The following is a 570,590-nucleotide window of genomic DNA, read 5'->3' on the forward strand; positions in this document are numbered from 1 at the left end:
CCTCTGGTTATTTACACACAAAACCATCACAATTACTGGAAGACTATTTACTTCTAAAACACATAGGATGTACAGACCTTGAGATTGCCATAAGATGGTCCTCCAAAAAGTTGTGGGTTTGGTGCTGCTTCTTTTTTACCAGCTAAGTAGAGCAATACATCTCAGTTGAAACTGTTCCCAAAGGACCTGTTTTCACTGAAGTCAATGGAAAAATTGCCATTGATTTCAGCATGGCTGGATCAAATCCAAAGTTCAGACAATTTCAAGAGGTCTCCAAGTACAGTAAAAAAAAGGGGGTTTTGAAGGCTCTTGATTCAATAGAAGATTTCATTATCTATTTAGTCTAGGCTGATTTAATTACACTTCAGCATACAACTTCATATAAGCATAAATTGAAATATCTTCATTTAAATGCTCTATTCATTAAAAAAAAAAATAATCACAAAACATACTACAGCTGCACTTACCAAGCAGGCAGGTGACAGAGAGTCTCAGTGAAAATAGCTCTTAACAATAAATAGGTTTAATTTCTTTGTTAGAAAGTACAATTTTAATTGCACAGTGTATCATGAAAGTTTTAAAAGATGGCATTAACAGTGGTATCTTTTAAATTTAAAAATATCCTAATATTTTTAACTGGATGTACCTTGTTGGCTTTTGTTTTAATTTCAGGGGAAGGGGAAATGATCAACTTTTATCGTCATTTAATGCTAACTAAATATTCCTTAGGTACTGAAGTGACTTAATGACATGAGTATGTGGTCTTATCAAAGTCCCATTATTGTTCTGACAGTATCTCATTTGTATGCAAATCCACTTGCATGCAACTTATTCTTTGGCAAATGGTGCTAGCAAGCCAGCGAGCATTGTTTTAATTATGTGTATGTCTCTGTGTAGTATATTTGTTACTGCATGGGAACATTATGCTGCTGTAACAACTACTGTACCTTATATCACGCTTATGAACAGTGGTGCAGATCATCCTGCACTTTCTAGGGTGAGTGGCAAGCATGCTTCTTGGTCACTGCCACCCAAGGGTAATCACATTATGTCAGAAATCCTTTAAAATAACATATTAATGGGGCACATTTTTGTGATTTCCCATAATGATGGCCACTGGATAGCTGTTCAGTCAGTGCCTTACCTTCTTTTACTTTGCATATTCTTGACCATTAACAAAAATTTCTCCTGTCAGATGCAGACTGCAAGGGACATCCCCATGCACTGGTATGGAAGAGGATATCTTCCCTTTAGCAGACATAGGCTACTGTCAGAGGGTAACCGGTGTCAGTGTATGTTCAGTGTGGGAGAGCAAGGGGGTGTATATGTAGATCAAACAGTAGGTGTCTACCCAAAGTCAAGGGGATTTTGCTAAGTGATTAATGGGGCCCCTTTCTGATACCCCTGAGAAAGGTTCACCAGGGGATGTGGTCCCTTGCTGTGCTTCCAGTCTCCAGGATGGGGGACAGTTCCTTTCCTCAAGGCCCTGCAGGCAAACCCATCCTTCTCTGTGCTTCATCTAGCTTGCAAGACAAAACTAACTGCTTCATGCCATGAGGCCAGCCTGATCACTTGTGATATGATCCATGCTACAGGAACAGTCTACAGGGATGAATATTGTCAGAGTTGGAAAAATTGCTTCAGAACTGCACAATTTCAGGGAAAAAAAAAAAAAAAAGGACTGCATCAATGTCCCATCTTCCCATCTTCAAGCCAGGAAAATTTTATCATCAGTCTTTGGAGCAAAAGGAAAAAGTGAATGTATCGAAGAGAAGCACAATGATGCAAAATCAGTCAGCAGAAATACAGAGGCACAGAGAAAGTGCAATGTCCTCCTCTGAATGTAGCCTCAGCTTATATGGTTAAATACATTTAATGTGGATGTGACTATAGAATAGAATAGAATTAACCAGGTTGGAAAAGACCTTCGAGATCATCAAGTCCAACCTATCACCCAACACCATCTAATCAACTAAACCATGGCACCAAGTGCCTCATCCAGTCTCTTCTCAAACACTTCCAGTGATAGTGACTCCACCACCTCCCTGGGCAGCCCATTCCAATGACAAATCGCTCTTTCTGTGAAGAACTTCTTCCTAACGTCCAGTCTAAACCTCCCCTGGTGCAGCTTGAGACTGTGTCCTCTTGTTCTGTTGGTGGTTGCCCAGGATAAGAGACCAACCCCCACCTGGCTACAACCTCCCTTCAGGTATAGTGCTACGTGTGGTGCGGCAGTTTGATCTCTTTAGGAAACCAAGGCTAAGAGAGATAGCTGGGTCATTATCTCCAGTGCTTTGCAATTGCATACATCCCTGTATACATTTATGCACATCCCTGTGCACAGGAAGCATAAAGTCTGCACACCTACAAGGTTACCTTTATCTAGAGGAACATTTTCTGGCAGCTGGGAAAAAAAGGTTGTAGTCAAACCAGGCAACAAAACTTCTGCAGTTACTAATAAACCTGACAAACTGATTTATGGCTGTTTTTCTTGCGGTGATTTGTTGACAGATTGTTCTTTATGCAAAAATTACCAAGGTTTAAATCTGTATCATATGGCCTCTAATTCAACCGACAATATGTTACCAATTAAATTCCGCTTAAGCTATCATCAACTAGCGAACCACAGACTGTGTTAAAGAGAATGACAGTCAGACAGCCAGTAAAATCATTTGTGCCATGATTCTGAAGGCTGGCCCATAAAGGAGGGACATTAAATAACTATATGAGGGAGAAAATAAGAGTTTTTTTGGTGGTGAAAATGAAACTGCTGCCAGTTTTGCATGTAATGCATCTCCTGTTGGAGAAATAGAGATGGTATTTCTCTCCTTGGTATCCCACACTGTTCTCAAATGCAGGAGGAGCAGCACAGCAGGATTAGTGGATAGCAGGAAGAGCATTAATGAAACTTTACCGTTTGCCCTTCCATTTGATCTTAAATTACTCTTTGACTCAATTTTGTCCCCTGTGCTTCAATATTGCTGTTTTCATTTGTAGGGAGAGGAAGTATTAACTGCCAGGCAAAAGACTCAATCCCATGGACAAAAGAAGGTGTTTCTAAATTAGTTTTACTTCCCCAAGTAATTTTCTTCTTCACTAAGGTGATAAAAGTGCCCAGTGCACAGAGTGACATTGAACATCATAAAGAAGAGTATAGGTCCTCCCTCCAGATACTGACCTCGGCAGCACTAAAGCACACAGCCTTGGGCAGGGTGTGATGCCTTCCTTTCCAAATTCATATAGGCAACATCACTTGGAAAAGACACATTCTTAATGTTGGCACAAGTTAAAAACTGCTACACTTCAAGCACTGAGAGAGCTAAAAAGAAAAAAAAAAAAAGAAAAAAAAAGCTTTTCTGAGCAGCCATTAACTGGGTTTGTTCCAGGAGAGGTGATAACTTCCTCCGAGCTGGAGCTCTGCAGTGTGAAGTGGGCTGAGGTTGGCTTACACGATGAAGGTGGGCTGATTTGGGTTATTTTGGCTTAAACAGAGTAGTGCCAGAACGTGGAGTTTAAACAATACAGTGGGAGCTGGTCTGTAAATGCTGTATTGTATGCAGCCTCCTCCTGTGCATTTTCTCTGCCTCCTTATCTCAGCTTTAATGTTGCAGTTGTGTATTAAGTGTATGTGCGCTCCAGAGAAAGGGTAGTAATCTTTGTTTAGAAAATAGAGGCTGTGACTGCTAACCCTAGTGAACTGAAAATGTACTCCTTTTCCCACTGTATCATCATTTCAGTCATTATTTACCCAAGAGATTTTTTAATGTTTTCTGTAGGTACTGATAACTGTGGTGTCCTAGGCAGGGATTAGGATTTGGGATCTCGTCATGAGGTGTCTCTAATGAATGCTTGAACTCCCTTTCTTTCTGTGTGTTGCAATACAAGACCATAAGCAAAAAAAAACCCACCACCCAGTGAGAAGCAACTAAAATCGTAACACTTTAAAAAACACAAATATCCCTCTTACTGAAGATTACAATGTAAATCAAGTATCTATTGTTTCCATGTCAGTATAATAATTTTAAAAGAATTTGCACAGAATAAGAGGCATCCTCTAAGGATGATAAATTAGCCATAATAAAACAGTTAGGAGAGAACATAAATAAGAAGGCATTTGAGGCAAATCATCTTCTTCCTCTGCAGTCACGAAATAAACAGTTTGGAGGATATATGTCCCTGCTTACAACATGATAGCTGGTTCCAGAGAGTTGGTTAGAGTTGCATCAAGTCCCTTCTTCAGGCTCTTCTCCACAGAAAAGGAAGGGAGCAGCAAAATCTTTGGTTCTCACTTTGCATCATGACTGTGTGATCACAACTGTAAGTGATTGCACTGACATTTTCCACCTCTCTGTCATGGGACAGCGCACTGTTCTTGCTCTACGGGATGGAAAGACGTAGGATAGAATAGCCTGCACCTTTGGTTAGAAAACTAATACAGTGGTTACATACAAAACTAGATCTATGTATCTGCAATGACTGAGATTTTCTTCAGTACTAGTGCAGGAACATTCTGGTACAACTCAGTTGAACTTGTGCTCCATCTTGAACTAAGAATCAGTCCCTGCACCATTCCATATTAACTTCTTCATGCATCAGCATTGTTAGGATGTGATGGGTTTGCCTGTTTGTTGTTTGTTGTTTGGTTTTTTTTTTTTTTTCAATCTTGTCTGGGCATCTATGTATGGCGCTGGAGAAAAAGGCAATCCTCCAACAGCAGGTGAAGCTCTTGCCACAACCTCTGCCACAGTACATCTGTCAGTGCTTTCTGCTGCTTTGCAAACCCATTCAGCTTTTTTCCAGCTTATTTTATATAGCTGGCCTGCAGACTATGTGCAAATGGAGATCTCTTCTCCTGAAGAAGACAGTCATGAAGGATGTCACACCAGGAACAAGGATAGCTTTCTCTTCTCCATTTGCTGTTTAAGAAGCTGACACTGCAATTGCCCTGAGAGCCTCAGGTGTCTACAGCCTGACCAAGTAGATGGAAAAACATGGCTTTTTCTACACTAGGCTGATGGTGATTAGTATTACAATGTAATTTGAGTACTTGGGAATACAATATTGACACCATTCACTGCGATCGCAGAGAAGTTATGTAAGCCCTTCAAAACTTCACAAAGATCTTGCTGTCTTATATAGATGCTTTTTACCCTCCTTGTTTGATTTTTCAGGCTGATAGTGAATGCATGTATTAGTTAGACACAACAAACAGCAGGATGCATGCTATCTTGCAAGATTTCCCTTCTAGCTTTACCAGGAAACAACAGAGATATCTGCTGCCTCCCAGATTTCTATACTCTGTTTCTTTCTGGGTCTGGTCCAACTTGCACTCAAGGCAGCTGGAAAATTGCCACTGATTTTCATGGATTTTGGATTTCTTCTTTTTAGGAGAAAAAAACCAAAAACATACCAGAGATGGACAATGACCTAATTACATGCATCTAAGCTGCATGTGCACATAGGAAGGATATAGGGAAAACAGAATCTGCACCGTCAAAAATGGTGGCACCCTCTAGTCCCCAGACAGTATGTCTGCCATATTTCCTAATTCGTGCAGTGATTTAGCATTACATTGGGTCCAGCTCATTGAAGCAAATTTATATGCAGGAGCACTATTTTAATCTTAGACTTAAAATAATTTTCATTAATAATAGCTTCCTTTTCCAGTCTGTCAACATATCTCCACCTCTTGGCTTTTTAAGAATGAAAGTAAACATAGAAATAAAAATATTAAATTATTACCAGGCAACCAGGACAAAGAAAACATCAGAATCCTCAAGTCTAGAGATGCAAAAAGTGGCCTAGACTTTTCATCTTCATCCTGTCTACTCAACACAAATATACCTGGATCCATTGTATTTCAGTCTTGGTAACTAAGTATTGAAATAATGAAAATGTTATCTTCTCACCTTTTTTTTTTTTAGTCTCTCAGGTGTGAGGTTTCTTTCTCAATCTGCAGTTGGTGACAAATATCACCTTTTCGACTTTGCCTGTGGCATCTGCACTGCTGGTACTATGATTTTGCTTCCTCTTTGCTGGAGACAGCTGCTCTACACAGGTAGCTCTTCTGCAGCATAGTATGACGCTATAAAAGTTGATTGCAGATGCTAAGGAGGTGGTCTAGCTGCTGACACAGAACACATATGGCTTTACCAGATTTCAGATCCAAAATGCTAACCCTCTCATTCAGGAGCAAGGAGCATGGCATTCTGGAAGATGGGGTTCAACCACCTCCTTGCTGTAGGAGAGTGAAACATAAGGGCTGTTTCACCCTCCGTGGCTCAGAAGGGAAAGTTTGCATGTCTGCACCTCCCTCATCCAACTTACAGAAAACAAACCAAAAAATCGTGTTCAGAAACCACCGTGATAGTTCAAATGGGTTTAAAATTTCCCCCAGCAGTGTGCCTTTTGGATGTCCAGAGTTTTTTAATATTAATCAGATTAAAGAAAAAAAGGAAAAAAAAAAAAAAAGGAAAAAAAAAGGCACACACTTTTCTTTTTCTAAGAATGTACTCATTAAATGGTTAAACTTGAAAAGGGGCTACTAGAAAGCATCCTGAAATACAGCGTAAATGAGTATAAAATTCGAGTTGCTTATAACTTAAAAAAAAAGAAAGAGAAAAGTGTCTTAAACCAAATGGTCTCAGTGGGGTGTTGCATGGGCAAAATGTAAAATGACACATAATGAAATAGAGTAATTTTATTTGCAAACCTGTTTGAAAGGCTGGTACAGAATGTAACGATCAAGCAGAAGCAGTCTGACATTTCTCTTGGTGTTCTTTTGCAGAATTATGTGACCCAAGAAAGGAAACATTAAGATGTTCTGATGTCACCCTATAGGACAGAGAAATACGCTTTGGTTAATGCTTACCATAATTCTATCTACTTGGCTCAGACAGTTATATTTTTATGAATCTTACGTTACTTTCTGTCACCCTCTAGGCAACAATATAGAGTTATTACAGTATAAAGGAAAATGCTTCCTGTTGAGCTTATATTTGAACAAGTCTTAACCAAGTGGAAGCTCTTAATAAAAGGGTAAATATACTAAGGAATAAACAGGTAGGGTGAATAAAAAAGAATATGGGCTTTATGCTCAGGTTGATGGAATAGACCAGTGAAACACAGAAAACTCCAAGGTAAATCTGACGTGCTAAGCTATACTAGGAATCTGAGGGAAGTAGAATCTTGTTAAGTGAATTTAGTGCTCATTAAGGGATTTGCGGTGTCAGCATTATAAAGTGAAGTCCTCTCTTGCCCTCAGAATTGGAACAGCACAGTGCAGCAATATTAATTCCATGGCAGTTCCCTTCTTGGACTATCCAATAAAATTATTACCCAGGGACCCAATTGTTCAGCACTGTTCGGTGAGTACCTCCTTACAAGGAACTGAGATGGGATCACCAGCTCTTTTAACACAGCACACAGATTGTAGCGCCCCTTGCCATGCCATGATCAAAACATAGACAACTTCTACCTTTAGTTAAAACGAAAATACTGCTCTTGTTGCTTTCTTGAAGTTGGATAGTGCTTTAAATCGCCCTGAAATACCTGCACAAAGTGTTTCCTTCTGCTTTACATCTCACTCCCATCACTCTTCCTCCTTGTTCTCAGCCTGGTTATTTTGACTAGAAGTTTATTTTGCACAGCACAGGAAAGAGAGATCTACAAATATTAGTCATACTTAGGAAAAAACACCAGCGTGTAGGTTTTCCAATTAGTTATGTGGAACACAGATCTAGTTGTACTGAAAATACTGATGAATTTGAAAAAAAACTTGCATTTGGTCTCTCTGTGTATTTTTCTCTTAGCTGAAAGCCAATGAGATACAGTTTTCATTCTACTGGAAACTCTTCAAAATGAGTATACACATATATCACAAACCTTTTTTTCCCTGTAACCCTGTGTGGCTTTTTAAGCCCAGATATTAAGACTTCCTTAGTAATACCTTATGCTTTCGTCCAGACATCATTCAAAGGAACAGTTGACTTTCTAAATTACATCATATGAAAGTAGATTTATTTTTCCTTTTCTGCAGATACAGTTTAATTTCCTTTCCCAATTTGCATGGGTGCACACTCATAAATTTTAAATATATTTAACCTCTTTTCAAAAGATCCTTTGAATTTCTCTAAGGTTTGTGCCCTTTAACTTGGATAGACACTCTTTTGTACATAAAAAAAAACCCACAACACTCAGACATCCAGAAATATTACTTTAAACACCTTGCTGCCTTTCCAAAAGGCTCTCTTATCCTCATGAAACAAAGCATTTTCCTGAATGATGCTCCAGAAATGAGAACTTTAGCTGAGAGTTGCTTGCTGGGGCTTTGCTGAGCATGCAGTTCATCCAGTATCAAAATAGCATGGGGAGGTCAGATGGGCCACACTGGACCCATCAGGAATTCTGCAAGTCCAGTGACTGATCAGTGCCCACAGTTGATAGAGAAAGGCAGATGAAACACTTCAATGAGGCAAGTCCTTTGTGACCTCCTGAGGTGTTGCCAATTGATGAAAGGATCCTACCCTAAACTGTTGGGTTTTTTTTAAGTGCCTGCTATTTCTGAATAGTCACCTTTTCATCTAGCCAGATCATTACCATTGTCATCTCTTGTTCCACACCATTAGATGCCCCTTTCAAGGAGTAATACCCCGGGAAGTCCAAATCCACACCTGCCAGATGATGCTGATGGATTGATTCCTTGACTCCAACAAACCCTTGCCATGCAAGGCAAGGTGTGGGGGGTAAAGGACCTGCTTCCCAAGCTGAGTACCTTAGCTCAGTTTTGGAAAAGAGTAGGTGCCAGGGGCTTGTATTCTGGCCAGTATCAAGCTACATGCCCAGGTAGGGTGACCTATATGGGACAGCAAGGAGCGGACAGCCCATTTCAGATGCCAGAGGATAACCTGGGTACCATGTCAGGCTACAATAGGCTGATATGGGAATGTCATGTTGGCCACATTCCCATGTCCACCCCATGTCCCACAGCACGTATTCACCCCATCTCACAGCAGCACTTAAGACACCCAGAAAGCACACACAAGCCCTTGAAGCTGTTCAGCGGGGACCATCTGCCTCCCCTCCTTGTTTTGGTTTGTGAATGTAATTCACAAAACATATATATATGTATATGTGTATGTATATGTATATAATAAATCTTTCCCAGATGTCTCAGTGCTGGCTTTTCTCAGGGTTTGCCTGCGCAGTGCAGACAGTGTCTTGAGATGGGGAACATGCACAGCACAATTCAGGCAAGGATTGCACTGTGCACCACTGCCTTTGTCTCCAGCTTGCCTCTGCCTGCTCAACGAAGGCAGCCAGGCAGCAACCTCGGTCACGCGGATGTTTCCTTTAGGGAGCTGCTGCTCTAAGAGATGCTCTGAAAGGATTCAACCTTAAAACCAGTGCAGCCACTGAGAATTATAATTACAGAATTTATTAAAGCAGTTTACAAAACAGGAATATAAGAGAAAAGGAAATATATAGTAATCACTTAACCAAATATGACACTGCTCACAAATTCAGAAATCTTTGGAGGAAAGATGAAGGAGAGGTTAAAAACCTCTCTCTTTCATATCTGAATGGCATCATGTGTCACTGGCAGTGGTGTCCAGCTTGAGTCTCTGTTTGCTGGTCCCTTGGCCACTGTGAGATGGCCCCTGACATCTGTTGGGCGTGACTGGTAGGCACAGGCAATGGGGAGCTGTCATCAGGACACCTTCTTCACTGCCCCCCCACACCCCCCATGCCTGACCCCAACCTGCAGACCACTTATTGGGCTCTGCTCTGGAGGATGGCGTGTACCTGCCGTGCTCATCGCCAGCAGGTCATGCCCTCCCCATCGCTGAGAAAGCTACCATCCAGCAAAAGAGCTTTGTTTGACCTGGGCTCCAGGGAAAGCCCACTCCCAGCATTGGGTTCAGTCCTTTTGTTTCCAGGTTAAAAACTTGACCTTCCCCTCCCCTGAGCCTGAAACGGCCCTCATTGCACTTCTGTTCAGCAATTACATTTTCTTTTAAAATCTTTCTTTGGGTCTCAGACGACAAAAGGGCTTTCATAATATAAATAGGTCTCAGAGCCTTTTGTGTGGGGGAAAAAATATAGGAAAGAGAAAAACAAGAGGAAAAAAAAATCTCTGTGGCTCTAATTGGCATAATTCTTTCAGCTCTGGCTCATAATTTAAGATGGATCAATTCTGCAGCTGACATGATAGATGTTGTCATCAATACTCAGAAGCAGCAATTTATATCTCTTTCTTTGGGGACGCAGCCGTCCACCTACCTCTGTGGGGGTCCTGTGTGTGAATCAAGAGCAATATGTGGCCAGTAGGCTAAGATTTGCCTTAGACTTCCAGCCATGCAACTTATTAAAATAATAAATATCTTCATTATCCAGAGAATCCATTATAGTTCTCTGTTTTAGGTATTGTTAACTAATAATTTGGATTAATTGCCAAGTTAAATCATTAAAAATTAAATCCATATATTTTGTTTCTTTAAAACAGCGATAGTTTGCAACCATTTGTGTAGTTTGCATGTTAAGTGGGAGGGCGATGAAATATGTTGTGTTAACTTAACTTTGACAGCATCTGTATCCATGCCATATTACGCTCCGGTCTTATCAAATCTCAGAAGATACAGCATATAAATAGACTGTGATGATATTTGCAGGAGAGAAATAATTCACAGTATTTTTGGCATCTCCTATAGTGATAGAGAAGAACCACCTAATGGATATAGCATGCAATAATGCAATAAAGGGGTATATATGAGCATAGACTCAAGAAACACACATGCTGAGTCAGAATAAAGGTTAGCCATGTGTTGGCAATTGGACATAAATACAACTTTCGTCCTAAGAAATTTTAAAGCATATTGCAATTTTAAATGAGTAGGGAAACCAAATTCAGAGCTTATTTCACTCTCCGCTGAAGCAACACTCACTATTGTGCTGCAGCTTAGGGCTGAATTTATGAAACATTATCAGGTCAAAGACATATAGATACGGGGGGAAAGTAAAGTTATTTAGAGAACAAAATTACTTGCAAATTATGTTAAAAGTGCTAAATTCTGGGCTAGGCAACTGCTCAAACTGCAAGTTACTGAGCTCAGTATGGGAAAAACAGTGAAAATGGGTAGGCTGTGATGTACAGGTGGTTAGACTAGATAATCCAGTTGGTTTGCCTTGCTGTAAATGATGAGGCTACGAAAACAATCCTACATTTAAAACTCTTTACACTTAAGCCTTTAAGTATCTAATTATAGTGGAACACTGTATTTAAATCTAAACAGAAATCCTATTATAAAGTATATTCACCAGACTACTTTAGAGACCCCTGGGACAAACAAAATATGCCCTAAAGCACTGAGGAACTGATTCTGTGATACCAACTCTGATTTAGGATCCCTTCCCCCTGTAGAGCAAGTGCCCAGCTGAAGTAGATACTACTCAGTATGGTGATGAGCTGCTGAAGAAAGACAAATATAATGCTTCTTGGCTTTTTCATCCTTTGGAAGGGATTTTTATCTGGACTTTACATAAACATTCACTGAGGAGCTGTATATGTCTTGTCCCAGCCTACACAAGCACTCATAGCAGTTGCCGGATCTGCCCTGGGAAGACTGCCTCGCTAAAAGTGTATTGCATAATGACAAATGTACGACCATTCCTGGTAGCCTTCCTTTGGAGCAATGTAGCCATCTGATTTCCAGTGGAACTGTTGATAGGTTGGACTGTTTGGACAATAGCAGGCAAGGATATACTGGTGAGAATGTGGGTTTGGGGACAGCCTTCATTTAGTCCCTGAAACCACATGGTACAGCATGCACAGTCTAAGCCTGGACCAGGTATATATGGCTGTGCAACTGCCACCAGCAACTGCTGGAGACACACTATACTGATGCTAAGGGATTTCCTACTATGATCACCTCCAGAACTCCTCTCCCTATTCTTTGAAAATATTCAGCTATGGTCTTACAAATACACTGGGGATTCCTTTTGCCTCTGGGTACATGTTTTAAAGGTAGGTTATACCAAAGAGATACTATGGCAATATTTTGCATAGAGGATGTTGACTATGAATATAGTATTTCTCACCTCCCCCTTATTTTATGTTGCATTAAAATTATCTTTACTCTTCCTCAGGCAGTTGCTATGCCACACTCAAGACGGAGTCTGAGAAGTGGGAAATGTCAACTTCTAAGATGATGTTCAGCTTTCTTGTTACATGCATTCTTTATGTAATGGATTCGAATTGGGCCTTCAGCTCTTCTTAGAAAGTCTGCTTGACTGGGCACAGTTGCTTGTTTATTCTTAATGAAGAGTTGTTAACAGAGGAAAGAGCACAATGAGGGGGCAAGTAATGTCTACATGAATCATTAAAAATATATGTACAGTGAGCAGGATTAGATAGCACACAGCATATTTTTATTTATATAACACCATGCTTTCCTAAAGAGGTAGACTTCACCCCCTACAGGAGCTGAAAGTATGTTGACAAGTCACACAGCAAGGGTTATCAGGGGAGAACCAGTGGCTGCAGGGAAGCTGCAGATTGCAACAGGCAGCATAGTTCCTCCAGGCACTGGCCTGAACTCCTTTTAAACAGTCTGTGTTAATTCACTCTACATTATGGCAACAATCATACCATGCTTGGTGACAGGTTGGACATCTTAAAGTCAAAAAAGCAGCAGGTGAGGTTACTGTTCAATGGCTGACAAAGCTGAAAGGATTTGAATGAGTGAGCGTAGAGGATTCTCCAGCCACAAAGGATGAACAACAGTGTAATGCTGAGGAGTTAGAAGGGAAGCATAGAAAAGCCACAAGCCTGTGTGGCTGGGCACATTGCTGAGGAAGCAAAATCAAGGGTGAGATGTTAACCTGTAGGTGAGGTCTCACAGACAAGGAGTTTTGAAAACGCCATCAAGTCTTGAGGAAAAAAGGCGAAACTTTCATCACTTGGCAGCTACCCAAAGCAGTTGAGATTTTCAATTGACATTAATTTCAATGCAATTAGTCTTGATGTTCTCTGCTCCGCATGAGAAAAGAATCATGGCCATGATGGGAAGGAAAAGAACACCACAATGTTAATATACATGCAAGAAATGGGGGAAAAAAGTCTTGTGTGTTAAAACATATTAAAAACATAAAACATGCTGCCGATGTTGCTATCATTATGCATTACGGTTTGAAATTTAATTCACTCAGAGCCGTTCATGCTGTTCATTTCATTTTTCTATTGATCTCAGTTTGGATGATGAATTTAGCCTACTGTGTTTCACTTCTGAATTTCTACACATTTGTGAGCTGCCACTTGTGAGCATTGCTGTCCACCTTGCCCTTTACAGATTGACCTATGGTCAGCTCCAGTGCTGACATCAAGGGGGTCTAACTCTAGCGATTTAGTTCATAAAGACAGCCTAAGGCTCTGCTGTCATATATACCATTTAAAGGGTGATTTAAGCACTTGTGCAAATCACTGTGCAAGCCAGAATTTGGGGAAAGAATCAGAGCCATACTGCAATGTGGGTTACAAAATTTCACCTTAAAATGAATGAGGCAGCACAGGCTATGGCTTAAAAAGATCAGTGTATATATGCTGGCCCTCATTCTTTCACACATGGTAATGTATCTGTTGAGAATCTTACCTCCTTTTGCAGGCTCAGCCTTCAGCCATGCTAAGTTTTACCCCAGGTGACAGAAAAGGCTGTTTTCAGGTGGGTTTATGTGTCTCTTAATGCTGGACCAAGCCTGGCATCTCAAGTGGCCTAATTTTTTTCATTTTCATCTACATTTACACAGGTTAACTAGATGTTAGACAGAGGGTGCCACAAGCCTTCCCAGTCCTGGGAAAAGCAAGAAGATAGACCTGGCAAGAGCTGGCACCCATGGGTACCTGTGGCCTGGAGATGCACCATATCCACAGGGTCTGGGGACTTCTGGCAGTAGGAGGCAGCACCACCTTGGCTGTGCAAGGGAACAGTAGCAGTTCTGGAGTGGCTTGGGATTTTCAGATGACTTGCTGAGAGCCGAGTATAAATGTATGGATTTTCAAACCTTTCCCTTGAAGTGTGCCTATGCAGCCAAAGGTGCAGCAGCAGCTTGTGCAGGGTTACCAACCCTCAATGAAATAAAACTAACTCAGGAATTAATAACATACAGCCACAAAAAGGGTTCAGAAGCTTGCATAAATAGTAGAGTCCGTGCCTGGCTGTGGGCTGCCAGGGCTGCATGCATGTTGAGATGCCCCTAGCCAGCTGCAAGCAGGGTTGGATTGGTGTCCAAGAGCAGGAATCTCCCTAGTGTGGGATTGCCCGGTGGATATTTGCATCGACACTGTCACGTGAATAGCCCACTCTTTTCATAATGGATTTTGCACATTTCTTCTCCTCTCTGCGATGACATAGCACTTCTCTGGCAGCTACTCACTGCATAGCTGAAAAGCCCAATATTCTGGAAAGTATTTAATGTGTGTTAACCTCTTTTAATGTGATTCAGCAACTACAAATTAGGAGAGCCTGCCTCCCCTGGCCAGCCAGATACACAGCCAGCCCTTCGCACAGGCTGGACAGTGCGAAGGTGGCAAGCACTGACAATTGGTACTTTTATTTTTAATCAGAGACCACTCAAAGACTTCATGCCTACCAGGGATCTTTAATCTGCTCTGCAGACCTCTATGTAGATGGAGCCTGCAAGAGCTGTGAGTTGCACAGGTGCAGCTCTTTACACAACGAAGGCAGTCTCGGTACAAAACCTCATTAATCCAGGCTTGCACGCCCAACTGCTGAGGGGCTGTCGGTCCCGAGGGCTAGGGTAGCCTGTGCTGGAACCCCGGGCGGTCGGCTCTCAGCGCTGTGGGACCGAGGTCACGGCCTGACCCACAATAAGCTCGTCCCAGTTTCTCCCCGCTGTTGTCTCCACGTCCTGGCCTTCCCGACGCGTGAGGTGCTGGCAAGCCGGTGTGCCGAGGGCCCCACGGGGCCAAGAGGAGGAGGACGCGCGTCGGGGGAGGAGGGGGAAGGCGGCGGGGGAAACAACCCCAAACCCAACTTGAGCCGGGCGAACGTCTCCGGGTGCAAGTTCCCACCAACTCTCCTCGTGCGGCAAACTGGGCCCGGGCCCGCCCCCTCCCCCAGCACCGGGCAGGCGCTGCGCGGGCACTGCGCGGGAGCGGGCGCAGCGTACGCAGGGCGGGCGCCGCCTTGTCCGCGCTGCCGGCGCGCAGAGGGGAGGGAGGAGGTGCGGGGGAGCGGGGCGGGAGCGGTGCGCGGCAGCGGCGGCCGAGTCGAGCCGCATCAAGCCGCGCCGAACCCAGCCGCTTCCAAACGACTGGTGACACAGAGGGTGTTCACTGGGGTTGCCTTTTTTTGCTTTTTTCTTTAGCTTTTTTTTTTTGGGGGGGGGGGGGGGGAGGGGGAGGAGTGGGGGGAAGGAGGTTAGGGAAGAGGGAGGAAGGTGGTGGCGGAGCGGGTCCGTGCGTGTGCGGAGAGGGAGCGGCGGCGCCGGGGGTGTTCCGCGCCCTCGCCCTGCCCGCGGTGCAGTTAAGATGCGCCCCGGACACCGTGTGGTTGCAGCGCGGCGGCGCTGATATCGCTCACCATGGACAGCTTCGACTTAGCTCTCCTTCAGGAGTGGGACCTGGACTCTCTGTGGTGAGTGGTGCCTTCGGCTCCCCCCGGGCGAGGGGAGAAGCAGCCGGCGGGTGATGCGGTTGTGCGGGGTAGCAGGATCTGCGGGGAGTACTGGAACGGGGGATGTGCAAGAGCGGAAAGGGGTGCAATAACTGGGAGATGTGTAATGACGGGGGGGAGGGGCGGGGGCGGGAGTGCAATAATTTGGGGTGAGTGTGCACTTACCTGGAGGGTTGCAGTAAATTGGGAATGCAGTAATAGTGGGTGCGCGATAAGGGGTGTGCATGCAGTGGCTCGGGAGGTGTAATAAGTGTGGCGGCGGTTGCATTGGCAAGAGGGGGTGTGCAGTACCTCGGGAGGTGTCTTCCCCTGTCACTTGCCCTCCTAGCATCGCTGGTCTTATGCCCCTTTCCTCTGGCTGCCAGGGTTGTTCCGGGAGATGAATGTGCTGTTTGGCTGAGGGGTGTCCTGAACTTCCCCCCACCCCCTAATGTCTCCCACCCCGTGGCTCACACAATAATCCGCTGTGTTCACCCGTCACTGGCACCCCGGACTGCACTCCCTGTAGTTCAACCCCCATCGCTCCTGCACGCCCCTTTCACGCACTCCCCTTAGCTCTGCAACACCGCCCTGGGCCGTCTTTATTGTCCCCCTCCGCGACGTCCCTTTCCTCTACTCTCCCTTGCTGTTTCCCCTTCCACTGCGTGCCCTTGACCTCCCCCTGCGCACCCCCGTTCCTGCCCTCCCCGGCGGCGGGTGCGGGGCTGCCAGGGAGGAGAGGAAACAATTTCTAGAAATGTCATTAGCAGCTGGAGGTGGGAAGTGCTGCCCTCCCCCCGCACCACCCTCCCCAGGCCGCTGCTTCTGCCAAGTCCCGGAGTTTGCTGCGGGAGTCACGCCGCCCCTGGGCTGCCGCCGCTCCCCGCCGCCGGCCCGGCACAGCTCGGCCCTGTGGCGGCGGGCCCCTGTTGGAGTCGGCAGAGGGACGAAAATCCGTGGCGGTCACCACCAGAGCCACCCAGTGTGTAGGGAGGGACCCCCGGGGCAACGCAGACTCCCGGGACTCCGCCGCGGTGGCACGCGTTGGGAGCCCATAGTGGGACGCGATCGCGGCGAACCTTTCCCCATTCTGCGGTGGGATGTCGCGGTGCCCGCAGCTCCGCGGGCAGGCTGTCTGTGCTTTCCACAGCGGGGTGGGCGCGGCGCAGGGAGAGCGGTGGCAGTTTGTGTCCGGCTGCTTAGGTCGGTAGTTTGGGGAGCTGAGATTACTTTTACCCGAAGTCGGTTAAGGGGATGATTTTTATTTATTTTTTTTTTTCCCCTCGGTGGTGGGGGAACACATTAGGTGATCCATAGCTTCTGTCAGCAGGGTGCGCGTTTGGCAGCGCCGGCTTATCTCTTTCGTGGCAGGTGTAACAAAATAGACCGGACCAGCTAGCTCCGTTAGCTGAGCCACTTCATACAAAAGACCCCGGGATGATAACAGCTTGCACCGCTTAATGCGGGTTCTTATAAATGCATGCATTGGTAACATCTAGTCTAATAAAACTTTTATATTGCTGTGGGAACTTTGAAGAGTGCATATAATGCAAAATTAGCTACTACCCCATAAAAGTTTTTAATTACAGTGTTTCTGCCAGTGACACAAGTTAAGGTTATGTCCTCACTTTATATCCAAACTATAACATTTATCTCTGGTCTGATTTTAAGTTTTCAGTCCATATGCACAATTTTGTGATTAAATTACATGTTTTTTTCCCCCCTATTAAACAAGAAATAGTACTTTCACACATTTTAATGCTTTTCCCTTTTCTCCTTGAATGAAGACAAACTTTGGGGGAAATATATTTTTCCAGCAAAAGCATGCTGTTGATTAGTCTGTTCTTTAAGTGCCTCTTGGAGTTAATACTGAATTTGAAAAGCTAGCAATGTAACTGTAAAACTAAGGCTTTAGGCTGTGTCTGGCAATTGCTCCTTTACATAACCTTTTCAGCATGCTTTTCAACTGTTGTTGAGCCACTTTCAAGTGATGGTAGTTGGCATAAAGCTCCTGTATGGGTCCAAAATGATGTCAACCATTTTCTAGTTAAATTACCAGATTAAAAATACCTGTGTTTGTATTACAAGTGATTTTACACTTGCATAGATCTTCTTGTTTGGTTTTCTTTATTGTTGCTGTTCAGGAGGTGGGCTCAACAGAAGAGATTCAAATAGCATCATAAAAGCCATTGCAGAGCGGCAGGCCTGAATTCATTACTAAACTCTCACCCCTGCATAGGGGTTGAACCCAAAAATGTCCAGCCTAGTGAGGCGGTAACACCTGCTTTAAGCAGAGCTCATCCCTGGGGCAGGAGTGTTGCAGGTGTTTGCTGCTCTGTGTTTGCATCCTTTTACAGTACTAAGTTTCACTGAGTGGCTTTGGCTTGGAGTATCTGAGATCATGGGCTGGAAGATCATTACGCCTTTTTCCACCCCCCACCCCCCCTTTTTTTCTTCCAAATGGCTAGGAATACTAATTTTGAAAAGTCCTATGAGCAGAGTTTAAAAAAACAAACTGCTTACACTTAGGGAAAGCTTACAGAATCTGTCATGAAGGCTGGCAGTGCCCTGATGCTGTGGCAGCTGTTGCAAAGGGCCTCAGATTGGTCTCATTGCAGGCAGGGTGTGTTTCTTACGCTGCTGTCCTGCTTGCTGATGGGGGTTATGGACATTCTCAAGGAGCATGATTTGGATACTGTACTGAGCTGACCAAAACAAAGCTGGTATGTTAATTTTAACCTCTGAAGGCTTGTCAGGATGCCATCAAAGGAGTGCAGTTGTTGCCAAGAAGGGAACTAAGTATGCCATATAGATAGGGATTACTTTGTGGCAAAGAGCAACACTTGAAGAGGCTAAATTTTCTATGCAGCAAGAATGAACGTTGTCCTTTATTCTTTTGAATGTAGTCATAATGGCAATTTGTACACTTAATTTATGACTGAAAATCCACTTTTTGCAGTGTTTGGTGAATGTTTTGCTTAAAAGTGCTGTGATTAAATATTAATGTGCTGTTCTAAAGTGCAGGTTTTTTGTTTGGTTGTTTTTGGGTTTTAATTTTATTCTTATTTGGTATGTTCTTGGAAAATCAAAAAGAGTTTCCAGATAAACAGCAGTATGCTTATAAATAGTTACTTCTATACTATTATCTCTAGTTAATATATGCTATGTCTTTTACTTTGCTATAGCATAGAAAATGTAATAATATGTGATGTTGTGGTTATAAGACAATATTTAACTAGTGACCTGCAATGGTAGAAGATTGTAAGCTTTCTTTTTTTCTTCTAAACAGCAGTTTTTCCAGGTTGCATTGATGCCAATAACACTTCTGCTTCCTAGAAAACTACTATAATTCAAATAGTGAAAGCTGAGTACAAACTCAGAACGTTTAAAGAAAACATACTGATCTGTAGCATAGACACAAGTCATGCCTATTTTTCTGGAACATGTTGAGATGATCAGGCCAATTTAAAGTGTCATTACTGCTGACACAGTTATCCCAAACACATGACACTAACGACTTTGAACCACAGCCCCATCTCCAGTTTGTCTTTCTCCATGCATTTATTTGTATGTATTTGTGTAGCTTTACTTGTCCAGACTCAGAGATGTGGATTCTTCAGTACCTTACAGCTTTGTATTTGTTTACACTAGTCAAAGAGAGAGGGAAAAATTGTTATAGGTGTTTCGTATACCCCATGTACAGCAGAAAATATTCTGTATGAGATAGAAAGCAGCAAATGAGCAGGCCAGAGGACCTAATTGGAGTGCCATGACTAGTTCTGCATTACAGGCATTTGTGTTATTTGCCTTAATTAACAAATTTAGATAAAAGTTCAACCAGCTCTTTAGCTCTGTGCTTGGGTTTAGGCACAGTGATGGCCCTGGTGAAGACCACTTAGGAAAGATTCTCCTCACATGGTTATGTAAGTAAGATACATGCATAAGCTGAGTTTTTTTCCGTTAATTGGAAACAATTAGCAGAACTATTAAAACATTTACTGTGCTGTACCAAACAAGAAACTACTTCTGAATGTAGGATATTTGTTAGTCACAAACAAACAGTGTTTATTTAGGTAGAGGAAGCAAAGAATGTAATTGATTTATTTGGGACTTATGTGATACTTCTGGATATTCTGAGTTATCATCAGTTTTGTAGGGGCTGGGTAGTCATGTGAAAAATGCACGACTGTACAGCTTCCAAGTTGAGATTGGTATCTCAAACCACAGTGTAAGGTGGCTCAGTGTGCTTTACAGACCATGTATTGAATTATTAGTTCATTTGCTATCTTTGGGTCTATTCCTGCTCTATTTGAAGTCAATGAGAGTTTTGTTTAGAAGTTAACAAAAAGTGTCCAGACATCCAGCAGTCATATAAATGAACCTTTTGTAACTTCTGGATCCTGGGTTGTCTAGCTTTTACTCACTACATTTTGTATTTGTGTAAGTCAAGCTTTTTTTCTCATGTTGTACAGTGTTTACTGGAGAGAGTTTTAGACAGCTAATTCTACACATGCTTCTTCAGTCAAAATAGAAGATCAAGATGCTTATTTTGAGATAACAGTAAGTAGCTACACTGAGGGAGAGGGGTCACTACAACCATTCTCTCAGCAGGGTAAGAAGCTGGAGCAGCTTACCTTACCCTGTTTACAGACAATATGCAGTGATAATACCTCCTACTCACAAAAAAAATGAAGATTTTCCTGTATCTCCCATCTTCTTTACTATTCTACCTGTGTCTTGAACTTTGTCTTTTACTTCTTTCCTTGTAGCTCTTGGCCTCTTTCTACTGGTAATGCTTGAAATGCCTTTTGTCTCCTTATTTCTGTCTTTGTGGTGTTTCCCATTCTGCCTTCCTCCCTCTGTCAACTCACAGCTACCACCTTTCCCGCATTGAGATCCCATCTAAAAATTTGCTCTTTCTGTGATGATTATAAGTTGTAAGCAAGCAATAACACAAATAATAACTAAAGGCTGTTCCCTTCTCCCACTTTCACAGCAGGTTCTCTCTTCTGATGCCTGGGTTTTAGCCTGGAAGCACTTTAGGTCAGAAATTACTTTCATTGTTTGTGGGTCTTTTTCTTACAGCACTGAACAATTTGTATGTACTAAATGTGATGAATAAAAAGAAGGGCAAGCTTTTCGTGGACATAATACTTTGTACATGTCAGCTGAATATTCATACTTAAAATATACATTTGTTTTGCCATGCAAGTGCTTATTTCCTGGATGTCATGTACCACCTCCTCCTCGTTTGGTTTCAGTCTCCACGTAGTCCAGAGGCTTTGGGTGAGGATCTGGCCCATCATCTCTAATTTGCAGTCCTTGGTAATTTCTAATTATTAATTTTTAAATTAATTTAAAAAAAAAAAAAAAAAACTTCAGCCCTTTTTTTTTTCCTGATAAATGGAATCACGGTACAACACTGCAACAGTGAATGTGCTTTCATCTCTTTCCCTGAGGACCGTTTGAGCACCCTTGACCTCTTGTGTGGTTAGGGGAAAGAACAGCCTTTCGGGCTTCCCTCCTAACACTCAGAGTTGTAGATTTGTGCTCCTCTCATCAGAGATTGAGGCAGAAACCTTTCTGGGTTACTGGAGGAGGATTTGGAAGAAGGGATGAGGTGCATGCAGCATTTCCCATTCTGTGTGAATATTTTAAGGAAAATGGCAGATTTCTTAAAATAACCCAACAAACAAAAAAACATACGGAAAACCCCCCACATAACCAACCAGCCAACCAAAAAAACCCACAGGAAAAAATGCTGCCTGTGGGAACATCTTGTCATCCATTTATTAGCAATAACAATATACTCAATACCATGACTCTCATTAGAGAAGGCACCTATTTAAGGTTTTTAACCTCATATAACAAACTAATCCATTTGCATCATATTTATACTAAGCAAAGCATGGCTAGAAAGAGTTGCAGCAATCACTCATGGAGTTTATTCTGAGATACCTTAAAATCTGATTATAACTTTTTTGACAATAGAAGCAATAAAGTAAAATCAATGAAAATAAAGAACAACTGATATTACAGCTCAAAACCAAAGGGGTTAGGTTCTCTGATACGGGGTCTCATCTATCAGACTGAACAAGTTGTAAATATGAAGTGACATCCTCACAAAATGAGACTTCAATACGATGGCATTTTCTGGGAAATCCCGGTAAAGTTTCTTTGCATATGGGCTACTTAGCTGTAAGGCTTATTCCAGTAGAAAATCACAAGTTCTTTATGAAAAACTGAAAGTAGGAGAATGGCAAGCTGTAACCAAGCTCCTTTGGTTTTGAACAAAATCATCTCTTCGTAACCCTGCCCTGCTGGGGAATACGAATTACCATTTCAGTGCTACTTTCGCTGGGGGCTGGATTTGCTGGCTGACTGGTCCTCGGGAGCCCGCTGGCCCCTGTTCTGGCCAAACCCACCATGTTCACATTATTACTAGTTGGGCTGCTCACTGATCTTCTGTCTTTTAAAATCAAGTGAAGGCCCCAGTTGTGGTTGCTGGTGCTGCCTGAGGCTCCAGGAAAGCAAAAATGGACACTTGTAATTTACTCTTACTTGTATTCAGGTAATAATCTGTATAATTTCTTAATAATTTGTAGGTATCTACAGATTTTTATGTGGGGAAAGGGTGAATGAACTGTAGTGACAGTTAAATGTACATGACAGCAATTATTAATACTCCATGCTAAACATTTTCTATGTCTTTTCAAAGGTGTAAAAAAACCACCAACAACCAAAAACAACAAATGGGGGGGGAAAAAAAGCACCACCCAAACCCAACAACAAAAAACCCCACCAAAAAAACCCAAACCCCAAAATCTGCAGCTTGACTTGAGTTCCTCTCTTACAGCTTTGTATCTCATAATTTCTAATATCTTAAGGCAAACAAAAAGTAGTCTTAGTGACTTAAGTTTACTGCGTTTTATCCTCTTGGGAAGATTTTAACCTGCCTGCATGTACTGAGGACTTGGATATGGTTGTAGCTTGGGAAATATGACGGTAAGAATACAATTTAAACTCGTCCTTGGAGACCCTTTATGTATTTAAAAAAAAAAAAAATTAGTTTCAATGCAGCAGTGGTGGTCTCAGCAGTCAAGACACTTTAAAACTATGCAGAAGGGACTGGAAAACTTTTCTAAGGAGCTTTTTGTTGCTATGTTTTCTTTCTTGATAAAGATGAGCCACAACTGTAAGTACTTAAAGCTGAAAACTAGAAGGCTGTATCTGACAAAGCCGCACAACTTCTTAATGTAACCCTGTCTTTCCATGTGGTTGTTTTCACGTGTTTTAGACCAAAGAAAGAGCCCTTTGTGGCTCAGCCATGTTTGGCTGAATAGCAGGAGTGGATGAATAAGAGGATGAAGACATCATCTCCTTACACTGAGTGTGTTTAGACTGCTTTGTGCTGTGATCGTGTCTTACTGTATCACTTTTGAAATCCATTAGAAATTGATGGCCTTTTTGGTCTGTGCATTGTGATGGTGCAGTGTAGGTTCCAGGATATTGTGATTGCCTGCAATGGTATGAAAAATGCAAATATGACAGGCAGCTGGATCAGGAGGAAAAAGGATTGGTTTGCATTTGCAGGGTTCACATTCAGAAGCCATCCCTGCCGTGGTCTCTCCTACCATCCATCTCCCTGTTTTTGCTGTTTTCTGTGCTTTAGTCACTGTGAAGGTTTTGAAGAGCCTGTTCTGATGTATGAGTGTGGGCAGGTATCCTAAACCACCACTGTGCAGGTTTAGCTTTTGTTCTGACATTGCAAAGTGGCATCTACCTCTAGCAGTGCACCAACAGAAAGTTGATTCTTTCTGTTAGTGATTGCTTCTGATTGATCAGGAGTGTTGATCTGTCAGGTCTGTTGATTTTAGGAGGGAATGATGTAACTTTAGTGGTTTTGTTCCCCTTTGTTCTAAACCGCAAGTGTGGTAGATTGTGGAGCCTCGGTTTGTTGACAGAGGTACTCTGAAGAAGATAGTTGTATTAATATGCACCCAATGGAAGACACTTATAAACATTTTTGTTGTTTTTGTTTCTCAAGTAGTCAAGGAGGAAACTTGTCATCAACTATTTTTAAAGGACAAAGTGATAAAAGCTAAGTGTGCATTTGTTCATTTGTGTTTTTGTTTGGCAAGGGGAACGTAACATTTTCTGCAGCATCATGATCTTGCCTTAACTAAATGTTGCCAGTTTAAAGAGTAAATTAATGTTCCAATGTGCTTTTTTTGTGGTTATGCCCCAAGACTGTCAGGAATTTTAGTACAAAAGGAGACTGGGTGCTGTTCTATTTATTCAGGCTCTCTGCAAGAAAACCACCATGATCCCAAGTGATCCGAATTAGTATCACCACATTGCCTTATGTATTTGGGTATGCCAGCTAGCTTGTGGAAGTCTACCCCCTTCACTGTATGGATAGGCCCATAAGGGCCACAGGGTTGTATGTTTCTCTTGGGTCATTGGGTCTGACTGATGCTTTCTCAGATAAAAGAACCTGTTCCTAAGAAGGAGTGAATCCCTTCAGAACCTAGTCATGCTGTACCATAAAAATGGCAAGGGTTTTGCATTTGGCCCTTTGTATTTATTCATTTATTTTTGGTTACTTTTACTGGCTATGAAAATCTGTTCTGAATCCCTACCATTAGAAGCAAAAATGTACGTACTACCAATATATGTAGCCATTTAGTATGGTCAATTCTGTAGCAGCTGAGGTGAAGTGGCATTGAGATAGCCACAACAAATGAAAGCACAGATAAATGCTCTAGCTCCTGGGCCTGCTCTGGTATTTGTAGATCCAAGCAACATGTATCTTCATGACACTCTTCAAGGCTTCACACTGTACAAGAACTTACTAGCTGGGCTGTGTGGCTGTGTGAACATGATTACATACTATGTGGTAGAAATGCAACTTTTGGTTTTTTTTTGTTCTTAGAAATATATAACTAGCAATATCTTGAACTAATTACAGCTGATGTAAAGCCCATTTAAAGAAACCCATTAGCAGAAAATGAGAACTAGAGCAGATCAGCTATTATTTAATGGCCTTGACTGTAGATCTTTTGATGCCTTAGTAGGTTTTCTAACACTCATTGCTCGTCTGTCTTGACTAAATGACTGAGAAGGTTCTTTCAAGTCATAGTCTGGTTGTAATATGAAAAAATAGCTGTTTTCATCTGAAAAAAAAATTATTATCTAGAAAGGTAAACTCTGCTGAATTCCGTACTTTATTTGTTGTTCAGATTTAAAGCATTATTTTACTGCTCAATGTCATTGTATAATGGAAGAGTAATCTCTCGTATGCTTCCTTGGAGCTATTAATTATTTACTTTCCTGAAATACAGATCATAGACAATTCTACGTGACTTCTCTTCTTACAGGCTTTTCTTGTCTCTCTCTTTATTTTTGTATGCTTTGCAAATGCCTGTAAATTTGTTTTCACTGAAAGAGGAAATAAGTAATTTAGACTATTGCAGCTGTTTCATAATTAATTAATTTCAATTTAAAACAATCAAGTAGTGCCCATCTATTGTTTTGTGTGCTTTTCTGAGGCATCAGGATTCACAATATTAAAATAAGTTAAATAAGTTCCAGATGGAAGTGAATACTTTATAGTCACAGAAAAAAAAATAATCTGGTTTTGGCAAAAGAATTCTGCCCTAATCAAAACTGAAAATATGATGCTTAAGCACACTTTTTTGAGTAATTACTTTAAGAGTTACTTAAAAGTACTGATTTGAAATGTTATATAGGGTGTTAACTTACAACTGTAGAGATAGTGATGTAGGGCTAGTCATTAATTTGTTTCCTCAAAGATTGCTGGCATCTGTTAAAATGTAACAAGGCTTAGTACATTTTCCCAGTTTTGGCGCTGTTTTCTAATGAGAAAGAGAAATATTTGCGGTGATAAATCATTCCTTTGCTAATAGTAAATAATATACTCTTCTGAGAAAAATGAAAAGTATTGAGCAGAATGTAAGAAGATCAAAATGATACACTGAGAAATTCCATATGTTCCTATAATACATATTATGGTTTGCAGAAGTTTTAATGTGGCAGTTTGCAATAAGAATAAAAAGGGTTTTTTGACCGTGAAAGACACTTATGTAAGAGGTTTATATTATACAAATGTTACTGTTATTGGTGATAGCACATTATAAAGGAACACTTTGTATTCAGAAGAGCATTTGCAAATAATGGGATAGATGGAGCAGTTTCTAGTCCTGACTTGGACAACTTTCTCTTTGAAGTCAATGGAAGTTTTGCCTGCATAAAGGTGGAAGGAATTAGCCCATTCATTATTATCTGAATTACATCAAGAGCTGACTGCTAAACAATAAAATCATGATTCATAACATAACGGCCTCACTTAATTCTTTTGTAGTCTTAATATATCTCATTATATGGTACTTCTATTCTTTCCTCTCTGTGCAGTATTCAAATTAATAACAACCACCTTTACATAACTGATGGTTAGACACATTTTGCTGCCTTAGCAAGATCAAAGGATTTTATATACTCCTTTTGGATAGATACCAAGAATAGGGTGATCAATCTCTTCTGTAACCATTAAGCACAGTGTAAATATCTCAGGCTACCCAATTGGACACAAGTGGTTTACCAGATGTTGAGAGCATCACCAGTTGTCAAGAGCTTCCCAAGTCTGTGGGACAGTCCAGAATTTATTAGGAACTGAGTTTTCATTCTGTTGATATGTGCTTGTTCAGCTGTGCCCTCTCATAAGCAGCCTGCATAATATGTGGAGATAAGGTTCAAGTGACAGATACTTCATTTCCTCTCAGGCATCCTTGGGTGGAAAGGAGGCAGGGATGGACACTGATGCTCCAGTTCCTGTTCTGTGAATAAGAATGGAGGTTATAGTAAGTGAGATATCAAAATTAGACCGGCATAGCATGAGGAGACTGAAGACAGCAGCCCAAGAAAAGGGACCCCCAAAAGGCTTTAGTATGAAGCTGAAGTTAACCCCTCACCAGGAAGCCATCTGCAGCCTTCAGGCTTTAGGAATTCTTTTTATCTGGAAATGTAATTGGAGCAAGATGTGTAACAGCTGCAAGATGTCAGGTTTGTCAAAGTAACTAGAAAAATGAATTCTGTGACACACTTGAACATAGTGAAGTAACCTATAGCTAAAAAAAGGGGGGGGGGAGGGGAATTGCCATGTGGATTAAAAAGAGGAAGGAAAATAGTTGTGGTTAATTCTGGAACGTGAATGATTTGAAATTAAACTACAGATTTCCCAGCGGAGCAAACATCCTAACTCTTTACTGCAATGGAATCAATAGTGAGACACCTCATATTCCCATCATAACAATATTTCTTTGATAGGTTGGAATGGCTAGTGCTCTGCACTGACTCCAGAGGAGGATGGCAGCTATGTTATTTTACCCTTGTGCTGTTGTTACTGTTGTTCAGGTGTGTTACCATTGGACTTTACATCTGTAGGTAGGGATCCGGATTTGCTGCACTAGGTGCTATTGAGACATGTGACAAAGAGCCTGTTGTGGGACCAAAAACTTTGCAAAGTGAAAGATAAAAGAAAGTGATAGATGTGAGCAAAACTCACCAGAATGAAAAGACAGGAGAGTTTTAAGCACCCAAATGAACAGTGGGTGCAGCAAACTGCTAGCCTGACCATGCTGTCAAATGCATGAGTGTGAGCATGATGACAATAAAAGGAACTTTAAGAAAAAACAATGAAACAATTTTGTGCATGTTTATGAGGACACCGCCTAAGCATGAGTAATAGCACAGGGATACCCTGAAGGTGCTAGTTAGAAACATGAAGAGGGAATTGCCCTAATGAGTCAAGAAAAGACTTTTTGTAATGACTTTTCATAATGATGAGTATAGACCCCAAAGGGCCTTCATGGTGAGGCAAGTGGGAACCAGTGAAGAGCTGTAAAGAAAGAGTCTCAAAATCAGTGTCCTGCCTGGGAAATGCTGTTTGCTGTGGCATCTTAGCTAGAGCTGGCTCTCATCTGTGAAGTCCCAATTGTGCAAACTGATGTATGTGTAGCAGCAGAAAAATGCCCTTGCCCACAGATCCCCATAGGTGGGTAAGCTAAGTCTCAGTAATGCATAGTTTGGAGCTATCATAATCCCAGTGAGCTGAAGTTCTGCAGGTTCCCTGATGTAGGATGATTAGAGTCCATGGTCATAAGAGATCAAAGGCAGTGTGTGCACTTGAGCAATTTCCATTATCTGCCACAAAGAAATGACACCTCCATGCACATGATCCTGGAACCTTCTGAGTTACCAGTACAATTGCGGCAGTCAGGTTGAAAGTGACAGGTTCAGCTGCAGGAACAGTGGGAAAGGCCAGTGTGTGTGAGCTGAAGGCACAAGACATTGTTCTAGGGGCAGAAAACCCAGGGCTGGGTGAATCGAATTGAATTGAATTAGCCAGGTTGGATAAGAACTTTGAGATCATCAAGTCCAACCTATCACCCAACACTATCTAATCGACTAAACCATAGCACCAAGCACCCCATCCACTCTCTTCCTAAACACCTCCAGTGATGGTGACTCCACCATCTCCCTGGGCACCCCATTCCAATGGCCAATTACACTTTCTATGAAGAACTTCTTCCTAACATCCAACCTAAATCTCCCCTGGTGCAGCTTGAGACTGTGTTCTCATATTGTGGTGCTGGTTGCCTGGGAGAAGAGACCAACCCCCACCTGGCTACAACCTCCCTGCAGGTAGTTGTAGACAGCAATAAGGTCTCCCCTGAGCCTCCTCTTCTCCAGGCTAAGCAACCCCAGCTTCTTCAGCCTCTCCTCATAGGGCTTGTGCTGCAAACCCCTCACCAGCTTTGTTGGCCTTCTCTGGACTCGTTCCAGCAAGTCAACATCTTTCCTAAACTGAGGGGCCCAGAACTGGACACAGCACTCAAGGTGTGGCCTAACCAGTGCTGAGTCCAGGGGCAGAATGACCTCCCTGCTCCTGCTGGCCACACTGTTCCTGATCCAGGCCAGGATGCCATTGGCCTTCTTGGCCACCTGGGCACACTGCAGGCTCATGTTCAGCCTACCATCAACCAGTACCCCCAGGTTCCTCTCTACCTGGCCGCTCTCCAGCCACTCTGACCCCAGCCTGTAGCACTGCATGGGGTTGTTGTGGCCAATGTGCAGAACCCGGCACTTGGATGTGTTAAATCTCATGCCCTTGGACTCTGCCCATCTGTCCAGCCTGTCAAGGTCCCTCTGCAGAGCCTCTCTACCCTCCAGCAGATCAACTCCTACCCCCAGCTTGGTGTCATCAGCAAATTTACTGATGATCGACTCAATCCCCAGCACTGATCCCTGGGGGACACCACTAGTGACTGGCTGCCAGCTGGATGTGGCACCATTCACCACGACTCTCTGGGCTTGGCTCTCCAGCCAGTTCCTATCCCAGTGCAGAGTGCTGCTGTCCAAGCCATGGGCTGACAGCTTGGCCAGGAGTTTGCTGTGGGGGACGGCGTCAAAGGCCTTGCTGAAGTCCAGGGAGACTACATCCACAGCCTTCCCCACATCCACCGGTTGGGTCACCTGATCATAGGAGATCAGGTTGGAGAGGCAGGACCTGCCCTTCCTAAATCCATGCTGGCTGGGCCTGATCCCTTGGCCATCCTGTAAGTGCTGTGTGATTGCACCCAAGATGACCTGTTCCACAATCTTGCCTGCACTGAGGTCAGGATGACAAGCCTGTAATTCCCTGGCTCATCCAACCAGCCCTTCTTGTGGATGGGCATCACATTGGCCAGCTTCCAGTCATCTGGGACCTCACCGGTGAGCTAGGACTGGAGGAAAAGGATGGAGAGTGGCTTTGCCAGCTCCTCTGCCAGCTCTCTCAGCACCCTAGGATGGATCCTGTCCAGTCCCATGGACTTGTGGGGATACAGGTGGCTAAGGAGGCAAGCCCCTTGCTCATGGTGGCCATTATGAGGAGGGATGGGACATAAACAAGTCTCTCAGAGGTGTGGGGAGAGCTCCTTGGTGTAGTACCTGGAGATGCAGGTAACCACTCTCTTGCCTCAAGTGTGTCCACAATGAGCACAGATTGAAACTCCTCAGGGCTTAGTGTATTGAGCAGATCGTCAGAGTAAGTGTGGCACCAGTGGGAACTAATTAAATACACCTATTAGGATAATGCTAGGGTGTACTATTACAGTACTGCTGCTTGGGATTAGAGCGAGTCTTGGAGCCCACACCTGGATGCCAGTCAAAGATACCTAATTCCTACTTTGAGAAATTACTTGGAAACCTACCTCTCACTGAAGGCCTTAAATAAAATTGAATTCTGTTTTTTTTGAACAAATATGTGACTGAAGTATTTTCCTTTCCTCAACTCCTATTCACATGCAAAACCAGATAATAAAATTTCAGTAGTACTTATATTCTGATTTGGTTGGTGGAAGAAAAGTCATCTGTTAACACTGAAGTAATCATAACTCATTAGGTGCTAATGTATCTGCTGTGTGGTACAGAAACAGGCTAGCCCTCTTGAAATCCTGCTAGTTTGCCCTTACCCACTCACAGTTCCCTCTGGGGGATTGAAAAGTACAAACAAGCTTTCTCACAATACATTCTAAGAGTATGCTAAAGTAGCTGTGTTTACTTTATCCCAGAATTTTGTGTCTGCTGGCAAATATGTACAGAACCAAAGTAAATACACAAGTTTTGAGTATGGTTCCTGTATTTCTTGCTGGGAAGTCTCAGAAGAAAAGGTGATTGTGGGTGCTCACAGATGCCCCATATATGTGCAGTAAATCCAACATGTTCTGAACATCATGTTGGCCTCGCTGCACCTGGTAATAAACCGTGGCTATAGATCAAGTGATCTGTACGTGCACAATAAATCTGATGCACCTGAATGCAGGCATACAGGATGGACATGCTGTGCACGAACTGTCTGTTTTCCAGGTCTTCTGGATGTCAGTTTTCCACCATGAGTGACGTGCCTCGGAGTCTCGCAAAACAGCTGACTTCCTTTTTTCATTTCAGCATTTCCAGGGCATGTCCGGGGGAGTGGAACATATGGGAAACTAAAGCTGAAGCATCATTTTTCAGTGTGCCTGTACTCCCTGAAGTCATGATACCATCCTAAAAACATAAACAATGTCACACCCATAAATACGGTATTTCTGTCGAGTTAGGAATTTTTTGCTAATTACATCTCAAATCCTTAAAAGTTTACATCTATTCTCAAATTTCTTTGAATTAAGGTTTTATGTGTGTCAGGTGAATGCCCTTACCATTTCAAATCATCAGCATCCTGAGTACTCTCTCAGTTTCCATCAAAACATTCACTTTTGTAGGAGAGCTATAGTATATTAGAATAGAATAAAATAGAATAAACCAAACCAGGTTGGAAGAGACCTTCAAGATCATCGTGTCCAACCCATCAACCAATCCAACCCACCCAAACAGCTAACCCATGGCACCAAGCACCCCGTCAAGTCTCCTTCTGAACACCTTCAATGACGGCGACTCCACCACCTCCCCGGGCAACCCATTCCAATGGGCAATCACTCTCTCTGTATAGAACTTCTTCCTAACATCCAACCTGAACCTCCCCTGGCGCAGCTTGAGACTGTGTCCTCTTGTTCTGGTACTGGGTGCCTGGGAGAAGAGACCATCATCAGCCTGTCTACAACCTCCCTTCAGGTAGTTGTAGAGAGTGATAAGGTCACCCCTAAGTCTCCTCTTCTCCAGGCTAAGCAGCCCCAGCTCCCTCAGCCTCTCCTCATAGGGCTTGTGTTCCAAACCCCTCACCAACTTTGTTGCTCTTCTCTGGACTCGTTCCAGCAAGTCAACATCCTTCCTAAACTGAGGGGCCCAGAACTGGACACAGTACTCGAGGTGTGGCCTAACCAGTGCAGTGTACAGGGGCAGAATGACCTCCCTGCTCCTGCTGGCCACACTGTTCTTCATGCAGGCCAGGATGCCATTGGCCCTCTTGGCTGCCTGGGCACACTGCAGGCTCATGTTAAGCCTACCATCAACCAGCACCCCCAGATCCCTCTCTGCCTGGCTGCTCTCTAGCCACTCTGACCCCAGCCTGTAGCACTGCATGGGGTTGTTGTGGCCAATGTGCAGAACCCGGCATTTGGATGTGTTAAATCTCATGCCGTTGGATTCTGCCCATCTGTCCAGCCTGTCCAGGTCTCTCTGCAGAGCCTCTCTACCCTCCAGCAGATCAACTCTTGCCCCCAGCTTGGTGTCGTCAGCAAATTTACTGATGATGGACTCAATGCCCTCATCCAGATGAGCTATGAATCCACGAGACCTTCCTGAGGGTGATGGAAGTCAGGCTGTCTCAGGGAGAGAGACATAGAAACCTGATAGCCCCACGCTGTGATTGCGTGTTGTCCTGCTTCCTTAGAGGATGTTCAAAAGTGGTGAACTTTAGGCCACAGTGGAGATACTAAAATGGACCAAAGTTGCTGTCTGCCTGGCACAAAATGTCTCCACGTGGTAGAAAATAGAGTGGCTGTGTGCAAATCACCTGTTGGAAATGCTGTTTTGCCACTTGCCTGCTGGAAATGCTAATGTTTTTTTTGGTTTTGTTTTTGTTGTGTTTTGGTTTGTTTTTTTTAAATTATTTTTTATCTGAGTTGGAGCAAGAGAAACTCCACTGAGAAATGGCATCAGGAAATTGCAGGAACTCTCAGAAGATCAGTGTTTTCTTTACCCCCAACTCTGCATATGTTTGAGAGGGAAGAGACCTCTCTTGGTCTAGGTGACTGATTTTGTAGAAGTGAAAGCATAGCCGCCTGTACAGTATCACAGTATCACAGTATCGCTAAGGTTGGAAGAGACCTCGAGGATCATCGAGTCCAACCTGTCACCACAGACCTCATGACTAGACCATGGCACCAAGGGCCACGCCCAATCCCCTCTTGAACACCTCCAGGGATGGTGACTCCACCACCTCCCTGGGCAGCACATTCCAATGACCAATGACTCTCTCCATGAAGAACTTTCTCTTCACCTCGAGCCTAAACTTCCTCTGGTGCAGCTTGAGACTGTGTCCTCTTGTTCTGGTGCTGGTTGCTAGAGAGGAGAGACCAACCCCTTCCTGGCTACAACCACCCTTCAGGTAGCTGTAGAGGGCAGTGAGGTCACCCCGAGCCTCCTCTTCTCCAGGCTAAACAATCCCAGCTCCCTCAGCCTCTCCTCATAGGGCTTGTGCTCAAGGCCTCTCCCCAGCCTTGTTGCCCTTCTCTGGACACGCTCGAGTGTTTCGATGTCCTTCTTAAACTGAGGGGCCCAGAACTGGACACAGGACTCAAGGTGTGGCCTAACCAGTGCAGAGTACAGGGGCAGAATGACTTCCCTGCTCCTGCTGGCCACACTATTCCTAATGCAGGCCAGGATGCCATTGGCCTTCTTGGCCACCTGGGCACACTGCTGGCTCATGTTTAGGCAGCTGTCAATCAGTACCCCCAGGTCCCTCTCTGTTTGGCAGCTCTCCAGCCCCTCTGACCCCAGCCTGTAGCTCTGCATGGGATTGCCGTGGCCAAAGTGCAGCACTCGGCACTTGGACTTGCTGAATGCCATCCCATTGGACTCTGCCCATCTGTCCAATCGGTCGAGGTCCTTCTACAGAGCCCTTCAACCCTCTAACTGACAAACATCTGCTCCTAACTTGGTGTCATCTGCAAATCTGCTGATGACTGACTCAATCCCCTCATCCAGATCATCAGTGAAGATGTTAAAGAGGATGGGGCCCAGCACTGATCCCTGGGGCATGCCACTTGTGACTGGCTGCCAGCTGGATGTGGCACCATTCACCACCACTCTCTGGGCCCAGCCCTCCAGCCAGTTCCTAACCCAGCACAGAGTGTTGCGGTCCAAGCCACGAGCTGACAACTTAGCCAGCAGTTTGCTGTGGGGGATGGTGTCAAAGGCCTTGCTGAAGTCCAGGTAGACCACATCCACAGGCCTCCCCACGTCCACCAGACGGGTCACCTGATCATAGAAGGAGATCAGGTTGGAGAGGCAGGACCTGCCCCTCCTAAATCCATGTTGGCTGGACCCAAGCCCTTGGCCATCCTTCAGGTGCACAGTTATTGCTGCCAGGATAGTCTGCTCCATCACTTTCCCTGACACTGAGGTCAGGCTGACCGGCCTGTAGTTTCCAGGTTCCTCCATCCAACCCTTCTTGTGGATGGGGACCACATTGGCCAGTTTCCAGTCACCTGGGACCTCACCGGTGAGCCAGGACTGGAGGAAAATGCTTTCTCTGCTTTCTCTGGCAAATGAGCCTTTCTTACTGTCATGATATGGGCTGCATAGGAATGAGGCTGGGCACTTTCCTGGATTGTAAATCACCACACTTGTGTTTAAATAAGGAGTATATTCAGAGCAAAGATGCTAGCATGGTTTCAATAAAGATTTAGGATACTACTAGACCCTACTGAGTTGGTAGTCTTGCATCTCCCTAGGACTTTGTTACAGTGGTTTCCTTTGCCAATTTCGGAGACTGCCTTTGAGCTCATTAGCAATTATGAACAACGTTGGGGGGAATTAATGTTTTTCTTTGTCTGGGTGACATGCTTCTTGAGTTAGCTACCTCCAGTCTGATACAGCAGGATGCCAGCAGACTTGTCACAATTTATGAAGAGGGTTTGTGGTAGTGATAGAAAATTATAATAAAAACCACATCCAACAATTAAACACCTACATTTCCTTTTAGAACCCAAACAATGGACGGCTTTTGCAGAAGAGATTTCTCAAATCAAAGCAACTCACAGTGGAGGAAATATAAATTAGGAAGGAAGCTTTGAGCAGATCTTTAATGACTCTCTGGCACAATGACATAGTTATGTGTGACACATTGATGAATATGATCTACTTGCAAAGATTCAGCTCTCAGCAATTAAGCAAAAGTACTGCAACCAACTGTGGGACATGCTTGGGTCAAGTCTTTAGTACGTGTGGTATCAGTCCTTTCCTAATACGTAAAGACTACATCTAATGCTTTTTTTTTTTTTGTGTGTGTGTGATACATTTTTTTAACACCAGAAAATTAGCGTTGATCATATTTTCACTCATCCAACAGGAGCTCACTTTATCTTAATAATGGCAAGACATAGAAAAGGATCTTTGAAAGTAACCATGGACTTGTTAAGTGGAAATAGAGGATGAGGTAGAGCCTGGATATGAGACATTCAGCAGTATTGCAGCTAGGGGGCTAGCAGCAGGAGTTTGGGGAGCTATTTTCTCTGAAGAAAATCACTGGTATCAAAACATTTCATTCCCAGGGCACAGAACCAAACAGACATTTCAGAGAAGGGTGTCAAAATTAATTTTACATAATTTTACTGACAACGTTCAATTACCATACAGTTGTTACAGGCCAGATGCATTGGAAAATGATATGAAAAACACTCTGTGTGACCATAAAAGCAAATGATTATTATTACTATTAACACTGTGGTTGTATTTACCTCAAGTGATGCTCTGTGATATTTGGCAGCAGTTGCACTGAACATCTGATAAGTAGGTCTGTAAGCAGTTCAGCTGTGATCATAGGAAACAATATCTTTGTTCTTCACCTTTGTCACATTTTTTTTCAGATGGTAATATTGATTATTTTGGGCTTAGCATCCTGAGAGTAACAACTGTTCTTCTCCTCAGCCGAAGTCTATAGGGCTGCATGATATAATATGTGAAGCCCTTCATCAGTCTTTGTTAGTTTGGGGATCTCTTTCCCACTGTGCTGTGTACACGTGCTCAAAGCTTCTTGGAGGATGTAGGGTAGGTGAACCTTTTCTTGTGGGCATGAACATCTCACAGGCTTTAAAGGGGAGGTGTGGAACCAGACTTGTCTGTGAGAGTGTATTTTCTAAGCATGACAGAAAGTCAGAAGATTGCTCATTGTACAGTACTTCCTACAGAAATGCGTGTAAACCTCAAGTCTGTAATCTAAGGTGTGTGGTTACTGAGAAAGTCAGTCGGTTAAGGCAAGAGACATACTTGTATTGCTTATGAGTACAGACTAAGGGAGCATGAAAAAATCATAGGTCTCCAGTGTAAAGAAAAAGCAAGCAACTGTGGAAGGTCAAAGTACAGCAAGTAATCCACAAAGGATGCTTGTTAGCAGGCTGTTTGGAAGCTGAATGTGGTACTAATGTACTAGCTGCTATCTATCTGAGCCACTAAAAATCACTTTCATTCTATCTGTCATTTAATATACCTAATGATTGCCACAGCAGACAGAAATTCCTCTGAGTTATTTGGAGACTGTATTTTGATTTTGCTCGTTGATCCAAGCCCTGGAAGTCTATGCCAGGAGATTAATTTAGCTGGTTGTGTGATGCCAAAGCAGATACTTACTTCAGTATTTACAGCTGTTAAGCCAGGTGTAGTGCAGTGGTTTATGTGCACAGTTTAGGCAGAGTTAATATAGCAAACCCCACAATTCAGAAAACCCACCCAACCCAACTAGATGCCCAAGATGGGCTTGTTTTCTGGCAGAAGCACACTTAGACGTTATCTCTAGATTTGCTAGTGCTGAAGCCTATGGGCAATTTGAGGGTTAGTAGACTTGTTAGCCCAGTACATAAAGACCTAGAGGAGTCCATTATATGCTATGGTCCTATGCTATCTGTACTACTTACTCCTCGCACCATTACACATTATACAGCTTTGTGATGATGGCATTTAGGGACATGAGGGTTGAAACACAGGACTCCTCCCATGATTCCTGCATTCCTAGATCCATACTGGGGTCAAGCTCCAGGAAAAATGGGGAAAAAACTTTTGGCATAATAAGTAGTTTCTTGAGCCTAAATCTGTGCATGTGATGGGGACATACTTGAATCTGGGTTTCCTTTTTTCTTATGCTGGTATTTTAATCATGATGATGCTATCAAAACAGTATGCTTGGCCGTGTCCTTTGGTTTTCTTTCCAAAAGTGTACCCCTGTTGTCTGACCAAAATGCCCAAGAAGATAGAATACAGAATACAGAATTAACCAGGTTGGATAAGACCTTTGAGATCATAGAGTCCAACCTATCACCCAAAACCACCTAATCAACTAAACCATGGCACTAAGTGCCTCATCCAGTCTCTTCTTAAATACTTCCAGTGATGGTGACTCCACCACCTCCCTAGGCAGCCCATTCCAATGGCAAATCACTCTTTCTGTGGAGAATTTCTTCCTAACATCCAGCCTAAACCTCCCCTGGTGCAGCTTGAGACTGTGTCCTCTTGTTCTGGTGCTGGCTGCCTGGGAGAAGAGACCAACCCCCTCCTGGCTACAACCTCCCTGCAGGTAGTTGTAGAGAGCACTAAGGTATCCTCTGAGCCTCCTCTTCTCCAGGCTAAGCAACCCCAGCTTCTTCAGCCTCTCCTCATAGGGCTTGTGCTGCAAACCCCTCACCAGCTTTGTTGGCCTTCTCTGGACACATTCAAGCAAGTCAACATCTTTCCTAAACTGAGGGGCCCAGAACTGGATGTAGGACTCAAGGTGTGGCCTAACCAGTGCTGAGTCCAGGGGCAGAATGACCTCCCTGCTCCTGCTGGCCACACTGTTCCTGATCCAGGCCAGGATGCCATTGGCCTTCTTGGCCACCTGGGCACACTGCTGGCTCATGTTCAGCCTACCATCAACCACATTGAATAGGTGCCAGTTATTTTTTTTGTAATGTGGTGGGTTGAAGTTTCCCCCCAGTATTGACTTTAAGGCAGACCAACTCAGTTAGAAGCAAATGAAGCTCTACAATGGAATGCAATGTATATATACAAAATTTACAGTATTTTCAATATTATACAGATATTTGCAATTAGCAAACAACACAAAAATTCCCCTGGTTAGAGACCAGGGAAGCTGTTCCACTGTCCCTCCAAACCCCTCTGTCCCAAGGGAAAGAGAGGAGTTGAGAGAGAGCAGTGGGTTAGACTTATCCCAAGGTCAGCTGGAAGCACGTTATCTTCTCCCCGATGAAGCAAAACAGCCACAATCAGAAGAGAAGAAAAAAGGAATGGGAATGGAAATGAAATGTGAAAAGTTGTTATGATACAGCTTCTCTTATCCCAGACATTTATCCAAAGAATTTGTTTAGAATAATCTTTTGTTTTCCTTGTACACCCAGTGATTTCTTTATATTTTTCTACTTTTCTGCTTGAAACCTGCAGGTAATTTTTAAAGGCATAGCCTAAAACTGCCACATACCCCCAGGCCCCTTTCTGCCTGGCTGCTCTCCAGCCACTCTGTCCTCTGTAGCACTGCATGGGGTTGTTGTGGCCAATGTGTAGAACGTGGCATCTAGATACATGGATGGGACTTGGGCTGTGAGTCCTGCTTACATAATGGAGTCTGATCTCAACAAAAGCATAATCTCTCACATTTTCCTTTGGCAGGCAAGGAGTTTGGCTCTTTGCATAACCTCTGGGTATGGTGAAGCTGGTTGTTGGGTGCTGGCTTCTTCCCATCTTCAACATGGGGAGCTTTGGCACCCAATGCAACATGGTGAAATCTGTTCTGGGATCTGGGTGCCTAACTCTGCATCCAGCTGTGCAGCTCATCCCTTTATCCAAGTCTTTTAGAAGAAGGCTTAGATCTTAATGTCATTACATGTATTAAGTGTACTATTATCCCACAAGATAAACTGAAGCCAGCTGCTTCTCACTAGTGAGGACTGGTAAATGTTACTTCAGAGGAGACGGGAATATTCATCCTAAATTTTAACTTTTCAGAGAAAACATGTTTGCCTGGAAAATATACCTAGTTTTGTCTTAATGCCAAGATGGCCTAAAAAGACAGAAGATAATCCTCATTTAATTTAGAGTATTTCTGGAGAGCCCATTACTGGTATCTGTGTGACAAATGAAGATCTGGATTGCACCTGCCAGGTATGTTCTTGGGGAAGAGGCATATGCGTCCTCATACTCTCATACAGGAACTATCCTCTATTCAGTATTTTCTGAGGAGGCATGCAATACTTCTTAGTAGTCATCAGGTCAGAGTTCTAAAAGAATATAAGTAACCGTGGGTTTGTGTATATGTGAGCAAGCAAAATACACAAGAATGTAAACTGAGTAGCCTGCTGTACAGTCTGCAGGGTGCTGGCATTGGTATGTGGAAAATTACACACATATGTGCAGTTATTTAACTAAATTTGCTTAAATAAATGTAAAATATAGCTAATGTAATGCCCATGCCAAATGCTGGTTATTTCTTTTAAGAATGAGAAGTACCACTATATGGTACAGTAGTTAAAATTAGCAACTTCTATCCAAATATTGAAGATAGCCTTTATCTGTAATTGGCAACTTCCGTCATACTCCTCAACGTGGTGCAGACTGGTGTTAGCAGTAGGAGATGATTTCCTTCCAGAAAGAAAACAGGGACAAATAAGTGTCCCGTTCTGTTCCTGTGGGCAAGAACATCTCTGTTTCTGCTGCAGTTGTTTGTTCCTCAGAACCACTCAAACCAATCAATACTTTGCAAATAGCACGCGATTTCACACCTAATGCTACATCTGTTCCTCTGCAACCACCCCTGGGCTGTTATAACAAAGTCTTCAGCTGGTTCAGATTTCTTCTACTCTAGGAGTCTTTTGTATGAGCTCCATCAACCACAAAGGCCTAGGACCTAGTGTAGAACTATATTATGGTGATGACTGTAGGGGAAAAGGAGGATGTGATTACAGGATTCCATGCGTGTGACAGAGTGGGAGAATAAGAGTAGGAAATAAGGGTTGCTTAAGGCCAGGCTGCTACATACCTGCCTCAGAGAGGCTGGCAGTCTGCCCTGCTCAAGGGAGATGCTGACAAGTTCTCACAGCTCATCTCCTGCTGCCCCTGACCAAGAACAGCATGGTTGCAGAAAGAGGTTTATTCAGGGAAAGGAGGAAGAAAATGGATTCTTCATTCCCTTCAGGTTGCTGGCCAGTATCACTGACAACCAGTGAAGACAGGGGAGTGAAGGGGGCTTCAGATTGTACACCTAATCTCTATTCTTCTTGGGGTCAAGAGCAGGAAAGGATGGCTGCTTGCAGAAGGTTAACCACTGTTCCTCTCTCTCAGCTCTTTGGTCCCAGCAAAAATGAGAGTTTCATGAGGGTGGCTGGAGCTCAGTGGAGAATCTTGCCTGTTGCTGCTGTGCTGTGAGATGTTCCTAAGCTCCCATCCCTGACATTCAGTATTTTCTCATCAGCAAGAAGCAGGTAGGGAGCTGGGCAGTGGTAGACCTTCCACTTGGAGCTCTGTGCTGTCAGAGCTGCTTACTGCAGCAACCTTATTTTTTTTGCTGGTTTTGTCTGGTCTGTCTGGGTATGAAGCAGATTAGGGAATCTGGCTGTTAGCATGTATCCTTCCTAGACCCCAGCCTGCATTCACGGATGCTGGTTATTTCTGGATCCGGCTACAGTGCAACATGTATACATTAGCCAAATCAAGTCCTTATGCTGTTCAGGAAAATTTGGCTCTGAACTGTATAGCTAAAAAAGCTATCTGTCTGAGCTACTTAGAATATTGCACAGTTTTTGCCAGCTGAATAAAACCAAAAGCATTTCTATGAACAGAAAGCTTTTGACAACAGTCTTTGAACTATGAGTGGCAAGAACCATTCCCTCAGTTTTTTACTTCTAACCCATGATTTATAACACAGCCCTCTGCTGAGGGATAAGAGCTTAGTATCTTATTGACCTTGTTTTAAATTGCATTTCATTGTATTAAACAGTATCTGCCCTTTCCTCTTTTCTCCCCCCCCCATTTTTTTTTTTCTGTGGAGTGAGGTATACTGTAATATACAAAATATTTGACTTTCATGTAGCTGTGAGGCTAGACTGGGAAACATTCAGCTGCACAGCTAAGATGGTATTTAGTGAAAATGTCCCAGAAAATTAGAATTTTACAATTACCTTATTGGTAGTTTGATTTTAATGTAGTTTTGCTGATAGCTACCTTTGTACTTAAGGATTGTAAATTAATTAGACATGCTGCTTCATCTACTCAGGAGGCAAGAGAAGAGCCAAGCTAGTAGCTATGGGAGTGCTGTACCGATTTGAGACTGAGGCTAAAATGACATGATAGAGGAAGAGGTTAGCCCTCTCCCAAGGTTGTCACTCCTGGTCACATTTTAATGTGAATTTATTGGACTGAAAGAGGTTAAAGAGGTAATTCTGCACAAGAAGAGAGAAATTTCTAACATAAAATGGAACTCATCAATAGCCTTGATGTCTGTGGGGAGTTGTCAGATTTCATAATATTAACCATGTAATTAACAGGATATATAAAGTGATGTGCTTTCAAATAATTTATATTTCAGATGCCTTTCGATGTGCTAATAATACCTCTCTTTTTTTCCTGCAGTCTCTGGGAATTGCTGCATTCCCTTTTTTCCCCCTTTTCTGTATAAAACCCCTTCACATGTATCAGAGAGTTCTAACTAGTGCTTGTTCCCAAGGGTGACTTAATGGACAACGTATGGATAAATCCACATGACAAATCCACTTTACAATGTGGCACAGCTGGCATTCTCTGCTCAGGTTCAGCTCAGAAATAAACTTATGGAAACTGCATCGATGCAGAGTGCAGGTCAGTGCATATTGCTTCATTGTGTCCTGGAAATGACCTCTCTCATGGGTGGTAGTGATGCAGTGACTTTTGCATCTCCCTTTCAGATGAGTCAAGGTGCAAGTGGTCATTCGCAGAGTGTTTTTCAAGAGAGTGTGTACTTGTTGACATGTTTGTTGCTCTTCAAAACCTCATTTCTGTCTTTAGTGATTTGGCTTTGGATACTTACAGGGTCTAACTGACAAACATGACAATTCAGTGTTACTATTTTATTTTAAAAATTAAAAAATTAATCAGTCATCTAAGTAGGAAAGCAAAAAGCTTCCTTGAGCAGTGGAATTACCAAAACTAGATCACAGTTTCATGTTTTGTAACCCAGCAACGCCACGGCCCAGACTCTTTGTCAGTAATTGCATTTGCCTCACACTCCTCTTTGTTGACCTGGGGAGAAAACAGCAGCAGCTGGGGCAGTTTCATAGCTGTGCCTGACTGAAGGGTGCTTGCATGCTGATGGATGACTAGCTGCCATCAGATGGCATGGATGAAGGACCAAGTTATTAGAACTGCATAAAAGCTGCTGATTTTTAGTAGGACTTTTTTTAAACCTCTGTCAGATTTGGTTAAAGTTGATTAGCAGGTTCAAAATAACAGCCAGGGAAGTGGGAGTAGATGATGGAAAGACACCAGTCTGATGCTTTGCTTTCCAAGGAAGCCCCCTGGTCATGCAATACATATTGATCTGTGCAATGGATCTGCATTAAAAAGAATTAATTTAAAAATCTTTCGTGTTTCAAAACTGTATTTACTTGGTAGATGGAAAAAAAAGTGCAGGTTGAGTATCTGGCATGAAGCCCAAAACACATACTTGCCGGAAATTTCCTGCTGGAGTAAATGAGGTCTTTCAGGAAAGTCAGTGGGAGAGGTAGCTGCAGTCTGTGAAGGGCAGTTGCTGTGCCTGTGCTGGACCTAGTGCAGCATCTTGCACCAGAAGAATCCTGACCTCAGCCAAAACTATGTAAAACTGCAAAAAGCTGAAGGGGAAAGGAGTGTGAAGCTTGGGCCTCAATATGAGACAAATCCACTTTTCCGATACATGTTCAGCAGAATGATGAGGGCTAAGCCAAAATCTGTACCCACAAATCCCACGTCTGAATATAAGATACTAGAACATATATCAGCTTAGAGATGTCTGAAGGGTTTCAAGGCACTTTGTCCTACTATATGTGTATATATCTATGGGAAAAAGTTCTCTTTCCGTGGTCATTTAGCATAGTAGAAACATTTTTATCTTCTATCCATAACACTTAACCACTTATAAACATAATATAATGGCATTTTAGACATTCTAACAACTGAGTGTATTTCTGTCAAATACTGTCAAAGAGTATTTTATAGTAACATTCATAGCTTATGAGAAATTGAAACATTTTCTTCTCCTATGCCCTGGCCATACTATTGTGAAAATTCACTTATAAAACCACTTAGAGCAACTGAACAATAAAATGTTTACAGTGACCCTACAAGTGCATCTTATAACAATTTAAAACTGCCCATTACAACCAATAACTTCAGTGCTGGAAACCAGTACAGCAGTTATAAAATCCCATATAACTCCGTATGGAAAGCAGTGGTTTTATCACAGCCATGAACATGCAAGTGACCTGGGGCATAAAATTACTGCTCAAAAAAAGAAAGAAGATCTGTCTCAGAAAATGCTCAGATATCCACTTATAACAATTACAACAATGATGATTTCACATCTGTTAGGCAGACAGTTTTAATCTGTAAAAGGTTAAGTATTTGACAGTTATTTGTTCTTACGTACAGCTTAGCAGCTGAAAGGTTTAACCTTTAGATGTACTTAAGCAACTACTCTTTAAAATTTATTGTGTAGAACTACCCAAATAAAAATGGTCTCATCACTTGTAACTACAGAATACAGAAAGCCTGGGTTATTTTCTCCTCTCTTCTTACCAAATTGCTCAGTTGGCTTTGCTTCTTCCTTTGTGCCTGAAAATATTTACAAGCATCCTGCTTTAATTTCAACAGGCACTGCTTCATAATTAGAGGATGGAAGAAGGATTCTGTGATTAAGCGTGTGGAATCAGTTATTTTGACTCAATAAAGGAGTCTTCTGAAGAACATGGATATTCCTGCACATTGAAGTGCCCCGAAAAGCTGGGGAGGGGGAAAGAGGAAAAGAGGGAATGCATCTTCATGTGGCCTTTGCACTTCCCTAGGAGGCAGGGGAATTATTTATGTAGAAGCAGAAGGATCTCCAGATTTCTGTAGACTTTTATTAATATTTCCTAGCTGTCGTAAAACATGGAATATTTTGAACCTCTTGCACGGAAATGAGTTAAATAAAAAACTATTCTGTGAAACTGGGATGGCTTTTGAGTATTCTTTTCAGGCTGGCTTCTACACAGCTACAGTGTATCAGTTGGAAGGGCTTTTCTCATTCATGAAAACCACTCACTTTTCCCTTCAATAGACATATCAGACTATTTCAGTCTTCCTTTCATGCTTCTCACAGTGATGAACTGCTTGTTCTCTTGAAATGGTCAGAATTTGGATCCCAAATGGGATCCAAATGGGATCCAAATGGCCTTGGTGGCATTGCAGGGACAGTTCTTATGGTAAAGAGCAACATTCCTGAATAAGGTTTGCAACACATTTGGCACAAATATGTAACTGTTTCTTCTATCAGGCACATAAATGCTCTATATCTGTGATTTTTGGGGGTATGTGGAAGGAGGTGACAAACTCTTCTTCAGGAGAATGCATCACTTCCCTTTTTTTATCCTGCATGGCATGGCATGTCATGACTGAGAGCATAGGGAAAACATGTTACTTCAGTGGTGGGTGTGCCCAAAGGGTCATGCTTACCACAGAGAGGACAGTCATGAGTGGGGTAAGTGCTCCATCTAGGAAGCAGTCATGGGCATACAGCTCACAGAGTGAAATGACACCTCAGCACACATACTGGGCAGCAGCTGTGTTGTTCTGCAAACCACCTGTTCCTCTCCTATCCTGCTACCTACACATACCTGTAGACCTCATTTTGGTCATCTGTGCTTGTCTGGCCCTTACGTGTGCAAAACCATCCATACGGAGGAAGTGGAGTGGGCTCCTTTTGTTCTAGCAGTGGCATTAACCATTGTGATTTTATGCCCCATTTACCTTGTGTCATTGTAAATGGGACTGTGGTAGGTCTGCCAGCCCCATAACACTGTCCTCCATTTCAAACCCATTAAAGTCTAATGGATATCTAGAGACTACAGGTGTGCTGTGTGCCAACTAGAATATTTAAACTAGGCACTAAAATCACCATAGAACTTGAGAATACGATTGAAAGTAATGCACTGTTTTTTCTTCAGGTGTCTGAACATTAAGACAGGTTTTTAAACAAAAATGATCAGGAAATGTGGCATAGACAGCTGAGCTGTGAGGTAGGTTGCAAACTGGCTTGACAACAGAGTTCAGAGGGTTGTCATCAGTGGCACAGGATCAACTTGGAGGCCTGTGACTAGTGATGTTCCCCAGGGACTGGTCCTGGCTCCAGTTTTGTTCAGTATCTTTATCAACGACCTGGATGAGGTGATGGAGAGTACCTTCACCAAGTTCACTGATGATACAAAACTGGGGGGGTTGGCTGACATCCCGTTGGGCTGTGTTGATGTCCAACATGACCTGGACAGGCTGGAGAGCTGAATGCAGGCAAACTTCATGAAGTTTAATAAGGACAAGTGCAGGGCCTTGCATCTAGGAAGAAATAAGAACATGCAACAGTACCGGTTAGGGGCTGCCCTGCTGGAAAGCAGCTCCATGGAGAAAGACCTTGGAGTGCTGGTGGGCAGCAAGTTCTCCATGGGACAGCAATGTGCCCTTGTGGCCAAGAAAGCCAATGGCATTCTGGGATGCATCAAGAAAAGTGTGTCCAGCAGGTCTAGGGAAGTTCTACCTCTCTACTCTGCCCTTGTGAGACCACACCTGGAATACTACATCCAGTTTTAGGCTACCCAGTTCAAGAAAGACACAGAACTGCTGGAGGGAGTCCAGCGGAGAGCCATGAGGATGATTAGGACACTTGAGCATCTCGTCTATGCAGAGAGACAGATCTCTGGAGCTATTTAGTCTTGAGAAGATTGAGAGGGGATCTCATCAATGTGTATAAATATCTGAGGGGTGGGTGTCAAGTAGAGGGGGCCAGGGTCTTTTCAGTGGTGCACAGTAATAAGAAACAACAGGTTCAGACTTGTACGTAGAAGATTTCACCTCAACATGAGGAGAAACTTCTTTACAGCAAGGCTGACAGAGCACTGGAACAGGCTGCCCAGGGAGGTTGTGGAGTCTCCTTCTCTGGAGACTTTCAAAACCCACCTGGATGCATTCCTATGTGAGCTACCCTAAGTGATCCTGCTTTGGCGGGGGAGCTGGACTCGATGATCTCTTGAGTTCCTTTCCAACCTCTAATATACTGTGATACTGTGATCTGTCATTTTTTAAATGCCAAGTGACATAGAACAGAATAGAATAAAATAGAATTAACCAGGTTGGATAAGACCTTTGAGATCATCGAGTCCAACCCATCACCCAAAACCATCTAATCAGCTAAACCTTGGCACTAAGTGCCTCATTCAGTCTCTTCTTAAATACTTCCAGTGATGGTGACTCCACCACCTCCCTGGGCAGCCCATTCCAGTGGCAAATCACTCTTTCTGTGAAGAACTTCTTCCTAACATCCAACCTAAATCTCCCCTGGCACAGCTTGAGACTGTGTCTTCTTGTTCTGGTGCTGGCTGCCTGGGAGAAGAGACCAACCCCCTCCTGGCTACAACCTCCCTGCAGGTAGTTGTAGAGAGCAATAAGGTCTCCTCTGAGCCTCCTCTTCTCCAGGCTAAGCAACCCCAGCTCCCTCAGTCTCTCCTCATAGGGCTTGTGCTGCAAACCCCTCACCAGCTTTGTTGGCCTTCTCTGGGCACATTCAAGCAAGTCAACATCTTTCCTAAACTGAGGGGCCCAGAACTGGATGTAGGACTCAAGGTGTGGCCTAACCAGTGCTGAGTCCAGGGGCAGAATGACTTCCCTGCTCCTGCTGGCCATGCTATTCCTGATGCAGGCCAGGATGCCATTGACCGTCTTGGCCCCCTGGGCATACTGCTGGCTCATGTTCAGCCTACTATCAACCAGTACCCCTAGGTCCCTTTCTGGCTGGCTGCTCTCCATCCACTCTGACCCCAGCCAGTAGCATTGCATGGGGTTATGGCCAGTGTGCAGAACCCGGCACTTAGATATATTGAATCTCATGCCATTGGACTCTGCCCACCTGTCCACAGAATAACATGCAGAAATATGCCTGCTTTCCCTGTGTTCTCAATACATATTACTGTATATTTAGCAACCTACAGAGTCCTTTCCCCCTCACAATATAATGAACTCTTTCAAAACTGTTAGCTAGTGGAGTTATGTGCTTAACTATAGGTTTCATTCCATATATAAAGCAAGAACTTCACTGAAGGTACAGAATGTCAGTGGCATGAATATTTAGTAGTTGCACTTTCAGTTTTTTTTCATCCTTCTTTCTCTCTCTGGGATTGCCCAACCTACCTTTCTGGCTCCGAAACCCATATACAGGTATCTAAATAGCAAAAAAACCCCACCCAAAACCAACAACAAAAAATATCTTCAGTTGCAATTTTAGAATTTTAAGATGAAATTGAGGAGTGCTCACCTTATTTATTGACTGAAAAATAAACAGAACAATCTTTTCTTCTTCTGAATTTCTGGTGGTGTGCAGTATATTATATTTCAAGCCAATGTAAGAGATGCTGTTAGTGGAAAGCTACATGCCATATGTACACTGGTATAAATTGAGGAGTGTTCTGCTGACTTCCATGGAATTAGACCAGTTGGTTGATGGTAGCAATGGCTATGACCTCCATCTTCATCAGAAATCATGAAATTCATACATTAGCTATAGTTGTCATGTGTGGAAGCTATTATTTAGGTTAATTGAATTAATGAAAATAAATATTTATGTTTTAAGCAAAACAGTTTATGTTCTAATAAGATAACAGCACATTTTATGCGTCCTTTTCTTTGCTGGATTTTCTTCCCTACAGATAATGATCTTTCAATCTCTGTTCTATAAATATGCATGTCATGTTCAGGTTTCTATTTAATGCATGCATGAGTAAGTAGCACTGAATTTGATTAACTTCATTAACGATAAATAATGATGAATACTATTTTAACTATTTTAGGACAAACACTTACTCACCTGGCTAATGTTACTTTCTTGAGTAATCTTCTTTCATCCTAATGGGAGTGCACACAGGGGTGAAGTTACTGAGATAGGTATGTGTATGTTCAGTCTTTTATTATGTAGCAATCTTCAGAGCTTTTACTATCTGGCAAGCAATCATTTATATCCTTTTAAAAAAATATTTATGGCTTCTTTGACTAATTGCTTCTTACATGACTTACAGCCTTTTGCATTGGTACCATTTGTTAAAACACACGCAGAAGCAGGCAAAGCAGAACAATTTTTCAACTTTTTAGTGTCATTTTTATAGACAAATAACACTTGTAAATGATGGATAATAGCCAGCAGAATGCTGTGTTGTATAAAATGAGCATGAATTATATTTGCTGGGAGATAGAAGGTTAACTTATCTATGAAGTAATTGAGGAGCTTCATGGTAAATGCAAAGTGGTGCATGCACATTATAAATAAGACTTGAACTAGCTAAAAGGAGGATTTAGGTTAATTCAGTATTTAATTTATTTTTTTGCATGCTGCCTGGTGTTTTCTTAAAAAATAACCCCCCAAAGCCCTAATGAATCCTAATGAGCCTATAGGAAGTCCAGAAGGAAAGACAGAGCAGGTGTGTTTAGTAAGATGAGACATTAACCTGTCACAGTCTTGGGGGGAGGCAGAAACTTGCGCTCCTTCAAGTCCAGTGCAAGCTTGGTCACTTCCATTTGCAGTTTTGACATGAACATTTGTTTCTTGTCTTGTAGAATACTGCTTACTTGGCCAGTATTTGAAAAAGGCATTACATTTTTTATCTCTGTGTGTGTGTGTGTTCTGCAGCTCATAGTTTACACTTATGCTGTATTTTATGGCAGAAATCAAAATAACTGCCTTTCCTTTACCCAAGTAATATATGCAGTTGGATATTACAAATGTGTGCAACTGAATAACTTTTTTATGGGAGAGTGCCTGACAGATGCCAGTTAATGTCAAGGGATACAAATGCTCAGTGCCAAGCGATGGCAGGATATACAAATCAATCTGGCTACATTTTTTTTCTGCATAAACAGTGCAAGATTGTGACCTAAGAGGACCCTGTGCAAGTGTTTAACTTGATGCACAGAAGGAGTTCCAGTGATTTAAATGGAATTATGCAAGTGTTTTAGAAGTTAAGTAGAGACTTCTCTAGTTCTTCTACTCACTCTAAAAATCCAAATATTATGGTAATTTTCTTTCTTACCAGTAAGGGGGCTGGATCAAATTTGTCAGCACTCCTTTGCAGGATATTGCTGCAGAGCAGAGGTAGTCAACCTTTGGTCTCTTTGCTGAATAGAGGCATTTCAGCTCTTCCCTTTTTTTTGCAGCTTATTACTTGCAGGCTGTTTACCTACCTCACTGCACTGACTTCTTCAGGTATGAAAATGGAGAAAGCTGTAGACCATCTAAGCTGTTCTCATCATCTACAGCTGACTTCTGTCTCAAGGGTGGTTAGCATCTTCTCTATGATATGATCAAACATGCCTCCAGCACATCCAAAACAAAGGCATCATTCTTGTGTGACGGCCATGTGACATCTCTGATAATGAGATGAGATGAGATGAGATTTCTTGCACTGGGGCATATGTATAGCCACAATAAAGCAGATGTAACCCATTGAGTTCTGTGGATGAGTCATCTGCCTGTTGTATTTGGTGGGAGAGTATCTACATAGATTTGTCCAGTGCCCACCCCAGCTGCAGGGGCAGGTACCACTTCTATAAACTCTGTCATCACAAGGCCTTCCTTGGGACTCAAACTGGGTGTTTGGGATGACCTTGGGTCTTTAATTCATGTTCTCAGAGAGTTTTCCAGTACTTTGGTAGGGCTAGCTCACCCTTGTGGGTCATTGTAAATACTCAACATTGTATTTACACATCCTGTCTTTAATTATTTTTGCAATGGTTTAGGGTGGGGATAGAAATTAAACAGTTGAGCTCTTGCCAGCATCCATTTTTCTGTCCTTTTTCAAAGGCACTCATGACACTCAGATGTAAAAGTCTGGATAATGTCCTTCCAGTTATGGCATCTGGCTTCTTGGCAGCCTCTTTGAGAAGTTGGCAGGCTTGGTGTTGCCTTTAGATCCAAAACTAGCTCTCTGGTAATTTTTTTTAAGATGCTGTCTCCTTCTGCTTGTCTGTTTTTGCTTACTTTACCTTTGATTTGGAGGAATCCATGCATTGTTAATCATTTGAGTCCCCAGCGCTTGTCCAGTTTGCCATGCTGTGGAAAAAAAAGGCTTGTTAATAGTGCTAAAATGGCACATATCTCTATTTTAAAGTAATCTTCAATTGTGTGCAAGGATCTGCTTGGATTTTCTCCTTTCTTTTCAGAGTGAATCAGGAATAAAAGTAATCTTAACTCCACTGGACTAAGGTAGCCTGAAATGTCATATTTCAGTAGTTTCTTTATTGCTACAGTAGAACGTGGTTCCTTGTTTCTGTAGTGTTAGCTCTTTGAAAGGTAATGCAATAATTCTAGTTTAAAATTTGTGTGGGGCCCATTTGAATATAGACACCTTTCTTATATTTCCCCGCTCTTTTATTTTCTTTTTTTCTGCTTGCCAATTCTTTTGGCTTTCAGGATCCCTGTGGACCCCAAATCTATCTTTTAGACTCTTGTTACTCTCAATTTTCTGTATGTTTTTCCCCTGTTGTGCATAACACACAGTTGCCTGTGTGAATTTGTGTCTGTGTGTGTAGCAGCTTTGCCTTGAGGTAGCCAGTGAGCCTGTGGAGAGCAGTGGGTTTGTGCATGCACGCACATTGTGAACCACTACCGACAGCAATAGTTGGTGCAGTTCCCCTGCATTGCAAGTGTTGGAGAAATCCACATCTTTGCTTTTGTTTGTGCTACTGTACTGCTCCTTGAGTCATTGAATCAGCTGTGGAAAAGACCTTAAGGTCATTGAGTCCAATCATAACCTAATGTCTCCCCATACACAACTGTTAGATTGTACCCCTAAACACTCATCCAAACATCCTTTAAAAAGCTCCAAGGATGGTGGTTTCACCACCTCCCTAGGCAGCCTCTTCCAGTGCCCAATGACCCTTTTGGTGAAGAAATATTGCCTAATACCTAATCTAAACCTACTCTGGTGCAACTTGAGGCCATTTCCTCTTGTCCTGTCACTTGCTACCTGGGAGAAGAGGCTGGTACCCACCTTGCTACAACTTCCTTTCAGGTAGTAGTAGAGAACAATGAGGCCTCCCTTCAGCCTCCTATTCTTTAGGCTGAGCATTCCCAGCTCCCTCACAGGACTTTTGTTCAAAGCCACTCACCAGCTTCATTGCTCTTCTCTGGACACACACCAGCACATCAATGTCCTTCATGTAGTAAGGACCCCAAAACTGCACGCAGTACGTGAGATGTGATCCCACCAGTGCACCCTTTACCCAACTGGATCTGGAGGAGGTGAATGCAGGTTTCACTCTAGTCTCAGGGAGAGAGATTTAGGTCTGTGATATTTCCTTTCCTGCCCAGAGAGAAATATTCCCATGCTGAGGTCAGTACTAATTGAAGCCTTTGCTAAACAGCAGCCGGAGTGAGCACCAGGCAGGCTCCCTGGGCAGCAGCCTTGCCTTTCAGGTGGTGTCAGATCACAGGCACAGCTTAATGGAGTCATTGCTTATCTAGCAGCCCCAACTCGAGTATGAGTGCCTTTCTGGTTTTTTGGTTTGGTGGTTTTGTGGGGGGTTTTAGTTTGATTTTTGGTTGGGTTGTTTTGTGTATTTTTTTGTTGGTGTTTGTGGTTGTGTGGTTTTTTTTTTTTTTGGTTGGTTTTTTTTGCACTGTGTCTGGGACACTGGGTTAAAATATTATTACATTTCTGCTAGGAGTAGAATGCATATATGACTATATCATATATTATCTGTCTGTGGTGGTGTGTTTCCACTGGATGTAGTACTTTTGGATAATTCCCTTCTGTGTTTGGAAAAGGCAACCACATTTCAGCTGGAGCTGATCACAGTATCACAGTATCGCCAAGGTTGGAAGAGACCTCGAGGATCATCGAGTCCAACCTGTCACCACAGACCTCATCACTAGACCATGGCACCAAGGGCCACGTCCAATCTCCTCTTGAACACCTCCAGGGACGGTGACTCCACCACCTCCCTGGGCAGCCCATTCCAATGACCAATGACTCTCTCCATGAAGAACTTTCTCCTCACCTCGAGCCTAAACTTCCCCTGGTGCAGCTTGAGACTGTGTCCCCTTGTTCTGGTGCTGGTTGCCTGGGAGAAGAGACCAACCCCTTCCTGGCTACAACCACCCTTCAGGTAGTTGTAGAGAGCAATGAGGTCACCCCTGAGCCTCCTCTTCTCCAGGCTAAGCAATCCCAGCTCCCTCAGCCTCTCCTCATGGGGCTTGTGCTCAAGGCCTCTCACCAGCCTCATTGCCCTTCTCTGGACATGTTCAAGTGTTTTGATGGCCTTCCTAAACTGAGGGGCCCAGAACTGGACACAGTACTCAAGGTGCAGCCTAACCAAAGCAGAGTACAGGGGCACAATGACCTCCCTGCTCCTGCTGGCCACACTATTCCTAATGCAGGCCAGGATGCCATTGGCCCTCTTGGCCACCTGGGCACACTGCTGGCTCATGTTTAGGCAGCTGTCAATCAGTACCCCCAGGTCCTTCTCTGTTTGGCAGCTCTCCAGCCACTCTGACCCCAGCCTGTAGCTCTGCATGGGGTTGCTGTGGCCAAAGTGCAGCACCTGGCACTTGGACTTGTTGAATGCCATCCTGTTGGACTCCACCCATATGATGTGCTGCACTGCATTAACTGAGCCTGAATAAAATTACCTGGTGGATTTGAGTGAAAAGTAGTCAAAAAGTGCTGATCTGGGCAAGCGTTTAAGAAAATACCAGACTTTTCTGGGTGTTTTTGTTTGTTTGTTTAGAGTTTTGGGGGATTGTTTTGTTTTGTGTTTGTCTGGTTTTTATCCTTATTTGTTTTTGTTGTTGGTCAAAATACATTATGGTGGAGCAAAAAGTATTAGACCAGGGTGAATATTTGATTAGAAGAGCAGTATCATTGCTCTTAGTCAATGGTTGCACATAAGAAAACTCCTTTTGGGGAATCCATATTGAATAAGCCTAAAAAGAAACAGCCCACAGGTAAAAGAAGGTGTGTGTCAGAGGGAACACATTAGAGTGAATCAATTTATTTCTTTTATTAATTAAGATTTGTCTGAAGTCTGCTGAATTTAATACCTACAGGCTCCTTTTACAAATGCACATACCTACTTTGCATGTATATATCCAAGCACTTTAAGAATTCAGATTCATTAAAATTCTATGTACCATACTAGTACATGTATTACTGTAATAAGCAAAACAATGCAATTGGCATGATTTCTGTTTCAGCTGATGATGTTTGTTCCCTGATGTTGCAAAGAGAATACCCTAATTACAGAGGCAGTACAGCATACTCTGGTCACCTTTCCCTGCTGCTGTACCAGCAAAGATAACTAAGTCCATCTCATCAGTTTCTTCTTCTAACTCCCTCTCCACCCCACATTTACAGCAATTGAAGTTTTCATAAAACAGAGATATTCAAAACCAAGACACTTGAAGAAAGCTAGAAGTTGCTCATGTATGAGCTTGATTATTTTACAAAACACTGATTTCTCTATTTTAATTATTGACTTTTTAAAAAAGGTATTGTTCAGAATTTTTTACTAATTGCATTCATTTTCAATTCCCATTTCTTTTAATGAGTTATGACTGAGGCTTGATTTGTTATCTTACATTTTATTATTAAAAATAGTTACCTATCATAAATTTCCAGTGCACTTCATATAACTTCACCTTCCCTGTGCCCTTCATGTAAATAAATGAGAAGGTGCTGTTAGGGAAAGGTCAGAGATGGGGTACATTAAGTAAGTCTTTGTTATCAGTGACCACACAAGGAGGATAAAGGCAATGACAAAATAGAGGAGGCACTAAATGTGTGAAGTCTGCATACCTTAAAACGTATTAAATCCCTACATGAACATTCTTGGTCCATCCTCAAAGTGATCTGACATCAGTACAGTTGATCCCTTTTTCTCCTGGAGGAAGGATAAGCTGATGATAATATATGTTCATCTGATTGGGAACTAACTTCATTCCCTCATCTGATTTGCCTTGACTTTCCTGAGAACCCCTGTGAAGACAAATCTTCAATTGCAGCAATATTTCTTTCCTCTTAACCTACAAAATAATTGCCTCAGCTGAGATATGTCTGTTAGCTTTTTTAAAGTGCTGAGTTTTTAATAGCAGCATTTTCTGAATTACACCAGGCTCGCTATTTATGCACTGCTTTATTTTCTGTGTTGCAGTGGATTAGGAGAAGGTGGGTTTGTGATCTTTGGCCACACAAGATACTGGCTTAATTCTCATTAGAAGTTTAGGTTTTTGTGATTCTTGTTACGCACTGTATGTTAACAAGAAATGGAACTAGGAATAAATTCCCTTTGTGGTGGAAGGTACAAAATGTGGCCTGAGCAGCCCAAAATGTGATGATCTAAATTCATGATATGTAATGCTGCTGATAAACAGAGCTGTTGCACATTGTTCCACAGGGAACAGATGCTCCTGTTTGGGAAGCTATAGCCCTGTTATAGCCACCTTGACATCCTGTGTGACATCTTTGAGTGTCATACAAGCGCTATGCCTGTGCAGTGACAGTGACATAGTATAAGTGCATTAACCTTGATGGCCAAATGAAGCAGAGTACCTTGTGATGCAGAACTCATTGGGGTTTCCCCCTAGCTTCAACAATTTTATCTTCACTTTTATTTTTCAGAGTATTTTGGTGTAAGTACTGAAATAATGTTATTTGAAGCAACAGTGTGCCTTACTACCTACCAATACAATTTAAATAATTTACATAGATGGCAAATATCAATTAGAAACATAACTCTTTTGGGTTGCCTTTTCAAAAATCTCCCTTCAGGTTTAAAACATAATACTCAGAATGAACTTCAGGGAAGTAATTTGTATTGAATGTTTATACCTCTCCTTTTTAAGCGGTGAGAGTGGATAAATAGACAACTTTCTCTGGAAAAAAACTACTTATATTTGTAAAGGGTAAAGACATTAACTCTTGTTCCCAAGAAGCTTGAATTGCACTGGGTTTGCAGATTTTTAAAGCTCTGCCTAATACATATGACTAGGTATCAGTGGATGAGTATCAGTAGTAGTTTCACATTTTGTGGATAACTGCATGAGCTGAATGCTTATCTTGTATTGATTCTGATTTTATGAATGCTAAAGATGGTTCCGCATGTCACTGGTTTAAAATCTTTGATTAAAACAGTTGGGCTTGTTTAAATAAAATGTCACTCTGGTAATCTGCAATTACTGAATAAGCATTAGCAAAAATGGGAGAAAGCAGTGAGGTCACATGCAAAGTGACACCATATGTATTTATTAGTGTCACCTATGAAATTTATGAGGCAAAGTAGTGCTGAAAGAATTTGCTGTCTTTCTAAGCAATGCTCATTTGGAGAATTGCCTAAGATAAATGGGTTTGGCTAATTGAATCATACACTTCCATAGTGTGCTACATGTAAAACTAGACTAGGAAATAAATATAATTAAAGTAAACACAGCCTTCTAATTAGTAATTGTTTCTGCTGTTTTAAGCAAATTTCAATGGCACAAAGTAGCTGTTCCAGTGTAAACCTAATAATGGAGCCTGTAATAACAGGTGTAAATTAACACAATGGAAAACATTTACAGTGTAACATTCTAAATTAAAAATGACATTAACAAGTCTGATTTTTAAAAAGCTGTATAATTAACATTTATTCAACCCCTGACAAATTAGTGTAATATCAATATGAGATGATTTTATTTATAGCTTATAGCATTTTTCATGCTTTATTTTTGTTAAACAGTAAATGGAGCAAATGTGGTTGATTTTTCTCAGAACATGTCATACAAGGACACTGACAAAGGAGAGGCAAAGAAAACCAGAAAGCAGAGATATTTACCCAAAGGCATTCTTCTTGTAAGTGATGTGCAGGAATTATTTGAATACTTAGCAATATCACCCCAGCCAGTGTTCTTGGTTATGTATGCTCAGATATAAAACATCGTGAATGGTTTAAGTTTGGAGGAATGAAAGTACAAACAGAATAATAGCTATTGTGCAATAAAATACTTTGATTCCCCCAAGTGCATCCTCAAAAAAACATAATGTACTACTAAGTGCTTAGCGTTGATGTTTGTCTCTACAAATAAATATTGCCAACAGTATTTTCTTTTTATGATGGACTGAATAGAAAGCCATGAACAGGTAACCAAAAGTATTCAAACCAGTGGAAAATTAATTTTTGACAAAAGATGCCCTAATTTTCACATTATAGAAAAATGTCTCAGCAGATCCCAAAACAGATTTTTTTTTTCCTAAACCTGTAGGAGTACAAATGTTTTCTGGTAGAGGACAGGGGGAGTTGTAATTTTTTTGCCCCAGTGTGTCTGTTGTCCTGGTTTAAGACCACCTGCTTTCACAAGCAAACCCCCCATTCCCAGATGGTAGGGAAGGTAACACAAAGAACCCCTGGACTGAGATAAAGAGAGAATGCAATGAAATTATAATACAATGCATAATTATCTTAGCTATTTCATAGAAAAGCAAAAGCAGCAGCAGAAGCCAGCCATAAAGCAACCCCTCCACCCCCCAAGCTCACAGCCAGCCCAGCAGAAAAGACCAACACCCAAACCCCATAAACTGGAAACAGCAACCAGAAACAGGAAGCCGCTCATGTTGCAGTCCAAACTACAAGCCCCGTGATGCTCTGCTTCACTCAGCATGTTCATTTGAAGTCTGGCACGACAGCAGCATGGTACTGAATACTCAACAGCAGATGTAATTGGCTAAACCCATGACACCTGTCAATAGGAAATAATAATTGTGCAATTTATTTTTTGTACAATACCTTCTGTTGTGTCATAAATTGCAGTATACAGTAGGAGAATTCAAACTCTATGACCTTCTATTCCAAAAGTGAATCTGTAGATTGCATTCACCTCATAGTTGCAAATTGTGACAGAAAGTGAAAAAGTAGTCTTTTTAGTGAGTAGTCTACAGTGAAGTTAAGCAGCAGGACTCAGCATTTGGGGCAGTTAGCTTCTTGACAGCTGTTCTTTTCAACCACAACCTGTCTCCAAAGCCTACACTGCATTTCATGTTGGTGTGAAGGGGATTTAGACCTTTTGTGCACTACAGAGTTTAAGGAATCAAAAGTACGTTTCAAATAGCAGATATGAAGTGTGGTAAGTAGCACCCTTTCTGCAGTTTTTTCCTATCAGAGATTGTTTAGTGTTCTTGATCACCAAGGCAAGATATTTTAGAAAAGCTCTATTTGCTTTCTTCATGTCTCTCATTGGCATACCCTGTGTGTCTCTCCTGAGATAGCCCTAGGCCAGCCTGACAGATGGGTTTAACCTCTATAGCACCTGTGAGTCCCTCAAGATTGTATAGCAGCTGCACAGGGACTTCCATAGGTATCCAGACCAGAAATCTATGTCCAATGCATGTTGCTCATGGGGAGAACTAGTCTTTACGTTACTAAGTGCTACTAACATGCAGGTACTTACGGAGAAAAGGCATCCCATCAAACCCGATAAGGCACAGTTGCTTGCCTGAAAGGAGTGGAATTGTTTTTTTTTTAGTGGATGAATATTTCCTACTCATTTTATGTATGAAACCTGGCTGAGAAACAATCCTATCGATAACTGGCTGCTGTCAGGGACAGGGTCAATGTGAGGACTGGCCTACCTGTTATGAAATAGTCAAGCCGTAAAGGAGACTGTGGAGTAAATAGCTGGTCTTTTCCAGTCCTTCCTTTTTATGTTAGGTAGCATTTCCAAAATAATATCTAAATCTCCTCTGCTGCAAATGAAGTTGTTTGACCCAGCAGACAAAGAATACAATTCATCATTGTCTGCTCTGCAACACATTTTCCTAGGTGGGAAGACCATTATCATGTGTCTCCCAGTCTTCTTTCTGAACCAGGCAAACCAAATTTGTCCTTTTTCATACCTCACTCCTTTATCCATCTGTCTCTTCTGGGCTACATCACCTCTTACCTATAGCAGAGGTCCCCATATCAGACACTCTACTCACTGTGCATTTTCTCAGTGCCTAGTTGTGGGTGAGTCTGGGATGAAATTTGTTGTTGGAAAGACACAAGCAGCAGGAATAGAGTGAAAGGAGCACCTGGAGGATTGGAGATGTTTTGTGTGCTGGGGTTGCTATTACGGAACCCAAATGGGATCAAGAGTCATTCAAATGGTTCTTCTGCTGCCCTAGGTCTTCCCTAAGACCAGTGTTGTTTTACATGCCTGTTGTAAGATGTGTGGCTTTGAAGCTGCATACCAGAAAGATTGGTTCTCCTTGTAAGCCTTTGTGATGAGGGACATCAAAAAGGCTGTGCAATATGATGGTTTCCACTTTGGAAGCAAGAGGCTGTTAACTCTATAAAGTGCTTTCCTTTTTGATTTTGGTGAATCAGTTAACATTTTAGGGTTACACATTTTCACAAGCATTGGAGCAAGTAGATTCATTAAGGGAGGTGAAGTTCTGAAATTTCTGTTTTGTTAAGTTTGGCACTAGGGAGATACACAGAGCAGTGTGATTCTGCTGATCTGTGTATTAGAATGAGCTATGTCATAAGATGTTAAACATAGGCTTTTAAATAGTTAGCAAACATAAATTTGAAAGTAATAAATTTAAATAATATTATCTTCAGCTTGATACTTAGGTCTATACAACTAGTTAATTCCTTTTAATTTAGTGCACTATCCTTTTCATGTTTTCTTTCCTGAAACAGTTTACTTTTCTTTCTTATGTCATTAGTATCAAATTAGGTGGGCTAGGTCTTACCATGTCAGGAACACAGGAACAGCAAAGTGTTCTTTAGAATTTCTTAAAAACTCAGAAATTTTTGACAAACCTTTGTCACTGAGTTGCTAAGGTATTATTTTAGTTCACAGCAGAACTGTGAACAGAACAGTCCTAGCACTAGAGTTGGCAGGGCTCATTAGGAGGGCTTTGAAGCCCTCATTAGGAGGGCTTTAAACTATGTCTGAAGGGGGTGGGTGAGGAAATCGGTCCCTCCCTCCAGAGGAAAGAGTAGGGCACAAATTAGGGGCAATGGAGAAGTCGGGAGCCCAGCTGAAGTGCATGTACACCAATGCATGCAGCATGGGCAATAAGCAAGAGGAGCTGGAAGTCCTGGTCCACCAGGGTGACTATGATGTAGTCGCCATCTCAGAAACTTGGTGGGACAACACGCATGATTGGAGTGCTGCACTGGGGGGCTACAGGCTCTTTAGGAGAGACAGGCAAGGGAGAAGAGGAGGAGGGGTGGCTCTGTATATTAGGGAGTCACTCTCTGCCACAGAGCTTGAGGTGGAGAAAGAAGGGATTGAGAGCCTGTGGGTTAAAATCAGAGGGCAGCCTAACAAATCTAACATCCTGGTTGGAGTCTGTTATAGACCACCCAACCAGGATGGGGAGGCTGACAAATTATTCTACAAGCAACTGGAGGATGTCTCAAGATCCTCAGATCTTGTCCTTGTGGGTGACTTCAACCTGGCTGCTATCTGCTGGGAACTTAATTCAGCAGAGAGGAGGCAGTCCAGAAGATTCCTGGAGAGAATGGAGGACTGCTTCCTGACACAGCTGTTAAGCAAGCCTACCAGGGGTCAGGCTCTGCTTGACCTGCTGTTCTCCAATAGGGAAGGGCTGGTGGGAGACGTGATCGTGGGAGGCTGCCTAGGGTGCAGTGACCACGAGATAGTGAAGTTTTCAATGTGCAGGGTGATAGGGAGGAGCACCAACAGAACCTTCACCTTGGACTTCCAGAGGGCAAACTTCAGCCTGTTTAAGAAACTTATTTGTAAAGTCCCCTGGGTATCAACCCTCAAGAACCGAGGGGTCCAGGCTGGTTGGGCCTAATTCAAAGAGGAGCTCTTGAAAGCACAGGAACTGGCAGTTCCCACGTGCCGAAAGGCAAGCCGGCGGGGAAGACAACCGGCCTGGATGAGCAAGCAGCTCCTGGAGGATTTAAGGGGGAAAAAGAGGCTGTGTCACCTTTGGAAGGAGGGGAAGGCTTCTTGAGGTATGTTTAAGGATGTTGTTAGATTATGTAGGAAAAAAATTAGAGAGGCAAAGGCCCAGCTGGAACTGAAGCTGGCCACCTCAGTCAAAGATAATAAAAAGCATTTTTACAAATACATTAACACTAAAAAGAAGGGCAGGAAGAACCTGCACTCCTTATTGGACCTGGAGGGAAGCACTGTAACTGAAGACAAGGAAAAGACTGAGGTCCTGAACACCTTCTTTGCCTCAATTTTTAACAGCAAGGCAGGAGGAGTTCAGGACGAGTGGCCTCCTGAGCTGGGCAATGGGGTCAGGGAGCAGTGTAATGCCCTGGAAATCCGTGAGGAATTAGTTCGGGACCTGCTGAGCCACTTGGACACTCACAAGTCCATGGGACTGGATGGGATCCATCCTAGGGTGCTGAGAGAGCTAGCAGATGAGCTGGCCAAGCTGCTCTCCATCATTTTCCTCCAGTCCTGTCTCACCGGTGAGGTCCCAGGTGACTGGAAACTGGCCAATGTGGTCCCCATCCACAAGAAGGGTCAGATGGAGGAACCTGGAAACTCCAGGCCAGTCAGCCTGACCTCAGTGCCAGGGAAAGTGATGGAGCAGATTATCCTGGCGGCAATAACTGCGCACCTGAAGGATGGCCAAGGGCTCAGGTCCAGCCAACATGGATTTAGGAGGGGCAGGTCCTGCTTCTCCAACTTGATCTCCTTCTATGATCAGGTGACCCGCCTGGTGGACGTGGGGAGGCCTGTGGGTGTGGTCTACCTGTACTTCAGCAAGGCCTTTGACACCGTCCTCCACAGCAAAATGCTGTCTAAGCAGTCAGCTTGTGGCTTGGACAGCAGCACTCTGTGCTGGGTTAGGAACTGGCTGGAGGGCCGAGCCCAGAGAGTGGTGGTGAATGGTGCCACATCCAGCTGGCGGCCAGTCACCAGTGGCATCCCCCAGGGATCACTGCTGGGCCCCATCCTCTTTAACATCTTCACTGATGATCTGGATGAGGGGATTGAGTCAGTCATCAGCAAATTTGCAGAGGACACCAAGTTAGGAGCAGATGTTAGTCAGTTAGAGGGTGGAAGGGCTCTGCAGAGGGACCTCGACCAACTGGGCAGATGGGCAGAATCCAATGGGATGGCATTCAACAAGTCCAAGTGCCGAGTGCTGCGCTTTGGCTATGGCAATCCCATGCAGAGCTACAGGCTGGGGTCGGAGTGGCTGGAGAGCTGCCAAACAGAGAGGGACCTGGGGGTGCTGATTGACAGCTGCCTAAACATGAGCCAGCAGTGTGCCCAGGTGGCCAAGAGGGCCAATGGCATCCTGGCCTGCATGAGGAATAGTGTGGCCAGCAGAAGCAGGGAAGTCATTGTGCCCCTGTACTCTGCTTTGGTTAGGCTGCACCTTGAGCACTGTGTCCAGTTCTGGGCCCCTCAGTTTAAGAAGGACATTGAGACACTTGAAGGTGTCCAGAGAAGGGCAACAAGGCTGGGGAGAGGCCTTGAAGACAAGCCCTATGAGGAGAGGCTGAGGGAGCTGGGATTGTCTAGCCTGGAGAAGAGGAGGCTCAGGGGTGACCTCATTGCCCTCTACAACTACCTGAAAGGTGATTGTATCCAGGAAAGGGTTGGTCTCTTCTCCCAGGCAACCAGCACCAGAACAAGAGGACACAGTCTTAAGCTGCACCAGGGGAAGTTTAGGCTCGAGGTGAGGAGAAAGTTCTTCATGGAGAGAGTCATTGGTCATTGGAATGGGCTGCCCAGGGAGGTGGTGGAGTCACCGTCCCTGGAGGTGTTCAAGAGGAGATTGGATGTGGCACTTGGTGCCATGGTCTAGTGATGAGGTCTGTGGTGACAGGTTGGACTCGATGATCCGCAAGGTCTCTTCCAACCCTAGCGATACTGCCATACTGTGATACTGTGACCATGAGTATTACAATTATTTCACAGTTTCCCAAGAAACAGTCCCGAATTTAAAACTGAAATAAACAACTAAATCACTAAGCTTTCTTTTAGCTTGTAGTAAACCCCCCTAAATTTAATATCTTTATGTAAGTCCTTTGGTTTCCATTAGCTGAAAAGAAATAATTCTCTGCCATTTCCTTTGTAACTGAGATGCTGTATGAACATTACTATTTAGGAAAGTTTTAAGGGCGGCTGAATTTAGTAGCAGTTTTCCGCTTAATGTGGCACGGTAGCAACAAAATACTCTCTTACTAATAACAGCTCTTTATTTTTTTGCACTGGGATATTCCAGTTACCAAGTGTGGATTATAGAGTGTTTTGTTTGGATTCAAATAAAGATCAAGCTCACCCACAGTGGTTTAATTTCATGGTCTCTCCCACCCTCATCTGTGCCATCCAGCAGAGCTGGGAGGGGGCAGCAAGCAGCTCTTTTGCCTTTCTGTTCAGTGCTATTTCAGGATTCTGCCAGCAAGTAACACTGATGAAGTAACACTACTGTTCACTTGTCTTGCAACCCACTCCAGGAACACCACCACTCCAACATGCAGAGGTGTACTGGCTTTTGGTGGGGAAAAGAAAAAAAAGTGCTGTTCAATCTACCACAGTCATTCTGTGTCTTTAAAGTGTTAAACACCTTCCATGAGGTTCAAATGTTATTTCTTAACAAGAATTTGTGTATCTACTATGGGTTTTTTGTCATCACTTTTGAGACTAGAGAGCCTGAGAGCATGTTAGCAGCTAAATCCAAACTGCACAGGATCATAGAATTAGCATTCTTTAACGTGCTGGATTGTTTGCAACATGAACATGACTTTCAGTGAACTTCATGGATAGTGGTCAGGACAGAGCTTGTTTTGCCTTCAAAATCTTAGCCATTCCAATCCTGTCCCCTCCCAAGAAGACTGTGAGATCACTGGTTGATAATTCCCCAATGCAAAGATACAGGACAAGTTCCTCCTGCATAGATTTTTTTTTTCTCCCATTGCAGACCATGTCTTATCTTAAGCATCACCATTTTGTTGGCTTTTCTGAGCAGGAAAATCTGCTGAATTGCCCTCAGCCCTATTTTCCTCCCTTCTTTGTTTAAATGTGTGTTTTAACTTATTTTGGTTATATTAGCTTACCCTGGTAAAGCAGGAGAAAATTAAATTATTGCATTTTTTATGCATTTTTAGGTTCTCCTAGGTTGTTCCCATGAAACCAGCTTGAGTAGGGGTGAAAGAAGGTTGAACTGAAATCCAGTGTTTTGATACATTAAAAAAAAACAGCAGAACAAAACCTGACCCGGGTATTTCCAATTTCTTAGCATAATAAAAGGCTGTCTTTGCTATGGATGATGCAAATAGAAGTGTTGTAGATATCTCCCAAACCCTGGCTTTTGGGAAAATATGTATAATTTAGATCCTTCCTCACGCCTTTACAAAAATCTATAGAATTTAGATACGTCTTACCACTTCCAGAATGAAACACTGAATAATTTTACTTGTTACGCTACACATTTAAATGATATCCTTATAATTACTGTGTCACGAATCTGTATTTAGGAATTCAGGCTTCAAATAAAGTATACAGTGAAAATAAAACATTTCTCTCTATCATAAGCTTTTGCTGTTGTTGTTAATGCTAAAATTTGTTGAGAAAAAGTAGGGTGAAACAGCTGTTAGAGAGTGAGAAGACCATATCTGATTTTGTCAGGTCACTCACTTCTTCACTTTGGACTGGAACCAGGCTCATCCTCTGCAACAGACAGCATCTGCCTCTCTGGCACCCCATCTCTGCATAGGCATTTCTGGAATGGCTTCTGCATCTATCAAAACCATTAAAGTGTTTGGATAATATTTTGTCATTTTTATGTAATTTTCTTGAGATTTGGAAATATTTAAAGAGATGTTGAATTGCTTGACAGTGAGGCACATGACAACAGTCATGCTGTATCTGTGAGTTAAACTACAGGAGCTTATTTTGGATTTTATTATATTCAGGGTTTTGTATTCCAAATATGTCACATTTTGGTTTGAATTTGAGGCATGGCCATGTCACCACCATTCTCCTTAAAGCAGAAGTAGAGTGTCAAGAGAGGCATGGACAAAAAAAGAAAAGAAAAAAAAATTTAAAAAAAGTTGTTTGTTTCATTTTTATTTATATTGACAGATAAATTGCCTCACTTTCCATTGCATGTCAGTTAAGGAAGGGAGTGCATGAGAGTGCAAAGGAGTGCATTTTACTGACGTGTAAATATATACAGAGTATTTTAGAGAAGCTAGCTAGCTAGATGTATGGTGCAATACAGTGTTAGTTTCTTGTGAAAGGAGAGTGAAACATCCTGTATATATGCATTTTTCCACTGTTTGTTGCTTGAAAGTTATATATGAACCACAGGTTTATTAGGTTCTTGAAGCTAGACATCTTACACTCCTTTTCATCCTGTGAAAGAAAGCTGTCTCTGTAGTCACTAGGTACATAGATTTAGATTGTGATGAAGTTTAGGGTATGTGTGTATATATATATGTAATGTCATTTCTAATTGTTCTACCTCAATTGATCAGAATGTGGAGCCTCATCATTCTCCATAATAAAATATTATGCTTACAGACTCTGATACAAACAATTGCGAAAATTCTTTGTATAGTAAGCTACATTTCAGCTGTTCATATAAGCAAACCCAAACATTTTAGTGGATTTATTATTTGGGTGTTTACAGTGGCTGATTATTTTTGTGTGTGTACAGCTGTCCTGTGGTTTAACTACTTTGGTTGTTCCTTTATCTGCATGTATAATTATTATGTATAGTTATTAATTTCATTCAAATTTATTTTTGTCATGTAGATAGACATGCTAACATACGTCTGTTTAAAATGTAGTTCAGCATTACTTGTATGTAGCGACGGCTACACTGTACAGTACAAAGTGCTATAATAAAGTCTCCATCTATTTATAAAATATACAAGATAAGTTAAAGCAAGGCACCTCAAAACATACTGATTCTGTTTCCTCAGGGAACAAAGTCAGTGACTGTTCATTAAAGACCCCGAGAAAAAATTTTCTGCAAATACTAATCTGATGACTTATGCGCTGACTTGTTCATAATGGTTTTTTTTTTTCACACAGGGGCTGTTTTGTGGTTTCCATAATGCTATAAATCATGGTTGAACAAATAAAAAAAGATTGCCAGCCAAAATACATTTTAGGGCAAGGGAAACAAAGTATAAAATTTACATAATTTTCTTGATTAACCTTGATGAACCTATAGTTATTATCCATTATAGTAGGAGCAAATTGGAAATGTTACTTTGTTAATAAAACACGTATAGACATTTTCATGAGTCATAGATTTGATGGTTGCTAACAGCTGACACATTCATAATGAAATACTGTACTTTGTTTTTTTGTTGAAGTACAATACTACATAAAGCTGCAGTCCTGTGCCCTCTACTTCAGTACTGTATTCCAATGCATTTTGGACATCAATTTTGAAAGTTGAAATACAGGCAAGAGTTTTCTCAACCTTTACATTTAGGTATTGAAAGTCTCTGTGTCTTTCACTCATGTTTCATACGAGTTCTTAATGGCACCAAAAACATTTAACAACTTAAATTAAAACTACTGGCCTTTGTCATCCATGGAAGTCTGTAAAGCTTACCTCCTTTTGCTGCTATGCCACAGATGTTTTCTGATAGACACTGCTGTTATCTCTGTAGTGGCAAAGTGCTCTCCGATCTGGCCTTAATGATTCAATGCAATCTCTGCTTTCGCTACTTTAAGTCAAGTCACATGAGGGTGAACTGTGTGGTGACATTTTTATACCAGTTACGGGGCTTTCAATTTTTGTGTGCTATGTGAAGTGTACCTTGTTGTACTTCTCAGTCTTGCAATTAGCTGTGGGCAGATGGATCAAAGCCCCGTTGAAAGAACAGGCTATTTAAAACACTAGAGAAAAATGGGAGCAAATAGGTGGCTTTTTTACTGAAAAAAGGCCTTATTTCAAGAAAAATATCATAGAAGTAAAGCACATTTTTTCACATTTTCCAGGAAAGCACATTTTTTCACATTTTCCAGGATACTTCTTTTAACTTCTTTTACTAAGGAAACTAACACTGAACATTTTTTATTGACTGAAAGCCAGTTTTCAGCAAACACATCAATAAGAAGCACAACAAACATTTTGAATAAATTATGAAATGCTTGCTGCAAAATGTCAAGTAGATCTTTAAAAGGCTGTATTTTTTTTTAATTGCATTTAAAACACTCAGAATATCCTTAGAAACATGTAATGGTGAATTCAGTTTATTGCAGCATTCGGTCTGTATACTCTTCATGATATGCATCAAGACTCTAGGAATCATTTGCCTATCTCTGCACATTCTCTACAGAGATGAGCCGGATGGCTAATCAAAAAAGCTGTCATTTTTTTACTGATTATGACTGTAAGGAGCCTAAAGAAGACGTTTCATGGAAAAAACCCACAAAAGCTTGGCAGATGATAACTGGAACAGTTTCCCATGCATAAGAATACCATGGAAAGCAGAAGTCATTGTGGAGGAGAACAGACAAGTGGGGCGTTGTGTCTGATGTCTTTGACAGGGAAGAAGTGTCAGAAGAAACTGGATCATATATAGGCATCACCAAGTTAGGTAAGGGTGTGTGTAGCAGCCCCAGATACTCAGCAGTGTTAGGTTAGGCAGAAAAAAGGAGATTCTTTGTTGATCACCTCAGCTGTTGCACTTTTTAATTACAAGGTAAAAGTAACTTCAACAAAATCAAATGAAAGAGCTTGACTGTGCTTTGGTTTGTACTCTTCAGTCTTGGTTTTTTTTTCCTCTCCACTTGGAAAATAAGGATGAGAATACTTCCCTTATCTGCAGCATCTGTTTCTTGACAACTAAGAACTCCATTTACTTTCTGGAGATTTTAAATGTGATTTTGTATTGTGGAGAAAAAGAAACATCCCTTCCAGTTGTAAGGTTATTAATAGTGGTGAATTTGTAACTTGGTAATTTATTTTCAAACAACATATTGTTGTAGTAGTGCAAAATTAAAAGTAGTAGTGATTAATATTCTGTTTCTTGCTTTGCTCAGTGTTGTTATTAGATCTTCATCTATCTTAGGTATTTTTGCAAGCAGTTTTCAGATTATAAAAAGAAAGTACCAACATTTAATAGCAAAAAGCAAACAGTAAAGGGTTGAATGTAGAATGACCCGTTAACAATGAATAATGAAGTATTCTGTAAGTGTCAACTGGTAGATTATTGTTACATGTTGAAGTTATTTTTCCTGAAACTAGGGGAAAGAAAAAAAAGGAATTGTGTCTGAATTTCTCTCACTGGGCAAAACTTCAGTGAGATAGGAAAATGTGCGTGGATTGTCTGTGTCAGAGCTGGAAGAGCTGCTTTTCTTCATGAAGGTTAAACTAAGTAGGGTGGGTTTTTTTAATGTTCCTCTGTTGTGATGTTTACTATTCTGACTCAACAACCTAGATCCCAGTCTCTATTGCAACCCTACCTCTTCTCCATATTTCAGTGTGTGTTTAAAGTTCAGTCAGGCTTCATGCAAAGCACTCACATTTTGTGAGTGTCAGATGTGAGCACCTGTAAGGTAACACCTGCATCCGCAAGTAGACATTCCTTGGTTTCTTCCTCTTGCCCAGCACAAGCCCTCAGAAGGCCTACGTTGAGCACTCAGGTGCTGATTTTGCAGATAAAATATGCAAAGATGCATTCATTTGGTAGATGCTGTGTCTGCTCTTGAAAATGCAGTTTCTGGTTTTGGACTTGGAATTTCTAGGCAGATAATTAAAGCAATCTCTCACCTTCCATCCTACAGCTACCACTGCATGAGTGACCGGCCCAGCTCAGCTCTCCCTGATCATATTCATGTTTGGATGGTAGTGTTTCATGGTTCATACAAATCATAAACAGGCTGTAAAAGTTGAAGCACCAATGAATCCTAGCTTTGAAACTGCTGGAAGCTAAAGTTTTAAAACTGATACTGCAAAGTGAAAAATGAAATTTAACCAGGCATTTTGGTGAAGGAAAAATAATTTATTGGGTGTAACATGAAAAGCTGTGAGAGTAAACATCAATCTCATCTCAGACACATGCCGCTGATTGATGTTTGCTCTGTGCTGCTGCCTGGAGGTAAACTCTTTGAAATAGCAAAGTAGGTACTTTATCTGTCTGTGGATAGGAGCACAGTTTGTTAAGTTACTGCTTTTTTGAGACCCTGCTACATCTTTATGTTCAATCAAAGGGAAAACAGTAAATCAGAGTAATTGCTTTACCCCATGGCATTCCTGTTTGTAAATGGGAAAAAATACTGTAAAAATCCTCAAATTAACTTCTGCTGTTCAAACTAGATTAAAAGTTTAAAGGAGTCAGAGGGTATTTTATTGATTATGCCATTTGTTTATCAAAGGCATCCTCGTTGTTGTAATCAAGCTAATAGTTCAGATGTCATAGGGGAGAATGTTTAATGCTCAAAAATGTAAATTATCATCTCTAAGAACTCCCCATAACCCAATAGCAAATAGTTCCCAAACAGGCATCATTTATACTTATCTGGGAACTAGAACCAAGAAACTGGCCAGTGAAAACCATGGACATGAATAGTGAAATAGAAAACAGGCACTGAATGACAGCTCTTTCATTTTAAGCACAACAATTCAGCAGTCAACCTGAATTATTGTAACTAAATTGTCAGAATTAAGACTATTTCCTGAAAATGTTTGGACTATTGTCTGTACAAGAACTGGGGCTGGTTAGTCCTTTTGGGGTTTAAAATATTGTGGAGATACAGGAATGATGGCTTATTTAAATTCAGAATCCAATTTCCATTTTTATTTTGGATTCATAATCGCTGTCCTGCATCAGGATTGGAATCCTCCCTCCACTTCTGTTGTATGAGTTTTTCCCTTGAATTACTCTATTTAGCTACTTTGGCATAAATATGGTAATTCAGGGGAGAATTAGACTATTAAATATTTGAGAAAATGTCCTCACTTCAACCTGAACATTTATTATATTGACTTGCGTGCCAGATTACAATTTGGGGGAAAATGTTGAGAATAATATCAGTAAAGCATTTAAAAATGTATATTCTTGAAATACTGCCTATTTTTCATGGCTTTGAAGCAGTTCCAACTTTGTTCATAAATCAGAAATGACCATGTGCTAAAAGTTCATTTTAAAGATATATGTGTCCTCACAGAAAGCTTGTTCAGTGGTCTAGTTTTATTCTTGAAACACAAGTCTATATTAGTTGTTTATGGTGTAGGTTGTGTTTTGGGGTGGTGCTTTTTGTTTGTTTGTTTGGAACACAATCAGCTCTCTACATTCCTGGGGGATAGTTAGGGACTGCACGTGACAGTTTGGGGATATGTTCATTTCCGTGATGCTGGAAGTGAGTGTTGTGTGTGACAGCGTTTTGTATTGAACCTCTTAATCTGATTACAGAAGAAGGGTCAGTTGGAGCACAAATGGAGAAGTTGTCAAAACCTAGGAAGCTCAACCCTTGCAAATGGGATCTTCATCTTCCCTAGCAAAAGCCTGGCAGAAGCCTGTGAGAATTGTGTGGTTTTGGCAATTTAAGAAATTGTTCTATGTTAGAGTGAAGCATCAACCCTGCTTTTGTTATTTAATATATCTAGACTTCAGGTTCTGAAAGGTTTGTGGAAAGTGTCATGTATAGCTGCTGTGGTGAAGGAGATCAGCCTCCTGGGTCAAAAACATTAACTACAAATAAACAAGCTACTCCTGCTAAATATGGATCAAAGTATTTATGTATGTGGGAGGGTAGAAGAAAGGGGGGGTGGGGAGTGGAGGGGTTGCATAGCCCACAATTTGGAGAATAATGAACTAAGTCTTTAGACTGGAAATTTATATTGGAGGGTCTGGAAGAGCAAGGGCAAGGATTGGAGGTTACTGCAAACCACAACCTGGTCAGCTATTGTGACCAGGTGTGTGTTCCCTGTGTGGTAGTGCCTTCCTGTGTCATGCCAGCAGGGCAGCCTGAGTCACTGCAGCCTGAATCACTGCTGCCTTCGACAGAAAATAAACTGATGGAAGGCAAGGGGAGCACCAGCAATCTCACCCTCACTTTACCTACTCATTTCTTTTGCAACCTCAAAGATGCCAGCTGTTGTGAGGATGGTGATCTTATAGAAAAATGACAGTATCCTCCCTGAATCTTCCCTTAGTAATGTGGCAATTTTGTGGTTTCTGAAAAGGTCAAGCAGCATTGCTATGCACACCATACATCTGAGAAAGTGTCTGATTACTCAGTGAAGGTACAATGCTTTAGTTTGTGGAAAACAACATCTTCATCTGAATGCAAAACTTGGACATTCCCTGAAACTGAAGGAGATGAAAATATGTCAAGTGTATTGTCTCCATGTAGTTCTTCGTGCAAATTAGACATTTTATTTCAGTTATTCCAAGCAGTGATGTCTGAGGGAAGTAAATTGAGTCAGAAATAGTGTGCTTTAAAAAAAAAAAAAAAGATGACTTTTCAACACTAAAAACTTTAGGCTTTTTATATGATTGCCTTCAGCCTAGCCTGAGATTACATAACTCTTTGGACTTCATAGGAGATTAAATCCAGTCCCAGTTTTTTCACGTAAGGTTATTGCTCTGCTCCTAGGCTGTCCCCTGAGCCACCTCTGTCTATTTCTAATTAAGACTAAAAGAAGCAGTTCCTTCTGATGTCAGGAGTAGTGTGGAGAAAGCTATGAACATTTCTGAAACCTATGAGTGTTTCTGTCAATAATGTGCAGAGGCTGATGCTGCAGCTGCCCCCTCATCAGGCATTGGTGTGCCTGTTCTCTCATCTTCAGGCTGGTCTCATGGAGAGCAATGCTTATTGTAGAATGGGTGGCCATTAAGGAAATTTTCCAAAAGCATCACAACAGATTGAAATTTATCAAACATGCCTAGTCTGAGAAGTTTGGAAATCCATTCTTACTCTGATTTTTAAAATACCTAAGAGCAAAATTATTCAAAGTATCCTAGAGGAAGCAGATAAGGTAGGGGTGCTGTGACCATGTGTGAATTGAGCCTGAGACATTGGTATTCAGACATGTTTCTCTGGTAAGTACAGTATGTCTTTTGGAAGATCTTAAGGCGGAGATAAGTAAGAGTGTGATTTTAAAGCAATGTGCTAAAACTGAGATAGTGTAATTTTTATAATACAATATTTATTCATGTAAAACTTTAGCAAGTGTTTGACTTCTTACTCATGTTTCAGTTCATGTCCTTTAGGCATGAATTTGAAACAGGCGCAGCATTTAAAAACAACAATATAACATTTAAAAACTATTTAAATTCATCCTTTCAGAGTGTGACCCATATGAAACGAACATAAATGACACTTGAGAAATGGATGGTTGTATGTTCTTTGGTTTCCAAATCTTGCAATACCAGTTCAACATTTTGACCCATACTAGCAAAACTCTTCAATCAATAAACTGTAGTGTGAGTGTGCCTACAACACATATGTATACATATATCACCCACATATGCACACATGTCCCAGTGAGGAAAAAAATCTTGACATTTATGTGAACTTGTTCTTCATGGCTTGGCTGTGGAAAAGACAAACACTGTAAGTGACTAAAATAAGGATATGTGTACATTTGGGATTGTTTTAAATTACAAATTCTAAAACAATAAGGAAGAAAACTATTAAAAAGAATAATTTTCCATTAACTGAAGTGTTTGCAATAAAGACATTACAGCAGTTGGCAGTATTCTCCTCAAACCAAAATAAATAAATACATTTGGTGACATACGTTCAAGGAAATGTGATTGCTGCAATGTTCATGCAAATAAGAAGCAGCCTCACAAATGCTAGAGATGTTGCCATCTGGTATTATTGAAGGAATACAACTCTCAACTTGTAGCTCTTCCTGTCTTAACTGCTTATAGATGGCATATTAGTCATTTTTGCCACTTGCATAATCATTCTAAATTATTGCATGGTGTGCATTGCATTGCCAATAGTGAACTTCTCATTTGAGGAAGGGGCTCAGTGATCAGACAACTTGTATGTCTTCATCACATATGTCTTGATCAAATAAAGGGATAAAAATGCCCTTCCACTTCAGGAATATGACACTAGTGCATTTTTAAATTTGTATGAAGAAAAATGTTGTGCTTGTTTACTTCCTAGAAACTGGCTAGAGATCAGTTTTGTAATTAATCTCAGGGGAGCTGCCCATCTCTATGTGACTGTAGCTAGAGTTCAAATGCAAAGGGTCTCAAAAAGTCAAGAGGTTCTACTTGGGGAAACATGGCTGAGGATGAAGTTAACTGGATCACTGCAGCTCCAAAAAACTGCTATTCGGTGTGGCAGAAAGTCTTCATTAGACACAGAGCTCATTGTTAGAAAGTCTTTTACCCTGAATTAAATGATGGGAGTTTGTTCAGATAGCATTATATAGTGACTGAGGAACGTTGCTCACATAGCAGTGAGTGATAGCTGCTCTGCCTGTGGCCTCAGTAGCATGTGCAGCAGGTGATCTCCACTCACAGGGACTCTATGAGAAGGTCTCTGCTATCCTCTTTTTCCTGGACAAAGGCATTTTTCATTCTGAAAACTCCACCCCTACAATTGCACTGCTTTTCAAAGGGAGAGTGTTGGTGTGAGTATCATGGATTGCTCATGAGAAATCCAGGATAAAACTCAAAAAAGCTCAACTACCTCTAAGTGGTTGACAGGTGGGTGGAGATTGTCTCCAACCTGCTGTACTGAAACCTTGTGTTCACAGTAAACCCCAGTGTTTGAGAGCTCTGCTCAGCATTTGGCATCTATTCTCAGATGTCCCCAAACCCATCGGGAGGGTACTTTCCAGTCCAGTTTGCATTAGTGATATTAACAAGTGAAGAAGATTTTGTGTTCCTTTGGTGACTGCTAAGGCATTGTTTTAAAATACTAGTTGCATCTAACATATCCTATGTATTTTTGGCGCTCTCAGGCCTTGGATTAGAATCATGTAGTGGTGGGCCTTTTAACTGCCTTGCCTGAGGCATGCTAGGTAATGTCACATGGGTAGCCAATGCAGCATACGTTTTGCTAACTGGGAAGCTGGTTAGCAAGACAAACTTTTTCATATTAACACATGGTACACTTACATGACATTAATACATATTTCTACTTTAGAGATTTTCAGTGCCAGAAGAAAGGCATTAGCTGAGCTAAGCAAAATAAGCAATCAGTGTACTCATCAGATTGTCCCAAAATAACATGTGAACCTTATTAGACACATTGGTTTTCTTTGTGAGGAGAATAAAACATGGCAGACTGAAATGTGCAAACCTGTGTTGTTCTGTGGAAACGCAGGGAAAGGATTCTTTGGTTTACTTTGTCATACATCAAACTAGAATTCTTGGGGGGGATGATAATTTTTATTAGCCAGATTAGATAATTTTCTATAAATTAATACCATTGTGTAATGCAGTGATTTTGGTCTCACTCCAGATGCACTCTATCAGCCACATATACACTATCATGCCAGTATTCATTTATGCGTGCTCTGAAGTTGTGATAGTGTCAAATCCATCAGAAAGAGGAATTGTTTCAGTAGTAGTTTCATGACTTGGCTGATTAACAGAGATCAGAAGCAGTAGTCTAACTATGGAAACCACTACAGCATGTAGTTTTAACAGCTCTTTAGGGAGATAGTTAATGAAAGAATCACTACAGAAACACAGCCATGTGGAAAAAAAGGAGCATTCTCATACAACACTCAGAGGATATGTCATAAGTGGAAATATGTTCATAATTTCTATTTACTCATAGCTGTAATTACCATCTGCCTTAACAGTACTTTCAGTCTTTGTCAAAGTTGCTTAGATATTTCCTTTGTCACATCTCAAGCAGAGAAGTTTTGCACAGACTAGATCTTGCCCTGTGATTTCTTCTTTATTCTTCTCTAAGAATTTAATTATCTATTCTCTGTGTGAAGAAAGCACCAGCATTCCCAGAGACCTGAGCTCTCCAGCCTGCTTGGACTGGCATTCATCTGATTCATGTTTTTTGCTTATTTTTACCATCTGTCTGAAAAACAGAGTTCTTCACTTTTAAATTCGTATTGGCTTGTATGTTGCCTGCTAATTTTTAACTCTTAAAAAGCTATTCCTCTTTTTTGCTGCAGTGTCTATGAACCAGATAGAAACGTGCTGCGAAGGAAAGAATGGGAAAGGAGAAATCAAGAGGCCCAGCAGGAGGATGGCACATTTAACACAAGTTACTCCCTCTTCAGTGAACCGTACAAGGTAGATGCTTCCCAGCTGGGTGGCTATTTATTTATTTATTTATTCCACAGTACAGAAATGCAGCCTGAGGAAGTCATTACTCAGATTTCAGCACCCTCCAACAAGTGTTAGCTTCACAAAATTCACAGAGAACATTTATGGTTCATTGCGAGTCAGATTTTTATCTGTCTGTCTATCTATCTACCTGATCTATATGTCTGTCAATCGAACCTTCTTATAATGTTCACTGCACACAATAATGAAATAAACTAGAGTTTTCTTAACAATATTTAGGATAGAATTAAAACTAGGAGGTGAAGATGCCCTGTTGTTGCATCACTTAGAAGAAAACAGTTGTGTTCACATGTGCGAAGGTCAAGCAATACAGTGAACATTATGCCCTGGCCAAGGTTAATGCAATGAAATATCTCTTTTTTAAATTTTTTTTTTTCTTGTCTGCTAGACAAGTTTTGCCCTCACCAAAGGCAGAAGTAGCTTAGGAATTTCAAATCCCTGTTTTATTCCTCATGGTAACAGTGGTGTGGTGAGGCACAGCTGTTTCTCCCCACTCCCTGTTAGAAGACTCAAGCAGGATCTTCTGCACTTTGCAGAAGCCTACAAACCAAACCCTTTGGAATAAAACTAGAGAGTGGTATCCTAGGGGAGTCACTCCTTTCCCTCAGCTAACCCAGTAACTTTGTGCATCACAACATTGTCATGTGTTGTCTTCTGTGCCTTTCTGGTAATGTCCAAGTTACTGCTACAACCACTGTGTTGTGAGATGTTCCCTCCATGCAGCATCACTTGTCCTTGATGCTTTGGATGCTTTAGTACCTCTTTCCAGGTGTCTGTGGTGGGTTGAAGTTTCCCCCGGCATTAACTCAGCCAGACTAACTTAGTTAGAAGCAAATGAAGCTGTATTTACAAGCAAAAAATCTACATTCTACAAGGGAATGCAATGAATATGTACAAAATATACAATATTTACAATATTATACAAATATTTACAATTAGCAAAATAACAAGAAACCCCCCCGGTCCAAAAGACCAGGGAAGCTGCTCTGCTGCCCCCCCAAACCTCCCCCCACCCCCTGTACCAGAGAGATAGAGAAGAGCTGGAAGAAAGCAGTGTTAGTCTTATCTCAAAGGCCAGTCAGAAACACCGTTATCTCCTGGGCAAAGCAAAATGGCCAATTTGGATATGGAGGTTTTAAGTTCCTCCTTCAGCTCTTTCATGCAATTCCTTATCTCACCAGACAGAGTTTCAGTAACTGAAACCAAAGAAACACATGTGAAACTATCCTCCAGTTGTCCCATTTGGTCAGTGAAATGGCCAACAGTAGGAGGCATTCCCCCATAATTTCTTGCCACAATTCTGCTTGCCAGAATAGTAGCATAATTAGGAGGAGCAAGTTTGATGAACTTTTTGCCAAGACCTGTTCTCACAGGAATTTATTCAGGATTCAGAGTACCATGGTTTCCATACCTCACCTCTCTCAAATGCTTAATTCCTTCATCCATGGTGTTCCAAGGCTTAGGATTCCATGGAAGGTCATCTCTGCATGGGTACCTCATAAGAGCTGCCAGTAAAAGGCATGTCCACAAAGAAACCTTACCAAGACACCTGCCCAGATGGTTATCTATGCCACTATCTTTTGAGAGGCTTCCAAGCTGAGATGATGACTTGTCTCCCACTACTAAAGCTGGTGTGCCTGTATTGAAACACCTGCCAAGTCAGGCTAGAATTGGCTTATTCTCTCCTCTAATGTATGCCTGATTTCCTGTCTGGGGCCGTTTGCTGTTTGGATGTCATTGTCTTCTTCATCAGACTCCTCCTCTTGAGGCTGCTGTCCCCATAATCCTGCTGCTACTCTCCTAAGGATCTCTTTAAATTCAGAAGCACCTCCACTAGCTCCTGACCTACCAAAACCTGTATCCTGTCCTGCATCTCCTCTATCAAGTGATGGTCTCAGTAATTCAGCTATATCTTTAAGGCAACTTTCTCTCCATTCTCGGTAGGATCCTTGTTAACAGCAGAAGGTCCCTCACCAGCAGAGGGATCTTCCTGTTCCCATCATTCTTGCTGTTCTCTGCCTTGCACCTGCCCCTTTTGTCCAAAGCTGCAATTTAACTGGGGCTATGTTTGAATTTACAGCAGGCTTAGCAGGAGCGTAGGAGGTTTGCAAGGAAGCAGCATTGGCAGGCAGGCTTTGAGACCCAGGGGCTGCTGCAGAGCTCCCCCCAGGTCCTGCTGCTGCAGGAGGAAGTGATTTTGCCTCTCTAATAACTGCCGGTGAAGCTGTGGCTGCCATTTTAGCTGCTGGTGCTGATGCTGTGACCACCATCTTAGCTGCTGGTGCCATTTTTGTGGGCTGCGTCTGCCCCACTGCTGCTGGCTGAATGCCAGAAATGCCGGTGGTTTCATTGAGAGATGCTTTACCAATAACTCCTCCCTTCCTATTTGCAGACATTTGCCCTGTCCCTCCTGTTTCTCCTGTCTGTCTTGTCTCTGTCCTTCTTCATCACTAGAAATCTCTGGGTTTGAGTTAGAGCTATGTCTCCTACACCTATGCCTACTCTGTCTAAATATAGAACACCTATTTATTGCACATCTCTCCCAGTACAGTGCAATTAACAAGAACACAACTATTATCACCAACAGCAGATTCACACATAGCAAATAAATCACTTTGGAATCCCAGCTGCTCACATAGGTCTCACCTACAGGAATGCTGAATTCTTATATGTCTGCTGGCAACGTGGTATTTTTGTATTTTTGTAATGTGGTGGGTTGAAGTTTCCCCCCAGCATTAACTTTTAAGCCAGACCAACTCAGTTAGAAGCAAATGAGACTGTATTTACATGCAAAAACTACTCTCTGCAATGGAATAAAATGAATATATACAAAATAGACAATATTTACAATATTACACGGATATTTACAATTAGCAAACAACATGAAAACCCCCTTGGTCCCAACAACCAGGGAAGCTGCTCCACTGCCCCCCAAACCTCCTCCCTCTTCCTGTACCAGAGAGAAGGAGACTGAGAGAAAGGAGCTCTAGTCTTACCTCAAGGTCAGCCAGAAGCGTTGTTATCTCCCAGGTGAAGCAGACAGCCAAGGTCACAAGAGAAAAGAAAAGGAATGGGAATGGAAGTGAAATGTGAAGAATTGTTATGATACAGCTCATTTTACCACAGACATTTATCCAATGAATTTGTTTAGAATAATCTTTTGTTTTCTTTTTTACACCCAGTAGTGATTTATTTATATTTTTCTACTTTCCTGCTCAAAATCTGCAGCTAAATTTTAAAGGCATAGCCTAAAACTGGCACAGAATCCCATTTAGAACCTGGCTTGTGTGCCTGACTTCGATGCTTCTGTGTTTCTTCACATGCTCCAGGGTCAGCTTTCAGCCTGCTGTTTTTCCAGAGTTCCAGACTTGTTTATTTCTAGTTTCTAATAAAAAAAGAAAGATCTTCTACTTTCAAATTATGTCCCTTGATAGAATACAGTTTTCTCTGCCTTGAAGCTGACCTCCAGCTGCCCAAATTTCAGATTCATTACAAAGGCATTTAGAAACCATGGGAAATGTCTCAAACTCCTCAGGGCTCTACTTTAAAAAGTATTCTGTGAGACCAATCAAGGGCTAATTCATGGAAAAAAAAGTCTGAAAAGCTTGTCAGCTGAGTCTTGGCACTTGGTAGGGCTCTGCTGCAACAGAGACTTAATAAAAGTCATAAAAAGGACCTGTCCTTTTTCAGAGGTTTTGATGTTGTTTTGTCCATTGTACCTGAAGTTGTTAATATTCGAGCTCAAAGCACTTAGAAAAAAATGGTATAACTGGAATATTTAGTGCATTTCTGTTATTACCTGTGTTCTAATATACCTCCTGCCATAGCACAGGCTTCCTGTATCATGAACCCACCAGTAGTTTGTGAGCTATGAAGTCTTGAAGGCACTTATGCAACCGCAGTATTATTCCATCAACTTTAATAGGAGTCAATGAAAATTCATTGCTGTCTTTAGAAGTACAGAAGCTACTGGTTTGGTGTCCTATAGGGAGATCAGAATAATAGCTCCATCCACATTTCTTAGCTTTGAACACAATGTTCCTGTTTTGGACAAGTGTGTAAAGAGGGTGCTGCAGAAATGCATCCCATAGCTGGCTTTGCTAAGGGAATGTGGAGCAAGCTAAAGTCCAGGACAGTAGTATAATTCACCCATAGCTTGATTGGTGTGGCCATCACAAATTCTTGGGATGACACCCAACACCCAGGTGTTTCCAGAAGGGAATGAAGTTAAGCAGACATTCACTGCAAGCTCTGATTAAATTCAATATTCCTCATCACAGCTTGAGAAACATGAACTGAAGCCAAAGAATTTGACTGGAAATCTATTGTATCTTATGTCCTTTCCCACCTTGACTTGTATCACTACTCCTGTAACATCGCATTTTCTGAGAAGTTCTGACTCTTCATGTTGCCCCTTATCCTGTTCAAAGTATCCATAGCAACCCTTTATGAAGGATTATAGGAAATCCAGTATCTTACGTAAAATGGCTTTTACAGGGGGTGAAAAGTAGGAAACTCATTCTGGATAAATCCTGGATAGAATGTCTTACCTCATTAACCATATCAGTATTTTTATTGAAGAAAAATCTGATGGCCTTCCATACAACTGTAAGATTTGATTTTGTAAGTGGTGTACCTTGCAGTCTTCACGTGAACGGATTCATCTTGCATTGCAGAAGAATATCAGAGCACTCTAAGTTAGAAAAATTTGCACAGAATCCTTTTCCTGCATACTCCTTCTGTGATCATACTTTTCCCATGTGAATGATTAAATAAGGCCAACAATATTTCAATAATAGGATAAACTCTTACGTCTAAGGCTCATTACAAGTTACCTCAGATGCCATCTTGTTCCCAAGAGAGTGTAGGTGAACTGTTCTGGATGAGATCAGCTCAACACAGAATCTTCTCACCTGAAGTTGTCCCCAGTGGGACAGAAGGAACAAACACCATGAACCAGTTGTTAGCATGTGCCATGGTACAGGTCAGTTTGCTGCAATTTTTTCTTGCAGTTATCTGGGATATTTTAATACAGCATGTCTCTGTGTGGTCTTCATGTCACATCCATATAGAAGACAATCTGCTGACTTTCCTGAACTACTAATAGTCTGCAGATAATTTGCAATTAGGCTTTTATTTCCTTCCCATCTGAATAGCAGCCATCAGGAAGAATGGGTCACCTGTTAAAGAAGTTGGACTTCTTAGGGGCAAAACTTAACACATAAATTCTCCTGCATTCATGAACCTAGAGGCAGCTGAATGGAGAGCTACCCTACTACTCTTTGTGCTACAGGAGACTGATGTCAGGTGCCCCATTCCATTTGGTGGTCCACATTGCCGTGCTCCTGTCAGGGAAGGAAACCTCATATGCATGCTGGCTGAGTCAGACTGGTTGCAGGCCCAAGGGCAGATCTGTCTCTGTAGAGGGAAGCTGGAAAAATGCCTCTCTACAAGGCATCTCTGCAAGGTGGAGGATACACCAGAAGCATAGAAGAGATCCACTGGATAGAAGGAAAATGTTATGTGCCTTTCAGGAAGTAATTCTGCTGGTTAAGGAGATGTCTTAGTGTAGAAGCCATTTAATTGACCTCAGGAGACATTATCTTCAACTTTCTTTCTTTTTAGATGTATATGATACTTCCAATTTTAAAAGCCTCATTAATAATTTCTACTTCAGTGTGATTCCTGTGAAGCAAAGGAATTTTAAACCCACTTGCTGTCTGTGAATGAATGCTTTATATTTATTTCTATAGCAGGTTACTGTCTTGGTGACTACAACAGAGGCACATGCAGGGAGAAGGTCAGGCTGTAGTGGTTGAACAAACATTGAAACAAACACATACCAGAAAGCTAGCTGTAATGTATTTTATAAAAATTTCAAAGTGGTGTCCTTGAAATTTGAAAGGGACAAGTTTCTAGCAAGACAAGACTACTTCTGTCTGACTTAGGAATTCTTCCAATTGAAGTTGAAAGCTAACGTGTGACAGTCACTGCACTCATTTATGGGAGACTTTTCCTTGGATTCAGTTTTTTTAGCAGGAAATCTTAAGAAAAATCTGAACTGGGGGAGTTTCCTATACATTTTTTGTTTGAATAACTTAATTTTACTCAAAGGCTTAAAAGCAAAAATACCCTGAATTTTCCAGAGTAACTGGTGTTGCTGCTTCATCTTTTGTATTTTTTAAGGCGGACTTCTCCCTTTCCTTGACTCCCTTCTTTATCCTTCTTTCTGTTTTCCTCTAAAACCAGTCTTGTGATGAAAGCTTGGCCTTCTGAAGCCAATAGGAGTTCTTCCATCCAGACCCCATGTCTGGAAGAGAGAAAGAAGAACACTCATTACTGTCTTCCTCTGAAAACATAAAGCAAAGAACATCACATGCCTGAATCTTGGCAGGGTTCAGAAAAATCTCTGCTGCATAAATGCTAATGATACATCCTTTTGCTTACAGTAGCTTTTTAAAGCAAGTTTTCAATCTTTTTGAGTATGCTTTATTTGCTTCTTTTATTTCTATATGGGGCTTCTGCCTTTTCAGTCAGAAGTAAATGGATGATTTTAAAGGCAATGATTAATCTTAAAGGGGACTGAGGGTGTCTGTGTTCCCCATGCTGCACACAGTAAGCACTGAGCATGTGAAGAATTTGGGGGGAGGAGGATGGTGTTCTGGTCACCTTTTTCCTTCCTTCCCTCCCACCCCCACCTTCAAAGAGGAGAGTGCACTGGAGCAAGCATCCTGTCAGTGTATTTTCTAAGCAGGGGCATAATCATCTGTAGTATTTCCATTGTCCCATGAGCTGTATTCAAAACACCTCACAAATTTGATTGGCTTAGACTGGGAGGTTCATTCAATGCTTACACTGGATGTTGTGTGGCTTCTCAGTTGCTGTAGAAAAACTTAGGCAGGCAGATAAGGAAAATGGGAATGCAGTGTTTTTACTCAGGGCTATACAGGGTGTGCACTGGGTTATAGGAAAAGTTTTATCATGGTCAGATTTAATCCAAACCATTCCGTGTAGTTGCAATAATAAATTTTGTAGTTTCCAGGTAATATACTTTAACTACTGCATGATACCAGTGATAGATTTATTTTTTTATATACTCTAAGGCCCTTTATAGCTTTTCCAGTTCAGGGTAGATTTAAGATGTTGACAAGTGTCTTCAGAGACAATAAGGATTTTTCGATTTCATCGCTCAACACTGTTGCTGAATAAGGCAGTGCTACTTCAGTAAGGATTACAGCATGAGCATGCAGGGAACTTTTTTCCTTACACTGACCATTGCAGAACACACCATTTTTGTTTTGCAGACTAACAAGGGTGATGAGCTCTCGAATCGCATCCAGAATACGCTGGGCAACTATGATGAAATGAAAGACTTGTTAACTGACCGATCAAACCAGAGCCACCTTGTTGGGGTTCCAAAACCTGCTATTCCTCAGACATCTCTCCTCAAGGCTGATGAACATCTCATTGCAGACTCGAGGACACCTCCTCCTGTTTCCAGCACCACTTCTTCTACACCAACTCCACCTGCCCAACAGAGCAAAAGCGCCACAATGGGTTGGCAGAAGGCTGGACACAATGTGGCTTTGGAGGGCCAGCAGAGAGCAAGCAAGCATGGGCACCGGTCACTGGAGTCACACAAGGGTGACTTCAAACTGGCAAGCCAGAAATCCAATCTGGAGAAACTAAAACGCTATGCATCGAGTCCCTCCTCCTCCAACACTGCCCAGCCAAGCTCACTGAGGGCTACACTAGGTGACAATGTCAACAGAGTGCAGCAGCCAGCAAAGCTCAACTGTAGCTCAGAAGGAGGAGCTCCAGCACAAGAGAGGCCAGCAAAGCACGCTGGTGGGCACTGTGTTCAAAACTTCCCATCCTCGCTTGCTTCGAAGCCCAGTCTGGTTCAGCAGAAACCAACAGCCTATGTAAGGCCAATGGACGGTCAAGACCAGGCTCCTGATGAGTCTCCAAAGCTGAAGTTGCCAGTAGAGACGACCAAGTCGTATAGGGGAGTGCCTTCTAACAAGCTTAATTCAGCCAGGACGAAGTCAAAGATAGCCAAGTTCAGCATTCCTAAGCAAGAAGAGGTAAGTTTTTTTATGCCTTCTCAACATGAATGGATGATGGTGTCTTAGAAGTGAAAATTGCATCTGTCTCATTTTTAATGTTACTTTGTGCCTTTTTTTTTTTTTTTAATAACATTGATACAGCATATTGTAAATATCAACCTCACAGTAATGTAAATATATCTCAATAGTGAAATGCTTACTATCTTCAGGACTACATCTCCTACTATGGCACTGACTATGTATTATTTCACTGACTTTTTTTTTCTCCATATTGTCCACATATAAAGTCTGGATATTTTTAAACTGAATTTTTTTGCTAGGCTTGGCTGTTACTTCTAACTGTTCATACTTAGTAGACTTTTTTAGTCTTTGGCAGAGATGGAGTGTTCGTGATCAGAAGTAGTTCTGCCATCCTCAGTGATGTCAAAGTAGTTCACTAAATAAATTACTTAAACAATAGGAGACCTCTGGAATAGATGAGAGTATGTCAATAAGACTCTTCTTATAGTTCATCATACCTGTTTCTGTTTCAAACTGTTTTCAATGAAGATGGAGATTTTCTTCCTAAAGAAACACCATTGAAAGAACCCATCCATGCTACATGTATGAGAACATGTCTGAAAAACCTTCTGAACAGCATTTCTGTTATCATCAGGAGACAAGAAATATTTCTACTTGGACTTCATTTATTTTTGTTTGTTTCACATTCTCTTTATGCCTCTAGGACACCTGGCGTTTTTACTTAGTCTGTGATTTTCTGTTTGAGCCGTCTGGATGGAAAGGAAATGATTGGTTTTAGTAGAATAAGGGAAGATTTTTTTGCTTGAGTATTTAGAGGCCTGTATGTCAATACAAAAAGGGTCACTTCATCCTCTTGTGCAAATTGGTAGAGCTCTTACGACCTGAACATTTTATAGTATTTGTAGGCTTAAACAGCTTTGTCTGGCTGAATCACTGGAAGTTACTCAAATCAGACATGGTGATTCTTTATTGTTATTTGGCATCTGTGGTATGTCTTAAGATGATTTTATTCTTAATATTTTTGTTTCTGGTATTGTTAAAGGAAAGGAAAAATCTAATTTTTGGTGGAGTTTTCTGGCCTCTTAATGCTTGTTTTTCAGAAATGAAGTTGACTGTTGTATTCCCTCTTTGATTTGGTTTGGGAAAGAAATCTCTCTGGAAGCAATTACTTCTCTCAGCTCTTTTAGACATTATACCCATGTGGTTTTTCTCTGTGTTAAAATTCCATCAATTCCAAACAACACAGAGGTGATATGTTCTTCCTGAAAAAGAGTTGGTTTTAGGCTCTTAAGTCAGCTTTGATAAGCAAATTTAGCATTCACAAACTGCTGTAATTGTGTGGATAGATCAGGTAATGGCAGATACTAATATCCATTTAGCTATTATTACCTCTTTTAGACTTGTGCTTCTATCTGCAAGTGGAAAGCATTGTTAGAATTAAAGATGCCTGTGGCAGTTGTCTGGATCTTTCAAATTTTCCCCTTTACGTGTATGCAATACTCTAAGGACTAGTTTGGAAGGGGATTTTGATAGGCAATCATTTGTTTGTCTGAAATTCAGGTTTTACCATTTGCATTCCAAATTCGCTTACCTCAGGAAAGAAAGCTTTCTTTTGTTATACGTAATCCATACCAATGGATAAGGGTAAATGTATACTGCAGATTCTAGACTTGTAGAAGCATTTGAGATTCCTTTAAACTAACATTCTTAATTACTGATGGCAATGCAGGCTGTGGTAGGAGAGAGTAGACTGCAGGGTAGCTGCTAAGGCATTCACTGAACTCAGAAGAAACTACGTACTGTAGATGTCGAGGTTTGAAACTTGAACTAATGAAACATAGTGTTTAGATGTCATATTCGAGGGTTGAAAGTCCTGGTGATAAAATTGCTCAGCTTTTTTCCTTTATCCTGACATTTCCTTTGTTCTAACATTTTCCATCCCAAGTGGCACAAGATAAAATTGGTAACCCACTGGTATTGCTACAGGGAGTACTGACCAAGACTGACAGATTTTTCAGTCAGCATTGCCTAATCTAGCCTCCCTTTAATTTCGGGCATAATTCTTTTTGTTACAAAGATTTTTTCCATTCTTGTTATTTGTATCATACATCTCCTAGTGCAGTTTTGTAAGAATTTCCATGCATTTTTAAAATTCCTTCTTTCAAACTCATGAAACGTCTTTTTTGCATCAATGTCAGAAGTTTTAAGCTGATCTTAGCACAGAATGTGTCATGCTCCTGTGGACATTTGCAGGCAAAATGAGGCACCTCATGTTCAGTGAGGGGCTGAAGGTAATGCCCAGGAATGACTTTGTATCTAGTGACCATAGGATGGCCAGAGGACTGGAGTTGCCATATAGGATGATGACAACAAGGGAAAACAAGCTGACAAGTAAGTTGGAACAAGCTAGGCTGGGAAGCTGTATGGAAACAGAAATGAGAGTGGCAGAAAGAGCAGTCTTAAAAATACAAGAAGCAGAATCTGGGGACAGGGTATCTGGAGTACAGGTGGTGGAATGAAGCTTGGTGTCTGCTAAAACAAAAGATGTGTGGCTAACATGGGCTAGGTAAGGCAGTTAGCGTGGTCTGAGGTTTTATTGCAGGCAATGCTGTGAAGCTCATGGTTACTTTTTTATCCACCAGGACCCTTAGATCCTTCTCTGCAGAGCTGATTTACACACAGTCAGACCTCAGCCTGTACTGCTGATGGGGTTATACCTCCTCACATTCAGGATTTTCCATTTCCTGAAGTACTTGAGGTTTCTGTCATCCCATTTCTCTAGTCTGTTGAGATCCCTCTGGTGACACCATGACCCTGTGGTGTATCACCCCCTCCTCCCAGTACTGTATCCTCTCCAAACTTGCTGAGGGTGCATTCTGGCTGTTAATGAAAATGTTAAACAGTATTAGCTCTGATGTTGGCTGTGGCAATATTCCACTAATGACTGGCAGCCAAACAGGACTTTGTGCCACTGATCATCACTCCCTAAACCACTTTTAGAGCCTTTATTTTTTGTCTGCAGGACTAATTTTGCAATTACATATTTTTTCCTACTTCCAGCTCTTAAAATGTGTTTGTACTGATACCATGGTCCAAACTGTCTGCTTTTCAATTTGGTCTAAAGAAGTTCTGCATCTGCATAATTCAACTGAGAACTGAAGTGCAGGAGGCTGTGAGGGAAAAAAGATGCAAGGAGGGGAAGAAAGATTTGAGTGCAGGGTATAGACATGAGATAAAAGATGAGATTCAAAGGAGGAAAAATTGGGGGGCAAAGGACACAGGTGAAGCTGCCCAGCATGACAAAGTAGAGAGGTGAATGGTAAGAAATGACCGTTTCCCTAGCTCCTGCAGAATGGATTTTCTTTTAATGGGCATGTGGTGATGAGTGCTTGGTGTGACATTTCAGTTTTGTTTTGAGTATCATGTGGCTAAAGGCAGCTTCAAGTTCTGCAAAGAAAACCAGGAAACAAAAATATATTGTTAAAAGTATTGTGATTTGCAACTCCACTGACTAATGCCTTTGAGTCCTCTGCTTCCATGCACTTGCATTTAGCTTACAGAACTTTCCAGAATCTGTCAGTGTATCTAAATACCTACGTGCTGTCATTTTTTACCAGTTTGAAGGAACCATCAGTGGATAAATAAACACATCATGAAACAAAGTTAAGCCTCCCTGTAAGAACTGAAGAATAAGAAGCAATGTCATGCAAAGTTTGTGATTCTTCAGTGGTATACAAAATCCTCCACTCTGTGCCCCTTGAGGTTTTCAGACAAACAGGGCAGAGTTGTCAGCAGTACAATTATTATTCACTGGAAATAAAATCATTTGAATACAAATTATAGATCATTACTTTTCAATTAATGAAAAAGGTTGTTTTTAATGTAGTTCAATACTTCATTTAATATTTTTAATCAGTATTAAAAAGCCCTTTAATATCTCAACATAGACTGAATCTTACAATTTTTTTAAATTGTTTTAATGAGAATAACTTGGAAAGACCTGTGTGTAGAAAGGTAGCAGCTACTCATTTGGGAATTTAATCTTTAGGAGTCAGGTTCATCAGTGTTAATTAGAATCCATACCCAACCTCCCGGTCCTTCCAAAATTACCATAATGCTCCTTAGAAATTATAACTGATCATCTCAAGCACTGCTGTTTCACATTTTGAACTACTGTCAGTAAAAAAACAAACTACTGTTCTGGACAGGAGGAAAAATAATAAATGTAATACCAGGGTACAAAGGAAAAGAGGCAGGAATATCAAGTGCCTCTCTTTTCTGAAATTTTTGTTATGGTTGAGACAATAAGAAAAACCTAAGATGGCAGACCCCATTCTTTATATCTGATTATTTTTTTTTAAATTCCACCTTACAGTCTGCATACTGCTTTGTTATTACATTGAAGAATCCTTATCTATTGTCCTTTGCTTCTCTAAGAGTTATGGAGCAAGCAAATAGAGGTTATATTCAAGAATGACTAGCAATCTAATGGTGAAGTGGATAGGTTTGATTCTATTAAATTTGGGATCATGCTGATGTGAAATGTAGATCAGGTCACCATGAGGATAAATTCTTATTCTGTTTGTAAGTATACAACTTCTTCTGAAGCAGAAGCAATGCACAATAGAGTAAATGTTGATTTTTTTTTTTACATTTTTGCCCTGGCCTTAGTCAGGCAAATTCCTGTGTGCCTGTCTAAGATACTCTGCAGTCATTTTCATTTGAGTGGCTATGTATAGCTGTCAGCATTTGGCACATGCGCTAGCAAGTGTTCCTTAAATCTAATAGCTTTCTCTCACCTATCAATTCTGTCCCTATATGTTATTGGAAAGCCAAAAAAACCCCACAGGTCTTTCCTCCCCATATTCTCATCCTCTGAAAAAAACCCTCACAAATATGGACTTAGTGTCAGTAATTTATTCAAACCCAGACATTTTTAAGGAGAGCTTTGGTGCATAGCATGGTCTATTCCAGTTTAAAATTGAAAGTGGAAGTTCAGATGTGAAAGAACAAATGCAGGTACATTTCACTTGACAACAGAAACTCCAGTGTAAACTAAATTGGGAAGATTGTCATGATTGATGCTTCATTCCCCTGGAGAATGCCATGTATCTGGATATACAGGAAAGTAGAGGGGAGACAGTGTCTCACAAGAAAGGAAAAGGTTTTAGATGAGATCTGAGTAAGTGCTTTTGTCCAGAGGCACAATACCACCTTTCCCTTGATCCAACAGACCTTGTTGAATTGTTGCAGGACTGAGTTGAATCTAGGTTTTAATTTGCTTCCTGAATGTTCAGCTCTGTCACAGAAAGGCGGGAATTAAAACAGAAGAGCAGTTGAAAATGCTTTTAGATAAAACACGGGGGAGAGGATGAACACATTAGTAAAAAGGGTCCAGAGTTCTTCTGGCACTGTTCTAAGATGGTCCCAAAGAGACTGAAGTTCAGAATTAAGTGTGTTGATACTCTACCATTTATCATCTTCATTGAAGAATTGCAGTGCTTAAGAAGCTAGTTAGCAATTACAGCACTCTTGCAATGTAAGTACTGTAAGTATGAGCTAGTTGTAGATGTTTTCTTTCCCAGATGTTCATGGGAATGAGTTAGCAAGCTACATTTACAGGACACAGCTCAATTCATCCCTGTAGTGGTACCACTGACCTTCCCCACAAATCAAGCATGTTTTCCCACATTAAACAGGAAGGACTGGACAACAAGAGCAGTATGGTGCAAAGATCCCCATTAATCATAGGTTATTCAGGACCTTCGAGAGTATCTGTGGGAAGGCTGTGCATAACTTCCTGGTTTTATGTAGGAGAGTTCAACAGACTAGGACTGCAAAGAAAGAGAGTATTAAATGGATAGTGTGGTGTTTGAAATGGTCTGAACAAGCACAGCAGAGACCATGATGCACAAAGATGGATTTTCAGTACAGTTTTCAAATTGTGACACAGCCTCTGCTTTTCTTGGATTCTGCAGTTGCTGAGGTACACAGCAAAGCCGTGCAGGCAGTTCCACTGAACACAGTGGGTCTAATCCCTCTCATTATTCTTGCATGGCAGCTCTTACAAAAAGAAAACACTATTTACACTATTTTTACTTGACTGTTCTACTGTTTCTACCCTCAGTGAAACAAGTTTCTTTTCCCTTTAGAAATAAATATAAGAAACTTTTCCTCAGAAAGCACCAGCCAAGATTTCCATAGGCTTTCTGAAATAAGGGATTTCTTTGCATAGAGTCTAAAGTTTTCTGTGTGGATTGATTACCGTATAATACGTGCTATGTGTTTGTTGCTATGGTGAATTGCTTGTTGTTCATCATTGGTTTTCACTGGTAGGATGGCTATCATCAGAGAAAAATCTGTTGAAACTGAATGTAAACTTATGCTTCTTAGCGGAATTCCCTAATGCATGCACCTAACTTTTTGCAAGTTATCCTCAAGGTTCTTTTTCTTTCAAGTTATTGAAAAGTTACTGGGATCAGTTCATTGTGGTCTCTCGTAAGTCAGATCAGATCCTCCCTTTGATAAAACTAGTCTTTCCATCTTTTCAGAAGTTGAAAAAGGAACCACTTGTGTGACAGGGAGAGCTCAGTGAAAGTAAGAATACAATTAATTGTGAGAAAATTATATTCTGCTCTTTTTTCCCCCTCCTAATCAAGTGGATGGTTTAGTTTATGAATCAGCTTTGGAGCTGATACGAAAGTGTGTGCATAAAAATGTCCACAACCCTGCATAATTGCTTCTTTAGTTCCTTTTGGAAAGCACTAAAGTTATTGATGAAGGAAATAACATTTTAGAACTACAAAACCAGTTTTTAATTGCACATTTAGTCTGATTTTTTAATCCCTTGTAGTGCTTGTGACGATGATGATAACTGGATGTAGTAAAAAGCCTCCCTACCGGAAACAAAGTAACCTAATCAACCTTCTTTGTGAAATGCATTTCAGAGGATACATGACATTGCTATCATTTTTCCACTTTTAGCCCCATTAATATGTATTGCTCCCAGGCCTTTAAGGATATATAGCAGTTGGAGAAAGTGGCCATTTTCTGGATGTGGCTGCAGGAGCTGTGCACTGTGGCACAGCACTCCTGCAAGTACAAGGAGCTGTCCTCAGTGCAAGGTTTTGGCTGAACATCTCCTCCCCATCTGCTTCACAGCTCCTTAAATAAAGGAGTGCTTAGAAGGGGTTAGGGTAGAAACAGAGAGTAAGGCTTGTTGTAGATTTCAGATTACCAGTGAAATACTTAGATACACTCTGCTTCTCAGACCTCACATTGTGCAACACTAGGGTGTTGTGTCAGTGAAGTCCAAGCCCTCACTGCTCCTGCAGAGCACTTACTAATGCCAGCTCACATTCTCCTTTCCAGTAATTGTAGCAGGGTAGAGCACTTCTGCCTACTTTCTGTCTTCAGAGCATAGGATATAAACCTGATTTATATATTTTTTTAAATATCCATGAAAAATATTTTATAGCTTTGTTCTGTAGTTTCCCCAGTCTTTCATGCCACAGAGTGACATGAAACTGTCAGTGCTGAACATACTCACGGGGTCAGTTGTGACTGATGAGCAAGAGTACCAAAGGAAAATACAGTGAGCTTCACAGATCACTGTTAATTCCAGCTAAATAAATAATGTGTATGTGCCACTTGATGTATAAGGTTAGAGAGGTCAGACCTCCAGTAATTGTTGTAAATGCATGCAACCAGGCTAGAAGCAGTTAAAATCTTTATTGCTGGTCACATACATGCTTACAGTAAATGAAGACAAATATACCCTTAAATATCTGCATGTAACATACTATATTCATCCTGCACATTGTAAAGCTGTCATTTCATGTCATTTCTGAGTATGGAAGAACTATCCCTGTGGTATCACAAAATAGTTTCCTAGAAGAGTAATTAACAGAAGGTGCTTGCTTTATTTTGTTTTTTTTTTCAATTCAGAAAAGATAAATAACACAGGCATCTGATTTCCTGTCACTCTTGCTTAACTTTCTATGAAAATAGATAGCTTCCAAGTTAAAGCAGGTACCGGACTGCCTGGAGAGAAATTTGTAAAGAATTATGTACATTACATATTCAAGCAGTTTCAAATCTCTTAATTGTATTTTATATATAACAATTGCATGTTCTGAAATATGGTCCCCCTTTCACTTCATGAGTTAAAACCAGCATGCTGTAAAGACTGAGGTTGCTTCTTAAACGGTTTAGGATAAGCATTTGCTTTCCCAAAGTCCCTCATACATGCCCCACACTCTTCCCTCCCCACCATTATGTTTCTCTAAATGATACAGACTCAGTGTGAGCTTTCAAGCCAGTGAGTCATAGGGTCAGGAGTATTGAGATCCAGGATTTTCTCTTGAATCTCAAATTTGCTATTCATATTCCCCTGCAAGTGGCTGTAAGGGAAGCTTGTGTAGCTAAAAAGGCAAAAACCCATGAGTATTCTCATTACCTTTTATCACCAACACATGTTAAAGGATAGATAGGATTTAAAACACTTTTTGCTTTGTAACAATTTTGAAACAAGATGTTGAAGGTGATGAGATTTTTTTCTTGCATGTGATAGAGATTATTACTATTCAGATGCCACTATTGTTAATCAAATGTTGTGTTTATTTTAAGGTAGCTATACAATTGCATTCAGCTGCAGAAACAGGTTTCTTTTTTGTCACTGCTACAAATTCTAGACCTGAAAGAGAAAAGGGAAAGACAGCTGTGAGATTATTGATCACAAACATAGTCAAAATCAAGATAGATACCAAGTATATAGAATGCCCATGAGTTGGCAATTTTGTGTTATTTTCTGAGAGGCCTCCTCAGGTTTTAATTATAATCTCAGGGACATCTGATACAAGAAAACATTATCAGAGACATCTAATACAAGAAAACATATTAGTTAGTTAATTTCTGATTTCGCAGATGTAGCAGTCCAGAGCGCAAGTATGCAGTCTAGGAAAAAAGGCATGGAATGGAGGACCGAGCACAATGTGAGAGGGAAAGTTTGAAAAATACTATAAGCAGATAATGCAGGTCTGTCTTGTGCCAAATTGTAAGTGTTTAGCATGCAGGAAAACTTAAACATACATAAATAGAACATAAAAAAGAGCTGGGCTCCATCAGAGTGGAGGAATATGAGAAAAGAATTATATGGGAGCCTAAAGAGCAAAGAACAAAATTATGCTTTGAGAAACTCACCAAAAATGAGGGGTTAGTCATGGCCTAAATTTGTATCCCCATGGGGAGACCAAGTGCAATGTGAGATGGACAGTTTGAAAAATACCATAAGCAGCAGTTGTAATTTATGATAAAATCTGCATGCAAGAGCTTTCAGTAGCTTAAAGATGGCTGAGCAGGCCCCAAAACTTCAGATTATTGTTGAAGTGTGTTGAAGCTTTTGGGATCACCCTTCTGTCTTGAGCAGCTCCTGTTTCCAGATAGGAACGGACATGTCCAGAGGACAAAGAAGTGAAGAGCATGATTGCAGTTATTTCTAAAGTATCTTGTCTTCCCCCACAGGGAGAAAAATTTAGATGGGGGCCATCACCTTCTTCACAGATGCGATATTTTCACTCATGTTTGTCAATAGCCTCTATACAGATCTGGTCTTTCTTCCCTGCCCTCACTCAGAGGACTTATAGCTTCTGATAATACATGGTTTCTTTCTCATCAATAAACATTGTGTCTTTTACTACTGTAATATCTTCTATTCAGGAGTTTCGGAGCTTTTCATAAACATTAATGACAACTCTGAAAAGAACGTATTAAATCTAGTTACAGAGGAGTTAGCTGAGGTGCAGGCAGGTGGGTACACTGTTCTCAACGGCAGTGCCAATGGCTACCCAACAAACAAAGCATGCTCCCCTTGGCCCTGTTAACCTGCAGTCTGGGCAGAGGGACCAGCTGGAAAATGGTGCAGGAGGCTAGGGCAAAAGACAGGATGCACCTTGTCCTGCCACCAGACCAAGACTGAACACGCTTGTGGCTGGCTGCAGGCCCAGATCAAGCAGAACCAGGGTGAATCAGTGTCAGAAGTGAATGCAAGACTGAAGAGACAGAACTCCCTATTCTGTGTTCTGGTGTTTGCACCACAGCTTGCCATTTAGCAGAGCAGCACATGAAACACATCTGTGACTTTGTGCTGGAAATGGAAGTTAACACAGAACCATAAGTAAGGGCTTTTTTGCTAAACTATGAATTAATGTTTCTCACTACATTTCTTCCTATTACTTAGGTCACTTGAGGCAGAGACAGTTCCTGAATGATTATGTCACTTACAGTTTACCACTTCCATCTGAGTTACTCCACGTGCATTCCATGGCATAACCATTGCATTCCATAGTGGCAAGATCAGAGCTTGACAAGGATTAATTTTTTTTTTTCTATATTGTATGAAGTTCCTTTGGTCAAGAAGATATTGCTTGAGGAAAGATGGTCTTTTTTCTCGTCTGTCTTTGTTTTGTTCCAGAAATGGAGATGTAAAACTTTTGGTTGTTTTTTGACATTGTTATTACTTTGAAGAAAGTCAGCAACAGTAATGCAGAATAACAATTGGTGGCAGAAAATGGCATTTAAATTCAGAAATGCTGTGCTGCATTAATCTGTTAACTTCAGGACATATCTTTATAGTATCAAAGGAGCTTCTTGACCAGTCTGCACTGCTTCAGTAATTTTTTTCTCTCTTGTAATTAAACTTTCTAGCTCCTTGTTCAGAATCAGGTTCCTCACCAACTCTTCAGTGAATAAATCTATGTGATTGATTTCCTGACAGTTGTACATTAGGAATTATGGCATATCCCTGCACATAACTTACAGAACTATCTCAATACACAGAGACCATAAAACATGCTGAATGGGGATTTCTCAGATATGCTAATTGCTGCTATATAAAAAGCACGGGATGAAAAACTGACACAAAGGAAGATCAACTAAAAAGTACCTGCCACAAATCTTTGAAGGTTCATGGAGGCACGAATTCTGCTGCTACCACTTCATGGCAGAGCTCTGCTGAGTGAAGCCTTTGTAGCTTAGCGAGCTCACGTATGGAGTGCTGGCAGCTGTCTGCAAGCCAGCACAGCAGCCAGGCAGGGGCTGAGACAGGACCATGGACCCCTGGCAGCTGTGGGGTCAGCAGTAACTAGCATAGGCTCAATTCCCACCTTCTCAGCTCATCACTGCCTGAGCGCAGTGCCCAGGCTGGGTTCTTGAATGCCCTAAAATAGATCCAAATGAAGGCCTCCTTTATTTCTCTTGAAATGGACTGGATTGCATTTCCCCCTCCTATCTCATCTATGAGCTTGGCTCTGAGAACAAAACCACTGTTTCCCTTAGACTGAATATTTATCTATTTAGAGCATAGGCTGGTCTGCCAGGGGAGTTTTAAGCTGGATATTAAAAAAAAAAATCTTCAACAAAGGGTGCTGAGCACTGGAACAGGATACCCAGGGAAGTGTTGAAATCAGCATTCTTGGATCTATTTAAAAGATGTGAAGATGTGGCACTTAGAGACATAGTTCAGTGGTGGACTTGCCAGTGTCGTTAACTGTTGGACTTGATGATCTTAAAGGTCTGTTTCAAGATAAACAGATCTATGGGTCTATGATCTACTACCTCTTCTGTGAAGCTTAGGTTTTCACTTTAGTGAGTGGAAGATGTCCAGGTAAATGATCCTTCAAATTTTTTTGCAAAATTCATATTAAATGGAGCCCCATGCCAAACTTTGCAAATGAGCTCTGTATTTATAGAGCACGGCAAATGCATTTACCATATAGAGAAGGAGACACAGTTCAGCAAATGCGTTTCAACCAGGTGTGAGCTATGATCTTGCAGCTGTTTTAAGTGATACCTTTTATTCCCTGATTACAGGTAGGTACTTTTGCACCCACTGGAATGGGACTAGATCACTGAACTCATTTTAAATAGACCGTTAAACATCACTGCTTAGTACTGATACTTAGCCATAGCACTTGAACCTTTTGCCTTAGGTTGACCTGGCAGACAGAAATCAAATGTGCTGTGCCCCAGCATCTAATAGCTACTTCTACCAGTACACCTATACACTTTTTTTATTAAACAACTATCTATGAAATGCCTGTCCTACTGAGCATAATAATGGATGGATGAAACCAAATAGTTGCTATTCAATAATTTGAATATAGAATACTTCTTAAAAATAAGTAGGCAAATCAAACCATACAGAAATTAAATATGCCTTTGCAGGCCCTGTGAGAAATCGAGCTAATGAACTGAAGAATATCAGTTTGTAGACAGGCAACAAAGTCTGCTTAACTTAAATAAACAAATTCAACTATTTGCTTCCTTATTATAAAATTGTGGATTTGGATGTAATCACATAATATGAACAAAATAACTTCAATACAGCCTGCGTGGTTTGAAACACCAATCAAAACAAATTAGCTTTAAAAAGGCAAATTGTAATGCTAATAATATTTTTAAAAAATCTTCTGTGTGTGTGTCTATCTTTTAAATGTGATGATGTCACCTTGTGAGCTGTTAAACTGTTATCAATGAGCAGGTTGTGCATTTTCTAATGATTATTGTGGAGTTGAAAAAGACTCTATAATGTTCCTTTGGTTTGTTCATCATTTCTGTTTGATAATTGTTCTAAAAATCAATGACAGCTACTGAGTACAGAAATTTGATTGAACCAAGTATAAATATAGGCAGCAATTTAGGCTGTTCCTACTCAATAGGAAAATGTCTTTGGATAATAAGTGGATTCCTATCTAAATTCATGAGTTTTTTATGACATTTTGGGTTAAGCTTGAAATAGATTAATCTTTTTCTGATAAAGTTGTGTAAGCTGTGATTTCTCCGGTGGCCACATTTAATTGGATATTAAATAAAGTGCTTATCTTTACACCAAGAGGTTTTATAGGCTGGATTTATTTATTTTTTTTTTTCTCTCAATCTGTATTTCACAGATTAAGTAACAAGTAGTAGGGACACAAAAAAATTATCGATTGAACCATGATAGACTCAGATTAAAAATCAGACTATCCTGATTCACGGATTCACGACTGCAACTGAGGGTTAAATGGACAGGATAGAAGGAAACTGCAGTATGGTACTGAAAGCTGTGAGGACAGGTCAGCTCTGTGTATTCTTCCTTTCCCATATATTCTTCAGCAAGTGTACAGAAGGATGATTTTCTGTTGAGTTTGACAAGCTTAAATTCCCGATAATGCTTTTGAAAAGCTGAGGATTCATTATGCAAGGTGCTGTACAAGCACCCAGCAAGAGGCATCCTGTGATAGAGCCTATCGGTCCTGGAAAAGCAGAGGAAAGGTTAACAGAAGCCTGGAAAGTAAATTAACCTATCATACCTGAAGAAAGGAGATAGGGACGAACCTGAGAGAGGAGCCCAAATGGAAAAACACAGATGGTATTTGGAAGGAGAAGTCTTAATAGGGTGAGCAATGTCCACACTTGGAAGGAAGAGGAGAGGATGGAGAAGGTGAAGCTGAAAAGCACAACACAGCTGGTACAGGAGATGTTTACCTCATATTCTGCTATCCAGAGAAGGTAGACCAACAAAAGAGCTGCAAAGGGGCAGAAGGTAGTTAAAACTCTTTGTGTTTACATTAGTGATAATGAAGGACACTCTTTGGAGCTGAAAGGCCACTTCTGTCCCAGAAACAGGCAGGATGTTGAAGAAATCCAGCTGGATGGCTCAGATGCATGTGTGAGATTGATGGAAAGAAATACAGTAGCTGTGCAGAATAAGGCAGGAGGAGAATCACCAGTGTGAGCTGGAGGCCTTACAGGGGGAGGAAATAAATGAAGACTTTTCTGTTGAGTAAGCTGTGCTAAACCAAATTATGTGGAGCTCACACTAATTGCTGTTTTTTCCCCACTAGTATGACATATTTTGAATGGGAGAACAAACTGATTCTTCCCTACATAATCAAACCTACTTCTGACTTTCTGTGCATGGAGTTGGCTGCCCTCTGGTAGCATTCTGTTGTTTTCCTATTCATACATGGGAGCAGAGAATTGAAGTAGCTCTCTGCAGCCAGCTCAGGAGCTTCGTAACCCTTTCTTGGTGAATTTATTTTTGAAGAAGTGCAGTGTGGATTGTTTTGGGTTTCTTTCCCTTAAATCAAATTTACCCATTGTACAAAGTATGTGATTGTTTCAGAGCTAATGTCAGACTTGGAAATTGTAATTGCTCACTGAAGGCAGCTAGCTTCCTACAGTGAGTCAGCACAGGCTGGTAGTGCTACAGGTGCCATTGCTGCACAGGCTTTGGTGACTCCCAGCTGCTGGCATCGTTTGGCTGAGATTCAAGATACAAGGTGTTGAAAATCCCAAGTGTGTTAGCAAAAGACAAAAATGGAAAGTAGTTCCACCAAATAATGGGGACATGCATAATGGCCTTGTGCTAATTTTGGTCTGGGGTCATTGGGCCCTCATTTTTTTTTTGCACAGCTGAAATAGCTGTGTCCAGATGATAAACATGTTGACAATTATCATCTCCATCCTCCAGAGACCACACAAAGCTAAGCATTTTCCTTTTCCTTTCTTCTCATTTTCTTTTATTCCTGGCTTGTCATGGCTTTTGACATTGGCATGAGTCTGTTTTCTAGAGGAATTTCCTTTGCCTTCTTGGCTTTTGGTAATGTGAGCATTTTGTTAAGATTTTTTTTCTTTGAAGCTGTATTTTCTTGTTAAGACTTTTTAGGATGATGTTCTCTTTGCTGCATCTCACAGAAGTCAGTTAGTACAATAAGCATTTCCAATAAAACGCCATGAAAGGGATGACAAGCTTTAGAGATCATGTTGGTTTTGGAGTCCAAAAGCTGGATCAGGGGGCTGCAACAGTCCACAGCCACATACACTGATTTCTGTGGTGAGGAAGTCTGAACAGGGAAGACTGGTGGCAGCCACAGCCTGCCCTCAGAGACAAACTGGGATGCATTCTTGTGCCCAGCCAGGAATTCTCAGTGATGTCTGAAACCTCTGCTGCTAGCAAGCCAGTGGCAGCACTCCCTATGCATTCAAGGAGCTGGTAAACTATTATGTGAGCAGCTTGGAGACTCTACGGCTTAACAGGGCTGTCTCTGTTCTAAAACGGTGCAAAACCATAGAGTACTTGGGTAAGCAGATAGCATGCCCTCAGAGGCAGGGTTTCCAAGGGGCCTGTTTGTGTGTTGACCTAATTTCTCCGCTAATAAGTAGACTTGTGGCAGATGTCTATAAATGCATCTGGTCTGTCAGTGTGGCAGTGCTGAGATTGAAAAGGCCACTCTAGACTAGCTCAAAATCTGTGTTGCATTTGTGCATACCATCGACCAAGGCCGCTACAGGTATAAATTTGCCTCATGCCACAAAGACTGGAGATTTACCTCTTTACTTCCTAGCCTCTTATGAGACGCAAATAAGTCAACCCAAATAAGTTCCCAATGTCCATGCACCCTAACAGTAGTTTAATCTCTGATTTAACAGACGGTCTTTGTAAAATTCATGTACACAGATACAGCATTTCTAAATTGCCAACACAACAGCAGAAGCTTAAGTGCAATTTTTATTCCAATAAAGATGTGATGAAATTATGCCTAATGGTCTGCCAACTGCACTTTTATATGCACTTGCAATGGTCCCATTGACTTCCAACTGCTGTTGTCAAGGTATTTCAGTACTACTGAGCTAAGGATCATTACCTTGTGCTATTACAATACATTAAACTAATGCTACCATTTTTCCATTATAATAGCAGTACCTGGCGACTGAAGGCTACCTCCAACCCTATAACTTGCAATCAAGTATTTGTTTCAGGTTTCAAAATGCATATGAATGATGAGGCTTGACAAAAGCTTCCAGATTTAACTAACTCATGCCTCCACCCTCATCTTTTTAGTACTTTGCATACAGGCAAAGCAAAGTTGGCATTGATAGACAGTTTAGAGACACTAATATTTTTAAGAACACAAGGATTTTAGTTTGTAGGTAAGTTGAGTAAAACTATGTTTGAACTGAGCTTCACTGACTTTCCTGCAAACAGCATTGCAATGATAGATCTAGACTGTGTGTATCCCAGCTCCCAAAGTTTGTGTTCTCCAAAAGCAAAATGATTCCCTGACTGCTGTTGATGCAGCATGCACTTGGGAATACTCATACAGGTGTCCTGGAACTGAGCTCAGTTATCTGCTATCTGATAGTAAAACCAACCCACCAATTTTTTCCTGAATCCTGTTTGTTGTTATATAAATCAAAATACTGTACTTAAGTGTATGGGTAGATGGCTTTGTGGAGGTTAGTGGTTCCTAAGAAATTAATAATTTAAAATATATAAAGGCAAGCAAATTCACTGATTTTATAGCCTTTTTTGCACTTTCTGATCATTTGCTGCTTCTTAGCTTTTTATTTTCATTGCATGAAAAAAAGAAAGCAGTAATGAAAAGCACAACTACAAAAGAAATGAACAGTTGGCTGATACTACTTTATGATAAAGTGGACCATAGACTAGATGAGGAAAAAAACCAACAAAAAAACCCCACAACCAGGACAACCAACCAAAAAAACAACAGAAGCAGCCGTGACCCTGAGTTCCCTTGGAAACCTCTGCAAACTAATACTGCAAATGTACCCACAACATCTGCCAGACAAACTGGAATGAGGACTTGACATTTGATGTGCACAAAAAAGGGCTTCTTGCTGTTTCTCCTATGTCACTTGCACAACTAAGCTCAGAGGTGTGCAAAACTATAGCTGATTCATATAGCAGGTACTTTTGGTATTGTTTTGATAGCACCAAAATACTAGAGTTAACTGGTTTATTGTTATGTGTTGATTGCTATTAAGATAGGAAACACCTGTCACCATATCCAAAGTTGTCTACACCCCTTTGCTTTTAAGAACCAGCCTTTAAAAGGTACCATTGAAGATGAAAATATTGTTATGAAAGAATAAATAATGACATTATGCCAGATCTGGAAAACTGTTTTTCAAGACATCAGGCCAACAAGTTTCATTGAAAAGATATTTTTATGGTTCAGACACAGGACTCATTCTACAAGGCTGAAGAATTTTGCTTGTGGAACAGATTTAGCCTTGATTGAGGAAGTCCTAATTTGGCCTCCTTTTTTGATGCATTCAAAGTTACTGATACAGAATCACCTGCTTTTGCACCTGTGCATTAGATCTGATGCCCTCTTATTTTAAGTCATAGATTGTCAGCATGTAATGTCTAGTAGGCTGCAAACCAGTATTAAGCATTATAGGTGTGTTTAAACATAGCATTACCTCGATAGTGTGGTATCTCTCATGTCCCTTGCTGAACAAACATGTAAAATAAGAAAGAAAAGGATTGGCTGGTGCAGGATCAGTGTAGTCCTGTGCAAGAGAAAATGGAGTTGCAGTGCTAGTTAGCTTCAGGAAATCTAGGCTCTGGCTTTGGTACTGGTAACTTTTAGTGTGTGTCCCCACTGCCTGTGGAAGGCATGGCCAGCTCTCCATACTTCCAGAGAACAGCAATAGAAAATGGTCAGCATCTGTCCTTGGGACTGCACAAATCACCTCATCAGTTTTCCACACAGGATGAGAGTGGTAGAGGCAGCTGGAAGGTTAAAGGTGGTATCTTGTATTATCTGGAGGCCCTTAACTGCACAGCACAAGCAAACTGTATGTGGAAAAAAAGGAGTCAGCACCACACTGCTTTCCTGGCTGTTTAGTCCCCTCAGCAGTCCCCTCACTATTAATAGAGATTTCATTTGAATTCTTTGCACTGGTTTCCCATTAAAATCTTGACATTTACCATGCAGATAGTTACATACTTCTGTGAAGTAGAACTGATGATGCAGTGGCATTCATTATTTGCCTTTCAAAGGTGTTCGCTCTCTAGAAACTGGTTCTTGAACTATCACCTTTTGCAAGCAGGCAAAGATGTGTATGCAAATACCTACCCTAACACTTTGCAAGTCCCAAGCCCTCTATGTAAAGGTCCATATCACTAAAATGTTCAAATTTAAAATCCAACTGCCTGTAATATACAGTTTATCAGCTTCTGAAATGAGTACCAGTAGAGGAGGGCTGAGGATGTGGAGGTTTGAGTACCTATAGTAAAAGCTGGCTTCAAGGCTTCTTTGAGCAGACATGCATCTATCTGAAAAATAACTGAGCTCCAATGCAATAATCTAGTTCTACACAATACTTAAAACAATTTTACATAAAGATTCAAATTGAACAGATGCATTCTCTAGGGAAAAATATAGTGGCATGACTGAATGGCTTAAAATACATCTAAGGTGAAAAATTTCTTCAAATTATCAACAGATCTGAAGATTTGCTATTTAAACAGTCTATGGGCCTTGATAATCACATTCTTTCTTTAATTATCGCAGAATTGCAGGCACAAAACAATTCCAGAGTACTGGTCTGAGAGTTTGCATAAAACCATATAGGTTATTTAACTATGAAATAGCCTTATCTCTTAAAGATGATGTGTCTTGGGATTGAGAAAAGAATCTAGAGCATCTTTCTGTGTTGTAAGAGTGGCTCTAAAGACATTGTTTGCAACTTCTGATGGACATGTTGCAGTTGTAAGGGTTCAGTCACTGTTGCATTAATAGTCCCACACTACTTTCACAGGGCATGATTCTATACCCTTTTTACTTTAAAAACTTTGCATTTTTTCTCTACTAGATGCTAAGTGACCTTTTAAAATGTGGATAAATAAGGGGGCAATAATTTTAGTGCTTGTCATGATTAAAAGAAATTGCTTTCACATTTTCCCCTTTTTTTGTCTTCTCTTTAAAACATTTACAAAGAGAAGTGCTAAAGGACAGTTCAGAAAGTGATTTGAAATTTTATTTTCTTTGAATTTGTATTGGACATGATAACAAATTTTGGTATTGTATTGCACAACTGAAATATAGACTTGTTAGGTATTAATATTGCATCATATTTCATGTACTGACTGAATTATTTTGATAAGCAAAGACAGAGGATTGGCATGCAAACTGCCCCCATTGTTTCATATTAAAAAGTGAATATTTAAGAGCTGAAAATGCAAATTTGTTTCAGTTACATGGCACACATTTTTCAGTATGCAAATGTGCCACATCTGTGTATTTGTTTTGCCGCAGACACAACCAGCAAGAGTTTAGTGATGAAATCTGTTCTTAATTATGATAGCAGCTGTTGGAGCAGTAGCCATTTTTTTCCTCCTGATGTGAAGTTGCCGGATTTACTCATTTTTGTCTGCATTTGTCAGGGCTGCCAGTGCAGAGAGAGAACTCTTTGTGAGGGGTTGTAATTTGTTTTCTGTGCGAGAGCCAGTGAAAATTGACTAAATCTGCCCAGCGGGGTAGTTTTATCTTTTCTTTTCCTGCATTGCAAGCTGTTGTACCTCTGCTCCAGCACAAGAGACTTATAAAACTACCAAACAAATGAGGGAGCTGTTAAGTGTTCCAGCAAGTATCTTAAGCAGCAGTTCATGTAAACGAACTATGCCTTAATGAAGAAGGTGAAAAAGTCTGACATCATAGCTGTGGGACAGATGGCATTAATATAATGTATTGATAAAGACATTGGAAGCTTATTTTTCCTTCCTCAATTATTTCATTCCCATATATGAGCCCAGAAGATAACTGAAGTTTGTAAATGCTAGGGAGTGTAATACTCTATTTCCTCAATATTTTGATAATAGGAAGAAGGAGTGGGAAGATTATAAAAGAATGATAAAAACCCTTTCTTTTTGAATACATGCTCTCTTACAGTTATTCGTTAATGAGGCAGTGCTGTTACAAATCAACACACAAAATGACCAAGAATGCCTCATAGCATAATGAAAAATTGGCCAAAAATTGCAGTGCAAATGAAAACAGAATAAAGAGAAGACATAAGCTGTTGATACTAAAACTTATGTGCTAAGAGCCTACTGAGTGAAACATTTATACTCTCCCTACAATCACAGGCTAATAGTCTGTTCCACACTGGATTGTTTCCACACCAGTATTTTATGTCTTGGTTTGGGTGGGGGTTTTTTGTTGTTGTGGTGGTGGTTCTTTTGTTTGGGGGGGGGGGTTGTTTTTGTTTGTTTGTTTGTTTCATTTTGTTTTTTGATCTAGGCAACATTAAATTCAAAATTTCAGCCCTGCTTCTTATTCAGTTAACTTTTTAATGCCTTATCTTGCATCACTGAAACCATGCAAACTTGTCCTCAAATGCAGTGAGAGTAGGTATAGGGCTTGAAAGAATATTCACAATCTGTTGTTCTTTACTAAGAGAAGCAATTTGCTTTTGCTTCCACGAGTAGAAAGAGTTCATTGTATTGCTTAACTCTTTACTCAGGAGAAATGAGAGAGTGCATGTAAACCTTACTTACAAACAGGGTATCTCAAATTTAAGTTATCTGAAGTAGCAAATATGTAAATATGAAGTGAGTTGACTGATGGATTGTTTCTCAAAAGAATATTAAATATCATGGGGGTGGTCATACTGGGAATTGATGTATTGGCATGGGTAGCATGGGATAGTTGTCTGGGAGTACTTATTTACTTAAAAAGGGGAAAAAATAAAAGAAAGGGGGGAAAAACAGTCCATGTCCTTGCTACTGGAATATAAGAAGGATTTTTTTAACTTCTTTACTATGTGACATGCATGTTTCCTTGTCATGTGCTTGTTTTCATGAGAAGGAGAGTTGAGAGGGCAGCAAGATTGATAATGAAGTTACCGGCCAATTGAAGAAGATCTGGATATTCCACTGAAGTTACATTTAAAATGTTTCTTCTCTGACTTTTTTTTAACTATTTAGTCTGGTTGGACTGACTGTTAGACACTTCTAACACAGACATGATCACGTGAACTGATGACTTAAGGCTTTTATTGCACTTAGTTGAAATAAATGGGCTGGGTTTAGGTGTAATTAATCTGACCTTCCCAAATGTCTATTTAGAATAAGATAAATCCTTAAAAACGTGCAACCTGCTCCATCAACCAGCTAGGGAACATAGAGCAGTTAGCTTACATGTAGAAGTCCACGATTAGTCAAATAAATTGCTTGCTTTCCATGCCTGTCTTCTATTGATGCCATGCCAATCATGTTACATACCTAAATAACTACTGTAGTTTTGAGCAGTGGCCACTGAGCCTATAGGTGTGAATTGTATATTATTCACTTAGTGGATTTTCTTCACCCACATCACTCCCCCGACTCCCCCCTCCCCCCAAAAAAAAAAAAAAGGTCACAATTTACAAGAGGTTATAAGTTTTAGCAAGTTGTCTTCACACTGCAGTATCATCATTACAGTAATATACAGAAATGTTGGTCTGTAGCATTATGTCACTGAAATTTGCTGACACATAAAACTGGAAATGGGATACAGTGAATTATGACTTACAACTTCAGCATATGTTACATAGGGTACATTAGTAGAAGAGGTATATGTGATACACAGTGGAATCACACTGTAATAATACTTCAAGTAACCACATTTGAATGTGACAAAATTTTCTTAAAAGGCTTCTTCATGGGGATGCTGTCTGCTCCAACTTCTTATTCCTTTGCCTTAGGATGTAAGAAAACATTTACTTTTGTGTTGGCAAATGTTTTCAAATATACTCCTTATAAAACCAAAGGTCTAATACTGTATTTGGGTCAATGCATGGAATTGTGTAATGTTTCAACCTAGCAGGCAACTAAGTACCACACACCCCTCTCACTTCCTCCCCGCCCCTGCCCCGTCAGTTGGAGGGGGAAAAGAATCAGAAAAAAGAAAATCAAATTTGTGGGGTGAGATAAAGACAGTTTAACAGGACAGAAAAGGAAAAAGAAAATAAATATCAGAATATACAAAACAAGTGATGAATAGAATTGGTCCCCACTCACTGACTGATGCCCAGCCAGTCTCCAATCAGTGGCTGCCAGACAGCTTTCTCCCTAGTTTATATGCTGGGCATGATATCACAGTATCAAAGTATCACCAAGGTTGGAAGAGATCTCAAAGATCATCGAGTCCAACCTGTCACCACAGACCTCATGACTAGACCATGGCACCAAGTGCCACATCCAATCTCCTCTTGAACACCTCCAGGGATGGTGACTCCACCACTGCCCCGGGCAGCCCATTCCAATGACCAATGACTCTCTCAGTGAAGAACTTTCTCCTCACCTCGAGCCTAAACTTTCCCTGGCGCAGCTTGAGACTGTGTCCTCTTGTTCTGGTGCTGGTTGCTAGAGAGAAGAGACCAACCCCTTCCTGGCTACAACCACCCTTCAGGTAGTTGTAGAGAGCAATGAGGTCACCCCTGAGCCTCCTCTTCTCCAGGCTAGACAATCCCAGCTCCCTCAGCCTCCCCTCATAGGGCATGTGCTCAAGGCCTCTCCCCAGCCTTGTTGCCCTTCTCTGGACACGTTCAAGTGTCTCAATGTCCTTCCTAAACTGAGGGGCCCAGAACTGATACAGTACTCAAGGTATAGCCTAACCAATGCAGAGTACAGGGGCAGAATGACTTCCCTGCTCCTGCTGGCCACACTATTCCTCATGCAGGCCAGGATGCCATTGGCCTTCTTAGCCACCTGGGCACACTGCTGGCTCATGTTTAGGCAGCTGTCAACCAGCACCCCCAGGTCCCTCTCTGTTTGGCAGCTCTCCAGCCACTCTGACCCCATATGGTATGGAATATCTCCTCAGCCATTTAGGGTCAACTCTCCTGGCTCTGTCTCCTCCCAGCTTTTTGTGGCCTCCCAGCCTAGTTGCTGGCATGGCAGTATGAGAAGCTGAAAAGTGCTTGACTTCTGCTTAGCAAATCCAAAACACAGTACTGACCCAGATACTGGGACAAAAATTAGCTGTGTCTCAGCTGAAACCTGGATAGGTTGTAAAGCACTTGAGGCAGAAAAATCTTTGATCCCCCTAGATGACTTGGTGTGAAAATAGGAGAAATATGGTCTTCCCATTTAGGCAGAGAAAAGATTTAAAGACATATTATAATGTCACTTCCTGCTGTCCAGTAACTTACTATCAATCAAGATAAGGGAAAAAACATGCCCTATATTCAACACTCAAAACCTGAATACATCTTGAAATACATCTTGTCAGGAATTTGGAGAGGAAACCATGCCCAGATATGCTGATCTGAAGTAGCAGCTTGGTAACAGATCCCCAGGGCTAGGGATTAAAAAAAGTGAGATATTTACTGCACTTCCTGCTTCTCCACCTCACTGCTCCGTGTACCAGCAAATACAACACACTTAAGGATAAAAGAGACACAGCCCTGTGTCCCTGAAGGAGGTGCATGCCAGAATACCATAGGACTCACCTCCAGTGCCCTACTCCATGTGGAATGTACTCCTTCCTATGATGTTAGTTATCTTATAAATTCTGTTGCCATTGCAAGATGTTTGTGGGGATTTTTTCATTCCCTTGGATAATAATGAGCTTTTTTCTCCCAGATGATTTGGACATGACTTTTGGAGCTACAGTTCAAAAGATAACAGACCATAAGAGAGTGCATAATGCATGAAATCTACATTGATGTAGCTTTAAAATTCAGAATACCAGGTTTGCTCTCAGTCCTTTCTAGGAACAGTATGTTATCTCTTATGTAGACAAAGGCAAGAGAAGTCCTGGCTCCACTGAAGCTCATGAGCTTCAAGGTTTTCCTAAAAAAGTTTGGCATATTTTTGGTAGAGCTAGGTTAATTTTTGTGAATAACAGTCAGCATGGCTTCGCCAAGGGCAAATCCTGCCTGACCAACCTGGTGGCCTTCTATGAGCAGGTGACAACATTAATAGATGAGGGGCGAGCAACTGATGTCGTTTACCTGGACCTGAGCAAAGCCTTTGACACTGTCCCGCACCACATCCTGGTCTCCAGGCTGGTGACACATGGGTTTGATGGGTGGACCACTAGATGGATAAGGAGCTGGCTTGACAGCCACACCCAAAGAGTGGCTGTCAATGGCTCCATGTCCCAGTGGAGGCCAGGGACAAGCGGAGTCCCTCAGGGATCAGTCCTGGGACCTGTCTTGTTCAACATCTTTGTGGGGGACATGGACAGTGGCATTGAGTGCACCCTCAGCAAGTTTGCTGATGACACCAAGCTGTGTGGTGCAGCAGACACGCTGGAGGGAAGGGAGGCCATCCAGAGGGACCTTGACAGGCTGGAGAGGTGGGCACAAGCCAACCTCATGAGGTTCAACAAGAGCAAGTCCTGCATCTGGGTCGAGGCAATCCCAGGCACAAATCCAGGCTGGGCAGTGACTGGCTGGAAAGCAGCCCTGAGGAGAGAGACTTGGGGGTGCTGGTGGAGGAGAAGCTCAACATGAGCTCTCAGTGTGCACTTGCAGCCCGCAAAGCCAATCAGATCCTGGGCTGCATCAGGAGAAGTGTGGCCAGCAGGTCGAGGGAGGTGATCCTCCCCCTCTACTCAGCTCTGGTGAGACCCCACCTGGAGTACTGTGTCCAGTTCTGGAGCCCCTATTACAAGAGGGATGTGGAGGTGCTAGAAGGTGTCCAGAGAAGGGCCACGAGGATGATCAGAGGGCTGGAGCACCTCTCCTATGAGGACAGACTGAAGGAGTTGGGGCTGTTCAGTCTGCAGAAGAGAAGGCTCCGAGGTGACCTAATTGTGGCCTTTCAGTATCTGAAGGGGGCCTACAGGAAGGCTGGGGAAGGACTTCTCAGGATCTCAGGTAGTGATAGGACTAGGGGGAATGGAATGAAGCTGGAGGTGGGGACATTCAGGCTGGACGTGAGGAGGAAGTTCTTCACCATGAGAGTGGTGAAGCCCTGGAATAGGTTGTCCAGGGAGGTGGTTGAGGCTCTGTCCCTGGAGGTGTTTAAGCCCAGGCTGGATGAGGCTCTGGCCAGCCTGATGTAGTGTGGGGTGTCCCTGCCCATGGCAGGGGGGTTGGAACTAGATGATCCTTGTGGTCCCTTCCAACCCTGACTGATACTATGATACTATGAATAAGTTCTGTGAAGCATCTGGTGAAGAGATGAACAAAACTCACCACTTTAGCTGGAGAAAAGGGAAAAGGGGAACCATTGAAATAGATAATTCAAAAATTTCAAAGGCAAACTTTCCAGATTGTTAATGTGAAAGATTTTCCTTGTTTCACAATTGTCCTTCATGTCTTACTGTTTCAAGGGATAAAATTATCGTAGAGCATTTGGTTTCAAATGAAATAGGTGGTTTTGTCTGATGTAGCACAATTAATTTATTATTCCTTCTTTTCTTTTTGAAGAAACAACAAAAAAAAACTATTCAACTCAAGCAAGGACAGTTTTCCTTACAAATTTCACATCACCTGCCAGCTCAGAAAATCCATTATTTTCACATTTTCCATTCATGGTAAAGTCTTAGGAGCTATTTTGGCCTGTCACTTGATGGTCATATTGCATAAAATAGCTTAAATATTTATGAACTTATCAAATTCTGACACAAGTAGCTTGACTATCAGATTTGTTTTCTGAAGTAAACTTTACAGATATAACTCTGTATAATGAAGAAAGTCTTGCTTAAACTGATGCCAGAAACATTTTATTATAAAACATATGGTCCAAAGCAGAGGAGGGGGAAACCCAGGAGGTATCTTTTTGTCCTTCCTATCGTGGGTCACTGTAGACTGAACTCTACTAAATGTTTAATTCATGGCTAAGAAATATGTGACTTTTAGTAGGTTTCCCTGCTGGATTACAGCTCTCTGTGATTTAATTGCAAATTTAATTTAATTTAAATTGAAAAGTGGTTTTTCATTTGTGAAGTATTCCCATCAGAAATCTAGGATATCTTGCAGAATTAAACTCTGTATCATTGTTAAACTCTTCAGCTTGACTATTTCCCTTCTATGTTCTCCCAAAGTCCTAAGTCTCTGTGTTTGAAGTTTGCATTATGTGTATTTGATGAGACATACCCTTCTTTAATTTGTCCATTTTCTTCTAAAGAAAAAGTGACAACGATAATAAATAATGAACAAAGAAGTTAAAAAGTTAGTATTTTCTTGAGTGTTTGCTGTGAAAGCATTGCAATAAGCACAGAATTATAGGTGTTTTGTATAAAGAACAAGCCTGAATCAGAGGGGCTGCCTTCTCCTATCCAGGTGGAGCCATCACCACTTCTTGAGACCAGTAATCTTAAACACTTCATCAGGCAGAGGACACCTGAAGCTTTAGCTGTTGAACACAGAATCACAAAATATATCTGGTTGGACCTCAAAGATCATCCTCAGCCTAGCGTTGAAGGATCAACACTAAACCATGTCCCTAAGCACCAGGGCCACACGCTGCTTGAACACCCCAAGGGACAGTGACTCCACCACTGCCCTGGGCAGAGCATTCCAATATTTGATAACCCTTTCTGTGAAGAAGTATTTCCTAATATCCAACCTAAACCTCCCCTGGCACAGTTTGCAAACATTTCCTCTAGTCCTGTTGCCATCAAGGAGGAGAGGCTGCCCCCCTCCTTGCTCCAACCTCCCTTCAGGTAGTTGTAGAGTGAAAAGAGATATAAGCTGCAGGAGAAAAGTATATATACCTTTGGTCACAATTCAGTAAGCCCTATGTTAAGCTTTAGGGAAAAAAACAATGTTTAATCATCATTTATAAAAAGCAACTTCTACGTCGTGTGGCGGTATCCTATACAATAAATATAGTAAATCAAGTCCTAACATTTTGACTGCACAAACTGCATCCATCACTGCATTTTATGAATTGTTAAGGGAGTGATGGAAAGACAATGAATTAAAAATAAAATAAAATAAAATAAAATAAAATAAAATAAAATAAAATAAAATAAAATAAAATAAAATAAAATAAAATAAAATAAAATAAACCAAAAGTACTACATTGCTGACTGTCCACATTCCCACTCAGATGGTTCTTTCTGGTTTTACTGGTGGTCTGTAGGTGTTGACCTGCTGTTCTGTCAATCTGTATGAGGGAAATGAGTGCACATGCAGTAGGTTTGCAGATGACACTAAATTGGCTAGGAGTGTTGATCTGCTTGAGGGTAGGGTTTTCAGTGGGCTGAGGTCAGTTGTAAGAGATTTAAAAAAGCCACAATCCCATGCAACCTGATAGGCTTGGAGGAGAGTGGATGAAAGTTGTCCAGTGAAAAGGACCTGGGGGTGCTGAGAGTGTGCTGAGGTGGCCAAGGAGGTTTCCAACTGAAACATCCAGTAACCACTGATTATGTGAACATAACTTTTTGAGGGTTTTGCAAAGAGCAGGAAATGCTGAGAGGGTTCATGGTTGGGGCGTTGCTACTTTTTGTGGTAATTTGGAAGCTCTTGCTGTTTCTTTAGTTACTTGTAACCTGGAGACAATTTCTGAGAATCTAGCACAGCCCGAGACTTTCTTTTCTCCACTGAAGCAGCATGGGCCATGGAGTGTCACAGCTGGAGTGGGGAGGAGCTCAGAGAGCTGATGAGTGCCAGGGCTCAAAACCTACCAGACCCCACATACTTGAGGATCTAGTTTTGAAAGTCCTGGTGCAGACTTTAAAAATACAATCCATAGAGTCATTCTCCTAAGCACAGTGTACTGGAAAAAAAAAACAAACAAGACAAAACCAAAAGTGGGAAGTAGGTGGATCAATACGAACTACATATGGCCTTATTTTTATTTATGATAAGGCCCCTTTAGCTTTCTTTTTATCTCTATTATAAAGGAGCCCTAAAATTAGTCTAGAAATGGCAATTTAAATTCCATTATGTTCACTGTAAAGAGATTCACTGTCAGGATGAAGGAGGAGAGGCATGGTTTAGTGATAATGAGAATCAGGTCCATTATTCCTAAGAAATTCATTTTGTTTGAGTGAGAGAAGGGGAACTTCTAGGTCATTTCGGTAGTTATTTTATTCTGTAAAGAATAAATAAAGGAGACTGTACCACTGGCAAATTTGATCTATATTGCCTCATGCACAAATCAGATTGCTCAAATGAACCTTGATGGCTGCAGAGAAACGCAAGAGAGACTGACAGGGCATACTTGATTTGCAGAAAATAAGTCTTTGCTTTGCAGCTGATTGATTTACTCACTTCTGTAGATCTGAAAGATGTGTTTTACTGGTGGGTTTGCACATAACTACCCCTACACTTACGTAAGCTTTTTTTACTGTGTGCATTTGACAGACAATATTCTATGTGGATATCTGTAGACTTCGGGAAATACTGTGCTTTGTTCCTCAGTGTGCTCGTCTAAACCACTACGACTATAGCTACCTCAAGACAGGAACACTTATTGTCACTGATAAAAATCGCTCACCATGTTTACCATTTTTCAAGGGCTATTTCTTTGTTCAGAAAACAGCAGTAAACTACATTTACTCATTTTTGTTCATGGCTTAAAGATGGCTTAAGGGATTTAACTGAAACAACTTACCAGATGAGGCCAAAAGTGAACTTTGTTAACCCAAATGATAAATATTTAGAAAAGCTGCAAGCTCACATAAGCAAGAAATTTTTGTAGTGACTGTTTCGGATTAGATGCACCTAGATGACCATTAGGAAATCTGGTGTTAAAAAATTAATTTTCTTCTCCCATTCATGACTTACTGGGGAAAAGTAATGGAATTTTTACTTTGCTTATTGTATATACATGATCACTTATTAAAAAATGTAGTATCTGTATGCAGTAGCCAAGTCCAATGTGATTATAACACTAGCATAATATATTTCTGTTATCATGTCTTCTTGCTTTGCAAATAATAGCATGTAGGTCTAAAAAAACCCAGGTATACCTTTCTGAGTTGTCTGCTCTTTGCTTACTTTAAATTTCATTATGAGTGTTAATGCAATCAGTTGGTGAACATAGAAAGGAAAACTTGTATTAATAGTTGGTAGATTGGTCTCTCAATTTCCCTGGAGGATTTTATCTTCCAGCTACAGTAGTGTGATGAGGTATATGACTCGGTTTTCTTTTAATTAATGTTTTAGGCCTCTCATCCCAGACAGTTTGGATGGAGACAGTGTGATCCTATTGCACTGCTGTGTTAGAAATGTTAAATAACACCATTGTTTCTCTGCTTGGAAAGACTTAATAATGAGTTCACAGGTGTTAAATTAGAATGATTTCAATTTATTGTATAAAGTCAGGTACCAATTAATCTCTCTGCTGTTTAGGGCAAATCTAAATGTATTCAGGTAACAATTTTGAAGTCCTGTACTAAATTGCTGCTTTATTCCAGGGCACTGCAGCCCCATATCTAACAGGTTTTGGGGTTTTGTTTCTAAAGGAGGACTAGCCTTTTCTATAGGCATTACTATATGCCACAGTAAATTTTACTAACTGTTTCTCTCACTGTAATACATCCTTTCACCCCAAATCACTGTTAAGATTAAATTCCTTTTGGAATAATATTTAAATGCAATGCAGAAATGGTAACTTCTGGCAGTAATGAATGTTTCTGCTGATTTGTGTGTCTCTCACATTCTGATTACAGGACTTGACACGAGGCTCTTGTTAAGAAAATGTCTCATTAATACGCCACTTCTAGAAGGTCAGAATCCTCAGCAGACATCCCCTCCCATTCACCAGATCACAGCACAGAGTCCCTGCCATGGCCATTTAAAAATTAAATGGAACCAAGCAACCTAATTAAAATAATATCTGCAGAAGCTCTGTGTGCCACCAAAGACCCATACATGAAGTAATCATTTTCTGTGAAAGGTTTCATAAATGGAAAATAAAAGAATCATCTGTTTTCAAAGAAAAGTAAAAAAAAAAAATCCAAAGGAGGGAACAAAATGTTTATTTGCAATTAAGAACATTTAAGACCAGTCCCAGTCAAAAATGCACTTAGGACAGAGAGAAGACTGAATGTCTGAGTGTGTGGGTTTGCAATATATATTACCCCAGGTAATGTTTTCAAAAAATGTTGAGTACTATAAAATTGTCAAAGGCTATCTAGAAAACTTGACAAGATCCAAACCCATGAATATCCAAACCCATGAATATACACATAAACAAAGACCAAAAAAAAAAGTTGCAGATAAAATTCACCCCTCCCTGAGCTGAGCTGTGAGAAGGCCTTTTAAACAGGATTTTAAACCTGTGTAATCCCCATACAAGACTACATAAGACTTCTGCTAGATTCAAGCAAGGGTAAAATCATCCGGTCTGAATTAATAGTATTAGCAGCACTTCAGCAGAGAGGGGTGGGGGAACTGATCCTTTCAGAGCTTGTTTTAAGAAAGCTTGTGCTCAGTGAATAAGTAGCTTCTGTTAATAAGACATCTGTAAAAATCCCTCCTTTATCTGTGTTCAAATTCAGTTAATAGCAATGTAGTGATAAGCTGTAAAACAGAGGAGAGGGCTTACTTTTGAGAGCTGCTCATGTAGATGATGACAAGAAATGATAGAAGTTCTGCCAGGGATGAGTACAGGTGGAGGATGCTGAGAGGAGCAGGTTTAACTTCACTGAGCAATCGATCAATCATCTGAAGGTCAGAGGAACTTGAGAGTCTTAGAAAAATATACAAGGTATGTCAATAAACTTGAGGGTGTTGAAAACTGTACATCTTTCTTTGGGTCACTTTCTGGGCAGGCATTGGCTTGATGTGATTTTTTTCGCAGCATGTGTAAGACTGTATTTTGGTAATGATAGTAAGGCCAGGTATGTCAGTCATTACCACTTCTGAATAATGGTGCAAATATACTGATACGCTGTGACAGCAAGTGCAGGTGCTTTATTGACTTCTTATGCGGCAGCACTTGTTCTGTTCCGTGCAACTAATGAGATTAGCTTGGCCTTTTTGATGAGTGATTATTCCACTGGCAGAAGGAGGCCTGGAAATCTCAAATAATTCCTTAAAAGCACAACAGAAATCCCCATACCAAGTCAGGGCCTTTTTACCAAGTCAGGGCCTGAAGTACTAAACTCCAGAGAGACCTTATAACTATGTTTCAATATCTGAAGGGGACCTACAGAAAGGGTGAGGAGGAACAGTTCAGAAGGGCTTGTAGCAAGAGGATGAGGGGCAATGTTTTTAAACTGGAGCAGGATAGATTTAGATTGGACATAAGGAAAAGTTCTTTACAATGAGAGTGGTAAAATACTGGAACAGGTTTCCCAGGGATGAGGTTGAGGCCCCAGCCCTGGAGGCATTCAAGATCAGACCATGTGGCCCCCATGCAGTCTCATCTAGTTTGAGGTGTCTGTGCGCACTGCAGGTGGGTCTGGACAAGATGACCTTTGAGGGTCCCTTCAAACCTGATACAATCTGTGAATCTGTGAACTTCTGTATATGGTCAAAGATAGAACTGAGTGAAGCTATGAGTTTCCAGTTTCCAGTCAGTTTTGGATGCTTCAAAAGTTTGTTGTGCTCCTATTCAGAACTGATTTTTTTAAATCCCTGATAACATAGATATTCCCTTGGCATGTTCCAGTTCCTCTAATTGGAATACAGGCAACTCCCAAAGTCCCTGGCCCATCTGGAGGTTAGTAGTGATTGCTCCCAGCTGGAACACCTCTGCTATGAGGACAGGCTGAGAGGGTTGGGGTTGTTCAGCCTGGAGAAGAGAAGGCTCTGAGGAGACGTTTCTGTACTTAAAGGGAGCCTGTAAGAAAGATGGGGACAATATTTTTAAGCATGGCCCTATTGTGACAGGACAAAGAGAAATGGTTTTCCACTAAAAGATGATAGATTTAGACTAGATAGAAGGAAGACATTTTTTGTACAGTGAGGGTGGTGAAACACTGGAATAGGTTTCCCAGAGAGGTGGTAGAAGCCCATCTCTGGAAACATTGAGGATCAGGTTGGAGGGAACTCTGAGCAACCTGGTCATCTAGTTAAAAGATGTCCCTGCTCACTGCAGGTGTTGGACTAGATGATCTTTAAGGGTCACTTACAGCACAAACCATTCTGTGATTCTATGATCTTCCCAGCAGCATCATTCCCCACCCTGGAGAGCTTTGAGGGAACCACATGGTCAAGCAGGAAACTAGCCCAGCTTCAGGCAAGCCTGACGACCCCCACTCAGGAGATGCGTGTCTAAGGTTCACAGTGTTTTTCAAAAGTAATATACTGCTGTGAGACAGACTGCACTACTGCAAAAACATGGTCCCTCTTCACATAGCTCCAGAGCTGCAGCTGAAGCTCAAAATGTACATTATTAATTCAAATGGCCTTGTTCCAGCTGCTAGGTATAAAACTGGCTTCATAGATATTATCAAATATGGATGTACCTTTAGCAGCTTTCTCTTAAGTGAGCTAATCTCATTTGAAGCATACTTATGTCTGTCCCAGGTACCTGTGATTGAAAGACAATTTCACTGAAAGTCTTAATGCATATTATTTTGAATAGTATTTCCCCAAAATGTTGCATTTTATAGATGAGCCTAAGATTCATCAATACCCTTCAGATCATCTGTTTCCTTTCCTGATCTTTTCCATAGTACAGTGTAATTTCTCTCCAGTTGCTTTCCTTCCTTTCCTTTCTTCATGGAATCAAGATAAACCCCACATATCATACATTGGCTTGTCTTGCAAAGTCAAGCATTTTGGGAGGATCATTATCTGAAAAGTTCCATGCCAGGAAAGGCAAAAGTGAGCTTTGCATATATGCAGCATATGTTATACATTTCTATTATTTAAAGTAAACCTGTGAAAGAATAATGTAAATACATAGCAAGAATTTTAAAAAGTTCAGCACTGCCCTCAATTACCAATGACTCAAATGTGAGTGGAGGTAGGTTAAATGCAAGAAGAGTGCTCTTGAAAATCTCACACACATTGTGGGGGATTTTTAAGAAAAGGCTAGGCTGCAGATGGGAAAATGGCAACCATGTTCTGGTCTCTGTCAAATGATGTTTGCTGTCACTGAAAGCAGGGAAAGTAGCAGAAACAGGATATTTAGGGGATGCAGCAAAAATACCTTCTTCCCATTAGGACTTTGATAAATAGTGTTCTGCTGTTTCTCTTGCAGGACATCCAGGAGCAGTAAAATGACACACACACTCACTTTTGTTTATATGACAAGTCTTCCATTTGGAAAAACTGCTGAATGAAATGCCACATGTATAGCATTGCAGGAGATCACATTTCTCTTCAGTCTGGAAAATGTTTATTGGGCTGAAATTACATAATGGTGCATGTGCAAGTGTGCACTCGCATGTGTGCAAATAGCCAGATGCTGCTGGGGACAGCCACACACACCGGGGAGCTGTGCTGAGAAAGTGATGCTCAGGCCTTTGCCAGAGTTGTCTGCTAACACCTCTTGCAACGAGGCAGTGGGGACAGCATGTCCCCAGCCTCACCACCCTGCTTCTGCAGGATGGGTGACTAGACTGCTGCTGACCAACCTCAGTGGCACTGCTGCCTGACAGAGCAAATGCTGGCAGACTCACCAGGTGCCATCTGTGCCAAACAGTGTAAGGGGCTGAGTACAGCTTCTCTGTAACTAATTTCATATGTGTAAAAGGATATGTCTGCTTTGGGATTTTGGAGTCCCCATTCCTGCTTTGTGTCATCCCACAGTCAGTTGGTTGTGGCCTCTGAGCTTCTTGCAGCTCCAGAACAGTTTGCATGTGTCTCCCAATGTGGGGTACCTTCCATATTCCCCTAAGGCAGTGCAGGCAAGAGGGAATGGAGGGGTTACTTTGTGGGTTACTCCACCACAGTCAGGTGGAGGGCAGAGAGTTCAGTCACCACAGTTCTACCTGCATGGGGGCCAAGCTTTCGTGACAGCTTCCTGAAGTGGGTGTTACTTGACTGGCAGGTTGGTGAGTGTTCTGTAGGTGGCCTGGAGAGGCAGGGAGGTTGAGAGTGCCCTCACAGCTTAATGAGCATTTCACTAAGCTCCTGCATTTCACTTAGGAGCTGGTTTCAACTTTGGCACATCGCACCTCAGAAGCACTGGCAAAAGGACGTGATCTTTCTTGCAAGCACGTGTCCTTCATCTGGGAAGCATGCTCAACAGCTTATGCTTCCTCCTGATTACTCTGCCAGGGTCCCTCCTTCACACAGATTGTCTTTGTGATTATCTCATTTCTCATGCCATCTCTTCCACTGCCTGTGAACAATTGATTCCAGAGGCTGAGAGTCCTTGCCTGGCAGCTTTCTTTCTCAAAGGTTCACATCTTTGCATAGGGGAAGACAGAGACCATTTCAATTTTGGATCTCAGGAGAGTCTCTTGTCTCTCCACATAGGCTTCATGTTTCTCGGGTGTTGGTGCTAGCAGTGTCCTCCTCCTTGTCCTCGTGGAGAGGTCATTGTGCTCCATGGTGATGCTTGTGAATTAGGCAAAGTTATCTGCAGTTTCCATTTTGCAGCCTTCTGTTTTAATGTCTTCGCTGTTTAGTATTTTTCTCTACTAGAGGTCTGTGCTGTGTTGTAACCATGTGACTGTGGTAAAGTCCTCTAGGCTTAGCCCTGGGGTGTTTTTTGTATCGGTCTAGTCATTATCAGGCACAGGTGCATGCGTACATTTTTCTTTATTTCTGCTTATGCATATATCTTGCATCAGGTGAAGTAGGAGATGTGTTACCTTCTTTTGCCCAGGGAATGAGCACAGGATGTTGCCTATGTAAGTTTTGGAAGCTGACCTTTCAAACCATCTCAGCAGTATCTGAGAGGACATATTTGAGCATACTCATTATGCCTGTGCTTTCTATCTCACAGAAGCTTAAATTCCTGCAGCTGGATTGTTTACGTGGGGCAAAGGTATGTTACAGTATCACAGTATCACCAAGGTTGGAAGAGACCTCAAAGATCATCGAGTCCAACCTGTCACCACAGACCCCATGACTAGACCATGGCACCAAGTGCCACGTCCAATCCCCTCTTGAACACCTCCAGGGATGTTGGGTCGGTGAAGGGGAAAAGTCATTCTAAGCAATTTCTTTCTGTAGTGTACATACTCTACAAAAGATCAGAAAGGCAGTGATTTTTATATTCCAAGAGCTTCAACTCTCCCATGACATTGGTTTTGTCTGGTCCAGGATTACCAGTGACATCAGCTCTTTTTTTCATCAATCCATATCCAACATGATGATGCACGTTTTTGGGCGGTGAGCATGAGGCAGCATTTGGTGGATGCACGACACACCATGTATCCCTCCTGTGCCTTCTCTCAAAACCAATGGAAAGAGTTTAGGCCTATGGCAAAGAACTAAATGTTTTTGAAATTTTCTCCTTGGAAACACTTCAGACTCAACTCTAGATTCTAGCTCTTTGCTTGACCTCATGGTAGTCATCTAGGTTTAAGCTGGGTAGTTTAGTCTCCCTTCTTTGCTACAGGAAGTTGTCTCCCTTCCACACCCAAAGCATTTTTCTATCAAACCTCCACATCCCATCCTACCAGTCTCTGCACCTCTGTGGAGGCCAAATGCAACCTCTGAAGTCCAGAAATCACCTGCAGTGACTCTGCCCTCTTGACCCCAAGAAATGCTGAAGGTGGAGAATGAAGGCCTCAGCTATCAAGCTTGAAACTGGCCAGCAGTCAGAAGAGAAGCAGAATCAGAACTGTTTATTATAATGGTGTCATCTGACATGAAGAAAGGAGACGACTGATTGTGGATGTAGCATGAGTGATTTTTTTTTTTAAGTGTGTTCTTATATTGTGTTACTTGGTACCTCACCTCTTGTTTGTGTTCCTCCCTTCAGTCTTAAAGAGTCTTAAGTCCAGGTAGCGTTTGCTTTTTGTTTGGGAACCACCTGGCATATTGGAAGTGTTTTTGGCAGTGTGATGTAAACAAATGGGAGAGCAAAATTACTGATTGCCCTAAAGAACATCATGGTCTGGGTCAAATTTGTCTCTTCTTACATCCACATAAGACAAGGGAGTGGAAGCTGCTTGGATTTGCGGGGAGGCGGAAATTTGATTTTTCTGGGCTCAGATTTAGATTGGAAAGAAAAGCACAAGAACTCTGCTCCTTATTACGCTGTAAATCAAATTAACGTTACATGTCTTTCAAGTTTAATGTTCTCTGAATTACTGCCTTCATGTTTACACTGTTAAAAGTCTAATGCATTAGTAAGAAGCAGTCACCTCAGCTTTGCTCTGCATTAGCAAAAAGCAAAGGGAAAAAAAACAACGATGCTCCCTCCCAAGAAGAACTGTCAGGGATTACTGCATGTGCACGTTGTGACAAACTGAACAGCCTCCAGGGCCCTTATCTCTGCTGCTGCTCCCTTCATGTTTTATCCATTAAATGAACACGATGATGGTATTTCTTATTTCTTGCCATCGCTTTTACTCCACTGGCGAAATTTAATATGCAGTCATCTTGGGTCAGTATAAGCAGCAATGCCAATGTAAATGAGTTTTAAGAAATAATTTTATTGTTAATCATGGAATTAAAAGAACTTCCTTATTCAAATGGAAAGAACTCCCTTGTTCACTGTGTGTGTTTTAAAGAAAAGGACTTGAGTTCAGCAGGTTTAAAGACAGGTATGCAAGACTTTTCTCACATTACCAGATTTTTATTGTGGCCCTAGTTTTGTGACAAGTATATACATTTTAATCTTACTTCAATAACACATTTACATTAATCATGCAGAGATATCAGCTGTTAATATAGTACTACTGTGATCTGTATCTATTTTTAAGAGGTCACTCAAAACAAAAAAATTCTTCTGAAGAAGTTGGTTTATTGCAGCTGTATTGGGATTGCATTCAATAATGGAGCTGCTTGGGAGATGCGTTTCCCACCTTCTCTGTTGTATGTCACTTCTCATTTGCATTTTTAAAACATTTTTATTGTACTCTGTGGAGTTTTCCTCACTTCTCTTAAGAATTTAACATAGCTAAAAGTGTATTTGTCTCCATTTTTTCTAGGAAAAGAATAACAACTGCTACTGAGAAGACAGAGAATTTCTAATTGTTGGGTTTTATTCATAAAACTAATTACAAAATTGCATATTGCCTGGCATGATAGTCTTTGAGCTGTGGCCTTGGTTGGTTGTGGCAGGATGAGAGGGCATAGATGCTTGGCTTCCCAGATGGGATTTGTATTAGCAGGAAAATTCTGGGTTTGGCAGGACTATCATAGTGTCCTGCTGGTTGCCTTCCTCGGTGTTACACAGATGGCTCTCTTCTTCAAAGACTGACTTCATCTCTTGTGCTTCTGATGTAGAAAACACATCAGACACAGCAAGAAGTTCCCAGATCCTGAGGTGGATTTCCCCTGAAAACAATTTAGCTTGCTGCCTTTATCTTCAATAAATCTTGGCAGCCAGACCACAATCCATTGCCAGTCACATCTTTCTTTGTATGAAAGTTATCCTTAAGCTAAAGGGAGCCATTTGATCCTTTCAAAACTGCAAGCTATCTTGGGTGAGGTCCTGCTTTTCAAATACCGTGCTGCCACTGCAAATAGTTCTTTTGCCCTTGTCATTACCAACATCATCCATTGTTCTTTTTTCCCCCAGTGAACTTGATCTCCCATATCTAAATCCAGTCTTACATGTAAATAAATAAAAGAAAATTCTCTTTGTTTGGTTGTGTATGACAATGTATTACAAAACCCAAGTGTTACGTGATAGATAAACATCTGGGAATGATACAGATGTGCATTTAATATGAGACTTGCTTTTTGAATGTATTTTGAATGAGGAAAGGCTGCAGTGACCACAATTCTGTAGAAACTGAACTTTGTTCCAAAATTATTTGAATCCTAGAGACGAAACTGATTGTAAAAACAATTGTCTCATTTTGCCAGATTCTGTGACTTTGTCATGTTTTATTGTATGTGGATATTAATGAGGAAATCTTGCCCATAGGTAGGGCTAGTTTTGTTGGGTTCTGTTGCCTAACTCAGGTGTACCTTCTCAGGGCAGAGCACTCCTACCTCCCCTGTTGGTGTCCATCTCTCCGAGGCATGAAACACCTTTATATCTTTGGTGTCCAACCAAAAGGTCATGGAGTCAGAGCCCTATACTCTGGGTACCAGAGTGAGCCTGTTGTGTCATCCAGAGCTTAACTCTTCTCTCTATCCACAGCTCTGTGCTGTGAACATCTACCAGTTCACATCCAGTGGGGATGAAATGTTCTCACATGTGGATATTTCTAAAGCCATTTGAAATGTAAGGACACAGCAAAGTGTACTCAAGGGGTGGGCAGATATGACACAGGATCTGTGGTACCCAGGCTCATCTGGAATGACAGAAGCTGAGGGGACTTCAGAGTCCTCAGATACCACGCTGATGGTAAAATCAATCTAGTGCTAACTGGCCCAAGAATTGCAGCTGGCAGCAGATCTTTTTTTTTTAAGGTAGAAGTGAAATATATTCAAGAGGAAAATATGTGAACTACATGAACTGAAGTCATCTAACATTAAATTCTCAAAATTTCACATTTTTCAGACTAATTTTATTTTATCACTCTATCTTCTCTCCATCAACAAAACAAGCATTATACTTCCTACAGCTCATGCTTTAATACAGGACTTGGAGATGCACAATGTATTTGTAATGTTAAAAATTCTTTTCAAAATTAAGAATGAAAGCCTAATTTAAGTTAAAACTGGGCCCTTCTGAGTTGAAGTAGCTGAGGGTTGGCTCCACAGGGCAGCTTGTAATTGTTCTTGTCTCTAATTAGTTGGCAAAAGACCTTTAAAAAGCCAAGTCCATATCTAGTAGGAATGAAAGCTAGAAAAAAATATTTTAAAAAACATGTTATTGGTTATTTTTTTTTAACCAAAGAGTATAATCTTTCTTCAAAGCTCTTTGATGGACTCATTCTTTTCGGGCCGAATGAGCCCAAACCTGAAAAATACTTTAGGCATTATATATTAGCAGTTTAAATATTTTTGCTTAAACAGTTTGAGTAACAATGCTGAGACAATGGAACATACCTGGAATTTGGGATCTTTAATCACTGTTCTTTATACAGAAATGTTCCTTGAACTGGCAGTCACACATGTTGATGGGAAAGAACTGCAGAATTAAGTCCTTTTATTTTAAAGCAAGAAATAACACTCCAGAAGCATGACTAGCAATATTCTACTAAAAATAGTTTTTTTCTTTTAATTTTTAGCTGATTAATTAAGAGAAATATTTATAGCATAGGAGCAGCTCAGCCTGCTGCATGCCCAGATAGCACAGCATGACATGGAAAATTTGAGTAGGACAGTTGGAATGAAAAGGATTTTTATTCACTTTCTTGACATTCTAATGATATGATACAGTATGATATGATACTATATGATACAATATAATACAATATGCGTGATTTAGCACTGAGGCCAATAAACACAACTAAGCTCAGGATCCATTTAGCCCCTTTAGCTGATTCTTGGGGTGGCATATTTTCCAATGAATGAATAAATGTCCTGAAAGCGGAGCTGGTTGGTAGATAGAAGTTTCATTGGTGAATTGTAGTAATTTGAACACACGATGATAGTATCTCATAGTAATAACAATTTCTCAGATGACAGTGTCATTCTTTCACAATTTCAAATGACTTGACTTTGCTATATATATTTTTCATGTAGCACAAGTGAAGGTACCATATGCCAAATATGTTTCGTGTCATGATATCCCCACCAACCCACAATGAAGCGTTACATCTGCCTTAAAAATTCGACTCTTTTTCAGTAGTCATTTTATGTAAGAATGCCAACGTTTTGTCAAAGTGAGTGAAGTCACTAACTTACCAAGCTGTTGCCAACACACTAGCAGTAGAGAAAAAGTAGCACCTAAGAAATATGTGAAATGTATTCTTCTTTCTCTTTCTAAAATTTTCAACATTTCTGATTTCCTTGATTAAGGATGGGCTCAGGAAAATGAGCCTTTGTGCTCTGCGTTTTGGCTGTTTACATGCCAACTCTCATATTCTGTTTGGACAAAACTTTTCCAAGTAAATAGAATACATGAAATTAAATGAGAAAGATGAGAGATAAAGAGCCAGATAACTAGTAAATTTTGGCCACAGCCAAAGCCAAGGAGAAGAGAAGGCAATGCAAAAGGAGTGAATAAAGATTCTCAGAGTGTGAACGCCCAGAAATGCTGTCTTCAATGTGCAGTTGTCACTTATCTTTGCAAAACAGACTCATGCAGTCTTTGTTATTGTTGCCCCTTCTGATTATGCCTTGCCTTTGGCACTGCACCTAACTGAAGACTATTTTCCATGTAAATGCTCAAGTTTGTTGGAGTTTTTGTGTTTGTTTGGGGTTTTTTCCATGAAGGCAAACTAGGAGAAATACTTATCCTGCACCTTAAAAGTAAATGTTAAAAGAAAAAAACATAAAGCTGGTTTTCTGGGACATCTATTTTAGTGCTCTGCTTTGAATCAGGAGTCAAGCTCTTGGTCATTGCCACTTACCAGACCTTGGTTCACCTCACAGAGCAGTGTTAGAGTGTGCAAATTAGATTCCAATGAAAGCAAACCAAAAATTCATTCCAGAAATACACCTAATGCATTCCAGACACTAATGGACACTCTAAGGAGCAGCCTAAGCACTAGTCTGTATTGAAAGACCCTGAAAGACAAGCGGGGAGGTCCTCAACATGAACTGTTTCAGTCTAAAGCTCCACTTGAGCCCCACTTGCCAATGAAATACTTGTCTTTTCTAGGGCTGTTTTTAACTTACTGTGATCTTAGTTCAACCACTCTGCATCTCTCCACCAGTTCTGCCTGTACTGAGGCTAGTTCCTTCTTTCACTGTTAAAAATCACCAGTGCATGAGGAAGTTAAGTGAGGTAGCTTCACACTATCTGAAGATCTCAGTACTGCTGCTTTCATCTGCCAGCTCTGGCTGTCTCATGCTCAAAAGATTTTTAGGAAGAAAATTTGTTGGAAGAAGGATGACTTGTTGGGACACACACAGAAGCATTTTAATGACTGCTCCAGACAGTTTTACTTCAAATTTACTTCAAGCAGCAGTGTATGTTTGGTTTGATTTTTAAATGGTAGTGTTTACTTCTTATAATACCAAGACTGCCTTATAGTAGATAATTTTGGGCCAAATCTGTCCAGTGCTTATACTTTTAAATAGTCATAAAAGAATTTTAACAGTTGCCTATAAATTTAATTGCTTCATAGCAATTATTATGTCTGCACTACAGAATAGTATATGCTTTTTATTACCCTTAGGTCCCTTTTTAATAGGAATGCTGTGCTTTGTACAAGTCAATTATTTTTGATAGTTAGAGTAATTAATGTTTAATTATATTTTATTAGCCTCATTTTGTTCAACTACCTTGGAACCAGTCCAAGCATTTCTAAATGCTATACTTTGTGTGTGAATGTATGCACACATCTGCATGCTCTTCCTATGTCCATATATGTGACCAGTGAGTGCATTATTCTCACAGAAGGGAAAATAATGAGGCTCATCTCAGAAGACTATGGAAACATCACAGAATCATAGAATCAGCCAGGTTGGTAGAGACCTCTAAGATCATCCAGTCCAATCTATCACCCAGCCCTATCCAATCAACTAGATCATGGCACTGAGTGCCTCATCCAGTCTTTTCTTGAAGATGTCCAAGGACGGTGACTCCACCACCTCCCTGGACAGCCCATTCCAATGGCAAATCACTCTCTCTTTGAAGAACTTCTTCCTAATATCCAGCCTGAACCTCCCCTGGCCCAACTTGAGACTGTTCCCCCTCATTCTGTTGCTGGTTGCCTCGGAGAACAGACTGACTGCCACCTGGCTACAACCTCCCTTCAGGTAGTTGTAGACAGCAATGAGGTCTCTCCTGAGCCTCCTCTTCTCCAGGCTAAATGACCCCAGCTCCCTCAGCCGCTCCTCATAGGGCTTGTGTTCCATATGTGTTGTCCTCTTTCCCATGGTTATCAATGATATTCCACATGCTCATCTCACAACTGCAAGCAGCTCTCAGTTTTCTCCTACATAGACACGTATCTGATGTCTCCTCATAGATATTTCTGATGACTTTAGAACTATTTTCAATGGCTTTCCATAGACACATGTAGGAGTGACTGTTTTGCTCATGTTCCTTTATTTTCACTTTCTCTTCTTTGTTTGCTTTCTGCCTCCTTTTCCTTTTATTTCTCTTTTCCCTGTGAATGAATTTTGCTGCTCTTTATTTGTGATCCCTCTTCCTTCATTTTTCTTTCTTTTCTCTAATCTTTTATTGGTCTCTCCCTTTCTTCCCAGCTTCAAAGGCAGTGGGAAACTTCTGTCCTCTTCTGAAGTCTCTTCTACTTCTCACACTCCACCAGATGTACACCCTGCCTCAGAAGCCACACAGCTCTAGCATTTTATATTTTGTTTCCCTTTGTCTGGGGTGGTGCTTTCTGTCCCACTTTCTCTTTCCATAAAGTTTTGTCTCTCTGCCATCTCTTCCCTTTTCCTGAATATGACAATTGTATTATTATTTTTTCAAAAGTGCATCCTTTTAAATTTTTGAATTCTGAATCTTTGAATTCTTTGCATGTGTATAAATTTTCCTGGGAAATGAGGATAGTATCACTGAATTGATATCAACTGTAATAATTTATTGGAATTTTGTTCTTAAAAGAAGATATCACCATTTGAATTGTGGTGATCACACAAGATTTTCCAACAATTTTAGGAGACTTGTGACCTTACAAATTATTCTCAGTTCCCAGAGAGAGCTCCACAGTTAAGGAAAATCTGTTGGCTACATGCCTGTTACTATCTGCTCTCTTTCGTGTCTGTTTTTCCCTAGTTTCCATAGCTGATCTTTCTCCATCAGTGCAGCAGCTTTGAATGGTTGTGTTCCAAGTAAATATTTTTGTTACAGAAGTGTCCAAAGTCTTTAACCAATCTTAGAGCTTCATAACTTAGGTGTTGTACGTTAGTAGAGAAGAAACTCCTTCAGCTGGAGACCTCCTGCTTAAATGGCTGGAAGTTTTGCCATGTGCTGCTTTCAAAGCTAACCTTTCTAGGGCATTTACCTATACCATAGTGCGTGAAAAAACAGCTGCTTGTGACTTCTTGAGGCTGTGATTCCACTGCCAGGTGTTTTCTGTTTTCTTTGGTGATGATTAAGTTCACCACAGCGAATTTTGCACATAAATCAGAGATGTGAATCACCAGTGAAGTCGGGGAAGAGGTCTGAATTGTCTCACTCATTGATTTCTCTTCATTGACAAAACCATGGTAAAGCAGTGTTGACATGTCAGATTTTGGGGGATGGATATTTTGCATGTTGAAGGACAGCCAGTATTTCCTACCAGTATCTGCCTGCTGCCCCTTCCTGCTTCCTTCTATTTTGCTGTGAATATTTGCAATGCAAATGTCAACTTGGTCAGACACCCCAGTCCAGCAGGAAGGATGTTGCTGACAGGTTAGCTATTCAATATGATTCTTCTCTCACTGGTTTAATAATGCTCATTGGCCATTAGTTATGAAGAACACATTGGGAATAAATGAAATGGTTATATACTGACCACATGTACAAGAACATGTTAGAACTGCTGAAAGGAAAGCTCCTCCACACAGCATGTTAGATAGAGGAATGGAAACTGAAGAAAACAATCTCTTCTGAGAGATTAGGAAAAGATAAATCAAAATTTATTTGCAGCTATATATAAAGTATTGTCAAATACCAAAAAACCCAAAACAAACCAACCAACCAAAAAACCCAAACAGACAAACCCCACCAACAACCAAAACAACAACCAAACAAACCCCAGCAGCAGGCATCTGAAAATCAGGTCACATCTCAGAAAGACATCCAGGAGAAACTGCAGATGGACTATAGGACTCACTGAGGTGCTCTTAGAGGTGGACAGAGAGCAGTCCTGATGTCCTACAGATACTGCAGTAGGATGATGGTACATGTTCACTTTGAGACTTTTTGAAGATTTCTGTTATGGAGAGATCCTTGCCTCCCTCCAGGGAGAATGTTTTTTTCTAGTGCACCTTATCAAATCAGGCCAGGTATTTGCCAAATATATTAAAGTTGGGATTTTGCCCCAGTAAAGCAGAGTGAGGCCTTGGGAGAGTACCTATCTTCTGCTACAAAGGCTTACAATTTTTTTACCCAAGTCCATTTTGCCCTAAGGAGCCTTTCCAAAAACACTTAAGTGAACCCAATATGTTCCCATTAAAATCTTGAACAAATCAGCATTTTTCATTGCTTAACATCAGAAGTTTACCAACCAGCTTTAATCGCCAAATCTAATTGCCAAATGCCAATAAGCTTTTGTAGGAGGACTAAAAGCAAGTGTCACTCATCCACCCTGTTACGGGTTGGAAGACACATCCTCTTTTGCCTCCCACCGGGGCAGAAAAATTATGAGACGCACACAAATGGATTGCAGAAGTGATGGAAAGTTTAAATGGAAAAGCAGTGAATGTTTTACAGAGCCACAAGCACAGTGACAAAAGCGATCCCAAAGCATACAGAGTCCCTTTTAGCATACCCAGAAATCTCCCGCACTCCCCTTCTCCCTACACCCAAAACCCTCAGGGCTCTTTCTTTCCCCCCTCCACTGTTAGGCTAATCTCAGCTGGCCAGATCTGAGATTGCCCTTCACCATTCTCCTCCTGGCATTAGGCCTAGCCAGGCCCAAAAGGCCTTGAGATAACTCCCCTTCCAGATAGAGATAGGGAGAATCTCCCACAGGAGCAGCAAGGGAAGAAAGAGGAAGTGTGAGACCTTGCTGATAGATTTATAGGGAGCAGGACGTTATGGGTATGAAATACGCAGCTTCCTGTGTCCACCCACTGGGCTGGACCCTCAGGACACTGGAGGTGTATCTTATGTGGCAGCAGCAGAGGTCACCCACCTCAAACTGCCACACACCCTTAACCCTTTGCCCATACAAGGGCTGCAGAAAGCATTTCTGGTCCATTCTACCAAAAGCAACCGTGATGGCAGCCTGCTCAGGGATGTTCACCACCACAATGGGATGTGCAACGAGGTACTCAAGGGGATTCTTCAGGCACATAATACTATTTAGGAATTATTCAGCTGACTGAAATGGCCCCTTCCCTCACATCACTGCTGTAATGCTCACAGGCGCAACATTAAACAAACTCTTACCATGCATCTAATTAAATGGGGGCTGAGCACTGTATCCCTCAGTGTTTTAATGCAGAGTGTGGATTCTTCCATGGGTTACTCACATCAAGCCTGAGATGGCTGTTTTATAATGAGATTACAAGACCTGGTAATAGCTCCCTAGTCATTATCTCTATGCCAAGACATTTGTAACTGTAAGGGGTATTACAAATAGGAGAGTGCACTCCAAAACCTTCTAATTATTAGATGAGAAGCAGCTTTAAATCTTGAATGGATTTACTACTTCTCCCAAAGAAATCTCTGCCTTCCAGAACTGACGAAGAGAAATAGCTGAAGAAGGCCCAAATGTGATTGTGTGCAGTCACTTTTGCTTCAGTCCCAGGCATCTGGTAGTAGGCTTGAACATAAGCAGCATCAATTAGATGAGCTGATACAGCACACAAAGAAATGTGCTAAAGAATACATGGGAATTTTATAACTTGTATTTCCCAGCAGAAGACTTAAGGGAAAAAAAATACCAAAAAACTGAAAACAGTGATGCTTCCAGTGCAGTTGGTACTAATTTAAGAAGGCAAAGGCAAATTTGAAGAGATCACTAATTAGAAGAGATAGCACTTAAAAATAGTGAAGATACTAAGCACTGTGCAAACTATTTCTTAATCTCAGTAATAAATGTAGACTGTAAAATATTAACAAAGATAATGACTAACAGATTAGAATTTATTATGCGAGACTTGACTCACCATAACCAAGAGGGATTCATTAGAAATAGATTACAATGTACAGTAATAATAACAGACAATTATTGAACATAATAAATCTATGTAAAGAGAGGGATGAGTTGATGTCTGCCTTTTCCATTAGCAGAAGAAAAACTTCATCTGATCGTGTAAACTGGAGTCACTCTGTTCTTACTGTCCTCAGATTTTCCAGTGAGAACAAACAGGTCTGTGTGAAAGAAGAGACCCTGAATAAGCAGAAATGGACTCGTCTCCAGGAAAAATTGTATAAAGAGGCATAAGATCAAAGTGCCCCTCTCCACTTTCCTTATAATTTTTTTTTCTGTATTAAAGTCTAGCCTTACTAAGGTAACAACCACAAATAAATGAATTGGGCAGGGATAAAATAGATTGTAAAAATAGTGCATGGTAAATAGTATGTTAATATTTCTATCACAACCAAGATATGCTATTAGTGTGTATTCTATTTGTTTTAATAGTTTCATAGTTTCATAGTTTCATTCAGGGTTGGAAGGGACCACACGGATCATCTAGTTCCAACCCCCCTGCCATGGGCAGGGACACCCCACACTAGACCAGGCTGGACAGAGTCTCATCCAGCCTGCTCTTAAACACCCCCAGGGACGGGGCCTCGACCACCTCCCTGGACAACCCATTCCAGGGTCTCACCACTCTCATGGTGAAGAACCTCCTCCTCACATCCAGCCTGAATCTCCCCGCTTCCAGCTTCATTCCATTCCCCCTAGTCCTGTCACTACCTGAGATCCTGAGAAGTCCTTCCCCAGCCTTCCTGTAGGCCCCCTTCAGATACTGGAAGGCCACAATTAGGTCACCTCAGAGCATTCTCTTCTGCAGACTGAACAGCCCCAACTCCTTCAGTCTGTCCTCATAGGAGAGGTGCTCCAGCCCTCTGATCATCCTTGTGGCCCTTCTCTGGACACGCTCCAGCACCTCCACATCCCTCTTGTAATAGGGGCTCCAGAACTGGACACAGTACTCCAGGTGGGGTCTCACCAGAGCTGAGTAGAGGGGGAGGATCACCTCCCTCGACCTGCTAGCCACACTGCTCCTGATGCAGCCCAGGATCTGATTGGCTTTGCAGGCTGCAAGTGCACATTGAGAGCTCATGTTGAGCTATTTGATTGCCTCGACCCAGATGCAGGACCCTGCACTTGCTCTTATTGAACTTCATGAGGTTGGCTTGTGCCCACCTCTCCAGCCTGTCAAGGTCCCTCTGGATGGCCTCCCTTCCCTGCACCACACAGCTTGGTGTCATCAGCAAACTTGCTGAGGGTGCACTCAATGCCACTGTCCATGTCACTGACAAAGATGTTGAATAAGACAGGTCCCAGGACTGATCCCTGAGGGACTCCGCTTGTCACTGGCCTCCACTGGGACATGGAGCCATTGACAGCCACTCTTTAGGTGCAGCCATCAAGCCAGTTCCTTATCCATCTAGTGGTCCACCCATCAAACCCATGTGTCACCAGCCTGGAGACCAGGATGTGGTGCGGGACAGTGTCGAAGGCTTTGCTCAGGTCCAGTTCAGTTAGATAGTAAGCAAGGAGATTGTTTGTGGTTTTTAACACAGCTTTAATTAATATTCAGAGCATGTTGTGGCATTATATTGCTAATATTTAAAATTTGATCTTATTCTAAGTGTTTTATTAAAAAATTTACTCCAGTGGAAACTTCTTTTGTAATACTTCAGTATGTCAGAAATAAATTCTTTTTAATGTGTGGTAAGTTCTCTTCAATTCAACCTCCAGGGAATATCTGCTTTGTAAACTGTTCAAACAGTAAACAGTTCTTTCTAAGTTCTCTCATATTTCTTCTGTTTTTCCTCTTACCTTTTCGTTCTGACCATTCAGCACAAGAGCTAATCTCTGAATGATCCAGCAATCATGTTAGGCCATTTATCATAACTTGTAATAGCCTTTTCTGGATCTTTTCCAGATACACTGTTGGGAGCCAGCGTGCAGGACTTACTCATGACTTTCATGGATCTTAGAATCCGTCATCCTTTACAGCCAGCTTAGGGGTTTACAGATGGGTGAATGCTGTCATCTTCTGCAGGAGAGGGCAGTCCCGGTTCCACTGGCTGGTGACAGATAGTATTGTTCGTGTTATCTCTGTTATTACTGACAATAACTGTAGTAATAAACATCTTGTTAAGAGTTACTTATTTAGACAAATGTCTTTCCTTTTGCTTTTTCACTAAATATGCATGCTTTCAAAAATGGCTGGGTTTGGGGGTGGGGCTTTTCTGCTTTTAGAAGTTAAATGCTTTCATTTTAATGAGGCAGTCCAGAGCAGCTGGCAGATACTCACTGTTCTTCAGAATGACTGACCTTAAGCAGGATGGAACATTCATAAATTTAAGATTAAAAACTCTTGTCTTTGAAAACAAGACTCTTGGTGCTATCCTGTGAATTTTAGATCTAAATCTAACTTTCTGATCTCTGCAGCAAAATACAAGTAAAAGCTGAAGAAAGCTAATAAATCACTCTCTGATCTGAACTGAGCTCCATTAGAAATAGAAATTTGTTGCTTATAATGTACACGTCTTGGCTCTCATTAAAGCCTTGTAGAAATGATACACTATACTTGAAAACCATAGACTGGAAAATAAATACATTTGAGCTGCATTGCTGGGCCAGTGCTCTGTATCCCAGTGGTAAACTTAGCCTATTAATGGCTAATGCTTTAAAGAAACACAAAAGCCCTAAGGCTAGACTTGTATTGCATTGTAGCTGCATAGCAGCTGCAAATATTAATCAAAGCTTTTGAACTTGTGAAGTAGCACATTGTCCTTGATCATCTGTAACTGAGTCTAGGCCAACTTTTTGCATGGTTTGAGTAATTACTCCTGCCTGAAAATGCCAGGTATTTTCTGAAACAGCTTTATTCTCTACATTACTCCTCAAATAAAAGAGACATTGTCAAAAGGACAAACAGCAGTATAAGGTACTGGATGCTGGGGCCCTGATTCTGTAAATATCAATGTACATGCTCATCTGCTCCATTGAAGTGACTTTGTGTCCTCTCCTTCTACACCTTTGCAGTGAGTGAAAAGCTTTAACAGTGGACTTCTCTTTCTGACTCTTCCCTCTCTGCTTCCCTTGTCTTCCTCCTCCTTTTCCTATGCAGTCTGCATTCAAGGCTCCTTGGATACCATACTTCCTCTTGACTTAATCAGCAGAGCCAAGAGCAGCCATTGGCTCAGATCTGAGCTTAAGGGAGCAAATTTTTCAGTCTTCCAGCTAGCTGACACATATGTTACATAGAGTTCAGAGGACCAGCACACAGAACCTGCTATAGGAGAGGTTCCCTTGTTTTGTCCATGCTCCTGTATTCTTTTACATGGCACAGCTTCATTGAAATCCTAACAAGCAGGAGCAGTTATGGATATGGCAATCCCTCACTTCCAGAGCTTCCTCAAGGAAGCTGCCATGTGTGTCGTAAGTGACTGCAAGACTTGTGAATTAAAAGTACAGTAACATGGAGAACTTGAGTTGCGTCACTGTGAAAAGCAATAGCTCTAGTGATGTGAAGTGAGTCACCTTGGAGTGGCAAGCAGCTGATTGAAGGCTGCAGTACATTCCTTGGGAAAGTAAGTGCTCAAGCACTTGCTTTTCAATCTCTTATTTGAGGAATAAGGGGGGAAAAGTATTGTTGTTCCCTTTTCAGACTCCAGGAGGGATGTCAGTCAATCTGACCTATATCAGTTTTGAAGGACAAGCTCTCCCACCCTGATCTGTTTGGGCAGACAGCTGGCCCATAATTCTTGCAACCCTCAAACTTCTTATTCTGAGTGTGGGAGCTGTTTGGCTTGAGTCTTTTACTACCTGGTTTTGTCATAAATTGCTGTATTTAAAGCTGGCTTATGAGACTAAATTGTTGGTGGTATTGCACTATGTATTCAGGTAACTATAATGCATTTCCTTTTAATTTTGGTACTGCTTGTCTTCATCTGTGTACAGCCTCACAACTTAAAAATCTGCAATGCAGGGTATGTGTACTCGAAGTGAGAGCATCCTGTGGCCATGTCCTCTGTAGTGTCACGATGAAAAATTGGACAGTAAAAATGATACACAAATTGAAGTTAATTAAAATCTATCTATTAGTAAAAAGGGGCAAATAATAAACCTCAAACCCACCACAATCATTATAAAGAAAATGCAAGTGGGATCCCCAAACAACTCAGGGCAGACCTTATTGCTGTCTGCAACTACCTGAAGGGAGGTTGTAGCCAGGTGGGGGCTGGTCTCTTCTTCCAGGAAACCAGCAGCAGAACAAGAGGACCCAGTCTCAAGCTGCACCAGGGGAGGTTTAGGCTGGATGTTAGGAAGAAATTCTTCATAGAAAGAGTGATTGTCCATTGGAATGTGCTGCCCAGGGAGGTGGTGGAGTCACCATCACTGGAAGTGTTTAGGAAGAGACTGGATGGGGTGCTTGGTGCCATGGTTTAGCTGATTAGATAGTGTTGGGTGATAGGTTGGACTCGATGATCTCAAAGGTCTCTTCCAACCTGGTTAATTCTAATTCTGTTATATACTGTATGAGTGACTTGCAAATTTGCCTTTAAAGAGGAGGGGAAATGAAGCTAATTTTTTAGTTATAAATTAATAATAAGAAGCAATGTAAATGAATAAGTAAACATAACAACACATGGTTGTACTCATTTCCAGATTTGTTTGAACAGATTAGGGAGGAGAGTAAAACCTATTTCACAACTCAGAGAATGTGAACAAATGGTTTTTCAGAGCTGTAAAATTAAATTTCAGTGATTCCTTCTTGCATTCAACCACTAGCATCAGGTTTGAGAGTAAATATAATTATAAGAATTAATAAAATTAGCTAGGGATCACACCATCTCGCTGAAGCTTTAACAGAGCAGAAATATCCTCAAGCTGGTATAAATCAGCATGGCCCCATTGATGTCAAAGGCTCTGCAGCAAACTGCACTGGCTGGGGAAGCAGTCTTCTGAGGCTAAGAGTAGTTTTCCCCACTCCAAACCTGCTTTTTTAAGAATGTTAGAGAGAACAGAAAAATGCCTCATATCCTTGTGACAATTGCTTGTTACTGTCAGAGAAAATATTGCACTCTGTGTGCCTCAGCACAGGCTGCCGGAACAGAGAGACACCTTCATTTGTGAGAATTATATCTGAGCACTTTGGACATTATTCAGTTTTACTGGGCTGTATTTACTTTAACTGGTTTTATTTATTTTCTTTCTATGCAAGAATTTACGGCATGCACATAGTACATTTTCTCTTCTTTAGGATTGGATTTGCTTTATCAACTGATTTCACTCAAGTTGGTGTTTTTTTTTTTTACTTATAACTGAGCTGCTACGTTTTACATATACAAACTGAAATGTAGGCATTTCCTTTGTGGGCAAGACAGCTGTCCCTCTGCTTCATCGTTCTGCCTCTGGCCTCAAGGCAAGTCACTGAGTTACAAAATAGCCTGCCTGGAGCTGGCACTGCCTCCCCACTCTCTTAGTTTCTAGTGACTTTATACACTGCAATGTGGGGCTTTATGCTTCTCATTAAAAAAACTCTTTGTCAGCTAAGATACCAGAACATGTTCTCATTACCTATATAAAAATCTGGTTGCTCTTTAATCCTGCTAAGCGCCAGGCTTTTCTCATTACTTTGTGACAGTGAATGCCACAGTTTAATTATGTTTCACATGGAAAATGCAAAATCTAAGCACTGGATGATGCTTAAGAGTCTAAGCAAAAGATGTTGCTCAACTGGGCATTAACAGGTTTTCTCCGGTCAAGACACAACTGTTGGGACCTCAGAGCTGACAAGTTCTCACACAGACCATAGTTAGACAGAAATAACTAAATACTGTATTTCATAGAAGGGCATGTCATTGCCTTATGTCAAAACTGTTCAGCTGACACTTCACAGGACACGTTTTGTTTGCCTGCCAGCACAGCATTACAAAGGCAAAGTCCTTAATTTCACTTTTCATAGACACAGTGACATATAGACTATGATTTTTTTTTTTTTTCTGAGTAGCATTTTGTTCTGAAATATGAGCAAGACTGTAAGGATACACAGTTTCAATCTCTCCTAAATTGTTATTGGTTTATTCCTCACATGATCATGGGTCAGTGTCGTAGGGTTGGACAAGACTAGCGCAATATTTTCATGTCATTAGTTTCATAACCAGCTGATCTTGCCTTGGTTGTGAGAATGGAAGGATCTCAATAGAGGTGACCTTTTACCTGTGCCTTGTGAGATGTGCCCTTGTACCTGAAACTGAGTAAAACTGAATGCAGATTTGTCCTGATACTTTGTCATCTTCACAGCATGGTGACTCTCTCTTGAGTATATTTAGCATGTGTACAGAGATTGGAGTAAATAAACTAATGAAAGCACATGTTCCATAGAACAAATATGACCCAGATGTAAAAAAAAAAAGGTATAAAAATACCATTACAATGAGGTCAGTGTTAAAGCAGAACAGAAAATAAAAAGGATAAAACCTTTAAGATGACCTAGATGACATAAAATCCATACAATTACTTGGAACAGTTGGGGTTAAAAAAAAAAAAATCACCATGCAAAATCAAAGTTAAGTGCATTACAGAATTATAGTCCTTTAGCCCACACAGTATTTCTCTGTATTGGTTTTGCTTCTAATCATGTGAATGAGAATAAATACTATTTTTCTTTTGATAAAAAAGAAAAATAGTATCTTAGTATTGCCTTAAATTTATAAAGTTAAATTTATAAAGATCCCCAACTGACAGGGGAACTGAAATGCAATATCATATTTCAGAATGCCATACTTCATATTTCTGATTACATTGTTAATTTATTTGAAACAAAAACTTCTTAAAGCTCTGTCTTTTCTATATTCAATATAATTTTAACATTTTGGGAGCTCAAGAAATAAAAATACCCAGCTAAAGCTGATCCCTTGTCTAGTCTTGGTAACTGAAGTGAAGCCCAGAGAAAATCTGTTTGCTCAAACTAATGACATTTATTGCTGTGTCCTGGTGGAGAGACCATCCTCTTTTGCCAAGGACAGACTGGTTGCACAGCAGAGATTTTGCTGTATTCCCAGCAGAGTTGTTTAAAATTAGTCTACCTAGGCACCTTGTCTAAGAGGTCTCTCAAATATAGCTCTCTTGCCCTGAAGCTAACACTGACCACCAGGAGGGAGGAAGATTTCCTCCCCTGCTGCAGAAGGGCTTTGGCAGGGCAGGGAGAGGCTGTGAGGTGTATTGGTCCCTATTAGGGACATAGGTCTCCTTTCCCAAGCAATGGTCTCAAGCTGGTTTTTGAGCAAGTGTAATTTTTCAAAAGTTCATTCCCCCCTCCGTTATAGGCCTTGAGAACTATTGATATTTAGCAGCATTTCAGCAAAAACAATGTTTACAAGATTACATCCCTTCTCTGTTTTCTCTTGTTTTCCAATACTTCCAGCTCACTCCTCTAAATTGCCAACCTGTGCTCTATGAGTGTCTCAAGTTTTGTTTTAACCAGTATTAATACAGACAGGCTGCCAGCAGCTTCATTGTGTAAATACTCCATTAGTTCCCTAAGGGAGCCATCTTGCTTTGAGCTACTTAGTGCTTGGTCTACTGGATGGCAGCTGTAAAGGAGGCTGGTGTCCCTGAGGTATAAGTTTAAACAAAACCCCACAGCTCTTCTTGTCTTCATTTTTCCTCTCCTACCTTAATGAACGCAGAGTGCTTTTGTTGTTGGCTGGGAAATGGATCCCTTAAATTAAAAAAAAGGCAGTTTCTATCACTGGTGGCTATAAGGCTGAGGTTGCCTAGGAGAGGGCTGCGGAAACAGTCATTATAGATAATGGACCTTAGTTTGTGTATCAGAGGTGTACAGCATCAGCAGGCTTAGGCCATATCATGCCTTCTCAGCATCTCCTCCAATCTAATGGAAAAGCAGAAGCAGTTGTCAATATTGCCAAGAAAATACATTGAAAAGGCAAACTGAAGAGAAAAACACAGACAGACAGTACTACTGGACTGGAGCAGCACACCAACAGTAGGTACATGCAGCCTAGCGCTACATTTCATGTCACACTGTTGTTCAAGCTCTCCGTTGCCTGCAGCAAATAAACTCTCAAAGCCATAATAGTGGAGAAAGTGACAGGATGAATTAAAGAGCTGCAACAGAAAGCCATAATGGAAGCAAAGAAACGCTCACTGGGCAGCAGAAAGGACATCTGGTAAGGCTACATCTCACATCTAATGACAAAAAAAGTGGCCAGGACCTCTCTGAAGTGTGTAGCATTATTGTCGTAAAGTAGCATCCATGAAGTATTACATGGGAAATCCTTGTGGCCATCATCCGCTTGGGATAGTCTCTGTGAGCATTTCCATATGGTTGCTGTTAAAGAGAAACCATGCACTGGCTCTGAGATGACCGCTAGTAGAGCAGAAATCTACAGAACAGAAGTGCTGGGACATTCAATAGATGCTTCAGAAAGACTGGAGTTCATTAAAGGATAGAGTTAATATTAGCATCTCTGTGTCAGTATGTTTTTTGAAGGTCCATTCTGTCCCAAACACAGATGCTTGCCTTCTACCATACCTGTAGCGTCAGTTCACAGAGCTGAATTTGGGAATAAGTCATCTTGAATGCAATCACACAGCACTTACAGGATGGCCAAGGGATCAGGCCCAGCCAGCATGGAGTCAGGAAGGGCAGATCCTGCCTGACCAACCTGATCTCCTTCTACAAGCAGGTGACCTGCCTGGTGGATGTGGGCAGGCCTGTGGATGTAGTCTACCTGGACTTCAGCAAGGCCTTTGACACTGTCCCCCACAGCAAACTGCTGTCTAAGCTGTCAGCTCGTGGCTTGGACAGCAACACTCTGTGCTGGATTAGGAACTGGCTGGAGGGCCAAGCCCAGAGAGTGGTGGTGAATGGTGCCACATCCAGCTGGCGGCCAGTCACCAGTGGTGTGCCCCATGCTCACACATTCCAGAAAGTCTTTCCTAAACTGAGGGGCCCAGAACCGTACACAGGACTCAAGGTGCGGCCTAACCAAAGCAGAGTACAGGGGTAAAATGACCTCCCTGCTCCTGCTGGCCACACTATTCCTGATCCAGGCCAGGATGCTATTGGCCTTCTTGGCCACCTGGGCACACTGCTGGCTCATATTCAGGCGGCTGTCGATCAGCATCCCCAGGTCCCTCTCTGTTTGGCAGCTCTCCAGCCACTCTGACCCCAGCCTGTAGCACTGCATGGGGTTGCTGTGACCAAAGTGCAGCACCCAGCACTTGGACTTGTTAAATGTCATCCTGTTGGACTCTGCCCATCTGTCCAGCCCGTCAAGGTTCCTCTGCAGAGACCCTCTAACAGACCAACCCCTGCTCCCAACTTGGTGTCATCTGTAAATTTACTGATGACTGACTCAACCCCCTCATCCAGATCATCAATGAAGATTTTGAACAGGATGGGGCCCAGCACTGATCCCTGGGGGACTCCACTAGTGACTGGCTGCCAGCTGGATGTGGCACCATTCACCACTCTCTGGGCTCGGCCCTCCAGCCAGTTCCTAACCCAGCACAGAGTGCTGCTGTCCAAGCCACGAGCTGACAGCTTGGCCTGGAGTTTGCTGTGGGGAACAGTGTCAAAGGCCTTGCTGAAGTCCAGGTAGATCACATCCACAGGCCTCCCCACGTCCACCAGACGGGTCACCTGATCATAGAAGGAGATCAGGTTGGAGAGGCAGGACCTTCCTTCCTGGGCACATAAATATTAAATCCAGGGAGGTTTATAGTGGGATGGTATCAACCTCCATGAACACACACTTTTAGAATAGAATAGAATAAACCAGTTTGGAAGAGACCTTCAAGATCATCGCTTCCAACCTATCACCCAACACCACCTAATCAACTAACCCATGTAACCAAGCACCCTGTCAAGTCTCCTCCTGAACACCTCCAGTGACAGCGACTCCACCACCTCCCCGGGCAGTCCATTCCAATGGGCAATCACTCTCTCCGTGTAAAACTTCCTCCTGACCTCCAGCCTGAACCTCCCCTGGCGCAGCCTGAGACTGTGTCCTCTTGTTTTCCTGGAGTCAAGAGGATCCTGTGCATGTGGGTGCCTTCAAGTGTGATCTGAGGTGTTTTTTATATGCATAACATCTTACAATTATTTTTTTGATTGTCAGAGAAGCCAGCATTAACTCCTGCTGGTGATTAACAGACCTCTCTGGAGTGTATCAGTGCCTTCCCTCTTCCCACCCCTATACCAGTTGTAATGCTTCAGGGCTACTTTTAACCCATTGTAGTGAATTAAAGGAAATTGATTCAGGAAATAACTGGGCTGTTTTGCTTAAGACTCAGAAGATTCCATTCCACTATCAGTCAGCAGCAATAGGAAAACTTCAAGAAAAAGAAGAGCCTTGAGTAAGTTATGTGCACTTTGCTTCAGTTCTCTAGCCCAATAAAAAAGTGTTTAAGAATTACCTGAAACTGAAAAGATCTTTTTTTCATGAGAATGAAAAATTAGAGAAATTGTTTCTAATTGATCGAAGCATTCTGCTCCAACTCAAAGGTAGAGTGCTGCTGTAGAACATGTTTCTGCTGAAAGCAAAGGGAATGTCAAATTAGACTGATAGAATAAGGTAAGGAAGAGATACCACAGATACTTTTACCTAAAAGTCCATGAAAAGGTGTGATGGCCTGGGCTGAAATCCCTGCTTGCAGCCAATCCAGTTAATGCCTGGATTTGAACCTGGTTTTCATACATATGGTATGCTAAAAGTGGGCTAATGGTAAACAGATTGCTATCAACAATTGAACAACAATTGACTGAAACAGTTTAGTGAGTGTATAAGTTATTCTGCGAAGGACAACATTGAATTTTTCAGTGCAATCAAATATTTATATCCTAGAACTTTAATGTCTCAAGAATGTGACGCTTCACAGATCAGTTGCTGAATTTCCATGCAGAAGCAGCATGAATAGTCATGACCTGTTGTGCATTTTGATCCAAGTATGATGTTCCTGATAATAAGCTATAGAAAGTAAGCCTGGGTTTTTATTCTTATGGTGCAAAAAGTGTGCTTCTTAAGGTGATGAAAAATATTACACCTCCATTTCTATTGCTCTTCACTAACTTCCAGATCTGAACCAAGCAATAGTTAAATGGTTCTGTCCAGCAGCAGGACCTGGCCCTGTGGTCTCAGAGGCAGACCATAAAACTGATGGGGAATTTCAACCACTGATATAAGAATTTTGCAATATAACAAGGAAATCATTAACTAAATCTAGTATTGAATTAATTCAGTACTAGCCAGTACTGGTTTACTACATTTAATCTGGAGTTGCAGTGATGACACTGTATTTTAGGATGGCCTCTTGTGTTGCCTTTTAATACCAACTATTCATTAAATTGCATTTTAGAGAGAGATTATCTTTCATTCCTGCCTTTAAATATTTTACTGTAATTATTTCAAAGTTTTAAGGGTCAACAGATGAGGGGCAGCCCTCAAAATCATTCACAGGTTGCTATGCATTCATCATACTTTTAGCTGAAAAATACATCAGTGGGAATACTGCGAATGTACCTAGAGACCACTTACCATGACTGTGAGAGTCACCAGTGGTCACTGGAGCAGCAATTAGGAAGGAATTACACCAACAACAAGGCCAACATAGATAACATATTTAGAAGAGAGTTTATTACATCTTCTGTCCTTTTCAAAGTGATGAACTAACATAGATCCCTTTTATAATCAAGTAACAAAAGCTGTTTTAAAACACTGTGACACCTGAGGTTTGAATGTGGTTCAGAATCTCTATGTGATACCAAATATGGTAAATGAGTTACTTTGATGTTGTCATCGAAAATATTTGGAGGAAGACTCCACAGGTCATGAAATTAGTTTTAGATTAGTTTTTAGATTCACTGTCTGATGGGGAGAAGATGAAACTGAAAAGGTGATCCTCTAATTACTTTTTATTTTGCTTGTAAATAATGATTTTGCCCCCACCAATAAACCAATTTGAAAAATTAGATTTAAAAGTAAAAATTAAATCATGGATTTCTCAGCTGAAGGTACAACTAATACAGGCATATGCTGTGCTATTTCATGCATTCATTTTAATTTTTATCTTTTTAAATTTGCTCCTCAAATGCTTTAAAGATTCTGACATTTGGCAAGACAGTATAGAAGAGTTGTTCCCATTTTTTTCCCATTTTTAATGGTAAATTAAGTCTTGCCTTCAACTGAAACACAAAGGTTTTTCTTATGAGAACTACAGAGAGTAATTCATCTTTGACAACGTGAAAAAGATCTGGTAGATGTAAGCATTACTTAAATGACTAGACCTCTCCAAGAAATCTTAGGTTATGGGAGGTGCTGGGGGTACTTGGTCCAGGAATTGGGAAAGCTCCTCTGTGCAGTCATGAGTGGACAGAGTGTGGGCAGTGTTGATGCAGCACCACACAGGGGGCTCTGCTGGCCAACACCATTTGGTCATCTTTGAAACATAGTCAGCTCTAGTGCTCACAAGCTGCTCCAAGCTTTCTCTGCAGAGTTTCCTGACAAATGTGTCAAGTGCAGGGTAGTTTCTAACCAGATGTGAACCAGTTGTTCTAGACAGCGATGAAGCAGTACCATCGGAACTAGTAGCAGGGAAACATCACTGACTTGCATTTAGGTGTATTAAGAATGCGTGTCTGTGTCCATAAGCTTTATAAGGTTTTAATTTCAAAATGTGAAAATCACGAAAATTTACATCAAAATAAGTCCAAGTGAACCATACTGACTTCGGAAGTAAGGAAAATAAAATGTACACCGGAATTGTTCTCAAGCCATCAGCACAATGTTGATGAGCTCACTGGACCAAGGGCATCCTCTGTGTCCTTAAAGAGGCAAATGATTTTAAATTGTCAAAATGTAAACAAAGAACACTTTATGTGGTAAACACAAAGTAGAATAAATTTTTTTAAATAATAGGAGAGAAGTACTGGATTGAACAAGCAGTAAATTATTTATTCCCTTTGGACAACTAAACTACTGTGAAAGAGAAAAGCTTTTATAAGAATTGATTGTGTACTAGCACATTATGACTGGAGCAATACCACACCATACTAGTTCTTCAGAGTTTTTATTTCTGTAATATTTTTATGTAATAGCCAAAATAATAAATAAACCCTGGAAATTTCTTTGTACTCTTTGTGTGGTTGGATAATGCAGCACCCTTGTCAGGAAAGGAACTCTGCAGTCTGTCATTTATTCTTACTATTGGCTAATATAGTATCTGATGTGGAGGTGTTAATTCACAAGAAATCTAGGCAGCAAATAACATGAAAGGCTTTTAATCCCCATTAAGAATAATAACAGTGTCATGAGAAATGTGAGGACTCTGTTCCATTACAGGTATTATAGGGAATGCACCGTCCCAAGAATCTCTGGCAAACGTCACTTCAACCTGTGCATTTATGACCCTTTGCACAACATTTGTCATCATGAAGATAACCTCTTGAAGGTTTCTCTACTTAGCTCCTCTCTCTCCATCTTTCTAATACCTAGCCTGCACCACAATGTGTTTGATCCTTACCACCAAAGGTGGATGTAGGGCAGGAGAGAATTGTGTTTGCACATATCCAGTGCAAATACTGGGAGGATTACAGCCTCCAGCTGTAGGGATAGGACAGCATCTGCATGGAGGAACAGGCTACCGCCTTCTGCTTGGTTTTGTTGTGGTGTCTGACTGCTCAGGAAGAGCACCTGCATTTGAGCCTAGTAGTTTAAACATCACAGTTTGATTGTCAATTGGTATGCAAACGCTAACCCTAAATCAAAATCTATAAAATGACAGTCATAAACTACGGGGTACAGATTTCACCGCTGACCTCTTAGTGATATCGTGGCCAATTAAAATTGTTAAGGTGTGCCTACTACGCTATGTGAAATCTGAAGTTCAGATCTACCTCCAGTATGTGACTTGCAAATGATACTGCCCTGAATGCTATATTTGAATAAGAGACTGAAAATATCTGTAATCTCAGTGTAATTAAGGAAAGTAGTTAGCATAGGACACTTGAATGCATAGTAAAATATCACTATGAGCATTTTTTCATAAAGTACTCTTTCAAGCAGTAAATTTTATAAAGCATTTATAGAAAATGACCTTTCATTTTTTAGAGATCAATCATTTATTTTTTCTCAGTCTATCACCCAGTTAGATTTATTCTGTGATCTTACATATCTAGAACAATGGTTTCTTGATGCATTTTAATTGTTGTGTATTCCTGTATACAACTTAGTTTCTAACAGTTTAAAACTTCAGCCTGTTATAAACTTTTGCCTCACTGGACAGAACCTGGAAAACATACAGATTCTAGATTGTTAGAACAAAGGAGTTATATACTGTATTTTAAACAAAATCAGTAAGCTTAACTATAAATCAGAAGACTTGCTGAAACAACTAATAATGTATTTTCATGTGGCAAGACCGGGTGTGTCTTTGCTAATAACTTGTAGTAATTCAAATTAGGAAGAAGCATTTATGAGCTGTATTTGGCATAATATATAAAAATTAGCTAAATGTAGAACTATTAATCTGCACTTTTGCAGGCAAACACTTTTCCACAGGTCACAGCGGTTTGCACCCTGTGTATTTCATAACACCAGGTTGTTAGGTTGTTAATAAATGGCAAGTTAAATTTTATAGACTAATCACTTCCACTAATCAAAGTTTACTCCTCTTTAATAGGGAGAACACAGCATTTTTTAATACTTGGCACGTTACATTTCTAGTAGCTGTTACTTTATAACATGGCTTTCAAATTTAGTAGCAATATAATACATTTAGATAACACAATACATGGAAGAGCTCATGTGTCTGGGAGTAAGGTCCAGAAGCCTTACCAAAAGTAGCTGCCTCAAAATTCTACAAATAGGGCTGTATTTTTGGGCTGTTGTCCTATGCACAGCTAGTGTCTTTAACTCTCTAACTCTGAACTGTAGGTAGGTGCACCTGCTTATGCCAAACTCACTTGCCTGAGCCACTACAGATACTGGAGAGCTCCTTCTCCAAGGCAAAGCAGCCTGAGGTGCTCCCAGTTACCATCTTTCCCCTTCATACACTTCTGCAGCAGCAGGTCAGTGGTGAGAGTGCTCACATGGAAAAGGGAAAGCCCATTTTCTAATCTCTTCTTGACCTGGCAGGTTGTCAAATATGTGTTATGTGTCAGCTAGATGCTTGCAGCATCTGCCAGCTACCGCCCCTTCCTTTAGGGTAGATGGCTCTGAATCTGTCCTCACTGTTTTTTTCTCCTTAAGAGTGACTCTTCAGACTGCTTAACCTTAGCAGAGTACCCTTGCTGTGGAAGCACCCATACTCCTGAAGGTCATGCCCTGAAGGTTTGCTAAAAGAAGGCTTCTCATGGTGAGACTGGCAGGTGGGGAATAGCAGGCTGGGAAGCCTGTTGCAAGGTTTTGGTTTGGGCAGTGGAGTATGCCACATGTCCAGAGCCTGGATGGGAAGGTACCTGAACCACTTCAATGCAATCGTGGTGCCAACACTGGGTGATACAGGTATCCCAGTAATAGATTAAGCCATCATTTTCCCACATAGGGAACAAACTTTTTTTTTTACAAGGAAAGGGGCATGGAAATGCCTGTGATGGTGGGGGAAGAAAACAAGGAGCACAGCAGGCCAATTTCTGTCATTTTGGCACATCCAGGAGTGAAAAGGATGAATTGTGTGCAGGGACTGCGAATTTTTGTGTGCAAACAGATCCCTCTAAAGACCCCAGGACTGAGGTGCCTATGGCTGCATGAACTGGATTTAAATGACAGACTGCTTTTAGTGGTTTGTTGAGGGTTTGGGTTCTCTGTTTTTGATAAAGGAACCTTCTTGGATCATTTAGTTGTGTCAGCTGTATTTGTATATTCTAATTTGCCCAGTTATTGTGCTTTGTTTTGGTCTATTACACTTTGTTAAGTTATGCATTTATCGTTTTTTTCATCCTACTGCTAATAATCTTAATGCTATGCTCAGAAAATCATCATATAATTGGATTTAAACTAAAAAATGTTTTTCTGGTTTGTGGACTTCACAGTAATGAGTCTGCTTGTATCTAATATAGCCTAAAAAAGGTAAGCAAGGAAAGAAAATTCAGGCTCTTGGTACTTGTTACTGCAAGGGAGGAAAATAACCCCAAAATCCCAGCCTCAAACTGTTTTAAATTAATTTACTTGAGGAAAATAAAGGCACAATTAGTGCCCAAAACATCCAACATAAGGGCTATAAAATCATCATTATCAAGGGCACATGAAGGAGGATGAACCTCAACAGATCTTCCAGAAGTGGTTGATTTGGAATATAAAATTAATTAGCCATTATACAGGAGAGAAACAAGAAGGACTAGAAAAAGCTACATCAAGTTAGGATTATGCCATGCTGCCCACGACGTAATTATTCAGGCACCTTAGTCAGGTAGGAAGGAGCATATTCAGGGAGTTATAGGCAGAGCAGAATTTGCAGAGAAGGTGCTTGTACCAGATATGGCATGACTTATGGCAGGATGGGTCATGCAGCTGACCAGTGAAGACCTTCTCCATTTGGTGAAGAGGTGACCGTCCTTCTCACCAGCTGCTGATTCACTTCTGCGTGTCATTGTATATCATATAATGGACTGCAGAAAGACTCAAATGTCAAAACTGAAAATTGTGTTGACAGGAGATTCACAAATGCATGGTGATTGTGATGGGTTGAGGCAGACCCCCTCCCCACCACAGGCAGAAATAACGACTCAGACAAACTGATTGCAAAAGTGGTGGAAAGCTTAAATGGAAAGCAGTGAATGTTTACAGAGAGCCAGAAGCACAGTGACAAAAGAGATCCCAAAACATCTCATCCTCACCTGAGGGTACACCCAAGACCCCCAGGGCTCCTTCTTTCCACACACACCCCCCCCTCCCCCACCCCCACCCCCCACTGCTAGGCTAGTCTCAGCTGGCCAGATCTGAGCCTGCCCATCCCCTCGGCCTTGGGCCTAGCCAGGCCCAAGGCTGGGAGACATCTCCCCCAAGTTACTGAGTGGCGGAGAGGGAAGAAAGAGGAAGTGCCAGACCCTGCGGTGGATCTTATAGTGGCACAGGGAATTATGGTAGGAAATACCTGCTTTCCTGTGTCCACCCACTGGGCTGGACTTTTGGACACAGGAAGTACCCCCTCATATGAACACAGCAGAGGGCACCCAGCCCAAACTGCTACAGTGATAAAGGAGGCTACACCAGGCCCCTGAATTCCAGTTGCCAAATCACAGTTCCTATTAAAATCCTTATCTGCCCCACTTTCTTGTGTCATTGTTGACTGTCTAAGCCTGAGTGTCCCCCATACGAGTGTCCATTTCAAGGACCCTTGGAAATAAAACGCCTCTCAGGGCACCAGACACAGGTGATATAGGAAGGAAAGATGGCAAATGGCATGTGTGTCAAATCTGGCCCATGTTGAGGGCTCAGGTTTTGAGCCCTCCTCAGTCTGGGTGGGGTATGTTTCTGCAAGCACCAACTGATGGTCAATATACCACCCGGGTTCACTGGTCCCATGTGGTTCATAAAGAAAGTGATATGTTTGGAAGTATTTGAAGGTAGCAGGGGACAATAGGAGATTCATGACCATGAACATGTTTGTGCTGTCTAATGTGTTTGGAAGTAGCTGGAGGGACAATCTATCTGAAGTGTACATCTTGTGCTGGAATAGAGCCTTTTAGGTCCCTAATGCATGACTATTAGGTTATAGTAACAGACAGGACAAGGAAATAAAAAATAGGAAGATAAGAGATTAGTGTAGTTTTTAAAAAATATCTATTATTATTCAAAACTGTATAACTGTCATTGCTGAAGACAAACTGCATTATAAAATACAGCATAATATTATCTCAATTAGGGAATCATGGCTTCCAGAGGCATAAATACCATCATTTTGGCATTTCAACTACAGCATCAGTACACAGCTCTGCTTGTTCCATGGAATGTGGAAAAGCTAAATCAAAATTTCTGGACAACTTCTGAATCAGCAATTTTTGTAATAACTAAAGGTTAGACCTACCTGAAAGCCTGTTTTGGAGGGAATTTGAAGGATGAAATAAGAAGGTCAAAAGAGAGCAAGGAAAGGAAAAGAAAAGGAATTAAAAGAGACCAAAGACCTTAGAGAGGTGAAGTAGACAATAAGATGGAAACCTGATTTTCAGATGTACAAATCAATTAGGTTGATCTGTCCAATTGCTAAAAAGGTAGAGAAAACACCAACTTAAGACAGCAAAAAATGAATTGACTGTTAGATTGATGATGATGGAATGAAATAATTTCTGCTTCTTCTTACCCACAGTCTTTGTATATGATTTCTGTTAATAACAGGACTGTTTTAGTGAAGGGCTCAATGGCCCTTCATTTTAAAAGTCTCTGTCTATCATTTGTAATACACATGAAGCCAAAATACCTCAGACTTACAGTATTATGTTGGGATACTAGCTTACTTAAAGCTTCATTTTTTCCAAGGTCTCTAATTTGTTATTTGTGATATTTTTTAGTGAATACCAAATAGAATACAATCTGAGATGAGCAAACAGGGTTAACGCATGATTATTATCCAGTTAACTCAAATTGACTTGCACACAGAGTGTTCAGCTGATCTGACTCATGAACTGCCACCCTTCCTGTTCATGGAGAGAAGAACTGAGTGCTTTTTGAACAGCTTAAATGCCTGAGCAAAATACTACCATTTTAGCGGCATCTGCTCAATTGATGTAAATGATCTGGGATACTCAGATACATCAATAAAGTTCATTTCCTGTCTTCTTTGTCCACCTTTTAAAGAGAGCCAGAGGAGCCTCAGCTAGAGGAGTGGCAGAGTTTCTAAGCTCCACAACAACACATGTTATTGGTCTGCAACTGGTGCCTGCAGATAGAGTGCTGCAGGTTTACAAGTGAGATCTAAAGACTCAGTGCCAAGTCAGGAACCTGTGTGGCTGGCAAGGCAGACAGCTTGCAGTTTGCAAATGGTTTGGGCACGCATTCTTCGGGGAATGGGGGGGGAAGATAAACAAGCTGTGATACTCAGGAGATTTTTGAGCCTTGTTTTACATAGCAATGCTTATTATTTGTTAGACAAAGCAAACTTCTGCTTAGGCTTCTGAAGCTTCTTCCTTTTGTGTGCAATGTTGTCACTAATGATCCCAGTAAAGTTTCCTTTGCCATCAAAGACTTAACAAATAATCTTAAACCAGGTATTTTAACACTGTTTTGCATACTTTCAGCCAAATTTATTCACTACAATCACTAAAAATATATATTTAATATGTGAGTGCCTTGCAATGTCCCACAGATGTGGTGGGCCTGGGAATAGCAGTGGTCAGCAAATTGGTAAGCCAGATCATCCTACATAGTGCTGTGGACTGATTTTTCTTAACTCTCTGAAGTTTTCGCCCAAATCTTGCCACGCAATGAACCAACTCATTCCTCCTTTTCCACTGTGGTTTGTGAAGATGGAATTAATTTGATCAGATGTAAATTTTCAATGTCAACATCTGAGATAATTGTCTAGACTCCTCACTGTCACAGGAGACAAATGAGGACTCATTGATCTCCGTTCATTTAAGGCAGACAGCTAAAACAGGTCAGTTGAGTGACATGTTCTCAGTGCACATTTCTCTCTGGTGACTCTCTTGTGAATCAAGATGATATGAGTGTGGATGCTTCAATGTAAGCGAGTCTTCACCACCTGCAAGTGACATTCTGCAGGAGGAAAATAATTCCCCTTTCCAAGGAGGAAAGAATGAATCACAGGTATAAGGGACTGCAGCCCTTACTGAACCAAACAAGGTTTTGATTATTAATTTCCTGCTGTATTTCTTATATACACCTTGGCTCCTGAAGCAGCATGCATTTCAGAATAATTTTACATGCTGGGCTTCTGTTGGACTGATTTGGATTTGAGGAAGAAGCAGTTTTCCTTTTCTTGCCTTGAAATATTTAACTGTGGTTTATTCAGCTAGAGTTTGTTGTGTGTCTGTTGCCCAAATGTTCATATGCAAAGCACAGTAATCCTTGAAGTCATGGCACTGAATTTCATTGTTGTTTAAAGACCCTTTAGCAGATTCTTAGAATCAGCTTGGGACCAAGAAACAGTACTCTGAATATTCACATTTTAACACAAGTTGTTGTTCAGCAGAATAACGTCTGCTGTTTCCTTGCTGTGCTGGGTTTTCCAGCACAGAATCAGTAACAGTTAAGTTTTATCTGGAAGTTTGTGCTGATAACATGATTCTCTGGAGTGGGAAGGGAGAGTTTATCTGAATGGCCAGGAGCAATGAAGAGCTTTTCAGTTTCTGGAGGTATTATGAAAATGTTAAGCAGCCTTTGTGTGGCTACTAAAGAAAAGAAAAACAGCACCAGCCATATCAAAGACAGAAAGGGTAAAAATAAACCATACCTCTGGGTGGCCAGCTGAGTGATTTAAGGGCAGATTCCATTCTGGCTAAATAGCTTGGACACTTGCCACAGGTTTTGCGGTCTGTGTATACAAGAGCAAAATTCTACCTCGTGCTGTTCTGCTGGTAACCAGGGCCAGATCCTTCTTGACCTACTTTTTATCATTTGGTCAAGTCAGCCCTCCCAATTAATTGATTTCCTGCTATTTGGGATCTAAAATATCAAGCTGGTAGCATAGATGGTGTTCATGATGATAATGCTGCTAGACAGTGTTAAGAGGGAAGATTTAGGGATTTTGGGGTTTTTTAACTGATGCAGCTAACTGGGTTAATTTGTTCATTAGAAGTGCATTTAAATTGGGTTAACCATATGTTCATTATGCTTTTCATAATACTTTAATACTGGCAGGAGTGAAACCTCCCAAAGAACAATTTCCTTACACTTCTAAACATGATGTGCTTTAATATTCTTTCACTGCAGAAAGTAAATGTATAAAGCAAACTCATTTATCAGATGAAAAGAATTTAAACACTGAAATGTGATTACTTTTCTGATGGCAGTTGAATAGATGCTATATTTCCAGGTATGATGGAGCACAAAACAGATTCATTATGTTTATTGTTCACCATTACAATAAAGATAACATTTTTTTTAGGATCTGATCCTTCAAGTGTTTGTAGACCTGCCTAATTTTGCAGATGACTTCAAAGCAACTGATCCTAAGGGCATGTTTTCAGGATTGAGACTTTAATGCCTGGACTCTTAAATAATACATCACTTAAAGTGTTAGAAAGCGGATGAGTTAATTATTTAGATTGTTTATTGCAGTCTTTAACACAGTTGCCAACAAGTAGAACTGATAAGTAAGAAGAGACACAACCTGTAGAGATTTTTAAATACAGAGCAGAACAGAAAGCATCATGTTACCACTTGCATGGATTCCTAGAAGTAACAGAGAAACTGAGCTTGCGAATCAGAAATTGTGAATGAATTCCGCAGATTTGTCAAACTACATGATTTAAAAATAACTGACGGGAATAGCATATGTCAAAACAACCCAGGCAAGGCAGCTTCAATGCCCCTGCTCCTTCTTTTGTGGAAGTCAGCATAGACTTGCTAGCGACCTTGCTGGGGAGCCTCAGCAAGTGGCAATCTCCCTGGAGACTGCCCGCACCCTTACCCACTACAGTGTCCCTCTGCCACCATCACAGGGCACATCTGCGGAGCTCTGTCCAGCAGCGTCTCTTTTCTCCCCTAGTAACATAATTCCAATCTTCTTTTGAGTCAGTTGCCTTCCCTGTCCTTTATGTTTTTTCTTAGAAACATGCTGCTGCTTCAAAGCTTTGCAACAACAAGCATTTGACAATCTGTTGGTGTTAAGCCAGGTTTATATCAAAGCACAGCAGTGAAGTCATATCTCATATCGTGGCTGTGGGACTGATTTTTTTTTTCTTTCGGAGGTGTGGCTGATTTGCCATCTTTCCCAAACATATGTATGATCTTCAAAGAACAGCATTACAGAAAGGCAGGAGTTGTATTGTTGTCCAGTCTGTGAGACAAAACAGCATCCCAGGCCACAGGAAGTGTGCACTGTGTCACATATGATCCAGCTGGCAGCAAAAAAAAATTGGGAAGATAAATTAATTTATACCAGAAATACACTTATAATAAATACCTATTCTGGTACCTGAAAAAATGTTTATGTGTCATACTTAAATATTTTAAATATTGTTGCTGGAACATGATAAATATTGTAGCTCTACTGTTTGTTTCCAGTTGCTGTTGCAAAATTATTGGTTTGCTGAAGCAAATAGATAACCATTTGGCAGCTGTTACTGGCAGGACAGACAGTAAAACACACATATGCTCTGCACAGCATTTGTGTCTCCTTTTCTGTCTTCTGACTATAAATGAAATAAAGTAGTGGTAGGTATTTCCGAGTGGTGTTAAATTGTTCATTGTTAATCTCTAAACTAGATAAATATGTAAGGATTGCCTGTAGCTGGTTTGGTGCTTTTTTATCATCCAGCCCTGGCTGATTCAGCAAGCTGAATTCTACATATGGTCAAATTCAAACACATAAACAGTTTTCTTGTAGAGTATTTCACCAACAAGGGAGGGGGTCACAATGGGTGCCTGGAATGGACCTAAAGCTGGCTGAGTATCATCTTCTGTTCCTGAGTTCTCCAGTGGAGTTCATGTGCAGGAGCAAATGTGTAGCTTTGTCATTACAGGGAAACTTCACTTGACAGTCATCTCTACTCCATGAGTTGAGGTTGCCTGCATGTGTGTCAAGTTTGTCACTCAGTAGCCTTCTCTATAACTTAGGGTTTCTAGCCTCACTTTTCAAAGCCAGAATTAAAATGTAAAGCTCCCTGATGTACAACTTCCAGGATCTTCTTCTCTCAGGTCTCTGTGGCTCTAGATGGTCATCAAAAGAGCTGAGTGGGTGTATGGAGTCCTTATGTTGTCAGAAGAAATTTGGATCTCAGCTCTCACTGGCATGACCTGTCTGTGGCATGACTACATGAGACTGTAGGATACATATGGACTACCTTACTTTAACCTTAGACTACAGGGCTGGAAGGAGCCAGATAGGCCACAAAGGCTTTCTCACAAGAGCATCTCAACTGAGACATCAGATCAGAGTTTACTTCAGGGAAATTAAAAAGCATACTCCTGAACTGCGTCAGTGGATTTCCCTTGATAGACATTTACATGCTAAACCAGAAGGAAACCTGCTTGTTTGTTAAGTTCTGTCAGCTTTTGTTAGCTCCCGTTTTCTTCATGCACTCCAGTTTCTTTCCACCTAACACTCCCTTTTTTCCCATCAGCAGCTTTTATTTTTCTAGCTGTGCTTTTGTAGTGCTGTAGATTTTCAAAAGCTTCTGTGTTTCACCTCTTCCTTTCATGAGAAAGCACCTCTGCCTCTCGCTGTGGACTTCTGTTGCTGTTCATGTTGAAGTTTTCATAAAGTTGCCTCTCCTTGTTCTCTCTCTCCCTGTCTCCCAGTCTCTCCCCTGTAGCTGCAGTACCTTAGATAGGAGCTCTTAGAATGCTCACTCATCAGGGAGAGCAGGGCGCTGCCCTGCAAGTTTTAGTATACTACTTGAGTAGAAATTAAGACCTTGTTTGTTCTGAGCAACCTCTGCTTTTCTACTGGCAAAAGGGGGTAATCTTTTCAGCAGCTCTCCCTTGGGTTTTGTAAGAGCCTGAGGAGGAGACATTAACCCAGACTTTAAGAAAAAAAGGCAAGAAGATCTTTGTTCTGGGCTTGTCAATGATGTCTTCATTCAAACTCATGCAACCATTTAAAACTGCTGAAATTTTAAAACCTTCTATTTTTTTTTGTTTGATTTTGTTTGTTTGTGGTGTTTTGTTTGGTGGTGGCTTATTTGTTTTTTGCTCATTTGGTTTTTTGTTTGTTTTTAATTCAGTGCTTCTCAAACAATTACCTACTGATCTCTCACTTCAGTGAATTTAGGTTATTTTTCATATCAGTGATATGTTGCATAAGATTCATTTCCCTTTGCTTGCAGTGTTTAAAATTTGTGCTTCAAAGTCTACCTAGACTCCTTTTATAATTGAAAGACCCAAACAAGTAGCCCTAAAGGGTGATTCATCTGTTCTTAGGCACATACCTTGAAAGATGGACCACTCTCAGAGTCTGCTTTTTCCCATTGACTGTGAACAGAGCAGAGTGACTATCCAGGAGCTGAGGTGTCTGGTTTCTAAATATGTTAATTCAGATGGATAACATCCACCTAGGTATCATGTAAAAAGGGCTATACACCTCCTCTGTCATTTTACCTCGGTGTCATTGCTTTTTGCGTGTTGATTTACATATGCAGGTTTACAAAGTGGACTCATAGTTTCTCGCAAGGACAGCACTTTCTTATGTCTTACATGAACCTCATATTTGTCTTAATATTCTCTTACCACTTTAAATTCACATTATGATCACATTGTGGCAGGCTCTGCATGACTTTTTGCACTGTAATCTTTATAATAATCATTGTGACTTCTTGAAGGAGCTATTATTCTGCTCACAATTAATGCTACAAAAAGTCACTTCAGAGCATTTCCATTACTTATCTCATCAACTTGAATAAATCATTTGTTACCAAATGTTTTATTTTTTAAATAGTAGAATGCATCAGTGCAACTGTGATTCAGATTCATTGCAAATAGAAAAATAAAAGCTCTTCTTCCTTTTCCCATCACACGAGTATTTCCTATCTTGTGGAATATTATACTTTACATATTGTAACACTCATCCTAATTCACTGAGCCACATTCAGAACTGTAAACTCTGCACTGTGAATCAATGGTGAAAAGGCGTATTTTGTCCTCCTTGTTAGTACTCAAAGCAGCATAAATATAATCTTATTTTGCAGCTCAGTGCTGGCAGACTAGATATTTTTACACTGTTCTCAAAATCTTCCTATCAATAGTATTTCTTTCATGATAACATTTATTTATCAAAGTTTATGCTGCTTTGACTTTTTATAAAATAACAGCAAAAATAAATGGATCGATTGACCCCAAGAGCAATTTATTTATCCCTTTAGTCACACTTGAGTGGTAAAATCAATACTCTTCTGAAATATCTGATATTACAGTAGTTCCAGTAAATACTGACATTCCTGAGCTATGTGAAGGGGGAACAAAAATGTATCATCAGCTTAGATTTTTAGTACCTTTATTGATTATTTTTTTTTCTGGGGATGCTTGACTTTTTATTTATCTATTGCTAACCAAGTGACCTTTGTTTCAAAATATATCCCCAAAAGCACGACCAAAAGACCTTAAGTTTACACCATTTAAAAGTAAATGGTGAAAAACACACATCTAACACTGTCAGTGTCAGGGATCTTGACAGAAGAGTCTATCAGGTTTAAAATGATGCATAGCACATCACTGTGTGTGTTCTTTTTTGTACTATCTCTGTATTTGAAACAGCATCATGTAATTTTTATTTTTTAAAAAAAATACAGTTATTGTTGACACCCACTTTTTGCCATAGCAAAAAAAAAGAAAGGGTTGCTAGCAATTGTTTTGATACAAGGATACAAATGACCTGGAAGAAAATGAAACAAATCTACACAATGGGTTATATACCTCCTCCAATAAACAGATCTAACTTTTAACTTTTGCAAACATTAACAGGAATCATGCATGCACATGGAATAAAGTTTTCTCTCTCTTGTCCCTGGAAGCTTTGAACATCTGAAAACTCTATGAGAAAATTAAGATTCAAGGGAGTCCCTGAGGGCAACATGGAGTTTCCAGTTTGGGGAAATTTTACTGAAGCTGCATTTGGACAGATTATAGCAGTGAATTACTTATCTTCTCAGTCAGGCTAAACTGAGAGGAGCCCACTGTTTCAAACTTTGGAAGACAAGAAGTCCTAAATCAGTCTAGTGTTTGGGACAGAGATGATCTGGAAAGCGTAAGTTCAACAGTCATCAAGAAGTGCAGGTTCATCCTGGGTAGATATGGCAGGACAGGAGACCGGAGGAAAAAAAATGTAGAAACTGGCAAAAACCAAGCAGTAGTTTGAAGTTTGAAAAGCTAGCTGTTTCATGCCAGTTCTTTTTCTACCTGGGATAAATGTGCTCATTTCTGAGATACCTGAATGAATGTTCATGTTATTTAACCCACAGTTACATGCAAATCTTGAACACTCTTCACCAAACTTCACCAGAAAAATAACTGGTAATCAGGGCTCTTACTTGGTTGCCATGCCTTCAGCTGTCACTTTGTTCAGTCCCTGTCTTAAACAAGCTTCTTCTGGCTTCTATTGGCATTGCTCATGCATAAACACAATCTGCCATCAGCAAGGTTCCTTCATGGAAATGCACTTCTTTCCAATGCTCCTAATAACAATAAGAAAAGAAAAGGAATAATAATAAAAAAAAGGCTCAGTGGTCCTGTACATCCTTAGGATATAGACCAAAAGGTGTGAAAACTCAGCACAAGCTCTAGCCAGCAGTTGATAGGTCTACAGTAAAGCATAGGTCCTCTGTGACAGATTTTTTTTCATTCACTTCTAGTTGTATCCCATGATAATCATGAAATCATGCAGAGTGAATTATCTCACTATACATTTCCTCTTTCTAAAGACCTGTCAAAAGCTTATTTTTTTCCAGAGAAAAGGAATTCCATAGCTTCATTGCATCTGTGTAGACCGGAAAATCACTTTCCTTCAAAGGACAGTATCATTAAAATATATTTTCAAAATTTCTATGAAAACCAGGAAAGTTTTAAGCAAAAGTGCTATCCAGATGAAAGCTAAAATGCATGCATGGTTTTAAAGCTAGTCATTGTGTAAACTTCACGTAGACTGTGGGTTAATTACAAGCTTCACTTTTTTACATAATCAAAGATGCATAACATTAAACCCAAAACAAATTCACAAACCTATTTCAAGATATGTAGCTAGGACTCACATACCGATGGATGGTCTGAAAGCACATAACTTTCCAGAAATTTCAGAAACATTGAGACAGTCAATGTAATGTACTAAAGCAGCTTTCAAGAGGATAGTGTACTTGAGCCTAAGCTACAAATATTTCCATGCTGAATCTAATATTGAGAAAAAAACTTCCAGAGGGCAAAAGAGAGGAAATAGATTAAAAAGCATTCAGAATGGCTGCTAGATGATGGAGCTTTGCTCTCCAAATGTTGCATTATTCTTTTTCCCAGAGGCCATTCCTGGTGTGCTGCTTCTCTAAAGCACTGAAAAGTTCTGTCATATTTGCTTGTCCTAGATCTCTAATTGCATACATGTAGTCATAAATGTGCGAAAATCAAGTATATTTGAAAATTTTAAATAGAGTACCACCAGAATGTACCACACACATTGCATATTTGGAACAAATTTTCTGACAGGAACATTTCTCACATTTTCTCTTCTACATAAGTACTCTTTCTCAGAGTTCATGCCTGTAGACTAAGTATTTATTGCTTACTACCCCAAGGGACAAAAACAAACAAACAAACTAACTAACAAAAACCCCACAACCCAAAAGTAACAATCTATTTACCAAGAGGTTCAAAATTGGCTAAAGTTTTGAAACATGGGGCTATTTCTTAACGAACAGAATTCTCTACTTTGTTAAAACCAGCATGTCTGATCATGCAGAACCACATCACAATTAGTAACTCTAAGACTACTCAGTTTTACTTCAAAATAAACAAACCGCAAAATTATTTCAATGCCGGCTGCATGAACAGTATTCCCCTGGCAGTGTAGCCTGTCAGGTGCTGAAAAGTTGCAGCCGACCAAGTTGTTGTGTGCTCATCCTCAGTTAAATGTAGGAGATATCAATATATTAGCAGACATACAAGATGGGAGACTTAAAAATCTCTGAATGCTTTTCCATTCTACCCCATTCACTCTGTGGCAAGTGCCAGTGTATGTATTTGAGGTTTCTTGCCATATGCCAGCCCATTTCAGTGGCTTTGCCTGTATGTGTTTGCATGTGTATTCATATGCATATATGCATACAAGTACAGCTAACATAAGGTCAGTGTTCAGTGCCAGATGCTGAAAGCAGTCAGCATGGAGGAGGGGGAGGTTCATAACTTTGACTCTTTCGAACTCAAATTTAATGTGAAAATGGGTGGTTACTTGAAATGGATTTGTCAAAATAGCCAAAGGGAGTTTGATTCTCATCACTCATATTTGAATGGCTTATGGACAAGTAAATCCCTTTACTCCTTTGATAGTCCGAAACTTAAAGGATATTTTTTAGAGCTAGCAACCATACTCAATGCCACTGACATACTTCTGACAAACTGCAATTGTGAACCTTCAGTCTGATTAGTTACACAGGTACTTGTGAAATTGCTTCATACTAAAGCCTTAAAAAATGTACAGGATGTATTCCAATATTCAGAGAAATCATCACCATAAGAAATACATGTGCCAACAGGAAAAAAACAAGTCAATATGCCCCTGCCTTCATATCTAGGCAATCTGCCTATCCAAGTATTTTCTGCAAATTTAGAATAAATCTAATAGATTTAAGGGCATGCAGTTGTATCATCATTTTTAAGGCAGCCAAATTAATTCTTTCATGCAGTACTTGAACCTAATGGAGATTGACTATCCTGTTTTCCTATTGTAATGATGTGTACCGAGTTGAAAATGAAGATGTTGGAGGATAAAAAACAGTGCTGTGACTGCTATTGATTAGCTGTCTTGTTTGCTTCATTGTTCAGGCTTTGTTGGCCTCTTGGGCAGAAGGACACCCAAGTATAACATCCCTGACATTTTTCTGAAAAGATGCATGCCTTAAAAGTGACAGCTTTACTTAAAAAAATAGAGTTTTGATGTATAAATGCAGTAGTTTTAGCTGAAAGGATTCTGATGGATTAGAGTAGACAAAGAGAAAGATTTCTGAAACATACCTCAGGTCAGCCTTGTATCAAGAAGAGATTTAATAGCAAGTGTCTTACATGATGATGACACTTCTAGTGTCTGCATGTGGGAATGAGCAAGAAAAGCTGAGTTTATCTTCAAAGACAGAACAATTAGGTTATTCTGACTAATGTGCTCAGCTTTCATTAAAGGCTTTGAGTGGTCATGAATTCCAGAAGACTAGACTGCATGTGCTAAAGAAGAAAATGGCCCTTGAACTAACACATCATTTTATCCAAAATGCTGCCTGTATTTTTAAAAGCTTGTTTTTCACAGTCTTTGGGCAGTAGGCTTTTTAATACCATTTTGTTTATTCTCCTATTTTTCATGTGAAATATTTGGTACAAGAGCCGTAAAAATAAATTTGTGAAAATAATTACTTTTTACTGCATACCCCTGAATTTAGTACCCATGATTATGTATATTGCTCTGGCTCTGGCTTATACAGAAACCATTCGTAATTTACTGAACTCTCTGTCAAGGTATTTAAAGGAGTCAAGTACACCAAGTGATTTCATGCATCACCTTTAACAAAATACATGAATGTAGGCACGTGACTGTAGAAGTGGGTCACAGCCAAGATTAGAAATGCTTCTACTTTTATCAGTGGTTTGTTAAAAAGGGCCAGATTCTGCCACATAGATTTGTTCAATAAATGACCTGTAGCTCAACAGCAATGGAGGTGCTGGTGACTTGGTCTGATAATGACTCTGAGGCAAAACTATGCTTTTTACTAAACCTTGTGAACTAGTTTGCAAAAACCTGGGCATTCTGTCAGGTGGCAAGTGGAAGCCAGCCAAGAAGAATATGTACTTCAGCTAGAGGTATTGCAGCGCTGAGCTGACCCTTCACTTCCTGTGCACCTACCTTTCATCCATGCTTTGAAATGGTCCTGCCTGTCTAGCCCTGCTTCTTTCCTGACTTAGTGTGTCTTATCTTCATGCTCATGAGGTTTTCTCATTCTGCACTTATAAACTCCCCTCACAAAGATCCCTTTCCATCTGGCTGTATCATCACATTTCTTGTCTACCAGGTGAAAATTCTCTTTCTTCTTTTTATGTTCAAAGACACGGATAAGTCTTTTCCCACCCGTTTCTTCAGCCTTGTTGCCAATGGGCTGAATGCCTTGCTCTGACAGAGACAGACTCCTGTCCTTCTCCCAGCCACCGCAAACAATGGGGCATTTCTGCTGAAATGACCCAGAAGATCACTCCCCTTTCCTTATTCAGGATCTCCAAGGAATTAATCTAGCCTACAGCATCCATTGGTGATGTTCACTCATTAAAAGTAAACTCTAAAAATTTTGACAAATCTGTGCTTGTCACCAGTACACACATGGTGTCCATGCTGTGGTTTTTTTAAAGTCCAAGAGATTTTAGGGACAGAACCTGCTTCTTGCCTTCTGCTTACTTTACTTTTCCAGTTAAAAAAAGTTGAAAATGACGCTCTCAGAAGTAAAGTAGTAGCTTGATTTTGGTAAGGGCAATCTTAATGACAGTCTTAATTTCTTTCTCGTTAGATTTCTGCACTGTAATTTGGTGTTTCATTATATGGTCATGATCTGATTCTCAAGTAATGCAGCATGTATTTTTGCCTTAACTAAGAAACGTTAGATAATACTTGCAAAGAAATTTTTCCTTCTCACTCCCTCTCTTCCCTGTTCTCTCTGTACTAGTCACTTTTCAAGCCTGTACAATCTAGAAAACCCTCAAGTGAGTGGAGGAGCTATAGCTACTGCTGCCAGAGTTAGGCTCACAAATAGCTCCCATGTAGCAAGCAGCAGCAAATGAAACCAGTCAAGAAACACGATGCATGGTCTCAGGGGAGCTGAGAATGTTTTATACAGATGAGCTTAATTCTGCAACTTACTTCGTGTTTTGATCTTTTTCACTTCCATTATTACTGTCAACATTGTCATCACTGCCATCTAGATGAAACCCACAAGGCCATGGCCCCCTTGCCGACCCAATACCATCAGCATCTCATCGTGTCATTTCCTTAAAAAGGCCTGTTTGTGCCTGTGTCACTGCTGATCTTGGAGCACTGCTGAAGCCTGGAGTGATTCAATGATTGCTAACCCCTCCACAGAGCTAGTGTGTAGAAGTCCTTTGTTAGACATTTACTATCTACCCACTGAAATACTGTGGAAGCAACTGGAACTGAACCAGGGTTGACAAAGGTTTAAGAGGGAATCATAACAAACATTTCCAGCAGTCCTGGCTCACTGGAGAGGTCCCAGAGGACTGGAAGCTGGCCAACGTTGTGCCCATCCACAAGAAGGGCCGGTTGGATGAGCCAGGGAATTACAGGCCTGTCAGCCTGACCCCAGTGCCAGGCAAGATTATGGAACAGGTCATCTTGAGTGCAATCACACAGCACTTACAGGATGGCCAAGGGATAAAGCCCAGCCAGCATGGATTTAGGAAGGGCAGGTCCTGCCTGACCAACCTGATCTCCTTCTATGATCAGGTGACCCGCCTGGTGGATGTGGGGAGGCCTGTGGATGTAGTCTACCTGGACCTCAGCAAGGCCTTTGACACTATCCCCCATAGCAAACTCCAGGCCAAGCTGTCAGCCCATGGCTTGGACAGCAGCACTCTGAGCTGGGTTAGGAACTGGCTGGATGGCCGAGCCCAGAGAGTGGTGGTGAATGGTGCCACATCCAGCTGGCGGCCAGTCACTAGTGGTGTGCCCAAGGATCAGTGCTGGGACCCATGCTCTTTAACACCTTTATTGATGATCTTGATGAGGGCACTGAGTCCATCATCAGTAAATTTGCAGATGACACCAAGCTGGGGCAGGTGTTGATCTGCTGGAGGGTAGAGAGGCTTTGCAGAGAGACCTCGACAGGCTGGACAGATGGGCAGAGTCCAATGGCATGAGATTGAACACATCCAAGTGCCGGGTTCTGCACATTGGCCACAACAACCCCATGCAGAGCTACAGGCTGGGGTCAGAGTGGCTGGAGAGCAGCCAGGCAGAGAGGGACCTGGGGGTGCTGGTTGATGGTAGGCTGAACATGAGCCTGCAGTGTGCCCAGGCAGCCAAGAGGGCCAATGGCATCCTGGCCTGCATCAGGAGCAGTGTGGCCAGCAGGAGCAGGGAGGTCATTCTGCCCCTGTACACTGCACTGGTTAGGCCACACCTCGAGTCCTGTGTCCAGTTCTGGGCCCCTCAGTTTAGGAAGGATGTTGACTTGATGGAACAAGTCCAGAGAAGAGCAACAAAGTTGGTGAGGGGTTTGGAACACAAGCCCTATGAGGAGAGACTGAGGGAGTTGGGGTTGCTCAGCCTGGAGAAGAGGAGACTCAGGGGTGACCTTATCACTCTCTACAACTACCTGAAGGGAGGTTGTAGACAGGCTGAGGTTGGTCTCTTCTCCCAGGCAGCCAGTACCAGAACAAGAGGACACAGTCTCAGGCTGCACCAGGGGAGGTTCAGGCTGGATGTTAGGAAGAAGTTCTATACAGAGGGAGTGATTGCCCATTGGAATGGGCTGCCCAAGGAGGTGGTGGAGTCGCTGTCATTGGAGGTGTTCTGGAGAAGACTTGATGGGGTGCTTGGTGCCACGGGTTAGCTGTTTGGGTGGGTTGGATTGGTTGATGGGTTGGATGCGATGATCTTGAAGGTCTCTTCCAACCTGGTTTGGTTTATTCTAAATAAAGGTTTATTCTAAATAAAGGTTTATTGGTTGTCCTCCTTAATTTGGAGGAACCGATGAAAGCATCAAGCTACAGTAAGCCATCCTTGTGCTGCCCAGTGGAAAATTCCTCAGTCCGGGCATTTCGTTGCCATTGAGGGTCTCTGGCTTATCATGGAAAATGTAATGCCTCCAGGTTTCACATTACCACTGAGCCATCCAAGACATGGTGGTGGCAACTGCCACAGAAGGGTAATCTAAACCATCATTAGCCCTTCCTTGCTGTAGCTAGCCCAAGTGGCATGCAGCCAGGAGCTGGAGTCTGTTCCCTGGCTGTGGACTGTGATTTTCTTGGTGCCTGAATTAACAACAGCAAACATTATTTCAGATTTAGCAACCAGCTACTTGCAATGTACCTCCCTTCCAGAAGTGCGAGGTAAGGAGCAAAACAGTCCCTTGTTTGTCAGGACGATCCTGGGGTCCCAGAGGACAGTATTTAGTTTGGAGTATGTTTTAAATGGCTGCAGGTGCCAAGGATCAGCAGAGGTTGCAAATTGAATGTAGCACTGACAGCTAACCGTCAGGTGGCCTCTCCAGGAAGCACTGAGGCTTCAGCAATGCTGAAGAAAGTCAGAAAGACTCAAGGGCAGATCAGTTCCATCAATTTTCTCTTTTTTGGTATTTCTGTTAGATTTTAAAAATCAAATGCAAACTGACAGCAGATGAAAAAAACAAACAAACAAACCCAAAAACCCGAAACAAACCCAAGCTGCTATGCCTTGCTCTGTTAATTTCTAAGTATGCAATTACAATTGTTGTTTTTCTTTATCATGATAAAATCCATAATCTTACTGATTCCTGGATGTTAGAGAGTCAGAATAAAGAGTTTCTCTTTTCTGACTTCTCAGTTGGCCTGAAGTTCTGTTACTTCTTTGTGCTTTAATTTTGGACAACTACCTTGAGAGAATCATTTGCAGTAGTATATAGGATTCATGGGTCTGTGTTTTGACTGCAGTGTAAAGAAATGAGATGTTCAGTGTTCACAAATTTAGTCAAAATACAGGTAGTGTAGCTAGGTGTGTTTTATATGCACAGCATATGAAAGGCAGGCCTTTCATCCCAGTACCTCCTCTGTGTTTGAAGGCTAATTAAGCAAAGAATAAGCTCAGGTAACTTTTGCATCATGTGACTCTTTCCTACATGTTGAGTATGTATGAATTATCTTCAAATATATTCTCAACTTCAGCAACTTACTCTGCAAGCATGACGTCTGTCCTTAATTTGTAAATTACTGTCTTCATTTATAAACCACTATACTTGTATGCATTTATTTTAATCAATCACTGCAGTTACAACTGCTGTTCTGATTTCTGAATCAGCACTCAGAGATAAATGATAGATGGTTTATTAAGTTCTCTCAGCTCGGGTTCATGATGCTTAATTTTCTTAAGTGATAATATTTCATACCATAATCCTGATCTTTTTTTTTTTTCTTTGTTCTTTCTGCTTAGCAGTGTTTAACCTCAATTACATGTATGGGTCTCTTTTAACAGTTGCACTGTGGAGCTGTCACTGAACTTCCATAAATCACCATTTTAACTTTTTTAGGAGAAACCTTTTCAAAGGTCACCTATCACCAAAGATATTCTATCTGAAAGTTATAACACTTAACCTCGTCTTTAGTTTCTCTTAACTCAATTGCACCGATGCATCACTCTGGGTTTGCAATAAAAGAATTGGTCTGGGGCCATTTTTGGATCCCTGGCAGCAAGACACCGTACATGTACTTACCTCTTTCACAGCTGGATGGTTTCATTGTAACCCCTGGTTTCTCTCTCCAACATTTTGACCTCATAAAAGCATAATGTCACATAATGCTGGGATTTTATGTAATTTATTCTGAAGATTTTGGCTTTTAAATCTTCCATATGCAGTTTAGTAACAGCATTCTTGTCATCAGGCAAACTTAACATTTTCTTCTTCATTTTGCCCACACACAAACATATACACACAAGAAATAAACTGAAGATCATTTACAGAAGCATTGGAAAAATGGAAAGTGAAGGGAAGAGGCAGAGAAAAGATAACTGAAGACTAATTATACCAAAACCAGACATGCTTTTGCTGTTTTGTTTTTTTTTTTTTCCCCATTCCTGCTACATTTTTGTTTGGACTTGGCTCCATAGAGACCCTGTTCCTTGTCACTCTTGTTGTTGTGTATGTGCCCATGCATAAATTCAGGTCAGACATGAAACCTCTTTTCTGCATTCCTGGTAAGAATATGTAATGTCCTTATCAACAGATAATGAGAAATCTGAACTAATTTAGCTCATGACAGTGGGTTCTTCTCTTTTTTTCCCTCCTGCCATTACCAAAAATACAATGTTTGCATACTTGTTAATGTATTCAGTTCACTAAATCAGAGCTGCTTGAAATTTCTACTAATCCTGTTCCATTGAGGATTTCCCTGGACTAAGTGATGCTGAGTATAACAAAAACCACATGCATACACAGATTTCAGAGATTTTCAGGGTCAAATATAAATTAAGGGGCACAACATTTTTAAATGAGTAGGTTTTATTTTTAAAAATTACTGTACCAAAAGCACCAATGAATAAATGGTGTTTACTGAAAATATGCATTGCTTGAACTCGGCCATTAAAGTATACAAGGGCTGAGGGGTTATTTTGCAATGAAAGAATGAACCAATATATAAGGATAAAAGTGGGGAAATGGCTTAACACACAGCACAAAGATGTTTTTGAATGAATCAGTCTTTGCTATTTAATTTACATTTTGAGGGCTCATTAGGATGATGAATGACACTGCTGGAGAATAAAACATACTTCCTGAACAAAAGAAAATCTCTGTAGCCTAATAACATTTTATGCCAGCACTTACATTTGTCAGAAGTGGATGCTATTTATCCCTATGATTATTTAAAAATCATTTTTATTGTCCTTTGTGCTGTGTCCTCTTCTGGGAATTTTAATTCAGAGTTTGACACCTACTTATTAACTTCCATGAAGTATGGAGTACAAAGGCTTATACTATATAAAGAATTCTAACCAGCCATGTTTATATTGCCTGCAGCTGTATACAAATCAGCTGGATTTGGATTCATTTCTCTCAGAAATGGAGACAAATCTGAGTGGTCTAACTTTTACCCCCTCAGCAAAGTATATGTGAGTTGAGCATGGCTGACATGGGCACACCAGGAGAGAGCAATAAGTCAATAGAGCAAGGAGGAGGAATTTGTGCCATTAATGCCAGGAATTAGGAATCTCTATGAGCTGAAACTTTCTATTTCATGTATTTTCCTCCTTCCTCTGGAAGGATGAGAGTGAAATAGGAATGCTAATGTTTCAAACTTCTGGCCACTCTTTAATAACTCTTTACCAGAAAACAGACTATCTCTGGAAAAATGTCAAAATATTTTAGTAAATTATACATTATAATAATAATTGTATTTTTGCAGTTTGTTTTAGAAACCACATTGGTTTTATATCAGACATTAGAGTTTAGACCCTTAACAAACACAAACCATCATTTCATCTGCATTCCCTCTTCCACTCTTCCTGCAGAAGATCTGCTCAGCAGCAGTGATACCTGACCTTAAGGATGAAACAAGTCAAAGATGTCATTTGCTTTCCTGAGGGAATGCATCAATTGCTCACTTAGCTTTTTGTGAGAGCATGTAAAACAAGATGATATGCAGTTTTGCATTGTTCTTTACAATGAGGTGGAGAAGTTTGATCCTCTTTCTTTCCCCTTTCCAAAGCCATCCTCTACACTTTGCAAGAAGCCGAGATGACAGGAAAGCAGGTAGCAGTATGCAGAAACAACTAGTTCCTTACATCTAATTCTACAGTTTCTCACAGTTTTCCCACGGGCAAGGTAATGCTGGTTGTCTGGAACATGAATTCCCAGTTTTAATATCCTTTTGATTTCTGAAGAAATTGCTAGCCATCCAGCAGTATGTTCTATAGATCTTTGCTGTTTTATATTTTGTGGACAAACAAATTATGGGGACATTTTTGTAGCACAGTGGCCTGACTGTGTACAGGTAATTGGTGGGTAAACAGAAATGTTTGGCTAGTTTCCTCCCAAAGAGTTCCTAGAGGTATTCCTAGTAAAATGGGCTGCCCAGGGAGGTGGTGGAGTCACCGTCATTGGAGGTGTTCAGGAGGAGACTTGATGGGGTGCTTGGTGCCATGGTTTAGTTGTTTAGGTGGGTTGGATTGGTTGATGGGTTGGACACGATGATCTTGAAGGTCTCTTCCAACCTGGTTTGTTCTATTCTCTTCTATTCTGTATTTCTGGGCATCACTGCAGGCTGCTGATGGAGAACTTTTACTGAGTCCTTGTAGACCTCTTGGTGGCACCTAGTGGCTGTGAGTAACAACCCTGGAGATACTGCTCAAGTGTGCACTGTGTCCTACCTCCTGCTTTGTGAAGGACAGAGCCTGAGAAATCAGCTTAAAGTCTGCCGGCCTGATTTGGAAAAGCAGGGGTCTTGTGGACAGGCCTGTCTGTTTTCAGAATGCTCATTTTAGGATTTTAAGGGTTGGGTGTTTTTTAGGGTTTATGAGGACATTCCTTTTTCAGTTGATATTCTAGTTTTGTGAGCTACATGTTTTGTGTGGGTAGTGTTGACCAAGCTCCAAACTGCAACAAGACACAAATAATGGGTGACTTTGGGTATATGTTCACATGGCAGTCTCTGCTGCAGTTACTGCTTGCACAGACTGAGAGGTCTGATGCACAAGTGGGTACAGATGAAGAGCTTCCTCTGCTGTAGGGATCCATCAAGTGCTTACGCAGCAGCAGCAACTGCATGACTGCAAATTACCAAAAATCAGCGCTAGTTTATTTTAATATGCCAGACTGTAAACTGCAGCAATTCAGCAGCTGCTGTGCAAGCAGGGACCTCTGAGAGAGCATCGGTACAGAGAGATAAGGATGGAAATGTATGCTTGGCTTCTTGCTGTATTTTTTCTTCTTTAGCTTAGACGTACAGGCATTCTGGGTGGCAAATGAACCAATATTATGGTTTTGCAAAGGCAGTGGCTCGATTTTGTAATTGTTTTCTCAGAATGAGTAATAGCACTGTTTCCTTTTATCTTTTATATATATATATATATATATCTTTTATATATTCTTTTATATAGTGCCATCAACAAGGTAGCCTGGGCAGTGAGTAGCAGTAACTGTTCCTCTCCTATGTCTGAGACCCTAAGTGCAGACCTGCACAGGTGATTTGTGCAGATGGGCTGCTTGCCTGTACAGTCCCCAGATTAAGTGTAACAGGCACTCAGTCCACAGCTGTTGATTAGTTTCTTATCTGCAGGTATTTAAAACCCTGTTGTATTTATAGCATAAATGTATATAGAATGTAAATTAGGCAAGGATTGTTCTTTAGTGTGGATTTTTCCACCATCTCTACAGGAGATTCAGCCAAATCACAGAAAACAGTCTTCCACAGCACAGAAACAGCTCAAAGTCTTTGCCTGTAACCCAGAGTATCTTGTTTCATAGCTGTATTTCTCTGGCAGAAAAAGGATGATTTAAAAAAAACCAGAGGCATTTGCCAAAACCATTTCATTCTGTTCCTCACTAAGTACCTGTTGCTGCAAACAGTACAGGAAAATCCAAGTTTAGTGAGGCTTCTAAGTCCTCTATCTGCCCCAATATTTGCCTGGGCCGCAAATGACTTAGAGTGACATCTGCAGATAAAACATACAGGAAATGCTGCTGGATGTATGGCTGAGGAAAGGGAGCCAGAATACTGAAGGAAGCCCATAGAATGTGTGTAGACTTCTGCATCTTCCTGACTTTTCCCTGGCCTTATTACCTAATTCTCCTGCATGGCAATATGGGCACACAATCGAAAATCAGAGGCCAAGAACAGCATTGCCCTTCTCTCCTCTCCTGGAAAAAACAGCACCAGAAACTCCAAGCCTTTCCCCAGTTCATTAATTCTCAGGGAAATTACCTAGTCATCATCCCATCCATAAGCAAACAAATAAATAAAAGATACAAGGATTTGATCTGTTTAATAAGCATTCTCAGAAAACTGGAGTGCAGATTAAACATAGTAGTCTGATGACTACAAACTATTCAGTCCTATAAACAAAGCATGACAATTGATGACAATGTGGTGTCATATAAATGCAGAGCATACTTTCTCACCCTAAACAAACAGTTTGGAGTATTTCAAACCCATAACAAACAGATTTAATGCAGATCACTGTAAAACAATGTGTGTTTCTCTGTTTCTAATGCTCTATATGAAAGCCAGCCAAAAGCTTTATGTGTTTTATGCATTATATTCATTTATGCTGCCAATTCTACTTACTATTCTAGTATTCTGATTTGAAAAATCAAGATTTAATGTATTTCAAGCAACACTTGATGCATGTTCATCATGAAATTATAGGGATGGTTTATAAAGTGAATTATGAGACCTTAATATAATCCTTGAATTTCAGATAGATTTTTATCTCGGTAGTTAAAGTATTGATCACAATCTTTGTATTCTATTGGCAGCTTGTTATGCAGGGCAAATCAGCTGTCATTGTTACTAATGCTAAAAATCTTGAGTAACTCATGATAAGTTTATTACATAGGAAGCTTTGATCCTCAGCACTCAGCAAAGATATTCAAAGTTCTTATAAAAGTGTCTTAGATCTGCAATACAAATTCAGATGTCTACTGTCAAACGAGTCCTATTCAGCAAACCTGTATGCACCACCTTTGAAAGCGAAACAGCAAGATGACACCATTCATAGCTTGACTTTCGGAGAGGTCTTTGTGCTCCCCTGCCTTTCGGTATCTGACAACTCGTTCCAGCCTGTATCAAAGTTGTATAACAGAATTTGTAAAGAGCTACACAGACAGGTTTAATGTGTTGAGAACAAATAACTTCTTTGTTGATATCCACTGCCAGATGAAAGAGATGAAGGGTAATGGGCCCAGGACTACATTACCTTGACTTACACTGGGGAACAAAAGAATAAAATAAGACAGTGAAAAGCAGCAGAGAACAATAATAATAAAAAAATTAAAAAAAAAAAAAAAAAGGAAAATATTAACAAGTTTAAAGAATTCAGCATCATGAAACATGAATAAAAGCCACAAAAATAAACTCATCCAGATCATGTAACAAAAAGGAAGCATGTGGCTTCCTGGCTTTCAGGCTTTCTAACTGTACTCCTGTTCTCTGTATGTGTTGTTAGAATTTGGGGTGCCACAAGACCTTCCAGTTTTTAAAGGGACAGAGAGCTGCCTCTCCCACTTATGAAATGCAGATCTGCCGTACTTGACGCAGATGGAAATGTCTGTGAGCTGTAGCAGTATTAGATGATTTCTCTCCATGTAGTTTCCATTTACAATTAAATGAGGCAACATTTAACATTTCTTCCTGTAGAGATAAAATAACCTGGTTTTAAGTGGTGAGTTTCTTCATCTGTGAAGAAAAAAGTAAAAATAGAAATCCAATAAGCAGCTCAACGTTTTGAATAAAGGCAATGAGAGTGTTGGAAATCAAACCCAAACCAAACCTCAGGGCAACATAACCTTTCACACACCCTTCTCTTGCAGTGTAGTTCTGGTTTTGGTCCACAGCCCAGTAAAAAATAAACTTTGCTATCATTGTCTATTACTTTCATTTTATTCCCCACCTCTATATTGTGTGTTGCATGTGTGTAAATGCCGACGCATGTAGAATTGAAAATAATTTTTTGGCAGTAAGGCTGTTGGGAGAGTAGTTCTCTGTAGGCACCAGCTAGAGCTTTGCAGATTATACACCAGTCATGCCGCTGTGACACTGTGCTGTTTTCAGATGACCCGTTGCTCATTTTCTGTATTAAAAAGAAAGCTGTCGATGTGAGAGTAAAAAGTGTTTACTGCTCTGAGTAACATGGCCAATAGCCATGGCCTGTACAGTTTTGTATTTCTGGGTATTTTAAGTGGAGCTGTATTGGTCTTTAACTCAGTGCATAGATCTGGGAACTGGCAAATATCTCCTGGAAGGAAAAGCAAGATGAAAGACGCAAAATCTGGAAAAGCTGTGGGCAAACTGTCTTCCTGCTTTCACTCTCTATTTCTCTGTTGCTTGTAACAATGACAGGTCAGAAGTCAGAAAACATTATGAATTTCAGGTGCAATATACCTATTAAAAGACTGTATGAAAAATGAAAGCCCAAAGACAAAGAACTAAGATGAATTTAAACCTGAGGGACCAGGGTGATTTCCATCAAAAAATGTGAACTAGTAGTATGCAACTACTTGGGACGGTCCCAGCAACCTGGGACACTATTTATTCTTCTGCTTCTGCTCTTCTGATTGCCCAAACAGTAGGCTGCTATCACAGAGCCCTAAAGCAGGAAAGAGTTCTAGGCAGCTGCCACTTCTTGGAGCAAATGGTTCTACAGATGTAGAGGCATCCTGACTTCTGGAGGCAAGTCCTCTGCACGGCAGCACCGCAGTGCCTGGTTCCTGCCTAGATGGCCAAAGGGTTTTCTCTTCCCCAACCAAGGAGGACCCAATATAGTCCTGCAATGGCTATATGCAATGGCTATGGGAAAACAAATCTTTTGGTGGGACTTGGGAAGGAGAAAATGGGAAAATTAAAGAAGATATTTGTCTACTCTGCAACTTTATTAATTCTCATATTAAGACTACAGTTGATATGATTTAAGACTTTCTTCAGGCAACTTTTGCAAAGGATTTTAGTATGATTCATACATACATATATGTGCAGACAAAGTAGAAAAAGTGTTTTCTTTCTGGAGTTGCAAATAGATTAACCTCACTGACTTTGTCACCATATGCACATTGGTCTGCCTATGCTTCAAACCTTTTCCATCAAACATTCTTGATGATTGTTGCACTCATAACAGCAGTTACTGTGAAAGGATGACATTTATTTTGCTTTGAAGCAAGCACTGTCAAAGTCAAAACTGTCAGATGTTGGTGACATCCTTGGACTAGCAAACCAAATGTTAGTCTGCTCTCCAGATCATGAGACCTATTAAGTCTGGATCAGGTCTCAGTTTCTAAAATTGAGAAGGTGATTTTCAGCAATAGGGATTAATGATAGATTTTTTTTTTCTCTACAAAACAGTTTTTCTAGTTCTGTGTATCAGCCTATCATGAGAAACAGCCCAGTGTTACCTTCAGGAGATACAGGCTACTACTCAGTATTTGGGCTCTAGGCTGCTGCATGAAGATCCTGTCATCCTCTTTTAGCCCACTGTGAAACCCACACCTTCTTTGGTGAGGTATAGTGTAGAGCAATGTCTCTGTTACCCATCATGACAAAAATCATCCATGTTTCCTTTATCCTGTTCTCAGACTTGTTAACAGGATGGTAACCCACAGTTTTTAAAATAATTTTAGTGTTAATATCTTTCCTTTTGACTTAACAAAGATACTCTTCAGATGATTCAATATTTCATCAACATTGAATTCCTCATGCCAGACTCCATTTCTTAATCTCTCCACCACTGCCCAAAGGGTAGATTTTTCCCCATGAGCTGTTTCTAAATGGATGTAAATAGGCTTTAAGGAATGCCTGATAGATGTTTCTCTTTTCATCAAACACTCATGTATTGCAGCTTTCGTCCATCAAGGCCTTTTGAGGGAGAAATTTCTGCAGAGTTGTGTACTGTAAAATCTTCTATCTGTAAGAGGTTTAACCCTTTCTGCACAATAGTTCATAATCACATAACCTTTAGCTCAGTGGGAATGAATACCAATTATCATTTATAAACAGTTCCTCTCATTATGCACCTATTTATGGCATCTTTTATAGCTTGCTAATTACAAGCACACAAACAGAAATGTTTGGAGTTAACTAATGTAAACAGGGATGTAATTGATTTTAATGTTGAATAGTTTTTATTGATTTATTGCTAATTAACATTTTTAAAGGATCTCTTGGCAAAATAATCCATTTAATTTAGTGAATATTATACTAGCTGATGGTAAATTCATATTAAAATGTCACAAAAAGATTAACAGTTCCATAGCACTTGTTTTTCCAACTGTTGCGGCTATATGGATGTTACATATTCTCCCCAAACAAATGCAGGCAATATCATAGAATCATAGAATTGTTAGGGTTGTAAGGGACCTCAAGGATCATCTAGTTCCAACCCCCCTGCCATGGACAGGGACACCTCACACTAGAGCAGGTTGCCCAGAGACACATCCAGCCTGGCCTCAAAAACCTCCAGGGATGAGGCTTCCACCACCTCCCTGGGCAACCTGTTCCAATGTCTCATGACCCTCATGGTGAAGAACTTCTTCCTAACATCCAATCTGAATCCATCCATTTCTATTTTCTTTCCATTCCCCCTAGTCCTATCACTACCTGACACCCTAAAAAGTCCTTCACCAGGCCCTTTAAGACGCTGGGAGGCCACAATAAGGTCTTCTTGGAGCCTTCTCTTCTCCAGACTGAACAGCCCCAACTCCTTCAGTCTGTCCTCATAGAAGAGGTGCTCCAGCCCTCTGATCATCCTCGTGACCCTTCTCTGGACACGCTCCAGCACATCCATATCTTTCTTGTAATAGGGGAGCCAGAACTGGATGTAGTACTCCAGGTGGGGTCTCACCAGGGCAGAGTAGGAGGGGAGAATCACCTCCCACAACCTGCTGGCTATGCTTCTCTTGGTGCAGCCCAGGATGTGCAAGCAATTGATCTGAGTCCAGGCCCTAGCAGACAAGTGTCCACATCACTAAAAGTACCCACATTCCACTGGCCATCTGTGCAGCACGGGGGACAGGCATCTAGTGGGAAGAAAAGTTCCCAGGGCAGGATCTTTGGGGCAGGTGTTGAAGGACTGCATGAGTTGAGGGAAGATGTTCATACCTACATTAAAAAGCCTTTCCTATCGCAAAACCAAAAGACTCTGGTGTTCCTAATGGAAATTTTCCAACAAAGGCATTTCCAGGTTTTAGTATCACACATAGTATCACACACAGTATCACTTAGGTTGGAAAGGACCTCGAGGATCATCGAGTCCAACCTATCAACACAGACCCCATGACTAGACCATGGCACCAAGTGCCATGTCCAATCTCCTCTTGAATGCCTCCAGGGTCGATGACTCAACCACCTCCCTGGGCAGCACATTCCAATGATGAATGACTCGCTTGGTGAAGAACTTCCTCCTCACCTCGAGCCTAAACCTCCCCTGGCGCAGCTTGAGACTGTGTCCCCTTGTTCTGGTGCTGGTTGCCTGGGAGAAGAGACCAACCCCTTCCTGGCTACAACCACCTTTCAGGTAGTTGTAGAGGGCAATGAGGTCACCCCTGAGCCTCCTCTTCTCCAGGCTAAACAATCCCAGCTCCCTCAGCCTCTCCTCACAGGGCTTGTGTTCAAGGCCTCTCCCCAGCCTTGTTGCCCTTCTCTGGACACATTCAAGTGTCTCAACATCCTTCTTAAACTCAGGGGCCCAGAGCTGGACACAGTACTCAAGGTGCGGCCTAACCAAAGCAGAGTACAGGGGCACAATGACTTCCCTGCGCCTGCTGGCCACACTATTCCTAATGCAGGCCAGGATGCCATTGGCCCTCCTGGCCACCTGGGCCCACTGCTGGCTCATATTCAGGCAGCTGTCAATCAGCACACCCAGGTCCCTCTCTGTTTGGCAGCTCTCCAGCCACTCCGACCCCAGCCTGTAGCTCTGCATGGGGTTGCCGTGGCCAAAGTGCAGCACTCGGCACTTGGACTTGTTGAATGCCATCCCTTTGGACTCTGCCCATCTGTCCAGTCAGTCGAGGTCCCTCTGCAGAGCCTTTCCACCCTCTAACTGACTAACATCTGCCCCTAACTTTGCGTCATCTGCAAACTTGCTGATGACTGACTCGACCCCCTCATCCAGATCATCGATGAATATGTTGAAGAGGACAGGGCCCAGCACTGATCCCTGGGGGACGCCACTGGTGACTGGCCGCCAGCTGCATGTGGCACCGTTCACTACCACTCTCTGGGCTCGGCCCTCCAGCCAGTTCCTAACCCAGCACATAGTGTAATGGTCCAATCCACGGGCTGACAGCTTAGCCAGCAGTTTGCTGTGGGGGACGGTGTCAAAGGTAACAAGATGGGCTGTGGAATTCCATTCAGGGGGTTGTTAACAGCATTTTGGTGTACGCCAGTTACCTTCAGTTCTTGTGGACTTCACTGAAAGCCGAGGACACTTACACAGCACCTCCCAGGATCGAGCATGTAGCAAAGAGTAAAATTGCAAGTTGCAGTCTTCATTATTACCATCTCATTATATTTTTCAAATGGAAGCAAGAGAGTGTAATCACATCAGACCCTGTTTTTTCATTAGTGAAGAAAAACATTAATATATTGTGACATGATATTGATTTGATACAATCAATTTCTCCCAATAACAATAAAACCTTTATATTTTCTTAATAGAACAAAGCAGTTCTTCTCCATTACAACTCCCTTTTATTGTTCTGGGTCACAATGTAATTCTGGCATGTTTGGATTTTTATTTTTATTAATATAATGTGAAAGTCTGTAAAATTGTTTTACTGATCTTCCAGTAGCTTTTGTTTCCCACAAATCTTGTATTAGATGAAATCTTACCAATGCAGTTGCACTCATTGACTGTTCAGTGGCCCTTAGGGGTGGAGAGGATGGGGAAGTTTCAGAAGGGTTCTTGGTCTTTAATTGTCTTGATTTTTTTGTGATGTGGACACTGAGACTTGGTTTCAGACCATCTCATCAGTTTGAAGATGACTTCTCAACACATGGCTGGATCCAGCACTTCTAAACCCCTTCCAAATTGGACTGTAGGTGTCTAAGCCCTAATGAAGCTCTCAGTAGCCATCCAGACAGTCGACCTTCAGCATCACCTCACTGTCTGACCCCAGACTTTCCATACTTAGTTCAGGTCAGGTGCTACATGGGCAGGAGGTGCTTCAAGCCCTGGGCAGACCATGGGTTCACACTAGAGGAGTTATGTTCTAACCTCATCTCCCTGCTATTTAAAGTACAATACAGTGCATGCCTTTACTTACACATCCACAGTAAATCCATCTTCATCTAGATGCCAGCCTGACCCTCAGGATACTTTTGTGCCCCTCAGGTCTACATAGAAGGCCAGTATAGCCTAAGGCTAGTGGTACTCTGGCTTTTGGCATTATAAACTACTCTACAGTCTTCGCTCTTGGAGGCTCTGCTCTCCGAAAGCTGTTACCCTATACTCAGGATGCTGCTGAGCACACTGTCCTGCGTATCACTCATCAAGAGCAAAATGTACTCTTGCATGATTTGCATCCCCTTTCTAGTGTGCACAGCAAGTCTATCATATGATTTGGCATTTCTCTCTAGTTTTTTGACTGAGCTTTGATTAAGTTTCTTCAATTAGCCAGAACATGTTCCTAATAGAAGACTAGGGCATCATGATATTCCAGTTGCAGTGAGGCCCCCAATTAGTATAGCCAGATTCTTTCATTAAAGCAAAGCTAGATGGCTTTCATCACTTGCTCTTCATTCCTTTTTTTTTTTTCCCTTGAAATGAAATCTTTGTTAACCTTTCTCCTCTTTCTTTTTGAACCAAGAACAGTGTTGCAAGATCCCATGGTAGGAAAAATAATCCCCACAATAAATATGAAGGCTCCATTTCAAAAGAGAGTGGGCTTATTGAGGGTAGCAGTTTATTAACAGTCACTGTAAATTAGGTGAATTTAATAACTTTAATTAGTGCAACACTTTCTGACACAGTGTTTGAGGAGAATTCAGCTGTTCATCCCCATCTCCCCTTGCACATCTCTGTGCCTAAGGAAGAAACAGCAGCAATTTCAAATAGTATAAGAGAAACATCTCCCACTTCTAGCAGTGCAGAGTGCAGGAGAGAAGTAATCTGTCAGCTGACCATGGCGACTTGCACTCCAAATCAGTAGTAAGAAATAAGTGCAAAGTAAAGCTTTCAAATACCAAGAACAACAGAAAATCAGTCTCTCTCAGCAGTCTCCTAATCTCTCTTTCCTTAGTGTAACCTTACTCAGTTCAGCCCTGCTTGCCTACATCCTCAGGGAGAATCAAGGAGACTTGTCCCTTTAAGGGCTTTGCACAAGTATTACTAGCGCTGATCGATGGAATGAAGCAGCCTGCAGCCTGCTGTGGCTCCTTGAAGTCCAGCCCTCTTACATGTACATGAAAACTTTAATGGTAGGTCTCATGTCAACCATCAAGATGAAAATGCCATTCTCATTAAAGAAAAAAGAGAAAATAAATTAAAAATACCAAATTTAATTTTGTTCTGGTCAGAGGTTTTTCTTACTCTGTCCTTTTTTTTAGGGGATGTTCCAGTTTATCAGAACTAAAAATGTCTGCATCTTTGTTGATTTTGACCAAACCTATTTTCCTTCCTGTTTGAAGTAAGTATTTTCTTAAAGTAAAAAAAAATTGCCAAGTTTGGAGTCAGAGTGAAATATTTCAATATTTTGGTTTACTGACTACTTGATTTAGGCCATATCTTACTCTGTAAATACAAATTTTATTTGTGTTTCTTTAAATTTTTCATTAAAGTAGCAAACTTTCATATCTCAGCTCAACTGAAGAACATTTCTTAAAATTTAACTTTGAAGGTAATGATGCCACACAACTGCATGTTTAAAATTTACATGTAGCTGTCTGTCTGCCTCCCCTACCCCCCCCCACCCCTGCCCCCCAAATCAGGATGAAAGTACATTCCAGCAAGAGGGCATTTCCTGAGGAATCAAAAACAGGGGTTTTAACCATTCTGAAGTCTAATCTTTTAACCACCCCACCTCTCCTAAGGCCCAAAGTTGTGCTCCTTCTCTCCAGAAAGGTGTAGGTTCAGCACAGCCATCCCACAAAGACCCTTTTGAATGATCTAGCACATGTAAGGATATCAACAGCAAGTTAAGCATGGAATGCCTAAAACCTTTTTATGGGTATTTGCAAATAATCTCTTCCAAAAAAATGCCTTTGCACAGCCTGGCTGTATTTCCACAAACCCCAGAATTCACATCTCTGGTCTCAGGCACAACTTCCTTTTGCATTTCAACATTTAATTCTATGACTTGAAGGTGTTAAGGTCTCTCCAGAGAAACAATCAAAGGGAAACTTTGTTGAGTGCAATGGTTCTCCAAAGCCCAACAGTCAGAGGCCACATGTATGTATAACCAAAAAGATAAGGACTTATTTTCTCCATACTGGAAATTCCTTTGTAGCAAATTTTATAGAAAGTGGTATGTTTGTGTGTGTGTGTGTATCTCCATGCTTTCATGTCTTCCTTGGCATAGAAACATTTCTAATATGCTTTCACAAGGTCCACTGATGTGGCCTTTTTTCCTATTTTTTGTTAGTCATGGGTTTAGGTTATTGTCTGCAGTATTTACTGCCTGAGGCTTTGCTTTAGGCCCCAGGGGAAATCCTGTAGCCTCATGTTAAGCAATGCTGCACAGTGCCTGTGCAGTGCAGGGGTGGAAGCTGCCCAGGAAGCAAAGATAACACCCAAATGATGTATATGTGGCAGGTGTGGCCATGCCTCTAGTTTCAGATGACTGGCATTCAAGTGCTGACACAGTCAGCCTGGCACCTGCTGAGTGGAAATGGGTGAATATGTACCGTGGCCTTCTGGAGATGTTAATCTGGTGCCAAAAGCCAGTATCTTTTGGTGGCTTTGTAAAAACACTTATCACAGTCTAAATAATAACAGCACCAAAAGCTTACATCATAAAAATCTCTCAGGCTAAAGTGGAAATAGATGCTTGCAGAAAATTCTTCTTTCTTTCTTTCCTTCCTTAACACAAAGATTTGAAAGGAGAGACAAGTGTTATAGATAGGCAGTTCTTTTCAGAGAGGTTTCTTAATATATCTCCATGTGAAAGCTGTTGGTAAGGGGAAAGAAATAAAGTAATGCTCTGAAATAAAATTTGTACAGATGTAGCTTTTTTTGAAATTACATCCCATTTCTCAAGAATTTGATGTAGCCTTTAGTCAGCCTTGTTTCTTACAGTTCTCTGTGCTCTGCATGGTAATTAGCTGCTCGTGTTATCAGTGGTGCAGTGCTCCCGGCTATTTCTTCAGCAGCTGCTGCCGTTATCCTCAGTGGCAGCTCCTCACATCCTCCTGCCAGACTGTGCGCCAGCCGCACGTGTGTGCAGATGCTTGGCGTTCTTTAGGCTGCACTGACTAAGTAATGAAGGCAATGGGTATATAGCATCAGAGAGGGAAGAGGCTGGAGCCCACTTCTCCCTGATATCTTCCTGGGACTTGCCAGTACTTTGCTGATGGTTCACTGGAGGTTCAGTGATGCAAGTTTGTTATGACAGATCACAAAATGCACAGGGAGGCAAATGAGCTAGGCTGATCAATGTTGGAATAAATACAGTGTAGCAGCTCCTTGGCTTAGTTGGGAACAGAAGCCTCAAAACCTTTATTTTGTCTTTTGTTGTTGTTGGTGGTGGTGGTTTTGTTAAGTAATCAAAATGCTTATTGCACAAGTATACTGTAAGACACAGGCTATAGAGAGGGTGCAGGGACTACTTTGCACAGATTGCTGACGCTACTGACATCAGCCTTAAGCAGGTGCTGCGTCACACAGCCAGGACCAGAGCAACAGGGTTTGGATCAGGCAAGTCCACTGATGCAAATAGTGCATCAAGTGCTCTGTGTTATTTGTTGCAATTGCTTCTTTTTAATTTACATTTCAAGAAATGTTTACCAGTTGGGGGGTTTTAATATTTAAAATATGGCCATGAATTTAAATTCAGGTTGCCAGATTCCCAGGCATCATGGGTTTCTCTACAATGTAAGTAGAAATGTAGCAAAGAAGAGCTACAAGTGAGAACAGAGAGTTTTTTTCCTTAACAACATCTACAGACAATTTTCAGACACACTTTAGGTCCTGCAATAACCCTCCACGTTGTGTTATATGAAAAAAAGTAACATAGCTCCAGGCCACATGAAGTCGCTTGCTGTGTGCAGAGTGTGGTCTCTAAACTTCCCCACACTGATTTTGGAAAGTTTGGTATCCGCAGTAATGTGAGATCCTCACAAGTATTCAAAGCAAAAATAAAGAAATGTATATTTGGCACTCAGGAGTTGAAGGACAAAGAGGAAAATATAGACATTAAGGGTTTTTTTCAAATATTGTTTTGAGTTTTTCACATCTTTGATTTTGTGTTTCCAGCTTTTTTTTAGCCTTTTTTTTCTTTCTTTTTTTTTGATAGGCAGTGTGATGATATTGAGACAGAGCTGTGAGACATTACTGCCTGCCCAGATGTGCTAGGGGAATAGCTGAAGTTTTAGTTCTGTTGTAATGGAAAGTGTAATTTCTTGCTGATATTTGCAGACTTATTTGATTACAACTCTAGGAGGGATATTTAATTTTGTATGAGAAGCTTGTTTCTAACTCTAGTCTGGAATAGTCCATTGCCAAATTTACCTTCAATATTTTTCTCTTCAGACAAAAGTAAAAAGCAGCATTTTGCAGTATGTTCAATGTATACAGCGGAAGATAGTAGATCTTCTCAACCCTCTTTCTGGAACACAACAATGGACTAGAAAAGCAAACTTGAGGTCAGGCAGCTGATTCATTGCTCTGTGAACAAGGTGCTCATGTTGAGGGCTTTACCCTCTTCACTGTTGTTAATGGGATAACAAGTCATAAGCCATGGTTTGGGGAAGGAAATGGAGAAAATGGAAGGAAAACCACAAGGAGAGAAGGAATAAAGCCTGGTTAATATGAATTTTAAGAGTCTTAGATATCCAGAGATTGTTGTGGTGATTCTCTCTGTCTTGTTAGCTTTATTGACAACAAGCACTCTTACACTTGCACCCCTGCTCCAGTGTCAGGAAAGCCACACGTGGCATTGTGTAGCTCCCGGGGAAGAGGGCTGAGATCAGAACAGGGTGGTCTGCTTTGAAGGCTGCAGGTTCTCTTCAGCATCTGTACATTAGGTAGGAGTAATTCTCCAAAGGCTGACTTTATAGCATTCTTAGTTCCTTTCCTTCTGAAATGAATGTTGTTAACTCCTGGTGAACTGTAAAGTGGGTGGACTGTGTTACACCAAAAAGAGTTAGCATGATACATTTGTTTAACAATCAAGGACCATATCCAGCAAAGATTTAGCAGGAGTGCTGACAATAAAGCACTTATGAATTAGCATGAAGTAACACACAAAAAAAAAATTATAATGCATAAATCGTTCACTTGCATATGTGTGGCTCTTGCACTTCTGACCTTGGTTACAGCTAGTAGGCCTTGAGTGGCTGTGAATCCAGGCCTCCTCAGTCATTCAGCTCAGGCTGGAGAATGGCAATGATAGTGTGCAGGAGCAGGACTTGCCCAAACTGGCTAGTGGGATCATTTGGGTCTAGTAGACACAGAGGTATTAATTTTTGAAAGTGCCTTGTGATTTTTTGGGTACCCAAATACCGATTAGGTAGAGAAGTCCAATTTCCAGATGAGAAGAACTCAGTACTTTGAAAAATCAGACTGCCTTAATGTTTCAACAGTGGGCACCTGAAAACTCAGCACTTCCAGCTGTTTTTTGAAAATGTGATGTGAAGACAAAGCTCACCTCCCTGCTAGCTCTCTGAGGATAGGAAAATTAATCATATTGGTTTTGTTTCCATGCCCCCTTGCTGCATGGGAAGATCTCAAGCCCCAGTGTCCTGCTTCCTGAGTTAATTATGTTTTGCAAAAGGAATAAAACTTTTCTTTGAGGAATTGTCAGTGAATTTAGTATGGTGAAGTAAATCTCCAGAAAAATTGCATGAGGTAGCAGCCATCTGTATCTTGTGGAAAACTGGAGGAGGCAAGCACCCTCTCAAGCTTTGGCATCTCCATCCATGGTGATCCCTCACCTCCCAGTTATTCTGGACAGCACAAGGGGAGCTGTGGGCAGGAGGCAGGCAAGAGAGGGTGTGGCATAAGTATGGCAGTCTGGTGAATTTGTGCTGCCTCATCTTTGCTGTGAGAAGTTTGGGTCCTAAAGAACAACCAAGCTGAGCATGTAGATGAGGCACTGGCTGAATGATTCCTTTAGGGGGATGCTTTGATTTCTTCTCTCCAGAGTGGCTCTGGAGGTACTGAAAAAGTATCTCAGTTCAGCAGGACTGAATTCCTCTGTGCCCTCATTTCCACTATGTATGGGTGGGTTTATGTCAGCATTTTAGGAAATTGTAGCCCATGCCCCATGCTCAGTGTTGCCATCTCTGCAGCTCTCCCCTCGGCATCACAGCTGCCTCTACCCTGCATGTTGTCAGGCTTCACATAGGCAGTGTCACTGTAGGGCCTTTCCTGCACAAAGGATGCAGAGAGATGTTATTTATATGATACAAATAAATGCACATATTGGTTCTGTGTACATGCAATAGCTGTTGTGCTTATGCTCATATGTTGTACAGCAAAACCAGCAGGAACTGCACCCAGAAGTGGTGTAAACAAAATCCTACGAATTTATACAAATATGTTGCAATCATACATAAACATTGCAAATATTACATCTTCCTGTAGTGCTTGATGGAGAATAATTTGAATATTTTAAGCAGTGCTACTTTTCAGGTGCTGGAAACACTTGGCCTCATTTTGAAACTGTAATAGAGGTTGGAGTATATTTCACATGACAACCATGTCCTCAAACCTGCTATTTGCTATTTCTTTTTAAAACACAAACAATTTTCTCATTTTGTTTACAGGACAGTGGAACAGGAGATAACAGCTGCATTGAAGAAATATTACGGGTAGGAATTCTTAAGAACACTTATTTTTTGCAGTACCATTTTGTTTACTCTAAAAAATCAGGAGAATAACAAAAATATTGCAATTACTACTATCAAAAATATTATTCTTTTAGACTGTCATCTTTCTAGTGAAAAAAATAGGCAAAATTACTTCCTTATGAAAAATAATTGAAAAATCTGTGAAAACAACCTCCCAGAGCCTCTCGATTTCACTGCTACATTGTGCCAGTACCGCTGACCTTCATGCATGCAAAAGCAGATAATGGGATAAATTATAAACTGAAATGTACAATGATGTTTCAGGTTTACAAACCATGCAAAGTGCATGTTTCCATTAATCATGACTGTCAAAAATCTTAATTTTGAAGGGAGGTCTAGGAAGGTCATTTTCCACCTGGATTTAATTAGAATCCATTATGTAATGTCATTATTTCCATTATGTCCATTATATAATGACAGTGAGAAAAATCCATGGTTATTTCCATATTTCATTATTATATTTATTTTATCTTAGTAATTTCTAGTTTATTTTCATGGAGCAAATTAACACACATCCAGACAGCTTTTGGCTTGAATCAGTTTTGGTATTGATTATCTTCTGAGGCAGGCAAATTTATAAACAATGAAACCTTGTCATGTATTTTAGTTAGTGATTTTTTGAGTCCTTTTTCTAAACATAATTTGACAATTCACAATGCTTGTAAATCTGATATAACAGTAATTGAAACACCAAGCAAGGTAGATTGAATGGTAAAATGGCCCTATTACTGTGCATGCTTCCAGCTCTTGGATATTTGCTACCCAAATATTTTAGATTGTTTATAAACTATTGGGCTATAAATATTTGGTTTAGAGATTAGTAGTGCATTAAGGCTGTTCTTTCTAAAGGCATTTTTCCATTCTCCCTGAATATGTTAAATACAGCTTTTAATTCTTAAACCGGACAAAGAGTTTATCGAAGGGTAATGATGTATTGCTTATGACTTCACTGTCAGAGCTTTTACTCAGCTAACATTTACAAAATAGGCTTTTGTAGGACTGAATTGCATATTCAATAAGCCTTAGCTTCAGTCCCTGCTGTTTTGTTACAAATTAGCAGTAGACAGTATAATTCATGAGAGCTTTTTACATTTTTCACGATGCACTAAGTGTGTGATGGGATGTGAAGCTCATTCACCCCTTTTTTACACAGGGCTTGTAAAACAAGCAGTCAGGAGGCTGCTGGTCTTCCTCCTTAGGTTGTGCACTTTGGTTTGTATGATTATGCAAAAAAAATGTAGAAGAGACGTGGTTCCTTTCATGCAGTGGAACATAAGTATGTAAGAAACCTCAGCTGACAAGAAAAATGCACTGTATGGCTACAAATGTTAAAGTGCATCTCCAAACCAGTGAACACAGTCACTGCTCTTTCTGTTTTGTTTTTTTTCTCCTTGTGAGCATTCCTCAAGAAACATGTTTATGAAGCTTCAGAACAGCCGTGGATGGGACCTTTTATTCTTGAGCACTTATTCACAAATTCTTTGCTTAAGAAATAAATTAAACAACCAAACTTTTCATCAGTCTCTTGCTATCTGCTGAGGCTTAGTATGGATAAAATAAAGAACATGCTGTTTTCATCCTCTGGCTCTTGTCCTCACATAAATACTCAGCCATCATGGGTAACCTCTCCAATCTGCCCAGCCTCCAGGTCTACAAACTGGTTATCACTTTCTATTCTGAACTTCCTTTATGTCCCTGTGCCTCAGACTACATGTAAATCTTGCAGGTTGTTACTCCATAGCATTTCTAGCTGAAGCTCTTCACTCACAAAGATGTAAGTTTCAGGTCTACATTTTCATTACATACCTTGATTGCTGCAACATCCTTTCCTTTGACAAATGCAGTGTTACCCACCTCAGTCCATGCTGCTGTGCAGATCATTTTCTACCTTGACATCTTGCCCAAAGACATTTGTCTTTACATCTCACTACTATCATCTCCTTCTCTATCACATGAAGTACAGCTGTTTGTGTCTCATTTTAAGGCCTTAAGTCTAGCAGTAAGGTCTAACGTACCAGCTCCCACTTTAGCTTACCTGGTGATGCCAGCCTCTGTCACAGTGTTGCACAGTTTTACATCAAATAAATTCTCTCGTGCTTCCCATCAGATCTAAGAGGCTTTCCCAGTTAGCTCCATACCTACCTCTCTTAAAGCCTCCTTTTTCAGTGGTATGGTTGGGGATATATACCAGTGATTTAGTGCTTGAGTGTTGTTGTCCCACTTGTCCCTTTGTCACGTCAGATATATCCATGTGCTCTCTTTTGTCCTGAAGAGTGAACTTTCTGGATCAGGGAACTGCTGTGTAGTACAAAAGCAATGCGTAGATACTCTGGCAGTACTAATCCAGATCAGCAGTGGTTGCTGTTACTGATAATTGGTGAAAGCAACAATAGTAATAATGTTCCATTGCTACTCAGTTTTTAAGTTCCTGGCATCCAGAGTTTTCCAGTCCTCTCCATGCCCTCTTTTTGTACTGAACAGATTCATCTTGTTTCAACACAGACTTGCTGGTTTTCTGAAACAGATCATTTATAAGGAATGCCATTTCAATGTTTTTGTTGGAGGTGCTATTCACATAGTAAAGCAGAATTTTGCCTCCTTTTCAGACAGAGTGTGTGTAGCTCCTGTGGAAGTGCCCAAAGGCAATCAATGAAAAGCCACAGGAGGTTCAGTCCCTCTTTTCCCTTTAGAAAAGGTGGCAGGCACACTGCAATGTGTTTAGTATTGGAAAGGCCACTCTGCTGTACCATTCATCAGGAAAATGAAGAATGCACTTAAAATTTATCTTTTAAGAAACTTTGCACCCTGTTTTAGCTGTTTCTTGCACAACACAAAACAGAAAACCTCCTCTGTTTCTAGATAGTGTGTTCCCTGCAGAAGTCAGGCTATGGCTGTTTCCAGAGGATAGGTACTTCCACAGCATGCCCATTATTCCTGTCAAGACCAAGGACAGTAGAAAATGTGCCCTGGGTCTGCTCCATCCATTCCCCTGTGTTTCCTTCCATCAGGAAGTGAGAGAAGGCAAGTACTAGTTCGTGCATAGATCTTGTCAACTTCTGGTTTCAGGACAGAGCCAGAGCTAACATGGACTGCAAAATCAATTCAGGCATAACTTTAAAACCACCAAATCTTATTTTGCACTAACTGTGACATGTATTTTTCAGCTCTGTCCTGTCTGGTGGAATGCAGGGTGTCACAGCTTAAGTCTAGCCTTTTTTGATGCTGTTTACTGAATGTATCAGAGCTCCATGGACTTTGTAAATTGACAGATTCTTTGGCACAAAACTGCAGTTTCCAAAGAAAGCCCCCAAGAGCTAAGAGACAGAGCTGCTTCCAGTCCTGAAGGAGGTTGATTAACATGACAGTAACCCTGTGGAGATTGGAGCTGTTGTAAGGACTCCTCCTGACTTTATAATCTCTTCAGGAATCCTGAACCTCATCTAACCCCATGCACTGATTTATAGTAACTTCTTCAAAGTGTAGTGACTTCTCTGTCCAGCTGCAGGCATACACCTAGAGGATAGAGAAACTTCTAAGAAAGCCTGCAATCTAAATAACTCCACTAGAGACAAGTCACAGATGTAATGTCAAATCAGGAGAGAAAAGCTTCTTTACTCGACAGTAGCTGTAAAAGGTGATTCCTTTTAAGCTTTTGCATTGTTGGTGGAGGACATGGTAGAAAACTTTGAAGCAGAAAATAGGAGTTAACTCTACACAAACATCCTTTTTTCCACTGTGCCTAGAGCAGTTGCTACCTGAGTTCCTGAGATAACACTAAAGCTAGCCTATTCACATCCTTGATAAAACACAGGCTTGCTAAGCAAGATTAATAATTTTGACTGATTTCTATTTGATTTAACTAGTGTGTGTAGCTGCGTATTTTGTTATGACTGGTGGGGTTTGGAGTAAACATCTATTTTGCTGCAGTACCTGCAAAAGAAGGTGAGCAGGAGGAGTCCTGTGCCTCCACTAAGCTAACATTGCAACCAATATCAGATGCACTCTGAGTCTATTTGCTATGGATTTAAGGAGAAAAGAGTGTGTCAAGTGCAAGCAGTTCTTGGTTTGTAAGATAAGTGGTTGGAGATTGATCTGGCTATTCTTAGTCTCAACTGTGTTTTCTTAGAGTTGCGGTAGCTTTATGGAAAGGAAAACCACAGGCAAGCTGAACTTTTAATTATTGAAGATGTTCCTTGTGAATTCCCTGGGTTTTTTGGTGTTGACATGAGAGGTGTTGTTGAACATCCATTGAGACAGACATAGATTGAGTGTTTGGCCTGCAAACAAGGTCTGGCTGCAGGATGTGGAGGCAGTGGGAAGTTGATGGAGCAACAGGAATGCAGAGAAAGGGTTGGAGAAAAACCAAGCACAGCCAGCTGACATGGAAGAAGCCACCTCCTTTGCGATAACAAAGAGCAGTGAGGAGGCAGGATGGGGTGTGGGGTGGCAGCCAGGTAAGTTTCTTTCAGGGAAGCAAGAAAAAGCAGTTGGGGAGGCAGAGAAAGGCCTGAAGCTTTAGCTACGAATGTTGCTTCCAGTGAAGGGTAGGCTGCTTGGTGTGAGGAGCCTCCTGCCCCAGGGATAAGCACCCATTGGTGGCCATGCAAATAGGTTGTGACTCCCCATGGCCACAGGACACCAGCTTCCAAAAACATGACATTTTAAGTGTTGCAACTTTGATGAGCTATTTGTTTGAATCTCTCTACCCTGTGAAAATAATCAGTATATATGAAATACAGTACCCTTTATTTGGACCATGTTAAAACCAGAATTAAACTAGAATCTTTTTCTGTTTCCCCCCCCCCCCCCTCCTCCACTTGGGATCCCTTGGCTCATTAGCAGACTTGCTAATTCTTTAGCAGAAAGCGTTAAGGATCAATCCATCAAATATTCAAGGGTTTTTTTCCAAACCTGAAAAGCCATATGTGCTGTGAGATCAGCTGCACTCCATCAGCTGATTGAATTAAAACAAGAGCAGAGGTAAATTAAAAACTGTCTGCACAAGACAAATCCTGTGAAAACATGAAATCCTACCAAACACAGTGTCACTGTGAATAAGCCTCACAGTCAGTGGAGCACGTGTCAATACTTAGAGGGGAGAAAAATCAGTTTCTTAGAGGTAGGTTGTTAGTTCAACAACTGTGAACTGCTGCCTTGTAAATGTTAATGACTGCAAGATCCCACTGGCTGCAGTTAAGCTCCTGGTGGAGTTGGACATGTGAAGAATTACAGAACACAAATATGGTAATCAGCAATATATTTCTAAACACTCCTCTTGCTTTCCAAAGCAGAGGGAAAAACCTACAGGTGGAATGAGACCCACTTTGCTACACAGCACTAGTGCAATAGCTTCCTCTGCACTAGCAGAGTGATTTATGCATTCTCACTGCTGGAAAGAAATTGCTGGGCAACTTTGGGAGGGAGGTGAGAAGGTCACCTTCAGCGTGGCAGCTTCATGGGGAAATTTGGGTTGGGTTTTGAGACTAAGCCTGGTAGGAAAGTCCTGGAAAATTTTCAGGAGGAACACAGCAAGCTCAGATAAAAGGGGTAGTAGGGGAAAGAGAAAGTATGGAGACTTAGAAGCAGCCCTGGTTTGCTAACACTACCTTTCTTGCTTGGAATCATTGAATGCAGAAGTACTCTTAAATGTCAGAATCATATTAAAAATGTATCAGATGCATAAAATACCATTTGTATTCATTTCAGTCTTTCAGGAGAACTTTGCTTTTAATATCCTACATTTCAGAGCAATTAAACCATTATTTTGGCCAATGTATACTGTTCATTGCATTTCTTCAGTATTGCTCTTTTTGTCTTTCTTACTCAAATAAATGAAAAAGCATACCCAAGAGACTTTGGAGAATGTGTTATTTCACCCAAGGCACTAAATCCCCAGAACTTTGAGACATAGTTCAAACCATCTAATCCATCCTCCAATACTCACCTGTTAACATTGCCCTTCTTACCACATTGTGACATCCAGCTCATTTGTACAGTATCTTTCCTACATCAGCCACTGTCTGCAGTGATTTACCTAGGACAGCTTTCCTCCAGCCAGCCTGAGTACTGCTGGTGGTGTAGATGGCAGCACTGTGGAGCATCAGTAAGTTTCAGAGATGACAGTTTCTCAGTGAGAGTGAGCAGTTCATATAGTACCTTGTGCTGAAAGAACAAATTTAGCAGCAGTACCAGAGCTAATTAAAGATTTCTTTTGGCTTTGTCCACATAGGCTGCATTGACTACAGAGGAGACATACCTATGTACACCATCATCCCCTTGACTTCTCACACCTTGGGAGCTTTCAGGATATACCTGTCCCTATGCAATGCCTTGGACTTTCTCTGTGTGTCCACTGCAGCCAGGGTCTCTGTTAGTTCTTTCTCCATCCAAAAGGCTGGGAGGAGAAAGATTCAGGTGATCTGTTAATTGATGTGAGCTCATCTGAACAGCAACTGCTCCTGCTTTGGGCACCGTGCATGGTACATCCTTTTATTGCCCACATTGTCATTTTCACCTGACAATAAACCTTCACAGACAAAGCATTAAACACAGAAATGTAAACAACACTAGCCCTTAATATATTGAGTCAGAGTTAGAGAGCGCCATGTAAAATGGCACTAAAATACTATGCTAACAGTGATAACATCAATTTAATTAGTTATTTGTACATCAACAGCCCCCCTGAGTTGTCATACTTGATTTTTTTCTGCTGGCACTGTTATTGAAAATAGTGTCTCAAAGGGGTTTAAGGTTTAAAGTATGCTGTATATTTAAACCTCGAACTTAATAAATCTCAGGGTCAGTGAAAAAGGAAAAATTTTAAATAGTTCAGTGTAAGTAGGAGATCAAGCTAAAAACTTAGGAATATCAAGATGGTGGGAATAAGACTTAAAATAAATGCCACTTAGAGGTGATTTTCCTTTCAGTCTTCCAGTTCCTGATGCAGGTCATATAGGGAATTTCTGTGGCTTTAGATACACATGTGCTGGGACTTCATGTCCAAATACAGCAAAATCAGTTTTGAATCAAGTAAGGTGGTACAAAGGAAAGACACCCATCTTATTTTTAGAACACAAGTAGCCACTGTGCAAAGGCATTATGTTAGGCAAAGGCAGGCCAGTATAAAAGAGATGGTGAAACACTATTGTGCTAATGTGATGGAATTAATTTTCAAAATTGCTGTTTTGTAGTGAGTGTATACACCCTGTTATTTGACAAAGCAAGAGAGGATCCAGAATGAATTACACAGCCTTTCTGCTAGACAAAAATAATACAGTAAAATACTTACTAATTTTTCCCTCTGTTTAGAGTGTTTTAACAATCAGCATCTTCTTCCAGTACAGAGAAATGATTCCCCATTATTAATGGCAAAGGGCCAGATAGATCTTTGTTTTGTATATCCCTGCCATGGCTCTTCTGAGTCCAGCATAATTATTTATATTAATATGAAAAAGAATCCGTGCTATCAGTCCTAATGAAAGAAGAATAAAATTTGGGTAATAGTGGGTATTCGCACTGCTGGGAGCCTGAAGTCTGGTGCCTTCAGCTGCCACCTTTAGAGGCAACCTACTTTCTGTCTCACAAAGGAGGTGTGACTTGAGGTGATGGAGTCCTCCAGTAAACCTTGTGGTAACAGTGCTTTGTTCCTTAATTAAATGAACAGACTCATCAGACAACATGAGTAGATGCTGTTATATGATGTATTTTCCACACACAGTAATGTTCCTATTTCTTTGCCATCTTTCCAGAGGTGGCTGTGGAGTTGGGCAGGGAGAGAGAGAGGGCTTCCCACAGTATGTGTGTGTGTTCTGGGTTTCAGACTGCAGCTGTGGCTGCAGAGCCAGGCAGTCATTGCACCACAGTTCCTGACATGTAAGGACACAGCCCTGGCTTGCCCTGTGAGCCCGAAGAATGATAGGCCTACTGCCATCCCCACCTTAAGATATGTCTCTGAAAACCTGCATGTGGGTTTCAGTGAATGATGTTACACATGTATTTTGGCTGTGCACCTTTTCCTGTCTACTACACTCATATCTTCAGTTGACATGTTCTTTCATGTAGAAAACACCTCTGTGGTGCCTGATTTTCCACAACTGAAAGCCGTCACTAGGAACTTATCCACTGCTGTCACATTTTGGTCTGACCCAGGAAGCGTGAGCTCTCTGTTTATGTCTGAGAGAAGCAGCTTTCCTCATCTGGAAGCTGAGACAAATATTCTTTTGTTAATCTAATTTAATCATATTTAGGAGCAACACATGAGTTAGCAGTTAGCTTCACTTGGCAGAAAGACTTTAAGGAAATTGTGGGACAAAAGAGGAGTCTGCTAAAAGGAAATTAAATCACTTTCAAGAATATTCCATTGCAATGTCTATACTAATAAGTAAAATGGACTAATAACTTTTCTGTTACCCTGAGGCCAATCAGCTTAGCATGGCTTGTGTCCAGAGAGCTAAACTTTTGCAGCCACAAAGCAGAGTGGTTTCGCCCACACTGCTTCTTGGGAGAGGCTCCTGGGCATGCAGGGATTATCTCAGCAAGAGTTGACCCAGGTGACAACTGTTCTGGTATCAGAGATTTAATGATATGCACATATGTGGGCCAGAACTCAGGTACATGGTCCTATGGATGTGCTAGCAGAGGAGTGGTCTAACTCTTCTACACAATGCGCTAGGCTTCCTGCTGCCTTGTGCCAAAACTCAAAGGACCTTGGAGAATACTAGCCACACTGCAAAAAAATGTGATTGGAAGTCTCTAATGTATTTTATTCTATATATTTTGGCATCTTATTGCCATTGTAGTTTGTTGCCTTTGAAAAATAGTGAATTGGGGTTTTTCTTTAAAAATTGAAAGGTGAAAACTGTTTCTGAATGAAAGATGAGAACATGCACGGTTGTTTGTCTAAGGGATGCAAAGCACTGTTAATAGAACATTTTAAGAGAGACTGAATACTGACCAAGTTTTCACCAACCAAAATGCTTTCGTGTCTGTGCTTTATGATTTGCACTAAATGGCATTTACTGTGCATGGTGCATTGTGTCATTCTTGGAGTTATTTTGGAATTTAGTAGCGTAGGAAGTAAAATGCTATCAGGTGTGTTTTAGAACTGAGGTACTTGGAAAAGACCAAATTATGTTGTGTACAAATTATTGATGTCTCCTTAAATGACGGGATTATGACTCCATCATCCTAAAAGCACCAGTGTACAGGTCATAATGAAGATGGTGAAAAACTCTCACATTTCTGAAAGTTTAATTGTTGCCAGTAAAAATAATTTAATTAAAAATATATATTTGTTGCAATAATATTGCCTATACTTAAAGTCACCCAGACATTAAAGGGCTAACATGCAAACTTCAATTAAAAAATACGTAATTTTGTATAGAAATTGCAAATCTGTCACTTTACCCTTGGGGGGAAAAAAAGTTATTCAGAGTAATGACAATAGCATGGTGAGAGAGAAAGTGGGGTTCACACAGTAAAAACGTTTCTCTCCATCTGTGTGGGTTTTCCACAGGCTTTTTTTCATTAATATTATCAAGTTATTTGTTATTTGCTCATGAATGCTGAATAAATACTGAGTAAATTTAAGACATTATTAATTTTCCTAGCATTGCATGTATGCATATGTAATGGTTCATTATAACCCTGAGTTTTCAACATATTCCAGTGTAAATGAGACGAGCCCAATTAAAAAAATTGTAGACCCTTATCCCACTTTTGTTGACTTCAGATCCTGATGCTGAATTGAACACCAAAAGGGAAAATTATGCCTATAAAATTGAGCAAACATTTTCTTCATTTCTGGGTGGCTTTTTTTCTGTCACTGAAAATTATTTTTTTGCTAAAAATGCCAACCTTTAGAAACTTACTGAGTATTCGTGAAAAGCTGGAATAATTTAACATGGACAAAAAGAGGATAATTTTCCTTAGACACTTCGTTATTACAAACTGAATCCTAAAAAGCCAGTTGTCCTTGTGGTTTGTCAGAATAATTCTCATTATAGTCAATAGGAAGCAGGTATATATACATCAGTAGTAGAATAGACTGCTAAATATAGTTGCTACTGTGGCACCTGGTTCCCTCTCTTGTTCATCAGATGGGGAAAGTGGAAGCTGCAGCAGCCTTACAGCGTAAGAAAGGAGATGCTTGAAGAAGTAGTTTTTTCCGCTTCCAGGCACTTCAGACTTTTCCCAGGCAGAGGGACTTCAGCCTGCTGTGTTTGGGGCCATCACACAGGGCTGACATCCCTGCAACCTTCCATTAGCCTGAGCAGGCTATGGAGGTTTTCCATATGCATCCTGTTTTCTAGACTGTGTGACCACTGCAGGTTCTGCAGTCATTGCAGGGTAGGGGGAGTGGAAATGGTCACAGGTTTTCCCCATTAGCTGCAGAAGCAGCACCAGTCTCTAGACAAAACAATAAAAGATCTGCATGCTTTGCCTTTTCCAATTTTTTTTTTTTGCTGTCACTCCTCAGCTCCTTGCATCCAAAGATGTCATTTCCACCCTGTCTTCCAGGCTCATCCTGGCTTTTCCTTTCTCTCCCCTCCTGGGCAGGGCAGCAGTGTTTTTCATCCCTGGTGTCTCCCTACTCAGAGAGCTGCCCCCAGGCTCTCTTCTCCTAAACAAGCTGCCTTTATCTCTGGGCCCTTGGAGTCTCACAGGAGTCACTTAGGCTCTGTGGGGTTTATTTAAGACTCAAGATTAGTATCTGTTTGTTGGGTTTTTGTTTGTTGGGAGTTTTTTGTTTGGGGGATTTTGGTTTGGTTTGGGTTTGGTTTTTTTTGTCTGGGATTTTCATTATCCAAATTTAGACCCCTGTAGAGAGGCAAGGGTGAAAAAAAATGGCCCTTAACCTTTGATTTCCATGGGTAAGATCTATTCAGGTGCTGCTAATCTTTAGCTATCAACCTTTTTCATGGACAGGCATCAACTTCCTAGAGCATTACATGGTAAAAAACAGCCATAAGGAATTCATAAATTATACTTAGACAGATTTCCCGAATCATCAAACATTCCCTTGTGTAAAGGATGTTCCAAATAAATTACTGTTTCTGTGGTATATGTATCTTCCCGTATCTTCTCATCTAAGCTTTCAAGGATTTTTTCTTCTTTCTTTTTTTTTTTCCTTTCTTTCTGTATTTCAGAGTTCTGATTTAATACTAACCAACAGGAGTCTGCTTTTCTACCCCTTTCTCTATCCCTCTCTACTGTCAGAAACCACAGATATTGGAAAGACAGATGGAGGGCCAGACAGCTGAGACAGACTTAAAGTCTTTGGTTGGGTTGTCCCATCTCTTGAACCTGGGATACTGGGGAAGGAGCCAGCCTGCCCAGGGATTCCTATTCTTTAGGTACACTCATGTAGCCCCTGACAGCATTTCTGGCTGCAGCAGCTTTGAGGGTGTGCAAATCCAGATTGAGAATGTCCTCTCTCACATGCTTCATTTGACAAAAGATAATTCAAAAGTCATGTGGCACTGAAAAAGCCATGATGGCTAAGTTGTGTATGCACCTACTAGCAAGCTCAACACATGAAGAAGTGGGCTGATCCATGATGCATCTTGTTCTGTCTGTTCAAATGCCTGTATTTGGGCCAAGAGCCACCAAACTGGTTATCATTGCAGAATACATCCTAGGAACCGCACAGTATTTGAAGCCAGAAAGAAGTACCTAATTATGGTGGAACCATAATTATATGCTCCACTGCAATGTGTCCTCAAGTTTCCCACAAAATGTATCACTCTAACTAAATATTTAAGGCCATGCCTCACCCTATGGATGAGTTTTCCTGTAGCAATGATAGAATCAAGTCTTAAAAGTGAAAACATAGGTGTCTTTAAAATCCAAAGCAAGGATTTTAAAGCAGTTGTTTTGGCAGATGCATTTTTATGAACCAAATTAAAAGCACTCTAAGAATGCTGTAACTGAAAGTCTGTTAAAGTATGTGAAAATGGAGCATTCTGTGAGACAAAGATAAGGGGAATAAAGTGCTGAAGACAGCAGAGGTAAAAGGGAAAATGTAGCTGATTTTGCACCCAGCCATTTCTCTCCAGCTCATGTCTGTTCTCTCTGCACTGCTCTGCTGTCGTTTCTGAATCCAGATGGCTGCGGGGTCAGTCTGTCCAAGCACTGCACTACTTTTCTGCCACAAGTGCAACAAGTCAAGCTCCCACTGTGAATCACCTTCATGTTGCTGCCTGCTCTCCTTCGATGACTCCTAGTGAGAGCTGAAAGGAGCAGGCACCTAGCCCCAAGTTCAGTGTCAGAGGCATCCAGTTTGAGCATCTCTTGCGAAACAGACACAGCATTGACTGCTCAACTCTTTGTTTTAGTTCTGAGCAGGAAGGATGCATTAACCTCCTTGCAGATATAAAACGTTAAACATTTTATAAGGATCTGCAAAACTAAATACTTTTTTTTTTTTTCCAAAGAGAAAACTGTTGATCCATTTGACTCTAAAACAGTGGTAGGCAAGAGGTGCTTCTGATCTCACATCTGCCTGTGTCCTAACTGTACAATGGGGCAGAAGACCTACAATAGATCAGCCCATGGAACTTTTCTGCACCCTAGTTTCAGCCCAAAATCCCCTGAATGCATGGATTTGAGGGAGTCCCAGTGTAGCTCAGTGACTGCTTGGATCTGGATAGTGGGAGGACAGAGACCATGGAGAGCAATGTGCAGCACTACAGGTGAATTTAAAGTAAGACAGAAATCATTATGTTCCAGAACTATCCAATGTTTAAGCCATTTATCTCAAAGCACAATTAAGGTGTGAGAAAGCCCACAGAATGCACAAGTGCATTTCTCTGTAAAATTATGGAGTGTCTTCTCTTCGGAATAATGGCTGTAAATGCCTTGGTATCACAGAGAATATTTAAGGTCACATCTACCATAGCATATTTAAAGAAAGTTCAGATCTTTTGTGTCTGACTATTACATTCTGAATCTCTGTCTGGAGGCAAAGCTCCTCATTTTGATATGTAATGAATAAAATGCACAAGTGGAAGGAATCAAGATAATGAATTTGCAGGATAATTTTACTAATTATCTTGTTGCTGATCATAGAACCAAGGCGCTGCATGTCAGTCCTACTACAGCTATTAATATGCAATGCCTAAAGCTGTTCTTGTAACATTTATTACTCATCTCACTGGTTCAACACAAGTTGAGAGTTTTCTATTAAATTTGTAAACGGGAAGTTACTAACATTCTCCTTGTTATAAGCATAACATGCTAAATTACACAGGTTTACCAAAGTCTAAAGTAAATGACAACATTTAAAATAGACATTTTCTCCAGCTTGAATGTCACATGGTGAGTTGCAATAGAATTTATCTCATCCTGTAGTTATTTGAAGATAGGTATCTAACCTAAGTTATGAGTTTAATCTCCCTAGGTACTCATGGGAGAGAGGAGAGAACAAATCTGAAGATCCCTCTCTCCTCACTGACTACAGAGAGATCTCAGTCAATTTGCCGAAATGGACAATGAAGTTGTTTTATGACTGATTGTAAAAGGCTATTAATATTCAATAAGCAGAGCAATTAATAAAAATAGTAATAACTTTATTAATCATTAAAATCCCACACAAAATATTAACAAAACCTGTTTACTGGTTCTAAATATTTAGTTGTGGAACAGATACCTCACCAGTAGGAACAAGCAACAATTTAAACAATAGGTACAAAAATCCAGAAACAACAAACAGCACTTCAAGCTGTAAAGAAAAAAAAAAAAAAAAAAGGAACATCGGCAAAGAAGTTGGTGATTGCCCATGGGGGGGGGGCGGGACTCCAGAATTCCCTAGGGCACCAGACCTTCAATAGGTGCTTATAAAAATCAGATATTGTAATGACTCACTGATCCTGATACCTCATGGCACACATTAGGATTTAAGCAAAACCAAAATGGCGTCAACCACATGGAAGCTGCAGGAGCACAGTTTCACTTTCTGTTGGTGTCTGCAGCTTATTGCTGAGACAGGATTTACTCCTGAAGGCTTTGTAGCTGAAAGCTTTGTAGAAAAGAGGTTCCTCTGCTGCAATCCTTCACAGCAGTGCTTTCTCCTTTCTCCAATCAAACAAAACTGTCCTGGGGACTCAGCTCCTCCAGGGGTTCACATCTCAGCCCAGCAAGACACGTCTGTCTGCTCCTGGGCTTTTCCCCTCAGTTTAAGAAGGACATCAAGACACTTGAACATGTCCAGAGAAGGGCAACAAGGCTGGGGAGAGGCCTTGAACACAAGCCCTATGAGGAGAGGCTGAGGGAGCTGGGATTGTTTAGCCTGGAGAGAAGGAGGCTCAGGGGAGACCTCATTGCTCTCTACAACTACCTGAAGGGTGGTTGTAGCCAGGAAGGGGTTGGTCTCTTCTCTCTAGCAACCAGCATCAGAACAAGAGGACACAGTCTCAAACTGTGCCAGGGGAAGTTTAGGCTCGAGGAGAGGAGAAAGTTCTTCACTGAGAGAGTCATTGGTCATTGGAATGTGCTGCCCGGGGAGGTGGTGGAGTCCCCATCCCTGGAGAGGGATTGGATGTGGCACTTGGTGCCATGGTCTAGTCATGAGGTCTGTGGTGACAGGTTGGACTCGATGATCTTCCAACCTTGGTGATACTGTGATAAGACAGTGAGGGGTCTTTGCAGTCTTGTCTGGGTGAACTGAAACACAGTTCAGCTTCCAAGAAAGGCTTGTGATTTCTTCCAGAGCGTGGACAATTGCAAGGCAAGGCTCTGGCTCTTTGGGCTGGTACTTACAGATTTCCCAAGACAATAATGGCCAGTGACAACAAAGATTGAGAGATAAAACCCTGACACTGTAACCTATAGAAAGGGTTTTCTCCCAACGTGGCCAAAGGCACACACACCTGGCCCACTTGGACTCCAGGACATGTTCAGACAAGCCTGGGCAATGTGGCCATTAGCCTGAAAAAATAGACCTGCTGGCTCCTGCCCCATTGTCTCGTTCAGAGCATTTTTGAGGCTTTTTGTCCCTTCAGGACAATGACTAAAACTAAGAGGGATTAAATTTCATTGTTAGTAAATAGTAAACTTTTAAACAAGCAAAAAGTCAGAAATAAGTAGTAGTGCTGTGAGGTTTTGACTGGCCCACCAGTTGTTTGGTTGCCAATCCTTATTTGAAGATGGTTGGAGAATACAAGCATAGTGTCTGTACTGATCATCTGCCTCTGGGAACAGCTCAAGAACATAAATAACTCTGCATCAAAGTGAGTCATTGATGCCCAAACTACAGCAATGAGACAGACACGCTCAGGAGCCATAATGGAGTGCTCAATGTGCCCTTAGAAAAAGGAAGAAATGTGGACAGAGATGAGTCAGAATGAAAAATTGTTAGGTTAAAAATACAAGCAAGACTGTGACAGTTTAGTCTGTGCCTTTAAGCTAGGAGCTACAGTTGGTGTAAAAAGGAAAACAAAAGAAAGATAATTCTAAACTAATTTCATTGGTACATGAGTGGGATGTAGTTTTACCGTCTTACATTCTGCTCTCACTCTCCGTCTCTCTCTCTTGGAATGCATGCATGCTGCCCTTGGACAGAGAGGTCACTTACCAGCAAACGAGATAAGAAAAAACTAACTTCTTAACAAAGCTTTGAGCTAACTGAAATTCCCCAACATCCTTTTTTTCTACTCTTCTCTTTTCTTCTAATTAACAGAGGAAAAAGGGATGGGGGAGAGAGCTTGGGGGGAACCCCAGGTGTAATCCTCCTCCCAAGGAGGATTTCTGTATTGTTTCCTTTTTGTAAATTCTTGTATAATATTGTAAATACTGTATATTTTGTATATAGTCATTGCATTCCATTATTGCTTGTAAAATACAGCTTCATTTGCTTCTCCAATTGAGTTCAGCTGAGCTTTTTCTTGGTGTGGGTGGGCTAAACCATCACACTGCAACACAATACAAAATCAAACAATACTGGAGAAGTGACTAGTGGAAGGAAGCAGGTGGATCCTGACCTATCTCTTCTGCATCCCTATGGACCGGAGGAGATCAGTCTCTTCTCTTCCCAGTGCAGCACAGAGTTGTCTCCCTGTATCCCTGACAAACTGAACTGTGTGTGAAGATTTATCTGCTGTTCCCTCCCCCATGGCAAAGTTGCCTGTGATTTCTCCCATGTAGAAAAGTCTGTGGTTTGGTTCATTATGATGCAAAAGAGAAACAAAAGGGAAAAATCTGTAGACATTAGAAATATAGAATTCCATAAGGTGGCCCTAAAGGGGGGTGCTCTGGGATGTAGCATGGCAGATCTTGACCCTGTAACCTCATTTCTGAGTCATCCCAGCTGGGCTTTGAGCACACCTTCTCTCTGCCTTGCTCAGTATTTGTTCAATCAGACTTAGATCTTCAGCTTGTAGTCCTTGGCATTGCCCATGTGATAGAGAGCACTGGAATAGGTGTGTCATTTTTGCTTATAAAAGAATAAAAAACCTTAAAAAAAAATTCAGGCTCCTCCTTCATCAAACTGAGATACCACAAAGTTTTTGATAGCTAAATCCATTTGGTGCTCTATCTGTCCCCTCAAATCATTTTCCTTAATATTAGATGAAACTACAGCACAACAAAAAAACCATAATGATCAGGCACTTGCCTTAATAGAAGAGTCTTTTGAACTACTGTTATAACACAGAAAAAGGGTCAGCTATTTCAGCACAGATCTTAAAGTTAGTTGGAAATATTTGTAATATTAACAGAAGAATTAAAGCTGCTTCTCTGCCAGCTGTGCTGCAAAAAAAAAGGATGCTGCAGGTGAGGACTTCAGAAGCCCCAGAAGATTTCTGCTTTAATAAGCAAGATATCTAAAAGCACTGTTGCAGACAAGCACAGGATACCAGCATAGCCCAGACCAGAAGTGATCTGACTGCAGAGAGACATTGGAAGGCAACAGGTTCTCTCCGGACAACTAGATAAAAACTAAGACAGTTTTGAAAAACAAGCATTTATCATACTGTCTTTTCAGTTTCTGTTTTATTAAAACCATTAAAACCAGTCCTATTTGCAGGTTTTGTTCTTGTTGTATGAAATTGAGAGCACACTGTGCTATACATAAAAGCTTTAAGTAAATTCCCAGCGCATTAAAACATGCCTAACCAGAGATTAAGATGGTGAGAAGTCACTGGCTCAGTTCATAAACAGTACCGCTGTAAGCTGAAATGATTAATCGGTGTGGTACAAAAGAAAAGAGGAAATTTGTTAAAAAATAAGCAGAGGGCAGGATGCTAACTCCAGGGGCACGCTGATTGGCTCTTTAATAATGTATAATGAAGCGCGTGCCAGATCAAAAGCAAATCATATGCAGCTGGCAGAAAATGAAATGGCATTAGGCAGAATATTTGTCTAGCTATAAGGCTATTTAGGAAACTGCTGTCTATTAATGCAATGTCTAGAAAAGCTTTTCAAATTAGTTTTTGCTCATAGAAACCCCATAAATAGAACATGGTTTATGCATTTTCTATATATGCACACACACATAGGGTGATATCTGTATGTATGCATTATATAGCATAAGTACTGCAAACATTTAGTCACAACTTTGCAAAATTACCAGACAGTATTAGCAGCTCTTCAAGCTAATTAGATCCTCTTCAGATTCTTGTTTTATTACTGTGTGTAATTGTTACTTGGTCATGTTGGGATACTGTTCTTCCTGTGACACAATTTGACATTCTACAGCAGAGGGAAGAGGCCTGCCCTGATGTTGCATCCCTTTTCCTCACAGGATACATCATCGGCTTTTAAAATCTAGAAGGAAAGCACCTATCTGTTGCTCTGTTGTGCCCTCAGCTTTGAACAGGTTGTCTCAGCAGTAATCGTGGGAGCCAGGGAGTAGTTCTCACATGGGGAAGTGCTTGTCTATCAATATTTATTTTAGAGATGCCGATACGCCCACCAGTGGCTGAGGCAAGGCTTGTGCAGAAGTCTGGAGGCACATGCTTCTGCATTTGGGTGGAGTGCAGACCTGGTTTTAATCTAGTGAAAGTCTGAAGCACAACACCTGACCTGAAAACCGAGGACTGTCCCTCTCCAGTACTATTGTCTAACCCTTAGTCTGGAAATGGGGCCCTTGGTCACAGTATCACAGTATCACCAAGGTTGGAAGAGACCTCAAAGATCATCGAGTCCAACCTGTCACCACAGAGCTCATGACTAGACCATGGCACCAAGTGCCACCTCCAATCCCCTCTTGAACACCTCCAGGGATGGTGACTCCACCACCTCCCTGGGCAGCCCATTCCAATGACGAATGACTCTCTCAGTGAAGAACTTTCTCCTCACCTCGAGCCTTTGTCCTCCTTCCTAGGCAGCTAGCCTGGCTTTTCTCCTTGCCAGAGGGACATGTTCAAAAGGAAGAAGGAGGCAAGTGTTCCCTCTCAAAACTTACTATGGTCTAAAGGTCTTTGAGAGAGCAGGAGACACCCAAGGGTGACAAGATCCTGCAAACTCCCTGTTTTGAGGTGGACCTGAGCAGCAGGTCAGCTGCTAAATACTTGAAAGGCAGCATTACTCTGTGCCATTGCTTGATAAGCAGCACTGCTTTACCATCACACCACCCCATTCTTGTCACTGCACAGCAGAAACAGTCAGCTGATGCAACTGGCACACGTTGGGGAAAAACACAGCTTGTTCAGCATGGCAGACCCACGCCTTTCTGCAATTACCAACAACAGCTCAGTTCTGCCGCTGCTTCCTAAAAACGTGGCATAGCTACTGAAATAAGTGAGCACTTAAGGGAAACCCAGACCTTTTATATCTGCCACTTTTTTCCTGATTATCTTCCTGGAGGTCAGGCCTATCATTTTGACACTTAATGAATAAAATGCCCACGTTGCAGGAAATGGGATAATGAATTGTGAGAAGACATAATCAGCAATGACTAAATAATTAAGGGAATTGAAATGTAGAGTCATGTGGGAACGGATTAATAATAACATGATTTTTCCATATGCTAAAAAATTCTGTCTGTTTTTACAAAATCAGCATCACACATGCTCTGTGGCAAAAAAAAAAAAAAATTAATGTAGACTAATAGGAACTGTAATTAGATGTTCTGCTTTTAAACAGCTGAATAAAAGATGAAATCATATAGAAAGTATATTTAGATACAAGCCAGAAAGTAAACTGATTATTATTCATAGTGCTGTTAATAGGAGCTGTAATTTATGCATCTAGTGGGAATCATGTTAGGCAATTAGGAAAGGGAGTCACACTTGACTTCCCTTTATGCATTTACATATTTATATATTTTTCTATATCTTGCCAGTGTCTTCATCTTTCCAGTTACCTTTAATCCATATAACTGCCTAACATAATACTTTTTACAGTGAAATTCTCTGTCAGAGTTCTAAAGTTGGTCTTCACTTAGATTAAAGAAAACTGCACCAGCTTCTCTTTGATCATATTTGTCTACTGACACTGGACTTCTGCAGATCCCCAGTACTACATGAAGAATGGTACTTTTTAATTTCTCTCAGTACTTCACTTTCAAAAGCTTGCAACAGAAACTATCATGGCAGTTGGATGGAATTTTCCCTGCTTTTGCTCCCTTTGGTATGTGTCACCCCCTCCCTGCTTACCCAGGACCCAAGTTCAATTGCTTAGTCTCTGTAGTCTGATCCTAACAAAACCTGGGATCCTGTAATTCACCACACTCCCAGCACTGAAATCCCAGTGATCTGAATTTTGGTTCCCATTGACATGCTGTGTTTGTAGAATATACAATCAGTGCAAGAATGCTTTATGCTTATTTTGTGCAACAAACATGGTTTATTGTTTCCACCTGTAAGTGTCCTAGTATTTTATCACATGTTCATGCAGATTCTTAGCCATCCCATAAAATGTGGGTCAGCCAGAGAAGGTCATCTGAACAGATGGGTAGGCTGAGGTACAGAGAGCTGTTGTGGTTTGATCAAGGTAAAAAAGCAAGTCAATGGCAGACCAAATATTATAATTCAAAGCATGGGATCAGCAAAGAATTGTAGTTTTCATCTGCTTCATTTCCAGACATATATAACATGTACCTCAGATAATCTGCAGGTATTGCAGTTTGGAAATATTCAATACATAACTCTCAAAAAGGAGAAGCAGGGAGACTCAACCAGGAAGGGACCTCCAGGGACCAGTGGATGGGAGGGAGATTTCTCTCATAGAATCCATGCTTGGTTGCAGGGCTGTTTCACAGCTAACCTGCCACTGTGAGTACTCAGGACAACACAAGATGGTAGCCTGAACCAAGTGCATATGCCCAGATGATAAGCAAAGCCTCTTTTTTCCTCTCTGTTTAGTGCTTACCTAGGCAAAACTGTCCCATAAGACATCTGGTTACTCCCATCCGAGTCTGAGATGACTTCCCAATGAACCTTGTTAATGCTTTACCTTGTGACCCTATACATTGGATTATTTTGGCCTGGTTTTACTTGCTGGGGTTTTTCTGCTAAGGTCTTCCTCACCCCTTTGCTGGGTGTGATGCCTTAGAGGAAAAGTGCCAGACTCCCCAGAGCACAAGGCAGCCTTCCCCTACTTGCTCTGTCCCTCCTCAAACTCTCCTAGAGATGAAGGCCTGGTGTCTTGGCATGGCTGTCTGGCTGTAGGACTTGCATTTTGGCTGTGAACCATCTTTTGTAATTGGGCTGGCGAGTGTTCCCTGTGCTCTGCTCTGGCTGCTGGTGCCAGATGCCTGCCTCTTCCCCCCAACCAGGGCTGCAGATGGCCCTGCCAGCACCCAGTAGCTTGTCCTCCAACAGTCCTTTCCTTCCCCCTGTCCTGCTGAACCATCATTACAGTACTCCTTTTAGCAGATGTTAGTCATTAGCAAATCACTCTTTGGCTCACCCTACAACTCTACCACCCTCCAAGACTTTCCCATTTGGAGCCAAGAAGGAGGATGTAATCCATAAGCAATACTACATTAAGCTGCAAGTCACAGAAAAAAAGTGGTTGAGAGCAGTAAATGCATTCCAGTAACATTAGTTTTTATCAGACACAGGGCGACTTTAATTCATCCCCCTGTAAGCACTGACAGTGCATCTTCCTGCCTGGCCATCCTGGGTGTTGCATGGCCCTGGCTCATTTGTTCTCTGTCAAAGTGTGATATCCTTGGATAGATTCTACAGGCTTAAAATAGAAACATTCCTTCTTGCTGCTGCTGATGTATCATTGGGTAATCATTAAATAAATTCACTGTTTTACTGCATTAACAAAAACACATGATTGTTTAACAGACTATATTACAGAAGATGGAGGCTTTAATGGTCTCCACGGATTTTTAGTTTGTAAGAGTACATTATGAAGCTGTCTTGGTAGGGTGCTGTTTTCATATGTGAAAGAAGTTACTGGCGTTATACATCATTTTTATATCTTGTTGCTAGGCAACATATCATAGTGCAGTTATTGCAAAGGTGTCTGCTTCCTCGTTAAAAATCTTCATGTTGCTCCTTAATTCTGCAAAATTAGCTCTGTTATTGATCTTATCCTGCTTCCTTAGATATCTATCAATTAGGGTTTCATCTGTTAGTTTTTGGAGAAATAGAACAGTTTTTTTATTAACTGAATTTCAGACTGAAACCTAACACGTGCATTAGTGCTAATCTTTAGTTTCCCCCTCCACTGCAGTTTGTTTTCATGCAGGGAGCCATGTGTTTCCATTCACTTGGGATTCAAAATCAGAGAAGTAATTTCAGTGGTGATGTACTTAAGATATGGCCTATGACAACTAGGCTGAAGAAAACAGCAACAACAAAAACCAGGGGCTGAATAGGGGTGTTCTAGGAATGATCTAAAAATTTCCTTTAAAATTCATTTCTTCCTCTCAAAATAACCATGCTCCATCATAGTGCCTTTGCAAACTCCAGATGTATTATCATTTCCAAGTCTGGGTACAGTTTGGCCTCAACTTGGGTCAGGCTATGGAAGATTTGGGGCTTTACAGGACTGAGCTGACTTAATTTCCTCACTTCATTATCACCTGGAGAATGCAAATCTATTTCAGAGAAATGCAGTTGGTGATAACAGGCGTCATCTCTCACAAGTATCTTCCATGAAAACGAACAAACAAAAAACCCCACCTTTTTTTTTTTTTTTTTTTGGTCTCCTAAGTGCTGGTGTTTATTCCTTTCATTACCACTCCTCTTGAGCTTCCTTGAGTTGGAGAGCTGTCTGCCAGAGCCATATGTGCTCCTTGGAAGCAGGGGTGGCTCTGGCACATGTCCCCACGGATACCTCTGCAGGCTTACCTGGAGCCAGGGCACGCAGAGGGGTTGCCAGAACCAGGCAAGGAGGAAACCAGGAGCTTCTGCAGACCTCCGCATGCAGCAAATAGCTCTTTATTGTCCTCATTCCTCATCCCTTTGTTACTACCATATTGTAATTACTTTCCAGTCAATATAGCTACTGTTTGTTTGGGGGCAAATGGTTCTGTGATATCAGGGTTTAATTACACTCTTTTAGATAAATACTGGCATGCTAAGAGCCTTTAAAAATGCCTCTCCTTGGTACACACTAATACAACAACCACCAGTAGTATATCAATGGGATTTCATCTTGCCTCTTCCTTGGAAGATATCATTTGGCAAGTGGTATCAGGGCAGTTATTTCTAAAGGCATGTGCTCCAGAGGAGGGGAGGAGTGAAAGAAACATAAAGCAAGTTAATTCTTTTGGGGTTTTTTTAAGCTGTGGAAGAGTTATATAAAACTTTGTTATGCTCTGCAGCCTGTTTTTTTAAGGAAAAGTATGCAAATAATTAACTTGTGGTAGGACTAATTAGTTGTAAGTAAGTTGTAAATTAAAGAAAAAAAATTGCAAAGGCCAAAATATTTAATTTCACAATACATCAATGTATTTTTCCTGAAAAAAATGTCAGCAAATGATTTTGATGACATTTCAAAACTGATAGTTGCCTGTTCTCTCTTGGACAACTGCCTACATACAGATCTTACCTTTGGAACACACTGGGCTATTCCTGAGTGACAGTGTAGCTCCATTAACACCCTACCTGCTTCCTGGTAACTGCAAGGGAAGGGATAGAGTGGTCTCACATCACTCTTCCATTTCTTCTGACTATGCAATTTGCTCTAACATTTGGGTTCCTGGATCATACAACAGCTTTAGCTCTGTTCCTCCAACATAATTAGTGAAAAATTTAGCATTGTTTTGCCACTAACAATTCATCTGCTCTACACCACTGGCTGACCCTGATAATGGTGAGTGATGAATATCCATCTTGACCAGCTTGACCTATTTCTTTTCCTCTTCATCTCTGATCTCTCTGATGACACGCTGCTAAAATGGATGCAACTTACTGTAGTCCAGTAAGTGTTGCTAGTGTCCAGAGGAATCTTTCTTCCATTTCAGAGTAAAAAAGGAGTTTGAGTAATCAGCATCTCTTTTGGCATTGGTTATCCATAAAATCATATTTTGTTTGAGCAGTTTTTAAAGCTGATATCTTTGTTAAGGTTCTTCAGTCTATATTGAAACTCCTCCATGCATGACCACATCACCTTATGGGCTCAGTTATCAGTCAGAATCAGCTTAGCTGCATGATTGTTTCATTCATGGCAAATTTGTGTCATAGGTGACTGAGTTGGCTCAGTTAATCACCTGTTGTTTCTCTGTGCAAAAGACAGAAAATTCTCTCTTAACTGACATTGAGGAATTAACTGAGATGACGCCTTGGGACAACAAGAGCCCACCTGTGAGAACTGAAGAAGCTGTTACTTCTCACCCAACCAATCCAGAACAGAATGGAAGATAACCTAGAACAAAACAGAAAATGATGCCCCAACTCACCTGCCATGGTGTGTCCCATATCTACATCGTACATAATTTCACTGGTTTATAAAAAATGATCACGGCTTTCCAAATATACTATGAAACCATTCATGCTCCAATTGCTTCTGAAAGGCTACCCTTGCTGGTCAGCAGGCCAGATGTGCAGCGGGATTCCACATTAGCCTCCTCTCCCATCCACTATTGTATCTCTCTTCATGCTTATCTGCAAGTGGTCATCTCTCTGAAATTCACTGGCAGGCATGGAACTGAAAACCACCCAACTCCCACTCCAGAACAGTTCAGGTGCTGATAGGCAACCTTAACCTGGTTGTGTTACAGCCATGAAAAACTTTACCTGAGTCTCGGCGAACAAGAGGGTTTTTCCATATTTTCAAAGACTTCCAAGACAATGCTTATTTCTGGTTGGCACTGACTAGCATGGTCTGTAAAATGCTTTTCAGGGCTCTACAGGGACTTGTGAATGAAAAGATCTCCATGACTAGAAAACGCCATGTTAACAACTTCTATTTGCTATACACTTCACTTTAAAAAAGTGTACAGTGAATAAAAGCCTTACTCCAATAAATTCTTGGCTTTCCCACTGACTCTCTGGGTGATGATAATTCTTAGAAAACTTAAGTAGGCAGAATCAGGATAATTTTGTTTCTCCAGCATGATGAATCTGCCAGCCGTGTCTCTTGCCTTTCTGTGAATCATAGTTTCTGAGACTCAGAGCCAAATTTGACAGCTGATGCCAGTCAATACCTGATAGTCCAAGTCCTTTTTGGCCAACACTCATCCAGACGTCTTAGAATCAAGTATAGGACCCTCTACAAACATGAATGTAAGAAGTGTATGGACTGGATTGCTTCCCAGCAGCTCTCTGATCAGTTCAGGCAGAAAACATCTATCAGCTTTGTTGTTGAAGCCAAACAGTTCATATCAGCTCATGTCACAATGTTTTTGGTCATGCCCCCATCATTTCAGTACAAGTTTCCAGGGGAAGGAAAAAAGAAGGAATGCTGAGCCCATCTGGAGACCGTGGGAAACCCATTTTCCTGTATTGTCAAATGTGGCATTTCTTGGCCTTTGATAGTTTTGCTCCCAACTTACTTTTCATATCTTGGTTAGGATACAGAAGTGGATGATGCCTTTTTTTTCAACTTGCTTGTTAAATATGCTGTGATACTCCTAGGAAAAAAATGGAAATAGTAAATATACCTAGCAGCAGCTGGGCTGCCAAAATATTGTTACATAATCTTAGTGAGATTATTACTATTTTGCTAGTCAAACAAGCCATTTTTTCCTTCTATTGCTTCCTCTGTCTGCACATGTCTTGAGTTTCCTCTCAAGAATTTGGACTGCCAGAGCTTTGGATCAAGAATTGCTCTTTCAGTGTCCATGTGGGCTCTTTTCTGAGTGTGTCCAGACCAGGAGTCTAGACCATAACCAGACATTTATGCCTTCTATTTACAGTTATCATGTAGTTTGACATCCTAAAGTGAGCTTATTTGCAGAGGCATTGTGTTCCTAGCTGTAAGAGACCCTTGATCTTGGCATTTCAATATAGCTTGCAAAAGCCTGAAAGTAGCCTTTCCTAGAGGATGGTGGAGAGATTCAGAAACTGTTGGCTTGCCCTCATCCTTTCAAAGACAAAATTCAGCCTCATCTAAAATTGTTTCCTAAATTCTGCAGATTCTGAGAGGTCTCAGATCTTAGATCCATTTGCCAGAAGTTAGGTAGCTGTAGCTTCACTTTTCTTGAGGCATTTCTCCTCACAGGCATCTCCCCAACTTATCAGGCCATTCCAGCTTCAGGATGGAGCTCTTCACAGGCTCTTACTGTGTCTTCTGAAGCTACAGAAGTGAATCTTTAAAATCCATATACCTGGAGGGGATATAACAATTAATTTTTATTTTTTTTAAATTTTTTTTTCATTCCAGGATATTTCTGGAATGCATAGATTACAACTTCCTCCTCCAAATGGCAGAGGAACCAACGAGAAAAGGGCTGTTCACCAATGTGAGGCTCAGGGATAACCTTGGCTGCAGTGACCATGAAGCAATAGAATTTAAGATCCTCAGGGCAACTAGAAAGATGTATCCCAAGCTTGCAACCCTGCATTTTAGGCATGCAGACTTTGATCACTTCAGGGATCTGTTGGCCAAAGTATTGTGGGACAAAGCCCCAGTGAGAAGAGGGGCCCAGGACAGCTGGTCAGAATCCAAGGATCACCTTCTCTGTGCCCAGGAGTAAAGTATACCCACAAAGAGGAACGCAGGAAAGAATGCTAAGAGACCTGCCTGGATGAGCAAGGAGCTCCTGGACATGTCGTCACACATAGAGAAACTCTACAAGGAGGGAAGAAAGGACAGTTGGAATAGGGGCATATAAGGAAGCTGCCCGAGCATCAAGAGACCTGGTTAGAAAAACAAAAGCTCAGTTAGAATGAAATCTAGCCAAGGAGATCAAGGGGAACAGTAAACATTTCTATAGGTATATTAATGGTGAAAAGAAGACTAGGGAAGGTGTGGGCCACTCAGAAAGGAAACTGGTGAGCTGGTGACAAGTGACATGGTGGAAGCCTCATCCCTGGAGGTTTTGAAGGCCAGGGTGGATGTGGCTGTGAGCAACCTGATCTAGTGTGAGGTGTCCCTGCCCATGGCAGGAGGGTTGGAACTGGATGATCCTTGAGGTCCTTTACAACCCAAACAATTCTGTGATTCTATGATATATAAAAAATCACCTCACGACCCTATAGCATTCATTCTTCTGAGAGCTTTCAATGAAGACCAGACACAATGTAAGTTCAACACTGGAAATACTGTGTTTAGATTGTGTCACAACCTGCAGATATTTTCAGGGACTTTTGCATATCAATCTCTAATGCCATCTGTTTTGCTATCTACTTGTTTTTTTCCCAAAAATTTCAATTGACTCACAACAAATGAAGACAGTAAGAGGTCATTTAATGCTTGTAGGGTTAGCACACTGAGCTGATCACCCAAAATTGCTCTGGTGTCCCGTCTGAAGTGGTTAGAAGCCAATTTATTCCTGTGCAGACTTGTCCAGGTAAATGTTGTTCTGTATTTCTATTTCCTATGGGTTACTAAAGAGTATCCTAGAGATAGAGCTCATGCTTCCTAATGTTTTGTTTATTCATTTACTTCTCCAAGTTCTCAATTCCATTTGGGAAATTAGAGGCCAGTTTCTGATAAAGTGATTCCCCCTTTGTTCTTTGGGTAAGATACCTCTTCCCACGTCTGCATTTACCAGATGTTTGTTACCAAGAATGGGGTCTCTGTGGACCAGCACTTGGAGGAAAGGAGCAGCTTTCTTGACACTAAAAAACAGTTTTCCACCCAGACTCCACGACTCACCTTCCCTCCTTGCTGACTTGGAGCCCAGTGCTCTGTCATACCACACTGGTGACGTACTAAATGGTAAATTGCCTCTGTATGACAACATTACTGCTGGTGCTCCTGAAAGGGTCTGGATGGGGATAGTGCACTTGGAGCTGCTTCAGGTTTTGTCACTGTAGAGAAAAACAGTGTTTCCTGCACCAGAAACTGGGGCAAAATCTGTATGGACAGCCACTGTTCAAGAACTGGATGAGGGAACAGAGTGGACTGTCAGCAAGTTTGCTAATGACACACTGCTGGGAGCAGTGGCTGACACCCCTTCAGGCTGTGCTGCCATTCAGCAAGACCTGGACAGGCTGGAGAGTTGGGTGGGGAGAAATGTAATTAAATTCAACAAGTGTAGAGTCTTTTACATCTGGGAAAGAACAACCCCATGAACCAGTACAGGTTAGGGGCTCATCTATTGGAGAGCAGCTCTGGGGAGCAGGACCTGGGAGTCCTGGTGGACAGCAGGATGACTGTGAGCCATCTATGTGCCCTTGTGGCCAGAAAGACCAATGGCATCCTGGGGTGTATTAGAAAAGGCATAGCTGGTAGGTTGAGAGAGATTCTCCTCCCTCTCTACTTTTCCCTGGTGAGGCTGCATCTGGAATATTGTGTCCAGTTCTGCCCTCAGTTCAAGAAGGACAGGGAACTGCTTGAGACAGTCCAGTGCAGAGCCACAAAGATGATTAAGAGAATGGAACATCACCCTATTGAGGAAAGCATGAGGGAGATGAGGCTCTTCAGCTTGGAGAAGAGGAGAATGAGGGATGACCTGATTAGTATTTATCAATATGTGAAGGGCAAGTGTCAGGGGCATGGAGCCAGGCTTTTCTTGGTAATGTCCAATGATACAACAAGGGGCAATGGATGCAAGCTGAAGCAGAGGAGGTGCCAGGTACACAAAAAGCAAAATGTTTTCACTGTGAAGGTGATAGAACACTGGACCAGGCTGCCAGAGAGGTTGTAGTGTCTCCTTCATTAGAGACATTCAAAACCCACCTGGTTGCATTCCTGTGCGAGCTACTCTGGGTGATGCTGCTCTGGCAGGAATGGTGGAACAGATGATCTTTCAAGGTCCTTCTGATCCCTATCCCTCCCTCCCCCCCCCGCCCTTGTTCTTTAATTAGACATCCCAGTTATGTAGTTTAATCTAATTAAAGTAATGAAGCAATTATACAATAATTGATACATAATCAGCATGCAAAAACCTGTGTAAGTATTATTTAACCAACAGAGCAAATTTTAGGAACCTTTTTCCATCTCTTAAAAGTATACAATTTTAGCAGTTAGCTTGAGGAAGGGACTTTAGCTACTTAAGCATTTTTAAATCCTTTCTGCCACTGGTAAAATAATCTTTTTATTTTTTTCCTATTTATGGACATTCAGCTTCCATTGACTTCAATGTGAGCCATCTCTGAGCACCCATAGAAGCAGTAAAACTTAGAGCCTCTGAAAGATTCACCAAAAGTATCTCATCCAAAGATGGCAAAGAGAACAGAACAGAACAGAACAGAACAGAACAGAACAGAATAGAATAGAATAGAATAGAATAGAATAGAATAGAATAGAATAGAATAGAATAGAATAGAATAGAATAGAATAGAATTAACGAGGTTGGAAGAGACCTTTGAGATCATCGAGTCCAACCTATCATCCAACACTATCTAATCAACTAAACCATGGCACCAAGCACCCCATCCAGACTCTTTCTAAACACTTCCAGTGATGGTGACTCCACCGCCTCTCTGAGCAGCCCATTCCAATGGCCAATCCCTCTTTCCAAGAAGAACTTCTTCCTAACATAGAACTTCTTCCTAATATAAAACTTCTTCTAAACATGAAGTGCTACAAAGACATTTCAGAAATGCCTAATACTGGGTTACCAATGGATCACAGTATCCCAAATAACCTTGCAAAATATGTATATTATGTATGTTCCACACTTAAGGATGTATAAACTAAGTCTTAGCTGTGGATCCACCCAAGGTCTCATGCACTAATATGATGTTAATCTGTAGGTGGATGCGGGAGTCCTGATTCTAATGGCATGAGCAGGATCCTAGTTTTCTGTATTAGTTCATTTTTCTGCAATAGAAAGATAGAGAAATGTATGTTTCGTTGTATGAGCATGTTAGCTGTAACAAGCAAAAACCCATGTTCTGAAATGACATCAGAGACCTGGGAACTTGTCTGATAAGAAAAGGGATTTCTTCTTCTCTGTGGATAATATTTCCTTTAACCTGCTCCCCATCCCTTTACTGTTATGCAGTGAACTGTGTACCCTGTATGGGTTTTTCCCACCAGTGGTGTGGCTGAACAGTATTTTACCCTTGTTTTGGAAAGCACTGTGGAATCAAACACATCTGCATTTATATAGCACTCTGTAATTAATCCAGCATGTCTGGATGTGTGAGAAAACAGGGATGGCCTGTCCCTTTCTTAGTCTCTTTTGCATAACTCATGCTTTAAACTAGGTGCAATATCTTGTGAGATGTTATATAGTGAGTCTGCTCAAAATGCCCCAGTAGCTGTGTCAGCAGAACTATACACAAGCAGGGAAATTTCAGAGGAAAATGTGAATGTTGCCTGGTAAACAATCACTTGGGCTTTTTTTTTTGTTGTTCTTTTGCAAGATTTGCTGCTAAGGATCCAGTTCTAAGTGCTCTTACCCATGTATATGGGAGTATAATTTTGATTTGATCCATATTCTCATTAATGCCAAAATTGCTTAAAAAACCCCCTTTTTAATTAGGTTTCCAATTCAGATATGATGTTTTTGCTGTTATTTCTGAATTGTCAGTATTGATATTGCTAGTCTAAGTGTTTGTATAATCTTTTTCAGGATAGACCTAGAAAATACATTTTTAAAAAAAAATGTAGGACTAAACAGTTGCTTGTTCATAGTGATAACCATTCAGTTCTACATACAGAAGTCCCCTAGAGCCTGTACATATGGCCCACAGTTTCCAACCTTAAGAAGTCACAGGTACCTATACTGATAAGAGTCATGTAGAGAGCATCTTTGTCTTTATACATTTTTCTTCAACTCACTTGACGCTTTCATACTGAATGTAAGGGAAAAGATTTGGCAGGGTATTATACAAAGTTTTCTGTGTTGGACCTAAGGGGTGCAATTGCCTCAGAGACAGGGAAAAAAGCCATTCACCATCCTTTCTTGGGTGAAATTCTCTTGTTGATGAGCTAGAGAATACTGATAAGTCCATTCAGTAGCAGACATTTGGAGACTGAAAGAAAGCAAAGTAAATGCCACTGAAAGGTATGGGAAAATACTACTGGACAAAAACCAAACAAACACACAAACAAACAAAAAAAACCCTACCTATATATATTCACATTTATTTCACAGTTCTACTTATATTTGCTACTAACAGAAGTCTCTGTGAGGTAGCTCACAGGCAACACCATTGTGCTGATATTCTACCAGTCTTAGTCATCATTATCTTAGCACTAAACTCACCCATATTTGATGAATGAACATAAGATGAATTTGCCAACATTTTGGTAATTGTGATAGGCCAAGATCTGCTGTCTTTGGTCAAGATACAGTAACAGCCAAAGTACAGCAGATCTTGTATTCCGAACATGATTTAAAGGAAAATCTTTGAAAGAAATATAACTGCTTGACTTACCACTCTCTTACATGTTTTTAAATGAGAATGTAAAGGCCAAGGGCTTTTTTTACTATTTAATACTATTAAATTCATCATTAAATCTTTCACTGAACACTGGGTGAACTTAATGGTACCCTCAAGTACCAATGCTGATGCTTGACTGTGTTAATATTGTTGTATATACAGATACAATAAATAACACTTAGCTAGGGCAGTATTAGCAACCTTATTGGCTATATCAATACAAACAGCTGTACTAATGAGATTAAGCATCAGAAACCAATGGGAATGTGAATCAAGGCACTGGGGCTAAAATATAGATAGGCATTCAATGCATTGAAACTATCAGTAAAACCAAGCAAACTCTACTAAAGGCTTTCCTGCTAGTTGGTATTAAAGGATTAATTTGAAAGTACAGTTTTTATCTTTTCTCATCTCACATTATAATATGCTTTCTCTTAAAACTTCAGTCTGTCTTGTGCTCAGGTGTAATGAGTGTTTCTGTTTGCTGAATGGGATGCCCAGGGAGGTGGTGGAGTCACCATCACTGGAGATGTTTAGTAAGTGACTGGATGGAGCACTTGGTGCCATGGTTTAGATGGTTAGATAGTGTTGGATGATAGGTTGGACTCAATGATCTCAAAGGTCTTTTCCAACCTCATTTATTCTATTCTAGTCTAGACTAGTCTAGTCTAGTCTAGTTGGCCACAACAACCCCATGCAGTGCTACAGGCTGGGGTCAGAGTGGCTGGAGAGCAGCCAGGCAGAGAGGGACCTGGGGGTACTGGTCGATGGCAGGCTGAACATGAGCCTGCAGTGTACCCAGGCAGCCAAGAGGGCCAATGGCATCCTGGACTGCATCATGAACAGTGTGGCCAGCAGGAGCAGGGAGGTCATTTTGCCCCTGTGTACACTGCACTGGTTAGGCCACACCTCGAGTATTGTGTCCAGTTCTGGGCCCCTCAGTTGACTTGCTGGAACGAGTCCAGAGAAGGGCAACGAAGTAGGTGAGGGGCTTGGAACACAAGCCCTATGAGGAGAGACTGAGAGAGCAGGGGTTGCTTAGCCTGGAGAGGAGGAGACTCAGGGGTGACCTTATCACTCTCTACAACTACCTGAAGGGAAGTTGTAGACAGGCGGATGATGGTCTCTTCTCCCAGGCAGCCAGCACCAGAACAAGAGGACACAGTCTCAGGCTGCGCCAGGGGAGGTTCAGGTTGGATGTTAGGAAGAAGTTCTATACAGAGGGAGTGATTGCCCATTGGAATGGGCTGCCTGGGGAGGTGGTGGAGTCGCTGTCATTGGAGGTGTTCAGGAGGAGACTTGATGGGGTGCTTGGTGCCATGGGTTAGTTGTTTAGGTGGGTTGGATTGGTTGATGGGTTGGACGCGATGATCTTGAAGGTCTCTTCCAACCTGGTTTGGTTTATTCTAAATAAATAAAGGTTTTATTCTAAATAGTCTTGTCTAGTCTAGTCAAGTCTGGTCTAGTCTAATCTAATCTGGTCTAGTCTAGTCTAGTCTGTTCTGTTCTGAACAATCAGCAAAGCCTCTGACAAGCTGCTCCTGTCTGTAACCAGAGTTCTCTTTGGTTGGCATAATGCAGCACTGGGGATAGACTGCGTTTGTACCACTGGCATTTTTTATGTCTGGTATTCTGAACACAGGGTTGCTTTAACTGAGTTACCTCTAGATCGTTGTGTCACTGCTCAGAATACACTAGTTGGATGCAATTACCTTGCCCATGCAGATTATTTTAAGATGCCTGGCATATTTCCAGGATCCTATTCTTCTCACACAAAAAGCATGAAATGTTCATGATTACAGTACTCTTTTAACATTGTAGCAAGCTCCAATTGTCTCCATTTCATTTTGAGGTTGTTCCTTGTTTATACTTCTATTACTTGCAGGAAAAAAGCTCTGTATTGTCATCTTTTTTCTGATGGGATTCCGTGTATACTGAAGATTTGGAAGACATATCCACTGCTTTGTTTTACTATGAAACTATTTTAAAATAAAGAAATGTCTGAACTAAAGGACTACATTTAATCGACAGAGGTGGAATCCTGCCATAGGGAGAAAAATTGCTGAAGGATTAAGTGGGAATTAATTGATATATAGACGTTATGGGGACCTTCTTGTTGCAGTGAATGCAGTCTGATGGCTCTCATCAAGAGAAATCAAAAGAAACTAACATTTACTGCCCTAAAGCAACCTTTCATGACTTTTAGCCTTTTCAATTTCCAGGGCTAAGGCCTGATTCCCTGCTCTCTAAAACACAGATAACATAATTTGAAAATTGTAATGATATGTCTTGTTTCCTTTTTATTTATGTATTGCTTTATTATTTTTCCCCACAGGATTTCTATGAGGTTAAAAAGAAAACACAGAGAGAAAATAAATACATCCTCATTTTTTAAATGACAGCAAAAGAATGTTAATTTTGTTGCAAAGTGTATAAGTAAATTATGTGTAGTTAAGAGCTAAAAAATAAGCAAGCATTTTTAACCATCTTAGTTCCTTGTGTGTCTCTGTCACAAGGCAGCCTGTAATTTCATAATCACCTACTGTTCGCTGGCAAACATCTTGAATAATGTTTTAGAGAGTTGTAAAAACTTCTGTTAGCATCATTACTCTTAGCATTCTAGCTGTAAACCCCAGCTGTCTTTGTACTGAGATGTACTGTACAACATCAGCAGAGGATACCTAGAAATGATGAGGCCGTATGATACACTTTCTGTGAATATGGGTGTTTCTTCATTTCAAATTTAGTTGTTTCATAACCAGTCTACTTGCAAACTCTTTCAAAGATCTCTTTGTTTTCCTTTCCATTAATTTAATTTGGTTTTTAACCAAATTAGATAAATCTAAAAGTATTTGGGTTTAGTTAAAGTGGTTTAAAGCCGTTTCTTTTTTTAATAGATGCACATTTCTTCTGCAGACAATAGCTACACTAAGGAATGGGATACTAGTATGTCTTTGCTTCTTAATGAAATAAACAGTATAATGGATGAAGCCAGAACACATGCTTTAGAAGTAGTGTTAAGGCTTCAGTGTATGTTTTCATACATTCTACTAATTTTTCCAAGTCACAGAATGACATTGTCTCCCTTGGTACCATATGTGCCAGCACAGCAATTTTCTTCAGGAATTTTCTCACTCAAGATTTCTACCTTAATTCCACTTGTGTGTGTTTCAGCTCATAATTACAGCATGGTACTTACAGAGATTGCAAGGGTGCTGGGATGCTTAATTCAGGTTTGCAGAATACCTTGCAAATGAAAGCCAGAGAGTACAATAAGCACTAAATATTGTTTCAGTGCTTAAAACGGGCAGAGCTTGAGACAATGATAGTTTCGAAGAACTGACTTAATATAAACTCTAGGTAAATGTGAATTTCACAGCTAAAGAATGGCCTCCTTCATTGCTCCATGGGTGTATTTGCAGCACAATTTTAAAAGCAGTTTTAACAAGAAATGCCAGATTGCCTGGGGACATCTGGAGCAAACAAAAGGGCTTTCCCTGACTTGGACAGCTTCCCAAAGGCCACCCCATGCGTAGTGGTGAGACGGAGCAAGTGTTGTTTTGTGCTTATGGCGCTGGTTCCCAAGAACATGATAGAGAGCAGTTGCAGCAGTGGTGGGCTCCCTGCCTGTGCAGAATGCACTAAGATGGGCTCCTAGAAATACACTGCTACAAGCAAGCCTAACATTTTTCTGCATAGCAGCAAAGAACTGGTCTTAAGCCTTCTTCCCACCCTTGCCAGTCTTTTCAAAGTGCAGTTCTGGATCTGTTTTCTGAGACTACCACATTGGGAACCTGCAACCTGTGAATTGCAGAGGCTGTGATTATGCCAGTTTTGTAGGCAGGGGCAGTACCCCATGCACTCACACTCTGACTAGGGAAGTGCTTGAGTTATCATCCTTAGAGGTATTCAAAAGATGTGGTAATTAGCGACATAGTGGTGGATTTAGCAGTGCTACATTAAGGGCTGGACTCAATCCAAAAGGTCTTTTACAAACTGCAGAGCTCTGATTCTATAAGGAAGGAGCAAACTTCTGTTTTCTAAAACACAGTACATCATCTCTTCCTCATAATCACTGTTTTTGTGGTCAGTAACTAGTATTCACATGTGAATACAAATGGTTCACATGTTTTATTGTCTTGTAAAACTGTATTGAGACTGAAAAAGAAACACAAAGAACAAGAATCCCACTTTCGTGCATTTTAGTGTACATTATCAGCCAGTCTGACTAGCATTCTGACCTGTGTCACAAGCCAGGTAACTACAGCTACTCTCCCCTGTTTTGAGTCTATTATCTTGTATTTGGCTGAAGCATAACATTTAAAAATGCATCCTTTCTTCCTCTTAAGAGACAAACATTTTCATAACACTGCATCCCAGGAGTGAGCTGCCAGTTCAAGAGAAGTTGAGGGGTTTTCCTAACTTTTATTTGACTCTTTGTTCTGCTATCCATTGCCTTATGATGTAAGAAGTTAGTGGGTTCAATGTTTTTGCATTCTTGTGAACCGACAACATTTTACACGGAGACCTATTAGGAAATTTTGTATACATGGATGTCTGTTAAGCATGAACAGCTCTAATCTCTCATGAATCCTGTTAAAGGAGGTGAGTAGAGATTCTGCCTTTTTCTTTGGGATACTTTACAGTTGTCTAGAAATGAATTTTCTCAGTCATGTTAGAGGCTTTTTTCCCCCCTCTGTAAAGATGCTTGTGCAAATCAAGCACAGGAGCTCCTAACTCTAACAGACTTGATATCTGTAAATATCTGTGATGTATATTTTTGTTTCCTGCCTCACCTTCTCAGAATGTCTAGCATTTTTGATGAAATGTGGTCAAACAAGCATTGGCCTCAGCAGTTTTACTGTGCTGCTTATTTCTCTATTTTCAAATAAACAATGATAGAACAAGTTCTTTGAGCAAGAGCATGAGATATTGAGAGATTATTTTCAATTGCTTCTCCTCTGGTGATCTTTATCTCATTTCTTGGACCAGTGTCCCAGTCTAGCAGGTATGTATGGTATCCTTCATTTGTGGACACAAGTTTGTCTATGTTCAGCTGTCTGTACCTCTGTACTCTTAGCTGAACTGGTCCCTGTAAGCTTCAGCTATCACATTGTGCCGCTGTGCTGCTTCTAGAATACAAATCATCAAGATTTAACATCTTTCTGTCAAGTGAAATCTAGAAGGCACACAATGCAACCTTGAGAACAGATGGTTGAATTCATATACACTGAAGCATGCAGTGCTACACTGATTTCTTAATCTCATTCAGAATAAATTACTTGTATATGAATAGAATCCCTAAGTTGTCAGAACATCATAAACAAAATTATTTACTAATTGCAGTCAGCCACATCCATGCATGGTAGTCCAGGAAGGATTTACAGCCTGCTTTACCTTGCAGAACCTCTCTGTGCTATGGCAGGATAAAGGGAAGGAGACGTCTTGCCCTGGTGTTCAGCTCCAGTCTGAGGTCCCAGCCTGGAGTAATTTTTGCTTGTAAATTGAGCACATTTCATCTGATATAATTAAGAAACCACAAGTGCCAAACCTCTTGGAGCTACTCTTTTTAGAACCACTCTTGACAGCAATTTAATTTCTAGTACTTCAATTCTGGTTTGTTTTTTTTTTTGTTTGGTTTTTGTCATTTGTTCCCCCTCCCACTCCCCCATCCCAGTCTTTTCTTACCCTCTATATCATATTTTCACACTGATCAAGAAATTTGTTGTAGTAACACAGAACAGAGCTTTCTTTGTTCTTGTTATGGTTGGCAGCTTTCACAAGTATGTTAGCCAAAAGGTGTTCTAGTAGCACCTTAAACCTTTACCCAGAGCACAAGGTATTTACTTCACATAATATCTGCCCATAACTTGTGCACAGAGCACATAGGCACTACTGTGTTATCCATAAGTTCTTGAAGCTTGAAATAATCAATTGACTGAACAAGCTGAGATAAATTTATCAATTCATGCCCATTGGTGAATCTCCACTGTAGATGCACAAAGGAGCTTTTTGTACAAGCCCTCTGGTTCCCAGGAACTAAGTAAGGCTTCATGGTACCCCTCAGTCCTCTTAAACTAGCTTCTGGAGTGTGCAAGACTGGAACTAAGAACAAATTAAGCCAAACTGATTGCGTTCTATTTCACCTTCCCTCCAGCAGGGGTGAATGAGAACCACTAATGTACTTATCAGAATGCTGACACAATGTAAGAAACTTGCAAAATTCATCTAGTTTAAAAAAAAAAATAAAACCCGACAAATCGTGCTTTGATGATCTCCTTACATTTAGTAGTGTGGTTTTGTCTGAAATAAAGGCATTATTAGAACATTACATGCGTTTGTGGCAAAGATATTTCAGTATTGCTAAATATTTACTATGACGGTATTTTTTTGTCTTCTCCAAACCACAGACGTTTTCTTATTAAATGTGTCTGGGTTTTATCTTTGTAAAGCCTTTTTTCTCTGCTCCTTTGTCCATATTAATACAATCATTCACCAAAAACAGGGTAATACCCACCCTGACCAGTGTCCTGGTCTTTATTTTCAATAGCTTTTGAGTTAACTTCTTGAAATGTTTCCAGGGCAATTGTGAGGCCACTGCCTTTGCTTTGTTAGCAGATTGCAAAATTAACATGGTTGTTATGATCTCTGAAAATATTGACTATGTGCACTTTTTCGTTATTATCTGAAATCATGGAGAGGTCTGGACCTTGAAGTATTCTAGGTTCTATCCTCTTTCTCCTCCCCCAACTCCCAAGCGGCAGCTATTCATCTTCATTAGCCACTTCTGTTAGCTTGATGCCAACTGAGACTGGAAAACTAGCTGCATCTGTCTTGCATGGTAATTCAGGAATTAGAATCCACAGTCCTTGGGTGCAGGAGGTTAATGTACTAATAAATATTGTACCTTGATTAGCCACATCATCTTGGCTTGTCCAGGCAAGACTGATTTTCAGATGGTTTGCCATATCATATGGCCCAGCGCATTCATCTAAAATACAGCTTCTCAGATAAGGGTTGATACTCATCATTGCAACTAAGAGAAAATTTGTCCAGTTTTTGTTGGTTTTGTTGTTGTTGTTTGGGTGGGGGGTGTTTTTTGTCGGGGGGTGGTGGTGTTTCATTTGGTGGGTTGGTTGGTTGAGTTTTTCCATTTCAGTAAAATTTTTTAAGGAAACCCGCTAGGTTTTGCTCTATGATGTACCTTTAAAGAGACATGTTATTCCTTTCTTCATAGTTAGAGATAAATCTTTTTGTTTAAAACTCTGATATGGGAGAGCATGGCATGTGTTATATTCTAATTAGCACTTGCTTTTAGAATCCAAATACATTTATTTCAGGTATCCATACTTCTTCTGGACTTATAGACTCATTTTCTCCTCAAAAAAATGAATACAAATTCACAAGACTCTTCTTAAAGGATTATGATCATACAATGAAGAACCCAAATAAGTCCATTTGATAAGTAAGCAGATGTTGCCTTCTTTTGTATTTATCTGTCCTAGATTGTTGAATCTTGACTAAATGTTTCAGGATGGTTACAGTTAAAGTGGACATAACATATTCCAAACAGAAACTTACTGCACTAATGCTTGTGATTTGCTGTAGGGTGAATTGATCCACAGATCATGTTACAAATGTTCATGATTTGGAATAGTTTAGTTCTGTAGATACCAAATATCTGGAAATTTGATGCTGAACACATTCTTTAATACTTCAGTCGGCAAAACCTCTGACCTTCACCCTTTCCAAGGGCCTAATTTCTCTTTTTCGCTTTCCTTCTCCCCAGCCAACACATACACACAGACAGTCTTGTTTCTGTCAAGCAATTTCAGCTGCTGCCCTTCCATGCAGCTCTGGAGAGCCAAGCACAGCACAAATGATGCAGTCACAAGCTGCACGATTACCTTTATTTCTTTACTTAGAAACAAACAAACAAAAGTGACAAGCACTCACCTCTGGATTGTCATATATCTTTGAATATTATGCCAATGAAGCCTATGAGAAGGAATTTGTAATACAGAAAGCAAGAGGGTATTTGAAGGGTCTTGGGACTGGAGCCAAAGGGGAAATGTGGGAGAATGTGTTTTTCAGCAGATTGCTGTGGTAAAAGTGTGACTCCGTGAAATAATTTTAGCAGGAGTAGAAAAGACAAATGAGGTTCAATGCTGAACTGGCACCCAGCTCAGCTTAAATGGTGTCCTTAGAGGTATCTCAGCTCTATGACAGGGAGCTCATAGTATTTCCCTTATATCATCCTTCAGTTAGTGGGTGAAACCATGTTTGTCATATCTCAAGTTTAGAAAGCATTTTGCATTCTATGTGACATAAACATTAACTATGAATTAAAACCTGCCTAAATAAAAGGGTGGAAAGAAAGTAAAACAGTAAGCAAAGAAAGCTGGAAAACATCAAGATATTTTGTTGAGGGCTCATGGTTCTAAACAACATATTACCAAAAGGATAATAGTGAAATAAAAGATGCTCGTGTGGACAGGGTAAAAATAAGAAGTGCTCAAAGGAAACTGCAGGGCTTACAGGGAAGAAGAGTTAAGAAGATGTAGTTTGAATAAGTGACAGCATAAAGAAACAAGAGGAAACAGCTTTATCTTTCTGGTTTGCAGATACGTATTTGAGGTTTGGGTTAGAAAAGTTGCAGAAATAAGAGATGATAGAGAAATCAATTTTCAAAAAGGAAATCTGCTTTTCACATCGTTGGAAACATCATAGTGAAACACTATCAGCTTCAACATAGTCTCCAGAAGTTTCAGATTTTTGAGTGTTACTTTTCCTTCACTTCTAGGCCGAGGGTGGGGGGGTGCAGGCAGCTTAAGCCATTAGAGTGTGTTAACCTCTTAGTGTCAGACTCCTTGATTTGGGTGTTTGACACTAAAATCATATCCATGTTGTCAGCTAGTGGCAGTGTAGCTTCACTGAACTGAAAGGGATCTCTGCCAAGTGACAGCAGTGAATGAGTCACCTGTGTTTAAAAAAAACACTTTATTTTCTGAAGACAGAAGAGCAGCTGGATTTGAGGTTCTCAAAATGTGTCCTGTGATCACTTGCTAAAGGATCTTGGAAAGCTCTGCCTTAGCTTTGAGTTGCCTTGACATCCATCTAAACAAATAGGTCTAATGCTTATCTAAAATCTGCATTTTAGTGTAGATAACTCCAAAAAGAGAGCCTCTGCTGTCCCCATGTTCTAACCAGCACAGTATTTGCAAAGGAGAATAATGTTCCACCATCGTATCAATAGATCAATGGATGAAATTGAGACATTTGAAACAGCTAAAATAATTTTAAAAATCTGTTTAACAGGGTCCTTCATGAGACACTACAAACATTTCTTAAATCATCATCTGTGGAGAGACAAAATACTATGAATCAAAAACTGGCTGCATGAGCACAAGGAAAAAGGAAGATTAAGGAGTCAGTTTTCTTAGTGGCCTAATGATAAGTTCTGGTTTTGGTAGTAAATGAACTGCAAGATAATACATGTGACTAGATTTCAACTCTAGATGATAGTGGTCTCCCTACTTTTTGTTAATTACAATTCTTCTGAATCAGTTCAGCCATTCCTGGTATCATGTGCCACACAGCAAGACTGATGGCACTAGATAAATAGCTTTGCTTTAAGTCCAGAGTGAATACTCCTATTCACCTCTGCATGGTACTTTTCCTGAAAAACTACCTGCAAGGTAGGGTTAAAAGCCCCAAACAAAACACTGTCAAGCCATCATTAATCCACAAGAATGTCTTGTTACTTAATTGTTGCTGCGCAAACTGAATTTGAAGTAAGGATACAGAATACTATATGTATCTTTATTTGAAGGTTTTCCTTCCAGTAAGAAGAAAAGCCAAGTTGGCACATTGACTGAGATTAACTAGGCTTAGACTTATATAGCTTGTAAAACTGGACATTTGTGTATAACTGCTGGAAACAGTTTTACTATGGATGTAGACAAGGAGGGTTATCATACATATGTGAATGAGACATGTCATCACTACCGCCTGCAAAGATGTCAGTGTGAAACAAAACTACTGCAGCTCTCACTAGGAGAAAGCTCTGTTTTCTACAAAGGGTCTCAGAGCTATCCCTTGGTCTTATGTATCTGGCTGCAGGATGAGGAGGGCAGTCATTGTCATCTCAAACAAGCAGTCCTGCAGCTGGGCACAGGTGCTTATCTACATGTATTTTAAAAAGGTCTAGTCAGCTCCTGCTCTGATCAAGAAGTCTTTTTTTCCCTATTATTGGAGCCCAGAGTGGCTTCTCATTTAATATTGTTGTTCAGGACTTTAAGGTTAACTTAATGAAATTTAAAGAAATATCTAAACTGGTTTTAAGTTAGACCATTATCTTATAGTGACTGGAACATTTTCTGATGCCAGGTGTTGTGGATCTAATTTTTTGTTCGATTTCATTCTAAAGGTTAATCCTTGCTTTTTTTCTCTATAATTTTACAAATCTTTTCTGTCAATCAATGTTCTAACACCAATTTGAAGGTGCCAAGGATCATAATTGCGCTTAAATTTCATCAGTGCATTTGAAACATTGTTTTCAGTCCAGTGGATGCCTTATGCCAATGCTGCCAATCACAAACTCTAAAGGCAGACAACTTAGCTCAACAGAAAAGAGAAGCCGTGCATGAGAATTGATTTTAACAATAAAAGATGAGTTCTTTCTATTTTGGTAGTTGCTGTTCGAGTTTACATTTTCAAAAATTTTGCGGTATGTACTAAAAAAAAAAGATCTTGATATAATTGTACAAAACTACTAGTGCTTCTAATCAAATATATCTAGATGGAGTCTAGAATCATGAGATGTGGCACACGGGAACATACTCAGGATTTGGTTTTGCCTGACCTCACAAAATGTTGATGTTTGCTGGACCCCTGAATCCTTTCTCCTGATTTTTGTGATTCGGCTTTTGGCAGCCAGAAGGAGACTGTGCACATAGTTTAATGTTTGGGTTTGTTAATTTTTTTTTTAATTACTACATTTAAACCTTACTACTCCTTAGTAGTGAGAGCCTGTGGTTTGGCTTATAGTTGGACCTGATGATCTTAGATGTGTCCTTTCCAACCAAAACAATTCTATGATTCTACGATTCTGTGTTTTTCATGTTAGTTTTATGATTATTTTTTCTAATTTGATTTTATTTTATAGTCATCCTAGTTATAAAGAATAGTGATAAATACACCATATAATCACAACTCAAAATATTATTCTAGTACATTCACAGTCAGATATTCATGATAATGGCATGCATTAACCCTGGCAACTGTCAGTGGGCTTACTAAATCTTTTGTGTAACCATAAGGTTTACCCCAAATTTAAATTATGTAGAAAGCTTTAGTGTATACTATACTCACAGCAAAAAGGGAGAAAAGAAGCTAGTTGGGGAAAAAAAAAAAAGAACACCTCTAAGGCCATTTTTCATTGATGTGTGAATGAGAAATAATCTTGGGGAAAAAAAGAAATGGAAGAGTTTGACGTGTCAAAAAAAAAAAGGTTACCCTTATTTTTAATCAGCCCGCTGGTCCTTTCCCTGGATGAAGGCATCATTGTCAAATTCAGGCAGGAAAGGTGGGAGGGAAGAGCTCTGCTGCTGTAACATATTGGTTCCTGCATGGCATATAGCAGACTTCTCAGAAGATGTTTCCCTGAAGGTGACAGGGAGGGCCAGCCGCCATATAACCTGGAGAAACTGCTTCTTGAGCAAATGGAAATCATAGCATATTTCACAAGTAGGATAACTTCAGGTCAAAGCCACCAGACCTTCCCAGTCCGTCTGCTCCAATTCTTCAGTTGACAGAGATAACCTAAAGCTTTGCCCTTCAGAAGAAAGGGGCACGTCATTCGTTCCTATGCATACTTTTGGGCTCAGCATGACAACTCGTAGGGAAAAACACTGTTTGGGAATGGTGTTGTACTGGTGAGAACACCTTTAGTCTTTATACATAACATCCCATTTTCTAAAAAGTAAGCAAGTGGTCCTGTAAGAGAAAAGCAGATGAGAAAGCAATACCACTTTAGATCACAGCCTTAGGATTAAACATCCATGGTGCAAATCTCTTTTTCTTCAATTTGTTGTCATAAACCTTAATCTTAATTCCTTAATCTTTCAAAAACAGTACCATGTGTGCCAGGTGCTTGTAGCAAACAGCAGCCTGGTTGCTTGTCTTTTTTTTGTTGCCAGAGTTAAAAGAACTTACTTTATATTGAAGATTATTATATACTGCTATTGCTGGCACTTATCAGATAAGGAAGGCATAAGATGAACAATCTGTCTCAAAGAACTGTAAAGCAAAGAATTCTGATACTGAAACTGCAAGCCAGATGATGCACTGATTAGAGGCATGCAAGTAGATTGCAGAAGTGTAATAAATCCTGTAACTTTTTAGCCTCAAATAAAGTAAAAGAATGCCATTTTTATTAGGAAATAAACTGTTTATCAAGAAGGCTTTAAAGGTGACATTTATTACTAGTAAACTCTGTTCAAAGGGTTGATCCTTTCATTAGCAGAACAGAGACTTTCCTCTATATAAAAAAGCCTCAACTAAATCCATGCTGGGTCAGGAAGTCCTTCCATCAGCATTAACAAAGGATGGGCAAGAGACTCAACCACATATTTTTTCTAACAAGAACATTTTATTTTGTCTTTAAAAGGGAATGAGTCATGGAAATGTAACTCCAGTATTATTTTGGGACTGTTCATGGATCTCAGCATGACTCCTTGGAATATCACTGAGAAACAATTCCACTCAGCTAATGGTATCAAAACCCTGCGAAGCATCTGTCAGGCAAACACTTGATTGTGTCAGCGAGCCCCCTGCTTAGTCAGGATGTTATTTGCTCTTCAGCTCTTGAAACTTGTGGGCCAGCTCTTCAGGGTTGTCACACTCTGTGCTGCTTCTCATTCAGTTAAGTTACCGAGTACCAAGTATCTGGTTGGTGGTGCTGAACACATCAAATAACATGTCCATCCTTTAACAGCTTGCACTAGAGAGGAATATGAACCTACTCTCTTAACAGATTTCTTGACTTAAGTGTTTAGTTTACACCTTCCCAAAAGCAGCCTTGCTGTGGAGACCAACTCATTCAGGATTGAATGATAGAGGTATTGAATGTGTGTCTTCCTGCTACCTGAATCTGTGTCAAAGATGACTGCATACAAGCTGTGTCAAGCTCCGTATGTCTCTTAGCTATTAAAAAATGTTCTTCGAAACTACATAGAGGGGAGATCAGCGTGGACTGCAGCACACCTTGTGTAGGGCTTGCCACATATCTGTGTCCTGCAAGGCACAAACATGTTGCAGTTAGGACCTTATTCAATTATTTCGCAATGATAAAGGTGATTTTAGGAATTAACCACTGAGCAAGTGTTAAGCATTTATCATTCCAGTCTTGTCTACAAAATCTATTTTGTGATTAGTACATAGTGTTACTTGGTCATGAACTGAAATTTCTGTTCCCATACTACAAAAAATGTTCTTTTGTTGGTCTTACCAGCCAGAATATGTTGTATGATTAAAATGTCCTTGCAGATTGTCAGGAAAATCAAACATCTTGCACTTAAGATGCATTAACATTCAGGAAAATGAAACAGTGCTTAAGAACTACTCTCAAGAGTCTGTGACAAAAATCAATGTAGCTCATGTATTGTCTAAATTATATGTAAACTGGGCATTCCCAGAAGCTACAGTAACTTAAGTATTCCACTACCCATGCATTCTTGCTACTGATATAGTGATAGCAGTATATATAGTGTCATTGTCTCATATTCCACTGAGTTTCTAAGTACAGTTTTCTGTACAATAATGTTTTTCAGGAGATGACCCATTCTTGGCCTCCACCATTGTCAGCTATTCACACACCAGGAAAGGCAGAACAAAGCAAGTTTCCCTTCCCAAGCAAGGTAAGACATTCAATATGATGTAAAACCATGGCTCCTGCACTTCAAAATATATCCTACATGAGTCTTGACTAAGTATGTGAAGTCTCTGGGCTGATGTTGATGCTGTGCTGATAACCTCAGAATAGAATCATAGAATCATAGAATCAACCAGGTTGGAAAAGACCTCAGAGATCATCCAGTTCAACCTACTACCTAATACCTGACCCCTCATGACTAACTTAACCATGGCACCAAGTGCCACATCCAGTCCTTTTTTGAACACCTCAAGGGATGGTGACTCCACCACCTCCCTTGGCAGCACATTCCAGTGACAAATCACTCTTTCTGTGAAGAACTTTCTCCTCACCTCAAGCCTGAACTTCCCCTGGTGCAGGTTGAGACTGTGTCTTCTTGTTCTGATGCTGGTTGCCTATGAGAAGAGACCAACCCCCACCTGTCTACAACCTCCTTTCAGGTAGTTGTAGACAGCAATGAGGTCTCACCTGAGCCTCCTCTTCTCCAGGCTAAACAATCCCAGCTCCTTCAGCCTCTCCTCATAGGGCTTGTGCTCGAGACCTCTCCCCAGCCTCACTGACCTTTTCTGGACATGTTCAAGTGCCTCCACGTCCTTCTTAAATTGATGGGCCCCGAGCTGGACACAGTACTCAAGGTGTGACCTAACTGGTGATGAGTACAGGGACAGAATGACTTCCCTGCTCCTGCTGGCCACACTATTTCTGATGCACACCAGGGTGCCATTGGTCTTCTTGGCCACCTGGCCACACTGATGGCTCATGTTCAGCCTACTGTCAACCACTACTCCCAGGTCCCTTTCTGCTTGGCTGCTCTCCAGCCACTCCAACCCCAGCATGTGTGTGCCAGTATCCCCTGCCTTTTGCCTGCTTACAGCCTCTGCAGGGCTACACAGTCTTGTTTGCACATTTCCTGGCATACTGTGCGTGGGTCACAGATTCCTCCCCACAAGGCAAAACTGCAGGTGTCCCTGGTGGGATGTCGAGATGTGGCACTTCCTTCTGTAGGCATATGCTGAGGCTCCACACTGATACCTCAAGGCATCTACAGCTGCTGCAAGTCAAGAAACTCCTGCTCTCATCCTTTGTTCCTGCTTCATCTGGCTTCATGAGCTGAGATTTTTGTTGACACTACTGAGGTTTGTGAGGTTGACTTTACTAATATACTGGCCTCTGCAGCTTCGGGCTGAGGAGTGGACATATATCCCCTGCCACTCATCTAGCTTTGGGGGCAGCTTTGCTAGAGAGTCAGTCAGCCCAGTGGCATGATGACCAGATGGGCCACAGAAGTATTTCCCTGGGCAGTATTTGATGCCTGGTCCTTGAAGGCCCCTGGTCCTTGAAACCAGCTCCACTATCATCTGTCTATCCCAGGGAGGATGGAGTACAGCATGGTAATGCTCATCACTACAAGCTTGGGGAAACCACAATATTTATAGTTGGTAAGTCAGGAGGGAATGAAATCAACTATTCTATGCAAGAGCCAATAAAAATTTCACACTATATCAGCATATACTGTTTATATGTCACAAGCATATTTCCTGAATTGTTCAAGCTTGAAAGATGGTATTGACGCATTTTATAGTCTTACTCCTGCTAAAGCAAGCTCCTTCGGTAACTTTTAAGTCTGTTTTGCAAAATTTAGTACAGGGAATAATTATAAATGCAAAGTCAGGAAACCTTCAAGATTTGCCTACAGTAAAACAGCTTTTCCATGAATGAGTGTCATGATTTTGAAGCACCAGAGGTGTAAGCCAAAACAGAAAAGAAAAGAAAACTACTCATTGTCTGTTTGCTCGCTGAAGCACACAGCTAGTTGAAGGTGGTAGACAGGTTAGAGGTTTGTTACACTAGAGTAAGTCCAGTAGGAAATAGGTGGATCAACAGCTTATGAGCAGATGAAGAGCCCACATATGGATGACAAAAATGAGATGGTGCTTGCAGCTCTGCAGTGTCTGCCATAATTATCACCATGCAACGTGCTTGCATGGCACATGCGCAGACATTCATGGGCAAGGCATTCACCTATCAGCATAGCTACGTGGCCATCATGAATGCACTTCCTTATAGCTACACGTATTGTGATAAACAGAGGAACAGGAGAACCACAGACCATAGGCCAAGATATGTGAATGATGGTTGGTACTGACTTTCTCATCTTCTCTGCAGAACTGCAGAGGCATTTCAGAGCTCTACCTTTCATCTTTAAAGAGTCTTTTCTAGGTGGTTTCCTTTTCTCTTACCAAAGTAGAGTTTCTATTTTATTTAAGCTTAGGATGGTCAAGATTTCATTTAACAATCTATGAGCATGCATACATATGAGCATATATACAGTGACACTACAATTAATTGTGGTTTGGGTGGTCCACATGGGCAGAAATTAGAGTGCATTGTGTGAGATGGGGAAGAAGTACCTAATAAAATTCACCAGCATCCTGGAAAAATCCTGCATAGATCCTGTTAGGCCTGTTAGATCCATAGGCCATAGATCCTGTTAATTTTAGACACCACCTCTATACTAAAATAGCTTACAATAATTTGAAGCTAATTCTGTGGCTTACTCTGAATCTGTACAGTCACAGACTTTAGAAGACATTTGCTTTTCAGGCTCTGAAATGCAGAGAATGTTTTCCTGTTTTTTCAAACATGTTTCTGAAACATCCATAAGCTAGGTATTGCTTTTCACAAAGCACACTGTAAAATCTGTATTGGATCTTACAGAGAATGTCTCCATAACTCTTAGAAAGCTTTCCCACAGGTAAGCTATGTAGCTGTTCCAACTTCTTAAAACCTAAGGACTACATCAAACTATTGTGGGTCACACATTATTCAGATAAATAGGCCTGTCAGTTAAGTAGTGGCCAAGGCCAGCAAAGAGGCTAAGACTCTAAATTCAGGGCATCAGCTTCATCTCTTAGTTCCAAGTGATGCATGGTAGCATGAATTCATTTTCAGTCTTTATGGCAGTGTTGAGAGATCACTTTAGTTCATTTACAATGACTTTTCCAGCCAGAAAAGCAAGTAGGCTGCAATCCTTTTTAACACAAGATAGTTCCCAAATGTAAAGACACTCATCATTTTGGGAATGAGAAAAAGAGGAGCTTGTGGGACTCCTGCCCTATTGCAAGTATGAAAATCATCCTGTCTATAAAAACCGAGCATCTTCATCATTAGTTCTCATACATTCTTTTAATCTGCAACTGAAGTGATAGGCTTGAAACTTACTAATTAGACTATTAGAGTTGCAAGGGCCACACCAACTATAGCTAGAATAGTTTTGAAATCAGTCTAGTAATAAAAGGTAAATAACTGAAGTTTATGTATCACAAATACACCAGAAATACGTAGTTGAACCTGCAAGTGTGGACGTATCTCTTTATATAATTGCATGCTTGTGGATGGGAGGGCTGTATGTGCACATGCTGTAACTGTATATTAAATCAGACCTCATTAATATGGAAGGTCTGCATTAATGCACAAGAATAAAGGGGAAGTCCAGATCAGGTTTGACACATGGGAGTGGTGCAGTAGGTTTTCCAGGACAGTACTGCTGGTAGAGCACATTTAGGGAACTGTCCTTTATGTAATAGAGAGCATAAAGTTAGATTTTATCCTTAACTTCAAATTTTCTTTCTCTGGAATTAATTTGTACTGTTGAAATTACAAGGAAGGGGCAATAACAGTCTCTATTTCTTGTTTTTCAAAGCTTAAGGATAATTGAATCCATGTGTGATGTGACAGGCTGTGTGTGTTTTCCTTTCTCCTGTCTCTGTCACACTTTGTTATGTACAAATTATTAGGTATTATTGGACTGTAATTTTATTTAAAATAGCCTAATAAATAAACTTTAAATGAATAATTAAATTTTATAAAAAAGAGCTCTCTACTCTTTTGCAGGGATAACATGCGGTTATTTCTTCTGCGTGCTTTGCTCTCCTTGGTTTTTACTGTGATTTCATGTCTTGAAAGTTTGTTCAGGTGTTCAATTTCTAGGTACATGCATGTGATATTATGGGTTCAGCCATCATTTTGTTATTTGAGAATTAGTTTATGCACTCCAGGAGAACTGGTGTCTTTTCACAAAGCAATTGGGTGCTGATTCTCAGCAGAAGCTACATTATCATAGTGAAGTTATTCTTTACTTGCTTAATTAATTTACTTTTGTTTTTCCTTTTAACAAGCTGCAGCAAATGCACTAGAAAATAATCTCCAGAAGTAAAGACGTCACCTGTGGTTTTTAAGTTACATAAAGTTGCACTGTTTTCCTGCCTCACTGAGAGCATTCTCTGTTTCACTAGGAAACTTTTGTATTAGCCTTTACTATTAAGAACAATTTGTTGAGAATCGTGACATTTTAGAGATTCAGTTAAAAGGAAAAGTGAAAATGTTATGGCGCACATGTTTTGCTAATGTCAAATGTGAAGTTATGCAGAGCCAATGGCAGAGATAGAATTGTGCTAGGCAATTACAGGAGAAGGAGCATGCTTCCGGGGTTGATGAAAATGAAAAAGAGTGAGCAAGATCCTTGTTTAGCAGTTTCAAACACTCTTACAAACCTGAGGGTGTTTCCATCAAAATTACTGTATTCCCCAAAACTTTTATAGATATAGAAGTTCACTATTCAGGAAACTGAACATGCTCTAACAGCCCACTTATGGACAGCCTGGTTGTCTACTAAAATAGCTTTTAAATTCAAACATACATGTTGCCATCACCACTGCAAGCTGATTCTGACATCTTAAGACTATATTCAGTCACCAGAAAATGAACAGGTTCGAATATCCCCTCATCAGAAGGTTTCACAAAAAGCTGAGGCAATCTGTCAAAAGTAGACAATATTGAATTCATGAGAAATTACTGTCAGCATGTGAAACATGCTACAAATCTTTCCATACTCCTAGCCCTTGCCCAAAAAATGTGATGTCTCACATTTCAAGTCTGCAGGAAGACAGTGAATTTCAGACGTGTATTATAGCATAAAAATTACAGATAAAGCCATGCAGTCTGGAGAACCTTGACTCCAGAGCAAATGGTGCAGAGTGAGGGGATTTGACTAGCTGAGCCCTTGAGATCCCAGTTCTTGTGGTCCAGCCAACCTCCATTCAGAGAAGACAAGAAACTCTTGAGGTCCTGACGTTTTTCAGGCCCTCAGCTTCTGAGTGACTCAGCAGCAAAATCTTACCTCAGCCAAGTTGGAGTATTCTTGAGCTCTCTGGGGACTTGCACTTTCTTTCCTGATGAGCTGTGTATTTGGCTCATTACCCAGCTTCTGTGGACTAGGGATCTGGCCCTGCACCTCATTCCTCACCAAAAATGATTCTGTGCATTGCTCTTGGTGCCTGGCCTCTGAGAGTGGCCTCTACTGCAGTTGTAACTGCAGCACATACACAAGGTGGTGTTGCTGTGCATGTCTGGGTTATTCAAAAGCAGAGTTATATACAGGATACTTTCCCTGCTGTTATCCATAGCAAAGAGTTCTTCTTTTCCTTATTTTAAATATCTTTTTGTTGTCACTTATATTTGTATTTCCCTTCTATTTATAGTTTTCTTGTTTGTTTTTATGAGTGCAAACAAATTCTATGGGTGAAATATATGAACATTTTCACAGGAGCAAAAAAAATAGCTAATTTATTGCACCATATTCATAGATATTGTGGTTGTGATAGAAGGTTGGCCTTGTAACCTCAGGGACTCAGAACTAAAGTCTGTATTCCCATTCTCCAGTGCTGTCAATATCAACATGTGAAAAGGAAAGATCAAGAATCCAATGGTCCATGAAAAAAATATTGGTCTTCCCTCTGTCTTCTCATCTAAACTTGTAGAAGATAATAGCTGAGTTTTTGCTAATCAATAAATGAATAGAGAGCAGGACAGTTGTAATAGCTATACAAGGAATTGTACCATTAACTGTTGTTGTGAAATAAGTTTACTAGCCTTAGAATTAATGGATTTTTGAAGAAATATTTGGTTTATTCTTGTAATTGAAAATTACTTTGAAAGTGAATGAACAATTAAGGGTGCTGTTTGTATTGTTAAGGTAATGTTCAAGCAAGTATTGCAGCTAAAAATTGCCCTACAAATAACACCTTTTTCTGTTATTACTGTAGGAGTCACAACAGGGATCTACAGGACACAGCAATACAAGTAAGTACTAACTCATTTTCTGGCTGCATTGGGAAGAGATGACAAATGAGTATGAAAACCAATTGATTGATAGAGCCTCAGCAAGCAGTACTTGGTTATGGCCATATGTGGAGAACACAACTGAAGCGTGACCATCAGAATGTCATCTCTTTTGGTGGACTGGGAAGAGCAAAAAGGTTTAGTTACGTGGACATGAAAGACTGAAAGGACAGAAGAGTGGCTTTTTTAGAAAGTGAGAAAAGGGCTGACCTAGTTGCACAGCCAGATCCAGACTGCAAGAAAATTCTGCAGGAAGACTTACTATCATTTGTCTTTCACAGGCCATGGTATATTTTGTGGGTATTGCATAGTAATGAGCTACATAAATTCTGCCAAACTAACACCAAATGATGTCTGAAAGACCATATGGCTGTGGGTCTTTTTGGCTCACAGTGTGGTTAGGGGAATGATGTTTGCCTGTGTGGCTTCTGGTTGGGGCTTTTCAGTAGACTCCAATTTACAAATCATGGTGTAGATCAGCATCACTTTAATTACATTTCGTTATGGTAAAAAAGCTCAGCAGCTGTTTTGAAAGGAAAGATTGAATTGTTCTGTGAAACAAATTATTAATCCTCTCCCCTGACACCTCTGACTTTTGTTAATGTTGTCTTGCATATTAAAAATACATGATCCTGTCCATCTCTCAACATAAAATCCTCTCAACCAAAAGAATTATTTTGCTAGCTTCCTGACCTGTCGACCAACATCGAGCCCTGTTTGCAAATTACAGGGCTGTGACTGAAGATGAAAAATGCCCTGAGCTCGTAGGTATGGCTTTGAAAGTAACCGGTCACCCACTGCATGAGGGAGAAGACATCCAGAGAGACAAGGCTAGGAGGTGTAGGCTATTATAACAGTGTGGCTCTTCGCTGGGGAAAGGTCAGCATGTGGAAGACAATGTTGTGAAGAAACATGCAGTGGTGTCACTTAATTGCTGGCATAGGTTTGATATTGCTGTGAGTACCAGCACTAAGGAAATAATAGAAGCCAAAGGGGATGAGGTTCTGTCAGAAAATAATGAATACGGTAATGGGAGATGGAAGCACAAAAGGGCTATAATAGAGAGGGCTATGCAAACACGTGCAGAGTCACAAGCGTGACAAACACACCAGCTGAGATGAGGGCTTTGTAGTGACATCAGAGGCCAGAGTGTTTGGCCATCTTTGGTCATAGTTTCCTTTTGAGTATTTCCTGATGTTGACTTGCTGGAGCGTGTCCAAAGAAGGGCAACGAAGTTGGTGAGGGGTTTGGAACACAGCCCTGTGAGGAGAGGGTGAGGGAGCTGGGGAAGCTTAGCCTGGAGAAGAGGAGACTCAGGGGTGACCTCATGGCTCTCTACAGCTACCTGAAGGGAGGTTGTAGACAGGTGGATGTTGGTCTCTTCTCCCAGGCAGCCAGCATCAGAACAAGGGGATACAGTCTCAGGCTGTGCCAGGGGAGGTTTAGGTTGGATGTTAGGAGGAAGTTCTATACAGAGAGAGTGATTGCCCATTGGAATGGGCTGCCCAGGGAGGTGGTGTTCAGGTGTTCAGGAGGAGACTTGGTGGGGTGCTTGGTGCCATGGTTTAATTGATTAGGTGGGTTGGATTGGTTGATGGGTTGGACACGATGATCTTGAAGGTCTCTTCCAACCTGGCCTATTCTATTCTATTCTATTCTATTCTATTCTATTCTATTCTATTCTATTTTATTCTATTCTACTCTATTCTTTCAACACCTGAATAAAATATGATGTTCCACAGATCTAGTGAATGCTGCCTTCCTGTGGATTGGGAAATGGGTTCTGCCTCCCCATAACTTTCTACAGCTTCTTACTCTGTTTGTCTCCAACCTCACTTTACTTCCATTTCCTCCATCAGCCCTCACACACCACAGTACCTCCAGCTTCTTATCTCCTCATTCATCCTGCTCAGCAAAATTAGTATATCTTTGCAACTGGGCTGGAGTTGCACTTGTACTGGCTGACTGATGCCAACCAAACCAAACAACTGAACCCGTGCAGAAACATTTTATTCATTTATGGCAATAGTTTAAGGTCACCAGTTTTTCTAATGTAGTTTGGGGAGTTTGACTACTTCAGACACCTAGACTCATAAGAATCCCTGTCAAAGTGCTGGAAGAAGGCATCAGATAAAACAGAGAATGAGACATAGACTTTACTAGTCCTGTTTTTCAAACTCAGAGGAAATTGGGGAAAAGGGGAATTCAGATGGGTGGTCAGTTGACTTGGCTGGACACCAGGTACTCACCAAAGCCACTCTGTCATGGAAGAGAACATCATAGAATGCTCTAGGTTGGAAGGGACCTTTAAGGGTCATCTAGTTGCACCCCCAGTATATAATGAAGGGCTCATGGGTCAAGATAAGGGCAAGGAAATTACTCAACAATTACTGTCATGGGCAAAACAGACTTAGGAAGTTGCTTTTACTCCAATCAAATTGGAGTAGAATTATGAGAAATAAATCTAAATCTTACAAAAACACCTTACTCCCATCCCTCCCTTCTTCATGGATTCAACTTCATTCCCGATTTTTATACCTCTTCCCCTGTGGCAACACAGTGGGACAGAGAATGGGGGTCGTGGTCGGTTCATCACATATTGTCTCTGATGCTCCTTCCTCCTCATATTCCTCCTGTGCTCCACCAAGGGGTTCCTCCCATGAGAGGTAGTCCTCTATATGTGTGTCCTTTCCATGGGGTATAGTCCTTCAGAAACAGAATGCTCCAGTGTGGGTCCCCTGCCAGGTCACGAGCCCTGCCAGCAAACCTGCTGCATAGTAGAGTTCTCTCTCCATGGGTCCATTGGTCCACATGTCCTGCCAGGAGCCTGCTCCGGTGTGGGCTTCCCGCAGGTTCGTAGCCTCTTTCAGGCATCCACCTGCTTTTGCTGCAGATGGGCATCTGTGCCACTGTTAACCTCCATCAGCTGCTCCAGCAACTGGAGTACCTCTTCCATTCTTTCTTCACTAGCCTTGGTGTCTGTAGAGTTGTTTTTCTGACATATTCTTACTCCTCTCTCCAGATGAAGTTCCCATTGTGTAATTTTTTTTCCTTCTTCTTCAATATGTTATCACATAAGCACTACCACTGTCACTGGTGGGCTTGGCCTTGTCCAGCATCAGGTCCATCTTGGATCTGGCTGGCACTGGCTCTTTTGGGCATAGGTGAAGCTTCTAGCAGGTTCTCACAAAAGCCACCCCTGTAGCCTCACTGCTACCAAAACCTTGTCATGCAAACTCAATACACTATATGAGAAAATGCTAGCAAATGGCACTATGTGGGAAAGACATCGAATGATCCATGTACTGAGTTGTCCAAATGCACATCTTGAGAGTCTAAATCATCTGGTACTGCCCATTGCACCATGTCTTTCTTGGAGTGGATCTTGAGGCTGTCACCTGCAGTGGTCTTTCACATGGATAATATTTTCATTTTTCTCATCTTTCCCCCCCGACAAGGAAATCAAAGCATTTAAGAACTATAATTGCTGAAGTTATACTGCTTTGTCATCATAAATATTTTCTCTCCCAGTTAGTCAGAAAGGGAAACTTTACTTGGTTCAGTTGAGTGATTAACCTGAATTTCAGCTCAGAGGATAAAACTCCTCTGACCACCTACTTTTCGATGGGAAAATCCTACAGAAGTTCATTTGACATACATTTTGAAGTGAGAGAAATCTGGGCACATCTCCTCTGGTTATATCTAAAAAAGATTAGGAAGGGTGTTGTATGAGATGAGTTAGAAACTAGCAAAGAACTCCCAGCTTGGTAGCTAAGGATCTGTGGACTGATGATTTCTACCATGTGTCTGTGGAGGCATTTGTGTGCATACACACACTAACACACAGGCGCACGCACACTCACATCCATACCCATTTCAGAAGACATACACAGTGTTTAGCACCTGAAATAAAGTGTGTTAACAGCAGTCCTAAAGCCAAATGGATAGCATATACTTTGTCAGTTTCAAAAAGACTAAGAAAAACAAAGGATTAAGTAAATTTGCCCATAAGAAGAAGCCAGAGATAGGAAAGATTTATCAGTTTGGCAAATGCCAGCCTCCCACAATGGTACCTGCATGCATTTGACAGGTTACATGGAAAACGGAAAGTAAAGCTTAGTCTGGCCAAGAGTTTGAAAAAACCCAAGTTGTTCTGATAGTTAATTCCCTTTTACATATGCTTATCAAAAAATCTTGTCTGTGGCATTCAACTGTGCTTAGTTGATACACATTTTTAAAATTTCTATGATTCAGTCAAGTGAGAACAAAGTTGGTAAGAACTGATAATGCATTAATGGCCAGATTTTCTACTCTGATAGGCTGGACTGATGCAATTCTACCATCTGTACAGAATTCATCCTCCTCCTCTTCACAGAAGTATGTTAAGTGACGATTAGCATAAAAGCAGCTGCAAATGTAGGGTAATTCATTAATATCTAGTTTGGCTAAATCATAGAGATTCCCTTTTCTCTCTCCTCACAGTACTTACACTGTCTCCCTTGTTACTGCATTAACATACACTGTAGAAAGTAGAACTGATGTGAACTCTGCTGGCAAAGCACTGAGGAATCCATATGCCCTCTCACACTCAAACCAGTGTTCATAGTAATAATTAATCACTCATAAGAAGCCTAAATTACAAATACAAAATCTTTGAATATATGCCAACTGTTACTGTTGGTTTCTTGTTCCAAATTACCATAATACAGATGAGCTCCAGGGCTCCAGGCACCCTAAGGCTGACAAACATACACTAGCAACATCTTTCTAGCCCATAAGTTCATCTTCTGGATATACCTTCCGTGGTCTCTGATAAAAATTAAATGTGATGTACAAATTGTAAAGTGGATGTATTCCATACTGTGTGAATGTTTCACTTATGCCTAGATTTTAGGTGCTTTTAGCTGTCCTCCTGCAGTAAGTGCTTAGCTTCCCTAAAGCTCCACAGTGAGGCATCGGTGGTTCTGAAGTCATATGGAGTTTACATCTGCTTCCAGTAGATAGCTGTCTACAGCAAGGGAAGGACACTGGTAGCAAATCCCTGCTTTGTCTGAAGGCAGCAGCAAGTTTTCCAGAGGTTCCTCTTACAGCTGTTGCTGGCACCTCAATGTTGTATGGAATCTGATTCATAATCATAGCATCATAGAATTGTTAGGGCTGGAAGGGACCTCAAGGATCATCTAGTTCCAACCCCCCTGCCATGAGCAGGGACACCTCACACTAGATCAGGTTGGTCAGAGCCACATCCAGCCTGTCCTTAAAACCCTCCAGGGATGAGGCTTCTACCATCTCCCTGGACAACCTGTTCCAGTGTCTCACCGCCCTTACGATGAAAAACTTCTTCCTAACATCCAATCTGAATCTACCCATTTCTATTTTTGTTCCATTCCCCCTAGTCCTGTCATTACCTGACACCCTAAAAAGTCCCTCACCAGCTTTCTTCAGATACTGGAAGGCCACAGGAAGGTCTCCTCAGAGCCATCTCTCCTCCGAACTGAACAACACCAACTCTCTCAGCCTGTCTTCATTGGAGAGGTGCTCCTCAACCTTCATTTACAGTAGCTGAAGATCATATCCTTAATCTGTCAAAATTAATGTGAACCAACACATCCATTGGCAGAATTGTATCCTAATCACTGCCTTACTAGCTCCTGCTGATGCTGTTTTGCTTTGTATGATAAAATTTCTGTTTGGGGAGAAGGGGTTTGGAACAGGGGCACAGGGAAATTCTTTCCTCTATGCTCCAAGGTCCACTACACCTGGTATAACTTGTGTCCTCTATGCAGCCTCTCCTGTGGAATTTCCTTGCCTGACATTTTCAGACTATATGTGACAGTGACAAGAAAGTGACAAGTTAGGGTTGACTCATTGCTTTTAAATGATCCATAGTGCCCCACAGCCCTGTGATCACCTCAGCAGCAGCTAGCAGGTGTGGCAAGAGCGGTCAGTGTCTGCAAGGAATATTGCACTGGCGTGTCTTATCTGAGCAGTTTCTATGTTGATCCATTTCTGATGTTATTTTCTTCTTCTCTTTTAAAGGGAAAAGTGATGTAGAGCCAAAGAGTCCAGAGAAAAGTGCAACCAATACATCGTAAGTCACTTTTGTATTTAAGATTGGAGAAGGCAGATGTGTTTTTATGAGATTTGTTGGGCAAAACAGAATTTGTTTGTTTTCATTAAGATAAAGCACTTTCACTGATGCTTTTACTAAAATGGCTTTTTAGATAATGACTACACATTAATTATGCCTACAACTTTTGCATGCTAGTAAGTCAGGGATCTTTGCAAGTGAAGTGGCTCCATTTCATGCTGAATAGATAAGAGATTATTTTTGTGGGTGTGTGAGGCTGGCTTTTTCAACCTTACTTCAGCATTACCTTAATGCTGCTGGAGTTTGTCACACTTGCTAAAAAACATCATGTCACATATGCCTTTGATGTACTGATGTAATTTTAAAAGTCTCCAGTCTGCAGCTTCACCTCTGAATTACTTGAAATCCAATTACAGCTATCTCCAGTCTCTCACGATTTTGTTGATGTTTTTGAATTAACAAAAGAAGTCAAGAAATAGATAGGAACAGGCACTTGTAATATATCAGTGTCCACCTTCATTCTAGTGCAACAATGGAAGCTTTTACCATTTTTAACTCTAGCGTTCAAAGGACTGAATTGTTTTGCCAGCATAAACCAGTCTATGAAACAGATGGGATGGAAGTTAAAAAAAAATAAATTAAAAAATAGTGTCATTCTCTCAAACTGAAATAGAGAAGTGAATTCCTGTAATAACTACCAGTGAGGAGCACTTTGAATTTCTGCAAAACTATTCACCTTTTTAATCCTATTTGAGGGAGAGAAGTTCTTGTAACAGTCAGTCATGTGAATTTTAGAGTGAATCTTGCCCATATTTTATGTTTTCTGATTCCTGTTATTTAAATTCAGAGCATTCTATCAAGTAAATCTCAGAAAGTGTCACCATTTGTTACATGTCCAAAAGTAGTCACAGAAGGAGGTACAATAACAGTGATTTATTGTGGGATGTTTTGATTTCTGCTGCAAATACGCATTAAAAATATTCTGGAAATTAATCTGGAGGAAGATTTGACATGGTGTAAGGAATGGCTTGCCCAGATTGTGTTGTAGAATGTAATTACAGCATGTGAGCATATTTAGCCAAATTTATTAAATGAATTAAGCATTAGCAGCCTTATGCTTTCTGATAGCTGGGAATGGTTAAATGATGTTTCCAATAATTACCATTTTTAAATATAATATTGCAATAAAGACCAAAAGAAGAAGAGTTTTAATGCCATCTGGAGGTATTTTGGAGAAATGAACACATTTATTTTTGCTGATATTTAGCAATATGTAAAAATTAAGCCATTTTCCAAAGAGGTTTTTCTAGATAGATGGTATTTTATTTACGTCTTTTCTTTATGTCTTCTCCTACACTGGATTAAAAATCACGTAAGATCTCTAAACCCACACAGGAATATGGGTTCAGAGATATACCCCAATATGTTTATGGTTTTGGTTTGAGACCACATACTGTGTCATATGGTGTGGTGTATTAGAGTCTTGAGTATCTAGTTAGGTTTAAAAGTTCCTTACCTAATAAGATATCTTAGTACAACCTTCTGAAACTGTGCTGTCTACTAGATAAACTATATTTATAATGCTTATCTTTATTATATTTAGTGTATTATAGTGCTTAGTATATTTAGTATAATTAGAATGCTTATCTTTAAATTGTTACTATATGCTAAGGCTATCCCACAGCAGACACTGGTTCCCAGAGCAATTTTCAGAAGTAGAAATTACTGCTTACAATTGCAAAATTATTTCATTTGAGAAGCAGAGGTCCCTCTAAATTGAGAAATTGTTTGTCTGACAAAGGAGATAGGAGAAAAAGGTGGAGATGAGAGGAAGGAAACCAGCAAGTGCTGTGCCAGAAGGAGGAAGAAACAGAGAGGGATACAGCTAAGCAGGAAAAGGAATTGCAAACACCAGTTTTTCAGAAAAAGATACAAAACTGAGAATAGTGGATGAGAAAACAAAGTCAAACACTGGAAATAACAATGAAGGGAGAAAAAGCTATTAGTAAACTCAAATATATGTATTATTGAATAGAGGGCTGAACTTTGCAAAACAGATAATGTTTCTTGTAATCAGACTACAAAAAAAGACAGGAAGCATTAAAGCAGCTTTTGACTTTTGGATGGCAAAGTTGTTCACCTGAAAGCTGTATAGGTGGTATTTTATGAATGCCTTCTGTAAATATCCATAGTAGAGGTGGTAACTGTGGACTTCAAGATCTGTTTTTATTTGTTTGGAACTCAAGAATAATTCTTTAGAGGATCCTTGGGAATAACTTTGCAATATTTAACTCTTAGATATTTTTCTTCTTTATGTGAGTCTTTGTGGCAGTTTAGGCTAAGTGCCTGTCGTAGGGTTGGAAGGGTAAGGCCAAGAAGCCTCCTCCCTCCCCCCTGTAAAGTAAAGGGAAAGAAAATTGAAGGGAAAGGGAAAAAAAACCTCACAGCTGAATTAGCAAAGCAGTGGAGCTGTATATTTACAAAGCAATATAGGATATGCAGGGAAATATATACAAATTTACAATATTTACAATATATACAAAGATATACAATAAAGTAGCACAGAAATGAGAGTTCCCCCCTCTGCTGAGGGGGTTCCCCACCTCCGCTCTCCCCTCTCTCCCCCCTTTCCCCAGAGCGGGTTAGAAAGAGAGAGAAAGAGGAAAAAAAAGTTAGAACCAGTTATGTGTTAATTGGAAAGCAGTTAATACAGGCCTTTGCAGGTTTATCAGTTTCAAGGCCAAAGCCTTGGCCGAAAGCCCAGCACAGAGAGCTGCTGCTGCTCGGCGGAGGAGCGGAAGCAAGACTAAAGATAAAAGTGCCGGAGTGCCCAGGATACCCTCCTGCACTCCCAGTTCAGAAGGTGCTTCCTCCCACTCTACCAATGAAATTAGTTTAGATCCTTCTTTTCGTTTACCAACTTCCGTCCACCATATTCCCTTTCTTAAGGGGACAGTCTCAAACAGTCACAGTGCCTCCTGCTGCTGCCATACAAGATACACCTCTGGTGTCATGGGTGTCCAGCCCAGTGGGTGGACACAGGAAATAGTGTATTTCATACCCATAATGTCCTGTTCTCTATAAATCCATCAGCAAGGTCTCATACTATCTTTCTTCTCTCCCTACTCCCCTGAGAGATGCTTTCCTATCTTGTAATAGTGGGGAGTATTTCAAGGCCTCTTAGGCCTGACTATGCCCAATGCCAGGAGGAGAAAAGGGACGGGGCAGTCTCAGACCTGGCCAGCTGAGACTAGCCTAGCAGTGACGGGGGGGGGAGGGCAGGGGGAAGAAAGAGCCCTGGGGGTTTTGGGTGTACCCTCAGGTAGGGAGAAAGGAAATGTTTTGGGAGGCTTTTGGGTATGCTGTAAGGGACTCTGTGCTTTGGGTTTGTCACTATGCTTGTAGTTTCTGTAAAACGCTACTGCTTTTCCATTTAAATTTTCCATCACTTCGGCAATTCATTTGTGTGAGTCTCATTTTTCTGCCCTGGTGGAAGGCAAGGAAGGATTTGCCTGGCCTCAAACCAGGACAGGCTTCGCCCTCAAATTTGCTGCACTGTCTTCTTATGTGTTGCACAAGGAAAACTATATATGTAAAACTGCAATTATAGAAGAATTGACTTACGCATTTACTAAGCTAAGGAGCTTTAACTTGAACAGATTTCTGAAAATGGTAACTAAATCAAATGGTATTCCTGCTATATTATTATTAATAGTAATAATTGCAGTGGTGGTCTGGAGAAGTCATTGATGTCTCATCCCTGAAAGTGTTCCTGGTCAGTCTGGATGGGACTCAGTGCCAGGCAAGATCATGGAACAGGTCATCCTGAGTGCAATCACACAGCACTTACAGGATGGCCAAGGGATCAGGCCCAGCCAACACGGATCTAGGAAGGGCAGGTCCTGCCTCTCCAACCTGATCTCCTTCTACAAGCAGGTGACCTGCCTGGTGGATGTGGGGAGGCCTGTGGATGTAGTCTACCTGGACTTCAGCAAGGCCTTTGACACTGTCCCCCACAGCAAACTCCTGGCCAAGCTGTCAGCCCATGGCTTGGACAGCAGCATTCTGAGCTGGGTTAGGAACTAGCTGGAGGGCTGAGCCCAGAGAGTGGTGGTGAATGGTGCCACATCCAGCTGGCGGCCAGTCAGTAGTGGAGTCCCCCAGGGATCAGTGCTGGGCCCCATGCTCTTTAACACCTTTATTGATGATCTGGATGAGGGCATTGAATCGATCATCAGTAAATTTGTAGATGACACCAAGCTAGGGGCAGGAGTTGATCTGCTGGAGGGTAGAGAGGCTCTGCAGAGAGACCTCAACAGGCTGGACAGATGGGCAGAGTCCAAGGGCATGAGATTGAACACATCCAAGTGCCGGGTTCTGCACATTGGCCACAACAACCCCATGCAGAGCTACAGGCTAGGGTCAGAGTGGCTGGAGAGCGGCCAGGCAGAGAGGGACCTGGGGGTACTGGTTGATGGTAGGCTGAACATGAGCCTGCAGTGTGCCCAGGCAGCCAAGAGGGCCAATGGCATCCTGGCCTGCATCAAGAACGGTGTGGCCAGCAGGAGCAGGGAGGTCATTCTGCCCCTGTACACTGCACTGGTTAGGCCACACCTTGAGTCCTGTGTCCAGTTCTGGGCCCCTCAGTTTAGGAGGGACGTTGACTTGCTGGAACGAGTCCAGAGAAGGGCGACGAGGTTGGTGAGGGGCTTGGAACACAAGCCCTATGAGGAGAGGCTGAGGGAGCTGGGTTTGCTTAGCCTGGAGAAGAGGAGGCTCAGGGGTGACCTTATCACTCTCTACAACTACCTGAAGGGAGGTTGTAGACAGGCAGAGGTTGGTCTCTTCTCCCAGGCAGCCAGTACCAGAACAAGAGGACACAGTCTCAGGCTGCGCCAGGGGAGGTTCAGGCTGGAGGTCAGGAGGAAGTTTTACACAGAGAGAGTGATTGCCCATTGGAATGGACTGCCCAGGGAGGTGGTGGAGTCGCCATCACTGGAGGTGTTTAGGAGGAGACTTGACAGGGTGCTTGGTTGCATGATTTAGTTGATTAGGTGGTGTTGGGTGATAGGTTGGACGTGATGATCTTGAAGGTCTCTTCCAACCTGGTTTATTCTATTCTATTCAATTCAATTCTATGCTATTCTATTCTATTCGAGCAACCAATCTAGTGGAAGATGTCTCTTCCTATAGCAGCAGGGTTGGAACTAGATGATCTTTAAGATCCATTCCAAGCTAAAGCACTCTGTGATACTGAAATGTTACAATGAAGTAAACTAACTCATGTTGATGTGTAGGTGTGATGTCCCAGTTTTTTTTCTGCTACCTTCTGTTGACCTTTCTCAGGTTTCTTCTCTTTCCCACCTTCTCAGACAGACTTTTACCCCTGGTTCTCAGGTAGTCATGAACACAGACTTTCTCTGTTCTTTTGGGGGTGTAGCAGCTTGCACCTGTGCACAAGATGATGCAAGGACCTGCAGTGCATGTGTACAGGTGGATGTGTGAGTGCATATGCCTGCATCTGTCTACAGAAGTGCACATTCTCTTCTCCTGTGTACATGGAGATGAGCATGCCATTGCAGACCCAGATGCTCCTTTTTAGCACCCCTGCCAGAAGTTGCCAACTGAACTCCTTTAACACTTGAGAGAGGGAGCTGGCAGGGATGTGTAAGCAGAAAGGTATGTGAGGAGCATGAACACTGCTGGGGGTCCCTGTGGATAGAGAAGTCCTGCACCCTCTTGTGAGGTGTCGCTCCTTCGAGAGTGGCCTGAGGAGTCCAGTTGGCAACTCATGGCAGGGGTGTTAAAAAGGAGTGATATTGATGTAGCAGAAATGGCAAGTTCAGGCCTGAGCAGGAGAAACTGTGGATTCATTTCACTGTGAATCAGTGTTCCCTTGTGAAAATGGAACAAAGAGCAACCAAAAAAAAAAAAAAAAAAAAAAAAAATCCCAAACCACCAAAAAACCCACAAAACAAGTCATGTTGGCCTAGATAAAAATAACAAAAAGATATGAGGAAGAGCAAATTAATGTTTCTTTCTGACACGTCTTTTTTATTTTCCTCAGGTAGGTTACAAGCTGCACACTCAAGCCAAGCTTGTATGACTCAATGGCAGTTAATTCATGCCTGGTGCAGATTTACTACTTCCATCCAAACATTATTTATGCAGCTTCAAAGGACAGGTTGATTACCCTCCTGAATCAGGCAGTGAGGTACTTGTGAACCAAATATTTAGATGAAGTCTTCCCTCAAGATGTTACTCCTGCCTTGTCCACTGGGCTTCAGGTCTTCAGAAACAGATATAACCCTGTGACCTCAAGCCCTAGGGCCAAAGGTGATACCAGTAACCTTCAAGAGTATATAAATCTAGAGTGCAGGATGCATGGTGTCCTGTTCAGAGGGATTTGGGTACAGTAAATGCATCATTCTGAATAGCATTCTGCATGGTTGGATTTTTTTCCTGTATTCATCAGCTCTCTAAATAGACTTGGTATGACATAGTTGTCCAATGATAATAATATTTAACATTGGGAAACTAGAATACTTTAGATGATACACATCAATTGATGCAACATCCTAATAAAGCAGATAAATAAGGGCATTTTTTACAGTGCTAGAGACAGCTAAGATGGATATAAGAGAATGAGAATGGTACGAAAGCAGGGAGGAAGTCTGAGCAGAGCTGTGTCCTTTTGCATGGTATTCCTGTGGCCTTCACTGTCCCAGCATGCACAGTAATTGCCTGAGCTGGCACTGAAGAACTGCAATAAAAGGTACAAACAATACAAAGGTGTTAAGCTGTCTGCAGTCTTCCCCAGCTGATTCATGTTCCTTGTAATTGAATGCTTTTAAAGCCACAAGAGTTCTGGATTTGAAGAGGGTTTTTGTTGTACTCAGTACAGATAACTCTATGGGTCATCTAGTTACACCTTCACTGAGCATTTCTAAACTTTTAGAACTGTTCAGAAATACCCAGCAATGTTTCATTCTTTTGGGTTTGTGATAAAAGATTTGATTTTCAATGGTCAGAAATCGTTTGTGGATTTTGTTACAAACATCTAATTTATGTTAAAATCTTTTCTCCCCGTGGTATTACCAGCCGTAGTCTAAAAGGTCTATATTAAGGATTGGAGGAAGGATGAAGGAAGAGTGCTCTCTTCTGTTCTTTAGTATTTTCAGATACAAGATTATAGTCAGTCTTTGGCAATAATGATCCTTCCACTAAACCTTGGAATGTTGCAATTAAAACTTGCAATTTTATAAAACTTCTGTGCAAGGAAAAGTGATTCCAACCAGTGTGCATGTTTCAGGGGACCTGGCAGTGTCATAGAAACTCATCCCCAAGCTGGAGGTCTGTGATCTTCCATCCTCCCATCTGCAAAATATGACAATAATTCAAAAATGGCACAAATAACACAAAGCACTCGGCAAGACTGCTGCTCTTGGGATGACTTTCGATGTCCTATTTGTTGTGATGTTCTTCAGTATCTTTGTGTTTGCAAATTATTTCCAGTTCAGGCTACCCAAGGTTAATCATGCCTGACTGTGATTCACTGCTATGCATTTACCTCAACATTTCCAGTGCACTTACTTAAGATATCAGGGGTTGCAACTAGATATCTTGGTGCTGTCTCTTTATTATCCCTCCCACAATTGTGTTCATGCTGAGCTGCTCCAGACTTTTCCCTCCCTTTTTACAAGAGAATTAACTAAGATTGAGGGAGGCTTTTGTAATTTATGGCAGACATGCAAGTTTTGTCCTTTGCTAATGCCCTCTGAGAATCGCACCATTCTCAGTGTATGTGATTGCCTGCTTGCTTTTGCCACACAGAAATAGGTGTTGGCTCTGTTCTTTCTCTGCACTGGTCATGAGCATCACTTGGAGAATAATTATCTCAGGAGGTTCTTCATTAACAGTACTAAATTTAGCATCCTCCAAGCTGCCCATTTGCAGATATTAGTGCTAGAGGCTCTTGCCCAATCAGCAGTTGCTCATTGTTCTCATCACCCTGATACTCCTTGAGAAGGTGTCCCGGTTTGAGACCAGGCAGATCCTCTCTTGCCCTTTGAGAGGGGCAAAAGAAGGACACTCACACAAATGGATTGTAGAAGTGATGGAAAGTTTACATGTTCCAATACAGAGGTAGGTCACATGAAGCAAGAACAATAGTGACATTGCTCTGAGTACCTGTTTCCCATTTCCTTCTGTGGCAGTTTAGGCCTGGTGCCTCCTGTTGCTGCCACATAGGTTACACCTCTGGTGTCCTCCGTGTCCAGCCCAGTAGGTGGACACTCCAGCAGCAGAAGCATGCTGGGACCATAACCCAGAGGTCAATGGATCGAAATCATCCTCTGCTACCAAAATCTGTCCTGGTTTGAGGCCAGGCAGATCCTCTCTTGCCCCTTGAGAGGGGCAAAAGAAGGACACTCACACAAATGGATTGCAGAAGTGAGGGAAAGTTTAAATGGAAAAGCAATTAGTGTTGTACAGAAACTACAAGCATAATGTCAAAAGAAACCCCAATCACACAGAGTCCCCTATAGCATACCCAAAAGCCTCCCAACACTTCCCTTCTCCCACCTGAGGGTATACCCAAAGCCCCCAGAGCTCTTTCTTCCCTCTCCCCACCCCACCCCTCATCCAGCTAGGCTAGTCTCAGCTGGCCAGGTCTGAGACTGCTCCTCCCCCTTCTTCTCCTGGCATTAGGCCTAGCCAGGCCTAAGAGGCCTTGAGATAATTCCCCACCACTACCTGATAGGGAGCATCTCTCATGGGAGCAGAGAGGGGAGAAAGAAGAAGTGAAAGACTTTGCAGATAGATTTATAGGGTGCAGGTTTTTATGGGTATGAAACACGCTATTTCCTGCGTCCACCCACTGGGCTGGACCCTTGGGACACCGGAGGTGTAACCTATGTGGCAGCAACAGGAGGCACCCAGCCTAAACTGCCACACGCCACCCCTTATTTCATACCATAATTCCTGCACCCAAAATATATCCAATTAGGCATCTTCAGATGACAGGTCTAGCAAAGTCCAAGTTTTCATCTAGGCATCCTTCCAAGCAGTCTCTCATTCAAGCTCAGGTAACAGTCCATTCCAGTTCTTCTACCTCATCTGATGGAACCTCCCACTGCAGAATTCATTCTTCTGCAGTGCAAGCTCTTCATGGATTCCATGGATTTCCATCCACGTCTACTCAGCTTGGGGCCGCGGCTGGAAAGTACTGGGATTGGGAAAGGTCCGTGCAGTTTATTGAAGGCTCAGTGTGCTGTTTCCTGGAGGGGTGGAAAAGCAGTCAAAGAGCCTGATTGTTCTGTCTTGCTTGCCCTGAGGGGTGGAAACATGTTGCTGAGTAGACGTGGATGGAAATAAAGGTTTGGTTGAGAAGTTATGAGGTCACTCCTGGTGCCCAGGATGTCCATGGAATCCATGAAGAGCTTGCACTGCAGAAGAATGAATTCTGCAGTGGGAGGTTCCATCAGATGAGGTAGAAGAACTGGAATGGACTGTTACCTGAGCTTGAATGAGAGACTGCTTGGAAGGATGCCTAGATGAAAACTTGGACTTTGCTAGACCTGTCATCTGAAGATGCCTAATTGGATATATTTTGGGTGTGAAGCCCCAAAACAGATAGCTTTCGAGAATGTGAAGCAATTGAAGGAAGCACAAACCACATAGAGCAATAAATCGCTAAGGCCTGGGACACTGTGACAGAAAAAGGAGATAAGTGATAAGGGCTGACGAAGTGAGCATGATTCAGAACCAGAAAGGTCAAACTGACCCTAACAGCCTTGTCCAGTCAGTAAAACTAAGCCAGGCATACCGGGAATTGACCACCAAGAAGATCCTCAAAAGAGATGTCCCTGCCCACGCTCCACCTACACCACGCCTCTTATGAATATGTATGCAAAGATATGATTATGTATGTGATCTGATGCAATACTACGTCCAAAACTGTATAAAAGACATGCTTTTGTTACGGGAAAGGCAGAAATCCATTTAGTGATTTCTCCAACGCGTTGCTAATAAAATACCTCCTGTCTATCTGGCTTAAACTGAGTCTCTTAGGCAGTTATTCTTGCCTTTTGGGGCAAAATTCGGCATCAGGTGCAGGAATTATGGTATGAAATAAGGGGTGGCATGTGGCAGTTTAGGCTGGGTGCCTCCTGTTGCTGCCACATAGGTTACACCTCCGATGTCCCAAGGGTCCAGCCCAGTGGGTGGACGCAGGAAATAGCGTGTTTCATACCCATAAAAACCTGCACCCTATAAATCTATCTGCAAAGTCTTTCACTTCCTCTTTCTCCCCTCTCTGCTCCCATGAGAGATGCTCCCTATCAGGTAGTGGTGGGGAATTATCTCAAGGCCTCTTAGGCCTGGCTAGGCCTAATGCCAGGAGAAGAAGGGGGAGGAGCAGTCTCAGACCTGGCCAGCTGAGACTAGCCTAGCTGGGTGAGGGGTGGGGTGGGGAGAGGGAAGAAAGAGCTCTGGGGGCTTTGGGTATACCCTCAGGTGGGAGAAGGGAAGTGTTGGGAGGCTTTTGGGTATGCTATAGGGGACTCTGTGTGATTGGGGTTTCTTTTGACATTATGCTTGTAGTTTCTGTAAAACACTAATTGCTTTTCCATTTAAACTTTCCCTCATTTCTGCAATCCATTTGTGTGAGTGTCCTTCTTTTGCCCCTCTCAAGGGGCAAGAGAGGATCTGCCTGGCCTCAAACCAGGACAGATTTTGGTAGCAGAGAATGATTTCGATCCATTGACCTCTGGGTTATGGTCCCGGCATGCTTCTGCTGCTGGAGTGTCCACCTACTGGGCTGGACACGGAGGACACCAGAGGTGTAACCTATGTGGCAGCAACAGGAGGCACCAGGCCTAAACTGCCACAGAAGGAAATGGGAAACGGGTACTCAGAGCAATGTCACTATTGTTCTTACTTCATGTGACCTACCTCTGTATTGGCACAATCATTGCCTTTTGGTTTCTTTCCTTTTCTTCCTATGTTCTTTCTTGCCCCTTGTGTCTCCAATGACTCACAGCCAGTTATTCAGTAGTCAAGAAGTCCTGCTGATTTCCCCTTCTGCACATGGGAAGACTGAGGAAAAGGGGTTACAAGGTGCTTCCAGAGAACAGAAAGAAGTAGTCTCAAATACGGGAGATCAGCTTGAGTAAGTGCTGACAATGCACCTACCAGCTCTTAGACCCCAGGAAATTTGGTCTCTCACATCTGGCTGATGTGGTCTTGACCTTAAGTCTCTCAGGGAGCAGCTGCAACCTGACTGAACACTGGAGATGGAAGAGGAGCCTTCATCCCACCTCACTCCATCAAAAAAAAGCCTAATGCAAGTTATTTAAAGTTAGCCTTGACTTCCCCTCATCTAAAATAATAATTAGACTATCATTGCAACTATCTGTTGAAAAATGTCGTGTTCTCTAAAAATGGCTAAGACCCTCACTCAGAACCATAAGGGAAATGAGTAGTAGTTTCAAGTTTATAATGCCAGACTTGGGTATTAAGTGGTATATGCCCCGAGGAGTGCCAGGTGTAGGAAGATGATGGGGAGATTGGGACCTGCTGTCTGTCCCAGTTGCATGCAGACTTGGTGAGCATGGACAGCCCCTGCCCCATCACCACTCTCCCATCTTCCCCCCAGAGTTTCAGTCCTGGCTTAGGGTTCACCCGATTTAGAGTAGAAGGATTTGACTTTTGTCTTGCTGAACTGAAAGAAAGGATAGCAAAACCAAAAGGGGCAAAGCATGCAAACTGCAGAGGTAAAAAAATACTCCAGGGATACCTTTTCAATATCCTTCTGTTAGTTTGCCAAAAGAAACATGATGTGTCAAGGCAAACCAGCAAATAGCTAACAGATGGGTCTGGGGGACAATGGAATGAGAGAAATCCCTGCAACTGTGGGATTCAGTTCTGTATAAAGGGCTGCCTAAACTTCTATGGCTTTTAACCTGCTTTTAGCTTTCAGATTAAGATACCAAGACAAATTCCCAAACAGTCTTTCACAGTTCAGGTTGTGGGCATTTTAGACAGCAAGGACACCTGCAGCAGACACATTGGCCAATGATTTGGTGATGCCTCTTTTAGTAACTTCATGGGCTCTACTGAGGACTGTCAAGAGACTATCAACCTGCTCACAAGCCACAGATGACACTCCTTTGCTGAGAAATGCAACTTCTAAGGGATGGCAGACAATTTAGAATTACATCCTTTAAGTTAGTTTTTGAGATGGATTGTTTCTGAGAACATCAATGCATCAGTGTCTCTGATGTTTCTAAGAGAAATCACGCAGTCTATGAAAACAAACAAAAACCCACACGAAAAACAACAAAAACCAAACAAACCAAGGGAAAAAAAAAAAAAGGAAAAAAACCTTACTGTGATGAATGAAGACAGTGTTTTTCGGAATAATGAAGTCCTGAAAATTGTATAAGTGAAAGTCTGATGTTTATCCATGAGCCAATTCACTGCCAGAAGAAGGCTGGCTTCATTGCACTGTTCCACCTGATTGCTTGAGCCCCAGCTTTCAGGGCTAACCCCTAACACTGTCAGACTGTCACTGCTCAGGCAGTCCAGCAAGAGCTGCTTACATTTTTTAACACACTCCATGGCTCTCATATTGCCATGAAAAAGTTATTTTTTTCTGCCCTCTCCCCTGAATAATTACCTTCAGTCCATGTGTGAAGCATTTTTCTCTGTATTAAGTATATAGATCACTAAAAACTACAGTTCCACCATAACTTTCCACTTCAAGAAACAAAATTATTTCACTTGTGGGATGCATCAGAGCTGCTCTGGTATGTCACAAAGCTGATGTGAACCTTGTCTACCAATTCCTAATGTCTTTTGAGCAGGTGTTTTTGATTTTCCATGTACAATGCTGCTGATAGTTCACAAAAATTTATTGATACCAACAAAATTATCTTCTTCAAATGCTGTAAAGATGTTTTTTTGAAGAAATTTGCTTTCACAGGTCTTGTCTCAATCTGTCTTTGAGCTTTAGCAAAGTTAAGGAAGAGATATTATTTGTGATACTTTTGATATAGGCACAGCAGTTGAAGTTAAGACAAGTAAAATATCTTTAAATAACATATAAAGTCACACAATGGCTGTAACAGCAGATGAGATAGGACTTACGTGGTTGGTTTAGAAGGAAAACACCTGGAAGACCAATCTGACTTTATTTGCAGCTGTGGTTTTCCTGGGACAAAATTTAGCTTCTGTTGAGTTTGAGTCAGACAGAAAAAAGCTTTACCTGAGATGTCAATAGGAATGGGGGCAGATGAATGCTAAATAAAAGTGCTCCTGAGGTCCGAAGAAGATTTGTGATTGACTTGCATGAGGTGAGATAGGGCCTTTGTTGTCCTATTTTTAAATGCTAGCCCTCTCTTTTAACAGATATATAAAATAGCTTGAGATAACCACCCTTATCACTGGAGGATTCAGCACAGTTTTATTTATAAAGTCCACTTGATCCAGATCCTCTTGTTTTAGCACCTTCACCTTTACTATCTACCTGCATTCTGCACAGTGGAGAGAAAAATAATTAGCCATTAGAAGCTGCCCTTGTTCTAATGTCACCCTTGGCTCAAAGCTGAAGGGGAAAGTGATTTAATGCAAGAGAAACCTTCACTTCAAAACACCAACTTTTGTCCCATTTGAAAACTTAGTAGAATGTTGGGCATTATTTTTAATTTCATACCAAGTCAAAAGTGCTTCTGTAACACTGATGTTCACTTAACATCACTTGAAATAAAGCTGACCAATTAAACTGCCGAAAATGTTGTCATTCATGAGGAAATATTTTCCTGTGTTGCACCAAAAGCCTTTTTTTTTCTTTTCCTTGTGCACTGTTTTCATTGGAATTTGTCATTTGTAAGGGACTAACTGGGAATTTTAAATGTATTATGTATTAGCTCTGAATACAGTGGTTAAAGAACGGTTGCCAGGAAAATCAGGAGATGCAAATACCTGAGAAGTCTGTTTCATCAGAAATGCCACCAGGAAGGCAGGCACCATCGACCTTGCTCTGTATTTTTCCTCTGAAGAGAATGATAAATGGAAGCTCAGCGTCTCTCACACTGGAGTCTTGATGTGTGTGGTGTTTTACTGGGCTAAAATTCCTGGTTGCCGGGGTAACAAGTTTTGGAAATCCTCTCCCTGGAGGAAAGCTGCTGCAACTTGAAACCTGCCTGAGCTGATGCTCAATGGGGCACACCACTGCTGGGTGCAGAGGGCTGCTGGCTTCGCCAAGGGATTTTAGGCAGGGAAACAAAATAAAATGGGTCCAAAAGAAGAGAAAGGCAATCGGGAATGTTCAATAGTTCCAGGCTCTCATAACCTGGCTTTTTTTCCCACACCATCACCATGTCCCGTCAGCCAAAGGATAGGGAGTTACCTTGTCCTGAGGCTGAGTCTCTGGGTGATGGGAAGATGAGAGGTGTGTGGTGCCTGGAGCATGGAGAGAGGCAGAGGAGGGTGAGAAGAAAAGAAAGATACAGGATTCTGGCCAGCTGCCAAGAAAAACAGCTAACATTTTGCAAAAGAGAAATCGTAAGACTGAGGTCATAGTATGGAAAAAGTCTGTTTCACAGACTTTTGAGCCTGAATATAGGCCAAGTTGTGGGGTGGGTTTGTTTGGTTTTCTTTTTTAAATGCAAGTATCCTATTAACATTTGAACACTAAAGTTCGTCTAGGAATGGAAAGATTTTGGAATTTGCAGTGCCTTAGTTTTCATCTGTGTTGGTACACAGATATATTTTTTTAATTACAAGAAAGTGGTGTTTTGCACGAGAAGCTCCCTTCTTTTTTTTTGCCTTTAACTTGTTTTACAGCTGTGAAGACCAAATTAAGAGTATCTAAAGAAATGCCTGTTTCTTTCACATAGTGACCGATTAAAAAGAAAAAGAAACTTTTATAGCTTGGTGGGCAACTTATTATTTGCCATGCAAAATACAAAAAGATACAGAAATGTGAAACAATGATGAATTTTCCTATGGAAAAGTCCTACCGTTCAGCTGTGGATAGCTGTGATTTTTTTCAAACCTTTATAGTAGCAAGCTGACAGTTTCATGGCAAATTACTTCTCATACCTAACTAAACAAATTCTTCAAGTTTTCCTGCCTCAATCTCTGGATTTGGATTAAATATAAATGTGGATATTTTTTTAACTGGGGGAAAAAAACGCTCTGGATTTGTTAGGATGCTATTGCAAGCAAGTTTTCTGGTCTTTGATTTGCTAAGCTACAACTGGAATCTGCCTTCCTCAGGGTAAGAATATTTCCACGTTATCATTTCACTTGCAGTATTTTAAGAGGGAGAATATTGTATCTCAGTACGTATTTCAACTTTGTGCAGTCTGTTCTTTGTTTAGCATGCAGACAAACTTCATGTCCCAAAAGAGATGTGGAATATATTTACTGGCAATTTAGAATTGATGATAGATTTGACAAGCAAGCAGGGTGACACACTGAAGCTGTCAAAGCTGGAGATGAATCAGGACAAAGGTTTGGATGAAGTGTATAGTTCCTGAGATTCAAAGGGGTTATACTTACAGATCATTGCAAAACCAAGGTAATTGTATCAATGACTTACAACACTAAAAGCTAAGTTTTTCCAAGAGAAGGGAAAAAAGAAAAAGGGTTTGATTGGCCCACAGACTTTTTATGGCAAAATAATGCAAAAACAGCTGGCATTTCTGCATGCTGATTTTTATTAGTTTTGTAAGATATTTTGTTAGGATCCATTTGTACTGAGTCCCCCTTGCATGGCATAAACTGTAAGCAACTGTAAGTAGAGAGAAGGAATTTCTTGACATATTGCTTAAGAGAGACACTCCAGGAGGTGTAATAGATCAGGTATACCAAATTAGAACAGAACTGATCTGTTACCTGATAAGCATGTGAATTTACTATGTATTAAATTGTATTAGAATTCAGTGCAACGATGGGTGAAAAACCTGTACTTTTACCATCAACTTTCCTACTATCAATGCAAAGCAGACAAAACAGCACAGATAATCTCTTTATTTAATGGAGTGATACAGACAATGGATGAGTAGATTACCCTTTTGTTCTCTGATGACCAGTCCTTGATGAACATTTTTAATGGCTGACTTTTACGGGTGCAGAGGAGGCCTGCCTGAAATCCCCTAGGAAGATGAGGCAGGCAACCCAGACAGGTGACCTGTCTTGACATAGTTTAGAGTCCCAGCACAGCAGAGTGAGGAAAAGGTCCAATTGGGAACCTCAGAATGTCACAGAATGTAATCTCAAAAATTGTTTGTCATCACTCTGGTCTGTACTGTTTTTAACTGCTGGAAGTAAGAATTCACATGGCTGCTCATGCAAAATCCACATTTTCCCCATAACTTATACAACCAATGTAATACGAGACACAAATTTGAATACTTGCAATCTCTGTAAGCAACAGCAGTTTCTACAGGTTTCTGTGAAAGAAAGGATGAAGCCTTTTGCCACACACTGTTAAAAAAAACCAGGCTCTTTCTCTGTCACAGATTAAGGTTTTGATCTCACAAGTAATTATATACAAGTACGATCCTTTCCAGCAGGACTTCTTTCAGCTTTTTTGTTGTTTGAAAGACCAAGACTTCTTGTGGATACCTAGACTTGTGTTTATGCAGTGTTGCCCATCTCCAATTCAGTTAAAAAGCACTTCACCATGAGCTGCATGCTTTACTCTTCACAGAGTCTGGGTCAAAATAGGAGGCCTGCTACAGTGACTGCATGTAGAAAGACCAAGGGGAAAAAAAAGTAGATCCTGTGTTTGTCAGGGTGGAGGTCTGCTTCTTCTCCCTGTTCTCAAAGCTGCCACTTGAGCACTGACCACTCTGTTCCACAGCACTGTAATCCCAATGCAGCTCCAGTGAGCAAGTGTTCTAGCATCAAGGCTAGGAGACAAATGGTCGCTCAGAAAAGGTATCCCTTCTTCCTCTGAAGAGTGGTGCTTTCCCAGGCTTTGTATTCAAGACAAAGGAACTTCTTCTTGATCCTTTCCCATAGGTTTCCTTGCTCTTTAAGAGTGGTTTGCTGATATCACTCTTCAGCAAGCATGCTAACATAGGAAGCCGTCCAGCACCCATGGCAGCCTCCCATGATTGATGCTGAGTAGCTAGCAGTCAGGAACCGAATTTCCAGCCCTGAAGCCTGGGAGGTAGTGGAAAAGAGGGAAAGGGAAAGATTAGAGGTGTAGTAACAGAAGACTTGTCAGCCAGATAGGATTTTGTGAGTTTCATTATTACATGTAACACATAAGATGAAACAAATAGATAGATATATATAATACATAAACAGTAAGACGTGAGCATATCTTAGTTCTTTTCATGCACTTGTCATGCACTCAGAGTTTCATCCAAATAAACCTCTGGTTCTTTTCAAAGAGTATCTTAAATATGAGTTGCATTAGCTTTAAAGACTTACCAGGGACAGAACAGTCCAGGCTGACACTCCTGATTTCCAATAAGGAAGCAACTGCACAAATCTTACCCTTTAGTTCTGCAGCTCAGTTAATCAAGTATTTGATGTCCCAAGAAGCCGCTGCCTCCCAAAGCCAAGGAGCCTCCAGGTCCTATTCCCATCTTTGGCCACCAGACACAGTGACATGCAGAGACTTTCTACCCATCACACTGTGTTACACAACTATTCCACTCTTCCCAGCCCACAGAGTTGGTGAAATTAAATAGCATGAAAAATTAGGGTGGAAGCATGGCTGGGTAACGTGTGGCCTCATTTGCAGCTACAGGAGAATATCGTAGCACTAATATACGTTTGCTGCTTTGGCAGTGGGGGCTCTGTGCGTGGGGGGGTTGGTGGAGGGAGCCCAGAAGCACAAACCCTGGGACCACCTGTACACCCCCACATCCTTGCCCACTCTCCAGATATCCTCAGGCATTTCAGACCCTATGGCAGGGTGATTTCTGATTTATCTTTCCCTGTCTTGTCACCTGCTGTGCATCCCATGCCATGCACCACCTCTCTGATTTTCTTTCCTTTTTCTTTCTTACTGCACCCTCTCTGCTGCTCTTCTAACCAACCCCATCCCTGTTTTGTCAGGTTCATCACCTGCAGAGTTGTTTGTTCTTGTTTTTCACCTCTGATGGCCCTTCCCTTCTCCATGTCCCTGTGTCTTCTGAAAAACAGAAAAGAAATAAAGAAATATATGAGGCAAGGGATACACAAATATACCCACAGCAGCTTAAGTTCCTCAGTTAGTGCAAGTGCCTCATCGCTCGCTACTTTCTTCTTTATTCCTTGATTCCTCTGTCTTGTCATCTTGGCACATTGCCCCAGTCTTCCTTTGAGCTACATAGTTTTCCATTATTTCCCTTTTAATAATCACACCCAAAAAAAAAAAAAAAAGTGAGAAATTAATATGGAGAAAAGTTTTACTTAGCTACAAAACACTTTTATAACTTTCATCATGATTGACAGAAAGGTTTATTTAATCACATTGCCTTTTCTGTCAGTAGATTATTTAATGAGGGAGTTCTTTTTTTGATTGCACAGGAAATGTGGAAGCATTTGAGAATTTCTGATGTGCTATTTACTCATCCATTATGTTGGGAATAAGTTTAATTTCAATGTCAGTGGTAGAATTAATAATCATAACAGTTATCTGTCACAGTAGGATCTGTTTGGGGATTTTCTCAGCAAATCAGCATATATCCCCTTATTCTTTCACCAGAGAGGGAAGTTTTAAAAAATAAGTAAAATTTTAACATGTTTTTGTTTTGATTATCCCTTCCAGGCTGCTGCATATCAGGATCTCAGGTAGTGATAGGACTAGGGGGAATGGAATGAAGCTGGAGGTGGGGAGATTCAGGCTGGATGTGAGGAGGAGGTTCTTCTCCATGAGAGTGGTGAAACCCTGGAATGTGTTGTCCAGGGAGGTGGTCGGGGCCCTGTCCCTGGGGGTGTTTAAGAGCAGGCTGGATGAGGCTCTGTCCAGCCTGATCTAGTGTGGGGTGTCCCTGCCCATGGCAGGGGGGTTGGAACTAGATGATCCTTGTGGTCCCTTCCAACCCTGAATGAAACTATGAAACTATATTTTCAGGCTTTAATTCAGCACTGAGTCACTGATATGAAATCCTTTACTAGCATGAATTATCTCTACAGTTTTTCCCCACTTATTTCAATTCTGAGTTTCTCAAACACTTCCATCAAGGATGACTCCCCCATCAAAGTGCACCCTCCCTTCCTGGAAAAAAGCGAAACCAGAAGGAACAAACAAGCAAAAAATAAACAAAACAAACCCAAACCATACCAAACAACCCCCACACACACACACAAACAAAAACAAAAAAACCACACAGCACTCCTAGCTTTCCAGAGATAATGTAAAATCTCTTTTTTGTCATTCATATTAATTTGGGATGGCCTATTTCTATTTTTGGTGTTGCTCTTCACCATCAGATGAACAAGCTCCCCATGTGAGAGCAGGGAACTGCCTAAGCAGATGAATGGATGGGAGGGAGGTAGACAAGGCCCGAATCTGTTTTTTGTTCCTTTTAGATTTCCTTTGGTTCTGTGATTATATGCTGCCCCAGATAAGTAAATAACTGATAAATGAGTGAACCCTGCAGCTGATCCTTTTGTTAAGTACCGAGACTTTTTTATATGGCTCCAACTATTAAATTAATTGCTTTTAAAATAAAATATATAAGAAAAAATTTTTAATCCTTCACTGTTCCTTAAAATGTTTTAGTGCCTCATTAATTCTTGATTAGCCTGGTTGTTAAGAGGCCATTATAATGTGGTAATAAGGTGTAGGAAATTACTTCTAGAACTATAGTCATGTCACACAGACCTGCTATAGTTAGCACTTCATCAGGTGCTGAGACTAAGTGCCAGTGATGTAAATTAGGGGTTCCCTGCCTGGTGGTGGGGCTCGCAACGGTGGTCCTGTGTGATGGGGTGTTTTCTGAGATGATGTGAGTTCTCTGGTGCAGAAAGTGAAAAAGACCTGACAAAATATAACCCTCTCAGCAGCCTCCTGTCCTTCAAGGGCTCTCCAGTCTTGCCTTTGGCAAAGCATAGAGACTGCTATAAAACAGTGGAATAAAATCACTTGCAATTGCACACGTTTAAGTAATGTCAAATAAGCCTGAAGCTCGTGCAGATGGAAGTCCACTCTCCGCAGTATGATTTATTAAGCAGAAAGTGTCATAGGAGATTTGGGGCCAGTCCAGCACAATATTCCCAAATTAATGACCTCCTGAGGTCAAAGCTTAGTAAAGCTAATCATTATTACCCTTTTAAAAATAGGAAAATGAGCCTTGAGGGTTATTTTTATTGTGATTTGATGCAGCATTAATCAGCATTCTGAACAAGAGACATACGTGCATGTGCCAGGCTGTATATATTTATTTTTCAGTATTTATAGTGCTTTCCTGCCCCGCTAAATCTCTTTCGAGATGTAATGCTCACAGTATGCAGCTCCCATTCATTCCCTGTACAGGGAGCTAATGCAATAGGGCAGCATCATTGTCTATGAAAAACAGCAAAGATGCTAATAATTAAAACCACAAAGTCCTCTGTTGCCCATACTTTCCTCCTTATTCCTTTCTGGGTTTTGATCTTCACACAGCAGATGAAATACAGTCTTGGGAGGATGAAGAGCAGCTTGGCACCAGTGTGGCTGCTGTCACTTGGCCATTGTGCAGGGGTGACACCCTGCAGGCTGTGCCAGCACCTGCTCACCTACCTCTTGCTGTTGGGTTTCAGAGGGCATGCACACCTCATGCGTAGTGTCAGGCCAAAATTGCATGAGATCCCCATTCCTGAGAGGCTCATGTTGTACTTGAACCCCCAAAACAGGGCTATGGCCTTTCAGTTCTAAATATCCATGGTGGTTGTAAGTAGCTAGGGTGTGCTTTCACCTAGGTCCTCAACATTTTCAAGCCCCTCAGTGGTTGCCACTTGCTCTTTAGGCTGTGTGTGACTGTGTCCCTTGTCCCATGCTGGAGCACTACCCTGGCACTCCTCAGAAACAGGCCCTGAGCTGCAAGCACTGGAGAAGGGCAGCGGCTGTTCATCTGTGTTTAACCCTTAACCAGCCTAAGAGCTGAGGCTGTAGATAGCAGTCCCTGTACTTGCTGTTACAGCTGCTTCAGAAGCCAAAGTAGCCCCAGGACTGCTGCAGTGCAGGGGCACTGATCTCCCTCATCTCAAGCTTCCAGACCCCAGAGCAGCCCAAAGAGCATGGACACCCCTCCAAGCTGATTTTCACTCAGCTATTCTCACTGTGAATGAGGACACCCCCAGCACCATGCTCAGCTTTGTCTGATTTTGGATGTTCCCACTCACAGAGCCATAATGGTGCTGAGCTGCTGGCATATTCAGCCCCTGCATGGGGTGCCATGATGGCAGCAGACCCCCTCTCTGACTGACAAGTGATTAGGCACCATCACCCCAGCTGCAGTTGGCATTTCACATGAAGCCCCAATAGTTCCAAGCAGGAATGCAGAAGATGTGTATCTACTGCTGCTTCCTGTATCTGCTGAAATGTATTTCTTAATATCTTGAGAAAATGATCAGCAGCAAATTGTCATGACTTTTAACAGGATAGGGGGAAAACTCCACCAAAGCCTGAAATATTTAAAGGGTGTTTCTGAGTGCAGATTCAGACCTCATGAGAACAAATTAAAGGATCAATTATAGCCCAAACTAAAGACTGTTAGGAGTTAATAACTGCATCAGTGTAGCATTGAAGAATATCAAGAGTTAACAGTCTCAGTGTTTTTTTAATCCTACTCTAAACAAGCAATATAATAAATCCTTGTTAGGAATGAATGATCTCTCACATGAAACTTAAAATAATCAAATTTTGATTTAAAATACCAAAATAGGTCAAATGTTATGTGTTCTTTTGGAAGAAATTCAAATCGTCCGGTCCAATTTTGGTTTTTATTTGTAACGTTTTACAGATGAATAAAGGAGTTCTCTTTACATAAAACCCACTCGCCCCATTTCAGGTAGGTATGCGTATTTGCCAAAGAATTACAGGCTCCTAAATGTTGACATATTCTGCTCCAATAGCTCTACTGTGCTCTGATAGAAGAAATATTGTTGTGTATAGAAAGATACTGTTTCGACACTTCTTCACCTTCCAATCTTGTCTTTGGCCTTCCTTCATATAACTTTTACTCTTTGTGCAGGCTTCAAAGGTGAAGCAGATGCTGAACAGCATAAGATGTTGTGTTATGGCTACATCTGAGGCAATGCCGATGTGCTCCCAGTCGGGACCTAGATTTTCATTCCCTGGTTCTGGACCTGATTGGACAGTATGACTTTGGAAGAAAAAAAAGTGAATCTTTTTGCCAGAGTTTCTTCTTTCCAATCAAATGAGAATATAATGAGTTTCTTTCCTGTTGACCCTGTAGGGAAATGTATCTACACAGAACTCTCTTACTAGAAAATACTGTGATAGAATACCCCCTGATAATAAACTGCTACCTCTCTTCATAGGATGTGTCCCATTTCATACTAGTTCATGATCCTGTTAATAAGGAGAGTAAGTGTTTGTGCATTTGTGTTCAGCTAAAAGGAGCAGTTGGAGAAAATACTCATGAGAAAATTCTGGCTGCTTCTTCCCTGACACTGCTTTAAATTGTATATAAACTTCAAGACATTTACAAAAATACTTAGTGAGGGCTGTTTGCTGCATCTTTGTAACAGTGAAAACTTCTGCTGTTAGTGTGAGGATACTAGCACTCTGAAAAATAAAGATTGAGTTCTTCAAATTATTAAAGACTTTGCTGGAGGTACTTTAAAGGTTTATAGAACTTTGGAAAGTGATTTGCATATTCCAAAAGTCTTTATTGACAGTCTCCTCCATAAGCAAGTCTCTTTGCTTATTTTATGTAGTATTTTCATCAACCATCTCTGCTGTCTTCAGTGTGCTAAAAATGTTTAAGTACCTGATAAACCACATACATCTGAAGTATCTTATCAGTAAAAAAAATCATTTCCCTTGAAGGTAATTCAGTGGGCTAAATTGCTGATGAAACTGGTTTTACTAGAGTGACACTGAGGATGAAACTAAACCAATGCGGAGATCTAGGAGATCTACTTCTGATCATTAACTTTGTTACTAATAAATTGAATTCTTTAGAAGAGTCATCCCTTGTACTTAATAATTCTTAAATACAGATTGCATACTATAGACACAGTATTTGCTTGCAAAGTACTTGTATTTGTGATAAATTAACATAGTAGGGTTTATACTCAGTTATATCAAACAGATAATTTTTTAATATTAAGTCCTATATATTTATTTCCATGTTCAAAAGTACTGCTGAAATAATAATGATTGCTTTGATTGAACTCATTCTGACATCAAATAATGACAAGTTAAATGATACTTAATGCCGTTTTTTCAAAGGTGAAAGCTGTAGGTAGATCTTGTAGGAAAATACATAGAATTCAGTTCCTGGGAGCTCAGTATCAGATAATCATAAATTTCAAACATGCAACAACCGATTGACCAATACAGCAGATTTGAGCAAGAGGTCTTAATTCCAATCTGATTATGTTAAAAACAAAACAAAACAAAACAAAAACAACAAAAATCCACTGAATGAGCCCAAAATCAAAATAAAATCATGAATCAAAACAAAACTAAAGAAATAAGTCTACACCTCCAAATCCCTGAATTTCAGTTATATAACAATCTGAGAACCTATTTCATGTGGATGATAGTCTGACAGGTGACAATAAAAAAAATACTTCATAGAAAGCTTGAATAAACAGCCAATTAAGGGGGAGGCGGTGGGGGAGAGAAGAAAGAGCCGGTATATTTTGTGGATGCACCTGAAAATCACAGCAAAGCTAGTTTCAGTACGTGACAAACTGAATTCAATCAGCTTCCAGATCTGTTTAGGCAATTGATACATTATTTGCTACAATAAAATACCATAGGAGTCAAATGGAAAAAATCAAAACAAAACAAAAAAAAAAACCAACCCAAAACAACAGTTGCATTTTGTCAGATAAATATGTGTATATATACATACATATACATATATACATATATGTATATATATGCATATATATATTTTAAATTTTTTTTCCTGGCTAATTGTCTAATTGCTTCATTCAGATTATTTGATTTCTGAAAGTGCTGAGGCAGCCTTAACACAGCTATAGATACAAGTGCATTTGGAAATAATGTTTTTCAGAGATGACAATGAAAGCATAGCATTTCAGAAATATTGAAATTTATAATTTTACATAGATATTACACTTTTTTTCATTATTTATGGAAAAACGTTTCTCAAATCTAGCAATTGCCAAGCATTTTGGCCAGTTCTCATACAGTTCTTGGTTGCTGATCTATTTCACAGAATCACAGAATCACCAAGGTTGGAAGAGACTTCAAAGATCATTGAGTCCAACCTGTCACCACAGACCTCATGACTAGACCATGGCACCAAGTGCCACGTCCAATCCCCTCTTGAACACCTCCAGGGACGGTGACTCCACCACCTCCCTGGGCAGCCCATTCCAATGACAAATGACTCTCTCAGTGAAGAACTTTCTCCTCGCATTGAGCCTAAACTTCCCATGGCACAGCTTGAGACTGTGTCCCCTTGTTCTGGTGCTGGTTGCTTGAGAGAAGAGACCCCTCAACCCCCCCCCCCCCGGCTACAACCACCTTTCAGGTAGTTGTAGAGAGCAATAAGGTCTCCCCTGAGCCTCCTCTTCTCCAGGCTAAACAATCCCAGCTCCCTCAGCCTCTCCTCGTAGGGCTTGTGCTCAATGCCTCTCACCAGTCTTGTTGCCCTTCTCTGGACACGTTCAAGAGTCTCAATGTCCTTCTTAAACTGAGGGGCCCAGAACTGGACACAGGACTCAAGGTGTGGCCTAACCAATGCAGAGTACAGGGGCAGAATGACTTCCCTGCTCCTGCTGGCCACACTATTCTTGATTTGTCTGAAAAATCTCCTCAGCTCCAAAACCCTCACTCAGAATTCTTGTTAGAGTCTTATCCACACTCAAGCCTTTGTGAAAAGCAATCGTTGACATTTTTCTCAAAATACCTCAACATTTCCAAAGGTTTAGGATGGCAGAAAGCATTATCAGACATCATTTAGACTTCCAGATGATTATTTTTCTCAAGATGGTTGTGGTATTTAGAAGCTGGGTGGTAGAGTTTGCCAATCAGAATATAATTGTGTCTAATTTGTTTTTATACACTGCTACAATTAACTGAAGAAGGCTATTACTTTGGAAGTAACATTATGGCCCTGACATGTGATTTTTTAATACGACTTTTTCTCAGAAACTCCCAGCACGGTACTGCCAGCATGCCAAGCTGGTGTCCAGAAGAAAATTTAAGAGCAGTGATAAAAAGAAAGGGAGAAAGAGAAGACCTTTTTGCAAGCAGGGTTTTGTAATAGATATCCTGACATGATATGAAGGATGAGGGATGGAAAATTCATAATGGCATGTAGAAGAGCAACACACACTCTGTATGTGGAAGACTGACCTTATAATTCATAAGATAGTGTGTGTCACATGAGTTGTGAGAGTTGTTCCCTGGTGTATATTTTAAGAGAGACATTCGGAAGGGGATACAGCATGATTTACTATTTGAGGGCTAACTTATTTTTATTTTTAATTTTACTTTTTAAAACCTATATATTGCAGACCAGGTGGTGCCATGGTCTAGACATGGGTCTGTGGTGACAGGTTTGACTCAATGATCCTCGAGGTCTCTTCCAACCTTGGCGATACTGTGGTACTGTATTTCTGTATAGCATGCTCAGGATCTAATGCCAAGTGTAAAGCCCTTACTCACTATGAAGAATTAGCACCCATAGGAGATTATTTCCAAGGAAGAGGAAATTCCCATTACTTCTGGAAGGGGTTATCTCAATGTGAAACAAGCTGACTAGAAATGTTCGGTGTCTTCAGACCCCAGGGCAGCTTAGGGCCTGTGCCAGGAAGCTCATGGATAACCCAGGTGCACACCTGAACTGGAGTTGCAAAATGCAGTTTGTATTGACAGGAACCCACGTGAGCAGCCATCCCTTCAGTGCAGCTCGATGTGAAGCAAAGGAATTATCTGATCACTGCAGGTTGCACACATTTTTCTTCCCTTCAGTAGTGAAATTCACAGCCACATGCTCACCCCAAGTGCCAGTGCCTGCTTCCAGACCCCCTGTCGCTGCAGCTCCTGTGCCCCAAGCCCTGGCATGCCTGAACAGCCACTTCCCTCCCTCAGTCCATCCACAGGCAAACCTGAGAACTCCTGTATTTTGGTGGGACTGCTATCAATTTAGAGCTGTCTGCCCCACTGAGATTATCTTCTTCCAACATCTTGTGACCACAGCAAAAGTGAAGGGAAGAAAAGATAATACTATCAGCAATACACTATCTCCTAATACTTTTCTGAGTGTGCTTAATTTAATAAAAACGTTGGAAACCTCTGGTCATTGAGACAGCTCCTTTGGGAGCAGCACTACCCCTTTCTCTGAGCCAAGCACATAGGGTGCAGGTCTCCATAGCAAGCAGTGATCCATTCACCTCATGGGGCAGAATGCTGTCTGGCATTTTGGCCAAGAGTTTTGGTTTCTTTTTGTAGTCTGCCCTGGTAAATTTAAAATGAGCATATTTCCCTATGCCTGGCTTGGCTGCAAATGGAAGGAACTGAGATACCCACTCATTGGAGAGATTTAAGCTTGTTCCTGCAGAAATTTGAGCACTGGAAATTTTAACAAAAATCACAGCGGTCCCTACATATTTAATGCACAGAATTCTCTACAGCTCACTCCTCCGCATCAAGTGACGGCACATCAGCCTGGCTGTACAAGAACTTTCAAGTCTTTCAGCCCCATGTTTCTTTTTTTTTCTCCTCTTGCCACACACTGAATTATTTGACAATATATTCTGACATTGTATTATTTCAACAATAGCACAATGTCATGGTATGTAATTAGGAGCCCGGCTATAATAGTGGTAGGAAAATGATTTTGGCAATAAGCTTTTTGGTTTTTTTTTAATAAACATTTCATTACTGGAAATGTGTCATGCTACTCCCCTTTACAGTGTGTGAGCAGCAATGCCCATGAGTGAAAGGGGTGACCCCCAGGGATGGGTAGCATTGTTTGCCACCCCTCGCACTGCAGTCAGGGATTCTCCCAAAGCACTGCTCTTCCATACCGTGAGAACCTATGAGGGCACAATATACTTTAATGTCTCTATAGTGTATAAAGTGTTGATTTTACAGTGAAACTTCTTCCACTTCTGCAGGGGGAGAGCTGAATTTGTTTAGGGGGTGTCTGTGAAGCATCTAGTGTTGTGAGGAATCTATTGCACTATGGACTTGTCAATTTTCTATATATTATCCTTGCATCCATATCTTTCAGTGAAATAGGATGCACCCTTTCACAGCAGTCAGCTGGGTCCTTGTCTGTTTATTTGCTTATTTTAATATCTTTTTTTCCTCCATCTAGTGAAATAAACCCACAAATTCTGTCAGTGTGCTATGGAACCTTGTCCAAAATTATACTGTCTCCTTCCTGACAGGAGTATAATCACTTGTGTTGTCCAGAGTAGTGTTTACATAAAGGAGCAATAAATACCTGTTGAAATTTTTACTGGAGGCCTCCCAGATGGATGGCTCATTTATTATTACAGACAGGGTTTCATTTACTTAGTTATTAAAAGAAGCAGGCTGCTACAGCCCATTTATAACTATATTAAAACTAAATGAAGCTGTAAGTATTGCAGACGGGACTGAGTAAAACACATACAGTGGCTTTCCAGGAAATGGCAAGAAAAACTATTTAAAAGGAAATGCTGAAAACTTTGGGGGTCCTGGTGTGTCATTCACAACCATACTTCTACTGGCTGGAGCCCCAAAGGTTATGGAGGAGGTAGAGTTCCTATATGTTCCTGTTCTGCCAGCCAGTGCCGTGTGTATAATACTTCAGTAGCCCCTGTGTATCTGCCTGTCAGCATGTGCCATTGAGATGGGCTGAATTTTGTTCCTCCTCAACTGTAGCCTTTATTGACATTAAAAGCTCCATCTGGGGATGTCAAATAATTTTTTTTTTAACCCCAGAGCCAGAATATATGATGAGAGGGGGGTCTCATCAATGTGTATAAATATCTGAAGGGTGGGTGTCAAGTCAACGGGGCCAAGCTCTTTTCAGTGGTGCACAGTAATAAGACAAGGAACAACAAATTCAAACTTGAACATAGAAGATTTCACCTCAACATGAGGAGAAACTTCTTTACAGTGAGCTGGCTGCCCAGAGAGGTTGAGTAGTCTCTGGAGACTTTCAAAACCCACCTGGATGCATTCTTGTGCAGACTATCCTGAGTGATCCTCCTTTGGCTGGGCGTCAGACCCGATGATCTCCTGAGGTCCGTTCCAACCTCTAATATATTGTGATACTGCGATACTGTAATATCATTGAACTTCAACTCCAGTTAGAGGAGTGATGGGGCAGCTCTGTCAGCACCAGACATGCTCACTCCTGCTTTGAATAAAGATAAATTGGTCACAGGATAGGAAGCACATAGTTGCCTAGGAACTAGATCATGATTTTATTATATCCAAGCTAGACAAATAAAGGACAGTTCCAACAAGGAAAGGCTAGTGTCCCAAAGTGGAATTAATTGTTGACCAGAAATTGATGGGGGAGAAAAAAATCTAGAAACAAGGAAATTTTGGAGTTTTTAAGCAGATCTTGTTGGGTTAGCAAAAGGCTAAATTTCCATACTCAAGGTAAACCCCATCTCTGATGAAAGCTAGCTCATTCCAGTGGTGAAGTAAAAGCAGCAATTGGGAAGAAAAAGGAAAAAAAAGCACCTTGTGCAATAGAGATGAAATAATAAAATATATGTAATGTGAAAGGGGAAGTTAAAAGCCTAAGAGAAATTATAAAATACTGTAGGCGTATAAAAGGAGTGGAGGATACTAGAGGAAAGTTGAAAGATTTTCTTAAATATAAAGAGCAAGATTTTGAAAAAATTCCAGTGATAGTTTGTTATTAACTGGAAATATTAAAGCTGTTAATAATTTTATTTTATTTTTTGAGAAGCAGGTTGTCTAGTAGACAGGCAGGAAGCTACAAAGTGTTTAAAGACAATAAATTATTTAAAATCAGTTACCCTAGTTACAAGTATCTGCGAGCTTCAGATCTTCCATGGTACCTTATAGCCATGAAGGCTACTGGCTAGCAAAATCTGAGAGTCATTTGTAATGGACCTTGAAATGTGCAATAAATCCCAGGAGGCAGCTAATGCTGTACAATGTACCAAAAAGTCAAGGAAGATAGTTTAAGTTTTAAGGGCAGGTCATCTGATGTGCATCTACTGCACATAAAATTTGAAGAGACCCCAAATAGGGTTCCTTTAATACCACTAGGGAACTGAAGGATAAGAGCATAATTATTTGTGTTCAGTGTTTGAGTATCAAGGAAAGAAATATAAGTTCATTATCAACCAAAGCTGATTTCTTTCTGTGAGGAGCTGGCAATTAGGATGTGGTAGGATTCACCAATGGTAAAACTTTGTGGAAGATGACAGTTAAAGAAACAGTGAGGGTGGAGCAGGTTGTCAAACAGTCTGAAAAAATTTACTAGTTCAGCCTCACATAGACAAAGAAGGCTTGAAAGGAACCAATGCAAAGTTGTGTATACCAGAACAAGGAATGCTCTGCTGGTTGTATTTCGAAGTAGCAACTCTACCCTGGGAGGGTGCAACTCTGAGAATGCTTGAGAGATGCAGGTGAGCAGACAGCTGTAAGTCAGCACCAGCAGGATGATTCCTTGGCACAGAGACAGTGCAAGCCAGGGCATCTGGCACGCGCGGCAAGGCTCAGGGCATCACGGGGAGCACAGAGCTGCCACTTTGCTCATCACTTTGATGATACAAGACGTTTCACATTTCAGTATAGTGATACCTGAGCACAGTTTGAGAACATCTGGCTTAAACAATCTCATTTCCTTCACCTGACCAGCCAGATAGAAATAAACACCACCACACCTTTGAGTATGAACGTTACTAAATGAATGCAGTCATCTGCAAGGGAACATGGGAATACAAATTTGTGGGATGATGACTCCAGCATGGGGGAAGATGCTTGTAATACTGGGCATTAGGCAGAAAGAGGCTCTTTGTAAAGAAATAGCCAAGTGGGGGTTGGTCTTTTCTCCCCAGCAACCACCAACAGAACAAGAGGACACAGTCTTAAGCTGCACCAGGGGAGGTTTAGGCTGGATGTTAGCAAGAAGTTCTTCACAGAAAGAGTGATTGGTCATTGGAATGGGCTGCCCAGGGAGGTGGTGGAGTCACCATCACTGGAAGCGTTTAAGAAAAGACTGGATGAGGCACTTGGTGCTGTGGTTTAGTTGATTAGATAGTGTTGGGTGATAGATTGGACTTGATGATCTCGAGGGTCTTTTCCAACCTGGTTAATTCTATTCTATTCTATTCTATTCTATTCTATCCTATCCTATCCTATCCTATCCTATCCTATCCTATCCTATCCTATCCTATTCTATATAATCACAGAGTACAAAATCAGCACCTTCAGCAGGGCAAATTGACAGTGGCAGTTCTATCTCAGACAAATTAAATTCCCCAAGATTTCTGCCATGATGGCTGCCACAGAAGTCAGTTAGTGCAGTTAATGCACTCTTACTTCCTTTCATATTTGAAATTAATATTTTATAGATGGCAACATCAGCATCCCATTTTTACGATGGTTATTCCAAGTCCTTCTCACCAAACGTCCTTCTTGGGAAGTGCTGTGGTCTGTGGTGCACTTTCTTGCCACCCTGCCAAGGAGTTAGAAAATTCAGTGTATGATTCAATTGCACTTGTTTCCCCTTCCTTGAAAGGGGGAACATGTCACTGGGGCAAACATAATTACTCACTGGGGCAGCTGCTGCATAGGAAACCTCATTTCAGCTTCTGCTTGTGGAAGAGAGCAATGGGTGTATCACTCAGAGAGGACTCCCTTGCATTTCTAACAAGACCGTCAGTGTAATGGGAATTTAGCAGAGCATTTAGCCAGTTTAAATGGTTTTGGGAAGTGATGTAGACCAGAATAGAAAACTTTTCCTTCAAAGCATCTATTTTTTATTGGGATTGCTAATTCTATTTCTATAGACTGAGTCAGTTTTTCAGACATTTAAATTCTGCTCTCTGGAATTAAATCTCACATTGATATATATGCTTCATTCCAGCATTAAGTACATTATAGTACACCAGCCTGATTTTGCTGGCCTTCTCCCTAAGTTTTTAATTAGATTTGACTGTATTCTCTATAATCGTATCTTCTTACATGTTTCTGTGTAACAGAACTTGCACAAACTGTTTGTTAAGGAGTTTTTACAACTTAAGCATCATATATTCAGAATGAATTACAGATGCTGCAAGCAGTGCTTGCGGAGATCTTACAAGCCTACTGAAAGCTCCATTACAGCATTTTCTTTTCTTTTCTTTTTTCCTTTTCCTTTTCCTTTTCCTTTTTCTTTTCTTTTTTCTTTTCTTTTTCTTTTCTTTTCTTTTCTTTTCTTTTCTTTTCTTTTCTTTTTTCTTTTCTTTTCTTTTCTTTTCTTTTCTTTTCTTTTCTTTTCTTTTCTTTTCTTTTCTTTTCTTTTCTTTTCTTTTCTTTTCTTTTCTTTTCTTTTCTTTTCTCTTCTCTTTTCTTTTCTTTTCATCTGTTTTTTTTTTTTTTTAAGGAAGGAAATGCATTCATCTTTTTGCTATCAATTCTTACCAGGTATATTTTTGTTTCCATTTCTCATCTAGAAAGCAATGCAAAACAGAAGGTACATTTATTTCACTGAAATTTTAGTGAGATTAAGTACATGAGCACTTGTAGTTGAAACAATCCAGTAGCATAAGGGCACAGTCTGGATAAGAATGGCAGATTGCTACCTGGCATTCTCTCTCATTTTGCTGGAAACAAGAGTTAAAGGTCTTGTACAGTGTTGTGCCTCCAGAAAGGTTTGGGGTTGTTTTCTTACAGCGTGAAGCAATACTTTCCTTCTCTCTGTATCAGTGCATCCATTGTGACTTTAAACATCTGGAGCCAGTCTGAAACACTTTTAGTTTACTGCCACTTAGAATAATACCTATGTTTCTGGTAATAGTGAGGCTAATGTCCAGTTCTTGAAAGGTTATTATGTATTTGTGGAAAAGAAAAATAAGATATCAGTATTATACATTAAAAAAATAAGATCATTTTCTAAAAATAATCTCATTCAGATTGTGGCATAAATACATGCAGTTACCTGATTTTCATATTTCATCATAACTATTTGCTTTGTGGGGTTCCTCTTCAGCTGAAATCAAAGTATTTTTCCACTGCTGAATTTCCTTTCCTACTTAACAAGCAGAAACCACAGAAGTCATTAATAAACACAGTATTCTGACTGAGATGCTGCCTGCCATTAAAATAGAACACTATACTTGATCGGATTAACACATTCATGAGATCTTTCTCAAATTGAAAAGATGGTGACTTCTGAATTGATTTAAATTACAAGAGCAGCATACATACATTTGTGCCCCAGGCTTGCAAACCATTTGCATATTCTCTTCTAAAGCATTAGTCTTAATGACATAATTACTATCAATATTTTTCCTATTTTTTTTTTTTTTGTTCTAACTGTTAAAATTATCTTGAAGACCATATCCTGTGTGGTATCTTAGATCACCAGAGGGACACAAGGACCTCTCTTGAATATCTTCAGTGCTTCTTCTCTTGTCCTTTGATCTGCATGCCAAAAGAAAATGTCTCTTAATCACAAAACAAAACCACACAGGCATTTTTTGAAAGGTTTACATCTCAATAAGTAATTTGGGGGGATGGGGGTGGGGAGGTGGGTGGAGGGAAGAATTCATTAGGCCAAGGAATTTGGAAAGTATCAGAGGTTTAAGTAAGATTCGACATGTGATGCCTGCTCCTTCTTTCATGCGCTAGCAGACATGAAGTTTATCTCCCAGGTGGTGCCACATCTTCACCCTGGAAGAAAATTCATATTCTTTTAAGTAGGGCAGTGCTGGAAAGGTCTCCGACTGGATCCAGACTGAAATAAAAGTTGCAACTGATTCCCACCTAGCTGTCATAGGTTGCCTCCCCCAAACACCATACCGTAAGTGTATTCTTCCCCAGAAGCACTTTCTCCTCCAGCTGTTTGAAAGCCCATTATGTTTGACCTGAGCCCTGGCTCTACTCTCACACTAGAACTCGATACTACTTTGATGCTACTTCCCAAAGAGGAAACTAGATGTCTTCCTGCCATCTCCCAGACTCTGGCTGGGGCTGAAGATAATCCTTGCTTGGGATTTAACTTTCCAGCAACAATAAATCAGGAAAAAAAGACACACAGACAAAACAGTGAAACTGCAAGTCTGAACTTGACCATTCTCTTTGAGCAAAGTGTTTCCCAGGCAGCCTCTGATGGCTTCCCATCCCAAACCTCAGCTACTTCTGACCAGGAGATGCTCCTGGTCCTTCAACATGCTGGGATGGACAGGAATCCTGCAGGGTCCCTCTGCAATGGCCCACATGGTCACCCTGCCCAGCCAGCCTACTGAACCAATGCAGTGAGCAGGCCCTAGAAGAAAGAGATCAGTCTTTCAATAAGTTGTGTAGGAGATTTGGACACACAGTCACATTGGTATTGACAGCTATTGGATATTGATGCACTCTAGAACACTTACTATTTTTCATTACCTGTAAGCAGTCCCTCACCCTCTTCCTTTTCCACCATAACTGAGTGGCCCAGCATCCCTGGAGGCCACCCCTTAATTGGTTAGTGGAGAAAGAAACCAACTGGCCTGCTGAGGCATTTCTTAATATCCCAAACTCATGCACATTTCCTTTCATTATATCTCTACCTGTCACATTTTCGCAGAGAAAAAAACAAGTGCATTAATTAGAGTGCAGTGAGTGCTTCCACCCAAGCCTGCTGCCCTTCATTGCCTCTGCAACCTTGAGGAGATTTCACTAAAAATGTGTAATTAAGTTCTGCAAAGTAACTTCCTGACTATATGCACTCTTTTCAAGTGCAGGAGCCCTAAGTGGTGGTGCATGTATTTCAGAGCCACTTTGAGGGCCACTTCATTTTCCTAGCTTTTGTTTACAATGTTGTATTTACTTGTCTTTTTACATCAAAGCCAAATCCATTTCAAAAATTCTGTGAGTCTGTGGTTGATGTCAAATTACTAGCATGGATTTTGCATATTCTGGAAATATGCTATAGATAGAGTATTGAAGAGTCTCTGTTTGCACATGAGCTTGGATGTATTTGTCGGCCCATCCTTGTACTCGTTTGCCAGAATACAAAGAGAAATTACATCCCAAGCAGGAGTTGATTTAAATATGTTCTGAAGTGCTCTGCTAACACAGGGTGCATCAAAGCTCATTCTGAGCTGAATTGATGCCAAAGTGCTTTTCAGATAAAATACAAATCAATGTAATGCCTCTTGTGAGCTTAAAGTATTTTCAACTCCCTCTTCAACTCTTTTCAACTCACTCTCTTGAAGTGGGACCTGCTGGTCCTGTTATGGACTTTTTTGTTTTAACCATCATCATTGTCATGATGGAGATGGGTTGTCAAGGAGGATTGTTCTTCAAAAGCATCCACACTGAAAATCGATCTAGATTCCTTAAGACACTTACTGCATACTGGAGTTCTTCTAACACTAGTATCTCCTTCTCACCCAGCAAGTGCTTCAGCCTGGGATTTGAGAATTACTGATGTCCAAGAGCCTTACTCTCCAGGACTGCTGATGGGTGAAGCTGAAGTCCAGTGTTACACTGTGTCCTGTTTTGACTGTAGCCTCAGGTCTGAGGGCCTCACCTGACAGGGAAAGCAGTCTGGGAATGAGTGAAGACTTTTAGGCGTGGAACTTAAGTTAACAGGAAAACGGCTCCTGCCATTACTACACTGGCAAACTGTCTTAATTTGATATGTCCTTGTGACAAATACGTCACTCAGACCAGATCCCACTATAGGGAAAAAAGGTAAGCAAACAAGCAAACATGCTATGATGACCTGGTTTTTCCTATCCCCAGCATTAGGGTATTGTTTGTATACTGGTAGCCAGAAGAGGCCACAGGCATGGGGCAGGCAATGCTTTTCTTGGAGAGCAGTGCTTCTGAAATGAGAAAGGACAGGGAAAATAAAGACAGGGTAAAACACACAGGCAAGGAGAGGTTGATGGGCCAGCACTGCGGTTTCTTTTTCCTTTTGTGTAGATGGTTCCTGCACGGTGCCTCACCGTATCTCCACTCATGCCTCCACACAACCCAAAGCCTTCAAATTGTTGTAGTCACTTCTAATCATAGGCTCACAATATATATTTTTATATGTTGATACTAAAGGTCAGGACACCAATAAATACATAGAGTTACCTAGAACATTTCATTATACACTTTTGGTTTTCAAATTCCATTTAGGGGAAGAGCAAGTTGCTAAATATAGAATCATAGCATCATAGAATCACAGAATAGTCTGGGTTGGAAGGGACTTCTTAGGTCCTCTCTGCAGTCAGCAGGGGCATCCTTAAGGAGATCAGGTTGCCCAGAGCCCTGTTGAGCTTCACTTTGAATATCTCCAGGGATGCTTAACGACCATCTGACTAGCAAAAGATCACACATGAAAACTCAAGGAAGAGCAGGCAGTGATATTGTGGCTGCTCTGCTTTTCACAATAGGTGCATTTCTCCTGATTAAATAACTATGAGTGCAGATTTCACCACATTTCATTACCTAACGCCCAGTCTCAGATCTTTCTATATTCAAGCGCTATTTTCTCAGGGGTGACCTAAACAGATTTGGAAAAAAAAAAAAAAAAAAAAAAAAGCAATTATAAGATTATTTGGATCCCTCTAAGTGATGGGATCCAAAGCTAGTATGGATTTTGCAGTGTTTATAGGAAGGTTTACCTTTCTGACTTATTTTAGCTCCTATGAGCTAAATCGCATGTCAGTCATAACTGTCCCACTTGCCTACTTCTTGGTAGGGCTTGCTAATGCGGCCAGTGGCCTCACTGATAAGATGACGGGAGATTATGCTGACTCGGGAGATGGCAGGGCAAGCTTTTTCCTGCTTGTGGACACATTTCTGGACAAAACCCAGGCAAGTCTTGATGCAAGATTGTCAGGTCTGTAACTTGATGGGTGCCTTATGTGAATCACAATGAGATTTTTCTGAATTTGATATGTTGATTTATGGAGGAAAAAATCTTGGCACAAGTAGAAGGAAATGTGGGGAAAATAAGCAAGATGAGAATCTTTCAGAGATGAACTAGTAGGAGTTTTTGCTCTGCCCCCACCCCCCAATACTGTTCTTACACACCTACATTCCCCAAAAGGTGCTGCAGGGAAATAAGGAAGCAGCTGTGCTGGCAGCAACAGGCAAGGACTGTATGTATAGCAAGGAGCTGAGGAGAGGGTGGTTAGGCTCGGTTCTCTTTCAAGGCACAGCACACCATGTTGTCCATGTAAGAGTCACGATTTCCAGGCACGCTCTTGGAAGATCTAGGCACAAGTACAAGGAGGTGGTTTGAAATTGCTACATATGTCTTCTTGATATATTTACACTCCAGGGACCACCCACATCACAGGATGTGTTTGAATAGCTCAACAAGATTGCTTCTCGAGTCAAGACGAAATAACAGATTCTCTTTCCCCAGAACGCAAGAAAAATTAGCAATTTTCTGAATTATTATTATTATTATTATTATTATTATTATTATTATTATTATTATTATTATTACAACAGAGGCTTTTTTAAAAATAGGTCCCATTCTTGAAGAACTTTCAATCAGTGGCATAAATCTTTGAACCTTTTCAACTCCTTTAACTGCTTGTTACTTAATTCTAGCTTGCAAAAAACAAATGCAGAGAGGTCGAAACAAACTCCTCTTCTTTGTGACCCAATTTTACGCAAGTCAAGGAGGGGATGTGGGAAGGATGAAATCCTCACTAGAAGAGATGCATTATTTTCTGTGTTTATATGACAATGAAATTATTGCGGATACTCTTGTGCACTGACAATATATTTTCATTTTAATTGTTTCAGTCAATGTCAGTTTTACATCAAACATGTAATAAAGGAAAATTAGCCTTGGAGAAACATCAGTGAATCTTATTTTGTCCTGCACTACTGCCAGTGTAAATATCTACTTCTGTTTTGTAAGTGCAAGACCAAATGGACCAAAATTTTCCTTTCAGAGAGACTACTAACATGTCAGCATCAAAAATATTATTTTTAACATATAAAAATAATTTTTCAGTGATTGTAATAACAAGAACCACTGCAAAATCCATTAAGACTCTAGTATACACTTTACCTTAGGCAGTACTAGTAGGAAATAGATTAAGAAGTAAGTTGATAGTGACTGAATAAGAAAAAATTATCAAGTGTCACATCTACAGAGTTACCGGGATAAAATATATTTTCTTTCTATTTAAATTATTAAATATTTACAGTAGATGGGAGAAAGTATTGGATCTACAGCATTTTAGTGAGTTATAATTTATTCTACTGCTTGCTTTCCAGAATGCTAGAAGATGACCTCAAGTTAAGCAGTGACGAAGAAGAGAATGATCAGGTAAGAACCAGAGAACTAACATGTCACTTGTGGCATGTTTCATGTTGAGACTGAGCTACTGCAAATATTTTGCTAATGCTTTCTCAAAATATACATAAAGGTTATCAAAATACATGGCAGCACTGTAACTGGAGTAACAGATGTTGCTTCTCAGAGCCAGACTGTGTGCTAACTGCCGGATTGGTGGGGGCATTCTGCAGTGCTCTTGATTTATTACCTTGATGTGACCCAGAAGGTTTTTGTATCAGTCTCCTTCTGATCTGATTTTGTTTTGTTTTAAAAAGCGGCCTAAGAGAGGAGAAACAGGAAGTATGGATTAAGGATTTAGGCCAAAAACTTGCAATCATGAACTGACACTAGGGATAAGCAGCCACTGGACAGCTTACCTCTTACCTGACCAGAGCCCCACCAGCATCCCTCCAAGCCCCACCAGCCCCACCAGGCTGTCCTGTTGAGCATTTCTGGTCCTGTTTCTGGGTGGCCCTGGTCAAGGACAGCTCAGAGAAAGCCTTGGCTATGTGTTTGGTACACTCCATGATAGAGCAATGAGGGCACGTCCCTCACTTTTAATGCCCCTAGTTTATCTGAGTGGGAGCAAATTTTTCAGTCAAAGTTTTCTATATTTCGGGAGAGATGGATTTTATTGTCAGGGGAAGATGTGTTCAAATTTTTTCATGAAACATTGCTGTGTTTTGTCTAAATAATTAAATACTAGAAAAGAGCTGGATCTTGACTTTCCCATGGCCAACTGAGTCACTCATGGCCAAGCAGTGCTATAACATGCTTTCTCCTTCTCAGTACACTGGTATGGGTGAATCAATTGGAGATGAGAGGGCAGAACCAATTCTCTTTCATTTTGCACCAAAATGTATGTCCTGTGCCTTCACCATGGCATATGAGGGCAGTTTATCCAGATCTTGATATAACATGGGTTTTGAATGTGTTTATTTCAGACAAGGGTGACTGGAGCTGTCTAGAATTCTGAAATTAGGGATGTTAGACAAATAATTCTAGATATGTAAGCAGGAAGAACTTCCAGGATTTTCTGTATCTCTTGTTATTAAAGTCTGTATTTTGCAATATGTTCCAAACAGGTAAATCAATTTTTTTTAATATTTATACTAAACCATTGTTTCATCTATTTTGAGCAAAGCTTCTTCATGTTAAGAAGACTCAGCACATAGATTCAATTATTTTCATATTTATACAGTTTCTTTTTGTTTAATGTATTTCATCCTGAAACACTTCACATTTAATTATTCTTCTTGCTTGTCTAGATAGTTTAAAATACAGCACATAGATGGTGTAAAGTAAAATAAATTGAGGGGCAGAAAGAATGTCTGAAGAATAACAAAAGCATGATGAGATGTTGTGATGGTTGCAGCAAGGGGCTGAGTGGTAGGGAAGGAGAGAGCCAGTGGTCAGGGGAGATGATTTGTCCTTCAGGTTGGGTGATGGAATCCTCTGTAATAGACATCAGGGTGGAACAGAGTGGCAGAGTCAGAGAGATGAAATTCTGGTTCACTGCCTAACAAGCGATAAAGGACATATGAAAATGTTTATTGTGCAAGAGCGAAAAGAACATTAGTAGTTTTAGGCAGAGAAGGGATTGTGGAAAAGTACTGCCATTTGGACATGCACACATGGTGCCTTTGATTTAGTGCTACCACTTAAAACTATTGATACCTTCCGTGCATTTGTATTTTTCATTTTTGTGTATGCTACGCAGGCTCTTCACCCAGTAGCCAGTGCTTTATGATACTGCTGGTATAGCCTGGGTCTTTCACCTCAGTGCTCAAAGAAGCTCTCCAGAGCCAACAGTTTGCCATCTGCAAGGCAAAGAACAGAGCTGATAATTCTGTTAATCACTTCTAATCATCACAGTGTGAGCAACCTTTGGCATTTACTTTGTGATTTGGTCTCCTTTCCTAGTCACTTTTTTTTCTAACTCCTAGTGGCAAAGGCTGGCTAAAAGGAAATAGGCCAAAAAAAAAGAGTACCATAGACCTCCTATGCCAATAAATGCACAGATTACAACATGGATCTTTGTCTAAATGTCAATGGGAGAACTCATTTCCTTTTACTTCCTAATTTTGAGGCTGTTTAATCTCAGGTCTCCTTCTGAGCTTGGAAACAGGAAAGAAAGAAATCAAAGACAAAAGGATAAAACCAATACAAGAATTATTCTTAGATGTTCTTTATGTAATAAATTAGCCTTTTAGCAATCAGCCTCAATTAATTAGTCCAGTTTCTCAAAGAGATGAAGGTGAGTTGTAGAAGAACTAGGAAGCTTTTCATTCTGGTAGTTTAGGGGGAACTTTAGGGGAAAGACTTTGAAAACTTTGGAGCACATTTTTCATTTGCATCTGAAATCACCAAGCAGCGAATGGAAAGCTTTTGAAGAAGTCCAAAGGGAGGCAGGTGCTTCTGTGCTCCTAGGGCTGGCATTTGGAGGGCTGTGACTGACCCAGAGAATATGAGCCATGGATGACGAAGGCCAACTGCAAGACAGAGGTATGATTAAGAGCTTACAGGACTGCAGTGTGCAAGGCATTCCCAGCCCTTCCCTCCATGCCAGCAATTAAAGTAGTGAGATTCACAGACCCAGGAGAGGCAAAAGAGGCTGGATTTGAGCTGAGTGTGTGTGCGCCCACAGTAATTACATTATCCACACATATTAGTCTCTTAATTTTAATTACATAAATGTATTTTTCCTCTTTAATGAGCATAGTTTATCCATTTAAACTGATCATTTTAATTTTACAGGCAGTGATCATAGGATCTAATATGCAGAGGGAAATTTTCCTGTTGGCATATTTTACATCACACAAATTGAAGAAAATATACTTTTTAATCCCCAATCAATATCTGAAGAGCATGCAATTAACAGATAGCAAGGTAGTTAACATAAATCTGCAAGTTAAAGAGCCAATTCATTTTGATTTATAATACATAGAGTAATAATTTCATCATAGTCTCTCCCAGAAAGCATCTGAAGCTTTGTAGCATGAAGATGTCAAAATCGTACTTAGGATTGTTCAGAGTACTGAATTGTAGTGGTTATTGCCTTTTGGTTCCTTGAAGTGTGGCATAGTGCATGAAACAATCCCCATTATAATATCCTGTTCTTCTCCATAGAGGTCACTGGATAACTTAAATCAGTCTTGAGTGAAATATTAAAAGGAGATTGTCAGTTGTAATATGAACAATTCTCTTCCTCCCCAACCCCCCACCCTCTCTTGTCCTTTTGCAATATAAAAATTTTGTAGTAGAAAGTAGTTCCTTTAAGGGGAAAAGGATCCCTGGTATCATTTGTGCAATTCATGTCAATCAATAGCCAAATAAATTAACTGACTGGTATACGAACATGGAATAATAATCTAACATATTTTTGCAGCCCAAGTCTGCTTCCTTGTATGCATTTTTTCTGTGCAGGATCAGGTTGGTTGCTGCTGAAGTTTTGTGGCTGTGAAAATTTATTACCCACAGAGTCAATCTGCATTCTGGCTGCCAAGTCTGAATAAATAGAGTCATTGTGCTTGTCTGGAATATGTAACCAAAGTTCATCGAGTCAGCTTGACTTTCACATCCCATGGGATTCATAAAAGACAACACCCTGGTATGTGCTCTTGATTCCTGCCAAAATTTTGTAAAATTGTATAAACAGAAGTTGAAGAAGCAATCAGAACACACTCCCAGGGACACAGCTCCACACTCCAGACCCTGCTGTATCTCGAAAGGAAAGACTTTAGTACTTTAAAAAAATATATTAAAAATACCATGTGCCTATCCCTCTGTGCAGCATGTAAATGTGGAGGCTGAGACACCCTCCACACAGGGTACACAAGGAGTCAGCTAACAGTCCTCTCAGGTCCAATAATTTTGCTTATGTGCCTTGCACCAAAAGAAGCGGGAAGGCAGTATTTGCCTGCAAGTGCCTACCCTTGTTAAGAAGGGACCAGGACAGGCTGGCCTTGCAGGGTCTGAGCAATGTGAGTGAAACTAACCCCTCTGCAGGCAAGCCAAGACAAACAAAAAGCCATGTCCCTTTGCAGGACACCTTGGGGAAAGAGCAGCCTCAATGACATTCACCAGGAGCAGCTCCAGTGAAGTAAAATAAAAGTAAAATAAAAGTCTCAGCAACCTAGTCTGGCTGGCTACCCAGAGCCCCACAGGGTGATGGCAGCCCACACAGCCTAGCACCCTCCCAGGGCTGCCCTCCACCCACCACAGCCTGGGGATAGTCAGAGTGGGCTGCTGGCCCTAGGAGATTCATCAGTGCTCCAGCATCACCCTGGTCATGGCTGAGCTGGAAAATTTGATGTTAATTCAAGTTACACCCACAACTCCAGTGGGGACATATATGCCTATGTGTCCTCCCTGTCATGTATGCACTGAAATATGCCAGTGTTCAGTGCTGGAAATGCACCAGTCAAGTCTGTCCTGTCGTTGCAATAAGACAACAGTCCATCTATGTGGTAAATGGCAATCAGTGTGGCTGTGTCCCTGTATAAACAACATTAGAAAATAATTCAATTTTTTTAACTCATAAAATCATGCTTCATTTCTTTAATGATAGCCAGAAACAAGTGAGAAAGAATCTCTGCAAAGACAATCTTTTTAATAACTTGTAGGGCTTTTCACTCTCACTTCTGGATATGCACTGACAATCAACGTAAAGATAACAATTGCCCTGACATGAACAGTCATACATCCAACTTCTTCCAGAAGGAATCATTTTTAGTAGTCTGTATAAGGACTACTTCTGCATATGAAATGCATTATTCAGCCATCTGTAATGAATTTTGAAACAAACTGAAAAAGGGGCAAAGCACTTACAAGCTTTCTTACCATAAGACCTCCTCTGTTAGGATGGTGCTTTCCGAAGTCGAAGATCAGCCGAGCAGAACACAGAGTCAGGTACATCTAGAGAGAAGAGTTACGTGGAGCAAATTATGACATGCCACTGCACAGCCCTGTTCATCACTGGATCTATTTGTAGGCAGTGCTAATTGCATTCAAAAATGCCATGTTCAAATATTTTAAACACATTAAGTCCTTTTGGTTTTATGCTCCCTCTTACTCACTTCTTCATCAGTGCAATACTTGCTGCTTGATCAGAAGAGTAAATGAATCAAAAATGAGATTAAAACACTCAGTCCTGGGGGCGGGGGGGGGGAAGAAGGGGGGAAAAAAGTTAGTCTACATCTTCTCTGCAAGTGAAATTTTCTCTTAAAAAAATGTCATGATAAACTTGGGGGGGGGAGTGGGGGAAAAAGATCTCCCAGATGAGGTTTCCCACTCCACTGACCACAGGAAATTTATTTTATGAAACCTGGCCAGATGTAAATCTGACTGCAACCAGAGCTTCACAGAGCAGAGATAAGCAAAAGGGGGGAGGGAGGGGAGAGGGAGGGGGAGGGAAAAAAAGTTTGGGGTTAGGAATGTCTGGATCCTTAGGTGGTTTTGTACTTTATCCAAATGCTCTGCTCAGCCCTCTATCACTAGAACGTGTGTTTGTAGACTAGAGGAATAACCATTGTAACAGCCTTACTTGACTCAGATAAGTGCATTATTTCCTATGTATTAGAGAAGCAATCCTTCTGGTATCCAACTTAACTCAAATCTGGAGTAAGATTTAAGCCAGCTGAGACAAGGGTTTTTTTTGTAGTTTGCCTGCTCTGATTTTAAAATCTCTGTGACATCTAAATTTGCAATTTCACGAGGCATGACAAGAAGACCAAGACTGCCTCACTGAAACTATCAGATGAAACAAAATAAGAGCTCAGTCTTGTTCTGCCAAATGTGCCTCACATCACTGCCTAACTTGCAAAATCAGATTCAATGTCTGGCATAAACTGGCAGGCAGGATCAAGCTCTAAATTTGAGTGCCACCACTATGAACAACAGTGAAAAAGGTTGGAGATCAGCTTGGCTTTTGGATATGCAAATAATTGGGGGAAATTCAAACACAGCACTCCAATATTCATGGTCCTCATGCTCCTATTCATTTCCAGTATAGAGTCAGGGGAAAAAAAAATTAAAAACCCTGAAATACAAGGGCATCTTCCTTGTCTCCTCATGTGGGTGCCATGACTAAGCTAAATTGTAAGTCTAGTAAGTTTCCAAAGCCTGCCCTTTTCCACTGGTATCACCCTTCTCCAACAGTTTCTCTCTGTATGTACTGTAGTTTTCATAACCCCATCTTCTTGAAATATATAGTTAGCCTTTTTTCCCTTTGTGAACTGTACAATCATCTGTTTTGACTGGTGTGGGAAGATAATCCAAATGCAATCTGTTCAACACTGTTGGCTAATCTGGGGGGTAAAAAAGGATTAGGCCCCACATCTCCAGGCTGTCTTGACCTCACCCTTTGGCCCATGTGCTGCTCCTTCTGCTGCCAAGAGCCCTGCTTGCTGAAGCCAACCACCATGTCTAAGCCTTTGACCCACTCAAGCATGGCCACAGTGTCTGTTTGCCTTCAGGCAAATTGTTCCAGCATGCCTGTGAGAAAACAGTTAAATAACCAGCAATCACAAATAATTTTGAGCACAAATTAGTAATATAATTTGTAATATTGCAGCTATTAAAAATTGCAAGAGGAAAATATACTCCACTTGTATCTCACATGTGTGCACACACAAACACCAACTCCCAGCCTCTCTGGATGATGCCTGTTGCTCTCTACAAGGCAGAAGGCTAAAGTTACTCTGCTCTCCTTGGCCATTCAGCTTAGTCTGGGGTGGTGTCATGATGAGACTGTGTAAAGGTGATGTGATGTGAATAAATGGATGACAGCAGAAGCAGAGGAAGAAGCATCTGAGAGTATGTCAGGGAGGAAAAAAAGGCAACAGGAACATGAAAAAGGAAAGACATTTAAGGGAATAAAAAATAAATTAATGAAAATAAACGGGGGGGGGGGGGGGGGAAGTTATAAAATTATTAGAAGATATATTAGAACACAATGAAAAATAAGCAAAAAAGGCCACCAGCCAATCCATCAGAACTAGATTTTTAAGAAAAAGGGACTCAGAACCATTGCTACAATTTCTCCTGCACCTAGTATGAAACCTCTCTCCTCTGAAGTCAGTAGGAGTTTAGCCACTGGTTTCAATCAACTTAGGATGTTATCCTCAATCTTCTCTTTTATTTCGGACAACCCTAGCAGATTCTTGGGTAGAAGCAGATGTGTCATAATTGATTGACAAAGAACCTCCATGGGCAGAGTTAACACTATTTGGGGAATTTGGGCTTGTATTTCCTCTATTTTCACATTGTTATGATCATAAGGAGGTTATGAATATTCAATAGCCATAATGATTAGTGAAAATATTAATAACTTTATTAATCAACAATATCCCACAATAAATATTATTAAAACCTATTTACTGGTTCGAAATACTCGGTTGTGGAACAGTTACCTCACCAGCAGTGACATGTAACAATTTAAACAATATAAGCAAAAATCCAGAAACAACAAACAGCAATTTGAACTGTAAAGGAAAAAGGGACCATTGGCAACATGCCAGAGATTGCCCACAAAAGGGGGGGGAACTCTACAATTCTCTAGGGCAACAGACCTTCAACAGATGCTTATAAAAAATCAGATTTCATAATTACTCACTGACTGTGGTACCACGTGGCACACGTGGGGATTTAAATAAAACCAGAGTGGTGGCAACCACGTGAAAGTCGCAGGAACAGAGTTTCACTTTCTGTTGGTGTCTGCAGCTTGTTGCTGTGTGCATAGAGGGTTTATTTCTGAAGGCTTTGTAGCTGAAAGCTTTGTAGGAAAGAGGTTGCTGCCGGGACTTGCAGGGCTTGTTGGCTTTGTAGCTTTGCCTGTTTGGAGAGGTTCTTCAGCTGCAATCTTTGCAGTGGTGCTCGCTGCCTCTTCCAATAAAATGAAACTGCCCCAGGGACTCTCAGCTCCTCCTGGGTTTCATCTCTCGGCCTCATGAGACATGTCCATTCTGCTTCTGGGCTTTACAACGCTATACAGCGAGGGGTCTTGCAATCTTTTCTGGGTAAACTGAAGCACAGCTCAGATTCCAAGCAAGGCTTGTGACTTCTCCCAGAGCTTAGACAACTGCAAGGCAAAGCGCTGGCTCTTTGGGGTGCTATTTATAGATTTCCCAAGACAATGATGGCCAATGATAACAAAGATTGAGAGGTAAAACCCTGACACTTCAACCTATAGAATGAGTTCTTTCCAAACGTGGCCAAATGCACACACACCTGACCCACTAGGACTCCAGGACATGTTCAGACAAGTCTGGGCAGTGAGAGCATTTTCCTGAAAAACCAGACCTGCTGGCTCCCACCCCATTGTCTGATTCAGAGCATTTTTGAGGCTTTTTGCCTCTTCAGGACACACATATATATATGAACTTTTGGAAAAATTCTACTTTCATTTTTGAGTTTCAGACTTCAATGTAAGTCTTGTAAAGCCTGTGGCACAATCCTCATGGGTTTTTTTTCCCCTCCGATATCCTAAGCATATGCAGCACTTAAACCAAGTTACATTTTGCTGGATAAAGAAGATGACCGCTGCTTTGTTTGGCTGAGTTCTTCCTCCAGTGTCATTGAAAATTGACCATTTTATTGATGTAAAGTACCAATAGCATTTCTTCTGCTCTTCTCTACTGAAAAAGATTGAAATTAATTCATTTGTGTTAGAACCTTGCATGATTGTTGGGGCCAGACTGCAGAATGAATCTGAACAGAAAACTCAGTATTTGCAGTTATATAAAATTCTCTGTATGGTTAATACTCATGCTGATTACACAGTAATTTGGAGATCCAAATCACTTAACAAGTATTAACTACTTAACACAATGCCCCTGAGAGGTATTTAGGTAGAGCTAAGTAAGAATTATTATCTCCGTAGAGTTAACAGAGAGGCTGAGATTGAGATGTGGCTTGTTTGAAGCCACATGGCAAGCTAGATGCAAATCCAGGATTAGTGCTTGGGTCTTTCACTCACAGATGCCATGTTCAAGTCACTAGACTGTGCTGCCCCTGAAGATTAATAAGGATTAATGGTCAAAGCAGAGGAGAAAGAACAATGTATGCCAGAAATATAATAACAAAACTGCAGGGTAAAAAAATTAATAATGTGGTGTTGAAAGGTCTGGAGAAATCATGAAATCCATAAAAGGTTTTATAATTTCTTTGAAGATGTGGCTCTGATGATAACCAACTCCAAAAGAGAAAGAAAGAAAGACCCTTTTAAGACTTACAGCCTGTAAATCTTGAATAAATATCAACTGGACTGTGAAAATCACATTCACACATTTATACTGCAAGTTTACAGAGAAACACTCAAGCTGCAGTTTACAAGTGAATTTAAATCCCTCTGAAATCCACACTGGAAAGCAATCCTTGAACAAAGCCCCTAGGAATAGTGAGGAACTACAGAATAATGTGGTGAGAGAAGTAACATTGCCTGACCTAAGCTCCTCGGACTATCTTTTGTGACCACAAGACACAAGAAACTCCATAGGTGTGAGAAGGTTTCTTTTGAGCCCTGTTGAGAGTATCATTGCAATGCTGTGAAGGTCTGAAGAAGAATACTGAAAAATGAAGAGTGTTTCAGGACAAGGGAGGAGGATGCCTAACACATTTGGAAAACATGAAGTGAAAGATATTGCTGTGCTATGAGCTGAGGTTTTCCAAAGAAGGGCTGGTGGCTGGCTTGATCACAATCTATAAGCACCTCCAAAGGGAGAGTAGCTGTGAGGCTAGAAGGCAGCTCCATCTCACAGGCAAGGATATGACTTCCAGGCAAGAAGGTGCCTATAAACAGAGTTGGACTAAACTCACAGCTTAACACAGAAGATGAAAGACCATGCATGTTTTTGGATTGAGGTGGGTTCACCATAAAAGGATTATCCAAAAATGTTGCTCTAGGTCCACAACAGCTCTGAGATCTGAAGCAGAAAAAAGTTCTTCAGAGTCCTGTAGTTCATATTACAGCATGCATTCAGGTTTTACTCTTCACAAAATTTTCTTCCTGGCTTCACTAGTTTAGGGATAAGCTGCATTTAAGCTAAAACCAACAAAACAATAGGAAATTAAAACAGAATCAATGTGGAAAGTGAAGAAATATAATAATAATAATAATAATAATAATAATAATAATAATAATAATAATAATAACCAAGTTGGAAGAGACCTTTAAGAGATGATGCAGGAACTCTCTGGATTGGTGTGCAGTGGGTACATTGAGTCCTGGATGCTAAGTTGGTATTAAGCTAGGAGAGAGAAACTTAGAACAACTTATAACTATTCACACAATTACTATAATACATTGATGACTGTTGCCTCCTCTGAGTTATTTAGAATAAAACCTTTATTTAGAATAAACCAAACCAGGTTGGAAGAGACCTTCAAGATCATCGTGTCCAACCCATCAACCAATCCAACCCACCCAAACAGCTAACCCATGGCACCAAGTACCCCATCAAGTCTCCTCCTGAACACCTCCAATGACGGTGACTCCACCACCTCCTTGGGCAGCCCATTCCAATGGGCAATCACTCTTTCTGTATAGAACTTCCTAACATCCAACCTGAACCTCCCCTGGCACAGCCTGAGACTGTGTCCTCTTGTTCTGGTACTGGCTGCCTGGGAGAAGAGACCAACATCCGCCTGTCTACAACTTCCTTTCAGGTAGTTGTAGAGAGCGATAAGGTCACCCTTGAGTCTCCTCTTTTCCAGGCTGAGCAATCCCAACTCCCCCAGTCTTTCCTCATAGGGCTTGTGTTCCAAACCCCTCACCAACTTTGTTGCCCTTCTCTGGACTCGCTCCAGCAAGTCAACCTCCTTCCTAAACTGAGGGGCCCAGAACTGGACACAGTACTCAAGGTGTGGCCTAACCAGTGCAGTGTACAGGGGGAGAATGACCTCCCTGCTCCTGCTGGCCACACTGTTCATGATGCAGGCCAGGAAATGTGAAAGAACACAGATATAAAAGTATTTGTTCTGGTCTGGTTCCCAAATGGCAGTATATAGTAATTACATTTTTCATTAATCCTGGCTTGGGAAAAAATGTCTCTGCAGCTCACTAATTATAGTCCAATACAGGGTGATATCCAGAAATCTTGGTGATCGCTAGTATGAGACGGGCTGGCATACAGCTTACATAGTTCACTGCACAGTTCCAGGGCAAAACCTAGGAGCCAAAGGCAAACAAAATGCTTTGGCAACAATGTAATTTACTCATGCACTAGTAGTACTTACTGTTACACTGTCACCAAAGAAGTGGTTCAAATTCTCACCATGTGTACGTGAACCTGCACCACGTCCGTGAAGCCTCGGTATAACTAGTGTAATTCCATACATGATAACAATTAATCCACAGGACAGGAAAAATGGAAGGCAAAGTGGCTAAATCTCCCAATCATCAATTTATCATCTTTTATTTGTCAAAGTATGATGTGTGTGAGGTACAGGAAAATGCATCTGCATCCTCCAAGACACTCTTCCAAGCCCAGCAGATGCCATTGGCCCTCCTGGCTGCCTGGGCACACTGCAGGCTCATGTTCAGCCTACCATCAACCAGCACCCCCAGGTCCCTCTCTGCCTGGCTGCTCTCCAGCCACTCTGACCCCAGCCTGTAGCTCTGCATGGGGTTGTTGTGGCCAATGTGCAGAACCCGGCACTTGGATGTGTTCAATCTCATGCCATTGGATTCTGCCCATCTGTCCAGCCTGTTGAGGTCTCTCTGCAGAGCCTCTCTACCCTCCAGCAGATCAACTCCTGCCCCTAGCTTTTTGTCATCAGCAAATTTACTGATGATCGATTCAATGCCCTCATCCAGATCATCAATAAAGATGTTAAAGAGCATGGGGCCCAGCACTGATCCCTGGGGGACTCCACTAGTGACTGGCCGCCAGCTGGATGTGGCACCATTCACCACCACTCTCTGGGCTCGGCCCTCCAGCCAGTTCCTAACCCAGCTCAGAGTGCTGCTGTCCAAGCCATGGGCTGACAGCTTGGCCTGGAGTTTGCTATGGGGGATGGTGTCAAAGGCCTTGCTGAAGTCCAGGTAGACTACATCCACAGGCCTCCCCACATCCACCAGGCGGGTCACCTGCTCGTAGAAGGAGATCAGGTTGGTCAGGCAGGACCTGCCCTTCCTAAATCCATGCTGACTAGGCCTGATCCCTTGGCCATCCTGTAAGTGCTGTGTGATTGCACTCAGGATGACCTGTTCCATTATCTTGCCTGGCACTGAGGTCAGGCTGACAGGCCTTTAATTCCCTGGCTCATCCAACTGGCCCTTCTTGTGGATGGGCACCATGTTGGCCAGCTTCCAGTCCTCTGGGACATCTCCAGTGAGCCAGGACTGCTGGAAAATGATGGATAGTGACTTGGCCAGCTCCTCTGCCAGCTCTCTCAGCACGCTAGGATGAATCCCATCTGGTCCCATGGACATGTTGGGATCCAAGCTGCTGAGGAGGGTTCCAACCACCTCCTCATGGAACTGTGCTGCTCCCTGGCTCCTTCTGCCAGCTCTGCAGGCCAGCTGTCAGGGAGACATTCTGTCCTAGCAAAATTGAGGCAAAGAAGGTGTTAAGTATCTCTGCCTTTTCCTCATCCCTTGAAAAGGAAAAGGCAGAGTTCATCCCTTCTCAGCCAGAGTCACATTCCGCTGTGGGATACACTGAATGTCCCCAGTTTCTAACAAGACCTAATACATGTGACCAGGCCCCTCAGATGAGACCACCCCTCGGGTTGGTTTGTCCCCACCAGCAGCAGGGAAAACCCACACTGACTTCCCCAGCAGGTTTTTCTCAGCAATCACAGGAACTCTATCTCCATACACTGTTTGCAGCAGGTCGGACTGGGCAGGACCAGCTCGGTTCACAGATCCTCTGCTGTTCACTAACCAAGTGGCTTGAGCTAGGTGTTTTTCCCAGTTCCTAAATGTTCCACCCCCCATGGCTTTTAGGGTGGTCTTTAGCAAGCGATTGTAGCGCTTGACCTTCCCTGCAGCTGGTGCATGGTATGGGATGTGGTATATCCACTCAATGCCATGTTCCTTTGCCCAGTCCCTTATGAGATGGTTCTTGAAGTGGGTTCAAATGTCTGATTCAATCCTCCCAGGGGTGCCGTGTCTCCACAGGATATGTCTCTCTAGGCCCAAGATGGTGTTGTGAGCAGTGGCCTGAGGTACTGGGTAGGTCTCCAGCCACCCTGCACTTGCCTCCACCATGGTCAGTATGTACTGCTTGCCACTGTGAGACCAAGGAAGGGTGATGTAGTCGATCTGCCAGGCCTCTCCGTACTTATATTTCGACCATCTCCCCCCATACCACAGAGGCTTCATGCGCTTGGCCCGCTTAATGGCAGCACAGATGTCACACTCATGGATGACCTGTGAGATGGCCTCCATAGAGATGTCCACGGATCTGTCCCGAGCCCACTGGTATGTGGCATCTCTCCCTTGGTGGCCAGAAGTGTCATGGGCCCAGCGAGCTAAGAACAGCTCACCCTTGTGTTCCCAGTCCAAGTCCAGTTGGGAGATTTTAGCATCCAGATCTGCTTGGTGGCTGTGCTTGTGCTCCTCTGTGGCTCTGCTCTTGGGGATGTGTTCATCGATGTGCCGTACCTTTGTTGGCAGCCTGTCCAGGCGGGCAGTGATGTCTTGCCACAGGTCAGTGGCCCAAACAGGCTTCCCTTTTCTCTGCCACCCGTTCCTCCTCCATTCCTTCAGCCACCCCCACAAGGCATTGGCTACCACCCAGGAGTCAGTGTAGAGGTACAGCACTGGCCAGTTCTCTTGTTCTGATACATCCAGTGCCAGCTGGACAGCTTTCACCTCTGCGTACTGACCGGATTCACCTTCTCCATCCCTTGCTTCCGCCACTTGCCTTATTGGGCTCCAGACAGCTGCCTTCCATCTCCGCTTGCTTCCTACAAGCCGGCAGGACCCATCTGTAAATAGCGCATAGCCCTTCTCGTTGTCAGGGAGATCGTTATATGGGGGAGCCTCCTCAGCACGGGTCACTGTCTGCTCTGGTGGCATTCCCAAGTCAGCACCCTCTGGCCAGTTGGTGATCACTTCCACTATGCCAGGGCATCCGAGCTCGCTGAGTTATCAGGGCCATCCACTTTCTCCAGGTAGCATCTGTGGCATGATGTGGGGTTGAGCCTCTTCCTTTGAACATCCAGGTCAGGACTGGAAGCCTTGGAGCTAGAAATAGAGGTGACTCAGTCCCAATTACCTCAGAGGCAGCCCGGACGCAGCTAGGCAGCTAGGATTTCCTTCTCTGTCGCGGTGTAGTTGGCCTTGGAGCCTTTGTACGCCTTACTCCAGAAACCTAGGGACCTGCCCCTGGTTTCACCAGGAGCCTTCTGCCACAAGCTCCATGTAGGACCATTCTCACCAGCTGTAGTGTACAGCACATTCTTGATCTCTGGTCCAGTTCAAACAGGTCCCAGAGCCATAGCATGGACCACCTCTTCTTTGATCTGGTCAAACGCCACCTGCTGCTCACGTCCCCACACAAAATCATTTTTCTTCCATGTTACATGGAAGAGAGGCTTCACAATTTGACTGTACCCAGGAATATGCATTTTCCAGAAGCCCACAAGCCCCAAAAAGGACTGTGTCTCTTTCTTGTTTGTGGGCTGCACCATAGTGGCTACTCTGTTCACCACCTCCTGAGGGATGTGGTGACGGCCATCTTGCCATTGAACATGCAAGAACTGGATCTCCCTGGCAGGCTCTTTTACCTTACTTCTCTTGACGGCAAAGCCAGCCTCCAGCAGGATGTCAATTATCCTTTTACCCTTCTGGTAAACTTCCTCTGCTGTCTCACCCCATACAATGATGTCATCGATGAACTGCAGATGCTCAGGGGCTCCACCTTTCTCTAAGGCAGTCTGGATCACCTCATGGCAGATGGTTGAGCTATGGACCCAGCCGTGAGGCAACCGATTCCATTGATACTGTACTCCCCTCCAGGTGAAAGCAAACTGTGGCCGGCATTCTTCTGCAATGGGAATGGAGAAAAAGGCATTAACAATGTCAATTGTGGCATACCACTTGGCTGCCTTCGATTCCAGCTCATACTGGAGCTCCAGCATGTCCAGCACGGCAGCGCTGATCGGAGGAGTCACTTCATTCAGGCCACGGTAGTCCACATCAGTCTCCATTCCCCATTTGCCTTCCGCACTGGCCATATCGGGCTGTTGAAGGGGGAGTGAGCCTTGCTAATCACCTTCTGGCTCTCCAGTCATCAAAGCAGTTGGTGTATGGGATGCAGAGAGTCTCTGTTAGTCCTGTATTGCCTGTGATGTGCTATGCGAGAGGCAATAGGTGACTTCAAATCCTGCACCTTGTGGCTGCCCACTACAGAGGGGTCATCCAACAGCTCGGGCATGGTGGACAGCTGTTCTTTGCCTGCAGTCTCCACAGCTGCCACCCCAAACGCCCACTTGTGCCCCCTAGGGTCCTTGAAGCATCCCTCCTGCAGAAAGTCAATGCCAAGAATGCAAGGTGCATCTGGACCAGTCACTATGTCATGCTTTCCCCATTCATTCCCAGTCAGGCTTATCTCAGCCTGCAGTACAGTCAAGTCTTGTGAGCCTCCTGTGACTCCATGAACACTTATGGGCTCAGCCCCTTTGTACCTCAATGGTATCAGGGTGCATTGGGCCCCTGTGTCCACCAGAGCTTCAGGGTTTCTGAAGTGCCAGGCCATTTCACATAGACGTCCCAGTATACTCTGTTGTCCCTGGCCTCCACCTGGCTGGAGGTAAGGCACCTGTAATGCTGGCGGCAATGTCCACCCTTGTCACACGGTCCTGTGTTACTAGGGGAAGGGTCTCTTGAGCGAGAGGGACCACTCCGGGAAACTGGGGCAGCCCTTCTCCTGGATGAGTTATCCCTGTGGTGCCCACCTTGCAGTTCCCGCACCCTGTTCCAGAGGGCAGAGGTGGGTTGGCCATGCCAGGTGTCCATGTCCTCTCCATGGTCACAGAGGAACCTCCACAGAGACCCCCTTGACATCCCCCAATTGGCTTGGGGTGATCTCCTAGGGGAAGGTCACCTGTTCCTGATTGCCAAAACCTGACCCATTCTGAAGGAGAAGGGGAAAAGGAGGCATCGCTCCCCTTTTTCAGTTCAGACATGGAGGTCTTGATCTCTTTGACAATGTCTTTACCCATAGTTTCTATGGCTGAGATCAGAGGTTTCTGATTTACACTGTCCTCATATTCCCTTAAATCATTGGCAAACTCACAGACAGTTTTAGGACTTCCATCCTGTCCAGTCAAGAGTATCCCTCCTAATGTGTGAGCATATTTCTAAGGAGCACCCTGGGTAAGTTTCTTTATGAAGGGCTGTCTCATGGGCACCTCATCTGGGTCCGAAGGAAGCTGGCCATCCCCATAAATTATTTCCATCATGGCCATCTGTCTCAGATACCAAATGCCCTGTTCCATAGTTGTCCATCTAACTGGGGCCCAGGGCAGGTTATCTCTTGAGCGGTAGCGGCTCTTGCTGGCATTGAGAATCCGGGCCCAGAGAGTGTGCATTCCATCAAGTTTGGCTAACTCTTTGTCCAGACCAGCATCACAAGTCAGGGAGCCTAAAAGCTTTGCCTTCCTCTTACCCAGCTCATCCCAGCATCTCAGGGCCCAGCTTAGTATTGGCTCACCCTCTTTCCTTGCATAATCCAGATGAGTTTGCCTTAGTTCCTTTCTGGGCAGCGATGTAACAGTTATTTCCTGGTCTGACTCATCTTCATTCACCGCTGGGTTCTGTGAGGTGCTGGGGCCTGCTGAGTTTCCTTCCTCATCATCTGTGTCTGGAGATGATTTTTGACTTCTTTTCCTGCATGTGATGACCGGTGCTAGAGAGACTGCATTGGCAGGAGCATCAGGGGTCAACTGTGGAACTGCTGGTGGTAGGGCAGACCCTTGTGCCTGGGGCTCAGACTGAGATCTGGCACACTCATTACAATCCGACCCCTCCCTCTTTGTGTTTACAGAGTGCTTACAATGCCCACAGCAGACATGTCCCCAGTCATTAAAGAGTGCAAAGGAGTGTGTTATCACCCTCCAAACAGCTCTTAATGGGTTAGCTCATCCCCCACCCAACACGGTCATGGCAAATGCCCCCATAAGGATTACATTTAAGCATATGGAGCATATTGCAATGTAAAGCAATTTTCCATCACAGGCACTTTTGTCTGCACTGTTGGTTTCATAGTTTGCTTCAGGAAAATTTCCTGTGTTAGAAAAGTTACTACTGACAGTGAAATTCAATGAATTCAAGAGATACATGCCTAACTTCATTGGTAAAGCTTTTATCCAGTTATCAGCATCTCTATCATTAACCACACCACATGGTAAGTTATTAATTTATAGATGTGGGTCCAAAAGATCCAGCCAAACACCCATGCAAAGGCTTGGACCATCAGGTTCTTTAAAATTGCCATTTCTACTTCCAGTCCCTTTTTCAGAAAAAGTATTGCTTTCCCAATACAATATTAATTTCCAAGCCCCACAGTGGAGGCACCAAAATTTGTAGTGGTTTGAGCCTTAACTGCGAGTTAAAAGCGCAAATGGGGGAAAGGCTGAGAATCTCTCCCCCACTCCCCCCTCCTCCCTCCAAACAGAGAGGGGAAAAAAAAGAGGTAAGGAGCAAATCCACTAAACAATAATCTGGAGTCAGCTTGGAAGTAGAGAGGTGAAGAATTTTCTTTAAACAATATATATATAACAATAACAGGAAAGGTTCACAAGGGCAAGGAACAAGGATGGATGGGAGGGGGACAGAAAAGAATAATGCAAAACCAATCTTTCTCTGAGGAGGCACGGAGGCAGCAGGGAGAAGGATCAGGTCCGGCCACGTGGCTGAGGAGCAGGAGGGCAGCTGCAGTAGCTCTCATCTAGCAGAGGCAGGAGCCAAAAGGAGATCCAACAGCTATGATGTCCTGCTTTTTATACTCTAGCTGGGCAGGGAGGGGGGAGTGGAACAGACTCAGCTTCCCAGGGGAAAACACCCTGCAGGGAGGGTAAAGTACCCGCAAGCCCTCCACCCTGCTTTGTGTTGTTTTTGTTTTCAGAAAAGGGCGTTAACCCACCACAGGGCTTTAAAGCAGATTTTCAAAGCATTAGCATTTTGTTTGCTTAGCAGCTGGTTACTGTGCCAGAGACATGGATTACACCACTTGAAGTGATTGAAGAAAGGGAAAGAATAATAATAATAAAGTGGCAAACTAGCTCAGGGATAGGCTTGGGAGTTCTATTAAACCTGAGAGGCTACAGTTTCTCTTCCCAGACCTGCTGGTTAACACAAGAAAAAGCACCATGTTTCCCCACCTCATCCAAAGAGTTGTACTAGAAAAAAAGCTGAGGAGCAAACCAGCAACAGGTCAATGTTGTACTGTGTGGTCAGAAGCTGCCAGCAGATTGACATGGCAGCATTCACAAAAAGCCTGCAGCAACTCTGGCAGGCTTTGCAAAATTTATAATTATAGCTACAGGCTTCATTGCAAAAGGAACCAAATACATGATATTTGTTTCTGTGGAAGAATGGGAGGAGACTAATGGTAAAGGAGAGGGAGAGGGGAAGGCAGAAAACCAAGTCCTGATGAATTTTCAGGGACCCACAGAAAAAAAAATTCATCTAGAGTAGCTCCAGTCTCAAATACCGTGCAGTGCTTTGACAATCTTCTGCTTTATGGTGTACTTAACAAAACATTTGTACATTTATTAGACTGGAATGTCCATTTGACTTATAGACTCTCTGCTACTTTGCTCATACTTTAACATTTTGGACACATGACAAAACTGTGTGTAACACATTTTTTAAAGTGTTGATTGTGCTTGTAATTTTCAAGTCAAAATATAAAATAAACATCTCTGCCCTTTCTTCCAGCAGGCAGCACAGAGATCTGCTCTCCACGTTCTATCTGACAGGTACATTTTGTCATTTTTATGAACTATAAATTGCTTTATGAAACGTTGAGTCCTATTTATTGTGGCATATAACTCATAATCGGATTTTGTCCCCAAAGTATCTGTGAACTGGGATGTTAAACATTTTGCATGGTTGGATTTGTCATGCATGTGTAGAGTTTATTACTGGAAAAATCACAGTCTTGTTGTATTTCATACAGAGTATGCAGAATCCCTTGTTGTGATACCAAACAAGAGATAAGAAACTTACTGGAGAAGGCATGAATGATGCAATAAATTCTGAGCTTTAGAGTTTGCTGAAATATATCCAAGCTCGTTTTTCAGCAATAAGTACTTCATTTATTCCGAGATGTTCTTTTTTGACTTCTTACAAATCCTTTCCCTGGGAATTATTCTTCTTTTGATGAGATTATCTGTACATTTTAGGCACAAAAACAATGCCCTTTTTCACTCCTTAAGTTTTGAGGGATTGGTGTTTTGGAGGAATATAACTCATTTTTTTACTTCTTCAGGCAGTGCAGCAGTGCTCCAGGCAGATAAGCAGGAGACCAAATACTTAGACAGTGTTCAGATTTTACTCAGCTCTTTTTCAAGCAAATAGCCATTAATTTCAATGGGAAATTTGCCCAAGTGAGGAATTCAGGATTTGGGCCATAGTAAATGTTATAGTTGGGCTGTAAGTCTGCACAGGTATTTACCTTAAATGACTTTTATGAAAGAGGATTGATTGAAATATAAGGTAGCTTTCTAAGATGATCCTGATTTCTTTGCCAGTTTTGGGAACAGGGGGAGGGATGGGGGAGGAGAGACTGTACATTTTAGTGCCTGTGAAAAAGAACTAGCAGATTTACATTTATCCACAAATGAGGTACTGTGTCATGCAGGCTGACACAGAGTAAATTTCCCCATGCCTTGTTGGCAGCCCCCTCTGCTCTGTCTGGCCCCCCGCCCCCCGCCTCCCTGGGAATAAGCAGTAATTGACTCTGGAAGCCAGCTCAGGCCAGGATTTCTCCAGAGCAGAGCCTGTCACTTAGACTGAATTATATGTTGTGCCTGGATGAATAACATTTCTCTCTGCTTGGAGGCTAAGACCGCCAAAATTATCGACCTTCCTCCTCCCCCTTAAGTTTACAAACATTGTTTTGTTTCGAATTTTCCCCCCTTAAGCAAAAAAAAAAAAAAATCCCAAGTGAAATGTGTGGGATGTGGGTGAAATTGCCGGCACAGTTACAGGACACACAAGTATTTTCTGTAACTGTGATGAATGCAAAAAGAAAGAGGCATCAGAGCCAGCATTCTGCACCTCTCTCTGGAGGTGCTCAAGTTCACCCTGAGGCAAAGCAGCTTCTGCTGTTGGTGGGGTCAATACCGTGACCAAAGGAAATGTGGGGTGTTTTTTCTCACCAACCTTCCCCTGAGCTGATTGGTGAACATGGCTGAAGAAGTGCCTCTGGAGGTTGTTAAGAAGGCCCAAACCCCATATTGAGATCTTTGTCTCCCCTAAAAAGAAAAGTGGTAGTGGTGGATAGATGATCTCCTCCTCATCATGGGTGGTCAAGGAGCTGGGAGAAGGCTGCCTTCGTCTTCAGGGCAAAAGGGCTTAAATGTTGCCCATCACACCTCAGCTTTAATATTTATGGTCAGATATTCCCCTCTCTGGCCATAAAAGCATGCCTGGAGACTACCGCTTTTCCACATGCTCTGTAAAGGTTCAGCTGCAAGGGTCACCCTCCTGTCCTCCTTTTGGAAGGGGTGCTGGGGAGGTTGTGGGTGCACCCTGAGAGAGAGAATTGGAGGACCAAAAACCTCACACCGTGGCAGCAGTTTCTGTCTAGCCTTGGCTGAAATGAGGATGCCTCTGATGCTGCTGCTCATTGCTTGTGTCCCAGTAGCAGCTAAAAGTTCCTGATCACACACCAACCCATCTCAGCACCAAGGCAGCTTAAATAGAGCTCTCAGCAGTTTCAGTATTTTTGCCTGGGTTTTGGTTTGGTTTGGTTTGGTTTTGTCTTGGTTTGGTTTTGTTTTGTTTTTAATATTCTTGGTACAGTTACTGCTTTCAGGTTCTATTAAAATGATAACAGTTAGATAAACTGAAAGGGGGGGGTGGGGAAGAAGCAAGTTTTTCAACCTGTAGCTATTGATTTCTTTAGTGTATTGCACTCAGTCTTGTTTTCAGAATGACACAGTAACCCCCAGCAGATTTATGTGCAAACACAAAGATTAGTGACCCAGAAGCTTGACTGAAACAGCTTTTCTGCTTCCAGAAGACAGGTTGCTCTGCACTTGCACTGACTGTTTTGTCAGGAAAGATGCACTGGCCCCATTAGCTTTTCATTCTCTCATGAAAAAGCTTTGGTGTTTATACAGCACAGCTTGATTTTAATTTTATTGTGCTCTTCAATAAAGTGGTCCTAGATTGCTCAGTTTCTGGGACAGAAGAGAGCAAGGAATTAACTCATATACCTTAATGATACAGCACTAACATATATTCAGTTGTCTGACTCTCATATCACCTGCCTGAATAGCCTTCAAATGAAGAAAAATGTCTGTAACTAGAATATTCACTGTGTTCTGTTGTTGTTTAACAGTAAGTAGTGTGGTTAAGCCAAGTCTCAAACCTGCTTAATCCTGATGAGCTAAATAGATTTTTATTATTGACTCCCATAGTCCCAGAACTCTGACTTTAAGGCTGAAGTTAAAAGCTAAATTTTCCCAATCTGTTCCACTAACCCAGAATTACTTGCTTGCTGGCTACATCTGCAGTGGAGAATGTCCAGCTGTAAATTACAGCTGTTTGCAATCATACCCAAACACAACACTCATCATTTTTCTTTTGTTCTTTTAAGGCTGAAAAGCCCACTGTGAGAGAGACTACAGAGTACTTAATCCACACATTAAATTTACTTGCATCTCATATTAATGTGCAAGATAAGATTTTCCATGAAGTACAGATTTATAGTGGTCCTAGAGCACTTTTATTCCCCTAGCTGCTTTTATTTCTCTGTACTGTAGTGCAGGCCAAGTGGGTCTGCTGAAGAGTTTTGGACACTTAAAGGAGAGTGTTCTACCACCACCAAATTTCCTCTCTCAGTGAAGCTCATTCACCACAGTGCTTGGGTGGTACTTAGGAGACATGCCTAATTCACAGTCATGGTCTTTTATCCTTTCTGTGTACTTATACTGGAGAATGCAAGCAGACTCTGCTAGCTGTTTCTGTATGAATCTTGGTGCAGACTTGAAAGGCACAGGCAGAACTGAACCTGCTCATCGCAGCAGCTGTATGGCCATGCTGGCAAGCCTGCCGATCTCAGCTGATAAAGAGTCCTGCATGAGTCCAAGTCACTAGCTTATGCACAGTACCTGATGAATAGGTATGTATCATCCAGACCTGAACTGTTAAGTACAGGCTATGATAAACCTTTTTGATTTTCCACCATGGGCTGTCGATAAGCAAGGCATCTCAACACTAACATCCATTTGGCAGTGTACAAAAGCCCCATTCATGACGGTTGGTGAGTTAAAGAGCTTGTCCAAGCTTCTGTCCACCTTCCTGTCAGGAAGAAGGGATAGTACTTTGCATTTCCATGTAACCATGTCTTGTCTGTCCATGTATGGTCACAATTAGGACATTGACATGCAAGCTGTGCCAGGCACGAGGAGGTTTACCCTAGTGGGTCTCACCAGTTACGCTTAAGATCCTGAAGGGCAAATAAATATTCCCTGTAGTCCTCTGGAGCAGTAAAGGGTTTGGGGAGCTGAGCAGCAGGTGGTGTGAAGCAGAAGAGCCTAAGATCTGTGGGGAGAGAGACATTTGCAAGCAGAGGTACAGCTGCACTGCCTCTCATGGGTGCGTGCTCATGTTTAGCGCTCACAGCTGCAAGGAAAATTGAATGGAAAAGGTTGACCTGGGACAACCCAATCCATTCTTCTGACCATGTAAGCAGCCACAGGATCAATGCTTAGTTTAATGGGATCTGTAGTATGACTCTTCTTCAGACAAAGTCATATTGAGATATACCAATTGGGTAAAGAGGCCTGAGGAGTGGCCGCTTATAAAGTATTAAGGCAATGGTCAGAGGCAATTTAGACCTTTAACATATCACTTAAAGCAGAGGAGGAAGCTGTCCAAGCAGCCTTAGAACTTTCAGTGGACCAAGCCAAAGATTTTTTGTTCTCAAGTATCTGCTTGAGCTGTGATTAAGCAAAGTAGCTAAACTTGTGATAACCTACAGTAAGTAAATAGTCCAGTAGCAGCTAGCAAAAATATGGTTCATGTTACTCACGTACATGTATTTGTGCTGGACTGGGTTTTTTTTTAACATTGCCTTTCACACCATGAGAGTCCTTTATATGAGAAGCTGTGTGGTCAGCTTATCAGCAGAGTGACTCAGCTGCCTGGCTGGTCGGATAGACTTCATATGACAAGTCTGTCTAATCAGTGACAACCAAGTGGAAGCCTTGGCTCAGGACAGCTGATTTGGATCCCAGCAGAGTGATGGAACTGGGATCATGGACTCTGCAGGAGTCAAAGTTTGGCTGCAGGAGAGTGTACATGCACAGTGCTCTCTGTCACAGAAACAAACATGGCTCTCACAACATAAGCACATTGCTTGAACTTTCTGGATTATCTTGGAGAGGAAACAGAGAATACCTCCAGCAGGATTTATGCATTTATCATTTATGCCTTACATGAAAGTTCCGCTGTTTGGAAACATCCCTCCCATATGGTACAGGGTAGCAAAGGGTGACTGCTGCTAGCAGTGGCCTGGAGTTTCTAATCTCTCCTAGCTACAGAGCTTGAAGTATTGTTAGATATTTTCCAGTATTGGAAGCTGTTTTGAAGTAGTGAAAGAGGCCTTTAAAAGAGAAGCTTGTGTGAAAGGCTGTGAGTGAAAAGGAATAGATATCTCTGTGACTCTATTTCCCTTTAACTTGTGAGTAAGATCTGAAGCATTCGTCTATTCACTGTTGGAAGTTTTCCCATACCTCGACTCTTGCTGGTGTTTGCTTAGAATTATTCTACCACAGCATGGAAGACATGATTTGGATGTATTGCAACACTGCATGAGAAGATGGAGCAGAGCTGTCCCAGGGAACCAAAATAATTTTGAGCCCTAGGTGGCAATACTAAATACTGAAATCCCTTTGCTGTTTAGGGAAAAAAAATTGTTAAGATGTATTCTTTCTTCAAGGAAGTAACAGTGTCCTGCTTGTCATGACAGCCAAACATTTCTCACCTCCTTAAGTGCAACTCCATGGTTTCTCAAAGGCTCCCCAAAGATTCTTTGGGGGAGACAATCCTAGAAACACTGGCATTTTGAGAAACACCTAGCTGCTAAAAGAAAGGTCTGACTAGTAATCTCTCATGTTTTTTCTTTGGCTTGGCATATCTTTTAAGAACTAGTGTGTGGATACTTACAGAATTACAGGAGAGGGGAAAGGGAGAAGGTGCAGGTCTGTGGTTTTTCATATATTAGTTAAGGAGAAAACAGGTCCTGTTGCTGGCTGGCTGCATGAAGAATATGCAGAGTGCTATTGGGAAGAAGACTGTATATGTGTGCAGCATATGAAGTGCCTCAGCATATGATAAACCTTACTGGGTATGTAGTAAATAGTAGATAACTGTGATCAAAAAAGTATTCATGTGATTTATCAAACTGAGCAACTGTGCATTTTGCAGTGAAGCAGGAGGTCAATCCTGAAATCTAGGGCAAGCAGAGCCATAGGAAATTGCAGGGACTAAGAAGTTAATCATACTGTTGGACTGCTTCCATCTGGTTTTGAAAGGCAGAGTCAGTGCAGTGCTAGCAAGGATGCTTCACGCTAACAGACCAGGAATTAATTTTTTTCAGCAAATCTTCAGCTATCATTTGCAGTAACACAGGCTTACAAAAATGTAATTTAATTTCTTGGGAATAAATCACATAGGACAAGAAGTGTAAGACTGTTGAGTTTTTTTCATGTGTGTATCTGGGCAAAATAAAAACAAAAATTGAGAGCAGGAGAAACAGAAAATAATCCAAGAGGAGACAAGCATTGACGATATGAAACCTGAAAGGCACAAGTGGCCATCCAGTTAAATTGTGCAGGTAATTGTCTTTGAAAAATCAGTTTTCGGCTGGGAAACTTCTACGTTTTTATGACCCTTGGAGGCATAATCTTATCTAACCTGTCCATCCATCTTCATCAGCCTGGGTCAAAGGAGCACTGACTTAAAGTATCACTGAATTGAAACTCTGAACACTGCTCTCCTGTATCCTGAGTACATACCTATGGGCAGTGAATTTGTTAATGAATTCTGTTTTCTTTATTATGTATGTTGCTTATGATTTTTCAATGAGACTTAAATGTTATGCTACCTTTGGGCAACGACAGACACCCTAGGCAATGAACACGTGTAAAACAAAGGGGATTTTAACCTTGATAGTAACTCCAGTAGCCAAAAATTCCTTTATTGGAAGAGGTAAGAGGACTGGTAGTTGATAACATTAGGCTGTTCTTATTTCAAGAGTGGGATGAGAGAACCAGAGACCTATACGACAAATGATGTATTGTGCTACTTTTAGTGCTATGCTGCAAAAGGGAAATCTTATAAATACATTTGTATCTATTTCCTGGCAGTCTGACGAAAGAGCGCTCAAGTTTACACAGCACCAACAGCAGGAAGTTGGGGACCAGGCTGTTCCCACAAATGATCGCAGTTTCATCACCACCTTGTTTTAAGAAAAGATGGAAATTTGTAGCAAGCAGCGGTGCCTCAGCCCAGTACAGCTACATGACATTAGCTTGAGACTTTTGACCCTCGTGTGCTTGTGAATTCACAGAATCACAGAATTGTCAGGGTTGGAAGGGACCTCAAGGATTATTCAGTTCCAACCCTCCTGCCATGAGCAGGTACACCTCACACTAGATCAGGTTTCCCAGAGTCACATCTAGCCTGGCCTTAAAAAATGCTAGGGATGGGGCTTCTACCACCTCCCTGGGAAACCTGTTCTAGTGTCTCACCATCCTCATGGTGAAAAACTTCTTCCTAATGTCTAATCTAAATCTACCCTCCTCTAGCTTGGATCCATTCCCCCTAGTCCTATCACTACCCAACATCCTAAAAAGTCCCTCACCAGCCTTCTTGTATCCCACTTCAGATACTGGAAGGCCACAATAAGGTCTCCTCAAAATTTTCCCTTTTGCAAACTGAACCACCCCAATTCTCTCAGCCTGTCCTCACAGGAGAGGTGCTCCAGCCCTCTGATCACCCTCATGGCCATTCTCTGGACACATTCCAGCACATCCATATCTTTCTTGTAATAGGGATTCCAGAACTAGACACAGTACTCCAGGTGGGGTCTCACCAGAGCGGAGTAGAGGGGGAGAATCACCTTTCTCAACCTGCTGGCCATCTTTCTCTTGATACAGCCCAGGATCTGGTTGTCAGTTGCAGCTAGTGTGCACACAATATGAGCAAATGTGCATACTGAGCTTCTCATCCACCAGCATCCCCAAGTCCCCCAAGTCTTCAGGACTGCTCTCAAGCCAGTCACTGACCAGCCTAAATTGTGCTTGGGATTACCCCAACCCAGACGCAGGACCCTGAACTTGGTCTTGTTGAACCTCATGAGGTTTTCATGGGCCCAGCTTTGCAGCCTGTCCAGGGCCCTCTGGATGGTATCCCTTCCCTCCAGCATGTCTGCTGCACCGCACAGCTTGGTGTTGTCAGCAAACCTGCTGAGGCAGCACTCAATGCCACTGTCCATGTTGCCAACAAAGATGTTAAACAAGACTGGTCCCAGTACTGATCCTTGAGGGACTCCACTTGTCCCTGGCCTCCACCTGGACATGGACCCATTGACAGCCACTCTTCGGGTGTGGCTGTCAAGCCAGTTCTTTATCCACCGAATGGTCCATCCATCAAACCCATGCTGCACCACCTTGGAGACCAGGATGTCATGTGGGACAGTGTCAAAAGCTTTACTGAGGTCCAGATAAATTATGTTGGCTGCTCTCCCCTTGTCTATTGAATATTGTGGCTTTGTCATACAGGGCCATCAGGTTTGTCCAGCAAGATTTGCCCTTGGTGAAGCTGTGTTAATTGTACCAATTCACCTCTTTGCTATTCTTCTGCCCCAGCAGTCCCTCCAGGAGGATCTGCGCCATGATATTACCAGGCACAGACTGGTCTATAGTTCCCTAGATCATCCTTCTTTCCCAGTCTAGCTATCCTTTCTTCCAATCCTTGCACAGTTTCTGTTTGTGCAACAGTGTGTCTAGGAGTTCCTTGCACATCCAGGCAGGTCTCCCAACATTGTTTCCTGTCTTTCTCTTTGTCAGTATACTTTGCACAGAGCAAAAATTGTATCCTAGGTGTAGCTCGGGGATTCTCTAGAGCAGGTACAGCAACGCAAAGAAGAAATTTCAGTTCCCTTTCAGTGAGGCAGTAGTCCACGCTGCTGGTAGGAGTTCCCCCCCTGAAGCTTTAATTGCTCAGTAATCAGCCAGGTACAACAGGGGTTTCTGGCATCAGCTCCATAGATGACATGCTCATTCCAGTTGGATTTTCCAGCCTTCTTGAAAAGGTGTCTCTTTGCTCTTTGAGGGTTAAGGAGGATGCAACACAGAAGCAGGATGATGTCCAATTTGTTTGCCAGGGAAAAAAAAAAAAAAAGAAAAGAAAAAGAAAAAAAAAGGGGAAAAAAAAAAACACAAACAAACAAACAAACAACCAGTATGTACACAGAAAAAGATGCCCTGTGATTTCCCCACAGGGATTAGCATGTGGCTTTGGCCTGAAATGCTCCTGCAAGGAGATTGCATTTTTCACAATCTGAGATACTTTGCTCTCCCAAGTAGTCCCACCCAGACATCTCCTCCTTTTGTCCTTTGTGCCTCAATTTTGATGCATGTTGCAGGAAAACTTTTATCCTTTCCTGTCTTCTTGGGGAAGAATTTATTCTGCCACTGGGAAAGGGTTCACACCATACGAGGTTTCTTGCATTTCAATGAAAGAAAAGGTGTGATCTTCTAACAGCCTGGGTTTTTTCCCTAGAAAAAAAAAGGAACATTTGTGAAATCTGACAAAGCTCTTAGAATGAAAGAGCAGCTTCCCACTTAGCTATTTCACTTATGCTGGTGTGAAGGTACGGCAGCAGTCCAGTACGGTCCTGTAGCTTGGTGTGATCAACCAAACTGCTTACAAATGCTTTGCCTTGAAAAATATCATAGCTGAAAGAATTTGGGTGTGCTTGGTATTACCCCTAGAAGAGTCCTTGGCTAAGAAAGTCTTGGGAAAAACTCCCATATGGAACTTCCTGAGAAAAGGATCAGATTCAAAAAACTATTTTTGTTTCTTCCAGGACTCTTACTCCTTTGGCAATGCTTTCATTTTCCTCCCTTATCGGAAAGAAGTCTGTGAAGAGGATGGATACTCTTCCACAGGCTCACATCAGTTTTGCAGATCCTAGAGATTGAAAAAGATTCTGTCCAGTGCCTTGAAATACACACTGAAGCAAGGCCACATTTGTAAAATATCTATGCCCTGCAGAGCTTCCCAAGTAGCAACTTGACCCTATGTTCCTGAAATACCCAGAAGCCAAATTAAAATTCTTGTGAGCTTTGGGTGTGAGGAATGTTATACTTAGCTTGAGCTGGTTAAAGAGGAATAATTTTTCCATGTGTGTGAAAAGTCTTATACACAGACGTCAGGAGATGTGTTTATGCACATTTCAGCCAAAGCTGACAAATTGGCTTTGCAAGCAAACCTGTTGGTTTGCCCAATTTGTTTGTGGCTGTGGGGAGCATTTTTTCATGGTAGATGTGAAGAATAAATAGAAAAATTGAAAGTTTCTCATTTAGTTTGACTGGGATTATTTTTTTCTACATGAAATGAAAGTTTAAATTATATATTTGTTTTTAACATTTTGAACCCCACAGTAATTCTTATTGTGGTTCATCAGTGGCTGTGATAGGTGCACACTAGCAATGATTCTTACGTTACACTGATGTAAACTTTGAAGTCTATTTTAACCTCCAGTGACCAGATTTTCACTGGTGTAAAAATTAAACAGCTTCACTGATTTCAGTAGTGTTATCCTAGTTTCTACCCACTGAGGATTTGGCCTCAGCACTTTGGAAATATTTCCAGCTTTTAAAAATCACATCACTAACTATTTGCACTTTCAAAGGTTGTGCAGGTGAATTATTTTAAAGGAGCACCATTTACAAGTGGTTCAGACATCAGGATTTGGTTATGGTTCTACTTCAACTCAGCCTGACCGTCTACCAACTGCTCTGACACTCATTCACAACCTGATGAGTGGGGCTGAAGGAAAGGTACTCAGGCTTCTGAACCATTGGTGCTTTTTTGATGTAAACCATTGCCCCAGAAACTCAATTGGCTCATTTTCCAAACTTGCAGAATTTTTTGCTCAGTCAGTGTTTCCAGGAGGTCCATCTAGTGACATTTTCTTTACAGATCATCAGAATTAACACTTACTGCTTCATTTATATTTTATACTACAGTTGGACATAATGATCTAAAAGGTCTCTTCCAACAAAACAATTCTATGATTCTATGATTTTTCATCATTATGACCTGGGCTATTTAGTCTTAAAAAGAGAAGATTGAGAGGAGAACTTACTAATGTTTATAAACATCTGAAGGGTGGATGTCAAGAAGGGCCTAGACTTTTTTTCAGTGGTGTGCTGTGATAGGACACCAGGCAGTGGATACAGACTAGAACACAGGAAATTCCACCTCAACATGAGGAAAAACTTCTTTACTATAAGGATGATGAAGCACTGGCACAGGCTGTCCAGAGAGATTGCAGAGCCTCCTTTACTCGAGACTTTCAAGACCCATCTGGATGTGTTCCTGTGTGACCTGCCCTAGGTGGTCCTGCTTTGGCAGGAGGGTTGGACTCTGTGATCTTCAGCGGACCCTTCAAACCCCTACTATTCTATGATTCTTTTGGGGTTCTGTTTCAGGGAAAGATTTAGAATTGAAGAATTTTGTTTCAAACTGAAATGACATGAAATATCAAAATCCCACACACAATGAAAGACTTTCCTTCTTTCAAGAATTCTCTTTATGTAGGCTGCCCTTTTAGCAGTCAGAGAGGGACCAGATCATATTATGGATGTGTGCTTTCATTTGTTTTTATCTTACATGTAAAATTAGATCTGACTTCAAACTAAGTGTAAAGAGTCTAAATTCAGACATTACATTTTTATAACCTGAAAAATTGTATCATTTTGAAAGGCAGACATAAATATAAATGACTTAAATTAGGTATTTTCCCATGGAGTAAAATGGACATATGTTCTCTTTAATATATTCTGCAATCTTCTGGCATTTTAGCAAATAATAAAATTATTTATTTTAAAGGTAGGCATTTTATACCTAATGAAATTTACCTTGCATGCCAATGTGTCTTCTGTATTAGACTGCTATCAAGACTTTTAAGGTCTTTTTTAGTCTTGACTCAGATGCAAAACTTGTCTTCATACTGAAGGACTGCCTCACACACATTCACACATAAGAGAATAGGACCTTCTCTACGGAAATGTGGCAGACGAATGGTCCACAAATAACTCTCACTACGTACTGGCACATTCAAGCATAACTGTTCCAAATGGATAGTTTTCCAAATAAAACAAACAAACCAAAAAAACCCACAAAAACAACACCAAAAAACAATGGAGCAGATGTAACGAATCCCATGATCCTGATTTACACAACAGGTACAAATCATTCCAGAAGATCCATAGAGACCTGCCAAATTAATTTCTTATTTTGTAATGATCTTTTGAGATGCTTTAATATGTTTTTGCAAGGATGTGCTCTGGCCTGGTATACCCAGGGAGATCTGTGTTGTTTCATATCCTAGCAGGTAATAGCTGCTGACAGTGCAGGTGCTGGCAAGGGGGCAACTAAAGCCTGGCTCCCAGCAGCCCTACAGGGCTTTGCTTGCTGTCTCCATCTTCCTTTTCTTCTGTCCTACAGCATCTTTTGAGAGATAAGAGGAAAATCAGACACGGAGCTTCTGTCACAGACATTTTCCCCAACTCAACCCCAGATCTCCACAATTTTGGCTCTTCTCAGGGGAACCCAGTCCCAGAGCCTCTGACACTGGCTCTCTTTCTGCACCTCTTGGAGCCTTTTTGTCTTGCTTGCCCAATCTTCCCTTTCCCCATTCCTGCAAACCACCCTGACCCCACTGGACTAAAGTCCTCTCCCAGACCCTCATCTCCTATCAGTCTCCTCCAGCTGCCCCTGATCTCAGGGCCACATACAGAAGACATGCCTCACTGTTTCCAGTGTCATGATTGAAGCCTGCAAGAGGCTACCTGCAAGAGCTACCTGCAGGCACCACCCACTGCTGAAAGTTTGACATGGCTCCCATCGTTGGAGGGGTGGGATGTATCCCATCTGGGCAGCAGTACTGCCACCCACCCAGCCAGGGCTGTCCCTTGGCTGCTGGCCCCACAGTAGGGCAGCCATGCCATCATCTGGACATGAGGAGATTGCTGTCTACACCTTGAATCTTCTCGATTCAGTCCCCTCCTATAACCATCACTCTTTCCTGCTAATAATGCCTTCCAATACTGATTTCCTGAAGCCAATTCTTTTAAGTTCATGGTGTCCCTTTTCCTAAAACTTAATAAGCTTGTACTAAACATGAGGAGTTAGAGTGGGTTTGTAAATATTTGTATATTCAGTACTAGTCTTTTGATGGCAGACACTCGGACAATATTTCCCACATTAAAAGGGCTCTTGGGGAGGGTTTAAGACTCTGGCCAGGCAAAAACAGTTGCCTGAAGGAATAGTAAAAACCTTGGAGAATTACCAGACTCTTTTTTAAAATTTTGAGATAAATGGACTTTTCAAACTTTGCCCTGAAAAGGGATCTGGTCATGACCTACTATAAATCTTATATGGCCATTTAAAACCTCACAGTGCTCTGGTTAAACAGCATTTCACCAGACAAAACCTCCAGGGCATGCGGACATTGCTGTGGTTTTTCCTTTTCAAGCTTGTATATTGTCCCCATAACATGTTGCCAATGTTCACAGGGCCAAATGAGGCTGTGGCCTTTCTTTAATGTACTCAGAGCTCTTGTGTCAAGAGCCTGTGAGGTCAACTTGAAAACATGGAGTGAAATCTTGGCTGAGTGTCGGTCTTTCCCAGGCTTCCTGGCAATTTCCATCTTCTCACTCTATTGTATTCACTTAGTAAGATAGAGCTTGTCCTCCACTCAATGAAAAAAGAAAATAGCTAGAAGAGCTGACTCAGAAAATGAACAGTATTGTAAAAGCCTGGCAGATTCCCAGTCTTCTGAACCTAGTAACAAGACCACTCATTTTTTCAGTTTGAAACATTTTGGTGTAAAACACTCTCATACAAACACCTCCCAGAACTTGGGGGAAGAGATACTGTGTACAGAGGAGAGCTGAACTTCCAACATGTCAGTTGCCACTAAATTTTCTAAGTATTGCGTTTTCCTAATTAGTTATATGGTATTTAATGATGGTTCAAAGTGCCAGGCTGACACCTGATAATCCAGGAATTTCTGTGTTGTGTTGCAAACATATCTATCCCTCTCCTGGAGCTTTGTATTCTCCCCATGAGTGTAGACAAAGGGCACTATTAAACCAGATGAGTGCATTTGATGTAGTTAGTTAATCTGAGTCAACACCACATTATTTCCTAAGAAATGTATTTTATTCTTCTCTGGTCAAAATTTAGCATTAATCATTTATTAGTATTACAAGAGCCAGGACAGAAAATTTCCAACATTGGTTATTGCGCACTGCTGTCCTCCTCTGCTTCTGTGAGGTCTCCCATGTTGTTCAGACCAGATTATTATCACAGAGTTGTCCTACTCAAATTGCTAGGTTGTTTTTATGGCTGAAAGTCTGGTGCAGCTATGGAGAAGCAGTAAACTGGGAATCTGGTTTGAATTGTTCATATGTCAATAATTTACTACATTAGATTTTGAATACATTACAGCAAACTCTATGAATACCTTCTTTGGTTAAATGAGAGAATGTATGGCAAATGAATTCCCACTGTTGCATGTGGAGAAGACATACTGTAGTGTCACAGCATGCTCCTTGGCTGCTTTGGAGTTTAGGTCCTTTACAACCAGTGACTGCATGGACTCGCTAGTCCCTTCTCCAGTGACTCCAAGAGGTGCAAGGAGGAAGAAGTGGTGAAATGTAGGTACTCTGGGCAGTGTGCAAAGGGAGATCACAGAGGAAAGGTGAAATCTGGAAGGAGAAAAGATGAGCCTCTGTTAAGAAATTCTATGCTACTTTTTATTAAAGTCATGTAATGCCTGAAAGAATGAATTTTATTAGACTGTTTTCAGGTTGTGATAGGCTGCAGTTTGAGTCAAAGCTTAACTTGTGTGAACATTTAGGGTGTTCAAATGCACTTTCTGCACCTGTAGTGAAAAAATAATTACCCCCCAAAGTAGCAATTTTATTTTCTTTTTTTCTTCTTTTATTTTCCCCCCAGAAGTGACACCCAGCTCACATGGCAACTGCAATTCCAAAACTAGCAACATATGTTTCCCTAGTTAGCAGGCAATTGCTTTAGGTTTGTCTTGCACACATTAAAGAGCTTGTTAAAGGTATCATTGCAACCTTGAGGTTTGTGGGTTGTTTTTTCAGTTTAACTGTTAGCTAAGACAGCATTTTAATAGCTTTGTTTTAATCTTGATATCATCTTGAGGGGGTAGAGTTATTTATTTGGTGGCAGGGCCACATGGCTGAGAAATATTTAAGTTACATAGATCTTTAGTTGACACGACTCATGTTACAACTGGACTGAATAAATCAGCCCTGTATACTAAAAATAAGCAAATGAAAGTAAAGCACATCACCATATTAGTAGAACCACAACAAAGTAATTAACAGTGGGGACACAGTCATCAAATCAAGGTCACAATCAACACTCGAGGCAATGAATCAGAGCTTTGAATTATAAAACAAACCCATTTAATGCAGAAGGTAATGAACTTTAAGTTGTAAGCTTGACATGAAATGGAGCTACATCCATTTTGTTTTGCACAAGGAAAAACTGAAGAGATGCCAGCTCATGTTTTGACCAACCTCCTCACAAACATTCAAGTCAGAGCAAAATATTGAGTAAGACAAAGTATTTTCTTCAGGCCTTGCCAGTGGCACACAGAGGACTGGTACTGGAACAATTTAGCCCAGGGAAGTACACTCATCAGAGAACTTGTTAGCAACACATAGCTTAGCATTTCCTTCTCATGTCACATGATTATCATGTATGATTGGTCCTCAGCTCTTACCCTTTCCTGAAAATCAGAGTTTGAGGTCACTGAAAATCATACGCTGTTGCAGCTTTTAAATTATTGATGCAACACTTTTTGAGGAATTACCAGGTAACAACTATGAATTACTTTTGGAATAACTCACCAGCAGTAAATGACAGATTTAAGAATCTGGCATTTGCTGCTGTGCTAGGTTTGGAAGCAAGTAATATGGACCTTTTCCCCTTTTTCTTTTTCTTCTTTTTTTTTTTTTGTGTGGGTTTTGTTTGTTTGTTTTGTGGTGGGTTGGGGTGGGTTTTTTTTGGGGGTGTGTGGGCAAAATTCTATGCATTTGTGCACATGTGAAATAAAGAGAGATCCTTCCCTTAAAGGAAAATAAAATGTTTTAACTTGTTTTCAGGCTAAGGATCTTTATTTCACACGGTGGCTGGCTGCCAGCACAACACAGCAGAAGCTTAGGCCAGTGTAATGACAAAGGTTAAAACTGACAATGTTTCTCATAGCCCCATCCTTTTTCCTCCTTACTTCACCACATAGATGGATCCTGGTTTTCTGGATGTGGTCAATACAACCTGGTAATTAGTTTGTAGACTACTGCTGAATATACTCATGGCCTTGCAGGTGTGAACTACCAGCTGAAGTATAACACACCAGTCTCCTGCGTGGTCTGTGTCCCAGTGACTAATAGCAACCTTCCCCTGCAGGGAAAGCATTTAAAACCCATACTCAGCAGGAGCCACCTCCTTGAGGCTAGCTAGTAACCTCATCAGCATAGTCTCTACAAGCATTTTCTAATAATAGTCGCTTCTTTACCCAAGTCAGGAAGCTGATAGGAATCTGTTCACAGCTTGCTCTGGTGACTTTGAATCTAAGACCAGAGCTGGACTTTGTGCTTTTTGTCAGATGAGTTCCAGTAGTCATTAATGTTTTCTCGGGTCTACTTCAAATCTGGGCCAGTGTATCTCACAACATTTATTCCTGTGCCATGCTGGCCATGGTGTCTCATTCCATAAAATCAGTGATAGCAACATGAATAATTAGTTGATGAATTTGTACAGTATCAGACTTATACAGACTATATAGCCAGTTGGCTATGCTGCTTTTCTTTGTACCTAGACTGAGGCTGTCTAACCCTGGAAAGCACAGAACAAGCCTGCAAAGTTTTATTCCATGAGATTATCCCAGTAATTTGTTACTCCAGGCGCTGTCTAACTTTATTTCCCCATGTTAAATAATCGCAATATTGTTTCTTTAAAACACTTGACAACAAAAATGGAAACAACTGTAAATAATCCACAGACATATGGAATTGTTTTGAGAAAAAGTAAACTACTGAGACTCCTTAAAAATGGAAATCTACCAAGGAAACCCCACCAGTCTCTTTGACAGTCTGCTCTAAAACTTTTTACTTGCTTTGATGTTGTTTGTAATTTATACTCCTCAGAGACTCGTAGATGAAGGAAATAATCTATTTTAATAATGTGAAACCCTCTTCTGGCCACTTAAGATGGGAATTCCCGCTCTCTTTCCTGTGCCTGTCTGAGAGGGCCAAAGTGGGAAAGAGGGCTTAAAAATCACACTGCTGTTGGTGATCAGAGCTGCAGCATCTGAAATGCCTGCCAAAAGATTATTTATCTCTCACTGATGAGGTTACATGTTTAGGAAAGCTGTCTTTTTAAGGTCACTCTCCACAGAAGTGTTATTGCACTATATTAGTTATTCATAAGGATAAGTTATGTGGTGACGATTATAGTATGAAAGCAATTATTGAAATAGTCCTTTTAATTCAAAATTATTTTAATTACTAGCAATATCTGTCTTCTTTTTTTTTTTTTTCCTCATTTCTGTGCTTGCTAAGTCTCTTCGTGATTCAGAAATTGCCACTAGGCTATCACCTCTGGTAATTGCCATTCTCTAAGCTGAGTGAACAAAGGGAAAATTAAACCAGAGTGTGTCAGGCAGGCAGAATACGAAATGTATGTTCCTACAGGAAAGCTACTCTCCTCCTAATTACCCTGCAATTGCCAGGTTCAAAATGTAATTTATGAGCAGCATAGGTAGAATGGCCACATTAGTCCGTTATTTCAGGATGATCTTTTCTGCTCTTGATTTCAGAAAGGAAGGATTTTGCAGCTCCTGATGCACTCTCATCAGCTGCTCTGGGCAGTGATGAGCGACAATTGCACTTGAGAGATACCCTCAAAAATATGTAAAGCAGGCTCCTCATAGCAAAGTTTTATAGAAGGACAGAGGTGCTGTAAAGTACAGTTGAATAAATAAAGCATGACCTGATAGGCTGCCTCCTACACTGCTGAGCACATTCAGAAACAGATTCAGAAATGTTTGAAGGAGAAGGAAGTTTTCCATCCTGTGGCTGATGCTACTGCACCTTTCACCTGCTGTAAAATGCAACAATGCAGACAATGAATGCAATAACACCCCCAGAGTCCATTTTAGTCTCACAAACACAGAGTAGCCTTCAAATGATGGAGTAGTGGGTAAAGCTGCCAACGTGTTATGTAGCTGGCACATGGTTTCAAATATAGCGTCAGTATCCAATGCCAAGGTTACACTTCAGTCAAGTTTGGACAATGGCTTATGTAGCCATCTGAGTGAGCTTTAAACACACAACAGGGGGACACTCGCAGCCAAATTAAGCCATACTCACGTAGTTATGCAGCTTCTTGGGTGGGCTTCATACCCCACTGAGCTTTGTGTTCTCAGAGAGCACCATAATTTCTAGTACCTAAGCTAGCCACAGGGTCACAGAATGGCTGAGGCTGGAAGGCATCTCTGGGGACCATCCAGTTCAACATCTGCTCAGAGCAGAGTCACCTGAAGCAATTGCTTAGGGCTGTGGACCTTGAATATCTTCCAGGATGGAAGACTGGGCAAAGTGTTCCATTGTGTGACCATCAGAGCCAAAACCAAAAACCTTCCCATATTTCCATTTGCACTCTTGGCATCTTGTCCTGTCACTGAGCACCACTGAGAAGAGCTTTCCTTTGTCTTCTTTGCTTCCTCCTATCAGGCATTTATCCCTCCCAGTCATCTCAACCTCTCCTCAGGTGAAAGATCTTCTAATCCCTTAACTATCTTCATAGTCATTCAGCCCAGACCTGGATCCACTTCTTCAGATGTCTTTCACAAGGACTGAGCAGAAAGGAGAGAGAACTTCCCTCCACATGCTGGCAACACTCAGCCTATTGCAGCCTCAGGTATTGTTGGCTGCTTTTGCAGTGAGGGAGTATTGCTAGCTCATGTCAAAATTAGGGTCCATCAGGACCCTCAGGGCCACATCAACCAAGCTGCTTCCCAGATAGTTGATCCCCTTTTCTTGGATGGAGTCTTGCTCAAGTCTTCGAAAGCCCAGGCCACAGAAGTGCAAGAATGATGTCTGGTGTTGCAGGGAGGCACACCCTCCCTGCTGAGGTGTTGAGGCTGGGCAGAAGAGTTGTACAAGTTTCAGTTACCAGCCCCACAAGGCACAGGAAAACTGGCTCTGTCAGCTTCCTTTCCTTCCAACTGCCTACAATTCTCCTCCATCCTCTTTCTTGCCTGCCTTATGTCCCACAGATGTGAGATGACAATGTTAAGATGGGATTCACTTACCTTAACACATGATCTAAAGTCACCCAAGAAGCCCTTTTGGGAGCCTGCTAGGTTCATATGGCAAAGGCAGCTGAAGACTGCTTGAGATGTGGTACAGGCACTGGATGGTGACATACAGGCAAGTACACGTTACCTGTATCCATTTTTTTGAAAAGGCAAGGAAATGGAAGGGGAAGGAGAAAGATAAGGCTAAAAAGGAAAGAAAAGTGGAAAGAAAAGAAAAGAAAAAAAAAAAAAAAAAAAAAAAAAACAAACACCAAAACACAACTAAAAGGGAAAGGGAAATGTCCAAGCACAACAGCAAAGGGGAAAACCATCTTGCTGATTTCTGAATATGACATGCAAGACTTGGAGGCAACTGTATGAAAACTCAGTGCCTCTGAGCTGTACACAAAGCCCATCAATGGCTTTCCTTATTGCAGTCTAAGTCCATATTAAAGTGCTTGCCCCTTCCCTGAGATGGCATTTGGTTATATTGCTTGGGAGTTTCACCCCTAAGTATTCCCTTTCAGTTCCCTGCACAGAATGCTAAGGGATTGCAATGGGAGATGCCTGCCCTGACTCATTCTTCTGAGGTTTTGTTTTAACCTTGCCCCAGAGGAACTGGCTATTTTTAATGACTTTTGTGATTAGTAAAACTGTTGGAAGGACTGATAGGGTCTTCAAGCTAGTTATCAACAAAGTCATCTAGCTCTTTCCCTAACCTAATGGCAAAGACCCAACACTTGACCTTTCTTCCCAAGCTGAGAATCATCTAGCAGGGTTTAGAGCCATGTCAGCGTGGTATAAAAATTCCAAAACAGTTACTCCTTTTCTGCACTGACTACAGAAAACCATATTTTCCTGGAAATCTGTCTGTCTCCTCTGAAAAGCTCTTGTGTAGAATCTTACGCTTTCCCCCAGCTGTTTCCCAGCTGCAGGCAGGTGATCTGATACACTTTTAAAGAAATAAATAATTATATATGCTCACAGCTGGACCCTGAACTCCTAAGCACCAACACATGTAGACTCCTACACCTTTAACACTCTTCCTGCTGGATCACATTGTTGAATGTAAATGGATGCTGTGAAGAGATCCACCACTTCATCCAGCACAACCTAGACCATGCAGGACCTTAGACAGGCAGAGGGGTGTTTGAGTTACTACAGTACAACCAGATTGCCAGAAAGAGACTATTAGCTTAAGAGCAGAGAAAGGAGGCAGCAACAGCTTGCTGCAGCAGTGAGAAGGAGAAGCAACACAAATGAGCAATATTTCTTCCCATTTCCATGCCCTCTACTCACTATCGTGTGCATTTGCTTTCCACTTCCCTGAGAGAGGCACAGAGAACAAAAATATATATTGAGGAACAGGCAAAGACACCTAAAGGGGCGACGGAGATTGAAGTCAATACAGCTGACCAATATGATCGAGTATTGTTCCTTTATTGTTCCAGTATTGCAGGCCTATGGTGCAGGCCTGTGGTGCGAGTATAGCACAGTAAAGCAAAGAAGAAGAAGAGACAGGAAAGGCACAAGTGCATAGCAAGGGAACTTCTACAACTTATATAAACTCGGAGTGCCTTGTTGGCATGGCTTCATTGGTCCCCTATGAGTGACCACACATTGCACTATTACAGATTATTGGTCCAACTACTAATGACACCCAAGGTTTGTTGATGCAGGTGCGTGTCCTGTTGTTCCAAGATAACTTTCTATGCTTATAGCTACCAGTGTCTTGTTTTAGTTACATGCTGCAGGCACAGCACTGTTTTGCTCCACTGCTAGCTGGCTCTGCATTTATGCTGAGCATGGCCTACCAGCATGCTCAGGCTCTAGGCCTGCACTGCCAGATTGCTCACACTGCTCATCGCTGGCATTGCCACAGACACCTAGGCATGCCTTAGTGATAATGTAAATTCAGAAGAAACCCAAAAAGATACATGGCAGTTAATGAACAGCAAAGCACACGAGATATGGATTGAAAGGAATATTGGAAGATGTGAGTTTAACTACATCAGGACACAGCATGTTGTAAGACCAGGGGTTTTTTATTAAAATGTCATATATTTCTAGTGTTTTTCCTACCAGTTGGTAGCACATTTCACAGAAATAAAGGACTGATAACATCCCACAGGAGAATGCAGTTGGGGAGCCACTGAGTCCAGACATGTTGGTACCACATTCTAAATTAATAAAGTAAATAAAATTATATTTACTTCATAATTTATTTATGCCTCCCCTCATCATCTATGTGTGCATGAACAAAGCTCAGGTTTGCTTTCCATGAATGACACTTAACAAAAGGATGAAATTCACATTTTTTTTTCCCTTTAATTTAAAGGGCTAATTGAATAGCTTTCTTAACACAGATGTATATATTTGCGTTTATCATATTTATTCATTGTTTTTCACAGGGCACATTATATCAGAGGAAGGCACAGCAATGTTTTCTCACAGCAAAGGAACAGACAGGGCTCTGACCAACCTGATCTAGTTAAAGATGTCCCTGATCACTTCAGGGAGGTTGGACTAGATGACGTTAAAGGTTCCTTCTAATCTAAAGTATTCTGTTATTCAGTGATTCCAAGGTTACTAGTATGGGCTGCTATTTATTTTAAAATCATTCATCAAGTATCTACACACTGTGTTGCTGGCTGATAGTGGATCTGATCCTGATATTCTCACTAGACAGACTTAACTCCGGCTCTTCAGGAGTACTTCTGGGTACTTCCAATCCAAGCTATATAGTGTAATGCTACTAAGCCAGAAAAAGGGCTCAAGAATCTGAGCCTGATCAGAATGGGAGAACTATTTTTCCCAGTGGCTAAGACCCTTGAAAACCTAAGGCTGCACCACAGGCAAATATTCAACAGCAGAAAACTGTTTTTCAAAGTCCTGTAATTTGAGCTAGTATGTCTATAATAGGGAAGAACTGTTTATAAGTCCTCAAATAATCTCAAACTACTTAGCTTTCAACAAGCTCTTTGCTACAATTCTGGGCTTTATAAGCTGTTCTGCTTGCCATTCCTGTGTCTGCCTAATGTCCTCTGTAGAGCTATGCATTTTTTCCAGGCATTTGTCATTTCCTAGAATCATAGAATCAATAAGATTGGAAGAAACTTCAAAGATCATCCAGTCCAACCTGTCACCCAAGACCTCATGACTACTAAACCATGGTTCAAGTGCCACATCCAATCCCCTCTTGAACACCTCCAGGGATGGTGACTCCACCACCTCCCTGGGCAGCCCATTCCAATGGCTAACACCTCTCTCTGTGAAGAACTTTCTCCTCACCTTGTGCAGCATATAAAAGAAAGCACTTGGATCTAACTAACAGAGCATCTAAATGCTGCTCTGCATAGAGAGCAATATATGCTGACAAGGAGTAGAAGTCAAATTTTCTTTATATGGTTCTTTATGGTGAGCAAACCTACTTAAAACAAGCTTCTTCTCAAGGCAGCATATTGATTAGAGCTGACAGGCCGAAAAGACCTTTGGGAGACAACAGAATATGGCTTGAGTCAAAGAGTAACACTAAAGCTGGCAGCAGCAATATTAAGAGTCAGTAAAACCTGAGAGAGTTTGTCTCACACTGAAATTTATTGCACCCATTTGGACAGCCATTATAGTAGTTAGTAATTTTATCTACACAAGTTCATCTGTATTTGGACCCTCAGAGCTTAGTCAGAGGTCTTGCTAGACACAACCATACACAGGGTGCTGCTGACTGAGGCAAAGGACTGCTGTGCCAAAATGAAGTTCAAAAAATGCCAAAGGCTGTCTGTTTAGGTGGCCAGCTGCAAGATTAGTTATGTCAGCAGTAATTCTGAAATAGTGGCATAGCAGGCCAGTGCAGATGGGGATTTTGCTAGTCTGCACTGCAGTGCTTGCCTTCAGTGGCTTGATGAAGCTGTTGCTCACAAGCAAAAGAATTACTGTTTTCTTGGATAGAAGTGCTCTCATTTCTAGAGAAGCAATATCAAATTTCCCTGATGAGGTATTTTGAGGATGGTGGATTAATGCCACTGTACAGAACATTTTGGATTGGTCCTTTATCTAACCTAGTTTCTGAAAATAATGAGACTGATGTTCCATATCATGAATAATGATCTGTTCCAGTGCTTAATGACCTTTGTGTTTGAAACATCTCTCCTTGTTAGTTGAAGCCTATCCCACCAATGACCAGGCTGCTGAAATCACCTTCAAAATGTTAGTGGAGGATATATTCCTGAGACAGGTGGTACTGATATTATTGAATCTTGCAAAGGATCAGCTTTTAATAGTTCTCTGATGAAACAGTGGAGTACTGAGTTTGGAGTGGATATTGATTTTCATATTGCATGCCACCCCCAGTCATTAGGGCAATAGGAGAGAGCTGACTGAACCTTGAAAGGGAACTTATGAAGAGGAATCTGAAATAAACCTCCCTTGTTTCCTATACAGACCACAATGTGCATGGTGTTGGGCATGCCAGGCATACTGTTTATGTGATCCTTAGGATCCTAAGTTCCCTCTAATCTTTCAGAGAGGTAGAAATATCCAGAAGGCATCTTTAAGTAATGAAATTAGGCAGTAGTTAGGTCCCTTTGCAAGTTAAGGGCAGAAAAACTGAATGTCTATAAACCCACCCTCCTCTATGTCATTAGCCAGCTGTATCAAGACCTGACTGAGAAACTCCACTTCCCCCCAATACATACCAGCCACATGCTTTTTAAGTCTTTTTAAGCTCTGCACCATAGGTGGAGTCCTGCCTATATGAGTCACTTCACTGTTTACAAAGTCAGAACAGCAACTCAGCTGAGGTCTTCAGGTGGCCATCCAGCTGACCCTAACCAGTCCTTAGTTCTTGTCACTTGTTGCCGTCTGTATTTCTATGCACTCTCCACTAAATTAGAGCCTTTATCCCTGTTCTCAGTGGTTTCAGGTGTAACATCTTATGACAGTTTTAGGCTGTGCCTTTAAGAAAGGGACAGTTACTGGAACACTCTGGATGAGTGTTTTGGTGTAATAATGAAAACAAAGGTATTCTAAACGAATTTCATTGGTAGATTGGTAATGCAACTTTAAATTTTTAGCTTTAGTTCAGTTTGAATCTCAGTCAGTTCAGTCTGTTTCAGTCTCTCTGAACAACAGCTGTGTTCTGTCTGTTCTGTCTGGCGGGTGCTGACCTTCATTCAACTAACCAGATAAGAAACTAATTCTTGCATACGCTTTGAGCTAACAGGATTTCCTCCTTAATAATTACCTTTTCTCTCTCTAACCCATTTTTGGGATAAAAGGGAGGTAGGGAGAGAAGGGGGTACAGTTGGGGGGACCCTCCTGGCTGGAGGAGGGAAAAGTTTTCTGTGTTACGTTCTTTGCTGTATATTTTTGTACATATTGTAAATACTGTATGTTGTGTATATATTCATCTGCACTTCATCCTGCTTGTAAATATAGCTTATCCATTTCTGCTTCTCCAACTGAGTTAGCCGTGGTTTCTTTGTGTGTGGGGGGAGAACTGAACTTTCTCTCACCACCACATAATTTTTCATTTTGCTAAAGCACAAAGGTCTCTCCTCCTGCTGTCACATGTGACATCAAGGTTTTGTGAGAAAGGAATATCTGTGAAGATCTTTCTCTCTCTTGAAGGACCATCAGTCCAGAAGTTGTTCAGATGTTAAAATTCAGCATCTTGAGTGCTTCCCCTTGACCAAAAGAACTTGTGGGGAGCACCATGACATCTTTACTTGCATATTATCCCACTCAAATGAGACCTTCTGACAACTGATCCCTGAGCTCCTATTCTATATCTGACTTATCAGGCAAAACAAATAAATGCATGGATGTTTTTAATTCATGTAATGGGAAGTGGAACAGAGCTCATCTCTAGTGATATTTACCGTCTTCAGTGAACTTAAGTAATCCGATCTCCCCTGCACAAATGAACTCATGTTCTCTGGAGACCATTGACATGTGTTTGCAGCAAGTCCTGAGGCTGCCAGGAAAGGAACTTCCTCAAAGTAAGGAAGGGATGAGAGATGGGTGGAAAAGAGGGAAGAGTTGAAAGTAAGCATCCAGAAGAATGCTCTTGGTTATTACCAGAATACCACAAGTGCCAAAAAGACATCCAAAGCTACAGTATTATTAGATATGGAAAAACTATGCCTGAGCACAGTCTCAACCACTAGTACCATTTATCTACAAGGGCTCAGAGGAGTCCTTTTTCATTCTTGCAAAGTCTGTCTATTTTTCTTACCCATTCCACGGGCCTTTGGATTTTACATGAAAGCTGGATTCCTAGAGGAGAAGACAAAAGGGTATGTTTCCCAAGAGAGTCCTTTGAGTAAGGCTTCTTCTGGAGTATGGTTGTCACTCTTAGCCACCATGAAGAGGAACTTCCACATATCATGCTCATTAAAGGTCAAAAGAAGTGTGTGTCCCACCTTCCCTTTCAGGTGTTCTGATGGGTTGAGGCCAACTCGCCCCCTGGGCAAAAATGAAACTCAAACAGATTGCAAAAGTGGTGGAAAGTTTAAATGGAAAAGCAGTGAATATTTTACAGAGAACCACAAGCAGAGACAAAAGAGATCCCAAAGCGTACTCAGAAACATCCCATCCCCACCTGAGGGTACACCCAAAACCCCCAGGGCTCCTTCTTCCCTCTCCCCCCCACCTCCACTGTTAGGCTAATCTCAGCTGGCCAGATCTGAGATTGCCCTTCCCCCCAGCCTTGGGCCTAGCCAGACCCAAAAGGCCGCGAGACAGCTCCTCCCATTACCAGGTAGCGGCAAGGGAAGAAAGAGGAAGTGCAAGACCCCACAGGTGGCTTTTGTAGAGAGCAGGACATTATGGGATGAAATACGCAGGTTCCGGTGTCCACCCACTGGGCTGGATCCTTCGGGACATCGGAGGTGTGTCTCATGTGGCCACAGCAGGGGAGGAGGTACCTGGCCCAAACTGCTACAGGTGTGTAATTCAAAGACACCATGTCTGATTTTCCACCCAGCAGCAGAAGCTGGTCTCAACCAGAGAACAGAGGGGTCTGTTATCTGGTTCTTAACATGAATAGAAGGTTCCAAACATGATCAAACTGATGAGGAAAAGAGAGAAAATCAATCTTACAGGGTACATATGAAGGAAGATACACAAAACCTATTGTCCTGGGTCTTAGGGGCAAAATCAAAAGCAACGTTCTCCAATTCATCCACTTAGAATTTATTTCTGCTCCCCACTCTCCCCTCCTGCAAAAGTCTCTGTAGAAATGGTTTCCTGATTTCAGGCAGGAGGCAGGACAGTGGCTGTTCACAGACTATCCTCAGAGCTGTTCATCATTCTCCAGGCCATTGGTCCAGTGACATGTTACAAGGCCAGTGCAGGGCAGATGGGCTATGCCTGTCCCTTTTTTTTCCTTCAAGTCACCTTACTTCAAGCTATTAAGAGAATAATTATAGTACCAAGGTAGGAAAAAAATACTTAAACACTGCTCTTCTACTAAAGGGTTAACTTTTCTAGACCAGAGAATCTCTCTGCTCATATTCAGCTCATGCAAGTCAATGACAAGCACAGTGAGGAAGTCAGAGTTGCTTTATTTTTCTTGTGAGCAGGTCAAATAAAACACTGCTGATGGTCCATTTATCTGGAGTGACAAGCAAACACTTGGCAGTGGTGGAAAGCATACACCAGAATATGGTACCAGGCTCCTAGCACAGCTGTCAACCCACTGACTAATCACTTCATCCCCACACTAATGCTGCTCCAGGTCTATTGGACTCTTTCATCCCAGATACTCTGCCCCACACTTCTCTTCATACAGCTATTTATACAGACATGTCATTATTAATTGTTACCTACCTTTTTATTTTAGGAGCGGGATTTTAGCGCTTTAGGGGGTTTTCAGTGGTTTTCTCTGTCCTACCATATTCCTTTATGGTAGGAGCTGTGGTTCTGCTGCTTCCAGTATCAACGAGATCTTAAGTAGATACCTCCTTGCCAGACTGAATTTTCTTGAGTTTTTTTAATGTGTGTGTGCACAAACTTCATAGCTTAATTTTTCAAACAGCCTTTTTTTTTTGTGTTTATTCTGGCGACACTTGCAATCACACAGGACACACCTGACTCTCTGAAGAAATCTGATTTATCTTAGGTTTGCATTATAGTATGATACTTGTAGTCTTGTCAACACAAACAATTTAAGCAGCTCCCAAGGACAGTGTTAAAATATAAGTGGAGTCTAGAACTCTGTTCTTGGCAGCCATGCTTCATTAGTTATGTTGTGCAAAGTGTGTGTGGCTACAGTAACTCAGTGCTTCCACAGAAGCATTATATATTGTGACAGGCCAAGCAACCTCCAGGACCCTCACTCATCATGACTACTATTTAATGCTTCATCCATTATAGGAATGAGGTATGAAAACATATCTCTGTTTCCTAAGGATATTAACAGACTCCTGGGAAATTGTTTACCTGGAGAAAGGGAAGTGGCCCAGCCTTTCTTTTTTTTTCTTTTCCCCTGCATTCAGACCTGAACAGCCGACCTTGGCTAGCTGCATTTTTTTGTATGAACAATAGGTTTTGACAATTGTTAACTGGAAGGAACTCAATCAATTTCATGCTCTTGGTTAGCAGAGGTACAAAACAATAAATCTGTGTTTCTTTGGTACTGTGTTCAGAACAAGGATACCCAAGTGCTTTTTAAAGAGTAATGAAGAACTAACACACTAAAGGTAGGCAAGTTTGGTCATCCCTGTGTATGATTAAGATGGTGACTGGAGCCCTGAAAATGTCAGCTGATTTGATCATTCAGACTGAACATGGCAGAGTTAAAAACTAGAGCAGAGGCTCCTTATGGTCATGTTTGTATGTTATAAGTACAAAATCAGCCTTCATAATTTAAACCATAAAGGTATCTCCATGTCCTCAAGCAGGTGCATATTCTAAAATTTGTGGTATCATCTCCCTTTTCTCAGCATAAGTTTGGCCTGAAATGGATGGATGATGTTCACTTTAATTCTGTAGGCTATCCTTATAGTGCTATTTCTTGGCAGAAAGTATCTCCATATGTTCTGTTACATTGAGATAGCCTGATTTGCAGGTCCAGACAGACCCCTGTCGTAATCATGTTTCAGATGTCTTCACTGAAACACAGTTTGAAAAATACACAGGAGCAGCAGCAAGAAGTGGGCATTTATATTGCCTCTGTGATTCATTCACAATTATCAGTATCAGTATCACAGTATCACTAAGGTTGGAAGAGACCTTGAGGATCATTGAGTCCAACCTATCAACACAGAGCTCATGACAAAACCATGGCACCAAGTGCCATGTCCAATCCCCTCTTGAACACCTCCAGGGACAGTGACTCAACCACCTCCCTGGGCAGCCCATTCCAATGGCGAATGACTCGCTCGGTGAAGAACTTTCTCCTCACCTCGAGTCTAAACCTCGCCTGGCACAGCTTGAGACTGTGTCCCCTTGTTCTGGTGCTCGTTGCCTGGGAGAAGAGACCAACCCCTTCCTGGCTACAACCACCTTTCAGGTAGTTGTAGAGGGCAATGAGGTCACCCCTGAGCTCCCTCTTCTCCAGGCTAAACAATCCCAGCTCCCTCAGCCTCTCCTCATAGGGCTTGTGCTCAAGGCCTCTCCCCAGCCTTGTTGCCCTACTCTGGACACGTTCAAGTGTCTCAATGTCCTTCTTAAACTGAGGGGCCCAGAACTGGACACAGTACTCAAGGTGCGGCCTAACCAATGCAGAGTACAGGGGCAGAATGACTTCCCTGCTCCTGCTGGCCACACTATTCCTAATGCAGGCCAGGATGCCATATATCTTCCATGCCAGGCAGCAGAGATAATTATACAGATCTCGGCACAATGTTTTCAGTTTGTGCTTTAAGGAAGCATCATGTGGAATTTGCTTCCCACAACAAAGGGATAAGGAGCTGTCTGTAAAAGACCTTTGCTGGGTTTTAGGTTGGCTTCAAGGGAAGAAGGAAGTAGTGTTTCAAATACTTTAATCTGGAATGAAAATAGAGACTCTGCCAATAGAGTTCCTTTAAACCTTGGAATATGTTTTCATCACTGAGTTTGAAATATCATTTCAGAGTCTTGGTCCAATTTACTGTTTGATTTAAGTCAGTGTAGTCTAATTGAAGTCAATGGAGCTGTGACAGTTTATACAAGGCAAAGGAATGGTATCTGTTTCAGAATATTGTTTTCCCACGATTGGTCTTGATCTTCCAGACATTGAGATATTTTCTGGGTATTTCAAAATACTGCAAGAATTCATATAGTCTTTCTTAGGATTTTCTTGAATATTCGTAACACCTAAAAATTCAGATCACCTTTTCCATGTTTACCTATCAGTGTTGACAATGTGTTCCCTAACAGTGTCATTTGTTTATGCTAGCCAACTCTTTTGACTATCTGTTGCGTTCCTCTATCCTGTGGGGAGTTGGAGCCACTTGGTAGTTGCACAGTGCTTGGTGGATGGTACCACAGGGTGAAATTTTAAAGAAAAAAAAAAAATAGATCATCATAGCTATGCGGATGACACTAGCCAAATATTGCCCCATCTCCAGACACGGAAACAGATACGGGAAACAGCGTCCAATAGCGTTACTGAGCTCTGGATACAATTCTTGCAAAGTGAAGTTACACTAGCTGACTGGACTCTAAAATATGATGTATGAGCCTTTGTATAACCTTCATTGTGGCTGAAACAGTATTTCAGAGGCTCACTCATATTTTCTTGGCACAATCTTTCCTTGAAGGCCTGATGTTCCTTTTGCTTTGCATTGTTGATAATCATTCATACCTGTGTAAAATATGTATGAAGTGTCTTCAAATTGTAATGCAGTGAAGAATTTGGATTACAAATTTTTCAGCATAGGAGGAGTTTTTTCTGTCTGGAATGCAATTCATACTGTCACCAAATAATCACAATTTGGTAAAGAACTCCATTTGTTTCACTTGTACCTCGAGCAGACATCCATGCTGTCTGCCTTTGAAACACTGAGACTGAATTCCTGCAATGCAGCATATGTTTAGCTGCCCAGGACCTTCTTATGGCCTATGCTGAACACCATGATTTATTATCACAGAAAGTAGTGAAGCTGTAAGCAGTAACTTAGTGTGAAGCATAGAACAGGACCCAGATCCAGCGTGATTAACCTCAAGAGGTCTCCTGAGGGCAAATGGTAACAGTCTGATTTGGAGATCTTTCTCCACTGACTGAGTAGCAGAGGCCTGTACCTTCCTGCACATGTATTTAAACCACCTTTATGCTGTTCAAAGGCAGGCCGTGGCTATGCAATCTGATAGAGCTAATAGCTGGTCCCACTACAACTAACCTTCCAGGCTTCTCCAGAGATTGAGATGGCTGTGCCTTTCAGCTTGGATCATAGATTAGTTTGAGTAGGAAAAAGTATTAATCTGCCCAAATCAATGTGTTTCTGAACCGACTCATTTGAGAAAAACTGAGGCTACAAGGTAACTAACAGCTTTTAAGAGAAAGGTGACTTGCCTACTAGGATGTGCAGCAAAACAAGTCATTGGAGACTTGCAGAGTGTTTAGGTGCCCAAGTGCCATGTAGCCAGGATGATGGGAGGTTTCTGCTCAGAAACATCAGGTGGTGCATTGGTTATTCAGTGATCTTATTACTGAACTTCTGGCAAGGTATTTTCTCTCTCTCTGAAGTCAGAGAGTGCATGTTCTTATCAAAGGCCTTAAAAAAAAGTGGTTCTTACATTGTCATTTAATTGCCTAAAATAAAAATATCATTTCTGTGATGTAGTAATTAATTCTGGGGCATAAGCCAGTAGCAAAATATGCATGAATGTTATATGTCACAGTCATTAGAATGCAAATTGGTCTTTTATTTTGACTGCATGCTCTTGTTCACATACTTTAGAAAAAAACAGTCAAAAATGGAAGTTGCCAATTTAAAATAATTGTGATTTTATTTTATTTTTTAAAATAAGAGCACATGAAGAAACATGTAACTTTTCACCTTGGTCACTATAACATAATGAGGATCCTTGCAGGAATATACTATATTTAAAAATGGAAAAGGTATAAGGGGACAGAAGACTTCAACAGTATCAGTGTAAATAGGAAAATATGTTAATGTGAATTTTTTGTAGTATATTGGCTACCATTAGACCAGAAAACAGATTTCCAGATGTTTGTGAAGAGTCCAACAGTTATATTTTATATCTATGGCTGTAGTAACAATTTTTCTTCAGCAGCCTAGAAAAACATTTCATGTCACAACAGGAAAGAAGTATTACTGTGGGGTTTCTTTTTCCCTCATCCCCTATATAGCAATTCCAAATACTTCAGTCAATGACAAACAAGAACACTGGTTTAAACATTAAAACCACAGTCACTAGGGGCAGGGCATGTGATGTTGGAGAACTTTTCAGGCAACAGTCACAATGCTGTTGTAGAGAGAACTGGAAATCCATCAGTCAGGCACTGTCAAAGGCAGTCCCTAAGCTACGCTGTTAGAAAAGGAAGTTACTTTTCATATTCCATTAATAGGAAAAAAAAAAAAAAAAAAAATCTAAACAAGAAAATCCACTCACAATGGCCTTCATACAGCTCTCACTATTTTATTAGCAAGCAATTGACTATAATCTGTTAGTGTAAGTGAGCAATTTGTATCTAGAGTTTACTGGACAACCTGTGTAAGCGGAAAACTGTGTTGTCTCAAAGCACTGCCCAAAACATCAATTTTCCCTGATGTTTTGGGAGGGAAAATTTTAATAAGCTTACAAGCCTTTTCTGTTTCAGGCACCTCTGTGCCTGAATGCTCTTATACAAATGGTTGTCTGAAAATGTTGCATTTACCATAGGTACCTGCTACACAAAGAGACATCATTCATAACAACAAAAAGAGCAGAGGGCAGTCTTTAAAGGCACACATTGTAATTGGTATGTTTAATGCCCATGCATGATGACAGACCTCTTGCCTCCCAAGAGTTAGCAGGCACTTCTGCAAAGACACCACAGAGCCATCCTGCTGAAGCATGAGCTTTTTTACTCCTGCCTCTCTACTGCTTGATGGTTACAAGGACAGGAATAAAGGTTAAAAATATAAATGGATGTCAGCTCTTCCCTCTCATTTTTATTTTACTTGCTTTAATTAGTAAGGTGAGATCACAGGTAAGATTTTCTGCATTGTCTAGCCCTGCTGTGCCTTAAAGAGTGCAGAAAGCTCTCCAACAGCATCACAATTCCCCAAGCAACCAGAAACTCTGAAGCAATAAAGTCGTGGGCAGCTGTGCTGCTTCCTAGCAAAAGGCAAGGGGAACATGGGCAATCTTAAGTAAAGGTGATGTGATGGAGTACTGGCTTGTGCAAGACAGGTGATCCAGTGGGGAAGGTTAGCATATGTCAGGGGAAGTAGGAATAGGCCTAAGAAGTGTGCAGCTGTAGGGAATTGTGAAGTTGAAGCTACATCTCTGATGGCCTGGCCTCTTTTCAAAGCCCCAGAAATTGCCTGTGATATGTGGCTTGTGTCAGGCATCAGGTACGAGTTTTCCAGAATGAAATGCACTATTAGCAGGTAAAGGCAATTCATTAGGTGCAACATAGCAGAACTGTAATTATTTATTAGATGGTATTTCTCACAAAATGCATCTCCAAGATCACATTGCGTTAGGCACAATATTGGACTGATGGAGCATAAACAAGGGTAATGATAAACACTGGCACATGGAGTTGGGAAGAGATGGTTATTAGGGTACTGGTTTATTTCATGTGGGGTTTATTTAACAATCTCATTAATGATTTGGAAAAGGAAGTGAATAACCATTTAATTAAGTTTGTACTTGATACTAAATTAGAAGTTGCTGCAGACACCTCTGAGGGCAGAAAAATAAATCAAAAGGAGCTAGAAGCATGTGCTGTAAAGAAGAAAATGAAATCTGGTATGAAGGAAAAAAGCAAGCTAATCTCTCTGGAAGCAAATAATCTAAAATGTAGCTATCAGTGGAGGAATTGTGGAGAAAGCAGTGTTGAAAGAGATGTAGGAGTGTTAATGGACTATATATTCCATCACAGCTCTAGTGTATGTTTACAGAAGCAACGCATCAAGGAGCAGGAAGGTAATAGCCCTTCATTGTAGGGCTCAGTGTGAGAACTCATCTATAATGCTGCACTCAGTTTGGGGCATTCTGTTATCACAGACATATAGATAAATTGGAATGGGTTCAGAAAAGAGCCATAAAAATGATCCCATATCCCTGGAGATAATGACTTATGAAGAAAGATCAGAAGTAGTAAATGTGCAAGGCCTTGTCTGGAAGATGACTGAAGTAGAGCAGGAAAACAGTCTGAAAATATGTGAAAGCAGAAAGGGAGGAGGATAATTCATCATAGTAACTATTAGTAATAAGATGGAATAATAAGTAACAACAATAAATTTTAAAAGGGCAACTTCAGGTTGAATGTAGGGAGAAACTTCTGACAGTGGAATTTGGGTTAGTTTGCAGAGAAGTTTCCCAAGGGTAAAAGTAAAAGCTGCATTCAAGTAATTTAAAATCAAATTGGACAACTGACTAGAAAATGCACACTGCTATAGGGAACAATCTTCCATTGCCTGGGGAATAAGACGGATAACTTAATAGGACATTTCGCACTCAGGTCTTTATGACTGGGGTATTTTTAATATGCATGGTCAACTATTTCAGAAAAGTATATATTTATTCTGCTGTCAGGCTTGATAATATAAATGCTTGCATGCAAACATAACTTTTAAGAAGGATAGTAGCTCTGCTGACAGCACTGCACTGCTGACATGCAAAAACACTAGCCTGAGCCCTTCACGTTTTTGCAGGATTGGTCTTAGATCTTGCAGTTGTCGATATCAAGATGGCATATATAGGTAACCTCATCGTTTACGGCAGGTAAAGAAGTGTGTAGAACAAAAGATGTGGATTGAAAGCTCCAGTGAGGATGTATTATCGTTATCGCTATTACTATTTATAAATGACTGGTGCTGTGGAGTTCAACTCTGTTCACCTTTCTTATCTCCTGCTTTCACCTCTTTGCAGTGTTCATAGACATTGTAAGACTGCTTTCTATACTCTGTTTTTTAAATTTGATTTTTTTTAACATATCCAAAAATGTATGTTAAATGAGAAAAGAGTCAAGCTGAAGAGAAAACTTGACCATCCCTCAGATGAAAAAGAGCTGAAAGGCTATGAATTTAAATGGCTATGAGGATAAGCCTATATTTTTCCCCCAGTCATTATAATGAAAGTGTGAATGCACTTCACCATTTGTTAGCAGCAGAGACAAGCTCACAGGCATTCAGATAGGTATGTGTCCTAAAACACCATTGGGTTTACGTGCGGGGTTTTCATGTTCTTGTTTTCTTCTCTTTGCTCTTCCCTCCCTGATGGGCTGTGTGTGGGGCTGGCAGCCTGGTGGTGCCACAGTGCAACGCCCGAGCATCAGGACTCAGCAGCAAGGGGTCGAGTAGCAGCAGCTCCAGTGAATCTGAGACCAGTTCAGAGTCTGACTCAGAGAGTGAAAGCAGCTCCAGCGAGAGTGACGGCAGCAAGCCCTCTCATTACTCCAGCCCAGAGGTAAGGCCTTATGCTTTGTCATTTAGGGTGGCAATCTGTTGTTACACCCATGCAGACCTTTTTTTCCAGACAAGCCAACACGTGGAGATACACAAAAACATGGAAGAGAAAGGCCCTGCCTTGCTGTGAAATGCACGTGGCAGGGGACCTGGGGCTCCCAGCACTGCAGGGAAAATGAAGACTTCTCTACACAGGGAAGCTATTACAAAGTTCGAAGGTAGATTTTTAAAGCAAAACAGTTGTTTCTCACTCACACACTTTGCCTCACCTCACTCTTTAAGGAAATTTTTCTCTGCTGCTGCTGCTGGCGTTGTGTGTTTTATTTTAATCCACTTCCAAAATGGACTAAAATGAATCACTCATCATGCAACACATTAAGCCCAAATGTGTCATTTGGAAAGATAATGGTGAAAATTTTCACATGAAGATAGCCCTAACCAAATTATAATTAAACTGCCAGTACAATGTCATGTTCTACTTTCACCTCTGCAGAGTATTTAACATACACAACAAGGCAGCTTTCTCTTCTCTGCTTTTCTCCCAGGACTGACATTTTTGCATGCTTTGTTCAATATACACCTTCAGTGTGAAACTATGAATTCCACAGCCACATCACACATATTAATGTATGTAAAAATATTCCAAAATCTAACAGCAAGATTGTAAACACACATGAAATACAGTCATGTAGTTTTCTGCTCCCCATAAAGCATCCAATCACCAGATTCATCCCCCCCATCATGCCTCACCTATTCTCTCATCCTGAAAAATTATACTGAATAACCAGCAAACCTTTCCTCATCTTTTGCTCAGCTATTTGGGGCCCTGTTTCCTATCAAGGAAAATGCATCACTTTTTGAGAAACATCCTCAATATATTTTTCTCAGGCTCTGTCACTTTTGTTTCTTATTTAACACTTATCTTCCTTTCTGTCTTTCCTTGACAGTATTTTAAGGTCCATTTCCAGTTAATTTTCTTCTCACTTTGCCCCTTTCCTAAATGCCTATCTCTGATTCTTTTTCCTTTTTTTCCAGTCCTTCTTTCTTGTTGTCCTCCTTGTGCTACCCCATGTCTTATTTCCTATTCAGAGCTCTCTCATTCGACTTGTTATGACCTTGCTGTCTCTCTGCCTAATTCCCACTGGCATTAGTGCAGAGATCTTGAGCTCCGTCTCTCCTCTCCCTGTGAGATATCAGAAGATGGAAGGGATGAAGAGACAAAAGAAGAAAGATCATAGCAGGAGGAAGGAAACATGAGATAAAAGGAGGAGAAACATAGTACCCAGAAAGGGAGAAGTGGTTACTACCAGGGCAGATACCTGTGCTTGGACCTGGGAGCAACAATTCCTCAGGGAATGCGGGGAGTTAAATAACTGAGGCAGGTCATGAATTTCATAAAGTCAAGCAGGGGACTGAGAGTCACGGAAACATGGAGGAAGTGTCTCCTCTTAAGCATTTTATACATATCCTCTTGAGATATGTGGAACTACTTTTGTACAGAGCCTGAACTATCAGTGATCATTGTCACGAAACAGCTGCACTACTCCAACAGATTGCTTGTCTCTTTGCATTATCTTTGTGTGGTTTGCCTTCTAGGACATGATGTATGAAATATGATTACCCAAAAATATAAATTACTCCAAAAAAGTGATGGCTGCAATGGTTGTCATAGGTCATGACTTGACAGGTTATGGGAGAGGCCATGCAGGGACAGGGTCAGGGTGTCCCAGGGAAGTAGGATACCTGTGCTTTCCCCAAGAGCTGTTGCTTTCTGAGGCCCACCTTATGACTGATGGCATCAGTTCAAAATATGCCTATGTGATGTCTCCACTCTAAGTCCTGTCTGCTTTGCATTAGTGCTTTAACTTGCATGTATGCATCCACTGAAGCCATCTTCCTAAAGAATATGCCATGTACTCACCTGGTAAATGGAGAGAAACAGATTCTTGGAAGCTCTTTAAAAGGAGGCACTGTCCACTGAAGTTTAAGTAGTGGAATCAGTTCCAGTCCTAGTCTTAAAATTAATTTCATCTGTTGGATAAGATAGAAAAATCTAATTCTAATCTTTGCTCTTGTTTCAGTATAAACTGATAATTCAGGTTCAATGAATTTGAGTAATCCAGCACAATGCTGGACAGGAAATCCATACTTCCAGGTTGGGAGGAACATAATCTGGAAATTTGCAGACCATTATAAGGCCTTCATTCTTCTGCCTCCTTTTTTTTTCTTTCCTCACATAATTTGAAATATTATGTGCATATATACAAAGATTTTTATTTCTAGGACAGTGCATCTTCTGCATTTGAAGTAATATAGAAACTCAACTGCTGTTTCGTTTCTTCTGTACTTCTTTTCCCCATCTCATTTTGAGATCTTTGAGTTGTTCTGAGGTATCTAAATGCAGTTGCCTAGAGTGCAAAAGCAGCTCATTGTAAAGCATATATATAAAATAGATTAGATGTATTGCACCCTAAAAGTGTCTGCTTCTTTCCATTGACTATTTAGAGCCTGTAGTGACTAGCTCAGCTGTCTACGCTTTATGTCTGCAGTAAACTAAGAATAATGGCTGAGCTAGAACAGGAGACAACATTCAGACTGGTTTCAGTGATGTGGACAAATTAAGGTGCCTAGACATTAATGTGAGTAGTTATCATTTTCTGGACTGCCAAACCTGAAATTATGAACAAGAGACTGAAGCTTCTACCTCCTGTTTCTTTACAGAAGTCATGAATTCTTTGCATGACCTTAATTAACGTCACAAGTGACGACTCTGGAAAACAATGACATCTTGTCCTGGCAGTTATTTCAGACAGTAGAAAAAAATCCTTGGGTGTTGAGTCCATAGAAAGAATCAGATTTCAAAAGCTAAGAATTTGTTTGTTCTTTGTTCCATTTAATTATCCTGCAGAACTTTAACAAAGCTAAATTTGTTGGACAGCTGGGAATTTGCCCTATGCAGGGTGGTCTAGAGGGTGGGAGTGGCCATGAAGGAAGCAGAAAAGCCATCACATAGGACAAAGCATCAGTGGCTACTCAACAGTAACCAGGCCAGAGAGAGGTCCTGTCCTGGGCCCTGCCAGCCCCATGCACCATACACAGTATCCTTTACAGCCTCTGCTGTTGTAACTATTTCACAACCATTAAAAGTTTTTTCCTGATTGACTGACCAGATGAAAGTTTAAGTGGTTTGTAGAGTTATGCTCTTCCCCATTCTCACCTCTCATTGACAAAGAGCCACCTCCTGACCACTGTGCATCAAGTCCTTCAAGTGCCTGGACATTAGTACCAGTGGCAGAGGAACCACAGCCTGCGAATCCCTGCTGTTCCCACAAGTGCATTGGCTCTCTTCTCTTTAGGCTGGAAAATAGGAACAATGTGTGTATCTAACAGACTAGGATGGTCCTGCCACCTCACCAGCCTGTCTTCACCAATGGATTAGGGTGAAAAGGGAAGAAAAGTTGTATAGAATCATAGAATTGTTTCAGTTTGAAAAGACTTCTAAGGTCATCAAGTCCAACCAGCAACCTAACACCACCATGGCCATTAAACCATTTCTACATGTTTTTGAACAATTCCAGGGACAATGACTGCACCACCTCCCTGGGCAGCCTATTCCAATGCCTGACCACCCTTTCAGTAAAGAAATTTTTCCTAATATCCAAACTAAACCTCCTACCCTGGTGCAATTTGAGGCCATTTCCTCTCATTCCGACACTTGATACTACGGAGATGAGACCAACCCCTACCTCACTACAACCTCCTTTCAGGTATTTGTAGAGAGCAATGAGGTCTCCTATCAGCTTCCTCTTCTCCAGACTGAACAATCCCAGTTCCCACAGTTGCTCCTCATAAGACTCGTTCTCCAGACCCTTCGCCAGCTTTGCTCCTCTTCTCTGGACATGCTCGAGCAACTCACTTTCCTTCTTACAGTGAAGTGCCCAAAACTGAACGCGGTATTCTAGGTGTGGCCTCACCAATGCCAAATACAGGGGTACAATCATTTCCCTACTCCTGCTGGCAACACTATTCCTGATACAGACCAGGATGTTGTTTGCCTTCTTGGCCTCCTGAGCACACTGCTGGCTCATGTCCAGCCAGGTGTCAGCCAGCACCCTCAGGTCCTTTTCAGCCAGGCAGCTTTCCAGACACTCTTCCCTCAAGCTTGTAGCATTGTGTGGGGTTGGTGTGACCCAAGTGCAGGACCCAGCAGGACCTTGTTAAACCTCATATAGCTGACCTCAGCCCATCAATCCAGTCTGTCCAGATCCCTTTTCAGAGCCTTCCTACCATGGAGCAGATCAGCACTCCCACCCAATTTAGTGTCATCTGCAAACTTACTGAGGGTGTACTCAATCCCCTCATCCAGATCATTGATAAGATATTAAAGAGAACTGGCCCCAAAACTGAGCCCTGGGGCACACCACTTGTGACTGGCTGCCAACTGGATTTAGCTCCATTCACCAGCACTCTTTGGGCCCAGCCATCCAGCCACTTTTTAATCCAGCAAAGCTTCCACCCATCTGAGCCATGAGAAGCCATTTTCTACAGGAAGATGCTGTGGGAGACAGTGTCAAATGCTTTACTAAGGCACACTAAGCAGGTCACCTTGTTAAAGAAAGAGATCAGGTTTGTCAATCAGGACTTGCCCTTCAGGAACCCATGCTGACTGGGCCTGATCCACTTGTTGCCCTGCACATGCTGCATAATAGCACTCAAGATTACAGTATCACAGTATCACAGTATCCCCAAGGTTGGAAGAGACCTCAAAGATCATCACCACAGACCTCATGACTAGACCATGGCACCGACTGCCACGTCCAATCCCCTCTTGAACACCTCCAGGGACGGTGACTCCACCACCTCCCTGGGCAGCACATTCCAATGACGAACAAACGATTATTTGCTCCATGATCTTCCCCAGTGCTGAGGTCATAATGACAGGTCTATAGTTCCCCTACTTCTCCTTCCAGCTGTTCTTGTACATGGGCATCATGTTTTCCAGTCTTCAGTCAGCTGAGATCTGCCCGGTTAGCCAGGACTGCTGGTAAATGATGGAAAGTGGCTTGGTGAGCACTTCTACCAGTTCTCTCAGTACCCTCAGGTACATGTCATCCAGACCCATAGACTTGTGTATGTCTAAGTGGTGCAGCAGGTCCCTAACCATCTTGGATTATGGAGGCTTTATTCTGCTTCCCATTTTATCTTCTGGCTCAGGGGGGCTAGGTATTCAGTGACTGTTCTTACTACTGAAGACTGAGATTGAGTACCTCAGCCTTTTCCTCATCCTTTACCACTATGTTCCCACCTGCATCCAACAAAGGACAGAGATGGTTCTCTCTCTGAGTCACCCATTATCTTCTGAGTCACCACATCTAGTCAGGAGACGAGAGGAAGGACAGGGAGTTCTCCATTCTGTGAGCTCTGTCTGCCTCGGGTTTCTCTCATGGTGGGCAGAGTGTGACTCCAATAATCTTATCTCTTTTTCACATTTCCTGATAGTTCTCAACCTACTTACCTCCACTCAGAGGTCCATCACTAAGCAGAGGAGGTCCTCTTCCTAAGCATGCTGCAGCTTTAGGATTGCAGGGTAGGAGAGGTATGTTTTATTTACAGCTTGTTTCCCAAAAAGTTTTTGCTTCCCATTTTAAGTATAGCTGTGATATGATTCCCTGACTGGTACACTCAGAAAAAAAGGGGATTTTAGCACTAGACCAACTGTAGGCACTAGCTGTACTTTTGCTAATAGGATTTGTGAATTTTAGCTGTCATGTCAACTGTTTTTGACAATAACTACAAACTAATCTCTCCCTTCTGTCTAGAAAACTCTCTGTGGCAGGAACCACCTCTTACAGTATATGTGGACTGTGCCTAACACATGGGAATCCCCAGTTCTAATTCAAAAAAGTGCTTGCAGCAGTGATAATAGCAATAACCTGGTAATAATCATAGAATCATAGAATTGCTAGGATTGGAAGGGATCTCAAGGATCACCTAGTTCCAACCCCTCCTGCCATGGGCAGGGACACCTCACACTAGAGCAGGTTGCCCAGAGCCACATCCAGTCTCGCCTTAAAAACCTCCAGGGATGAGGCTTCCACCACCTCCCAGGGCAAGCTGTTCCAGTGTCTCACCACCCTCATGGTGAAGAACTTCTTCCTAACATCCAAGCTGAATCTACCCATTTCTAGGTTTTTTTTTCATTCCCCCTAGTCCTATCACTACCTGACACCCTAAAAAGTCCTTCACCAGCTTTCTTGTAGGCCCCCTTGAGATACTGGAAGGCCACAATAAGGTCTCCTCAGAGCCTTCTCTTCTCCAGACTGAATAGCCCCAAATCCCTCAGTCTGTACTCATTGGAGAGGTGCTCCAGCCCTCTAATCATCCTCATGGCCCTTCTCTGAACACCTTCCAGCACCTCCAGATCCTTCCTGTAACAGGGACTCCAGAACTGGACACAGTACTCCAGATGGCATCTCATCAGAGCAGAGTGAAGGAGGAGAATCACCTCCCTTGACCTGCTGGCTGTGCTTCTCTTGATGCAGCCCAGGATCTGGGCTGCAAGTGCACACTGAGAGCTCATGTTGAGCTTCTCATCCACCAGCACCCCCAAGTCCTTTTCTTTAGGGCTGCTCTCAAGCCAGTTGCTGCCCAGCCTATATTGATGCTTGTGATAGCCCCAACCCAGATGAAGGACCTTGCACTTGCTCTTGTTGAACCTCATGAGGTTGGCTTGTGCCCACCTCTCCAGCCTGTCAAGGTCCCTCTGGATGGCCTCCCTTCCCTCCAGTGTGTCTGCTGCACCACACAGTCTTAACTACAACAAAAATGCACCACAATTGTTTGGAGATCTGTGGTATCAGGGCAGCACAAGCAAGTTGCCATAAGGATAAATTAGTATCTGGATTTGTAATAGGCAGAGTATACTGCAGAGATGATGGATAGATCAATCCTACCCCACAGTGGGCTAAGTACGTGACATACTATAGGCTAACTAATCTCTTAATGGAAGCGGTCTCATCCTTCGAGTCCACTGTGGTATTAGACATCATCCTCATGATGTGAGGACAAGTGACCCCACTAAATTCACATTGTTTAACAACCCTTTACCCCAGAAAGTGTTTCTCAATAATGTTTTGACAAAGGTTTCTTTTGGATGCATGCAGGTTGTGCCTCTGGTTGCACTTGTAGCCTTGAAGAGATATAGACGTGCTGTGTGGGAGTCATCCCACCTAAATTTGGAAACTTCTACTGTAGATACCTACATCTGCTCATCACCTCAGCCTCCCCTTTATAGTCAGTGGAGAGGAACAGACATTTTTAGGGCCCAGCTCATCTGGCCTATTTCAGATGTCTATTTCAAGAGGGACTTTTTCACACCCTGCAAGTCCACTGACTAGAGAAGGAACTTGTTAACTATCTCAGTTATGGGTGCCTATATTGGTACAGATATACACCACATACAGTTTTTAAGGAAGTATATCACATCCTTCTGTTTCTCAATGAAGACTGGCACATGTATACATCTGCAGTGCATTGCTCCCTGAAACTTTGTCTTACAAAGTTCCCTGGTTTGGGTTTTAATGCCAAACTCGTATTTCATTTCAAATCTGTTATCTCTGTCAACACTGGTCATCACCAACTTTACCTCAATTAAAAACACGGCAGTTCTCTGCAAGGACTTGAGAGAAGCATATTTCCACACAAAATAACCCCAAGGGACAGAAACCATTCTGCTCTCCCTATATTATATTTATATTCTTACCTGCTGTTTAAAATATTTCCACTTTCATAGAATCATTAATGTTGGAAAAGACCTCTAAAATCATGAAGTTCAACCATCAACTCAACACTACATGCCCAGTAAATCATATCTAGAAGTGCTGTGGCATCATTTTCATCTTGTATGGTCACCCCTCCAACCTGTGTTTTGTATAAGATATCCTAAAGCAGCAATATTATAATTGCTACTGGGGGGGAGCAACACAGAAATAAAAGAAACTGCAGCATCTCCTGAGGGGTGACACAATGCAGACTTTTGTTCCATAGAATGGTATATAACATAATCAGGGGCATGTTATGGACTGGAGAATTAGGGATTTTTTTTTCTTCTACAAGTAATTGCAGTTAAGTATTTAAAGTGGACTGGCAAAAACTTTCAAGTTAATTTTCCCAGTCCCTTTTCTTACCAGATCTGCTCTTCATACTTGACTGTCAGACTCTCACAAAGTACCTTGTTTTTTTAAGTGATTTCAAAGTACAGTCCTTTTCAGTTAGAGCAAGGAATTAAATTAATAACTTCAAAAAATGAATTGGCATCACTCATGTACACTGACTGTGGTAAAACCTCTTTGATTGTGGTAGGACAGGAAGGCAAGTTGATTTAGCACACTTTGAGACAAAGGTCATTTACAATCAACAGGTATTTGTGTTTGGCTGGCCTGCCAAAGAGCAGAAGGAGGGAGTCTTTTGAAGATAAGACAGCCCAGTTTTGGCTAAAACTGATGAAACATGGCTCAAATAACATAAACATCTAACTTCAAAGCAGATTCTGAGGGTTGAGGTGCCCAAGCAAAGACCATTGCTTAATTAACTGCAATTTTGATATTAAAGTTGACACCCTTCAATATGCTAATGAAGAAACATATATGACTATGATATTCCACTTTCCTCCTAAATCATGCTAAACATCACCTAGAAGACAGGGACAACTTGGACAAGAGGGACATCTCTGGGCATGCCGCATCAGGGATCACATGTGCCACTGGCACTGGTACCAGGGTCAGCAAGGGGGCTGCAGCATGGGCCAACCCCACCAGCAGCTGCAGCAGCACCTGAGACTGGGGCAGAAGACAAGAGATGAGGACAGTCAATGGGATGTGTTCCTTTTCCTCCACTCAAAACAGAGACACCCTTCTTGGTGAGAATTGTTTCTTCAATACACAACTGAACTTTTGCTGCATTGCTGTTTAGAGCAATTGCAAAGGTTTGCATCTCCAACAGCATCAGATGTTACCCAGGTTTTATTAACCTGAGACCAGTTTTGCTAACATTTCGAATGTACTAGAGCAACACCAAAGGTGTGAATCTCCAACTGTGTTCATTGTTACCAAGGATTTATTAATCCTGAGATCATCTTGCAGTCATTGTATTTATCACTGGCAATCCCAAACCTGTTCTGTCTGTCACTTTGAACAATTAAACCATTTAATTGTTTTAGTTCTGACCTGTGTCAGAGCAAGTCCTTAATTTTGGCACTAAAGAGTAGAGACAAATGTTAATTTAGCCCAATAGTTCCAGCAAGAGTCCTGGGCTCTGAGAGGATCCTACCCAGGATCCTAGCCTTAATGCAGCACTGACAATTGCAAATATTGCAAAACTTTATCAGCTCAAAAAAAATTCAAAATTTTGATATTTTACATTTTAATTATTTTCATTTACCTAATGGGCTGCAGGCCTTTTACATTCAGCAGATGCATCTTAACAGATTTTTTTAGGACACACATCAAAATTTTTTTTTCAGCAGCCACAATGATTTCATTTTTTATTTAAATAAGCCCTGAAAGTACATCAAAACCCATGACTGAGAACTGAGGCTTTAAGAAAAATTGAGGTTTCTGAAACTCTTGACAAAATTAGTAAAGCTGTTGATCCTTTTCATTAAACTTCAGAGTTGGCTTGTAGGTTGATGGGACTGTAGCTATTCTGTCTAAACAGCAGACATATCACTCTAGGAAAGTATCATGTTGTCAAGTTATGACATTGTAGCAGTTAATCATTGCTGGTTTACTGAGAACCCTTGAAATCTGTATTTTGTGAACCATTGTTTTCAAGAGTTACAAGGTACACAGAAAGACAAAATGGGATTTAACAGAAAATCTGGGAGGTTTTATGAACATTCAAGCTGCCCTTATTCTGACCTATAGTTAAGGGAAAAGGTATATTTTTTTCGCCACATGCTTCTGATGTAGGTCTTTTTTCTTCAGTACATCTGAACAGTGGAAGGACTAACAAGTATACAGAAGCTTCAATTATATATCTAGTAAATTCAGTATGTGCACAATGGATGGCACCAAACAAATCTGTCTATATTTTCAGCATCAATCAAAAAACCCAAACAAACAAAAAAAATCCTGTTTATTTTAGATTAATAGTTGAAAGTTTTTAAAATACCCTGTTAGCCAAGAACAATACTGCCCGCTTATTTTCAAGATTGACCATTCAGGAATAAAATTCCTCATGCAAGGTATTAGGGAGTATACTTAAGGAAAAATGAACTTAAGGCAATCCAGCAAACTTCCCATAGGGTACTGGTTAGTTGGATGATGAGTAAATTGGATGCTTTTGTGAGAGGGAATAGCTGTATCATATAAATTACAATGTCTAACTCCTTTGCTTATTTTAGGAGCCTTTGCTCCATGTAGAGTAATACAACCCTCAGTGGGTGATTCAGCAGACGCCCTTGGCTATGCAGGAAACATGTGTTGCCCTCAGGCATCTACTTTGAATAACGAGTTAAGTAAGAGATTCTTTTAAGTTAGAGACTGTAGATACTCTCTCTTCAGCAAACTTTCTTCCAGACCATGGTTTTCATGTTAGACTAATGACACACTTTTTGGTTATTCGTATGCAGTAGCCTAGTGGATCTAATTTTGGTTCCAGTTAAAGAGAGTTTTCACATTGGCTTCTGTGGGGTTAGGTTATGACTAGCCATCTACTCCATCATTTATTTATTTTGGGGTTTTTTTTGCCTTTCTTCTTCATTTTATTGCATTCAATTTACTGATTGCAAGAAGCAGTAGAAAACACTTGCACATTGTTCTGAAATAACATTGTCTAAGCTGTGGTTACATTTGAAATCATAATTATCCCACTTCTTCACTGTCCAAACACCATTATGGTCTAGATGATCTTTTATAACTTGATCATGTTATGACAGGAACAAAGAGAAAAACTAACAGCTGCACAATACTTGCAAAATGAGCGCTTGACAATATCATTACACAACAAATGTTTGTGGGATCCCACAGGATTATAACATCAATACCAGACAGATTACATGAATTGCCTGGTTAGCTCTCCAGCTCCCCACTACATGCCTCTTTGTATGTTTTTTAAATACTTCTTGTGTTTGTTGCAATAATGCAGGACAAAAAATAGACATCTCTAGCTTTCCAATTAGTGCTCCTCTCTTAGCCTTAGCCATACCTCTGCCTTGTTTTCCTTCCTTCCTATTACCATTCAATTTTATTCTACTTGGAATAAAATGGCACTGTGCAAGTCACCCTTAGAAGTGATGAATCATCCTCCTTCCCAACCTCATAACCAAACCAAAAACAGTGCAACTTGCATGGCATACCTCACATCTCCCATTCTGCCAAGCTTGGGGGAGGCTCGTTTACCACAGGAAAATCTCCATGTGGGACCTGGTGTTTCAGGGTCTCTGTGGGAGCCACAGGTCAAGGGCAGTAGGGTCTCAGCACTAAGCACATTACCATCTGTTTCCCTTTCAGCCCGAGCCACCCTCCTCCAACAAGTGGCAGCTGGACAAGTGGCTGAATAAAGTCACCCCACACAAAGCACCCATCCTGACCCACCACGATGGCCCAGCGCTGGAGGCCCATCCCTACTACGGCTGTGTGAAGGCAGAGAGGCAGGAAAGCGAGAAGGCTCCACCCACTGGCCCGGCCGAGCCCCGCGGGGGCGAGGGCCGCACCGCTGCTCCCATCGCTGCTGGGGACGGACCACGGCCCAGAACTGCCAACAAAGCGCCGGGCAGCAAAGGAAGCCGGCAAAAGTCACCGCCTGCTGCCGGCGGCGGGCCTCCGAGGCGAGCGGCAGGGAAGAAGGCACCGCGGCGGGCTGAGCGGACCTCTGCTGGGGACGGTCCCCACTATTCTGGCACAGAGGAGCCTCCCGGGAGTCATAGCTTTCCAGAAAGCACTGCTGGTGAGGTGCCGAGGGCCCGGTCCAGTAGCAGCAGTGGCTGCAGAGTAGGGCACCGCCGAGAGCCCCGTTTGGCCGCAGCTGGGGAGAAGCGTCGGGCCCGGGGGCCAAGCAAAACAGCGCCAAAATCCAAGGAGTTCATTGAGACCGAGTCTTCATCCTCATCATCCTCTTCTGACTCAGGCTCTGAGTCAGAACGGGAGGAGCGCCCGCTGCCGAAGGTGCCAGCCACAGCTGGGCCTGAGCCGCGTGCCAAGGACGCGGGGAACAGCGCCTCCGCCAAATCCCGCAGTGGCTGCAGTGCCTTTGGCTCGATTAATGCCAGGACTAGTAGTGAAATAGCAAAGGAGCTGGAGGAACAGTTTTACACCCTGGTTCCTTTCGGTAGGAATGAGCTCCTGTCTCCTCTGAAAGACAGTGATGAGGTAAAGTCACTGTGGGTCAACATTGACTTGGCTCTTTTGTCCAGGATTCCAGAGCGTTTGCCCGAAGAGCCACTGGCCATGAGCGCAGGAACAAACCAAGTGGCCAGCCTCCTGCAGGGTAGTAGTGTTGACCTCCCAACAGAGAAGTGTTTACCGAAATCTAGAAGGAAACGCAAGGTGAGCTTCGGGGGATGACTGATTAGGGCGGGTAGGGGAGCCTCCAGCAAGTGGGAGGCACTTATCTCTTGTGCCTATGTCCAGTGCTTGATGGCAGTGGCTTCTTTGTGCTGGCATTTCAGAGCCAGGATTTGTCCCTGCTCACCATGTAGGAGCTGACCAGCACCCAAGGAAGATGCCATCCCAGGAGGTGATGAAACGCTTTCTTGGCTGTGAGAGGTCACAGTTCATTGGAGATGGCATTTGCTGCTGGTACATGGCTTTCTACACATTAGCAAAGGCACTACCTTTTTAGTAGGATAGTTCTCTCTCATAAAGGATTCCCTCAAAACCTGAGTATTTGGAGGTGATGCTTAGGTTGGCAAAGGGTCAGCTGTCTTCTTGTGGTCTGTACAGTATCACTGCATATGGCAAAAGAGAAGAGGCAGCATCTTTTTTCCTTTGAAATTGTCAACAAAAGGCAAGCCCTTCAGTGGCAGCAGGGAGCCCCAGCTTCATGAGATGTGCACTTACAGAGACCTGACACTTGTCTGGCTCTACAACCTGCCTCCCTCACACCTTGGCAGCCCTGTTCTACCTCATGGCTCTCAGATAGGTGTGGAAGTGGGAGTGTAGTCCATTAGCTGTCCCCTCCCCTGCAGCACCATCACAGTAGCCAGGTGGTCACAGCCTTCTGGTCACATCCACCCCTTTGCCCTGCCTCTTTCTGAGACACGAGTGGACGCCTTCTCCTCATGGCCAGCTGCCCACTGAGAAGGTTTTCTAGTCCATTTGTATAGATCTGGCCCCAAAATTCTCTCTGAATTTGAATCACCATCTGCCCAATTTCTGGGCAATTTCACCGTATAGTCATCTGTTGCCCTCCAAGCTACTGTACATGTACAGACTGACCTGTATATTTTTGAGGACTATTTATCTATAGCAATGTTTTCTCTTCCCCCCCTCCATTTTTTATTCTTTTTTTAGTGTCTGATGGCAGCTCTGTTCTGGCCACAGGTACAGCCGTAACAGCCAGTCCTGATAAGCTTTCAGATGTGGTTATCTGTATTTTCTTTATAAAGTAGCATGGAAGTAATTGCACAGTACAAAATTATGGGAAACAGCTCCAAAAAAGAGTGCCAGAGGCAAGATATTTATGGTTTAGGTCATAGGAGATGCCACTGTTACAGTGCCAGGTTGTACACCCAGAAGGGAAGAGATCTTCACTCCTGTGGAGTGTAAGGTACAATGTTAACCCTGTAGCAGCACCCACAGTGGCAATGGATAACACAGAAAATGTTGTCAAGCTGCAGAATGAGCAAATCACAAGCAAAATTCAGCCAGCACTGGAAATTGGAGAAGTGTCAGAAGAGGAAAAGGTTGTGGACTTTGAGAAAACAGAGCCTTTGGGAATAGATGATAGAATTTGAGGAATATAACATGAAATTAGATAGAGGCAGGAAACGCTGGCTACATTCACACTGGTAGGCCAGATAGGTCCATGGTGCAGTTCCAAGCAGTGGCACACAGTCACCTTCTTTGTTTAACTGTTAAATGCTTGCTAACATAATTTTGGCATGGGTTAATTTCTGTTCTTCCAGACAGTGCCAGGCTCTCACTTGGGAGCAAACTAAAGCCATTTCCTAAAAAGCAATCTGTATGTGACATATCCTAGTTTGAATGAGGAGTGAGACAAGTGCATAGGTGTGAGCTGTACCACACTAGTTGACCTCAGGACTGATTGCTGTTCTGTTGTATTTACTAGCATAGATGTAGTCACTGATTCAAAGAAAAGAGAGGGAGGGACAAAAGAAGTGTGAGGCTGAGGACTAGGCAAGAGAAAATCACACAAGAGATAGGCAAGGAGGGCCATATAAAGAAAAAAACCCAAGGTGCAAATGGGGAAGTGGTGGAAACAATTGAAATGTGGTATTCTACTCCTCAAAGAAAGTGTCATCTGTAGTAAATCAAAAACCTACAAGATTGTAAATTTTCTCTTTATTCAGTGTGAGAATGAGGAAGAGTGCAGAGACATCAAGAAGACTCACTTAGAGCGAGAGAGCTCTTCACGATTAGCTGCCCCTGCCCACAGTGTCACAGCAGCAAATCACTGTACTGCGAATGAAAACAGGTAAGCATTTTCATTCTTACTTACCAGTGAGTCTTTCAACTAATTGCAGTTTAATGTTGTGTGCTATTTTTCTCTTTAATAGGATTTATTTTTAATTATCACATTTTATGTTGAAAAATTAGCTATTACCCACCTCATTCTCCTTTCTTCTAGTTTAATGAACAAGTTAGCAGCTCCTGACATATTTATATACTTGCATTTTTGTTGTATTGCAAAAAGAAGTTGTGAGTTCAAATGTGAGGTTCATGAAATGAGTAGCTACAGCTATAGCAGTGCAGTTGTGCAGGAAATATTAATGAACACTATGTTGTAGGTATCAGTCTACAACGGCAACCATCTTACCGCCTTTTCTTTCTTTACGCTGTTGCAAGTTTCAAACTTAAAGCTCATCTGTGTAAGTACAATTGTTTATAAACTCTATGGAAAAGACTGAGAAAAAACATTCCTAAGAATGCCTGCAGTGCTCGGTTCCAGAATGTGCTTGAGATGTAGTGTTTTTGAGATTACAAGCAATCTATTCTTTATAATTAGTATTTTATGCCAAGGATCTCAGACTTTAAAAACAATGAGATCTTCTAAGGATGCAGTGCGTGAAACAAATTATGATTGTTTAGCATTTGTTGCCATAGTCTGTGAACATAAACTCCTATCAATGTCAGATGATTCATATTTAGTTTCTTTGGAGGCTTCCAGATGTCAAACTCAGACATGCATCTTTTCAGAGTTCAGCTGAGTGTTGCTTAGTACATGCTGGTCATCAGTTGCTGGGTTTTTTTAAATAATTTTCTGGTAGTATCAGGGTATCTCTTAGTGTGAAACCACTCAAATTAGAGAATATTTGTATTTATTGTAGTAAGCTTTTCTATTGTACACATCACTGATGAGTTTGAGCAATTCTTGTCACTAATACTGGAAAAAATCATGGAGAAAACAAATATATATAGTTCTTACTCAAATACATGCATTCATTTTCCTTGTTTTGATATGCCACATATGTTTCATAAAGTCAAAACAAAGCACAGAACAGTTTGTTTTATTGTGGGTGACTGTATGCAGGTTTGCCATTCCTGTCACTGCAGCATCATATGTTTTACATCACATCCATTTTCAGAGAATACTGTGGCTGTCATAGCTTGCTATGCCACAGGGCTAATCCAATATTTAGTGAAAGCAGGATAATAATTTCTGGTTTGTTTGATGTTATATTCACTACTCCTAGTAGCAACTGTATGTTAAAGAAACAAAGAAGGTGGTCTTAAATGCATATTTGCCTCTTAATTCTTCCCTGATCTGCCCCACTTCCAAGGTGTTTCTGTGGTTTATGCTACTGTAGGGCATGATATCAAGTGGTAATATTCCCACAGCTGAGGATGAACAACTGAGGCTGAATATAAGCCAGCAGTGCAGTTGTCCCTCTTGCAACCAACCAGTGGCTGCTCATGCTGGCACATTCCCCCTCCAGTTATGCCACCGCAGCTGTCTGTGAGGGTATCATGTAAGTTCACTGAGGGAACTTGTCTGAAACCATCAATCTTCCTTTTTTTTTGGCCAGGTTATTATTCTTCAGCTCCCAGCAGAGCCATACAGACAGTCTTTTCAGCACAGCCGAGGGCTATTAGTAAAGAGAAGAGCAAAACCGCCTTCAAACATGAGCATTTTCTATTGTGGGTTTACCATCTGAGGTGCCAATTATGCAAGACCCTGTTTGACATGAAGGGCTGCAGCATCAGGAAAGATACTCCAAACATCTTAAACCTACATCAGATACCACAACCTGCCCAGTTTGCTTAGTCCTAGTAGGCTCACTGCAGGTTGTTCTGCATAGCACCTCAGTATAAGATGGTTGTAGTTCTACAATTTGACCACCCATTTTATGTTTAGGTGGGCCCTACCAAAGGCCAAGCAGAAGGCTGCAGCACAACTAGAAATTTGTAGCTTCTTCTCACAAACTCTGAGCCAAGCTTTTGATACACTTGGATACACTTCCAAAGAGCTATGGTGACTCTTGGATGCTTTAGGCCAACACTTCAACAGTGACATATAAGCATGGCTAGCCGTCATGTGTTTATGTTTGAAAAAAGGGGAGAAAAAAGATAGCATCAGCTTACATATTCAAATAGTGCTAAAGATCTTATGTTTTTTTAGAGGGAGAAGAAGAGCACAGTTGTCCATCTTACACTCCCTGATTCTTGCTTACAGTCATTAAAGCAAAACAGTTTGTGTTGTGTTTTAAAGATACCACATTATGGGAAACAGGAAAGGTTCTGAATTACAGTTCACAGAATCATAGAATCACAGAATGTTAGGGGTTGGAAGGGACCTTGAAAGATCATCTAGTCCAAACCCCCTACCAGGGCAGGATCACCTATACCAGATCACACAGGAATGCATCCAGGTAGGTTTTGAATATCTCCAGAGAAGGAGACTATACAACCCCCATGAGCAGCCAGTTCCAGTGCTCCAACACCCTCACAGTGAAAAAAAATTTCCTCATGTTTCCATGGAACTTCCTATGCCACAACTTTCACCCATTGCCCCTTGGGCTGTCATTGGGCATCACTGAGAAGAGCCTGGCTCCATCGTCTTGGCACTCACCCTTTACATATTTGTAAACATTCATGAGGTCACCCCTTATTCTCCTCTTCTCCAAGCTGAGGAGCCCCACCTCCCTCAGCCTCTCCTCATAAGGAAGACGTTCCTCTCCCTTAATCATTTTAGTGACACTGTGCTGGACTGTTTCAAGCAGTTCCCTGTCCTTCTTAAACTGAGGGGCCCACAACTGGACACAATATTCCAGATGTGGCCTCGCCAGGGCAGAGCAGAGGGGGAGAAGAACCTCTCTCCACCTACTATCCACACCCCTGCTAATACAACCCAGAATGGCGTTGGCCTTCTTGGCCACAAGAGCACATTACTGGCTCATGGTCATCCTTCCATCCACTAAGACCCCCTGGTCCTTTTCCCCTTCACTGCTCTCCAACAGGTCAGTCCCCAACCTATACTGATACATGGGGTTGTTCTTTCCCAGATGCAAGACTCTACACTTGCCCTTGTTGAATTTCATTCAATTTCTCCCCACCCGGCTCTCACTGAATGGCAGCACAACCCTCTGTTGGGTCAACCACTGCTCCCAGTTTTGTGTCATCAGCAAACTTGCTGGCAGTGCACTCTGTGACCTCATCCAGGTCATTGATGAATATATTGAATAGTACTGGTCCCAGTACTAACCTCGAGGGCCTCCACTAGATACAGGCTTCCAACTAGACTCCATCCCATTGACCACAACTCTCTGACTTCTTTCCTTCAACCAGTTCACAATCCACCTCACTACCTGATCATCCAGACCACACTTCCTCAGTTTAGCTGCAAAGATGCTGTGGGAGATGGTGTCAAATGCTTTACTGAAACTAAGATAAACCACATCCACTGCTCTACCATCATCTATCCACCTGGTTATGTCCTCATAAAAGGCTATCAGGTTGGTCAAACATGACTTCCCCTTAGTAAAACCATGTTGACTGCTTCATGGCTTCTTTCACATCTAGATTTAAAGACTTGCCGGATAACCGGACAGATGTATAAGAACACATTTAATTCGCTCTGTTCCCTGAAATTATGTGCTGAAATAAAATATGGTTTGTACCATATTCTTTTTTGTGATTCTATTAAGTGTATACTCTCTGATACAGTAACTATAAAGAAGTGAGAAATGTCCATAAAACATAATTGGCTGAATAAAGGGGAATGTGACAGGGAAAGGTATTGTGTTGAAATCGTCTGCCTGACCTAAATCACAGCTTTAGTCTTAATGAAAACTGTCTCCTTAAAAAAAACCAAACAACTTTTACTTTGAATGTGTTACTTTACCAACTAAATATTTCCTTCAAATTAATGCATCTGAAGTTTATTTATGGACATTTTTGTGGTCTGACTTCTCCTCAAACAAATAAATGAAAGCTGAATAGCATTTTTCTTTAGAAAACAGAGCAGCTCACATTTCTGTGTGTCTACTGTTTGCATATGTTTCTTTCTGTCTCCGCTACCAGGCTATCTTTCTTTGTCTTCACAATCTGTATTAGATTAGTATAAACAGTACTACTGAAGGCTGGACAGTGAGCACAAAGACTACACAGCCATTTTGAAACACATTTCCTGGTTTAGTTGACATATGGTTTTATTGCCATGGCTTATAAATTGTCACCCGTAATGGTGAAATAGGACTCCATAACCTGAACCTACACTTCAAAGCCTAATCTTCATCTCCAGCTGTCCCTTAAGAAATTGTGAGCAAGTGGCCATATATCTCTGTTTTGGGTTTTTTTTTAAGTACTCTGATACAGACTTTGTATTAACTCCAGAATTACAATTTGCCTTGAAGGCAAAGAAGAGAAACATGATACAAATTTGTAAATGAACTCTTGGTCCCAACACTGTAAGCTTGTTTACCAATGGACTTTATCCTGCCAGCAGATTTTTGTATTTATACAAAGTTTTGGTAACATATAAAACATTTACCTTTCTCAAACCCAGCTTTGTGACACTCCATTACTGTAATTTCCATTTCCAGCATGGCAATACCAATAAATAAAAATGAGAAAATGCTTCGGTCACCTGTCTCTCCCTTCTCTGATGCATCAAAACACAAATATTCCAACGATGATTTAACTTCCTCCAGCAGACCTAATGGCAGCAGTCTATTACCTTCCATCTCCTCCAGCAAAAAACATAAGGGTGAAATCCAGTCTCAGCCACATCCAGGAGACTTCAATGTAAGTTTATGCTGTTGTTCACAATATGAAGCCTAGTTATATATTTTTCATTTTGTATTGCAGTCTGTGATAGTTTTGCAGAATATTATCCCCACCCCCCACCCCCCCAAAAAAATGCAATAATGAATGTTGTCATTCAAAGTTCAGTTTTTCTGGTTTGAGGTTTAGCAAGACACAGAAGAAAGGAAAGAGAGCAGTCTGTAAAGCAGGCAAATAACAAAGGCTACATAAGCAAAAGGTAGAAGCTAATGGCCCCCAAAAAAAAGCTTTAGGCCTACAGAGTATTGCTTGGGCACTATGCAAGCACCCTACATCCAGAATTCGGGTGCATAAGGCCTCTACTCAGCCACTGCCTAACCACGAGTGTGTCTGCAGACAAGTTCTCCCACATATCCAACGACCTACTTTTTCAGACACTTATACTTACTACAGACACTGGTGAGCAGTTTAGTACCAGCCTCACAACTCTGCTCTATCAGAGCCCAGGTATTCAGATATTTATCAGAGAGTCTTGCTCACACTAAATGTGTCTAGAGTGCTTTTCCAGATAAGGCCACCATGTGGTAGCCATTGCCATCAGAGCAGTGAGAGAGGAGTACATTCTGCCACCAGTTATGAATGAGTTCTGTGATTAGGGCACTGGAGTAAAGAGCCTGTTAGCTCTTCTGATTGAGGGAATTCACAAATCTCTCTCTTACCTCAAAATCATACCCTACCCTCCATCCTAAAGCACACTGTTGATAGAAGATCAAGGCCAGAATATTGTCACATCCTCCCCTTGAAGTTGTTCTGCTTTGTGTGAAATACCTAGAAGCAGTTTGGGTATGATCATAATGATGTCCACTTCTGGAACATGTAGTCAAGTTGTTAGGGTACTCTGCTGCTGCTAGAAAGGCTTATCCTCCTTTTCTTGCTACAAAACCCGTTCACATATTTTTTCCAATATCTATTTGTTGCATTTGTCATTTCATAAGAGGCATCATAAGAGGTGTTGAAAGACTAAGTATTAGTGCCTAAACAAATTTTAGGAAAATAAACTACCTTAATTCTAGCAGTGGTCTTTTCCACCCACTTTTTGTGTGGTGATTATGGTCCCATTGTATATGTTAAGTATATACGTATGTACTTCAATATATTTCTTTTTTTGAGAGTAAAGGGGCAAAATAGTAACTACAGTCTTAATTTTGGACACTTTTTTAAAAAAACAAGCTATCATAAATTATGTGGGTTTGATAAATTGTAATAAATTTAATTACATAAATATGTTACAATAAAACATTATTTTAACATATTGTTGCCAGTAATTTAAATTTACATGGATTAAATGTACTTCTTTTAAACATTTTAACTTCTAGAACATAAGTTTAGGGGTTAATAACCCTTTCAGAACTATAAATTGTATGATTCTTCACTGAGTGTCAAACACAATTTAAATTCCTTCACAAGAAAATTTGCTGGAAATCGAAAGTGGTGGTTGCTTTATGATCCACAACCTTAGCAAATGCTTTTCACTCAGATTTTCTGCATAATCCAGCAGTGCGCCATTTGGTCAACATTTTCAGAACCTTTGCAATGGAATTCTTATGTATCTGGTTATTTATCTGAAAACTTTAGCCTGCTGAACTGATCTGGATATGCCACATAAAAGATGAGAGGTTTGATGAATTAGCTTTAGTTTATTCCATTTTCCCATCTGGCACCTAACTGGAATGCCAAAGCAGTCCTCTAAGTTTCTATCAGAGACCACAAGCCAGGGAGTGGCTTTTATCCATTTGAGCTTTCTGTCTATTTCTTACGGCGTTTCTTTGTCACCTGACAAAAAAATGGTTTGTGGTAATGATTATCAATCAAAACCAACCTGGGGCCCTCTGCTTTGCACTGTACTGATGCGCGGTAGCCCACACAGCAGGTCACAGGGTACGTAAGGCCATGAGCTGAGGAAATGCATGAGACCCTGCCAAAAGTCACGTGTGGCACAGAGCAGTGGTCTTTCAAGTTGATCAGCAACGCAGAGCAGAAAGAAACCTGGACTTTGGGCTACAAATTCATCGTCACAACCACAGCAGCAGTGCAGCATGAAATGAGTCAAACAATGCTAGTTTAGATGATGACAACTAGAGATATAACTACATCTTCTAAATGACCACAACAGATCTGTTCTTTAATAATTTCACTTACTGTGTTTCAGAGTGTTTTGATAGTTGCTGATAGTTCAGCTCAGTTTCTTCTGTATATCATATTGAAACTCAAGCCCTTTAGAAAGTGCACTAAGTAATCTCTGTGAATTTGTGGCTGTCAGCAATAAGACAGCTGTACATACTCCCTGCAGAAATAGTAGAAAAAGTAACTGCCAATTTACAATGCAAAGACATTCTGCTTTATGAGTTGCTTTTTTGAAGTTAGTGGGCAATTCCTCAATGCCTTCTCTTCTGTTTGTTGTCTAGAAAGCAGTTCACATCAATTCAGAAAATGTTCTTCTCTGCAATAAGCCACAGTCTCAGACAGAATCTTGGTCACTCATGTCCAGCACACCCAGGGACTGCAGAAGGACAAAGCTTATCTTTGATGATATGTAAGTACAGATGACTTTAAAATAAAGCAAACAATGTAATTTCCTGCATTTAAAAATGTTGTCCAACAGGAAGTGAGACATAGACAGAAGAATTATAATAATACTGTATGTACGTTGAGAAACAATTGAGACATACTATAGAAACTCTAATTTTTCATCATAAATTAAGCCTCCAATCATCAGGAGCAGAGAGGACTGGCTGTTCTCTAAAGGATAGAGAGCCAGGAGTCAAGGGGCAGAATGTAGGCCTGGCAGGGCAGGAGCCATGCTAGTCCCAGGTCTAGTCCCACAACACCCAAGTTGGGTGAGCCAGGCAGACCCAGGAGTGGAATCAGCTTCAATCAAGAGCCCAGATCCTCAGCCAAGTCCATGATGATGAAGCAGGTTCAAGGCAAGGCCAAGAAGTCAGATCAAGATCAGATTTAGTGATGGTCAGACACATCTCAGTGACTGTCAGGTGTGCAGGTCCACCTGAGAAGACAATACTCAGATCAGAGTTCACATCACTGAGGAACATGGTCAGGCACAAACATGCTGTGAAAAAGCTGAAGACAGGTACACTTCCAATGAGTTGGACCCGAGCTTAGATGGTTTTCTTTAGGCCATGGGAAGAGGGAGGAGACCATTAAGGCTTTATTAGTACCCTTGGGGCACCAGCATTAATTATGCAAACATCAGACTATCAAGTTATACAGACCCATAGCAAGGTGGGGTGAGAGAGGCATCCTTCTTCTGCACCTTTTGGAGCAAGGGGAAGATGACATATGGGAGCCTTGTATCCATGAGCCTTGACAGCTGCAGCTGTCATTGCTGCTGCTGCTGCTGCTGCTTTGGAAAAGATCTCACAATAGCAGGGCAAGTAGGAAGCAGCAGTGATTAGCATGAGTAGAGGGACACTTGACCCCTTCCACTCCACTACATCCTTCAAACATACCCTGCTCTCCTCCTCTGAAAATTAATTTAAACCTGTAATTTTCCTTCTTTTCTTTTTGGTAAATTTAAATTGCTGGTTTGTTTCCCAAGGTCATTTAGGATGTGATATTACTTAGATAAGGTATAGAGGTGAAACAGATGGTTGACATCCTAGTAACTAGAGAAATCAAGATTATTTTTGACTGGTAGTCTTGTGGCCTGATAACGCTGATTTTTTTCTTGTTAGTGTAGAAGAGGTTCTGTTCAAATTATGTGTCAGACTGCCGGAAGCTCTGTAAACTGGGTGATTTTCATGTGCCTTTTGTACTCCCACACCTTTTGTTTCATCCACAACATCTCTAACTATGTTATACCAAAGGAAATCCTGGAGTAATTGCTTTGTTTCTTCAGGAACTGCTTTCTACAAGAATTGAGAATTTTTAACAATGATAGTAATAAGGTTTGTTCACACTAGCTGGTCTCAGGGACAGCTAGATGGACAGCAGCCTCTCATAAAGAGAATCCATGTTTAATAATATAAGGCATAAATAATTCCCACAGACTTGCTGTCTACAACTACCTGAAGAGTGGTTGTAGCCAGGAAGGGGTTGGTCTCTTCTCCCAGGCAAGAGGACACAGTCTGAAGCTGTGCACCAGGGGAAGTTTAGACTCGAGGTGAGGAGAAAGTTCTTCACTGAGAGAGTCCTTAGCCATTGGAATGGGCTGACCAGGGAGGTGGTGGAGTCACCATCCCTGGAGGTGTTCAAGAAGGGATTGGATGTGGCACTTGGTGCCATGGTTTAGTCATGAGGTCTGTGGTGACAGGTTGGACTTGATGATCTTTGAGTTCTCTTCCAGCCTTGGTAATTCTGTGATTCCGTGATTCTGTGATTCAAAAGTGTGTAATTGTTTCATATATCAAGAAAAGAAGGCTGGTAAGATTAACTTCTTTATGTATTCATGGCAGTTATAAGGCTATGTAAGTTGTATAAGTGTACCACATTTTTCTGCCCCTTTTGAAGAAAACTCAACCCTATGTATGTATCTTTAATTTTCTTCCTTCTCCACCACCTTCCATGTTTTTGACATTTATGCAACAGTCTCCACTGAGGAAGTTTGAAGCTGTTTAGAAGTACTATCTAACTTTTCATAGCTCTCAGAATACTTTAAAATCTATAACTTACAGATTACAGAATGATAGATGTTGGAAGAGACCTCTGCATATCATTTAGTCCAACCCACCTGCCAGAGTAGGTTCACCTAAGCAGGCTGCATCCAGACAGACTTTGAATTACTCCAGAGATAGAGACTCCACCAATTTTTTCGGCAGCCTGTTCCAGTGCTCTACCACCCTCTAGTAAAGTTTCTCCTCATGTTTAGATAGAACTTCCTATGTTCAAGTTTGTGCCCATGACCTCTTGTCCTGTCTCTGGGTACTACTGAAAAAAGACTGTCCCCTCCCTCCTGACACCCACCCTTCAAGTATTAATAAGTATTGGTAAGATCCCCCCTCAGTCTAGAGGGCTAAAAAGCCCCAAGTTCCTTGGACTTTCTTCATAAGAGAGATTCTCTTGTCCCCTAATCATCTTCATGGCTCTTTACTATGTGGCAATTGTAGCAATAAGCAGTGTGAGCAGTCTGGCAATATAAGCTTAGAGCTTGACATGGTGGTAGGCCATGCTTAGCATAAGTGTAGAAGTAGCCAGCAGTTTAGCAAACAGTGGTGTGCTAGCAGCATGTAACTAAAGCAAGGTACTGGTAGCTATAAACGCAGAGAGTTATCTTGGAATAACAGGATGCATACGTCGATCAACAACCTCGCGTGATATTAGAAGTTTAACCAATAATCTATAACAGTATGATGTGGGGTCACTTGTGGGGAACCAATGGAGCTATGCCAACGATGCTCTGCCAGTCTATATAAGTTGTAGAGGTTCCTTAATTAAACGAACAATACTAGATCATACTGGTTGTCCATACTGATTCCGTACTCTGTCGTCAACATTACTGTACCCTCTCAAGCAGTTCCCTGTCCTTCTTGAGCTGGGTAGCCCAGAAGTGGACACAGTACTACAGATGAGGCCTCACTAGGGCAGGGCAGATGAGAACCTGCCTCAGCCTCCTTGCCACACTCTTCTTGGTGTACCCCAGGATACTATTGGCCTTCTTGGCCACAAGGACAGGTTGCTGCATCTGTGGTTTTTCCTGAGTACGATATGTTGATCCTGGACCTGCTTGTCTCAACACAGAGAGCAGAAATACAACCGACAGACCGGAGGTGACCACTGCCACAGGGTGGGCAAAATGGCCCAGAGCTGCAGAGCCGGTGGCTATTTACTGAGACGTACGTGAATGTTACAGTGCCACTTTCCCACTGCCTGCCTCATTAAGCCCACTGATCTATCTTTATTTTAACGGGTGCCTTTCTCCCCACTTGCCTACCCATCCATTTCTAAGAGGCAATACTATGTCATTTTTTACTCCCATCCTTTTCTCACATGGTTTGGAGATACAACATCTCTCATCAACTCCAGGGCCTCACAGACACAAAGGCCATCTACACATTCCATTATTATTCCCATTTTGGATTCCTACAGTCATCCTGTTGTCCACCAGAACTCTCAGGTCTTTTTCCACAGAGTTGCTTTCCAGCAGGTCAGCCTCTAACCTGTACTGATGTATGGTGTTAATCATCTCTAGATGCAGTACCCTACATTTGCCCTCATTAAACTTCATAAGGTTATTCTCTGCCCAGCTCTCCAGCCTGTCCAAGCCACGCTGGATGGCAGCACAGTCTTCTGGTGCATCAGGCACTCCTGCCAGTTTTGTGTCATCAGCAAACTTGCTGAGAGTACACTCTCTCCCTTCATTCAGATCATTGATGAATATATTGAGCAGGACTGGACCCAATACTGAACCACTTGTTACAATTCTTCAACTAAACTCTGTGCCACTGGCCACAGCCTTTGAGCTCTCTCTCAGCCAGTTTGCAATCCACCCTACTGTCCATTCATCTAACCCACACTTTCTAAGTTTTCCTGTGAACATGCTGTGGGAGATGGTGCCAAACACCTTACTGATGTTTGCCAGCTTCCTCAGCACTTGCAGGTGCATTGCATCAGGACCCATGGAATTGTGGATATCCAGTTCATTTAACCGATGTCTAGCTTGATCCTCCTTAACCAGGAGAAAGTCTTCCCTCCTCCAGACTTTCTGTGTTACCTCCTGAGACTGAGGGTCAGACTTAGCAGTGAAAACTGAAGCAAAGGTGACATTCAGTAACACTTCCTTCTCTGTATCCTCTGTCACCAGGTCACCCACCTCATTCAGCAGTGGGCCCATATTCTGCATGTTGTTTCTTTTCCTGGTAATGTACTTGAGGAAGCCCTTCTTGTTGTGTTTTACATCCTTTGCCAGATTTAATTCCAAGAGGTCCTTAGATTTCCTTGTAGCATCTCTACATACTCTGGCAACTTTCCTATATTCTTCCAAAGTGGCCAGTCCCTTTTCCACATACTGTGAACTTTCTTCTTCCATCTGAATTTTTCCATTCCAAAAGCTTCTTGCTCATCCATGCACATCTCTTGCCTTCCCTGCTTGATTTTGTACTCATGGGGATGTATCTATTTTGAGCTTACAGGAGGTGGTACTTGAATATCGACCATCTCTCTTCACCCCCCTATCTTCTAGAGCCCAAACCCAGACATCCATTGCAGCACTCCAGTCATACCACCATATTTCTGTAATGGTGACTAAGTCATAGCTATCCTGTTGCACAATGGCTTCCAACTTCTCCTATTTGTTGCCCCTGCTTCATGCATTGGTATAGATGCATTTGAGCTGGGCTATAATTTTTGCCCCTAGATTTGCAACTTGTTTAAATCACAGTTTAAACATGTACACACAAGGCAGAATGGTATCACTGAAAAATGTCAAAATTTTAGAATACACTCATCCCTATGGGGACAGGCTGCAAGAGTTGGGGTTATTCAGCCTGGAGAAAAGAAGGCTCCGAGGAGACCTTATAGTGGCCTTCCAGTACCTGAAGGCGGCCTACAATATAGCCAGGAAAGGACTTTTTACAAGGGCTCTCAGTGATAGGGTGAGAGGGAGTAAATTGAACCTTGAGGAAGGTAGATTTAAACCAGATATTCAGAAGAAGTTCTTTTCAGTGAGGGTGGTGAGACACTGGAACAGGTTGCTCAGGGAGGTCATGGATACTCCTCCCTAGAGGTATTGAAGGCTATGAGCAAGCTGGTCTAGTGTAAGGTGCCCCTGCCCATGGCAGGGGGTTGGAACTAGATGATCTTTAAGGTTCCTTCCAACTCAAACCGTTCCATGAATCAGTGAATCTGAATTAGAAAAAAAGTGCTATCAGAAACAGATACAATGGAACTGTTCTATCTTCATCAGATTGCTGACAGAAAACAAGGGGCCTGGTTTGTTTCACTCTTCCTCTAGCATACTGTCATGGGAAAACCGCACCTTGTCTAAGATGCTGTTATCACTTGCCTTCTCTGTTAGTGACACGTGATTTCTCTGGCAGGTGTGTTCAGTAAAACTGTTCCACATTTTCAGGGAGGGATACAATTAAACTGTGTGTAGTGCCTTACATGTAGGATGTCCCCAAGCAACTTGTGGCCCCTTAAAAAAAAAAAAAAAGTCTAAAAAGGCAAATAAAGTAGAACACAGGATCAAATGTCTTAATTTTCCCTTAAAACCCAGAAATGGTTTAATGCCTGTTATGCCAACTAGAGAAGGGAGATTTTCATGTACTACAACTGTCATCCACAACCTGTTCCCAGGAATTACCACCAGAATACCAGCAATACTAGACCTTGATTCTGAAATCACTGTGCAGTGAAGTCACTGAAATGCAGTGAATTAGACTGGCTGCAAATGTTGAATGTCAACAGATTTGACTCATGTTAGGAGGATCAGATTAAACATGGCAGCCATTGTCTTTCAAATTTGTATAGTACTACAGCGGAGGATTTGAAGAAATGCAATACAGTAGGTTTAAAATTATATAGTAATCCTAATGGCAGCATTTGTTCAAAATTATGCCTGTGAAGTATTTCAGCTCATAATCCATGAAGTTCTGAATTACTGTAATCCAACCATGGCTTTAAAGTCTTCATTTTAATCAGACTCTAGTTTTTAAGAGACTAAATCCCTTCTATTTGATTCAAAACAACAACTGATTTTTTTTTACCAGTCAGTCTCTTTGCTATACTCTCAATTTATTTTCTCGAGATCATTGACAACAGCTGTCACTAGAGATAAATTGGAACACAAGTAGGTCAATAAAAACTGTATCTTGCTTGGCAGAGTGCTGTATACACATACACAGCAATATAAAATAAACACAGCTAACAGACCTCAAAAGGCAGGCAAAATCCTGCACCCCCTGGTTTGCCATTGTTTACAGCCTGCTCTAAATATGCTTCAAGGTACCTAGATGCCACATATATAAACAACATCAATGGTGTTTCCAGTACTAATTCTTAACACATTTTCCTGGATTTCTGGCTATTTCTAACTCTATGAAGACAACATTTTCAAGGCTACAAGCAAACTCGCCTCCAGATCCCAGCAGCAGAGTTGGATCTCTCAGATAGGAGGAGAACAGTTTCTGTCACCAGTCTCTCCCAGTCTTTCCTTCACCTCTGCAACAGGAGAGCAATGAGCGCATGCCTGCAGCAGGTGATGTGCACCCTCCAAACCCATACTGAGCATGAGGAAGTCTCACCTAAGCTCCCATGGTGTTTACAGTTCTACCACACCTCTGGTACTTAAGAGAGCATGTTTTCCTCTGGTATTGAAGAGAGCATGTTTTCTTCGAGTTTGGTGGCAAACATTTGTTTCTTCTTGGAGAGCTAAAAATCCATCCCAGTGTAACTCAGAGATTGTCTTCTTGTGCTGGATCACAGAGCAGTGTGGGTTTTGATCATCCCCAATGCCAGGATTCAGGTGTGGTGTGTAGGAGATAGTCTAATGCCTCTATTTGTAGCTTAATTCCCAAGTCACATTTGCTGTTCCTGTCACAGTGGAAAATATCTTTACATATGTGTGAAGGTTGTATTTCAAGTCCGTTTTCCACAATATAATCACCTAGAAGTTTTTCTTGTGGACTAGAAGGCTCACTGTAATGGCCCTAGAGTGCAAAGGCTCTGATTCTTCAAGGAAACCTGGGAGTTTTCATGATCATTTTTTCAATATATAAAGGATATTTTTATCTTCCAGTGATAACAAGTCCTACTAGCAAATTATCATAACCACTTTAGCCTAGAGAATCACAGGAAGACTGTCCAAACTTATTTTTAGCCTGGGAGTAGCCCATTCATCTTAGAATCATAGAATGGTTTGGGAACGGTAGGAAGGATGTTCCATCCCTCTCATTGTCTTGGCAACCAACACAGAGTCATGGGGAGCTGCAGAGGGACGGCAATGACGTAATGCACTTGAGAAATGTGAATTCCCAAAATCCCTATCAGATGCTTTCCCGGTCTTCTAGTGTCTGATTATTATTTATTTAAAGTCTTATGATTATTGAAGTTTCTTAGGCAAGCATTGAAGGACAGGAACCCTGGATAATCTTTTTTTCAGGACTGACTGTGCCTGTCAGTGTTGATACCCCTCTCCTTGTCTCAGGTTTCACATGTACTGTCACTCAGTTTCAGCCACACCATGGCTTCTCATTCATCAGAGCTAGGAACATCAGAACTGGCTACCAGCTAGTGCTTCTCCCAGAATGATCTTCCTGCCTTTGGTTTTCAGTTGCCTCTGGAGAATTCAAGGTGTGATTCCATGGTATTTTAGAACAATATAGATCTGGACAGTTATAGTCCTGCTCTCTTTCCCTAAGTCTGACTGTAAAGGTTTTTGCCAAACCTTAGAGTGAAATAGTAGATTTCAGAGTATCAATTTAATATACATTGAAAGAAACCCACTTGTAGTTCATCTGCAAGGATGTAATGTTTTCTCCTCCTGCTTTTAATACAGGAGCTGAAGTCCCTATTATTACTATTTTTTTCATTCCTCTCTCTCTTCTCTTGTACACTTTGCCCTTGCATGTTGTAGTCTAGATACTGATTTCACATGGATATCTTTAAGTCATGAATCTGGGTCATGCCCAGGAAATTGTAGTAGATTTTGACTCTTTCTCATGATCTCTTGTATTTCACTTCATTGCCAAGATTAGTCTAGGGAGTTTTGCATTTTTTGCCCAAACAGGAATCTCCACTTATCCTTAATTTAATTTAGATTAGGTGCCAAGCTTTACTTTTGTCTACTAGTTTTGCAATAATAACTCCCTCTCTAGGCATCTGCGCTTTTCATCTATTCATCTAAGCAAAGCTGTCGAGCCTGTTATACTAAACCCATCAAGACAGTAGCTGGATAGTTGTGTTATTGCATATTTTTTCATAGAATCATAGAATCACAGAATCAATAAGGTTAGAAGAGACCTCAAGGATCATCAAGTCCAACCTGTCACCCAAGACCTCATGACTACTAAACCATGGCACCAAGTGCCATGTCCAGTCCCCTCTTGAACACCTCCAGGGATGGTGACACCACCACCTCCTTGGGCAGCCCATTCCAATGGCTACCAACTCCCCCTGTGAAGAACTTTCTCCTCACCTCGAGCCTAAACTTCCCCTGGTGCAGCTTGAGACTGTGTCCTCTTGTTCTGGTGCTGGTTGCCTGGGAGAAGAGACCAACCCCCTCCTGGATTCCAATCATATCCTTTGTTCCTATCTTTCTGAAATTTCTATAGCACTATCATTTAAATGGGTCACAAATGCTCTCTGTCTGCTGAACTTCCCAGACCTGTGGGGTCTAACCATAGTGAGTGTGACTCCCATAACAGGGTACCCACTTTGTAGAGTGCCATGGGCTTTTACTGAGCCTGTCTACCACCATATGCATCATGCCTCAGACACAAGAGTGCCATGTGCCATAAAACAGCATTCATTTTAAGCCATGGAATGGGCAGGAAGCCATGATATGTCATAGGGAGAATGCTACTTTGTATAATAATACCTGCTCAGCTCTATCCTTTACCCTCAAGATGATCACCTTTATCTGTGATCCAGCATGCCATACATGATCCTGACACAGGTCCCAGTATGAAACAGCAAGTAGGCCAGGCTCTGCACACCTGGGTGCACCAGTTTCTTCTGATTTTGCCCCTAGCTCTGATCATATTTTGAGGGTGCTCATTTTACTGTCCTACTCCTTTCCAGCACACTCACTTTTTAAGGTCTGGATTACTAAAGTTGTGAAACTGGTCCTATATTTAGAATTATGATATCAACTGCTTTTATTACATGCAATTGTTGTACACTGAGGAAGCACTAGTTTGTTTTTTTATAACACTTCAGCAGCATTATCTCTGAAGGGTATTAAAAATATGCACTTGGCTACATTTATGATATTTAATTGAACTTTTATTAGTTTTCTTTAATGTATCCTCATAAAACACCATACCACGGTAAGAAATAATGTGCAAGTGGTAGATTATGTAAATGAAGCAGAAAATGCTATAGTTTAGTATTTAGTTCATATAAAATATAAAAATTAGATGAAAAATGTGTTTTTCAATGCAGTTATAATTAAAATTGCATATTGGAGCCTAAGCTATACTATACTCTGTAAATACCAGTGGTTGCTTTGAGTTCCAAGGAGATTATGTTGCAGTAGATGCTGATGAATTACTGTATGAAGGAAGGCTTTTATTGATTCACTTTGTTTGATTCTCTTCCCTCTTTTTTACTGCATGAGTTTACATTTTTGCAATTATCTGATGAACTGGAGTAAATTAAATTCAGAGAAGGCAGCAAAAGACAAACGTGGCAGAAGTGCTCTATAATGGCACAGAGCTAAATGGACTGAGAGAAACATGTGCACACAGAAGCATTTCACCTGGGTAATGGTACCACCATTCTTAGGAGCTCAACAGCCCAGAAATTCTGAAAGGCTGCTTCTGGAATGGGAATAATTATGATGTCCACAGCCTTCTCACCTCATGCTGGGGTCCTGCACAACACAACAAGCAATGGAAATGCTGTCTTTCCTGCTGGTTTCCAGCATGCTCCCAGAGAAAGTAGTGGCAAGACGAGTGAGAGAAATCCTGGACAGTAGTGGTTTGTTTGATAAATTTCATCCTGGATTCAACCACAGCCATGCTACTGAGGCTGCCCTTGTCAAAGTCATAAATGGTTTGAATGCCACTGCTGAAAAGGAAGCCTGGCCTTGTTTGTACTATCAGATCTAGCCATGGGGGGGTTATTCTGTAAAAGGCTGGATTCTGTTGCAGTGCCTAGGTGACTGGCTGGTGTTGACTGAGAATGTGTTGAAATGGTTCCAGCAGTACTTGATTGCTTTCTCAAATCAGCATAGTAGGATAAATTCTCCTCGAGAGCAGCCAGTTTCACATAATGACACTTGATCACCAGCAGCCTGACTTAGTTGGCACTGTTGCTTTACACTCTTTCTTTTGCCTTTCAGAGAGATATATGAGATGCATTGGAGCAGTGTATTAGAACTCCTTTTTGGCATTGTTGAAGAGGACTATATTTCTAAAAGTACCAACAATCAGATATTCAGAAACAAAAGACTTGCTTGTGGAGTCAAAGTTATTAATAGAGATAAGACAGTTGTTTGTACCTGTTAATTTGAAGTCACACTGCTTTTTAACTTTTTTTAAGAGGCCTGAATTCTGTCTGTAAATCTAGAGTGAGAGTGATGACACCAATAGATATCTACAGTTGTAAATAACTTCAGAGCAGAATCTGACTCAGTTGTCTGAAAACCAGAAGTCGCTGAGTAACTTTCCATGGGACTTCAGTTTACATTTCTGACCAGTAAGCCTAACAAAGAGACTCCAATGCTTCCTCTGCTAGTACAATTTTAATACTGTAGAAGTTTTCTCTATTCTCTGCCTTCCCAGGCTATAGCAAGGCTATGATCTGCAGAGGGATGGCAAACCTTAGACCACAGATCTTTCTGAATCCCATTAATGGGAAAATTTTGTTTCTCATCAAGATGCCTCTAGTATCTGAAATTAGCATCCAGTGAGGTTACCTGCAAATTCTCCAGTCTGAGACCATTGCCAAGGTAACTAAATAGGCCAAGCTGCATGCAGAGGATATTTGGATGAAACTTCATGTTTGTAGCAAATATGGGTTCTCAGTCACTATAACTTGAGGGTCTGTAAAATCAGAACGATTAACAATCTTTTGTGAACTTCCTGGATACAAAATGTGCAGTGAGTCTGGTTTCTTATGTGTCTGTGAGCTGAAGTCACCTGTTACCTTTAAGGAGGCTATAGAAGAGTGGTTTTTTCTGTTGGTGTTTTTTGGTGGTTTGTTCTGGTTTGTTTTGTTTTTTACTTCATGACATAATAATTTAAACTAATGTACTGGATTTGAAAAGACAATTTATGTTCAAGTTCAATGGGAACCAAAACAAAACTGAATTTGAAACCTATCTCATTAAAAAAAATGACAAGGATATCTTTATTATGTTACTAAAATGATAAAAGAAATGCATGCAATGTATATAAATATACATTAAATCTATAGGACATTTCAGCTTTCCATTTTCACTCAACATACACATTACTAATCTGAACAGGAAATTTATTAATATGTAGTGATAAATTGAAGAGTAGTATTTCACAGGTAGCATAAAGATATCAAAATTTGACTTGGCATGTATATTAACACTATTGAGCAAACTTTATTAAAAAATAAAATAAAACAAAATAAAATAAAATAAATAAAATAAAATAAAATAAAATAAAATAAAATAAAATAAAATAAAATAAAATAAAATAAAATAAAATAGAATAAATCATACCCAATCCATTTTCCCAATTAATCTAATTTCTGTTAGGCATCCCCTGATTTGTAAATCAGTCTTGTATTTTTCCTACAGAAATACCTAAGCATTCACATTAAGAATGTATGTGCTTTGTTTTAAAATTATTCTGAACAGAACAGAATAGAATAGAATAGAATAGAATAGAATAGAATAGAATAGAATAGAATAGAATAGAATAGAATAGACCAGGTTGGAAGAGACCTTCAAGATCATCGTGTCCAACCTGTCATCCAACACTACCCAACCAACTAAACTATGCAAATGGCCTTTTCACAGTTTCTTCTTTATATATTACGCCTTCCAAAAAACAGTTGGTGATAGTAAAAACTGATTATTTCTGGTTTTGCACATTGCATTATGATTAACCACCTCAGAGCTGGTTTCTTGGTTCAGTAATGTGTGTGCCTCTTGCTAATACCCTCATTGCTGATCATAACTAGGGAGAATAAATCCTGCTGCAAGCTGAAAACCGTTTTACAATTAACTTATAAGTAGACCATAATTGCATTGTGTTATCTCACTTTGTTTTTACAGCCTCTTACCATGCTTCAAACAAGCAAATGAGACATGTAGTGCTAGGTGATATATGGGAGGGAATGTTGCAAAGGACATATTTTAATGACCTGAGTTTTTAAAGAATTCTTTCAATGGTTCTGAAAACATTGCTAGTTTTCTGTAGCAAGCTAACACTTTTCAATGTGTAATATTTTATAACTGGCCAAGACCAAATTCAGATGGTTCATGTTATTAAGATAATGTTAGCATCTTACTGGGCACAGGAAGTATTTGCAGCTGCATTAGGTTATGAGATCCTGGGGGACAAACCTGCCTTTAGCCATTTTCTGACCTACTAGGTGGAGTAAGCTGGGGAACAATTCCACTCTGGGGAGAATAATATTTTAAAGAAAGTTGGAGCAAAGAAATGGGTTTTCTTCTTATCAACAAGATTTTTAGGGCAAAGGTCATTCATAATTAGCCAGATTATTACCATCTAGGGATGTTTAGCCTTCTCTTCAAAATAAGGTTGAATAAACTTCTGTGATGCCATCAAATATCCTTGAAACTGTGTGCACCTAATTAGAAGGAAACAGACTAATGCGCTGCCAAATAGCCCTGTGGTTTCAAGGAAGTAGGTATGGATGTCCTTTTCTCTCAGTAGGCTCCCCCCTTTCTCCTACTGATCTCACTTATGGATCTGAGCATGTCCTTACTAATAACAGCCATAATGTTTTCTCATCCATCCCAATGACTCAGTGCTTAGATCTGTATCTTCTCTGACTGACACAACATAGTTTTTTAAACCAATATGCTGAGAAATTCCAATTAATTTTTTTTAATAGGGTTCTGTACTGGTTTGGGCTGGTGTAGAGTTAATTTTCTCCATGGCAGCTTGTATAATGCTGAGTTTTGGACCCGTGGCTGAAACAGCACTGATAATACAGGGATATTTTAGCTATATTGCCAGCAGGGCTCACACAGCCTCACAGAAGCCTTCTGCGACTCACACCACCTCACCAGTGAGTAGGCTAGGGGTGCACAAGAAGTTGAGAGGAGACACAACTGGGACAGCTGACCCCAAATGACCAAAAGAATGTCCCATGCCAGCAATAAAAATGGGAGAAGTAGAAAAGGGTGAGATTCAGAGTGATGTCATTCATCTGCCAAAATCACTGTTAAGTAAGTGAAACCCTGCTTTCCTGGAGATGGCTGAATACCTACCTGCTGACAGGAAGCAGTGAATGAATTCTTTATTTTGGTTTGCTTTATCTGTTTGACTTTACCTGAGTGCACACATTTTCTCACTTTTACTCTTCTGATTCTCTCCCCCATCCCACTGGAGGGAAGTGAGTGAATGGCTGTGTAGGGCTGAACTGCCTACTGGGGTTAACCTACAACAGATTGCTGAGTGGCAATAATGCCACATCATTTACATTATCAAGTGCTTAAAAGCTCAAGTAGTAAAACCATCAGAATTCATACTCTGACTACTCAGGAATATCTCATTTTCATTGAATACAGCCAAAGGGATGACACTCTAACCAATACTAACCAACTATTTCACAAGGCAAAACTTCCTTCTCTGAAAGAGCTGAGGATATGGCAGTAACTGCAGCATAAGCTGAGAATCACAGATTCATAGAATTGTTTAGGTTGGAAAAGATCTTTAAGGTCATTGAGTCCAATCATTAGCCTAACACTGCCAAGTCAACCACTAAACCATGTCCCTAAGCACCACATCCACACATCTTTTAAACACTTGCAGGAACAACCACCAGGTCCCTGGGCAGCCTGTTCCAGTGCTTGGCAGCCCTTTCAGTGAAGAAATTTTTGCTGATGTCCAATCTAAATTTCACCTGGCACACGTTGAGACCATTTCCTCTTGTCTTACCACTTGTAACTTGGGAGAAGAGACCAACACCCACTTCGAGAAGAATAAGGACATGTTTTAGCTTAGAGAACAAAGAAGGCCACCTCCCACACATATGATACTACAAGAATCTGCAGTATTAGGAAATGTGAAGACTTTTATGAAAGGCAACAACTGACAGTTGTACCTGAAGTTATAGCCTGAAATGAAATGGCAAGTAGCTGTTCTCCAAAGTAAATGAGAAAGGTGAAGGAAGAGATGAAGAAATTTGCTTGAGCCATGAGGAGCTCATTGAGATGGTGGCCTTGCCAAGGAGACATCAGTTTGTGTTTGCATCTTGAATTGAGGTGTTTAAGTCTGGATCTTAAACAAACTTTTGAATTTTAGCACAGAGAAAACAGTTGAATTTGTGCCCTGCAGTCAGTAGATCAGGCAGGTAAGGAAGGGATGGAGTCTCTGAGATCCATTTGAGGAGAAATCAATGGAGAAATTGTCATGAGCAGTGGCAGTGGAATTGCAACAGGCAGCCCACCTCCACCAAGTTAGAGATGAACTCCAGTTAGCAAAAGTAAACAGCACTCTCAGCGTGCTTACAGATAAGAGGGAGAAGGGAGGTGAGATGGCAGTTGTGGAAGCAAGCAGGTTCAGTGTGTGTTTTCAAAGTGGAGAGAATAAATACACACTTTTTTGAGATGAGGGAAAAGCCAATGCAAGTGACATTGAACAGAGAAGAGTTGAAAAAGAGGTAAACAAGCACCAGGGAGGGAAGACTGAATAACTTGTTCCACTCAATGCTTGCATCCATTTTGCAGATCAAAACAGCACTAATTTGGGAAGCAGTTTATATAACCCATAAAAATACATTTTATTAGCTTTCTTTTGCCTTGAATCACTGACTTCTAAAGAAAGAAAACAGCCATAAATGCTATTGTCTCCACAGGTAGCAGTTTGGAAATAGAGTATTCATAGTTACATGATAAGTGTATTTTCTTCATTAAAAAAATGTTTGCAAATCAGGTTTAAAATAAGGGAAAAATAACTTGAAAATATTCTGCACTTCAGAAAATAATAAAATGTCTTCTTATTTTCCCCTGGTAGGCCACACAATGCAGATTACTTTATGCAGGAAGCTAAGCGGAAGAAGCATAAAGCAGATGCAATGGTGAGAACATTTTCTTTGCAGTTATGTTGATCCAAATTATTTTTGCAGTGCAGTTCCTTCATCAGTGCAGTAGTGCTGGGGTAATTATAAAATCTATTATAAGGATGGCTAGGCTTGTTAAATTATGAAATGTTTATATAATCAAATGTTCATAGCTCAATAAACTATGACTTGACAAATAATGACTTGCTGAGATAAAGGCCTGGATAAATAAAACTTTCCGTTTATTCCTTTGCTTTAATTAGTAACTATAGTAATGGAGGCTGTGTAAGGGATCCACATACCTATCTTCTAATTTTAACTAGCTAGCTAGATCCTATAATTCTCCAAATTTGTATTTTTTTTAAAGAGCTTTGGCTCTTAGGTGCCAAAAGAATCCTGGTTTCACATCCAATGTTTCATAACGTAATCAGAAGCACACAAGAAATTTGTGTAACCCTAGAGGAACACCTTGCAGACAAAGGACTGTTGTGACAAATAAATTCTTGGCTCTGGCTGTGAGACCTTTCTGAAAATGCAGCCGTTAAGAGAAAGGGAAATTTGAGGTTATATAGAACACTAAAGAGATGCTTGTCTTTCTAAACAAATGGGTGCAACAGAGTACTCACTGCTCCAGGAGGGCTCCACTTAGCCATTTGTTAGTGTTCTCCAAGGCTGGGTTTGTCCAGACCCATTAATAAACTAGTACAGTCTTAAAAACATTAAGTCTCTGGGATGGCAGACACAACATGTGGGGTGTGACACTGCATTGGTATGGCTGTCTTCAGGCTGGAGTAGCTGCAGTGGTGCTTTTCTGTGTCAGACAGACACTTTGTTGTCAGAGCAGCAGGAAAAAAGAAAGGCAGTTTTTCTAACCTGTGAAAAATGTAAAAAGGCCAAGCAAGAAGCAGGCCCTAATTTTAGGACTTTAGCACAGAGTTTTACATTCTACTTGAGTTTATTAGCACAAATTTCCATGGTTTATTCAGTTCTGTATTACTCTAAAGTGTGTCTTAAATCAGAAAATACTGTGTAGAAGTACAAACAGTGCACTTGACTGTGTTGCTTTAAACAGAATGGAAAAGATTACTTAATATGCAAAGGAAATTCTTAGCCTGAAGAGAAATATTTTTATGGTAGACTCCCAGAAATTCCCAAGAGGTGCAAGCATTATTCTCTGCTCTGCCACAAGTTTCCCACGTGAAAGTCACTTAGGTACAGTTTCAGTACCCTCCCACCAGTACTAAATGATTGAAATCTTCTTCACATTCATCTTCCCTATACATTGGACCAGCACCTTCCTAACACATTGTGAGCTGCTCTTTGCAGGAGCTTGCACTCCCTCCTTTACTGTGTAGGGATCCTGCCATATTGCTGAAGTGCCTGCAGACATTTTGAATCACCTTGCTGGGCTCAAAATCTCCTACTCTGGTACTACAACACCTAACATAGGCACTTAGAGTGAGCAGCCTGAAAATTACTCTAAGTCTCTCTGCTCCTTCGTACCCCATCTGTGAAACTGAGATAATAGCATTTGTACCTGCCCAAGAGCATCCTGGAGAGAAATGTAATAAAAAGTTTGTGAAATTCTCTGGTATGATCACAGTGGGAGTCATATAAGAACCTAAAATAGATTGAAGCCAGTGTGCCGTTCCAAAGTTACTATTTAAAATCTTTATCCCCTGAAAAAGAATAAGGTCCATTAACCTTTCACTGTGTGCATCAGATTTCAATCAAATGCATCTAGTCCATTAATGGGTATTATGTACCACAGAAGTTCTGATTGAAGGAAAGAGAAGACAGGACAGAGAAATATTGGTTTGATTCATCTCTATCCACATAAAAAATTAAATTCTGCCAAAAGATAAGTGGTATTTAAGTGTACACATATGAACATTATGTGCATATACACCGCCATGGAGGACATAAATGCATGTATATCCATGTAAGTACACAAATACAAAGTCAAAAAGGGTTAAAAATAGGAGAATAAATGGGGCAAGGAAGAAGGATAGCAGAAGAAGCTAAGAGAGTAAAGCTGTCCCAGGAAGAGGAGGAGGATATAGAAAGCAAATTCCTGATGAGGAGAGTGTGATCAAGCAGTGCTGAAAATAGGGATAAAGAAGACAAGAATAGAGATGAGCCTCTGAATAAGAGTTAGTAGTCAAAGTATTTAATTATCATTTTCCTAGTTCAAGACAATCATTACGTTCCTGTGTTGAGTGATGAAAAATTTTGTTTGCAAGGATGGGTGGAAGTCTTCTTAATGAAAGCTGGAACAAAAGGCCTGATAAGTTTGTGGAATTTCCAGCCCTGGATAAATTTTGACCTGTGAGGAATGTCCTAGACAGAGTTGAGCCTTCTTTTCACACAGGTGTGGACCAAATAACATCTTTTTTAGCTTTACTTTTCTATATTTTACAATTTTCACTGGTACACAGGTTTTGATGGAGTATAACTTTCTCATAGGGAAAGTTGTGATTCTGAACATACACCAACTTGCATCAAGTTAGCAATTCATACTGAGAAAATCACATCAAATGTAACCATGTCTTGATGCTTACATGATTTCCCTATGCCCTTGTTTTTTCCCTCTAGGTGGAAAAGTTTGGAAAGGCACTGAATTACGCAGAAGCAGCACTATCGTTTATTGAGTGTGGAAATGCAATGGAACAAGGCCCAATGGAATCTAAATCCCCTTATACAATGTATTCAGAAACAGTTGAACTCATAAGGTAGGAAGGGAGGACATGACCTCAGGGGTTACTCTGTGCAAACATGCTCATCTACATTATCACATAATTCCCTAGGTACAGTGACAGTGGAGAAGTGAGGTCCTCCCAAGTGCCCAATCAGTCATATGTAATACATATGTATTATCTATGATTTCTATGGAAATTAAATCAGGAAACTGTGTGGAATGGAAAAAAATGCTTTTCATATTACTTCAGTTCCAAATTACCTCAAGATTTTAGTGATCTAAGTCCCATGCTACTCAAAACAAATTATATAATACCAAAACATTCTCATGGAGGGATAATTTGCAAAATGTTGATGTAGTATGTTTACGACTAAAGGTTTAAAGGTTACCTGAAAGAAGGTGTGAACCATGATAGAAAAATGGACTCTCGAGTTTCCTTTGTGTGTATGCTCCTACTGTAGGCAGTGGAGTCCCCAAAGCAGTTCACCTCACACTAAAGCTACCCCTGTATTTAGTCACCTTCTTGGCACTTCAAACAGGAGTCTAGAATTCAGTCCCACACACACAGGCCAGCAATGCCAGCAGAGAAAGCTGCACTATTAATGACCATGGCATAATTCCTTAGGACAGTCAACCACACATAGGAAATAAAATATTTTCATTTTTAATCATATGCATAATGAATCAAAGCTTCTAAAACAATTGCATTCTTAGGGACTCAGCGCTGATAAAAAGATTTTCTTGCCTGTTAACAATTTTGTTGGCATTTTATTCCACTTAGGGCTGTCTTCTCATTCATTTGAAGGGATTGAGGCCAGCTTTCTAACTGGAATGCTTTTTATTTTATTATTAGAGAATAGTACATCCCATCTCTGCAATTCTTCCCTTCTTTTTTCCAAGAGACAGAAAGCTCTTTCTTTGTCTGTAAATATGTAAATATGTGTTCCTAACTCTGGAAATTAATTTTGCTTGCAGATCCATAGCTTTCAATAATGTCTGTAGCTGTGGTAGTATGAAGTGATGTTGATCTCTCTTGCTACAGCTCAGACAAATAAGTGCCTTGCTAGATATGCCCATTGGAACAAAATGTTCATAAAGAATCTTTGCACAAGTATCAGGATTAAAGTTTGAAAGCAAAGACAAGGGGAAAAAACCAGCAGCTAACTACAGGGAACAGGTATTTTCTGGAATCGAGCCCAGAAGTGCTGCATCTTGTCCTAACCTTGTTCATTGTTCAGGTGTTCAGCTGGAAGCTGAGATTTCCAGAAACTAATTTGTGATTGCATAGGACATACACTCTTGAAACAGCAGTGCTAGCTCTGTGGATGTTTAATATTGATAGAATTTGAATGTAATGTCATATGAACAAAAATAGCTCTGAGCCACATGTTCCCCCACTGCTGTGCTCTGCGTGGGGGGAGCAAATCTGGGTAGACCCGCTCAGAACTGTCAGGGTGAGGGCAGCACCAGCTTCAAGGCACATTGTCTGCCTTCAAATGCTGTGAAAATCTTTCTGCATGAACTCTGTGCAACTGGGTCTCCACAGCAGCAGAGGTTATTTTGGCAGGACAGTTATTTTGCCTCATCAGCTAGGCTGCCCTCTGGACTGATGGATGTTCAAGGGAGTTAGTGCTGTTTAAAGAGTGCTGGAAGGCACTGCTAATGGCAAAATAGCTCTGAAATACAACCAGAAAAAACACATGTACGTCTGATAACTTGGGAAAATATATATAAAAGGGGGCAGATCAAATGACATCAGCCAGTTTAGCTCTCTGATCAGTAATATAAAGCTGTCTCAGTTAACTCACAATGGCTTTTGTCCTTTTGCTTAAGGTATGCAGTGAGACTAAAAACCCACTCAGGCCCCAGCGCCACACCAGAAGACAAACAGCTGGCAGCATTATGGTTAGTAGATCCAAGATTACCTCAAAAGGCTTCTTTTCTACATTGAGACAGTTTCTGAAAAGCACATACTGGACACAGCAAGATAGGATTATGTTGTCTGTTGAAATTAGGAGAATACTTAATGCTCTAAGAAGGTTCAGCCCTTCTATCTCTGCACCAGGTCTGCATTTTGTCACTGGAAATAAGCACTTCATACTTACTGTGACAGGTCAGCTATGGTATTTCAGCATAATTAATTTTCAAATGGCTGATGGTTTGTTGTTTTTATGAGTGATATACTTTTGTACCAACAGCTCAATAATTTCTTTTGTGGGACATTTTAGGCTCAATAATCATAACTTATATTATGTGAAGGCACATACAATGAGGATGATAATTAAGCCTCGGCTTACCTTTTGAATTGAGATTTTTATATGAATATGCACACACCTTAGATTCTATAGGATGACTACTGATTGACAGCAAAATAGTAAAGTTATTAAAATCAGATTTTAATGTAATATCTGTGTAGTTAATATGTAAAATACCTATTACATAGTTAATGATTCTCAGTAAGTGGACATTTACAATCAGCATGTGTGTTTTTGACATCTATTAACCATCTGTTAAAAATCCAAGTGAAATGCATCTTTGGCGTCCATAAATAAGGAGCCCTAATTAAGCATCTGTATTGAAAAAAAAAAAAATCCAGGATGCAATGTATCATTTTTTTAATGCCCTTTCTTGGTCGCTGGTTTGCTGTGCCATCAGGAGGAGCACAGAATGCTTTCATAGCAATTGCTTTGAGGTGGGAGAATGACTAAAGAAGGGTTAAAAAAAAATCGAACAAAAAACCCCACAATAAAGCCGTGTGAGGAAGGGCTGCTCAACTGCCGGAGCGCTCAGGTGTATGCAGAACCGAATCCCAATCTGCGGGCCCCCGCATCTCTTTCAGCGGAAAGGTCAGAGTGAGGAAGAGCAGACGGTGCCTTCTCCGGGCGATAAATAGCAAATCTTAACTTACCGTCTGCCAGCCAGCAGATGAGCTGACACTATTTGCATATGTGCTGTACCTGTGAAGGTGACAGAGTGGAGTTATGGTGGCTGCGAGGCCGCCGCATCCCCCGGCTGCTCCCTGAGCCCGCCGGGCAGGCTGCCAGGCAGCCAGCGCGCCCGGGTCCTCTTCTCCTGAGGAGACACTGTCCTCCAGTGGCCAAAGGCAGAAATTCACTACCTGCTTCCAGAGCAGGAGGCAAGCGGGCAGACAAACCCTAGCTGGGATTATCTTTTCAAGTACAATTTGCCAGTTCGAGGGGTTTGCGAAGGTTTGGAGAGCCCCTGGGAGCAGGGAGATGGGGAGCATTCTGTGCTTCCAAACTCAACTAGCATTCTGGCACTTCAGGTTGGCTCCAAGACTAAATCCTGCTTTTGAAAATAAGGCCTCTGGTACTAAAGGTAAAACAAAACACATCACTTTTGCATTGAAAGCTGTGTTACTGAGGGACAATCCCACACTTGCCAATTAAAAAGCTTGTTGGAAAAAGCTGGTGGTGAGTCTTGATTCATAAAATAGACCAGTGCACATAAAGCCAAGAGAATAGAAGAGTTTGTGTGTCCTGAATGCTGATTATCAGTTATTATGATATATAATTATAGTTAATAGCCATTACTCTCATTTAATTACATAGCATTAAAGGTGTGCACCATCTTTGAAGACTAATGAGGAGCATGAGGGCAGACAGTTCCAGTGCAGTACACTGAATATTTCAGCTTATTGCTGGCTTCCTCTGGGGAAAAAAATCAGGCAGGTGCCCTCAGAATAGTCTCTAGACTCCAATACAGTTTCCATTCTGGTTTCCCACAAAGGAGATTGGTCACTGAAATCAGGGAAGGTCTGAGGTTTCCCCATTTCCCAGCTATCTCCAGCTGCTGGAAGAGATCACTGGATGTACACAAAGTACGCCCAGGACGACTCCAGATCCAGGCTGTTGTAACAAAGTCCTAGGATAAGACACTCCAAAAGGCTGCCTTTGCATTTACCAAAAGAAATGCCAAAAAAATGTATGCATTGGATTCCAGGTTCATAATGACCTTTGCATGGCACAGGCCTTTGGTCAAGTGTACAAGCCAAAGTCAAGGCCTTTGAATCTAATTCTGCAAACCCTTCTAAGCAAGGTTTGCTTAGCACCTCAGTGGTGGCATTTGTCAGTGTGACCTGTCCTGGCTTCAATATTTAAGCCTTGGTGATGGCAAAGTGTGAAGTACGATAAACAATGAGATAAAAACTGTAAGCAAGGGGCTGTCTGCCTTCTGCTCTGTATTAGTTTGAGAATTTAAGATAATTTATTGGGATTTCTTTGAGGGCATGTTTTACCTTCTGCTCTCCTTTTTGTCATAGTTACCGCTGCCTGGCCCTTCTGTACTGGAGGATGTTCCGACTGAAGAGAGACCATGCGGTCAAGTATTCAAAAGCGCTTATTGAGTATTTCAAGGTGCGTTCATTAAGGCATGGTTTTAGATAACTGTGTCATTATAGGACTTAAAAAGAAACTGTGCTGGGCTTGGTTATTCCCATGTGAAGTCACCTGTGAGTTTTACCATAGACTCCCACAGCAACACGTGATACCTAGTTAGTTCTAGAGGTGAGCCTTCATAAGGGCCCCTGTCTGCAAAACACACACCATGTCCATGCAGGAAGGACAAGAAATTTATTGTGCTAACAAATAGGTATTTTCAGATTTACTCTTGGTCAATTATCTGGTGAATAGGTTTCGCAGATTTTGCTCTCAGAATCCCCTCCAGGAGTTACAGGGTTTGATCTAGATTAGTCCTTAGCTGCAGGGCTTCTACTTAGCAGCATCAGTGGGTAGGAAGTGCAGTGGGACATGGAACTGGCAAGCAGCCCACACTGACTTCACTTGTACAAAAGCATCAGAAGGCAACCAAACTGCCTGCCATGTAATCAATATGGCACTTCTGGTTTCCCCTTCCTGCTTTGAGTCACCTGTTACTGTTTCCATTTCCCACTCTCTGCCAGGTCCAAGCTCTGGTTATTTTGAATGACAGGAAGTCTTACTCAAAAATACATTTTATTTGACAGGGAACCCTTCTCTGGAAAGTATTTTAAGAACAAAACCTTTCAGGTGGAGCTCTCCTGTTAGTTATTTCACTCAGAATTTGTTCTACAAACACAAAATTAGCCTTTATTTTTCTAATTTAAAAGAAAATAATATGAACACGCAAGTGCTTTAAGACAGGCTGCTTTGGGAAGACCAGAACAGCCATTTGCCTTTGAACTCAGGGCTCGTCTGCTGGGATTTTTTTGCAGAGGGAGGTACCTTGAAATGAAAAACATCCATCCTGTGGTATTTTGTTAATAAAAAAATTAAAATACAAGCATGAATGCTCATTATCAGATTCTGAACACATAAAGACAGTGAAGAAAATTGACAGATATTATTGTCAAACTGAAATTCAAGTCACTGTAATTGCTTCTAAAAATTTAGCAATGTACAATTCAACACATACTGTTTTCTCTAACAATGACTTGATTTCAGAGGAGAGAAGTATGTGCCTATTACAGTACTTTATTTTTCTTTACCAGTTTGGAGAATATTCACATTAAAAACAGGATGGTCAGGCTCTCAACCATATAAAATATCTCCTACTAGCAGCCAGAAACTGTTTCACAGCAAACATAAAATGGACTTATATTCTGCTGTAGCCAAGATGAGCCTGGGGTTTTTTACAGAGCTCCAGCTGATATAATAATAGCATAGATTCACATTAGAAAAGTGTCCTCACCTTTGGAAGTAAAAATGGGGGCTAAAAAAATCCATTTACTATAATTTTCAGTGGAAAACAAGCCAATTCTCCACTCGTTTCATATTTGGTATCTAAAAGCTTTCAAAACCAAGTGAGCGAAACGCTGACTGCATTAAGAACTTCCACATGTATTACCAATGAAAAAAGGATTTTAAACCTTGTCACACACGTTTGTGGGGAAAATTAGACACAGTTTTCTTTTAGGAAAGGAAAAAAAGACTATTTAAATCTCCTTTTAAGTATTCTATTTCCATTATTTTAAAAAATTAATGCAGAAGAGAATTAAAAAGAAGCCACAGATATTCAGGGGCGAGGCATATTTGAGAGCATAAAGAAACCAGGAGAATGGGTAGCAGTAATGGTAGCAGAATGGGATAAGAGGTAGTTCCTTACAACATTTTACTCTTTAGAATCCTTATCCACAACTTTCTGGTGCAGAACTGAGGAGAAGCTGGAGTAATATACTTAAACATAAGGAAAAAAGTGGGGGAGCTTGTACAGTATGGCAGAGGCTAGTTACAGCAGAAGTATCCTTGATACCACTTCAATATTTTCCTGCCTCCAACTCTGTAAGTAAATACCATGTACTCAGTTTCCATTACAGTAGAAAGATGAAGGCCAGTAGTTCCAAGACAGATCAGAAAATAAATTTTAAAAATTTATAAATAAAAAAATAGAATGAGATAAAATAATAAAGACATTATTCTGTAAAAAGAGCAAATACCAAGGATTCCCAGGTTGGTTATATTTAGGACAGTGAATGTCCCTTCCTGCCCAAAAAACAAAAAAAAGAAAATTCCAGTGAAGGAAGAATGGAAGAACACCCTGTGGGACCCTCCAGAGCTTATTTTTCATACCACCTACCTGGGATGTAGAAGGCCAAGTGTCAAAATGCAGGAAGAATGCCAGAGCACACACAGCACTGATTCGATCTCCTCTAAAATATAGCCAGTGTTGGTATAGGCATGAAAGATGTGGGAATATAAAAGGCAGTTCAGAGGATGCATGAAAACTGAGAAAAGAAATTTTTTTAAGAGGGGCTCAGGAGATGTGTCCAGCTTACTGCAGAACAGTTTAAGAGAGGATGTGATCATTTCCTAAATGGAAACAGAGCTGGCAATACCTGGAGACATGGCAGTCACTGGACCAAGAAAATCCAAAAGTAAGCGCTCATGTTAAGAAAATCCAACCTTGAAACTCTGAAACAGAATCTGTTTTTCTAACTCTGAGGCCTGCTACACATTAGAACAGGACACAGGAGAACAAGGGAGAGGAATAGTTTCTTAGGATTTTTATATGGCTAACTATCCTTTTCCAAAAGAATAAAATAGAATAAATTTTAAAAGTAATTTAGCTTGTGCTAGAAGCTCCATGATTGGTGGAAAATGGAAATTGCAGGCTGAGTGTCTTGAGGAATTACTCGTGGCCTTGAAATCGGTGAAGCTTTGAAGCCCCTTGTTTATCATATTTCCTTCCTAAGCCATGGGAGACCAAGAGTTTTTGTACTCTTATAACACTTGCAACTCCTGCAGCTTGCAGCACCTGCAGCTTTGCATTTAAACAATATCCATAAACAGATGTCAGGCTTCGAGACTTCACTTGGTCTCCTGCTGTTGTCAAGAAAGGAAAGTTGTTCTCCGACACACAATTATCTGCATGTATGGTTTCAAGGGCACGTGTGAGGAGGTCACCTTCCTTTGAGGAATAAGAGACTGGCCATTGCTGAGTATGTGGCAGAGGTTGGGATGGACTAGAAAAGTTTTGATTCTTAGACTTCTGAGTTTTTGATGTACTTCTTTCTTACAGGCCCAGGATTAAATCAGGGACCACATTTGGGAGAGTGGAGAAGTTTTTCCATTGTTTTTAAATGAGCAGGAACCTGTCAGTAAATTCCTGCCAGCTCTTGCAGATTTAACTACTAAAGTGATTTTAACTATTCATTTTCCATTTTTGCAGACACTTGAATTTCTCCTGCTCAGTAAATGCAGCGCTCATGCAAGGTGGTCTCTCCTCAAGCAATGAAATTTTTTACCCAAAGCACAGTATACCAGTGAGAGTCTTCATGACTGCAGGTGTATAAAAGATCATGCTAGATGGTTGAATATCCCCTTCTGAGGGCTTCTGGGGAAACCTTCAGCTAGAAAAACCACCCGTTTCTAAGGGCAGTCTCTCTGACCCTGTGAATGCCTCCATATTCTGACCAAGGGGAACAGCTCCAAGAGGATCAATCATGAGAGAGATTCTTGAGTTTGGTGGTTAAAACACTCACTTGGGCTGAGGGACCCTCAGATTCACATCCTTGTAGTCAGCCAGGTTGAGCAGACCTGCAGAGTCTCACAGGTCCCTGGAGAATACTACTTGTCTTTCAGGGCCAGAGAGTGTATGTGCAAATCCTTCTGTTTTTCTCAGTCACAAACAAGCCCGCGTTAAACCTCACAAAAGAGTCCTGGCAACATCTTTTTCTGAACTCCCAGGATTTCTGTGAAAAGTTCCAACTAAGACAGTTTCCTTATCAGTCCCCATCCCAGGGTGTTTAATAGACTCTGTGCTGCAGTGCAGCGCTGCTTCATTGCAACAACAAACTACACTGATTGCATTTATTGCATCACAAGATGAATACGTCTATCTGCACACTTTAGATTAGCATTTCTTTACCTGTGCTATTTGATGTTCCTAATTTCATAGTCTTATATATATTGTTTTTTCCTTTACAGAATTCATCAAAAGCTGCCCAGAACCCATCTCCTTGGGGTGCCAGTGGAAAGTAAGTCACACAGAAACTTAGATCAGCTTGGCAGTTAGAAATTGTATTTTCTTACCTGCAGTATGTTTTGATGCTCTTACGTTTTTAATTCCAAAACCTTTTAAGTAACTGTATTAACATCTGTTTCCAGGAGCACAGGAACTCCATCACCCATGTCCCCTAGCCCTTCTCCAGTCAGCTCTGTAGGATCCCAGGGGAGCACAGGGGCCCCTTCCCCATCTCCTATCATCAGCATCCCACAGCGTATTCATCAGATGGCTGCCAACCATGTCAGCATCACCAACAGCATCCTGCACAGCTATGACTACTGGGAAATGGCTGACAACCTGGCCAAGGAAAACAGAGGTGAGTGAATCAAGGCAACTGACTGTTTTAAGACTGACACATCATTTTTAACATGGAAGTAATTATTTTGACAGGAACCCTGTCTGCACAGTGGGACTGCAGAGGTGTTTTTTACTTCAGTTTGCCCCTAGTTGTTCCAAAACATCCCCAAAAGGCAATTTTGATAGCTAACTCTTTCTGAAACATCTAATTTTTTTCTTTATTTTGCTGGTCACATGGCTGGTGAACAGACAGGTTACAGACATAGCTGTGGGTAGCATCCACTGTCTCTGTCATTCTAGAGAGAAGGGTTTGTGGGAGGCAAGGCAGCTTCTTGCCCCCCCCAAGTGGTGGAGCTGGATGGAATACATTTAGCCAGACACCAAAAATCAGGAGCACACTTCCTTCCTGCAGAAGGAATGAACAGCCCCTAGCCCTCTCCCTATCCCAGCAAATGGGAACAGGAAGCCTTGATCCCTCTTCAAAGCAAACTTCTCTAAGCTGAACTGGTTTCCATGAACAAGTGACTCAGCATCTGTCTTGATGATAAAGCATTGTTTTCAGGATAATTTATTAATTTTATGGAGGGGCATGGGCGGGATTCAAATCTAAATAAGGACACCTAAGTGTATGTGTGTATATTGGACTGGAAGGGTTAATCTGCATTGCAGCTGATGGAGCTTTGCTTAGTATAAACAGTAGAGCTCAGAGAGCTGTTCAGTTCACCCTGAAGCAGGGACAGGCATACAATTGCCTAAACAAAGCTGCCAAATGCCCTTTGAGGTATCCTTGCTTACAGTGCCACCCCGGAATTTTCCTGTACATCCTGTGTTAGATCTGCCAGTCCACACTGTAAGTATCAGCTTCCCAAGGGCATCTCAGATGCTCACTATATGCCTTTAAGTAGGCAACTGAATTTAGTCCTTAGTGGCTGGTTAGCTAAATTACTTTTTAGGCCGAGTTGACATGTTGTATAGTCTCTATTTCCCTGTCATATCTATAAGAGCTAGCATACGTATAGATGTGTAGACCTTTTGATTTAGTTGTCCTTAATCTCAAAATAAATCTTGCATAGCATCTGTTTGCTTTATCAAGACTCAATGGAAATTAATGAACAACAAAGCTGAAGAAGTCACTGTTTTGCTCTTTAATAAGAAAATGTTGCATCAGTCAGTAGGATCATGAACCACAGGGCTTTAAAAGTAATCTTGCCAGCACGAAACTTTCATTCCCATAAAATGTGCAGCTTGACTCAGTTTGCAAAATAATAAAATCTATTGAAGGGCAACAAGTAGCAAATAGAGCTTCACTTTTCTGATGCTGAATATTTTTTTTTCCCCTGTAGATTTTTTTAATGACTTGGATGCATTGATGGGACCTATCACCTTGCACAGCAGTATGGAGCATTTAGTTCAGTACACTCAACAAGGACTTCACTGGGTGCGGAATAGTGCTCACTTGTCGTAATGACTGTGTGCCATTTACATGGACAGTATACCTTTCATGGATAATTCAGTTATTCTGGACACTGTGCTACAGAAATAGTCAACCACAGCATTGAACCAAACTAAGGTGAACATTTCTTACAGTATTGAGCAAAAATTTTCTGAGTGCAGACATCCATGTGTGCATATGTGCAATACACAATGATGTCTCTTCAGAATTAATTGTTCTGTACCATTCTCCAAACGTTTCCATACACTTGGAAGTACTGGCATGAACTGCTCTTAATGCACAAAATACACCCTTTCAATTCTTGTACAGAAAATCTCAGAAACCAAAACCTCATGGGTTGATTGAACCAAGTGCAATAAGCACAGATCCCTAATCAGGAAAGCTCTCAATAGATTCTTACCTTTAAGCTCATACTGAAATCCCATCGACTTCAGCAGAGTTTAAGCACATACACAAGAGCTTTCCTGAACTAGAATGAATGAGGGTAAGTCACAGAGGTGGAGAACTTTTACTATGAACGTGGACACGTCACAGAAGTTTCAATATTAATGTGCCATCTCCCTGTTACCTCCCCACTGGGACATACAGAGGAGCTGTGCACTCCACATTAAGTTGGAGAAAGACAGCATTCCTTCATATGCAATAAGTTTCAACAAATTGCATGCATTTCTTTGTCTCCTGTCTTTTTAAATAACTTTACCTCTTGTTCAGCTCCTCACCAACAGTATAACATACAGTGTCAAGCAAAAAGCCTGAAAAAAGGTATGCTGATAGCAAGAACTTAAAAGAGAGGGTGGAAAATTGCATTCTGTTACTGTTAGTAAATAAATGAATAAATAAGGCAAACTGCAATCCACTTCGGAAAGAAAAGGTGTTGACTTCAGCTGTGTACACACAGAGAGGTGTCTGTAACAGTTGTTGGCTTTGCATGGGAAGACTTCATCCCACAGATTTCAAATTTCACATCTTTTTCATCTAGCGGAATCTTGCAGCATTTTCTTCTAGGCTGTATGGGAGCATTACATGCAATTTCCTTTGTCTGGGAAGCTGAGTTTGCTGCTCATCAGGCTAAGAACTATTTCCTATCATAATCTGCTCACTCTTCATGCATAATCCTCAACTAGGCTTTAATGTTTCTTGACTTATAGAATGTTTTCAGTTCCTGATGACAGGCTGTGTTTTTCATGTCAGAAGGATTAATTCCACAATAATTGGAGTTTAATTTAGGTCAGCTGAGTTAAGGCCGGTTTATATCAACTGTGCTTGCATTCAGTGCATTTTTGTTCATTTTCAGTGGTTTTCTTACATTTAGTGTTCTTTTTCTGTATCTGAAATACAATTTTTTTGCAATTAGACTTACAGCCTTTACTCAAGTCAGCAGCTCCAGTAATTTTCAATGGACTGTTATTGCCCAAGTCGCTGATTGGACCCGTTGACTGTTGTTTTCTAATCTAATCTACTTGCATATTAAGGATACAAAATACTCTTTCAACAGAAGATACAAGTAGAAGTAGCCACTGATATTGATGGTTAATTGCTTGGTCCTTGCTACGTTTTTTTCCCTCCCCTGGATTTTTTGAAGGGCTGCATTTTGAAAAACAAATACCAAATAATGCAACACATTTTCTCAGTAAAACATCTTTGGTAGCACAGGCTATATGTACCCTGTGGTAAAAAGTGGGCTTGAGAGCACACTGAGATCCAAGTACCTGTTTTTTCTTTTTTTTTTTTTCTTTTTTTTTTGGCTACTTACAATAACCCCAACTATTGCTCAGACTCAGCGCATTCACCCCATTCTTTGAAGCAGCTCAGCAGGGTAGCTACCAAGGAACTGGTCAGCCCCAAGCCATCCTTGGCTGATATTTATATACGCCTGTTGGTGTTCATATACTTCCCCTGCAAAAGAAATTCTGAGCTCAGGCTGTGGTCACCTCTTAGCATGGACTTGAGTGTCACAGTGTGGCTGGCTTTAAGAGTGACCATGGACCTGCCTTTCAATGACAAAATACACATCCTCCAAGTCCTCCCATCACTCTTAATTCTGGCTCTTACCCACCCCAGAAGCAACACAATTTGTTTGGTCCCAACTATCATGGAGAACTTGATCAGTGCCTTTCCATTTATCACTTGCCTGATTTCTAGCAATGAAAGTCTGTAATGATTTCTTAGACTACTAGCAATGGATTCTGTCAGCTCCTTCGATACCATATGAAGGTACTGTGGGATTTCTCCTCAGATCAGGAAAGTGAAATTCCAGTGAGATTAGCTTCTGTTTTCTTTGATGGTGCCTATAATGTTTATCTTCACGCAAGTTTGGGAGCCCTTACTGATATTTAATGTTGAGAAATTTTAGGAGTGACATATATTACTTGCCTTAAATGGAGTTTAGTTTTATTACACATGTGGCATTTGAGTTTCAAATATGGAACCTCGAGGCATGTTTATTTTATTAAGAATGGAATATTTTTCTTAATCATGATGAACTCTTTGTATGGATGTAATATGTCAAGAAACTTCAAAGAAATGCAAGAACTAATGCTGTCCTGTTGTAACATTTCCAAGTACTAAGGATCTCTTGTATATGATTGTCCTTTCTTGTACATTGTTCTTAAATGGCATTGTTCCAGCTAAAATAGTTACTGCTTCCAAGGAAAAACACACTGGTTTTCCGGTTTTATGCTGGCATCATCTCAGTTGTTTGATGAGCACACTGAGCCTTAACTTCTGGTGGTGTAACACGATGAAATAGCAGCCATTTAAACTAATAAGACATAAAAATGGATTAGAGGGGTTTTGCCTTCTCTCTGTAGGGTTTCTTGAAGCTATACTCCTTGGGTGAGGTTATTTGGAATATTCTTTTTTGCGGACTATTTGCTGTATATGGTTGCTGCTGTTTAGATCACTAAGTGTGGCATGGTGACAACAAATACTTCATTCGGATTCTTAGGACCTGGTCTGGAAAAGTGCAGGTGGTTTTAAGTCTGGTCCAGTTAAGCATATGCTACACCTTAAGACCTTGAAAAGTCTTAGGCACTTCACCATGAGTTCATGCTCTGTGTGTGCTGGATGGGATCAGAGGAAATTGTCCTTCTTCAAGGTTCCATGAAAGACACTGATTTGTTTTAATCTGTAGTAAAAGCCCAGGAACACACAGGCTTCTTTGTGCCATAGCAACATTCAAGTTTATTTTGGGAAAGTGGGAAGTCATTCTGTACAAATCCTGAAGGTTTATACCTGGAGGGAGAAGTTTGCTTACAAACAGGGGCTTCTGAATCAGTCAGGGTTGGTAAAGCAATGGGAATGGATTCAAAGGAACCAAGTATTACAGGTGGATGCAACGAACACAGATCAGCCTATAGGATCCTTATAGACAGCAAGATCATACAGACCCCTTGGCCTTAATCCTTTATAGTATTCCATGGTGGCATGGGTGACAGGTAAGAACAAAGCATATGCAGAGGCTCAAGTGTGGCCAAAACCAAGCATAGAGCTCCTTGTCACGTGACAGGATACCCCAACCCCTTTTTTACCTGTTTCTTTTATCCATATATCCCAGGGCTCCAGTGGAAGGGATTATAGTTGAAGAGAGGACCTTGCATAAAGCAGGTTAAGATGACCAAACCCTAAGTGTAGATACAAACACATATGTATATACTGTAAACCTAAATATTAATCAGAGTCACTCAGCATGAAGAATATTGCTGGTGCCTACCATTGATCATGAGTATTCATCACTGAGCGGCCCTATCACCTCAGAATTGCAGTAGCTGTTATCAAAATAATTTCTGTAGCTAATTAATTTGTAAGAAATGCACCTTTGGGGCTGTGCCATAGTATCTCTTTTGTAATACAAATGGTCCACCATTTTTCATGGTGACTGATTCAAATCTACATCACTGAAATGTCAGGAAATCTTTTTTTTTTTCCCCTGGATGAGGACATATACTTAGACCTGACTAGACCTGGCTGATCTGTGCTTAGTTTATCTACCCAAGAGACTTTAGTAGACACTAGCCTTAATGCATGTAGGGTGTATACTATTCATTGATTTAGTTGTAGGTTTTAATCCAAATGAAATTGGAATTTGCAAAATTACTTGGATTAATAGCATCTGCCTCAGATAGCCTGCAGATGTGACATTAAGTGATTCATGGTTTTAAGAAGAAAAGGTTGAATTTAATGTAAATAACAGTGGATGAATTCCTTGATCTTTTTACAAGAAGATCTTTTTAAATTTAAAGATTGTCAAAGCAATAGTTTTTTTAACTCTCCTAAATTTTCTGGAGGGTCATGGGTTCATGCTATATTACAAACATCTCTTTCTGCAATATGCCTTGCCTTTACATAATCCTCTTAATGCTTAATATGTCAGAAAGAAATGTTTCTTTCACTAGCGATAGCAACATTTCCCTCCCCCATTCAGGGAGAATCCTCAAACTAAAAAGTAAAATCTGGCACAATAGAAATGTCTGAAGAATGCGCACTTGCTAAGATAACAATAGACCTAACATGCCTCTCATTTTGGTATCTTTTTTTGTTAGAATTTACATCACATTTGAACTCATTATGTTTGAAACTAGAGAATTAGTCTGATTGTCGTGTCTTGAAAAGGCCTGGTAGGTCTGATCACTATCATAATTACAATTGTTACATTAGCTTATATGCTGTGCACCGAGGGCTGGGAAAGCATGTAACCACAGATAAATTTGTCAGAATGCATTCAACAAAGCATTTGGATGATCATATGTCTAGTCTGTCTCAAAAGCTGAAGAACAATGTCTCTCACACAATACTGTTAGCATGACAATTTGGACTTCAGTATCTGTCAGAAAGCTGCCACTTGCCCCCAGTAATGCCAAGATTCCATTTCGAGCATTACTGGTTGCCATGCTTAAGGTTCATTAACAAACTGGGAAAGTCAGTTTAGGCCCCGCTCACTTCAGCATCTCTGTGCTTACCTCACTAAAGCTACACAGAGAGAAAAAACAAACAAACAAACATCATCCATGACACTAAGATTTGTTGCATTAAAGGGTCCATCATTCTTTTGAAAGTCTGTGGTGTTCCTCAGTGAGATGGGCAGGATTCTGCTGGGGCTACTTCTTCAAGTAATTCCTCTGTTTCCACTTGCTGTCTGTCTCTGTTACTCTTGGTTGTCTGCAAGTACACCTGCACTTCCATGGTGTTTTCTCCTTTGGCAGCCTGAGCTACTTTCACTAGGGTGCTGGAGCATGGTGCAGGTAACCCACAGGTTGCAGAGCCCTGCTTTCCCCCAGAAATCTGGCAACAAATGCAACAAGGCTCCCTGTCTTTTCCAGTCTGTGTAGCTGGAATTCCAGCCTCATCCCTGTTGCCCTTGAAGGATTCCAGATGGTCCAAGGAAAACAAGACAATGAAAAAAATGGGGATTTCCTCCATCCAAGGCACATAGTCCTATTTGGGCGTGAATATAGAGAACAGCATGCATTGTAGGCACTCAGATCTCATGTTCCTCATATGTAAAGGGACACTTAACACTTATCTGCCTCAAAGGGCTTTATGAGAATTAATTAATGTTTGCAAATCACTTTGTATCCTCAGAAGGAAAGTGCTGTAGAAGAGCTATGGAAAAAAAAATGTGCTAAGTACACCAGATGAATTTCACCCCAGAGTCCAGAGCTACAAGGCCCTCAAAACCCTTAAATACCATGTAAGCTCTCAATGTGAGCAGCAGAGTGTATAAAACTTGTGCTTAACAGTGGAGGGAGTCACAGCCTAGATGAAATTGCCATTCCCAGAGTGTCTATAACTTTGATCCTAGTAGAGAGCAAGAATCACATCAGTAATGGAATAAACAGCGTAGGTTAAGCAAGTGGTGTGTAGGCATTCTAAAAGTTTCAAGTCTTTTTGTGTCTTTGAACCACTTTGTATTTCTGTGAAAAAGATTGTCACCTCAGTTGTACCAATGCATCATTATCTTAGTTAATAATCTAATTAATCTAATAATACAATACATGATTATCTTAGCCTATTTGCACAAGAAGCACAATGAAATACGGGGAGGGGGGAAAAATCAAAACCAGCAGCTATGCAGCTCCCACCCATTCCACCACTCTGCCTGCAGAAAAGAGCAAACACCCAAGAACCTGGAACCCAGAAGCAGCAGCTGGAACAGGAAGCCTCCAATGTTTCAATCTGAACTTCAAGCCCCATAATGCTTTTCTTCAGTTAGCACTTTCATTTTTTGAAGCTGGCATGACTGCAGCATGGTATGAATAGCAGCAGCAGGTTCAACTCAATCTGTAAACACTGCCACGGGCAGGGATATCTTTCACTAGATCAGGTTCTCAAAGCTGCTTTGAATTTGGCCTTGAACACTTCAACTGATGGGGCATCCACAACTTCTCTGGGCAACCTGTTCCAGTCTCACCACCCTCATTGTAAAAAATTTCTTCCTTACATCTAATCTAAATCTATCCATTTAGCTGAAAACTGTTGGTCCTTGTCCTGTCACTACAGGCCCCGGTAAAAAGTCTTTCTCCATCTTCATTACAGGCCCCCTTTAAGTACTGTAAGGCCACAATCAGATCTCCCTAGAGCCTTTTCTTCTCCAAGCTGAACAACCCCAACTCTCTTAGCCTTTCTTCACAGGAGAGGTGTTCCATCCCTCTGATAATCTTCATGGCCCTCCTCTGGACCTGCTTCAGTAGGTCTTTCCTGTGCTGAGGACCCCAGAGCTGGACACAATACTCCAGGTAGAATATCGTGAACGCAGAGTAGAGGGGCAGAATCACTTCTCTTGACCTGCTGGCTGCACTTCTTTTGATGCAGCCCAGAATATGGTATATCTTTGGGCTGCAAGCATACACTGACAGCTCATGTCCAGCTTTTCATCTGCTTTAGGCCCTACAGCAGAACCAGCAAGAACTGGTGGTCTCGCATGTGTGTTTTAGACCATTTAGGACTCAAACTGAGCATTGTAGCAGTTTACTGGGGTTAAATAGCAAGAGAAGGTAGAATGGGAGACAAAAAAGGGTCCTGATGTAAACATAGAAGTTGAGATTCACCTCATACTGCAGGTCTAAAATAAGCACAGTGAATTAGTCAGCTTAGAAGTGCTTGGCTACAAAGAGAATTTAGGCGATAAGATGAAATACAGAGGTGCTGTAAATCTCACCCTAGATTTACAGTCATACCTGTTGCTAACAAGAGTCCCTGCTGAAATGGGTGGACTGATGCAGGATGGGACTGAGATCACATTGGGAGGCAGCAGATATGTAGGAAAGCAGGTAAGTGGTAGATACATTTATTTCTGAAATATTTAAAGTATACATTTTAGACTTGGACCATTGCTTGACCAGTCTCTAATTCACTGGGCCCAAATCCAAAGAAGTAGTTCCTGAATGTGCATCTTTCTTCCATTAAGATTACTGAAACATCAAGAAAATATATTTTACAGTTTACTAGACACTCACAAACACTTCTTCCAAATGTTGTCTGGAAGTAGAGCTGGCTTACGTTAACAGAAGAAACAGTTTTTCTGTAGATGGTAAAAGAGATGAGATTGGCTCTGAGTCCACATGAGGCCACTATTACTCTTTTTGTATTTGTGGAAATTCAACAGCATTTTTCAATTCATTGTGTGAAAATGGCAAGTTATCCATAACAAAAGCCTGTGAGACCCAGGACTACCTAACACTCATAAACTGCCTGCAGACCAGCAAGTCACATAGCAGCTCCTAAGGCTGGCCCGGCAACATCCCTGGCTGTCAGTGGAGGCTGAAAAGGTGGTGTTGAGAGCTTTGGAGTAGCCAGATTAAGGTGTGATTGTGGTGCCATTGGTAGGATGTCTTTTTCCATGGAAGGCAACAGGAGGGGTGGGAGCTGAGGCAGAGGAGCCAGGCAATGTGAGAACTGCTCTCTGGAGGCCCTGAGCCTATCCCCTGGTCCTCCTGTGCCATCACTTGGTGCTGACCATGGCAGATGGAGACAATGACTGGTGTAACAATTTATGTCTGCATACACACAGAGTTACTGCTTATGACAACTCCCTGACTCCTTGGTATATTATTAATAGAAGCCTGGATTGTGGTGGTGTGCACTGACCAGACCCATGTTACCATAGGCATCTCACAGAAACTCTTCTGTGGAATTGGTGCCATGCAGAAATCAAAACCAAGCCACACTTCAGGTGGGTGAGGAAAACAAATGGGTGGGGAAGACAGTACAATAACAAGATGCTTAAATTTGTCATTACTTCTCCAGCAGTTACAGTAGTCCTAATTCCCTCCCCATCTCTACGCTGCATGTATCACCAGTGGCTGAAAAGGCAATGTGACCATCCCAGCATGGGGTCCAGCCACTGACTGCCCTGATGGGCATGCTGGCAGTGCAGGTAATGCATAGCAGGTAGTGACTTTTCCCACCTCTACTTTTCATGCAGTAAACTTTTAAGTGAGGGTCCCTGGCCAGATGAGTTATGCAAAGATCAGTTTATGAACAGAATTATTTTTGTAGCAAACTGCAGAGATTCATTTCCATACTTCATTTATAACAACAAATGTCAGCAGTTTTTTTGGTAAAATTATTCAAGTCAAAATGCCTTTATTTGCAGCTCATAAAATACATGCATGTTTCTCTCTGAGATTGTGCTACCAGAGGTCTCCCCTGCCCAGCCAAAGCTATAGCAGTTTATCTTTCTACTGACCATAATCCCATAATATGTCCCCATACAGCAGGCAATATTGTTTACACATATTAATAAGCAGAGTATTACAGTAATTTATGCTGTAAAGTATGTACATATATCACAGTAGCAGTCACAAATGCTTTAAATTACCTTATTTATTAGATCAGTTAGCATTTCTCCCTTGCTCCAGAATACTTCACATTATTTTACTATTTTAGTTAGTGCATTTTGATCCAATTATGGGGGGGGGAGAGGCAAAGCACTTACAGTAAATAAGTAGCTAACTAAAATGTAGAAATAGAAATTCACTGCCCATCCAACTAATATAGCTCTGATTATGGTTAAAAGTAAATATGGTATACTCTTATCTGTGTATCACAGTATATACCAGAAAGCACATTCCACTTGTGATCAGTACGAACAAGACCTTTAATAACTTTCACCTATTTCATTCTTCCATTGTGTGACCAAAAGAAAGAAAGAAAGAAAAAAAGAAAGAAAGAAAAAGAGAAAAAAGAAGAAGGAGAAAAAAAGAAGAAAAAAACCCCACAAAACACCACCGCAAACCTACTTAATCTAAAATGTTTCTGTGAGAGGTCCTGGTCTTATTCCTCCCTCAGGCAAAATTTGCATACAAACTATACACACTTCTGTACATGCTATACATACATATACAAGTATGTATAGTAAAAGTACAACATAGGGACATCGCAAAAAAAAAGTATCTTGAGTATGAACAGTACTTGTGGTTTGTAGTCATTCTCCTTAGTAAGAAACATAGGGTGAATGCTACATCTGTAACAGTCCTCTGTCTTGCTTCTTCCTTTTTGCTGTATGAGTGAAAAACAGATTCAGAAATAGTAGTATTAGTTCCATTCACTCAAGCAAAATAGATGTTTTTGGGGGATCAGTTCCAAGTCAAACTAATACATTTTGCCTTTGTTTTCATGTCAGATGACATTACACAATTAAACAGGTTCATGCGTACATAGGCATGGAATTATTGGCAATGTGTTTTACTGTTTGGAGATTTTGTTATGTCCACAGTTCATATAAAACTCATGTAGCACAGTTTCTGGGATGGTGAAACATCCTACTGTAATGTAACAGAATGAGCCTTAAGGATTTGTAAGAATAAGCACTTTTATATTAAAAGCAAATATTAATTCATCAGTAAGATTACTTTTTTAATGTGACAATAAACCATGAAATCAACATCCTTCTGTCTCAATTACACCTCATCTGTGTCTTTCTTAAACCTTTTTCTGAATGAAAAAATTGCCTGGTTTTGTGTTACAGCTTTCAGGTCTCACTGCAGTTGCCTGGGCTCCTGCCTCAGCAACCTACCCTTCTCCACACTTCCTTCACAGGTGAGCTCCTATGAAACTTTCATCCAAGGAAGGAGGAAAGGCTCCTCTATCAAAGCAGATATCACTAACAATGCACAGGATTTAACTGAGGTGTCTGACAGAACTAAGGATGTGAAAAGAGGCAGCTCTCTGGAGGAGAACAGAGCCACTGCTACTTTTTAGCAAGACAGAGGATGTGCACGTAACCAATCCAAGCTTTTTTGTTGTTGTTTAGAAGACAAACCCCTGTACTACCAGCATCTTTAAGCAGCACCAAGAATCATGATTTCAGCAGTTGCAGAGCAGTTCGCAATTTATAGGCCAGTATTACGATAAAACCACAAGAAATACAAGTACCAAGTCGCTCTCCATTCTGCCTTCCCCTGTCCACACACACACATGTTGTTCACCACTTAATTCCCAATTCCTACACCTTCTTCCCACACAAGATTGCCATCTGTCTTAAGTACTTATTCCAGCATGCTTTTGGGGGCCAAAACCTAAATGATGCCACTTAACATAATGCTTTTGCAAGTGGTAACTTCTGGTGGGTTTTTTCTACTCAATCAGTGCCTGGGAAGTTAGAGGGCAGATGTTTTCCTACTTCTTTACATTCTCCCAAGCAGCATCTGACTGCCATCACTGAAGGATGGAGACAGCTTCCTCAGGCATTGCCTGCAGCAGTTGAGGAGCTGACATAACACACACCAAAGGGACAGGTAAGTGTAGCTGTGCTTCCAAGACCACTGAGCCTCAGAGTGAGCCCACCAGTGCCAGTTCAGTTCCACACACTGTAGAGGGCTCCATTAACTTCTGCTAGGTTGAATTTACTGGCTTTCATAGTTTCATAGTTTCATTCAGGGTTGGAAGGGACCACAAGGATCATCTAGTTCCAACCCCCCTGCCACGGGCAGGGACACCCCACACTAGATCAGGCTGGACAGAGCCTCATCCAGCCTGCTCTTAAACACTCCCAGGGACGGGGCCTCGACCACCTCCCTGGACAACCCATTCCAGGGCTTCACCACTCTCATGGTGAAGAACCTCCTCCTCACATCTAGCCTGAATCTCCCCACCTCCAGCTTCATTCCATTACCCCTAGTCCTATCACTACCTGAGATCTTGAGAAGTCCTTCCCCAGCCTTCCTGTAGGCCCCCTTCAGATACTGGAAGGCCACAATTAGGTCACCTCGGAGCCTTCTCCTCTGCAGACCGAACAGTCCCAACTCCTTCAGTCTGTCCTCATAGGAGAGGTGCTCCAGCCCTCTGATCATCCTTGTGGCCCTTCTCTGGACACGCTCCAGCACCTCCACATCCCTCTTGTAATAGGGGCTCCAGAACTGGAGGCAGTACTCCAGGTGGGGTCTCACCAGGGCTGAGTAGAGGGGGAGGATCAGCACTGCCTCTCTCCTTGAACACCTCAGCAGTTTGCTGCTAATCCTGCAAAATATTCATGCAGAATTTTACTTGTTCCTGGTAAACCTCTTCTTCTCAGTGTAATTCAAGGTCAGGAAAGATATGAGACACCACCAAGATGAAGACCTGGAGTACCCATCATGGTGATGTAGTCTCACTTTCCAGGAAAATACAGGCCATAACATTTCATCAAGGGATTCCTTTATGAAAGGCTAATAACTTAATGAAGAGAAGCCTAACTTTTTATTAAGGCACCTAATCTTGATTTAAAGATGCAGAACAATGATGAATTTATCACAGTTCTTGGACTGGTATTTGCTAAAAATTCTCCCGCCAGGCTTCCTTTGAGTAGTATCAAAACCAACTGCAAAGCAAAACAGGAAAGGAAAAGACTCAAAATCTGAAGATGAACTATATGTACTTGAATAAGGGGAAAAAAAAATGTATGGGGAAACCTTTCATTTGAGGGGGTGGCCAAGAAGGCCAATGGCATCCTGGTCTGCATTAGGAATAGTGTGGCCAGCAGGAGCAGGGAAGTTGTTGTGCCCCTGTACTCAGCACTGGTTAGGCTACACGTTGAGTACTGTGTCCAGTTCTGAGCTCCTCAATTTAAGAAGGACATTGAGACTCTTGAATGTGTCCAGAGTAGGGCAACAAGGCTGGGGAGAGACCTTGAGCACAAGCCCTATGAGGAGAGGCTGAGGGAGCTAGGATTGTTTAGCCTGGAGAAGAGGAGGCTCAGGGTAGACCTTATTGCTCTCTACAACTACCTGAAGGGAGGTTGTAGCCTCTTCTCCCAGGCAACCAGCACCAGAACAAGAGGACACAGTCTCAAGCTCTGCCAGGGGAAGTTTAGGCTCGAGGTGAGGAGAAAGTTCTCCACAGAGAGAGTCAATAGCTATTGGAATGTGCTGTCCTGGTTGGTGGTGGAGTCACCATCCCTGGAGGTGTAGTCATGAGGTCTTGGGTGACAGGTTGGACTTGATGATCTTTGAGGTCTTTTCCAACCTTATTGATTCTATGATTCTAAATTTAATCAATGATTCTATGATTCTAGAAGTATGTATAGACAGCCTACTCTGTAATATAATATGCTATAACTTTGTTCATATAGATATGGAAGCCCCCATACAAAACACAAAGGGAAACAGCAGCAAGTACTGCTGAAATGCTGACCCTATCGTGGTTCTCTCCCACTTGCGTCAAGCTCACATTCACAATAATGTGACTCTTACTTTAATTTAGGAACAGGAACCAGCAATGTGTATGGAAGTTTCTTAAAATGAAACTGTCTAGAAAGGGATTATTAGGTTGAAATCTCCTGGAATTACAAATCAATACAGATGTACTGTTATGGTGTCTCCTAGGACCATTTATGCAACTTCTCACAGAGTGAGTTTATACTGTAGTCATTTTTCAAACACCAGTATTACAAATCAGCTATAAGAAGTTAAGGGTACATATGTCAAGAACTATGACTTGATAGCACATATGCATACATGTAATTTAAAATAATGGAGAAACCAATCCTACAGATACAGATCTTTCTTTTTCATTTTCTTCTGTTCCCCAGAATAGAATTTCTCAGTCCCACAGTGCCACGGACAGCTTATGATTTACAAATCCCTCCAGGTAAAGCAGAGATAATGGACACTAAGCACAAGTAATATATCCATTTTGAAAAGCAGCTGGGGAAAGGGCGCCCATCTTTGAGACACTGGCTTGATACCCCCAGACCCCTCACTGCTACATGTGTCTCAAAAAGTACTAAAAGCAAGCTTTTGCAGCTATGGCTAGTTAAAAGAGTTTAGATGTTGTAACAAGACACGTCATTTTAGATGTCTGGCTCCAAACAGAGTACAAACCCCTCTGTCAGGCTATAAGCCATCCTGTACACTTTGTGGAGGGATCTAGATGACCTAGATGAACCTTCACTTGTGTGAAGAGCTTCTGCATCCAGGCAAACAGTAGTGTGCCTGAGCAAAGCAATAAACTCAGCCTGTTCCAAAGCTGCATGTTGTGACCAAGTACTTATTTGTAATATTAGTGCTTGAAAAGTTACTACAGAAAATCAAGTTACTAGAAACACACATTCCCAAGACAGGTCCCAAAGTCCCAGCACCAGCAACGGTGGACCATCTGACAAGGGTCTGGGACATGTACCACCATAGCATGTGTGCTCCATCCTTAGGTCTGCCTTTGCACATCCCCTCCTGGCAGCAGTCAGAAAACAAATTCACTGTGCTAAATGGTCCTTTGATGTGATCAGTAGGGTTGCTCTAAGAGGCATCCCGAAGTCACTGAACTCAAACTGAAAAGAGAGAATGTTAAGAGTGATAAAAATCCTTTAAACTTTGACACAAAACAATAAACAAGGTGTTAACTGTTCAGGCAAGCGGCTGCAACCTAGCCAATCTGGACTTAGTGGATTTTTTCCTACAGCTTTCTTCAGGATACTGCACAGAGTAAAAGCTTCAAAAAGTTTTAGATGGAGCAGACATACTTTACTTTGTGATTATAGGCAAGGCAGGTAATAGAATAGAATAGAATAGAATAGAATAGAATAGAATAGAATAGAATAGAATAGAATAGAATAGAATAGAATAGAATAGAATAGAATAGAATAGAATAGAATAGAATAGAATAGAATAGAATAGAATAAACCAGGTTGGAAGAGACCTTCGAGATCACCATGTCCAACCTATCATCCAACACCACCTAATCAACTAACCCATGCAACCAAGCACCCTGTCAAGTCTCCTCCTGAACACCTCCAGTGAGGGCGACTCCACCACCTCCCCAGGCAGCCCATTCCAATGGGCAATCACTCTCTCTGTGTAAAACTTCCTCCTGACCTCCAGCCTGAACCTCCCCTGGCGCAGCCTGAGACTGTGTCCTCTTGTTCTGGTACTGGCTGCCTGGGAGAAGAGACCAACCTCTGCCTGTCTACAACCCCCCTTCAGATAGTTGTAGAGAGCAATGAGGTCACCCCTGAGTCTCCTCTTCTCCAGGCTAAGCAGCCCCAGCTCCCTCAGCCTCCCCTCATAGGGCTTGTGTTCCAAGCCCCTCACCAACTTCGTCGCCCTTCTCTGGACTCGTTCCAGCAAGTCAACATCCTTCCTAAACTGAGGGGCCCAGAACTGGACACAGGACTCGAGGTGTGGCCTAACCAGTGCAGCATACAGGGGGAGAATGACCTCCCTGCTCCTGCTGGCCACACTGTTCTTGATGCAGGCCAGGATGCCATTGGCCCTCCTGGCCGCCTGGGCACACTGCAGGCTCATGTTCAGCCTACCATCAACCAGCACCCCCAGGTCCCTCTCTGCCTGGCTGCTCTCCAGCCACTCTGACCCCAGCCTGTAGCTCTGCATGGGGTTGTTGTGGCCAATGTGCAGAACCCGGCACTTGGATGTGTTCAATCTCATGCCGTTGGACTCTGCCCATCTGTCCAGCCTGTCGAAGTCTCTCTGCAGAGCTTCTCTACCCTCCAGCAGATTAACTCCTGCCCCTAGCTTGGTGTCATCAGCAAATTTACTGATGATCGATTCAATGCCCTCATCCAGATCATCAATAAAGATGTTAAAGAGGATGGGGCCCAGCACTGATCCTTGGGGGACTCCACTACTGAGTGGCTGCCAGCTGGTTGTGGCACCATTCACCACCACTCTCTGGGCTCGGCCATCCAGCCAGTTCCTAACCCAGCTCAGAGTGCTCCCGTCCAAGCCATGGGCTGACAGCTTGGCCAGGACTTTGCTATGGGGGACAGTGTCAAAGGCCTTGCTGAAGTCCAGGTAGACTACATCCACAGGCCTCCCCACATCCACCAGGCGGGTCACCTGATCATAGAAGGAGATCAGGTTGGAGAGGCAGGACCTGCCCTTCCTAAATCCATGTTGGCTGGGCCTGATCCCTTGGCCATCCTCTAAGTGCTGTGTGATTGCACTCAAGATGACCTGTTCCATGATCTTGCCTGGCAATGATCTCAGACTGACAGGTCTATAATTCCCTGACTCATCCAACTGGCCCTTCTTGTGGATGGGCACCATGTTGGCCAGCTTCCAGTCCTCTGGGACATCTCCAGTGAGCCAGGACTGCTGAAAAATGATGGAGATCAGCTTGGCCAGCTCCTCTGACAGCTCTCTCAGCACCCTAGGATGGATCCCATCTGGTCCCATGGACTTGTGGGGATCCAAGCAGCTGAGCAGATCACCAACTACCCCATTCTGGAACAGAGGAAAACTATGCTGCTCCCTGGCTCCTTCTGCCAGCTCTGGAGGCCAGCTGTCTGGAAGACATTCTGTCCTGCTAGTAAAAATTGAGGCAAAGAAGGTCTTAAGTATCTCTGGCTTTTCCTCGTCCTTTGTTACAACGTTCCCCTCCGTGTCCACCAAGGAGTGGAGGTTGTTTCTGCCCTTCCTCTTGCTATTAATGTATTTATAGAAGGACTTTTTGTTGTCCTTCACAGCAGAGGCCAGTCTAAGCTCCAAATGCGCTTTTGCCTCCCTAATTCTCTTCCTACAAGACCTAGCAACATCCTTAAATTTTTCATGGGTTGCCTCCCCTCTCTTCCAAAGGTGATACACCCTCTTTTTTTCCCTTAGTTCTATTAAAAGTTCATTAACCATCCAGGCTGGCCGTCTGCCCCGGCAGCTCATCTTCCGGCACATTGGCACAGCCTGTCCCTGCGCCTTCAACAATTCTTCCTTGATGTAGGTCCAGCTCTCCTGGACCCCTTTGTTTTTAAGGGCTTTATCCCAAGAAACCCTCTGAATTAGTTCCTTGAGTAGCCTGAAATCCGCCCTCCGGAAATCCAGAGTGGAGGTCTTCTTGTTACCCCTCTTAGCTTGACCAAATAATGAGAATTCAATTATCTCGTGGTCACTGGCCCCTAAGCACCCTCCGACCACCACATCACCCACCAGCCCTTCCCTATTGGTGAAGAGGAGGTCAAGCATAGCCTGGTAGGCTCTCGCAGCACCTGGGATAAGAAGCTGTCATCCATGCATTCTAAGAACCTCCTAGACTGCCTCCTCTCTGCTATGTTAAGATCCCAGCAGGTATCAGGCAAGTTGAAGTCACCCATGAGAACAAGGGCAGGCGATCTTGAGACAGCCTTAAGCTGCCTATAGAATGACTCATCAACATCTTCCTCCTGGTTGGGTGGTCTATAACAGACTCCAACCAGGATGTCAGCTCTGTTGGCCTTCCCTCTAATTCTCACCCACAGGCACTCAACCTGATGGTCCCTGATCTCCAGCTCAATGGCATCTAGTGCCTTCCTGATGTAAAGGGCCACCCCTCCACCCCTTCTTCCTTGCCTGTCTCTCCTGAAGAGCCTGTAGCCATCAATTGCAGCGCTCCAGTCATGTGAGTCGTCCCACCACGTCTCTGTGATGGCAACTACATCATAACTTTCCTGCTGCAACAAGGCTTCCAGCTCCTCTTGTTTGTTACCCATGCTTCGTGCATTAGTGTACATGTACTTCAGCTGGGCTGCTGGTTTCACCTCTGGCTCTGGCTTATCACCCCCAGACTCCTGCCTGGGCGGACTAGTTTCAGCCCCTTCCCCCTTCGAAACTAGTTTAAAGCTCTATCAATAAGACCTGCCAATTCCCTTCCTAGAATCTTTTTCCCTTTGAGGGATAGGACATTCTCGTACACTCTGATCTTACCCCTCCTCTGGGACAGATGTACTCCATCTGTTGCCAGCTGGCCTGGTGCAGTAGAAAGTTCTCCAAGATCAAAAAACCCAAAATTCTTTTGACTGCACCAGCCTCTAAGCCACTTGTTGACTGCAGCTGCTGACCTGTTCCTTATGGTATTCCCTCCTGCAACTAAGGGTATAGATGAAAAAATTACTTGTGCACCTGACCCCTCAACCAGATCTCCCAGGGTCCTGAAGTCATCTTTGATAGCCCTGGGAGTTCTGGTTGCAACATCATCATTCCCTAACTGCATAACTGTCAAGCGATAATAGTCAGAGGGCTGCACCATACCAGGCAGTCTTCTGGTAACATCTCCAACCCTAGCTCCTGGAAGGCAACAAACCTCCCTGTGAGTAGGGTCTGGCTGACATATGGGGCCCTCTGTTCCCCTCAGGAGGGAATCGCCAATAACAATTACCCTCGTCTTTTTTTTAAGGGAGCAAGTCCTGATGCCGGGGGAAGGCTGTTTAACCTTAGGCTGTTTAACCTTAGGCTGTTTTGCCACAGGGAAAACCCCAGATGGTGTGTCCTCAGGTATCAGAATCACTTCACCCTCAACCTCCAATGCCCCGTACTTGTTTTCCAAGGGCAGTGGGGGGGGTGAGGGGGGGCAAGGAGGTTTAACCTTGTGTCTTTTGAGAGGAACCTGCATCCATTCCCCTCTGCTTTTTGGATAACCAGCCTCTGCTGTGGGGGCCTGCAGAGCCTGGTTACTCAGGTTCATCACCCTTCTACAATCGCTTACATCTCTAAGTCTAGCAACCTCGTCCTTCAGTCCGGCCAGCAGGCTAAGCAGACAGTCGATCTGCGCACACCTAATGCAGGAGCTGTCTCCACTACCTTGCATCTCAAGTGCCAGGCTCCAGCACCGTCTGCAGCTAGATGCCTGGACACCTACCTCTTGCTTATGACACCTACCTACCTGCTTATATTCCCCCTCAGTCTGAGTCGAGACTGACTTTTTAAAGGAGTTATTGCGGCGAGTTACCACCATGGCCAGTCCTGCCCACGGGACCTACTGGAGAAAGTTTTAGAAAAAGTGTGGCGGTGTGCGCTTCTGAGTGAGAAGCCATGGGCTGAAACGGAACTGCCCCCGAGCTGCCGCGGGCTTTTAAACTGCTGCGGCATGCAGGGAGCCCAAACGATCCTGAGCACGTGGAGAAACGGCAAGAGCCAATCGTAATGAGTGTAGAGATTCCGCGCGGGTCCCTCAGGTTGAACAGGCAGCAGTTCGTGCTTTTCCGAGGCTCCTGGTCTCGGTGTGTTCCCGGTGGAGCTTACCGCTGAAACGGAAGCTGCGCTGGCTTTTAAACTTTGTTCTTTCTTCATCAGAACATAAATTTTGACTAGAGTGGGATCTAAGGGTCTAGGCTTAGGTCCTGTTACCTAGCTTGCGCTAACAGCTACTAATTAAAATCAGGTACTCTCTGCTGTATAAATTGAGTTAAAACACTGTAAGAATGGAGGACTTAAGCTTTAATTCAGTGAATGAGTTTTTGTACACACACACACAAAAAAACCCACACACACAAAAAAAAAAAAGCGCCTTATATTGCTGCTTTAAGTCAGTGACACAAAACACCTTGTGGTCATCAAGACGAAGCCACAGGAGCAAGATAAAACTATATTGTCTGACTCTAAGAATAAGGCAGGGGTAAATTGATACCCGCTTCACATGCTTTCATAAAGCTTCTATGAAAGCATGAATAGGTGCTTGGAGAAGATGGAAGGCAGCTGGAACCCTGAAAGCAATCCCCCAAAACCTCCCAAACCCCCTTCTACCAAAAGAGAGAGAAGCTGGAAGAAAAGCAGTCTTAATCTTACCTGTTTCTCAAGGCCAGCCAGAAGCAATTATGTTCTCTCCAGCAAAGGAGAACAGCTAAGCAGCTAGAGAAAAAGAAAAGGAATGAGAATGAAGTAAAATGTGTAAGATTGTTAGGGTACATCTGCATCCATCCCACACATTCTGGCCAATGAAGTTCATTTAGAATAATCTTTTGGTTTCCTTTTTAAATCCAATACTGAAATATTTATATTTTCTACTTTTCTGTTCGAAATCTGCAGCTAACTTTTAAAGGCATAGCCTAAAACTGCCACACCTGGGCTGAGCAGATTGGTAGGGATAAATATTGCTAGGTATCAGGGGGAGCTCCACCTTCATTATGTTGTGTGTGTTTTGATATCTAGGTCCATCTTGCAGGCATACCACAAATTCCAGGTGGCCCTTTCTTACCACTTTTCACTGCATCTTGGAGGTATTACCAGAAATGTAGAGTTTAAAGATGGGCTGAATGACTGCAAACTGGTAATAAGAAGAAATCTTTTAGATCAGCATGGAAAAACTCTTACCATGGGGAAATGTGGGCAAAGCATGTCAAAACTACAAATACATGAAAAGGAAGCCACAAAAAAGTTGAGGACTGCATAAAAGCAGACAGGTGGTGGTGGGGGGAAGCCTTTAAAAAAAGCCTTTTAAATATAAAGTAAGACCTTTCTTCTTGACATAGCAGAAAAAATGTATTTAAGAAGGTGAGATAAGGTCGGGGTACTGGATAATGCAGACTTCCTGGGTAGCAAGATATCTGCCAAATGAAGTAAGATAGTATGAATGTTAGAGATGCCAGAGAAGAGCTGGTTATGGTAAATAAGGTCTGAGGTGATGAGCGCAGCACCAACTGCCTCAAAAGCATTACCAACCGCTCAACAAAGACATCTGCTCAGAGTATAGCTGCAATCCAAGCAGATAACAAGATGTTCAGCTACTCAATTAATAAGATGGTGAATAATGCAGAAAATATTATTCTATTATACCAATCAGTGCTGAATTCTCCTCTGGTATACCGTCTTTTCCCCTCCCCAAGCTCTAAAAGGTCCTGCAGAAACAAGTGGAGGTCAGAGAGTAAGAATGAGTACAAGCAAGAAGGGGGTGGAGGCAGAGACGGACCATCACAGGAAAGAGACTGAAAGGAACGAGATTTGTTTCTCAGAAAAGAGGCAGGTAAGAAGGAACCCAGTAAGATAAAATACCAAATACTCTAGAGAAGAAGTATCTCACACTTCTCTTTACCCTGCTGCATAATACAAGAACAAAGGACCATTCAGTGAAATTCTCATGTATTCAAACCTGATCAAAGGAAATTCTCTTTCACATAATATGTAATTGGACAGTGGAAGATAACACTGCAGGGAGCACTGAGGTCAAGAAATGTGCAAGATACAAAGAAGGATTGGAGGAATATATGGATCACAAGAATATTGTCAGAGCAATTATGCTAAACTTTGGAAGAAGTAAAAAGGCAGGCTTTCTGAGCTAAGCCAATATCTGGCTATGGGGGAATTAAAATTAGGTTTCTGTAGTGGTAGATTATCCTACGTCCTTCTCTGAAGCCTGTCTGTCTTCTTTGCAAGCTGTTGATGCTGGTTCCTTTAAGGTCAGATCATCAGCCTACATGAACTACACAATTTCTACTTTCCCACTTCCACACCAGCTGCAGAAGCACTGAAAAGCCTTGTCTAGCTGCAACAACATCAGTAGATTCAAACCTGCATTTTCCACTACTGATATAACTATGAATAGCATAGCGTAGCACAGCATAGCACAGAATAGAATAAACCAGGTTGGAAGAGACCTTCGAGATCACCATGTCCAACCTATCATCCAACACCACCTAATCAACTAAACCATAGCACCAAGCACCCTATCAAGTCTCCTCCTGAACACCTCCAATGATGGTGACTCCACCACCTCCCTGGGCAGCCCATTCCAATGGGCACTCTCTCTGTGTAGAACTTCTTCCTAACATCCAGCCTAAACCTGCCCTGGCACAGCTTGAGACTGTGTCCTCTTGTTCTGGTGCTGGTTGCCTGGGAGAAGAGACCACCCCCAATCTGTCTACAACCTCCCTTCAGGTAGTTGTAGAGAGCAATAAGGTCTCCTCTGAGCCTCCTCTTCTCCAGGCTAAGCAACCCCAGCTCCCTCAGCCTCTCCTCGTAGAGCTTGTGCTCAAGGCCTCTCCCCAGCCTCGTTGCCCTTCTCTGGACACATTCAAGAGTCTCAATGTCCTTCTTAAATTGAGGAGCTCAGAACTGGACACAGGACTCAAGGTGTGGCCTAACCAGTGCAGTGACACCAGCTGTAGTAATCAGCACAAGGCATTTTTATGACAACATAATTTCCTTTAATATAGGGTGGCTACCATTGTGAAGCTGCAACCAAGTAGACATGAACTGACAGAGTTCACTACCTTCCTCACCCCACCCTCCCACTGTCTCACATTCCCTTTTATAGAAAGGGCAAGGCTTGATTACAACCTAAATTTAATCCACAGCAAGTAGCTCTCTATTAGGAGACCTGTGCATATGAACCTCATATTTCCTACCAATATAAACCTAAGAACTAACCTTTTCTAACAGAAGTGGCATACTGTCTTTTCTGGTCATGGCACTAAATAAAAGGAGCCCAGGCTTTCTGTCAAGGTCCATATAGTTAATCCATATCCTCTAAACCATACCTACCAGCTTCAGAACCTTAGGGCTAAACAGGAGATACAGATTCCATTCAGCTCAGCCCAGCTGCAGTAGCAGCAGTTCTGTATCTGCACCACAGCCCATCATTCAATTTACTTCAAGTGCCTCTCTGATGCCTATACAACCAAATACAGATTTTCTAAGGCTTAGGTGCCTGAAATCTATTCAACTGCAGTTTAAATGCTTACATCGTTTCTTTGTTGTTTTTTTTTTCAGATACACATGCTTCCAGTTTCCTCCTTTCCTAGCCTTGTTAACCACTTGCTGACCTCAAATTCAGCTTATTGCCATCCCATTTTCTCATAAGCAGCAGCCCGACAACTTTTCTGTTTTAAGGAGGCCTGAAGCTAGTTTATTTTCACATGGCATGATCCCAAGATGGATCAAGAGGACAGGGGAACATTTACCCTGCCATTTTCTCCTTTTTGAATGTGAGTTAGAGGAACCCACATTCATTACAGCCTGTGTGCAAAGGCTGGTGTTTCTATTAACAGATAGACAAGCTTTAGGGACCTGCACAAACTGAAAATCCAATTAAAACAAAACCTGAAATACAGCTGAAGGATTCCTCCCCTAAACCATTTTTCTATTTTCATCTGGGCCTCTACTGTCTGCTTGTTCCACAGGACAGTTCCATGTACCATAACTGCACATGACTCACTGACTGAGTTATGTGTGTCCAATATTCATTCACCCTTAGCTAACTCAATGAAATCAGAAGGCAACCACCTTTTTTGTGCAGCAGTTTTGTGATGTTTGTGCTCTCTTCTCAGTATCACTTCCTTAATTTTTATAGTCTCATAGCACTATCAGTATTTTCTGGCAACTGTACTGATCATTATTATGACTTTAAAAACTCTTTACGGTCTCTTTGACCCCTCAAAATGAGCCTCTTAACTTTGCCTCAGAACTAAAATCATCAAAACCATTAAAGCTGCTTTATAATTCACCCTTCTCCAAACATAACATTCGTAAGACCCATACTCCATGCAGTATTCTGAAGGGGCCCAATAACCATCTTCCAGAAGACTGTATTGCTTCTTTTGTTGTGCAATATAGCTCACTGTTCCATCGGTCTAGTGTCTTGTTTGCCTTTTATATTGCAGCTGTGGACTGAAGTGTCAGTTTCTATGATTATTTTTTTCCACTGTAACCCCTTTCTCTGATCAATGCACTGGTTGTAATACCCATTCCCTACATTTGCTCTTTGTTCCCAGACTAATTACTTTTCATTTTCTATACCAAGCAGCATTTGCCATCTGTTGGCTCATCAACTAAATGACTCAAATCCCTTTTGAATCTACTTGCATTGTTCCTTATATTTTCTCTGTGCTTCCAGTTTTACCATTCAACCAACAGAGATTTCACACACACAGAGCTCAGCTGAGGCACAGGAGAAGAGACAGAAATCCAGAGGATGCTCTCACACCTTGGGCAGAGTATCCTGCCTGGATTTGTCACTTGTTGCATTCACATAGGAAAGAAGAATTAGCTTTGGCAAAAATTAGCTTCACATATGCTTTGGGCTGCTTGAGATAAACTTTAAGTCCAGGCCCTGTGCTGCCAGATAGTGCAAGGCTGCATCTTACACTAGGGATATCTAGGACTGCAGATGGGCTGCTGCAGCTTTCAGAGAGCCCAGCTAGTGTGTCCACACCAAGATACAGTACTCCACTCCACCTCACAGCTCTCACTACTATTACTGGAAGGAAAGGCACATGCCACATCTTCTCCTTGCACCATCTTGTTTATATGAGCATACATGTGTCTGCAGATGTGTACACATGGAGAAAGGGGAAAAGGCAAGAGGAACAGTGAAACATTCATATAGAAACCAGCACCACCATAGCCCCATAGACAAAAATATAAATTTCCACTCAACAGTGCAATTTCTGAAAATCCAGTACAAAACATTTGTTCTGAATCCCCTCAGGAAATGTCTCATACATTGAAAGTCAGAAGAAGCATGTGGAAGAAGCAGGGGTGAACTGGGGACACACTCTTTTCCCAGCTGTGAGCACCAGAACAGTCTGTGCTAAGCAATGATGCTTTCAAAGCAGAGTTTATGTGAAAGTCCTATGCTCTGGTGAGGAGTGCACCACATGGCATTTTCTTGGAAACTCTTTTGTATCTTAACAACAGCAAGTCTGACTTGCTGGTCCATAGCCTTTGTCTTATATGGTCTGTCATTTAAGGAAGAAATTGCCTTGGATTACCCAGAGTGAACAATATTTTGGATGATCTTTTCTGGTCTTCCCTTGAATGCATAGCATGCATTTGAGTCATTATCAGTTGCCTATCCAAGATACATTCAGGTAAAAGAACTAGACAACCTGTGCATTTTCTTCTGGATTTTGTAATCTTTTAGTTATGATGAAAATGACCACAGGATGTTCACTTCAAAAAGTTATGATTTTGCAGATGGTTTATGGTTCACATGTAAAAGATCTATTTTTCCTTTGAAGTACATTGACTTTTCTGAATGCCAAGTTCAGACAGACTTGGCTTGATTTCAAACATTTGCTGCTCCCACTTACAGTGTTTTTACATGGCAATTTGAGTTAGGAGTGCAAAACATGGATAAATCTTTAATAAGCTACAAATGTCAGAGGAAATAATTTGTGCTATGCCTTTCTCAGGCAGGAAACCCACACACTCAGCCTAACTTGCACTGGGCTATAATTGTGATTGGAAATCCCAAATGTTCCACAGACTTTAAATCAGCTGGACTTCTAGGTGTTCACCATTTCTGAAAAATATTTTTTGCTTCTATTTGAGCATGGAAAAATCAGCATTTGCTCCATATGACATTCATATCCTCTGTTCTGCTAGGACAGAGTAGCAGGAAAGAAGAATGTTGCTAATTCACAGTGGCATTCTATTATTCTTCGTTAAAACATAAATCAGAGGAATCCATCACAGGTATGAGTGGGAAGATTTTTTTTTTTTCACAGTCCTCTTCTTAGTCTCAGGCCTCCAAGAAGAATGCAGCGCCAAGACAAACTTCACTTAGCTTCACATCTGAAGAGTTTCATTCTGAGAGAAAAGTGACAGCCAATATTCAGCCTTTTTTAACAATAAAGATACTGTAATCCAGTTTAGACCTGTTTCTGTATTATCACAGCTGTATGATTTGTGCAGCATGTAGCCTCATAGAACTGCCTGGAATTCAGGAGTGTGATTTGAGTATGCATCTGTAACATTATTCAATTCAATGGGATCTTTGAAAACCTCCTCTACCACAATATTTAGACACAACCTGGCACCTCAAAGTTGTTTTAACTTCTGGCAAATTTACATCCAGTAAAAGTAAGACAGGAATCTTGGAAAAAGAAAAAAGAGGATTCCAATGTTCTATCAATTAAAGTATGTTTTCCCTTTCTCATCATGTGAAGCAATTGAAATTCTTTCCAAGAGTTTTATAGAAATCTCTGTTTACATGTAAAAAAAAAATCCTGTATTGATCAGTCTCTTCTTCTTACTCACAAACATCCTGCAGATCTTTTCCTACCTTGAGCCTCAGCAAAAGCTTTTTTCTTTTCTATTACTTTCTGCTACTAACTCAGCTGTAACATTCACACCATTTTATCCTGCTGACATGCTGTTCTCTTTTCCCCATGTTATCATCCACATTTTACTTGCTTATCCCTTCCTTAAATGTTGTGGTGGCAATTCTGTCTCTCTCTGGGACTCTACACTGGGCTGAGAGACAGAGGAGCCAGACCAATTCAAGAGACTGCTTTCTCAGGATCTGTCAGTAGGTTTCCCAGCAGCCCAGAAAAGCCAAAGGATAAAGTGGTCCCTATTGCCCCTAATGCGACTTTGAGGCACTGAGACTTGATTGAGGATTCACAGGAGTACCCAGAGCTGAGTTTGAAGATGGTATCTTACTTATAAAGCTTTCCTTGTTTCAGACTCATTAATTTCTCCCACAGCATGTTTCTCAGGTAGCCATTATATGTGACACTTGTATTTGTAGAAAAGATATTTGATGTGCCTTATCCAGTTGTTTCTCCCTAACCCTTTCTTTCTCTATATACTTTGCAAATAAAATAGACAGGGTCTGATCCTGTAGCCCATAATCTGACCTCTCATGTAAGAAGACTGTGATGCATGGCAGAAAAGTGAGAAGACTTTTATGAGTAAGAGTCATCTGAGTTAATATCAAACATTCCAGAGCACAGACCTTTATATATGAGCTAGTCATCCCAGGGTCTCTTTATACTCAGTGGAAACAAGTATATTCAAAGCTAGCTCAGCTGTAGGTATCTAAATTAGAAGAAATCAATTCAATGCTTCATCTCTGGTTCCAATTGCATCTTCTATGTCAGAATTCACTAAATCCACTGCATCCACTTCACTGATGTAAGTGGTATTTTTCAACACTTGCATTCTTTAAGATAGCACAAGACATATCACTCAAAAATATGCCAGAGTACAGCTCTGTCTTCCAAATTGCATCAGGGCCTTTCCTGGCTGTTAAATGGAAGTTGCAGAAGAATCTCTGTAACTTGTTTTTTCAGATATGGCACTCACCGTTATTCAGGTATGTGCTGGGTTACACCCTTCCCAGGATGGGTGTAACCCAGCACAAGGTACCTTGAATGCTGAGAGACAGAACAAATGTACTGGCAGATTTCCAGCACTGAAAAGCTGAGTTCTTCTATAGCTCTATAAAGAAAGAACCCCAGCAACAACACCTTGCCATCTGTGCAGAGAGGACAGGTAAACCCATCTGAATGCTGCCGATGGCATACATGAATCCTGTATCACAATGGAAAAAAAAAAAAAAAGAAAGAAAGAAAAATCCCACAACCTTGGCAGCACTGAATAAAAGGAAAATGTGTGGATTTCCATATAACTGAGATCTCAAAAAATTGTGAGGAGAAGGAACACATTGACTCCAAGTAGTAAAAGGGTGTGAGAGACTAAAGCTTGTCTCTCCTGATGTGACTCAACAAAGATAAAATCAACGACCGAGGCCACCTTCAGGAATATGAATGACAAGATAATCTCCACCCATCAAGTACCCTGGAAAGGGAGGATGGTGAGACATTGGATTCACCACCTGGCCCCTGATTTCCTGAGGGACAATACTTGGACACATACCTAAGGACTAAAAACTGTATAAAATGCTTGAGCAACTACTGGCTCAGTAGAAGAAAAACACAGAACCAAAACACAGAACCAAAACACAGAAGGACAATGCTGCTGAGAAGGAAAACTGAGAGAATACCAGGAGAGGAAAAATGACAGAGACATCATCATGGAGCCTGGAAGAAGCAAACTGAACCCTCTCTCCGTGTCCTAAGATCCGCCTGCTGCAACTCATGGAGCTGAAGAGGCTGCCCAGAGGACCACAACTCTTCTCCAGCCAAAGCTTCAGCACCCTTTCTCTACAGACCCAACATCTCCTGCAGCACCTTTCCTCCACAGACTCAAACTGTCTTGGGAGGGGTCTTCTCTCTCTTTCCCTCTCTATTTTCTCTCTCTCCCCTTCTGATCCATCCACTTTATTTATGTAATAAATAGTCTAGCTGTTGATATTTTGTCCTCGTTTGTGCATCTAATTTCACAACATGGGAATATTCAAAAGAACTGAGTCTCTTTCCCTCTCTGGACCAAGACAAAGGGGAAAAAAGAACTGAGGGTAATTGACCTTGTAACAAAAGAATCTTCACTTGCCTGAGACAGGCCACATGGAATTTACAGCAGAAAACTAACATTTCAGAGAGTAGGAGCTCTCCTCCTGTGCAACTTGTAAACAGGCCAACAAGGGCCTGCAAAGTCCTGACATCAGTAGGACTTCCATCTGCTTGGTGACTGTGAAAAGAGATCCACATTTCTGAATATGGAGAAACTGGGAAGGTAACTGAGATACACAGCTTTAGGCATCTTGGTATCATTGTGATTCAATAAACCTACATAGTGTTTTGTTGGTGGTTTGGATTTTTTTTCCAGTTCCCTAATAGTGACTTTGTTGGTTTGGAATAGACTATCCTGTGTTGCAGCAAGCACCTGCTTTTGGCAAAACCCAATAAGGGATGTCTGTATCCAACAACACTCCAAGCTCATCTGAAAATTATGAAGAAACTACAATAAGAAACACAGAACTAGAGATCAAGGACTCCATCTCAATTTCTTTTTGAAGCGGAGATGCAGAACTTATAATCAATAAGTGAATAATATCCTAGGAAGAGTAAAATAAGAAAAGGTCAACAGGCATGCATTAGATTGCATCTATATATAGCTAGTATATTATAACCTCACAATATCTTTTGAGTACTGAGTCATGGATTCAGATTAATTGAAAATGGGGCTGCAGGTGGCAATTCACTCGTGTATTTGCTCTTCACAAAACCCATTTTGCATTGAGGGAGCTACTGAAATGAAGATGCTGAGCACTATCTGGCTAATGTAGAAATCTTTGCAGATGTGCAATTTTCATTTAAAGTAAGTTCCACTGCAGTGTCCTAAACTGCCTTAGCACAAAATTACTCTAAATAAACTTATTTTTATGCAGTCTTCCCAGATCCAAGGGCAGATTCAGCCCTGACACATGACTAGGGAAGAACTCTTCATCATTCAGCTGTGACCACAGAGTCTGTAACAGTTAAACAAAGTTGTCACCCGTCAGAGAACTAAGCGATTAGACTCCTCAATTAATTCATACTGTATGTAAAATAGGCCTTGTGCACTGGTCCATCCTGGCCACTTTTGCACCACTCCAAAATGACTACTGGGGAGTAAAGTGGGTTGGTAAAATAAAGGTATCAGAACAGGCTCACATGCCAGCATTTTTGCTGCTCTTATTTGGGCAGGTTGAAGACACAGAAGTATCCACTGGCAACACCTTTCCCTTCAGTCTTGTAGACCGCACCGGTAATGTAACAGCCATATTGTTCCATCATTAGCAAAAAGCCTGGAGACAACTTGGCTATGATGCCTTCCAACAGCCTTTCCAGGTTTGTCTGTAGTTCATAATTGTTTTGCTTCCCACCATTTTTTACCTAGGTCTTTGTTCTTTTCTTGAGAGTGTCTCCTGTACAAAGAGCCCCACAGCCATTCACCCTAATGCCAGGCCCAAATGTAGACTGCTACTGTCTGCCAGTTTTGATTTTTAACTTGTTTTATCCTTTCAGAACTGTTCTTAGCAACATGAAGAGGAATTTTATCTTTTAAAGTTGTTTGTAAGTGTAGATTATCCTGCAGAGGCACTTTTTTTTCTCTGTGATGTTTAAGATAATGCAAGAAAGGCAGGGATTTCTCTCCCTAGCCAGACAGCTAGAAATCTTCCTTAGTATCTTTCACTCTTTAAAGAGCAAGAGCAGCCCTACATAGCAGAACTAATTAATTATCATTGTAATAAAATATATTCTGCCTTAAAATATCTGACTGCATTGTCCTTCAGGATCTAATGAAAATTGGCATCATGGTTAAAGAGTATGTGTAGGTAGCAACAAACCCTTATGTAAGATATGCCAGCACCTAATGCCGATGAGATTTTGCAACAGCAGTTCCACTGGTTCCTGAGAAACAATACTGCGTGGTTAGGACACTACTGCAACAATCCTGCAGCGTTTACATGTCAATATTTAGAGCATCACTACAGCAGGCTGTGTTACTACAGCAGGCTGTGTTACTACAGCATTGCAGGAGCCGCGAAATGTGTCTGTCGTTCGCAGCTACCTCTGCCCTGCGAGAGACTTGCGAAAATGCAGACAAGCGCGTACCCCCCGTTCATTCGGCGGGAGTGCGGGGTGTGCGTGTCTGACTAGTCACCACCAGGGGCACGCCGGCGTTTTCAACTGCAACCACGCTAAAGGATGCCAGGGCCCTGAACCGCTGCGTGTGGACCCAGTCCGGAGTTGCCTCCCTACAGCCGCCGCCCGGCTCCGCGCCTCCTCTCCCGCCCCTCCGAGGCAAGCGGCTCCCCAGACCCACTGTGCCGTGCGGCTGCGGGCCTGCCGTGCCACGCGGGACGCGGGACAGGCCGGGGAAGAGAGGCGGGGGGAGAGCGGGGAGAGCGGGGAGCGGGCGGGGCGGGCGGGGAGCGGGCGGGGCGGGCGGGGAGCGGGCGGGGCGGGCGGGGAGCGGGCGGGGCGGGCTGGGCCCGCAATGCAGCACCGCCTCGCCGGGAGACGACGCCGGGCTCCCCCGCAGTGCCGCCGCCGCCCCATTAGGTGCTGCTGCTGGGAGATGGAGCCGCGGGTCCTCCCGCACCGTGCCAGGGCACGCCTCGTACCACGCGCGCTGCGGGTGCCGATCCTCCCCGCCGGGGTTTGGCTGGGGTTCGTCGCAGGTCCGGGTTGGTGCACCACTCCCTGGATTCATCCCTCCAGCTGAAGGCAGCTGGCTGTTCCAGGAATTGGGTGTGTACACGCGTGTTGGCGTGTAAAATAATACCATGCTGACCTGTGTGCTGTTGTATATTGGGTTATGTTCGGGTGTAATTATACCCCCTTTGGTACAAAACAGCGTTCCATGGTTTGTGAATAGAAAAATACCTGGGGGTCAAGAATGGATAGCTGAGTCAAACTGCTGAATGATGGCTGAACCTGGACACTCATAAGTCCATGGGACCGGATGGGATCCATCCTAGGGTGCTGAGAGAGCTGGCAGATGAGCTGGCCAAGCTGCTCTCCATCATTTTCCTCCAGTCCTGGCTCACCAGTGAGGTCCCAGGTGACTGGAAACTGGCCAATGTGGTCCCCATCCACAAGAAGGGTTGGATGGAGGAACCTGGAAACTACAGGCCAGACAGCCTGACCTCAGTGCCAGGGAAAAGGATGGAGCAGATTATCTTGGGGGCAATAACTGCGCACCTGAAGGATGGCCAAGGGCTCGGGTCCAGCCAGCATGGATTTAGGAAGGGCAGATCCTGCCTCTCCAACCTGATCTCCTTCTATGATCAGGTGACCCGTCTGGTGGATGTGGGGAGGCCTGTGGGTGTGGTCTACCTGGACTTCAGCAAGGCCTTTGACACCGTCCCCCACAGCAAACTGCTGGCTAAGCTGTCAGATCGTGGCTTGGACCGCAACACTGTGCTGGGTTAGGAACTGGCTGGAGGGCTGAGCCCAGAGAGTGGTGGTGAATGGTGCCACATCCAGCTGGCAGCCAGGCACCAGTGGCATCCCCCAGGGATCAGTGCTGGGCCCCGTCCTCTTTAGTATCACAGTATAACTAAGGTTGGAAGAGACCTCGAGGATCATCGAGTCCAACCTGTCACCACAGACCTCATGACTAGACCATGGCACCAAGTGCCACGTCCAATCTCTTCTTGAACACCTCCAGGGATGGTGACTCCACCACCTCCTTGGGCAGCACATTCCGATGACAAACTACTCGCTCGGTGAAGAACTTTCTCCTCACCTCGAGTCTAAACCTCCCCTGGTGCAGATCATTGATGATCTGGATGAGGGGATTGAGTCAGTCATCAGCAAATTTGCAGATGACACCAAGTTAGGAGCAGATGTTAGTCAGTTAGAGAGTGGAAGGGCTCTGCAGAGGGACCTCGACTGACTGGACAGATGGGCAGAGTCCAATGGGATGGCATTCAACAAGTCCAAGTGCCGAGTGCTGCACTTTGGCCACGGCAACCCCATGCAGAGCTACAGGCTGGGGTCAGAGTGGCTGGAGAGCTGCCAAACAGAGAGGGACCTGGGGGTGCTGATTGACAGCAGCCTAAACATGAGCCAGCAGTGTGCCCAGGTGGCCAAGAGGGCCAATGGCATCCTGGCCTGCATTAGGAATAGTGTGGCCAGCAGGAGTAGGGAAGTCATTGTGCCCCTGTACTCTGCATTGGTTAGGCCGCACCTTGAGTACTGTGTCCAGATCTGGGCCCCTCAGTTTAAGAAGGACATTGAGACTCTTGAACGTGTCCAGAGTAGGGCAACAAGGCTGGGGAGAGGCCTTGAGCACAAGCCCTATGAGGAGAGGCTGAGGGAGCTGGGATTACTTAGCCTGGGGAAGAGGAGGCTCAGGGGTGACCTCGTTGCTCTCTACAACTACCTGAAGGGTGGTTGTAGCCAGGAAGGGGTTGGTCTCTTCTCCCAGGCAGCCAGCACCAGAACAAGAGGACACAGTCTCAAGCTCTGCCAGGGGAAGTTTAGGCTGGAGGTGAGGAGAAAGTTCTTCACCGAGAGAGTCATTCGTCATTGGAATGGGCTGCCCAGGGAGGTGGTGGAGTCACCATCCCTCGATGTGTTCAAGAGGAGATTGGACGTGGCACTTGGTGCCATGGTCTAGTCATGAGCTCTGTGGTGACAAGTTGGACTCAATGATCCTCGAGGTCTCTTCCAACCTTAGTGATACTGTGATACTGTAACCTGTTGGCATTACTAAAATGTCCAGAGAATAGAATAAACCAGGTTGGAAGAGACCTTCAAGATCATTGCGTCCAACCTATTATCCAATCCACCAAATCAACTAAACCATGCAAGCAAGCATCCTATCAAGTCTCCTCTTGAACACTCCCAATGATAGTGACTCCACCACCTCCCCGGGCAGCCCAGCCAACACTTTCAGAGGAAGTCAGTGCCCCCTTTTCTCAAATCTCTGCTGCCTGAATCAAAATCACCTCTGCATTTGCTTCTGAAAACTGAATTTGAGTTGGGGAGTCCCCAGCCTAGCATGAATTCAACACGGGTGACTCTTACAAGAGTTCCCTGACTAGCAGAACTAGAGTGAGAATGACATAGCTACTGCACAGTCCAGTAAAAGTTCATTAGCTTTCACATTGCACCCAGTTGCAGTTGTTTGGTGGTCAGGGGACTGCTGCCACAGAACAAGAGCTACAGAAGCTGCAAGCATTGTTGCCTGGTATGTAAAATCTGAGAGCAACAACTGGTTATCAGCTTGACATTATTGAGCCTCTCTGTTTGGAGATGGGATGAGGCTGGTGAGCTTTCTTTTACTGTATACTCAGCCTGGCTCTAGCAAAGCAATTGCAGTGCTTTTCGCTGTAAACTCAGCTACGTCCATCATCAGTAAATTTGCTGATGACACCAAGCTGGGGGCAGGAGTTGATCTGCTGGAGGCTGGACAGATGGGCAGAATCCAACGGCATGAGATTGAACACATCCAAGTGCCGGGTTCTGCACATTTGCCACAGCAACCCCATGCAGTGCTACAGGCTGGGGTCAGAGTGGATGGAGAGCAGCCAGGCAGAGAGGGACCTGGGGGTGCTGGTTGATGGTAGGCTGAACATGAGCCTGCAGTGTGCCCAGGCAGTCAAGAGGGCCAATGGCTTCCTGGCCTGCATCAGGAACAGTCTGGCCAGCAGGAACAGAGAGGTCATTCTCCCCCTGTACGCTGCACTGGTTAGGCTGCACCTTAAGTCCTGTGTCCAGTTCTGGGCCCCTCAGTTTAGGAAGGATGCTGACTTGCTGGAACGTGTCCAGAGAAGGGCGACGAAGTTGGTGAGGGGCTTGGAACACAAGCCTTATGAGGGGAGGCTGAGGGAGCTGGGGATGCTTAGCCTGGAGGAGACTCAGGGGTGACCTTATTGCTCTCTACAACTACCTGAAGGGAGGTTGTAGACAGGCAGAGTTTGGTCTCTTCTCCCAGGCAGCCAGCACCAGAACAAGAGGACACAGTCTCAGGCTGTGCCAGGGCAGGTTTAGGCTGGATGTTAGGAAGAAGTTCTACACAGAGAGAGTGATTGCCCATTGGAATGGACTGCCCAGGGAGGTGGTGGAGTCACCATCATTGGAGGTGTTCAGGAGGAGACTTGATGGGGTGCTTGGTGCCATGGTTTAATTGATTAGGTGAGTTGGATTGGTTGATAGGTTGGATGAGATGATCTTGAAGATCTCTTCCAACCTGGTCTATTCTATTCTATTCTAAATCAGGAAGCAATGGAATAGACAATAATAGAATCTTAGCATTGTTTGGGCTGGGAAAAACCTTTAAGATCAAGTCCAACTGTTCATCCACCACTGCCAAGTCCACCACTAAACCATGCACCCTAGTCCTACATCCACACATCTTTTAAATACCTCCAAGCATGGTGACTCAACCACTTTTCTGGGCAGCCTATTCCAGTGCTTGACAACCCTTGTAGTGAATACATTTTTACTAATGTCCAATCAAAACTTACCCTGCAACATGAGGTAATTTCCTCTTATCAGTTGTTATCTGGGAGAAAAGACCAACCCTCATCTTGCTACAACCTCCACTAAGCTGTTCTTCTCTGTGGAATAGCAAAATATTTGCCTTTCTATGTACTACGCAGCGCAAGATCACCCTGGGAAACATGCCAAGACTAGGAGGAGAAAAGGGAATGAGGAGAAATCTTCCATTCGTGACTTTATATACCTTTCCCAACAATAAGAGGCACAGAGTTGTGCTGTATTTATGACAGCAGCCTCCAAAGTCTATAGCAGCTACAATCACCTCTTGGTCATGTATCCCATATTAGTCTTGAAGCATCATGACACTGAGCCTCTTGTGTTTCACCTGGAAATTCTTTTGTGCTGAAGTGACTGAAATTACATCAGATGTGGGTTTTTTTTGGTAAGGTGGAGCAGATTTTTACTTAGAAAGTGGGATTTATAGGTAAAGATTCCTCAGTGAGATAATGCTTACCTAATTGAGATGCCCCAGTTAAGAATGCAGTTCTACTGAAATCTGTACATACAGTGCCTCTGTCCCAGCCCCAGACAATTCCAAACTTGGTGAAAGCAGCAAGAATACATTTACTGAACTCAGTAAGCTCTAAGCCATGCTTCACTCTCTAAATATTTACACAATGAATAAACACATGACCCCATTCATAGCCTAGTGACTATAACCTAAAATGTTTCTCTGTCAGCTCACAAGCCTGTTGGGGCAGATGCACTGTAACATGTGAGCTTTACAAGGCATAGAAATTATTTATTACCGTTAACATCTGTCCCTTTCCCTAAATACTCCTATTTTTGTCCTCTTTTTAACAATAATTCCTTTTTCTGTTTCTTCTTAAACTACTACTGGCCTATTTTAACTAATTGTATGTATTTTTTGCAGAATGTATAGTATGGCTACATCAAGCTTTTTCACTGTTACCGCCTACCTCAGCTTTACTTCACAAAACAAAATAGTTCTCACCACATGCAGCTCTACAAAACTGTTGGCTCCTCTTATAATTTGTTTATGTCAGTCTCTATTTAAAACCGAAATATAATAATTGACTAACCATTTTAAAGCTGTTCATTCTAACCTAAATGAATCGTTATTCCACTTGTTTTTCTGTTTCACAACATCACCCCAGTGAAATAGCTCTATAAGGAAAAAATAATGCACACATCCCATCATGCAATATTTTTAACAGTTACTTTGCTCCAGACGAGCTAGGACTGAGAAGAGTAGAGATGTTTCTCAGCAAAACTGGAGAATGCTGGCCCAGTGAAATGGATGTATTTAGATAACATAACTTTTCTAAACAAAGTATTTTTCAGAACATTCTGTGTTTTTTTCAGGCAACATAATTATTGATCAAAAATTAGACAGAAAGTACCCCGCCACATCTCTAAAATTTGACGGGTTAAACCTGGCCAAAACTATAGTTGGTGCTTCCCTCTGGCAGGGAAAACACACTCTGAAGATGAATTTCATTAACATGCTGAGTGAAAGCCAAGTATTTGGGATTTTCTCATAAAGATGCTAGAAGACTGTAGAGAAGGATGCTTATGGTCAGGATTGTGCCCATAACATTTGTGTAGGATATATTTATCTCTGTGTTAACCCTCCTTTGTTCCCCCTCCTTTCTGGAGGCAGCAGGGGGGATCCTGGCGCCACTGAGTCCAGGTAAACAGCCTACCTGGGCGTGGTCTCACCCCTGTGGTACAAGAGGCAGGCTATATGTTTGTTTCCCTGGGTATAGCATATACTCAGGCCCTATTTGGTAGGTGTTAGTTCATTGGTTAATGTTTGCGTTAGCAACAGATGCTTATTGGACCAGTATTCACTGGGGCAAATGGTAAATAGGGGTCGTTTGGTAAATGAGCCCCCCCACCTCGGTGTTGGAGCCTGTGTGTGCGTGTGCCAGTGCTTCGGGAGGCCTCGTGGTCCTTTTGCCACCGTCACCCAGCTGCATGTGGTGCCGTGGACAGCACTCCGTGGGATCATAGTTTCATAGTTTCATTCAGGGTTGGAAGGGACCACAAGTATCATCTAGTTCCAACCCCCCTGCCATGGGCAGGGGCACCCCACACTAGATCAGGCTGCCCAGAGCCTCAGCCAGCCTGCTCTTAAACACCCCCAGGGACGGGGCCTCGACCACCTCCCTGGACAACACATTCCAGGGTTTCACCACTCTCATGGTGAAGGACCTCCTCCTCACATCTAGCCTGCATCTCCCCACCTCCAGCTTCATTCCATTCCCCCTAGTCCTATCACTACCTGAGATCTTGAGAAGTCCTTCCCCAGCCTTCCTGTAGGCCCCCTTCAGATACTGGAAGGCCACAATTAGGTCACCTCGGAGCCTTCGCTTCTGCAGACTGAACAGCCCCAACTCCTTCAGTCTGTCCTCATAGGAGAGGTGCTCCAGCCCTCTGATCATCCTTGTGGCCCTTCTCTGGACACGTTCCAGCACCTCCACATCCCTCTTGTAATAGGGGCTCCAGAACTGGACACAGTACTCCAGGTGGGGTCTCACCAGGGCTGAGTAGAGGGGGAGGATCACCTCCCTCGACCTGCTGGCCACACTTCTCCTGATGCAGCCCAGGATCTGATTGGCTTTGCGGGCTGCAAGTGCACATTGAGAGCTCATGTTGAGCTTCTCGTCCACCAGCACCCCCAAGTCTCTCTCTTCAGGGCTACTTTCCAGCCAGTCACTGCCCAGCCTGTATTTGTGCCTGGGATTGCCTCAACCCAGATGCAGGACCCTGCACTTGCTCTTATTGAACTTCATGAGGTTGGCTTGTGCCCACCTCTCCAGCCTGTCAAGGTCCCTCTGGATGGCCTCCCTTCCCTCCAGCCTGTCTGCTGCACCACACAGCTTGGTGTCATCAGCAAACTTGCTGAGGGTGCACTCAATGCCACTGTCCATGTCACCCACAAAGATGTTGAACAAGACAGGTCCCAGGACTGATCCCTGAGGGACTCTGCTTGTCACTGGCCTCCACTGGGACATGGAGCCATTGACAGCCACTCTTTGGGTGCGGCCATCAAGCCAGTTCCTTATCCATCTAGTGGTCCACCCATCAAACCCATGTGTCACCAGTTTGGAGACCAGGATGTTGTGCGGGACAGTGTCGAAGGCTTTGCTCAGGTCCAGGTAAATGACATCAGTTGCTCGCCCCTCATCTATTAATTTTGTCACCTGCTCATAGAAGGCCACCAGGTTGGTCAGGCAGGATTTGCCCTTGGCAAAGCCATGCTGACTGCTCCCAATCACCTCTTCACTATTCTTTTGAGTGAGTAGTGACTCCAGGAGGATCTGCTCCATGATCTTTCCAGACACAGAGGTGAGACTGACTGGCCTGTAGTTCCCTGGTTCCTCCTTCTTACCCTTTTTGAAGATGGGGGCAATGTTTCCCCTTTTCCAATCTGTGGGGACAACCGCTGCGTGATCCATCGCTGTAGGAGAAAACCTGGTAGCCCGTGTGAACCAGCGTTGCTGACCTGCCATAGCCCCCCTCCGAGCGAGGAACCTTTTGTATCCTGGGAGAGAACAGCAGAGCCACGCGGTGCGGCCACGCGGCCGGCGCCATTTCCTGTCTCCTTATTACGGCACATCCGTGCCACGTTGTCTGGATTATAAACATTATTAAGGAAAGACTCCACGAAGTTCTCAGCTTGTGAGTAAGCCAAGCCCTTCTTTACAGAGCTTCAGTTAGGACAGCGTTTATATTGCTGCGGGTGGAGGGTTGCCAGTCGCTGACCAACCCCTCCCCCGCCACTCTCTGACTCAGTTTTGATTATAAGTTCTGTGAATCATTTGATTTAAGTGCCCATACATAACATTCTGTAAAGATAGTTTCACTAACCGAATATTGATACCTGTGAAGGATGACTGTAAATACCCCGTTACGAAGTTTGTACATATATATAAATAAACTTACCTTTTCATTGATGGATCTGCCGTGCATTTCTGAGGGCATATCCACTACAAAGACTTCCTGTAAATATTTTCTCTATGTGAAATGAAGAAACTATATCCTGGCTAAAATGGCCGACATTCAACTAACCTAGGTAGACCTAACTTAACTTTTCCTTATCATATTTGGATACCATGAGTAGTATGTAACTAGCTAAGGGGAAAAGTCTGGATGCTCATAAAAATCTTAGTTTTATCACATAGGGCAAAGCACAAAAATACTTGAAATAGTAACATTTTTTCACAGAACAGGACAACTGTTCCTCTATCCTGATAAAACAGGTGGAAAAAAGAAGGTTCCACATATGGACATTTCTCACAGAGACATTACTGGAACCGAGTCCATGTGGGTAGACTGATGTGCTTCTAGCAAAACTGGAGTTTTGCCAAGTATCAGTGGGGACTCATAGTAGATATTAATTAGTACATTTGTAGGACAGGATATTTTCTATTTATAAAACAAACTGCATAACCAGAATTAAAACATGTCAGTAACAAGCAAGTTTTCTCTAAGTAGCACAACAAATAAAACCTAGTTTCCTAAAAATGGATCTTCTTTCTCTTACATTCTCATAGCACAATAACACCTACTTTCCTATACAAGGATATCTACATACCCTGTCTTTCCTTTTGGTCTTTCCTTCTTCCCAGCCTCCCCACAGACATGCTTCACAGCATCTCCAATGGACTCCCATAAGCTGTAACTGGGGAAGAACCAGAGAACAGCCCACACATGCTGTGACCAGTTTGGCACAGGAGTGTGCTGCCGGGTACTAGAAAGCTCAGCAAGAAAGTACTTGACCTCTCCAGTTATTTCACTGCTGCACTAATGAAACTTCTTGAGGCCGAGATCCCTTCCTCGGCCTGGGATGAAATGGCCACTTCATTTTAAAGTTACCAGAGAAGAGCAGGTAGCATAGTTGTGCTCCTTTCAGAAACCCGGCTACTTAAAAACACGGAATCACACGTGAAGAGCCAGTGGGTGGTGTTCTCATATCTAGTGAGCAAAGAGAATGAGCTCTGTGAGAAATCCTTTCTATTGTTAAGACTGGTGAAGCCTGAACCTGCCTCAACGTCCCTTAAGTCACCAGGCCCCAGCCACAATAGGGGCAGAGATGGGTTGTGATCTCAGATTTGCCATATTCTACAATGGCCTTGGACAGCCGAAGAACGCTGCAGGGGTGGCCTAATGCAGGCCTGAACGGAGGACTTAACTGAAGCGCGGGTAGAGATGATCTGCAAGGGCAAGGGTGCGGGTCGTACCACCGACACAACCCAACTCAGGCCTTCCTCTGAACAGCGGCCCTGGGAACGGCAACGGACAGTAGAAATGGGAGTGAGGTGTGCCGCTCCCGTCAGAGCAGAAGCTCCCACCTCCCTCCCTGGGGCGCGGCCGGCCCCAGGCCTGCGCCAGAAGCAGCAGACTGCCAAACTGGGGCCTGCCCGCCGCCTCCTGCTGCTGCCGCTCTCACGGCAGACGCGACCGTACTGCAGACAAACGCGGGTGCTACTCCCACCCACCGGCCGGCCAGCTCCCAGCGGTCCCGGAAGCGGGAGGGCCGGGCTACACTGCACAAACAGGGTTGTCCCTTTGTGAAACGTCTGCCCGCGCCGCCGCCGCCGCCGCCGCCGCTGCTCTTGCTGCAGCCCCCAGGCTTGCAGCGCGCCCCTCGGGCCGCCAGGGGGCGCTGCCGCCACGCCCCTTCGCAGCCCACCCAGGGCGTTGGGGTGGGAAAGCCGGAGAAGCGCACGGGCTGCTCGTGCCCGCCGCGAGAGCTCCCCAGCCCTCTCGGCGGAGCAGCACGCGACTTTCCGCGGGACGCGAGCCACTAGGGGGCGCGCCGGGGGCGGGCAGGCTAGCTGGCCTTGCCCGGCGCGCGCCGCTTGTTGACCGAGCGGCGGTTGGTGGCGCGAGACTCTGTCGTGACGCGCTCGCAGGAAGGACGGCGGGAGGAGGGGCCGCTGCTGGGGACACCGAGAGGGGGAGGAGAACGCGCCGGGGGGAGCAGAGGGAGAGGAAGGAAGGAAGGAAGAGGGAGAGCGCGGCCGGGGCTGAGAGCTGGGGAGGAGGAAGAAGAAGGCGGGCAGGAGGTGGTGAATGCGTGCGTCCGTGCCGGGGGCAGCCGCGATGTGAAGTCCTCAAGCGGCCCGGCAGGGCAGGAGGCGGCGGCGCCCCGGGAATGTGCGTCTGGGACGCAGCGAAAGGTGAGCAGCGGCGGGGAGCTGCCGGGAGCCGGTGCATAAACCACAACGGCCTTGGCCGCCCGGTGCTCGCAAGCGCGACTCTGTGCACGCGTGCGGGGGGCAGCTCGGGAAGGTGGGGGGAAAGAAGGAAGGGGGAGCCTGAGGCAGCCGCGGGGCCCGTGGATCCTGCCCTGTCTCAGCCCCTCCCTGGGCCCGCGGCCTGGTTCTCCCTGCCGCAGCTCTTCCCCAGCGCGGGACTTGGTGTGGGTGTGAGGAGGGTGGCGTGCGGGGTTATGTAACCAGCGCGGGCGGCCTCGTTCAACCCCGCTTTGCCCGCGCGCGCAGAGGGTGTGCTGGCGGGGGGGGGGGGGAGGGGGGGGGAGGTGGAGGAGGGAGGGAAAGGGAGTGGGACAGACCTCTGAGCTCGTGCGGGCGCGCCCTCTGCTAGTGGCCGAGGGTGTGCCGGGGATGCGGACCACTGCCACCCCAGGTCGGCCCTGCCCTTCCCCCGCCAGTCGCGGCACCGGTGTGTGTGCGTGTGCTGGTCACATGGGGCCTGCGCTTCAGACACAACACGGCTCCCCAGGCAGAGCCGGAGTGATGCCGCCAGCATTTTGCTAGCTAAGGGGTCATTGCAGGGATATAGGTTGGAGGAGGAAGAGGAAAGGCCAAGTCGTGGTGCAGCGTTGCCCTCGCGAACACCCCACGCGCTGAGGCAGTCAGCCGTAGCAGCATGCAGCCTGCGTTTATCCATCGTGTTTTGTCACAAGTTGTATTTGCTGAGCAATAGTGCTGTGTACAACCGGTCTGCGTAAAGGAAGAGGACCTATGCTTGATAAGTAAGCCTTTGCATACAGACACACGGGTACATACGTGTTCACTGATGCTTCTTCACCCCTGCTGCATTTTACTGTATAGTTACCATTGACTTGATTTGTGATACTGAGCAAAAAGCCCCTGATGAGAGGTGCATAGTGTATCAATCTTAGAGGAGAGATAGTATCACGAGCATGTGATTTTTGGGTAGAAAATATCTTGTGTTGTATACTGTAATATTACATTATTTCTGATGCTTTAAGATTAATGTCTAAGTTTTCAAAATGACAGAGCTGTGAATACTCTGAGCTGTGAATACTCTGCTTGTGTTAATGGGAGTTGTTTAATTGTAAAAAGATGAGTTGATGTATGCATCTTGATTTAGAATCCAGGTCCAATCCCAGATTTGATACTGTAGTCCAAAGAAGCAAAAATAGGATTGTAGTTTTAAAATCCAAATTCTTTATTTTAGACGCTGTTGTTGATCAGATTTAACTGCTTAAAACAGTTCTCCAATTGCCATTAGTTGATAGAGGTTATAGTTAAAATTTATTTCTGGAATAGTTCTGTCTGACTGAGGTTTATAACATTTAACACAGAAATCTGAATCTCTGGCAAATTGTTTGCCATCTTGTCTTAAGCATGTAGTTATTATCCATTCCCACCATATTGGAATTTTGTTCAGTCCATTTCTTCCACTGGATAATGTATACAATCCCTGTTAGTAAATAATCCCAAACTGTCAGACTGGAGGTCATTGGTAGGGCAGTATTAGTAGAGGCACACAGAATGCAGACACCTGCCTTGTGACTCACTGATGTTTAACTACTTGAGGATAGTTTTAAAAGTAAAGCTCTAATACAAAAATTACATTAGCATATTTCAAGCCTCAGTAGTGAATTGATTGTATGTTTTTCAATGTATGGTACATGTATCTTCAACACATTATTCAGTAACTGGTATTTCAAACATAGCACCAGTCCTATCTGGGTGGTATATAGATACTCAGTCGCAGCCTGTTCTGGTGCAGTGATAGTGTCTTGTACCTGAGTGCTGATTTTGATGAATGTGTTGTGAGCCCTTGACCCAGATGTCTTTTTTTAAAGAAGTTTTGTGGCAGATTTTGAGGCTTTCTACCATCCCTTTCAGGTACTCGAGATTTATTTTTTTTTTTTTTTTTTAATAAGAATGATTCAAACAGAAAACCTGCTTTTGAGTAAGTGGAAAAAAATTAGTATGATTGTACAAACTTTTTTTTTTTAATCAGCTGTTTAGGACAAGCAGGAAAAGAAAAACCTGCCTGACCCCATCATGTACTTTCCCCATGTAATTTGTTAGCTATTGTTTGTTTAATGATGAATTAATTCTTTTGTATTGTACATTTTCCTGTTTTTATTAGAAGTGTACATTGTTATCACTAAGATCTCTGCCAGCTCTTAGCAGTGTGTTTTCCAGGAAGAGATATAACAAGTGACTTAAATATCCAAAGTTGAAACTCTCCCTCAAGAATACAGTGTGGATTAATTTGGTGATAGTGCCATTTGTTTACCTAAGCATAGCAAAATCAGAAGAAAATGGAATCTAACATAAATGAGAGCAGTCATGGAACTATAAAGAAATAAGTAAGAGAGAAAATCTAAATGGATGTGAAAAAGCATCTACTTTTGAGTAATTCTCAAATGTGTAAGACAGCATACTTAGAATTGTAGAATTGTTAGGTTTGGAAGGGACCTCAAGGATCATCTAGTTCCAGCCCTCCTGCCACGGGCAGGGACACCTCACACTAGATCAGTAAACCACAGTAGCGTGACCACACTACAAGCAATGAGGTATCAATATGTGTACTTCTTTGTAAATAGAGAAAAGAGAATGCCAGGTATAAAGGAAACTAGAAAACAATTCCTGTCAGTAATCAGGGCATCACTGCTTCACTGCAGCACATTGACCATAGTGCTGGGCCCAGGAGACAAACTGTCTTGTATCCAATGGCAAAATTTTATAGAATTATCATAGAATTATAGAATGGTTTGGGTCAGAAGGGAGCTTGAGATTGTTTAGTTCCAAATCCCCTGCCATGGGCAGGGACAACTTCCACTAGACCAGGTTCTTCAAGGCTCTGTCCAGCCTGGCCTTGAACCTTCTCCAGGGAGGAGACATCCACAACTTGAGTGGGCAATTTCCATTATTTCTGAAAGCAAATGTGCAGTGTCTCCTGAAAAATCCCTGCTGATAGCAAGATACTGCCCACAGATAAGCTGGGGTCTGGTGTTCTCCAAGGCAGATTTGATCCACCTTGACTTGGGAGCTGTTAGTGAGGCAGCTTGCCCAGAGTTATTCAATAATCTATTACAGTGAGCAGTGGTGTTTATACCCTGTGTCTTGCAGAGTGATGTCAAGTGACAGCAACCAAGCAACTTCTTAATTTGGTTTCATCTCCTTGATAAGACTATGTCTATATTAGTACGTGGAACTGGACAAGGGAAGGTGGAAGCATCCTTTTTTGAGAGAGAGATGTATGTGTGTTTCTCCCTGAGAGCAGCTTTCTTCTCTGTTGTGGAAACCAGACACCATTTTAATTTGAGACACAAATATTTGTAGGGAGGAGAATCTTCTGTGTCTTTGGTCTCCCCATTTTTTTATTTCATATGGAGTAGTAGTTTGAAATGTGGTTGCTTGCATAAGTAAAGCTTGGCCATACTGCGTTTAACTCTTCCGTGTTGATTTTGCTTTCTGTTCTTGGCTCTCTGTGAATACTTCAACTAGATCCCAACATAAGGAAATTATCAGCTGTATTGTCCTAATTTGGTCTACTTGAATTCATACAGACCTTTTCAGCTTCTTGATTTATGAAAGTAAATAATCCTGAAAAGGGAGAAAGCTAATTTCACTCAGGAGAAAATACTGCTCAAGTACCTTGCAGAGGCATTCTTGCAAATGCATGTGAATTGATCTGAATGCCAAAATGTGAAAGCAGTGCTGAAACTGTGTGGAGTAAGGTTGAGAACTGCTCCAAGGTTTTTTCCATATTGACTTGTAGATTGGCAATATTTTGCTAGATTTTTTGCTATAATTTTGGGTCAAGTTCTAGTTGTCAATGCATACCTTGAGTAAAATAAACTTCTATTCATGTTGTTTATGGCTTTATATTTTTGAAGTGGCTGAAATAAGCTGTTAGTTCAGGGCATGATGAGTCAGCATCTTGGACAAACAGTTGTACTTCATTTAGATTATTTTTGAACTAGGAGCTGTTGCTGTTTCAGGAAAGTAGTGGAATTGATGGTGGTTCTTACAGTCAGAAAAGTCCATGACCTCATGGCAAGCATGGTAAATGATTAGTGCCATTTACCAAATAGAGTACCTGTATTTTGCCATTTTGTGCTTTAGAATGCAACTCTCAGTTGAGCTAAGGATCTAAAATAATGGTCTGTCAGAGAATCCACAAATAAACTAGGTTATAAAGGAAAAAATATTTCTGTTTGTTTTGATCTCTCCATTTACTAGTCTTGTTGGTCTGAACTGATAAAAAAGTAATATCCATGGACTAAAGAAAGATGTAGAAAACTTGAGTAGAAACTTAAAAATTCAAGGCTAAACATAGAGGTTGTATCTCGTAGAGACTTAAACCAGAAATTTGCAGCTTTGAGAGTTTTAAAGGCAAATCAGAAAAACATTTGGGAACCTGACTGCAATGTCAGTTGGAATTGAGTAATGTCATTCAAAAGCTGCTGGAACAGAAAATCAACCTATTTAAATACTGAATGTGTACTCATCAGTGCTTTTAATTCTAAAGTTACTTGAGTTCTTGGAGTTTTGCTACTGTGTTTAGTGTTGCTCACATGTGAGTAGAGAGATGGTCTCCCTTAGTATCTGACATCAGCTATGATTAGCAAAGTGTTTTCTTTTCCCTGAAAAGCCTGACCTCAGCAGCTGCTCAGTGTACATTGGTAACATTGGAATGAGCATAAAGCACAACTGCCCTGGGCACTTCGGGAAAAAATAGCTTGTAGAGAAGTGGTGCCTTCTCATTATGTCAATTAAAGTGTCAGCCCAGAGAGTGTATCAATTTCCAATGCCATTCTCTGTTGCCAAAGTGGTTAATCTGAGCAATCTGGGTAGTGAGCAAATTGATCAACCACAAGACCCTTGTTTTGTATGTATACATGCACACAAACACCCACATATATGTGCACATGTGTGTGTGTGTATATATACACCCATACATACACTTGTGTAGGCAAATCCACAAAATCGGTCAGAAATGTGTAGTCTCTTTTGACAAGATTTCACAAGTGTGCTGTCCTGAAGTCTGAGGAGGCTGAAGATAATGTCAGAGATTTTCACCAACAGAGTTAAGAAATGTTAATAAATTCTGAGCATTCACAGATTCCCTGCTTTGATCACCTCAGGAAAATTTTGCAGTTATTTATTTTGATCAATTATACCTCCACATGTCAACTTTACCTACATCATTAAATTTTTCTTTAGCTCTGCACAGACATTTCCTTCAGTTGTACCTAAGAACTTTTATTGTTTGGGAGGAAGTATGGTTTATTTATTTTCCTTTATTTAGTACCTGCTGAGGCTTAAACTATGGCATAGCATAAGCTTCTTATTAGGACACAAGTTGTGGGACTGAGTTACTGTCAGACTGAGTGCACAAATGACAAACTTACTGACCAAGTTCTCATGGTCTATTAGGTGGAAAAAATTAACATCCTAGTCTTCCTTTTAACAGAGAAGAGTTTGTTTTCAAAAACTACAGGCAGCTAAGCATAGGGACTTGAAGGAAGAATATCCAGTTCGTATATTCATCTTGCTTGTTGTTTCAAATACTCAAGTCCAAGGCAGAAAGAGAATTTTCTTTTTTTGATTTACAACCCGTTCACTGAGTTGCTACTGAAAGTCCTAATTCCACAAGATACACTTCTTCATCTATCTTGATATAATAGATTTTATTCTGGAACGTAGGTATTTAGAAACTGGCATAAAGATTGCAAGTGTGCTAAGTTCTCTTAGGGTTGAATATCCAAAAGAATGTAAGTGCAGAAGAGAAATAACAAAGTCCATTCCTGAAGTCTGCTGTGCATTTGTGGCAGTAAGAACAGTTGTATGAAACAAACAGTTGTATGAAACAGTTGGATGTACTTTATCTACATGGTTTATTATAAAATAAAATTTATGAAGAGCCACTCATCATTGAGAACAGGATGAAGTTTTACCAGACAATATAGAAATGTTGAAACTGAAGCCAGTTTTCTGTGAGCAGAAGAAAAAAAACCAACCAAGTTAAACCACTGCTTGTGACAAACTCTAAACAGACTAGCTGCTACTGAGTGTTATTCCTAGGGGGGAATGAAACATTGACAGTTGGTCTCAAATTGAATCTGGCTTGCTATTTTTCAAAGAACTAAATGTCTCAAATGCTGTGTATAAAAGCAAAAGGAGTATCTTGAAAACAGACTGCTCGAAGCTGGTGAAGACCGCAGTAATGCTGTTTTCAGTACCTTATGGTCAAGGTTCTTTAAGTTGTGATAATTGAAAGAATTGTCTGTCCAAGACTCTTAAGTCAGTTCTGAAAAGGTCTAAACGTTTTGTCCTGTAGAGCTCTCATGTAAATTTTTGTCTGTTGTTCAACTGCATTAGGTCATTGCAGTGATTCACCAACGATAGAATTGCATATTTTTCAGTTGTTACTTGTATGTAAAGTAATTAGTCCTTGATGTTAAAGTAAACTGGTTTGAAATAAAAGCACTTTGAGTTGCAAAAATAGTGCATTTATTAATTTGGATTAGTTTAGCAAAGATTTCCTGCATTGACCTTACGGTCAGAGTATAGTTACTTGATTTTTTGCTGTCAAGCCCAAATGAAAGTATGTACAGAACACCTTCTTTAAATAGTCATCTACACAAAAGGATTTTGTTTTTTTCTGAGCTTAATATGGGTTGTGTGCTATGTCACCTTTCTAGCAACTGCCATGGATTTTCATATTTTAGGAAAAAACCCAGAAAAACAGTATTAATTAATGTCTCATACTTCACTAACAGTTTGCTGTCTCATTTGCCCCAGATTTTAATGATTATTCTTTTCTAATTCATAATCTTAGGTTTCCTCATAGAAGATGGGATGGTGTTGGGTGGTTTTGGGACATATTTTTCAAGTGTCCTTCAGCTAATTTAACTTCTTTAAAATGTCGTGCAAGATTGAACTGCAAAACAGAACTTGCTGGTTGACCCTGTAACATCAAGTGCTTGTAGTTAGAAACAATTATGGCATGGTCTAAAACATGTGGCATAAATGGGGAAGTTGTTTCATTGTTAACTTTATTTGAAAACTCGTGTGTTACGGAAAAGATGAGGTAGCCTATCCCTCCTCTTTACTGGGGACTGAAAAAAACAAGCTTGTCTAGTTAGTAAATAGTAGCTAGCTCACTGCAACTCTGTATCCACATTTACACCACAATTGCAGCCATCACTCTAAAAGGCGGTTTCTACAAATAGCAAATATAATCTTAAGGTCCCACAGACAATGAAAGGACCAGTTCCATCAGTTCTTCTTTCCTGGCCTGTCTGCTTTAGCTTTGTCTGATGCTTTTGTGAGTCAATTCAGCTTGCTGAACTAATAGGAAACTAAAAAATTATGTAAATCTTCTACTGATTTAGTGAGCTGGGTTGCACAAAGGACCAGTACAAACATAGGGGGCGACAGAGATTGGAATCAATACGGCTGACCAATATGATCGAGTATTGTTCCATTATTGTTCCAGTATTGCAGGCCTATGGTGCGAGTATAGCACAGTAAAGTGTAGAAGAAGAAGAGACAGGAAAGGCAGAATTGCGTAGCAAGGGAACTTCTACAACTTATATAAACTCGGAGTGCCTTGTTGGCATGGCTTCATTGGTTCCCTATGAGTGACCACACATTGCACTATTATAGATTATTGGTCCAACTACTAATGACACACAAGGTTTGTTAATGCAGGTGCATGTCCTGTTGTTCCAAGATAACTTTCCATGTTTATAGCTACCAATGTCTTGTTTTAGTTACATGCTGCAGGCACAGCACTGTTTTTCTACACTGCTAGCTGGCTCTGCATTTATGCTGAGCTTGGCCTACCACCATGTCAGGCTCTAGGCCTGCACTGCCAGATTGCTCTCACTGCTCGTGGCTGGCATTGCCACATAGGGGTTGTGTGAATTTGACGGTAGTGTTTGAGGTTCAGAAGAAGAGGTAAAGCCTGTTAGGCTAGCAGAGGTTTGAGACCAGAACTGTCCCTTTTGGTGGCAGTCAGCCATCAAGTTGACTTGACCATCTTACAAAACTTGACCCTGAGAGTTTTTTTCCCTGCCTAGAATAAAATTCAGTTCCTTTGCAACATACTTACTAATCTATTTTAATATGGAACAGTAGTGTTAACTCAGAATTGTCCCAAATCACAGATTTAATAATACAGTTTGGTTTTTTTTTAAGTTACTAACTATTTTAAAAATTATTTTTAAGTTCTTTTGTTGGATTCTGATCTTTTCAATATGTGGTAGAAAAGTTTTAGACCCATTTGCAGCATCTCTTTTCCAGAAAACTGCCAAGAATAGGACGCTCTTGTGCTGAGAAACATGTAAACACATAAAACAGCTCTTTCCTCAAAGGGCTTGCAGATTAGTGCCAAGTAGAGCTGTGAGTTTGATGTGGGACACGGAATGTACATGCATGAAACTCAAACAGGCCACAATAATGGAAACAATGGCTAAGCCTGGTGAGCTGGAATGGATTCAGTATACAGTTCAAGCAGAAGATTCTGACACTCATCAGCAACAACATGAGATACCCATACTTCTGTTAGCAGTAGGGTTACATTTTAAAAAATAAAGCTTGTGTTGTTTGAATATGTTAATTAAATCAAGTTCATTTGCCTTAGAGGACACTCACAGGATGTTCACTCTGGTCAGAAATGCAAAATAACTATTGCAATATGTTGTACTTTCACTCAGCTTTCAGTTACCTGAAACTGGATTATCTGAATTGGATGTTGCTTGTGTCACATATTTAGACACAGATTTGGTAGTGTTATTCACTGATTCGCAATGCAGCCTCATTTTATCTTTGGAAGTAGTCCATATACTCTCCTATAGTACCTGTTCTGCCAGATCCAAGTTGGCTACTTGAAGAAGCAGCAGAAATGTATCTGTAGCATATACCTGGAAAAATGAAGAGCATGACAGGCACAGTTCAAGTTTGGGCAACACTAGGACTGACCTGGAAATAAAAGTCCATAAGGATCCAGTCCCACTTACTAGAGAGCCACTGAGATTTCTGTTCTGTGTTCCTAAGCATTTTCCCCATAATACCAGAGGGTTTTGGACTGGGTTTGTTCATTACCTGCCTTGCCCCAGCTGTCCAAGATAATGGAAAGCCTCTTACACCATACTGAGTTTAGTATTTTCAAGAGTTAACTTTCCTGCATCAGATTGTGTGTGCTACAGATGAGATTAAAACAAATGATAACCCATATCAACATTCACATCTATATTCTTTGTATTATGATCTAAAATCTCATTGTGCAACTCTTCTATATGCACAGACACATTTATAGAGTTGGAGAAGAGGAGGCTCAGGGGAGATCTTCTTGCTCTGTGCAACTACCTGAAGGGAGGTTGTAGACAGGCGGGGGCTGGTCTCTTCTCCCAGGCAACCAGCACCAGAACAAGAGGACACAGTCTCAAGCTGTGCCAGGGGAGGTTTAGATTGGATGTTAGGAAGAAATTCTTCATAGAGTGATTGCCCATTGGAATGGGCTGCCTGGGGAGGTAGTGGGGTTGCCATCATTGGAGGTGTTTAGGAGGAGACTTGATGGAGTCTTGGTTGCATGGTTTTGTTGATTAGATAGTGTTGGGTGATGGGTTGGACATGATGATCTTGAGGGTCTCTTCCAGTCTATATTCTATTCTATTCTATTCTTAGGCTTAACATTTAATGCCATCATGAAATGCTATTTATGGGCTTTGATTAACAGTCTTTAACAATAGAATTAAATGTTTGTGGACTAGAAAGTATAATGCTAGGCCTGTGGAGCAGTATGCAAAGAGATGTTACATGGCTTTCTCTAGTGGGCTATATTGAGTATTTCTGAGCCACCAAGTACAAAGTGTGAATACTCTTAGTTTCTTTTATAGCTTCAATTTTGGAAAAGATTGCCCAATAGAAACAAGAACTTTGAAGTGCCCTATTTTAGAAGAGTAAGATTTTACTATTTGTATATGGTCTAGAGAAAGATGCAGGGCCAAATTATGTTCATTTTCATCACAGGAGTTGCTGACTTATTTTCTTTAAAAATAGCTTTTCTTGCACTGGAAACTTGGGGTAATAAACTAGATCTACCTTTACAGGCCTTTGTGCAGTTTCAGAATTTTTTGGTATTTATCTTCTAATTGTTGAAGATTTGTTAGTGCTCACAGGTCAGAATATGAGCATTTCCATTTTATTATCTGGGTGAAGGGGTCACTTTATAGCATGTCCTTTAGGCTCTAGAGATACCCTGAAAACTAGTAACCATGGTGGTTCACTATTACTGAGTCACTGAGCTTTTGTGCTCATATCAACATTAAGAAAATAATCCATGTCTCTCAGTACTTGAGCCAAAGGCATCTAATAATCACTGAAGCACCATTTTCCTAACTTGGAGGTTAAGTGGACTGACAAAGTCAAACCCAATGTCTGCTAATAAAATGGTAAATCATTATCAGATGTTGTAAGTAGGCATTGCAGCCTAGCATCTCCATTTTTGCAGGCTCTAGGAAGACAACTTGATATGCCATGTTCTTGATACACCAAAAATAGTTTGGTTTTTGTGACTTCTAGTTTTAATCAAACTAGGCATGTACCCATGGTTCTGATTTGCCCCACTGGTTTTGGTTTTCTGATCTAATAGTTTTTACACAGAGATCACTCCTCCTCCCTCCCAGTGTCCTGGATAAAAATGAAATGTCTTTCAAGGTTTCAGAAAAGCTTACCCTCATGAAAGCAGTTGTTCAGTTTCTTGGGCATTAGATACTTTAGTTTAAGCATACAGTTGTCTATATAGCAGTCAGAGAAACTACATATCAGATCCTACTTCTCAAGAACTCAGTGACTGGAATAAAAAAATATCTTTGCTAGGCTGATGTTGCAGTGTCTTGTAGTGTGGGTTGTGCACAGTCTTGAACATTCTTTGTTGTTTCTTTGTTTGTTTTTCAGATTTAGAGTTTCTTTTCATGATAGTTTCTTAATAATAGACATGCTTTTGGTTGTTGCTATTGTAATTTTTACATTTTTTATTTATTTTTTTTTCAGAAGGAGAAAGGGTGGGTAATCAGCAGTTTAAATTCTGGTGTCTCTTATGAGCTCATACATTGATACCTCTAGTATGTAAAACAACTAGATGACATTTTTGTAGTGGATACCTGTTTTCTCTGAGAATTTCTTAGCCAGAAGTGATAGATTTGAATTTCAATTGACGTAGCTGATAGAACAATACAGATTTTCCATATGAAAGAAGTCATATAACCATTCGCAGTAGTTACTGTCCTCTACAGGAAAAATGTTCATTTTGTATTTCATGTGGTCATCTAGATGATCTCTCATTTTTCTCTCTGCTCCTTAAGAGTTTTGTGGTATCTATTAGGTGTAATGTAAACCACTAAAAATATCGGAAAGGCCAGTGTCTTGGAAGCTGGTTTCTGAGAAGCACATTCCTAGAGAAAAAACAGCATACTGAGGAGGGATTGCTTTGTTTCGGTTACTGATACAGAGTTCGTCTCCTTGACATGTGATTAGTCTTCATAATTACATACATGTGATTAGGCTATGTTTCAGATTGCAGCAACTACAAGAAGAATAGAACCAGGTGCATCATAATCTTCCTGTGTTGCAAAGGTACTGAAACATACCACTTAAGCTTGTCTTTTCAGCATAGTTACACCTGCTTTGACTATAATTCCAGGGTTGCCTAATATGGCATATTTGCAGTATTCCATGAAAATGATCGTATTTACGAAAACTTTCCTGCATCTCTGTCATCTTCTGCCAATGAAACTTGCTCACAGCAAGGATGATTTTACTGCATTTCAAAATATGCCTGTTTGGTAGCTCTAGAAGAAAAGAGTTTTAAGAAATAAAAGCTCAAATTCAGCTGTTATCCAGTTTCAGAGGAAACAAAAAATTCATATGCTATAGAATGCAGTTTCCAGAAAAGTGCAGCAGAAGGCCTGGACATTGTTATCTCCATCCACAGCTGTATGTCCTTTCTGGTGAGCTGGAGACTGGGTGAAGGTTCTGGGCTCTGTTACTGGATGATGCTATGAATAGTCCAGAGAACAGCTACCCAACCATCGACTTCCTTCTGTGTACTAACTGTAGTTTGGTGCATTTTTGTGGAGGATAAAGGAATAGAAAATAACAAAAGTGCCTAGCATAAATCTTCCTTTTAGTTTCAGTGTCTTGTCCTTGTACTCTTAAAAGCTGATAGCCTTAAAAGACAGAACTTTTTTTTTATTTAGAGAACTAGATAAGAGTAGAAAGTCAGAGATATAATAGCAGCAGTGACCTCATGATCTTACATCCATCATTAATCAGTATTTTAAAATCAGTGCTACAACAGCTATAGTTAATGTGAATCACTTGGGTGCAGCAAACAGTTGACCACACTCCAAAATGTTTCTTTTTCTCTCCTCCAGTTCTGTTCTAGCCAACTAATAGCTCATCTGGGGACACTGCTGTGTATAGCTCATGGTCCAGGGATAAGTGTTTATGTAAAGGAAAATGGCAGTTTGGCTGGTTGGCTATATTTGTTCATTATTAAGAAATACAAACAAACAAACCCCAAATAAATCACAAGTCTAGCTGTAGATCATGTAGATCATATTAGATCATTTAAACAACTGGCTTTTCACTGACCGTAAGATGACCTTGGGGCTTTTTGTTTTTTAAATTCTGTGTGAAGTATTGCATTGAAGAAACAGGTGTTTGTACTTTTTACGGTTACCTGTAAATATATTGACAACATTAATCCAGTGTCTCATACCAGGAGGTGTTTGTCTGAATCCCACCATGTAGATAGTATCAAATAAGAAATAAAAGGTTGTACCTTACTTGCGCAATATTTTGCATGAATGGTAGCAATTATATTTAAGAGTCTTTTATTACTCCTTTTTTTATAGGAGATGTATAATGAGCAGGAAGAGTTTAATAAATCATAATTTATTAAACTGAACATTGTAATGAGTTTTTTGTATTCGAGGTAAATAGAACAAAATGTGCATGCTTGTTTTTTGGTACACAGAAGGAGTGACAGTGTGCAGTACTACAAAACTGAGGACCTAGGCTTTTATGCAATTTTTTTCATTTCTAGGTTAACAGTGTAACTCTCATACTTTAGTGAAGCTCCTTGAAAAACATCATTTTGTGGTAATCTGTAGATGTCCTGTAATGTGTCATTGAAGTGCCACTGATGATATTACTAAACCTCTAATTGATCAAGCATTGTTCTTCCTATGCAGAGGCTTCAGTATGAGGCGGGGTGGATGGCGAAAACGGGCTGCCGAGGGCGATGGCTGGGGAATATGGGTATGTTCAAAACTAAGTGTTTAGTGTTGTTTTAGTTTGGTTTGGGTTTTTTGAGAGGTAAATGGCACTGTGGTTTAAAAAGCTTTACAGTTTTGTTGTATATGTTAAAGGTACGTTCTAAATTAAACCCCTTGGTTTCACTTGCAATCTATATTCATAAGAATATTTTTTTTTAAATTACTAGTTTTTGAAATCTTCATTCACAATAATCCATTACATTGCAAAAGTAATTAGTGCTGACCCTTAAATAGCTTTAAATCATCAGTTAAAAATTAAATAATCTTGAAACTCTTTATGGGTGACTCCACATTCTATATAGGTGTAAAAACAATCATCTCGTTTACGTAGATATTTATGCTGCTACTGTCTCATATATATTGAAGAACTGAAAATACTTGAAGCTAAATGAATATTCTCTAGTTTGTTTCTTTAGGCAGTGATCCTCTCTTTAGCATCCAGGCTAGCATCATTCTCTTATTTTTTCTTTGTTTTTTACTCTAAAAATATTGTATACAGATAGGGTCATTTTCTCATAGACTTAAGATAAAAGAAATACTAAATAAATCCTGTCATGTTGGAAACAAGATACTGGTTTTCATTTGGAAAAAGAATATGTCTTCTATATGTTAACCAAAATAAAACTGAAGGGATACTGCTTACTTTTCCAGTTTTATAACTGACCAATTTCTGTCTGTAAACATTAGAAAATAAAACATCATGGGGTTTGTTTTGTTTTGACTTAAAAACTAGGGCGGATACATGTCTGCAAAGGTTAAGAAACTGGAGGATCAGTTCCGGTCCGATTCAGCCATACAGCACCAGAGGGATGGAAATTCATCAACTATCTTTAGTGGAGTTTCTATCTATGTCAATGGCTTTACAGGTGAAGCTTTTATTATTTTAAGGATTTGTTCTGTTTTGTTGTACTGTCTGTTGGTAAACCAAGTAAATCCTAAATGGATTAAAGAACTGTAAAACACATGAGTTTACAGCTAAGTAAATACATAACCATTACAGTATATGTTTTGTGTATTATGTTCATTTGTGTTTCATGTTTAAAGCTTTTCATACAAAATCAGACTTAGGTTCTGAGTATAAGTATTACTTTTGTAAATCATTTACATGAATGGTCACTAGTACAAATAGGAGTAAATTTTTCTACCTTTCTGCAGATACTATTTGAAATGAAACCTTCCAACTTCCTATGTGCTCCCACATATATTCAGTTTTTTATTTTTCAAGCTATTGATGGTTGGAGTGTATGTATTCAGTTTATGTTTGGGTTGATATGTTGGGGTTTTCTTGCTCAGTGGTGTAATGCTTGAGATGGTGAACCCAGTAATAGTGGAAGAAGTAAGAGAAGAGGTAACACATATATATATGCGTTGTCTGTGGTGGGCTGATAGTGCATTAAGAATTTTAATCATATTTCTTCTGGGTTCGGTAAGGCAGCTTAACAACCTTTCTGAAACTTCCCAGAAGCTTTTTTTCAGGGACCTATGCCAGGGGTGTTCTGACTATAACATAACTGATGCATACAACTTCTATGATAACATAGCAGTGGCTTAAACATAGGGCTCAAGTGGACTGAAAAAGGTTAAGGTGGACATGTTAACCTATTAATACGTCTGATTCAGTTTTAATAAATGTGATTTCTTTAGTGAAAATCTAGCATTTCCTTATTCTTCAAGGTAGAAGAACTCTACTAGTTGTTCAGAAGTCTGAAATAGGACAGGAAATGTGTGCTATTTTTAGTTAAGAGTTAGAGATATAATCAAGTGTTAGAAATATTTTGAGAGCTGACAGTAGGCCTATGGAAGGAATTGTAACTGTATTCCTGTATTGAAAAACTTTTTCTTTCCAGTATCTCATGCCAGACTGACTGTTCAAAACACTCTATTTTTGCTGACCCAAACCATTGCCTTTTGGTGTCAGTGTGATACCACAACAAAGGTTTTCCTAAAGCTGAAAGGTTTTTTTCTTTCATTTTCTCTCCTCTGCTTGCAAAATAAGTATATTTTTAACAATAAGAAGAGATGTTAGTTTTTAAGATATTCTTTGTTCCCTGTAACAATTCAAGAATACATCAGAAATTATATAGTAGGACTTCTGTGCTGTTGGTAAACCCTTTCGGTATTAATTCTTTAATACTACTTTTGATTATAAACTACTCTACCAGGCTCTGGTGAAAAGATCAGTGAGTTAATGTGATTTTGTGTTGATGCACGGTGGTTTATAATGTAGCATAGCATTAAATCTACTTGAGTACTTTTTTCCCTCTCCAACGCATGTGTTGTGGAAAGATCCTCTATAACATGTAAAATTTTTACATTTTGAATTGGTCTCTTCAGAAACACAGTGTTACACATTTCTTCAGAAACGGTTTTTGTGATTTGTTCTTTGAAGAACTTGTAAGTTTTTTCAGGAGAAAACTAAATTTTTGCACTCTTTCTGATAACAGCATCATATTTCTCAAAGTTATTTTTCTTACTATACCTGCTGACACAAAACAGGAATATTTATGGTTTTAATTTTATAGATCCCTCAGCTGATGAATTAAGACGGCTAATGATGTTGCATGGAGGCCAATACCATGTGTATTATTCCAGATCAAAAACAACTCACATCATTGCCACAAATCTTCCAAATGCCAAAATAAAAGAATTGAAAGGAGAAAAAGTAGTTCGTCCAGAATGGATCATGGAAAGGTAAGTTTACATCTACTGCTTTTGGTTTCTTGTTTTGGAAGAAAAATACAAAGACTGGAAAAAACAGCATTACAGAATATTGCATTTTGAGATTGTTTAAAATAAATGTATCTTGCAACAACTGAGTAAAATGACTACTGTTATATTGAAGATATGTTTCCTGGTGATTGTTTCTTAAGAAACTTCACTGAAAACATTCAGCAAGTCTTAGTCATATTAGGAAACTGAACATTTTCCTGTTGATCTCATTTAATATCCAATCAAATAACTGGCTTTCAGGTCAGTATGTTTAAATAGGTGCCAGGTGATTGTGTTTTAACCTCTTGCCTTGTGCATTGCCTACATTTCACTTCATCTAGTAAATAAAGAGGAATATTAATTGAAATGCATTTTCATAAAATTGATACTAATCCAACTAAACATTTATTGTGTTCTGGCTTTGTAATTCAACAATAACAAACGAGAAAAACCCAGCCCAAACCACAGAAAGACACAATTTATGTTCGTTGGTTCCTCAGTGCACTGGAATATGTAAGATCAACTAAAGTTGTCCTCAGGTCCTTGGAAAATACAATAGCCAGGCTCAGAGCAGTCAATCTGGCTTGCAGCTGTCATCTTCCATCAGAGGAACTCATGGGAAATAGGCAGGAATATGTTCTGGAAATCATTCTGTCAGTGTCATGCTATTGTTAACAAGCCTCTTTCGTAGATGACCAGCAGAAACAAGTGAAAAACCAGTTCTGCATACATACTTGTAGAATCGTAATTCTGGTTCCTATTTTCAGTTTGCTGATTTCAGTCCTTTGGATTCAGTTACTTTCATGTCATGTACCTTCAAAGTAAATTTTTTTAACTTTATAAAATTATAGGGTCTTCAGTTTTGAAGAAGACTTCAGGTACAATTTTTGAACAGTTTTTAGGGCTTCATCCATGAGTTTAAGTACTTGGAAAGATGATGGTAGATCTGGTTTTATTTGGAAGGCGTGACTGTTTTAATTTATCCCATTAACGCTTGCTATGATTTTAACCATGTTGCGAAATAAAATTAGGTACATTCAGTAGAAACTTTCTAGAATCAATGTATGACATCTCCTATAATTTTCCTTATGATGTCTTATGTTAAGGTTCTGCATCTCCTGGTTCTAGAAGGTTGTTCTTTTGAACAGTCAGAAGAACTGTGTATAGACATGGGGTTGGGCACAAGAAGACAGGGAACTAACTGTCTCAGTAGTGCAAGTGTTTATATTAGAATCTGGAGTAAAAGTAGTCTCACAACCTCTCGTTTTTCCCCATCTTCTGAACAGTGTGAAGAACACTAATTGGTTAAATATTTCATCTCCATGTATGGAATGGCAAATGTAGATCAGTTGGATGTGTAGTAGATTAGTGCAGTGGATGTAGAGGATTTACTGAATATTGAATGTTCATGTCTACATCATGTTACGGTAATACAATGGATTTGAGTTTTTTGGTTTGGTTAAGTATCAGCCCTAAAATGTTACTGTCACAAATTGCTGGTAAAGCAGTGTTGCTAGGTCTTCAGTCTTGTTATCAAAGGTTGCAAAATGGAAAGGTCATTTGCCTGTGGAGCTTTAATTTATTTCTTTGTGTGCACACATTGTAATCTTGCCCTTAATTATGTGTTCACATGCCATCTCTTTTCACTATACTTGCCACATTCTTTTCACAGAAAAGGTTCAGGCTGCAAATCACTAATTCAGTGACTTGGTTTTCACTTTTTGTCTCCGTAACCCTGTTCCTTACTTACTGCATGTGACTCGAATTCTTTGCTGATAATGGAATGAATAATTAATTGCTGTCTTTTATTGGTTCTTATCACTATAGCATCTGTCTGCTTTCCAGCGATTAATGGACTTACCATGAACATATTAAAATAGCTATTATTTTCATTTTTTGTTTGAGAGCCAGCAAAGAGACATTAAAACAAAAATGTCAATAATTTGGAATATGCCATGTGAACTATCTAAGATAGGATTTTTTCAGTTACTTATATAAAGATGGTAAGATACATGTTGAAATCTATTGCTGCATTAAAAGATTTGCATATTCTGAACTGAACATTCTGAACTGTGGTCTGAAGTCAGACTCTCATAAACCTGTTGTTAAATGCAAGTAGCTCTAGAATTTTGGCTTGATTAGCATTACAAAGAGATTGTATTGTAAGACTAATTGGAAAATTCAGTATTCTAGAGTAAGGTGTAGTTGCTTGAGCAACAGAATTATTCATTCTGCACGCCCCTTTCTCTGTGTTTGCTCTGCCTTTCCATTCCTGCAACAAATGAAGAGATTTTCAGGCAGACCTTGGTGTATGCCTAACTAGTTTTAGTTTATCTAATTGGGAAATTCCATATCCTGTATATTCTTTTCTCTAATTGCAGCAAGAAAGCTTTACAAGGGCTTTTATTCCACTATCCAGCTCCTTTGTAGTACAGATTTCAGTTTGTTAAAAAGCACATCTCCAACAGAAAGCATTCAGGTGTTGAATAACAGAAAACAGTATCTGTCACTGAGATAAATTCTCTTAAAAATTTTGAATTGAATAGTATGTTCAAAAGTGACCACTGTTATTAATCTGCTTTGATGTGAGGGAGGTTCCTCTAATGTAAGAAGTTCAAGCATCTCTGACCTACTGTTCAGTATGAAGAGCAAAGTATAGGCAGGGAAGTCTGTCACCTCTACTCCAGCAGCAGATGTTAAGGTGGAGTTAATGCTGCAGTGTATTTTTTAAGAGGATTCCACTTTAAAGTCCATGACTTCTCTAAGGAAATTAATGATTATTGATGTGTAATTGCATTTTCAATGGAAGAAGAAAAAGAAGAGAGTGATACAGTGGAACACATAGAACAGAACTAGAATGATTGCAGAAGATACATATGGAAGGTATATTTGGGAATTTTTCTTCTGTCTAGCTTTCATTGGTGAATTTTCTCACATTCTTTTGGAATAGAAGAAGTAGTTTTTCCTCAATAGTGAACTGCATCCTAGCTGACCTGCTTCAAATTTTACCCAAATTTGCTCAGGACACATGCATTTGCATTGTTCCAGTTAAAGAGCTCAGTGAGCACTGTTAGTTAGAATAACCAGGACTAGTCAGCAGAGTTTTTTTCATCTGGGCATTGCTTTTTTTTTTTTTTTTTAATCTAGTATTTGGGATTTGCTTCTGTCAGTTGGAGAAAAAAAATGGATATAGACAACTGACCAAGACATCTTTTCTAGTACCAGTCACCATGTCAAATATTACTTTTTAGTTCAATCCACTTAATAGTGGGAAAGGGATTGTGGAAGGGACTGCAAGTACATAGAGCATGACAGCAAAAGGTAATGACCAAAGTCATAGTTTATTGTACATGAGGTGTTTTTCACCATAGAACGTTGGGGGTTTCTTTAAGTGTCTTAAGTACTAACATGTTCCTTTTTTTGTTTCAGCATTAAAGCTGGACGTCTCCTCTCGCACATTCCATATCAGCTTTACACCAAGCAGTCAAGTGTTCAAAAAGGTCTCAACTTTAATAGCGTATGCAAACCTGAAGATGCCATGCCAGGTCCAAGCAATATAGCTAAAGATCTCAATAGGGTGTAAGTGTTTCTGATCTTGCAATGCAGATGCTAATCATTCACTCATAATAGGCTTGGATTTATAGCTACATAGCACTTTTAAAATTCACTTCCACGTTATAAGAGGGAAGTTCTGAGTCACTGAAATTTAAAATTAGGCTGTAGCTGCATAAATAGTTGAGGAAAGAACTGCAGTTACATTGTTTCGAGCCTTGTATCTAGTCTTTGGTCCACACTTTGCTTCATAATGTGACCTAGGAGTCCTAGGAGGCGGTATATCTGTATGGAAGCAACAGTCATACATTAACGGATTCTGACTACTGAGACTCTTTATTTCAAAAACTAGAAGGTGGCATGATTTGATTACTTTTGCTAAAAGTGCCTACAAACAAATATTTGTGAATATAGACTAGCTGTTAAATTCCTTCTTTAGCTTCTTAAAAAGAAGAGTTACAACATACCATATGTATGCTAACACCATGGTTTAAGTCACTCTTGAGAGAGAAGATGGATTAAAAAATCGATTACATTTGTAAAATTTCTTCTCAAAGATCTTGAGAATGGAATAGAACAGAAAGCACCAGCAGAATTTTTAACCGGCAGAGGAACTGGAACTTGGAAAAAAGCTTTCTACTTGACCTAAGTGTTCTGTAGATTTTTTCCCCTCCCTTTTTAAAGAGAGTTCCTGCACCTTTTTCAAAAGACCATGCTTGTTGTTTAGAGAATCCTAAAATTATGGAATGGATGAGGTTGAAAGAGGTTTCTGAAGGTCATCTGGTCCAACACTACTGCTCAAACAGAACCAGTGATACTGTAATGGCAGTCTGTGTTCTTCCAGGGTCAGCTGATCTATTTAGAATTCAGTTCTGCATAAGGCTGAGGAGACTTTACCACATATGTGGGATTTGCCTACATTTAGGAAAAATAAAATCAGTTCCACAAAATGAGCAGTATTTCTTACCCACGTTTTAAACAATGAGTGATAGAATTACCATCTTTTATTATTCCATTGTTAATATTTTTTTTAGTTAGAACTAAATTCAGACTTCAACAAATACCAATCTAGTCTAAAAAGTAGCAGTTTAAAAACCTGCCCTATTCACTGATACTAAATATATACCCCTTTCAACTATGCAACTCCTAACACATGATTATAATAATCTTAACCAAATTGTTGCCACAGTTAATTGGCTTTCTGTTTTCACTGGTACCCTGGATAGCTAATTATTTACCATCTTTTTTTTTTAATTGCTAGCTTTGGGACTTGAGCGTGATGGTTGGTTGGTTTGAGGATTTTTTTGTTCAGATCACCTCTTGAAGGCTTTGGCCTTAATTCCACTTAGGATTTGTTGCAGAGTTAATTTTTTTGAATGAAAGCTTCGCCTCTACACTGCCAGAGTAGAAATAAATTGTCAATGCACTTCTGGCAGCATACTTAGTTTTGTATACTTAAAAGATGACAAGTAGTTTGTTTGGGGTTCTATGGTAAGGTTAAAATGTTTGGTTTATACAGCTTGAGCAGATTTTTGTTGAAAGATGATCGATCTATGACATTCAAATGATTTTCTGAAAAATAAAGTTTTCTGTGTATATTTCCTTTTTCTTGTTGTGTTTGTAACTAGATAAGGAAAATCACATTTCTTGATAAAAAGAAAACTCCTGGTTTGCATATCCCTGCAGCATTCGTACTCTCCGTGGTCATACAGTTCCTTTAACAAATAAATAATTGTTATGATTCATTTCAAGATTGCTGGACAAATTAAGGACTGTAGAAATAGCTTTTCTAATGTGAGCATGATTTTAGTCACTCCTGTGTAAACTCCTGGTACTGTTAATAATAACTGAATCTGTGAAATATTTTGTAGAGCTGTACAGTATTTTGAGACATGAAGAGGATATGGCTCAGAGTTTGAGAAAATTGTCTTGAATATCTAAAAACTACTCAAGTACATACTGATAACAGCTAGGAAGATAAATACTTAACATTTAAAATGACCTGTGAATTTGCCTTGTTTTATAAAAGATGTGGTATTAAACAGTCATATCTGTTTCAGAAATCATATTAAAAAGTGTGAGATGGAAAACGAGATCACACCCAATGGAATAAGTAGCTGGAATGAAGAAGAGGAAGAAGAAAGTGACAATTTTGGATTTACAGAGCTGGAACAGATCCTTCCTGGACAGAAACAAAACGGGATTCAGTCTCACAAAGCCAGTACTGCCATTTTTAACGGACACACACATGCTTCTACCAGTGCCTTAAAGACACAGGATTGCTCCTTGCCCTCCAGCAACAATGTTGCAAGTAGGTTCTCTATGGGCCTTGTGCAGGAGGGGAAGACTGAGAAAGGCATGGCTGACTTCAGAGACTGCACAACACAGCAGTTGCATCAGAGCAACAGAAATACAGACTTTTATGGGAATCCACATAGGACTATGAGTATTTCATCCTCATCTTCATCTTTGCACAGTAATGCTAAAATAAATGGTGCTCACCACTCCACTGTTCAGGGGCCTTCAAGCACAAAAAGCACTTCTGTACCTACTCCTAGCAAGGCAGCTTCCTTTCCTATGTCCAAACCTTCAGATTGTAGTTTTATTTCTGAATTTTATTCACATTCAAGATTGCATCATATATCAACGTGGAAGTGTGAATTAACAGAGTTTGTCAACAGCCTACAGAAAAAAAACAGCGGTGTCTTCCCAGGAAGGGAAAAATTAAAAAAATGGAAAGCAGGCAGGTCTGCACTTAAAACTGACACAGGTAGATACTTGTTTAAGAAGGTTTATGTTGAGAAGGTGCCTATATCTTTATTTGTACATTAATTGTCTAACTGAAACAGTTAGTATTCAATATTCATATTGCAGTGTAGCTATCTGGAAAAGCATGGTGACTTTGATGTACTGAGAACTAACGGCTCCAACCTTTTTTGGTTTTGTTTGAGGTTTTTTAACTTAAAATATGACTTAATGTGATACTCTGTCCTACCTCCTTGTAGAAATAGTATTTCTGACTTTACCAAGATATGTGGATTGAGCAGGGGGGAAAAATACTATAAATACCTAAATACAGAAGTCTGATTTGGAAATCTAAAAGGGAAAACACAAAACCAAAAAAAAACCCTTGCTGCTTACACATCAGTGTGAGAACTTAAAATACAAATAACAATTGGAAGTTAATTGAAATTTCAGTTACATTTTACTCAAAAGAGTTTTATATACCTCTGGGTCTGTTTAAATGGATAGCAATGTTATATGAGACTTCTGAACCTCACTTGTGACAGAAGAGAAATGTTCTATGTCATTACATTGAGGGCTAAGGTGAAAAAATGTAATTCATGAGAGGTAGTCTTACAAGTATAGATACAGTATTTCACAACTTTAGAATCTCTCATTTACAGTCTTACTAAATTAAAAGGCTAGCTCTGTAGCATCAAAGAGATTATAATTTTGTTGTGCTTCTAAAATACTCCTTTATATATGAAAATATGCTTGCTGATTAATTAACACATCCTATAAATTATTGTTAGGTATTGATAGATAAATTAACTGATTCTGTGTTTGTGCTGGGACACCCCAGTTATAAAACACGTTAGCTTACAAATTACCTTACTGTGTATTTTTCACTCAAAATATGATACAAACTAGTATTTTTTCTCTCTTTGATTTGGCCTAGAGTATTCAAATAGTTAATGACTATTTAATTTGACAAGTAGAAACTTTAAACATAACTTGGTTGCTTAATTTGTAAATACATTCTTTTAAGAAAGTCCTTATTTTTCAAAGAATTATTTCAAGTGGTAAATTATTAAAACCAAGAAAACATTTTTCTGATTGCCCAGCAATTAACTCTTCTGTTAAGCAGAACAGTTCACTTGATGTATTGAAGTATTTTTTTGTTACACTTTATGCATTGCTCGAATTAAGACTTTTGTTTTTTTCCTTGTTATGGTATAGTCTCCTCTGATAGGTGAGCAACATAGCCATGCAGACTTGAACTTCTAGAATACCTGACACAATTATTTCTAGTGCTTAAGGCATGTAAGTTTTTCAGTTTGGAGCTATCATGCTCATCTTCTCTTAATGTTTGCATGAGTGTAGGTGCAGTAATGACAAAATTCAATTGCATGGGAGGTTTAAACCTTAATTCTGGTGTGTTTCATGAAGAATTAAGGGTAGGCCTTAGTCCAGCTAAACTGTTTTTTGATTATTTTTTTTCTTGGAACAGTCTTCTGATTACTGAAGAAAGGGGAGTAAAGTTCTCTGTTACAAATTCAGTGTTAATATACCAAAATATGATTCAGTTCCCATGACATGTATTAATCTTCTTGCGTTGGTGGAATTTGTTAGGTAGAAAGTGTTAATTATGAGAAAAGAAAATGGAAGCTTTGAGTTTAGGTTGTTTGACTGCTGTTGATGTTTACATTTCTTCATGAATTTTGTAAATGTAAATATCTTCTTGGTGAGAAAAAGCTAATATAGTTCAAGGTGACAAAACTTGGTGACTACCATAAGTAGTACCAAAGTATATAAATTAGGGTTCAAGTTTTCTATTGGTGTGTCTTCATACTAGGTAATGTGTCTGTTGCAAGCTCAGCCAAGCCACAGAGCTGTATAATGCACCTGGATATGGACTGCTTCTTTGTGTCTGTGGCTATCCGAAATAGACCAGATCTCAAAGGTCAGTATCTAATTCTGCATGTTACAGTTTGCTCAGTTAAGCCCTTAAAATTGAACCCAAACTTGCACACATAGAAAATTAATTTTGCATGTTAATTTCTTTTCCTGGCACCTTTTGTAGTCAGATCATGCAGCATTCGTATTCATGCTTACTTTCCAACAATCCAAATGCAAGTGGAAGAGAGCACAGGAATTCTCCTTGTCTCCTTTCAGTATTTAAAGTAGGAAAAGTAAAATCTGGAATGGCCATTCTCTTTAACATGGTACATATCTTAGTGAAACTTAAATCTACTGGTTTAGAATGTGGAGATCAAATACTAGCTGTACCAGAAGTGGATGTTGGACACTGTTAAAAAAAAAAAAAAAAAAAAAAAAAACAAGAGGAAGGTGGGTGGGCAGAAAGAATGGGGTATCCTAATAATGTTCCTGAAGGTAATGTAAGGAGCTTTAACTAGAAAAGTGGAAAGGTCAAGATTGAGAATGAATAGTGTTTGCCTGATGTTCCTCTTTCAAGGGAAATTTGCTGCTGCTCCCGTTTCTATCCAAGCTCTCACACGTGAAGTATTATAAAACCTGGAGGATGAGCAATTCTGTTCACATTTAGAAGTTAGTGATTTTCATGATTGTCTTTAGGGCACAGGAATAGCAAGTGGAGATCCTTAGCAAGTTTTAGTGGTATTTTTACAAATGTGCTGTTCAGAAATGGAGATACTAGTTCTATGCAAATGCTGAATTTTGGTGATTCACAAATCTGAAGACTTGGTGCAGAGGTGAGCGTCTGACCCCCAGCTATTCTAGATTTTTGGAAAGAGCAAGCTGTTTATACAGTTCCTTTGCTATCTTCTGTCCAAAAGCAAGAGCAACTGTATCAAAGATGGTCCTGCTATGTTTGAGTCTTAAAATCTTACTTTGTGCCAAGTTTCTAATTCCATTACTGGAACATAAAGAGCCCAGGACTTTTCTGCAAATATTTCTTCTGTGCCACGTATGTCTGCCAGAACTTTCAGTGCATAAATTAGTTTCCTGTAGAAAAACTATGCAGCTGTTGACACTACTAAAAAGTCAAAGTTTACTAAAGATTTTATTTTGTACAGTTAATTAAACAGTGAGTGTGTTGGTATGTGTATACACTCCTAATGAATCACTAGAATGTTGTTGAAGTTTCACAACTGCCATCATTACTAGTTATTAATGACAAACAAGTATGGCTGTATTTTTAACTCTTTAAAAACTTTTCTTTACATGTGACTGCAAGTAGGATAGCAAATTCATAGTCAAAATGCAAGGTTAGTTTCATAGGTGTTTCTTTCTTAATGCTGTAAGACTGTCTAGGCTTGAAAGAAATTATTAAAAACTAGACATGATTTTACCCTAGTTGTGCCATTATTAAAACATAAGCAATTATAAGTGTTGACTTACAATACATACATTTCTTCTTCACAGGAAAACCAGTGGCTGTTACTAGTAACAGAGGTGCAGGAAAAGCACCACTGCGCCCTGGTGCAAACCCCGAGCTTGAACAGCAATATTACCACAATAAACTATTGAATGGCAAAGCAGGTACAGATAAGCGTGTGTGTCTGTATGTTTTTAACTCTTGTTGTTGAAGACTTTAAGTAAAAAGTTATTAATAATTACACAGTGGATGAATTTGTTTTTTTTTCATGCAGGGGATATTAGAAAATAAATATATCTGGACTACATGATGCTCTGTAATAATATGCCACTGTGAATTCTTGTTTGTTAGCTTTGCTCAGAGTAAGTGAGTTACTTTGGAGTAATTTTAGGTTTTGCCCACTTTTGCTGAGGTTGAGAATAAGATACAATGTTAAGTAATTATTTTATAAAGAAATAAATACAAGTTGACTGGGTTCAATACATTCTGAGTAAGTCTATTATGAAGAAAAAGGTACAAAATTTTAAAAGTCTCATAAAAGTTTTTTACTGTAGAAATAGAAATGATAGCACATAGGCTAGTGAGAAACTGATTGAAGTTGGCTTAGCTGGCTTTCGAAGTGCATGTGTGCAATATCTGTGTACAATGAGTTCACCTGGGTGGTTTTTAGAGCATTTCAAGTTTCTGCAAAGTCTTTGCAATTTCTTGAGTTCTGTATCTCCCACAGTTTGTTTCCTCAAAACCAGGGCATCTCTAGCTTGAGAATTGCTTACTTGCTTGTAGTAATTTAGAAATCTGTTACTTTCTGTGTCCTCAAGTAGTAGTATACTAATGTAAACAACAGTGAAAAAGGTCTTACTATACTGCCTGAGCTCATTTAGTTTGAGAAAATATATTGCTAAACATCAGGAAATGGTTTCTCTCTTTTTTTCTCCAACAGTCAGCTTCATCAGCTTGAAGCTTACTTACCACAGTGGTGTTTAAAAGTGCATGTACAACAGGCAGCTGCTATTTAATTTCAGTTTAGATTTAGATGTTGACTTCATTCCTTGCCCCTTGTGTGTGCACTATTTACCGCCCTTGTGGTAGGAAGTAATAGTGTCAGAGCTTACACCACAGTGAGTTATTTGGTTTATGCAAGAGGTGGGAAAAGTTTGTTCTTCCATAGTTGTTTTGAAATGTTAGTACCTTAAAAAAAAATCTGCCACTTGTCAGAGATGTTTGAAAGATGGTATTACAGGAAGTGATGCCATTTTATTTGTATTTTTGCTGTAGTTTATGAACACTTGAAAACCAAGGTAGAATGTATGTTTGTGGAACCTGCTGGCCTTTTAACTTTTTAGGGACTTTGCATGATACTCCAGACTTGGTTTCTTCTGTGTTGTTTTCTGTAGTATAGCTTTGTATGAAGCATTTATTGGTAGTTCAGTTTTATACAGTGACTTCGTAACTTGGGTTAGGACTTTACACAGAATAGGAGTCATAACTTGATACAATTAAGTGCTGTTTGGAGAGAGAAGCAGTTAAATTATGGAAGTTTAGCTGATAATTTAGCATATTCTTTGTGATTCACAAATTCAGTAGAATCTCTTCTACTATATTTATTACTTAAGGGAACAGCGTATTTCAGCCTCATTATATAAGAAACTCAGTTTCTTACTGCAGCAGATTTTTCTGAATACCCACACATTCATTTCTTTAACATCAGCATCCAATCTCACTGGCTTGCACACAGGCAGGCACATAGCTCTTTCTTTCTTGATACTTGACACTGGTTGTGCAACTACTGTTTTGGTGAAAGGATTTTTCTCCTTTTTATAGTCTTTATCTCATTAGCTGCTGTTTGTAGTATTTTTTAGTCTCTTTATTATTTTTCTCCATGCACAATGATTTTATCAACCAGAAGTACAGCCTGTAGTTTCTGCTTGCATTCTCCTAAGTACATGGCTTGTCTTCCTTTGGGGGGAAAGAAATGACAGGTGTATGTGGTCTTAGCTGGACGGCTGGAATTGCAGGTTAGGCTTTTCTAACATCACAGTATCTTAGTGTATGTGACACACTTCACAGCATGTGTTCAATTGTGCCATGCCCCAGCGGTAAATATGGTCCAGTAGGCATATGTATGACGTGGAAAAGTACTTTTCTAAAATGTCAGAAATACAGAATGCTAAGTTCTGCTGTTGAACATACACAGTTCTGTTTGGGGACAGGTTACATAAATGAAATAAAAAGGTAGTTGGGACCAGCTTTGAACATGAGCATATTTTTGCATCCATGCTGCAACATGGAATCCACTTCATTTTTTGATGCATCATGCTTTTCAGGCTGTTCTCTGATTTTTCCCTTCTCCAAGTCTTGCTTATTTATGAAGAAAGTTCCAAATTAAAAAAACACCAACAAAACAAAATTAAACAAAACAACCCCCCGCGAACAAAACCAAACTGAACAAACAAACCCAAATCCTTATGAATCACTTTTGACTAAATACTGAATCCTGCTGTGTAGGAATCCTGTCTATGCTGCTTCAGCTACTTTTTTTTTTTTTTTTTTTTTGCAAAGTACTTCTTTAGTGGTACTGATTCCTGCCTTTGATCTGCATTGCTAGACAAATATCTAGTGTCAATAGAATCTTGAATCTTTTATGAAATACTTTCTTTTCTTGTATATTTTTACATTTATGACTTACTATTGTTCTCACCCCAAATCTCCAAATTGGAGATAACCTTTCTGGGTAGTAGAATTACTTCTCTACATACGTGCCATCTTTTAGCACTGATACTCTAAAGACAGAAGATTAACATATGTTAATCAGGATTCATAGTCTGGGTTCTCTTTTCCATGGCCAGGATGCCCAAGATGTGAATGTTTTCTAGGCTTCCTTTCCCTCAACCCTCATATCTCCCTTTTTTTCATTCTAAAGAGCAGCAGATTTTAACCATCATATTAGTCACAGATTTATTCTCAGCGATTTCTTTTTCACAGACTTGGGTCCTGGCCTCTGATTTCTCCATCCGTTGCTCCACATTCACCATGTGCCTGTCTAGTTTCCCAGCTTTTGGTGAGAGGTTCTCTACCTTGCCTTCCATTGAGGACAATGTGTTCTGCATTGCCCTGAATTTCACATGAAGTGACTCCATCAGCTCATGGGGGAAACTGCTCTGCTGCGATGTGGAAAAAGTCGACGAGTCCAATGAAGATAGACAAGATGACAGCATCATCTCAGGCCAGGGCACAGGAAGGCATGGACTAAAGAAATTGTTCTTGTCATTCTTATCTTTATTTGGGGCATAAGTTTGCTCTAATTTTCAGTTACAGACATCTTAGGTAACTTACTGAGAACATCATACTTTAAAATATTTAAGACATAAAAAGGTGCACAAATTTAGCAGAAATTCTGAATAAAAGCCATTTTTCACAGGAGTCAGGCTCTGCCCCTGCTGTCTCCACTCACTCATTACAGCACTTTCTCTGGTCTGTTAACTACCTGTACGTGCACATAGCACCTTATTTCCTTTCATTGAGATTACCAGTGTGTTAAGTTGCTAGTACCATGAAACAGAATTAGGCATTGTGGCACTCTGAAGATAACTCCCTGCTTATTATATTACAAAGGTGTATGATATTAAATAGACTACAGCAGTGAAAAAAACCCAACCTATAACATGCATATTTGATTTCTTTTTAAGTAAATAGAAGGTTGTTGTCTGTATGATACCTTGTTTTGATACTGATGGGGTGCTTGGGAGGGCATAGCAGTCTTTGCATCTAGCCGGTTTTGTTTTTTTTTGAGGCTAATCTATACTTGGAGTATAGGCATGTATCTGTCAAGGTTTACATACTCTGAAAACCTGAATAGAAAATGCTTTACTTGATTCCAGTATTTAGTGTCATGGAATTTTGTTCTAGTACATAATACACAGTGGGCCTGAAGGACTCTTTAAAATTTGTGTTGGTGCATGCAGTAAAGTTTTGTAGAATTAGGGAAACTGTCTCATTTTAAGTCTGGGGTTGCAGTATTTGTAATTGGAAGTTGACCTAGGCTAGTAAGAGAATGAATAGGAACTAACAGCAGAAGTTTTGTCAATTAATATCCCCATGAGAGTGTTAAAGGAAGTACAATTTTCAGCTCACATTTTTTTCATTTGAGCTAATTAGCATTCCAGTTATTGAATTTCTTAACAATCAATTCTAGATTATTAGAAAAAATAGTTTTAAGTAAAACGTTCTAAGTATGATAAAAGATGGGTTTGCATTTTGGAATGAAATTTCTGTGTTTTGGCAGTAGTTGTACTTTTTGTAAAAAGGAATGTAGCTAAGTGTCTTCTTGTTCAGCCAAGCAGTTGGTAAATCTCTTGGTGTCACATACTTGTTTACAGGATATGGTTGTAGCAGTTAGCCGTGAGTGTTTGATCATTTTTATGGACATTAAAACACAGATCAGTCTTATTTTACAGTATGGTGGTATGTAGTCGCAAACAAACTGATCTCTAGTAATTTGGGGGGAAAATAGAAGCAAAATTTTTATGTAGCTTAATACTCTTCTCAGTAATGTGTTCAGACGTACCTGCAGAGTCAGATTACTATATGTGTATATTTGGGGGGGTTTCTGTTTGTTTTCTGGGGCGTCCTTTTTTGGGGGGTGTTTTTTGTTTGGTTTTTTTCCTGGACTGTGGTATGAATCCATGTAGTACTAAGAACCTCTTCATCAACAGGTAGCAGTAGAAAAGTTGTACAAAATAAAATCCACAATTTTTGTTTTATTCACATTCATTCTATTAAACTCTTAAGAAAAAATAACATAAATATTATTTTCTAAGCAGAAATTAGAATACCTGGCAAACTGGACTCATCAGTCTGGGAGCATCCAGATTCCACACATGTGAATGGAGCTGACTTCAACCTCACTGTTTTGTCCATGGCTGAAATAGCTTCTTGTAGTTATGAAGCCAGGTAGGTAAAAGTTACTTATCATGTTGCCTGAAAATATCATACAGATAGGCATGAACTGTCCAAAATAGCAGTTGTTCAGTCAGTTCCCTGAAATTTATCTAGAGGAGAATTATTTCTTACATTTTCAAAAGTTGTATAGGTGGTTAGAATTTAGCACATGGTCTTCCCTATGGATGATGATGCTTTTTAAACACTGCTTAATAGATTTTTTAACCTATGTGTTACTAAAAACAAAGCCTCTTAAGGAAAACTGTATGCCATCCTCTCTCGTTTTGTTGATTTAGTAATTTCATCTTCACTTCTTTGTACCAAAATTGCATTCTTTTATGGAATTAAGAACACTTTGTTACTGAAGGGTTTAGTTAAAATCTGACAGTAAGATTGGTAACTCAACTTAAAAATATTTCTTTCACAGGTTATGTTGAGCATCCTATGTAACATATCTCATAAATGTTCAGACTATGAAACAACTTGTTCTAAATATAAGCATAGTGTTGAAAATGTGGTTTTCTTCTCTGATGGAAATAATACTCCAGAAATAATTTCTCCATTGGAACCTTTTTCAAGCACGCTAGGATAGGCAGGCTTTATATTTGTATCTCAAAAAGTGAGAGTTTTTTTATTACAGGAGCATGATTTTGAAAGCTTGCACAGTGGAATATGAAATCCAGTTACCTTAGTCACTATAGTGTATGTGTGGCTTTAATTTGAAAAAGAAGATAGCAAGTAGTATAGTACTTTCTGGAGACCTTGTCTTAAGCATGTTCCCAAAGGCAGGCATTCCATGCTGCATACCTAAATATTATGCAGCTAATTCAAATACTCTCAAATACTACTTTTCATAGCAATCAAACTGCTAGCAGTTAGATTAAATTCCTTTTTACTGGAAATTAATTTTTGTGTGAGAAGACAAACATTTCACTTGGAAATAGCCCATATTAATTTGTGGAAAAATCAGTACTGTGTTTATTTGGTAATTTGTTTATTATTTAATTTTAGACAAGTCGGCATAAAGAATGGAATGTTTTTTGGCCAGGCAAAGAAGTTGTGTCCAAATCTCCAAGCAGTTTCATATGATTTTGATGCTTACAAAGAAGTGGCACGGACAGTATACGAAATATTAGCAAGGTAAAATGTGCTGTTTGTTTACATGATCTTTTCATGGTAAGGTTAGGAAGTGTATTTTATTTGCCACTGCTGAATGCCATTATTTGATTTACTATTTTCATCTCCATCTTACTCTTCAGCTTCCATAAAGCCATTCCTCTTTGATGTCTTCTTTTTGTAGTATTTTTGTTACTTTGCGCACTGTCCTGCTTCTGAGCATTCTTTTGTTTTTAAGCCAAATCCTGTAAACAGTCAAGATCTGACTTCCAAATGAGTAATTGGTAAATTTTTACTGATTACAGCATGAGAAGCAGATCATTACTTAGAAGTGAGATTTTTTTCGAAAGGTTTTTGGTTTTTTTTTTTAGGAGTGACTTAAGAATGAATTGCCTATTAGAAACTACTTTCTGGTTTAAAATGCAACTGAAACAAACTGAAATTTGTTATTGTTAATGAAAACTCCTTCTCCAACTCTTCCTTTAAAATCCTGATGCATGTTGAGATTGATAATGTTGCTGTGATTTGCTGGTTAAGCATTTTTAATATGTAAGCGGTGTGTGATACAAAACAAGCAGGGAAATGCCACCACAAAAGGAACACTTTATTTGCTGTATACTTGTTTTAACAGATGGTGAGCTGTTGCTGGTGTTTCACCTCCTTTACTTTGTGTTGATAGCTATACTCATAACATCGAAGCAGTCAGTTGTGATGAAGCACTAGTAGATATCACTGAAATCCTTACAGAGACCAGATTGACTCCTGATGAGCTTGCAAATGTTATCCGCACTGAAATCAAAGCCCAGACTAAATGCACTGCTTCTGTTGGGATGGGTAAGTGCCATATTTCATTTCTGTTTACAAGCAATGCCTGCTATCGTTAGGTGTGTTGAATCTATGTTAAGGTTGCTAAAAGTGTCCTGTGATACTGAGTATGTTGCCATTTGCACTAAATTAGTGTAAATAAAAATGCAAGAAAATCTTCATAAGTGGAGAGTTTTTAAGCAAAAATTTATAAAATTGCTATCACTTCTGTCTGGACAGTGTGCTAAAATTCTATCTGTATGATATTTTTACATTCATTTTTATGAAATGCTACTGGGTTTTTTCCAGTAAATAGAAAATTAAGCACAGATTCTGTTCCTTATCAGAGATAGCAGTAAGAGTTTACAGGGTGGCATGATTTAGCATAATTATTCTAAGGTATTGAAAGCAAATTTTTGTGTGATGTGTAGTAGGTATTGTATATGAAAACACATTTGAAAAGACTTTCTTGATTTCTTTTCATTTGGGCCCTTCTCATTTGTTTTTCTTCCTAATTAATACTGGAGTTGAGTATTGTAAATAAATATACTGAGAGTATATAAGCATATGAAATCTACTTGTAAGTCAATCTGAAATTTATTGCTGTAAGCAGAATTCTTCCTTTATTTCTTGTGATACCTTAGTACAGAGACTGTTAATTCCCTGGATTCCTTTTCATGTCTTGTTTTGACTTGAAATATATTTGTAATCTTCTTTATGTACTTATTGTGTTTGGTTTTTTCTATAGAAAGAGTGGAATTAGATTCTAAAGCATTATTTTCTAACCTGACATGATAGTTCTCCTACTGATTGAAAGAGACCAATATCTATGAGCAATTATTTGATGGTTTTTTTATTAATCAGTTTGTGTGAGATACTGGAAAATAATTTTGATAGCCTTTCTAGATATATATGTGGTAGGTAGACGACAAGGACTCTGTCTTTACACTCATAATTCATCATTAAGTAAATAAATCAGAGGAAACCATATACTGTTACATGAATGCAGAGGCCTTATTTCTGAAACATTGTCTGTCAGAAACATACATCTTGTGTCAGCAATTTAAATGTTGCCCAATGGGAAAATTGTACCAATATAATAAAATGTAAATTTGAATAGATACTACAATACTGTTGAGATCTCCTCTCAGCATTATTATTTGATTAGAGATAAATTAAAGACAGACATGTTTATGCCAGTTGAATAAATTTAATTTTTACCCTTGAGATTTTGCTGGCTAAACTAAACTGATTTAAACAATGCTAGTGAAAGATTAAACACTCTTCTATAAATATCGTGTATCTTGATTTCTCATTTGCCAAATGAGGTGTTAGGGTTTTCATACTTAACTTCAGTGTTGTGGGAATAATAGGTTTCAGAAGGTAAATCACTGAGATTTCATGGTATTACAATTATACTGGTATGGTTGATAGATAAGAGGAACAGAAATCTTCAGTATTGTATAGACAAAACATGGATCCCCAAAGATAAATAGGAAATTTAACAAGGAATCTGTCATTAATTGTTTCATCAATTTAAGCTCTCTGGAGAGACATGCCCATAAAGCTCTGTTACTGTTCTTGACTAAAATTTTAGAATAGAAAATAAGGTCTCCCACATAGGTGGAAGGAGAAAAGCAATAGTAACACACCATGCTGCAAGTTGTGAAGTCACCTGACCTTTTATTAGCTTGCTTTATCTTAGAGTGTTTGAGTGGCAATAATGAATGTGATTGGGTATCATTTCAGAGATCTTACTGACTGGGCATGAATAAGGCCATAACAGGGAAGAAAATGTGCTGAAAGAGGTCTTATTCCCACCACATTTTATGACTGCATATAAAAATATAATAAAGTAATTGTATTTTTTTAGTGAGTACTCAGGACAAAATATTATCATAATGCCAGTATTTCACATAGAATATATTTGATAAAATTGTCACCTAGGTATTATTTACATTGTCCACAAGGGATGTTTTTTTAAATCTCTAGTGTTTAAAGATAATACTTCTGAAAATTTTTGACCTTTACACTTAACTGTTTATTTGTACCTCTACATTTGTAGAGCATGTATTCTTAGAGGTATTCTTAGTGAAGTGTCACTCACTTACTTGTTGTTTGTTTTGGGTTTTTTGGTGTTTTTTTGTTTGGTTAGTTTTAACTTCATAATTGTATTTACCACTATAGTTATTATACTGCTGTAACCACAAATACTGCTAGCTGTTCTTTTGGAAGTAGATACTGCAAATGTATTCATGTATTTCATTAAATTCTGTGTAAAGACGAATAATTTTATTTTGCTTGTTTTGCATTTTTTCCTTCACTGTTGAACTGTGACATTGTGCTTGAGAAGACAGAAGTTACCACAGACATACTTGAATTTATTGGTTTTGCAGGTTCTAATATTCTGCTGGCCAGAATGGCAACTCGTAAAGCTAAGCCAGATGGACAGTATCATTTAAAACCTGAAGAAGTAGATGATTTTATCAGAGGTCAACTTGTTACCAGTCTTCCAGGTACTCCTTTGTTTTAGAGGGTGTTTTACTTCCTGATACTAGAGCAGTTTCAGCTACTAATCTGTGTTCTGGACTGGCTAATATTAGATACTATTACATGGTTATGATTAAAAAAAAACAAAACCAAAAACAAAAGAAAAAAGAAAAAGAGAGACTGCTTTCTGAACATTTCTGAAAAGAGTCTCTGTTCCTTTTCCCTAGATCTGAAAAGCATCTTTTTTGGTAAAGAATGTTAAAGATTCACAGAACATTATCTGTGGAAGAAGCTCAGAGTTAGTATGTTTTAGTATGTTCTTTAATAAAATTATTTAGATGAGTGATTTCAAGTGAGTGCTCTTTACTGTATCATAATTAATTTAATAAAAGGAGTAATATTGGGTACATATCACTGTGGGAGGCTTAGAACCATGAACCAGCCCAAAAGAGTATTTTTTCTACAATGGAGTAGAAGGTGTGAAGTGAGGATTTGGAAAAATAGCATAGATACCATAATAAAATAGAGTGTGTATGAAAGAAAAAAAGGAGAAGGAGGAGTTCATTTAATCTCTGCTGCATCCAAGAAACAGAGATATTTTGAAGAGATCTCTTAGAAGGAAAAATAAGAAATAAAATCTAGCAAATCAGAATGTTACCAAAGTAGAGAAGTGTGTCTTTCTGTTGTTCCAGGAAAATACTTAAGAGTTGTAAGCTAAAACGTTTCCTGATGCATAACTCAGTATTGTATTGTTATTGTATTAGTAGTATAATGTGACACAGACATAATGCAAAAAGTGCTGAGTAAGCACTGATCTAGGCTTTGTATGTTAGTGATCAGCTGAACTTAACCTGCATGTGCCCACATGTATTTAGTTCAAAATAATCTTTTTCTCTGTTTAAGAAGGAAAGAGAAGGAAACAAAAAAATTAGACGGCAATAGATACTCAAATGGAAAATTGGAAGGAATAGCACATACAGATGCATGCAGGTTTACCAGAAATTGTGTATCCCCTTCCACGGCCAAGCTTAATTTACAGCACAGCACCATTTCTCTTTGGCATAACTTGCAGGAAATGCTTTTCCTCCACAAAAGTATTCTTCTAGTACTGTGCTTTGACCTGAGTATTTTAAAATTCTCAAAATTCACTTGCGTCTTCATGGGAAAAACTTCTTAAGCATTTGTCAATAATTCCACCCAGACAAAGAAACAGATTATGAAAGACAGAAGCTGATTACCTGAGATTTCTAACTTTCACTGACTTTGGTGGGGTAAACTCATAGGACTCATATTTTTTTGGAAGTAGTAGGCCACCTCTCCAAAATGCAGAAATACACTTAAGTTTATCACGGTTACATATGTGCTGTTGCCATGGATACCTGCAATTTCCAGTGCTTGGTAATTCAAAGCACAAGTGATAAGAGGTATGCTATCACTTCTATGTGAAGTACTATTTTTCTTTTCTGTCTAGGAAGCAGTGGAACAGTAGTCAAAATATTTGTCGATTTTAATTTATATTAAATAACTTGTATATGATGGCAAAACATATATGTTGGACATTCTTTTCAGATTGTGTGTTTTGGTGTTCAGAGCTATATTATCTGTAACAGGCAGTACCTTGTCAAGAAGATTTGCAAGCAGAAGCCATTCACATTTTACCCACAATAAAGAAACACACTGCATTATGACATCTTAAACTCAATACATAGAACAGATTAAAGAAATACAGGTGAACACAGCAAAAGTTTCCATGTGAACCATGTTTTGTTAAGTGGAATTTATCATTTATGGTGTATATTTATTAATTTGATATGACCTTCTGTAGGTTTAAAAAGAAAAAAAATCTTTGTTCAAAACCTGACTGCCTCTGAATTGTGTAGAGTTAGCAGATCTAATTGCCTTTGTTGTTAGGAGTTGGCAGAACGATGGAATCTAAGCTGGCTTCTTTGGGAATTAAAACCTGTGGAGATCTGCAATGTGCTTCAATGTCAAAACTGCAAAAAGAATTTGGTCCAAAAACAGGACAAATGCTCTACAGATTTTGTCGTGGTTTGGATGATCGACCTGTTCGTACAGAAAAAGAAAGAAAATCTGTTTCAGCAGAAATCAACTATGGAATAAGGTTTACACAGGTAAATTGAAACTTACTTTCTTTTCTGCAGTGACTGACTTCTTTCAGCTGCTGAAGTATCTTGTTGTATTCTGATTGTTTTCACATCTGGTACATAAAAAGAGAACTGCCATAGGTTTATCAGTACCTAGCATTCTCTTTCATTTAAAATGCTGATTATTCAAAGATGCTAGTGCCTGAAACTATCACCAACTGCTCCAACGCTACTTCTTTATGACTTTTTACAAATGTTATGGGCGGGTGAGTGTTGTTCACAAAATTGTATTACAAAAATAACTCAGCTCTTTGTTGAGAACTTAAGTATTTATAGAAATTACAAAAAAAATTAGACTAGGAGAGACCTCCTGATGTTGTGTAGTCCAGCCTTTTGCTCAAGGCAGGGGAAGCTATGAGATCAAATCAGTTGCTCAAGAATTTATCCAGCCTTTCATCCTGTAGGTCTGAGCTTAAAGTTAGGTTGCAATTCTGTGTTGGGGTTTCTACATAAAAGTTTTCTTTAAGACTTAATTCCAAAAGTATTTACTATTTGCTACTTACTGCAGCATTAGGGTGGCAATCTACCTTCTCACATACCTTCAGTGACCTACAGTGTAAATGAAACACTTGAAGTTAAATAAGATAGTTGCCTCTGAGCTAGCTTGCTGTTTTCAGCTTGCACAGTCTGGATTGCATCAATCCTTATCTTCAATATTTGAAAATGGATAATTATCTGAACATGTTGTTGTTTTTCCCTTCCAGCCTAAGGAAGCAGAAGCTTTTCTTCTGAGCCTCTCAGAAGAAATCCAACGTAGACTTGAAGCTGCCGGTATGAAGGGTAAACGATTGACCCTTAAAATTATGGTCAGAAAGGCTGGGGCGCCAGTGGAGCCTGCAAAATATGGAGGTCATGGAATTTGTGATAATATTGCCAGGTAACTATGCATGGGAAAAAATGGTTGGTAGTAAGCATCAGCACACTTCTACAGGATGTTGAGCACCAAAATTTGCAGGATGACAGGACAGGATTTTTAAGGCGTTTGGTACCTCTGTCTATGTATCAAACCTGCACCAAAATCAGAAATAGAATATTATCAAAAGTTCTTAATGTTTGGGATTTACATATGTCGTCTTTTCATCATCAATGTGGAATGTAAATCCCTTAGCGATTAAAAAAAGGGCAAAAAGAAGGAAGAGACTAAAGTGTCTGAATCAGAAGAAAAATAATTTTAACAGTAATTTTTTTCTTTTGAATTTCTTCAAACTGAGAATTTAGGAAAAAAGACAATGCATCAGAAAAGTTTCTGTGTATAGAAAAAACAGTTCATGGTTTTTCAGAGAAAGCAGGAATCTGAAAGAAGGAATCTGACTCTACAAGTGTATTCTTTGTGGTTTGAAATTGCTTTCTTCAGAGAATGTACTGTTGTGTGTCTGTGGATGCTATTTAAATATTTTCATTAAATTGTAATGACTGTCTATTTCTCTTGGTATGAAGGTACGTCTCTTTTCCTTACATTTTTACTTCAGTAATCTGTAGTTTAAGATTGCTTTTAATTTGTAAGCTGTCTTACTAAATACTAGCTAATAAAGTTAGCTAGCATTGTGATTTTAAGCATTTTGTCTTCGAACAGTAATACATATGTACATACACATTGTTGGTGTACCTTTCTCCAGCTTGCTTAATATTGGAGCTGTTTGAACTTTTGCGGTATTTGTAGGAGACGTACTTACATCCTGTGGTGTGACACATGCAGCAGAAGTTTTATTTCTTTTAGTGCCTGGCTGAGTTGAAATGTTCCTCTGCTTCAAACCTTTTCCTCACCCTGAGATTTTTCTTGAGGGGCTTTCTGTTGTTCCTTGATAAGTTGTTGGTCACATGCTGATTGTGACAGTCAGAGTCAGTCCTGTCTGTCCTCAAAGAAAATTGCCTTTGTACTTGTCAAGAAGGATGTCTGATAGTCCTGTTCTCCTTCAAGTTTAGAGTGCATGAGAACTAGGACAGTATTTGCAGAACTACTTGCTGCAGAAAACTGGCATGCCACTTCGAGTTATGAAAACTGGAGCTGGCGTCTGACACCGTGGACTGCAGTTGTCTCATCTTAGTACAGACAAGTTTCTCTATGTCGAATCTGTCTGTCCTGTTGTTTAAGCAATAAATCTTCAGAGAATACTTTTTGTCCTACAAGAGAAAAAGACGTTGTAGATTCAGAGTAGAACTAAGAAAGTTGAATCTCAAAATCTCAAGGTCATGGGCTGTTCCCCATTTTTCAGCTGTTCCAAGACAGCAGCTTGTTCATGTCTCTTGACCTTCACAGTTAACATTTTTTCATATAGTTGTTAAGTTGCTAATGAGAAGTGCCTTTGTTTTCTTCACCAGCATAATGAAATCTTTCAACCTGGTTTCACTGAAGCATTGTTCATCTCATTGAGATGGTACCTGTGGTCATCCCTAGTGACATGGTATAACCCAGTTGCTCTGCCTGGACAGTCAGCTGATAGATCACTGTCAAAGGAATAGGATCTTCAGCTTCCACAAGCCATGCTGTTACTCCTACCTGTTACTTTTTCTGATTCTCCTTTGTTTCACATTCTTCAGCTGGATTATGATATATTTGATTCACAAATGTATTTATATACTTGGATACTGAAAGCAGAAGAATGAAATCTAAGCATAGAGCGTCATGTAGTTACAAGCCATTTCATACAAGATTGTCTCAGAACCTTCTAAGTTCATCTTTATTCTTTGGGCAGACACTTATGTATCAAAGCAATTGTTCCTTAGGTAATGGGATGATCTTGGCGTTTGTGTGAGGGTGCCTTTGGCATCTTTTAGTTCTACTTTTCCCTCCATTTCAGAGTGCTGTAACAGATTAATGCCTTCTGAATGGAAGGGTCATTTGCTTATAGCTCCTGACAGTGGAGGAGGTGGGGGTGTTCTTTCGGTGAGTTAATGCTCAACAGTAGGATGTGCATGCATAGGGGTCTCTCTCATACTTGTGAGCTTGTGACTGAAACTACATAATTCGCCTTTCACTATCAGAAATTCATCATCTTGTGGGATTGATAAATAAAGAAGCCTATATTTTTATCTTCTGGGTATCCTGAATTCTCTGAGATGAAGATTTACTCTAAGCAGCCTAAGAACACTTTTTAGGGTTGGAAGTGTGTTGAGAGAGTTTTATTTCTTCATCAGAACTAGTGCCAGACTGCTTTCTCATGAACAGGACAGTGCGTTAAGCCTCATTTCTTTATTCAGGCATGCTAATGTACATGTGTCCAGAAACTTATGTAATATGAAGTCTTAATTAAGGTAAGATGAAGGGGCACCCAAAGCTGCTAAGTTTTTCTCATATAACTGAAGCACTTCTGACACCAGGATCTCATTTGGCAGTGTCTCTGCTTTTCTTCTAGCTTTACTAATGAACTTGGTAACTCTGGTCAATCCAAGTTGCTGTTTGATGATACAGGTGCTGTATTACTGCCTTTGTTTAGTGCATTTCTGTTTAGTCCAGTAGAGGACTGTTTGGCAGCAGCAGGATAAACTCTGAAAGATGCTTCAGGCAAATGGATGAGATTTTTAGGGTGGTGTTCCTTCAAGAGTGCTTTCCTTATGTATAGCATAGTTCCAACATGTTGGGATTGTCTACTGGCACAAAAAGTTTCTTACTTAAAAATTTTCTTTGTAGTTATGTGTCTTGCCCCCTCACCTCACAGGTGTTGCTATGTTTTCTTATGCTACTGGTCAAGGTTCCCTAGAACAATAATCCTAGTCCTGCAAAGGATTCAGACTCACAGAGAGGCTAAGAATCAAATTCAGATTCCAAGATATTAATAGTAGTTTACTGCATCATTGATATCAACTGCTGATAGTACAGTATAGCCGTTTGAAAAGTATCTTTCTGGGATGATGTTTACCTTTACTCCCATCTTGCATTTCTCCCTAATGTGTTGTGTAGTTGCATCTTAGTGGTAATATTCATCTCCTTTTTCTTAAAACTCATAACCAGGTAATTTTGTGGTAGTTACTGAAAAAGATTGCCCATGGCATCTTTGGAATACATTTTTTTACCATTAGTCCAAGTTCTTTGTTATGTGTAATCCATACGCATATGCCTGTATCTGCATCTCCCTCAGTTCTTCTGAAAGTCTTGATTTTGACATTTGACAATTGGCAACTGAAATAATACTGAGAACTCTTCATGAACCAAGCGTGAGTGAAGGACAGTGCCTGAGTACATTTCTATGAGCAAAGTGAAACACTTTGTTTGGCTTCAGTAGATAGCATATATCTAAATATATACAGTCTTTTACAATGTAATAGCAGGACTGCACACTGAGAACATTCAATTAGTAAGCAATCTGCCCTTTTTTTTTTCTCTGTAGAACCATAGAACCATAGAAACCATAGAACAAAAAAAGAGTGTTCAGTTTCTGTACGCCAAGAATTTATCTGTCTGTCTTTGAGGTCCTCTCTGGAATAAAAATTGTTCTTCTCCTTACGGTTTGTGAAGCCTTTTTAACCATGATTTCTTACTCTTTGTAGGAGTGTGACTCTAGACCACGCAACCGATAGTGCAAAAGTAATTGGGAAGGAAACTCTAAACATGTTTCACACAATGAAACTGAACATATCAGATATGCGAGGGGTGAGTCAATGGGAAAGCTGAAATTTTTTCACTTACTCAGTTTTCTTTGTTATCTTCATATATTTTCAGTTCTCTGGTGTAGACGGTAGCCAAACTTAAGCAAAAATATAGATCATACAAAGCTCACATAAATTAACCTATGCAATCACATTATGGTTTGTAGGTCTACCTTTGAAAAAACATGCTTACCAAGCTGTAAATGGAGGCAGGGGCAGAAATAATGGTGTACTACTTCTGACCAGGTTGCTCTGTTGAGTTCTGGAGGGGCCATTCACTTCTAAATGGTATAATAAAGTACAGGTATATCCAAAGTCCATCAGTGAGTGATATTCCTTTCAAATGGCATCAGACACCTGTATGTCTACATGTATGTCTGTATGTCTATATTGCCTGGTTTATACAAGAGGTGAGTCATACTTTAAAGTGTCCTTTTCCTCTCAGTATCTAGAAAAGATCCTAAGTGATATTCTTAGTTCTTCATGCCTGCACTTGGGCAGATGAAGCCACTTAGTCATCCCCTAGACTTCACGTAACAGCTTAATTCAAATGCTTGTACTGAAAGGCAAAAAGTCCCAAGGCAAGGTTGTTGTACAGCACAGTATTCCAAAGGCTTAAGTCCTAGAATCAAATCCAGAAATATTCCAAAGCAAAAAGATAAAAGTCTAATAATTTTTAATGTCCCATTAATTGCAACAATTGTTAACAAACAATGTCCTTGCTACGTAATTATAGAAGACCATCTGGTGGAAATACATGCACTGAATCCTTCATGCTTATGAGTCCTATATGCATTTTTTTTAAAATGTTGAGGGTTTTCTAAATAATTATGAAGGATGAGCAGCAAACAGCGTACCAGTGTATTCTTAGTCGGATGAATGTTTTTGAACCCCTCTTGATTTACCAAATTAAAGTTAAATGAAAATGTTAGAGTTAATGAAAAATGAGGATGTCTTTCACCTTATAAAGACTACTTTCACCACAGTACTTTCCTGGGATTTGTTTGGGATGTTTTTAGTGGCTATTTATATGTGTTGCAATACACTTTTATTCATTCTCTTCCCCCACCCACAACAGGCAGCCAATTTCAGAGAAGGCAATGCTATTATGAAAGAATTACAAATTTATTTATTTATTTTAAATTTCATAAAATTAATGTATTCCTGTTGGATTTAGGTTGGAATTCAGGTACAACAGTTAGTTCCCATCAGTAAAACCACTTCGGCTCACTCGACAGTACAGTCTGGACTCTTACCTGGTGGATCACATTCAGTTATTGATCTTTTTCATGTTCAGAAAGCAAAAAAGTGCTCAGAAGAAGACCATAAGGAAGGTCAGTAAGCTTATTACTTCTGCATATGTGATAATGATCAGCTCTGAAAGGCTTCAGTGTAGATCATCTATATAGATTACCTTTTGGAATTCTTGTTCAGTATTATACCAGGATAGTATATTATACATTATATTATACAGTATATATACTATTATATTATACATTATATATACAGTACATTATACCTTTGAGAGAAGGTTTTGCTAATGCAAATGCTGCAAATAAAACTTCATATAGGTTTATTCCAATCTTTTTAAAAGTTAACAAAATTACTCTAAACACAGAAGGTGTTACAATTACACTGTATATTGTATAACCTATTTAGCAAAGAAAACTAGAAATTAGCTTCACTGTATTGTTCAGAGTATTTTTAGATGATCATTCTGTATTTTGTTTTCATATGTATAGTATTTGTGGCTGCTATGGACTTTGAAATATCTTCTGATTCAAGAACCTGCACTTTTCTTCCATCTCGTGGTGCCCATCTCGCATCTGGTCTCAATTCCAATGTTAACAACACTGAGTCTGCTCTTAAATGGAATGGTGTGCATTCTCCTATCAGTGTGAAATCCAGGCTTAATTTGAGTATTGAAGTTCCATCTGCTTCCCAGGTAAAACTTCAGAATGTAAAATATCTTCAATATATTGTGGTTTGTGTTGTTTGGATAGAGCAAGAAAATTGCATTACACTTTTTTAGAAAAAAGAAAAAGGCAGTAGTAGGATATGATGCACAGTGAGAAACTGTTATTCATGCAAAACTGTTTTGCCTTTTTTTTTTTTTTGTCTTTTAAGCAGTTATTTACAGATTTAACTCAAAAAATATTTTTTATATATATATATACGACGGAAAGAAGTTTAATTTTCTGGTATCTTTCTCACTTCACTTTGCAGAGTGAAGTAGAATGGAAAAGATGCCAAGGACGAAATATTAAAAAACTATACCTTTACCTTTTCCAAGCAAAGTGTAGAGCCTAAATATTAAGTACATAAAATAAACCTTAGAAAAACTTCCATCAGAGAAGTTAGACACGTTCTCTGCTTAATGTTCAGTGTTTATATGAGCATAATATGACTCAGAGTGTAACTCTCAGGTTCCTAAGCATGTTTCCATACACAGATTTAAGTGCCCTTTTTTTTAATCAGGAATTGTAGAACTAACTTTAGCCTAAAATAATTTTTAATGACATTAACTCTTACTATGTATTCCTCAGAAAAACTTAAAAGATGTTATATATTTGTAGCTAGATAAATCTGTGCTAGAAGCTCTGCCGCCTGATCTCCGAGAACAAGTAGAGCAAATATGCACCATTCAGCAAGGAGACAGTTATGGAGACAGCAAAAAAGAGCCCATTAATGGATGTAACACAGCACTTCTGTCACAACCAGTTGGAACAGTGGTTTTACAGATACCAGAGCTCCAAGAACCAAATACCAGTATGGGAATTAATGTTATAGCCCTGCCAGCTTTCTCACAGGTAAGACATTTGCAGGGTATCAATAAACACCAATTTCCCACCTGTAGGAAGAGCTAACAGCTTTTTCTTGAGACAGCATTATTAGATTCTGTGACTTCCCCAAAATATTTATAGTCCTTTAATACCTTTTAAAAGTCTGCTTTGGAATGTTATTTGATCTGCCACAAATGTAGTATGACAGTGTTTATTCAAGATTTAAAGTATCAGTATGCCTGTGATTTTCCTGTTGTTTAATGTAAAACTTCATTTACACTTTGCATTGCAATCCAGTGTGTAAATAATGTTTTTTCCAGCATAAGTAGCTTTTTTTTTTCTGCATTGCAGCTGAATTGACACTGCACCATAAGTCTGAAGTAGTCCTAAGATCTGCTTAGCTAGTCACAGGAGATTCACCCTGTTTAAGTGGATTTTTTGATTGGGTGAAGCCAACCTCTGCAGTAGTTTCTGTAGATGTGATTGTTTATATCATGTTCTGGGAGAACGGCAAGCATGGCTAAAGATTGTGCATATCCAGAATGAGGGAAGTACAGTTTTTTACTCCAAATAAGAGCCTGAAGGGACAGCGGGTAGCAGTAATGATGCTTCTAGTGATAATCTACCCTTCAACCCAAGAGGGTGCTGAACAAATGTGCAGAGGGGAAAACCAAACAAACAGAAAGATTGGGTTACACAAAGGTATAATAACTTGCATGTGCATCACTTAAAATGGAGCAGTGGTTTGGGTTTTTTTTATATTTGTTGTGCCACTGCTCTGTCACTGTTTGAGAACAAAGTGATACCACCTAATCAAGTTTATAGAAAGATTCTGTGGTGGGTTGAAGTTTCCCCCCAGTATTAACTTTGCCAGACCAGCTCAGTTAGAAGCAAATGAAACTGTATTTACAAGCAAAATCTACACTCTACAATGGAATGCAATGAATATGTACAAAAGATACAGTATTTACAATATTACACAGATATTTGCAATTAGGAAACAACAAGAAAATTCCCCTGGTCAGAGACCAGGGAAGCTGTTCCAGTGTCCCTCCCTACCCCCCTGGTCAAGAGAGAAGAGAGCAGAGAGAAAAGCAGTGGGATTGACTTAGCCAAGGCCAGCTGAAGGATGCAGATTAATCTCTCACTAGCAAAGAAAAAACAGCCAGCGATCAGAAGAGAAGAGAGAAAATTCCTATGGTACAACTCATCTTATTCTAGATATTTATCCAATTAACTTGTTTAGAATGATCTTCTGTTTACTTTTTACACCCAATAGTAATTTATTTGTATCTACTTCTCTGCTCAAAATCTGTAACTAAATTTTAAAGGTGTAGCCTAAAACCACCACAATCCACCCCTTTTAAACAATTTCATTGGCTGCTAATACTATCCATCTAATATAAAACAGTATCTACAATAATGAGTAAATAAAGTTCATAGTCCATTCTGGCTATCTCAGATGTAGATGATTCAGAAGTCCAAAAACCAGGAAACAAGAAAACAGAAAACAGTTTGTTTCTCTGCAAATGAGGCAGTAAAGGAACTCTCAGGTGACTAAGGACTCTCAGGGTTCGTGCACCATAGATTCCTCATGGATTCTTCTTTTTGGCACAATGTTGTATCCGTACGACACTCTGAATTTGAACTCTCTCAGCTAAAGTTAGATTTCTTTGCGGAATACACTGAATTTCACCATTCTCTTGCATTACCCAATAAGTGTGACCAGGACCTTCAGCTGAAACAGGACAGGTTTAGCCTCTCCTGAGGGAGAAAATACCCAAACAGTTTTACCCAACAGATTCTTTTCTCTAACAGCAGGAACTCTATCATCTACGTTTCGTAGAAAATCTGAGTGTGCAGGTCCAGCTCAATTCACTGAGCCTCTACTATTTACCAGCCAGGTTGCTTGTGCTAGATGTTTCTCCCAGTTTTTCAAAGATCCACTCCCTATGGCTTTGAGAGTGGTCTTCAGCAAACCATTGTAGCGTTCAATCTTCCCTGCAGCTAGTGCATAGTAGGGGATGTGGAATATCCACTCAATGCTGTTCTCTTTGGCCCAGTTCTTTACAAGATTGTTTTTGAAATGAGTTCTGTTGTCGGACTCAATCCTCTCTGGAGTTCCGTGTCTCCACAGGATTTGTCTCTCCAGATCAAGAAGGGTGTTGCGTGCAGTTGAATGTGGAACTGGATAAGTTTCCAACCATCCGGTGTTTGCCTCTACCATAGCAAGCACATACTGCTTACCAGAATGAGAACGTGGTAGAGTTTCATAGTTTCATAGTTTCATAGTTTCATTCAGGGTTGGAAGGGACCACAAGGATCATCTAGTTCCAACCCCCCTGCCATGGGCAGGGACACCCCACACTAGATCAGGCTGGACAGAGCCTCATCCAGCCTGCTCTTAAACACCCGCAGGGACGGGGCCTCGACCACCTCCCTGGACAGCCCATTCCAGGGCTTCACCACTCTCATGGTGAAGAACCTCCTCCTCACATCCAGCCTGAATCTCCCCACCTCCAGCTTCATTCCATTCCCCCTAGTCCTATCACTACCTGATATCCTGAGAAGTCCTTCCCCAGCCTTCCTGTAGGCCCCCTTCAGATACTGGAAGGCGACAATTAGGTCACCTCGGAGCCTTCTCTTCTGCAGACTGTACAGCCCCAACTCCTTCAGTCTGTCCTCATAGGAGAGGTGCTCCAGCCCTCTGATCATCCTCGTGGCCCTTCTCTGGACACGTTCCAGCACCTCCACATCCCTCTTGTAATAGGGGCTCCAGAACTGGACACAGTACTCCAGGTGGGGTCTCACCAGGGCTGAGTAGAGGGGGAGGATCACCTCCCTCGACCTGCTAGCCACACTTCTCCTGATGCAGCCCAGGATCTGATTGGCTTTGCGGGCTGCAAGTGCACACTGAGAGCTCATGTTGAGCTTTTTGTCCACCAGCACCCCCAAGTCTCTCTCCTCAGGGCTATCCTCCAGCCAGTCACTGCCTAGCCTGTATTTGTGCCTGGGATTGCCTCGACCCAGATGCAGGACCCTGCACTTGCTCTTATTGAACTTCATGAGGTTGGCCTGTGCCCACCTCTCCAGCCTGTCAAGGTCCCTCTGGATGGCCTCCCTTCCCTCCAGCGTGTCTGCTGCACCACACAGCTTGGTGTCATCAGCAAACTTGCTGAGGGTGCACTCAATGCCACTGTCCATGTCCCCCACAAAGATGTTGAATAAGATAGGTCCCAGGACTGATCCCTGAGGGACTCCACTTGTCACTGGCCTCCACTGGGACATGGAGCCATTGACAGCCACTCTTTGGGTGCGGCCATCAAGCCAGTTCCTTATCCATCTAGTGGTCCACCCATCACACCCATGTGTCACCAGTTTGGAGACCAGGATGTGGTGCGGGACAGTGTCGAAGGCTTTGCTCAGGTCCAGGTAAACGACATCAGTTGCTCGCCCCTCATCTATTAATTTTGTCACCTGCTTATAGAAGGCCACCAGGTTGGTCAGGCAGGATTTGCCCTTGGCAAAGCCATGCTGACTGTTCCCAATCACCTCTTCACTATTCTTTTGAGCAAGTAGTGACTCCAGGAGGATCTGTTCCATGATCTTTCCAGGCACAGAGGTGAGACTGACTGGCCTGTAGTTCCCTGGTTCCTCCTTCTTGCCCTTTTTGAAGATGGGGGCAATGTTTCCCCTTTTCCAGTCTGTGGGGACTTCCCCAGACTGCCAGGACTTTTGAAATATAATAGAGAGGGGTTTAGCAACCTCATCTGCCAGTTCTCTCAGCACCCGTGAGTGATGTAGTCAATCTGCCAAGCTTCACCATACTTGTACTTGGACCATCGGTCACCATACCACAAGGGCTTAATTCACTTTGCCTGCTTAATAGCAGCCCAAATGTCACAGTCATGGATGACTTGTGTGATAGCATGCATGGAAATGTCTATGGATCTGTCACAAGCCCACTGGTAGGTTGCATCTGTGCCTTGATGTCCTGACGAATCATGAGCCCACAGAGCTAAGAACATCTCACCTCGGCATTTCCAGTCAAGATCGCAGTCTGTGTCTACTTGAGAAACTCTTGCCGCTAGATCTGCCTGATGGTTGTGTTGCTGTTCCTCAGTAGCTTTGCTTTTAGGAATGTGAGCATCAGTGTGTCTCACTTTCACTGGAATTCTCTCGATTCGGTCAGCAATGTCCTGCCACAGGTCGGCTGCCCAAATGGGTTTTCCTTTTCTCTGCCAACCACTCTTCTTCCAGTTCTTTAGCCAACCCCACAGAGCATTGGCTACCATCCATGAGTCGGTGTAGAGATAAAGCTTTGGCCATCTCTCACGTTCAGCTACGTCGAGAGCTAGCTGGACAGCTTTTACCTCTGTGAACTGACTGGATTCTCCTTCTCCATCCTTCGCCTCTGCAACTCGGCGTGTTGGACTCCACACTGCAGACTTCCACCTTCGCTTGTTTCCAACAAGACAAGAGGAACCATCCGTGAACAAAGCGTATTTCTTTTCATCATCAGAAAGGTCATTGTAAGGAGGAGCTTCCTCAGCATGAGTTACTCGCTCTTCTGGAGGTTTAGTACAGCTAGTGCCTTCAGGCCAGCTTGTGATCACCTCCACCAGACCAGGTCTTTCAAGATTTCCCATTCAAGCGGTCTGTGTTATCAGAGCCATCCACTTAGACCAGGTGGCATCTGTGGCATGATGTGGTGTGAAACTTTTACCTTTGAACATCCAGTTCCAAAGTGACAATCTAGGAGTTAGAAGGAGCTGTGATTCAGTTCCAATTACTTCAGATGTAGCTTTTACTCCTTCACAGGCAGCTAGAATCTCTTTCTCTGATAGAGTATAATTTACCTCTGAGCCTCTTTAACCTCGACTCCAGAGACCAAGAGGACATCCATGTGTCTCACCTGGAGCTCTATGCCATAAGCACCAGGTTGGACCATTTTCACTTGCAGCCATGTACAAAATATTCTTACTGACTGGACCAATTCATACAGGTCCCAGACCCATTGCTTGGACTGCTTCTTGTTTTATCTGATCAAAGGCTGCTTGTTGCTCAGGACCCCACTGGAAACTCTTTCGAGTCACATCATACAGATGTTTCACAATCTGACTGTATCCAGGAATGTGCAGTCTCCGAAATCCCACTGTCCTCAAGAAACGTAGAGTTTTATTCTTGTTCATGGGATTTGCCATGGTAGAGACTCTGTTTACCACATCCACTGGAATGTGATGGCAACTGTCCTGCCACTGCACTCCCAGAAACTGGATCTCTCTGGCAGGTCCTTTCACCTTGTCTCACTTAATGGCGAAACCTGCTTTCAAGAGAATGTCAATGATTTTGTTACCTTTCTTCAGCAGTTTTACCCCAGACGATGATATTGTCGATGAACTGGATGTGTTCTGGAGCACCACCTTTCTCCAGAGCATCATGGCACATGCTTGAACTGTGAACCCAGCCTTGAGGCAATCTCTTAAATGTGTACTGGACTCCTCTCCAGGTGAAGGCAAACTAAGGCCTGCATTCCTCTGCTATGGGAATGAAGAAGAAAGAATTAGCAGTGTCTATGGTACCATGCCATTTGTCCTCTTTGGATTCCAGCTCATACTGGAGTTCCATCATGCCTGGTACTGCTGCACTCATAGGTTTTTTATTTTACATAACTCTCAGGAACAGGAATGCTGAATTCATATATCTCTGCAGGAACAGTTACAGTCACATTGTCATATCTTTTAAGCCAAAGAAATCCCAAGCATCGGTCATACAGCATTTTCAGCTTGTATTTGAACCAAAGGAACAGTTTATATGCCAAATATCTTCCCATCTTATTTAACATCAGAGCCATGCACCGCCTATACAGAATGACCATTAGAGCAGAATATATCAAATGCCACAAAACCCAAAACAGCTTCATTTTGCTTTCTTAATCTGTGCAGGAATTAATCAATCAAGCAATTGCCCCACGTTGGGTGCCACTTGTTTTTTGTAATGTGGTGGGCTGAAGTTTCCCCCCAGTATTAACTTTGCCAGACCAACTCAGTTAGAAGCAAATTAAACTATTTGCAAGCAAAGTCTACACTCTACAATGGAATGCAATGAATATGTACAAAATGTACAGTATTTACAATGTTATACAGATATTTGCAATTAGCAAACAACAAGAAAATTCCCCTGGTCAGAGACCAGGGAAGCCGTTCCATTGCCCCCCTCGCCCCCATGGTCAAAAGAGAAAGGAGCAGAGAGAAAAGCAGTGGGTTAGACTTAGCCAAGGCCAGCCAAAGCATGCAGATTAATCTCTCATGAGTGAAGCAAAAACAGCCAGAGATTAGACCAGAAGAGAGAAAATTGTTGTGGTACAACTCGTCTTATTCTAGATATTTATCCAATGAATTTGTTTAGAGTGATCTTTTGTTTTCCTTTTTACACCCAATAGTGTTTTATTTATATTTTTCTACTTTTCTGGTCAAAATCTGTAACTAGATTTTAAGGGCATAGCCTAAAACCACCGCAGACACTCATTACAGTTTCTAAGGTATGATGCTGCCTAGCTGGCCAGGAATCTGGAGAAATTACATAGAAATTCCTGACCTGGTTTCAGCAAATACTGGTTATTGCATGATTGTCTACTTTACTCTGCTACTAAAATTCTTTATTTTTTCACCTTGATTGAGGTTCATTGGTTCAAAACCAGTTGTGTCAGTTTTATTCCTGAGCTGCAAAGTTGGATATTCATAGTGGAGAAACTGTGTGAATAGTGCAGGAACTCTTCATACTCCAGCTATACAGAATTATGTAGTTGCATTCATTCATAGGCAAGAGTTTATCTTGGACTTAAGTGTTAAATTATGCTGTGCTTTGAAGTATACCCCTCCACATTTGTTTACTATTCAGTGTTCTTTTCTAGAGTAAATTCTGACTACATGCAGATTTCTATAAAAATTACATTTGGTTTGTATTGATGCTCTCTCTGTTAATTATGTAGTTGAGAGCTGATTGTTATCCTTTTATAACAGGATTACTTCTTAAAATGGTCTTAGAAATACCTAATCTACACAGTCAAAAACACTGGGTTTCCTATCTCTTTCTCCCAATGCATTCTGTGACTCTGTTACTCTCCCCCTGGGCAGATTTCATCCTCCGAATGATAGGTTTGCTTCTTTTGAATTAGATTCTGCATACTATGGGCTGAAAACACTGTCCAGTAATAATATGAAACTCAGAATACAAGACTAATTTGCTGCTTCAGACACAGCAAGGGAAGATAACCAATAACACATGAAATTTTATTTTTTCCATATGAGTGTGTTCAGAAGTTGGCAACAAATGATTGGCTGCCTAGAGTTTTTAAGTCCCTGTGAGAGCTGGAAGGGACTGCGTTTGTATCAGTTTGGGTAAGTGGTGAGCAGCTGTGGAGTGAGAAATGAAACCTTTTGCACTAGTGCAAAATAGGAAGTAGCCACTTGCATTTCCTGTCCTTAAAAAAGTAAAATTACTTCCAAGGATATTTTGCTTGAGCAGCTTGTAGCAGCAGCAGCTTCTAGGAAATAGAAGTCTCAAAAGAAAAGAGCTTAATGTCCCAGCATTTTGAAATTGAAAGAGAGCGTTCTTGGAGTTAAGCAGTTGTGCTGTTAATATAGCTGTACTATATACTTAGAGACAAATTTAAATGGTTACTCTATTATAGGCCCATAAATAGTAATTTCCTGAAACAGTAAATGCAATATTGCATGGAAAATTTTGTGGGGTTTGTAATCTTAAATAAAGGAAGAAAATGTACAACATACTTTAGTGTTTCAGCTAATACCTGATGTATACTTGCGTGACATAAAATGTAAATACCTTTCTCATGAGAACAGTCTAGAGGAGAGCAAGTAGTGCTGCTCACTGGTAAAATAATCACATTAATCTTTTGTTCCTCTTCAGGTGGACCCTGAGGTTTTTGCTGCACTACCTGCTGAGTTGCAAGCAGAGCTGAGAGATGCATATGATCAAAGGCAAAAGCAACCAGAGCAGCAACCTGCTAACACTTTTGGTGAGTAAATGTAGTTGTACATATTCCTTTGAATAGGAACTGTTTGCTATTGAAAGAGAGTTATGCAACCTTAAATAATAAACTGGAAAATGCAACTAAAGCTTCAATGAAGAGGCTGTGTTAAATCAAATTTCTATTTTTGACAGACTGTCAATTATAGCCAGCTGTGGTCTCATTTTGCAAACAGATGCCTGACTTTATTTAAATGGGTAATTAATTCAATTCATGGAAATTCAGTATTCAGTATCACTAAGGTTGGAAGAGACCTCAAAGATCGAGTCCAACCTGTCACCACAGACCTCATGACTAGAGTAGGGAGGACACCACTGCCCACTGCAGGCTCGAACTCATGACCTTCCCATTAAGGGTCTTATGTACTACCAACTGAAATTGTGGCACTAAACTTACCCATGCCTGTATGTTTTCAGAATGGAATCTAAACTTGATAGATCTTGTGATTCAAAGTACTGCATTTTCAGTACACAAGTTAGTTAAAATGATGCCAGATAGCATTCTCATGGTTCCTATAATGCGTAACACTGGTGGTATGGGTTTCAGGCACCTAGAGACAGGACACATCTCACTAGATGTCTGATAGTCAGATGGTTTTATTCTGAGATAATCAGATAGGTCTTTTTTTAATAATAGTACAAAGAAATAACTAATTCTCTGTGAACATACTTTCTCATAAAATAGGTTGGAAATGTCACTGGGTTAATTGCCAGTTAAATATTACATTATTGTAATCAAACCTTGATTTCATAATCAGTGGACTAATGCAGGTATGTTAGTATGATGCAATGAGAGCAGTTTGCCTGGTAAACTAAGATAGGAGCTGTTAAGAGGGGATTTTTTCTGCTGGTTTTGCTGATAACCAATTGTGGGAAGTTACAGCAGCTATCTAGGTAGGCTAGAGCTCTGACTAAGGTGAAGCAGTTGGTCCAGAAGGCTTCAGATTTCACCAACTGTTCATGTTCAGGCACTGAACTGCTTGTTATGAAAAAAGATTTGTGAATAGTTGGGTATCTTTTGAGTACCCTAATATCTAGTAGTGCTTTTCAGATACTTAAAACATTGGAATATTGTGTGGGTATTAATGTTGCTTTATCTACATTATGTTCTCTCAGCTAATCCACAGATTTTCATGGAAGATACAGAGTCCCTTTTAGAGTGGAAAAGTATTACATTTTAAATACATCAGCCACTGACTATTCCTGTGTTTTTCAGTGTCAAAAAGTCCTTTCCTGCACCTGAAGCATGCAACAGTGAAAAATAAGAAAAAAATTAGAAAAAAAAATGCAGCCAGTCCTGTAAAAAAGAATCAGAGTCCTCTGAAAAATAAACTCGTTGGTAGCCCTGCAAAAAACTTGCCAGTTACATCTGGAAGCCCACAGAAGCTAATAGATGGTTTCTTGAAGCAAGAAGGAACAGGTGCTCAGGTAATTTTAACACTAACAGCCTTTGGTGAAGTTATGCCTGTTTCTTTAGACTTAGTCCATCCAGCTTGTTTCCTTTACTGGATTCCTTAGTGGATGCTTACCTTTGTGTATATATGGTGTTACCATATTTGTCAGACTAACAAACTGTCAACTTGTATGTTTGGAACAGCCAGAAGCGGTTCCATCAACTTCAGAGTCTTCAGGACCATCAGCTCTGCAAACTGAACAAGAGCCTGGTTCATACAGGCCACAAGCACCGAACCTAGCTGGAGCTGTTGAATTTAGTGATGTAAAGTCACTGTTGAAAGAGTGGATTACAACTATTTCAGGTAGGGATGTCATGCTAATGGTGATCTTGCATGCTTGACAAAGTATTTTTGATTGGGGTTTTTGCTCTTTCCTGCTTCTTTCTTCACTCTTCCTTTCACTGGCTACTTTTCACAGTAATCTTGAGGGCTTTCTGCCTCAAAATCTTGGAGTAACTGGATTCTTCTTACTCAGTTGTTGTTCTGTGGTTGTTCTGTGGTTTTGAGAGCTCCTGTTCCTTGCATAAGCACATGAAAATCTACCTGTTCTCTCTCCAACCCATTGGTCAGGCCCTGGTCTCATTCCTTTATGTTAACTTGTGAGGGAGATTTTCCTCATTTTGTCCAACATGCTACAATAAGAGAATTCCTCTTTTGTGCAGAGGTTATTTTAGAGGGAAAGGAATGCAGTTTTTTTTCCAGAATAACTGCTGGAAAAACTTCCAGTATGAAGTATACAAGTGCAACACCATTGCTAAACTGTGATTTGGGTTTTAACAGTACATCAACCAATTACCAATGTCTTAATATATTGGGAAATCTGGCCCATGAGATCCTGCATACCCTAGACATTACCCTTCTCCCAGGAGATTCTGTTCTAAATCCCTGTTTCTTTTTCCTTTGGTTAATACTAGCTTGGCTGTTGTTTGTTCTTACTGCAGACAAAAGATGTCTACGAGACAGATATTTCAGGACTTTGCAGTCATTTTATGTACACAGCTTCTGATGTTGGGGGAGGTGTGGGAATGCAGCAGTTGTCGGATTGGCCCCTGATGTGCTAACACTGCAGAATTTCTGTTATATTTCAATTATTGTATGGTTGTATTCTAAGTATATTTAGAGAAAAGTTCTCTATCTCTTTATTTTCTTCTTAATTACAGATCCCATGGAAGAAGACATTCTACAGGTTGTGAAGTATTGTACTGATCTAATAGAAGAAAAAGATTTGGAAAAGTTGGATCTGGTTGTTAAGTACATGAAAAGGTAGCTTAATTGCTAGTATTTACGACATTTAGACTATTTTTTGTTAAAATCTATGCACTAGATACTTTGGTACAAGGCCACAAGTCCATTAGACATTTTCAAAAACTTTAGAGGGAGAAGTTAAAATAGGCAGTTTATGAAAGACTAGAGAAAGGGTATAGTTTTTGTCGGCATTGTCCTTCATCCTTTTTTTCAGTAGTTTTTGGTAGTACCTTAGATCTTCCCTTTGATTCATAGGCTCATTGAATTGTTTTGATTGGAAGGGAGCTCTGAGATCACTGAGTCCAACTGTCAACCCAACACCACCATGGTCATTAAACCATATTCCAAAGTGCCATGTCTGCATGTTCCTTGAACACCTAATGGGACAATAAATCCTCCACCTCCCTGAACAGCCTATTCCAATGCCTGACCACTTTCAGCAAAGAAATTTTTCCTAATAGCCAGTCTAAACCTTCCCTGGTGCAACTTGTTTCCTCTTGTCCTATCACTTGATAGTAGGGAGAAGAGACCAATACCTGCCATGCTACAACCTCCTTTCAGGTATTTGTAGAGATCAATGAGGTCTCCCCTCAGCCTTTTCTTCAGACTTAACAATCACAGTTCTCTCAGCTGTTCCTTGTAAGACATAAACCCTTCACCCGCTTTGTTGTCCTTCTCTGGACATGCTGCAGCAACTCAATATCCTTCTTATGGTGGGGATGGCCAAAAAAATAATCTGATTCTTTCTCCTGTAGTATCAAGATACCGTCTCACCTCCCACCTATTAAATCCATTTTTATTACTGTTATGATCGTGAGGAAGCTATTAATATTCAAAAGGTGGAACGATTAATTAAAAGTAGTAATAACTTTATTAATTATAAAAAAAACCCATGGAAAATATTAATAAAACTCGGTTGTGGAACAGATACCTCACCAGCAGGAACATGTAACAATTTAAACAATATGAGCAAAAATCCAGAAACAACAAACAGCACTTTGAACTGTAAAGAAAAAAGGGAACATTGGCAACTGTGCTGGGTTGAGGCAGCCCCCTTCCCCACCCCTGGCAACAATAAACACTCAGACAAACGGATTGCAAAAGTGATGGAAAGTTTAAATAGAAAGCAGTGAACTTTTACAGAAAAGCAAAAGCACAGTGACAAAGAAAAATCCCAAAGCAGACCCAGAGAGATCCCATCCCCACCTGAGGGTACACCCGAGACCCCCAGGGCTCCTTCTTCCCCCTCCCATTGCTAGGCTAGTCTCAGCTGGCCAGATCTGAGACTGCCCATCCCCCCATGGCCTTGGGCCTAGCCAGGCCCAAAGCCAGGAGGCATCTCCCCCAGTTACCGGCTGAGGGAGGAGGAAGAGAAGAGAGAGAGTGCTAGACTCCGCACTGGATCTTATAGTGGTGCAAAGGATTGTGGTATGAAATACTACATAATTTCCTGTGTGCACCCCTCTGGGCTGGACTTCTGGACACAGGAAGTAAACACTGCAGGGGGCACCCAGCTCAAACTGTAACAGCAACAAAGCCGGAGATTGCCCACAAAGGGAGAGGGGGGGAACTCCAGAATTCCCCAGGGCAACAGACCTTCAACAGATGCTTATAAAAATCAGATATTGTCATTACTCGCTGATCCTGGCACCCTGCGGCACATGTAGGGATTTAAACAAAACCAAAATGGCGTCGACCATGGGGAAGCTGCAGGAGCACAGTTTCACCTCCTGTTGGCATCTGCAGCTTGTTGCTGAGACACATTCAGGATTTATCCCTGGAGGCTTTGTAGCTGAAAGCCTTGTAGAAAAGAGGTTCTTCTGCTGCAATTCTTCGCAGCAGCACTCATCACTTTTTCCAATTAAATGAAGCTGTCCCCAGGGACTCAGCTCCTCGGGGGGTTCACCTCTTGGCCCGACAAGATACGTCTGCTCTGCCCCGGGCTTTACAACGCTATACAGCAAGTGATCCTTGTAGTCCTGTCTGGGTAAACTGAAACACAGCTCGGCTGCCAAGCAAGGCTTGTGATTTCTCCAGAGCATGGACAATTGAAGGCAAGGCTCTGGCTCTTTGGGCTGGTACTTATAGATTTCCCAAGACAATAATGGCCAGTGACAACAAAGATTGAGAGATAAAACCCTGACACTGTAACCTATAGAAAGGGTTTTCTCCCAACGTGGCCAAAGGCACACACACCTGGCCCACTTGGGCTCCAGGACATGTTCAGACAAGCCTGGGCAATGTGGCCATTAGCCTGAAAAAACAGACCTGCTGGCTCCTGCCCCATTGTCTGGTTCAGAGCATTTTTGAGGCTTTTTGTCCCTCCAGGACAATTACATAGTTATTGTGCTCCACTTACTCTTCCCAAGAGTCAGGAGTCCCAAGTTCCATTTATCACTTGCTTACTAACTGATGCTAGCCCTGGAGCTCAACTTTCCATGTCTTATATCTGGAAAATGCTTCTTTCACAGAATTAATAAACATCTGAAAGTCTACAGCAATGTACAAACTTCACTGTGCTTTTGTATTATGGAATGTCTTTTAGGCCTCAGCAAATGAAAAATGCAGAATGCAGTTAACTATTCTGTTGTCTGCTGTACAGTAAATTCCTTGTAAAACTCTTCAGAAGGTATCATGTCTTATTTCTGGTCCCCCTGTGTGTGAGATTTGCACCAAAGGCAGCATGACTTTGCAAAACCTGGTAACAAGCATGGGACAAGGATCAGTAGTTGGATGAAAGTTGTCCATATGTCCTAATATTAGGTCATCCGAAGCTGCAAGTGTAGGGACTCTCTACTCTCCCATAAGAGTGAGATAGAGAGTACAGAGCTGCTTTTGTTTTACTTGGGCATTTCCTTGATTTGCTTCAGGTAGCAGCTAAATTAGAGCTAACTCCTATCTCTGCGGGCCTCCACTTTTGGTTCCACTTTTATCAGTAAACACAAAATAGTGCCCCCACAACCTGTTCTTGATCACCCTTGGCATTTCTTGGAAAAAAACGTACCAAGTATGTCTTGGGATGAGGAAGGAAGGATTGGGATCTGGAAGCTTGCCATTTCTGATTGTTCAATGTGAAGTTGGTAGGAGCTCACCGTTTTAATCACAGACTTACAACAACTGCAAAACACTAACATTTGCAAACTGATGTGACACTGCTCACGTCAAAAGTTTGACCATTGAATGGCAGAGGCCTCTGAGGCATTAGGTAAAACTTAGAGTATTTGAAGACATTGGGCTTCAACAAGATCAGATCAAAATACCATAGAATCATTCAGGTTGGAAGAGACCCCTGGGACCATCCAGTCCAACCACTGACCCTGCTGTACAGACTTCATCCCTAAACCGTATTGCCAAGTACCACATCTAAATGACCTTTAAACACATCCAGGGATGGTGACTCAATCACTTCCCTGGGCAGCACATTCCAATGCCTGGCTACTTCTGTGAAATTTTTTTCCTAATGTCCAGTCTAAACCTACCCTGTTGCAGTTAATACCATTTGTAGAGAACCACTGTCATCTGGCTCTGCAGTATGAAGTATGAACTTACTGTAAAAAGGACTGGTTCTGTAGTAAGTAATTTTCTCCCTTTTCTTTTTCCTCTTCAGGTTAATGCAGTCATCTGTGGAATCAGTTTGGAATATGGCATTTGACTTCATTCTTGACAATGTTCAGGTAGTTTTACAACAAACATACGGAAGCACATTAAAAGTTATCTGAACTTGTAGTAAAGAGCTTGATGAGAGCCTGGAGCTCTCTGCTAGCTGTGCCATAAGTGCTTGTGAGGTATTTGCAAAGTGCATGATAGTAATGCCCTGAGTTTTTATAATTTCAAATTTCTTTTTAAACAACAAAGTGTTTTGTACATTTCTTTTCAGAAAGTGCCAAATTTGTCAGTATTGCATGTAAATAATTGTGTTAAAATTCTTTTATTGTAGTATAGAATCTATTTACAAAATGTTTGTTTATAAAGTTTTATGGATTTTTACAGTGAAGTGTTTACAGTTGTTTAATAAAGAACTGTATGTATATTTTTGTACTGATTCTATTTTGTGATGCTTCAGTTTGAATATAGCTGACCTCTGTTCTTAAAGCTGCAGCTTTGATTCATTTCACAAAGTTAGCCACAGTGATGCTGCCCCATGGCATACAGGACACTGCTGTGTGTTCACCTGGCTGCTTTTTGTTTCCACTCTGCTGACTTCAAGATGTTAAACTGAGGGAAGAAAGTGAGCTCATTTTCAGTTTCATCCTTCAACACCAGAAACCAGCATGGCCACGGGCTGTTAGGTGCTCTTTGAGCTCTGGGCACTCAAATGTACTGTCACCTCTAGAGATGTGTGCTCATGGAAGAGAACAAATGGAGATCTTCATACAGTTACCTGAAAGTGCTGTAGAGGAGTTACGGAGCAGCCACCATGGAGCACTGTTTAAGCCACACTCCACTTGTAAAAATAGCACAGTTCTCTCTGGCCTGTGGCATGCATTTTCTTCATGCAGTGTAACAAAACATGTGGTGAGTAGCAGCAGTGAAATAACAGCCCTGTCTCTCTGTGTCTGCAGTAGGAGGTAAAGGCTTTCATCTCTACAGGTTGTGTTTTGGGCAAGCTCATTCCAGATGTATGCCAGCTTCACAGAGTCCTGTTTAGCCCAATACATGAAGACCACTTGAAGAAAAATCAGGTGATAAGAAAACCTTTGTTATTTTCTGACAAATTGAGAAGTGGTGGTACAAGTACCCCACATATTCCTGGATGGGCATGGGCCTATGTGACTGTAGAACTGAAAGCTGGAATGCAAACTGGAGCTAACCTTGAAGCTGAATTTGCATCACTCAGGGAAGCATCTCCACTAACACAGGTCAGGAGCTGCTGCACTCATACCAGCTTCAGCTAATGAAACAGCTAGAACAGGTACTGCTCTGCCATCACCTCACTGGCTCCAGCACAGGTTACAGCAGTTGACAGCATTTTCTAGCTTTAGATTGTGCCCTCAGTTTCTCTTGTAGCAGACACTGGGAGAGGTTCCAACCTGACAGCCTTCTGCAGCAAAGTGACAAATGAGGGAAGGGCCATAGATGTTCACAGAATCACCAAGGTTGGAAGAGACCTCAAAGATCATCAAGTCCAAACTGTCACCACAGACCTCATGACTAAACCAAGTGCCACGTCCGATCCCCTCTTGAACACCTCCAGGGATGGTGACTCCACCACCTCCCTGGGCAGCCCATTCCAATGGTGAACGACTCTCTCAGTGAAGAACTTTCTCCTCACCTCAAGCCTAAACTTCCCCTGGTGCAGCTTGAGACTGTGTCCTCTTGTTCTGGTGCTGGTTGCCTGGGAGAAGAGACCAACCCCTTCCTGGCTACAACCACCTTTCAGGTAGTTGTAGAGAGCAATAAGGTCTCCCCTGAGCCTCTTCTTCTCCAGGCTAAACAATCTCAGCTCCCAAAGCCTCTCATTGTAGGGCTTGTGCTCAAGGCTGCCTCATTGCCCTTCTCTGGACATGTTCAAGTGTCTCAGTGTCCTTAAACTGAGGGGCCCAGAACTGGACACAGTACTCAAGGTGTGGCCTAACCAGTGCAGAGTACAGAGGCACAATCACATCCCTGCTCCTGCATCTGTCCAGTCTGTCGAGGTCCCCCTGCAGAGCCCTTCTGCCCTCTAACAGATCAACACCTGCTCCCAACTTGGTGTCATCTGCAAATTTGCTGATGACTGATTCAATCCCCTCATCCAGATCATCAGTGAAGATACTAAAGAGGATGGGGCCCAGCACTGATCCCTGGGAGACACCACTAGTGACTGGCCGCCAGCTGGATGTGGCACTGTTCACTCTCTGGGCTCGGCCCTCCAGCCAGTTCCTAACCCAGCACAGAGTGTTGCTGTCCAAGCCACAAGCTGACAGCTTAGCCAGCAGTTTGCTGTGGGGGACGGTGTCAAAGGCCTTGCTGAAGTCCAGGTAGACCACACCCACAGGCCTCCCCACATCCACCAGACGGGTCACCTGATCATAGAAGGAGATCAGGTTGGAGAGGCAGGATCTGCCCTTCCTAAATCCATGTTGGCTGGACCCGAGCCTTGGCCATCCTTCAGGTGCGCAGTTATTGCCGCCAGGATAATCTGCTCCATCACTTTCCCTGGCACTGAGGTCAGGCTGTCTGGCCTGTAGTTTCCAGGTTCCTCCATCCAACCCTTCTTGTGGATGGGGACCACATTGGCCAGTTTCCAGTCACCTGGGACCTCACTGGTGAGCCAGGACTGGAGGAAAATGATGGAGAGCAGCTTGGCCAGCTCATCTGCCAGCTCTCTCAGCACCCTAGGATGGATCCCATCCGGTCCCATGGACTTGTGAGTGTCCAAGTGGCTCAGCAGGTCCCGAACTAATTCCTCATGGATTTCTGGGGCATTACACTGCTCCCTGACCCCATCACCCAGCTCAGGAGGCCACTGGTCCTGAACTCCTCCTGCCTTATTGTTTCCCTTGACTTTAGTAAGGCTATTCATAGTATCTCCTGTAACATCATCACTGAAAAGCTGATGAAGTCCAGGCTGGAGAGATGGCCTGGTAGCAGCATGTCTATACAACTGCCTCTATTTGTAAATACCCATCCACAGAGAGGGACCCTTGCTGAATCAAGCTATGTTTCCACTACTTCCTAGGTCTGGGTCTTTCAAAGCCGCTTTAGTTGCTGCTCTTGGAGCTGCCTTTTCTTTTGTTGCCCATTTAAGAGGCATGGTAACTGCTCACACAGAGGAACGGATTTGCTAAGACTTGAGTTTTACCAACCTCATTCCAGGCCACTGCTCTGGGCCCAAGAGTGCTGCTCAGGGCATACTCGAAAGTAGCATCTTTTTATAAAACAAAACACAAAAGGCAAAATCAGTGGAAGCATTACTTGAGTAAAGCTATTTGTAATTTTATTTCCATTCTTTCTTTGTGAACCCCACTTCAAGCTTTTAATGATGATACAGAAGTTACCTACTTCCTCTAAACATTTTAGCAAAGGTGTTTTACAAGTGCCACGGCAACCTGCAAAAATGGTGGCATGCCTTTTCCCAGTATTCACTTGTGGAAGAACACCCTTTCACATTTGAGGAACCATTCAAGAATGCATGAATATCACACCGCTTGACATCCAGGTTCTTAAGTTAACTTTTATTAGTGTAGCTTTCATGATTGCATAGTTTGCAAAAGAAATAACAATTAAATGCACTCTATTCACTGTGATCCCTCTGTTCTAAACCAATGACAGCACCAGCGTGATTTGAACGATGTACTGAACAGGTCCTTTTCAACAGCACTTTCAACAACCCCCAAAATAACACAGTAAGTTAAACTTCATTGCCAAAGGAGATAAGTTCTCCAGTGTTCCCTTGTAGTGGAGTCTGCACCACCCCAATTATAAAATTCAGGGTTTTTTCAACAATAAAATGACAGAAGAAATCTGATGACACTGCTTATTTCAAGTTAAATTCTTTTAAATATTTTAAATGCTAAGATCCTCACCTACATAAAGATCATTATTGATTTTGTTTCAGCTTGTGCTTTTCAAAGTGTTTTTTAGCTCCTCTAGAGCTGTAAGTTACCAGGAGCCTACCTGATGAAGAGTACCTCAAAATGCCATCCTAAGCAGGCAACCACAGGGGAAGGAAGGGCAGGAAAATGCAAGAATTGCAGACTGAGTTGTGGTTGTCACAAACACCATCAACCAAATAAATGCCTTAGAAGCTGGTTCAGTCCCACAGTATCAAGATAACTCCATAGCTGGATGCTGCATCAAAAAAGCACGGCTTACTTCTAGACATGTGTTTTGCAGGTGCTTACCACAGCTCTGAGCAGCAGCTGGAGAAGATGTGCCACCTCTAAACTTCCTAGCAGCACTTCTCTAGGAATTGTGACTTGTAAAACACCTGGCCTGCAGCTCTGGTGCATCAGGAACATAGTGAGACATGAGCCACTGACATCACCCTGGCATAGCACATGTTCCACAAGGGGAAGTGATGCCAGAGGGAGAAAGGCCGTTGCTGGAATGTGCCTCCACTACTTTGCCAAGCACAGAGGAGCAGGCAGGCCTCCGCCATGCCTCTGCCTGTCCATCACAGCCCATGGAGTGAACCTTGTGTTTATTGAAACAAATTGTAAAACAAGTGGGCTGCTATGTCCATCTCCTTTATTTGCAGCTCTGCATTATAATGATTACAGGTTGATTTTCATGAACTGTACAAGCAGTAAAAGGTGGCCAGCTATGCTTTACATCATTATTTCACACAAAGCAAATACAGAAATATCCAATTGGCTAATTTTCTATTTAAAAAAATGTCTATAGGCACAAAGCAGAAGAATGTTGGAAAAGAGAGTCAAGGGAAGAGGTATGCATAAATAAAGAAGTACTTCTTACATCAAAAATGTCCCAAGAATCACAAAGTCTGCAGAAGCTTTGTTAATCAAATACTGCAGTACTGATCTCATCAGTATAAAAGTGAAAGAGCTTTAGTTCTGTAATAAAAACTCCATTTTATTTTATTTCATTTTGGAGAGGGAGGGGGGAAAAGGGTGGAAAGGAAGGTGTAAGAGGAGGAAGGGCAAACTTTAAAACAGCAGCCAGTATTAGGAAGGGCAGTAGGAGAGGTGAACAGGCACATTGGAACCATGGGAACATGTAAATTGACCACTGTCAAACCAGTGTAAATTTCTTGGTTTCTCATGGAAAACATTTTATCGACATATTTTCCTCCTAAACATACATCCAACACTGTCTTCAATATATGACTTTGTTGGTAACTATTAGAACAGGAAGAGTGCATTTATTCCTGCCTCCCCATTGCTGTAAAATGTTATCTAGATGATTTCAAACACTTTCTTCAGCTCTACTATAAGCTGCCAGTCAGACTTCTGCATTTCATCCCTGAACCAGTCCTTCAAGGCATCGATGGACTGACGGCTGATCTGCAATACACAAGACAAGCCCATGAGAAACACACACACACCTATTAAAAAAGGCAGCTTTTAATACATTAGGAAATATGATGAAAGAGCACAGCAAGAAAATCTGTTCCAATCCAGGTTTTACTACTTTTCATGACCTATCCCACTCATTTCCCTCATTTTCAGATCGCACTCCTTACCTGGTCTTCAGAGACCATAGAAGCAGGAACACCTTGCATGCCTTGTGTGGTAAGGCAACCTGAGAGGATCTCCCACATCCCCCAGGGCCCACAGCACCAGCTTCCACCACCCTGCATCTCTATCAGAAAAGCCCCTGTGGCTGCTCACCATGTCCACCTGTGGGTACCAGCACCCAGTGTGTGTGTAGCAGGGAGTGCCTTACAACATGGTAACTAAAGCACTTAGAATGGAGAGCTGTGGCTTTGCTTCTGATAGCAGAAAACTGAACAAGGGCTCATCTCATCTAAGCCAAGCGTTCCAGAATCAGAGCAACTGAAGTATTGCTATTTATTGCATTAACTCAGAAGTAGGCAAACACAACTATGGTACAATGCCACAAAGGACAGCTAAACTGCTGTGAGCACCAGCTACACCCAGCTGTATGCAAACAGATAATTTACTGGTTTACCCTCAGAGGTGCAGTAAGCTGCAAGGTATTTTTAGCTGCAGAACATCACTCCTTCAGTCCTATCAAGGAGCACTACTACAAACCCTCAAAACAAGGCTACAGCGAAACACAGTTGAACAATGCTACACAAGAACCATTGCAAGTGCCTCTGTCTTGGATTGAAGGTTCCTTGTGTATGTTTATCAGGCTCCATGTAATATTTCCACTTCACACAAGCTGCCACTGTGCCACAAGTCCTCTCAATTTTACCTTACTGACGAGGATATCTGTTGCTTCAAAATGTCGTCCATACATTTTAGGTGATTCACCAGGAATAGGTTCTATTTTAACACATACTTCTTGGCCTTTTTTTGCCACCTCCACTGGTTTATGGTTTATTTCAATACTTGTAACAATTCCAATGTCAACAAACTGCAATATAATGAAGAAGCTGTTAACACCCCCCCACACATCACCTTGGTGCACACACCCTTCCCTAAGCCCCTCTAAGCTGATACATGTGCAAGCAATGCATGTTGCTCATATAAAGTACTGCACTGGAGCAGCACCTGCCTCAGAACCAGCAAATTGAAATGTACTACACTGTAAGCACGTTGTACTGAAAAGAGCTCTGACACCAAACCACACATAGTTTCTCTGGGATATCAATTACCACTTAAAATGTGAGGAGTTGACTAACCCTCCTTATTAGCTACCAGGACTGATGATTTTGCTCATTACTTTATATCACAATACAGAACTTGCAACAGGGGAGGAAGGGCAGGAGGCTGACTGGCAGATACCCTCTAGTCATGGCCCCTAGCTGGACCCTGGGGCAGTTGGGAAGCTATGCCCACCACAGGACTCAGCTCTGTTCCAGCAAAGATCAGGAAGATGGCTGGTGACCAGGAAAGAGACTCAGTCTGAAAGTCTGAATCTCATTTTCTGCCAAAGCTCTGCAGGTTGAGCAAAGGCACGCAAGGGTTCCTTGCTGCACCACCCCAGGAACTACCAGGTTGATCAAGCATCTGCTGGGAAGAGGCATGGACTTACATTTTTGCTAGGTACACACATGGGAGTGCCCTGCTTCACCTGGCCGGCCTCCACAACAACACCCATCACTATTGGGTCACGAGAGTTGAAAATAAACTGAGGGAGTATTTTCATCTTGCAAGGAAATACTGCTATGTGCCTGGAAGATGACACAAGGTACTTTGAAATGGATATCAAACAGTGTACACAACAATTAATTTTAACAGTTCTGCCTTCTCTCACAAGCCTTAGGCATTCACTCTAAGAATATCACTCAGGGAAGAAAAATCAAGCAGGAAAAAACTCATGTTGCTAACTCTAGTCAATATTTGACCTTCAACAACAGTAATCAAGCACAGCTCACCTGGACTTTATTTTGACTGTCTTGAGAAGTGAATTAAGACCAAAGGAATAGCAATTTTGCAGTATAACTGTCATCTCAAAAGAGCACAGCAATAGAAGTGTTGCCTTAACCCATGACAGGGTTCAAGATTTTTGTTGGTAAAGTGAACAAATGTGTTTAATGCTACAGCATAGAAACTCAGATCGAGATGGATATGAAATGAAGGATGCTTTTATTAATTTTGTCTATCCTTACTTTACTGAAGGTCAGCCAAGGACAATTTTGGGCCCCCATAAATTCTTAAATTATTGCATATTGATGTTACTGCATTCAGAATTAAGCCCGGTATACTGGAATTGCATAAACATGGAACAACGGAATCCATATCCCTTTAGTTTTATTTCCTTAACTCTGCAAGGCTAACCCATCTGTCACAAACTAGGAATGGCAGCCAAGTACACAAAGTAAATGTTAATAAGAACACTCCATATATTACATGATAGCTTTAGCTAAACCTAGTAACTGCTTCACAACTCTCACCCTACTAAGCCTAATCCCAGAAGTAAATGATTAGAGTGAAGTTAGTATTCTATTCTTTTCCTCCTTTCCATCAGAACTATATCCCTAAATAGCAATAAGGAAATGATAAGTTAATGCAATTTTACTTACATCACAACAAATGAAAAGACAGTTATTTGGGAAGCATCAAGATACAGGATTGCTCTTACTTACTTGAATTCCTCTTGTTTCTGTTTTTTATAGTCTTGTCTATATTTTGTGAAGGCATCAAATAAGTGATAAATTATTTCAGCACTAAAAATTCGAACTCCTAAACTATCGGCCATTTCCTGTGCATCACGTTCAATCCTCACATCGAATGCTAGAATAACTGCATACCTGTAAGCAAAACCAAGTCAGTTTACTAGGCAGGCCACAGAACCACAGCCAAGAGCTAAGGAGCAGTCTTCCTGAAACACCACCGTGCATTCATCAACATAAAGCAAAGTTACTTACTGTGGGTCATGCTCCAACATAACTGATGCCTTCATAACATCCTTTTTATGGACAGGACCTATATTAATTCCTGAATACTGTTGAAAGGGAAAGCCATATAAATCAGTCACTAATCTTTCCAAGTTGAAAAGAAACAGTTTGCCAACTAAAATGCAGAAACAACATCAGGTATGGCACTGAAGAACTTACTGGCACTTCTGACGTTTTGAGAAATTCAAGTAATGCTTCTAAAGACCCTAAAGTAGAAGCCTGGACATAAACACCTTTTTCTTCTAGTTTGATTGCATTCAATGTTTGCTTCAGTTCATGTATTAATTCATCCTTTAGGGAAAAGAAGAGAAAAAGGAGAGAGAGAAAGAAAAAGACAAGTTTTAGTTTTACTGCTCTTTATGTCTCATGGTACAAAGTCTTTCTGTTCACAAGCTGCTGACAGTCTGTGACAACCACGCTGACAGGTACCAACTTAAGACTTGCAGTACAGGCCATACATGACTCAGTGATATGCTGCTGCTTGCTTCTGGCATTAGAAAAGTCTGAAGTGAACTGGGACTTGAAGACGTTGCAAGAACGTGATCATGTAACACAAAGCAGATGCCTATCTTGGGAGTTATTAGTATTTCCTTGCTTTCCCCAGCAATCTAAGTTTCTAAGCAAAACTGAGGGAACACACACCCCACAGTGTGTGGCAATATCTTTGGTTACCTGAGGATCAACAATAAAAGCAGGCAATCCAAAAAGATGAGCTGGGAAGGATTCTAAGCATTCTTTAAGCCTAGGTACAAAACAGAGGATGCAAGAATCACAGAATGTTAGGGGGTTAAAGGGACCCATGGGGATCATCGAGTCCAACTCCTTCGCTAAAGCAGGTTCACGTAAGGAAGGTCACGCATTAATTCATCCAGGTAGGTTCTGAATATCTCCAGGCAAGGAGGCTCTACAACCTCTCTGGACAGCCTGGTGCAGTGCTCTGTCATCCTCAAAGTAAGATTTCTCTATGTTTAGGTGGGAGCTCCTGTGTTCTGGTTTGTGCCCACTGCCCCTTGTCCTATCACTGGGCACCCCTGAAAACAGTCTAGTCTCATTCTCTTGACTCCAGCCCTTTAGATACTGATAAACATTGAGAAGATCCCCTCTCAGACTTCTCCAGGCTAAGCAACCCCAGGTGTCTCAGCCTCCCCTCGTAAGAGATGCTCCACACTCCTTATTATCTTTGTAGTCCTCCACTAGACTCTCCAGCAGTTCCTTGTCTCTTGAGTTGTATGGCCCAGAGCTAGACACAATACTCCAGAAGTGGCCTCAATAGGGCAGAATAAGTCCACATCTAGAGTACTGTGAAAGAGCAGTGAGGCCTTTTAAACACTCAGTTGTCTTCTCTGACAGATGAATGAGTGTTGCCATGTGCTTCAAGTCCTCACGTATCTGCCACTAGTACACTTTACACACATAACCGTTATGTACCCAGCAACAAAGTCTGTATTTGGAGAATCTGAAAATTCATTAGAGGCCATGATCAGCAGACAGTAGGTTAAAGTAAAACTAGGGTTAAAAGTAAGCTATTAACATTCAAGTTTCCTTTTTAAACAAACTTTCTGACTCTGGAAAACAGGAGCATCTCGCCTCACTTTTGGATTTAAGAGAACTAAGTTCTATGCCTTACCATTTTTAAAGTGTAAGTCACAAAATAAATTTACTAAGGAAATCTTAAATAGGCTTTGCAATTACAATAGCCTGAAGAACTCTAGTAGCAGATATATCCCTAGTGTAATTTAACTGAGATATATGCACAAATGACAATAAATACCAAATCAGTAACTAACATTCTGACAAACTATCCTATGATACTTGCTTTCAAGACTTATTCTATCAGCTGAAACACTCCAGCAAAATATCAGGGAAAAGGTTAGGGTCAAGATACACCACATGGACACAAGGCTACAGCATGTTATTGTAATAGTTTTTAAAATGCAACCAATAAAGCATGTTACTGGCATACTAAGCTCTCAACATTTGACGAACTTCATCACCAGAGAATTCAGTTACCCTCATTTTAAGTGTCCTATTTCAGAATCATCCATCTCACCTTGAGGACTGGGACTTCATCCTCTTTATAAGCTACGAGCAATGGCAAACCAGCCAGTGTTTTTTCCAAATCTTTCCCAAGAATCTTCACACCTTGAGCAGCAACAACTTCTTTGTGCTTTTCATACTGGTTCTGAAAAGGAGAATATAACACTAGCAGAGAGTGCATGTAGATGCTACACAGCAACACAAAGTAGTGCTGAGCAGCTAAGAACTTGCTACCAGCAAGCACAGCTGAAAGCATGACAGAGAAATCCAGCAGCTCTCATCTTTCATCAGTGACGCTACTTTGCACTTGCACGTTTTGGTTTAAATGCTTCCCTCCCTTCACTAATGCCACCCCTGCCAAGGGGAGCAGGGCAAGGGACACCATCTGAAAACAGAGGAGGCCAAAAAGGAATACATACTAGAAAAGAGAAAGCAGTGACAGGCAGCTGCTCACTTAAAGAAAGTACATTTCAAATCAAACCAGGGATTCAGCCCCAGAGGGAAACAAGGGGAAGATGTCAACAGCTCAGCTAAAGCCACTAAAGCTTAGCTGACACAAACTGAGGCTCAGTGCAGGGAAGCAATCTCATTATCCCATGGGAGGCCTCACACACAGTCTTCTCATATAGAGTTCCATGCTCGATTTCCCAGGTGCTCCTCCCCACCCAGGGGAGCCTTGAAGATCTCACCCTACTCAGGGCATGGCTCTAAGGCATCATGGAAGCAATTATTTTTTAAAACCTTTACGTTAATGTTAGGAGAATTTTCTGGTTTGTTTCTTTTATTTGGGAAAAGTCCCACTCTTTTCCTGAAATTGCAAGGCAGCTTCCTTCTTCAGTAAGCACTATGTTCCTGCAAACTTGCACCCCAACATTTAGTCCTTATTTCAAGGATGACAATTCCCCTGGACAGGCTGAATTGACATGTATCCTTGTCTGCTTAAAAGACAAAACACCAACAACACTGCACCCCTAGGTCCCTTTCCCCAGCTAAAGGTTTCTATGCTCATCTCCCAAAGTTCAAAAACTCATTTTAAGATATCATTGATGGGAATTTGTCATCTGTTATGTTGCTATTCTGTCTCACAAAAAAAAATCTTCAGTCTCATAAGTTTCACACACCAGTTATCGCCACTTTAAATAAATGGAAGCAAATCTACAGAAATACTTTCAGTTCATTCCTCACAGTACAAGAGTATATTTAACAGCTTCTAGCAAAGCAGAGAACCTCAGCACAAACATCAGTTTTCCTTTTGCCACTTGAACCATTTTCAAGTTCTATTACTGTAAAGCCTCACTCCACAGCAGGAAGCCTGACTTGGATTCTCCAAGGCAAATGTCCTACTCCACAACTGATTAGACTGCCATACAAACAACTGGAAAGAGTGGATTATGTCTTCCTGTTTAAAGCAGGCCAAGAAGCTCTTGCTCAGATCCCACCTCAACATCAGTACTGAATCCTTCAGCACCTCTGAGGCTGCAATGCTCACACAACAGCTAATCACCATGGCATAGAGAATGCCAGTGTCAGCTCAGGTTCCAGCAATTATTAGCATTACTTTACAAGCGTATCTAGGGTTGCAGGAAGAACTAGACTAAACACTAAGGACTATAGTGGCCTGCAGAGACAGCTCTCCAATTAAATGATGCACATCACAGTTGTTACAGCCTTAGACAGGGATTCTGACACTAGCTTTCCACCTCTAAACCAAACCTTTAAGGTCTGTCCTACTACATACACCTAGGTTATCTGTATGGCTTTCTTTGCCATAGGCAAAATCCGTGCAGACACTTACTCCTCCCCCTTTAAACGGGGAAAATTCAGAGCAGCTCTTCGTATCATCTTTGAATTGTATGCATTCGTGTATTTATAGCCCTTCATCTCTGCGGCTCTCCTCCTCCTTTCATAGAAAGCAACTCAGACAGGAACTCAAATTCAGTGTCACTCCCCAGTCTGTTAATGCCAGGGTGGCAAAACCAACTCTCAACAAAGGCAAAAGGCTGCAGATTCTGCAGAGGTCCTGGTCTTTGCCACTCCGCAACCACTCCTAGAAATTCACTTGTTCGCTTTTCTCAATCCTAACCATGTAGGATTTTTGTTATCATAATCCCCCACTCTTACTAATAATATACTGTGATACTGTGATGTAGCTTAACTCAGAAGTTGTTGTACCAGTACACTCCTAATTTCCATTTAAGATGGGTATTTCCCCTCACGTGTGTAGGCACACACTTGAATCCATTAAGTCACCCTTAGATGTAATTTTTTACAAAATTTTTTTACAAAATTTTTTACAAAACTTTTTTGTCCCTCCTGGCTCTAAATCGTCTCCAAATGTCCATACACTAAGCAGTTTCCATACCTTAACTCGTAGCTCCTTCATAGGAGGAGGTAGCAGAAGACCTCTAATTTGAGTTACTATAGGACCTTCTACCCCAGGAACAATAATGGTGTCTCCTTCTTTCAAGCGTCCATTAATCAAAATAACATCTATGGTAGTACCCATGCCCGGCAGCGCTTTGACCTAAACAAAAGGGGGGGAAAGTTACTCTCAATTTCAGCACTTCAAGCACAGCCATTGTTACCAGGAAGAAGGGGGCACAGAAGGGAGACATTTCTAGATCAATTGAGTCCATCATCAGTAAATTTGCTGATGACACCAAGCTGGGGGCAGGAGTTGATCTGCTGGAGGGTAGAGAGGCTCTGCAGAGGGACCTCGACAGGCTGGACAGATGGGCAGAGTCCAACGGCATGAGATTTAACACATCCAAGTGCCAGGTGCTGCACATTGGCCACAGCAACCCCATGCAGTGCTACAGGCTGGGGTCAGAGTGGCTGGAGAGTGGCCAGGTAGAGAGGGACCTGGGGGTACTGGTCGATGGTAGGCTGAACATGAGCCTGCAGTGTGCCCAGGCAGCCAAGAGGGCCAATGGCTTCCTGGCCTGCATCAAGAACACTGTGGCCAGCAGGAGCAGGGAGGTCATTCTGCCCCTGTACACTGCACTGGTTAGGCTGCACCTTGAGTCCTGTGTCTAGTTCTGGGCCCCTCAGTTCAGGAAGGATGTTGACTTGCTGGAACGAGTCCAGAGAAGGCAGAGTTTGGTCTCTTCTCCCAGGCAGCCAGCACCAGAACAAGAGGACACAGTCTCAGGCTGCACCAGGGGAGGTTTAGGCTGGATGTTAGGAAGAAGTTCTACGCAGAGAGAGTGATTGCCCTTTGGAATGGGCTGCCCGGGGAGGTGGTGGAGTCACCATCATTGGAAGTGTTCAGGAGGAGACTTGATGGGGTGCTTGGTGCCATGGTTTAGTTGTTTAGGTGGGTTGGATTGGTTGATGGGTTGGACACAATGATCTTGAAGGTCTCTTCTAACCTGGTTTATTTATTATTATTATTAATTTTAATTCAGCAGTTGTTCTTTACCTCCATGACTTGAGCTCTCAGCTCCTGACACTCAGCCAGTCTCTTGGTCAGCATAGTTTGCGTTAGCTCAACAAGAAGAGCTATTAGACTTCCCATGCCATCCCCTGTGTGAGCAGAGGTAGGTACAAGAGAAACAAAAGTGCGGGGATCCTTATTCTCATAAAACAAGGCAGCGTTCAAACCCTGGAATCAGGAGCAACAGTTATACAGGGAAAAAAACATATACACAAACATCAGCACTAACAGTAACACTCGGCTCCAGACAATTACTATTGTGGTTTTTAATCCCCGCTGAAAAAGCAAATGTTGTTACTGACAGTATGTTATGGAACATGAAAGCCTCAACTCACACTTGGAAGCAGTATGGGATAGCTCTGCAGAACTAATTACCACATCTAGCTTCTAGACAAGCATTTTATATCACCAGTTTCCAGAACTGATGTGATTCATGCCCTGCCAGCATCCCAGGGAACAAGAAACAGATGGGATCCTCTTGGGCAATTCCCAAACAGAGAAAGAATAGGGACAGAAAACTTAATCTCTTACTTATGACTCCACTGACCAGGCACATTAGCTCTATTTTTCTCCAAACTACTTTTTTGCCTCCAAAAAAAGACTAATTTAACAACACAAAATTCAGTAAATGAGCGGTAGACACCAATGTGTCAGTAGAGATGTGACAGCTTTCTTAATATTCTAAGTTGCTCTGTGGAAAGATGGAAAAAACAAACAAACAAACAAAACAACAAACAAACAAACAAACACACACACACCAAAAAACACCACCACCACACCAACAAACTACAATCCCAAACAAAAACAGACTCACAAGCCACACCACCTGGCCACCACCTTTACTATCACGTTTGTCAACCAAAGAACCTCACCTATTCCAGCCTACCTGTTTTGCGAATTCCACTATGATAGCTTTTGCACGCTCTTCAAATTCATCCTTCGTATTCTTTTTCTGCTTTTTCAAGGTGACAGCTACATCTGTATCTGGACTTTTTTTCCAGTCATACAACCTGTCAATCTGGAAAATACAGTAACATGTCATCTTATTCAGCTTACTAAAGGATGGCTTTGTGATTAAGCCACACCATCTATGAGAAACACTTTACCAGCCAACATAGTTAGCCATCTATTTGCTCCAGTAATCAAATTATTATCACTTTATTTGCTTTAGCTGCTACATTTCTCTCTTGTTTGTGTTTACCCAATGTTACTGCATGGTAACATTACCACATCAGGTTTTAAAGATTCGAGCTATAATAATTTAGCTTCATAAAGGAAAAGTTTATATACATTAATTACATCAAGTTTAAGGTAAAGCACTGAGAAGAAAGAGATCCACATATAATTTCACATACACAAACCCCCTCCAATATTAAGCTTTGGGTTTTCATCTGAAAAGCGACTGTTTTACAAAGAGCTTATCTTAACGGTGAATTTGGACCTTTCCTGTGTGTTACAGAGAAGGGATCAAGGACGAGTGTTCGAAAGACAACTGTATGTATGTATTCAGAAATACTTCCCCTAAGTGCATTTTTAATGCAGGACAGATTCCAAAAAACAATTATATTTGCTGTATGAACCAAAACTACATCCTTAGAAAGTGGATTATAAACTGCTCAAGAAGAACTACAACCTGGAATGCAAGAATTTATGGCTATTTAATCTCAGGCTTACTGCAGTCCTTAACATTTTTTAATCTAACAGCTTTTTAAAAAGCAGAAGTTTTCAGCAATGCAATAATGTCCACCTCAGTTCCAACAACCTTAAATCTTACCACTCATGACATTTTTTAAATTATACTGTAATTTTTACACTGCACATGAACACCCTTCTATAAGCTCTCTCTCAGCAAGTCAGATAGAACCCAGTCACTGGACACAAGGAATATCCTTAGTGTATCTCATGTAAGTCATCACAAAGAGGCAGTGTAATTTCTTATGTATAGAATTCCTGAAAACAACTGGCTTTACCATGTAATGCTGCAGAGCCTGAAATACTTCCCACCAGTGATCAAGATTACTGGTCCAGGAGCTTTAAAAGACAGCTTGTCTTCAGGTCAAACTAACAACTATCAGGTCAAACTAACAAGCTGAAATCAAGGTAGACCTTTCAATATGAAGCTTCTTCAGCTTTATCAGAAAATGTACACATATCCATATACATAGGTGCAAGAAAAAATAAACAACAAACCAACCACAACTGAAGTATGACTTCCAGAATTGTGAACCATATACTGAAGTTATATAAGGTTACGTAAGAGACTTATCAGTATGGACTCTGAGAAGAACCGATAGATTGTCTACCAAGTTCCTGTAGAGCAATTGGGGTATCGTGGACATAAAACATGCAGCAGAGAAGATCTAAGAACCACTGCTTCAGATTTTACATAAACAATTCCAGTTTATGGAATAAAACAGAAAAAAGAAAATTGTCAGCTGTTAAGAGTATGAAAACAGAGTAAACAGCTATCTTACCTTGTTGAGAGCTACTATAAAGGGGCATTTCTTGGATTTCAGCAGATTTATTGATTCAATTGTCTGTGGCTCCAAACCATGCATGATGTCAACTACAAGTATAGCAATATCACAAAGTGAGCTTCCCCTATTTCTTAGATTGCTGTGGCATGGAAAAGAGAACAAAAATACAAATAAACCAATCATGTAGCAACAGAACTTTAATAGAAATACCAAATAAAATGTCAAACTTTCATTGATAAACAAAAAGCTAAAGCTGATCAAGTAGTTATTTATCCCTTAAAAATGTAAGCTATATTAAAAAAATTCAGATCACACTGTACAAATTCCATTTAACAGAAAATATATATAGTATGTGTAACCTAAAATAAGAAACTATTATTCTCCCAAGAGTTTCTCTATTATGACATATCTTATACAAGCTATGGTATGTTCTGATTTTTCTGATTGAGAATTGAGACAGTTTACAGGAGTGCAAAATCTGAACAAGACAGTTTATGCAATACTACATTAAGGCTAAGATTAGCAGACATCTTTAGTGTCAAAATCTGTCCAGACCATGAAGAGCTGTTGAGTGGTATGTTGCCAAGGAACAGATACGAACATCAGCAAGTGCCCTAAGACCTGGCATTACAATGTTTGCAGAGGTTTGTTTAAGAATGTCACATTGAAGTCGTAAACTTTCTGCTTGGAGATTTCACCTGAGCACTACCTCAGTGTGTAGAGTTTTGCAAATCACATTTTAAACTGAAAAGTTGATTTAGTGGCTTGCCTGCATGCTAGTGGTTTGCTAGACAACATAAGAGCTTTGCTAAGACTCAGCTGACTTGTGCAGTTGCTAACTTCCAATCTTAAGAACTCAGTTACCGTAACTGGGACACTATGAACTGGAAGAGAAGTTTCAATTTTTCACAGCAGAGTGCTCAGGTCACCTAAAATCCTCACCTTTCCTTCTCCAGCTAGCTTCCTGCTTCTGTTTTCCCTCTTACACTAACTACTGAGGAAAAAAAAGTTGTTTACATGCTTTTTCAGACATTCATGGCTTCATTGGCATGAAGAGAGAAAATTACTCAGACATGTAAGACTGAGTAGAAAAAGCACCTGCCAACTACACAAATCCACTCATTTCTCTACTTCAGGTTTCTTTTGGTTTTGATTTTTTTTTTGGGGGGGTTGTTTGGTTCGGTTATTTTGTGGTTTTGCTTTGGGGTTTTTTAATGAGAAGAAACACAGAAGGCTAGGCAAAGACCTAACACTGTTGAAAATATATCTGGTTGCTTTAGCTGTCACTTCTAGAAAGTGCTAAATTGTGAGAAAATATTACCTGAAAGACTCATGTCCTGGAGTGTCAATGATCAGCATACCTGGAATTTTTATGTTCTCTCTGTCAAACTAACATTTCATAATATTAGCCATCTTGCAAAGATTACACACCAAAAAAATCCCCAAAAACAACAAACAAAAAACCCAACCAACCATACACAAAAAAACCCCACCAGAAAACTCGGAGCCTGCAGCATTACTGACAGCCTTCACCCCAAAAATCAAGTCAATGCTCATTTAAATATTGAAACATAAATTAATATAAAACTTAATATTTAAAAAATTAGAACTAGGGGAGTTGCTGCAAGTGCCCATAAGCTCAGATAAAATTTTTTAAGACAAGGCAGGCTACAGAAGGAAGGATACTTCAGGCTACTGAGATTTATCATCTTTGTCTTGAGTATGTCCACTGACTTTTTATTTTTAATGAATTGAGTAAACTCTTGGAAAAGGCCATCACTGACAAGTTTTCCAGTCAACCGTTGCAGGCAAAATGGGATACAGTATCCAAAATAAACAATTCAGAATAGTTACTATTTCTGTAACACAATAAAATTCACCACCCAAGAACTGGCCCTATTTCAGTCCACACACTAAACCGGAGAGCTTTTAACAGAAAGCGTGCTTGGTAAGCTTCAAAATTCTGAATGTACGATCAAAACGCTGAAGAGTAAGCCATCTGCACGTGTGTGTACTATCCAGAACTGAGTAAGCAGTAGGCAGTAGTTTTTTCGTCAAAACTATCAACTCCAGTATTAAAGATGGGGGAAAGTACATTTGCCCACACCCTGAAATCTCACAAGAGTCTTAACTAGTTTACATTTCACATTTTTAAAAAACCAGTCTGTGAAGTGCTGCAGCTTACATTTTTCACCATCTTAGTTTGCTCATTAATAGCTTCAAGCGGAACATTAGTTGCACCAATCTGCTGAGTGATACCACCAGCTTCACTGTCCTGTACGTGAGTATGTCGGAGCTAAGAAAAAATAAGAACAGAAGCATTTACACCTAGAGACTGAAGAAATCTCTGAGTACATGTGAATTCTTTTTAATTACAACAACAACAAAACATGCATAAAGATGTGCAGGCAATGCCTTCACTTTACACATCTTACCTTATCTAGAATCTTGGTCTTGCCTGTGTCTACATGCCCCAGGACACAGATAACTGGTGCTCTGAGCTTTTCAGTGTTCATATTTTTGCTGTTTTCAGCTCGGCGTTTCTATGTAAAAAACACATAAAAATTGCTAAGTACAAACCAAACACCACAGCTCATCTCTTGACTTGACTGTATATGTATCACAGTATAACTTAGGTTGGAAAGGACCTCAAGGATCATCGAGTCCAACCTATCAACACAGACCCCATGACTAGACCATGGCACCAAGTGCCACGTCCAATCTCCCCTTGAACGCCTCCAGGGATGGCGACTCCACCACCTCCCTGGGCAGCACATTCCAATGCCGAATGACTCGCTTGGTGACGAACTTCCTCCTCACCTCGAGTCTAAACCTCCCCTGGCGCAGCTTGAGACTGTGTCCTCTTGTTCTGGTGCTGGTTGCCTGGGAGAAGAGACCAACCCCTTCCTAGATACAACCACCTTTCAGGTAGTTGTAGAGGGCAATGAGGTCACCCCTGAGCCTCCTCTTCTCCAGGCTAAACAATCCCAGCTCCCTCAGCCTCTCCTCACAGGGCTGTGCTCAAGGCCTCTCCCCAGCCTTGTTGCCCTTCTCTGGACACGTTCAAGTGTTTCGATGTCCTTCTTAAACTGAGGGGCCCAGAACTGGACACAGTACTCAAGGTGCGGCCTAACCAAAGCAGTGTACAGGGGCACAATGACCTCCCTGCTCCTGCTGGCCACAATATTCCTAATGCAGGCCAGTAAGTAAAACAGGCTCAGCAGTTCAGGGAGTTTTGTTCAGTTTTGATTACAGTTTAGTAGGCTAAGTAATTATGTTCACTAACATGCAGCTTTGTTTATCGCACATTCTGAAGAAGCATCTTGGGTAAGGAAAACAAGGACATTAGCAACCACAAAAGCCTTAAACAGTTTGGAGATACATCTTTTAAAACTCTGAAATATCTACCCGTAAAGGATAATAGTCTCTTTCTCCAGGAGGTGGACAAGTGGAGGGGAATGACACTAGAGGTGCACATTCTTTGTGATCACGTTCTCCAAAATCAAATACTTCAGCTTCACACAAGAATAGGTCATTTTTGATTACTTAACCTAGATTCCAGATGTGCCTAAATATTAGTCATGACAAGTCATAATTTTGATAATTGCAGTTAAAAGGCTTTTCAGTGAACTGAAGTTCAAGTTGCTCCTTTACAAAACATAGGAGTCTACTTGTTCAAATAAAGCTGTATCTTCATACCTCAATTCTCCGTTTGGCTTTGTCATATGCACGCTCTTCCTTAGTGCGGTCATCATCAGAGTCATACTCAGAATCAGAGCTAATTTCCTTGCTGGCTTTTTTTTCCATAGATTGTTTTCCAATAGCTTGGGAGTCTGTCTCTCTTTCATCTGAAGTCTTGTCATCTTCATCTTCACTCCCTTCACTGTCTTCAGATTCTTCACTGTCTTCTTCCTCTTCCTCCTCATCTTCCTCCTCCTCTTCCTCATCCACTTCATTTTGTTCTTTGACTTCAATGTGGACAGGTTTGCTCTCTGTAAAAAAAACAACAACAAAAAAAATCAAAAGTAAATCTCTATGAAATTCACATTTCTGAAGAAAGCAACAAAAAAAATCCAACACCAAAACAGAGATACTAGAGAAGAGTGAAGACAGAGAGGAGATTCCACTGAAGTGCAAGTCAAGATCATTTTTCAACTGTCAGCATAAACTGTTTCCTGTTCAGACCTGCTGACTTGTGGTTAGAACTGGTACAATTGGGATGTGGGGCAGAATGAGGTCAGCATACTTACACTTGACATTATTTGCAAACATTCAGATAAAATGATATTCTTCAAAGCCATGTGCACTACTTAAAGGAACAAATACACTGACACCTTTAAAGAGAGAGCCCAAATACTTCAAATTCAACAAATTACTGATGAGAAATGTACTTTCAAGCAAAGGAAACAATCAGAAAAATGGTCTCTTCTACATCTTTGAAAGTCTCATCAGGTTTTCCTAGGCTGTTCAGAGAAGAGTTTGTTTTTAAGAGGAATTCTTCAGTAAACAAATGGAAAGAACAATCAAGAAGTTATTTTCTTTCAATGATTCCCATTTATCATACTTGTAAAATCATAAGAGACAACCCAATGAACACTATAGAGACATGCAGGCTCTTTCTTACAGATTGGCTGGAAGGCTTCCTGCTCTTAGAAACTAGTTACGTTTCCTTGTTATGCTGAAAATATATCAGTTTAGTAATTCATTCAGTCTGATTCCCAGGAAGGTTCTTTTTCTGGACACACTGGCAGATCCTTTCAATCCAGCAAGAAGTATGATGCAACATTCTCCCCAGGACCATAGTGACAGACTAAAATTTTCAAGGTGTGGCAGTCTTTAGTATCAAAGCAGAACAGCTGAGCTCCAAAAGAACAGACACTTGTGTTGAAGTAAAATCCATACTGTTGTGTATACATGTGTATGTATATAAAGTATTACACTTGAAAGTACAGGTGCCAGAAGTATAAAGCTCAGCAAGCAGAAAAATTACTTGACAAACAGTCTCTGATCTTAAGGAACAATGAACACACATCATGGATGTACTAAAAACAGTAACAAATTCCCTGTTCCAGAAGAGTCACAGTAATAGGGCTTTCTCTACCTCTGGAGGAAAACACACAAGAAGATACCCCTGCATTGTACTGCAGCTCAAACTTCCCCCAAACCAGTGCTTTTGGCTAAACAGAATTAAGGGGTTTGGCATATACACATAGGAAGACAAATTTCCTGACAATTCCTTCCTTTTTTCTGCATACGCGTCTCAAAGAAACGGGTGAGAGAAAGTATCTAAAAGTTTCTATAATGGATATACACCAGCCTTCACACCATATTAGCCCCTCTCTTCTTTAAGAGCTTATCTCAAAAGTACTCTCCTAGATTTGCCAAGGGCAAATCCTGCCTGACCAACCTGGTGGCCCTCTATGAGCAGGTGACAAAATTAATAGATGAGGGGCGAGCAACTGATGTCGTTTACCTGGACCTGAGCAAAGCCTTCGACACTGTCCCACACCACATCCTGGTCTCCAAACTGGTGACACATGGGTTTGATGGGTGGCCCATTAGATGGATAAGGAACTGGCTTGATGGCCGCACCCAAAGAGTGGCTGTCAATGGCTCCATGTCCCAGTGGAGGCCAGTGACAAGCGGAGTCCCTCAGGGATCAGTCCTGGGACCTGTCTTGTTCAACATCTTTGTCAGTGACATGGACAGTGGCATTGAGTGCACCCTCAGCAAGTTTGCTGATGACACCAAGCTGTGTGGTGCAGCAGACACGCTGGAGGGAAGGGAGGCCATCCAGAGGGACCTTGACAGGCTGGAGAGGTGGGCACAAGCCAACCTCATGAAGTTCAATAAGAGCAAGTGCAGGGTCCTGCATCTGGGTCGAGGCAATCCCAGGCACAAATACAGGCTGGGCAGTGACTGGCTGGAAAGCAGCCCTGAAGAGAGAGACTTGGGGGTGCTGGTGGACGAGAAGCTCAACATGAGCTCTCAATGTGCACTTGCAGCCCGCAAAGCCAATCAGATCCTGGGCTGCATCAGGAGAAGTGTGGCCAGCAGGTCGAGGGAGGTGATCCTCCCCCTCTACTCAGCCCTGGTGAGACCCCACCTGGAGTACTGTGTCCAGTTCTGGAGCCCCTATTACAAGAGGGATGTGGAGGTGCTGGAGCGTGTCCAGAGAAGGGCCACAAGGACGATCAGAGGGCTGGAGCACCTCTCCTATGAGGACAGACTGAAGGAGTTGGGGCTGTTCAGTCTGGAGAAGAGAAGGCTCCGAGGTGACCTAATTGTGGCCTTCCAGTATCTGAAAGGGGCCTACAGGAAGGCTGGGGAAGGACTTCTCAGGATCTCAGGTAGTTATAGGACTAGGGGAAATGGAATGAAGCTGGAGGTGGGGAGATTCAGGCTGGATGTGAGGAGGAAGTTCTTCACCATGAGAGTGGTGAAACCCTGGAATGTGTTGTCCAGGGAGGTGGTCGAGGCCCCGTCCCTGGGGGTGTTTAAGAGCAGGCTGGATGAGGCTCTGTCCAGCCTGATCTAGTGTGGGGTGTCCCTGCCCATGGCAGGGGGGTTGGAACTAGATGATCCTTGTGGTCCCTTCCAACCCTGAATGAAACTATGTTGCCAGATTTATGAAGCAAAACCATTGTGGCTTTGTAATGCTCATCAGAGAAATACAGCACCAGGCAAAAGGTTTCTCTAAACTCCCAGGAGTGGTTTAAGCACACGTTAAAAGGAGAAGACTGTCACTACCATAAAAATGAACAAAAAATTTCAACTGATTTTAGGTCATAAAGGGTCTAACTTGAGCAGCAAATAATTTGTACAGATTCTGAAAGCTCTGCTTTTGAGAAGATCTTATACCTATTTATTATCACACTTGCCTCACAATTTATCTAATGGAGCAGAAGGAGAATCTAAATACAAAATTATTTTCCACCAAAAGAAAAAATTCAAGCCAGAGAAATCTCTTCATCAGGAAAAGTATTTGTTTGGTATTTAAATGCCTACCTTTCTCTCCATCTTCATCACTAACCATAGCTTCCCAGTCATCCAAACCACCATCTTCTGTTTCTTCTTCTTCCTCTTTTTCTTCTGAAACCAAGAAATCCAGTATTAAAAGCAAGAAAGAGCCCAGTAACAAACAACATTTTTAGATGCCCCTTCCTTTGACATACTGACAACTGCAATTTACAAGTTTGCTACTACCATAATTCTACCAAATTACCTCCATGTTCTCTAACCAGAAAATGCTGCATACTTCAGAGAAAACTTTCAGGTCTCTCCAAAAAATATTAGTATTAGAATCTTTGCAGAGCAAACAGTATTTTTGGAAGAGAACCAAACTCCTCATCTACTTCCTGTCTGCATATCATGCAAGTGCCTGCACAATGCATGCCACAAACCTCTACTGTTACTGCAAGGGCAAATCTTCCCCTACACTCTACCACAACTACCTCCTTGAAAGGAGCTACTCAATTAACGATTGGCCATCTATAACAAAGTGATGGAGATGTAAGTTAACAAGTGGAATTACAGTACTCAGTGAGGAAAATAAATTGCAAAGAAGTGCTATTTTCGGACCGCAGGTTCTTTCACAGAATTATACCATGGCTTCTAGAAGCATTAAATGCATCCATTTCAGCACGAATTCAGATAGATATGTGAATAAACTGCAGCTCTTCATAACAAACAAATGGAAAAAGGCAAACTCTTAATCCTCTCCAAAAGAGGGATTAAACAAAATATATGTTACAGACATGGAGTGTCATGAAATTTCATCTCTTTGAAATGAAGAGTTAAGTTCCAGACTGCTAGAATATTAACTGGAAACCAACGTTCTGCCAGTGAGCCCTTCTCTTTTACGGCAACAGAACCAACCCTTTAAGAGACGTCAGTCAGAATTAGAGTACACCTCCAGCCTTTAAAAGAAAAACCAACACAGTATCTGGAAGTTTTGTCAGTATTTTTGGCTGAGTTAAGAATCAAATCTCCTTGCTGAGGAAGTCATCAAGTACAATAAGATTTTGCAAAACAAGTACTGTCTGCAGGCAAAAATGTGGGTAACAATCACTTGCTATGCTGATACTCAGTTTCACAAGCTAGCACCTATCCACCACATTCAGCACTTGTGAAACATTTGGAATCAAGAATACAATCACTGTGAATCTTGCAGTATCAGTATTCAGAAGCAGCATATTTCCTCCCTACTGCTAAATGGCCTTTTAAAAAGCAAATGAGGGAGCTAATCACGAGGCACTGAATGTTCTTGCTTGAGATAGTTGCCTAAGCGAAACAAACACTGGTGTTCACCCAAAATAAGGGACCTTTATACTCTCAATTTGAAACTTCATACCTTTTTATCCCATAAAATTCCATTAGTTTCTCCCTTAAGAACAGAAAAAAACCAGAACAGCAACTGCCTTAAGAAAGGACAGACACTCACCACCCATCCAAGAAGGTATGATGCCTACCACACAGTATTGCCATCCTCTCTTAAGTTCATTAGCATTCCTACTAACCTGGCTCTACTGGGAGAGGAGTCTCTTCTTTTACTGGTGCTTCCAGTTCTACAGCATCCTCAGCTGGAGAAGTCACCTCTACGCTTTCTGAAATTGCAAGAAAGAAGATTGGTGGCTTCATTCTTCCAAGTGCAAACCAAATTAGACATTACAGCTTCACATTTAAGGTCTAATTTTAACTTGTGCTGTTACAAGTAAACAACATCTGAATTTATGTAAAACCAAATTTACTGAACTTCCACTGAGCTAAAACAAAGTTAGAGCACGTGGCTTATTTAAAAAGCATTTGGCTTTCTAAGCAGCTAAATAGATTTATGTGATAGGTCAGTTATTGGTTAAGCAAATTACCACTGCTTTTGAACATTACACAAGCCTCACTTTCTTGAAGAGACAAGAGAACATGAAATAATACTAATGAACAACCCATTCTTGCTCTACTACTCTATAGAAAGACAAAAAAATGATAAGCACTGTTGTCACTTCTTGACAGCCACTCCTTCAGAGGCAAGTAGCCACATAACTCTCATATCAAATGTAATAATAAAAAAAAAAAGTCAGCTAAATCACAAAGGAAAAAGTATGCGAGGAGGTTTGTATTGTTTTTAAGCTAAGGAACAGTCTTGAGAAGAGTCACAGTAACAGCCTGCCAGGAAGGCCATGAAGCACAGAAGTAAAAAGTTCTGACTCATTCAATGTGTATCTAGTGCAACAAATTCTTAGTTTTCATGCTCTCTGAACTACTCATACCCTGTAAACTGAAAGATGTTTTTATACACAAGCAAACCAACTACCGGCTGTCTCCAACTTAAAAGTATTAAAACTAGGATCAATCCCCGTTCATCCTGGAACATCAGTTTAGACTTAATTATAAGCCATTGTTACTTAACACCACATTGTATTTAACCTACATAGGCAAACAAAGCATTCAAACTCATATCTGTAAAAGACTTGTACATGTCCAACATTTAGAAATCCTAAAGAAAATACCCAGGTTAGGAAAAAAAAAAAACCAACCCAACAACCAACAGTTAAGTAGATTCTAAAACAAAATGAGCAGCCTTCAAAACAACTTTAGGATCCTAATCCATCAGCACTTGCATGTGGGGGCAGGGGTGTCAAAAGAACCCCAGAGACACTCTGAAGTACGATTAGTTTAAGATTAGTTAATTTATTCCACAAACACTTCCAGAAATATGACTAATCTATTAGGTATCCCCATATGCAAACTATACCTTCTTTGCTTTCTGGCTGCTGCTGCTTCTTTTTCTTTTTGTCTTCATATATTGGCCTCTTCTTTGGCACAGAGTCTTTGGATGGCACTTCGACACCTGCGAAACAAAAAAAGAAAATCCATGTGATTAATTAGTAAGCATAAGCTGTGGTTTAAATAAGAACATGTTTTCCAGAACTGCCAGATGGAAGAGAATAGAATGTACATTCAGTACGTATTTTGTCTTTTGTTCTAAGTCTGACTTTTGAAAGCTGCAAAGCTTGAGCAAAGTATAGTCCTTCAGGTACTCCAAATGCTCTCAAAAAGAAGTTATACTACTAAGGGCCAAAGAGACAACATACACCCAAACAATCCAATCCTTAGACTCCAGGTTTGAAGCCTTCACATACTTCTATAGGACTTCATGAACACATATACCTCAAGTTTAACAAACATGTCCACTTCAAATCTGCTATGCCAAAACTCACCAAAACCAGACTGCCCATCACTCATTTCAGACAAATCTGAAGCAGTTACGAGGCACAACTCTTCTTAAATGCTTAAGGTCTTTCAATAAATTTTATTTACCCTTTTTTTTTGGTGCTGGTGGTGGTTTGGGGATTTTTGTACTTGTTTGGTTTGCTGTTCAGGGTTTTTGCATTGTTTTTGTTGGTTGGTTGGTTTGGTGGGGTGTTGTTTTTTTTTGTTTTGTTTTGTGGGGTTTTTGTTGGCTTTTTTTTTTAAACATAGCACAGACATTTTATGTATTTAAATTATGCCAGGTTCAATTCATCAGCCTCATCTTGACCTCACAGAACTCCAGCACTGTAATGTTGGAAGGGAATCAATTAAAACCAGAAGTTTTGTGCAAAGACAGATTAGTAATTTAACTACAGCCACAACTTCTGAAACAATCAAAATTCCTTCAGGTACTGTGTGATTTACAGTGTTGATTTGACAAAAATCCAGCTGTGGCAGCACACAAGTAGAAGGATTCTAAAAACTACAGCAACTGAAGAGATAAGGCCTTTGTTTATGTTCAAGAGCTCCAAACATTCTCATAGCTACAGAGATTTCAACCCTTACCCATCCATCTACCAGCAAAGGGTCAGATAGTGTTCTCCACAAATACCAAAAAAAAAAAAAGGATACTTGGCACTCAGGAATTTATTTCTTTTCTTAGCCACAAAAAAATTACCTGGAACAAATTAGGATATAGGCTTGCAATAAATTGGATACATTTACTTTACTGAACTGGAAACTGATTGTATTTGACGGAAAAGCAGGAACACTCCTATATACCCTTTCCCTGAAGCAAACACAAGAGGCTATGGATATACCGTTCCTGTGGGCTAAGTAGCTTGAGACCAAACAATGTCCTTGCTTAAATGAATACACAAACTAATCCCAGAGCATCCAGATCATTGGTCTTACGAGACCTGCAGCACAGCGATCTGCTTTTCCTGGCTTTTGGACAAAGCAGTGGTAAGAAATTATTTTTTTCATAACCTCCATAACTTAACATCTTTAAACCACAACTAGGATGTATTAAAAAATGTTGATATTTAGAATTTAAGATGAAAATATCCAGACATTTAAACCTAATTTGTGGGGAGGGGGGAAGAGAGAGAGGTAGGGGTCACACATAGATGCTGCCTTCCACGACAACAGCACAGCTTTATATGGAATTACTTGGTATTTGTCCTCCTAGATCCAGACAAAAAAAAAACAAACACTGAGCAGCGAGTTTCTTTTAACATTATTATTTTAAACTGTACTGCTTACCCTGAGCTTGGAGTAGTTTAAGAGTAGCCTCTGCCCTGGCTCTGGCTTCTCGTTGAGCTTTTGTTAAAAGTTTTCCCTCCTTTTTCAAACGCTCCTTCCTCTCCTTTTCCTTCTGTTTCTTTCTTTCTTTCCTCTCTTGCTCTAATCGTTCCTAGGAAAAGGTTAAGAAATATGCAGAGCTCAAAGCATGCTGTTACAAAAAAGATGGCTATTGATCAGAAACATATTAAAGACCAATTCACCAACTGCACCAGCAAGCATACCAGTTAAGATTACCATCTCCCTTATTCTGTCCGCAGAGTAAGACACACAGTACCTCCTCTTTGCGCTTTGCTTCTAGTTCTTCCAGTCGTCTTATACGTTCTTCCTCTTCTCTTTTTGCCCTTTCCTCCTCCTCTTTCATTTTAGCCAATGCTTCTTGCATAGCTTTAACCGTGGCTTTACTGGGACCTTTTTTCTTCTCTTTTTCTTCTTTCTCACCTTTCTTTTTTTTCTTGTCTTTCTTCTTTTTGTCCCCCTCATTGTCATCAGCTACAGAGAGAAGCAGCATGCATTCAAAGATCTTAGAAATTTTAAAGATACTCTAAATGTTCCTCCAAATGAGGAACATTTTGACTAGCTACTACAGTAGCACTTCATAATGAAAAAACCCCCACAAACTGTCTCTTAACTTAGAATGTTAGGGCCTGAAGTCTTAAAATGACAGAATAATTGGGAAGTGAAAAAAAACTTGTTTGCAATACAGAACTATATACACTGTAACAAGAATTCACCAACTGGGTTTTGTTTTCCCATGTACATGTACAAACTCGAGGCCAAAAAACCCTGCCACATGTGAGTCAACACAGATAGGCAGACAAGGCTACCAGAAGTCTAGCTAGCATTCCAATTCAGAATAAACACACACATCATTCTCACCACCTGCCAACTCTTTGCCCTTCTTCTAAAAGCTACACTGTTTAAAGTAGTTGTAGAAACCATGTTACAAACCCTCTGTTCCTGCATGAGTCTCCCCCTTTTCCCCAGGGACAGCAGTGGCTGCGACTTCGAGAGACGCCTTCTCTTCAGCTTTTTTTAGAGCTTCTTTTGGCTTTGCAGATTCTTTACCACCTTCTAATTCCTCCTTCTCTTTTTGCTTCCTCAGTTTTGCTTTTTCTTCCTCACGTTTTTTCCTTTCACGTTCTTTCTTTTCTGCCTTCTTCTGAGCCACTGTTTTTACTTTGAATGAAGGTTCTTCTTCATCATCCCCACTTTCAGCAGCAGGAGTGGACTTTGGTTTTAGGTTCTTCTTTTGCTCTTTTCTAGATAGGGAGACCTCATCTGATTCATCACCACTCTCATCTGAAGACACTGCCTTCTGAGTCTTCCCTTTGTTTTTCTTAAGCTGTGTCTCATTATCATCATCATCACTGCCAGAAAGCATATCTTGTTTTGCTTTCTGAGTTTTTTTGGATTTCTTATCTTTATCTTCCACTTCCTCACTGTCATAGTCATTTTCCCGATTGCCTTTTTTACTCTTTCCTTTCCTTTTTTTATCTTGTTTTGATAAGCTATCTTCATTATCATTTTCAACCTGGAAATTAAACAATTCAATAAATCAGCCACAAAAAAAAATAAAAATTACTTGTTATTGTAAACTAAGTAGTAGTATGGCAAAATGTCAAGAAAAACTCATCTTACTGAAGACAAAGTTTGAAAGCCGTAACTGTACCTGCTGAGTGTACTACACCTTAGCCCACAATTAAAATTTACTCTCACTGGCTTTGAATAATTAGCAGCATGAAGACACGGCTTCTGGTAAAATCTTTCACAATTGAAAATATGATCAAGGGCATTTAAAAATACATGGTAGCTGCATGTTTTACATAAGATCTCAAACTACACCACAAAATTAGAACCCTTCTGGGACCTAAGTGTCTCTTATTTCAACCACTTCCTCTTAAAAAACCCACCTCCCTCTCAGTGTTCACCTTTCCTGTAGAAGGTTCCTTGTCAATTTTCCCTCCTTGTGCTTCTATTGACAGTTCTTCCAGCTCTTTCAGGATATCATCTTCACTAAAATAAGAAAGAAGTTAAGGTACTCAAGTAACTGAATTTTTGTATAATGGAATAAAGTAAGACAGAGGAAAAACACTAACTTACTCAAAATCCTGTTTCTTCTTCTCTTTTTTCTTTTTGCCTTTGGATTTCTGAGGCTCTTGCTCCTTTGCAGCACCTGCACCTTCTATCTCAGCAGCAAGGGCATCAATATCAATATCATCTTTTGCACTAAAATGCAAAAGGAAAGCAGGATTACTAAGAGTTCAAATGTTGAGTTTACATAAGTAGAAGCCACCTGCATAAAACAAATCAAAATCTTCAAAATGTAATGTTAATCACAAACCATAAGCAATGCAGTGGAAAACCCCACATTTAAAAAATCATTATACACTATTAACTTACTCCACCCAATAGGGCAAAGAGGAAAAACTTTCATATCTGTTGCCTGATTGAACAGAGATGGAACATAAAAACACATTCAGATCTTGCAACACTGACTTAAAAAGTTTAGAGGAGAGACTTGATAAAACTCACTGGAAGATGTAACTAGACTGTTTCATTTTGCTCCCTCAAAAGACAAGTCAACTCACAGCAGTTGTCATGGATAGAAGGAGCTGCCCCCATGATGAAAGTGTAAAAATTAAGCACAAATAGAAGAAATCTTGGAAATTCTATTCAGAGCCTGCTCCTTCAAACATCCTTCAGCAAGCACAAAAGTTACTGGATTTTATTTCAGAAAAAAAGTAAAAGTTTTTCACAGCTTCCAACCTGTGATAACAGTTGACAACACTTTGCCATCAAACTTCAAGTTTTATTCTTATCTTTTGAGAAAGAAGTCACACGGAGGAACACAGTTCAGAAGTGAGCCAGACTCTAGAGCACATCATAAAATACATCAACACAGCTGGCAAGCAATCATTTCCACCACTTGTCTTAGCATTAACTCCCCCAGGCCTAAAGCAATCCAAAAGGATCACAGAATCATGCAACCATTTTGGTTGCAGAAGACCTTGAAGATCATTGAGTCCAACCATTTTCTAACTCTATCAAATCTGGTGCTAAACTATGTCCCTCAGAACTACTATTTTTCTTTTAAACACCTCCAAGGATGGTGATTCAAATACTTCCCTGGGAAGTCTATTCCAATGTTTGATGAAGTTTCACTAGGCATCTGAAACATGCATCTTTCCTCAGCAGATTTTATTACACATAAAGTTTCTCTTTCAGAAGTACTTTTTCTTGCTATAAATAACCTCTCATTTGCAACTAAGCAGAAGTGTCTTTTTTCCTGTCCTTTATTAATAGATGCATTTTTTTACCCTTGACTTGTAGCACGAGAAGTTTTTCCACCTAATGACACTCACATTACAACTGCGAGAAAGGTGTATTACCTAATCCCTACTTCACGCTTACAACTTCAGTACTCAGATCAAAATTGGTCTATTAGGATGCTATTTTTATCACAGCTTGCAGTTTTGAAATCTATTTAATAACTATGCTACTTATTTCTCACCTAACTCCCTCTTAGATACATGGGCAGAAAACTGTTTCACAACTTCATTCTGAGTTATTAATACCCACTTAAGTCAAATCAGCTAGACAAAAGCTGACCCATCAAATACCTGAACCTATATCCATAAAGTAAGAGAAATTAATTTCTTCCAAATTCAGGACCTCCAAGATACCACCCAGTTCTGAACTAACTGAACTTCAGCCTTGCCATTTTATAAACCCAGAAGTTGAATGTTAATAATCAAGTACTCGTTCCTCTAAATACTCTGAAATTCATTGTCTTAAGTTGTACTTCCCCTTTGTAAAAGGAGAGAGCCAAAAGAATAACTTTACAAGTTGAAGTGAATGCTGATATTCACAACTATGTTTTAGCCCAAATATTTGGCATAAGCAAGTCACCAAACATTGCCTAGGTGTGACAACAGCACAAAGAAGCAACAATGCACTTCCTTTATTTAAAGGACAAAGCTGATTATTTGTATTTTTATGATCTCTTTTCCTACACGAACTGAATAAAAAGCAGCACAATGCAGCACTCAGCTGAACAAGCATCTTTATTACCAGAGAAGCTTCTGATTAAGAGAAGAAAAAACACACCTTGAATATACCTGGTAGTACTTCTTACGCACTGACATGATAATTTCTCAAAGAAACACAACTCTAAACTAGTTAATGCAAGATTTATAAACTAATCCCCACCTCCCCCAAGAGGAAAGAATAAACTTTTGGCCATTTTCACCCTAAGAACAGCTGACTTATTGTTCCAGCAATTTTAACAGCTGTTTTAATAAGCAGTCTCACTGACAGTTAACCAGGGTTAGTATAGGTAGCCAAAATAAAAATCTCAATAATTAAATCTGCACCTCATTTAAAAGCCCTAATATCAGGTTAACTGTATTACAGCTAGGCCCACACATGGGCCCTTGCGACCGTTTGAGGCAGCGCCTTTAAGAAAGGGACACTGTGGCTGAAAGTTTTGTAAACAAAAGACAGGTCTAAACAAATTTCATTGGTAGACTGGTAGAATGCAACTTTAAGTTTTGAGTGTCGCTGAGCTTTTCTTCACTTCAGTCTTCCCTCCTCCCTCTTTGCAGCTCGTCTGCTTCTAGGTTCATTGCCAGACTGACCTTGGACAGATAAGCGTGGCCTACTAATTTATAACTGCTTCTATTAACAATTGCTCTTTTTCTCTCTTTCTAACCCTCTTTGGGGAAAAAGGGGAGAGAAGGGGGTACAGGGAGGGGGAACCCTCCTCCAGAAAGGGGGGGGGGAGGAATTTAGTTCCTGTATTACTTTGCTGTATATTTCTGTGTATACATTGTAAATACTGTAAGCTGTGTATATATAGCCTGCATTCCCTAAAACTGCTTGTAAAATATAGCATTCCTTTTGCTCCTCCGGCTGTGGCTAGCTGTGGTTATTTTTTTTTCCTTCACTTTGTGGGGGGGAGAAGGCTGGGCCTTCCTCTCAAACCCTCGACAGCCCTCACGTTTCTTTTTGCATTAAGTGCAGAACATTTATTAAACATACTTGCCTACCCTCTTCTAATCTAGAAGTTAATAAGGAAGACTGAGGCAAATCCAAGCTTGAAATAGCTTGGAGACACCAAAATATAAGCTCCACTACTACTTTGTTCATGGTTGTACTGCTCCCACTACTACAGAATCTTAACTGAATGGCTGAACAGATATTGACGTGCCAAGCCTTGAAACAGATTATATTTTACATTTTATATTCTCCAGGTTGACTTTTCACATAGTAATTTTGCAGAAAGTTATGACCAACCACAAAACCAAATGGCTTTTATACTACTAGCTAAGATGCTGCTTATAGTACCTTTAGTTTTCAGGATACAGGCTTTAAGAGGAAGTGGGACTATTTTCATATCAACACACTTCAACTGAGCCTTGAAGAAAAAAAAAACTAAAACCTTCTATGGGGGGGGGAAAAAGCTCTCTCAAATAAAACACTGAAAAACCTAATTCAGAGACATTAAGCTTTAACACCCACCAGCAAGAACTGTTTAGGAGTAATAACGAAGACTGTTCAGCTGTCACAATAGTGGCATAAACATAGCACAAAAGTCTTTCCAACCTTGGCTTCCACTGCTTAATAGTCAACAGTTTGAGAAGTCTATACTTTCCACAACATTTCCATTTACTAAGTGACACAGTAGGCTTCAAACATTTGAACCTTGATAAAGCAAAAAGTAACATTAAGGGTGTGATACATAGAGTAATAATTCTTCTCAAGATTGTAAAGTAAGAGTATCCTTAGAAAGCCAAGGAATTAAAATATTGGCTTCCATTACTAAGAATTTATTTCCATTGTGACCTTGAATTTCCTTATGTTTTAAAGCTAGTAATATTGCCTCAGGATTTTATAATAAAATTGAATAGAAGATTGAGAAGGTGCCTACCCCTTCTTCCAGGGGAATGCTTGTAAGTAACCCATTGCACGCAAAGACATAACAGGAAAGCATCTTTACTATGGCATTGGAATATACACCCAGGAACTCTTCCCTGTAAACATTTTTAAGCAGTACTCAAACACAATTCTGAAACCCAAACACTCTTGCAGGAACCTGCTCCTCCAAGTCCTCCAAAAAGGTCTTCACACAGCCTCTCTTGCCCCTCTATTTGCCCGTTACAAAGGTCTTAATCCCAAGAGTGCCTGATACAGGAACCTGAAAGAACCAGAATGCTCAAATGGTTTTCAATTCTGACCTCAAATTATTTCCCCAATTAATTTTTTTGTCTCCATTTCAGAAGCGAAGCCTCAGTCACCTTTTCTTATTTACATACCTTTGCCACCAGATATGAAAAGAGTTCTGATATTGCTAAAACAGCATTTCAGTGCAATAAATTAGAGCAAGAGTTAGGTGTGTGTACTTCACTCAAACCCAAGCAAGCAATGTTCAAAACATTAACTGGCTGCAACATTCCTTCACAAAGGATCCTTAATATTAAGTCTGTGCCTAAAACGGCAAAACTAGGCAGCCGAAGCAGACAAGCTAACTAAAGAAGATAGCAATAATGAGTAAAAAAACCTTCAGATACCAATCAAAATTCTTTTTCTTTAGAATTAAATAACTGATTTAAAAAAAAAAAGTTCTACATTTCTCCTACTCAATTTCACTGTCTTTTGCATGTAAGCAGGATTACAGCAATATAAGACATGAAAATATTCCAAAGCATTATAAAAGTAGCATATGGGAACAATCACACACTTTATATAGAAAAATATTTGCCTTACTGCCCTAGAAAAGGCATTAAGAAATCATTTGTTGTCCAGAAGAGTTCCAGTACAAGTTGTCTGCATAGAACATTGAAAACTTGCATTACACAGGGAAAGTCACTTACAGGCAGATTCCCGAATATTCAACTGGGTCACTAGTTAAATGCTGGGCGAGCATGCCGCTCTGTACCAAACCAGGATCAAACATATCCAGATCGCCCCAAAAAAGTGTTTGGAGATTTAAAGGAAGTATGGACAGCAAAGGAAATTTAACATGTGTCATGCAATCAAAACATAATATCCAACTAGTAACAGAAAGCGACACACAACCTAAGGCACTGTGCTACATGTCAAGTAAAAACAGTGACAAATAAAGCTACAATCCCAAATTGTCTTCTAAGAAAAGGTATCAAATGTTTTCAGTATGATTAAAGCAGAATTAGAAAATAAATTAAGAGCTGCCACCTACCACTGTTCAGTCAGATGTAGAAAGATGGCCAGGAGGTCTCCTACTTATAACATCCCCCACAGTTGCAAGCTATTGAGTCAGAAAGTTGAAAAACCTCATGTCTGATAAATGCACAGTATGCAGGGAAAAAAAAAAAGGAAAAAACACCTCATCAAGGAAACAATATTTAAGACTAGAAAGTCGGGGGGCGTGGAAATAATAAAAATAATACCAGCCATCAAAACCATCAGCTATTACATAGCATCTGTTAGGGAGAAAAAAAGGAAAAAAAAGGGGAGGGGGAAGAAAAAAAAAAAAAAAACAAAAAACCAAAAACCCAAACCCAACCAAACAAAATAACCCCACACAAAACCAAACCAAACCATACCAAACCCACGCTCACTAAAATAGAATATACCTTAAAATGTTGGGGTTTATTTGTTTGGTTTTTTTTATGAGTAGGAGGTGGTGTTCTTCAAGACATGAGAACTGAGCACAGGTTTTGAGCAAGTTCTTTTTCTGATGCAATGGCCTGCAACAGCCAAAACCTAGACAATCCTTGTGGAAGCCATCATGAGACCACAGTTCACCCTAGCACAAGCTCCGACTTACAGATGTTCATACTCATGTCAGTCTTGGTTTCCACATAAGGTTTGGCTTAGTCTTTTAAGAGCATGCATTGCCATTTGGCTTACAAATAATTCCATTGTAAAGTTTCATAGTTTCTAACACTTGTGCACAATTAGAGATGCATTTTTGAAGTCCAAAGTTTTATCTTTTCTTTTGCAGGTAAGATTATTACAGGTATTAGTGCACATCTCACCAGAACAGAAGTTGTCATGCCCCAACTCAAGATTAAAACTTACGGTTCTGAAGTAAGATAAAAAACATTAAAGCTTGCTAACAACTATTTTCATTTTGATGATCTATCACTTCTTTCTTCCATGGAAGCTTAAAAGAAAAAAAAAAAAAAAAAGGGAAAAAAGACTGCAAGTACCAACATAGTTAATATACTGATTACTAGGGATTTTCAGTGCAAAGCTGCCGCACTAAGGACAGATACTGCATGCAATACAATCTGTGTAAGAGAAATCTAGGCACAGAAACTTGAAAGGCTTCCTGAGTATTGTCCCAGAAAACAGACAAGTGCAGGGAAGACAGGATTACAGCTACCAAAATAAGAGCCAAAAGACTTTTGGCAATTTTCTTTGGTCAGTGAATTTCTGCAGTTGAAACGCCTAACTGCTCTTCCTTGCCAAACAAGCTCCTCCAACGTCCCATACAGGTGGCTTTCTCTAGCAAACCAACTGACACCAACAGCATTTCACACATACTCTCCAAAATCAAGCATATTATATTAGCATGATGACCAACAAACATTCATGTTCTCCTCCTGCTCTTTCCAATGATCATACACAATTATGACTTTGAGTACATTAACTACAGTACCTACAATATATGTATCCCCAAACACAGGGCAAAACTTAATTCTAAACAGGCTTCATGTCATCTACATGTGGCAGAGATGACATCCTGAATAGGCAACAGTACGATAAAGAGCAAAAATAAACTATTCATCCACACATGAACTAAAAGCTTGGAGCTACGGGATTAATCAGCAGTATACGAAGGAGCTGAGTTGTCCCCATCTATATCAACTTGACTCTACTGGAAGTAGTTAAATGGGACTACAGAAATTAAATGGAATAATTTGAGTACAAGCTCTTAATTACTAGAAATCCAACATCCAGCTTTGCAAAGTCAACAGCATAACACTGTCCTGCTGAAACTAAAGGGTACATGCAGACTCAAAGACCACAAGTACCTTTTGATCCACTGCGCTGACATAAATATGATTATTAAAGCTTGCCTTTATCATACTGCTGCTAACAAGCTAAAAAAGTATTTAGTTAGGATTGCTTTTAAGCTGTCCCTGTGAAGTTGAAGCTCAAATGCCTCAAAATGCCATACAATGAAAGACAGGCTGAATTAAAAACAAAACAGAAAAACCCCACAACACACAACAAACACCACATTCATGTGCATGGGGCAGGAGAGTCTGTTAGTCAACACAGCAAGAAAATTGCATAAGTACTGTGAACTCACTGTCCACATTCCTGCATAATCAGAAGACTCATTTTTGCTGAGTCAACTTTGGAGCTATTTCATCATTTACATGACACCAGGTCTGTAATTATAACCAGCTTCAAAGGACCATCATTGTCATTAAGTAATATTCTCTGGCTTAATCATAAATAAATAAATAGCAAGCTCTTGAACTTCAAGAAGACTGAAAAGAAGCTGAACCATCTGTTTCCCTGTGTTTGGTTTTGCAACAGTTTTAGACTAAGTAAAACTAATACTTTTAGACAGGTCTTTACTATTACTTCCCTAGAGGACTACGGCCTTTTTCTCAGTCTTACCTATCTAAGAATGTGAAAACAACCTCTGGGCAGCCTCATCTAGTGCTCTGTCACCCTCAAAGAAGTTTCTTCTTAAATTCAAGTGAAACCTCTTGTATTCTAGTTTGTAACCACTGTCTCTTGTCTTGTCACTGGCCATCACTGAAAAGAGACGAGCCCCTGGGTGAGTTCCTATGTCTTCTGCTTTAGGTGACCCTGCTCGAGTACCTTCCAGCCCCTACCATTCTGTGACCTCCACCCTTTAGATACTTAAATGCACCTACAAGATCCCTTCTCAGACATCTCTTCTCCAGGCTAAACAGGCCAAGGTCTCTCAGCCTCTCCTCCTAAGAGATGCCCCAGTCCCTTAATCATTTCTGTGGCACTGCATTGGACCATGTCCAGGAGTTTCCTATTCCTCTTGAGCAGAGAAGCCCAGAACCGGACACAGTGTTCCAGATGTGGCCTCACCAGGGCAAAGTAGAAGAGAAAGAGAACTTCCTCTCAAGCTGCTGGCCACACTTTTCTTTCTTCACCACCTTAGCCATGAAGGCGCATTACCAGCTCCTGGTGTACTTGCTCATCAGCACTCCCAGGCCTTTCTCCATAGAGCTGCTTCCCAGCAGGTCAAGCCCTAGCCTGTAGTGGTGCATGGAGTTACTCCTTCCCAAGAGAAAGAATAACCTAAGACAAGATGACTAAAAGCATAGAATATGACAGTAAAGATCTAGTATTTGGTTTTCCCTGAACTAGTTCTTTGGGGTTGGTTTGTTTAGAAAAAGCACAAAGATGATAAAAATTATCTTCAAGTCCAGTGTTTCAAAATTTCCATATCATATGTATCTCCCACTGTATGAAATCAAGCTATGTGGCAAAAAGGTAATTTAGAACACTTGATAAAATTCACTTCAGATTGTCCTTAATGAAGAGCAAAGGATGCCTATCTACATGAAATATAACTAAAACCAATACTTCACCTTAGAGCATGTATCTGAACATATTTCAGTGTTAAGATAGCAGAATAATGTTGAAAATCTCCAGTACACTATTATAAAAGAAAAAACTGACAAATGGGAAGAACAAGTCACCAGTGCTGCAAACACTAGGATCATCAAAACACACATCTTCTGCAAGACACCAGCTGCTTTCAGACCAAAACATCCATCAGACTGCACTGTACTTTTTTAGCAAGCCAAACTTAATGATTGAATTAATTACATGTGCACATAATGTCTGTACAGAAGAATTATTTCTTCCGTTATTTCTGTGGACAGAGTCAGAGGGAAGAGGGTAAGGAATATTACACAAACATTAAAAGTTACTTAAACACAGAATATAGAGTGATGCGCAAGTCCAGAGTCAGAAAAACATGACCACAGAAATAGTTAAAACTAGCAAAGGTATGTCAGCTTGTTGAGCTGCATATTATGAACCTCTATTCTGAGTGAGGCTTTCTAGAGATCTTCAGAGAACTGAAAGAACAGTTTCTGCAATTCCTGCTGAATTGCAATGCACTATTATCATACTTTTCATGAACAGCAGTTATATGTAAGGTTTAGATGCTTTTAAGATGCTAACAGATGAAGAGAATCAAGATTTCAAATATAAAAGCTGCTTCTAACAACCAACCTCGTATACTGCAGTGCTTTTTTGTTTATGTTGCCATTACCACAATTATTTGAAGATCTTTAGTCTTTTACAAAGACACTTTGCTTGAAAAAAAAAAAAAAGGCACTTAATATAAGTTTGGGGGGAAAAGAATTATACATTTGAATAGAACAGTCCAAGAAGTTTCTGTAATGGAGACATTATTTGGTGTTAATTTAATCCATTCTGCAATACAAAATTCTGGCATCTTCCAGACAATTTGCAAAATAATGATTTCCATGATCAGTTGTTCTCCTTGATGCAGCCTTCACAGACCTTTCCTACACACAATATTAAGAACATTTTACTTAACACACAAATAAATAAAAAAAAAAAACAAACAAACACAACCCACAACCACCAAATAGAACCACTGGTAGACAATGCTAGCAATTTAACTTGCAGAAGAGAAAGCAATATATAGCATCAGCAACAGCAATGTAAGTCTTATTTCAGCAGCAGTGTCCACTCTTGGCTGCAGAATCACAGCTGGCACCAGTAACTTCTAAAGCAATATGCATGAAGGATCAGAGTGGTATGCCTAAGCTACAGTTCACAAAGTTAAAGGGCATAAGAATAAATACACCTAAAGACTACCTACTGGAAGCTAAGGAAAACTGTTAAGAAAAGGAAAAGATGACTTAAAACTGGGAGAAGAGGAAAAACATGCAAAGAGCTAAGATCATCAAGGGAGAAATATCCATACTCCGAGTAGGAAATAATTTGTAACATATAGTGCATAGCATGCTTATTCAGACATCTACAGCGGCAGTTTGAGGTTTGAGCTCTAGTTAAGAACAGCGTTTCCTCTCACACATTTGAAAAAATAAAAGATCCTAAATTCACAAGGACAAGAGGCAAGAACCTTGGCATACCTTCCACCATTACAGCTCTATCCAAAACAAATCACCCCCAGGACGAACTAGACTATGCGTGAGAATACCTACACTTCTGTTAGGAAAGTCTGAAAATTCAGATCCCTCATATTTTTATTGAAAGATCTGCTATGTAGTTTCATCTGAAAAGGAGTGATCAACACAACCATAAAAATTCCAAAGAAGAAATAATTAAAGCAATTTCCTATGGCTTAGGAACTATGTATGACCCAAGACACTTTCCACTTTAAAAAGCAGTTCTGTAACATCCTGTTGTGTTTAAGCTACAGTGACCATTCTAAATAAATACATTCTTCATTGACAGATGCACAGTGACCAAGTGATAGGGGTGCAGACGAGCACAACAGAGGCACTGGTGCAGTAGAAACAGATTTGCAGGTGTATTATTCACATAATAACAGAACAGTAGGGGTTGGAAGTGATCTCTGGAGATCTTCTAGTCCAACTTCCCTGCTAACACAAGTACACCTAGAACAGGCTGCACAAGAACATGTCCCAGCAAGTTTTGAAAGTCTCCAGAGAAGGTGCAGGATTCTACACTTGCCTTTGTTGAACTTCATGAAGTTCCTCTCTGCCCAGCTCTACAGCCTATTCAGGTCATTCTCAATGGCATCACAGGCTTCTGTGTCAGCCACTCCTCCCAGTTTTGTATCATCAGCAAACTTGCTGAGAGCATGCTACATCTCTTCATCCAGGTCACTGAAGATATTGTACAAGACTGGATCCACTGCTGACCCCTGGGGCACATCACTAGCTACAGGCCTCCAACTAGACCCTGCACCACTGATCACAACCCTCTGTACATTCAGCCTGTTCTCAATTGATATGATTGATATTCAGCCTGTTCAGGTATTGATATGTATTTCTAACAGACAACAGTCCTGCATTTCTATTCTTTCTCTGTTTATCATAGCAATCATCTCATTCAGGGTCTTGTTGCTATTTGCTTATATCCTGTTCCCATGACAAAATTCATCCTCACTCTCATTCACCAGCACACTTCCAGGCATACACCAATATCCATCACCACAGCCTTGTCTGGGTTTTGGTTGGGATAGAGTTGATTTTCTTACTAGTAGCTGTGTTTTGGATTTAGTGTGAGAGTAAGGTTGATAATATACTGATGTTTTGGTTGTTACTAAGTAGCACTTATACCCAGTAAAGGATTTTTTCCTGTTTCACATTCTTTATTACTAAGGAGGTGAACAAGAGGCTGGGACAGAGCATGGCCAGGACAATTGACCTGAACTACCCAAAAGGATATACTGTGCCATAGTATGTCATGCTTAGTGTATAAACTGGGGGAAGTTGGCCAGGAGGCATGGATCACTGCTCAGGTATTGATAGGCAGGAGGTGAGCAACTGTATTGTGCGTCACTTTTGTTTTCTTGAGTTTTTATTTCTCCCTATGTATGTTACATTCCTTTTCATTACAATTATTATATTTTAATTATTGAACTCTTCTTACTTCAGCTCACAAGTTTTACTTCCGCCCCCCCAATTCTCCTCCCCATCCCACTAGGAGCAGGAAGGAATGAGAGAGCAGCTGCCTGGTGCTTAGTTGCTCACTAGGGTTAAATCACCTCTACCATAGGCAGCAGAAACAAGGAAGAAGGAAACTACACAACAGAAGTCAAAGCTATAGGGATGAGGGGAGAAAAGCAGAGTAAAGATGATGTCTACCTTCCATAGCTTGTCTCAATATGTCAGAAGACAAGCAGAAAAATCTCTTTCCTATCATATCAATTCTTGAACAAATATTCCCAACAAAAACATATCACCTGCATCTTCCCACATGCTTCCTCTGCACTGCAAGTTATGCCTGTGAGCTACCACATGCTTTGGGAGTTGTAGCCAAAAGCAACGTAAGGGACTGCAACTATAACATAGCTGTTGGGGAAGCAGAGAGGAAAGGAAAGAGCAACAAGCAAGATCAGAATTGAAGATGGAAGAGTCAAAGCCAGCTGGAAGCCTTTGATTTGACAGTGCCATTCTCTTACTCTACTGGAATGGAAGGGAGAACAATGGGGGATGTTGAAGACCAACTTCAAGCTACAGATGTAAATAACTGACGAAGCCTCTCCCTCAAGGGAACCTGACATTCACAGGGCTGCCAGCTAGAACCATCATCAGATCATGACAGTACCGCTGCAAATAGAGCCTATCCCAAAACATCACTGGCCTTCCAGGTCCATCCCCTCAAATTCCCTGCTAAAAAATACACTCAGTCTAACAATTCTGTCCTTCTTCTCAAAGAGATACTGTTTGGGCACTTCTCCTTCATCATCCCTCCCATTACCATACACCTATGTAGTCCTGTAACATGGCATTACCACTGCTAGCTGCTCTGTACCGCATTTGCAAAGCCTTAGGAATAAAGCCTGTCAGGCTTACTTTGGCTGAACTTTTCTTGACCTGCCTGCAACTGTCACTTGATTTAGCTGTGACAGCAATTCCTCTAACTGACCAGGTCCCTATGCCTTTTGTTTACCCAGGCATGCTGCAAGAATAGTTTCTTACAGACAGCAGTAACAAGCAGTTATTCTGTACAAAATGAGAGATTCACAATTCCACAATAATAACACAGTGCAGAGAAACACATGCCTGGTACAGTAGCAGAGACCTTGAGAAGTAGAGACACAGCATGCAGTAGAGGGGATCACAGGCATGGGATAAAGAGATACAGCTTGTACAGAACTTGGCACTGGACACCCCAAAACCCACCAGCAGTTGGTTAAGAGAAATGCAGACTTGAACAGAACTGGTTTTAAGGTAACACTATATAGTGCCTTTTACATATCTGGATGCAACGCAGAGCTGCAGACCCATGAAGAGCAAAGGCACATAAGCACATTTGCAAATACATAAAAATGATCTTGAGTGGATCCCTGCACGAGGAAGATGAATCCATCAGTTCAAGTGATCATATTGCTCCTTGTGAAGGACATCTGATGGTAACATCTTGCTGTAACATCTCACCAGCACCAGGATGAAACCACTGACCTTAGGACACTGAACAGCAGCAAGACAGTGAGAATAACTACTTCAACTGCATCATTGTTCTTTCCTTTTTTTTTTAAACAATTAGATCTGAATTAATTATTGTTAGTCTCTTAAGATTTCAATTACTCTAACAGCAAATCCTTGGCTTTTCTTTTAAAGTGTGCTTACCATTTCTAAACAAATGAGATTTTGTGCATAGTGCCCAAGAGAGGCCCATGCTCAGTGATTTACAGACATGCAGAGATATAAATGGAACAAGGTATCCAGAAGGCACCAAGACTCTAAAACAGGCTCCTGCATACCAGCCACTGTCACTGGAAGGGCCTGAAGCAGCAGTGCTTCAGTATCTGAAGGTTTCTGCACGATCCTGGCACCTACCACACCAGGTACAAAGAAGAGCACTAGGCCTTCTATTCTTTCAAGCATAAAGATCCAATTCTTCCCTCTTCTTTCTCAAATCACACTTGACTCATCAGCAGAGCTGCTCCAAAGATATACCTGTGAAATACAGCCTGTGAAACAAGCTAGTAACAACAGACATATACATGGTATGGCAAAAGGTGTCAAGAAAAAAAAATCAGATGAGAAAGGTACCTCACTAGCAGGACCAGATACCTCCCAGACAGGACCAGAGAAACTAAGTTTATAGCCTAACATGGCGAAGGGTAACAACTTGAAGTCATTAACATCAACATCTTAATGCAATACTCATCTAGGTAGTAAGATATGCTTAGAGAAGAAATAATATTTTGTCAAACAGCTGTCATAAGTAGTACTATAAAAGAAACAATGACTCAGGAAGGATATACAATATGAGCAGACTAGGTAAGGAAAGAGAGTTACCATTTCTAGTTGGTACATATTTTAAGATGTCAGTTTTCTTTTTTCATAAAAAAAATAAGAACTAAAACCACTCCCCGTGTTGATTGTACCTTTTATTCATTGTTTTATAATGACAAGTAAAAATATGTCCTCTCCTGCTAGCATACATATACGTTATCCAGTCTTCCATATGGTTAATATAGTTGCCATTATAAGACTCTCTAACACACACAGATGGTGTAGTATCAAGATGATACACACACAATTGTAGAAGTGATCCTCTTAGCCACCAATCACTAAAATAAGTCATATCTGTATTCATTAAACATGCATAAATCACTAAATTATAGCACGATCATTGTTTCCCATTAAAAAAAGATACAACAAACCAAAACCAAAAGAAACCCAATAAATAAACCAATAATCACTATAGGCACTGCAAATGAACCACTCAGCGATTTTTAGCTGACAATCCAGATCTGCACTCACAACCAGCGGGCATCTAACACTGCCTTCTCTCGAACAAACTCCCTGAGAAGCAAAGCGAGGCTCACAAAAAGAAGCGCAAGGACAGCGACAACGCAGCCGCTCCAGCACCAACAGCTAAGTTTCTCCGGCCGACGCTAGCCTCAGTGGTCGCCGGCCACCCGCTCCACAGTGCCGTCCGCGGGACAGCCAGTCTCCGGCGCCGGCTAGGCCTGCACACCTAACCGGTGCCGCCTCTCTAAGACGAGGGGCACGACCGGGCCTTCCACGCCGACACCGCCAGGCCAACGGCCGCCACGCCTGGCCTGGCCAGCCTCGCCTGGCAGCCGCTTCCGACGAGGCCAAGAGCCCCAGCAAGGCCTGACTCAGCGCCGCGGCACCGACGCTCGCAGCCGCTGATGCGGCTACTGTCAGAGCAGCACGAGAAGGGCGGCGCGGAGAGAGGGTGGCTGACACCCTACCTGTCCTCGCTCTTGTTCTTCTGCTTCTTGCCCATAGCGGCGGCCCCAGCACTTGTCCCACACCTCAGTGTTGCCCGGCCGCCCGCGCGCAGCCCCGTGCATATGGTAACAACGCCCCCACCGCCCGCCCCGCCGCGCGCCACGCACCGCGCACGCGCCTGCACTTGCCCCGCCCCCCGCCGTCGTCCCAGCCTGCCTCGCGCCGGCACGCGAAGAGCGGCTGTTGCGTAGCCCGACAGGCAGCGTCTACGCGCAGTGGCGCTCCCTTCCGGCTGGAGGAGGGAGGAACAGGCGGCTCTGCTCGGCGCAAGGCCCACGTTGGGGTGGGCCAGCGCTGCCGGCTCCTTCGCCGGCGCTCTCGGGTGTCGAAGCGATCCACTTCTCGAAATCGACTTTGTTTCCATCAGTTTTATAGTCTGCAGTCCAGAAAAATGTCTAAGTAATGCCTCAAATCTACAGTTTCACTCCAGTCCTCCTGCCTCTCCAGATGGATGCATGGAGACCCAGAACTCCTGGCATGTCTGTAGCCCATTTGGTCACAAAACCCAACCAGATAGCCAAAATAAAGGAAACACGTTTAGAAAGCTTTTGTTTGGAGGCAAATGGGACACCTATGTTAAAGTATTGGAATGAAGAAGCAAAAAGCTTTTAGGATGCATCATGGCAGCACTATGACCAGGCAGTAGTTCAGGTGTGAGGCCTGTCTGCATGCCTGGCTGTTCCTCCTGTATGTAAGCAAGTTGTGCTCTCACATAATCCTTGGTGAGACTGTGCTAATCCTTTACCCTCAAGTGCTGCTCACACAGGAAGTGAAGCCCACCCTCTGATTTTGTGATTACTGGCTTCCCACCACAACACAGCAGAGGCAGCAGGGTTGTGTTTACAAGCTCAGTGCAGAAGGAGAGATGAAACAGCTCTGGGGACAGAAGAGGTGCCCCTGCAGGGAAATCAGCTGCCAGGCTACATCGAGAGTATTGAATTTCCTTCTCACTGCAACAGGTTTTTCTCAGCATACAAAGCATTTCCTTCTTCTCCCCTCCAAGCAGCTTTGTAGCATAGGAGCTGAAACAGTGCTGTATGCACTCTCATAGGAGTGTCTGGATACTGCTGCTGTGGGGCAGACTATGGCCCGAGTTTGCAGAAATGTGGCATAGAAGTCAGACATCAAACATTGCATATCATGGCAGAGGCAACCTTTCTCAAGAGTAAAACAAGAAGAAAAATGGGGGTCATAGACATCACACTATTTAATATGCTTTGAGCTGCACGTTTTCTGCTGTTGTCACCTCCAGGATACAGCAATTCTTGTTGCAAATGGAGCAAGCCTCACAGTTCATCCTTCTGCCTCCGGGTCACCATCTTCATCTTGCTTCCCTCCTTACGACCCTCCATTCCTACTTCTCTTTCCCTTGATACAGCTGTAACTCCCTATCAGCCTCTCCCACGCAGGCTCTCTGTGGGTTGCAGATAAGGGCAGTTTATTTTTCCTCCACGCCTAACTAATCAGCATACTTCAGTACTGGACAATCAGATTTCCAGGAAACAAAAAAACAGAACACTTGGCTTTATTAAAAAAAAACACACTTTAATATCATATTATTTAGATCTGTGGATCTTCAAGCACACTTGCAAGAGCAGAGATAACACGCCCCAGGTACTGCAACACAGCCGTCTTCTCAGCAAGGCTGGCGGAACCAGTTCGGCCAAGTCCCGCCGTAAACCGGCGCCCACCCCCCACCAGCCCCGCCTGCCCTCGCCGCACCGGCCGTCCTTACCTCACGGCATCAATCGACGGGGCTGACCCCGCGGCTCCCGGCCGTTAAGTCCCCACCGCGCCCCGACTTCCTGCGAGGACTGGGCACCAACCCCAAGGATCCCCTAAGAAAGGCGGCGGCGATAGGCCCTCCTCCACCAGCCGTTACAACCACTCGCTGCCGCCACGCACCCGCCCCGAAGCGACCTCACGCAGAAAAAGGACTTGCCCCGGCCGGCCAAACCCCGCCCACAGCAGCGGCGCGCAGCTAAGACAGCTGCAGAGAGCGTTCCCGCTTGCACGGGCCACGGGAGCCCCTCTGCACCCAAGACACGCCCGCTAGGCCGGAAGAAAAGGGCAAAGTGGTGAAAGCCGCTATGCATGCCGGGAAAGGCGCGATTGCTAGGGGTACGGGACCTGAACGAGCAGGGAGACAGCATAGACAAACCCCTCTACGGGGGCGCAGCTGTGGCGCAGGAGGGGAGGCGTGGCCCCAGGGTGAACCCCACCTCTCCTGCGGCGCACACCGGCGCGTCCTGGCCGCTCCCCGAAGATAGCGTGCCCTGCCACCACGGTACATACGCGCTAGGCTCCGGCCGCCCCGGCCAATGAACGCGGAGCGGGGATCTGCGTGCGTGCCTAAGCACGCACGCGCTAGCCGGTCTCTGCTTAGACTCTCGCGAGATAGCAGTGGGGCGCGGCCGGCGGGCGGAGCGGGGAAGGAGGGGTGAGTGGTCGTGGTGCGGCTAGCGCCGGGTCAACACCGTGGCGGCTTTCTTTAGAGTGTTAGTTAGGGGGTGGGCGGCTGTTATCTATAACGGAACCGCGCAGAGGCGCGGTATCCTGCTGTGTGCCTGCCCCCCTTACCCTGTGCCGGCGGCGTCCCTCGATCTCGCTTCGGTTGGGCTCTGGCGGATTGTGTCGGCTGGCTCCCCAGTGCCCCTCCTCGGCATAGCGGGCAGGACTGCTATTCTGTCAGCGGTGCTGAGTCCACCGAGCGCGCCCCTTGGGCTCAGGCGACTTTCTGCATAGGAAACGCTTGTTGACATCCTGGCTTCAGTGGCTTGGGGAGGAGGTGAGAGCCTTCTGGGGACTTCAGGCTGTACTGGAGACTGGCTGGGGTTGGTGTTACGTTTTCTTTCCTATTGGCTCGGAGGACAAGCCTCCATCTGCCCCAGCTGAGCAGTGTTCCCTCCCTCTCCCGTAAACCTAGTGGCTTCTGACTTTGTACTAATAAGGTTTTTACTTCCTCTGAAAATACAGAAAGGTGGGATAGAAAACACTGCCGGAGAGACTTTGTAGTTAGCAGCTTCGGGGAGAGGACCTGGACCTTGCTGCAAGTGAGAGCAAGTGTGGCCATGACACGTGTGGAGGTTGACAGCAGACAGCACTGCTGGTGTTGCATTGCACTTTGAGTGCTGCCGTGATGTTGATACTTTGTTCATTGCTGTTAAAATGCTTTTTTGTCTCTCTATGCGAGGCATTTGCAGTGCTAAAGGCAATGGTAGTTTGGCTGGTTTTGAAATACAGCCAAGAGTACTCTGGAGAATCAGAATAGGGTGACTGTATATTGTCCCTGTTTCAAAACAGTCATGCATTACAGTGATAGCTTTTTGTACTGTAAGCTTATTGGGAAGAGCAATCAGTTATACAGTCAGTTCTTCACACACTCCAGTCTTAGTGTTTTGTGCCTTTTGAAGTGTTTGGGCAGAAAGTACTCTGCAGAAAGTTATTTTAGCTGTGTTTTTCACACAGCAATTAGGTAGTGGTTGTTGGGTATTTCAAATCCTATTGCTGGCTGCCATAGGCAGATGTTTGTAATAGTTTCCTTGTACTAATTGAAGCACTGTATTGGCAGTATATTGGCCTAAAGCAGTTGTGCCTTTTCCAGCTGAGGAGTGTTAATTCAGATTTAAATATGTTAATTTTCACTAGGTACTTAAAGTAATTGTATTTAAACTAATGGCAGAAACTTACGTACCAAGCATTGTTTAGACTTACTTTGTGACATCTTAATGTCTCTTCCAAGCAGAGTGGAGCTTTCTGATTTAATCATCTTGTTTCAGAGTATTTATTAAAGGTACATGGATCTGGCTCAGCATGAGCGTTCCTTTGGAACTGATGAGTTGTCATTATGCTGACAAATCATTTCAGGTTCCTGTGCACCATCAGCAGTTGCCTTTGGGATTGTGAGCATAGGACTTGACTGATAGCTTTCTTACTCTCTGTGTTCATTGTGGAAGTATTCTCCAAAGGATATTGCAGTATATAGAAAATAATTATTTACTGTTATCTTGAAATACTATAGTGTTTTGTTTCTCTGCAAGTCAGAGAAGTCAGGCTTTTAATTAAGACTTTGTATAGGTATTAATGCCATATATTGCTGTTTCCACAGCTCTGAGGAGATCACTTTCTATTTAAAGATGGCTGCTGATACCTCTGTTGAAATACTTCAAAAAGTTCTGGAGAATGAAATACTTCAGACTACCAAGGTTGTGGAAGAACATCTTGATGCTGAAATCCAGAAGCTGGACCAAATGGATGAAGATGAATTGGAATGCCTTAAACAAAGAAGACTTGAGGCTCTAAAAAACGCCCAGCAGCAGAAACAAGTAATTGCTGACATGTACAGGATTTATAGAAATCCTAAGGAAATGTTATATGGGAGCTAAGTGCTTTGGAGTCGTTTGCGTGGTTTTTTCCCTACTTTCTGTACCTTCTCCTTTTAAGTTATCCAGGCAATTGAGTGTCTGTGTGTGCATGCTTTGTGTTTTCTGACAGGAGGAGAGAAGACTCTCTGTGATGGTTTCAAATAAGGATAGGGTAATGAGTACAAGTATACAAGTATTTGAGGGTGTTTGTATTCACTGAACATTGCTATCTGGGAGTATAAACCTTCTAGGCAACCTAATCATGAGCCTTTAGGTCCTCTAAGCTTCTGAATTCTGAAGATTGTTTTAAGTAGGGAAACCATATATTTCTTATCTTACTCCATCTAAGCAAACAAAGAAATAGACTGGGTTGGATGGGATATGACTGGATTGAAGGGAGATGCTCTGCCTGTGATGAAACTAATAAAAGCTAATGCCATGCTTTGAAACAGGAATACAATAAAATGTCATGGCATGGTTGGGATGCTGGAGGACAGGCAGTGTTAGCAGCTTTGATTCTCTAAACATGGAATTGAAGAAAGTGGCACCTGAATTGTCTTCAAAAGTTCAGTTTTCCTTTGTCAGAAGTCATAACACTTGAATGTTCTTGGATATGAGTATGTGGTGATTCTCATGCAAAGACTTGTGGTTGATCTTAACTCACTCTCCTCATGCATTTTCAAATGCAAATTTGGAGTAGGATACTACTGAGTAAAAGGAGTATGCTGCCACACTGTTCTGGAACAGGATTGTACAGAGGGAAATTAGTGCATAACCATTAATGACTTCTTCATGTGATCATGCTTCTGTGCATTTTTAATGTGTACAATGTTCAGGAAATTCTTTATTCTTTCCTAACTTGGTTTACAGGATATTCTTAGTTTGCTTGGAAACCTCTTTGTTGTTCTTTTGTTTTGGTTTTTTTTCCCCACTACTAAAACAAAACTGCAAGATCAAGAACAGTGATTGGCCTAATTATTAACCATCACCCCCATCAGAAACTAAAGGTTTCTTGCCAAGTTCTGTCATACTCCACTGTTTCTAATAATTTAGCTTAGTCTGTGGTTACTCTGTAAATTTTAGCTTCTAAAATTTGTCAGATATTTTGTGGTATGCATGTGTTTTTTGAATGGTTTTCTGGAAGCCTGGCTCATATACCTTCAGTGTATATTTGATAATCATCCATTGCAGATGAGTTAGTAGGCTTTTTTCCTCCTGATTTTTTCAGAGAGGGGAAAAATTAGAATAAATCTATTTTAATGCATGTAATGACTTGAATAAGTTTTAGATGCGTTCTTTGAGTGTCCAAAAACATCTTAGAGTAGCTGAAGATGACAATTAACATTCTTCAAATACTAAGGATTTTCTGTTGTTAGTGTTCTCTTTGGACTAGTCAGGTCTTACTGAGAGGCCATAGTGCAGAAATTTGCACAGGTCTGTACAAAATCTGTATTTCTAAATAACTAAGATAGCCTTACTGCTCAACCATCTATCTGCCACTGAGAAAGAAGCAACTTAAAAGTGTTGTCTAGCCTAGTGGCATCTGCACATTTTCAAAACAGAACTAAAGTGGGGAATTATTTTGTTTCTCCCTCTATTACTGGATGAAATGTGTTTCTACTGCAGCCCCCCTCTTACTTTTCTTAAAAGTTGTAGAGCTTGTAAGACAGGTGCAAAACTAACAAACTCTGTACTAAATGTTTGCATTTATGTTTTCCAAAAGGAGTGGCTTTCAAAAGGACATGGAGAATACAGAGAAATCCCAAGTGAGAGAGACTTTTTCCAAGAAGTCAAAGAAAGTAAAAATGTGGTTTGCCATTTCTATAGAGATACAACATTCAGGTATAGTAAATGAGCTATACTCAATGAACCTTTTGTTTATAAATGTCTGCAAACCCAGATGTGTTCTTTTAAATTCCACAAATATATAGGCATTTTGGGAAGTGTTCTTATTCCTTCGTTATCCACAGCTAGGTTCCTTCTTGAGATTTGCTTTTTTTTTATTTATTTTAATTTTTTTTTCCCATTCCAGCTAATGTGAACATATTTGACAACAATTAATGCTGTGTTACATAGTTGATTAGAATATAAAAGTATAACTTCTTTGACAACATTTGAGAGTGCTGTGTTGATTTAGTTTGAGGGAGGAAGGTCTGTAAATGTAGTGACCATACAGGACCAGCATTTCAAAAACAGCGCATTGGTTATTCCAGACAGATATTCTGGATGCTTCTGGCATGTAAATATTTTTATTCTGGGAAATAAAAATCCAAACAAAATATTGTCTAGACATCCTCAGAATTTAACCTTTTACTTTTAAGGGATCTAAGGATCTGTGGATACCAGTTGCAAATACTTCCCCTTGTATCTGCACCTTTGTGATTATGTCACATTTTAAGGTGTGAGAGAACTAGATCTGAGATGTCCAGACTTGGTATAGGAACCTAAAAAGAGATCTCCCACATGAAAGAATTTTAAAAGATGTGTCTATCTCAATGTCTTCTGTTAAAATGCAGCTGCATAGTGGAGTAATTTGTTGAAGGAGTAGCCAGATGTCCTGTTTGTGGTTGGTTGGGCTATTCACTTCCACACACACCCTTATTGTGTTCTCTAGCTTACAAAATGTAAACTGAAACAGCTTCGGTGTGAGTAATTGAAAGATGGCTACTATTTAACTCCAGGTAAAAGTAGCTTGGAACAGGTTTGGTTCTAGTTTCACAAATCAGCAAAGTCTGTAGACGCAGGAGAATGTTTGTAAAAGTTCTTGAGAGGAAAGAAAAACAGAAAAAAGGAGAAAAATATTTATAAAATGTGTTGTGCTGACAACCAGCTTGAAGCTGTTATGTCAGGTTTACCAACCACAATATCAAATTCTTTTTGTCCTTGCCTACCCCAGCTTTTTAGTCTGTTCAGCTTTCCTCTTGAGTTAAAGGGTAGTCACATCACAGAGTTAATGCAGCTAAAACAGAATACTTAAAGACGACAATCCAGAAAGTTGAGATTGCAGCTGACAAGTGACCAAATCTCTACCATCTGACAAGTATTTTGAGCAGTTCGTATTGCTGTCCCTCAGCTGAGAAACAGCAATTGTATGCTCACTCCTATTCCATTGCAACAGGAAAGTGAAATATTTTTGCCTGTAGCATTACTGAAGCAGTCTGTGCAAATCACTTTTTTTTTCTTTCTCTTTTTTTTATAAAGTGAATAAGTGCATCTTCCAGTTGTGGAAGTAGTGACTGGGAAAAAACCCAACAAAATGCTGTAACATGGTGAGGCAAAGTTTTTCCAGCTGACAGGTAGTGAAGCTGGAGTAGGAAGAATAGAAGTCAGAGGGAAATTTCATCAATAAATGTTTTCGGATATGTCAAGGACTAGGACTGGGCCAGCCACTAAACAGCTGACAGATAGTCTTTATTAACCCCTCTCCCCTGTATGTAATTAGGAAGAAATCAGAGAAATGGATGGTGCAGTTGTGCAATAAATATGCTCCAGGCTATTGTTCTATTACTCCAGATACCTTTGAAACACATCTTCTGTTGAAACCGAAGTCTGAGGAATTAACATAATACAACTAACTCTTTACTGTTCCTGTTAAAGTTTCTTTAAAGTACATATTCAACTTTTCAGTTCTAATGCTATTTTGTTGGTTTTTTTCCCCACAGGTGCCAAATAATGGACAAACATTTGACTGTATTGGCAAAAAAGCATATTGAGACAAAATTCTTGAAATTAAATGCTGAAAAATCTCCTTTCTTGTGTGACAGACTGCGCATCAAAGTAATACCTACTTTAGCATTAGTAAAAGATGGAAAAACACAAGACTATGTTGTGGGCTTTACTGATCTTGGCAACACTGATGACTTCACTACAGAAACCTTAGAATGGAGATTAGGCTGTGCAGACATAATTAATTACAGGTAATTAATTGTTTTGTGATTCTTTTGTTTTCAGATAGGGTGCAAGGAGAACATGCTTGCAGGCAGAATCTACAAAAGTTTGTAACTTTGTATTCTTATGCTTAAGGCACATGACTTTAATCTAGTTATATAATATGTGTACTTTGGCAAGGGAGAGAGGCCTCTCAGAGCCATGCACCTAATGTAATCCTTTCTAAATCAGATATAGATGCTTAGATGTCAGAGTTGCAATGAAGTCATGTATAAGCAGTACAGAAAGTGAAAATAAGTTGCAGAAGTGCAAATAAATTATTTGTGTAGCAGTACAATATAATGATTGTAAATCTTGTATTCAAAATTACAGGATAGTAACTGTCTACTTTCTATCACCATAATAACCAAACTTTACAGGAGAATAATTTACAAAAAATTCCTGCTTTGCTTTCCATTGTGGCTAAAACATCATCTATATTTTGTTAAGTTAGCTTTGTGCTTTTGTTTTGAATGTCTTGCGGCTGTTATTACTTTAAATTTCATTATCTGAATTTATTTCAATGCCTGATTTCCAAATTCTGGCAAGAAGTGTTGTTGTATCTTAAAGGCAAAGAAATTACTGAACTGGGAATTGGGTATTACCACTTGTAACAAGCAGATATGCAGAGGAGTCAAAGACAAATGTGGATATGTATTCTCGATAGCAGCACCATTTTATGGGAGAAATATTTCAGTGGAGCTGTACCAAGCTGCATTGAATTTGTCGAATGTTAGTGCATTTGCTTACAGCATAATTTTGTGTCTTGCTTGACTTGACTACTGTGTATTTTGTTCTTAGCTCTTTGTGGAATGGGGGAGTTGTTTTGTTCATTATTCATCTTGACATATCCCAAGTTTGCTACCCTGGCTTTGCAAAGTGAGCCACAGTACCTGCACAGCCCAGGAGATCCATCCTAAGATTCTATGATTCTGTTCTGTGTATAAGTGTTGCATTTCCACACTGCTCTGAATGTAATATCCCACTCTCTGGTGTTCTTGAAAAGGAGATGGTCCTCCTCAGACCTTTAGAAACATTTCTTTTCCTTCAGCCTGTGGGATAGCAAATGGTGAAAGGATATACTGTATTTACAGGAAGAACTGCCCAGGTCATGTTGTTTGATGAAAGTCAGGATTCAAGTAGGACTGACTTACTACTGACATGTAATTACCTAGCAATTGGTGAGCTGTACAACTAAGATCAACATAAGCAAAATGTTATTTACAAAGTGTTAATATCTGTAAATTTCTAAACACTTTTCTCTACCTAATTCCAGACACTTCTTAAATGTAAACAACTCACAGGTAATGTGAGTGAAAGCATGCACACACCCTTTCCTGAGGAAGGGATTCTCCTCCTTACACACCCCTGCTGTAGGAGACGTGGGTGCTCCAGCTTTTTTTCTTATCATGCTGATGAGAAAGGTCCTACTGGGTCATCCATGCGCCCTGGAGAGTAGTGTGTGATGGGGAAACTGCTCTGCCTGGCCTAGACAAAGTGATTTCTGTCAGCATGAAACTCAGTTTTGACTCATCTGTATCTCATCCAAAGTCCCTGTTAAAAAATTTTAGCTTCTTTTAGAAGGCTCTGGGCGCTCACTTGTTTTGAAAGTTCTCTCTGTAATTCCCTGGTTACTGCTTGATCTGACAGGTTGCAGCAAAAAACTTTCAGTTTTTTTTTTTCTCTAGAGCTCCTCTCACAGGTGCCATTTACCCTGATACTCCTTTCTTAACTACAGTTCCCCTTTTTGTCCAGGATATGCTATGCTAGCAATACCCCAATGCTGCACAGGGTGGCTTTAGGTTGTAGGGATTGTGTTGTTTCTCCAGAAAAACATCATAAGACTAGTAATTGGAGATGCTATTTACTGTCTGCATGAATATGGCTTCAATAAACATATTGTACTCTTTTCCTCTAGTGGTAACTTGATGGACCCACCTTTTCAAAGTCAGAAGAAATTTGGAACAAGCTTTACAAAGTTGGATAAGAAGACTATCCGAGGAAAGAAATATGATTCAGATTCTGATGATGACTAGAAGAACAGCTAAATAAATAATTTTTTGTTTATGCTTGGTACATTTCTAAGAATGTTTTTATAAAGCTTACAGCTTTTCATTGCATCTGCACATAATGCTCATTTTTCTATACAGTTTTATACAATTGAGTCATAGCAGGGAAAAAAAGCTTAGATATTTTTTTTTCCTCTTTTGGAAGTAATTTGTAAATAAAAAAAAATCTGAGTCCTTCTAATTAAATAATGTGGCAAATGATGAACTTTTTCTTAAGTGTAAGTTTATGAAGTGTTTTGAAGTAACTGTAGAAACAACTGTACCAAGTCAGGTCAAAGGTCCTTCTGGCCCAGCATCCAGTTTCAGTGGCCAAAAGCAGATGCACAAGGAAGAGCCAAAACAGGGTGAGCAGATAGTGCTTCCCCAGAATATACTTTAAGCAATGTGTGTCTTTGGGAAGTCTGTATCTGAAAGCATTTCCTGGATAAAACAATGGAAAAAAAAGTCTTGAAATCCTCATAACTATCTTGGCATCCACATCATATGGCACAGAGTCCACGTTTCAACTGTGTTGTGTGAAGAACTACTTCCTGTTCTTTTCTTTGACTCTGAAAATACCAATTTTTTGCTAATTTTCTTTGTTAAAGGAGATGATAGATGCTACTTTAAAAATATTTTTCCTTATCAATTCCTCTTCTAGTTTTCTTTTTAAATTTAAATATTGCTTACGAGTTAATAATTTTGTGGCACTTAGTAAAGGAATTGTGGATTTTACCAAATGATTGCTTATCTTATGGTGCCATAACATGATACTGAATAACTTAACTATGTTGCACTGTAAGTTGGAAAAACAGTCATAACTTTGTGAATTCTGAAATAGATGGCTGGGAGAAATGCCCTTATACCATCCATGTATGCTGCATGTTAAAGCTGATACAGCAGGTAATAGTGCATAGCAGCAAGCCTATTAAAAACAGCCTTGTTCATGGTTTGTATAACGCTGTGGTTTTGACCGTGTGGCTTTTGTAGCAGATGCTTTGTACAAGAGAGTAGATTAAAGTATTTGGGAGAAACCTTGATCTGTTAAGTTTAGATGTAGTGCCACATACTGTGTACTGTTCTTCAGTAAGGGACAGAGTTTTCAAGCAAGATCTTGGAATGCAATGTAAAAGTTTTGACTAGGTGAAGAACTGATGAATTTTGTTTGCGGTGTGCTTAAGAATTCTTTTGAGGTGGTACTTTGAATCCAGTTGGTCCATAAAGCAGTGAAGTGGGTCTGATCAGTCTTGCTGCCTTGTAGTTGAGATCAGTTGTGATTGGGCCAGCCCAGCAATATATCTCTGTAAGTAAGTTTTTAAAAAATTACATTTTATTTCTGTTCATGTACATTGAAATAAAATTAATTCTAATGTTGACTTTTGCATCCTTTTGAAGAAGGTGGTCTAGATGCTACGGGCTTTTTCTTTTAATAAGGCTCATTAGAATGTTGCATGTGCTCTTTGTAGTTTTCTAGTAAACTACATACTGTTCTGTCTAATGTTATGACATCACTTTGAGAAGGCAATCAGCTCAAGATGTATGCAGCTGTCTGTTAATCTACTAGAAGGAAAAAGTGCCCTTGTATCTTTCTTTTTAATGCACAAACCCTCAAAGAGCATTAGAAAATGTTCTCTTTTTTTTTAATTCAGCTGCATGAAATTTAACTTAGGAAACCAATGTTCCAACACTACTCCAGTAGTGCCTTCACAGGACTCATCTCCGAGTCCTAATTATGTTCAACAGGCTGTGGAACTATAAAATCATGTCTCGTGTAGTTGCGTGCTGTTTGGAAGCATGAACTTGTTCAAGTTCCAGCATGGTGTATTGTTAGAGGTTATTTAGTTCCAGGTGTGAATAGTCCCATTGCAAACTTGATGCAAATCTTAGTCATAGGCTGTGGTTTTCTGTCACTTTAAGATGCTGGTGTTTCAGGGTTGGGTTCCCCCCCCCCCCCCTTCAGTTGGATCTCTTGCTCATCTGGCTTGTAATAGGGCCACGTGTACTCCAATGCTGTTACAAAGAGTTTGCAGGAATGCATGGTTTAGGTAAAAGGAAAGGTTCTGAGTGTCTGTACTAATAAGTTTATATTTATTTTGAAGTAGCAGCCTCATAGATCTAAGTCTTTATTTTCATGTCCACTTTAAGGTATTTTCTGTCTTGAATGAAGAGTGTCATTGAACAGTCCACTCAGTATCACATACTAATTTCAGATGATCCACGTACTCATTTCAGATGAACAGCCCCAATCCAAGAATTTTACTTTGCTGACACAAATAATTTAAGAACTTGAAAATTTTTCAAAGTTTGAGTGGTGAGGAACAAATTATTCTACTGACTTTGTAGTGCAGATTAAATAGTGGAAGTATCCGTGATAAGTCCTGGGTCAGCAAACTAGAGTTGCAAGCAATTCGGAGAACTACTCAAGTGTTAGCTGTACAGACCTGAAAAGCACAAAGCTTAACTTTGTCAACAGTCATCTAGTGGCAGTATGGCAGAGATGATGATCATTTGTAATATCTAGAAAGGATGCAGGTTGCATATGGTTCATTACTTACAGCAGATAGATTATATATGTATACATGACTAAATAAAGTTCCTGAGCCTAGGCCAATCACAAGATTGGTACCTGGTTTGGCATGTGTTAGCCATGAGAGCACATTATGCAATAAAGAGAAATACTCATGCATTGCTTTTGAAGTTACAGGGCTTATGCATGAAACCAGCATGTAACTTCAGTAGTGATTAGTGCTTAAGTCACTGCTTGATGCTTGCATGAAGTAATCATTAAAGAAATGCATAGAGGCAATAATACTGAACAAGATACGTGGTTTTCAGCTCTTAATGATAGATGGTCTTGACTTGATTTGGCACTCCTTGGTGTGTGTTATGCTTGTTATAGATTGCTCAAGAAATCTACTCACAAGTTAAGTGCTGAGTTGAGCTTTGGGATTTGGGAAGTGTAAAGAAGTCTGGCCCTGAAAGAGATGGAATATGAAACAGACTCTAGAGGGAGCAAGAACTGTGCAGCTGCATTCAGACCCCATTAGCAGGTTGCATTGCTTGTAAGTGTAATTAATACAGCTCACTGAGGGAGGTCAACTCGACCTCTTTTCCAAGTAATCTACATTGTGCTATTTCCCATGTAGAAATTCTAAAAGAAATACTTCTCTACAGAAATTCCTATAGAAAATTAGGACTTTTAACAGTATGGTTTGTAAAACATGCCCTTTGTCTCTCACATGAGTAAAGCCAGCGTCCTCAATCCAGAGTGAAGACTGTTGCCATTTTGTCTCTTGCATACAGACACACACACAAGCTGATGTGAAAATAATTACTTTTGTACTCATTTCATATTCAACAGCTATATGTTCCACTTTTTTAATGAAAATTCTGTTAGTAGTGGGTTTACCTATATGTCTTTGGATGCGATGATCTTGAAGGTCTCTTCTAACCTGGTCTGGTTCTGTTCTGGTCTATTCTGGTCTATTCTGTTCTATTCTGTAGAGTAGACAACTTGAGAGTGAGGATTATGCTCCAGAATTTAAGGAAAGCCTCTCTAGGAATGGAAGCGGAGAGGGTACTTCTTACAGCAGAATAATGTAAAACTGTTGCAAGGGGGATGTTGTCCCTGATGGTTGTACCACATTTGAGCAAATTACTGCTTTGGAGATCTACTTTCTTCTTTTGTTCTTGGATCATGCTTTGAAGTCTTCAGTGTTAAGCCTGTCTAGTATGATTGTTGTCATACAAGATACTCCAGTTTCCTAGATGCTTCTTTGTTATCCATCCCCCTGGAGAGGGCTGTTCTGCATCATATGCTGCAAAAGGGCATATGTGCCAGTATCTTCTTCATCAGTTTAACACAGTGATCTGGATAAAGCAATACAGAAGAGACCAGAACATCACTCCTAAAAAACTCGTTCAGATTTGATGGATTAATTTTGAAGCACATGTGCTCTGAGGAAAACTTGCCTTTAGGGATCCCATGAAGTGCATATTCTAAGGTTACTTTTTCTTTTTTTTAATTAGTTATTACAGCCATGGTTTGATCTGTCTGAAATAAACCTCCACCGATACAGGAGCCATGTAGCTGTATCCACTCACTGTTGAATCTGTGTGAATGTGCTTTGCCTTTCCAAAACAACTTGTTCAGACATCATCTGCCTGCTGTTATGATTTCAACATGTGACTCTTATAAAAAAAGGTTTAAAAATTAACTTACCTGCCTCACATGCTATACAAATTCCAGTAACCATGGGCCTTTCCCAAGATGACACTGTATGCAAATCAAGTGATTGTAATGCACAAACCCACATTAATTCCTTTCTTGATCTTCTTCCTCCTTACTAATTATTTCTTTTGTTAGTTGTACTGCCCTAGAAAGGACTCCGAAAATGTTTCCTGCTTGGCTTCTAAAGTGTTGACAGTTGTTAATGCTTTGTATCATGAATTCCAGACACCCAGAGATGCTCTTAATAGTTATTGCAGGATCACAGGATGGTTTGGGTTGGAAGCTTTGAAGATCTTCTGCTTCTAACCCACCTGCTATGAGCAGGGACGCTTTCCACTAGACCAGGTTGTTCAAAGTCCATCCAACCTGGCTTTGAACACTTCTCAGCAGTGGGACATCCACAGCTTCTATGGGCAATCTTTTTTGAGTGCCTCACTGTGCTTACGGTGAAGAACTTCTTCCTTACATCTAATCTAAATCTACCTTCTTTCAACTCAATGTCATTACCTCTTGCCTATCACTATGTGCCCTTGTAAAAGGTCCTTCTCCAGCTTTCCTTTAGGCCCCCTCTAAGTACTGGAAAGCTGCTATAAGGTCTCCCTGGAGCCTTCTCCAGGCTCAACACCCCCATCTTCTCAGCCTGTCTTCATAAGAGAGGAGCTCCAGCCCACTGCTCATCTTTGCAACCTTCCTCTGGACTTGCTCCAAGGGGTTCATGTCCTTCTTATATTGGGAGCCCTAGAGCTGAACATGGTATTTCAGGTGGTATCTCATCAGAGTGGAGTTGAGGGCCAGAATCACCTCTATTGACCTGCTGGCCACACTTCTTTTGATGCAGCCCAGGATATGGTTGGCCTGGGCTGCAAATGCATATTACAGCTCACAATGAGCTTCTCATTAACCAGCCCACCCAAGTCCTTTTTCTCAGGGATGCCTTCCATCCATTCTCCTCTCAAACTATATTTGTTCTTGGAATTGTCCACATGCAAGACCCTTTCCTAGCCTGAACTTCAAATTACTTTGTTTAGGTGACCTGTCTTTAAGCTGGGATGTGAACTGAGATCTTGCAAGATCCAGTCCAGTGACCGCTTTGCTCGAACAGCTCTTCTACAGTAAAATTCAAAATCTCATTTTGCAGGACAGAAAGAAACTATTTCTTTCTTCCCTCATAAATACTTCTGGTCTTAGTTATTCTACACTAGGGCTAGAGAGTGCAGAATGGGATGCTGTTTCAGTGCTCATCTGGATTCTTCAGAAAGGCAAGGTAAAAGATTGGAGCCTTCAGTGCCTGATCACTTCTGAACGCTATGTTTTACAAGTTTGAAGACCTTTGCTGTTGTTACTTACAGGTATGCTAGACATATGAAAGAAAATCTATGGAAATGTAATTATTAAGCTGCCTGTATCCCTTTGAAAGTTGGGAAAGATGGCTCTAGAAGGGTTGTCTGAGATGCTACAGGTATATCTTTAAGTGGCCAGGTAGTGGAGGACATCCAGCATGCATCAACTGTTAAGGGCAGCTTCCCTATTAGCAGTTATAAAATCTGTGAATACCTGGTATTACCTTATAATTACATCCCAGACAAAAGGAATAACCTGAGAAATGCATCTGCATGTTGATGTTACAAAACCAGAGCTGAAACTCACAACAGAGACGGTAATTAGTATGGGTATCGTTCCAGGTAATTTTAGATAGTATTCTTACCTCACAGTGAAACATGATGCTGTAACCTGCAATCTGAAGGAGAATAGCATGGGCAATGTGTAACGCTTTTCAAATTGATGCTCCATTTTGATCACATCTCTGTTAAGTGGAATGAGAAAGAACTTCACCCTGGTAGATCACTTGGCATGAAGAAAAATAAAAAAGCTGAAAAATCTGTGAGTAGGGAAGAATTAGTGTCATTGAACTTTGCTGTGCTTTAGATCTTGTGTGTGCTGCTTTCTAGACAATGTGAAACAAATAGAAAATGCTGTTCTGCTCTGTACCTTCCTCCCCTCTTCCCCCCCCCCGCCCCCGGCCCCCTGCCATACTCCCTTTAGCTCAGTGTAACTAACAGAGTCAGTGAAAGACCAAGAGGAAACTCTGTAGTCACTGACTGCTGCTCATTACCAGGATGCCTCTGTGAATACCAGGGAACTTTCCTGCCTAAGAAGATGCAGATACCGTAAGTTGACTCTTCCTCTTTCCTTGATTTTCCATCCCCACCAGTGATATTTTTTTTAGGGATATCAGTCCAGCACATTCCTGGATATGTCTCTATGAAGTCCATACACTTAGAAAGAACTACTGTAATCATATACACAAAGCTGTTTTCTACCTCATCTTCTCTTCAGCCTACCAAAAGTAGCATCGTATCACAGCTGTGTGACATCACATCCCTTCTGTTGGGCTATGGACTGTAAGCATATCTGACTTGATATAATTTTCCAAATTACATCTATCATAAAATGAAAAACTGTGCTGTACTAGTAATAGGTGCCACCTGCTCTCATTAAGTGGTTTCTCACTAAGTGGTTCACCTGAATTCAGTGGCCTGGCCCCACAAAGACCTTTGAGCAGAAGATCATGATTTGTAATGTTCTGCAGGGCCTTTTTACACAGTGGTACCTTGGACAGGTGCACAGGCAAAGAGCCCTGCTCCATTCAGTGTATGTGAGCATGACCTTGTTTGCATAAAGGCTGCCTGCTTTCATCATTCACTCTAAAAGGCAGTTGGCAAATTTTGTGAGAATAAAGATATCTTTAGAAAGGAAAAGGACCGTTCATAATGCTGATGGAAAAAAATACCCTCTTATTTGGCCTTATCCTGGAAATTGTGTGAATACAAGGAACCTGTCCTAAGGACCCAAGAGCACACAGCAGCACAAATAAAAATAATTGTACTTACAACATCCACCATTCATTGAGTAAACAAAGAATGATGCAGTGCAAAGCAAACACTAAAAATGCATGTGACAGTACTGTGAAGCCTAGAAAATCTGTAACTGCATGAGCAATAAATGAGAGAGAAAATACATTGCAAAGACAAAGAGTATTTAAATTCAAAACTTTGTTTCAAGGACCATCCGCAAGTGGCCAATGCATTAGGAAAGAAATTTTACCTAAAGTCAGAGGCTACTTAAAAAGATTTTGAGTCACCAGCATCAACACAGATTCAGTGAGAGAAACATTACTTTATTATCCCTAACATGATACTGTTTTTATAAAATGTAACTGGATGCTAGTACTAAATTATTTTAATCTGTTTGAAAGAACAGATCTTGCTCTATAGAAGGCAAGTGAATCTTTCTACTGTTTGTTGCTGTCAAAGTGGTGTACTCAACTTTTTTTCAGCTCATGTCTTACGGCTTTCCTCCCTTCCAACATTTCTTCAGTTACTATTTTCTTTTGAAGTGATTAAAGCCACACTGTACATGTGCTGTCCCTATTTTCTTCATGTTATTTCCAAAGATACCATATAGATTCTTACCTTGCATTATGTCAGATGTTAAACCCCAGTAAAAGAATTAGGTGATACTCTACCACAGTAAGATACCAGGTCTGTACATGAAGAATGAATGCCCAGCCCTCTAATCTTTGGGAAGATGTCTGTTATTTCCATGTTTCACTCAAATGAGTTTCATACGTACAACTTGCCTTAACTCATATCCCAACCCTTCTGTAACAATACAGGTAGGTTCTCCAGGTGAAGCTCCTCTCTTTCATACTATCTTAGGATCTAACATCCATGATATCTGTGTTTATTGATTTTTAATTTGGTGTGGCCCAGTTCCCGTGCTTTTCAGACTGGTAGCCATCACTTGGGTTTGAGCCTAGTTCTTGGTACCTGACCAAAACAGTGTTTCCCACCCACCACATCTCATGCCCAAAAGAGAGCAATGGGAATAAATGGGTCTGTGTTGTATTAAATAATTAAGAGAAACATACTATAAACTGTGAGAAAATCTTGGGTTTATAACCTTCATACATGCTGGACAAGGCCTTCAGAAGAGGAAAATGTAGGAAAGGGAGCAGACTTGAAGAGCTCTGGCCTCCCAGACTGCCTTTTTATCTCCACGTGACATATGTGAAAAGTGTCTCAGTCACAAATTGGAAGTCTTTCAGAGATGCTCTGTATGCTCCCACTGGCTCCAGCTGCTGAGACATCAGTTGTCTTCCTCCTTATTTCAGCTGCAGCATCCAGCCTTCCTAAATATGAAAGTCAAGCACTGTCTTTGCTTCCAAAATTTTCACATCACCCTCCTGAATTAGGTTTGCTGTAAGCAATTAAGTAGTGAGGTGCTTTTCTTTAGAATTCATATGAAAGTATGATATTTAATTAAAAGCTTGCCTGTCCAAAATCGTTGAGGAAAAAAGACCAAATATCCATCCAGAAATGTGTCCAGACTGATCTCAGATGCAAAACAAGAACAGCACTAGACAGGGATCAGATTTTTGCCTGGCCTCTGCCACTGATTCACTGCAGTACTTTCTGCAAGTCATTTATTGTGCATCAACATGCTTATTGATGGAGGAAAAATAGTATTTATTTCCTTCCATAGGGTTGTCCCAAATCTAACTAATCACTGCTTGTGCAAATCTTTGGATGAAAGGAATAGTAAGTATTCTAAGCTCTTAATGTACATTACTTATGGTACTTTAAATAAATGTCATTGCACTAGGTAGGAATTAACATTCCAAAGCCAATAGAGTGTGTGCGCTTTCATACACATATATATAGAAGTTGTCAGGACCTGCCTCAGAGGAAAGCTGACTGAAGACAGGGTGAGTCTGAATTCACTCATAATATTCACTTAGAGACAAAAGCCTTGATTTTGTTTTGACTTATCAACACTGTTTGCTACACTGTCTATACCTAAGGCCTGAGATTATTTTTGTGATGGGAGGGAGGGGAAAAGACTGATGATTTAAACTTTATAATCTGTCTGTTTCCTGTGTATGGAAGCAGCTACAGTGTGCATCTTCTGATGGGATCCTATGTGGATTTGCCATGGATTTCACAGCTATTGGGTCAAGTTACATTGGTCTTGCAAATGCTCAGTTTTAGAGCTCAAACAGAGCTACTGTGTGTACCCAGCTTTCACTGTGGGTGTTTGCTGACCTGAATAAGTTCACTCAGGAAAAGGGAGTCTTTCCAATGACACCCACTGGTGGACTACTTGTGTTTCTGCATCCTTGCAGTCTGATTTGCAATAGAAATACAAGCTAGAGAAAAGGGTCACATGTTATTAAATTCAATAAGGTATTTTCAGGTGTTAATAGCATTGTGTGTTGATTGCCTATATAACTTGTGATGTGTTCTGTATTTGAAGATCTCTTGGGGGGAAAAAAAATTGTTAGCCATAAAGGTGACTTGGTTTAAATGTATTCACTAAGACAGCAAATACAGCCGAAGTTTTCTGCTATTTATAGCTATTATCTGATGATATTTTTGAGTTTTATTCATAATCACAACAAATGCATTTATTACTGAAGTGATTATCTGCTATTATTGCACACAGAATTTAAGACTGAAGTATTATTTCACCAGATAAATATTGGAGTTGCCCTAGATGTCCTCAGCAGAGAATTAAGGGTCATATTGCTTGATTTTTAAAAACATATTTTTCAAAAAACCAAGCAAAAATCCTATTGTGCTTTGGAGAGCGAGAGAGAGACCAAGGACATATGCATTCTGTAGCACATTAAACTTCAGACACTTGAAGCAAAGGTACTCTACCTTCTCATTGTAAAGACGTGCTACCAGTGTTCAGGACGGGCCATGTGAGCAAGTGATGTGAAGTGACAGGGACTAAAATAATCCCTGTTGACTCAGGCTGCCAACAGGGACCTCCTTGCTTCCAAGCTCCCCAGGCTCAGTCCTTCCGTCTTGATGTAATGGTGTAGTGGCACATGAAATTAAGATAACATTCAGCCATAGTAGAAGCCTGTATCCCCCAAACAAGGAAGAAATAAGCAGCAGATGGGCTCCCATCACTTGCATCTCTTCCTACCATCACTGTCTGAAGCTGGCAGCTGCATTCCATGCTGGAGGTGAGAGAGGGAGCATGCTGCAGAGGGCGTGCGTCCATTTCTCAACTTGTCTTCAGTTAATGCCACTCCCATCTAGTATCTCAGGGTAGGAGCTTTGGGCACACATGGTTTACTATAGGGCTGTTGAAAATCAGCACTGATTTCCTCATGGTTTGCAAACCACTCTCTTTTCAGGTCTCCTTGGGCAGCTGAAGAGAGCCATCACCATGATCCCCACACTGCTCTTACTGGGCCTCATGGCCCTTATCGGTAAGCTGGAGTTTGGGTTTGGGTTGATGTTGAAAGCACCCAAGGAACTGTTTGCAGAAAGATTGCAGAAAGGAGTTGTGCAGGCAGGTCTGAGGCACCCTTTCTGTGCAACACTGTAAAATCCTGTTACTTGAGGTCCTCAGCTACCCTGTGAAGCTGCTTGCTGCCCACATGTCTTTCAATATTGTGATCTGGAGTACAGAACTGACACCAAAAGGGAGTCATAGAGATACTTCCTAATTTTCCCACCTAACCTTACCCAAGCTCTCTGCCTACTCAGAAATGGTCTCACAAATGCAGCAAGCTGTTTGATGAAAGTTATTCATTCCTCAGTTACTGAAGAAACAGGCTAATTTGCCCAGGCTGAGGCAAGCAGTCTCCTGAATTAATTCCTCACTAAGTTATGGAGGTATGCAGGTGATGTTCCTAGCTGGGGTGCTCAGGTACCACCAGCCATCATCCAAGGGATCCCAGATATTGGAAGGCACTGAATGGAAAGAACCCACAAGCCCTTAGACCTAACTTGGCAGATGTTTTTAATATAAGCTGTCATTAGATTCATCCACTCAGAAAAGAGGAAATTCATGTTCTTTATATTTCTTTGATAACATTACTGACGAAGACCAGAAGCAACCATACAAACATGGACAAGACAAGGTGATGTGGGTTAATGCTCTAGATGAATCCCTCATGCTTGATTTGTATGCATTTGCAGCACACTGTACAGTATTGCTCTGAGATCTTTTGTATTCAAACACCTCCGTTTAATTTTTCAGCTCCAACCATGTGTAGCAGTTGCTATGGTGATATAAGCACTCTTCAAGTCCCCACAATCTCCTGTACACCTGTAAGAGCCCCAGACTGTGGTAGGTGTCATTCATTACTCCATTTGTCAACCTGTTTATACCTGACAGAGAGATGCTTTACCTTCTGTTATTGCTAAATTAAAAGTGGTACAGCTATTCCATTAGGTAAAAAGAAAGAAAGCAGCACTTGCTCTCCCAAAATGGCAAGTGCTGTGAAGCCTCCAGACCTGGTGGGAATAGACTAGACTAGACTAGACTAGAATAGACCAGGTTGGAAGTGACCTTCAAGATCATTGTGTCCAACCTATCAACCAATCCAAGCCACCTAATCAACTAAACCATGGCACCAAGCACCCCATCAAGTCTCCTCCTGAACACCTCCAATGATGGTGACTCCACCACCTCCCCGGGCAGCCCATTCCAATGGGCAATCACTCTTTCTGTGTAGAACTTCTTTCTAACATCAAGCCTAAACCTTCCCTGGCACAGCCTGAGACTGTGTCCTCTTGTTCTGGTGCTGGCTGCCTGGGAGAAGAGACCAACATCCACCTGTCTACAACCTCCCTTCAGGTCGTTGTAGAGAGCAATAAGGTCACCCCTGAGCCTCCTCTTCTCCAGGCTAAGCAACCCCATCTCCCTCAGCCTCTCCTCGTAGGGCTTGTGTTCCAAGCCCCTCACCAACTTTGTTGCCCTTCTCTGGAAGACAAATTTCAGGTCCCATAGTCAGGATCTTGAGCTTCTAAGCAAAGGGAAATGGCACAAGCACTTTTAAGTTAAAATGGCTTCTTCATCATCCAGGGCTTTATCTAGTCAGAATCCTCACAAAATCCTGGGGCCTGCCTGATCAAAAGGAGAGATGCACATAGCCACACCCTGAATGCTAGCATGTCCCAGGTCCATCCTATGGGTGGCCATCATATCCCATATGTAGCCATCCTATCTCTTGGTGACCTGGTTTTGGTAACTCCTTTCTATTTCCCTCTTTCTTACCTTGTGTTATTTCCTCTGCACAGCTGACTATGTTAGCATTATACTGCTGAGATCTCTGAAGACTTTGGCATGTACTCTGAATGTATATGCCTCCAGGGTAGACATCTAACTGCAAGTGTGCAAGCATGGATCTGAAGCTGCTTGATTGTTTCCAAACTGTTCCCCAATTAGTTTTAAAAATCCCCACCTTTCTATACACAGACTGAAAACATTCCTAATTCTGCAGTTTCGCTGGTCACTAGTAACACATCTCTCATTTTTTTCAAATGCAATTTGAAATCTCACTTTTCTGACTTCAAAGCCAAAACTCCAGTGGTGTGGCCACAGAACAGGACATGCATGGTCTCACCTCCTGAGAAGCTGCCCTCTTGTTTTTATCATATTTGGGTGCTGGCACAGCAGCTTTCTGTCCATGGTCAGAACTGCGCTTATCACTCAAGTACCACTGCCCAGCCTGGTGTAGCTTCATTTTCTTCAAAACTCAAGTTACTCCTTTGATACACCCACTCAAGGGAAAAGTAAAGATAAGTCTGTCTGCCTTTTCCTACACCACAGGATATACCATAGTACGGAGAATTGCTGAGGCAGACATTGTGCGCCTGAGGAAATATGAGATCCCAATTAAGAGAGTAGCCAGAAGGTTGTGCTTGGACCCAGCACTCATTGCTGGCATCATCTCGCAGGAGAGCCGTGCCGGCCTGCTCCTGGACAATGGCTGGGACCAGGGACGGCACAGGTATGGCTTGATGCAGGTACGTTGGGATGATATGTATGAGTAAGAGAATAGTAATGTAGTGTATATCCAGAGTCTGACTGTTCTTTGCTCTAGATAGCAATTAAATTTGTTCCTTCTGCATTGAAGTTTGTGTTTAAGTGTTGTCTTGAATAAGATCACTTTAGTGAGTCACAGCCTGGGACTATAAAGAGGAGAGTGAAGCTACAGTGATGGTTGTGCTCAGAGCCAAACCCATTTTCTGCTTGTCTCTTCTAGCTTGGCGGACAGCAACAACACCTTTATGGATTGTGGGATAGTGAAGAACACATAAATCAGGGCTCTACTGTATTGGTTCTTGCAATTAATGATGTACGGGCAAGACATCCTACTTGGACCTGGGACCGGCAGCTGAGAGGTATACAATGAGCTGTATACTGGAAAGGGAAATGCTGAGTGATGGGAGTGCTGTGCATTTGTTGCTATCACTTTTAATTGACAACGAGCATCACTCTGCAGATTTTATATCTGAAAAACAAAACCAACAAACAAAACACCTAGGACTTCTCTAGTTTAAAAGAGGTAATCCCCAAACAAAAGACTGGCAGGAGGTCTGACACAGCCTTCCAGCTGGAAGTTCCGCCAGAAATTCCATGTTTCTGCCTGCAGAAGAGAGACTGTTGTGGTATGCCAAGCTCCCCAGCAACTTTGCTGCAGTAGGAAGCAGTGGAAGACCAGCCCAACCTGGGAGCTGCCGCAGCATCATGGAGGCATCTCATTGCAGATCTGGGCAAAGGTGTCAGTCACAGCCTTGGCAGACTTCCCCTTGACTTGAGTGACAAGCACTCACAGAGGGCTGGGTCCACAACCTCCTTAAATTTCACAGAAAAGGCATTGTGCTTAGTGAACATGAACAGATCTTTGTTCATCCTACAAGTGAAATGGGTGTCAGATGGGTAAGTTAGAAACCAACCAAACAAAAACTACTGTTAAGTCTCTATTTCTTACTTATAAGCCCCTTACAACTCCTCCTTAATTCTTTCCAGGGGGAATCTGCACCTACCGCGCACGAATGGGCAACCTGCAGGTCTATGACGAAGACCCATGTGACAGAGACAACTACTATGCTGACAGCGTGATTAGGCGAGCCCAGTACTTCAAGAGACATGGGTTCTAGCTCATAAACCTGTCCCGCTGCCAATCCTCTCCTCTACATAGACTAGCACAGTAGTGATGATAGTACCCAGTGCACTTCCTCAGGTCTCCTGGCAGGACTGATGCTGGTGGCAACAGCACTTTGCTCAGTCCCACAAACCTCAGCTCCCCTCTCACCAGTGGGTGAGCTCAGCACTGCCTTCCAGAAGATCCACAGGAACCACAAGCTTCAGGGCCCTTGGAAAGAAAATAGGGACAGTCCAGCAATGTTTAAGTGTCTGGTGAGGAAGGTGCCTCTTCCTGTTCAAAGCTGAACATGGGGCTGTTTGTTCATTCCCCAGGCACATGCAAGCAAATAGGTCTCCCTTGGCATTGGCTGTTCTCTTCCCACCTCCTCCACCCATTTCCTTCTCTCTCTCCCTGGCCAATGGGGCAATGAAAACCCCAAGTTAAATTCTCCCCCCTGCCCAGTTGTGTTGCCTACAGTGCAAAGAGACTTCTTGCCAAGCCTTTGATCTCTGCACTAGCTGTGTATTCCTGTGGCCAGCCTTGTGGGGGACACCACCAAACATGCTTCTCTTAGTCTTCCAAGCTCTGAAGCCCACAGCCATGGTAGGACTGTATACCTCTCCAGGGTGAATGCACCCTCACACAGGGAAAGTACTGCAAGTGCCACAGCAGGCATGCAAAACACCTTTCAATTAGGGAGCAGCCCTCTGAGTAGGAGCTGGTCCCCTATGTACCCACCTCAGGAGCTCTATCACAACCGCAGTGTTGATAAAGAAACAATCCACAGCCTTTCCTGCTTTAGATTTGGCACCTATATGCTGGATTTTCTCCAAGTATGCAAGCACTTCAGCATCTGTCCCTTTGCCAGGAATCCCATCTTCTAATTGGGAGTGAATAGCTCTGGGTTTATAAGGTATGTTTGAAAGTGTTCCATGTGGATAGGTCTGGTTGCAAATTTAGGTTTATTGAGAACAAGAGAGAAAATAAAGATAAATGCTGCGTCCCACTTTTTTTCTTTTTTGTTTTTTTTCCAATTTCATGGGGCCCATTTTGGAGGTGTCAGGGCACTTTTCTGCAGGCTGTCACCACTGTTGAAGCAATGTGCCTGGAAGTCCCTGCCCAGCAGCATGTGGCTGGGCTGCATGCCTGGGCTGCCAGGGCAGGGTCAATGCAGGCAGGATGAAAGCTGGTTTGAAGACAGCTTTTGCAAGTGGAACAATTTTAATGCTGTGATCCTTGTCTTGCCAGTCACTAGTCTGCTTACTGTCATGGCAAGGACTGTGTGTGATTAACATGCTTGCAAGAAAATTCATTTTACCACCTCTAGAGACCAGAGGGAGCTCTAACATGTCTCTAAGGTTACTAGTTTCTTTTTTGTTAAGACTATAGAAAACAGTTCGGTGTTGAGCAACCACAGGTATTGGATAGATCATTTAGTCTTTAGCGAATTCTGTACTATGTGAAGATAGTTTTAGTAAAATCATTACTTTGTAGTACAAACTTATGAAACATATCATATGGTTTGAGCCCCTTTACTTGAAGTAGCCTATGTAAAATTCGTAAGTTGGAGTCTGGTGTATTATGTTATATAAACTTCCATGTTACACAAACCTCTTATGTAAAACCTTTGAATACATTCTTGGTAGAGCAGTGTAAAATTCAAATGGGGCAGGGAATCTTATTGGTGCTTACATGTTTAAAGCTGTGGTTTTAGTTTGGAAGGCAAACAAGGGTGGAGATGGTTTTGCTTCTCTTCGTGTTGCCCTTAATTGCCACTAGCAACCTCCCTTTCACCACTACTGGTTTTGCCATTCCTGCACATCTGTGAGTTCCTCAAGAGTCTTATTTCTGCATCATTACCCATGAAGCTACTGCTTCATGTTATGGTAGCATCAACCAATCACCTGCAGATCTGCCTGCTAGCTTGTGCAGCATTGCCACACAGCATTATTTCTTTCAAAAGTCTATTTAAAAATTCTGATTATGGGAATTTCATATTTTATTGCAAATATTATTTCAGGGTGTCAGCACTTTGTAGTGGATAAGGAAAACCTCTGCAGAAAATTAGTTGAAATATAATTGCTTAATAAATTGGCAGGAAGGAGTAAATAATTAAGGAAGGTTTAATACTGGCACATTGCCTTAAGATACGAGCAAAAGCTTTCCTGACAAACAATGAGTTCAGATTGCTTTTCCCTTCCTCTTTTCTTGGTCATGCATATCCATGTTACTCCAAGTCATTGGTGTACACAGGGCTGCTGTAGCTACACTTTTGGTCACACTCTTCATCTATGGTCCTGGGGTGGAACTAACTTTCCTTGTAGCAGCCCTCATAGTGTTGTGCTTTGTACTGGTATCTAGAAAGGTAACACACCAGTGATTTGGCTACTGCTAAGGCTGTCTCTGACATTCATTATCACAACATTCATGTTCCAGGGCAGCTGCTACATGTATTAGAAGCCCTGCTTCACCTGGAAGTTAGAGAATAAATTCCTTGTTTTCCTTTGCTTCTGTACACAGCCATTGCTTTTGCATTATTAAACATCAAGATAAAGACATGTTGACTCAAGGAGGGTTTTTTCCCTTCTTATTTTGTCCCCTTACTGTCTTGCCAAGGGGAAAAGTGATAGAGCAGCTTGGTAGATACTTGGCAATAAGATAAGGTCTACAAACCATGATGAAAAAGGGAAGAGAAAAGCCAAATCAGAGTGGAAAGAAAGGTCCAGGGAATTGCAGTCCAGGGCAGCTGGGACCAGGGAAGATGGGATTGAATGATTTCTTTGTGAGCACCTGGGGGATGACAAAGTAGCAAGAAAGTGTGAGAAGGGCTCTGGCATCTTGACTGGGGAGGGAAAAGCCACCTTAGATCAACCAAAGTCCTTATCTCACTGGGTAAGGGGCCAAGAGAGAAGCCGCAGTTGTGCCATATCATGAGCTCAATAGGGCTTTCAGCAGCAATCTGAAGTGCCCTCATACATGAAGGGCCTTAAGATAAGTAGAAAAAGCACTGATTATCAGCAGGTTGTGGTCAGACTTGTGAGACATTTCAAGAAAGGCCACACAAGTCTGTACTACTGCAGTTTCTCTCAAATTTGTGGTTGAAAAATGAATGGTGGACAAGAGCTATCAAATCATGGATGATGGCCATGCTGATAGGGTAGGAAAGCACTTTCACTAATGGCTAAAAAGTATGAAAACCTATTAGGAATCAAAGTACTGAAATAAAATAAACACAGGTGCAAAAATTTTGAGGACTTCAAGCAGGGGCGTAAGCAAGGCTTGAGTGGGCAAATGACCATCCCACATAAAAGGCTGGGTGTTCCAGTGGGAATCAGAGGAGTTGATACCAGGGGAAAGAAGGAGGAGGGGAAAAAAAAAACCCAAACCACCACCCCACCCCCAAACAAACAAACAAAAAACCACAGAAGAGGGAAAAACCCATCTGGCAATTTGTCTTTAACATAACACTGGGTATGAAGCATTTGGGTTAATTCTCTGCTGAACTATATAGCTGTCAGCAACAGTGAACCTCAGCTATGGTGCTTGAGTCTGTCACACCAACAAAAACATGTGCAGGAGGACTGCAACTCAGGTGGAGGGTATAGCCTATAGGAAACAAGGAATTAGATTTTCTTCTTTCTAGAAAAGAGAAAGGGGACACAGTGATGATTTTCTAATATGCAAAAGAAATGAGGGCAATTACTCATCCTCCCCTTCCCATTGAGGCAAGTACTGTTGATTTTGGCAGCAGGTTTGTATTGGATACTTCAAAAAACTTTCAGGGTAGTGAAGCAATGCAACATTCACTGAGCATTTTAAAGAATGAGCAAGACTCACATGTGAAAGTGGTTCTATGTCACAGCGCTGTAGAATAGGGAAATGCAATGGACATTGTTTCAGGTCCTTTCCAGGCTATCATCACTGCATCTGAATCAGCAGTCAGCAAATTGAAAAGACAATAAATTACTGTTAGGGAAGAAAAATCTTCTCTGTTATGGTCCTATGCTTTGGTTTTACAACTGGTGACAGTATTGGGAAATGGTTTTAAATGTGCTCTTACAATAAACAGCAAATATGAGGTGACAAGCTTCTCTTTAATCATCTTATTGATATGCAGGTGCTATGGCCCAATCCCTCTGTGGCTCAGGTAAGGATCTGCCTGAGATCTGGGGCTGCAGTGACTGGCTTTCATCGACACCACCAGAGGCAGCAATTAAACAACCTGTTTCAGTAGTAACTGAAGCAGTAGGAAACCACTGCCAAAACCAAGTCCCTATGGACCAGAACCATAAACTACATGGGGGAATAGGTTGTTCTGATGAATGACTTTCAACATTGGAGTTGGATCAGTTTGAGCCTCATGTCCATGCGTCTCTCTCCAAAAGACATGCAGGAAAGAAAGGGAAATGCCACAGCAATGTTCTGGTGAATAACTGAGTTTGTTTTGCTTCACTACTAATTGAAAAAGTGGACTGGGGCTTCCTAGCCAGCAGATTGTTTCCCAGCATGGTTCTTCCCTGGTGGTTATCTTGGGAACACTCAGGACCAGAGTTTTTCTTCCTAATAAACACAAACCTCATGTTTTATCCAGGCTAAAAAGGACAATACTGTGGTCCATTTTCCTCTTATGCCACCAGCATCCCTAGCTGTTTAACAAAGGTCACAGGAGACACCATCCTTTGTATGCCTCTCTTGCCCATGAATCCATCCATTTGCTTTGGGAATGTGCTCTACAGCCTACTTCTGAGCGGCACAGCTGTGGTCATAAGTTCCTTTGATAATGCTGTTTTGAATCTTCACTAAATCCTTTTTGAATATCCAAGTACACTTTACTCTCTGGCTTTTATCTGTGTATTCACATCATCCTAGAAGACCATCAGGAAACAAGGAAGGATTGCCCATTATGGAAGCTAGGCTGATCATCTCCTAGCTAATCAAGTTTATCTATGACCTCAGTAATCTTACCTTCAATATACTTCTATATTTACCAGGGCAAGTGCCAGACTGTGGTCCCAAGGACTCCTCTGGAGCTGGTGCTGCAGTCAGGCATGACACCAGCTGCCCACTGGCATGCCAGTGCCACCAGGAAAGAGCTCTTGCACAACAACCTGCTTTGCCTTGGCACAGCTCAGTCCCCACAGTCATTCCTGCCAGGGCAGACTTACTGACAAGGAGGCTTTCTGTTTGCTTCTGTACTTACACAGGATTATCTGGCTCCTATCAACTGTCCCAGGGTTCCCAGGGAGCCTCCTTATGGCCTCCACAATAAAGACTGGCATAAAGGCTACAAATGAGTACTAAAGTTTTGTTATCCCTGAGTGCCCCTTTCACACCTTTTCCACTAAGCAGCCCTTGCCTTCCCCTAGCTGCTTTTGATGTATTTGAAGTCCGTTTGCTTACAGTTTGAGCATCCATTGTAAGACACTTTCCAAACCCTTTTGCGGTCCTTTTCCTTGTTTACATGTGATCTCTGTATTTTATGTCAATTTACCAACAATTCTCATGGACAAGTTTTCCCTTTATTCCATAGCAGCCTTTTCCCTATGGCAGGCACCTTAACTTTCCCATTGAGGGGGCAACATTTTGTTTTCTCCTTGAGTTGTGACATTGTTTTAGTGTGGGCTTCTACCAAGGTAGTTTTGAACATCCTAGATGACGCTTGCAGAATTCTTTGGTTTGGGGCTGCTTTTTACTGCAGACTGTCCTTTCTCCACCTGGGTTACAATGTCACCATGTTACTACAGACTTGGGGATGTGTGGTTGGAAAGCTGTGACTTGGAGAGGGGCCTCAGGGTATTGGTTGACAGTCAACTGAATATGAGTCAGCAGTGTGTACAGGTGGCCATGAAAGCCAATGGCATCCTGGCTCGCATTAGAAACACAGTGGCCAACAGAAACAGGGGGGTGATCATCCCCCTGTACTCAGCACTGGTGAAGCCACATCTCAAGTTCTGTGTTCAGTTCTGGGTCACTCACTACAAAAGGGACATTGAGGTTCTGGAGTGTGTCCACAGAAGGGCAACAAGGCTGGTGAAGGGCCTAGAACACATGGCCTGTGAGGAGCATCTGAGGGAAGTGGGTTTGTTCAGTCTGGAGAAGGGGAGGCTGAGGGAAGACCTCATCACTGTCTACAGGGAGGCTGGAGAATGGAAGGGGCCAGCCTCTTCTCCTTGGTGTCAAGCAACAGGACCAGAGGAAACTGTTTCAAGCTGCACCAGGGGAAGTTCAGGATGCATGTTAGGAAATATTTCTTCACAGGAAGGGTTCTGAAATACCGGCATGGTCTTCCCAGGGCAGTGGTAAAGCCACTATCCCTGGAGGTGTTTAAGCAGCTTGTGGACCTGGCCCTTAGGGACATGGTTTAGTGTTGGCCCTTCAGTACTGGATCAAAGGTTGGAATGGATGATTTTTCAGGTCTCTTCTAAGCTGATGTATTCTGTGATTCTGTAATACTTGCCTCTGTTTATTTAATTGCCTTCCTGGAAAGAAAATACTCCCATACTGGGTGTACGTGACCTGCTTTGTAGATTGCAAGCTCAGAGCAGTTTTGCATTAACACCCCTCAAGTGAAGCCTTTGTACAGCTTTCCCCTGCTTCTAGTGGAAATGTTCTACAAATTCTTTAATTTCCAGTGCCACAGCCTGGCTGCATTACTCCTCAAGTACAGCTTACCTCTTCTAGGCTGCTCCCCTTGTCCATGAAGATCTGCCAGTTCCTCACATGTCAACTATCTATCTACAAACCCCTACATTTCTCCCCAGGGTCATGCTGCAGCCTTGGGGAAAGCACCCAGCACAAGAGCTTGAGCACTCAGAACGCTTTGCCTCCTTGCCATGGACCAGGTAAAGTCCACAGCTTACATGGGCTTAATTTCTTTGGGAAGTTATTATTACCTTAGTTTCTCCCTTGAAGACATAACTTGAATAATTTCTTCCTTACTCCATCCTTATTGTGTTAATTAGCAATAGAGTAGAAATGTTCAAGAGTGTGAAAAACTCACACAGTGAGGACACAGCTGACCTGAGATTCTCTTGTGTCTTTACCCCTGCCCTGATGCAGGCCCCAGTCTTCCAGAAACCCTTAATTTTCAAGAACTGGAAAGGTTTCTTGTTGCATGGAGGGACAGAAAACTGGTCCCATTTCTGTCATTTAAACCAGGTTTTGTTTTATTAATTTTCTGCTTATTCAGCCACACCTTAGTTGATTCAGATCAAGGAAGAGACAAAATGAAGGAAGGTTTTGTCCTGCCAGACACAGGAGAGAAGAGTACCTGTGTCTCAACCTACTATGGCGGGATAGAGGGTTCTTTTAGAGATTTCCCAAACACAACTGAGACGAAACTAAATGTTTGGCTGAGAAAACCACTTTGGTTATATGGATGCAAGAGAAAGGGAAAGGAAAGCAAGAAAGCAAAGGGAAAGGCAGAGGTAGCTACCACCATGGGCCTGGGACATCCCTTCAAGACCGTGTCGTCATCCAGGTAAGCAGGGAAACATTCCATCAAGAGTTGGTCGTCTCCCTCCTTTTAGCTGGCTGCCCCATTGTATATTCATGATTCTTCTGAGAACCACTTAGAATATTCCAAGAGTGCTCCCAGATGGTGGGGAGCATGCTCAGTACTGTCACTGAGGGGGTCTCCAGTGGTCACTTCAGGGGTCGAGCCCCCTTTGTCAGGCCTGATTTCTTGGAACTTGCTCCACAGCCGAGCAACACTAAGTCCCCATCTTGAGGTTGAGTCAAAGTGAGCACCACCTTCAGAAAACAGGAAGCCTCCTCTCTGTGGATTGGTTGATAATAGCTTTGTGGTCCAGAGTGGTGATGTGGGTGCAGTAACTCAAGCCAAAAATAGGAACACCATCTATGACAACCTGGTACCTTGTTTGGTCCAGTGCCATGCATTCTGGCTACTGGGTAAATGAGAATTTTCTCTCCAATGTGACTGCTGCGATTAGTGAAGAGCTGCCTACTAATAGTTCATGAACTGTTTACTGACTGCATCATCATGGCTCTTGCTATATGTACTGTAGGTAGTTTTCATGCACTTACCACATAACCAAGTTTTTTCAGCACCAAAGCTGTCAGGTTGTTCTATACAGAGGCTGAAAAGCTAGATGGGCTGTTGTGGCCACAGGTTGATGGCCAGAAGTTCAAAGTCTTGCTGGGGCATCCTTGGGGACCAGTCCTACAGCTAGTACAGTTTAGTGTCCTCAGTAACAATTCCCAGCAAGTTCACAAGTGCTTAGTGGCACAAGACTGCTGTCAGAGGAATGTTGACAGGCTGTCAGGAATTTCATTACATTCAACTACAGAACTGCCAAGTTCTGCACCTGGTACAGAAAAGCCCCACATACCAGTGTATGATGGAGACCAGCCAGTTTGAAAGCAGGTCTGCAAAAAAATCCCTGGGGGTCTTTGTGAACAAGTTGATTACTAGTGGGTAATGCACCCTTGCAGCAAAGGTGACCAACAGCCTCCTGGGCTGCATTAGGAAAATCATTATTAGCAGGTCCATTGAGGTGAAATCATGGGTCCTGAGGATGTTCTTGGAGAAGACAGAAAGAGGGCTCATCCCTAATTCAGTGACTACAGCAACTAGTTAATGACAGCAACTGACTCAATGCTATTTGCTCTGTTCCAACTAAAAGAGGAGGGAAATCCCCACTTCACTATTTGTTACCAGCTTCTCCTTCTGTGAGATTTCCCAGACATAATTTTGAAATACTGTAATGGGTTGGGGCAGACCCCCTCCCCACCACACGCAGAAATAACGACTCAAACAAACAGATTGCAAAAGTGATGGAAAGTTTAAATAGAGAACAGTGAGTGCGTGCAGAAAGCTAGGAACACAGTGACAAGAAAAACCCCAAAACAGACCCAGAAAGATCCCATCCCCACCTGAGGGTGCACCCAAAACCCCCAGGGCTCCTCCTTCCCCCCCTCCCCCCACTGCTAGGCTAGTCTCAGCTGGCCAGATCTGAGACTGCCCATCCCCCCATGGCCTTGGGCCTAGCCAGGCCCATGGCCGGGAGATCTCTCCCCCCATTACCGGGTGGCGGAGAGGAAAGGAAAGAGGAAGTGCCAGACCCCGCCATGAAACTTATAGTGGTGCAAGGGATCATGGTAGGAAATAACCTAATTCCCTGTGTCCACCCACTGGGCTGGACTTCTGGACACAGGAAACACCCCTGTAGCAGAGGGCACCCAGCCCAAACTATGACAAATACCAATCTTCTCAAGCAAATATGCCAGGGTCATGAGGCACACATCTGCCCAGGTATTAAATAATGAAGGAAAACCTGGGAAAGCTGTAGTGAAGGATGCTTATGATCAGGATTGTGCCCCAAACATTTGGGTAGGATATATTTCTGTATGTGTTAACTCTCCTTTGTTCCCCCTCCTTTCTGGAGGCAGCAGGGGGGATCCTGGTGCCACTGAGTCCAGGTAAACAGCCTACCTGGGCATGGTCTCACCCCTGTGGTACAAGAGGCAGGCTATATGTTTGTTTCCCCGAGTATAGCATATACTCAGGCCATATTTGGTAGCTGGTAGTTCATTGGTTAATGTTTGCGTTAGCAACAGATGCTTATTGGACCAGTATTCACTGGGGCAAATGGTAAATAGGGGTCGTTTGGCAAATGAGCCCCCCCCCCACCTCGGTATTGAAGCCTGTGTGTGCGTGTGCCAGTGCTTCGGGAGGCCTCGTGGTCCTTTTGCCACCGTCACCCAGCTGTGTGTGGTGCCATGGACAGCACTCCGTGGGATCAACCGCTGCGTGATCCATCGTAGGAGAAAACCTGGTAGCCCGTGTGAACCAGCGTTGCTGACCTGCCACAGCCCCCCTCCGAGCAAGGAACCTTTTGTATCCTGGGAGAGAACAGCAGAGCCATGCGGTGCGGCCACGCGGCCAGCGCCATTTCCTGTCTCCTTATTATGGCACATCCGTGTCATGTTGTCTGGACTATAAACATTATTGAGGAAAGACTCCACGAAGTTCTCAGCTTGTGAGTAAGCCAAGCCCTTTGTAGAGCTCCGTTTAGGATAGCGTTTATATTGCTCCGGGTGGAGGGTTGCCGGTCGCTGACCAACCCCTCCCCCGCCACTCTCTGACTCAGTTTAGATTGTAAGTTCTGTGAATCATTTTGGTTTAAATGCCCATGCATAACATTCTGTAAAGATAGTTCCACTAACCGAATATTGATACTTGTGAAGGGCGATTGTAAATACCCCGTTACAGAGTTTGTACATATATATAAATAAACTTACCTTTTCGTTGATGGATCTGCCGCGCATTTCTGAGGGCATATCCACGACAAAAGCTTCATGCTCCTTTCATCACAGCTAGCCTTTTGCAGCAGCTTCAGCTTGTGAAAATGTTGTAAGAGGTAGAAAAAGACTCCATACATGCACACCATCAAATGAAATAGAGTTTGCAAAGAAACACATCATCAGAGCAAGTCAGGCCCATTACTAGTAAAACTGTGCCCAACAAGCCCTTCTATGTTTTGCTTTCTGTCCCCTACGCACCCTTTGGAGACTAACCGTAGCCTTCAAAGACACCAATCATACTCACCCACAGTGGGTGATACTTTTCCCCTCTGTGGTATTTTTAGCATGTGGGGTGCTGGGGAAAGGGTTGTGAGCATTCAGAAATGTGTCTGTAGAGCAGAGGAAGGGAGATGTCTCTTGAGGGTGGGCAAGGAGCTTGGTGGATGGAGACAAGCAGCTCCAAGACTCTCTGACTTGGGCAGCTGCAGGTATATAAACCCTGGCTGGTGTGACACTGGTATCCCCAGTGTTCCTTGATGGCAAACACAGTTTCTGTAACTGTAAAGGCCTGGCTCTTTACAGTCCCTCTACTCATAAGCAGGTGTGTGGCAGAAAAGTCTGCCCCTAACAGCAGAGAGAAATGTTAAGACAGAGGGCTCTCTGAGTAATTTCAGACATGTGCTTGGCTCATCTAAAGCTATTGTGAAAAAAACCCTGAAATGACAGGGTGTCATTATTTTTTAATGCTGACAAGCAATGTTAGCAAAGCACACTGTCATATGAGCACCTCCCTGCTGGGGGAAGATGGGCCACCAGTGTGGACCTGCTAGCCCAGGTGGTAGGGCTACAAGCCCCTCTGTGTAATATACCTGAGGGTCAGTCCTGACCCTCTTTGCTTGAGCAGCAGGTACATAGTCCAGGATGACATGGTGAGGGGCAAACACCTGCAGCATATTTGGATGCTGGGTGTCTAGTGCAGCCCTCACCATGGCTCCTTCCAGGAACAGGATGTGAAAAATAAACTGTGGGTGGAGAGATGGACAGACAGAAATAGAGTGTTCTTTTTCTTCCTTTTGAAATCTGGGAAATGGCACTCCTGAGAACATACTTGCTACCATGCCAGTGTCTACATGCCAATGTCTACGTTGGCATGGTAGCATTACATTGTAGTGCAACAGTTTCTGTTTACATGACCAGGAAAAAAAAAAAAAAAAGCTGTTAAATCTTACAAAACCACAACCCAATGCATTTAGTCACAGTGTCAGATTACACCAAATGGAAGGTACCTTTGACTATATATTAAACTTCCCCAAACCTCCAACCTGTGCCAGAAGCTGAGCTCCAGACAAGTAGGTAAGATATCACCACTGGGAGTGGGAGCTCTTCTCATTCCCTTCAGCAATACCATCTCTTTGGTTGCCCAGGGGCTGCAGCATTTTGCTGCATGAGGTTTCTGCTTAAATAAGGATACTGAGATTTCTCCTATAGTTCTGGATTTAGGTCTTCTGAGTTTAGGTGTTTCTCACTCATACATGAACCTGTCTCTCTAGGCTCTCTTCACTGTTTGAGGGGGAAAATGGATGCTCCTGGACTACCACTCACCCTAAAGTAGATAGCCACAATAATTTAGACAGCTTGCATCTTGAAAGTGTGATTTCTGTCTGTAAAGAACATCTCAGGAGATTCAGGCAGAGCTGTCACAGTATGGAGAAGGAAGCTTTTATACAGAACACAGTCAGAGAATAAGAGTGTTTCTGGCAGAAGGGCAGCACCACAGGGTATTGAACATTACTAATTTTATTTTTTCTGAATTAAATATTGGGGTTTGAGATCTGAAGGAAGGTACCAAGATGCTATAGAAGATGTGAGTTTGAAGCACTAGCACAAGTGACAGGTTAGGAGTCTCTTGTGAACAGCTGCAGCAGTGAGATATATTCATGTGTGCCGGTGTTGACTGATTGACTTTCAGGCTGTTCTGTGTGTTCAGAAAGAACCACCCCATGTACCCGATGCTGGTGCTGCTGGGCCTCGCTGCCCTCCTGGGTAAGTCTGTTTTCCCCCACTGCCTCACCCCAAGCAGCCTCAGACATGCTTCATGGGGCCAGGAAGCAGGTGACATTAATGCACCTCCTCACCCCCCTCAATAAAATCTGAGGTGCCATTAAAACTCTGTTGAATGAGATAGTGCTTGGGTGCCCTTCTGAGTCTTGAAGAAGGATGGTGTCAAGGGTTGGAAGGGAAAGGCCTCCTCCCCCCAGAAAAGTGAAAGGAAAGAAAGCTGAATTAGCAAAGCAGTGGGTGCTGTATATTTACAAAGCAATATAGGATATGCAGGGGAATATACAGAATTTACAATATTTACAATATATACAAAAATATACAATAAAGTAGCACAGAAATGAGAGTTCCCCCCTCTGCTGAGGGGGTTCCCCACCTCTGCTCCCCCTTCTCTCCACCTTTCCCCAGAGAGGGTTAGAAAGAGAGAAAAGAGACAAAAAAATTAAAAGCAGTTATGTGTTAATTGGAAAGCGGTTAATACAGGCCTTGCAGTTTATCAGTTTCAAGGTCAGGCTTGGCTGAAAGCCCAGGAGCTGCAAGCTGCAAGCCACCGAAGGAGGGGGAAGACAGACTGACTAGTAAAGTGCAGGAATGCCCAGGATACTCTGCTGCACTCCCAGTTCAGAAGGTGCTTCCTCCCAATCTACCAATGAAATTAGTTTAGATACGTCTTTTGTTTACAAACATCCGACCACAATATTCCATTTCTTAAGGGGACAGCCTCAAACGGTCACAGATGGGTGGCCTCTGAGGGACATTTGGGTGCAGGGCACAGGGAACAGGGCAGGACTTCACCTCCTCTCCATCATAAGGAGCAAGAGAGGCAGCTCCATGTGGATCCTGTGCCCCACAGCCAATCCTTTCCAGGGTGTAGTCTCCCCTAGAGCTTTACTTGCAGTCACAAAAGGTTTTCAGTGCTTCAGCCTTTCTATGTCACCCCTACAGGTGCCTCTGAGGGCCGCACGGATTGCTATGGCAGTGTGAATGGAATTAAAACCTCTGGGGCTTCATGTGCAACTGCAAGGCCAGAAGGTTTATCTTACTGTGGTGAGCATCCCTCTTCTGCCAGGCATCTTCATTTACTCCATAGCACAATAATCCCAAATTCTTCGCCACTCCAAAGTGCTGAATATGCATTAGCTGCTGAGCCTGCATAAAATCTCTTTAGGCTATCATCTACCTCCTCCCAGAGGGGAGGCGATCAAAATGCTGATGTAATTATCTGTATTAGAAGGAGAAACATGTGAGACAATTCTGGGGTTTAAAAGTCATTAAACAAGTATCCTTACTCTTCATTTTAATTACAGGATATAGGGCATCAGAAAAGATAGCTGAACGGGATCTAAAAGCTATGGATCAGTATAAAACAATAATTAAGAAAGTTGGTGAAAAGCTGTGTGTTGAACCAGCCCTGATCGCTGGCATCATCTCCCGGGAATCTCATGCTGGCAAAGTGCTGAAGAATGGCTGGGGTGACAATGGAAATGGATTTGGTTTGATGCAGGTATTTGCTAAAAAACCCACAGTAAAACTTGCCTTTTTTTTATTTATTTTTTTTAAAGCATATAAATAAAAGTAAGCCTCCTAAACATATGACCAATTACAGCAGGAAAATAATTTCTTTTTGTTGTTTTGATACTTCTAGGTTGACAAAAACTTCCACAAACCTGAGGGAAGTTGGAACAGTGAAACTCATATTACCCAGGGCACAAAAATACTTATCACAATGATAAAAACAATACAGGGGAAATTCCCACGCTGGACAAAGAATCAACAGCTGAAAGGTAAGGTACAGGACACAGGTTTTATCCAGGAAAGATGAAAAACTTTAGGACCAAAACATACTGAATTGATTTCCATATTTGTCAAAAAACATGTTTCTAGATACCCAGCTATCTAGTTGTTGCCTAGGTCTTTTTTTATTTCCCCAGCAAAAGAGAAATTTTGTCAGTTCTGTGTAGTTTCTAGCTTTCCTTAGTCTGGCAACCTTGCTGAACTTCCATCACCATGCAACAAATATTTATATACTTGACATCTAGTTTATGTAAGTAAGAGCTGAGCTTTCCTTGCCTAACCATGAATTCATGTTAACAAAGAGCTTCATGGTTCACATGAATGGGGCCAGCAGTTCATTCTGTGTCTCTGTTGAAAAATGAGACAAAGTGTCTGCTCACAGGGAATTGCAAAACTGTACTGTGCAATGTGGGAAAGCTGTCTGCTTCAAAGCAGGCTGCACCCCGCAACTCCCTTTGTCTGCTGAGATGCCATGATGGGCTCATTTCATGGCCGCCTCAGATACTTCTGGATTTTCATTATGGCATATGGAGTAGCACATACGTGGCTGACAGACAGGTAACACAATATATGAGTGTGTTTTAATTCTCTTTAAAGTGCAGCTATTTTCAAGGATGAATGAGAGGTTGCAAGGATGTTGGAGGTGATGTGATATAACGTGATACGATATACAACATGATACAATCCCTTTCTATCCTATCCTATCCTATCCTATCCTATCCTATCCTGTCCTACTCTATTCCAACAAGCTCAGTGTAAATGAAGGGCTTGTGCTGGGCCAGGTGTAGGGTACAAGTTGATCAAGATGCAAATATGAGTGAAGCTAAAACCTCAAGTATCTTTCTGATGTTTGGTGGAATGCTATTTGCAAAGCCCTACTTAAGTCATAGAAGATCTAATAATGCTGCCTACTCCCCATCCAAAGTCACAATAAGTGAAAGCTTTCAAAACTGGTTAAAGCAGAACACATGAAGCTGGAATTTTCTCTATATTTTTAAAGTGTGCATGGGTTCTTTCAATGTTTTTTAGGTGGGATTTCTGCCTACAACGCTGGTGCAGGCAATGTCCAAAGCTATGACAGAATGGACATAGGCACCACCCACAATGACTACTCCAACGATGTGGTTGCACGAGCTCAGTATTACAAGAAGCATGGATACTAGGATTAGTAATCTCTACTGAGTAACTTCCTTACCATCACTTGCATGACACCCCTGAGGGAGACAAACCACAGAGCAGCTGCATCCTGCAAAGCCATAGAGGTGCAAATGTAGAGGAGTTATGTAGTTTATTTGCAAGCAATATGATTTTGATTTTACAAAGGGAATATTATCAAAATCCTCCCCCATCCCTACCCCCCACACTGTCTACATATTTCTCTGAGTTATCAGGACTGTCTTGTTTTGTTAGTGATAATTTGCTGCCTTCCAGATCTTAACAAAAATTTCTGGCAAAATCTGTCATTCTCTTAAGAAATCAAAAGGCAAAATACTTCCTTGGGTATAGCTCCATGATTTATTTTTTCAAAACTGTTTGATATTTACATTACGCTATAGAGTACTCTTCTTTTTTCCTGAATACTCATTTTTCATATAAATGCATAGAATAAAGATGGGTGTTTCTAGTCATACAGAAATAAACAAATAGAAATTAAATAAAAATGTTATTTGCAACCAAATATACTCACATTGTCATGTGTGTTAGCAAAGTTTGGATAAGTACAATGTTAGTTTTAGGCAGATAGAGAAACTGAAAAGGGAACAGGATGAAGTAAGTGTTTGCACATCATAAAATTATTTTCCCTCTCTGCTGCTTGAGATACTTGGGAAAACAGCAGGTTTTGCATTTGGCATATTTTGATGCTACTATTCCTTCTAGAACTGAAGTTGAACTATTCTGGGGTGGAAGATAGAAAGGCAACAAAATGAGAGGAGTAGATTCCTGCAGGACTGATGACACGCATACTCCAGGACCAAAGGAAGAGTTGGTTTTGGTCTGGCAGCAAGCAGTGGAAGCTGTACCTTTCTCACCACCATCCATTTGCATGCTTGTAGACCTTCCTTTATTCTTCTACCATGAGCAGACCTTCTGGGACTGGGTATAATCATATGTCAAAATAATTAGAAAACCCACTACCTGCAAGCATCTTCAATGGATAGGAAAATGCAATCCAAAGCCATCAACAGTGCACAGAGTTATGATACACATCCTCCCAGGAGCAACTAGAGACCATGTTGAACATATCCAACATGGATTTAAGCAGGCTAAATAGTGCCTGGCCAATCTGTTTGTCTCCTGTGAGGACATGGCTGACTTCATAAAGAAGGGTAGAGTGGATATGGTACACCTTGACCTGGCAAGATCTTTGCCCCAGGCTGGTGTAGTATCCTTATAGTCAGACTGGTGAGACATGAACTGGAGAGAGGGGTAGAAAATTTCCTATAAAGTAGTCAGGCTCAAAGTGTGATGATTTGTGTCACAGGGTCCATCTGGTGGCCAGCTGCTAGTAGAGTGGATCCTGCAGCTGAAACTGCTTTGTGTCTTCAGCAGCAATTCAGACTAGAGACAGAGAATAGTCACAAAAAGTTCACAGATTATATCAAATGGTAGATTCTGGAGAGGCTGGAGAAATGGGCTGATGGTAACCCCATGACAACCAATTAAGGCAAATCCCTACACACCTGGAACAGAATAAAACTATCACAAATATGGGCTGGGAGGCAATTGTCAGCTGTGCAAAAAGGGACCAGGGCAGTCCTGGTGAACACCCTAGGCTCTCAGGGAGAAGTAGCCTAAGAGCATCCCTGGAACTCCCTGATTCAAGAGGGACACTGACATGATGGAGTGAGTCCCGCAGCAGCCACCAAGCTGATCCAAAGGCCAGAGGACAGAGAAGGAGAGGCTGAGTGAGCTGAGTTCACTCAGCCTGGAGAAGTCAGCTTTGGGGTGACCATGCTGTCTGGGCCCTAACTGCACTAACAGGCTCTGCATCCTCTTCCTCCTCTCTTGCAACACTCTGTCGGCCTGCATTGAAAGTCAGCTCAGATATTACCCGAGGATGAGCCTCATCTCTTCTCCCCTGCCACATACCCTCTGCTTGATGGCTCAGGAACGGCTTTTAAACTGACAATTTCACCCTGGGTCCTCACACGACCTGCCCTGGAATCCAGCCTATGCTGGCTTTTAACCTATTGATCCTGATTCTGCCTCACTGGTTTTCCTTCCTAGATTGTTCTACAACCTGTCTTGTAACTATGGAGTTGTCCTATCAGGTCACCTCAGCTTGAAAAGATCTTACTTGTCACCACCACAGTCCACATGGTGCTGTGAGCAGTTTGCAGGGAGGCAGGGTATCTGCCTCATTATGGACCTGGAGAAGTGGCTGTCTGACAGCATATGCTTTGAAATCCAGGTAATTAATTTAATTTTTTAAAGTGTCATAGATCATGATCACTATTCAACTCCTAGATCAGCCTGTTAGTCCTGCACATTGACCCTGTTTCTGCAGATGCCTCAGGCCACTGGTTCTGAGCATGGGAGGGTCACAGGATGTTAGGAGTTGGGAGGGATCTCTGGAGACCATCAAGCCAACCCCCCTGCCAGAGCAGGACCATAGAATCTAGCACAGGTCGCACAGGAACACATCCAGATAGGTCTTGAAAGTCTCCAGAGAAAGAGACTGCACAACCTCTCTGGGGAGCCTGTACCAGTGCTCTGTGACCCTCACAGTGAAGAAGTTCCTCCTCATACTGAGATGGAACTTCCTGTGCCATAGTTTACATCCATTGCCCCGTGTCTATCACAGGGCACAAGCAAGAAGAGGTTGTCCCTTCCTTCCTGACACGTTAATATATTTATATACATTTAGTAAATCCTCTCTCAGTCTTCCCTTCTCCAGACTAAAAAGCCCCAGGTCTCTCAGCCTTTCCTCACTGGGCACATGCTCCAGTCCCTTAATCATCCTTGTAGCCCTCCATTGGACTCTCTCAAGTAGATCCCTGCCCCTCTTGAACTGGGGAACCCAGAACTGGATGCAATAGAGTAGAGGGGGAGAAGAACCTCCCTCAATCTGATGGACATACCCCAAGATACCATTGGCTTTCTTGGCCACAAGAGTACATTGCTGTCCCATGGATAACTTGTTGTCCACCATGACTCCTAGGTCCTTCTTCACGGGGCTGTTCTCCAGCAGATCACCTCAGGATGTCCCTGTCCCAGGACTCAACAACCCGCAGGCTCCATTAGCTGGAAAGCATCTTGCTGACACTTCACCGAGAGCTGTGATGAAATTACTTGTGCTCAACACACATGTTTTTAAGCTGTTTTCTCTTGTCTTACCTTGTACCAAATTGCTCACTAGTACACCCAAAGGCAAGGTCTTAGCACTGGCATTCTCCATGCTAACTCCCACTGAGTCCATGTAGCCAGTGAAAGGTCAGGTGAGGGCTGCTATGCACCTACAAAGAATGAAGTGGAGAATGGTCACATCTTGAGAAATTTCATGACGTAAAGCAGGAATGTTTGATGAAAACAAAGGGAGGATTGCTTTAATAGTTCAAATCCATTGTATGGCCTTATTAGAAAAACTTGATAAAGCCTTAGGCCACAAGCTGTGGGAGCTGAAGGGAAGCCTTAAAAACTCTGCATTCTGTGAAAAATACCACTTCTGTCAGCAGAAGCTGCACCCTGTGAAAAAATAACTTAGCTACATCCATCAGCAGAAGTTGTATCCTCAAAATGTGAAAAGAAACAACTGCCCTGGAGATGGAGAAAGGATCCAATAAGGAACAAGAATACCCCATATACAAATACCACAACTGGACTGAACTTTTGCATGAGGGGAACTTAGATTGTAAGGGTATAATTTCCCATAGATTTCCTTGGGGTCCCTTTCCAAAGGCACCCAGCTTAAGTTGGATTTCCACTATGTCATATGAATAAAGGTTTTTTTTACAAGATTTGATGCTTGAAATTCTGCTATGGGACTCCTAGGGTGAAGCAACTTCTTCAACAGGGAGATGAGAAAAGAAAGGGCAGAAGTGCCTTGTTGTGGTGCAAAGACAACAATCAAACTGGGACGCACAACATAGTGTACCTTCTGCAAGGCATATGATTCTGTAATTAGCACCAGAAAAGCCTCAGTTAAGGACTGTGTTCAGTTCAGTTAGCCATAGCTCAATCACAGTGGAGACAAACTGGAAGACCTCAAAAGCATAGCAACAGCTATTATGAGAAGTGAAGAAAATGTGACTTGAAGAAATGGCAGAACTGGGATCTTAGACAAGGAAAAAACATGGTAAGGACAGGCATATCTACCTACAACTATGCAATAGACAGACAGGAAAAGAAAAGAATTAAGTAGGTTTGCCATACTCATTACAGAATAGAGCTGGTACACATACATAAATTTAAAAAATACATCTAATTTACCAATTTTTTGGCTTTCAATTTTAATCATCAATGATTTCCTCCTTCAGTAATCTGTTGGATCTACACTATCGGGCCTAGTGTCTTTTTGATTACTTAAATGCTGAAATATAAAACTGAGCATTGCTACACTGGTGTCCTAAACTTGTTTCTTAAATATTAACTGTTATTACATAAAAGAAAAGGGAAAAAAATATTTACCAAAGCAGTGGCTGGGAATAATGTATCAGTAATGGTATATCTTACTGATGGGACTATACTACCTTAAAATTACACCGGAAAAAATAGGAGTGCCACTTGATCCAAGCCAGTTTATTCCCCTATCCAACACTGAGAAGGCATATGCGCTTCTAAATCAAATATACAGCAGTAAAACATGCAAAGAATAATCCATTCAAAACTTTTATTACAATTGGGTGTCAGTGGTTTCCTGGAAGAGGCCTTAACAAGACAGCTAAATCTGTTTGAGCCACTGCCCCTCTCTCCTCCCTCTCCGTGGCAGGGTCTGGGTTGAGGTCAAGAAGCCCAATAGGCAGGTGCCGGTAAGGCTGCCTGGAGGGGAGTGGAAGCTAGACCCCAAGCCTCACATTTCAGAGGGGCGATTGCACCTGTCAGAGGCGTGTGCAGTCTGCTCGCCATGCAAAAATTTTGAACTGATGGGCGGGATTTGAATAGCTAATGTGCCATTGGGCCGTTCAGTTTTCAAAAGGCAAATTTATAGACTTTGAATGCTCATTGCTCGTATGCTTGTTGCTCTCTTATCTCTCTCATCTTCTCCCCCACCTCATTTGTTAACGGGATTCAAGGCAGGAACAAGCACCTACTTGCGCTTGCCTTCAGGGCAATTAGCACCTTTGTCTTAGCAGCATAGTGCTTGAGTTGGGCCTCCACCGCAGCAATGTGTGCTCTCTCTCACTTCCTCTAATTTTGGTCACTGCCCTTTTGGACTATAACTACAAACTCAAAACATCCCTTCTTTCAGCAAAAGTTTTGGTAGTTAGCACCTCGTCGGTTCATGAGTAACTTACACTAATTTACCTGGTTATTTCTGAGGTTTATAGCTTGTTACCTGTTGGTTAGCGCCGTTGTGAACTCGAGGTGGTTCGTCTATGCCACCCAAGGCTGTATTGCTGTTTAGTTTCACACGTATAGGGAGATTCCAGTTTGTTCCTCTGTATTCCAAGTTCTGAATTTTCTAGACTGTTATTCTACTGTTTATTAGCCTTCTATCATTATGTAATAACTAAGCTATCATTGACTGGGCAAATGAACCTGAATCAAATTGGGTCAGAAAAATATTTTTTTATTTAATAAATAATATTCATATCATATTTCCAGCCTATAAATGTATATAAACTAAATCTTTCTTTATGAAATGCAGGAAGGGCTTACAAGCATGTTCTTAGTTTGCTTTATGGTGCCTCAAGCATTGTTTTGCATTAGTCAAGTTCTGTTTGACCTTCTTGGGTCTCTTTTCCTTTACAAAGAGAACTCCTACAAAATGTTCTGCCAAAAATCTCAACCACTGACTTAATAGAATGGAAGAGAGACCTAAATTTTACTTCTTGTTGCTGAAGATAAAAAAGAAATAAATGTAATACAAACCACAGCTGCCTTCACACTTTAAACATGTCTAAACTGGGGTACTGTACTTCCACCTTCTGACCTGGGAGCAGTCAGTACTTTGCTATTTCTCTGGCCATCGAAAGCGCTGCAAAGAAAAGGAAAGGAAAGCAAAAGCAAATCCAGTAGCTACAAGCCACACTCCTACAGTTAAAAAAATAATCTAATTAAAAGCAATTAAATATAAAATAGCTAAACACTAATTAAAAACAGACTGAATTTCATTCATCTCTGTGACATGATGGGGAAAAAAAAAAAAAGCAAGCAGGCTAGTCATTCCTTTGCCTTTTATTGAATATATTTCCAAGCTACCCTGTTCCATGCCGTGTAGTGCTTGCTCTTTCAGGAGCTTAACATGAGTATTCATCAGAAGAAGCTTTTATGGATGAGCCAACACTCAGTCCCACACTGAGAAAAAACTCTCTGAATCTCTTTCAATCAGCACATAGTCTGCTTCTGTAAAGTGCCAAGGCCTGCTTCCACAGCTGTTATCTCAGTTCTTTCACCAAACATTTTCAGTTTATAAGTAGTTTCTATCTTGATAAATCTGTCATGCATGGAAAACAGAATTGACTGACTTGGTCAGTCCATTTTTTTTTTTTTTTTGCTTCAGAGCTGACCGGAACTGGCAATTGGGACCGCTCTGCTTGAATCGTGAGCTTTCTGCTTGGCTTTTCACTTTCTTTTCAGGGTTTTGTGGGTCAGGAGGACTCCTGGTTGCAGAGAGGTCCAGCAGGACCGTGCCCTCACGAGCCTGCTCGGGATCAGGAGCGTGATGTCAGCCGCGGGAGGTTTAAATCCTGCCCGGGCTGTGCTCACAGCACCATTTTGGCTGCAGAGCCTTTTGGCTGCTCCCATTAAAAAAAAAAAAAATTTCAATCAAATGTTGCACTATGGTTGTCACTCAGACAAAGGCTAGAAAAACAACATCTACCCAGACAGAGTTGCTGCATCAGCATGCTGGAGTCCAGGCTGCCAGCTGCAGAGAGTGCTTCAGCCTGGCACTTGGAATAGAAGGGGAAGGAGAGAACACCTGTGTCAGGTGTGACCAGGAGAACTTCCTCCTCAGTCTGGTGGTGGAGCTGAAGGATGAAGTGGCTGAGCTGAAGGAGGAGGTGTCTAGGCTGAGGTCAATAAGGAAAAGCAAAAGGGAGTTAGATATGTGGGAGAAGATTCCTGGAGCTCATGGAGGACAGCTTCCTGATGCAGCTATTAAGTGAGCCTACCAGGGGTCAGGCTCTGCTTGACCTGCTGTTCTCCAATAGGGAAGGGCGTGTGGGAGACATGACCGTGGGAGGCTGCCTAGGGTGCAGTGACCACGAGATAGTGAAGTTTTCGATGTGCAGGATGATAGGGAGGAGCACCAACAGAACCTTCACCTTGGACTGCAAGAGGGCAAACTTCAGATTGTTTAAGATTCTTATTTGCAAAGTTCCCTGGGTAGCAGCCCTCAAGAACCGAGGGGTCCAGGCTGGTTGGGCCTACTTCAAACAGGAGCTCTTGAAAGCACAGGAACTGGCAGTTCCCACGTGCCGAAAGGCAAGCCGGCAGGGAAGGCAACCGGCCTGGATGAGCAAGCAGCTCCTGGAGGATTTAAGGGAAAAAAAGAGGCTGTGTCACCTCTGGAAGGAGGGGAAGGCTTCTTGAGGTATGTTTAAGGATGTTGTTAGATTATGTAGGAAAAAAATCAGAGAGGCAAAGGCCCAGCTGGAACTGAAGCTGGCCACCTCAGTCAAAGATAATAAAAAGCACTTTTACAAATATATTAACACTAAAAAGAAGGGCAGGAAGAACCTGCACTCCTTATTGGACCTGGAGAGGAACGCAGTGACTGAAGACAAGGAAAACACTGAGGTCCTGAACACCTTCTTTGCCTCAATTTTTAACAGCAAGGCAGGAGGAGTTCAGGACGAGTGGCCTCCTGAGCTGGGCGATGGGGTCGGGGAGCAGTGTAGTGCCCTGGTAATCCATGAGGAATTTGTTTGGGACCTGCTGAGCCACTTGGACACTCAAAAGTCCATGGGACCGGATGGGATCCATCCTAGGGTGCTGAGAGAGCTGGCAGATGAGCTGGCCAAGCTGCTCTCCATCATTTTCCTCCAGTCCTGGCTCACCGGTGAGGTCCCAGGTGACTGGAAACTGGCCAATGTGGTCCCCATCCACAAGAAGGGTCGGATGGAGGAACCTGGAAACTCCAGGCCAGTCAGCCTGACCTCAGTGCCAGGGAAAGTGATGGAGTAGATTATCCTGGCGGCAATAACTGCGCACCTGAAGGATGGCCAAGGGCTCGGGTCCAGCCAACATGGATTTAGGAAGGGCAGGTCCTGCCTCCCCAACCTGATCTCCTTCTATGATCAGGTGACCCGTCTGGTGGATGTGGGGAGGCCTGTGGATGTGGTCTACCTCGACTTCAGCAAGGCCTTTGACACCATCCCCCACAGCAAACTGCTGGCTAAGCTGTCGGCTCGTGGCTTGGACCACAACACTCTGTGCTGGGTTAGGAACTGGCTGGAGGGCCGAGCCCAGAGAGTGGTGGTGAATGGTGCCACATCCAGCTGGCAGCCAGTCACCAGTGGCATCCCCCAGGGATCAGTGCTGGGCCCCATCCTCTTTAACATCTTCATCGATGATCTGGATGAGGGGATTGAGTCAGTCATCAGCAAATTTGCAGATGACACCGAGTTGGGAGCAGATGTTAGTCAGTTAGAGGGTGGAAGGGCTCTGCAGAGGGACCTTGACTGACTGGACAGATGGGCAGAGTCCAATGGGATGGCATTCAACAAGTCCAAGTGCCGAGTGCTGCACTTTGGCCACGGCAATCCCATGCAGAGCTACAGGCTGGGGTCAGAGTGGCTGGAGAGCTGCCAAACAGAGAGGGACCTTT

General features: G+C 41.4%; 6 protein-coding genes and 2 long non-coding RNA genes across 23 annotated transcripts; 6 read left to right on the forward strand and 2 right to left on the reverse strand.

Moving 5' to 3' along the window:
• Positions 1-15,466: 15,466 nt before the first annotated feature.
• AFF3 (ALF transcription elongation factor 3) lies at positions 15,467-380,903 on the forward strand. The gene is made up of 21 exons (XM_068138610.1): positions 15,467-15,650; positions 73,712-73,832; positions 81,191-81,973; positions 179,826-179,870; positions 224,587-224,673; positions 230,792-230,828; positions 236,907-236,958; positions 274,529-274,580; positions 293,482-293,522; positions 327,823-327,988; positions 339,498-340,532; positions 342,518-342,642; positions 347,210-347,411; positions 349,856-349,983; positions 365,252-365,315; positions 367,893-368,029; positions 369,829-369,900; positions 372,278-372,371; positions 376,419-376,468; positions 376,599-376,813; positions 378,138-380,903. Exons 1-21 carry the CDS (start codon positions 15,598-15,600, stop codon positions 378,257-378,259), a joined length of 3,681 nt encoding a protein of 1,226 aa, XP_067994711.1. The 5' UTR covers positions 15,467-15,597; the 3' UTR covers positions 378,260-380,903.
• Positions 38,449-43,545, forward strand: LOC137441311 (uncharacterized). 2 transcript variants are annotated; one of them, XR_010987378.1, is made up of 4 exons: positions 38,449-38,537; positions 39,714-39,853; positions 41,001-41,225; positions 43,254-43,545. It is a non-coding gene; the product is annotated as an uncharacterized lncRNA (long non-coding RNA). The 2 variants fall into 2 exon arrangements; XR_010987377.1 differs by having other exon boundaries at positions 41,095-41,225.
• LOC137441313 (uncharacterized) lies at positions 277,298-282,657 on the reverse strand. 2 transcript variants are annotated; one of them, XR_010987380.1, is made up of 3 exons: positions 282,205-282,657; positions 279,432-279,506; positions 277,298-277,743 (listed from the first exon to the last, which is right to left on the reverse strand). It is a non-coding gene; the product is annotated as an uncharacterized lncRNA (long non-coding RNA). The 2 variants fall into 2 exon arrangements; XR_010987381.1 differs by lacking the exon at positions 282,205-282,657 and adding an exon at positions 280,951-281,083.
• Positions 380,904-417,955: 37,052 nt separating the features above from the next.
• On the forward strand, positions 417,956-477,621 carry REV1 (REV1 DNA directed polymerase). 9 transcript variants are annotated; one of them, XM_068138528.1, is made up of 24 exons: positions 417,968-418,198; positions 418,816-419,016; positions 431,521-431,587; positions 432,338-432,470; positions 434,127-434,295; positions 437,743-437,892; positions 439,926-440,635; positions 442,445-442,552; positions 443,995-444,111; positions 448,765-448,897; positions 449,897-450,025; positions 450,681-450,835; positions 453,202-453,321; positions 455,207-455,427; positions 456,165-456,337; positions 459,946-460,048; positions 461,222-461,378; positions 461,787-461,989; positions 462,621-462,854; positions 470,760-470,868; positions 472,096-472,307; positions 472,477-472,636; positions 473,494-473,596; positions 477,186-477,621. In XM_068138528.1, exons 2-24 carry the CDS (start codon positions 419,006-419,008, stop codon positions 477,295-477,297), a joined length of 3,789 nt encoding a protein of 1,262 aa, XP_067994629.1. In that variant the 5' UTR covers positions 417,968-418,198; positions 418,816-419,005; the 3' UTR covers positions 477,298-477,621. The 9 variants fall into 9 exon arrangements, with proteins under 9 accessions (XP_067994684.1, XP_067994629.1, XP_067994638.1 ...); XM_068138537.1 differs by having other exon boundaries at positions 448,768-448,897; XM_068138555.1 differs by lacking the exon at positions 418,816-419,016 and adding an exon at positions 429,839-429,898.
• Positions 477,622-480,708: 3,087 nt separating this feature from the next.
• Positions 480,709-522,096, reverse strand: EIF5B (eukaryotic translation initiation factor 5B). 2 transcript variants are annotated; one of them, XM_068138660.1, is made up of 24 exons: positions 521,971-522,096; positions 507,159-507,284; positions 506,987-507,071; positions 506,007-506,589; positions 505,333-505,547; positions 505,017-505,167; positions 503,254-503,349; positions 502,022-502,108; positions 500,511-500,594; positions 497,202-497,494; positions 495,938-496,045; positions 495,688-495,798; positions 494,824-494,891; positions 493,500-493,641; positions 491,912-492,043; positions 491,011-491,193; positions 489,952-490,113; positions 487,603-487,734; positions 485,712-485,843; positions 485,523-485,599; positions 485,241-485,405; positions 484,187-484,325; positions 483,404-483,565; positions 480,709-482,526 (listed from the first exon to the last, which is right to left on the reverse strand). In XM_068138660.1, exons 1-24 carry the CDS (start codon positions 522,003-522,005, stop codon positions 482,419-482,421), a joined length of 3,576 nt encoding a protein of 1,191 aa, XP_067994761.1. In that variant the 5' UTR covers positions 522,006-522,096; the 3' UTR covers positions 480,709-482,418. The 2 variants fall into 2 exon arrangements, with proteins under 2 accessions (XP_067994761.1, XP_067994751.1); XM_068138650.1 differs by having other exon boundaries at positions 506,969-507,071.
• Positions 522,097-524,156: 2,060 nt separating this feature from the next.
• Positions 524,157-533,725, forward strand: TXNDC9 (thioredoxin domain containing 9). 5 transcript variants are annotated; one of them, XM_068138712.1, is made up of 5 exons: positions 524,157-524,297; positions 526,119-526,335; positions 528,098-528,216; positions 530,037-530,291; positions 532,220-533,725. In XM_068138712.1, exons 2-5 carry the CDS (start codon positions 526,147-526,149, stop codon positions 532,335-532,337), a joined length of 681 nt encoding a protein of 226 aa, XP_067994813.1. In that variant the 5' UTR covers positions 524,157-524,297; positions 526,119-526,146; the 3' UTR covers positions 532,338-533,725. The 5 variants fall into 5 exon arrangements, with proteins under 5 accessions (XP_067994813.1, XP_067994775.1, XP_067994794.1 ...); XM_068138674.1 differs by lacking the exon at positions 524,157-524,297 and adding an exon at positions 524,323-524,450; XM_068138693.1 differs by lacking the exon at positions 524,157-524,297 and adding an exon at positions 524,643-524,844.
• Positions 533,726-541,316: 7,591 nt separating this feature from the next.
• Positions 541,317-547,544, forward strand: LOC137441341 (lysozyme g-like). Its single transcript, XM_068138724.1, has 6 exons — positions 541,317-541,348; positions 542,792-542,866; positions 543,643-543,732; positions 545,218-545,414; positions 545,654-545,792; positions 546,421-547,544. The coding sequence occupies exons 2-6, from the start codon at positions 542,824-542,826 to the stop codon at positions 546,549-546,551; spliced, it is 600 nt and encodes a 199-aa protein (XP_067994825.1). The 5' UTR covers positions 541,317-541,348; positions 542,792-542,823; the 3' UTR covers positions 546,552-547,544.
• A 10,533-nt stretch (positions 547,545-558,077) lies between these two features.
• LYG2 (lysozyme g2) lies at positions 558,078-562,024 on the forward strand. The gene is made up of 6 exons (XM_068137339.1): positions 558,078-558,157; positions 558,774-558,847; positions 559,808-559,909; positions 560,170-560,366; positions 560,508-560,646; positions 561,686-562,024. The coding sequence occupies exons 2-6, from the start codon at positions 558,805-558,807 to the stop codon at positions 561,817-561,819; spliced, it is 615 nt and encodes a 204-aa protein (XP_067993440.1). The 5' UTR covers positions 558,078-558,157; positions 558,774-558,804; the 3' UTR covers positions 561,820-562,024.
• The last annotated feature ends 8,566 nt before the right edge of the window (positions 562,025-570,590 follow it).

The sequence above is a fragment of the Melanerpes formicivorus genome, unplaced genomic scaffold, assembly GCF_026170545.1.
Source record: "Melanerpes formicivorus ecotype bairdi unplaced genomic scaffold, bMelFor1.0.p_v2 SCAF_1, whole genome shotgun sequence".
NCBI classification, from domain to species: domain Eukaryota; kingdom Metazoa; phylum Chordata; class Aves; order Piciformes; family Picidae; genus Melanerpes; species Melanerpes formicivorus.

Excerpts from the sequence above, each read along its gene's own strand:
- AFF3 (XM_068138610.1), top strand. The coding sequence starts at position 15,598 with ATGGACAGCTTCGACTTAGCTCTCCTTCAGGAGTGGGACCTGGACTCT. Across the intron at positions 179,871-224,586 it reads GCATTGAAGAAATATTACGG|GAGATGACCCATTCTTGGCC; the intron begins GTAGGAATTCTT and ends AATGTTTTTCAG. Across the intron at positions 368,030-369,828 it reads GAAACAGTTGAACTCATAAG|GTATGCAGTGAGACTAAAAA; the intron begins GTAGGAAGGGAG and ends CTTTTGCTTAAG.
- REV1 (XM_068138528.1), top strand. Across the intron at positions 437,893-439,925 it reads GCTAAAGATCTCAATAGGGT|AAATCATATTAAAAAGTGTG; the intron begins GTAAGTGTTTCT and ends TATCTGTTTCAG. Across the intron at positions 442,553-443,994 it reads AAATAGACCAGATCTCAAAG|GAAAACCAGTGGCTGTTACT; the intron begins GTCAGTATCTAA and ends TCTTCTTCACAG.
- EIF5B (XM_068138650.1), bottom strand. The coding sequence starts at position 522,005 with ATGGGCAAGAAGCAGAAGAACAAGAGCGAGGACAG. Across the intron at positions 485,844-487,602 it reads ATGAAGTCCCAGTCCTCAAG|GATGAATTAATACATGAACT; the intron begins GTGAGATGGATG and ends TTTTCCCTAAAG. Across the intron at positions 482,527-483,403 it reads CAGATATCCTCGTCAGTAAG|ATCAGCCGTCAGTCCATCGA; the intron begins GTAAAATTGAGA and ends TGTGTATTGCAG.
- TXNDC9 (XM_068138674.1), top strand. The coding sequence starts at position 524,332 with ATGAACGCGGAGCGGGGATCTGCGTGCGTGCCTAAGCACGCACGCGCT. Across the intron at positions 524,451-526,118 it reads GGCGGAGCGGGGAAGGAGGG|CTCTGAGGAGATCACTTTCT; the intron begins GTGAGTGGTCGT and ends CTGTTTCCACAG. Across the intron at positions 530,292-532,219 it reads GCAGACATAATTAATTACAG|TGGTAACTTGATGGACCCAC; the intron begins GTAATTAATTGT and ends CTTTTCCTCTAG.
- LOC137441341 (XM_068138724.1), top strand. The coding sequence starts at position 542,824 with ATGATCCCCACACTGCTCTTACTGGGCCTCATGGCCCTTATCG. Across the intron at positions 542,867-543,642 it reads GGGCCTCATGGCCCTTATCG|CTCCAACCATGTGTAGCAGT; the intron begins GTAAGCTGGAGT and ends TTAATTTTTCAG. Across the intron at positions 545,793-546,420 it reads CTGGGACCGGCAGCTGAGAG|GGGGAATCTGCACCTACCGC; the intron begins GTATACAATGAG and ends AATTCTTTCCAG.
- LYG2 (XM_068137339.1), top strand. The coding sequence starts at position 558,805 with ATGTACCCGATGCTGGTGCTGCTGGGCCTCGCTGCCCTCCTGG. Across the intron at positions 558,848-559,807 it reads GGGCCTCGCTGCCCTCCTGG|GTGCCTCTGAGGGCCGCACG; the intron begins GTAAGTCTGTTT and ends TCACCCCTACAG. Across the intron at positions 560,367-560,507 it reads ATGGATTTGGTTTGATGCAG|GTTGACAAAAACTTCCACAA; the intron begins GTATTTGCTAAA and ends TGATACTTCTAG.